The 470,297-nt window shown below is 42.9% G+C and overlaps 3 protein-coding genes across 3 annotated transcripts; 2 read left to right on the top strand and 1 right to left on the bottom strand.

The window, feature by feature from the left end:
- The first annotated feature begins 52,386 nt into the window (after window positions 1-52,386).
- HOMER3 (homer scaffold protein 3) lies at window positions 52,387-329,909 on the top strand. Its single transcript, XM_077475475.1, has 9 exons — window positions 52,387-52,557; window positions 77,163-77,319; window positions 79,420-79,551; window positions 94,207-94,314; window positions 157,123-157,244; window positions 215,230-215,386; window positions 253,881-253,997; window positions 257,494-257,574; window positions 323,938-329,909. The coding sequence occupies exons 1-9, from the start codon at window positions 52,538-52,540 to the stop codon at window positions 324,124-324,126; spliced, it is 1,083 nt and encodes a 360-aa protein (XP_077331601.1). The 5' UTR covers window positions 52,387-52,537; the 3' UTR covers window positions 324,127-329,909.
- A 32,756-nt stretch (window positions 329,910-362,665) lies between these two features.
- Window positions 362,666-412,266, bottom strand: DDX49 (DEAD-box helicase 49). The gene is made up of 13 exons (XM_077475476.1): window positions 412,101-412,266; window positions 407,258-407,381; window positions 399,794-399,879; window positions 397,133-397,254; window positions 396,861-397,048; window positions 390,084-390,224; window positions 383,980-384,055; window positions 379,283-379,359; window positions 377,692-377,789; window positions 375,629-375,703; window positions 365,434-365,522; window positions 365,256-365,327; window positions 362,666-363,329 (listed from the first exon to the last, which is right to left on the bottom strand). Exons 1-13 carry the CDS (start codon window positions 412,258-412,260, stop codon window positions 363,153-363,155), a joined length of 1,485 nt encoding a protein of 494 aa, XP_077331602.1. The 5' UTR covers window positions 412,261-412,266; the 3' UTR covers window positions 362,666-363,152.
- A 62-nt stretch (window positions 412,267-412,328) lies between these two features.
- COPE (coat protein complex I subunit epsilon) lies at window positions 412,329-424,924 on the top strand. Its single transcript, XM_077475477.1, has 10 exons — window positions 412,329-412,496; window positions 416,778-416,840; window positions 416,935-417,035; window positions 419,066-419,218; window positions 420,974-421,027; window positions 421,875-421,956; window positions 422,593-422,748; window positions 423,081-423,149; window positions 424,149-424,223; window positions 424,647-424,924. The coding sequence occupies exons 1-10, from the start codon at window positions 412,398-412,400 to the stop codon at window positions 424,692-424,694; spliced, it is 900 nt and encodes a 299-aa protein (XP_077331603.1). The 5' UTR covers window positions 412,329-412,397; the 3' UTR covers window positions 424,695-424,924.
- The last annotated feature ends 45,373 nt before the right edge of the window (window positions 424,925-470,297 follow it).

Below are 470,297 nucleotides of genomic sequence, written 5' to 3' on the forward strand. Positions count from 1 at the left end.
TTTGTATATATAGGGAAGAAAAGTTGTAAAATGGTTGCATCTGCCTTTTTTAATAAGAATAAATTACTTTCCCTTAGTTCAGTGTGACTTCTAACCTGTTAATGATTGCTGCTGTAAGAAAGAAAGGTTGACGTATTTAAATGTAAGCAGTGTGATAAAAAAGTGTAAGATTTTTTTTTTTTCTTCACATCAGCACAAGACTTTTGTGCTGCCATTATATGGCTTTACTATGACTAATACAGACCTTCGCCTTGTTTTTTTTTTTTACATTCATACCCCGATCTTAACCATTTTATTTGCTTGTTCCAGACTTAGGAATGTTATCACACACCTTGTGGAAAGATGTGGCTCTGCATTATCAAGTGAAAAAAAGTGAATATTTTAAGTTGTTTGCTGAGATCTGCCTGGCGACATGTGCTTTATTCTGTAGTCAGAGAAAAATGACAGAGGTTAAAGTGGAGGGCCACCCTGAAAAAAAAAAAAATACATTACAAATTAGAAAAAAATCAGAAAAAAAAAAATGAACAATTATTTTTTTTTTTAACTTACCAGAAATGCCTGTTGCTAGGCACATCATCCTAATCTGCCTCTTCCTCCTCCGCGGAGATCTTCTGGTCTTCTCTCCTCCGTGCGGCATCTTCTGGGTAATGGGTCACGCTGTGTTCTGGGAACCGTGTGTCCCAGAACACAGCGCGCCCCATTCACAAAGCGCTGCGCGACTCGCACATGCGCAGTAGGAAACAGGCAGTGAAGCCGCAGCAAGGCTGCACTGCCTGTTTCCCTTAGCCAAAATGGCGGCACTGGGACCCGAGAACGAGGGACGGGTCAGCCTCGGGCGGCCGACATCGCGGGCACCCTGGACAGGTAAGTGTGCTTATTAAAAGTCAGCAGCTACAGTGTTTGCAGCTGCGGACTTTTAAATTTTTTTTTTTAAACCGGCCCTCCTCTTTAACATCTGCAAAAGAGAAGTAATTCATACCTCCTAGTTTCAATTACAGTAATACCTTCGGTTATGACTATAATTTGTTCCAGAAGAATGCTTGTAATCCAAAACACTTTTATATCAAAGCGAGTACCCCATAGGAAATAATGAAAACTCAGATAATCTGTTCCACAGCCACTGCTTGTCTATGCAGTACCGCATGTGGCCAGAGGTGCCCCCCCCCCCCCCCCCCCACCTCTGGTCAAATATTGTACTACACTGTACAATCCGAAGTTCCACTGTATATCAGAAAAAAACAATGCTGTTGGTGCCATTTTTAGAACCTTTTCTCTATAAGCAAAATGCTGAAAACACAATTTTCAGCCAATATGTTGCGGCTGCAAAAATTTAGGTGCATCTTACTAGTCTATAAATTGATCCCTGTGGGATCTCTCTGTCCTGTGCCCAGAATGTAAATGGGACCTCAACAGACATCCCAACCTGCAAAAACTAATTTCAGGGAGGTTGCCAGGGAAGTGCCAATTAAATGCAGCCTGATCAGTGCCAATTAAATGCAGCTATTCCAGTGCCCATGAATGGCAGCCTTACCAGTGCCTATGAAATGCAGCCTGATCACACAGCTGCTGGTCCTGGGGTCTGTCTGTTGGTGCTGGGGTCTGGCTGCTAAGGCCAAGGGTCTGGCTGCTGGAGCTGAGCTGCTGGTCCTGGGATCTGGCTACTGGAGCTGGGCTGATGGTCCTGGGGTCTTGCTGCTGGGGCCAATCGTCTAGTTGCTGGGGCCAAGGGTCTGGCTGCTAGAGCTGGGCTGCTAGTCCTGGGATGTGGCTACTGGAGCTGGGCTGTTGGTCCTGGGGTCTGGCTGCCGGGGCCAAGGGTCTGGCTGCCGGGGCCAAGGGTCTGGCTGCCGGGGCCAAGGGTCTGGCTGCTGGGGCCAAGGGTCTGGCTGCTGGGGCCAAGGGTCTGGCTGCCAGGGCCAGGGGTCTGGCTGCTGGACCTGGGGTCTGGTGCTGGGGTCTAGCTGCTGGTCATGGGGTCTGGCTGCTGGTGCTGGGGTCCAGCTGGTGGGTCCAGCAGTCTAGCTACTGGTGCCAGGGGTCTGGCTGCTGGTCCTGGGGTCTGTTTGCTGGTCCTGGGGTCTGTCTGCTGGTCCTGGGGTCTGTCTGCTGGTCCTGGGGTCTGTCTGCTGGTGCTGGGGTCTGTCTGCTGGTGCTGGGCTCTGGCTGCTGGTCCTGGGTTCAGGCTGCTAGTTCTGGGGTCTGGCTGCTGGTGCCGGGGTTTGGTTTGCTAGTGCTGGGTTCTGTCTGCTGTTGTCTGTCTGCTGGTGCTGGGGTCTGTCTGCTGGTGCTGGGGTCCGGCTGCTGGTGCTGGAGTCCGGCTGCTGTTGCTGGGGTCCGGCTGCTGGTGCTGGGGTCCGGCTGCTGGTGCTGGGGTCCGGCTGCTGGTGCTGGGGTCCGGCTGCTGGTGCTGGGGTCTGGCTGCTGGTGCTGGGGTCTGGCTGCTGGTGCTGGAGTCTGGTTTGCTGGTGCTGGGGTCTGGTGCTGGGGTCTGTCTGCTAATGCTGGGGAGCCATCCCCATCAGAGATTTCCCCAGCAGAAAAGGGGTGGGCAGTGGCAGAGAGAAGACTGGGCGCCATGAACTGTAGGCTGTAGCAATTAAAAGAAAAAAAAATTTTCCCCTGTCAAGCAGACTCCACTTTCAGATGCCGTGCGCAGTAATCTCCTGTGTGACAAGTACATGACAGTCCTAGTCTGCCCAGTGGATTGATATAGAATAGAAATGTCATGTACTTGTCGCACAGGAGATCACTACTGGCACTGCGCAGCACCTGAAAGTGGAGAAAGAGTCCGCTTGACTGGGGAAAGTTTGTCTTTTAATTTCTACAGCCTGCCGATCACGGGTGGCGCACAGACTTCTCTCTGCCTCCACCCACCCCTTTGCGTCCTTTCCCTGCTGTATTGACCTGACCTAAAAAAAACTACCCATGCAGTAATATGGGCTGTCACCCTCTGCCTCAGCTAGCAGCCCACATCCGCCAGTCACTCAGCCACAAACAGAGTGGCTGTACTCCATTCGGCGAGCGGGCTGCTCTGTCTGTCTGTGACTAAGTGACAGGTCCAGCCGGGAGATCAATCTGCACTCGCAGGTGTCTGGGAGCCCGCAACCAAATGCAGGAGACTCCCGCAGTTTGCGGGAGACTTGAGATGTCTGCCTCAACTTCTGCGCAAGTCGAGATTAGCCTCAACCACCATTAAGCTGACAAATGCTAGAACTTCATGTCAGCAGTGGTTCTAGTATTTCACAGTTGAATGATCAAATGGAGCCACCAGGAGCGGGACAGTCTTAACCCTGACCTAGACTGGACTACCCATAATTTCTGAATTGTAATTGGGAACTTCGGAGTGTCACAAGCTAAACATTCAGAACACCTTCCAAGAGACACCAGACTAAAGTCCCCAGTGACTAGACTTAGGCCTGTTTCACACTGGTGCACTACACTACTACTTTCTGTGAGTTTTAGGTAAAAATTTTAGCTAAGGTCCCATTGACCTCTATTAGGTGTTACGTTTTTGCACCAAAAGTACTGTAATGCCACATCGCAGCAAGAAAGCATGACCTAATAGAACTTAACAGAATCGTGGCTAAAAATGCGGGTAAGATGCATGGAAACCACGCATACAGCCACACTACAGCGTTCGAGAATGAAACCGGCCTTAGAGATGCCCCTGTCTCTGAATATTCTACATTTATATACCTAACCAGTTATGGGCATTGGATGTACTATGCACACCACAAAAACAGAAATGTGTCAGCACTGTCAAGAAGAGTCACAATGTAGCATGTTGTTATTGCTTCATTGTAACTGCTCTGGTAGCAGATCAAAGGGATGACATTTGATGTCAGCTGAAGCAATCTTGCAAGCAAAAAATAAATAAACAGTCCTTAGAAACCCTTATGTCTCATACACACAATAATAATTACTATTGTACTAAAGTTACAAAAATTCTTGTACGACAGAATACACCTTCGGAAGTGCTGTATTGTATTGTGTTGTAATGTATTTTTTCATTTCTGAGCAGGCGTGGTCATGGTCACTGGATTTTTTTTTGTACAAATCCTATACTAATTATATATAAAAAAAATTCTAACACCCTTGAGAATAAAATGGTGGTCGCAATACTTTCTGTCACACTGTATTTGTGCAGCGGTCTTAGGAGAATTTTTTTTTAAATTTCTTGAAAGATAATGTTACAGCGAGTAAATTGATAAACAACATGTCATGCTTCAAAATTGTGCCTGCTTGTGGAATGGCGACAAACTTTTACGCCCTGTACACACGGTCAGACTTTCCAACGCAAAATGTGCAATCGGATCGTGTTGTCGGAAAATACGATCGTGTGTGGGCTCCATCAGACTTTTTCCATCTGAATTTCCGACACACAAAGTTTGAGAGCAGGATCTAAAATTTTCCGACAACAAAATATGATCGTTTAAATTCCAATCGTGTGTAGACAATTCCGACGGACAAAGTGCCACGCATGCTCAAAATAAATTATGAGACAAAAGCTATTGGCTGCTGGCCCGTTTATAGTCCCGTTATACGTGTTGTACGTCACCGCGCTCGGAACGATCGCATTTTCCAACAACTTTGTGCGACCGTGTGTATGCAAGACAAGTTTGGGCTAAAATCCGTCAGAAAAAATCAGACGGATTTTGTTGTCGGAATGTGTGTACAGGGCATTACCCTAAAAATCTCCATAGGTGACCTTTAAAAAATTCTACAGGTTGCATGTTTTAAGCTGGAAGGGCTAGGGCTAGAATTATTGCTAACACACTACCGATCGCGGCAATACCTCACATTTTTATTCTTATTTATTTTACCTTTTCTTTTTTCTTTTTACACTGTTTAAAAAAAAAAGTGTCACTTTTATTCCTATTACAAGGGATATAAACATCCCTTGTAATAGACAAAAGCATGACAGGATCTCTTAAATATGAGATCTGGGGCCAAAAAGACCTCAGATCTAATATTTACACTAAAATGCAATTAAAAAAAAAAATTGTCATTTAAAAAAAATAATGATTTAAAAAAAATGGCCCTTTAAGAGCTATGGGCAGAAGTGACGGGTGGGGCCATCTTACCCTCACTCGTCTCCATGCACAGCTAGTGAAAGGACCCTATCGCCTCCGCCGCTGCCGATGGCTCCGGTAAGCGGTGGAGGGCCCCTCTCCCGCCACTGATAAAAGGGATCTTGGAGGGAATCCGCCACAGAGACCACTTTTATCTTAAACTGGACCGCTCACTGAAGAAGGGGAAAACCGGGGTTATGCCTGCTAGCTGCCATAACAATAATGTCCTCCTTCAAACAGCCGACATATAACGACGGTGGGCGGTCTGGAAGTGGTTAATGATTTTTCAGTTGTACGTAATTCTGCTATGCTTTGTAATAGAAACAGCATTTTTGTTTCCTTATACACGGGAGAAATTATAGAATAAAAGTTCATTTTTTATTGAAAAGAAACCCTGTTTTAAAAACTAACAATCAAACTAACAAATCAGACTAGAAAAGGGTGCATTTTTGTCTGCAGAATGCATAGAAAGATTTATTTTTTTAAAGACGATATTACCAAGAGAATGTATTATGTTGTTTTTTTTTTTAAATGACATCAACAAATCTATAGGCCAATAGATGAAATGTATAGGAGAGAGGGCTCCAATGGTGGCTAGTAAAGCCTGGAGCACTGACATCACTCAGAGGCTTACCATGGCCCTTCTGTTATCGTGCACTCCCTCTTCTCCCCTGTAGCTGGCGCTTGCTGATAGAGGGGAGCTAGCTCAGCCAGGTCACATGCCCAGACTGGAGCAGCCTGAGTATAGGTAAAGTAAAGAAAGATCTTTCTTACACAGGTTAGTTAGTATGGGTGTTTTTCTTGGTGCCTGGAATTCCACTTTAAAGTGGACCTGAACTGAAAAAGTGAAGGTTTGCTATGTTATAAGGGAAACTTTAAAAATGTATTTTCCTGCAATCTCATGAAAAAAAAAGCAGTGTACTTCCTGGTATATGAGTGTGCCTAGGCACTCTTGTGTCTTTGGAATCATGGATGTTAATCTGCAGTGTAAGCTCTTAAGCACTGCTCCCTCTGAAGTGCTAGTCTCTGGGATTTTGTGATGTTACTAGTGTGCTGTTCACTGGTTTCTTTGTTAGGGGCTCTGACATGAGGAGGCAAAGCCTTGTCTCTACCAAAATGGCCGGCTCCATAGAGAGACGAAGTGCAGAACATGGCATTGTAAGTCAGTAAAGAGAAAAGAATGTATGCAGAGGATCACAGGCATTACTGATGACTTTGCCCTCTGCCTGACTTTTTTTGGGATGAGCTCTCAGAATTCACTTCCTTTTTAAAGTAGGGATCCTGCTTCCGCCAAAGACTCTATAATTTGGCCACAACCTACCCATTGGCTTTATACTGGGGACTGTGATTATCCTGTGTCCACTTGATAACGATATGGACCTCATTCCTGTGGTTTTCTATTGCTACTTTATCCCTTCACTGATTATTGATTTTTCATGACCACCATTACCATGAAAAATCTTAGACACCTCTAAGGCCGCGTACACACTTAGTTTGTCAAACAATCCGACAAACAGTCCGCTCAAAATTTGCATGAGCGGACTTGACCACACACGATGAACGAACAGTCCGCTGAAAGCGTGCGCGATGACGTGAACGGCACGTACGACGGGACTCGAAAAACGACATCCTATACACTGCAATGCAACCTTCGGCGTGTAAATCCTTTCTGAGCATGCGCGGAACTTAGTTTGACGAACAAGCCTACACACGAGCGGACTGTCCGCTCAAACCAAGTTTCAGCGGACTGTCTTACGGGAATTCCGAAAAACTTTGTTCGTCAGACTGTCCGCTGAAACTGTCCGCTGAAGCCCACACATGAGCGGACTGTCCGCTGAAACACTGTTCAGCGGACAAAGTTGGGCGAACAGTCCGCCCGTGTGTACGCAGCCTTATTTAAACTGCATTGTAAAACTCATACACTTAATGGTAAGTTTTTTCCAGATTTGTAGTGGCTGACTTAATAACTGCTACAGTTCTCTTTGTAATCAGTCATGTGCTTGGTCCAGAAGTACCTGAACTTCAGAGATCACAGTCTCATCTTGAATCATGTAGAAGCTCTCTACTCCTTCCATGGGCATTGCTTTTCCTCAAGGCTGTATGTCTTTTTTTTCTAGTCTTTTACTTACGCCCACTTACCTGCTGTTCCCCTGTTCTCTTCTTTGACCCAATTTCCTGTCTTTTGTGAATAGTCTCATTTCTCTCTGTAAGTGATCACATGCACATCATGCATTTTAACTTTTTAGAAATCTTCCCTAAACAGCAACAATATGCAGCATTTCTAGATTTTAGAATATTTGTACACTTTGCTTGCAGTGATTCCTTTTTCCAGGCCCAGGCCATCTCATAGAGCAATGGCATGTTTTAGATAATGTGGTGACTGTACTTGGAAAGGATCATATTAACAGCTTGCGGTGTACTATATAACTTGGCTTGAGAAGAGCATATCACATGTTTGTGGGGGTCCCACTGGCAATGATCCTTCTATTATGTAGGAAGAAATTGTTTGTTGAAGATAAAATGTATTCCCTTTTAGGTATGTGCAATGCATATGATGATATACTGAAAAGTCCCTCCTAAAGTGCATAGAAATGCAGTATCCGCCATTGTTTTTAAAGTTGCAGCTTCCAGTTGGTCCCTATGTTTCTGTCCTCACAGGTTCATTTTAAAGCTGAAGTTTAGGTATGGCAATTTTTACATAGCTACATTGGTCAAGCTTGGACCAGTGTAAGTATGTAGGTGCCATACTTGTGGGATCCTAGTGGAAGCTGGAAATCGCCATAGTTTGCTCTGCTACAACAATAATTGCCGCTAGCTTTTGGGTCCCATTCTGAGCCACTCCCCTGCTTCATTGTTACAGTTACTTGCCTGACATGGGCGTCATTTACTGAACACTTTCCATGTTGTCAATAAATGCATAGAGTTCTCTGATTGGACAAGATTGAGAGGCAGGGCAGTCACATCAGTATCTCTAAGACAGGTCATCCAATCAAAGAATTCTTTGCAAAATGAAAAAAAAGCAAAGTGTTTCCTGAATGGCAACCTTGCCTGAGCGAGCGACTCTCTGTGTTCAGTAATCAGTCGGGCAGCCGATGGGCACTGGACTAAAATGCTAGTGGAAATCACCATAATAGCAGTGTCTACTACAGTGATTTCCAGCTTCCATGGGAATCCCAAAGGTATGGCAAATACATACTTACATTGGCCCAAGGGGGACCAATGTAGCTATGTAAAAATTGCCATACCTATAGGTGTGCGCAGAATATTGCCATAGGGTGGGGACCCCAAAGCTCAAACACACATGCGTGTGTGTGTGTGTGTGTGTGTGTGTGTGTGTGTGTGTGTGTGTGTATGTATGTATATATATATATATATATATATATATATATATATATATATATAGGGAGGGAGAGAGAGAGAGAGATAGATATTTATATATATTGTAAGATTAGGTTGATCAGATTCAAGTGGTAGGTGCGTTTTCAATGAGTGCGGCAGACAAAAACTGTATTTTTAAGGGCATGGTAGCCAACTTTTATTTAAAAGCACAGAAAAGTTCACAAAGTAGTATCAGTAGCCCACGCAGGGGGTTTCACCATTACTGTATCGTGCACACTCAAAATACTTCAGCCTCTTGGCTTACGTTCTTGCCACATGGCTGCTTCAGGCCTTTAGCCTATGCCTTAGGTCTGCTCCTCAGACCAAAAGAGTTTCTTAGAGTCAAGCTCTCTCCTAGCTTACTCCTGATCAGCTCCTTGCTGCTCTGTCATAAACGACATCTGCCTCCTAGAGACATGCATGCTTTAGCTGCACCATGCAGCCTCTGACTCCTGCAGAGGAATGGGAGTCCATCTGACTCCCATGCACAGACCTCCTGTCTGTTGGGTGGGGATCTAAACCATAGTCAGGTCACAACTAAATAACCCAGCACACAGCTGTGCAATCAGCGTGCTTGTCTCTCCAAAATCTGACGTAAACCAGCAATCTTCCAGGTAGCACAGGGTCCCATTGCCACAATATATATATATATATATATATATATATATACAGTGCCTTGTGAAAGTATTCGGCCCCCTTGAACTTTTCAACCTTTTGCCACATTTCAGGCTTCAAACATAAAGATATAAAATTTTAATTTTTTGTGAAGAATCACCAACAAGTGGGACACAATTGTGAAGTGGAACGAAATCTATTGGATATTTTAAACTTTTTTAGCAAATAAAAAACTGAAAAGTGGTGCGTGCAAAATTATTCGGCCCCTTTACTTTCAGTGCAGCAAACTCACTCCAGAAGTTCAGCGAGGATCTCTGAATGATCCAATGTTGTCCTAAATGACTGATGGTGATAAATAGAATCCACCTGTGTGTAATCAAGTCTCTGTATAAATGCACCTGCTCTGTGATAGTCTCAAGGTTCTGTTGAAAGCGCAGAGAGCATCATGAAGACCAAGGAACACACCAGGCAGGTCCGCAATACTGTTGTGGAGAAGTTTAAAGCCGGATTTGGATACAAAAAGATTTCCCAAGCTTTAAACATCCCAAGGAGCACTGTGCTAGCGATCATTTTGAAATGCAAGGAGTATCAGACCACTGCAAATCTACCAAGACCTGGCCGTCCCTCTAAACTTTCAGCTCAGACAAGGAGAAGACTGATCAGAGATGCAGCAAAGAGGCCCATGATCACTCTGGATGAACTGCAGAGAACTACAGCTGAGGTGGGAGAGTCTGTCAATAGGACAACAATCAGTCGTACACTGCACAAATCTGGCCTTTATGGAAGAGTGGCAAGAAGAAAGCCATTTCTCAAAGATATCCATAAAAAGTCTCGTCTAAAGTTTGCCACAAGCCACCTGGGAGACACACCAAACATGTGGAAGAAGGTGCTCTGGTCAGATGAAACCAAAATCCAACTTTTTGCCCACAATGCAAAACGATATGTTTGGCGTAAAAGCAACACAGCTCATCACCCTCAACACACCATCCCCACTGTCAAACATGGTGGTGGCAGCATCATGGTTTGGGCCTGCTTTTCTTCAGCAGGGACAGGGAAGATGGTTAAAATTGAGGGGAAGATGGATGCAGCCAAATACAGGACCATTCTGGATGAAAACCTGTTGGAGTCTGCAAAAGACCTGAAACTGGGACGGAGATTTATCTTCCAACAAGACAATGATCCCAAACATACAGCAAAATCTACAAAGGAATGGTTCACAAATAAACGTATCCAGGTGTTAGAATGGCCAAGTCAAAGTCCAGACCTGAATCCAATCGAGAATCTGTGGAATAAGCTGAAAACTGCTGTTCACAAACGCTCTCCATCCAACCTCACTGAGCTCGAACTGTTTTGCAAGGAAGAATGGGCATGAATTTCAGTCTCTCGATGTGCAAAACTGATAGAGACATACCCCAAGCGACTTGCAGCTGTAATCGCAGCAAAAGGTAGCTCTACAAAGTATTAACGCAAGGGGGCCGAATAATTTTGCACGCTCCACTTTTCATTTTTTTTATTAGTTAAAAAAGTTTCAAAAATCCAATAGATTTCGTTCCACTTCACAATTGTGTCCCACTTGTTGGTGATTCTTCACAAAAAATAAAAACTTTATATCTTTATGTTTGAAGCCTGAAATGTGGCAAAAGGTTGAAAAGTTCAAGGGGGCCGAATACTTTCGCAAGGCACTGTACACACACATATGGGATATACTGTGTGTTTATATATATATATATACACACACACACACACACACACACACACACACACACACACACACACACACACACACACACACACATATATATACACACAGTATCTCCCAAAAGTAAGTATACCCCCCCTTTTGTAAATATTTTATTATATCTTTTCATGTGACAACACTGAAGAAATGACACTTTTCTAAAATGTAAAGTAGCGAATGTACAGCTTGTATAACAGTGTAAATTTGCTGTCCCCTCGAAGTAACTCAACACACAGCCATTAATGTCTAAACCGCTGGCAACACAACTGAGTACACCCCTAAGGTAAAATATCCAAATTGGGCACAAAGTGTCAATATTTTGTGTGGCCACCATTATTTTCGATTACTGCCTTAACCCTCTTGGGCATGGAGTTCACCAGAGCTTCACAGGTTGCCTCTGGAGTCCTCTTCCACTCCTCCATGATGACATCATTGAGCTGGTGGATGTTAGAGACCTTGCACTCCTCCACTTTCCTTTTGAGGATGCCTCACAGATGCTCAATAGGGTTTAGGTCTAGAGACATGCTTGGCCAGTCCATCAGCTTTACCCTCAGCTTCTTTAGCAAGGCAGTGGTTGTCTTGGAGGTGTGTTTGGGGTTGTTACCATGTTGGAATACTGCTCTGTAGCCTAGTCTCCGAATGGAGGGGATCATGCTCTGCTTCAGTATGTCACAATACATGTTGGCATTCATGGTTCCCTCGGTGAACTGTAGCTCCCCAGTGCTGCCAGCACTCATGCAGCCCCAGACAATGACACTCCCACCACCATGCTTGACTATAGGCAAGACACACTTGTCTTTGTACTCTTCACCTAGATACCGCCACACATGCTTGACACCATCTGAACCAAATAAGTTTATCTTGGTCTCATCAGAAAACAGGACATGTTTGCAGGCTTTCTTGTGCATCATCTTTAGAAGAGGCTTCCTTCTGGGACGACAGCCATGCAGACAAATTTGATGCAGTGTACAGCGTATAGTCTGAGCACTGACAGGCTGACCCCCCACCCCTTCAACCTCTGCAGCAATGCTGGCAGCACTTCTGGCAGCACTTCCATAAGTGGCTTCATTCCAGTCTCCTAATAGTAAACACGGAAGCGACGTCATGACGTCACTTCCTGTTTACTCGGCTGGCAATGGCGCCGGATTTAAAAAAAATACACTGTTCAGAATCGCCGAAAACGGCGATCTGAATACTTTGAAGTGTAAAGGAGGGATCGGGGGTCTTTTAGACCCTCGATCCCTCCATAAAGAGTACCTGTCACCACCTATTACTGTCACAAGGGATGTTTACATTCCTTGTGACAGCAATAAAAGTGATCAAAATGTTTTATTTTTAAAAAAAAACTATTTATTATTTTTAAAATAAATAAAGAAAAATTAATTTTTTAAAGCGCCCGCTGTCCCCGCAAGCTCGTGAAGCAAGGAAAATGCATACGGAAGTCGCGCCTGCATATGTAAACGGTATTCAAATCACACATGTGAGGTATCGCCGCGATTGTCAGAGCTAACTCTAACCTGGTAACCGGAAAAAAAAATTTAAGCATCGCCTATTGAGATTTTTAGGTACCGTAGTTTGTCGTCATTCCACGAGTGCATGCAATTATAAAGTGTGACATGTTTGGTATCTATTTACTCGGCGTAACATTATCTTTCACATTATGCAAAGAAATTGGGCTAATTTTACTGTTTCGTTTTTTTTTAATTCATGACAGTGTCCATTTTCCCAAAAAGTTGCGTCTTAAACACTGCTGCGCAAATACCATGTGACATCAAATATTGCAACAATCGCCATTTTATTCTCTAGAGTCTCTGCTAAAAAAATATATATAATGTTTGGGGGTTCCAAGTAATTTTCTAACAAAAAATATGGATTTTAACTTGTAAACACCAAATGCCAAAAATAGGCTTAGTCATGAAAGGGTTATACTAGTAGAATTGAATTCAACATTTTTTATTGTAAGAACATTTGTTTATTTTTATAATTATTAGTGGGGTCAAAGCAATGTTTGTTTTGGAACACAGCGCCAAGAAAATTAAAAGAAGCAGGATTGAAAATTTAAGTTTCCATTCATTCCAAAATCAAATGTTAAAAGCTAACAAAATCTACTTAGGTACTATTTTCCTAGAAATTTTCATAAAATATTGCTAGTGTTTACACAGCTTAAAAAGAGGAAGCAGAAGTAGCATGGTCATATAATCGAAATACTTGTTTTCCTCCTTAGCTCCTAAATGGTCATATTACTATTGGATGGATGTAATTGCAATGCTGCATTGTTACAGAGAACTGAACATTTCCTTACACAATACAGTTACATTGACCCTGACATATATGTGACAAAGGTCACTTTTCTGTGTTTTGTCATCCTTGATTTGCCCAGATTATTGTTCTTTTCCATACAAATGTAGGCTACGTAATAACCAACTGCTGTTGGCAAGCACTGCGTATTTTCAACACATTCCTTTAGTTCATACTATACATTATGTCAGCCAAGCATTTCCCGTGAGGCCTATTTCCTCATGAGTTTGACTGCCCATTATTTGTTATTACATTTCTGCAGTTCTTGCATCCATTAGCTATGATGTTCTGTTGTGCTTGTATCATAGGTTGACCATCTATTTTGTTGTTCTGCTGCTTATTACTAAGAATCTACACATTACACACTACACCGACTTTTCTAGGTAGTATCATGAGCATACATCAAACATCATACATCAAACATCATACATCAAACAGCATACTTTATATCCTTTAAGTGCTGTACCTATAGAATATATATAAAGCATTGGCTGTAAACATTCACGTTGGACTGTTAGTTCCTCATAGCAATGTGCACATGTTTTGATACTATTTTCCCAACTGGTATTTATTGCTGCATTTCATTATCTCCTGCTTTGCTCTTGGCGATTTCTACAGTTTTTTTTCACATACTGTATCTATGGCTGCATTTGTAATGAAAAGATTATTGCAGTATAAGGCAAACTTGGTGTTTTGATATGGCCACCTCAGTGTCCTCTGGCAGAGAACAAAAGGGTAATTGGGTTATAATACCCAACTCTTGGTCTTCAAACTTTGATTCTTTAGTAAGCAGTATATACTGTAGGTACAAGCTTCAACTTACTCCATGTATATTTTCTCCCCAAGACAACTTGTTTCCGAACCATTTATTTAAAAAAAAAAATTGCATATGTATATGTGTATTTAATGTATTTTAGCCTCCCTTGCATAGACATCCAAAAGCTCTGAGGCTGCTGTTGGGCACCGCCACAGTTTAGGATATACTTACTAAAAAGACGAGTGCCAATGTCATTGCTGTATGCGCCCTTTAGAAAGGGCACATAGTCACAGAGCCAGAGTTTGCGGCCCCAGAAGGAAGAGGGGCGAAGATGGATGCTCCCTACTAGACGTTTGTTGAGTGCTAGAAATTTAGGCAAGTGTGAACAAGCTCTAAGTGTGCTCCTAGGGAATGCTTTCTAACTGTGGGGGATGGACTAACTGGAGGAAGAGAGACTTCTGTGTTCCTGATTAGCAGGAATACAATATCTCTCTCTTCCTCTCAGACAGAGTGACAGCCGTTCTGCCTCTCCAGCGAATGATCATGGGTGGCCAGCAGCCATTGCAGCTGCCGGACCCGCTATATACAATTACAGTGGGAGCGGGACTCCAGCGGCATGCACACGCACCCCAGTGCTCACCTTGAAGATTCTGAGGCCACATGAAAAAAGGTGTTATGGTCAAATGAGTCTAAAATTTAATTATTTGGTCTCTAAACCAAGCGATATGTCTGGTGGAAATCCAATATAGCTCACCATCCAAATAACACTATTCCAACAGTAAAGCATGGAGGTGGTAATATCCTGATATGGGGGTGTTCTTTTTTGGCCATACTTCTCCTTTAGATCGCAGGCGTGCAGTTCGTGCTTCGCCCAGTCCAGGCTTGGGGGAAAGATCCTGACCATATTATCAAGATCCATCCAGATGCCTGGACTGGCACCTGACTCAGCCTCTCAGCGATATGCTTAGAGCCTGAGTCAACCCTTCCCGAGCCCTCCACAGCCCAGCACTCCAGTGATTACTTGAGGAGAACGCAGAGAGTCGTGACTCTGCTCAGAGTGGAGTGGGAGAACAGAGCAATTAGCAGTGTTTGATCGCTCAGTTCTTGCTTCAGAACTGATGAGGGACAGATGCAGCATTGATCTGATGCTGCATCTGTACCCCGTCAGCTCTGCAGTGAGAATTGAGCGATCGAACACAGCTAATAGCTCAGTTCTCACATGTTTTCAGCTGTCAAAGTATCAGTCTAGACTGAAATTCTTTTTTTTTTAATAAATGTTTATTAAAGTGGTTGTAAACCCTTACAAAACACTTTGACCTACAGGTAAGCCTAGATTAAGGCTTACCTGTAGGTACAAGAATCTCCTAAATCTACACGGTTTAGGAGATATTTAGTAAAATACAGTGACGGTGGCATGCAGGCGCACTATTGCCGTTAGCAGCATGCCGCTGCTAACGGCGATATACCGTTAGTGGCAACTCCCATGCACATGCGCGTGAGTGACATCATCGCTGCTCCGGTGCTGTGAGTGGCCGGAACAGCAACACCCGGAAGAAGATGGTCGCTCTGGACTACAGGCGATGCATAGTAGTCCATTATGCTTTACCTTTGCAGGGAGACAAAGAAGAAGTAAACCCATCAGGGTTTACTTCCTCTTTAAAGCGTTTTCTAGATTTATACATGACAGAACAAACAATAAAAAAAGAGAATAATTCGGAATATCAACGACTGCTTCATACAATAAACTGCTAGGATTAGCTGAATTTTCTTCTAGAATTAGGAATTCAATAACCTCCTAGGTAAATATAAATGTTTATTTTTTTTACAATCCCAACTTTTCCTTTAATGTTTTTTGTACACATTAAGGCCTAGTTTACACACAGTTGTGTGAGCAGTAAAAAAGGGGCTGAGCTATGTTTTTTGACCCCACCCTTCTAGTAGGCTGCAAAGGTAGCAATATAATGTTTAGAGCAAAAATGTACCCCCCCTGTTGCGTTCGCTGGGTAGTATGCCAAACTTTCTCTATTCAAATTAATGGGGCTGCAGCTGCATGTCAAACGCTAGGCTCACTCTTCTGGTGCAGTATTCCCATTGAGAAAGCCCATTCAGCTGCCAAAAAAAAAAGAAACATAGACATTCAGGAGACAGTAGTATCGCTTCCTGAACGTCTGTCAACTCTTTTAATAAGATGCAGTTCATATATATGCAGTAAATATACGTACTGTGTATGTATGTGTATATATATATATATGTGTATATATATATATATATATATATATATATATATATATATATATATATAAAATAAAATAAAATCCTCAGACTAGCAGTCAGAGGCAGCAATGCATTATATCTTCACATTTCAGATATACAGTACCTTAAAAAGTATTCATACCGCTTGAAGTTTTCCAGATTTTGTGATGTTATATTTTCACCAGGTCATTTTTCATTGAACATCATTCCTGTACTAGGGTGACAACCATTTCTAATCACTGTTTAGTCTAAGACAGAGAGTATATTGGTACTATATAACATCTCCCTCTTTGCTCCATAACAGGGGGAGAGGTTTTGTAGTCCAGGGAGAAGGCAGGGAACAATGTTAACCGATAACAGTCACTTTGCAGAGAGTGGAGGAAGTTATCAGTTCACACAATTTCAGGCTTGATGAACAAATACAGTTTAATAAAAAGCTTTCAATGGTAAATTGAAAGTGTTACTAAACCCATAACAGTAAAATCAGTCTATATGTGCAGTAAATCATGCTTGTTATACTCACTGTGGAACCTAAGGGGTTAATCCTCTGCATTGTGTAAAAAGGCTGTTTGATCCTGGCTTCTCTGATCCTCTCCTCCTTCCACTGACTCCTAATAATTTCCAGAGTCTATGGAGTCAGGCTGCAGATGCTCAGTTTGGTGTGTATTGGTAGAGAGGTTTTTTTTTGTTTGGGAGTAATGCATGTGATCAGCACAGAGCCAATCAGCATTGTCCAGACAGAGGGTCAGTGGTTAATGTGGAATACACAACATTGATGAGCAGAAGAAAAAATAAAAAGCAACAATGAAGGGTTGTGTGAGACAATTATAAAGGCAAGTTTGTGTACAATTCTCACAGCCGAGCAGCTGAGCCTGTTTCCTAATGCCAACTGTCAACTGTGTAAGGAACATGTAGTGTGATAGTGCAAGATGTAAGGCTGAGCCCACGACTCAGTAAATACCAAGTGATCTGTGTGTACAAGCTGGCAGCAGTGTGGGAGATGCAAGCACATTTTATTCAGTGAGATTACAGAAATATATTAAATAGTTCTGTTTTAGCACAATAGATGCCTTGTTTCTAGCAGAATCACATTTTATCCTTTTTCACTGAGATTTTTTCCTGAAGAGTAACTGAAAAGCAGAACTAATGTATCCATTTTTATTAAGAGGATTTTTTTTTCCTGTCTAGCTATCCCTACAAAGAGAGCTCTTCCAGATATTCACCCATTTTTCGAATGGAATCTTGTGTGAAAAGGGGTAGGGTTGTCCCGATACGACATTTTTAAGACAGAGTACAAGTAGCAATACTTTTTTCCAAGTACTCATCGATACCGATACTTTTTTTTTTCTAATGTCACGTGACAGTGGTTTTTTTTTTTTTTTATTACAATGCTTTTTTTTTTTTTTAAAGGGGGGGAGGGGGTGCACTGTGTCTGTGTGTTTTTTATTTAAATTTTTATTATTTGTTTTACAATCATTTTTTTTTTATTATTAATTGCAATACTTTGTGTTTTTTTTATTTTAATCAGCCCTGTTGGGGGGCTTTGGTGAGATATCAGGGGTCCTAACAGACCCCTCATATCACCCCATTGAGACAGAGCAAGAGACAGGATAGAGATTTGCCAGTCCCTTTCTCTGCAGCCTCAGCTGCACTGAAAATGAATGGAGAAAAGACAGCGGCTCCTCTCCATTCATAAATGGAGACATTGTGATCACTGACTCTGTTCATATAGAAAAGGAAGGAGGAGGACATGGAGAGGGACAGCAGAACGGAGGGGACACGGAGGAAAACTGGAGGGGAACAGCAACAGAACGGAGGGGGACAGCAGCAGAATGGAGGGGGACATGGAGGAAGAACAGAGGGGGACAGCAGAACGGAGAGGGACACGGAGGAAGAAAGGAGACGGACAGCAGAACGAAGAGGGACGCGGAGGAAAACTGGAGGGGGACAGCAGCAGAACGGAGGGGGACACCAGCCGAAGGGGTAATCTTGGGTGAAAGTTGTATAAATCTTGGGGGAAAACATCAGATCGTCAGGGTTCAGTGGTTCGACCAGGGTGAAGATGGAAGCCTCCCTCTCAGTGGTGACATCACCTTGCTGGAGGGCTTTGTTTTAAGGCAAGTCTCCCATTTTTCTTCAACTTCGGTTTACTACCGCTGTGGTGGAGGGCAGCTCTAAATTTCTGATATAGCCAACAGGTATATTTTTTACTTGTTGAAAACTTACATCAAAACCTTTTTCAGTTGTATATGTAACAGACCAAAAAGGACTAAATAAGAGAAGATCATTGCTTGGGTTTAACCCACGTAATGCATATGTGAGTCGGCAATGAGGGTGGGCTTTAATGCCCACACATTGCACATTTGTATCTATGATTGCCAGAGGTTTCTATACTGAGAACGTGCTCACTGTATGCTCCCAGCTTGCGGTATCTAGTAATGATTAGGAACCAGTGGAACTGGCACCTGATCATGTGACCACTGTGACAACCAATTTCAGTGGTCATATGATCAGGCATCACCTCTGGGCATAATATTCCAGGTAAAGGGACTAAGGGACTCCTGTTCTGGGCGGAAAGGGGTAGAATACATTGTAATGCTAATCCCTCCTTAAAGTGGTTGTAAACCCACTTAAAAAAAAAAAAAAAACTAACACCTGCAAGACAGAGGCATAATGAGCTGGTATGCATAGCATACTAGCTCATTATGTTATACCTGAGATTGAAGCCCTCGCTGTGGTGCCCGTACACAGCACCAGCTGGCGACATTTCTCCCCGGAGTTAGTTTCGGGTATCGCGGCTCCAGCGCTGTGATTGGCCAGAGCCACAATGACGTCACTCCCACGCATGCGCGGAAGCCATGGGTAACGGCACACTCACTCAAGCAAACGGCACGTATGTGACATTGCATCAGTTCGCATGTGGTAGCTACAGGTAGCTACAGGTAAGCCTTATTATAGGCTTACTTGTAGCAAAAAGTCGATTGTAAGGGTTTAAAACCACTTTAAACTGTTACTAAACCCCGGACCATGCATTCACTATATTTGGTCTCCCACAGTACAAAGAACATGGAAATGCAATCATTTTAGTAAATATAAACTGCTAAATACCTTTTGTCATCAGCAGTATTTAGCAGGCTTGTGACCTCTATCAGTGTCTGGTTCAAGCTTGTAGGAGGAGTTTTCATTCTACTCTGACCATCCTATGAGGCTGCATGACCTTTGACCCTATGTCTGGACAGTGCTGATTGGCCCTGTATTGATCACATTATCTTTAGCAATACACAACAAACAGCATGTGCAGCTTGCCCCCAAGGAGCGATCCCCCGCTGAGCAGAGCGGGCTCCGTACACATACACGTCCGTGTGAAGGAGCCCTTTAACAATGCACCCAATGAACGGTATTAACTACTTGCTGCAGCAATGTGAAGCAATGTGGCTCGATCCCGTGAATCACTGTCGTACATCGGCTCGTACAACACGATTCCTACTGGCTAGCGTGGGAGCCAATCAGCAGGTGGGGTAGACTAAATGTCTGCTGGCCAACTGCAGTCGTTCCCCCACGGTGACAGAACAGGGATCTGCCTGTGTTAAAAAAGACAAATCCCCCTTCTGATAGGGGAGATCACACAGATCCTGTCTTTCTGCTAACCAGGAAGACGGATCTGTGTGTTGCCCCAGTGACACAGTCCCCATACAGTTAGTAAACACACCCAGGGAACACATATAACTCCTTGATCCCCTAGTGTTAACCGCTCTCCTGCCAGTGTCATTAGTACAATTACAGTGTTGCAGTCCTGCAAAAATCGTTGATCGCCGCCATTACTAGTAAAATAATAATAATGTCCTAAATCTATACCCTATTTTGTAGACACTAAAACTTTTGCACAAACCAATCAATATACACTTATTGCTATTTTTTTTTAACCAAAAATATGTAGAAGAATACATATTGGCCTAAGAAGAAATTTGTTGTTTTTTTGGGGGATATTTATTAAAGCAAAAAGTGAAAAAACACTGTTTATTTTTTTCTAAATTGTCGCTTTATTTTTTTGCTTATAGTGCAGAAAATAAAAACTGCAGAGGTGATCAGATACCACCAAAAGAAAGCTCTATTTCTGGGGGGAAAAAGGACGTAAATGTTTGGGTACAGCGTCGAACGACCGTGCAATTGTCAGTTAAAGCGGCACAGTGCCGTATCGCAAGAAATGGCCTGGTCATAAGGGTGAAAATCTCCTGGTCCTTGAGTGGTTCATTTATCTGGAATCACGTGCTCCTGGACACAGAAATGCAGATGCACACATACATAGGTGCATCCATTCCTGGTTTGATCTATCAGGCTTGTTCTGTGTACATTATTACATTTTACTTTTATTTTGTAGTTGTAGAGTGGGGAAGGATTAGAACACCGGTCACGTTTTTATTGCTCTCTGTGTCTCTCTTTATTTGTCTTGTTTACCATTATCATCGAGGGTGAAAGTAAAAGCTAATCCCACATTTTGGGTTGTCAATAGAACAGGAAGAGAGGAAATCTCTCAAAAGGTGACGCTGGTGACAACCAGGGATTTGCTCTCACTTCCTGTTTTGGTTTCAGGACAGAGTGGGAAATCCCTCAATGGGACACAAGGCAGAAAAAGAACAGACAGAGTTATAACCATCCCTTTGTCTGTCCAAAATGACAAAATTAATAAAAAAAAGTTTTGCCTTTAGTTCTACTTTAAGCAAACTTGATACATAATCATTTATTTATTTCCTGTTTTGTTGTAATGAGGAAAAGAAATGATGAGTCATCTTTAAAAGCTTGCAGGCGAGCAGTGGGTTAAATATGGAATGGGTCAGAAAGCTTGATTTACACAGAAGTAGCAAGGGAAGAAAGAGTAACCATACATCAGAGGGAATCATAGCACACAAGAGCAACCAAGCGGGCGAGAAAGATGTGAGCTATTGTGAGGGAGGGGGTGATCTTCTAATAGGAAAATCCTGATTTAACCTTAGCGTTGCTATAACACTATAGAATTATGACGCTGGCACCTCTGGCAATGCTGGGCTTTGAAGGAGGCTCTGGGGACTGTGCCGCACAAGGTGTAGTAGAGTTCTCCAGTATGAGTTTACTGCATTCCTGGACCGGGAATATGTACAGAATATGTGTGCGAATAGTCACAGTGTACTCTGTTAGGATGTTTAGGAATACATCCATTTCTACAAGAAGCAGGAGTGCAGATAGAAAGAGAAGCACAGGCTTTGCAGCCAGAGTGGGAATCCCACAGCATTAATAATGGATGGGGAGATGTTTGGATAAATTCATGCTGTGCTACAATTACTGCTCGCTGTTCCTGAACGCAACACTCATATCCATGCATCCAGACAGTCTGACTTATATGCGGAGCATTTCATATCGTCTTCTGTCTCCCAAGAGTTGGCCTGCATCTCTGCTAGTCTCTAATTAGACATATGATTTAAAATAAACTTCACTAAAGCGGAACTACACTGCATCTGAGCATCACAAACCAAAAATGCTAATTAATTCATTTATAATATTCAGAGTAAACTCACCCATCCATCCACATCTCATTCTCCATGCTTTATTTTACTGAAAACTCATGTTCAAAAACATCACCTATCATTTGGCTGTGGCCATCTTGAGTAAGGGCAGATGATTCACGTGGCATTTACTAAATGGAATTCATCTGCTCTTAGCTCAGGCATGAGAAAACCCATCCTGAAGACTCCTGGGTTGTATGTAGTTAGGCTGCTAGGTAAATTTAGTTTTGGTTCTTGCTGTAATCAGGGGAGCAGTAATTGTTTAGCCTGGTCTGTTCAGGGCTTCTTAGGCTGGGAGTTTGATTGCTTCCTCCTGCCTCTAGAAGACGTTTCTGGAGTTTAGGGAGGGAGAATTCAAATGACCAGTCTGAATATTGATAGGTGTGCCCAGTTGTTGGCTGGGATGCTGTTAAATAGTTTGAAGCCCTGAGGAGATAGTCTTTCTCCCTCCTGAGGGAATTTATCAGTGAGCTGTGAGAAAGAGGGGGCTGCTTTCCCTTGGCACCCTTTGGACTGGATGCTGGGTTTCTTTGCAAGAGGCTGCACCCATGGACTAATTTTGTTCCAGGATGTTGTGAGTAGAGCCTCCTGTCTGTGCTACACCTTAAAGCTACTTCATGGTCCCCAGCCATAAAACTATCTAGCTTAAGCTATGCCAAAGCTACTCCATGGTCCCCAGCCACTAGCCTATCAAGTTCTACTAAGACCCCTTTCACACTGAGCCGCCACTGGCGTCAGCGACTTTACCGTCAGTTTTAATCTCCCACTAGTGGCAAAAAGGCGTTAAATTCCGCCTGCAAAACGCCCCCGGAGCGGCATTTTGCCGGCGGTATCGCAGTGCTGCCCCATTGATTTCAATGGGGAGCAGCGGTGGAGGAGTGGTGAGTTCACTGCTCCAAAGAATCTGCTGTCAGGACTTTTTCTGACGCCCTGCCAGCGCACCGCTCCAGTGTGAAAGCCCTCGGGCTTTCACACTGAAGTGAATGGAGCAGCTGTTTTAGGGCATTTTGCGGGCGTTATTTTTAACACTGTAGCGCCTGCAAAACGCTCCAGTGTGAAAGGGGTCTAAAGCTAATTCATGGTCCCCAGCCACCAACCTGTCAAGTTATAATAAAGCTAATTCATGGTCCTCAGCTGTGAGCCTATGGAATGTCCCACTCTAGCTATACCTGTTCTGCAAAACTATCTAATGTTTCCCAAATGTGAGTGAAATACTGTGTTGCTTATTGGAGAGAGAGAGAGTTATCCTCTTCAGAATTGTGCTCTTTTGGGGTATCTCACATCACCCCAATTCCCCTTCCAAGCAATAAAACACAACAAGACAGACCCCTAGACTGTTCAATAAACCGGATTGAATGGACTGTTACTCTGTACCTAACTTCCTCTGCACTGTTGTGGGAAAGCTCCAATTAAATTCAACAGCCCGTGTGGAGGTAAGTGTTACAAATTATATCACTTGGCTAGGCCTGGAAGCCAGGAAGTAACTGAAGAAATAAAAAAAAAAAGAATTTGAAAAAAAGTAAATATGGTATACATACCTATCTACAGTGGGTATAGAAAAGAATCACCTCACTTTAAAACAATCAAATTTTGTTGCTTTGCAGCCTGAAATTAAGAAAAACACAGTTTTTGTTTTATCCAACTGTATTTACTCAGTGCAACTTATAAAATCCAAGTGAAATATATAACACCAACATGTCAAAAAAAAATATAGTAGAGTCATATACTAACAGACTAAAGGCTGTAATTAAAGCAAAAGGTGGTTCAACAAAATACTGATCCAAGGGGGTGATCCTTTTTCATACTTTATACTTCATACTTTATACTTCATACTCATACTACACTTTTCAAGTGATTCTGTTTTTTTTTTCTTTTCTAACATGTTGGTGTTATATCTTTCACTTGGATGTTACAAGTTGCACTGAGTAAGGGCTCAAGTACACACAGACTAGGTTGACTGCTGGCCGGCGCAATTTTACCTCGGCTTTGTGGCCAGCAGTCAAAACGTTCCTATCATCACTATCACGTGACTCTTAGGCCGCGTACACACGCGGGGACTGTTCGCCCAACTTTGTCCGTCAAACAGTTTCAGCAAACAGTCCGCTCAAAATTAGCATGGACGGACATGGCCACACACGACAAACGAACAGTTTGCTGAAACCGTGCGCGATGACGTGAACGGCACGTACGACGGGACGAAAAAATACGACGTCCTATACACTGCATTATAACTTTCGGCGTGTAAATCCTTTCTGAGCATGCGCGGAACTTAGTTTGACGAACAAGCCTACACACGAGGGGACTGTTCGCTGAAACAAAGTTTCAGCGGACAGTTTTTCGGAAATTCCGAAAAACCTTGTTCAGTGGACTGTTCGCTGAAACTGTCCGCTGAAAGCCCACACACGAGCGGACTGTCCGCCGAAACACTGTTCAGCGGACAAAGTTGGGCGAACAGTCCCCGCGTGTGTACGCGGCCTTATGCTTTCAGGAGATGGAGGTTGGAACTCCTCTAACTAACTGCAGCCGTTTCTAAACTCTTGTAAAAGCCTATGTGTACATGGACACATAGGGCCTAATTCACTAAGAATAAGGAGAAAAAGTAGTCACTCTACATCTAGTTACTCCCATTTAAGCCACTTAAGACATCAACTAGGTGAACACGCGAATGAAAAAGTGAGTAAGTGAGCATTAGTAAATTCCAATTCGGCATAGTCACAGTTCTATAACTGGCAATTGCCAGTTGCCAATTCTTATATGGGGTGTGCTCTACCTTGTGTGTGGCTATTTATTTATATTACAATCATTGTACATAAGTTAGTTATTAGTTTGTTTTCTTCTTTTGCTAACGAATGCTGTTCTGAATGTGTATGGGATGTATTGGTGTCGCGCTGATCTAACACTGAATAATCGGTTTGGGGAGTGTTTAATACTCCTGGCTCCAAATGTCTAAGCCAAATAGTAAATCTAAAAAATATCTGATAAATAATCAGTAAATGTGAACTTAGTGTAGATATAAAATAATAAATAATAAAAAAAATGAATCAATCTACTTGTGAGTAAAGTATAAAATATAAATTCATGCACAATTATTCCAAATTGATCATAAATAAATAATACGGATATCCATAATGTGCTGAGTGCTCAATCCCTCAAACAGAGTGTCCAATACGTGCAGGTAGTAAACACACTACAGAGGTAACAGAATATTGTGATTAAAGTTAAAAGTGCATAATAGTACTGTAAACTCCTCTATAAAGTGTAAATTATTCCAATATGATTGTAAAAAAAAAACATAAAGCAATATCCATAAAGTGCTACGTGCTCAAAATCTAGAAAAAAATAGTAGTAAACGCACTCCAGAGGTGGCAAGAAAAATATAGATAAATAAAATAAAAATTGCAAAATTGTGGTAAAAAACATATATGTATAAATCACAGTATAATTAAAGTGCAAGGAAAAGAAAGTAAAAAACCACTGCTGAAGCAGCTAAAATATGTATCAAAAAATCGCTTCAAAATAGAATATCCATGCTTATTCAGGTCTTTCCAATCGTAAATATAAATATATAAATGTCTAATACAAAAGTGGTGTGTGGAGACCGGCTCCTTTAAGTGCAAGTGTTTCTTTGTGTAAACTGTGCAAAACAGGTGACAATTTCCCAGTGTTTTATCACTCTGTGAACACACACTTTTGGTAGGCAATGGCCCCTTACCTTACGGTAAGGAGAAAATCACATGTAATCATATATCCCTGGATCTCCTTATAACTCTTCTTCCCAGATCCACAGAATGGGTTCTCCTTTAAATTCTTTATCCCTCGACGGGGACCCGAATAAATCAACAAGAAGGGAGTACCATAGTATAGTAATTTTATAACAGATAAAGTGCTTTATTAAGTATTGCACAGGGTACTCACATAGATATCAGTTAAAACCAGCCTTTCTCCAAACGAGCAGCAAACTCGTATCTGTGTACATAAATGCTGAGCGTCTTTCCCGTCCCTACGCGTGACGTCACACTACGTGACTTCATCTGTTCTGAATGATTATTACAGAGTAATGTCTGCTATTCTGTGCTATTTATCATTTACAGTTACATATCTGTTATATGTTAAACATTTTTTTCATGTTACATTTCTTTTTAGGAGACTATAGAGTTCTAATTATCTATGTTCATTCTTTAATCATACTAAACTATTATGTAAGTTTAATCGTACTCAGCACATTGGCCTAGCGGTCTGCATTCATGAACAAAAAGCACTTTATGAGCTCAAATCTCAACCATGCTAACACCTTGCTTGTTTACTAGTGTTTGATTATTTCATTGACGCACAGTAATATGCATAGTAGTCCATTATGTGTCACTTACCTGACACAGGAGCCAGCGAAGTCACCGCTGTCCCCTGCAGTCTGGAGCATCCATCTTCTCGGTGGGTCTCGCTGCTCCGCCGCTGTCATTCGGCGAAGCCGCGATGACGTCACTCCCGCGCATGCGCACGGGAGCCGCCACTCGCGGCATATCGCCGTTGACAGCAGTGCGTTTAGTGCGCCTGCGCACCGCTGTTTATGGCGCATGCGCCGTAGACAGCAGTGCCTGTCTTTTGGCAAATATCTCCTAAACCGTGTAGGTTTAGGAGATATTTCTTGGACCTACAGGTAAGCCTTAATCTAGGCTTACCTGTAGGTCAAAGTTGGTTGTAAGGGTTTACAACCACTTTAACCCTCTTGGGCATAGAGTTCACCAGAGCTTCACAGGTTGCCACTGGAGTCCTCTTTCACTCCTTCATGACGACATCACAGAGTTTGTGGATGTTAGAGACCTTGCACTCCTCCACCTTTCTGTTTGAGGATGCCCACAAATGTTCAATAGGGTTTAGGTCTGGAGACATGCTTTGTCATCTTTACTCTCAGCTTTTTTAGCAAGCCAGTGGTCGTCTTGGAGGTGTAAAGACAAATGGAAGAGGAACGGTGCCTTCTAAGTGCAGTAAAACTGTACATTTTAATAACATTTTAAAAATCAATACACTCACAAAAGTGGTTCATAGATGGGCACTGTAATAATTTCAGCATCTGCTAGTCGCTGTCAGAGAGAAGAGGCCATCAGCTGTAAATCCAGCCGAAGGATAGATGATGTGGATGGTCCCAGGCCCAGAAACAACGCTGGATACGATGTTTCCAGTGGTCGTGGAGCGCAAACACTAGGCACCAGCGCTGACGGGGATCGGCGTCACTTCCGGGTTAGAGGGGAGGAGCTTGCGTTCGGGACATCCGTGTCCCTTCTTCAGGCTTTATGGCGGCCATTTTAGATAAGGTCCTTTTATACCCCCTAGGTCACGTGATTGTTACCATAGAAGCATAAGAAACAGGAAGTACCAAGAAGGGCTCTATATAAAAAAACGACAATGCTAATGGTAATGATGAGTATAGAGTGATGGGGGAAAAGTATACATATATGAGAATAAACATAGCTAAGATATGGATTGTTGGAATGGTAAAACAGCAGGGAATAGCCAGTGAGATAAAAATAATAATAATAAATAAAAATAAATGTAAAAATGAGAAAACCATAAGAGAAATACAGATGTGATGGACTATAGATATTACTTATGTTTACTGCGAATGATGACTAGGATATGTCTAGTTTAATTTTAATTTGATTGTGAGGAAATTATACATTGATTATGGGGCAATTTTAGACGTTTTTGAATATTAATATAATTATGAGGGATAAATTATATAAATAATAAATGGTAGTATTTCGAAACAGTTGTATTATAAAATAAAATAAAGTGTGGAAAAAAAAGGGGTGGTAAAAAGGTGGTAAAGAAAAAAAAAAGAAGGGGGGTGGTAACAAAAAAACATTCTGAAATTATTTCAATGCCCATCTATGAACCACTTTTGTGAGTGTATTTATTTTTAAAATTTTATTAAAATGTACAGTTTTACTTCACTTAGAAGGCGCCATTCCTCTTCCATTTGTCTTTTTCAGAGCACTTTTTACATTTTTACTGACAGCCCTCTATGGACAGTTTCTTTTTAATTATTTTAACTATTTTACCTTATACTTCATGGACATTACCGACTGTAACAGCCCATTGTGGTCATTAATACTATTTATACTCTATGTTCATTCCCATTCAACACTATATGAGTTTGTTTACTAGTCATATTCAGAGTGTGCCGTATTATCTTTTTTTTTTTTTTACGTATTAGAGGTGTGTTTGAGGTTATCATGTTGGAATACTGCCCTGTGGCTCAGTCTCCGAAGGGAGGGGATCATGCTCTGCTTCACTATGTCACGGTACATGTTGGCATTCATGGTTTCCTCATTGAACTGTAGCTCCCCAGTGCCAACAGCACTCATGCAGCGCCAGACCATGACACTCCCACCACCATGCTATACTGTAGGCAAGACACACTTGCCATTGTACTTCCCAACTGGTTCCCGCCACACACGCTTGACACCTGAACCAAATAAGTTTATCTTGGTCTCATCAGACCACAGGACATGGTTCCAGTAATCTCTGGATATGGCACCAGCTATCGGATCACTCTGTATCCAATCAGGCAAGCCCTTGCACTACATAATTGATGACAGATCTAAAGGAGATTGTACAATCAGAACTATATAGTGTATGCTGAGCTTTACAGAACCCAGGACACACTTCTCCTGTTTTCAGTACTACAGCTCTATCCATATAGGCTATTATCTGATTTCTCATTTCCTGAACTCTCCAAATGAACAGATCTATGCAAGATGAATTTAAGAAAAAAAATGTCTGTATTTAGTGAGACCAGTGATCACTGATTAATTGTATTAGAAAACTGCACCTAGCTGGGGTGGTTGGGATCTGTTGGAAGGAGGGAACCCAGCCACAGGTGTGTGCTGATGAGGTCAGCTGATGAATGAGTTCCATGTCTAATATCACATACCAGCATTTTATAATATAATTTCTTTTGTTTGCATTAAGTGAAACCCGTCAGAAATATAATAACTTGTGAAAAAGAAGCTATAACACCACGACAGAGGAAGAACATACAAACCTCTAACCAGACAGTGGCATGTTTGGGATTTGAACCAATGACCCCGATGCTGCAAGGCAGAAGTGCTAACCAGATAGCCCATGTGCTGCCACATGCTTAGAGCCTCCATCTCTGTGATGTTAAACAGCCCTAAGTTCTTGGGGTGCAAAAGGTTAATCAATGCAGATATACCCTAAAAGTCCTGAGGGCCATTGACCAACCTGTTTCTGTGATATGCCATCTGGTTCCAAGGCTGGTTATGGCTGATTGCGTGTTATAGGACCATCTCTAATTTTGGGTCTTTTTGCTTGGTAAGAGGCTGCAATTGGTGCTGGAGCAGAGATTACAAGGCTGCTTCTTGTCCTTCCCCATGGAACACACATGGCAAGATTTGTAATGGTGGTGGAACCCTCCTACACATAAATACTACATTTCTTTAGGCATTTACCTATAGGTGGTGGAATTACATCAGGCAGGAGCTCTGTTTCTTGTTTTATTCTGTGATATTTGGCGTTTATTGGTTTGTGATTGTAGAATAGTGGTGTTACCGTCTGAATTTTGGTAATGACATTTTGATTTCGATTAATGAGGTTGGTACACATATTGATCATTTGAAAATACTAAACAATACACAAAATTGTTACTCATTTTAAATTTGCACCAGCATATAGTTTATTAGGACAGCTGTGGGAGTTTTGGTTTAGATATATTTGAGATGGAGAGCAACAAGTGCATTATCTACCATTTACTTATCAGATGTCAAACAGATAAGTCTCTGAGCATGCTCAGTGTTTCTTGAGATATGGCTCAAGTGGCAAAGTGGCTGAGCCAAAGTGTAACAAAAGATATTTCACAATGCACATGGCAGAATATACCCATATATATATATATATATATATATATATATATATATATATATATATATATATATATATATATATATATATATACTGCAGAGAATGCATATAGAATTTCTATCTATCGATCTCGTATATGTTAACATAAAAATTAAAATAAAATATATATTTTAGAGAGAGAGAGAATGATATCTGTTCCAAAAACAGGAAAACATTACACATTACTAGCATTGTAAAAAAAAAAGCAACATAAAAATCCAGCCAAGACAATTTATTTTAGGAATTAAAGAGTTCATCTCAAAATTAAAATGTGTTTTTTGTGGAAATAACAGTTATACAATGAGAATCAATGGTTGACACTTGCATTTATATATAAATAGTACATCGTTTTGCTAGCTCTCACAAATTCCCAGTCGTGAACGCTTGTTTGGCATTCCCACATTTCAGAATTTACTATAGCATGGGGCTAAAATGATTGTGACTGGTTTTCAGTCTGGGCATGCTCAGTTGTGTCAATACAGAGTTCTAAAGCATATTTCTGCTTTTACAACAATACTGCAAGAAATTTTTAAAGCAGATCGTCTCCAAACAATATACCATGTTTAGGAACAATTTAATCTATGAGATTAAACTGTAAACATTATTTCCATGTGCAATTCCCCTGCTTCTACCATGACTACTGATTTTGTCTTGTCGCTGATTTATGTGACCTAGAGGGAATTTGATTTTGTGACTATTTATTCCCTGCGTACTATAGTAAATACCTTTTTCCGACTAGATTTAGTAGTTTTCTTTGGATTTTAGACGCTTGTGACCATTTGTTCACCCATTTGCCGACTAGGACTTTTATGGAGTTGAGTTTAGGAGCTTTGTCAAAAAAAAAACGGCAAAAGATCCTAAACTCAAGTTTAGAAGCTGTAGTGTACATGAGCCTTCAGTTCAGGCTGCAAAGTAACAAAATATAATTATTTTAAAGGGGGGCGATTCTTTTCTATACCTATTGTATTAACTAATGCTAGCAGCATAAGGATTTAAAATAGTTGCTTGAAAGAGTGAAACAGAGCCTTGTTGTAGGTGCTCACCCAATGATATATTACAGACAAAATATATGATATTGTATATATATATATATATATATATATATATATATATATATATATATATATATATATATTATATGTAGCACTACAGGATATATGATAAATACACACATGCTGTGTAAAATTTAAGGGATGCTACAATCTTTTTGGTGGCTGTAGATATACAGTCAGGTGAAAAATTTGGTACACCCAAAGGAAATTGTTGACTTTTTCAACCCTTAGATCATTATTTATGTGGTCCATACAGATAAAGGTGATATACTTGAATAAAAAAACACAAGTATTAAGTATTAAATATTAATATTAAGTATTAATATTAAGTATTAAGAATTAAGTATTTAACAAATATATTCATAGATGTAACAGTGTACTGTGAAAGCAATAATTATACAGGTGGCACCTAAAGTTGGCAGCAGAAATTACTATTATATGCATTTTCTGTAACTGTTTTTGTGTAGTCTCAGACATCAATACAGTGGATTTTTTTTAACACTTTTCCGTGAAAAATTCCTTCAGTTTCAAGATGTTCGTGGGTTTCCTTGAACTAATCTGTTTCAAAATCCCCCCAACAAAATTTCAATGGAAGGGAAATCAGGGCTTTGACTAGGGCAGTGCATAACCATCAGACCCATCCCTTGGTAGATTTTCTAAGCATGCTTTGGATTATTATTTTGTTGAAAGTCTTATTTATGATTCAAATTTTACTTTAGGACAGATAGCCATCAACCATGATGTGATGCAGAATGTATAGTTGGTTTGATGACTGCAAACTTCCCAGGCCCTGAAACAGCCAAGAAACCCCAAATCATAAGATTTCCACCACCATTATTCACAATTGTTATGAGGTTCTTCTCCTAAAATACTGTCTTTGGTTTGGGCTAAAAATGTCTACTTTTTAGGGCACTCCCTGCCAGCTGAAAGGGGCTAATTTAGGAAGAGTGGTCTAGGTACCAGTCAGTCTTCACCAGAGCATCCTGCAAGGGATGAAGCAGTGGCCTGCAGTTTTCTATGTTGTAGACTGGCACTAGGTTACTGCCCCTGGGATTGCTTCACCAAGGCACAGAGGGGCTCTTGCAGAGCCAGGAGATTAGAGAGTAATCAGATCTAAGCAGGAGTTGAGGCAGGTGAGCAGCAGAGAGTAGTCAGGTACAAGCAGGGGAATTGGCAGGCAGCAAGCAAGGGGTAGTCAGACAGTCGTGGTAGGCAACAAGTAGGCAGCAGACAAGAGAGTAGTCAGGTTCAAGCTGGGTCGAGGCAGGCAACAAGCAGAGGGTAGACAGGCAGTCCAGGTGTGTAGAAACAGATAGAGAAACTGAGATTTCAGCAAAGCATTTGTCCGTTGTGGCTCTGTTCTAGTGTAAACATGTGCGCTTCTACAAGGACCTGCATTTTTCTAGTGCAAAAAGAAAACAAACACAGGTCTTGCATGTAGTGTAATGAGCCCTGGGGCAGAGGTACACACATACAAGAGATCAGTCGCCTGAAATGCCTGGAACATCTTATCCAGTTGTTGTTGTTGGACACTGAAAAGCCAGCACCCGCAGAGTCCTTTATCCTTACTGATCCTCTTTCTCCATTGTCATAGAGATACTGCATAAGCTCAGCTGTTGTAAATATAAAAGTTTATAGAACACTTTAATGTTTTTAAATTGATGATAGTTAGATTAGGCACTTCTAATGTCCCTAAAATCTATGGCAATAGAGTCCTGAGGTCTGTTTTTTTTAATGTCTTTAATGCCAAAAAATATAGGAGCTAAAGCAAAACCTGTTATTGTAGAGTACAACTTAACTGAACTCCACAGTTATTAAGAGTGGGTGCAAATTTCCTCTCATGTTATACTAATGACCACCAGAGGGAGCATTTTCAAATGTATAGAAATAAATATAATAATCAAAATATGGACCAGGAAAATGCCTAAAATTACTTTCAGGTGAATTTAACAAAGACAGATCTTTTGGTACGACAACTCTAAAGTGGTATATAAGATACCTCTGCGCCAACCAACCAAACAAAGAAATAGAAAAACTGCTGCGTACACTAAAAGGGGGTTTTCCTACCCCAAAAAACTTGCTAATTGTAGATAATAGTGTCGTGAAGTATATATAGAGATTAAGAAAAAAAGAGAGAGTGAGAAAGCAAGAGAAAAAAGGAAGGAGAAAGTGAACAGAAGGGTTAGGTATTCAGACTATAGATAAGGAGTAGTGAAAAATAACAGTATAAATGGATATAGACTTTCTAACTTAGTGTCAAAAAGTCACCTTTTAACATATATGTTCCACAGTGAGCATAATGTGCTATATATATATATATATATATATATATATATATATATATATATATATATATATATATATATATATATATATATATATATATATATTATATTATATTAGCAATCGTGAAAATAGTATCTGGATAATAATATACATATGCGCATACTCTAATAGCAGAAATTATAAATGTGCAAAAATGCAGTACAAAGTACCGAGTGAATGTGCAAAATATAAAACCCCACTAAATATAACAAATAAAAAAAAATAATAGCAGCAAAATAAAACATAGGCTAATATTTTATATAGTGCATTCCATTGTGCAAATACTGCTAGCAGCAAATAAACATGAGTTAATATTCTATCCAGTGCATTCTTTTGTGCAAACACTGCAAGCAGCAACCAAATTAAATAAAGTGCTAGTGTTATAAAATATTCAGTCCATGAAATTAGAATAGGCGTGCAAATTCTGCCAGTAAAAGCTTCAGCTATGTTTCAAACTCAGGTGTTGGTGCTGTCATAAATCATGCAAACACAAGAGTGCAGTGATTATTTCTTCCCTCCGTCCAGTAAGTGGGTGAATGTGCCCTTACCTCACGGCTGTGAGGTTACAGCCTTATTAGAATGTAGGTGTATATCTCCTAGCATCCCCAGCTCTGGTATCTTAGGGTGGGTATACCTCACAAGACATAGGAATGGTAATCCATAGTGTAGTAGTTTAATGTAAACGAGTTTATTAAATACTAACAACAGGGTACTCACATTATAGAGCACTCATATACAGCGGTGTACACATAAAAACGAACGGTGCGCTCCAGCGTCACTTCCGGTGTCTCTCTCTCTCTTTCCGACGCGTATTCGTCACCGTCACGTGACTTCATCAGGGAATAGATAGAGAGAAGGAAGTGTCCCTTATATACCTACATTTAGTCATTACGGCGGCCATTTTGTTGGAGTCCGGAAAACGGAGGCTCGCTGCGGGCATTTTTTGTGTGTTATGTCGCCGGAAGTAAGCCAATAGACATTGTTTTGGAGGTTTTGTAGCATAAAGGTTTACTGCGCACTGGTCAGAGAAGTGGTGACACCGGAAATCTACTTAAGCACCTAAATGTATTTAAAATATATTCTGGAATCTATTAAAGATAATTATAAGCCAAATAATTAATAATAACATAGGTATATATTCCTAGCAGCTTACAATAAATCACAGAAAATGCAAAAAAATATAAAAAAATATATATATATAAAAAAAAGGATATATTAAAAAGAAAAAATGTACATAAAAAATATAAAATAGATAAAAAGTATATATAAACCCCTGGATATTACATCACAGCTAAGCTTATTTAAAAGGGAATAATGGAGATGTAAACTATTTATAAAGAGCCACAAATATCTATGGGAGGAGTTTAAGAGGTAGTGAATTAAAGATAACAAGTACAAGTATGAAAAAGTGTATATTAAAAGTCGCTAATAAAACAATTTAAATCGAAATCTATGTTTAAACCTTGAGGTGCAAAAGTGTCTAAAATAAAGATCCATTTGGATTCCAGTTGGCTCAATTTTCTTACTTTATGGCCACCACGCCAATGTTTGACATACGGTTCTATACCCCAAAACTTTAATTGGGAAGGGTCTTTGTTATGGACAGAAGCAAAGTGTCTCGACACACTGTGCTTATCAAATCCCTTTATAATATTCTGTACGTTCTCTTTCAGGCGTATTCTCAGGGGTCTTTTTGTGCGGCCTACATATTGGAGGCCGCAATTACATTCCAACACGTAGACTGCTCCCTCAGTGTTACAACATATAAAGTCCTTTATCTCATACGTGTTCCCGGTGGTTGTGGATGTGAAATCCTTCTTTTTCTTATTCTGGCATCCAGTTTTTAAGCAAGCATAACATCGTCTGCAGGGATTAAAAACCTTTCCAGAGAAAAAAGAAAAATTATTTTTAGGGGGGTCTGGGATGTTTTTTTACTATCTTATCCCGGATATTTGGAGCCCGTCTATATACAAATTTGGGTTTTGGAGGAAGAATTTGCTGTAGTTGTCTGTCTGCTAACAGAATGTTCCAATTGCGTCTAATTATTTTTTCTACATCCTTAAATTGGGTATTGTAGTCAAGGATAATTGGTACTAAGTCATCTGTAGATTTTTGTTTCGATTTATCCTCTAGTAGTATTTTTCGGTCAATGCCTGCGACTTCCATGATTTTTTTATTGATAAAGTCATTGTCATAGCCTTTCTCTAGGAATTTAAGTCTTAGAGTCTCTGCTTGTGCTTTAAATGGTTTGTTATCAGTACAATTTCTCCTTATCCGCATTATTTGTCCTTTTGGTATATTAAATAACCAATTACTATGGTGGCAACTTCCTAATGGGAGGTAGCTGTTCCTGTCCACCTCTTTGAAGTGTGTTTTAGAAGAGATTATATTGTTATTCTGCATGATTTCTAGATCCAAAAAATTAATATGTTTATCACTAATATCCCAGGTTAGATGAATATTTCTGTTGTTAATATTCAGGCCTTCCAGGAAATCAGTGAGTTGTTCTTTACTGCCCTTCCATATTATCATGATATCATCAATGTACCTTTTGTACAGATGTAGGCCTTCTGGGATGTTCATGAATACATCCTCTTCCTCCCATTGTGCCATAAATAGGCCAGCCACGCTTGGAGCAAATTTGGCTCCCATTGCCACTCCAGTTTTTTGGAAGAAGTAGTTCCGATTGTACCAAAAATAACAGTTTTTCAAAACAAAATCGAGGCATTTAATAATATATTTCCTCTGACTACAAGGCAAAGATGTATATTTCCTTAAACCCCATTTAACCGCTTCACACGCCTGGTGATGTAGGATTACTGTGTATAAAGAAGATACATCTGCCGTGGCCAATAGCCACGGCTCTCCACTAGTAGGGAGATTCTCTAACAATTGTAACATTTGTTTGGTGTCTCTTAAGTATGATTGTGTATTTTGGACTGCAGGCTGTAGATAAAAATCGATATATTGTCCCATACGTGATGTTAATGAGTCAATCCCATTTACTATAGGTCTTGGTGGGGGATTGTTTTGATCTTTGTGTATTTTTGGGACAGAATAAATAATGGGAGTCCGGCACGATTCAGGTATAAGATATTTCGCCTCTTTCTTATTTAAAATATATATTTTCAAACCCAAATGGACTCCTTGCTCCAGTGCTTTTCTACATTTATACATTGGGTTACTTAAAAGACGTGTGTATGTATTTTCATCTTGTAACAGACAGTCCATACTCTGATTGTATTGTTCCTTGGAGAGGATTACAATACCTCCCCCTTTATCCGCTGGGCGGATTACTAGATCTTTTCTTTTTGTTAACTTCCGAATCCCACTCTTTATATATTTAGAATCTTCTTTCTTTTTAATTTTCAGTGACTTTAATTCATCTGTCACAATCCTTTTAAAAACATTGATGTGCTTGCTGTCTTTTGCTGGTGGATTAAAAGTAGATTTGTTCCTCAAGGTGCTATGTAAAATGTCATCACTTATGTACAATGCTTTAGATCTACAAGGATTACTAGAAATATATTTCTTAATATTGAGTTTCCTCACATACTTCTGTATCCCTATGTATGCTTGGAACTTACCTACGTTTTTTACGGGGTCATATTTAAGGCCCTTATCCAGTGTTCCAATTTCTTCATGTGTAAGTTGTTTACCACTAAGATTAAAAAGTTATTAAGAGTGGGTGCAAATTTCCTCTCATGTTATACTAATGACCACCAGAGGGAGCATTTGCAAATGTATAGAAATAAATATAATAATCAAAATATGGACCAGGAAAATGCCTAAAATTACTTTCAGGTGAATTTAACAAAGACAGATCTTTTGGTACGACAACTCTAAAGTGGTATCTCTGTCTCTGTTACCTTTTTTTAAACTGCCTTTTTTACATTCATATTTACAGAACCTTAGCGTGTATCTGTTCTGTTGAGATACTATTGTTAAGAAAATTAGCTATTTTTTGGCACAACAGCAACTCAAAGATCATTTCAAAAGTAATTTTGCCTTCTACCTTGAATCCAATGTATTACCCAATACAGTGGCATTTCATTGAAATCTAAATTTTAATAAGTTAACATTATTTTAAAAGCTAGTTAGGCCCCTTTCACATGGAGGGGACTTTGTTGAGATCAGCAGTGTAACTGTGCACTGATCCCCTGCTGATCAGAGTACAGTGGGCAGATTAGCCATCCATGTCCTGTCAGTTTATGTAGAGTGGACACGAACAGAGCAGGCTCCACTGACTCCACTGTCCATTTATACCCGAATACCTTCTGATCCAATCTGTGTAGACGGAAGGGGATGGATCCCCTTCTGTTTTTTTCTAGCGGACCGGATCAGACCAAAGGTAGGTGGATGTAAGTGGATACAAGTCCGTTTACATCCACCAGACCATGGGGGGAATGGACCTTCCCATCAGGCCCACTTGAAAAACTGACAGACGGACCTGATCAGAGCCTTATTCAAAAACATTTTTCAAGTAAATTAAAATATTAATATTTTACTCAAAAATGGATATATGGGGGCATCAGAGGCATCTAATATAATGAATGGTATTGCAGCACTAAATGTCCTTTCAGCTTAAAATTTGTGTATATAAACTTTACATCTTTTTTGCCATCATGCCTTAAGGGAGAAGTGTGGGCTATATAAGAGAAATATTTTTACAATTTTTTTTATAATTTTTTTATTTTTCTGTAACCTATACCATTGAATAATTTCTGGTATATTGGCAGATTGTCTACTATTAGCGGATTAACAAGCTGGTTCTTGTTCATCTCCGTTTTTTTAAATCTTTTTATTTATTTCATAAGACAAGAAAATACAGAGCACATCTTTTTCAGATATATACTTAAAAATAAATAAATAAGAAAAAACAAATAATAATGACTACAGTTCAAATAAATCAAACTTGTATCGTTCATATCAAACATATCGTCTCAAACATATATATAACCTGACCAACGGTCGCCTGACAATCCTTAAACTATTTCTCCATATCTAAAAATCTGTTCCATCAAGTTATACCCTGTTGTCATATGTGTCCCTGTACTTCTTGCCTCAAATTTTCCCCATCTTAATAAAAACCAAAATAATAAAAAAAAAGTGGGGTAGGAGGAGGAAAGGAAGCCAACCCTCCCCTTCCGATATTAAGGAGACGGAGGTGGCGAGCGAGCTTTCCTCAAGATGTTACTCAGTTTACATTTATTTAGTCTACCGTATTGCCCTCAAACAGGGTCCGTCGTTCCTTTGAGAAGATATACATAAAGTTTTGGGCTACTTGTTGGATCGTTTTCCAGAACTTTTCTAATTTTGGACATAGCCAGAAGATATGGTCATCTCCGGTTTTACCCTTTCCTCATTTCGCGTTTATTTATTTGTTTATTTATTTATATATTTATTTTATTAACTTGCAGTGTAACATTTTATTCCACTTTTCACATTCTCTTAACATATAATGGCATCTTCGCATCCCAAATCTTCTTTACCAACCATTAAGATCATCTTAAATATACAAGGTCTCAATGTTCCAGAGAAACGCACACAATTACTTTCTTATATGCATAAAAACAGAGCTGACATAATTTTTCTACAAGAAACACATTTTAAGACAAATTCCACTCCCAAACTTTCTAATGCCTGATATCCAAATTCCTTTTATGCCACTAACCTACATTCTAAATCTAAAGGAGTTTCTATCTTGATTGCTGACAAATGCCCATTTCAAATTTTAGACTCATGTATAGATATTGAAGGAAGGTACCTTTTTTTGAAAGGATCACTTTGTGGAAAACCTATAACTCTAGCGAACATTTATGTGCCCAATTCCAAACAATCACTATTTTTTAAATCTGTCCAGTTTTCAAACCGGTATTTTGATTTTAGGAGGCGATTTTAATGTCCCCCTTGTCCCAATTCAAGATACTTCAACTGGTTCCTCATCGGTTCCGTACACGGTTTTACGCTCCATTAAAACTCAACTTCAAAATTTGTCACTCCATGATACATGGCGTACGTTATATCCTACAATGAAAGATTATACCTTTTATTCTGCCCCGCACAGACGTTATTCTAGACTTGATTATCTTTTTCTTTCTCAAAGAGACCTAATGTTTCTCACTTCAGCTACGATTGATCCTATGTTTTTATCGGGATCACCACCCTATCTCTATGTCCATGACATTCCCTGACGTATTGTGGCGATCCTCAATTTGGCGTTTAGATCCCTCCCTTCTTACGGATAAAAGTATTGTTCCCAACATTAATAAGCGATTGACTCAATATTTTAGAGAAAATTCCTCATCTGATATTTAACCTATGATATGTTGGGAAGCACACAAATGTGTCATAAGAGGTTACTTAATCGCACTCTCCGTAAAACGCAAAAAAGAAAGACAATCATATATCGATAAGCTGACGACTCATATCCAACAGTTAGAAAGGGCGCATAAATCTTCACAAGCAATTTCCTCTTTGCATGATCTTATTTAGGCCAGAAATGATCTATTAGCTGAACTAAATAAACAATATAGTCAATTTTTTTTTATGAATACTGGAATAAAGCTGGAAAACTATTGGCTAATGCTCTACAACTTAAAAAAAAAAAACGTTCTACTATACATTCCCTCACTAATTTCATGGGACATAAATTGGTTACTGATATCACTAATCAATTTGTTAATTACTATACCCATCTATACAATCTATTACCCTCCATTTCTCAATCTAAACAGAATATTTGTATACAATTGATTAAAGCCTTTTTGTCTAAACATACACCTAAAAAACATTCTGAACATGAAGCAATGAATATGACACAACCTATATCTTCCGAAGAAATTGATGCAGCTCTTAAGCAATTGAAACCTGGAAAAAGTCCTGGTCCTGATGGCCTGACGTCGGGTTATTACAAATCTTTTATTGAAATTCTTCGTCAATGTTTTCTAGCTGCTTTTTAATTCTTTATCACCAGAACAATCACCGCAGCATGATCTGCTTACTGCTCATTTAACGGTTATTCCCAAACCTAATAAAGATCCGTCCCTTGTTACTAATTATTGACCAATTTCTTTACTAAATGTGGACCTCAAAATTTATGCAAAGATTTTAGCCAATCGTCTTTTACCATTATTGCCCAAACTAGTTTCATTGGATCAGGTAGGCTTCATTCCTGGTATGGAAGCTAAAGACAACGCCACGAAAGCTATTAATCTTCACCGATGGTTGACTTCCTCACAACAAGGTGTTTTTTTCTTATCATTAGATGCAGAAAAGGCGTTCGATAGAGTGGCCTGAGACTATATGCTTGAAGTTCTTAAAATGTTTGGTTTTCCCGAACGCATGCTGCAATTTATATTAGCATTGTACTCTTCCCCGACTGTGAGAGTTAGGGTTAATGGCCACCTATCGAACGCCTTCCCAATTTCGAATGGCACCCGTCAGGGCTGTCCCTTATCTCCTTCAATTTTTTTACTCACTCTTGAACCTTTACTTCAATGTCTTAGATCTAACCCTGACATTAAAGGAATAACCATCGTTCAAAAAACACATATAATCTGGCGGCTTTTGCCAATGACATTCTATTGTTTCTATTGGAAAAGTCCGGCAAACTCAAGTCCGCCGGACAATCCCCCCGTGTGTAGCCTCCGGCATACTTTTTTGACCCGAAAGTACGGCGGACTTAGAAAGTAGTTTTGCACTCCAATCTTCCCGCCGGACTCGCATTTCAGCGGACAATCCGGCCGTTGGTATGCCAGTCCGCCGTACTTTTGAAATGAGCGGACTTTTCCCACCCGGAGAAAAGTCCGCTCATTTGAGTGGGTCTCCAGGTAGGCGGGGCCCGCGAAGGAGACATTGCTGGCCCCGCCACCTGGTATGGACTTAAAGGGGAACCCCAACGCCGAAAAAAATCGGCGTGGGGGTCCCCCCAGGTCCAAATCAGACCCTTGTCCGAGCACGCTACCCGGCCAGCCAGGAAAGGGGGGGCGAGCGAGCGCCCCCCCCCTGAGCCGTACCAGGCCACGTGCCCTCAACATGGGGGGTGCCTTGGAGTAGGGGGGGCCACGCAGATACCGGCCCCCCACCCTATGTGAATGAGTATGGGGTACAATGTACCCCTACCCATTCACCTGTAAAATAAAGTACAAAAAAAACACAACACACAAGATAAAATAGTTTATTGCACAGCTCCTGGGGTCTTCCGTCTTCGGGGGTCTTCTCGCCGGACTCCTCCACTATCTTCTTCTAGCTCTTTTGCTAGTGGAGGAGCCCGGATTTCTTCCTTGCCGCGGCCTCTTCTTCCGACTTCGAGGGTCTTGTCCCCCTCTTCGGGTTCTTCTGCCGGGCCACCGCGCCTTCTTATAGCTCTTTTACAGGTGGTGGCCGGTCTTCTGTCGCCACCGCTGTCGCCTTCCGTTCTTCTTCTTCTCCTTCTTCTCCTGGAGATGTTGACTGGACGCTCTCTCCGGCCACAATGCCAGGGACGCGCTGCGCGGCGACTTACATAGGGACAAGGGGCGGGGTCATCGGTTGATGTCACATGGGTTGATGTCACATGGGTTGATGTCACATGGCGACAGTCCCAGCATCCTCCAGGACTCTGACATCGTAAGGGGGTGGGGCCACCATGTGACATCAACCCACGTGACATCAGCCCACGTGACATCAACCGATGACCCCGCCCCTTGTCCCTATATAAGTCGCCGCGCAGCGCTTCCCTGGCGTTGCGGCCGGAGAGAGCGTCGAGTCAACATCTCCAGGAGAAGAAGAACGGAAGGCGGCGGCGACAGAAGACCGGGCCACCGCCTGTAAAAGAGCTATAAGAAGGCGAGGTGGCCCGGCAGAAGAACCGAAGAGGGGGACAAGACCCCCGAAGTCGGAAGAAGAGGCCGCGGCGAGGAAGAAAGCCGGGCTCCTCCGCTAGCAAAAGAGCTAGAAGAAGATAGCGGAGGAGTCCGGCGAGAAGACCCCCAAAGACGGAAAACCCCCGGAGCTGTGCAATAAACTATTTTATCTTGTGTGTTGTGTTTTTTTTGTACTTTATTTTACAGGTGAATGGGTAGGGGTACATTGTACCCCATACTCATTCACATAGGGTGGGGGGCTGGTATCCGGGGGCCCCCTTATTAAAGGGGGCTCCCGGATCCGATAAGCCCCCCCGCCTGCAGACCCCGACAATCAACGGCCAGGGTTGTCGGGAAGAGGCCCTTGTCCTCATCAACATGGGGACAAGGTGCTTTGGGGTGGGGGGCCGCGTGGCCCCCCCTACTCCAAGGCACCCCCCATGTTGAGGGCACGCAGCCTGGTACGGCTCAGGGGGGCGCTCGCTCGCCCCCCCTTTCCTGGCCGGCCGGGTAGCGTGCTCGGACAAGGGTCTGATGTGGACCTGGGGGGACCCCCACGCCGATTTTTTTTCGGCGTTGGGGTTCCCCTTTAAGTCCATACCAGGTGGCAGGGCCAGCGACGTCTCCTTCGCGGGCCCCGCCTACCTGGAGACGCGCTTGAAATGAGCCGACTTTCCTCCGCGTGTGTGGGCGAATCCGTTAATTTCAAAAGTAGGGCGGATAGTACGGCGGACTTAGTACGCCGTATTAGTCCACTGAAAAAGTGCCGTGTGTGGGCAAGTAGCTCGTTCGGAAAGTCCGACGGACAGTCTGGCGGGAAGTCCGCCAGACTAAGTCCGTCGGATAGTCCGCTACGTGTGTATGCGGCATTACTGATCCTCATATTACCATTCCATCCTTACTCAAAGACTTTGCCACCTTTAAACTTATCGCTAATCTCCAAATAAATTTCAACAAATCTGAAGCCCTTAATATATCTCTGAATACAGATGATGTATCTCGTTGCCAATCGAATTTCCCTTTTAACCACTTGGCAACTGGACACTTAAACCCCCTTCGTGACCAGACCAATTTTCAGCTTTCAGTGCTTTCACACTTTGAATGACAATTACTCAGTCATGTAACACCATATCCAAATACATTTTTTGTCCTTTTTTTCACACAAATAGAGCTTTCTTTTAGTGGTATTTGATCACCTCTGGGTTTTTTATTTTTTGCGCTATAAATGAAAAAAGACCGATTTTTTTTTTTAAAAACACATTTTTCTTTGTTTCTGTGATAAAATTTTGCAAATTATTAATTTTTCTTCATACATTTTGGGCACAATTTATACTGCTACATATCTTTGGTAAAAATAACCCAAATTAGTGGATATTATTTGGTCTTTGTGAAAGTTAGAGAGTCTACAAGCTGTGGTGCAAATCATACAAAATTGATCACATCTGATGTACTGGTGGCCTATCTCATTTCTTGAGACCCGAACAAGCCAGGAAAGTACAAATACCCCCAAATGACCCCTTATTTGAAAGTAGACATTCCAAGGTATTTAGTAAAAGGCATAGTGAGCTTTTTGATGTTGTAATTTTTTTCCCACAATTCTTTGCAAAATGAAATTTTTTTTTCCACAAAATTGTCATTGTAATAGGTCATTTCTCTCACACGGCATGTGTATACTACAAATGACACCCCAAAATAAATTCTGCTACTTTTCCTGAGTATTATGATAGCACATGTGTGGGACTTTTCCACAGCCTAGCCACTCAGAGAGGCCTAACATGCAGGGAGCACCATCACGTGTTCAAGGAGCATAAATTACACATCTAACTTGTTGACTACCTATTACACTTTTGAAGGCCCTGGAGCACCAAGACAATGACACGTGACATTGACGTGGCGCTGATGACAGATGACACCGATACGTGGCACTGATGACAAGTGACACTGATGTGGCACTGATGACAGATGCCACTAATACATGGCACTGATGACGCGTGACACTGATGACAGATGGCATTAATTTGTGGCACTGATGACAGATGGCATTAATTTGTGGCACTGATAACACGTGGCACTAATACGTGGCACTGATTACAGATGGCACTAATATGTGGCACTGATGACACGTGACACTGATGACAGATGGCACTAATACGTGGCATTGGTGACACGTGACACTGATAACAGATGGCACGTGACAATGACAGGTGGCACTGATGACAGATGGCACTGATACGTGGCATTGGTGACACGTGACACTGATAACAGATGGCACGTGACACTGACAGGTGGCACTGATGACAGATGGCACTGATACATGGCACTGATGACACGTGACACTGATATGGCACTGATGACAGATGGCACTATGTGGCACTGATGACACGTGGCACTTATACGTGGCACTGATGACATATGGCACTGACAGGTGGCACTGGGGACAAATGGCACTGACAGGTGGCACTGGGGACAGATGGCACTGACAGGTGGCACTGGGGACAGATGGAAGTGACATTGTGGGCACTTCATTTTCAGTGTTTTTTTTTTTCTACTAATGGCCACTGCAGCCGTTCATCTCTCCCTCCTTACACGCTGTCTCTGTGTGAGGAGGGAGAGCTAGCCAAGAGAGATGATCTCATATGTTTACATATGAGATCATCTCTCATTGGACACGACGATCGCGCTGTAAACGGCTGCTGTGATTGGCCATTTACAGTGATCTGTGACTGGCTGTGTCCAAGGGACTTTTGCACACACGGAGGAAATTCCTTTCATTTTGAGCGTGGCTCCAGGTAACCGGGATTGGCGAAGGACTAATTCGGACTGCGAGTCCGGCAGACAAATTTTGAGTCAAAACTCCTTTCTAAGTCCGCTGGACTTTTGGGTAAAAAAACCCACCCACCCCCGACATCAACGCTCCATTTTGACAGCTGGTCTCTCTCTGCATTCAGTTACATATGTCAGTTTTACACAATCAGCAGCTCTGGCAAGCATCAAGTGCCACACTGCTCTGCGAATGGATACATCGGTCGACCTATATTTACTACCCATCCCTCTTCCTGATCACAGAGTCGCAAGTTAATGTGGCCAGTAGCCATGTTGGTAGACATTGCCATGGTTGTGGTGTGGTGAAATATATATCACCTTTTGTCTTTGACAAGTAGGACTGCTGCCATATATAATGTATTTAACTGCACGAGACCACTCCACAACCACTTGGCAACAGCGTGGCTTTCAGTTATTAACATGGGTGGTGAGAAGGCGGCTTATCGCGTCCAAGACATTTATCAAGTAGGGTGCACACAGCTGCACGCTTTTACAAAGTCTTTCTGATCAAAGAGTATTCTGGAGAGCTTCTTTCAGTTCTAAAATTGATCTAAGTTAAAAGGTGTCTGTGAATGATAATACATTGTGTTGATTTTGCAAAGACTGGGAAGCTGCCAAACTCTCACTTAGTGGTCACTAGTTGTTTTGATCAGCTTTCTTCGATCTTTTTCAGGCACACTGACATTATTTTTTTAATATAATGTTTCACATAATAACATGCAATACCACAAGCAATGCTGGGACAAGGTCATCCAGTGGCCAGGGCAAAAACTCTAAACTGCTCCCCTCTCCCCCACTCAGCTTAGGGGATCCTGCACCCAGCAGTCACTTGCTTATCAAAATCACTGCCGCTGTCACTTGCCTAGTAACAGAAGGAAGGCGCCCCCAGTACTGTAAACCATTGCACCAAGGGTAACTGCCCCTCCTGCCCACCCCCAATTCTGAGGGGCAGACTGTGGCCATTGGGAATAGAAAATGTCCCAACATCAGTTGGAGAAAACAATGCCCCATCTTTGGTGTCATTTGTAGGAATTGTGTCCCCTCATTGGTATCATTGGGCCCATAGTTGGTAGAAATTGGGCCCCCATCGTTGGTGTCATTAGGAGGAATTGTGCCCCATTGTTGGTGTCAGTGAATTAAATAGTGCCCCAAGGGCCAGAAAAAAAGGCACATCCGGCCCCCAGGCTGCAGTTTAGAGACCACTGATCTAGAGGAACTACAGTGCACAGTATATTTGCCTTTAGTAAATCAACCTCCCGTATACTAATCTTGTCTTCTCAATCGAGTGGCATTTTTTGTGATTCTTTTTGCTAGGGTCTTCCCATAGTTCAAAATATAGGTAAGTTGTGTTTTTCACTCAGCATCTACTGAGCTTACAGTACTCCCTGTGAGGCAATCCATAGATTAACAAGTGGAAGATATTTCTCTGTCTCTGTCAAATTAGTGTTTTTTTATGGCATTTATTCTTATTCTGGACACATATACATTAAAATTTCTCTTGATCAGCCCTGCAGAACAGAACAAGAGAAATCACTTGATTTCCCCATCCATTCTAAAGAGCATGGTTAGAGGAATCTGCAGTGATGGCTATTGTATTCTGACTGTTGCAGATCTGATCTGATGCAGGTTCTGTATGGCTGGTTATTTTCTGCCTGGCTTCTTTGGCAAAAGTAGATTTGAAAACTCAACCTTTGTTGAGCTGGGTGTTGCTGACAAGCCCACCCATGGAATGAATTTCGGCCAGTTTTATACAGAATCATTCCAAATTCAAATCCATGTATGGCCAGCTTTAACCAGTCCTCAGGGATTATTAATGTGTCAGACTCAAAACCCATCATATGTATTAAAGGCGTGCATCTTCACTGGTCTCACGATTTGATTAGATTACGATTATCTGGTCAAAGATTTGATACGATTCCCCGATGCATCACAATTACTGAGGATGATTTGAATTTAGAAGAACTCAAGTTTTTTAATTTTATCTGCTTTAAAAGAAAAAAAAAAGAGGACACTCCCTGCATATAGCAGGACAAGGACATGAAAGAGTCCAAGATATAAGGGAGGGATAGGAACTGAAGGATGGAAGAATCCATGAATAAGAAAGTAAAGATGGAAGAGTCTGGGGATGGAGGAATCCATGAATAGAGAATGGAAGGCCCGGAGGAGTCTGGAGATAGGAACTGAAGGATGGAAAAGGATGGGGATTGACGAATCCATGTATAGAGAATGGAAGGCCTGGATGAGTCTTTTGATAGGAACTGAAGGATGGAAAAGGATGGGGATGTAGGAATCCATGGATAGAGAATGGAAGGCCAGATTAGTCTGGAAATAGGAAATGAAGTATGGAAGAATATGGGGATGGAGATGGAGGAATCCATGGATAGCAAGAGAAGCATGGAAGAGATCAAAGATAAAAATGGTGGGGGTGAGGGGGGGGGCTGAAGAATGGAAAAATAAAAGGGAGGGTGTAAAGATGGTCATCAGGAAGTCCTGTAGGTCAGGAATATCAGAGGTAGAGGATCCCCTGTGCTGTGTACATGGCAGGGTTGGGGGGTGGGGGTGATAGTCTCCTCCTGGAGTCCAGGGTTGGGGGTGTCATAGTGCTTTCTGTATAAACATATTTTATTAAAGTTTTTAGTTCCACCCAAAAGTGAAACTTGCGCTTTAAGGAGCCCTTACATGCCACAACTGGCATGTCATTTTTTTGGGGGGGGGTGGGGTAACTAGTTTTGACAGGTGCCCAGCTTCCACTTCCACTCGGGCCACCTAGGTGGCCCCTCCCTCCCTGCAATCTTCTGGGACCCTCAGATGATGTCTAATAATAGACGAAACGCGTCAGAGAGACGGTGCAAGAAAAGACTGGTAGTGAAGGCCATAGGAATACAACTATATGAGAGCCTAATTCAGTCCAGAGGGAAGGTGATCTTGACAATTCTTCTATGTTGATGATTTGAAATGCCTATGCAAATTTGTTGTTTGTGAGTGTTCTTTTTGCTGTTTTATTTTAATAAATTGAATTAGTTTTTACGGTATCACACTATATATGTCTTCACTTTTATCCATATCACAACAATTGGGGAAGGTGGAATCAGTGACCACAACCAAGTTTTAAGGGAGGATGATGAAAAGTGTATCAAACCAGTATTGAGGAGCCCCATAAGTATATATGACGTGCTGACTTCGCCTGTTCACTCCGGTAAGAGTATTACCAAAGGGGGTGTTCCACTTATCACTAACCCCCCGACTGTGGAAATCACGTGTGGAGGTGTTGCAAGAAGTACGGTGGTGGTGAATAACAGTTTCCAGCACTAAAGGGCCCAGTGTGGATTCATTCCTTCTCTTTTTGAACTATTTCCTTTAAGGGATTGGTTTCACGTGTATGAAGTTCCTCCCATGTGCATAGTGCAGATGAGAGAGAAAAGGGAAAAAAAACTTTGTTTTGGACTACGTTGTAGATTATCTGAAGCCATGTGGCGTGACTGATTGTTTGATTTTTCTATGTTGATTATATATACGTTGGTCATATGAAATTGGTACATATATATTGCCTGGATTAATTCAGTATTAACTATCATATATACATTATTTATTAGTAAATATTCAGCAGATATTCACTTACATACAGCGTTGCTCTCCAGCGGGTCAGTGGATGTGTGGAACAGTGAGGTTGCATATCATCTACTGTGACAACTGGTTTGATTGATTTTTGTATGAACAGATTCTTATGAGTAAGGAATTGAAGTAACTGCATGATTGGGAAACTCTACAGTCTCCAGTAAAAGATACTCATTGAGGTATCAGCGCTTGTGTTTATATTGAGGGTAGACGCGGGGCACGATAATATAAACATTTGTGTAAGCTGTATACCCACTGCAATTCCCTAGAGTAGAGTTTTTCACTTTCAAATTTCACCAGCCCATGGTGATGTTTGTAATATCTGAGAGCCAAAGCAGAGTCTCAAGCACTACACTACCTGTATGGAGTATGTATGGTCTCCCTGTGTTTGCATGGGTTTCCTCCTGCACTCCAAAGACTGGTTGGTTAATTGGCTCCTTTCCAAATTGGCCCCTGTACAGTTCCTTGAAAAAGTATTCATTTCCCCTGTTACAACCAAAAAACAAAACAATTATTTTACTGGGATTTTATGTGAAAAACCAACACAAAGTGTCACGTAATTGTGAAGTGTAAGGAAAATGATAAATGGTTTTCAATTTTCTTTTACAAATAAATATCTGAAAAGTGTGGCATGCATTTGTATTCAGCCCCCTTTACTCTGATACCCCTAACTAAAATTTTGTGGGACCAGTGCTTCAGAGGTCACCTAATTATTAACTAGAGTCCACTTGTGTGTAATTTAATCTCAGTATAAATACAGCTGTTCTGTGAAGCCCTCAGAGATTTGTTAGAGGACCTTAGGTAACAAACAGCATCATGAAGGCCAAGGAACACACCAGACAGGTCAGAGATAAAGTTGTGGAGACGTTTAAAGCAGGGCTATGTTAGAAAAAAAATATCCCAAGCTTTGAACATCTCATGGAGCACTGTTCAATCCATCATTCAAACATGGAAAGATTATTGCACAACTTTACACCTACCAAGACATGGCCGTCCACCTAAATTGACAGGTCGGGCAATGGGTATTCATTAGAGAAGCAGCCAAGAGGCCCATGGTAACTCTGGAGGAGCTACAAAGATCCACAGCTTAAGTGGGAGAATCTGTCCACAGGACAACTATTAAGCGTGCACTCCACAAATCTGTCTTTTATGGAAGAGTGGCAAGAAGAAAGAAAGCCATAAGAATTCCCATTTTCAGTTTGTAAAAAGCCATGTGGAGGACACAGCAAACATGTGAAAGAAGGTACTCTGCTCAGATAAGACCAAAATTGAACTTTTTGTCCTAAAAGCAAAACGCTATGTGTGATGGAAAATGAACACTGCACATCACCCTTAATACACCATCCTCATTGTGAAATGTGGTGACAGCATCATGTTGTGGGGATGCTTTTCTTTAGTTAGGACAGGGAAGCTGGTCAGAGTTGATGAGAATATGGATGGAGACAAATGCAGGGCAATCTTAGAAGAAAACCTGTAATGCCCTGTACACACGTTCGGACATTCCCAAGACAAAATCCGTCTGATTTTTTCCGACTGATTTTGGCAAAACTTGTCTTGCATACACACAGTCGCACAAAGTTGTCGCAAAATCAGATCGTTAAGAACAAGGTGGTGTACAACACATACGATGGGACTATAAAGAGGGCAGTAACCAATAGCATTCGTCTCGTAATTTATTCTGAGCATGCGTAGCACTTTGTCCATTGGAATTGTCTACACACGCTCGGAATTTAAACGATCGGATTTTGTTTTTGGAAAATTTTAGATCCAGCTCTCAAACTTTGTGTGTCGGAAATTCAGACGGAAAAAGTCTGTTGGAGCCCACACATGATTGGATTTTCTGCCAACACGATCCGATCGCACATTTTCCATCAGAAAGTCAGACCGTGTGTACAGGGTATTAGAGTCTGCAAAAGAGACTGGGGCGGAGGTTCACCTTCCAGCAGGACAACGACCCTAAACATACAGCCAGAGCTACAATGGAATGATTTAGATCAGGGATATGCAATTAGCGGACCTCCAGCTGTTGCAAAACTACAAGTCCCAACATGCACTGCCTCTGGGTGTCATGCTTATGGCTGTCAGAGTCTTGCTATGCATCATGGGACTTGTAGTTCTGTAACAGCTGGAGGTCCGCTAATTGCAGAACCACAGTTTAGATCAAAGCATATTCATGTGTTGGAATGGCCCAGTCAAAGTCCAGACCTAAATCCAATTAAGAATCTGTGACAACTTGAACATTGCTGTTCACAGACGCTCTCCATCCAATCTAACAGAGCTTGAGCTATTTTGCAAAGAAGAATGGGCAAAAATGTCACCCTCTAGATGTGCAAAACTGGTAGAGACATCCCCAAAAAGACTAGCAGCTGTAATTGCAGCGAAAGGTGCTTCTACAAAGTATTGACTCAGGGGGGCTGAATACAAGTATACACTACACTTTTCACATATTTATTTGTAAAAAGGTTTGAAAACCATTTAACATTTTCATTCCACTTCACAATTACAGTATCTCACAAAAGTGAGTACACCCCTCACATTTTTGTAAATCTTTTATTATATGTTTTCATGTGACAACACTGAAGAAATTACACTTTGCTACGATGTAAAGTAGTGAGTGTACAGTTTGTATAACAGTGTAAATTTGCTGTCCCCCCAAAATAACTCAACACACTTCAATTCATTTCTAAACTGCTGGCAACAAAAGTGAGTACACCCCTAAGTCAAAATGTCCAAATTGGGCCCAAAGTGTCAATATTTTGTGTGGCCACCATTATTTTGCAGCACTGCCTTAACCCTCTTGGGCATGGAGTTCACCAGAGCTTCACAGGTTGCCACTGGAGTCCTCTTTCACTCCTCCATGACGACATCACGGAGCTGGTGGATGTTAAAGACCTTGCGCTCCTTCACTTTCTGCCTCACAGATGCTCAATATGGTTTAGGTCTGGAGACATGCTTGGCCAGTCCATCACCTTTACCCTCAGCTTCTTTAGCAAGGCAGTGGTTGTCTTGGAGGTGTGTTTGGGGTCATTATGTTGGAATACCTATCTCCAAAGGTCGTGCTCTGCTTTAGTATCTCACAGTACATGTTATATGTATAAATAAAATATTTACAAAAATGTGAGGGGTGTACTCACTTATGTGAGATACTGTATGTGCCACTTTGTGTTGGTCTATCACATGGGTCTTCAAACTATGGCCCTCCAGTTGTTCAGGAACTACAATTCCCATCATGCCTAGTCATGTCTGTGAATGTCAGAGTTTTACAATGCCTCATGGGATGTGTAGTTTCACAACAGCTGGAGGGGCATAGTTTGAGGATCCCTGGTCTATCACATAAAATCCCAACAAAAGACATTTACGTTTTTGGTTGTAACATGAGAAAATTTGGAAAATTTCAAGGGGTATGAATACTTTTTCAAGGCACTGTATGTATGAATGTGAGTTAGGGAACTAGTATTGTAAGCTCCTTGAGGGCAGGGACTCATGTGAATGCACTAATATATATATATATATATATATATATATATATATATATATATATATATATATATATATAAAGCGCTGTGTAAATTGTTACCGGAAATGGAAAAAGAAATATTTATAAACTATCTTGCGCTGCAGCCTTCACCTAACTCTAAGCAGTTGGCATTTGAAGTGAAATAAAAAATAAATACATAAATAAATTACTTAACAGAATGTATTTATAAAATATGCTGTGCTAAATGCAAATAGATCTATCCTATCTAGTGCATGGAATCATATACTACATATTTATGCACCAATTGCAATAATATGTAGCAAAGTGTACTACATACATGAAATAAATCAATAAATTGTGTATCATATCAGTATAAAAATCAAAAACATAATAACAAATCACCAAATGTGAACATTGCTGTTTGCAGTTGGTGCATAGGTATGGAGTATATGATTTGACACACTAGAGAGGATTGATTTATTTGCATTTTTAATAAATACACAAAAAATAAATATTGTTTAACACAATGAATGGACAAATGTTCTTTACTTTTTATTTGTACTCATGGTAAAGAGTTCACCATGGTGTACACATACAGTGAAGAGGCTAGAAAATGAAGAGGTGCTGATGTTTCCTTCTTTTTATAGAATAGACAAATGACATCTGTTTCCTATTTCTTCAGGAAATGAATAATTTCAGCTCTGAGCAGGCCAGACTTTGCCCTATTGGAGCCTAAAGAAGGACTTTTTGTAGTCTATGCTGTGTTCACATCTGTCAAGGAAACTGTGACCTCTCTTCTTTGTCACTGGTCTTCCACAATTCTTAGCACACAAATGTCTTCTACTACTAACAGGTATGGGGTTTCTTTCTTCAGTCTTCTTATCTACAGCTCTGCATGACCATTCTTCTGCTGCATATATTCTTTATCCTTTGCTCATAGATCTGTGCAGAAATGTAAGTCATTAACCTGTATGCAGGCCCAGATTTAACACTCTGCTAATAATCTGCACTTGTCAATTCCACACCCTTATCAGTGTCTGCTCAGCAATCAAATGCCCCAGGGAAAAGATGTCTGCAATTAAAGCAGTATTAAACCCAAAAACCACAAAAAGTATATATATTGCAGCTTAACAATTCTTAGATGTAGCTGCATTCATTTATTTGCATTCATGCGCTGTGCGCAGGATGACATATATATATATATATATATATATATATATATATATATATATATATATATATATATGGTCCTGCACTTCCAGGTAGGGTGTGCGATCAGCGGGTACCGCGGACTCGTCTGCCAGCACCTACCAATCATCAGCCTCAGAGACCGAACTGCAATCTGCCTATGTAAACAGGGCAGATCGCCGTTCTGTCAGAAGGGAAGGCATGGATCCTGTGTCTCTGCAAAGCAGAGGCTAGGATCCATGTCCTCCCCTAGTAAAAGCACTTCCCAGACTGTAGTAAAACACAGGCTAGGCACACAGTTAACCATTTCAAAGTTCCTAATGTTAACCTCTTCCCAGCCAGTGCCATTAGTACAGTGACAGTGCATATTTTTAGCACTGATCACTGTAGTACTGATACTGGTTCCCAAAAAGTGTCAGAATGTCTGCCGCAATATCACAGTCCTGCTATAAGTCGCTAATCGCCACCATTACTATTAAAAAAATCCCATAGTTTGTGTGGGGGTTATTTATGAAAGGCAAATCCACTTTGCACTGCAAGTGCACTTGGAAGTGCAGTCACTCTAAATCTAAGGGGTAGATCTGAAATAAGGGGAAGCTCTGCTGATTTTATCATCCAATCATGTGCAAGCTAAAATGCTGTTTTTTCTTTTCCTTGCATGTTCTCCTCGGATCTACAGTGACTTTACTTCCAAGTGCACTTGCAGTGCAAAGTGGATTTTCCTTTAGTAAATAACCTCCTAAATCTTTTGCACAAAGCAATTAATATATGCTTATTGGGATTTTTTTTACCAAAAATATGTAGCAGAATATATTTTGGCCTAAATCGATGAAAAAATTAGATTTTTTTCAATTTTTTTGGGCAGAAAGTAAAAAATGTTTTTTCTTTAACCACTTCCCGACCAGCGCACGACAATGTACGTCAACAGAATGGCACGGGCAGGCATATTGGCGTACAGGTACGTCCAATATTCAATGCCGCCCTGCCATTGGGAGCGCGCCGCCGGCGGCGCGCTCCCGCGCTGGTCGGGACCCCCGTGAGTCCGGTCGCGGGACCCGCGGACTCGATCGCCGCGGGCATCCCCGCGATTGTCTCACGGAGCGGCCGAATGGAGGAAATGCCGTGTAAACAGAATTTCTCCATTCTGCCTAGCAACTAGTGACGCTGATCTCTGCTCCATGTGATTGGAGCAGAGATCAGTGTTCACTAAATGAAAGCCCAAAAATATGTAGAAGAATACGTATCGGCCTAAACTGAGGGAAAAAAATGTTTTTTTATATATTTTTGGGGGATATTTATTATAACAAAAAGTAAAAAATAATGCGTTTTTTCAAAATTGTCGCTCTATTTTTGTTTATAGCGCAAAAAATAAAAACCACAGGGGTGATCAAATACCACCAAAAGAAAGCTATATTTGTGGGGAAAAAAAGACATCAATTTTGTTTGGGAGCCACGTCGCACGACCGCGCAATTGTCAGTTAAAGCGACGCAGTGCCGAATCGCAAAAAGTGGTCTGGTCTTTGACCAGCAAAATGTTCCGGTCTGCAAGTGGTTAAAATGTCAGTCTTTTTTTTTTGTTTATTGTGCAAAAAAACCCCAAAAAACCCCAGAGGTAATCATATACCAGCAAAAGAAATCTATATTTGTAAGAAAAAAAGGACATCCATTTTATCTGTGTACAGTGTCACACGACCGCACAATTGGCAGTTAAAATAACACAGTGCCTTATCCTAAAAAATGGCCTGGTCAGGAAGGGGGTAAATCTTCTGGAGGTCAAGTGGTTAACTTTCATCTGGTGATCCAACCGTGGACACCCTTCCCGTCTTAAAGCATAACTCTGAGTAAAAAAAAGTTTTCCCATGTAGTGGTGCTGTGCCCGCACTGTATGGGTCAACTGCTCATCTTGTCTAGGGGTGAAGAGAAAGTTTATTCTCACACAATCCTTTGTCCCGTCAGAAAACCATGCTCCCCCACAGTCCAACAGGGACTGTTCCTTGTCTATTAAGCCTGCTCTGGGCTTGATAACATCAGGAACAGTCCACAATTCAAGACCTTTGGAGTGCGGGGGTGCCAAATTGGTTTTGTGCTGGGAGGATCAGAGGATTAGGTAGGTAAATCACTTTTCCCCTCCTCCCTAGAGAAAAACAAGCAGTTAACCTGTGCAGTGCGCGCACAGCCCCACTGCATGGAAAAACTTTTTTTTTTTTTTGCCCAGAGTATGGCCATGGACAAGTAGATTTAAAAAAAAAAAAAAACATTTGTACGAACACTCTCATCAGTACAATCAATGACCTGACAAATTCGATTTTTTTGAGTGAATGAACTTTCTTGAAGTAAAACCACATTAGGGGTTAGTAATTAGTTTGAGAATAAGTTTCCATCTTGCTCCTTCCAATTTTCCCTTTGGTATAAAAATGTTACATAAATGAATAAAAGCTAATCATTGTAAGCACCCCTGTCAGTATTGAATGGTTTGTCTCAACCTTCTAACTGGCACTTTTACTGGATAGCTTGGTTTGTTAAAGGAAGTTGAAAATCAACAGACTTAGCCCCCATTCACACCAGTTCGACTTGTTGTGCAATTTGACAGTTCTACATCGCATGGCAATTCACACCCCATTGCTGGCAATGAAATCATTCATATCTCTGCTACTCCTGATAAATAAGTCACAATAAATTCGACAAATCGTGCTAAAGTAGTGCTGTTTACATAGTATGGTTGAAAAAAGTCCATCTAGTTCAACCAGTGCTTGTTTGTGTGTGTGTTGTGGATTTCACTCAATTCCCGCTTCCTACAGTAATTTCTGCCTTCCTGAGTGCTGAGCCACAGGGTCTGCTGAAATCTGATAATCAGTCCTAGTTGCAAAAAAAAAAACGCTGTGTGGAAAAGCAGTTGGACAATTATATGGGAAGTACAGGTCCTACATAATAAGACCGCACTTTTTTAATGCCACGTACACACAACTGGACTTTCCGGCAGAATAGGTCCGACAGAATCATTCCATCAGATGGTCTGATCGTGTGTGGGATAATCCCATAGTTTTTCTTTAAAAAATTCAGACAGACCTAGAGATAGAACATGTTTCAAATCTGTCTGATGGACTCCACCCCTGTCGGGAAAAGCATTTGTCTGTATGCTGGTCCAATGGACCAAATACGACGCTAGGGCAGCTATTGGCTACTGGCTATTGAACAGCCTTTTCTAGTCCCGTCGTACGTTATCGCGTTCAAAACTAATGGACTTTCATGTGTGGGCAAGTCTGTGGGCAGCTTTGTTGAAAGTCCATCCGGGATGACCATCGGACCTTTTCTGACGGAAAGTCCAGTCGTGTGTACGCGGCATTAGTCTGGTGCGTCGTTAGAGGATTTAGCCCACGTTCACACTGAGGGCCAGTTTGATATTGTGGGAGTTCAAACCAGCATTTCAGTCCGACTTGGGGGGGGGGGGGGGGTGATTTGACAGACATCTGTGCGGGTTCATCTGTGGGTGCAGCATACCCTTATGGAGGCCAGGATCTATTGAGGATAACATTATCATCTGGTTCACTCCTGCAATACCATCTACCAGGAGATGGCCCACTTCACCAACAGGCTCTTATATGAAACATTCCGTCTATATGCCTCAGTGGGTTTGGATCTCCGATTTTCAGGGATCTTTATTGGCTACATGTATAAAAGCATGATACAAAATATGCTAATGTGCTTTGACTTTTGCAGCCTTCCTTGTAGCTTACATCCTGTGTATGCTATGAGGAAGGCTGCAAAAGCCGAAACGTGTTAGCATATTTTGTATCATGCTTTTCATACATGTAGCCAATAAAGATCCCTGAAAATGGCAGACCATAGACCATCGCCTGTTAGAATATTTTATGTAACCAATAAAGAATTTTCTTCGCAAGAGCACTCAGGGTCACCGGTTTAATCTTATTGATAACTACTAACTTGGGCATTGAACGCCCCAGCCAGAGCACTGTACTCCAGCTCCTGGATATAAAATGTACCAATTGAGCTTGGATAAAACTTTTATATTTGTCAATAATCTCTTCAGTTACTATCAAAACAGGCAGGTATTGCACTACATAGTTGAAAGCAGATCTAAAGAGATTGTACAGCCAGCTTGAAGGGGCAGCCTAAGCTTCAGTGTATAAAATATTACTATGCACCCCTTACTCATTCATATGAGGGGTGCTAGCTATTTGCCCCCCTATTGTAAAAAATTGGGCTTTCAGATTCCATTAAGCCCCCCCCCACAGAGTTTCAAAACCACCTGGACACGGTCATGGGGACTTATATGTTTTCATCAACATGGAGCCTTTCAAGGGTGGTACTCCCGGCAAGGTAACTTCCATGCTGAGGGCACGTGGCCAGGCTTCATGCTCAAATAAAGGTCTGGTGTGAATTTTGGGGGAATCCAATGCTTTTTTTTTCTTGATTTGCATGGGGTCCCCCTTGACATTCATACCAGTCCCTCCTCAAGATGAGGAGATAAGGGTCTGGTTTGTATTGTTAGAGAGAACCACACACCATTTTATTTTATTTTTTTCTGTTCTTGAGTAGGGTCACCTATAAAGCAGCAAGTAGCTATCATTTACCAGCAATTAAAACTGCATTTTTCTCCTTGTAAATGTCAGTTTTGCTGTAGTAGGTAATAATACATCTTACAAATGCACTGCTTCACAGGAAGGTTAGGGCACCACCCAAACATTATATTTACAGTGGAAGTCCAGGCTAGCACTAACGCTTATATCTGCTCCCACTGCCTTAGAACTCTAATGCCGCGTACACACGATTGGAATTTCGGCCAACAAAAGACCGATGAGAGCTTTTAATCGGAAAATGTGACCGTGTGCATGCTCCATCCGAATTTAGCTGGCCGAATTTGAGAGCATGTTCTCAATTTTACCGACAGAAAAACTGAAATTCTGATCGTGTGTATGCAATTCCACAAAAACGCATGCTCAGATTCAACTACGAGATGGAAGCTATTGGCTACTGGGTATTGAACTTCCTTTTTTTAGTCCAGTCATACGTGTTGTATGTCACCGCGTTCTTGACGGTCAGTATTTGAAGTGACATGTGTATGCAAGATAGCTTGAGCGAAATCCCGTCGGAATTCCGTCAGGAAACCCACCTGAGTTTTTTCCGACCAAAATTCCGATCGTGTGTACACGGCATTATACTAACTGCCCTGGAGAATGAAGATATTTATGCTTACCTATTCTCAGGGAGCCCTGGTCCGGTCACACACAGCTAGGCTACACCTGATTGCCCCTCACTGGCTGTGATTGACAGGAATGTGAGCCAATGGCTCCCACTGCTGTCTCAGAGCCTACAAGATGGAAGTGATCCACTGCTTTTGTGCACAGCACTGGCTCAAGTTCGGGCTCAGGTAAGAAAAAGGAGAGGCTGAAGCTGAAGAGAATGCATTAAAATAAAAAACCTTCAGCCTTTAGAACCACTTTAAATTCACTGCTCCCCACCATCTGGAATTTTGTTAAAACGTTTACTTTGGTACATGTTTCCCCAGCCATATTTGTTTGACAATCCCTTGATTGATGATCTAGAACAGGGGTCTCCAAAGTACGTCCGACCCACTAGTGTGTTTTTCCGGCCTGCAGCTTAAATCCTCAGACTCCTTGCAGGGACTGGTCTCTGCTCAAGCTTCTTCAAGTTGCGGGACATCCGTTGCTTACTCCCCCTCCTCCCGCAGTATGCTGAGCAGGCCATGCTACCTGACATCTCTTGGCGCTGCTATTGGTTACTAGGACTGCTAGTGAAGTATTTCAGTGGATACCCACTGCACCTTCTGGCTCCTGCCTGCTTTTAAGATAAGTGTCTTTCACACAGCATGCCTGAGCTGGAAGGTGCAGCAGATCTGCACTAAAGCTAGTGGTTGGTTGGTAGGCACACTTTGTTTTTCCGGTGGGGAGGCATATGTACATGGGGTGAGCTCTAAGGGGAACACAGAAAACTGGAAGGGGGCTCTGAGAGGGACTTAAATGTGTTTGATCGTAACACAAATGTTAATGGGGGTCTCTGAGAGGGAACACAAATGTGCATGAGGGGAGGCTCTGAGGGGGACACTAATGTGCATGGGGGGCTCTGAGGGGAACACAGACATGCATTGGGGAACATATGTGTATTGGGGCCCTAAGGGGGACACAAATGTGCATGGGAGAGGGCCCTGAGGTGGGCAGAAATGTGCGTTGGGGAGGGCTCCGAGGTGGGCAGAAATGTGCGTGGGAGAGGGCTCTAAGGTGGGCACAAATGTGTGTGGGGGAGGGCTCTGAGGGGACACAAATGTGCGTGGGGGAAGGCTCTGAGGTGGGCACAAATGTGTGTGGGGGAGGGCTCTAAGGTGGGCACAAATGTGCATGGAGGAGGGCTCTGAGGGGGGCACAGATGTGCATCGGGGGCTCTGAGGGGGGCACAGACTCTGAGAATTACCCAAACGTGCATGGGGGAGGGCTCTGAGGGGGGCACAAATGTGTGAAGGGGGAATCTAAAGGGGGCCACAAATGTGCGTGGGCTTATCTGAGGGGGGCTCTTGGGGGGGGATAACTGTGCATGGGGGGTGTATGAAGGAGACACAAATAAGTGGAGAGGCTCTAATAGGGACACAAATGTGTGGGGGAACCCTGATGGAGATGCCAATTTGTTTGGAGACTCTGATGTGGACACAAATGTGTGGGGGGCTATGAGAGGGACACAAATGTGTGGGAAGACTGACAGGAACAAAGACATAAGTTTAGTCCCAGTGCATGAGGCTCTGCATTTATGTTCAGGTGGAGAATACAGGAGCACCGCTGCCAGTTGCCTGTCCAATTCTATTCTATTCTGCTGTGGATCACGAATAAATAACTGATTTTTTTTGGCCTGCAAATTTATGTAAACTATACAATGTGGCCCTCGAGGTGACAAGTTTGGAGACCCCGATCTAGAAAATAGCATTTACTGTTTTTTAATATTTGGCTCCCACAGACTTCAGTGGAGTTCCAATTTGGTAATGTGCTCACCAAACGCCTCTCAAACAGCATATGCAGAGCCTGCCAGGAAGTCGGCATTACACAGCACTAATCACAGGCAGTGAGACATTTCCCGATCTCTGCAGCCGCGCATCGAGACAATGTCTCACTGCTTTTGATTAGCACTGTGCAGTGCCGAATTCCTGGCGGGCTCTGCACGTGCTGTTTGCGAACACGCCTGAGCTCATCGTTACTTATCACTATTCACCAACTTTGTCCAAAATGAAAAACAATATACAAAACACATGTATTTTGTGCATTTGTCTACCAAGTTTCTACTATACATTATAATTTATATAAGTGACACTCTGTCATTCTTTTAAAAAGGATGCTGTAACAATGCAGTCATATTTTTAGATGTGCATTGCAGCCTTCAATGAATGATCCCTTGGTTGTGTTGCTCTATTCATTTTGGAAATAGATGGCAAATTTAAAAATGCTAAAATAGCCAGGAAATTGCTGCGTGTAACCAGCATAGGCTTTTCTCCATATGTTTAGCCCTATCCCTTCCCAGGCTTGATATGTCCAGCAATGAGAGTAAGGAGAGGAAATCATTACATGCCACAGAGAGTCTTTGCATAGAACAGTGATGGCGAACCTTGGCACCCCAGATGTTTTGGAACTACATTTCCTATGATGCTCAACTACACTGCAGAGTGCAAGAGCATCATGGGAAATGTAGTTCTAAAACATCTGGGGTGTCAAGGTTCGCCATCACTGGCATAGAATAACACTATCTTCATATTCTGCATTTCTATTCTTTTGCTTTCAGTCGGCTGACTCCTAGCCTGTGAAAAACACATCAGCTGTTAAAAATCACTTTTTGTGAATATGTAAAATGGACAAATCTTACAGCTTTTATTTGTATAGAAATATATATATTTTGCTTTGAACTCAGCCAGAAAGCATTATCACTTTATGACCCAGCCATGATTAACCGGGAGCATATGCATCTTACTTGGAAATTCCCCAAGACTCAATTAAGGGAAGCTTTGGTTTGGGTCAGATTAATCAGCTGTCATTTCATCTGGGTCACACGATGCACACAGTAAAAATCTTAATGCTTGCACCACTCACCCCATCCTTTGGGAAAGAAAATGCCTATTAATTAGGAAGTAAGTAATTAGTAAAACAATATGCTCCTTTAAAGAATACTTTTAATCAATCCACCCTTCCTTTTTATTCTTTTGGGACTGGAATAATGACTTCCGTCCTACTGTATTCATCTAATGTAACAGCACTTTAGCTTAGTCTGTATTGGAGCTAAACTGTTTTATCCCATTCTCTAATTTATTGATCCAAATCTATTTTTTTGCTGGTTCATATTTTAGCCAGACTGCATATGTAATTTGTATACATTCAACATACTTTAGAAATACTCCCATAGCTCAGTATAGCCATATGGTATAATTATCTCCTTGAAATATGACAGTTTAAACAATGTATCCCTTCATGTCCCACTGCACCTAGGGAGCAGTTATTCCCTGTCATTTCCCCCCACCTGTCTTTTTCAAGATAATTAATCTCAGCTGAATGATATAAGTGACATAAAAAAAAAAAAAAAATATATATATATATATATATATATATATATATATATATATATATATATTAAGAAAACTGGTATTTTATCATCTGATTTATGGAGACTGGAGCAAAGGAAAAATAGGGCTTTGGTATAGTAACCATCTTATATTTCATTTATCAACTTGCACTGGGAAAATAAAGCAATGCACCAGATTAGTTGCCATTTGCAACAGTGTTCATAAATCAGGCCTATAACTGGCTAGGACTGCGCTAACAATAAAGGCAAAAGGGCCAGCTGAAATGAGGTTCCCAAGCCACAAATTCTTGTTTTGTAATTTAGAAGGAAAAGAGCAGACCTCTCTACAGTTTGAACACCTATCACCTCCCCTCTTAGCTGACACACGGTGACCACATGGCTGGAGTACCATTATCTCTTTAAAACCTAATGCTAATTTGTCCCCTCTTTATCCTTCCTGGTTTAGGTCTGCTCTAGTATCTTCAAAGAGTTTGGAACCATTGGGGGAGTTGTTGAAAAAGATGTTATACAACAAAATGTATTCTTCTAGGGTGTGCTTGAGATTTTTGTGAATAGTCAACAGAAAGGATGAGCTCAGGCGTGTTTGCATGCTCCACATGCGAGCCCGCCAGGAAGTCGGCACAGCGCTGCGCGAATCACAGACAGTGAGACATTTCCCAATCTCTGCAGCCGCGCATAGGGGCAATGTCTCACTGCCTGTGATTAGCGCAGTGCTGCGCCAACTTCCTGGTGGGCTCTGCACATGGAGCATGTGAACACGCTTGAGCTCATCCTTAGTCAACAGTACATGAAGAGAAAACATAGGCAAATCACAAACAAGAAGTTGACCTTACAGTACCTGTCGCTTAAAAAAAAAATCCTAAAAAAACTCCCTGGAATAGAAGACTCTTAATACCAATCATTCATATGGGCGGTGAGTCAGAACTTAGCTTTCCTGGCCACGCCTCATGTCAGCAATGGGTAAGGCCTCATCTGGCGCCCACATGACCACCTTTTCCTAGCTGAATAAAAGACAAACGTGTTCTTTTTTTATTTTTATTTTTTGGTCTACTCCAGGCCACCTGTGGATTGTAGTGGTAAGTATTTTGTACTTTTATAAATTGTATTTTTATTGAAAAGATGCAGATATAAACATGATGTACAGTATTTGTATGCATAGTAGGGGAATTTGTACATTCAGTGGTAAAAGATAAAGGTAAGCAAAAATAAATAAATCATAAAAACAAATACATTAGAAATTGAAATAAAAAAGAAACACAAATATAAGGAATAATTCATGTTGATCATCAGGCAAAGCAGATCACTTTCAAGGAAGAAACCATGACTATTATCATTGGATATAAGCTGGGTAGACTCCTGGAGGGGGGGGGTGTACATACATTGGGATACAATGATTATTGAGGACTGCAGAAGAAGCTAGGAGATCGTTGTTGACCAGATGGTAAGTGGTTATATGTAGGTTTCTTGTGGGAATTTCTAAAGAGGTAAGCCATACACCGAATTATCCCATAAAGCCCATATCTTATCAAACCCATCAACAGCAACCTCTACCATAGCCGTCATGTGCTCCATTCTGTGTATGTCCCCTGATACTCTGTAAAAGCTGAGCTTGGGTTGGAGATTGAGTAGATAACTAACTTAAAGGAATGGCTCTTTTTGCTGCTAATAAGATGTAAGAAGCTTGTTCGAGGTCTTTCCCAGTCCAAGGAGTGGGAGTCCCAGAAGGAGATGTACCGGGTCAAGTGGGATATGGGTTTCAAAAATCTGCTGGAGCATTATTGTCACCATGGACCAAAAGGGGGCAATCAGTTTACATTGCCAGAAAATTTGATATTTAGTCCCTCTGTTTTTCCTACACCTCCAACATAGAGGCAAGAGGGATATATCGTAATGGTGTATAACCTAGTAAGTACTTTGTTTGCTGCAAGGATATCCCCCCTACTACTCCTCCCCTCCATGTTCAGCCTCTCATGGAGTTAGAAGACCCAGAATGTTGGACGGTAAAGCCTCCTGAAACTGGGTATCACTTGTGCTGTGTTGCGGGCGAAGTTGCTTAGATAGCTAAAATATTTTACAGGTGTGGTATTAGTAAGCTCTGCAATGTCACCATTGGGGTTTTCCTGTCTTGTATAGGCAGTGTGCCACTCTCCTGGCTTTGTCTTCAGTCTGAGAGTGGCGGTGGATGATCTCACAGAGGGCAGGGAGACAGGCGGCATGGGGTAGCGACCGCCAGTCACCAAGCAGCAGCTTAAACAGTCTTAGAACCTCCGGACAGTAGAGGTGTAAAGTTCGGACTTAATACTTGTATGTAGCTATAACTGGCCTCTGAGCGAAGTCAGTTCTGATCTGTTATTTAACACCATGTTGTATGTCAGTTTGATGCAATGTTTTATCCAAATGGAATGCATATATTCTGAAATCTGTAATGTCAAATATATTTCACACAAAGTTTTTATTTGAGAGGGAAAAAAAAGTCTTAGCCCCTGTACACACGGTCGGAGATTTCGACAACCAAATCCGTTGGATTTTCTCCGTCGGATCTTGTCCGAAACTGTTGCATACACACGGTCGGACTAAGTTGTCTAAAAATCCGATCTTTCAGAACGTGATGACGTAATTTAGTTACGATGGGACTACATTCAGGCTAGTAGCCAATAGCTTTGATGTAGGAATTTGATCTGAGCATGCGTGGCACTTGGTCCGATCAAAATTCTCTACACATGATCAGAGTATGTCCGACCGGCCCAGCTGGTCGGGAAATATTTCCAACATGTTGGAAAATTGGGTCCGACGGATATTCCGACGGAATCAGTCCGATGCATACCAAACACAGTCGGATTATCCGACGACACGGTCCGATAGGACACATTCCGACGGATTCTCCGACCGTGTGTACAAGGGCTTAGAGGTGGCAGAGGAATTGGTTTCTCTCCTCCCTCTGCAGTCCTGCCAGTTTTCTCTTGTGTGGTAAAGACTTGTTGCTGTTTGCTCCCCTGCTATGCTGTGTGTTCCTGGGGGTTAGACAGTCTGACTGGTTTTGTCTCACATTATGTGTCTCCTGTCTGAGCTCACCTACTGCTGCTTAAGTAAGTAGATAAAAGTGGATGGGTCTTAAAGAGACAAGGTACTTTTTTTGTGACAGAATTATAGGTTTGTTCCATAATTTTTTTTTTACGCATATGAGCTCACCACACCTGTCAGTGGCACAGAAGATTAGCGAAAGTACGAGGGGTGGCGTGGGATATATCTTCAAAAGAGTGCTCATGGAATGCAGGGGAGTTTTGCACGATTTTAGGAGCAGAAGCCCTAAACGCAAACACTCCAGAAAATCTAAGACCTGTCACTGGTCATCCCCTGACCAGGACAATATGCATTCCTCACATTCCCGCACAAGGTGGATTTTATGCTCCTCAAGCAGCTCACATGGCAATGGCTCACATGCGTCTACATCAGCGCAATAGAAAATGCCTTGCCCAGCCCTGTAGCAAACATTGGCCATTAATCGACATGGATTGCCTAAAATGCCAAAGGATAAGAAACAGGCAATGTTTCTTTTCAAGTGTTCTCTCCCACCTATTTATTCAGCTAGTTAAATCCCATTGTGTTAGGAAAGGTTCCATCCGCTGATGGCTCTGTCAGGCATTTGGTGTGCAATACTGATGTCCACCAGCGGGTGTCTCATGACAGGGGAGATCTCTCCTGCTGGTGGTATTATTTGATCTTTGGGCCACAGTACTGGCGCCCACCAGCGGATGGTTCCTGGCAGTGTGGTGCCGACGTCATCTCCTGCAATCAGGCATCACCTGAGTCTGATGGCAGGAGATGTGTATACATACCCGGCAGACACACACACACACCTTGCCTTGGAATCTTTCCTTGTGCTCTGACCCTGAACCTGAGAGCTCTGTATCTATATCTGTTCCTGATCCTGTTCCTGTCTGTTTACCTGACCCCTGAGCCTTGTACCTGTACCTGTCCCTCCTGTTATCCTGTTACCTTTACGTTTGTCATTTGGCCTGATCCATCCATCCTCTCCTTGTCCTGTTTGTTCCCTATCCCCAGCTGCTGATCTCCCGTTGACGACCCTGGCCTGGTTCCATTTATGATTCCGGTATTCCCCATTATGTGTATATATTTGTCTGTTACGATTATTATTTGTGGGTTTTTGTTTGTTGGTTGCTTGGTTTCACATTGTATTTTATTGGATGTGGTTGTGTTTATTCACTTATCTTAATAAATCATTATATTTCACTTATACATGTTTGGGTTTCCTCTGTTGTAGTCCACACAGTTCTGGTCTTACCTGATACATGACACATTGTGTGCTGACGTGAAGTATGGCCAGGAGTACGGAAATTGTTAACAAATACTTATTGTCATTTTTCCTTTCCTGGCCTATCCTCACATCAGCACAGGACTCCCTCCCAAGTGGCCTGTCGCAGGCTAGATTATCGAACACATCAGTGGGGGAGGGGTTTTCTTTTATTCAGCTAGGAAAAAGTGGTCATGTGGGCGCCAGATGAGGCATTAATCCATTGTGTGCTGACGCGAGAATAGGCCAGGAAAGGAAAATCACGGTAAGTATTTGATAACAATTTTCTGTATTCTTCTACAGCTTTAGCATCTGGCAGAATCTGCAGTATCCTGGACAATTCCAGGTATATTGGATGTCATGTCCCCCACTGTGCACTTTTTTTTCCCCATCTGTTTGCCCTTTCATAGAGACATAGGGTCCAATGGGCAGTATTACAGTGCATGGTGGGAGTCCAAGCATCTAATACACATGGAAGTATTTAAAGTGCTGAAGAGTCATTGTTTACCAAAACTTTTGAAGACAGCCAAGTAAACACTTGCTACTCATCAGAGTAGAAGGTATAAAAGGACAATTACATTTGCATTTCTTCTCAATCCAGCAATATTCACCATGCCGCCCCATCTGAAGCCAAGCAGCGTTGCTTCAGAAAGTTTCCCTCTTCAAAGTATCCCCACTGGGTCCTCTTCATCCTGTGCCCTATTTATTCCTAAGGGCAAATTCATATTCTTTAGGGCTGCTGGCGACCTCCATAAGTGTGGATCCCCACAGAAATGAATGAGTTCACAATGTGCATGCACAGAATGAAGGCAGTACTTTATACACTCGATCTGAGCCAAAAGGCCAAGAAGCGATAAGGACACTTTCTGAAACAAGGCTGTATGGCTTTGGGTAAGGCCTTAAAGTAAAGATCACTGCTTTGAGAATAAGGTGAGTGTTTCTACAGGTTATCTGCACTCAGGGTGGTGGGGGAAGGCAAGTCTTAGGCTAGGTTCAGATCTGTGCAGGTGGCGCCACTGGGGGACCCACACAAATACTGGCAACTGCAACCACCCACACAGAAAAATGTGGGACCCACGAGTGGGTGCCATTAATCCTAATGGCACGCCACCTGCACTGGAAACTGCACCCATACTGGGAATCTCGGTTCCCACCTGGGCTTCGGTTTAAAAAATAGTGCAGGGACTTTTTTCCTGTGTGTCGCGGGGCATGGCAGCCCTATCAAATGAATGGGCTCTCATGTCTGTGCAAACCGCGGCCTGCATGGCCGCACAGGTATGCACCTGGCCTAAAGGGGCCACCTGTATCAAAAGTACAGTTGTCCTTTAAGCCTTTTGTTTTCAGAGTTTTTTTTTTGTTAAAGTTTGTTCAAGATCTAAAGAGTTGCTTTAAATGTAAGCCGGAGTGCAAGAATAAAATAATCGAGGCTTAAACCCATTCAACGCCATGGTGGTAGAAGAATGCAGCAATACATTTTTCACAAACCTTTACTATATTTAAAGCTATTTAAAGCATGTATATTATGGTGGCTATATTATGGCTTCTACAGGCCAAGGTTTCTTATCTTTTTGAATGATTTGTTACTACCTCAGTTCCAAAAACATTGGGACACTGTGTAAAATCTACATAAAAACAGAATGCGATGATTTGAAAATCTCATAAACCCTTAATTATTCACAATAGAAAATATATCAAATGTTTAACCGCTTCGCACCCGCCCTATAGCCGAAATACGGCTGCAGAGCGGACGCTAACTGCCGGGAGGCCGTTCCTGAACGGCCTCCTGTTTACTTCCGCAATGCGCGCTCCCGCGAGCGTGCATCGGGGAAGATCTGTGCTGGCCGTGTCCCTCGGACACAGCCAGTCACAGATCGCTGTAAATGGCCAATCACAGCGGCCGTTTACAGCGCGATCGGCGTGTCCAATATGAGATGATGTAAACATATGAGATCATCTCTCAGCGCCGCTCTCCCTCCTCATACAGTGCCATCCTCCCCAGAGCTACCTGCCCCCAGTGCCACCTGTTAGTGCTATCTGTTCCCAGTGCCACCTGTTAGTGCTATCTGTCCCCAGTGCCACCTGTTGTCAGTGCCATTTGTCCCCAGTGCCATCTGTCATCAGTGCCACGTATAAGTGCCACCTGTCATCAGTGCCACATATTAGTGCCATCTGTCATCAGTGCCACGTATCAGTGCCATTTGTCATCAGTGTCACCTGTCAGTGTCACGTGCCATCTGTTTTCAGTGTCACGTGTCATCAATGCCACTTATTAGTGCCATCTGTCATCAGTGTCACACGTCATCGGTGCCACGTATTAGTGCCATCTGTCATCGGTGCCACATATTAGTGCACGTATTAGTGCCATCTGTCATCAGTGCCACGTATAAGTGCCATCTGTCATCAGTGCCACATATTAGTGCCATCTGTCATCAGTGCCACGTGTCATCAGTGCCACGTATAAGTGTCATCAGTGCCACGTATCAGTGCCATCTGTCATCAGTGCCACATGTCATTATCCTGGTGCTCCAGGGCCTTCAAAAGTGTAATAGGTAGTCAACAAGTTAGATGTGTAATTTATGCTCCTAGAACATGTGACGTGCTCCCTGCATGTTGGGCCTCTCTATGTGGCCAGGCTGTGAAAAAGTCCCACACATGTGGTATTGTAATACTCAGGAGGAGTAGCAGAATTTTTTTGGGGGTGTCATTTGTGGTATACACATGCCATGTGAGAGAAATAACCTATTACAATGACAATTTTGTGGAAAAAAATAAAAAAAAATAAAAAAATCTTAATTTTGCAAAGAATTGTGGGAAAAAAGTACAACATCAAAAAGCTCACCATGCCTCTTACCAAATACCTTGGAATGTCTACTTTCCAAAAAGGGGTCATTTGTGGGGTATTTGTACTTTCCTGACTTGTTCAGGTCACAAGAAGTGAGATAGGCCACAAGTACATCAGATGTGATCAATTTTGTGCGATTCGCACCACAGTTTGTAGACTCTCTAACTTTCTCAAAGACCGAATAATATCCACTAATTTGGGTTATTTTTACCAAAGATATGTAGCAGTATAAATTGTGGCCAAAATTTATGAAGAAAAATTTATAATTGGCATAATTTTGTCACAGAAAGAAAGAAATATGCATTTTTTTCCAAAATTTTTGGTCTTTTTTCATTTATAGCGCAAAAAATAAAAACCTCAGAGGTGATCAAATACCACCAAAAGAAAGCTCTATTTGTGGGAAAAAAAGGACAAAAAATTCATTTGGGTACAGTGTTACATGACTGAGTAATTGTCATTCAAAGTGTGAGAGCAACGAAAGATGAAAATTGGTCTGGGCAGGAAGGGTGTTTAAGTGCCCAGTAAGCAAGTGATTAAACTGTGAAAATATACAATTTTAGGAAAAAAACATAAGGTCGTTTTGAAATTGACAGCAATATGTCTCAAAAAAAATTGGGACAGGGAAACAAAAAGATGGTAAAGTAAGCGATACGAACAAGGAAAAGCTGAAAGAACATTTTGCAACTAATAAGGTGTGGAGATGATGCCTGGGAAGGATTCATGAAACAGGGCAAGTACTTCCCTTTCAGGCCTGATTATTAGGCACCTGGTCAGAGAGGCTGTGAGAGGATTGGCTGTGTTGCTATCAGAGCTGAGAGGAGCTTGAAGCTGAAAGGACCTGACTTGATCCTGCTTGGTGAGGTTGCCTGAACCGGGACTTTTCTATGTGTTATGCTGTGGCTGGGATGCTGAGCATTATTTAAAAGGACTGTCTTATACCTCTAAGAAGCGTTTTTGTGTTGTTTGAACTGCCTATAAAGACAAAGCCTGAGAATTTTCTGTTGCTTTTTGCTGAATAAAGCCTTTTAAGTTGACTGAACTGTCTCACAGCTGCTTGTTAACCCCTTGGATCCTGATAGGTTGTTTGGCAACAGTTCACTAACATGATTGGGTATAAAGTGCACCTTAGAGAGTCAGAGTGCATCAGAAGTAAAGATGGGCAGAGGTTTACCAATCTGTGATAAGCCTCGTCTAAAAGTTGTCGAACAATTTCAGAATAATGTTCCTCAATGTAAAATCACAAAGACTTTAAATATATCATCTACAATACATAATATCATCAAAAGATTGAGAGAATCTGGAGGAATCTCTGTGAACATGATCCAGAAACTCTGCTTCTCTTGGCCAACGCTCATTTACAACAGTTGGTTGCAAAGTGGAAAACTGTTCTGTGAGTAGACGAATTGGAATTTGACATCTTGTTTGGAAACCATGGGCACCACATCCTCTGGATTAAAGAGGAGAGGGAATTTTCAGCTTGTTATCAGCGCTCATTTTAAAAGCCTGCATCTCTGATGGTATGGTAGTGCATTATTGTGTATGAAATGAGCAGTATGTACATCCGGGAAGGCACCATCAACGCTGAAAGATATACAGAGGGGGTTTTAGAGCGGCATAGGCTCCCATGCAGGTGATGGGAAGGCCTTGCATATTTCTTAAACAGCATATTGCATCTATGATAACAGCATGGTTTTGTAGTAGCAGAGTCCTGATGCCTTACTGGCCTGCTTGCAGTCCAGGCCTTTCACCAATTGAACAGATTTGACACATTTGTGAAATGAAAATTTTATGACAAAGACCCAGAACTCTTGAGCAGTTAGAATCCTATATTGGACAACATTCCTTTTCCAAAAATCATACTTCTCTTTTAAATGATTTTCTATGTTTGCAATGGTAGACTTTCACAAGCTGATCTATGAGCAATGTTCTCATGCAATGGAAATTTTACCATGCACATGTTTGATCACATTTGAACAAGAAACATCAGTCAATGACTATATTATGCTCAAAGAATTAGGGCAGAGACCATGTGCTTCTTTGAACCCAGCCAGTGACAGTTGATCAAGGATATATGCATAACCGACTAAGACTATTCAAAATTAAGTCATAGTAAGTTTTAAGTTCACTGAAAATCAATTCAATTTCTTTGGCAGAGATTTGTCAGTAAAAAAAAAAAAATTGCAGTAATTACAACGCTACCCCTTCATCTCTAAATGTGACAAAATGGCAATGTTAAAGAGAAGCCTTCCATACCCTTTCTGTAGTGCCACGCAAAACATAACTGGTGAAAGTAATTCTAATGCTACATGTGGTCAAAGGATGTCACCTCCCTCAGTTGTGACAGACAGTTGTGTCATCTCTGGGTCCATCAAGTCTTTGGATTTTCCCAAAGTTATGGACATTGTTTACATATTCTTTAGTAAATGCTTTAAAATACAATTTACCACTACTGGTGTAAACCAGATTTAGTAATATAAAGTGGTTACCCCCCTCTATTTTCTATAGTGATCAATTGCTAGGCACCGGAGGGACAAGTAATCCTCAACTTTAGGAGGTAAATTCAGTCTTTGCATATCAGAGTGACTCAGAGTGACTCAGAGCTCTCAAGGTGCTCAAAAATACATCCTACATCCTGTTTTATTCTACTATGGCTGGTTTATACCTTTTTTATTTATTTATTTTTTATTTTATTTTTTAAAGGTACATTTTTTAAATGTTCCGATTTAGAATAATACATGTTGGTATATAGCCATTTTAGGAGCAATTTTTTTTTTTCATGTCTGTGTACATTCCTATTTAACAGTGCTCAGTTTAGGATATGGTACACTTAAAACTCTGCATTATATTTCATTTATTGCAATTCACGTTACCACTATTCATAATTTAAATGTCACTGCTAGATCTCCCAGCAGTGCGATAACACATTTACCACTCTTTAAAACCCAGCATGCAGATGTGCTCTTTTGAAATAATGGTGCAGAATACCACTGAAATCAGAATGTAATTTCACAATAGTAATTGCCAAGCAGAAGATACTGACTTAAACATAAACGACCTGGAGGATAGGGTAAACAGTTCAATCTCTGTATTTGTGGACGATACTATGCTAAGCAAGGCAATAACTTCTCCGCAGGATGTGGAAACCTTTCAAAAAATCTGAACAAATTAATGGGGTGGACAACTACATGGCAAATGAGGTTTAATGTAGAAAAATGTAAAATAATGCATTTGGGTGGCAAAAATATGAATGCAATCTATACAATGGGGGGAGAACCTCTGGGGGAATCTAGGATGGAAAAGGACCTTGGGGTCCCAGTAGATGATAGGCTCAGCAATGGCATGCAATGCCAAGCTGCTGCTAACAAAGCAAACAGAATATTGGCATGTATTAAAAAGGGATCAACTCCTGAGATAAAACGATAATTCTCCCGCTCTACAAAACTCTGGTCAGGCCGCACCTAGAGTATGCTGTCCAGTTCTGGGCACCAGTTCTCAGGATGTGCTGGAAATGGAACGAGTACAAGGAAGGACAGCAAAGCTAATAAAGGGTCTGGAGGATATTCGTTATTAGGAATGGCTGTGAGCACTGAACTTATTCTCTCTGGAGAAGAGACGCTTAAGAGGTGATATGATTTCAATTTAGAAATACCGTACTGGTGACCCCACAATAGGGATAAAACGTTTTGTTGAAGGGAGTTTATGTAAAAATCAATGTAAGTGAATGAGAGCCGTCTTAATGCACACTACGGAAGTCGCTCCGACTTCATAAAAGGTTCCTGTACTACTTCTATCCGACTTGTAGGCGACTGGTACCCATTGATTTCAATGGAGGTCGCCTCTAAGTCGGATCTCCGTCTATACGGAGGCGACTCTCATAGAATTATCAGCTCTCAAAAGGGAACCCCACACCAAATTTATTAAAAAAAATGTTGGTGTGGGTTCCCCCTCCGAGAGCATAATAGGCCCTTAGGTCTGGTATGGATTTTAAGGCGAACCCCTTATGCCAAAAAAATTGCGTGGGGGTCCCCCCCCCAGATCCATACCAGACCCTTATCCGAGCACGCTACCCAGCCGGCCAGGAAAGGGGGTGGGGACGAGCGAGTGCCCCCCCCCTCCTGAGCCATACCAGGCCGTGTGCAGCTCAGGAGGGGGGGCGCTCACTCGCCCCCACCCACTTCCCTGGCCGGCCGGGTAGCGTGCTCGGATAAGGGTCTGGTATGGATCTGGGGGGGATCCCCACGCCATTTTTTTTTGGCGTAGGGGGTTCCCCTTAAAATCCATACCAGACCTAAGGGCCTGGTATGCTCCGTGTTGTTTTTTATTTTTTTATTTATTTGGCGTGGAGGTTTCCCCCTTGAGAGCTCATTCTCTGATTGGCCACGGCAAGTCGCCTGGCCTGGGGCGACTTAAAGTCGTGTTGTAAGTCGCCCCAAGTCGTGGTTATAAGTCGTGTCCAAGTTGCCTCCAAAAGTTGTGTTGAAAGTCGTGTTGCCCCTGTGTGAACCAGCTCTAACAAGTCAGGAAAGTACAAATGACCCATTTTTACAAAGTAGACATTCCAAGGTATTAAGTAAGTAGCATGGTGAGTTTTTTTAAGTTGTAATTTTTTCCCACAGTTCTTTGCAAAATTAAGATTATTTTTTTTTTTTTTTTTACAAAATTGTCATATTATCAGGCTATTTCTCACACACAGCATATGCATACAACAAATTACACCCCAAAATACATTCTGCTACTCTTCCCGAGTATGGCAATACCACATGTGTGAGACTTTTACACAGTATGGCCACATACAGAACACCAACATTGAAGTGGCACTTTCAGACGTTCTACGAGCAAAAATGACACATCTCATTTCACAGCCACCTATTACACTTTTGAAGGCCCTGGAGTACCAGGACAATAGAATTGCCCATAAAATGACCCCATTTTGGAAAGCTAACACCCCCAATGTATAATCTGTGAGGCATAATGAATCTTTTGAAAGGTTAATTTTTTATTTTTCCAGAAGTTTTTGGAAAATGTGGAAAAAAATGAAAACGCATTTTGTTCTTACACAATGTATGCATGTATATAGCAAAAATTACACCCCAAAACACATTCTGCTACTCCTCCCGAGTATGGCAATACCACATGTGTAGGACTTTTACACAGCCTGGCCAAATACAGAGGCCCAACATTGAAGTAGTACCTTCAGGCATTCTAGGAGCATAAATGACACCTCATTTCATTCCTACCTATCACACTTTTGAAGGTCCTGGAGCACCAGGACAGTGAAATTACCCACAAAATGACCCCATTTTGGAAAGCAAACACCCCAACGTATATTCTATGAGGCATGGCTGCAAATAGGTACTCGGGTACTCTGATGGGCTGCAGATAGGTACTCTGATGGGCTGGTGACAGGTACTCGGGTACTCTGATGGGCTGGAGACAGGTACTCGGGTACTCTGATGGCCTGGTGACAGGTTCTCTGATGGCCTGGTGACTGGTATTTGGGTACTCATATGGACTATGACAGGTACTCGGGTACTCTGATGGACTATGACAGGTACTTGGTTACTCTGATGGACTGTGAGGGACAGGTACTATGATGGGTGGTGACAGGTCCTCTTTATTGGGGGGGGGGGCAATCAGTGTGATTTGTGTACACTGTAAGCGGTAACGAGATGTTACCACAATCTCCTCCTCACACACGATCGATGTGTGAGAAGGAGAACTCGGTAACATCTTGTTACCGCCGTTTGTTTACATTTAGTGATCGGCTGTGAAAGGATCACAGCCAATCACATGAGTAAACAGCCAGCCAATGGCTGTTTACCAGCGTCGGTGATGAGCAGTGTTCCCGGGGAACACACCGCCACCGACGTGCACGCGCAGCGCGCTCGCATTTGCGCGCATGCGCTGTGCACAGTGGGGGTGTGACCATCTGTGATTGGCCATGACTTCATCACGGCCGATCACATGGTAAACAGCCATGCCTAGTGGCTGTTCACCCCCCTCGGTGGCGAGCGGTGTCTCCGTGACACGCCGCCACCGATGGAACAGGGATGCATGCGCACGATCGCATGCATTCCCTATTTAAAACGGGAGGACATCATATGACGCCCTCCTGCGACTACAGGTGCGCCGCCTGGCCGTCATCTAGTTAACAAGACTTGTGGCCACTCATTAAAAATTAAGAAAAGAGTTTAACCTTAAATTACATAAAGGGTTCTTTACTGTAAGAGCAGCAAGGATGTGGAATTCCCTTCCACAGGTGGTGGTCTCAGCGGGGGGCATCGATAGTTTCAAAAAACTATTAGATAAGCACCTGAACGAGCGCAACATACAGGGATATACAGTGTAATACTGACATAGAGATATAGATAGATAGATAGATAGATAGATAGATAGATAAAATCAGTCTCAATCACACACATAGGTTGCACTTGTATCTTTTTTCAACCTCACCTACTATGTAACTATGTATTGGGGTATCCTGTTTTTTACTAGTTTTAATTAAAAAAAACTTTTTTTTTGTCTCTAAGAATTCTTTATCAAGTAACAATAATTTCCCCAATTATTTTTTTTTTATTCTTGAATAGTACTTGAAATCATCCATTTCAATGCTACTGCATTACTTTTACATTTCTGGGCATATATAAATCACCAGCTACTGCAGTAATATATTCACTGAAATGTCATTAAATATATTTTTAATGTAACTGGTGTAAGTAACAGAGTTAGCCTTGATAGCAGCCTCCTGTAATACCCTGTACAGTGGCAACCAGGCGGGCAGAGAAAAAGGGCCCGTGTTAGCAGGCAGTCTTTGTGTGAAAAAATGATAAAAATGTATTTTGGGTACAGTGTTGCTTGACTGAATAATTGTCATTCAAAGAGTGACAGCGCTGAAAGCTGAAAATTTGACTTGGGCAGGAAGAGGTTAAAAGTGCCCAGTATTGAAGTGGTTAAAGTGGTGTTTCCATCCAAAAAAAAAAAAAAAAAGCTTAAAATTAATAAAAAAAATAATAATTAATTGGAAAAAAAAACTTGCCTCTAAATGCCTGTTGCTAGGGAGTCCCTCGTAGTCTGCCTCCTTCAGTGCCCGGGCACTGACATCACTTCCCCTCGGCGCCGCACAGTCATCTGGGACCTGTCACGTGTCCCAGATGACTGTGCGGCGTATTGTGGCACCGCTTGCTCATGCGCAGTGGGTGCCCGGCTGTGAAGCCACAGCCGGGTGCCCACAGTAAGAATGCCGGCGCTGCGAGTGGAGCGGGGAACGAGGGGGGGCTTCGTTCTCTCGCATCGCTGGACCCTGGGACAGGTAAGTGTTCAATTATTAAAAGTCAGCAGCTGCAGTATTTGTAGCTGCTGACTTTAAAAATGTTTTATTTTTTTAGGGGGCACCCCACTTTAATGTGTTTGTAAAGTTCAGACATGAAATATGAACAAAGTATATCCCGCCGTAGAGTGTGCTTGTACTGACAAGGAACATGTGAACTAAGGGAAAGAGCAAAGTGAGCAGAGGGTGGCTTGATCACTGTGCTGCTGCTTCATTGACCAATCAGTAAGTAAAGCAGTTAATATAAGTACCTTACCCTCAGCTTCCATACTGCAGAGGCTGGTATCGCCGATTTTCTGATCAGATCCCAGGGAATTCTGAATATCCTAAATCTCATAAGATAATGCTCAAGCACAGTGCAGAAATGTTTTCTCATTTGGGGCCACTCACAATTTCTTGAAATCTTGACAGGAATATGGTGACTTTTATTTTATTTATTTATTTTTTTTTTTTACTTATAAGCTTTTTTTTTTTAATTTTTTAGTTTTGCATGGTGGAGGGGACCCTTTGTAAATGAGCAGACCTTGTATATTTAGTACATAGGGCACTTCCTTGAAAGTAGACCTTCTCTTGTTTGCCCCTATAAGATGACTTAATCTATCCCACCCCTCCTCGTTGGAGATGCATACTCGCATCAAACCCCTGTGGCTGGGCATTGTTTACATCCAGCACCAAAAGTCTTCTGTCTTCTGACTGCACCTGATCAGTAGAACATCTCAGAAGTCTTATGGAGCTCATATCCCAGGCATAGACGAAGGTAAACAGGTCCCATAAACTTCTGTGGTATTTTACCGTGCAGGTGCAGCCAGCGGACAGAGGGATGTAGACATCAAGGCAGCGTCTGTCAGATGGCGGTAACTAGCCATCCTCCCCAGTGAGAAATCTTTACTTCTTACTTGATACCACTTTCTGTATTGATGATCACAGAATACTTACACAAAAATAGCATCCCATAGTTATACTTCATCAAGAAGCAAAATTTGAAACATTGCTATTTGTCAGATGGGATATTCCTGGGTCTTTATGGGTACAGAGGCTCTCAATTTTAAATACAAAAAACTAATAAAATGATGTCTGCAAAGTTTATTATTTTGATGCTCTGTGTTTGTGCCCAAAATATAGATTTAGGGAATTCATTTGTGATCTACTGTAGCAATGACAAAGTGACGCCATGGCTGAGCTGTTATCTTTTCTTCACAGGGAACAACCCATTTTTAGCACCCGAGCTCACGTTTTTCAGATAGACCCAGTTACCAAAAAGAATTGGATTCCAGCCAGCAAACATGCTGCCACTGTGTCCTACTTCTATGATGCCACAAGAAATGTGTATCGGATCATCAGTGTGGGTGGCAACAAGGTAAGTCACAATGCATTATATTTATAAACCCATAAAACAGGGGTTGACAAATTTGCTTGGAATCTAGGAGCCAGCTAAAAAAGTTAGGAGCCAGGTCCGTGACGGCGATCTGGACCTGTCCCTGGCCTGACATGGAGACGAGTGAGGGGAAGATAGCGCCTCCAGCCCCCCCACCTGTCTCCAAGTCATTGCCCATAGCTCTTAGAGGGACATTTTATTTGTTTTATTTTTTTCAAATGACGATTTTTTTTTAAATTGCATTTTAGTGTAAATATGAGATGTGAGGTCTCTCTGACCCCAGATCTCATAGACAAGAGGACCTGTCATGCTTTTTTCTATTACAAGGGATTTTTACATTCCTTGTAATAGGAATAAAAGTGACACACATTTTTTTTTTTAAAAGAACAGTGAAAAAAAATAAAAATAAAAGTAAAAATAAGAAAAAAATTTTTTTTTTAAATGCGCCCTGTCCCGCCAAGCTTGCGTGCAGAAGCGAACGCATATATGAAAGCAATGTTCAAACCACATGTGAGGTATCGCTGCGATCGGTAGAGTAAGAGCAATAATTCTAGCCCTAGACCTTCTCTGTAACTCAAAACGTGCAACCTGTAGAATTTTTTAAACGTCGCCTATGGAGATTTTAAAGGGTAAAAGTTTGTCGCCATTCCATGAGCGGGCGCAATTTTGAAGCATGACATGTTGGGTATCAATTTACTCGGCGTAACATTATCTTTCACAATATAAAAAAAAATTGGGCTAACTTTACTGTTGTCTTATTTTTTTTATTAAATAAATTATTTTTTCCCCAAAAAAAGTGCGCTTGTAAGTACGCTGTGCAAATATGGTGTGACAGACATTATTGCAACGACCACCATTTTACTCTCTAGGGTGTTAGAAAAAAAAAGAAAAAAAAGAAGTGTGTGTATATATATATATATATATATATATATATATATATATATATATATGTGTATGTGTATATATATATGTATGTGTGTATATATATATATATATATATATATATATATATATATATATATATATATATATATATATATGTATGTAATGTTTAGGTGTTGGAAGTAAATGGAAGGAGATCCATTGGCATTAATGGTTGTAATTCCAACGGCCACCACAAGAGGGCGGCAGAATCCAGAAGGAATAGGATCACAGAAGGGAATAGCATCACAGAAGGCCTCAAAGCCGGGGGCTCAATTACCGGCCGGCGGCGGCGCGGCCCGACGCAATCACGCTGGGGGGGTCCACGGAGACAGGATACCCCCAGCTGTGCTGCCCCAGGCGCCAGTCGCTAATTCTAGTCGCCAATGCGACCTGGCGCCCGGGTTTTGTCGAGCCCTGCCATAAAACACAAATAGAAAACCTCCATATACACAATCCAATTTTGTGGTTGAACTTGATGGACATGTGTCTTTTTTCAACCTGACTAACTATGTAACTATGTAATCCTATACCCACACTTGATCCAGAGAGGCAAAAATAAAAAAACAATAAAGCATGACTCAATTTCCTCCGGGGGGGGGCCTTTCTGATCATCAAATGTATTTTTGAGACAATTGGATATTCCCTGAATCAACTTTACCTATAAATATTAACATCCAGTTATATTATGTACATTTAGGGAAGAATCCAGTCCTTTTTTTAAAACAAACTAACAGCTGGTTCTGCCCAGCTCAGTAAAGGAAGTCTATACCACCTTTTTCACAGCTCTTACTGTGAAGAAGCCTTTCCATATTTGGAGGTGAAATCTCTTTTCCTCTAGATGTATAAGCGTGCCCCCTTGTCCTCTGTGATGACCTTACAATTAATAACTCTACACCAAGTTCACTATATGGACCCCTTATATATTTATACATGTTGATCATATCCCCCCTTAATCTCGTCTTCACAAGAGAGAATAAATTCAGTCCCTCTCATTTTTCCTCATAGCTGAGCTCCTTCATCCCTCTTATCAGTTTGTTTGCCCTTCTTTGCTATAATCCTCCTTTACTCTATCAAAATGGGAAGAAAAAAAAAGTTGTGCCTATCTTTCTACTTGATAGCATGAAAAGCATCTTCTAATCATCTGTCTTATTTGTGCAGGCCATCATCAACAGTACCATTACTCCAAATATGACCTTCACCAAAACCTCACAGAAATTCGGACAATGGGCTGACAGTCGAGCAAACACAGTGTATGGTTTGGGCTTTGCTTCTGAACAGAACCTGTCTCAGGTAAATCAGGACTACCTCAGGCTTTACTTAGTACTGGATAGAAATGAAACGTTTCTGGAGTTAAGTAGGCTCTGACCCCATGGTGTAGCCACTGTGAAGATTTAGGCAGGGTTCACACCTATGCTAATTGGATGTGGCTTTCCCTGCATACAATTCGCATATCAGGAGAATTTGACCCGCTCTCTATGAAGTCAGTTCACATATCTCCGGGGCGGCTGTGGAGCGGCTTGCACTGTGCGTCTTTGGCCTTGTTTCAGGATTGAATTCAGGCAGATTCGGTCCTGAAACAGAGAACAGGGATGCACAGCGTTCTTGTACGATCTTTGGCCGTTTCCAGTGTGAACCGAGCCTAAGTCCTCTCAGTTTGGCCCACTGTTTTTTATCTGAGTTTGACATATTGATCTACATCTTTCCTGAGTTCTAAGCTAAAGATCTGAATATTTTTATGATATTTATGTCACACTTTAGATAGCAGTATGCACCAAATCTCAACACTGAACATACAGAACAAACGGATGCAGTAAAATACGAACATCGACCAATGGAATCTAAAAATGTTAGCAAATAAAAAAAATTTAAATTTGTACTTGAAATTCGGGGAAAAAAGAATCGACTCTAGCACAGTGTCCACTACAGGACTTAAAAATGCAGCAGAGTACACCCACTTCAATGTCTACAAACACATTTTCCAGTGTTATTCTTAAGTACAGCATTTAAGCAAAGGTCATACGAAGCCTCAAACAAAAAACCCCCAAAAAACGGAAATTGACTGCAGATATGCCCCACACAGATACTGAGTTCCAAATGGTATTGATGCATGTTGTTCCTCCAATTTTTGCTCCGGGGGAAAACATTCAGAGGCTATAGACAAAGTATAAAGAAACCCTTTTATGTTAGTAATTGATATGTTACTATGGCATTGTTCTGGTTCCTACAAGACAAGAAAAATAGAATAGAATGAAGAAAAATATCTTAGGAATACCACATTTTTATGTTTTTTGCAGAAATGCAGGACATTATTTTTAACATGGGTTCCTATGGAACACGTTCACATCAATACATTTCTGTGCCTCTGCTTTTTTGGAAAGGGTCAGGGACTTTAACCGCTTAAGGACCACACACTGCAAATATATTGTGGCAGGGCGGCCCTATTGCACGAAACGACATACCTGAACGTGCACGAGACACTGTGGGTGTGGGCACTGAAAAGCGGGGAAGCTAGTGAGCGGGCCAGGCAGCCACGATCACTCCTGAGAGGTAGAATGGGGATCTGCCAATTTAAACAAATCAGATCCCTGTTGTCTCAGGGGAGTACAGTGTGATTGTCTGCTCCTAGTGATCAGGAACAGCAATCTCTCTGTACTCCCAGTCAGTCCACTCCCCCCCACAGTTAGAAGCACCTCCTTAGGACACACTTAACCCCTTGATTGCCCCTAGTGTTAACCCCTTCCCTGCCAGTGTAATTTATACAGTGATCAGTATATATTTTAAGCTCTGATCACTGTAATAATGTCACTGGTCCCAAAAAAGTGTCAAAACTGTCCGATCAAATCACCGCAATGTCGCAGTGCCGCTAAAAAACGCTGATTACTGCCATTACTAGTGAAAAAAAACTAATAAAAATGCCATAAATCTATTCCCTATTTTGTAGACGCTATAACTTTTGCGAAAACCAAGCAATACACAGTTATTGCTTTTTAATTTTATAAAACATTTTTTTAGTGTTGTAGCAGAAAGTAAAAAATATTATTTTCTTTTTTTCAAAATTGTCAGTCTTTGTTTATAGCACAAGAAATAAAAACCACAGAGGTGATACCACCAAAAGAAATCTCTATTTGTGGGGGAAAGAAAACGACATAAATTTTATTTGGGTACAGCGTTGCACGACCAAACATTTGTCAGTTAAAGTAATGCAGAGCATACAGCAAAAAATGACGTGGTCATTAAGGGGCTAAAACCTTTCGGTCCTTAAGTGGTTAAACACAAAACACTTTCTTTTTTTTTTTTTGTTCAATGGAGAAACTGCAGAAAAGCATGTAGTGCCTTTTTTACTGCAATTTTGCCATGATTTGCATGTTGCAGTTTTAAATCTGCCCAACAACAAATGTACCTAAAAAAAATCATGACAAAATTACAGTAAAAAAAAATGCAAAAAGCACTGAAGAAACACTCAAAAGCAAAATGCATAGGTGTGAATGGAGCCTTATAGTGATTAGAAAGTCTTTTTTTTTTTTTTTTTTTTATAAAAATAACAAACCTGTTATACTTGCCTGCTCTGTGCAGTGGTTTTACACAGAGCATCCTAAATCCTTCTCTTCTCGGATCCCTCTTCTGTTCTCCTGCAGCTTGCTATGGGGGCACCAAAGCCGAGCTACAGCTCTGTGTGTACATTCAGACACAGAGCTGCAGTTCGGCCCCGCCCCATCTCTCCTGATTGGCTAACTGAATTTGACAGCAGTTCGGAACCAATGGTGCTGCTGCTGTGTCTCAGCCAATCAGGAGGGAGAGTTCCAGATGGCTGAGACACTGGTGTACATCGCTGAACAGAGATGAGGCCCAGGTAAGTATTGGGGGGCTGAGGGGGGCTGCTGCGCACAGAAGGCTTTTTAAAAGCTTTAAGACCCCTTTCACACTAGGGCCCTTTGCAGGCGCTACAGCGCTAAAAAAGAACGCCCTGAAAGAGCTGTCTCTCCAATGTGAAAGCCCCGAGTGCTTTCACTCTGGAGCGGTGCGCAGGCAGGATGCTAAAGTCCCTCTAGCAGCATCTTTGGAGCAGTGAAGGAGCAGTGTGTATACCGCTTTTGACCATTGAAATCATGGGCAGCGTGGCTATACCGTTGGCAAAGCACTTCTGCAGGGGGGTTTTAACCCTTTCTCAGCTAGTTTTAACCCTTTCTCGGTCGCTATCGGGGGTAAAAGCACCCGGTAGTGACCGAATAGCGCCGCAAAATTGACGGTCAAGAGCAGCTAAAGATAGCAGCGCTTTAAGGGGCCTAAAGGTTAAAAATACTTCTGCGTTTACAACCCCTTTTAAAGGGTGCACACTGCTGATTCAAAACCGATCACTGTGGTAAATGTATTAGACTGCCTGTGTGGCTGAAAAAAAATTGCATGGCTATATGGATAGCAATGGGTCATTTGAACCTATACCTGAAAATTCCATATATCGCCCACAGAGAGGTTTTATTGAGGTTAAATGTATTGCAGAGATTTACTGACCCACTTTGGAGTACAACAGGCTGCAGTTATCAGCCTGATTTAGATCATAAAAAATTAAAGCACTGTTGTAAGCTCATAACACTAAATATACAAATCTGGCTTTATGATCTCTATAGCTTATATAGTATGTTATATTCCCTGTTACTTTATGTCAGGTCTAATACAAAACTCAACTCCAGGCAAACCGCTTGATACAAAGTTAAAATATGCTACCTTCTAAGTGATTTATAATTCTTTGTAATTCTTGTGGTTCATTCATCATTACCAGGTACCATAGATATAATGGACCTCTGCTGCAGCTTTAGTACTACAGCAAGATCCAGACATGCTCCCAAACTGCTGATCAGACAATTAAGAAAAAGCAGCAGACAGATGAGATCATTCTTCTATGCACTCTGCTCACTTCTCCTGTCAGCATATGCACTCTCAGCACATACATCTGTAGCAGAGCCTGAACGACAATGACTGAATGAAAACGTAACTTGCCTTCCTCTCCCAGACTGATTGCTGTTGTACAGTAGATTACAAGGGCTAATCAGGACAAATATAATTTCTCTTTCGTTCACTGACTGACACAGCTCCATAGGGTTGTTACGCCACCTGCAGGAGAGGACTAGGCAGCACATGTTATACATGTGAAAAAACAGAACTTTACAGTTCCTCCCAGGGGGCGGTCCCTCCAGTAATAACCCCTCAGCCTGCTTCCTGCAGCTCAGTTTTTTTCTGCCTAGTGAAGGAGATGGACCTAGGATCCCTGCAGGACCACCGGTCTTGGGATTTTTTTGCTGAATGTTTGCCTTTTGCGCAAGATTTTAAGATCCTGTGATCAGCTATCAACACCCGGCTGGGTGACAGGCTGGATAATCTAGATCCTTGTAGTCTCCCCAGCCTGGCCATCGAGCGTGTGCAGACCCTAGCTATGTGCTGGGTCGGACACGACATGCTCCTCAGGCTCCAGGGGCGGTCAGCGAGCCCAACACTCCGGGGCACACATATTAACTGATTTCCTCTGGCTCCGGGGTACCGATGTCTTTGTCATAGTGTGCCAGGGGCCAGCAGCCACCCCGTACTGATCGGAGAGTGGGTCTGTGATGGGATGTCCCCAGCTCGTCCGGATGGTAAGTACAGCTCTCCCTGCCTCGACGGGATTAAGCAGCTGGGCATTCCCTGGAAGGTGGGGGATTCTGCATGATGGGCTGCTGAGCGGTGTGTGTACCTGTAGCCAGAGGTCCCCTGGGGGCTCTCACCTTAGATGGGGGGGGCTGCGCTGGTTGTCTGTGTCCCTGGGTGTCTGTGGTCTCTCCACTGGGTGTCTGGAGGTCTGCTTGTGCTGATCACCATAGTGCTGTTCTGCTGCCATTTTCTCTGTCCTTTCACTGTGTACAGTTGTTTGTCGGACATTTTTGGTGTGCCTCAGTGAGAAACCTGGTCGGGGGCTATTTTTCTGTAGCTCAGTGGCCATTTTCTCTGTGATTATGTCCTGTATACAGGGCGGCCGGTGACCATTTTGTTGTAGTCCAGCGTGGTTTTTATGCTCAGTGCTGGTCCCTGCTGCTCAGAACAGCACGGTTTTTTACTCAGGACACCTGGGAGCTGATACTGGACACGGGCACTTGTAAATGAACGGAGCAGCACTCGATCAGGCTGGTGAGTCCTGCCCGTCCGGGTCCGCAAGACAAAGCGCTAGTTGGAGCACTTATCACAGCTGTGCGTGATACCCTGAAAATTCAGGATACAGCAGGTTCCTCTGCTGAAATAGCGGTCCTTTTGGGTCCCGTAAGCCAGCCCGTACACCTAAGGTGTTTCCGTATCTGACTTATTTCGATAAGTTCATATACAAGGAATGGGGAAGACTTCAATGACCAAATGGTCGGCTCTTCCGGACCCCACAGTATCCAGGTTAAACAAAGTAAGCACGATCCCGGTAGAGGGGACTCCTGCATTTAAGGACCCTACTGACAGGAAGACCGAGGCAGTGGCCCGTTCCTTGTTTACGGTTGTGGGGTGGTGGAGAAGCAGCAGGCTACTCCCGTCTGCGTGGAACTAGCAGACCAGTTAGTGCATGGCCTTAAGTACATATGTAACGCGGCCCTGGATACGCTTCCCCTGCTATCCAGGGCTTCAGTGTCAGCAATGTTGAGGGCACGAAAATCTTCTTCTCGAAAGATATACCTTCGTACCTGGAAGGCCTACATCTCCATGTGTGAGGAGAAAGGGTGGCGTCCGCACACCTATTCCATTTCCAGGATCCTGCTGTTTCTACAGCGAGGAGTAGACCAGAAATTGGCTTTAAGCACCATTAAGGGACAAATATCAGCCTTCGCTGTTTTTTTCCAACGACCCCTGGCATCTCATTCTCTAGTGAGCACTTTTATTCAAGGGGTCTGGCATGTAGTTCCTTCGGTGCATCCACCTTTACCCCGCGTGGGATCTGAACCTGGTGCTATCGACACTTCAGAAACCGCCGTTTGAGAACATCAGGGAAATTCCCTTGTTGACTCTTTCTCAGAAAGTGGTCTTCCTAGTGGCCATTACATCGGCCAGGAGGGTTTCGGAACTGGCGGCCTTGTCTTGCAAGTCACCCTATATGGTTATCCATAGGATAAGGTGGTGTTGCGTCTGCAACCTTCCTTTCTGCCGAAGGTGGTTTTGGCGTTTCACATCAATGAAGCCATTTGTGTTACCATCTCTGTGTCCTAAACCAACACATACTAAGGAGGTGGCCTTTCATTCCCTGGATGTGGTCCAGGCTCTAAGGGTGTATCTGTCTGCCACGGTTCCCTTTCTGAAGTCAGACTCTCTGTTCGTTTCGGTAGCTGCTCTGAAAAAAGCCATGGCGGTCTCGTCGGCCACCATTTCTATGTGGATCAGACAGATTGTGGTACAGGCCTACACCATGAAGGGTCAGGTGCCCCCCTTTCATGTCACGGCCCATTCCATCAGGGCAGTTGGAACCTCTTAGGCTTTCGGACATCAAGCGTCAGTCGCTCAAGTGTGTAAGGCGGCGACTTGGTCGTCCGTTCACACTTTTACCAAATTCTACAAAGTGGATATAAGGGCATCGTCTGATGCCTGCTTTGGCCTTAAAGTTTTGCAGGTGGCCGTGTAATGTTGCAATTCTGCACTCTTTACTCTGTTTTAAAAATACGGTTACTTTTGAGTATAATGCACTGTTGCATTGTTGACTGCAAGTTCTGATGCGGCTAGATAAGAGTGTGACTCCCCTGTTAGGGATCACCTCTGGTCGTGGGTGAAGTTTTTATGCTATTCCCACCCATCGTTATGACACTGCTTGGGGATGTCCCTATGGTCAAGAATAATGGAGCTGTGTCAGTCAGTGAACGGAAGAGAAAATAGGATTTTTGTACTCACCGTAAAATCCTTTTCTCAGAAGTTCACTGACTGACACAGCACCCTCCCCTCCTATTGGTTTACGTTATACTGCTTGTTGACGTACTGAGCTGCAGGAAGCAGGCTGAGGGGTTATTACTGGAGGGACCCCCCCCGGACGGAACTGTAAAGTTCTGTTTTTTTCACTTGTATAACATGTTCTGCTTAGTCCTCTCCTGAAGGTGGCATAATAACCCTATGGTCAAGATTAATGGAGCTGTGCCACTCAGTGAACTTCAGAGAAAAGGATTTTACGGTACAAAAATCCTATTTTCTTCACTAGCTTCATTTTAAATATACAGTATATTGAGGCATCTTTCACACTATGAATTGCGTTAAGGCATTTTTTTACATATCCCTCCAAACATTCCCAACAATGTCAGAACATTCTTGATTCTCGGCATAGTAACAAAGTGATTGCTAGCAAAATGAGCATGGTTTTGCTTTATTATGGGTGCGTTACATTAGAATATTGTCTGCATAAACTGGGGCTGTTATTGGTCTGGCCTTATATTTTAAAATGTTGGGAAATTTGTTTTGCTAATATTAACAAAGATTAATAATATTTAAAACAGAACCCCACACAAAAATAACAAGATAAAATGAAAAATAAAAAAAATGATCAAAACCAGTTTTTGCTAAAATGTTTACCTTTTTTAATCAAAAGACCACGTCTGCAGTACTTTTTTCTGTGACTAGAAAAAAGTCCTCAATCCACTTTGAGCCCATCCCAGCTTATGACTGGATAGAGAAAGGGGAGGCAGCACAGTAATGAGCTAATCTGTCACCCTGCTCTCTCCTCCAATCACCATGCTTCTGGTGAGCACATAAACCGATTGGTCCCTTGTGCTGTGTCTTTCTGTGCTTTACAGGGTCTGCAGGAGGTTGCATATCAGAACATATTCAGGTGCCTAAACTGTTTGTGTTTAACCGCTTAGTGAACACCCCACGCACATTTACTGCGGCAGGGTGGCTGCTCTGTGCCAGATCACTTACCAAGTTTGTGATCTGACACTTACGGGGTTTGGGGCTTACATGCGCGCACCACCGACGACCCGCTCCCATTGTGATTATACACAGCGGGAGCCCAGTGGTGGGTACCACGAACTCAATGCCACTGCTTAGACAGTACAGAGGCAGAACAACAATATGCCTATGTAAACAGGGCAGAGTGTCGTTCTGTCAGAGCAGAAGGTACTGATCGATGTGTTTCTGCTAAGCAGGAACACTGATCTTTGCCTTCCCCTAGTCAAAGCACAACTTAGGCACACATTTAACCCTTTGATCGCCGCTGATGTTCACCCCTTGCCTGCAGGTGTCATTAGTACAGTGACAGTGCATATATTTTAGCACGGATCACTATATTATTGTCACTGGTCCCCAAAAAGTGTCAGTTGGGTTTCTGATTTGTCCACCGCAATATCACAGTCCCATTATAAGTCACTGAACGCCGCCATTACTAGTAAAAATAAATAAAAATCCCATAGTTTGTAGACACTTTAACTTTTGCGCAAACAAATCAATATATAATTATTGGGATTTTTTTTTACCAAAAATATGTAGCAGAATACATATTGGCCTAAATTGATGAAAAAATTGGGTTTTTTTTTCCTTTCTTTTTTTTTTAATTATTGGATATGTTTTATAGCATTTTTAAGTAAAAAATATATTTTTTTCCAAAATTCTTTTTTTTTTTTCTTGTTTTTAGTACAAAAAATAAAATAAAAAGCGCAGAAGGGATCAAATACCACCAAAAAAAGCTCTATTTGTGGGGAAAAGGACAAATTCTATGTTGGGTTCAGTGTTGCATGATCGCACAATTGTCAGTTAACCACTTAAGTACCGGAAGGATTTGTCCCCTTAACGACCAGGCCATTTTTTGTGGTGTGGCACTGTGTTGCTTTAACTGACAATTGTGTGGTCGTGCAACGCTGTACCCAAACAAAATGTATATCCTTTTTTTTTTTCCCACAAATAGAGCTTTATTTTGGTAGTATTTGATCACCTCTGCGTTTTTTTTTTTTCTTTTCTTTTTAAATATTATTTATTTATTTGCGCTATAAACAGACCGACAATTTTGAAAAAAAATTTTTTTTACTTTTTGCTGTAATAAATATCCCCCCAAAAAAGAAAAATATCTTCATCAGTTTAGGCCGATATGTATTCTACATATTTTTGTTAAAACAAAATCGCAATAAGTGTATATTGGTTTTCACAAAAGTTATAGCGTCTACAAAATAAGGGATAGATGTATTTTTTTGTTTTATACTAGTAACGGCGGTAATTGGGTTTTTTTTTGCCGGACTGCGACATTGCGGCGGACAGATCGGACACTTTGACACTTTTTTGTGACCATTGACATTTTATACATCAATCATAGCTAAAAATAGCCACTGATTACTGCATAAATGTCACTGGCAGAGAAGGGGTTAACACTAGAGGGCGATCAAGGGGTTAAGTGTTCCTGGAAGATGTTTATAACTGTGGGGGCATTGTAGTGACTGGGGGAGGACAGATCGCTGTTCCTAATCACTAGGAATAGACTATCTGTCTATCCTCCCCTGACAGAATGGGGATCTGTCTGTTTACATTGTGCCAGCCGGCCACTCGCATCGGCTCCGGTGTCGCACCCCCTATTGCTCTTAAAGCGCCCAACGTACCATGATGGCAACTCTCCCAGGAGAGCCAACCTGTCACAGTACAACTGGGGTGTCTGGTCTTTAAGTGGTTAAAGTAACACAGTGCCGTATCGCTGAAAATTGCCTGGTCATTAAGAGGGTGAAACCTTCTGGGGTTGAAGGGGTTAACTGTCATTCATTTGTTATGTTCGTATAAAGCTGGATACACATTATACAATTTTTGTTTTTCTATTTCCTTTAGATTTACCTTCAACTGTGTAGTGCATGAGCCTGTCTGATTGCATTCAATTTGAAAGTGTTTAGGTTTGACCTCATATTATATGGTTTTGGTAAATCTAAAGGAAAATTGTACAAGAAAATTGTATAAATATTGTATAGTGTGTAGCCAGCTTTACACTTGTTGCAGGCTTCAGGTGTTTTGTTTGTATCTGCACGTAATTATAACAAGAGTTGAGTAAACGTAGATCTGTCCAGGATTGTACTTGATTTTAATATTTGCAATTTCTAGATACAGTGCATTGCAAAAAGTATTGGGACGTCTGCCTTTTCATGCACATGATCTTTAATGGCGTCACAATCTTAGTCTGTAGGGTTCAATATTGAGTTGGCCCACCCTTTGCAGCTATAACAGCTTTAGTTCTTCTGGGAAGGCTGTCCACAAGGTTGGGAATGTTTGACCATTCTTCCAGAAGCGCATTTGAGAGGTCAGGCACAAATGTGGACGAGAAGGCCTGGCTCACAGTCTCTGCTCTAATTCATGCCAAAAGTGTTCTGTTGGGTTGAGGTCAGGACTCTGTGCAGGCCAGTCAAATTCCTCCACCCCAAACTTTCTCATCCAAGACTTTATGGACCTTGCTGTGTGCACTGGTCCAAATCATTTGGTGGCGGGGGGATTATGGTGTGGGGTTGTTTTTCAGGGGTTGGACTTAGTTCCAGTGAAGGGAACTCTGAAGGCATCAGCATACCAAGACATTTTGGACAATTTCATGCTCCCAACTTTGTGGGAACAGTTTGGGGATGGCCCAAAGCAAGGTCCAGTGCCTGACCTCACAAATGCGCTTCTGGAAGAATGATCAAACATTCCCATAGACACTCCTTTACCTTGTGGACAGCCTTCCCAGAAGAGTTGAAGCTGTTATAGCTGCAAAGGGTGGGCCAACTCAATATTAAACCCTTACGGACTAATGCCCCATACACATGATGAGATTATCGAACGTGTGAAAGTCTTTTTTTTTTTTTTTTGCATACTAATCTCAGATCGAATCTGATGAGTTTACTAAAGTAACGCAAATTCCCGTATGACAGAAAAAGTGATGTCATGTGTTGTAATGCATTTGTATTGCATTTTCGAACGGTAGCTGTACTGATTAAACGAAAATCGTACGATCTGGCATCGTATGAAAAAAAAATTTGTGCACATCGAGAAGTACATCATCAAGCCAAGTGAGGCAGATGATTATGAGGATCCTTAGAGATTGAGGATCATAGTTAAGGAAAACAAAACTGGGAGTTGTAGGGACATAGAACAATCAGGGTTGGTGTAGTCTTTATCTTCTGTGTTGTACCACAATTCTGTGCAGTGAGAAAAAAAAATCTTAAAACCAAAGATATTTTTGAAAACTGAGTAATCCTTTTTCATATCCTTATGTATTTTCTGCTGTTGATAAATGAATGTGTGGGGCTGTTTTGCTGGCACATGGTATGGACAGCTTATAGTCATCAAGGGGCAATTGAGTTCCAAGCTGTATCAGGAAGTTCTACAGCAAAATGTCAGGGCAGGTGTCTGTGACCTAAAACACAAAAGTTGGAATAACAATTAAAAAAGAAGTAAATTGGCAACATAATGACTCGCGTAAAAACAAATTGCAGTATTTTAGCCAAAATCCTGACCTCCTCTCATTGAAATGATAACGTGTTATTAATTCCTAGAGAAAACATTTATTATATTACAGCTTTCCAATTAATAGATGCAATGGCTGCATTACTTTCTTTTTAGGATTTTCTTTCCTTTTTTTTTCACCTGGCGATCTAGCCAGTAGGTTTGTTGTTTTCCCAAAGAACAAGCTCTCTTGCAGATGTATTAGAATGTTGAAACCATTTACTACTGAAAAGGGTACTTACAATGATCAGCTTTAATTTATTTAGGTAAAACTCTTACAAAAGAAAAGAAAAATTATGTTGCTGTAACTGCTTGTGTAATTGCAGTTTGAGCTGGAATTTTACATCAATTTCTTGGATGTACTAGCAGATTTAGATACACTAATGTTCCCCTCCCTGCAGATTAACAATGCTGCTGTCCAAAGGTGCCCCCTGTGTTCCTTCCTCCAGAGTGGGGGCACTCTAATACAGGAGGTGTGTTACTGGTCAGATCACCAAGGTGAAAACAGAGGGGAAAGTCTAAAAAGAAACCAATGCAGCCACCGCATATAGGAATTGGTAAGCTGCAATATATTGCATTTATGATTTTGGGTATTAATACAGCTTTAAGATGAGCAAAACTAGGAAGGGACAGAGAACAGGGATTATGAAAAAAAAAAAAAAGAGAAAGTATACAGCCATATAGCCATAGCACATTTTTCTTGTGCAGGGCTTTAAGATGTAATTTGACCATACATCTCAAAAATATAAGGACTGAAATTCTTTTGTGTACATACAAGAATGGTCTAAAATTGTTCCCAAACACTGTGCAGATCTGATAAATAACCACAAAAAGCATTGGTTGAGAATTTTCCCAGTAAAAGCAACAGTACTACTGGTCATTAACCCCTTGCTGCCGAGTGTACGCAGATGTGCATACTCGTCTTTCAGGGGTTATACCGGGATGATACCCGCAGCTGCAGGCATCATATCGGTACTTTTTTTTTTTTTTTTAAGAGCCGGCGATCGGCTTTCCAGATATAACAACTGATGCGGCTAAAACCCTCCCGTCGCTCTTACCGGCGCTCCCGTTCCATCGGGAGCCTTGATCGAACATCCGCCGCTTCTGGCGGCTAGGGACAAACTGGAATGAAGCCAGTAAGCGGCTTTATTCCAGTCTCCTAATTGTAAACACGGAAGCGACGTCATGAGGTCACTTCCCGTTTACTCGGCTGCCAATGGTGCCGGTTTAAAAAAAAAAATACAGTATTCAGAATCGCCGAAAACGGCAATCTGAATACTTTGAAGTGCAAAGGAGGGTTTTGGGGGTCTTTTAGACCCCCAATCCCTCCATATAGAGTTCCTGTCACCACCTATTACTGTCACTGTTTACATTCCTTGTGACAGCAAAAGTGATCAACATTTTTATTAAAAATAAAATAAAAAATGTATTAATTTTAAAATAAATAAGAAAAAAATGTTTAAAGCGTCGCCGCGAGCTCGCGCAGCAAAGAAAACGCATACGGAAGTCGCGCCCGCATATGTAAACGGTGTTCAAATCACACATGTGAGCCGCGATCGTCAGAGCGAGAGCAATAATTCTAGCACTAGACCTCCTCTGTAACTCTAACCTGGTAACCGGAATTTTTTTTCTTTAAGGCCGCGTACACACGGGCGGACTGTTCGCCCAACTTTGTCCGCTGAACAGTGTTTGGGCGGACAGTCCGCTCGTGTGTGGGCTTTCAGCGGACAGTTTCAGCGGACAGTTGGACGGACAAGGTTTTTCGGAATTTCCGAAAAACTGTCCGCTGAAACCTTGTTTCAGCGAACAGTCCGCTCGTGTGTAGGCTTGTTCGTCAAACAAAGTTGCGCGCATGCTCAGAAAGGATTTTCACGCCGAAAGCTATAATGCAGTGTATAGGACGTCGTATTTTTCGTCCCGTCGTACGTGCCGTTCACGTCATCGCGCACGGTTTCAGCAAACTGTTCGTTCGTCGTGTGTGGCCATGTCCGTCCATGCTAATTTTGAGCGGACTGTTTGCCGAAACTGTTGGACGGACAAAGTTGGGCGAACAGTCCGCCCGTGTGTACGCGGCCAAAGTGTTGCCTATGGAGATTTTTAGGTACCGTAGTTTGTCGTCATTCCACGAGTGCGTGCAATTATAAAGTCTGACATGTTTGGTATCTATTTACTCGGCGTAACATCATCTTTCACATTATAGAAAAAAAATTGGGCTAATTTTATGTTTTTGTTTTTTTTTTAATTCATGAAAGTGTCCCTTTTCCCAAAAAGTTGCATTTAAAACACCTCTGCACAAATACCGTGTGACATAAAATATTGCAACAATTGCCATTTTATTCTATATAAGTAATTTTCTAGAAAAAAAATTCGGATTTTAACTTGTAAACACCAAATGTCAAAAATAGGCTTAGTCATGAAAGGGTTAAAATGAGTGGTTCACATATAGGAAAATCATGCCAATGATGAAAAATACTGTATCTAAAATAAAAATAAGATCAAAGATCCAGAAGTTTATTGGTTTTAGACTAGAAACCAAAATACTAATTTGAAGGAATTCTTTAAATGTTAAACATCTGGAACATAATGTTTATGTTTTAGGCTGGCTATACATTATGCAAAGAAAATCACTTGATTCCCCACCAACATAGTCAGTTTTGATGGATGGTGGAATCCCTCTTCCTGCGGTCTTGTATTCTGACAGTGGGAGGTTTCCCTATTGTCAGAAATACATTGATCACGGTTGTCGACTATAGCCAGTGGCAGTGATTGTCTAAAGAAAGCCTGACAGGCTGGTTGTACAGAAGTTGATCCATAGATCAACTTCTGTACAACCATTCTGCCCATTAATGGATTGACAGTCATAGTTTCATAGTTAGCAAGGTTGAATAAAGACACCAGTCCATCCAGTTCAACCTGAGTGAGTGTCTACAACTGTCCCTATCCCTGTACATTGCACACTCACATCGGTCCCTACCCTCAAGAAGCCCACAATCCAAGGTCCCCATTCTTATACTAGGGTCAATTTTGGACAGAAGCCAATTAACCTACCTGCATGTCTTTGGAGTGTGGGAGGAAACCGGAGTACCCGGAGGAAACCCACGCAGGCACAGGGAGAACATGCAAACTCCAGGCAGGTAGTGTCATGGTTGGGATTTGAACCAGCGACCCTTCTTACTGCTAGGTGAGAGTGCTAACCACTACACCACTGACTGGTTCAGTAGGTTCATCCTTACTCCTTCTACTTCTTCCCTACTTTAAACCTCCATCTTTTTTTACTTTATTTGCACTGAGTAAATAAAGGGAAAAGACATGCAAAGGACCAGACGAAATTTGGCAACTGTTGGTTGATGCTCATTTGAGCATTAGTGGACTGTTCAGGACATCTGTTTTGTTCCAACAAGGGTTTTAGGTTTGTGTATCTAGCTGGCCTGGATAATATTTCATATGCAAAAAGTTAGATAAAAATCATTGCTGCTCTTCTGAAGACTGATGGACAACCCTTACTTACATTTCTCCTTTGTCTGACAGTTTGCAGAGAAATTCCAGGAGGTGAGGGAGGCTGCTCGACTGGCAAGGGAAAGATCTCAAGATAAAACGGAACTAACAAACCCAGCCCTCGGTATCACTCCACAGCAGGTATGGTATCCTTCATACAAGTGTGCTATGGAGAGGAAATGGAGAGCTCCTCTACTGAACAATATGATGTTCTAAATACACAGCTAGACTTCATGCACATGGGCAGCATAAATATGGTGCGTATTTCAGGTGCCTGGGATGTCCTGAATCTGTGCACAGCTGTCCATAGACCTAAATGGGTGAAGATAGAGATACTATGAAGATATGAGATACTATGTATTTCTATTAGCGTATAATGGCGTACACTACCTGCATTTGGGACATTGTCTGTGCGAGTGCACAATTTTATGCTAATAGTGGTGCATAGCTGCTTACAAGCACCTTGCCCAAAATATGTCTATGTCCGGAGCACCAAGATATCCCAAGCACCAAAAATACGCAGCCTGTTTATACTGGATAGATAAATGCACAGATGCAGCCTAAAACCTTCAGAAATGGTGTTAGTGTACATAAAGGGGAAGGGACCATCAGAGGATGCTACACTTTTGAAAATTGCTCTTGTCCCATCCTTATAATTACTATAACAAAAATTGAAAGTTCTGCCTTTGAAACTAATTTAGTCCTGGGGAGACCTTCATATCTGCTATGGATTTTAAGGGGAACCCCACAAAAAAAAATCCATAACAAACCCTTATCAGAGCATGCAGCTTGGCAGGCCAGGAAAGGGCGGGGGATTAGCGAGTGCCAACCCCCCCCCCCCAATACCAGGCCATATACCCTCAACATGGGGGGGGGAGTGCTTTGAGGCAGGTCAATAACGTCATAAGGGGTGGGGGTCACCCAGTCACATCATCCAATGCCTCTTAGTTTATTTAGTGGTTGGAGGGGACAGAGCTGTCAAATGGCAGGAGCCAGTGTTGGGTGCAGAGCACCTTTTCTTTTTTTTTATCTTCTTAACATTTACTTCCTTTTGTGAATTGACTTCACCGCTGATTTATGTGGTATTTACCGAGCGCTTTTGCTTTATGCAGTAAATACCTGAATTTACATTTTCAGGATCGCATGCCGTATTTGGGAAAACACCTAAATACGGCATGCAATCTGCTTTTGTGTATGAAGCCCCCTTTCTTTATATTAAATATACATTACTTTGTACAGCATGTTTTCTACAATTTTATTAGACTAATTATTTTCCATAATTAAAAATGTTAAATATTAAAAGTATTCCCAACCCTTAGAATTTTATAAACATAACATGTTAATATAATTTCAAAAGTCATGCTCAATCTTTTTCAAAATCTGCTCCTTTCATTAACATACTATCTGAAGATCCTGTCATAAGGGTCACTCTTCAGGCAAAGCTGATAACACACTGTCCCTGTATCCTAATTGTGCTCCTTGTGTTTTCACCCTGTCAGTTAGAAATTGACAAGACACATTTAGATCGATATCAGGTTATTGTTGTGATTAGACACGTGTTTTACTGGCACATGCTGGCTTTATTAAGGAATAGCGTCCAGTGGGTTAATTGTTGCAGTTGTCATGTTGGAAGTGGTTGGGGCTTTTGAGTGGAACCTGTAATGCTATGAATGATATTTAAGTGTAGTTCTAAGTGACAGATCTCTTGGCTCTGAGGAAGAGGGCGTGCCCCTCGAAACACGTTAGCTTTCCAGACCTGTACAACTCATACTTGTGATGTGTTGAGACGAGATGCGGGAAGTCATGGTGTTCTTTACCTGGATTTGTTCTGATGAGCTTGTATACACATTGGTTTGTGAGTATATAATACATGTTTTGATTTTATTATTAAGGTATAAGGATGGCCAAAAAGTTAGAGGGGTTTTTAAACTAGGCGATGGAGGGGGAGGGTCCCGAGATAGAGATAGTCAGTGTGAAACATATTCCAGAGGGTAATATTAGGGGCATTAGTGGTAGGGTAACCAAACCACATAAACCCAAGGTAAGTATAGTAGCAAGTCCTAGTTGCAATCTGGGAACACCCAAGAGGATAGTATGTGACCAGTCAAAATATATTAATGCATTAAAATGTTTGTTCACCAATGCCAGAAGTCTGACAAGCAAAATGGGTGAGTTGGAAGCTCTGATGCATCAGGAGAGCTATGATGTAATCGGTATTGCTGAAACTTGGCTTCATTCCTCACATGACAGAAAGACATAGTAAAAAGGAAAGGTGGAGGGGTCTGTCTGTATGTGAGAAATCTCAAAGCGAGTGAGAGAGGACCTGGTGGACGGAGAGTGTGATGAGTCTGAAGCATTATGGGTGGAACTGCATACAGATGCACGTAGTTCAAAGTTAATCATTGGAGTTTGTTATAGACCACCCAATGTTAATGAGGAGGTGGAGACTCAGCTCCTTGCACAGATAGAAAGGGCTGCAAGGGCTGGGACAGTGATAATAATGGGGGATTTTAACTACCCAGAAATTGACTGGGGTAATGGCACTGCTGGGACAGTTAAAGGGCAAAAATGTATAAACCTATTACAGGACAATTTTATGGTCCCGTTTATTGAGTCCCCAACTAGGAATGATGGACCTGGTAATCTCAAACCATGCAGAGTGTATTACTAATGTTCAGATAAAGGAAAACCTGGGTAGCAGTGACCATAACATGATTTCATTTGATGTTAGCTGTAAGCAAAAATCACATACGGGAAAGATAAAAACACTTAATTTCAAGAGAGCTAATTTTCCAAGGATGAGGGCTGCTCTCCAGAACCTAGACTGGGAGAGAATATTGGCATCAATGGGCACAGAACAGAAATGGGAATTCTTCAAAAAGATGGTTTGTGATCTCACTGCAAAGTATATTCCCATGGGCAATACGTTTAAAAGGCTAAAAATAAAACCTATGTAGCTCACGGCCAAAGTTAAAAAAGCTATAAACTATAAGAAAAGAGCTTTTAAAAAATATAAACATGAAGGAACGCTAGTGTCATTTAAATGTTACAAAGAATATAATAGAATATGTAAAATGGAAATCAAGGATGCAAAAATTCAAAAGACAGATCGCAAAAGATAGTAGGACAAACCCCCAAAAATTCTTCAAATATGTTAATAGTAAAAAGGTCAAGTCTGAGCATGTAGGCCCTTTACAAAATAATCTGGAGTGGGTGACTGGGGACAAAGAGAAGGCTAACTTATTAAATACTTTCTTCAGTTCTGTGTATACAAAGGAGCCTGGGGGAACTCATGTCCATAATGGGGGTGGTAGTGACACAGCCCCAAATCCACAATGGCTCAAAAGTGATATGGTCCAGAAATATTTGGACAGAATAAAGGTGGATAAAGCACCTGGACCTGATGGCATCCACCCACGGATCCTAAAAGAATTGAGCTCTGTAATTTCAAAGCCATTGTATGGGACTCCTTAATGACAGGAATAGTACCACTGGATTGGCGCAGGGCCAATGTGGTGCCTATATTTAAAAAGGGAACAAAGTCTTTACCAAGTAACTATAGACCTGTTAGTTTAACTTCTATAGTTGGGAAACTGGAGAGATTAATAAAAGACCACATAGATGAGTTCTTGCAGGAAAAAAATATTTTAAGCAACAGACAGCATGGATTCATGAAAGACAGAAGTTGTCAGACAAACCTGATTTCTTTTTATGAGGAGGTAAGTAAAACCTTGGACAGAGGGGTGGCGGTGGATGTGGTATACTTGGATTTTGCAAAAGCGTTCGATACAGTTCCGCATACACGGCTCATGTGTAAGGTAAAGTCTACAGGTTTGGAATTATCAATTTGTAAATGGATAGAAAACTGGCTAAAAGACAGAATTCAGAGAGTAGTGGTTAATGATTCTTACTCTAAATGGTCTAAGATTATCAGTGGTGTACCCCAAGGTTCAGTGATGGGACCCTTACTTTTTAATATCTTTATAAATGATATTGGGTCTGGGATCAAAAGTAACATTTCCGTCTTTGCAGATGACACCATGCTATGCAGTGCAATAACGTCCTTGCAGGATGTCACCAATTTACAAGCCGACCTCAATGCTCTGTCTAATTGGGCGATGAGGTTTAATGTTGAGAAATGTAAAGTTATGCGCTTGGGGGCTAAGAATATGCATGCATCATACATTTTAGGGGGAGTACAACTGTGGGAATCCATAGTGGAGAAGGATCTAGGGGTTTTGGTAGATCATAAGCTCAATAATAGCATGCAATGCCAAGCTGCGGTTTCCAAAGCGAGCAAAGTCCTTTCTTGTATTAAGTGAGGTATGGACTCCAGAAAGAGAGATATCATTAGTAAGACCTCATCTGGAATATGCAGTTCAGTTTTGGGCACCAATTCTCAAAAAGGATATCAGGGAACTGGAGAAAGTGCAGAGAAGGGCAACCAAACTGATAAGAGGCATGGAGCTCAGCTTTGAGGAAAGATTAGAGGAACTGAATTTATTCACTCTTGATAAGAGGAGATTAAGGGGGGATATGATCAACATGTACAAATATATAAGGGGTCCATATAGTGAACTTGATGTTGAGTTATTCACTTTACTTTACATTTCCTAAAGTGTACATAATATAACTGGGTACTAACATTTATAGGTAAAGTTGATCCGGGGGGAAAATCCGATGGCTTCTCAGGGGATCAGGAAGGAATTCTTTCCCCTGCTTTAGCAAATTGGATCATGCTCTGCTGGGTTTTTTTGCCTTCCTCTGGATCAGCTGTGGGTATAGAATTTGGTATATGGGATTGTATGATCTTCTTCTTCTTATTATTATTTTTTTTGTTTTGTGGTTGAACTAGATGGACTTTTTTCAACCTGACTAACTATGTACTATGTAACTATGTATACCTAATGATAATGAACTAGGCTGATGTGCACTCTGGCTGTCACCCTGTCATATGGGCTTCTGATGGAGACAACACATACATAGGCATTGTCCACTGTTGTTGATATTTAAAAAAAATGACAATAGCTTATGTTACACAGTACTTTAGAAATCTTAAACGGTCAGTCAGGTAGCAGTAGCCCATGGTAGTTCATCATAAACAAATCATTAGTCTGCTCAACCTAGCTTATTTCTCTATCCACTGCACAACATTGTTAAACACAGTTGAAACAGTGTAAATAAGCTAAACACATTCCAAGTGCATCAAATCAAAAGGTGTTCAATTTCTTACAGCTTTATTTTTTATTTGTTGAAGCAGACAACAGCCTAAAAGGTAAAGCCTGCCAGCAGCTCCAGAGCCGGACTTTTGCCTGCCGTAGAAATGCAGTGGGCCCTGCTGAACCAGCCACATTTCAATCTGCCTAGGACCAGCTTTAATTTACTAAAACTAAGTTTTGTTTTTTTAAATCAGCACAAAGTACATTACTTGCGGTCAATGCAATGTCCCTTTATGCTAATGGCTGCAGAATTAGTTGAAGTCTTCTGTCCTCCAAAAACCCCCTCTTCTGCTCCATAATCTTCTGGTGCAGCGGGTGTTAAAAGAGCCAAAGGACCTGTCACCAGGTTGCCAACTATGCCTCCTTTCTGCCCCCTCCCTTCTATTCATACTATAACCTCTATGAATAAAAAATGATCTATGAATGGAGGGGACGGATAAATTAAGTGTTCCTTCATTCATGGAGGCTATAGTTCAGCAATGAACAGAGAAGGGTGTCAGAAAGGAGATAACATAGTTGGCAACCTGATGAGTGCATATGACCAGTCCTTTGGTTCGGTCCATATCAGGGGGAAAAAAAAGGTCTCAACTAATTCTAAAGCCATCAGCATTAGGTAGATCTTGCATTGATTGTAAGTAAGGTCCTTTTGTACTTTCTTTTTTTTGAAAGCTTTTTGACTAAACTTAGACTTTAACAATCGAAACATCTTTTATTATCCACATGAATTTGTTTTTTTTAGAAATCATCCTTAATGTCATTGAAAAAAATCTCTGCTCCTTTTTCCCAGATTCAGAAACTTTGCTTTCTTTCTCTCTGGAGTGACAGACACTGGCAAAGCCATGTTCTGGCAGTATCATAGCCTGGCACTTCAGCATCTAGTACTGTGCCAGACGCTGGAGAGGACTACTGGATTAACCACTGTCATCTCAGGGCATTGAACAGATGGGAGACAAACTCACTGTTGGTTTTAATCAAGCTGTTACATGATTATTGCACTGGAACTCCAGAGAAGCAGAAAGTTAAATTAACATGAAAAATGTGGTTTAGAATTAATTAACCATTTTGAAACAAGATGTTTTCCTGAGTGCTTTTATGTTTACTAAAATCTGGTGTGCGGCTTTCATATATGTGGTTTTCACTCTGGCTCTTCTATTCAAATGAAATTGATTGTTCGGTTAACCCACACCAGGACCATGAAGTTTTCTGGAGATGTTGAGTATGCTATATATAGATCGAAATTCAGCCAGTTCAGTAGGCACTGGCCAATTTTCAGTTCTTCTATGGGCAGGGAGGTTATACATATTCACTCTACCTATTGCCTTCTGTAAAACCTCCCTGTTGGATTTTCCTTGCTTGATCAGTGCTGCGGGCTGTAACCTGCAACACCGATCAGCATAGGTGTGCACAGCCTATTGCATTAGGGTGTGCACCCTAAAGCTCAAACAAACGTGTGTGTGTGTGTGTGTGTGTGTGTGTGTGTGTGTGTGTCTATATACAGACATACAGACACACAGAGTTAAGGTGTGTGCTATGTACAGGGTGTAGAGTTAAAGCAGTTGTATAGGGATTTTTATTTTATTTTACCTACAGGTAAGCCTATAATAAGGTGTACCCGTAGGTAAAAAAATCTCCTAAACCTGTATGGTTTAGGAGATATTCCCCTCGCAATGCGCCACTGACTGCAGCGGAGCATGCGCACAGGGGACGCCGAACTTTGCCGGAGAGAAATTGTGACGATATCGTGGCTCCGGCCACTCACAGCGCCGGAGCCGCGATACCCAGAAGACACGCCGAGGGAACATGTCAGCTCCCTCGGAGTGGATCGGGCGAGATGTCGGGGCTCGTTCTAAGGTATTTCATAATGAGCTAGTATGCGGTGTTATATATTATGCCTTTTCCCTTGCAGGTTTTAAAAAAAAAAAATGTCAGCGGGTTTACTCCCGCTTTATGGAGTGGGCCATGTACACAGGATGCAGAGTTAAAGAATGCATAATATATATATATATATATATATATATATATATATATATATATATATATATATATTATATATATATATATATATATATATATATATATATATATATATATATATATATATATATATATAAAATCTTGAATTGTTACAACTAAAATCTTAAATATGTATTTTATTTGATGGACCAACACAGAGTGCCACATAATTGTGAAGTAGGACAACAATTATAAAAAATGTGTTGTGCATTTGTATTCACTCCCCTTTACTCTGATACCCCTAACTAAAATCTAGTGGAACAAATTGCCTTCAGGCGTCACCTAATTGCTAAATGGAATCCACCTGTGTGTAATTAATCTTATAAATACAGCTGTTCTGTGAAGCACTCAGAGGTTTGTTAGAGAACCTTAGTGAACAAACAGTATCATGAAGGCCAAGGAACACACCAGACAGGTTAGGGATAAAGTTGTGAAGAAGTTTAAAGCAGGGTTAGGTTCTAAAAAAATATCCCAAGCTTTGAACCTCTGAACATTTGAAAAGGGAAAAAGTATGGCACAACTGCAAACCTATCAAGACATGGCCGTCCACCTAAACTGACAGCAAGGAAAGCATTAAACAGAAAAGCATCCAAGAGGTAACTCTGGAGGAGCTGCAGAGATCCACAGCTCAGGTGGGAGAACAGGACAACTATTAGTCGTGCACTCCACAAATCTGGCCTTTATGGAAGATTGGCAAGAAGAAAGCCATTGTTGAAAGAAAGCCATAAGAAGTCCATTTGCAGTTTGTGAGAAGCCATGTGGGGGACACAGCAAATGTGGTAGAAGGTGCTCTGGTCAGATGAGGCCAAAATTGAACTTTTTGGCCTAAAAGAAAAAAGCTGTGTGCCGAAAGACTAACACACATAACCCTGAACACACCATCCCTATCGTGAACACAGGGAAGCTGGTCAGAGTTCATGGGAGGAGCGAAATACAGGGAAATCTTAGAAACCCTGTTAGAGTCTGCAAAAGACTTGAGACTGGGGCACAGGTTCACCTTCCAGCAGGATAACAACCCTAAACATACAGCCAGAGATACAATGGAATGGTTTAGATCAAAGCATATTAATGTGTTAGCCTTTGTACACACGGTCGGAGAATCCGTCGGAATGTGTCCTATCGGACCGTGTCGTCGGATAATCCGACTGTGTGTTGTATGCATCGGACTGATTCCGTCGGAATATCAGTCGGACCCAATTTTCCAACATGTTGGAAATATTTCCCGACCAACTGGGCCGATCGGACAAACTCCGATCATGTGTAGAGAATTTTGATCGGACCAAGTGCCACGCATGCTCAGATCAAATTCCTACATCAAAGCTATTGGCTACAAGCCTGAATGTAGTCCCATCGTAACGCAATTATGTCATCACGTTCTGAAAGATCGGATTTTTTGCCAACTTTGTCCGACCGTGTGTATGCAACTGTTTCGTACAATATCCGACGGGCAAAATCCGACGGATTTGGTTGTGGAAATCTCCAACCGTGTGTACAGGGGCTTAGAATGGCCCAGTCAAAGTCCAGACCTAAATCCAATTGAGAATCTGTGGCAAGACTTGAAAATTGTTGTTCAGCCTCCGCCTCTGAGAAGCAAAGAGGGGTGCTGATGGCCTTTCGGCATAACCTCCAATTTATCTGTTCTAAAGAAATAGCAGACCCTACGGGTAGATATTTGATCCTGCAGGGCACCCTGTGGGACCAGGAGGTCACTTTGGTTGGATACTACGCTCCTAATTCATTTCAGCAGAAGTTTTTCTCCCACCTACTCCAAGTGATCACCAGGCACCAAAAAGACCTTCTGATTATGATGGGAGACTCCAACTCTGTTTTTAACTCCGCTTTGGACAGGCGTAGTCTCAGGGAAGTGCCTCCGTCCCGTGATGCCTCTCAGGAACAACTATTGCATGATCTTTTCCAATCTTATGGCATGGTGGACGTGTGGCGTGAGCAGCATACATTGTCTCAGGATTTTACCTTTTTTTCTAACCCCCACCAGAGTTTTTGTAGGATAGACCACGTGTTTCTGCAACTTAGCTCCCTGCCATTGGTACAAAAGATCGCTATTGCCACCTCTCCATGGTCAGATCATGATCCCCTGATCTTTGGAATCACTTTAGCGGGATTCTCCCGCCCGGCCTACCTCTGGCGGATTAACGAATCTCTCCTGAGTACGAAAGCTACATCCTCCCTCATATCCAAACTTATTTTGCGGAAAATGTAGGCTCAGTCGACTCTCCAGTCGCCTTGTGGGAAGCCCACAAGGCGACGGTCAGGGGCCATTTGATCCAGATCGCTTCCCGTACAAAACGGGCCAGGGAGCAGCGGATACGGGAATTGACCTCCTTGTTAGAGGCGGCGGATGCGACATGGAAGGCGCACCCTACGGTAACCCATAGGCGGACACGTGACAAATTGGCCACTGAGTTGGACTTGCTTGCCTCTGCTCAGGCGGAAAAGGCCCTGCGCTGGTCCAAGTATAAGTTTTATAGTTGCTCGAACAATCCTGGTCCTATGTTGGCTAGGAAACTTAATTCAGTGGGACGTCTGGGCAGGCTGGTTCGACTACAGGTGACGGGAGGGGGATTTACGTCAAATCCATCTAAAGTAGTAGCAGGCTTTGCCTCCTTCCTCTCATCCCTATATAATAGACCGGCAGCCTTCGACCGAGACAAGGCTGAGAGATTCTTCCAATCGATTGACCTTCCTATATTGTCTCCGGCGGCACGAGATAATTTGAATGCTCCTATAACTGAAATGGAGGTCGCCCAAGCCCTAAAGTCCCTTAAGCCTTCCAAGGCTCCGGGTCCGGACGGCTTTACCGGTCTATATTATAATTTGCACCCCTGCTCACGCCCCATCTCACATCTTATTTCAACGCTTGGCGGGACGGTGCGAGACCCTCGCCGGACTCACTGAAAGCCCATATCTCTATGATCCCTAAGTCGCCTGAGGAAGCCACGGACCCACAGTCCTTTCGTCCCATCTCCCTGTTGAATGTTGACCTGAAGGTACTGGGCAAGGTCCTAAGTACGCGGGTCAACAGATATCTTCAGGCCCTCATTCACAGGGATCAGGTGGGCTTTGTGCCCGGTTGCCAGGCGGGGGATAATGTCCGCAAGGTGGTCCATCTCCTCCATATACTTAATAAGTGCAAAATACCAGGACTCTTGCTTTCCCTAGATATATATAAAGCGTTTGATTCACTCTCGTGGGATTACCTTTATTTTGTTCTAACCAAATGGGGATTTGGTCCACATTTCCTGCGATGGATCCAGGCCCTCTATTCCGCACCGTCGGCGTCAGTAAAATACGCGGGCTTCCTTTCTGACCCTTTCCCGATACTCCGGGGAACTAGACAGGGCTGCCCCCTGTCCCCGGCACTGTTTATCCTGGCATTGGAGCCGCTGGCGGCGGCGATCGGGGCCAATAGTGATATCTCGGGAATTCCTTACGCGGGCACTCAATACAAAGTGAACCTATTTGCGGACGACGCCCTTTTGACCATTTCAAACCCTCTCATCTCCCTGCCCAACCTGCAACTTGTATTAGACCAATTTTCAGCCTTTTCAGGTCTTCAAATTAACCCCTCCAAAACCACAGCGCTGAATGTTAACCTCCCTTTGGAACTGGTACAGCGACTTCAGGACCATTTTCCTTATCGTTGGGCATCTCACTCGATTGACTATTTAGGTGTCAAATTGACTCCAGCCTACTCCTCCCTATTCTCTGCCGATTATTATCCCCTATTACGCATGGTGTCCACCCTTATGCAAGCCTGGCAATTTCCCTCACTCTCCTGGGTAAGGAGGATCTCAGCGGCGAAGATGACGATCCTTCCCAAAGTTCTTTATTATTTTCGCACTTTGCCTGTCTGGGTACCCGCTTTTTTCCTCCGTTTCCTGCAGAATAGGATCCTCCAATTTATATGGGCGCACAAACGCCCCAGGGTACCTAGAGCGACCATTTATACCCATAGGCTCCGGGGAGGCCTGGGGGTCCCCAATATCTCTAAATACTACATAGCGGCCCAGATCTCCCCATTGACCATGCTTCATGCAACCACGGATGTTCCTCTGTGGGTGCTCCTAGAGGTACCTGGTTCTGACCCGTGTTCACTTCAGGCACTCCTCTGGCTCCCCAGGAATCTACACCCTCCCTCTCTGAGCCCCATGCTGCTCCATGGTCTGCAGGTGTGGGACTCAGTTCGCTCGGCTAACAATCTGATGTCCCCCTTCCTATCCCTACTCCCCATCACCCATAACCCTCTTTTCCCACCCGATCTGGTGGAGCTCCAGGCATTCTCCTGGTGGTCTTCGCATGGCTACCCACAAGTCAAATATTTTCTATCTTCACGTTCATTCCCCTCCTTGGAGAGTATCAGGGAAATGCAGGGGGCGCCGGTCATGGAGCATTATCACTTTATCCAATTAAAGCACTGGATTGTAGCATTGCGCCGCACCTCCACCTATCCCTTCCAAAAAACTTTTTTTGAACATACATGCCATCACTCCCCAGGGTCCCCGGGCCTCATTTCGGCCATTTATGCCTCCCTGAATGGTCGCCCGCCATCGGCACCCCTCTCTTATATGACTCAATGGGAAAAGGACCTTCAGGCCCCAGTGGACCCAGAGGATTGGAACAGAGCCTGGCCAAATGCTCGTTCAACACAAATACCCTAGAGGCCGCATATAAAGTAATGTTCCGATGGTATTGGGTACCTGCCCGCACGGCTCGGGCATTCCCTGGGAGTACTGACAGATGCTTCCGCAACTGTGGACAGCGAGGTGATGTCATGCACACATGGTGGGCTTGCTCAAGGTTGGTGGGGTTCTGGTCTAGGATCTTTGGCTTACTGCAGACACTCTTTCATCTAACGATTCGAAGGGACGCTAGGCTAGCTCTCCTACATTGCCCGGTTCCTGGCCTGCGCGGCCCTCAACAGAAGCTGGCTACCTATCTGTTTATAGCGGCCAAGCGGACCATTGCCCAAGCCTGGAAGTCACAACGGGTAGATTTTCAAGGGGTTAAGACACGCATGACTGCTATGTTACTTCAGGAACGTATGTCCAGTATTGTCCGTGATTCTCATGCTAAATTTCTAAAGATCTGGGAGCCGTGGATCTCTTATGAGTTCCCCACGCTCCAAGTGGCATGCCTGGGCTTGGTCTAAATTCCCCTGGCAGGGCGTCCGAGCCCGAGCTTCCCCCCTTCCTTTCCTCCCCCTTTTTTTTTCTCTTTACCCTTCTTTCTTCTGTTCCCTATCTCTCTTCACTCTCCTTAGTAATCTCTCCCATTGCTAATAAAAACTGCTGCCACCCATGGACGGGGGTAGTAGGAACAGGGCTTACTTGCAGGAAATGATAAAGGAACGAGTTGTTTGGTACTGAACCAGTCTAGATTCCATCTCTTGCTCATCTCCCTTCCTTATCTTGAGTTTACTAGAAATATATTGTGATGGTTAGCCCTTTGGGTTTGTATTCATGATTAGTGCCCCCTGCGAGGGCTCACAAGGAGTTGATTGTAATCTCTTGTTTATTAATGTTTATTCAAAAATTCTCAATAAACATATTGAAATAGAAAATTGTTGTTCACAGATGCTCTCCATCCAATCTGACAGAGCTTGAGCTATTTTGCAAAGAAGAATGGGTAAAAATGTCACCCTCCTAGATGTGCAAAGCTGGTAGAGACATCCCCAAAAAGACTTGCAGCTGTAATTGCAGCGAAAGGTGGTTCTACAAAGTATTGACTCAGGGGGGCTGAATACAAATGCACGCCACACTTTTCACATATTTGAAAACATTTTGAAAACCATTTATTTCCCTTCCACTTCACAGTTATGTGCCACTTTGTGCTGGTCTATTACATAAAATCCCAATAAAATACATTTATGTTTTTGGTTGTAACTTGACAAAATGTGGAAAATTTGAAGGGGTATGAATACTTTTTCAAGATGCTATATAATGGGGAGTCAGAGACTACCGAGGGCTTTTTGTGCCTTGATCACCTGATATAAAGTTTCTAGTGGTCAATATATATAAAAATCGGTATAATGCACATTCACATATAATTTGATTGTAAATGACTACAGCAATAAAAATTTAAAATCAGATAAACAGCTTCACAGCTATATATGTGTATAAAATTTATGTAATTATGCAGTTAATGACTTTTTTTCTTTCTTTCTTTCTTTCTTTCTTTCTTTCTTTCTTTTTTTTTTTTATGGAACATTATACAACAATATAAGAAGCATCTGCAATAGCTTCTTTGAACAGCAATCAGTCGCATTACATTCATAGAACTTCGTCAGCGGGACGGAGTGTCCGCCCCGCTGACTAAGTTCTATGAACCTAACACGTATGGAGAAGGAGCTATGCACTGATTTTACCCACTGCCGACCTGCATCTTACTTACCACTCAGCCATCTGTGATGGAAATACCAATTTTTAAACAACCGTTTGTGAGTAACTATTTTTAAAATAAAGCTGTTTTTAATGATCCACAGTGAGCACTTAGGCTGCTTTCACACTGAGGCGCTACAGCGCTGAGATAGGACATGTGTAATGAGCCTCTCCTGTCTCTCCAGCTTGAAAGCCCAAGTGCTTTCACACTGGATCGGTGCACTGGCAGGACGCATTTTTGAGACACTGTAGGAGCGGTGTATACACGACCCTGCTCATTAAAATCAGTGGGCAGCAGCGCCGAAGTACTGGCAAAGCGCCGGACGCTTTTAACCCTTTTTCGGCTGCTAGCGGGGTTTAAAAGCACCCCACTATCACGAACTCTGTCACTAGAAATGTTATTAAATAAGCAATACTGTATTATCGCTGTATTTCTTTACTTGTACAATTTATTCTACTGTCAACTTTTTGTACCTTGACCTTACTCATAATAAAAACCGTTTGTAAACAAAAAAAATAAGAACACCCCACTAGTGCCCGAAAAGCTCTGCAAAAATGACGGTAAAGCTCCACTAAAAATAGCGGCGCTTTACCACCGACGTCCCCAACGCCGCAGCGTGAAAGTAGCCTTAGCGTTTTTTGTATATTCCAGGAAATCTACTGGAGTTCCTGTCTTTTGCCTGGATCATTTACCCTATGAAGGGACCTGCCTATTTGGCCATGTGTTAATTCAGTGGTCCAGTTCTTAACCACTAGCTGACCAGCGCACTGCGATGTACATCGGCACAATGGCATGGCTGGGCAAATGGGAGTACAGGTACGGCCCCTTTAAAATCGCGACATTGTGGACGCTCGCACGACTGCTGCGTACTCAGTGCCCACGGGTCCCGCAGACTCTATGTCCACCCGGGGCCTGCGATAGTGTCACTGAGCGAAAGAACAAGGAGAAGCCTTTGTAAACAAGGCATTTTCCCATTCTGCCTAGTGACATGACAGAGATCTACTGCTTCCCTGTCATCGGGAACAGTGATCACTGTCATGTCAGTCGCAGATCGCCGCCATTACTAATAAAAAATAAAAAAATACCATAAATGTATGTATTTTATAGAAGCTATAATATAACTTTTGCGCAAGCCAATCAATATAAGTTTATCATGATTTATTTATTTTACCAAAATTATGTAGAAGAATACATATCGGCCTAAAATGAGAGAATTTTTTTTATACATATATTTTTGGGGGATATTTATCATAGCAAAAATTTAAAAAATATTGCTTTTTTTTTTTTTAATTGTCGCTTTTTTTTGTTTATAGCGCAAAAAATAAAAACCGCAGAGGTGATCAAATACCACCAAAAGAAAGCACCATTTGTGGGAAAAAAAAACGTCAATTTTGTTTGGGTGCCACGTCACACAACCACACAATTGTCAGTTAAAACTTTGAAGCATCGCAAAAAGTGCTCTGGTCAGGAAGGAGGTAAATCCTTCCAGGGCTGAAGTGGTTAAGGTGGGCAAAGCGATTGCTCTGAAGGTGTCACCATTATCTTCCTTGAATTGTGCGATTGTCACGTGGAATCCTCTTGGTGCTTGCTGGGACTTTTAGTCCTCTTCCCTTCTCTTGTTGGACTCTTTTGTGATTGCTTTTTTAATACTGCATTTATCATTGTATTTTTTAGCTACCTGTTCTTGCTCTGCACCTTACCTTGTGCATATCATTAATTGGAACTTTTTTCAGGGTTGTTTCATGCAGAAAATGTATATCTGTTTTTGACATTTATTATTGTAATAAAAATTTTAAATCAGAAAAACTGTTCCACAGGTTGGCCAGTCATAATAGGTGTATAAAATGTATTTAATTATGCAGGTAATGAAAGATAGAAAAGCTAACATAGCGTAACGCCACAAATAATTAGGCTATGGTAGCTTTTCTATTTTTACATGGGAAATGAGCACATGTCAGTTACGCTGTGGATGCTTGTGGTGAAAGTTTGGCAACATCTTGTTATCCTGAACATTTGAGAATATCCTGCTGTTATTCTGAGTGGAGCATTGGGAAACATCTTGCTATCCTGATACAGATACCCGGGCTGGGGGATAAGCCACAGGAATATCAGCCAACAAAAACCTCCTCCTCGTGCCCAAAGCCCGGTATAAATCCAAGGGGGATCGGAGATTCGCTGTCCAAGGGCCTCGGCTATGGAATGCTCTACCAATCAACATCCGCCTGGAAGAAAATCACCTTGCTTTTAGGAAAAAACTCAAGACCTTCCTCTTTTAGCAGATGATCAAAGCTCGCCACAGCGCCTAGAGGCGATTCAGTTCCCATTGTGCGCTATACAAGTATTTCATTCATTCATTCATTAGATCTCCTTAAACGAGATCTAGCCAGCTGGTAAGCGGCAGTTTTTTGTTTTTTTTGGTGGATGATCTCTCTTGTTGTACTCTGGCACATCTTTGTGGGTGTCGTGTGTGGTGTCACTATAGAGGGCTGAGAAACCATCTTTCAACCTATATTGTGGACTATATCATTCTAAATTTTGAAGCATTTGTTCAGTTACACCTTAGGATTTCGCTGGACATTTATTATTCATTCATTTATATATGTTCATATATCTGCTCAGTTGATCATTGCTTTAATTCATTTTTGTTGGAGTAGCTTAGTAATATACACATTGTATGGACCAACCATTCACTTTTTCATTTTGCGTTTTGTAGCGCAGCTTTTTTTATTTAAGAAAGACTACAGTTTGCCAAAATGTACTTGAGTAAGCCAAAATCCTTCTGGGAAAACATCTTGTGGACAGATGAGACCAAGATAGAGCTTTTTGGTAAAGCACATCATTCTACTGTTTACCGAAACCGGAATGAGGCCTGCAAAGAAAAGAACACAGTACCTACAGTAAAATATGGTGGAGGTTCAATGATGTTTTGGGGTTGCTTCGCTTGGCACTGGGTGGCTTGCGTTGCTTGGCACTGGGTGGCTTGAATGTGTGCAAGGCGTCATGAAATCTGAGGATTACCAAAGGATTTTGGGTCACACTGTAGAGCCCAGTGACAGAAAGCTTGGTTTGCGTCCGAGATCTTGGGTCTTCTAGCAGGACAATGAGCAAGACCTGGAGCAGTTTGCAAAGGAAGAGTGGTCCTGTGGAGAGGTATAAGAAGCTTATTGATATAGGAAGTGACTGATTTCAGTTATTTTTCCAAAGGGTGTGCAACCAAATATTAAGTTAAGGGTGCCAAGAATTTTGACCAGCCCATTTTTTGAGTTTTGTGTAACTTTATGTCCAATTTATTTTTTTTCCTCCCTTTTTTTTGTTTGGTTCCAATACACACAAAGGGAATAAACGTGTATCGAAAAACGTGTTACTGCAATATTTTCTGTGAGAAATACTTGATTTTCTGGAAAAATTTGTGGAGTGACAATTTTGGCCATGACTGTATATAATAATAAAAAATATATATATATAATATATATATATATATATATATATATATATATATATATATATATATATACACACACTGCCTTGCAAACGTATTCACCCCTTGGCATTTATTATGTTTTGTTGCCTCACAACCTGGAATTAACCTCTCTGGTGGTACGATTATTTCGGATTTTAGGTGCTGAAAGCGGTACCATTATTTTGCATGAAAATTTGGCGTTTTATATTGTAGTCCTGTAATTCTTAGCAATAACTCACTTAAATCTGTCCAAACGAGAATCTAGCAGACATCCCGGGTATGATAAAGTTTGAAAAATGAAATAATAAATTATAATATAATAAATAATTATAAATAATTGTACCAAATAATAATATAACAATAATAAAAATTATTCAATAATGTAATCAAAACAAAAATACTGAAATTTGCTTAGTTGCAGAATTGTAACTGTCATTAGTGATGGCCGAACGGTTCGCCCGGCGGTCGTTTCGCGGCGAATTTCCGACTTTCGCCGTCCGCGGGTTCGAACGCCTTTTTCCGTCGTTCGCCCCGGCGGACTTACGTGTTTAATGTATACAAGAACTTTAACCTTTCGTGACACGTTTATCATGTGTTACAGGACAACCAATTGAGACATGACAGCTCATGGACACTTGGACATTCCCCCTAACCTATAAATACACCCGATCCGGTGGCCATTTTACATTCTTTCTTCTGTCACTGTAGGGAAAGGATCCTGTGTGGAGTAGGGACAGAGAAAACGCTAGCTATTTGGTACACAAAAGTTCTTTTCAGGACTGGTATAGGTGTTAGGTCAGCAGCCTGAGTTTCTTTTGTCAGTTTAGATAAAGGGACAGAGCGCTGTATGCTGCTATTTTAGGGACAGCTCAGCCAGATTAGTCTTTCTTCATCATCATCATCATCATCATCATTAGCTGTTACTATCAGGTCCACAAAAGAGCTGTTCCAGCTAATCGTTCCAGCCTACTCTTTTTTGCCAATTTGTATAGGGACAGGCAGGAAGCAGTGTGTCAGGCAGTGAGGATAATTTTAAAGACTTGCTGTTACTATTAGTTCCACAAAGGTTCTTTTCAGGACTGGTATCAGTGGTACGGTAATAGGCTTGTACACGTATAATATTCTTTCTTCCAAATATAGAAAGAATATTATACTTGACTGCTGCCCTTCTGCTGCAGTCTGCTAATCATTCACAACTCACTTGTTCCACAAAGCTCTTTATCAGGACTGGTAACTTGGTCTGTCTAGGGTGCTACGGTACATAGGCTTGGGTGCGGTACAGTCTGCTGTTCTGTAAGGACCGCTATCGGTCCACAATAGATAGGGTTGCCGTGCACTACTGCTGACCGCTGCCCTATACTGCAGCAGTCCTTCAGCGGTATAGGGACTGACGCACAGTCTGCTAAACACTAATACACAACCTGCTTGGTCCACAAAAGTTCTTATAAGGACTGGTAACTTGGTATAGGGTGCTACGGTACATAGGCCTGAGTGCGTTACAGTCTGCTGTTCTGTAAGGACCGCTATCGGTCCACAATACATAGGGTTGCCGTGCACTACTGCTGACCGCTGCCCTATACTGCAGCAGTCCTTCATTGGTATAGGGACTGACGTACAGTCTGCTAATCACTAACACACAACCTGCTTGGTCCACAAAAGTTCTTATAAGGACTGGTAACTTGGTATAGGGTGCTACGGTACATAGGCCTGAGTGCGTTACAGTCTGCTGTTCTGTAAGGACCGCTATCGGTCCACAATACATAGGGTTGCCGTGCACTACTGCTGACCGCTGCCCTATACTGCAGCAGTCCTTCAGCGGTATAGGGACTGACGCACAGTCTGCTAAACACTAACACACAACCTGCTTGGTCCACAAAAGTTCTTATAAGGACTGGTAACTTGGTATAGGGTGCTACGGTACATAGGCCTGAGTGCGTTACAGTCTGCTGTTCTGTAAGGACCGCTATCGGTCCACAATACATAGGGTTGCCGTGCACTACTGCTGACCGCTGCCCTATACTGCAGCAGTCCTTCAGCGGTATAGGGACTGACGCACAGTCTGCTAAACACTAACACACAACCTGCTTGGTCCACAAAAGTTCTTATAAGGACTGGTAACTTGGTATAGGGTGCTACGGTACATAGGCCTGAGTGCGTTACAGTCTGCTGTTCTGTAAGGACCGCTATCGGTCCACAATACATAGGGTTGCCGTGCACTACTGCTGACCGCTGCCCTATACTGCAGCAGTCCTTCAGCGGTATAGGGACTGACGCACAGTCTGCTAAACACTAACACACAACCTGCTTGGTCCACAAAAGTTCTTATAAGGACTGGTAACTTGGTATAGGGTGCTACGGTACATAGGCCTGAGTGCGTTACAGTCTGCTGTTCTGTAAGGACCGCTATCGGTCCACAATACATAGGGTTGCCGTGCACTACTGCTGACCGCTGCCCTATACTGCAGCAGTCCTTCATTGGTATAGGGACTGACGTACAGTCTGCTAATCACTAACACACAACCTGCTTGGTCCACAAAAGTTCTTATAAGGACTGGTAACTTGGTATAGGGTGCTACGGTACATAGGCCTGAGTGCGTTACAGTCTGCTGTTCTGTAAGGACCGCTATCGGTCCACAATACATAGGGTTGCCGTGCACTACTGCTGACCGCTGCCCTATACTGCAGCAGTCCTTCATTGGTATAGGGACTGACGTACAGTCTGCTAATCACTAACACACAACCTGCTTGGTCCACAAAAGTTCTTATAAGGACTGGTAACTTGGTATAGGGTGCTACGGTACATAGGCCTGAGTGCGTTACAGTCTGCTGTTCTGTAAGGACCGCTATCGGTCCACAATACATAGGGTTGCCGTGCACTACTGCTGACCGCTGCCCTATACTGCAGCAGTCCTTCAGCGGTATAGGGACTGACGCACAGTCTGCTAAACACTAACACACAACCTGCTTGGTCCACAAAAGTTCTTATAAGGACTGGTAACTTGGTATAGGGTGCTACGGTACATAGGCCTGAGTGCAGTACAGTCTGCTGTTCTGTAAGGACCGCTATCGGTCCACAATACATAGGGTTGCCGTGCACTACTGCTGACCGCTGCCCTATACTGCAGCAGTCCTTCATTGGTATAGGGACTGACGTACAGTCTGCTAATCACTAACACACAACCTGCTTGGTCCACAAAAGTTCTTATAAGGACTGGTAACTTGGTATAGGGTGCTACGGTACATAGGCCTGAGTGCGTTACAGTCTGCTGTTCTGTAAGGACCGCTATCGGTCCACAATACATAGGGTTGCCGTGCACTACTGCTGACCGCTGCCCTATACTGCAGCAGTCCTTCAGCGGTATAGGGACTGACGCACAGTCTGCTAAACACTAACACACAACCTGCTTGGTCCACAAAAGTTCTTATAAGGACTGGTAACTTGGTATAGGGTGCTACGGTACATAGGCCTGAGTGCAGTACAGTCTGCTGTTCTGTAAGGACCGCTATCGGTCCACAATACATAGGGTTGCCGTGCACTACTGCTGACCGCTGCCCTATACTGCAGCAGTCCTTCAGCGGTATAGGGACTGACGCACAGTCTGCTAAACACTAACACACAACCTGCTTGGTCCACAAAAGTTTTTATAAGGACTGGTAACTTGGTATAGGGTGCTACGGTACATAGGCCTGAGTGCAGTACAGTCTGCTGTTCTGTAAGGACCGCTATCGGTCCACAATACATAGGGTTGACGTGCACTACTGCTGACCGCTGCCCTATACTGCAGCAGTCCTTCAGCGGTATAGGGACTAAGAGTTTTGTCACAGGGTGATTTAAAAAATGACAGGCAGAGGAAGAGGCAGGCCCTTCCGCAGGGGTGGTAGGGGTAGGGCAGGAGCAACAGCCTTGAGCCAAAGTGGGAAGTTGCAGAAGGTGCGTTCAATTACTTTAAAGGACGCACCAGACTTGGTTGAGTGGCTCACTCAGCCTTATTCTTCTGCACCCTCCTCATCCTCTCGATCTGCACCCTCTTCTTCACTCTCTGCTATGTGCACCCCCAAAGACACTACCACCAACAACACCACCACCACCACATACCTTCCGCTTGAGTGCAAATGGGGGCCTTCATGCTCCAGTGTTTTAATAGGGACCCCCGTATAAAAAGCATGAGGGTCAAGGACCAGTACTGGGTGGCAACGTACTTAGATCCCCGGTACAAACACAAAATGGCGGAAATGTTACCGCCGTCGCAGAGGGCTGTCAGAATGCAGCACTTCCAGGCCTTGCTTCGAGAAATGCTGCATTCTGCTTTTGCGTGCGCTGGCAGAGGAGCAATTCCCACTCCCAGCGAAGGATTTGCGGGTACCAATCCAACAGCGCCTGCAAGAAGAGGCCGGTTTGAAGATGTGTTGGTGACTTCGGATATGAGGTCATTCTTTCAGCCGACCCATCGACAGGTGTCATCCGGATCCAGCATCAGGGAACGCCTAGACCGTCAGGTGTCCGACTACATTGGGTTAACGGCCGATGTGGACGCTCTGAGGAGTGATGAACCCCTAGACTACTGGGTGGGCAGGCTTGACCTCTGGCCAGAGCTTGCCCAATTTGCAATCGAACTGTTGGCTTGCCCCTCATCCAGTGTCCTGTCCGAAAGGACGTTCAGCGCAGCAGGGGGGATTGTGACCGATAAGCGTACTCGCCTAGCTCACGACAGTGTTAACTACCTCACATTTCTAAAAATGAATGAGGCATGGATCTCGGAGGAATTCAACACATGTGATCAGTAGACCATGTATATGTCTATAAACAATTTTTGGAATCAAGCACACAGACCTTCTTAATTCATTTGGCTCACTTCCCTGACCCAAAAAAGCACACCGTACTATATGCCCCTACCCTCCTCTTTGAAGAGGTTGAGCGGTGTCATATTTCTACTGGGGCTGCTTATTATGAGGGGTTCCCACCATCCCTGTGCTGTGCTGACTTCCTCCTGGGTGTTCTTATTATGAGGGGCTCCCACCATCCCTGTGCTGTGCTGACTTCCTCCTGGGGGTTCTTATTATGAGGGGCTCCCACCATCCCTGTGCTGTGCTGACTTCCTCCTGGGGGTTCTTATTATGAGGGGATCACACCATCCCTGTGCTGTGCTGACTTCCTCCTGGGGCTGCTTACGGTGCTGCTGTCAGCGCTGTATGTCACGGAGCTGCTGTCAGCGCTGTATGTCACGGAGCTGCTGTCAGCGCTGTATGTCACGGAGCTGCTGTCAGCGCTGTATGTCACGGAGCTGCTGTCAGCGCTGTATGTCACGGAGCTGCTGTCAGCGCTGTATGTCACGGAGCTGCTGTCAGCGCTGTATGTCACGGAGCTGCTGTCAGCGCTGTATGTCACGGTGCTGCTGTCAGCGCTGTATGTCACGGAGCTGCTGTCAGCGCTGTATGTCACGGAGCTGCTGTCAGTGCTGTATGTCACGGAGCTGCTGTCAGCGCTGTATGTCACGGAGCTGCTGTCAGCGCTGTATGTCACGGAGCTGCTGTCAGCGCTGTATGTCACGGTGCTGCTGTCAGCGCTGTATGTCACGGAGCTGCTGTCAGCGCTGTATGTCACGGAGCTGCTGTCAGTGCTGTATGTCACGGAGCTGCTGTCAGCGCTGTATGTCACGGAGCTGCTGTCAAGCTGCTGTCAGCGCTGTATGTCACGGAGCTGCTGTCAGCGCTGTATGTCACGGTGCTGCTGTCAGCGCTGTATGTCACGGAGCTGCTGTCAGCGCTGTATGTCACGGAGCTGCTGTCAGCGCTGTATGTCACGGAGCTGCTGTCAGCGCTGTATGTCACGGAGCTGCTGTCAGCGCTGTATGTCACGGAGCTGCTGTCAGCGCTGTATGTCACGGTGCTGATGTCAGTGCTCTGTATTACGGTGCTGCTGTCAGTGCTCTGTATCTCCTGCACCCTCTTGTTTGCCTACCCTGGTCCCTGACCTTCCCTCTCCTCCATTGCCTTCATTAGCTCCATAGTCCTGAATTGTCAGAACAATTTCCCAAATAAAAAAAAAATGCTTGTAGTTATCGATCCCAAATTCACCTCATACATGTATTATGCTATTGTCCAGGTGGTGGGACTACGTGCTACCCCCTAATAATTACCCCGTGGCCGCAAATTCGACCTAAAGGTTTGCGAAATTCGCCTCCCATTGAAGTCAATGGAGCCCGCGGCGAACGGTCGTTTTCGCGAACGTTTGTGCCCGTTCGCGTTTCGCGTTCGCGAAACGTCCCGTCGGAAGTTCGTCCATCACTAACTGTCATTACTTTTCAGTATTTGATGACAGATCTCCCCACAAATCCCTGTCGCTCAATTCGGCAAGTGGTTCTAATTTATTATCGCTGTTTTCTAGCTGGTCTAAAATCATTTTTGATGTAAAGGGACAGTTTGGTTGCTATGGACAATCTCCAGTTTCCAGGCATAAAGAACAGTTTTTATAATATAAAACTGCATGCAGGACACTGGGCAGACCACTAGGGACAAAGGGGATGTGAAATATTTGCATACAGCAATGTAATCTGTAAAATTACATTATACTGTGTGTTTCACTTTTTGAATTTGGCGCCGATCTCCGTCCCCGTGCGTCGCAATGCTTGCAGGGCATGGAGATCGGTGATGTGATGAATCGAGCGAGACACGGCTCGCTCGTACAGTGCCGGGACATCGCTGGATCCAAGGGAGAAGGTAAGTAAGTGTCCTCCTGGATCCAGCGATGCAGTCCCGAGTCTGGTCAGGGTTACCGCTTTTGGCATAAAAATTCCACCCTGAGCCCGACTCGGGAATACCGTCGGGGGTTAACATGGATTGTTTGAGGATTTGCATCATTTGATTTACAGAAAATGCTCACAACTTTGAAGATGTGTATTTTGTTTTATTGTTATTGTGAAGCAAACCACAAACAAATAGGACAAAAAAAACAGAAATGGTCAATGTGCATAACTATTCACCCACTTAGTCAATACTATGTAGAGTCACCTTTTGCGGCTATCACAGCTCCAAGTCGCTTTGGATAAGTCTCTATGAGCTTGCCACATCTTACCACTGGGATTTTTGCCCATTCCTCCTTGCAAAACTGCTCCAGCTCCTTCAAATTTGATGGTTTGCGCTTGTGAACAGCAATCTTAAAGTCTGACCACAGATTTTCTATTGGATTGAGGTCTGGATTTTGACTAGGCCATTCCAACTCATTTTACATGTTTCCCCTTAAACCACTCAAGTGTTGCTTTAGCAGTGTGTTTGGGGTCATTGTCCTGCTGGAATGTGAACTTCCATCCTAGCCTCAAATCACATACAGAGTGGTACAGGTTTTTTGCTCAAGAATAATCCTGTATTTAGAACCATCCATCTTTCCCTCAACTCTGACCAGTTTCCCAGTCCCGACTGCTGAAAAACATCACCACAGCATGATGCTGCCATCTCCATGTTTCACTGTGGGGGTGGTGTTCTTTGGTGATGTTTTTGGTTTGTGCCAGACATAGCTCTCATCAGTCTTTTTCTGGCTGGAATTCCGATCGTGTGTACGCGGCATTACAAGCCAGACTAGACTCATTTACACAACAGACAGGTGGCTGGAGTTGATGACATTAGCATCTAACAGTTTTGTCCCAACAGTGTGATTCAGTCTATTGCTAATATGGCAAATACATATCCAGAGTCTGTGCGTCTTGGTGGGGGGGGGGACATGGATCTGAATCCAAGTAACACCACCTCAGGGGTCCCCAGGCATACAGCTCACGAAGAGCACCGTTCCCCCAAATGCCGGTGCCCGTAATCTCAAGGCAAGAGGCTCGCATTCTTTCCCCTCCAACAGCCTCTGTCCCGGCTAGGTCTGTCACATTTCTCCCCTTTTGACAGGAGACTAACACAGGAGGAGACCCCAGATGGGTTGACTCCGAAGTTAGTCAGTGATTCCAGTCCCCCAATGCCGGTATCCACACAGTACCCCAAACAAATTGGTCCAAACTGAGTTTTCCTCACCCAGCCAACCTCTGCCTCTTTAAGAGAACATATCTGATGCTGGGGAGAGGCCTGGACTGACCCTTCTCCCTCGAGTCTTTTCAGCCGCTGGAGAGAAGACAGGGTGACTGGGCTCACTCCATCAAGTTGTTGGGGATCTGGGCCGACCGCCCAGCATCCCTGGGGTATACAAGTGGAGACTGAAATTCCATCCATCGATATCAGCTCAAGCTGCAGTTGTGTGTAGGGGCCAGTAGCATTCTGTCCTGTTAGCACTTCAGCTGAGGACCCCACATCATCCACTCCAGCTGACTTTTGGGGAGTTGGGCCGACTGCCCCGGCTCCCTGGAACTCTGCAGCCGTTACCAGTGCTGGGCAGAGGTTGGTAGCACTCTGCCCAGTTTCCAGCGCTTCAGCTCGGTTGGTGTCGTCATTCTGGGGCGCCATCTGCTGTTGGAACTCCCTTTCACTGGTATTGTCTCCCAGATGCATGAACCCTTGTTGGGGAGGGAAAATGTCTGCTTCTCCTCCCTTCATCTCTGAAATCCACTGGGAGAGAGGAACCATCACCTTCTCACCTTGGGCCTCCGAAACTGCCACGGGTGTGGAGCAGGGGTCTGCAGTACTCTGTCCTGCTACAAGTACTTTGGCAGGTGATGCATAATCTATAACATCCTCTGATGAACAGTCCATTAAGTCCATAATTTCTGTAATCTGTGGCTGGAGAGATGAGCCAACTGCCCCAGCTCCCTGGAACTGCACAGTTGCTGCCGCTGCAGCCGAGTTTGATAGCCCTGTTGCCAGCACTTCTGCTGGGGGCTCCAAGTCATCTGCTTCGGCTAACTGTTGGGGCAAGAGGCTGGATTCCTCCTCTCCCAAACTGTGTAGCTGCCATTGGGGAGGCGAGCTGGCTGCTTCCCTTTCCATTCCCTCATCTGGCTGCTGGGATGACATGTCTGTGGTACTGTCTCCCAGGTGCATGGATCTTTGCTGGGGAGGAAAGACTGCTTTCTCCACCCTGGCCAACGGTTGAGGAGGGACAACAAACACCGCCTCTCCCTTCTCCCCCTGTATCTGCTGTTGGGAAGTGATCGCTACCTTCTCACCCTGAGCCTCGAACTATAACAGGTGTGGGGCAGAGGTCTTGGACCCTCTGTCCGGTGACCAGCGCTTCAGCTGGGGAAGTTTCTTGTAACTCCACAGATACTGCTGTTGGTGCTGGGCAGAGCACAGTGAAGTTTGGCGCTAATACCAGCTCTTCTGCTGGAGGCTCATCAGGTTCTTCTTCCTCAGCATAAGTCTATCAAATCCCCTGTCACTGCAACTGGTGTCTGGGGATAGAGTTTCACCATCTCCTGTCCGTGGAACCCAGAAGATGCTATCGGTGCTGAGCAGAGGTTAGCAGAGCTCTGCCCTGTTGTCAGCATTTCAGTTTTGGGGATGGAAATCTCCAGATTTTCCACTGTCGATTCTCTGGCATGCTGCTGGACAGGCACATTCCTCCATCCAAGATCATTCCATGCAGAAACAGGACCATCAAGGTGAGTCAGCACTTGCTGCATCCGCCATAAGACTTCTACGTCCATAGCTGCAGGGGCAGGTTGGCAAAGCACATTGTTACTCTGCCACATTGCCGACTCTTCAGCCAGGATTTCAGAGTTGTCCACTGGTATTTCCTTATAGTCACAGGCAAAGGGAGCCCAGCCCTGGCACTGAGCAGAGATCTCCAGCTCCCATTCCTGAATGGCCAGAAACTCTATATCTTCCAGTGCCCAGTTCACTTCTGAGACGGTCATTAGCCCTTTTCTGAAATCCATGATTTCATCCAACCGCCACTCCAAATCACTCCAAAAGTTAGAGTCCCCTGTCAGTTTCACATACAACAGTCCCAGGCTTAAGCCTTCCATTGGGCTGTCATCCGCTGTCCAGGGATATGCTTGGGATACATGCCACCGGAAGGCTCTAACTCTCATCCAGCTTCATCTCTGCCCAGACCAGCCTGCTTAATTCAGCTGTCTGCTCCTTGTGCGGTTTTTATCCTAAAAACAGCACCCGCAATCCATACTGCAACCAGTACCTTTCCTGGTTGGAGGGGAGAACTTTTCCCTGGTGATGCTGCTCACGGGCTAGCGCTTCCTTCCAGATTTCGCAGCGAATCGAATCAAACCATCCCAGCAGGACCTGCTCTGATACTGTTCCTCTGTGCTGTAGCTGCATTTTCGCAACCTCCTTCTGAATTCCTCTTCCATGGCAGATGGTATCTGTACCTCTCCAACTCTCTTGTTATCCGGACCTTGGATCCAGGTGGAGGTTTAGATGTTCCAGACTGCAGAAAGTGTCCCACTGCTTGCCAACAATGTGACGGATCCAATCCTACACTCCGATTGAGTGCTTTCGTCATATACCACTTCCTCCCAGCCTGAATATAGATATCAGATATTCCAACCGCTCACAAGCACAAAACAAGACACTTGCTTAGCTGCTCAACATGGACTGATTTATTAGAACCAAAATGACAAGTATTTATAATACAGTAGAAGACTAAAACCTAACCTAATTAGCATGAGCTAATTATCTAATCATTGACCCAGACTAGTTGTCTGAGAGAGAGGACAGGGTAAGACTTTGTCTCCTAGCTCACTGATTGACTATTCAATACACATTACCATAAACATAAACACAGGGTTAATTAGCACAAACAACAATGCGTGGAATACTCTTACAAGCCAGACTAGACTCATTTACACAACAGACAGGTGGCTGGAGTTGATGACATTAGCATCTAACAGTTTGTGTCCCAACAGTGTGATTCAGTCTATTGCTAATATGGCAAATACATATCCAGAGTCTGTGTGTCTTGGGGGGGGCGGGGGGGGCATGGATCTGAATCCAAGTAACACCACCTCAGGGGTCCCCAGGCATACAGCTCACAAAGAGCACCGTTCCCCCAAATGCCAGGGCCCATAATCGCAAGGCAAGAGGCTCGCATTCTGTCCCCTCCAACAGCTTCTGTCCCGGCTAGGTCTGTCACACTGATGATGGTCTTTTTGTCCGGTGATGCGAAAGTAGAGTTGAGTGTCATCAGCTTATGAGTGGAAGGAGAGGTCTGATATTTTGATGATTTTGAGGAGTGGGCGGATGTAGCTGTTGAAGAGCAACGGTGACAAAGGTGAACCTTGAGGGAATCTGCAAGAGATTGTCCATGTCTCAGAGGTGAATGCTCCTAGTTTAATTGTCTGAGAACAATTTCCTAAGAAGGATGCGAACCATTGTAGATCTGAATCTGTGACTCCTGCTACTTCTGTGAGGTGGATGAGTAGAGTATTGTGGTCCACTGTATCAAACGCTGCACTGAGGTCCAACAGTACCAGAAGACATGATTCTCCGTCATCTGCTGCTTTGAGAACGTTGTCCTATCTCTTGAGAAGTGCCATTTCTGTGCCATGGCCTGGGCGGAAGCCTGATTGCAGAGGGTCCAAGAGTTTGTGTGTGTCCAGGTGGCGTGGTAGTTGTACTACTGCTTTCTCCATAATCTTGGAGATGGTTTTAAGGCTTGTTATTGGTTTGCGGTAGTTAGGGTCCTGAGGGTCGAGGTTGGGTTTCTTTAGCAGGGGTTTGACGATGCCTTGCTTGAGGGCGGTCGGAAACAATCCCTTCTTTGAATGACTGATTTATGAGGTGTGTTATGGTAGGAGCCAAGATGTCGGAACATTCTTTCAGGCGTTTTGTGGGAATGATGTCAATTGGTGATGTGCTGTCTTGGAGGCTTTTGATGATGTTTTTTGGTGGCAGTGGTGATTGGGGTCAGAGAAAAATTTGGTGATTGTGTGATGTTCGTGTCGATATCATCTTTTTGCTTTGGTTGAGTGAGGTTGGTGTATTTTTTTTTTTTTTTCTGGTGAATTGTTTTCCGGATGTTGTCTATTTTGTCGCTGAAAAAATCTGATAACTCATTACAGAATTCTTGAGTTTCGTTTGCTGGGGGCTCTAAGCAGGTAGGGTTCATCGACTGAGTGACTATTTTGACTAGTTCCTGAGGGCGGTTTAAGGCAGATAAGATGGTGTTTGAGTGTTTTTTTTTTGTTTTGTTTTTTAGCTTTTGAAGATTGCTTTGTGGTATTTCTCAGTGAGTGCTTTGTAGTTTGTGTGGTTTTCCTTGGTAGGATTTCTTCTCCATGCTCTTTCAGCCCTTCTGCGTTCTTGCTTGGGTAGAGTGAGAGTGGCATTAAATCATCCCAATTTTTTTTTTGCGGATGAGTGTTCTGCGTTTTGGAGCCACTGAGTCTGCTGTTTGTAGTAATGCCTTGTTTAGGGAGTTGAGTGTTTATTCTGTTGAGTGGTTTAAATGTAGCATTGCTATTTTGTTAAAGTGGTTTTGAAGAGTTCGGAGTGTAGTTTCTTCTGAGATCTGGTCCAGTGTGTTGTTGTTGCGTGTTTCAGTTTTTGGAGGATGGTGTTAGTGGTGATTTTTAAATTTGATAGCGTGGTGGTCCGTCCATGGTAGCGGTATGTTGTCGAGTATATTGATGTCCATATTTTGTTTGAAGATGAGGTCCAGAGTGTGTCTTGAACCATGTGTGGGAGCCTTTGTCAGCTGCTGGAGACCTAGTTCTTCCAGTTGGTTAATGCAAGCTGTAGCGATAGGGTCTTGGATAGAGTTTGCCCAGAGGTTAAAGTCCCCAAGTACCAGAGTTTTTGGTTTTCAGGGTGTGTATTGAAATGAATTCAGTGAGGGGTGAAAGGAGATTAGTCTTTGGTCCTGGTGGTCTGTAGCATAGTAGTATGTGAGTGGTGTCTTGAAGATGTAGAGTGAGTGTCTCCATGAAAGGCACTGAGTTCTGTAAAGTTGGTTTGGTGAGCACAAGGTGAGACTTAAAGATCACTGCTAGGCCTCCTCCTTTTTTCCCTATTCTATGCTCAGTTAGGATACTGTAGTTCTCAGGCACCAATTCGGTTAGGATGGTGTTGCAGTCAAGTGTTAGCTGGCTTTCCGTGATGAAGAGGCAATCTATGTTTTGGGTGATAAAGTCGTGGACTTCCAGTCTGTGTTTGACTGCAGATCTGGTGTTGATCATGGCGTGCGCTAATTGTTGTGGTTGAATTGGTGTCTTCCTGTGTTTGATGGTTGATTGAAGGTTGGTCTTTAGTAGTTCTTTTTGTAGGATTTTTTGAATGGAGGTTGGTAATGTTGAGGTGGTGTTTCTTAGCCTGTGGAGAACTTCTGCTGAGTATTTGAAGTTGCACATGGCGAGAAAATAAAGTTGATAGGATGACTGCGATGATGATACTGATGTGGCGCAGATGATTTTGCTGAGAAGATGATGGTTCCGGAGGATGCGGCTGATAATGATGCTAATGATGGTGCGAATGGTTCTGGTGGTTCTGGTGGTGGCGATGAGGGGAGCCCGCTGACCTAACCGCCCTCCCGTAAATCCAAGGAAGGCGAAAAACCGCTACAGTAGGTCCTGCCGACCTTGTGTTTCCAGCGCGACAGTATCGCGCTGGTTCCCGGCGACAGGCTTCTCTAACCAGCGCGATCCCGTTGCGCTGGCTGCAGTAGGAAAATGTCATTTTCCTATAGCAGCCAGAGCGAGGCGACAATGTCGCTTCATTCATGAAGCCTGCATGCCTTCTCGGGGGCATACCAGGCCCTTAGGTCTGGCAGGGATTTTAAGGGGAATTCCCTTCGCCGAAAAAAACGGCGTGGGGTCCCCCTCAAAATCCATACCAGACCCCTATCCGAGCACGCAGCCCGGCCGGTCAGGAAAGTGGGTGGGGACGAGCGAGCGCCCCCCCCCCTCCTGAGCCGTATCAGGCCGCGTGCCCTCAACATGACTCCTCTGCTATCTTCTGCTAGCTCTTTTGCTAGTGGAGGAGCCTGACATTCTTCTTCGTCGCCGCCCTCTTCTTCCGACTTCGGGGGTCTTGTCCCCCTCTTCGGTTTTTCTTGCCGGGCCACCGCTTCTTCTTCCAGCTCTTTTACTAGTGGTGGCCCGGTCTTCTGTCGTCGCCGCAGCCGCCGCCTTCCGTTCTTGTCCTTCTTCTTCTTCTCCTGGAGATGTTGACTCGACGTTCTCTCCGGCCGCAATGCCAGGGACGCGCTGCGCGGCAACTTATATAGGGACAAGGGGCAGGCAGATTAGCTCAGGATCGAGACTGCAAGAGTGCCCCCACAGGGAGTGACTTCCTATGGGGGCACTCCCTGAAGAGGTGCACCCAGGAGCACCAGCGGGGGACCCCAGAAGAGAATCGTGGCTCTTCTGTGCAAAACCAATAGACAGAGAAAGTGAGTATAACATGTTTATTTTGTAGAATATTAAAAAAAGGTTTACAATCACTTCAAAGTATACAATATGTCCTTGCAACTAAACATTCAGTTTTTAATGGAAATTGTTACACAGGCAAATTTTTCTCTTCTGGCTCGCTGGTTAGCCTGCTGGGAAATATTTTGCGCTGTGCAAAGCCCTTCCATGTGCGCCTTGCTCTAAAAGTTGGATATAAATTGGGGGGGTTGCCATTTATGTTTAGCTTGCTGGATATGGTGTGAAGACATGTTAAATGCCTTCAGCTGCCAATGTGCTATTCTGGTATGTCCCTGCTCTTTTATAGAAGAATAGGGGGAGGAAGGACCTCCAGGCCTACCTGCCCTTAAAGGCATAGTCCATGTTTACAAAAAAAACACCTATACAGGTAAGGGGGTCTGTAGATTAACACTGTCGGGGTATTTATACTGAAATATTAAACAGTGTTATATTTATGGAAATAAGCAAGGATCCATCATTTGGGAGATTCCTACGTATATCCACAAATCAGCAATGTAACTCAAATTCGTTTATCTGTGCTAAATTGAAGACAGGAAGGAATCTGATATTGTGGAAAAATATAATTTTGTACTGATTTTTAGTAAATATATATATCAAAATATAACTGGTGATAACACAGAATATAAATCCAAATATCAATAATATGGGTATTACAGATGCTGAGAAGATAACCACAACCTCTTGTTACAAAATACCAATGTCTTAAAATGTCTTTCTACCCTTCATTGATTTTATTTTTATTTTTTTTCGTTCTCCTCTCATCCTTTCCTTTCTAGCCTTCTGTTCTCTCAGCTCCCCACTGCTATGTGTCTACCATCTTTATCCCACCCAAAAAGTGGGTGTGAATGTGTACATTTTTCCGTCGCTATATAGACTATTTAATTTTTGTGTGCACCAGTTGTGTTAGCGATTTAGATGAATGGCTTTTGTACCTTAGCTATAACACCCTTAACCTTAAATTCACGTGTGTTATGGACCCTAAGCAAATAGAATTTTTGGACGTGGTCCTGATGGGTGAAGGGGAAGCCTTCTGCGGGTAATACTTTGTTGAGGGCTGATTCTGGCCATCCAAGGCATACCATTAAGGGTATTCCCGTGGGACAGTTCTTAAGGCTAAATCGGGTGTGTAGTGAGGAGTCATCTTTTTTGAAAGAAACCTCTACCATGAAAAGGCGTTTCATGGAAAGAGGCTATACAGTTCCTGTACTTGATAGAGCGTTTAACAAAGCCCTCAAAACTGATAAAGGCCATCTCCTTCATGATAATATCCAGAATAGAAATGGGAGAAGGCGGGCATCTGATAAATCTATTAAAACTCCGGTATTTTCTACGCCATATAGTTTGGAGTTCAGTAAAATTAAAGGGATTGTGGAGAAATATTTACCTGTCCTCTATAATCCTGTGTATGCTCAAATTTTGTCCAATGGTATAAGATCCCGTAGGGCTCCAACCATTGGCGATATGTTGTCTCCCAGTCTCTATTCAAGTAGTGTTCAACGTTCCAATTGGTTGCAGTTTAAAGGCTCGTTTCGATGTGGGGGGTCACAATTGTCCATGTTGCCCCCACATTCTACGAGCCAACACTATTCATTCAAGTTCTTTGAATAAGGACTTTAAAGCTAAGTCCTTTATTAACTGCTACACTAAATTTGTTGTTTATGTAGTTACATGTGAGCACTGTTGCATACAGTACGTTGGACGCACAACACGAAGGTTGAGAGATAGATTACACGATCACCTCTACGACATTTCTAAAAATAATCCCACTAATGTGGCGAGGCACTGGAATCTTTGTCATGACAGGGATGTCAGTGGCTTGCGCATTCAGGGGGTTGAAAAAGTTATTCTGTCTAAAAGAGGGGGTGATTGGATATTCCACCTCCACACGAGACAACCTATGGGCCTCAACTTTGAGTCGGATATTCCATTCTTTTATGAGTAAATTTTCCACACATTGATTGTTTAGATTCCCTTTAGTTATTATGTATGGTTGCTATCTCATTGGTAGTCGGTCTGGTGCTGATAGGGTTTTTTCATCTGGTTCTGCTGGGCTCACTTTTTCATGTTGTCACCAGATTCTATTCATTATTTCCTGTTTATCATAATTTTTGTATTTAGGACAAGTGAATTATTTAATTATTTGATCAAGACCATTCTTTGGATAGGGCAGCATGCATAGATGGCAGCATTTTTTTGCTGCAGTAACTTTCATTATTCATGTGTTTTTATTGACATAATATTATTTATTTATATTTCCATCTCTTTGATGGACGCATGTCTAATATGATATGTTACGCGATTAATTAGCTAGACATTTTTATTAGCTTTACCCGACCCGTTGGTTCTGGTTATATGTATATATTTATTTATTTTTGGTCTCTAGACAATTTAGTTCAGATCATTTTTATAGTTTAACTGGGCAACTGCTAATACCAGCTAATACCAGCGTGTTTTAATTAACACCCCATTATATATATCTCTTATTTGGACATATGTTTAATGTATTGTGCTGTGTATGCCATTAACTAGGTAGATAGGCACATGCTTAATATGCTTCACTGTGTATGCCATTAACTAGTTGAATATTCACCAGTGTTTAATTAGCTGGATATTTTTACCAGTTTGCTCCACTTGGTTTCAGGATAAATACATATACTTAATTTATTTTTGGTTTTAGACTATTTGGTTTAGATTGTTCTATCAGCCTATCCCTGTTTCATTTATTTATTTATTATCGTCATTCCAATTTTTACATTGTATCAAAGGAGAAGGTTTGAATTAGAGCTGCAACTAACGATTAATTTGTCTGTCGACTAATCTATCGATTATTTTTTCGATTAGTCAACGACTATCCGATTATTTTTTTATTTTATTTTTAATGAATCTAGTGTGTTCTTTTTGTGATTAGATAATAATCCTTTGGATAACTTTACAAAAAAATGATACGTACAACTTCTAAATATAATATTTCAACTTTTATTACATTTTTTCCAAAAAGTACTTCAATGTGGTAAAGTTTTTACAGTATAAAAAAGTGCCAAAAATAAAATGTAAACAACACTTTAGCATCAGGCACGAATAATGGTTATGCCATTGCCATTAATTCAGAGCCTGAAGCATTAAAAAAAATGCCATATAAAATGCTACAAAAGCACTGCTGCTCATGCTCAACACTGTGTAGTGTGTACAAAACACATGAAAGACATAATATACCAAAATAAAGTGCCCAAAAATAAAAAGGTAATGCTTTAGGGCATGAGGCATGAAAATTCCATATAAATTCTGCCTAACACTTTGCAAAAGATGCATTCTGAAGGCATTGTGTGTTACCTTACTACTCAACCACACATAATGCCTTCAGAATGCATCTTTTGCAAAGTGTTAGGCAGAATTTATATGGCATTATGCCTCTTGACCTAAAGTGTTATTGTTTAACACCACAAAAATGCTGGTCAACATACAATAACACTATGTATTGTAATCATCTTTGATTGAATTAAATACATAGTGTTATTGTAGAGAGTGCTGATTGAGCAGTATTTATGTGTCGTGTTACTTTAATTCTAATGCAAAACATACCTGAGGAGGTAACATAGTTTTCAAGAAGGAGGCGGAGCCATATCCACAAAAGCACTGCTGCTCGTGTCTGAACTGCTGCTCAACACTGTGTTTGCAAAAAAAACACAAGTGGCAAAAAATACAAGGTAACGCTTTAGGGCATGAGGCATGAAAATGCCATATAAATTCTGCCTAACACTTTGCAAAAGATGCATTCAGAAGGCATTGTGCAACAATGTGTGGTACTAACTAACCTTACTACTCAACCGCACATAATGCCTTCAGATCAGAATGCATATTTTGCAAAGTGTTAGGCAGAATTTATATGGCATTATGCCTCTTGACCAAAAGTGTTGTTGTTTAACACCACAAAAATGCTGGTCAACATACAATAACACTATGTAATTGTAATCATTGATGATTGAATACATAGTGTTATTGTAGAGTCAGAGTGCTGATTGAGCAGTATTTTTGTGGTGTGTTACTTTAATTGTAATGTAAAACATACCTGAGGAGGTAACATAGTTTTCAAGAAGGAGCCATATCCAACAAAAGCACTGCTGCTCTGAGTCTGAAGTCTGAACTGCTGCTCAACACTGTGCAAAAACACAAGTTCCCAAAAATAAAACGTAACGCTTTAGGGCATGAGGCATGAAAATGCCATATAAATTCTGCCTAACACTTTGCAAAAGATGAATTCAGAAGGCATTGTGCTGGGTAACCTTACCTTACTACTCCTCAACCACACATGCCTTCAGAATGCATCTTTTGCAAAGTGTTAGGCAGAATTTATATGGCATTATGCCTCTTGACCTAAAGTGTTGTTTAACACCACAAAAATGCTGGTCAACATACAATAACACTATGTAATTGTAATCATTGATGATTGAATATATAGTGTTATTGTAGAGTCAGAGTGCTGATTGAGCAGTATTTTTGTGGTGTGTTACTTTTAATTGTAATGTAAAACATACCTGAGGAGGTAATAGTTTTCAAGGAAGGAAGCAAGGAGGAACCAAGCCCACCAAAAGCACTGCTCAACACTGTGGCTGTGCAAAAATATGGCCAATACAACACTGAAGGCAGCCATGAGCCATCTCAACATAAATACACTAATACAGCCCAACAAGAACACAACACAGTCATGACAAGTGCAAAAGGTTGGGGGCCTGTGTTACTTCCTCCATTACAATGCTATATTTTAGCATTGCAATGGAGGAAGGTTAGCATATCAACATGCTCTGATGTTAGGCTTGCTCTTTTTTTAGTCACAATGTTGCCAGCAACTGAGAAAAGCCTTTCAGATGGGGTTGATGTTGCAGGCACAGACAAGTAACTCTTTGCCAGCATGGCCAAGATGGGAAACCTCTTTTCATTTTCCTTCCACCATTTCAGCGGATTTTCTTCCTTTAGAATAGCCTGCTCACTGAAATACATGTGTATCTCATTCCGCACAACTTCACTGTGGGTTTCTTGATCTTGGATGTGACCAGTGTCATCCTCGCCATTTCTGTGGTGGTCATCTGAATCTGAAGAACCGAGAAAAGTGTCTAACAGAGACACTTGCCTCTTCTCAGAAAATTTTATGTCTGCACTGGCTGACCATTGTTCCTCACATCGATGTTGCGTTTGCTCTTCCTCATATCATCTTTTCACTTCAAGAGCAAGAGCTTGGACCTTGAGGTGAACTTTTAAACTGTCCTCTGCTGGCAGGAATTTTAGTTTGCGGAATCTGGGGTCCAGGGCTGCTGCAATAAGACATATATTTTCTCCACCATCATCTCTGAATTTAGTTTCCCGCTCCCATCTTGATGTCATCTCCTGTGCCGCAACACTTTGGAAAGCTTTAACTGCTGCTGTCTCGCAAATTGTGCTCTGTATGGATTTCTGGAGGCCCTTTACCAGAGGAGGTAGAGCAGAAGCAGTCACATAGGACTCTCCACTCAAGAAAACAGTAGCACACTCAAATGGCTTCAGGACTTGTTCCACTTCCTCAAGTAAGCTCTACTGATCATGCTTTAAATCCAGGAAGCGCTTCCCTCGTGGTGTGACATCAGGATCGGAAAGAGTTGCAGTCACCGGCCACCTCTGTTCAAGCAGGCGGCTGATCATGTGTAAAGTACTGTTCCATCTTACGGATACATCATTTATTAGTGCATGCTCAGGGTTACCCATTAGTTGCTGCTTTGCTTTAAGCTTTGTAGTGGCCAGCTCACTTTTTTTTAAATGTTCCACAAGGCACTTTGCAGCCCTCAGGGTCTTGCTGATCTGGGGATCCCTCAGGGCATGGTTGACAACTAACTGCAATGTATGACCAGCACATCTGAGAGAAGAGATGCCATGCTTTTCTTCCAAAATACGCAGAGCAGCGACAACATTTGCAGCGTTATCATGGACAACTACATTTACATTGGCCATGGATATCTCAAACTTTTCAGCTGCTTTTTCCACCCAGTTAGCAATGTTTTCAGCTGTGTGCCGATCTTCAAGTGGCATAGTGGTCAGATTGTATGATGTAAGATTCCAGTCTTCATTGATGAAGTGGCATGTGACACCCAAGTATGCCTCTGTGGCAATGCTGGTCCATGCGTCTGTGGTGAGAGCTATTTTTGATTTCACATCTTTGAGTGATGCTTTCAATCTATCAAAATTCTCCTCCTATTTCTTCTCCATCAGCTTAGTGAAATGGGACCTGGAGGGAAGTGTGTATCCTGGGTAAAACGTGTAGATCATCTCACGAAATCCTTGACCGTCTACAATGGAAATTGGTCTCATATCTTTTACAATCATGTTGAGTATGCTATTGGTATATGCAACGGCCATTTGGGTTGAGCAAACAGTGACATCCTTTTTATGGAAGAAGAACTCCTGTACACAGCTTTGCCTCTTCCTGAGAAAAAAAAAAAAAAAGACACAATAATAATTAACATTTAGGAACCTGAACCAAGTTTAACCAACATGAATGCTCAATGCTGCTTTTAATGTACTTGTACTGCATATTTAAAAGAGGGCACGGGTAGTGTAGTAAATGTCTGTCTGCAATTAAATTAATATTATATTGTTGCTGCTCTGTGTATTGGAAGAAAAGCATGGCATCTCTTCTCTCAGCTCATACATTGCAGGAAGTTGTCAAACCATGCCCTGAGGGATCCCCAGATCAGCAAGACGGCTGCAGTGCAAAAAGTGCCTTGTGAATGTGAAACATTAAAAAAAAAACATGAGATGGCCACTAAAAAGAAATTAGCAAAGCAGCACAGCAACAAATACCCCTGGCCCCTGAGCATGCACTAATAATGATGTATCTTACTAGCAGTAGCAGCATGAGCAATAATATATTAATAAATATTGACCACAAATTACTCCCAAAATGAACAAAATACTAGTAAGTAAGTACTTACAAAGATGGCTCGTCCGTTTGAGGCCGTAGTGCGCCAGGATGTTTTCTTCTGAGGTGCTCGTGCATCACAGTAGTGCTGCCGTGGTACGCCAGTTCGGTTTTGCAGAGGGAACAAAGGACCATTTTATCTGGCCTCTGTTTAAAGAATTCCCATACCTTTGAAAGTCGTGGTCTGGATTTTCGTGCTGCACCGGAACTTTTTTCCCCATTCCCGGGAGTGGGAGCAGGAGCAGCAGCTGCCGCCGCCATTACCGCCATTTACCCGCGAGATGACACGTGCGTGATGCGTCGACGCCATTTACGCACGTCGACGAATTTTCTTAGTCGACGTAGTCGATTACGTCGACGCGTCGTGGCAGCTCTAGTTTGAATAGATACATCTGGCAATGAGAGTTTAGAGTTTTTTAATGTAACTCTTCTCTTTTGGTATTTGTCTTTTTCAGGAAATATTTGTATGTTTTTTTTCTGGGGATTCTGTTATTTAGTGAGTACCATGCACTGGCATATACACACAATGGGAGTTACGTTTTTTTTCTCTTCCTCTATGTGTTGGCCGATGCATGGGATTTTTTACATACAAAATGAAAAATATTTTTATATATATTTTTTTTTTTTTTTTAGGTTGCACCTGTATCCTTCTCTCTAAAGATAGGCTGTGTCATGCCATTTATCACTATTGTGTATGTTTTCAATAGGTTAACTACATTTAGGTCTAAAAGGGCCTTTTTCTATCCACTTAAGGGTTAATCTTTGGACTTTGGTTGGTTACAGGTGCCTCTTTAATTGCTATAGTCATACACGTATTTTATTCATTTGTTTAATTGTATGGGTGTGTATATAGCTTTGTATGTATATTCTGCACATTAGCTATGACTAAGCACCATGTTTGGTGTGAAACAAGTCAGTGGCTATGCAGTTGGTCTGTACATTAGCCTGGATCCTATGATTTTAATCATATTTTTGCAATAAAGTTTAATACTTTGCAGTGCGGCTATCCAGTTAAATTTTTTTACTTGGGTGTGAATGTGTCTACTATGTAATAAATGGCGTCAATTACCTGTCAATTTCCTTATAACTGCCGACAGAGGGCAGTGTTTTCCCTGATTCCACTACCAGAAGGTGGCAGTATACTCTCAAAAATGATTTTGGAATGTTTCTTAAAGTGGGAGTCCACCGGGACTCCGCGTTTTTTTTTTTTTTTTTTTTAAAGCCAGCAGCTACAAATACTGCAGCTGCTGACTTTTAAAATAGTGACACTTACCTGTCCAGCGCGCCCGCGATGTCGGCACCCGAAGCCGATCGCTAGGTCGTCTGTCGGGTCCTGCCGCCGCCATCTTGGGTATGGGAATCAGGAAATGGAGCCTTTCGGCTTCATTTCCCGGTTCCCTACTGCGCATGCGCGAGCCGCGCGGCGCAATCCGGACGGTCCCCGCTGCCTCTGGGAACTGTGTGTTTCCCAGCAGGCAGCGGGGCACTTGCGCAAATGGGCGGGCAGTTGCGGAAAGGGGCGTAATCTACGCCCCTTTCCGCAGACAGCTATCCCGGAAGTGGGTGCAGTTACCTGGATTATCCAGGTAACTGCACCCCCCTCCCCCCTGAAAGGTGCCAATTGTGGCGCCGGAGGGGGGGGGGATTCCGATGAGCGGAGGTCCATTTTAGGGTGGACCTCCGCTTTAACCACTTGACCACTGGGCACTTAAACCCTCTTCCTAAGCAGACCAATTTTCAGATTTCGGTGCTCTCACATTTTGAATGACAATTACTCAGTCGTGCAACACTGTGCCTATATGAAATTTTTGTCTTTTTTTTCACACAAATAGAGCTTTCTTTTGGTAGTATTTAAAGTGGTTGTAAACCCTCCCCCACAACTTTGTCCCATGTAAATCAGCATAAAAAACCCTAATGAACACTTGTTTGTAGATATCTCCTTAATTGCTTAGTATTGTTGTAATCCTTGTTGTTCTGTAGAATGAGGTCACTGAGCATGCCCAGATCTCCCCTGATTTAAGGCACACTCTCTATGTCTTATCTATCTGTTATCAGGACTTCCTAAGGCACAACACTGAACTCTGCTAATCACGCAGAGCTTCCTCCTACACACCATGTGACCATGTGACCTCCCATAAAGTCTAACCTTGGCCATTACTGCAGTCTTATCAGCTGAAGTTGATAAGTCTGACAAAGGGAAACATTAGACATCGGCACAAGTAAATACTATGAAATAAACAAACAAGTAAGCTATGAACAGGGAAGCAGGGTTGCCATAGAAACGTTGGATTGAGAAGGAGGCTTGGTTAACAGTACAGGAAGTGCTCAATGTAAGGGCGAAAATGCACTCCACTGTGGACTCAGAAAACAATACTTAAGATGGCGCTGCCTAACCCCTGGAAACAAGTTTTTTTAAAGTTTCTTTAAACAGTAAGTAATATCCGATTTGGGCTGGATTACACTGGCTATAGTCTGACAATGACTTATTATAATGGACTAAATGAAAAGAAGCATCAGAGTGGGAGAGTTTACTTCCTCTTTAATCACTGCTGGGTTTATTTTTTGCGCTATAAAAGAAAAAAGACCGAAAATGTTGTTTAAAAAAAATGTATTTTCTTTGTTTCTGTTATAAAATTTTGCAAATGAGTAATTGAGTAAACCAAAGACATGCAGATAGGTTAATTGGCTTCCGTTCTAAATTGGCCCTAGTTTATGAATGGGGACCTTGGATTGTGGGCACCTTGAGGGTAGGGACCAATGTGAGTGTACAATGTACAGGGACAATTGTAGACACTCACTCAGGTTGAACTGGATGGACTGGTGTCTTTATTCAACCTTACTAACTAAGAAACTAAGAAACTAAGAAACTAATTTTTCTTCATATATTTTGGCCAAAATTTATACCGCTATATATCTTTGGTAAAAATAAACCAATTCGGTGTATATTTGGTCTTTGTGAAAATTAGAGTCCACAAACTATGGTACCAATCTCTGAAAATTGATCACACCTGAAGTACTGACGGCCTATCTCATTTCTTAAAACCCTAACAAGCAAGGAAAATACCCCCCAAATGACCCCTTTTTGGAAAGTAGACATTCCAAGGTATTTAGTAAGAGACATGGTGAGTTGTTTTTTTTTTTTTTTTTTTGTTTTTTTTTTTTTAGCTGTAATTTTTTTCCCACAATTCTTTGCAAACTCAGGATTTTCTTTTCCCTTTTTTTTTTGTCACAAAATTGTTATATTAGCAGGTTATTTCTCATACACAGCATATGCATAGCACAAATTACACCCCAAAACACATTCTGCTACTCTTTCTGAGTGTGTGAGACTTTTTTACATAGCGTGGCCACATAGAGGCCCAACATGCAGGGAGCGCCATCAGACATTCTTGGAGCATAAATTACACATATAATTTCTTGACTACCTCTTAGCCCTTGTACACACAGTCGGACATTCCGAAAACAAAATCCGTCAGATTTTGTCCGACGGATTTTGTCCGAAACTGGTGTTGCATACAGACGAACCAATGCAGACAAAGTTGTCGGAAAATCCGATCGTTCGTAACGTGATGACGTATTTTAGTTACAACTGGACTACGTTCAGGCTAGTAGCCAATAGCTTTGGTCTAGGAATTTGATCTGAGCATGCGTGGCACTTTGTCTGATCGGAATTCTCTACAAACGATCGGACAAAGTCCGATCCGATCATGTTGTCGAAAAATTTTATAGCCCAGCTCTAAAACTTTGTCAGTCGGATATTCCGACGGAAACAGTCCGATGGAGCCCACACGCCGTCGGATTATCCGACAACACGGTCCGAGCAGACATTTTCCGTCGGAATATCCAGCCGTGTGTACAAGGGCTAACACTTTTGAAGGCCCTGGAGCACCACAACAATGGAAACGCCCCAGAAAATACCCAATTTTGGAAAGAAAACAACCCAATGTATAATCTATGAGGCATATTGAGTCTTTTGACCATGTCATTTTTATTTATTTTTTTACACAACGTTGTCCATTTTACACAATATTTCTAATACATAGCATGTACATCCCAAAAATGACACCCCAAAATAGATTCTCCTACTCCTCCTGAGTACAGCGAGACCACATGTGTGTGACTTTTCCACATACAGAGGCCCAACATGCAGGGAGCACTGTCACATGTTCTAGGGGCATATGTTTCAAATCTAATTTGACTACCTATTACACTTTTGTGAGGCACTCTAGTGGCATGGATGATAACTGACGTGGCATGGATGAGCCGTGGAGGGGATGGCTAAGTATGAATGAGTATGGCCAGGTATGGCTGAGTATGGCTGCATACAACCGAGTATGGCTGGATGCGGATGGGGGTAGATGGGATGGCTGAGCATGGATGGATGGATGAGTATTGCTATGGATGGATGGATGGGTGAGTATGGATGGATGGATGGATATGCAGAGTATGGATGGATGTGTGTGGATGGCTTAGAATGGATGGATCTGTCACTGAGCAGTGCTGTGGGCACTACACATGCAGCCCACAGCACTGCTGCCACCAATCTCTCCCCTCTCCGATCACACTGGATGGAGAGGGGAGGGAGAAACTGTAAATAACTCCGGTTTGTTTACATGTGATCGCTTTTAGAGAAACATATGTGTAGCACTTAAGCACTTAAAATCATGAATGACGTGTGCCCAAATAAATATCAAATCAAAAACACACAATAGTGCACAATATACAGTGTGAAGTCCAGTGACCAGTGACAAAACAGTGTGAAAGTCTATCTTGGAAAACTCAAATAACAATAACTGAGAAGGAATATTCTGCTTGAAACACGGGGAACACCAGTACTATAGACACACAATGAGGTACTCTTACCAACAACGGTGGACGCACATACCATATGGCAGTGAGTAAAATACGCTTCTGTTTCTCCCGTTAGGTGTAACAATGAAGTCCTGGTCCAAAGGGCACACCATGGGGCTGTGAACTCGCCGCCAAGGATGGTCTGTTGGCTCGTCCGGGACCTCGAACTTCGACTCGTCAGTGATCACAGATGATGGAATATGGCAGAAAAAATAGGAGAAAAATGCTCCATATAGTGCAGGTCAATCAATAATGCTTTATTGGGATATATTCTCACAATCAAGGAGACATAGAAAATGAACAATAGTCCAATAATAATATAGTGGCATAAAAAATATTAAAAAAGCAATGCGGGAATCTCAAATAAGCAGCTGCCATATTCCATCATCTGTAATCACTGACGAGTCGAAGTTCAAGGTCCCGGACGAGCCAACAGACCATCGTTGGATGCAAGTTCACAGCCCCATGGTGTGCCCTTTGGACCAGGACTTCGTTTTTACACCTAACGGGAGAAACACAAGCGTATTTGACTCTCTGCCATATGGTATGTGCGTCTACCATTGTTGGTAAGAGTACCTCATTGTGTGTCTATAGTTCCCAGTGTTTCAAGCAGCATATTGCTTCTCCGTTATTGTCTCTGGGACATCATTGCAAATTCATATCTGCATTTGAGTTTTCCAAGATAGACTTTCACGAACCAGTTTTGTCACTGGTCACCGGACTTCACACTGTATATTGTGCACTATTGTGTGTTTTTGAACCTATATTTATTTGGGCACACGTCATTCGTGATTTTAAGTGCTTAAGCGCTACACATATGTTTCTCTAAATTTGTTCGACTTTGTTTGAGTGTTAGCTGCTATAGAAAGTTATTTTTCTTAATTTTTTTTTTTTCGGTTTAGCGCAGTGTTATCTCCCCTTTTCGCTCCGTCATTTGACAAAGCGATCACATGGTAAATGGCCGCGATAAGCAGCCGTTTAGTGATCCAGGTCATGGATGTTCTTGGGTGCGTGCCCGAGAGCAGGATTCTGGGAGGACGTCACTGTACACCCTCTCAGGGTTGAGCAACCACCCTGTAGCCATCATTCGGCTATGGGTCGGATGATAAGTGGTTAAAATGTCAAAATCTTTTCTCCAAATAACCTTTTGACTTGAGCTTAGAAGAAAACTATAAAATATGAACTTTCTGTGACAGATTTCGCTAGACTTTTTGTCTGTTCATGACATATTTGGCTTTGAGAACGTTTGTATAAGGCAATTAACCTAATTTTCACATACCTTGAGAGTTGGGTAATATGGCACTTAAAAATACCAAGGATTGTTTCATTTGTACTCACTTCTTAGAACTCCTATACATTTAAATCTTATTCATAGTCATACTAATATATATTCAAATGTTATAAAGAAAATGTATAAAAATGCACAAACCAAAATATATGAAATTTTTCAATTAACTATGCATATAATCTCTCCAATATAATATAAATTATTGCTAATACAATTACTTATATCTAATAAGTCTTGTTTATAAGACAATTTTGAATAAGTCCCATTTTCCTCTGGCTGTCAGGAATTCAGAAATTACAACCTGGGAAAATGTGAGATAGAGCTCTACAAGTCTCTTTAAAAAAATATCTCTGCCTGCGCAAGCGTGAACTTCCATTCACCACCTTAAAAAAAAATATTTGAACAAGATGGCTCCCAATATGTTCATGAAACATGTGAAAAATGATATGGTTAGGCCTTATCTATTCTTTTAACCTCAATAGTTCTGACAACACAAATTGTGCAGCTTTAACCAAAGTTTAGGCAATTTACCTTATTCCCGAAGTCTGACTGAAAAACTCCTAGAGATTACCCCCCTCCCCCCATACTAAAATTCGGGCTGAAATTGGACCTGAAACAGTGATGGAGACACAATGGACTCCTGCTGTGAGCCGCTATGTGTTCCAGTGTGAAACCAGCCTTAATGTTCATCGCCACCATCACAGTAGTAATCTCTTTCTCTGATTCAATCCCACTTTCATGGACTTTGTCCTGTAACGCATTAACTCTGAGCTCAGCTCCTGTGATGGGGGTGAGCAGTAAAGCCTGGTACACAATATAAGGTTGTTTTTTACAGATCGCCGTGATGTTAGTGCAGCAATCTCCCCGTTGAGCTATTGTGTTCTGACAGGGGGACTGCTCCCCAGCCAGAACATACTGATTAGTATACTGATCACCAGCATGCTCCTTCCACAGAAGTTGAGCATGAGACCGTTGTTTTTTCGGACAGGGAGCAGCACACAAGGGCCAAAAGTCGTCTGTGCCGACCATTTTGGGATGATTTTCGGCCTGTCTGTACCCAGCATTAGGCTGGATTCACACCTATGCAGTTTTAGTGCTTTTTGAATTTTGCAGATTTGCATTCCAGTCCATTTAACATGGTTTCCTATGGAACACTTTCTGCAGTGCAAATCTGCAAAATGCAAAGCACTAAAACTGCATAGGTGTGAATCCAGCCTTACAGCTGGAGGTATTTTAGCAGTTTCCTAGAAACAAGGCAGTTTGGGGAATTTTTTTTTTTTTTAGTCAGGTTTTGGGAAATACATATGCCTACATCTACAGTATAAGGGCATTATTCAACTTTGGTCAAACTGCACAGTTTTTTTTTCTACAGGTGCCCCTTCATAGGCACATTTGTGGTAAAGAGGTATCCCACTTGCTCTTATACAAGCTAAAGGCCATTTGCACAAGGCCTTAAGCTTCAACAAAGCTGTTTGAAGCTGACTGCAAGGTTTGTATATATAATTTGTATAAGATTGATTTGCACACTGTTCTCTATTAGTGATTACAAGATGAAGCCCATGTGAACCAAGCCCAGGGCAGCTTCATAGCCACGTGTAACTGCACAGATCTAATTAGCACTAAGACACTACTAACATCCAACCTGACATAATATACTGCATTTGCTTTGTTTAATGCAAAGCAAAAAAAAGACTGCATTGTGTTTGCTGTGGGATGCCAGTTCCATGTGACAGGTAAAAAAAAAAAAAAAAAACAGTTTGTGTTTCAATAAATGTAGAACACTTGTAACATCTCTCAGGTTATGTAATCTTATATTTCATGTTTTTCTTGGACTGAGGAGATGTCAGTTTGCTGCAGAAAAGTCAGCATGATCTACAGTGTGAAATGGAGTGGGGGGACCGTCTCATCTTCTACATATTTAAGTACACAGACTAATCAATTTCTCACAGCCTGGCCTGTCAATCCCTCTCGCTGATTTTCTTGGCTCAGCTGTGATGTCCATGTGAATCTCCTAATTTAGCCTCCCTCTGACTTGCAGCCCTTTGCCAATGCACACACTGGGTTAACTGAGGCTATTTCCATAGCAGGGTTTAACCCTTTCTGCTCCTGACACTGGCAGCAGTAATTGTAAATATGATATTTTTTTTATTGCATAGTATACATTAATAAGTGTATACTTCACGTGTCTTTTTCAATTTTCACAGAATATTTCCACTGCACAATTGTACATGTCCTGGCATATTTATATTAGCACTATTTTCTGACATTGAGTGGTTTTACATAGAACTAGAAAGGAAGTGTCAGTGCCCAATAAAATAACATTTGCGTTCAGGAGTGAGCGCTTTTGCTGGGTTTCATAGTGCTAAAGATTAAAAAAAATCTTTCTCAACAATCGGCTCTCTTCTTGAACAGCTAGGCTGCAGAATGTGTCCCCAACTCTCTATTTGCATTCAGAGTCACACACTACTGAGACACAAACAAACCAAAAAATGCAATAAAGACTTCATCACATCAATATGCCTTTGCACTAATATTTCACCTGCGGCGCTTAGCATGGTCTGAGTGTAAACCAAGGCTGACCACAGTGCTGTTCCTTATTTGTGTAACTGTTAGATCCCTTTCATACTGCGGCGGTTTTCAGGCATTTTACCTCTGAAAATAGGCTCTAAATAGCTCCTGAAAACCACCTCCAATTAATTTCAGTGAGTCTTTTCACACTGGGGCAGTGCACTTGCGGGACGTTAGAAAAAGTCCTGCAAAGCAGCATCTTTGGGGCAGTTTGGAATCGCTGTATACAAATGAAAGGGCAGTGCTTCCAAAGCACCTGAAAAGTTTTTCGAAAGCTCCACAACATGGGTGTTTTTCCTTTTCTAAATTAACATAGAGAACACAGTCACTGCGTTTATTCATAACCAAAGCATAGTAAAGTGTTTTACTTACTAAGTAAATATTTACTATGCTTCAGTTTGTGAATGAAATTGAAATGACCCGCACAGAGCACTTCCCACTCTTGGACCGCCACACACCGATGTAAGTCCTCAGTTTGAGGACGGATATCATTATGGCAACAGCTAGCTGCCATAACCCTGGTATCCCCGTGTTTGGCTGGCGGTCCGGTACTAGATAAAAGTGGTCTCTGTGGCGGGTTCCCACTCCCACCGATAACCGCTTGCCGATCGCCTCATGGCAGAAGGGCTGGTACAGGCAATCTAATGTACCTAGAAGAAGTGGCCCTTTAAGAGGGCGGCCAGCAGGCATGCACCCGCGGCAAGCTCTGTGAGTCGGGTCGCGGGTCCCGCGGACTCTGTCTGCGGAGGTACCCGCGATCGTCTCGTCTCATCTCGCGGAGAGAAGAAACAGGGAGATGCTAATGTAAACCAGCATCTCCCCGTTCTGCCTAGTGACAGCGTCACTGATCTCTGCTCCCGGTCAGGGACATGTCACACGTAGCCGTGCCCCCCCCCACAGTTAGAAACACTCCCCAGGGCACGCTTAACCCATACACTGCCCTCTAGTGGTTAACCCCTTCACTGCCAGTGTCATTTACACAGGAATCAGTGTATTTTTGTATAGCACTGATTGCTGTATAAATGACAATGGCCCCAAAAATGTCTGATGTGTCTGTCATAATGTTGCAGTCGGGATAAAAATCGCTGACTGCAATTACTAGTAAAATAAAAAACTTAATTAAATAAAAATGCCATAAAACTATCCCCTATTTTGTAAACGCTATAACTTTTGCACAAACCCATCAATACACACTTATTGTGATTTTTTTTTTATTTGATTTTTTTTCCAAAAATATGTAGAAAAATACGTATCAGCCTAAACTGAGGGAAAAAACTTTTTTTTTATATATTTTTGCTGGATATTTTATCATAGCAAAATGTAAAAAAAAAAAAAAAAAAAAAAAAAAAAAGTTGTTTTCAAAATTGTCGCTCTCTTTTTGTTTATAGCGCAAAAAATAAAAAATGCAGAGGTGATCAAATACCACAAAAAGAAAGCTCTATTTGTGGGAAAAAAAGCACGTAAATTTTGTTTGGGAGCACAACCGCACAATTGTCGGTTAAATCGATGCAGTGCCGAATCGCAAAAAGTGCTCTGGTCAGGAAGGGGGTAAATTCTTCTGGGGCTGAAGTGGTTAAGAGGTCCTGTCATGCTTTTTTTCTATTACAAGGGATGTTTACAATCCTTGTATTAGGAATAAAAGTGACACATATTTTTTTTTAAACAGTGTAAAAATAAAAGGTAAAATAATTTTTTCTCTTCTATTCACCGACCGACACAGCTCCTCTCTTAGCCATTGGGTTGTTATGCCCTATTACTAGGAGATACTACCCTGTTTCCCCTAAAATAAGACCTAGCGTGATTGTCGGTGTTGGCTGCAATATAAGCCCTACCACCCAAATAAGCCCTACTCTGTTTCCTCAAAAATAAGCCCTACCCTGAAAAGAAGACCTACAAGGACTTTAACTAGGGCTTATTTGGGGATTAAGGCTTTTATTGCAGCTATCACTGACAATCACACTAGGTCTTATTTTAGGGAAAACAGGGTAAGCATTAGTTGTAATATAACACTCAGAAGTCTTAGTTCCGCCCAGGGGGCGGTCCCTTGGGCAACAACCTCCCACCCTGCCATGCAGTCATCAGTTTTATTTTGCCTAGTGAAGGAGAAGGACCTAGGAACCCTGCGGGCCCATCGGTCCGTGCTTTTTTTATGCAAAAGCTTTACTTTTTGCACAAGATGAATGATCCTGTGATCTACTATCAACAGCCGGCTGGGTGACAGGCTGGATACCCTTATCCTTGTAGTATCCCCAGTCCGGCCATCGAGCATGTGCAGGCCGCAGCTACACGATCGGCAGGCCACGACGAAACCTCAGCTTCAGAGGTGGTCAGTGAGCTTTTATGCTCCTGAGCATACATATGACTGGGCTACTGATGTCTGCATCAGTTTGCCAGGCCAGCAGCCACCCTGTACTGATCGGAGAGTGGGTCTGTGATGGAATGTCTCCCAGCTCTTCAGGACTGGTAAGTACAGCTCTTCCTGCCTCGGCAGGGCTGAGCAGCTGGGCATTCCCTGGGAGGTCGATTCAGGGGTCCCTCACCTCCCTCTCTTCTCTCCCCTGTCCCTATTTTCCCTCCCCCCCTCTCTGGGGGGAGGCTGCATGTGGCTGCTGAGCGGTGTGTGTGTGTCTGTGCAGGGGCTCTCACCTGGGGGGGCTGCTCTGGCTAGCGTTGTCGTGGGTCCTGTTCTTCATGCCCCTGGAAGGTGTCTGTGAGGTTTTGCTGATGTCCTGTACAGCGCTGTGTTCACTGCCATCGTTTTCTCCCTGTACCTTATTTTAGGTGTGGGCAAGGGCAGCATGCTCTCCTGGGCTTCAGCCGCCATTTTCCTAGTGATCTCCTATTCAGGACACTGGCGGCCATTTTCTTGAAGCCTGAACACATTTTTCAGTGTTCTCTAGTGGCAGCATGTGCTCCTGTGCTCTCATAGACATTTTCCCTGTGTTTTATGTATTTTGTATTGGACTCTGGGCGGCCATTTTATTGAAGCCTGAGCACACTTCAGAGCACTTTTGGCGCTATTTGCAGCTGCTACCACCAACACAGCATTGTTTCCGCTGCACCTGGGAGCCCACAGAGACTACAGGCACTACTTGCTGGATAGCACAGAACTCCTCAGGGTGGTGAGTCTGGCGGGAAAGAGCTCCTCAGCCAGTGGCAGTAAGGAGGGTGGGACTTTCACTGTCCTAAGTCCCCTTAGGGTGGCAGACAGGGTAGGGTCAGCATGGCTTCAGAAACTGGTGTTTCTTCCCCCCAAAATCCAGGCAATTGCAACCGGCTCACCTGCAGACTGCGCAGTGCTCATGGACACCCTGATGGCGGTCCTCAATTTGTTCGTTGCCAAGATGGAGGTGGTGTGTGGAAAGAAAGGTGCAATAAAGCGGCCCCTGCCCCCCCGTCCTCTGGGAGAGCTCTGACGCAGACTCGGGTGCTGCTGAGGCTGGTGACCCCTGCTATGTCTTGTCAGATGACGCTGACCAGGACCGTTGGGACAGTAAGGATGAGTCCCCGTCCGGGTCCGTGCATGACAAAGTGCTTGTTGGAGCACTTATCACACCTGTGCGTGATACCCTGAAGATTCCGGAGCCAGCGGATCCCTCTGCTGATGTACCGGTCCCTTTTGGGTCCTGCAAGCCAATACGCTCACCTAAAGGTGTTCCCGTATCTGACTTATTTTTACAAGTTCATTTACAAGGAATGGGGCCGCCCTGCAACGGACCTTTTCAGTCCCCAAATTCATGGCGGTGCGTTACCCTTTTGAGGAGAGCCTTCTCAAAAAATGGTCGGCTCCTCTGGTCGTGGACCCCCCAGTATCCAGGTTAAATAAGGTAACCACGATTGCGGTTGAGGGGACTCCTGCATTCAAGGATCCCATGGACAGGAAGGTCGAGGCAGTGGCTCGTTCCTTGTTTACGGTTGTGGGGTCAGCGTGCGACCAGTACTGGCATCCGCACTTGTGTCACAGACACTGACTGAGTGGGCAAAACTTTTGCACCGCGAATTGGGAAAGCAACAGGCTTCTCCTGTCTGCGTGGAACTAGCAGACCACATAGTGCAAGGCCTTAAGTACGTCTGTTTCACATGGCCCTGGATACTCTCCCTCTGTTATCCAGGGCTTCAGTGTCAGCTGTGGTGCTGAGGCGCCTGATTTGGCTAAAATGCTGGTCTGCTGACCAGGCATCCAAGAAAGCCCTGACAGATCTTCCCTTTCTTGGCGACCGGCTCTTTGGAGCCTCTTTGGATGACATTATTAAAAATGCCATCGGTGGTAAGAGTACCTTACTCCCACAGGCCAAGAAGGCTAAGGAGCCACGCCGTAGGCAAGGGTCCTCTTTTTCCGCTCACAAATGGCTTTTTTGTCCTCCTGGAGCTTCGGCAAAACGTCCCCAGCCTGACAGGATGACCGTGGACGGACAAAAACGTCCCTGGAACCTGCAAGCCTGCGAATAAAAGTGCTACCGCATGAAGGTTTACCCCCACCCATGTCTCGGGTGAGGGGTCACCCTCGGGAGTTTGCAGCCCGGTGGTCCTCTCGGTTATCTGACCGATGGGTCTGCGATCTGATTTCCTCAGGCTACAAGATAGTTTCTCTCTTGGCCGCCAAACAGATTCTTCCCCTCCAGCATACCCGTATCCCCGGCTCGCCGGGAGGCCCTTTTGGGTGCAGTAGGGGACCTGCTGAGTCGTGGGGTGGTTGTACCGGTTCCAGAATCGGAACGTTTCCAGGGATTCTACTCAAATCTGTTTGGACGTACCCCTTCCTTCTTGGGAACTACAATCTTGGACCTAAAAGCCCTCAATCACTTTGTGAAAGTGCAGAGGTTCAGAATGGAATCAATTCGCTCAGTAGTCGCTGCGCTCCATCAAGGGGACTCCCTGGCTTCCCTGGACATCCAGGATGCGTACCTGCACATGCCCATATGCCTTTGACATCAAAAGTTTCTGTGGTCACTACCAATTTGTGGCTCTTCCTTTTGATCTGGCATCTCTCCCCCCGAGTCTTTACCAAGGTATTGGCTCCAGTTTTGGCGTTGCTACGGCAACGTGGGATCACGATCGTGGGATACCTAGACGATCTCCTCCTGAGGGCATCTTCTGCCTCAGAGTTAGAGGAGGATGTGGCGATCACCATGCAGACCCTGCAAGAATTTGGGTGGCTGTTGAACCTAAAGAAGTCGGTGATTGTACCGACTCAGCGTTTGGAGTACCTAGGCTACATAGGCTTGCTGCTGGACTCCATGGAAGTGAACTCAGAGTCGCGGTAAAACTGCTTATGAACCTCAAGTGGTCGTCGCTCCGCTTTTGCATGCGAGTCCTGGATCTCATGGTAGCCTCCTTCCAGGCAGTGCATTATGCCCAGTTCCACACCAGAGTCCTGCAGAAGGAGATTTTTGACAAAATGTGACAAATCTCAGTTGTCCCTGGATCGACAGATCCAGGTGAGCCAGTCAGTCAGACTCACTGATCTGGTGGCTGAGGTCCCCGGTGATTCAGTCCAGGAAATCGTTCCTTCCTCTGAAGTGGACAGTGATCACAATGGACACCAGCCTATCCAGCTGGGGTGGAGTGATGGGGGTTCAGTCAGCTCAGGGCCTCTGGTCGACGGAAGAATCCAAGTTTCCGATCAATCTGCTCGAATTGAGAGAGATCAGGCTATTGCCCTCCACTTGATCGATGAGAATTCAGGGGCGTCCGATCAGGATCCAGTCAGACAACGCCAGGGCTGTGGCATACATCAATCCAAGGGGGAACAAGAAGTTCAGCCACGGCACAGGAGGTCGCTCACATACTTCGGTGGTCAGAGCGACACGTACCGGCCCTGCCGGCCATTTACATGCCGGGAGTGGATAACTGACAGGCGGACTATCTGAGTTGCCAGATGCTGGACCCAGGAGAATGAGTGTTGCATCCAGAGATATTCAGGTTACTGTGCCTGAGGTGGGGCACACCAGACATGGATCTTCTGGCCTCCGGTCTCAATTGGAAGGTGGCAAGATTCGTGTCCAGGACAAGAGATCCATGGGCAGACGCGTCAGACGCGCTGGTGGCTCCGTGGGATCAGTACCAGCTGATCTACGCCTTTCCTCCACTGAAACTCTTACCATGCCTGCTTCGCAGGGTGGAAGCAGAGGGGATCCCAGTAATACTGGTTGCTCCAGATTGGCCTCAGTGTCCTTGGTACGCAGACCTGGTGCATCTGGTGGCAGACACTCCCTAGCGACTGCCGTTGCGAGAAGACCTTCTGCCTCAAGGTCCTATTCTCCATCCTGCTTTACCATCGCTGGCTTTAATGGCATGGCTATTGAGAGCCAGGTGTTGAGGAATCGGGGTCTGTCCGACTCGGTGATCCCAACTATGTCGAGAGCACAAAAATCTTCTTCCCGGAAGATATACCATCGTACCTGGAAGGCCTACATCTCCATGTCTGAGGAAAAAGGGTGGAATCTGCGCTCCTTTTCTATATCCAGGATCCTGCTGTTTCTTCAGCAAGGAGTAGACCAGAAATTGACATTAAGCACCATTAAGGGGCAAATTTCAGCCTTGGCTGTCTTTTTTTCTTTTTTTTTTTTTTTTTTGGCGTCTCACTCATTAGTGAGTACCTACGTTCAGGGGGTACGACATGTAGTCCCTCCGGTGCGTCCACCGTTACCCCCATGGGATTTGAACCTGGTGTTATCGGCGTTTCAAAAACCGCCATTTGAAAATATCAGGGAGATTCCCCTGTTGACTCTTTCCCAGAAGGTGGTCTTTCTAGTGGCCACCACATCGGCCAGGAGGGTTTCGGAACTGGCGGCTTTGTCTTGCAAGTCGCCCTATCTTGTTATCTACAAGGATAAGGTGGTCTTGGCTTTTGATATTAATGAGGACATTAAGGAGGTGGCCCTTAACGCTCTGGACGTGGTTTGGGCTTTGAAGGCGTCACTCTTTGTTTCGGGGGCTGGTCTCAAGAAAGGCATGGTGGTCTTGTCGGCTACCATTTCCAGGTGGATCAGACAGATTGTAGTACAAGCCTACGCCTTGAAGGGGCAAGTGCCCCCCCTTTCTGGTCATGGCCCACTCCACAAGGACAATCGGAACATCTTGGGCCCTTTCCGACACCAAACGTCTACCGCTCAGGTGTGTAAGGCGGCGACCTTGTCGCCTGTCCACATGTTTACCAAGTTCTACAAGGTAGACGTCAATGCATCGGCTGATGCCTGTTTTGGCCGCAAAGTTTTGCAGGAGGCCGTATAGTGGCAATTGAATATGAAATATTTCCTTTTTTCCTGGTTTTTCGTTAAAAACACAGTACCGTTAAGTTAATGCACTGTTGTATTACATTCCGCAGTTTTTTGTGCGTCTGTGGGTAGTCACTCCTGTTGAGGGTACCCTGGTTTGGTGGTGGATTTCTCCACGCACTGTTGTGTTTTTTGTGGGTAAAGTTTCACTAGTTCCCACTTGCTACGGTGGATGAAGTTTTTATGCTGTTTTCCCACCCCTCGTTTGGCACTGCTTGGGGATGTCTTAATGGCTAAAAGGAGCTGGGTCGGTTAGTGAATATAAGAAAATAGGATTTTTTGTACCATAAAATCCTTTTCTCTGTAATTCACCAGCTGACACAGCACTGTCCCTCCTTTTTATCTTTACGTTATACTGCTTGTTGACGTACTGATGACTGCATGGCAGGGTGGAGGGTTGTTGCCCAAGGGACTGCCCCCTGGGCGGAACTAAGAGTTCTGAGTGTTGTATTACAACTAATGCCTAGTATCTCCTAGTAATAGGGCATAACAACCCAATGGCTAAGAGAGGAGCTGTGTCAGTCGGTGAATTACAGAGAAAATAATTTCACTGTGAGTACAAAAAAATCCTTTTTTTTTTTTTTTAAATGCGATTGTAAGCGCTGTGCAAATACGGTGTGACAGAGTATTGCAACAACCACAATTTTATTCTCTAGGGTGTTAGGAAAAAATGTATGTTTGGGGAGTCTAAGTAATTTTCTAGCAAAAAAAAACGTTTTTAACTTGTAAACACATCTAAAAAAAGAGGCCCGGTCCTTAAGTGGTTAATAAATCCTATATATGTAACTAATTATTATTGCTACAACACAGCGTATCTCCAGCTAAACCTATTTTTATTACATATCTTTAAGAAAGGAAACTTACTAAACTAAACTTACTAAATAACATTTATTTATCAAACATTAAAACCATATTCAAAAAAAGCAGCTTCGATGCTATTCATTCCTGGTACTTATATAGATGGATAGATAGAGAGTGAGATAGATAGATAGAGATATATATATATATCTATATAATCTATCATCTAAGGATACTCATGGGTGAAGTAGTGTCACTATTGGTTACTATTGTGGTTTAAATATTATATCGATTTGGATTTGCATACTTCCCAATGTTCTGAGATGGGAATGAGGGAGCAAATTGGCAAAAGTGTGTAGGTATAGGAAACACCCCTTGCCACGCCCCTTAAAGGAAACTTGTTTAAACTGCCAAGTCCTTTTTTACCACTACTATTCCTCTATATTGGCTTTTGGAAATTTACAAATGTTAACATTACAATTCGGAAATTGGATGAAGGGTTTAGCACTGTAAAATGCTTTTTGGTAATAAGTATTGCATTTTATATACCACTATATAGATCATACAAAAATGAGGGGCAAATGAGGAGGAAGAGGAGTTTGTTCCAAATCAGGGACAGTCCCTTGAAATCAGACATTTGGGAACTATGGATTTGTATAATCAAATTGTGTTTGACAGTGTTTCCCTGAAATATTTGGTTTTCTCTGATTCCTGTGGGGGTCCTGGTACCACAAGCCAGTATGTAAGGTCATGTAACCTGCCGCAGAGGGTACTTTCACTGAAGCCTCTGTTAATATCTGTACCCCACTGCAGGTTGTGGCAGTTCTAATCACTCACAACTAGTGATGGGCTCGGACATGTTCGAATCGAACTCACCAGGAAGCCATCACTGCACACCATCAATCATAGACAGTGAGGCATTTCCCGACCAGCAGCTGCACATACACACGCTGCCTATGATTGGCGGTATGCAGTGCCGGCTTATTGGCCAGCTTGATCCGAACATGCCCAAGCCCATCACTACTTATAACCAAAGTGTCATGGAAGCTAAACATAGCATGAATCAAGTTAATGTTGCATTAAACATAAGTGATAAACCTATTTGTTTAAATTTGACAACACATAACTGTCTTTTGGTCCTTATACTATAGCTAGATATTCTTCTATAGACACTGTAAAGACATAATACTATTTTGCTGTCCTCCATTAGATCGTATGCCAATGAGCAGTGCACAATATATCACATATAGCACAGTTTTTATTTGATAACTGTACTGTCCAAACAGATGAGCAACTGGCTTACTATATAGAAAGTAATATAAGTATCTAATTCTAGAAGCAACTTGTAGCAATCAGTCTTATTTTATTGGAGCATGGTGCTATCATGCAAGATTTATCATTACTACACACTATTTGTGTAGGTTACATAAGAGGGACACAATTTTTTCAGCTGTTTTAATGATCAGTTTCTACTCCTCTGGATTAATCTCTACTGGTTTTGATTATGTGATTGATCAACTACAAATCCCTTGGATAGCTCTAGAGTCGACTAATGAGGTGACTAGATAGCAAATGGTTAAATCTTGTAATAGGGCCTCATAGAGAAAAAAAATCAGTAGCATGTGGTAGCATCTATCAATCACACACACTTGCAACATTGTGCTATCGTGAGATTGATTGTGATTAGAAGCTGCTTCTGTAGTTTAATTTATAGAGCAAATTATTCTATGGCCTCATGCACACAGGGTGTTTGCCTATCTCTGCTAGACATGTTTCCTTCTGGTAGCAGCATTTTGGCTAGACGCATTTATACGCGTCATGCTCTTGGGCAAAAAATAATTTAATTGGCCAGAATAAAAATGTGTACTGGCCGGTAAAAATTAACGCTCAAGTGCTTGACACATCTAGCGTTAATGCGCCTTTGGACGCATCAAGTGTTTTCTCTGCCCAAATGCTGTTGCCCTTGTTTTTTTTTTCCTGCCTCCTAAGGCCTGATTCACACCTATGCAGGTCGCAGTTTGCATATTGCAGGTGCGTTTTGCATTTTTCAGTACATGCTTTTCATTAGAGATGCGCATCTTCACTAGTCTCACGATACGATTCGATTACAATTATCTGGTCAATGATTCGATTCCGCAGTGCATTACGATTACTGACGAACTCCCACTTCTGCTTGGGCCTCATAGGTGGCCCTTCCACCCTGCAATCTTCTGGAACACATCACAGTTCCCAAAAGATTGCCCGGCTATGCAGAACAGTGCAGTGAGACATGCACACTCGGATGTGAAGCTGCAAGCTGTCACAGCTGGATGCCCACAGTAGTAATGCCAGCGCCATGGACAGGCGGGGAGAGAATGGAGGGTTTGAATGGCCACGTCGCTGGATGGATTGTGGGACAGGTGAGTGTCTTTTTATTGAAAGTCGGAAGATACACTTTTTTTTGTAGCTGCTGACTTTTAATAAACAAAAAATTGACTGGAACTCCGCTTTGAATTAAAAATAACCTCACTCCCTTAAAAAGTACACTAATCCAGTGCATTACAGGGTAAAAGCATGCTCACACACTGCTGCTGGAAGGTCAGGAGGGATTACAATCCACAGCTGACAAACAGCCCTGTGAAGTACTGTCTCTGTGCTGACCAGTGGCAGCTGGTGCTTTTGGGGGGCGCAAACAAACTGAAAAATACTGAACAGCCCCAAAGCATGATGTTGCCACCCGCATGCTTTACAGTAGGTATGGTGTTCTTTGGTTGCAACTCAGCATTCTCTCCTCCAAACACGACAAGTTGTGTTTCTACCAAACAGTTCTACTTTGGTTTAATCTGACCATATGACATTCTCCCAATCCTCTTCTGGATCATCCAAATGCTCTCTAGCAAACCTCAGACAGGCCCGGACATGCACTGGCTTAAGCAGGAGGACACGTCTGGCACTGCAGGATCTGAGTCCCTGGTGGCGTAGTGTGTTACTGATGGTAGCCTTTGCGAGAGCCAGAAATCTTGTTTGTAGGTGACCAAATACTTATTTTCCACCATAATTTGCAAATAAATTCTTTCAAAAATCAGACAATCTGATTGTCTGGATTTGTTTCCACATTTTGTCTCTCATTGTTGAGGTATACCTATGATGACAATTACAGACCTCTCTCATCTTTTTAAGTCAGAGAACTTGCACAAATGGTGGCTGCCTAAATACTTTTTTGCCCTACTGTACAGCGGGGCACATCATTCATTTTAACACGGCATTTATTAAAACAGGAAGTGATTTTAACAGTACGCTTGGAGCACTCACCCAAGAGGGGTGGGGCAAGTCAGGATGACGTCACCCGGCAATTGATTTTACGGTCCTAACGCATCAATGCCGCATGGGGACACCCGAATTGCGATGCAGCGATTAATTTCAGCACCCCTACTTTTCATCCAGCCAAAAAGTCCCTGGCCTTTTCCATTAAATGCACAGATGTGAACTACATCCATAGGAAACCATGTTAAATGGATGTAGTATGCTTCTGCAAAACTAAAAACGCACTAAAAAACACATAGGTGTGAAACAGGCCTAAATGCCAATGTGTATATGGACACATAGGCTAACATGCAGCAGGCTTTAGAGGCTGAAAAAAACAAAAAACCTACAGATGCCCCCTAACAGTGTTTAACCACTTGCCGACCAGTGCATAACGATATACATAGGCACAATGGCATGACAAGAACGGGGAGATGCCTTTGTAAACAAGGAATTCCTTTTTACAATTACTGCTACCACCTTCCCACTCTATCCTTAACTCCCTAACCCACATCTTCAACCTCTCCCTCTCCTCCGGCACCTTTCCTTCCCTGCTCAAACATGCACTGGTTACCCCCATACTCAAAAAACCCTCACTAGACCCCACCTGTTTGAACAACTTAAGACCCATCTCCTTGCTCCCGTTTGCCTCCAAGCTCATCTAACGCCTTGTCCATGCCAAATGAGTCGCTACCTCATGGACAACAAACTTCTTGAGCCCTTACAGTCTGGCTTCCGCCCACAACATTCTACTGAAACTGCCCTACTAAAACTCACCAATGACCTACTAACTGCTAAAGCCAATGGCCACTACTCCATACACATACTTTTAGACCTCTCTGCTGCCTTTGACACAGTTGACCACCTGCTCCTCCTCAGAAAATTACGTTCCCTTGGCCTCTGCGATTCTGCTTTATCCTGGTTTTCCTCCTACCTATCTCAGCGCACTTTCAGTGTCGCTTACAACTCCATCTCCTCTGCTCCCCTTCCTCTTTCTGTTGGGGTACCCCAAGGTTCTGTCCTTGGGCCCCTCCTATTCTCACTCTATACCTCTTCCCTGGGCCAGTTGATAAGCTCCCATGGTTTCCAATACCACCTCTATGCCGACAACACCCAGATCTATCTCTCCACACCTCAACTCACCCCCTTAATCTCCTCACAGATCTCCAACTTACTGAATGACATATCAGTATGGATGTCACACCACTTCCTTAAACTCAATCTTTCTAAAACTGAGCTTGTTATATTTCCTCCTTCATGATCCCCCCCGTGACTTCACCATTAATATCAACAACACAACCATTGGTCTCTTCACACATGCCAGGGTCCTGGGTGTAATACTTGACTCTGGCCTCTCCTTCAGCCCCCATATACAATCACTGGCTAAATCCTGCCGCCTTCACCTCCGCAACATCTCCAGAATTCGACCCTTCCTGACTAATGACACCACAAAGCAACTCGTTCACTCCTTGATTATTTCCCACCTTGACTACTGCAACTCTCTCCTTAATGGCCTACCCTTAAGTAGGGCTATCCCCCCTTCAGTCTATTATGAATGCTGCTGCTAGACTAATACACCTCCACTAATCGTTCCGTGACTGCTGCCCCTCTCTGCCAATCCCTTCACTGGCTTCCCCTACCCCACCGTGTAAAATTCAAAATACTAACCATAACATACAAAGCAATCCACAACCTTGCCCCATCAACATCACCAACCTCATCTGCAGATAACACCCAAATCGTCCCCTCCGCTCCTCCGACGACCTCCTGCTTTCTAGCTCCCTTGTTACCTCCTCTCATGCTCACCTTCAAGACTTCTCCAGAGCCTCTCCCATCCTCTGGAACTCCCTGCCCCAGTCTGTCCGCTCAGCCCCTACCCTGTCCACCTTTAAGAGTTGCCTGAAAACGAATTTATTCAGGGAAGCCTATCCCACACCCACTTAACTGTCCCCGAGCCACCCAGATCAAATCATTCTCTGCAGCTATTACCTTTTGTACCACCACCCCCTCCCTTTAGAATGTAAGCTCTATGAGCAGGGCCCTCCTGTACCTTTTTTGTATTTTACTGTAATTGTGTTGTTTCCACTATACATTGTAAAGCGCTGCGTAAACTGTTGGCGCTATATAAATCAATAATAATAATTCCCCTGTTCTGCCTAGTGACATGACAGGGATCTACTGCTCTCTGTCATCATTACCAGTGTTTACTGTCATATCAGTGGCAGCCAATCCCCCCCCACATTTAGAATCGCTCCCTAGGACACACTTGATCGCCCCCTAATGTTTAACCCCTTCCCTGCCAGTGTCATTTATAGAGTAATTAGGGCATTTTTTATAGGATTGATCCCTGTATAAATGACAATGGTCCCAAAATGGTGTCAAGTGTCCAATGTGTCTGCCATAATGTCTCAGTCATGATAAAAATCGCAGATCACCGCCATTACTAATAAAAGATAATAATAATAAAAATGCCATAAATCTATCCCCTATTTTGTAGATGCTATAACTTTTGCACAAACCAGTCAACATACGCTTATTGCGATTATTTTTGGTAAAAATATAAAATGTAGAAGAATACATATCAGCCTAAACTTAGAAAGAAATTTTTTTTTTTTTATATTTTTTGGGGATATTTATTATAGCAAAAAGTGAAAAATATAGCTTTTTTTTTCAAAATTGTCAGAAACGCAGAGGTGAGCAAATACCACCAAAAGAAAGCTATTTGTTTGAAAAAAAGGACGTCAATTTTGTTTTGGTGCAAAGTTGCACGACTGCACAATTGTCAAAGCGACACAGTGCCGTATAGCAAAAAGTGCTCTGGTCAGGAAGGGGGTAAATCCTTCTGGGGCTGAAGTAGTTAAACAGCCAGTGTGCATGAGGCCTTTCATAGTTAGTAAGGTTGAATAAAGACACCAGTCCATCCAGTTCAACCTGAGTGAGTGTCTACACCTATCCCTGTACATTGCACACTCACATTGGTCCCTACCCTCAAGGAGCCCACAATCTAAGGTCCCCGTTCATATACTAAGGCCAATTTTGGACAGAAGCCAATTAACCTATCTGCATGTCTTTGGAGTGTGGGAGGAAACCAGAGTACCTGGAGGAAACCCACGCAGGCACAGGGAGAACATGCAAACTCCAGGCAGGTAGTGTTGTGGTTGGGATTCGAACCAGCGACCCTTTTTACTGCTAGGTGAGAGTGCTAACCACTACACCACTGTGCCGCTTTTCTGTTTAGCGATTATTTGCTATTGTGAATTGGATGTGGGTTTTCGACATCCAATTTGCAATTAGATTTTGAAAAGCTCTCTATGGAGCCGGTTCACATATCTCCGCTGTGACTCCGATGCGGATTTGCACAGGGGTCCTGTGCGTCTTTTGATCTGTTTCAGGTCCGCATTCACTCAAATTTGGGCTTAAATCCAGACCTGAAACAGTAAATGGAGATGCACCGGACCCCTGCTGTGAGCCGCATGTAAAGATGGTGTGAATCCAGCAGTTTGAGCCGCATCCACTTCGTATGACATGTCATAGAACATTGCTTTCTATTGTACCTGTTCACATGTGTCTGGTGCAGTGCGGTCCAGCTGAGGTGCAAATTCAGGCCCATTGACTTGTATGGGAACACTTCTGAATCATCATTGTCATTCAGTTGTGAACAGAATAATATCCTGACCTGATACTGTTAAAAAAACTGACCTGAAACGCTGATCTAGTACTTTGCTAGTTAGCTGTGAAAATTGATCTTCAATTTGCACCAACAGATAGCATGCCTTCTGTTAGACCGAGCAGGTGTCCAAGAGTTCTGCAGGCGCTAATGTGTTTTGAGGGTGTCTCCTCTTCCTAAGAGCCTCACACAGGCGGCCATTGGAACAGTAAAAACAGACAGTTAAGGTGCACCCGCCGGTCAGGTGTAAATAGACTGGCTGTCTGTTTACACCAGACTACCTCTGATCTCATCCACCTACACAGACCCTCTTCAGTTTGTTTTTAGACTGGATCAGAGGTAGGCGGGTGTAAATGCACACAAGTTTGTTTAAACCGGCCGGTCCATAGGGATATATGGACCGATCAGGTCCACCTGAAAAACTGACAGGGGGATTTGATCAGATTGCCTGTGTGAAAGGGGCCTACTTGACCCATGTTGCTGCTTGGCAACTTACACCTATAAGCAATTTTAGTGGGAGGGTTGAGTTACTAAAAATTTCCTGTGTATTTCTAGCCTAACAAGATAATTATCAGCAAATAGTTAAACCTCTCCATAGCAAGAGGCTATGATCTTTAGCTCATCTGCAAGGAGCAAAATTAGGAAATTATTGCTAGGAAATTTATATTGTAGCACATATTATGGTTTATGTATATTGTGTGCCCATGGAATTTCCCAGTACTTTATTCTCTTCTATTGGTAAGATTTCCTGCAAATTTGTTAAAGTGCATATTATTATACTTGAAAATAAGATGCAATTAGAGAAAATATTTATTTTATTAACTTATTAGTCACAGTAGATCTCAAAATACTTTTTCGTAATATCTCTGCAGGTTGTACCCTCTCCCATCATTAGTGCCAATGGACCAGGAGATGAGAAGTTGTTTAGGAGCCAAAGTGCAGAAATGGAGCTTAGCACAGAGAGAGAGCGGGTGAAGAAGATGCTGTCTGAGGGGTAAATACAAAACATTTCCTGATTTTTTCCAGTGTATATTTTTGTACAAATAAAATTGACTTAATTGATGAAAATATGTTTTAAAAATTGTATGTTCATCTTGGTTTCGATATTAAGAAATTTGAAAAAAAAAAAGGTACATTTTTTGATCTGGTGCGTTGCGTTAACACATCTGTGTTTTAATGTGCATTGTGTCATGCACCAAAAGGCACAAAAAAACAGAATTATAGCATTTTTCTGAAGTAGTTCACTAAAGCTCACCTGTGCATTGTGGTTGTGTTGCAATTCATTTGCATCAGAGGTTCATTGTCTTAGTACGTTGTGGTTCCATTGAATGGCACCGCAATGCTCTAGAACGGGGGTCTCAGGACAAGTTTTCACATCCAATGAGGGTCGCATGCAAACATTCCTTTCCCCCAGCATTGGTGTCAGCGGACGCACTATTAATCCAAAGCACTGGTTCAGCGGACGCACTATTAACCCCTAGCAATGGTGTCAGCGGATGCACTATTAAACACCAGTCACTCAACTAAGGACTTTGCTTAGCCTCTGTGTGATGGCTCACTTACCTCTCCTCCTGGCAGTCAGCTGGTGGCCTAATCTACTGCCTCCCGAGTCCTCGCCTCCTGTCAGGTCCTGGCTTCCTCACAGGCCTAGTGGCAGGGCACCCTGAGAATGCCACAATCTTCCACCCTGAGGTGGCAGCAGGACCCTGGATCTGGGCTGGTGTTCTGTCGAGGTGCCCGCTATCGAATAGTGGCCGGGACAAACTGCGCATGCGCCGTACATAATAGCACAACAGCTAATTTTATGATCAGCTGTTGTGTCGGCGAGATGGCGTCTGCGCACAATAGCCGACTGAAAACACTTTTCAGTCAGATTGTGTATAGCGCCACCGAGGTGAGGGATGGAATTTAACATGAAGGGTGCGGATGTTTTCAATGATGGCCAGTGCTGCAAAAGATGGGGGTGGAATTTTTAACGATGCCCAAACAAATCTGCTGAACAAATCTTTATCTGATATTTTTCCTGGAGTGCCTATTTAGCTAGCTAAACTTTAAAAATTCTGCCCCATCTTTGTAGCAGTGGCCATCTTTGAAAACATCCACCCCTTCATGTTACATCAGCACTGGCCATCAATGAAAACATCCGCCCCCCTTCATGTGAAATTTCCCCCTCACCTACATGAACGTGCCTTGGCACAATCTGACTGAAAAATGTCTTCAGTCAGTTATTATGCGCAGGCGCTGACTCGCCGACACAACAGCTGATCGTAAAATTGGCTGTTGCGTCATTGCGTACGGCGCATGCGCAGTTCGTCCGGGCACTTCTCGGTAGAACGAGGTGGGCTGGGAGATGGGCGGATCCACCCTCCGCTCTGCTCTCCTGTGTTATGCATGCTGGGCTGCAGCAGCATGTGGATGTCAGTACTAGAATCCCTTTAGGACCCAGCACAACTCACCTGACACAGCCTGTGTCTGGGAAACAACAGTGATTGGCCAGCTCACGTTTAAATCACCTGTATCAGCATTCAGTCAGCGCTCGTGTTAGAGTTCACTTGTGTTTGATCCAGCTGATACTTGCTCTGTGACTTTCTTGTTTGACCCGGCTTGTTTGACCTTCCTTGCTTGCTTCTGATTCTGTACCGTTTGGATTCTGATCTACCTGTGTATGACCCAGCTTGCCTAGACTACGCTTTGCCTGATTCTACTAGTACCCACATCTGCAGCAGTGAACCACAAGGTCCAGCAATCATCTATCCTCATCTACAACAGTGAACTACAAGGTCCAGCACTCATCTACCCTCATCTACAGCAGTGAACTACAAGGTCCAGCAATCACCTACCTTCGTCTGCAGCGGTGTACTACAAGTCCCAGCTGACCTGCTCTGCTTAGACCTGCTCATGGTATGTGCTTTGAACTCTTTGTATAATCAGCACACCTGAACTGTTACTTGTTATCTGCACCTAGCCTGACAGTGGAGGAGAGGAGACAGAGAGAAAGCTCCCTGCCTGTTCATACTGCCACATGTCACACCCACCTAGGATTGGCCCTGCCTGCAGGCTGGTACTTTGAGACCCCTGCTCTAGGACATACGACTGTTGCCTAAATGCACTGGACTATCCACCAAGTTCACTTTAAAGCCAATTTATGGTCATAATGTAAAATCATATATTCATTTCCACATCATATTCCAATTATTTCAAGCATTTCCTTCCTTCAATTCTGTGATATGTATTCACTATACCTTGTGCAGAAGCACTGCTGTGTTACACATTTCACAGATTCTGTGAATACGGGGCATTTCACAGATTCTGTGAATTACGTCTCGGGGCTGGCTAGCCCGAAGCGAGGAAACTGAGGGAGGGATTCGGAGGTGGTCCGGTGCCGTCTGGGTTAGTGGAGAGGCCCAGCAACTGTGAAGTTATCCAGGGGAGGACTCTTTGGGAGAAGGCCACGCAAGGGTTGGCTTCTGAACAAGAGCCTGGAAAAGCTGAAGGACCTAAGCGAATCCAATCTCGTGCGGTATCGCCGGACCGGCTGCAAGATACTGGTACCACACGAGTGTTCTACAAGCTTTCAAGTTTCCCTCACGCGTTCTATAGCAAAGTCTGTGGCAGAGACTTATTCCGGACTCGAGTACCCTGTTGGCTGCTAGGCCTGCTGAGAGAAGGACCATCCAATTAGGGTGAGGATCCAGTTGTGAATGGCTATTCTCTGGATTTATTCAAAGTGAGAGACTGTTTCATACTGAATTTAACATTAAGAGTACCTGGACTTTTCACCTAAACACTCTGATCCTATGTTGAGAGACTGTGTTGTTAACTATTTTTTTGCAAATAAAAATCCCTTTAAGTGGATCTGTCATCAGTCTCTGCAGTTTTTGGGCCATCTACCTCGGGAAACCCCTAGACGCTTACGAGGTGAAGAAGGTAACGGTAAGCCCAATAAATTCAGCCGCTCCTTAGGGGGTCAGGGCTACATAAGGAATCCAGAAGGTTGTGGAAAGAGATGGCCAGCAGACAGGCAGCACTTACAACATTAAAGGAGAATTTTCAAGTAAGCTTATTATGGATTGTCAATATTAACTGTTGTTTGTATTGTTACAATGCTGATGTTATGCAATGAAAGTGTATACTGTGACCGTAGAACTTCTTAACCACTTCAGCCCCGGAAGATTTTACTTCTTTAATGACCATAGCATTTTTTGCATTTCGGCACTGCGTCGCTTTAACTAACAATTGTGCTGTCATGCAACATTGTATCCAAACAAAATTTAAGTCCTTTTTTTCCCCCCACTAATAGAGCTTTCTTTTGGTGGTATTTGATCACCTCTGCGGTTTTTATTTTTTACGCTATAAAATAAAGTGACAATTTTGTATAATCTACATATCTTTGGTTAAAAAAAATCGCAATAAGCATATATTGATTAGTTTGCACAAAAATTATAGCGTCTACAAAATAGGGAATACATTTTTGGCATTTTTATTATTATTATTTTTATTATTACTAATAATGGCGGTGATCTGTGATTTTTATTGGGACTGCGACATTGCGGTGGACAGATCGGACACTTTTGCCACTTTTTTTTTTTTGGGTCCAGTGACGTTTATACAGCGATCAGATCTAAAAATAGCCACTGATTACTATGTGAATGTCACTGGCAGGAAAGGGATTAATACTGTTCCCTATGAGTGTTTCTAACTGGGGGGATGAGCTTACTGGGACATGACGGAGATCACTGTTCCTGACCACTGGGAACAGTAGATAGCTGTCATGTCACCTGTCAGAATGAGGAAATGCCTTGTAATTCCCTGTTCTGCCTGTGTATAAGTCAATAGCGAGCCGCTGGAGGGAGGACATCGCGTCCTCCCGACCCGCAGGCACGCTCCCACAGTGGGAGCGAGCGCTCGCCGATTGCAACTGAACCAGTTCGAACCGCTATACAGCTACGGCGATTTGCACAGGAGAGCCATTGTGCCGCTGTAAAACGGTGGCCGGTCTTAAAGAGGTTAAGCCACTTCATGCCCTTGGGACATACCTGCATGTTCTCAAGTTAAAGTGTTTATACCAGGATCATGGCTGCAGCTGCAGTCATGATCCCAGAATCAGAATTTGCAGCTGGGCATGGGCTTTCCTGTAGAAGTAATCTGAGCAGCTTTATAACTGCTCAGTCGCTTCTATAGGGCATTGAACCCCTCCAACATATCAGCTGCTTTCTTCTTTGCAGCATCAACTGACTCAAAACGTGTCCCTTTTAAGCACCGATTTAACTTTTGAGAATTAATTTTCATGTCTCCCTGCTGAATCTTTTGTGCCACTCAAACACAACCAGACAGGCCGTCATTCCCATAAGCTGTAGTAAGCATTTGAAAACATTTTGTTGGTGTTTTTGTGCAATTTTACTAAAAATTTCAAATTGACACTTTGTTCAACTTTTAAACTTTTTTCGGCACACTACAGAAAACACAAAACAAAATGCTCTCACAATCAACTAAACGTCATAGAGTGTTGCTGCTTGTCATGCAGATTCAAACATGTTCAAAGTCACCATGCAGGTGGAATCACAGTCTTGTTATTTAATAGACATACCTCGTATATGACCCCATAAAGCCAGATTTATCAGGTTTCTTGAAGGATTTTGACTGGACTGCAGCCTCTTCCCAGGCGACTCTGTGCAACCCTATGCTGCAATGTTTTTGCAGGACAAAGGAAGAGGGTACTGCAGAAATTAGTAAAGCACACTTGGGGGGCTGTTTATAGTGGAGAATTAATATCACCTTCCACTCTCCATTGTACACCATAGTGTTTACATCACAGTGCAGATTCATAAAATACAGGCTGCAGTGTTGAGACAGTGGTGTCCTATTGAATGTTCTTTAGAAAGAACACTCTAAATTTTAGGGGAGTTTGCCATATGACTTGCACAGGTCTTATGACTGCGCTCTCCTCTTGTATTTTTACCCCAACACATAAAGGGCATAACTCTGCTTTATAATTGTATCTGTGTATCTTTTTTTTATTTTTTCTTGTTTTTTATGGAGCAGTATGGCAGTTATGAAGCCATGCCACTGCCTTTAACTGAATCTGTTACTCTTAGGCCGCGTACACACGGGCGGACTGTTCGCCCAACTTTGTACGCTGAACAGTGTTTGGGCGGACAGTCCGCTCGTGTGTGGGCTTTCAGCGGACAGTTTCAGCGGACAGTTTGACGAACAAGGTTTTTCGGAAATTCCGTAAAACTGTCCGCTGAAACCTTGTTTGAGCGAACAGTCCGCCCGTGTGTAGGCTTGTTCGACAAACTAAGTTCTGCGCATGCTCAGAAAGGCTTAACACGCCGAAAGTTATAATGCAGTGTATAGGACGTCGTATTTTTCGTCCCGTCGCACGTGCCGTTCCCGTCATCGCGCACGGTTTCAGCAAACTGTTCGTTCGTCGTGTGTGGCCATGTCCGTCCATGCTAATTTTGAGCGGACTGTTTGCCGAAACTGTTTGACGGACAAAGTTGGGCGAACAGTCCCCGCGTGTGTACGCGGCCTTATTTTACAAGCAGTGCAAGTTGTAAGTGGGATTGTGTGTACAATGCAACAGAAAGATGGAAGAGGGAAGGCCATTAAAAAGTTGATATCAGTATTTAGAGGATTTTTGTGTAAATGCAAACTTTCCTTGTCTCGAATATACAGTTCTGGGTCTACACTATCAGATATTCATATATATGATGTACAAAGTGTAATTTCAGAGTAAACCAGGCTTTGTAGTTAAATGTTTCTCATTCTTGCTACGCTTAAATGAACAGTTCATTATATTCATTATACTCATGTCTCTGACAGTCTTTTTGTGTGTAACAAATTATAGCCAATTTTAGAATTGCAAAAAATATACCAGATTTTCTGTACTTCTCTCCACATTTGTGACAATTTTGGTATTGTAAGGCAAAGAGGAAAGATAATTTACCGTTTGTAAATAATATACTGTACCTTACCAATTTTGATCTTCTAAGTCTGTACTTGAAAGCCATCTAAAGGAAAAGCATAACTAAACCCTACACAAGGTTTGGGGCCTCCATAATATGCAAGCGTGCTCAGTATATTTGCACATTGTGGCTTACTTACCTTTCAAAGTGTGCTCCTTCGGTTATGCAATAACTTCACTCTCCCTTGTTGCTTTGTAGCTGGTGATTTCATCCTCTACCTGTTCTTCTTTTTTTTTTTTTTTTTTTTAATATGGACCATTGGCCAGGATGGGATGACATAACTCCTACACATATGCACAGAACCAATAATGCTGAAACAGTATACTGAGCTATGCATGTGTGGCTCACTGTACAGTTAGAAAAAATATGCAGAAAGACAGAGAAGCATTTTTGGCAGAAAAAAATTGTCTTTAAAAAGCTAATTGCTCTTCTACTCTCTGTAATGGCACCCAGGGTTGCACCCTGTTGCCTCTTATATTTTGTCCTAACTCTAGAACCACTACTGATTCAGATTAGACTGATCCTAACATCCACGGCATTAACATGAATGGGGGTATCCACAAATTAGCCCGATACATGGATGATCTCTTATTTTTCATAACACACTCTGGTCACACTAGATCACTCCACCTAATCTCTTCAAACCTATTGTAGCCATTCCAATTTAAAAATCAACCTACAAACATCTGAGGTGCTTAACATCACTGTCCCTCAACCAGTGATTCAATACTATTTCCCATTCAAGTGAGCACACAACGGCTCTTACTTCCTTCCATTCTTGTCCTAGATCCAGAAAACCTTGCCAGATTGATGTCTTTGTAGTGTTCTCAAAATTAATATCTTAACTAAATTGCTGTATTCATTCTAAATACCAATTTGGATACCTAAGACATTTTTGGGGCAAGTGTGGAGGGAATTTGGACAATTCCTATGGGTGGGTCAGGTGCATAAACTCAATCACTCCTTGACATGCCCCAAAGATTGGGGGACATAGGTCTACCGGACATGGTCAAGTACCATAAAGCAACCCATCTGAACCGTGTCCTGGAGTGGTGTACGTAAAAAATCTTCTAAACGCTGGGTCAGATGGAGCATGCTTTTATGGAGAGTCCCCTTGGAGGTCTCCCTTGGGTGGCCCCAGACATTCCTATAGCTTTATATAATCATTCAGTGATGGGCATTACCCTAAAACTGGTCAAACAAGATAGAAAACCTGTTTTCTTCATTATGACCCCAATAATCGGTCACCCTTGGTTTACTCCAGGCTTACAAGAAGGGATATTCCTTTCCCATGTACGCCAAGGTACCTGCAGACTACATCATTTTTGGATAGAGTTATACAAAACCCTTATCAGAACTGCAAAATATTTTCAATCCCCCCCCCCCCCCCCCCCTTCTGAAACTACACCATTTTCTCTCAAAATTTGACAGTAAAACTCACCCCTTGCCTCTTCTCAGCCAGTTTAAACAGATGGGAAAGGAACCAAAATCCCATCTTGTACAAATTAACAAAAAGATAGAATCCTCCAGATGACTCATAGGGCTTCCATCTTGCGCTCCATACAAAAAAATAGGATAGATTACCAGACATACAGATGCCAGATGTCCTAGCAGCCTTCTTCCTTTAATTGAATATGTTTTCTCTGAAGAGATCTAAATATTCCCTTCTCATACAGTTACTTAATGTGGCAAAATCGTGTATCTCACTATACTAGGAAGCAATCCATGGCACCACCAATTAGCCTCTGATTCTCCAAGATTCACAAAGTACATATGATTGAGCAGCTGACGGCAACAGTCAATAACAGAGAAGAACAGTGGTTTTACTGGACCGAGTTCATCTTTTCCACAGACTACCAAAATCCTACTGTCATCCAGTTAGATATTTGGCCCTGCTGCAACTTCTGATATACAATACAAGGAACCCTGCACACCATTCCTGATTTCCCAACACACTTCCTTAGTGTTTCTCTTCCATAACCTCCAGCTAGCACCAACTTATCCCCCCGCCCCCCAAACACACACACTTTTTATTTTTTTTCTTCCATATTTCTACATTTAATCCCCTTTTTTATTATCTTTTACCTTCCTCATATTGTTAACAGTCATACTCCCAGAAACTGTTAATGGACCGCTCAGGTTTTGCACTGCTGTTAGGTGACATACTAGGTCAGATATATGATTTTCTCAATTGTTTCTTTGTGATCAGTTTGTCTGAGCTGTTAACCTCTTCACCAATGATTGTAACACTTGTAACAGGGCTATGTTTTTGCCCTGGAATCTCTGTATGACTGAAAAAAGCTAAATTAGGAATTTAAAAAGCTAATTGCCAGCAATTTTGTTTTACATCAATTTTAGTTTCACTTTAAAGGCAACCTCTCCTGAGAAAATAAGCAGACTGCATTGCTGACATTTCCTTCTGAAAATAACTATGCATTAAACTGGCTATACACGTAAATATTATTCTAAAAGCGTGGATGGATGAATCTGCTGCTGCTGGCTATTTTATTCTGATAGCTGCCATCCGCAACTGTCAGAATACCCAAATACAGTGAGTGGAGCTGATTGGCAGTGTTCACTTTTTGGCCAACTTTTTCCACCCGACTCTTTTAATTTCTAATCTGAATTTTGTTGAGCTAGGTGACGTCAGCAAGGCCACCCACAGCTTGAACTTGAAGTCATGTATTGCCAGATTTAGACTATTTGATCAGAATCTATTTCTGCCATGGACAGTCAGGGTACTAGTATCCCTAGAGGTCAGTAAGAGCAGCTCTTGCATTTTTCTCAGTACAGCTTTCCTTTATGTTCTTGGTGTGTGGGCACATGTTGTCTTACAAAAACAGCCCCCATCTGAAGTCAATTGCTTAATGACGTGTTAAGAAATGATATTGTAAAAATCTGAGTGATTATTTGATTTTGTCAGGCACAGTCACTTGAATGAAGCTCCAGGAATACAAAGCATACATAAACCCAAGAACAAAAATGTATTTTAATGCAGTTTACCAGTCCTTAGATGTGGTGGCTGAATTCGTTTTAATTTTCAGGTGTCTTTCCTTTATAGTACCTGATGATTCTGTTAATAAAACACTTCTTGTCCTAGGGGTACACCACTTTGAAAATGTAGCATTATCAACCTAGGATCAGACTCCATCCTTAAAGATACTTGGAAACAATGTCACTAATAAGAGAGCAACACAGACAAAGAGCACAGGAATCTGCTGACAAGATATCTGTCAGAACCATAGGTATTTTTTGCACATATAAAACGCATATCAAAACAATTTCAATGATATATTTGACAGATCAAAGGGGAGCAAATAAGATCAGTTCATTGTTGGGGTGTACATATTGCCAGTGGCGGTTGGTGCTCTGTTTTTGGGCAGAGGGACGGAAAACAAACCACCCACAACATAACCCCTGGTCCGTTAGTCAGTCAAACCCTCCCCCCCCCACTTTCGGTCTGTCAGTCAAAATGATCTGCGCCCCAAGCCCACCTTTTTTTTTTTTTAAGCCAATAGCCTCAGGCTCTAATCATGTGCTTCAAAAAAAAAACATTGAAATCCATGCATCCGGCGCCCTAGATGTAGATTAGGGGGCGGCTGCTACTGCATACTGTAACTTTTTAATAGTGAAAGAGTATACCTTCTTAATTATTCTGTTGCTATATATTGTGATATTTCAGAAATAATATTCAGGCAAGTTTGCCAAGTTACTGACAGGTGTGCTAAAAGGCTTTCTATCTAGAGAAAAGCATTTCAATAAAAGCATTCCATCTGAAATGGCTAGATCTTTATAGTGCTCTGTGACCATCTGGAAGTTGGAGATAAATCGGATAGTTTGCTATAATATAAAGAAATATTATTCAATATACAGCCAAGTTTGGTATCAAGATGTACTGTACATGATTGTTCTCAGTTGTATGTCTCAAAGAAAATGCAATAGCTTTCCTGGCACAGTACATAATAGGTATGTACGGTTTGTGATGGCCGAAAGCACAGTTCATCAGGCCAATGAATATGTAAGGCGCTTCCATGCCCTATAGGAGAAATTGGAGGGCGTCTGAAGCAATTTAAATGCCAAATCCACTTTGGGCAGGAAGAGGCTGATTGCTTCTGCAGAGCAGAATTACAGGTTCTGCAAAATGTTCCAAATGATTTAGCATGAGGTTTTATACCATTCTATTTGGAGGTCATTGCCGTGAAACAGGAAGAATGGTTATTAGTGGTCATTAGTAGAACTTGCCAGTTTCAAGAATAGCTCTTAAGGTATCCAGTGATTCAGTTTAGGTCTTGGTCAAACAGTATGCACAGAAATACACATCTCAATGCCTCAAACACAAAGAGCCTGCTTCATCAAGCTGAAATACTATATGTTACAGTATGCATATGGCAAAATACTTGTTTCAAAAAGGAGAAGCTTCATGTGTCATTTAAGGCTTGCTATTTTTGCCTTACTGTTATAACACCCAATTCTCAAAATTTTGGTTGTTACAATTGCTATATCTTTTCAATTTCTACAAGCAATTGCAGAAATAGGAAGAGCTAGCCTGGCCACCGCACACACTCGCCTGGCCACCACACACCTCACCTGGCCAAAGCGGTTAGCGGGTAAAAGCAGCCTCAGCTCATAAAATCCAGACCATAACTCCAACATGTTTCACCCTAGCCTCAGGGATTGATCAGAATCTAGCTGAAGCTGCTTTTGCCTGCTAACCACTTGGGCTGGGTCACGCGTGCGGCGGCCGGGCTATTTCTTGCTATTTTTGGAGTATGCTTTGGGTCTGGATGGACTCTTTCTCATCCTGCACCCTTACTAGACAGCGGCATCCAACATGTCGGACCTTGACAGCCCGAGAGGGGACCCTTAAAGTGGTAGTAAACCCTGGAATTTAATTTTTAGCTACAGGGCAACCTTCTAATAAATCTTACCTGTAGGTAAAATTAATATGAAATTAGGTAAAGTTTCACTTTACAAAGATTACCCAATCACATGCAAGGGGGAAAAAAAAATGCATTTTTCCTTGCACATGATTGGATGATGGAAGTCAGCAGAACTTCTGCTCATTTACTAAGCTCTTAAGCAACTGCAAAGTGCACAGTCTATTTACCTTTAGTAAATCAACCCCTCTGTGCTTATAATTGAGACAGGTACACACTATAGAGGGATATGCTTTGTCCATATTTCTGAGATTTACAACTAATTTAAGATAATAATAAAAAACCTTCTGCATGCAGCTCCTCACCCGAGCACCCTCTTATACTTACCTGAGCCCGATCCTGATGCATCGCTGTGCCCGAGAACAGCAGCTCTCTCCACTGTTTCCTCACTGACCATGAAGGCAGTAGTGAGAGCCGTTGGCTCTTTCTGCTGTCAGTCACAGCCTGTGAGGAGAGAGTGGGATCTATGGACACACAAAGTGCAGCTCATGATGTAACCTTCACGAGTACCCCATAGCAAGCTTGATGGGGAGAGGAGCCAGGAGCGAACATGAGGGATCCCAGAAGAGGAAAATCAGGGCTGATTTGTGCAAAACCATTGCACAGAGCAGGTGAGTATGACATGTTTGTTACATTAAAAAAATCCCTTAACAATCACTTTGAGCTGTCTAGTGCTATCAGGACCATGGACACCACATACTGTAAAGTACTGCTCCTTACCATTACATTAAAGTATATGTGAACCCTTACCTTGTAAAACAACCCATTGTTTAAAATAGAAATACTAGACAAACAATTGTGTATATCTAAAAAATATATAAATCCCTTTTTTTTTATAACTGATCACACAATCGCTATCAGCTGCATAAGGAGCTGGGGGTGAAGAAGCAGCAGCACATTGAACTTCCCAGTGAATGGTTGTGCAGGTGGGCATGTCAGCACAAGTCTTGGCCATTGGAGTATAGGCAGGCTGTTCTCTCAGCACAGCCAGAAAATGATAAATACGAATTATCTACCTAGACTTATGCAATTAACTTCCCCATAGCTGCTGTATCCAACACCCTCTGGTGTTAATAAATTCTATAAATATTTTATATACTACACTATAGCCAAACTGACTATGCTGAGATTGTATGTGTTGTCATGCCTAATGTGGTCAGTTTGGAATTGTAAAACAGGAGGGCTGGTACCAACATACCATTTCATACAAGTACATGGTATAGCAGGCACATATCAGGAATATGAAATGTTAGGGTAACATAGTCTTTAAAATGGTAATTATTCCTGTATTGTTACCTACAGTGATTCACGTGCATTTGCAAACACCTAAGAGTATAGAAATATTGGAGGTTAACATGCTTATCTTTACGTCACCACCTAGAGGTTTACTGACTTGGAACAAACATACACTCTGAAGTCAGATGTCCTAATCAGCCTTGGGGGCATTGCCTGAAAGAAAGATCCACAATGGCAGCCTCTATAATTTCTTTAAATGTAGCTTTCCTTTAAGAAAAAATTCACAATCAATTTTTTTTTTTACATTGTTCTGCCTCATTTATCAGACCAAAGCCATACCATGGGCAAAGTAGCTGAATATAGATTGTAAAGAATATTGGGCACAGGTATACTTTAGCCTACTAGATATTGTAAAGAAATTCTGAGAAACCAGGTCAGTCTCAGTTTGCTTTTATGATATATTTCCAAGCTAGAATTGCTATAAATCTTGTAACTATGAGATCAAATGTGATCCTTTTTATTTGCACTGACAGATATTATCCAAAAGTGAGGCTTTCTTTAAAGCAGAAATTAAAGTTGTATTAAACCCAGGGTGGATAAAAATCTATGATTTTTAAAAAAAAAATAAAAAAAATCAGAATTCTTAAATTTAAATCCGAATTTTTTTTTTGATTTTTATCAAATTTCGTTTAACCACTTCAGCCCCAGTCCATTTTGCTGGCTTAAGACCAGACCACTTTTTGTGATTCGGCACTGCATCAGTTTAACTGACAATTGCGTGGTCATACGATGTGGCTCCCAAACAAAATTGACGTCCTTTTTTTCCCCACAAATAGAGCTTTCTTTTGGTGGTATTCGATCACCCCTGCGGTTTTTATTTTTTGCGCTATAAACAAAAATAAAGCGACAATTTTGAAAAAAAATCATTATTTTTTTACTTTTTGTTATAATAAATATCCCCCAAAAATATCTAAAAAAAAATTTTTCCCTCAGTTTAGGCCGAAACTTATTCTTCTACAGATTTTTGGTAAAAAAAAAATCGCAATAAGTGATTATTGATTGGTTTGCGCAAAAGTTATAGCGTTTACAAAATAGAGGATAGTTTTATGGCATTTTTATTAATAATTTTTTTTTTTTTACTAGTAATGGCGGCGATCAGCGATTTTTATTGTGACTGCGACATTATGGCGGACACATCAGACATTTTTGACACATTTTTGGGACCATTGTCATTTATACAGCAATCACTGCTATACAAATGCAGTGATTCCTGTGTAAATGACACTGGCAGTGAAGGGGTTAACCAGTGGGTGGCAGTGTAGGGGTTAAGGGTTCCTAGGGGCATTTTACTAACTGTTGGGGGCTGAGCTTTCTTTTAGTGAACACTGATCTCTGCTCCAATCACATGGAGCAGAGATCAGCGTCACTTGTTGCTAGGCAGAACTGGGAGATGCTGCGCGGCGCGCTCGCGATGGCAGGGCGCCAAATTTAGAGGGACGTACAGGTACACCCATTTGCCTGCCCATGCCATTCTGCCGACGTACATCGGCGTGCACCGGTCGGGAAGTGGGTAATAGAATGCTTTTGGGCAGCCGCCGAGCTGTATTTGAAGGTTTTCTCCTGTCAACTGATGCGGAGAAGGCTTTCGATAGGGTGTCATGGGACTTTTTTTATTGGCTACTTTCTCCCATATAGGCTTGAAACCACATGCTTACATGGATTTCTTTCTTATGTCAGAATCCAATGGCCGGGCTGAAGGTCAATGGCACCCTGTCGGAAACGGTGTTCTTTAAAAATGGCACTAGACAAGGTTGTCCTCTGTCACCCATGCTATTTATAATCTTTAGAGTCAGTTATCCGAACAGTCAACATGACTTCCTCAAATAGGGGTTTTGAGATAGATGCCAAAATGTACAAGATGCGTACGCAGATGACCTTTTATTTAATTTTTTTAACAAAACAGCACATTTCTATTCCTAATTTACTACAGGCTTTTACTATATATGGATACCTTTCCAACATTAAAATAAACTACACCAAATCCGAGGCCATGAATCTCACTCTTTTTCTCCGAACATAGTTGCACAGGCTCCTTTTAAATGGGTATCACATACGCTCAAATACCTAGGGGTTTGGCTCACACCAATGCTGAACAAAACTGATGTATTGTCAGGTTAAACAGGAGCTTTTCAAATGGTCGCTCTAACACTTTTCTTGGTTAGGCAGAGCTGCCATCGTTAAAAGGACGATACTCCCATGACTTTTATATCTCTTCCACACACTACCAATTAACTCACTGGCCAGCTTTTTTAAACCATTACAAACTGTACTGTGGAAACTTCTATGGGCACACAAGAAATCCTGTGTATCAAGTTATGCTTGCTGATAAAGCAGAGGGTGGTTGGGAGTCTGAGTTTTCCAAATTTTAAGCTATGCTACTTTGCTACACACATGGCCAGAATTGTAGGCTGGCATTGCCATTCTGCCGATAAGGATTGGGTGTCCCTGGAAGAGAGTTCCATAGATGTCCAACTATGGACATCTATGGATTCCCTGGTCTAAATGCCCTCCAGATCTCAAACATTTATTGGAACAACTCTAAAAGTCTTTCACAAAACTGCCCTAACACACCATACTTTCACTGTCCCGGACCGCTTACACCTCTTTGCAACAATCCAGATTTTTCCCCAGGCATAGGTTCGAAAGTCTCTCACAAAAGATGCAGCTCCCCTACTAGCCTCACATTGCATAGCCGCAGGCAAGATTTCAACATATAAGTTGCTGAGTGACCTCTCACCTTCGACCTTTACACATTAGAACCATAGGCAAATATGCCATTACCTGTTTAATGAAAAAATTACCTATTTCACCTGATGATAAAGGCAAAAATGACCAGGGATCTTGCACCCTTTGAATATATTTGCTTGACTGGCGAATAGACTGAGAAAACTACCTCCTTAAAGTGGTTGTAAACCCTCCCCCACAACTTTGTCCCATGTAAATCGGCATAAAAAACCCTAATGAACACTGCTTGTAGATATCTCCTTACTTGCTTAGCATTGTTGTAATCCTTGTTGTTCTGTAGAATTAAGTCACTGAGCATGCCCAGATTTCCCCTGATTTAAGGCACACTCTCTGTCTTATCTATCTGTTATCAGGACCTCCTACAGCACATCTCTGAACTCTGCTAATCACTCAGAGCTTCCTCCTACACACCATGTGACCTCACATACAGTCTAAACTTAGCCAATACTGCAGTCTTATCAGCTGAAGCTGATAAGTCTGACAAAGGGAAACATTAGACATCGGCACAAGTATATACTATGAAATAAACAAGTAAGCTATGAACAGGGAAGCAGGGTTGCCATAGAAATGTTGGATTGAGAAGGAGGCTTGGTTAACAGTACAGGAAGTGCTCAATGTAAGGGCGGAAATACACTCCACTGTGGACTCAGAAAACAATACTTAAGATGGCACTGCCTAACCCCTGGAAACACGTTTTTTAAAGTTTCTTTAAACAGTAAGTAATATGCGATTTGGGCTGGATTACAGTGGCTATAGTCTGATAATGACTTATTATAATGGACTAAATGAAAAGAAGCATCAGAGTAGGAGAGTTTACTTCCTCTTTAATGTATTCGTATCTCCAACAGGTTGAAACTGTGGATTCAGAATTCAATGAAGCCAATGGAATTCAGTTCTTCAAGCACACTTTACAGATACTCAGTGGGAGTATGCATGTATTCTAGTTCAGAAATACTCAATTAGCACAAGACTACAAGAGAATTCCTACAAACTATTATCACATTGGTACGCAACACCAGCGAAGGTGAAAAAAATGGTACCCGTTGCCTTTAATCTGTGCTGGAGATGTTGAGAGGCCACAGGAGATATGCTACATATTTGGTGGGATTGTCCTAAAATAGCCTCTTATTGGAGCAAAATCCGTGAATTGATGGTCCACATCACTGACACTATGATTAAACTCACCCCTACATGTTGTCGCCTACATCCTTCTAATTTCCCTTTAGCCCTTGTACACACGGTCGGAGATTCCGTCAGAATGTGTCTGATCGGAGCGTTTTGTTGGATATTCCGACTGTGTGTGGTCTGCATCGGACTGCTTCCGTCGGAATATCCGTCGGACCAACTTTTCCAACTTGCCAGAAATATTTTCCGACAAAATGCTCCGATCGGACATACTCCGATCATGTGTAGAGAATTCCGATTGGACAAAGTGCCACGCATGCTCAGATCAAATTCCTACACCAAAGCTATTGGATAGTCCCGTCGTAACGAAATAACGTCATCACGTCGGATTTTCCGATAACTTTGTCCTACCGTGTGTATGCAACAGTTTCGGACAAAATCCGACGGATTTGGTTGTCGGAATTTCCGACCGTGTGTACAAGGGCTTAGGGAGATATAAGCGATCCCCGACCATACACCTGATCGCTGCAAAATATTTGATCCCCAAATACTGGAAACTGCAGACAAACCCCTCACTAAGAGAATGGGCTTATACAGTAAACCACATTTCTGAAATGGAAGAAACACTCGCTGTAGCTAATGAAACTTCCGATAAGTTCCACAAAACATGATCTGCCTGGTTTCAGTTGAAATACTCTGAAGCTTATCATAGTCTGAGCAATTATTATACCTCTTAGGAGTTTGACAACCTACATCTGTTGTTTATGATCTACCATTTGCAGAACTTATTTATACCTGTGATACCCCAACAGGGTAATTTTGATCCTTGTTTAGTTACTTTTTACTCGGATCTCATGAGGTCTGTTTCTTAATTTTCTGTATGTTTCCAATGAAGTCCTCTGTTCTCTGCGTACCTTTCCGGAGGAGGTGGACTTCATTCTACTTGACAAAGGTTTGTAATTCCTAAGCATAAGTGAAACGTTTGAACGATGTTAATCATGCTATATCTTTATGCATTGAGTTCAAATGTAACCAATTTAACTAATGTGGCTTTATTTTAACGACTTCACCATTTTATACATGCCTATTTCTTCTCAATAAAAACTTTTATTGGGAAAAAAAAATAGAAAATTTTTTATTCCAAAAGCAATCTAAAGATTTCTATTTAAGATACATTAATAATTTAGTTTATTCAGAATGAAATGGAGCTTAGTTTTGTAACATGAGGCTGTATATTCTGCAATATTTACATTTTAATGAATCCAAGCTCTGCAAGCTGACATAACACGCACTGCATTGATGCATTCACACAATTTCACAGTAACCATGAGATAAAACAAAGTTCAGGAATATTTATTTATCCCATTGTTTTGCAAATCTATGTACACTACAAACTGTATGATTGAATCGGTTCTGATATTGCGGTTTTACTAACCTGACAGGTTATTATTCTAAATGGGGAACCTTCATTTTGTTTGCAAATATTACAATTCTAACAACCAGCAAGAATAAGTACTTACATTTAAAGAACACCTGTCATTTCAGATCCATCATGGCAGCGCCTGTTAGCGGGCATCCACTCACCTGCCACCACGTCCCTCACCTTGTTGTCAGTGCCACATCACCAGCCATCCCATTAAAGTGATTGAAAAAACTGTTGGTGAGCCAACATCATTATTTAAATCAACTTGATTTCAATCAAACCCACACTGATTAAACCCAAAACACAAAATGTAATAGCAGCTTACCAACCATTTAGTGTGGAGGCTGCATTCGTTTTCCTTTTTTTTTTCACTCTTTAGGCATTTTCACCTCTGTTTGTTTACCCATGGTGATCTGGCCAGTAACACCACCTGCATAAGCCCCTGTACACACGGTCGGAGATTTCGACAACCAAATCCTTCGGATTTTGTCCGTCGGATTGTGTCCGAAACTGTTGCATACACACAGTCGGACTAAGTTGTCGAAATATCTGATTATTCAGAACGTGATGACGTAATTTCGTTACGACGGGACTACGTTCAGGCTAGTAGCCAATAGCTTTGATGTAGGAATTTGATCTGAGCATGTGTGGCACTTGGTCCGATCAAAATTCTCTACACATGATCGGAGTATGTCTGATCGAACCAGTTGGTCGGGAAATATTTCCAACAAGTTGGAAAATTGGGTCCGACGGATATTCCGACGGAATCAGTCCGATGCATACCACACACAGTCGGATTATCCGACAACACGGTCCGATAGGACACATTCCGACGGATTCTCTGACCGTGTGTACAAGGGCTTAGAGTGTCCCAACAATAGAAGTAGCTAAGGGGCAAATTTGGACAGCAACACTGTCAGTTGGGGAAAAGGGAGTGTTAGATTTACTAGGAAATTTAAATACACTAACAAACTGAAACCAAACTCCAGCTAATACTTTATAATCAGTTACAGCAAACAGTGTTTTTTTTTTTTTCTTTTGGGATAAAGGTTTTACATTAATAAATAAAAACTGATCATTGTAATCACCCCTGTCAGTTTTTAGAGTTTTGTCTCATCCCTGTACCTGATACAATCTGCAAAAGCTGTTGTTCTTTTGAAAAACAGACTCACTGGCTGGCTCACCAGATGAAAATAAGAAAAAGAAAGCTAATACTGCTTTAAAGAGGAAGTAACCTTCCTTTACTGAAGTTTATCTATAGGTAAGCCTATAATTAGATTTACAGTACCTTTTAGGTAGTGTAAATATCTCCTAAACATGCACCATTTAGGAGATATTTACGAAATCACTGGCGCATGTGCTCTGAAAGAACAGCCAACCGTGCCATTCCTTCAGAACTTTGTGCCATAAATGGCGGATCCCGCACGCATGTCGGAAGCAAGATGAGTGAAGACAGGAGCCCCTGCAGCGCTGACATCATGGCACTGGAACAGCGGTATACAACTGCTTTAATTGTATCGGAGCACCACAAACTGAAAACAATATTAATTTCATTTTTAATATTCAAATCAAACTCTCCCATCCATCCATGTCTCCATGCTTGATTTTTATTGAGAAATCAGTTTGAAAAGCAACCCCCTAGCATTTGGCCATCTTGAGTAAGGGCAAATGATTAATGTAGTATCAACTTCCTGGAATCTATCTGCCCATAGCTCAGGCATGCCGGCAGGAGGGTGTGCTTAGCTGAGAAAGCCCCTCCTCTCCTCCTCCAGATGCAAGGGAACAAAATGCCCATAAAGACTCCTGGGATGTATGACATCATTTTGAGGCGAGAAACCAGAAAGAGACTGAAGAAATGTAAAAAAATAGGATTAAAAAAAGTTAATGTTGATTAACCGCATGACCGCTGGAAAATTTACAGCACTGTTTTACTTTGACAATTACGCGGTCATGCAACGCTCTACCCAAATAAAGTTTGTCCTTTTTCCCAAAAATAGAGCTTTCTTTTGGTGGTATTGGATCCCCTCCTACGTTTTTTATTTTTTGTGCTATAAACAAAAAAAGCGACAATTTTGAGAATTTTTTTTACTAGTTATTATAAAACATATCCAATCAGAAAATGTAAAAAAATCTAATTTCTTCATCAATTTAGGCCAATATATATTCTGCTACATATTTTTGGATAAAAAAAACCCCAATAAGCGTATATTGATTGGTTTGTGCAAAAGTTATAGCGTCTACAAACTATGGGATATATTTATAGAATTTTTATTTATTTATTTTTACTAGCAATGGCAGTGATCAGTGACACAGCAGGACTGCGATATTGCAGCGGACAAATTGGACACTTCTGACACTTTTTTTGAGAACCAGTGACACTAATACAGTGATCAGTGCTAAAAAATATGCACTGTCACTGTATTAATGATACTGGCTGGGAAAGGGTTAACATCAGGGGCGATAAAAGGATTAACTGTGTGCCTAGCCTGTGTTTTAGTACAGTGTGGGAGGTGCTTTTACTGCTTTACAGACACACAGGATCCATGCCTTTCCTGTCAGAACAGTAATCTGCCTTGTTTCCATAGGGGGACTGCTGTTCTGCCTCTGCACCAAATGATCAGCGGGTCCATGTACCCACAGATCAACTCCAGCTGTGTATAATCACAGCGGCAGCGGTTCGCCAGCGGCACGCGTGCGTGCCCCCTACCCGGAAATATCAGATCACGTACTAGGTATGTGATCCAGTGCAGCATTGCTATTCTTACCACTATATACGTAAGTTATACGGTTGACAAGTGGTTAAGAGAGTTTACTTCCGCTTTAAAGTAGTACAGATTTAGAGGTTCAAAAAATATGCTAATACAGTTAAAATAACAATCAGTTGGGTTAGGGAAGAGAGAACAAACACATGGTCATAAAAATGAGTCAATTAAGGAATAGAGTGGGCTGTGGGATAAGAGGGAATAGAGTCAGACAGGTGAGAACGGTCTTTAAAGTGTGTGATTGTGGTTTAGACAATTGACATTGACACTAAAGCTTTTTTCTTTTGTCCCAGTTAGAAATATTGTTCCTAGTCCAAAGGTCATCTCTTACTGAATGGTTCTGAATACAATGTAACAAACAATGAGGAATGTTACACTGGTAAAAACAGGACAGAAAAGAATAAAAATAAATGTGTGTAGACATAACATGAAACAAGGATGCACAAGTACTGCACATCTCTTGAACATAATTTCTCACCTGTAGACCACCATGTGGAGGACATGCATGGTTTGGTTCCTAAAAGGCATAGTTCCCCTTTGCCTATGCAGATAAGAGGTGCCTGAAGATAAAAAAAAAAAACAACCTGTGCAGCTTTAACCAAAGTTGACAATGCCCTTGCATAGGCCACCTATCTGCCTCATGAAGTCTGATTGGAAACCAACTTCCAGCGTTTGAGAGCTCATTCCTGCAATGATGGGGTGTGCACAAGTCTAGATGCAATAGAATGGTTTAGATCAAACAATATTCATGTGTTAGAATGGCCCAGTCAAAGTCCAGACCAAAATCCAATGGAGAATCTGTGACAAGATTTGAAACTTGCTGTTCACAGATGCTCTCCATCCAATCTGACAGTGCTTGAGTTATTTTGCAAAGAAGAATGGGCAAAAATGTCACTCTCTAGATGTACAAAGCTGGTAGAGACATTCCCTAAAAGACTTGCAGCTGCAATTGCAGCGAAAGTTGGTTCTACAAAGTATTGAAAAATTCAAAATCATTTATCATTTTCCTTTCACTTCACAATTATGTTCCACTTTCTGTTGGTCTATCGTGTAAAATCCCAATAAATGAGATTGATTGAGAGAAATTAAAGAGTGTATGGCTAGCCTTAGGATACCTGTCAGATTTTGCTGTCTGGGGCTCTGTTAGAAAGACTTTTCCTTACTCCCTGTCCCAGGGACAATCTTTCAAGCAGAGAGAAATATTTTTTTTTCTTTTTTAATTTTAGTTAAGTAGAGGAATGCTAGAACCTCTGTCAGCTTTTTTTTGTTGTCTGTTGGAGCTCATTCAAACTGGCTGCCAGGACTGGGGGATGGTAAAAGAAGGCAGCTGAGCTGCAGTTTTGCCACCCACCAAAACAAAGAAATCCAGCCACAAAGGGCTGTACCCATGCTGCCGCTGAATCAGAAATTAAATGGCATGTCGCTTTTGGCAGATGGTACTGCCACTGAGCATGACCTACTCCAGTGAATTGGACCCCACCGCAACCGCCTGAGGCGTGGTGGGTCAGCATTTTGAATGTTAAGGCAGGCGGTTGGGAGGCGACATATTGGAGAAGATCAGAATGTACCACCATTACCACACCATCACAGGAAGTTGCATTAGGTATATTTCACTGCTGCTAGGATCAACATGTATTTGTGGGACTTTTTAGGGGGGGCTAAAAGTAAACTGAAAATGCAGATGCACTTAAGTAATGCAGCACATATTTTTATTTGGAGGCAAAAGTTCTACTTTAATTGTATTATATGGAGTCTTGCTTCCCATTTAGTCCAACCACGACTCTACCTGCCTGGAGTTTGTTCTCCCTGTGCCTGCGTGGGTTTCCTCTGGTTTCCTTCCACACTCCAAAGATATGCTGGTAGGTTAATTGGATGGATCCTGTGAAAATTGGCCCTTGTATGTATGAATGTGAGCTAGGGACCTTAGATTGTAAGCTCCTTGAGGTCAGGGACTGATGTGAATGTACAACATATGTGTAAAGTGCTCCGTAAATTGACGGCACTATATAAGTACCTGTAATAAATAATATTGTTACCTTTTGGAGGAAAAAAGTAGTTCTATTTACACACACACACACACACCCTGTGTTTTCAGGAAAATATATAATATGCCAGCAAAAATGTAGTCCTGGTTGCTCCATAACAATATATCCTAATAGACAACATGAATTTCAATATATCTGCACCTTTATCTAAATTATTATCAGTATATTTCTAGACTATATAGAATTTAACTGAACAAAAATGATGTACCCTGTCCTACTTGTATGCAAATATAACACACTTCAGCTGCGAACCCACAACACTGAATCATATATGCATACAACAAACCAGTAGCACTGTAATATACCTAAAAGACAGAGAAAACTCCATAAAATATTTCTATGTCAAATACAACCTGACAGGATTAAAAAAAAGTTTATAAAACTTTCCACTTTTGACCTTGCCACTACCGAACAGGTCACTTAAGGTTTCTCAGAAGTCCGCTTTACCACCTGTTCCCTCACAACTACTATAGTCACCCTCTTCTTCTATTCTATGCTCACTCACATCTTCAATCTCTCCCTCTCTACTGGCACCTTCCCCTCCCCTCTAAAACATGCCCCGATCACCCCAATACTTAAAAAGCCCTGACTGGCCCCCACCAGCCTGAACAACTTAAAGTGGTTGTAAACCCTTACAATCCACTTTTTACTACAGGTAAGGCTTACTGTTAGCTACCCTGCATATCTCCTAAACTGTTTAGGAGACCTCCTTATCAGCAACGGCTCATTGCTTGGGAGTGGCCAATCTCCAATCACAGCGCTGCAGCCCGCAATACCCGGAAATAACTCCGGGAGAGATGACGCCGGCTGGAACAGTGTACAGGGACCGCTGCGGGGGCTTCAATCTAAGGTGAGTATTTCATAATGTGCTAGTATGCTATTCATACTAGCTGATTATACCTTTGTCTTGCAGGGTTTTTTTTTTTTGTGAAGTGGGTTTACAACACTTTTGGACCCATCTCCTTACTCCCATTTGCATCAAAACTTTTAAAACGGTTAGTCTACAACTGTCTGCCCTCCTACTTCACTTACAACAACCTTCTTGACACCTTACAGTCTGGCTTTTCGCTCACTACACTCCACTGCAACTGCCCTACTGAAACTCAGCAATGATCTACTAACTGCTAAAACCAATGGCCACTACTCCATACTCGTACTACTAGACCTCTCTGCAGTCATTGATACTGTTGCACATCCCCTTCTCCTCCTACCTATCACAGCGCTCCTTCAGTATTACTGTAACTGTTTCCTGCTCTCCACTTCTTCTTTCTGTAGGGGTACCTCAAGGTCCTCTTCTCCATTTAAACCTCCTCCTCCTTGGTTTAAATAATAAACGCCCATAGCTCCCAGTACCATCTCTATGCTGACAACACACAAATTTATCTCTACCTTACTTCTTCAGTCTCCTCTCATATTACTAACTGACATATCAGCATGGATGTCACACAACTTCCTCAAACTCAATATTTCTGAAACCGAGTTTATAATTTTTCCTTCAGCCCATGCCCCATCCCCTGATTTCTCCCTTAACCACTTGCCCTCTGCCGCACACACATATACGTTGGCAGAATGGTTCGTACAGGTAAATGGACGTACCTGTACGTCCCTTTAAAATTGACGCCCCGCGGGCGCGCCCGCCACGCGCCAAGGGAGTGTGCCCGTGGGTTCCGCTAACTCGATGTTTGCCGGCAGCCACAATCTTGCGATGGAGAGGCAGAATGGGGAGATCCCTATGTAAACAAGGCATGTCCCTGTTCTGCCTAGTGACATGACAGGGATCTACTGCTCCCTTTCATCGGGAGCAGTGATCACTGTCATGTCAGTGGTAGCCCACCCCCCCACAGTTAGAATCACTCCATAGAACACACTTAACCCCTTGATCGCCCCTAGTGTTTAACCGCTTCCCTGCCAGTATCATTTATACAGTAATTGGGCTATTTATAGCACTGATCGCTGTATAAATGACAATGGTCCCAAAAAAAATTCCAATGTGTCTGCCATAATGTTGCAGTCCCGATAGAAAATCGCAGATCGCTGCCATTACGAGTAAAAAAAAAAAAGAAGAAAAATGCGATAAATCTATCCACTATTTTGTAGAGGCTATATCTTTTGTGCAAACCAATCAATATACGCTTATTGTGATTTTTTTTTTTTTTTTTTTACCAAAAATATGTAGAAGAATCACTTTTTTTATGGTATATTTATTACAGCAAAAAGAAAAAAATATTGCTTTTTCAAAATTATGTTTTTTTGTTTATAGCGCAAAAAATAAAAATCACAGAGGTGATAAAATACCACCAAAATAAAGCTCTATTTGTGGGGAAAAAAAGGACGTCAATTTTTCTTGTTTGGGTACAACGTTGCAGGACCATGCAATTGTCAGCTAAAGTGATGCAGTGCCAAATCGCAAAAAATGCTCTGGTCAGGAACGGGGTAAATCCTTCTGGGGCTGAAGGGGTTAAGATCAATAATACAACCATCAGTCATTCCCCTCATGCCAGGGTGCTGTAATCTTGAAATCTGACCTGTCCTTTCAGCCCCAAATCCAATCGCTATCCAAATCTTGCAAACTTCACCTCCATAACATCTCCAAAATACGCCCCTTTCTAACAAATGAAACCACCAAGCAACTTATTCACTCCCTTCTTATCTCTCACCTTGACTATTTTAACTCCCACCTCATTGGCCTACCTCTCCGCAAGCTTTCCCCTCTTCAATCTATCATGTTTTCCACTGCTAGACTCATCCACCTTACCAATTGCCACACCTCTCTGCCAATTCCTCCACTGACTTCCCATTGCCCAATGAATAAAAATACAAAATACTAACAACCTACAAAGCCATTTACAACTCTGCCCCGAGCTACATCACTAATCTTATCTCCAAATATCACCTAAACCGTCTTTTCTGCTCTTCCCAAGACTTCCTGCTCTCTAGCTCCCTTGTCTCCTCCTCCCATGCTAGTCTCCGGGACTTCTTTAAAGCCTTGCCCATCCTCTGGAACTCACTACCCCAATCTGTCCTGTTATCTCCTACACTGTGCACTTTTAGGCAGTCCATGAAAACTCATCTCTTCTAGGAGGCCTATTCTGCCTTCAGCTAACAACCAAATCTTCTACTTCCCTCATCAGTTCATCCCTCACAGTTACTACCTTTTCCCCCAGCCCCTCCCTATTAGATTGTATGCTCACAGGAGCAGGGTCCTCCTAACCCTCTTGTATTAAATTATATTGTTGCTGTATTGTTTCCCTGTATATTGTAAAGTGCTACGCAAACTGTTGGTGCTACATAAATCTTGTATAATAATAATTAATGTTCATATATCAAATGAGACTCCAGCCATTAAAGAACACTAAATGTGTGTCAATCCCAAGGTTCTTTAATCTGCCCTTCAGTGTAGTAGCAATAATTTCCTTTTGGATTTATAAAGTAATCTGAATCTGAAACCACTTTTCTATGACATTCACTCCACTGTAGGAGTGAGATTAACCCTAATAATTTACCTAAGGGGGCCTTAAAATACTTTGTGGTGCCCCACTTTAAAAGACACTTGTTAATCCAATGTCATGGATTAAGGGTCTCAGTAAGAAGTATTTAATGAAACGGGTAGGGCTGGACTAGGGGAGATCATTGCTCTAATTGAGTGATGTCCTCTGTTGGAACTATGTGAGTGCTGTTCGGTTTCTGAAAAAAATTAGATATTAGGGTTTTCTGATTGTATGTGCTACCAATAGCGCTAGGTACTACGTTTATGGTTTTAACATAGTGTATGTTACCCCCCACAAAATGCATTTATATGTGTGTCTGTCTTTTCCTTTTTGTTTAAGGTAAATCTAGTCTGTTTCGGTTTTGACTTGTTCAATTCCTTAGAACTACCTGGGAATCCTGCCAGTTCCCCTTCTTTCATTTTTATTCTAACCACACCAGACACAGAAGCAGACCAAGCTGGCTGGTCAGTTTAGATCTCTGTGTTGATTGACAGGGGCTCTCAGCAGGGGCCTTTTTGTCAAAACAGCAGCTGCTTATAGCGTACAGCTACGGCTGCTCCTTAGTAAACTGACAAGTCCCTTTCTATGCAAAAAAGGTATAAAACGTTATATTCATTATAAGTACATGTGATTATGGTACACAATATTTCCTTTATGATTTTGTGTTCTGATGGTTTGGTTCTAATGTGTTCACGTATATTTTAACCACTTCCCATCTGGCCTATTGCAAATTGATGGCCGGGCAGGATTTTCATAGTTCGGGCTGGACGTCCTAAGACGTCCTCCCAGAGTGAGCCTTGCGCATGGCCATGCGCCACACTGTGGGCGCAATCTGTCACCCACTGTGTCTGCCGGATGATAGATCACTGTACCGGCCCTGTCACATACCTGATAGGAGACTGAATTGACGAGGTTGGCCTCTCTTATATCTCCCGCTCTGGCCCCACTGAGGATGAGACACAGAAGGACAGGAGGGACATGAGTGCCTGTTGTTGATTGCAGATCCTGCAGCCGAGGATGTGACTCCATGACGACAATGGAATCAGAGGAGCAGGAGCAGTAGTAATGTTCAGGGGACTGGTCCATGTTAAAGGGGAACTTTACTTATGTTGAAGGTTCTGGAGAGGCAGCTTGTCAGGACTCTGGAGGCTGGAGCATACAGCGGTGTTCAGAGCTGATGCAGCAGACAGCTGAGCAGGCACTTGGATGAGCTAGGAAGCCAAGGTTAGCAGACAGCAGCATGGTTGTGGGATAGCCAGGGTCGCCAACATGTGGCAGTGAGGTACAGAATCGGGATCAGATCCAAGTCAGGAATGAGCCGGGTTAGGAGGAGAAGCAAGGTAACAGAATCCTAGATCAGGTTAAGGGCAAGCGGGGCCAGCAACCAAGTGAACACATCCAAGGTAAACAGGACTTGGGGAACAGCTGAAGACCAGTCAGCATTTAAGCACAGAGTCCTCCTTAAATAGCTTTCCTGGTGCCAAAATACCTCGTACGCGTCTCCGTTTGCATGCGCACTCCCATGTGCCCGTCTGTTGCACGCATGCCCATATCTGTTTGCAAAACGTCTTATAGGAATTCCCTGACAGGCTTGCTGCCAGTACCATGTGATTGCTGTGACCAATCACAGCAATCACATGACAATTGTAAACAATGGGTACAATTGTGTTGCTAGCTTTGATTGGTCACAGTGATCACATGGTACAGACTAGGGATGCACAGAAATTTCGGCAGCCAAAAATTGTGTTTTTAGCATACTGCCAAAAGAAAAAAGTGCAGATAATGCACTGATAAATGCGCACGTGCAGTAGCGGTGGCCGGGTGCCGCCCATTGCGGGGTGTCATCCTGGCTGCTCAAGGTCCTGTCCTCCTGGTCCAGTCCTCCTTTCCCCCCTCCTCTCCTTGCAGAGCGGCAATATCCCATTGTCAGAGAGCAGATTTGCCTGGGCCGCAGTAACAATGTCCATTGAATCAGTGTGACGTGATCACAGGAGGTGGGACATTGTTACTGTGGCCCTGGCAATTCATATCCATCTCAGTGACACAGTGGGAGATCGCCGCTCTGATCCGGGCACAGACAGGCTGCATCCACAAGCACTGGGAGGCTGCATTTGACGGGCAAAAGTAGGCTGCATTCACAGGCACTGGTGAGGCTGCATCTTATGGGCACAGGCAGGCTGCATCCACAGGCACTGGTGAGACTGCATATTATGTTAGTAATGAAACAGCTGATGTCCCACTCCACATTCAGACCCTGAGGCACATGAGACCCCAATCTAAATATCCAATTGGTCTCAGCCCTAGAGATGTTTCGTTTATGTGCCTCATTGGTGTGGTAGTAATGGCAAACAAAACATCTCTAGGGCTGAGACCAATTGGATATTTAAATTGGGGTCTCATGTTTCTGGGGGTCTGAATGTGGAGTGGGACATTAACTGTTTCATTAATAACAGCTGATGTCCCCCCACTGGATATAAGCCACATTAAGCACTTTTTGTGTTGATTCTGTATGTGTCAATACATTGATTATATCCAGCATATGCAGCAATTTATCGGCCTCCTGGACCGGTGTTGCGCTTTCTTGATGACTTTGCTGCCTGGCTATCCTACTTTCTCTCCTCTAAAATACCCACCATCATTCTTGGTGACTTTAACATTCCTATCAACGTTAACAACCCAACTACAGCTAAACTTCTTGACTTAACCTCATCTTTTGACCTAACCCAATGGACACATACTTCCACTCACTCTAATGGTAATACCCTTGACCTTGTATTCTCCCATCTCTGCAACCCTAGCAACCTCACAAACACCCCCTTTCCTCTCTCTGATTACAACCTCATTAGTTTCACTGTATCTTTGTCTCCAACCACCCATCCTTCCAAGCAGCAAACTATCACTTGTAGAAACCTTCGCCACCTTAAGCCTTCTCTTCTCTTTTCTGCTACTGACCACCTATATGATATAATCTCTCCCCTGTCCTGTCCTGACCTTGCCATCTCTGTCTACAACAGTTCACTCTCTTCATCACTAGATGCACTTGCTCCTCTAACCACACGCAGAATCAGGCCCCGACCATTACAACCCTGGCAAACTGACAACACTAGAAATCTCAAGAGACATTGCCGTGCTCTTGAACGGCTGTGGCGTAAAACCAAATGCCTCCAAAACTTCACCATATATAAATCTGCCCTTCTAAAATACAATTCCTGCCTCCATGCTGCCAAACAAGCCTACTTTGTATCTCTTATTAATACTTTGTCATCCAATCCTCGTCGGCTCTTCTCAACTTTTAACTTTCTGCTTCGTCCCCCACCCCCTCTACCCACCAACTCACTCACTGCCCAAGAGATTGCCAATAATGCCGTACATCTTCCCCACCCAACATACCTGGCCCAATAGCACATTCAACACTCTCCTCTTTTGAATTGGCTACTACTGAAGAGGTTGCAAAACTTTTCTCAGATGCTCACCTAACCAATTGTCCCTTGGACCCTGTTCCCTCACAACTATTAAGGTCACCCTCTAATTCTATCCTATGCTCCCTCACTCACATCTACAATCTCTCCCTCTCAAGTGGCACCTTCCCCTCCCCTCTAAAACATGCGCAGATCACCCCCATACTTAAAAAACCCTCTCTGGACCCCACCAACCTGAACAACTTAAGACCTATCTCATTGCTCCCATTCACCTCTAAACTTCTAGAACGCTTAGTCTACAACCGCCTTAGCTCCTACCTCAGTGAAAATAACCTTCTTGACCCATTACAGTCTGGCTTTCGCTCTCAGCACTCCACGGAAAACTGCCTTACTAAAACTCACTAACGATCTACTAACTGCTAAAACCAACAGCCAGTACTCCATACGCCTAATACTTGACCTCTCTGCTGCCTTTGATACTGTTGACCACCCGCTCCTCCTCAATAAACTACATTCCCTTGGCCTCCGACATTCTGCGCTTTCCTGGTTCTCTGCCTATCTATCACAGCGCTCCTTTAGTGTCACCTACAACTCTGTATCCTCCTCTCCATTGCCCCTCTCTGTGGGGGTCCCCCAAGGCTCTGTTCTTGGACCCCTTCTCTTCTCTATTTATACCTCCTCCCTTGGTCACTTGATAACCGCCCATGGCTTCCAATACCACTTATACACCGATGACACCCAAATCTATCTGTCTACTCCTCACCTCACTCCTTCAGTCTCCTCTCGCATTACTAACCTGCTAACTGACATATCAGCATGGATGTCACACCATTTCCTTAAACGAAACCTCTCTAAAACTGAGCTATTAATAATCCCCCCTGCACATGCCCCCCTCCATGACTTTTCCATCAAAATCAACAATGCAACCATCAGGCCCTCCCCTCACGCCAGGGTACTAGGTGTAACCCTAGACTCTGACTTGTCATTTCAGCCCCAAGTCCAATCATTGTCAAAAGTTTGTAGATTTCACCTCCGTAACATCTCTAAAATTCGCCCCTTTTTAACAAATGAAACTACCAAGATCCTCATTCACTCCCTTGTTATATCTCGCCTTGACTATTGCAACTCCCTTCTCATTGGCCTGCCTCTCCATAGGCTATCTCCTCTTCAGTCTATCATGAATGCTGCTGCCAGACTTATCCATCTTACCAACCGCTCAGTGTCTGCCAACCCTCTCCTCCAATCCCTACACTGGCTCCCAATCACCCAGCGAATTAAATTCAAAATACTAACCACCACATACAAAGCCATTCACAACTCTGCCCCGAGCTACATCACCAATCTTGTCTCCAAATATCACCCAAACCGTCCCCTCCGTTCTTCTCAAGACCTCCTACTCTCAAGTTCTCTCATCTCCTCCTCCCACACTCGTCTCCAGGATTTCTCCAGAGCCTCTCCAATCCTCTGGAACTCGCTACCTCCACCGGTCCAGCTATCCCCTACTCTTGCTACCTTCAGGCGATCCCTGAAAACTCATCTATTCAGGGAAGCCTATCACGTCTCAAACTAATCTCCTACCACTTCCATCAACTCATTCCCAACAGTTATAACCTTCTGTACCACCTGCCCCACCCTTTTAGATTGTAAGCTCTTCTGAGCAGGGCCCTCTTAATCCTCTTGTATTTAATTGTATTGTAACTGTATTGCCTCCCTTTTATATTGTAAAGCGCTGCGTAAATTGCTGGCGCTATATAAATCCTGAATAATGATAATAATAATAATAAGCATTGATTTCATATACCTAAATAGGGAATATTGGTCTGATAATCTCTCATGTTATGGATTACTGAGATTTATCTATATGTCTTTTACTATATTTTTAAGGATACTTTTAATATTGGTAGGATTTGGAAGCGGGCCCCATTTTTGTTTCCTTTTTTAATTTTTTTAATTTATAGTATGGTTGCTACTATAATTTTTTGCCACATGATGGCGATATATTTCACTATGTGCTCATCATGCTCTAATCAGCGTGCGCGCGTGCGCTTCCACTGGTCATTTTTTTTTCTCTTACGTTCACTGACTGACACAGCTTCTTTATTTTAGACCATCAGGTTGTTACGCCACCTTCAGGAAAGGACAGGGCAAAACATGTTAACATGTACAAAAACTTTCTAGTTCCGCCCAAGGGGAGGTCCCTTCAGTAACAACCCCCCAGCCTGCTTCCTGCAGCCTCAGCCTCAGTGAAACTTTTTTTTGCCTAGTGAAGGAGAAGGACCTAGGAACCCTGCGGGCCCATCGGTCCATGGACTTTTTCTGCAGAAGTTTGCCTTTTTTGTGCAAGATAAGATCCTGTGATCTGCTATCAACAGCCGGCTGGGTGACAGGCTGGATACCCCTATCCTTGTAGTCTCTCCAGCCTGGCCAGCGAGCGTGTGCAGACCAGAGCCCCACGCTGGGTTGGCCAAGACATGCCCCTCAGGCTCCAGGGGCGGCCGGTGAGCGTAATGACCGGGCTACTGATGTCTGTGTCACAGTGTGCCATGGCCAGCAGCCAACCCGTACTGATCGGAGAGTGGGTCTGTGATGGAATGTCCCCAGCTCGTCCGGACTGGTAAGTACAGCTCTCCCTGCCTTGGTGGGACTGAGCAGCTGGGCTTTCCCTGGGAGGTCGATTCGGGGGTCCCTCTCCTCCCTCTCTTCTCTCCCTGTCCCTATCTTCCCTCCCCCCCATGGGGGATGCATGGGCTGCTGAGCGGTGTGTGTGCACATAGACAGGGGCCCCTGGGGGAGCTCTCACCTTGGGTGTGGGGCTGCGCTGGATAGCTGTGCCCTGGGTGTCTGTTGTCTCTCCCCTGGGTGTCTGGAGGTCTGTTTCTGCTGATCGCTGTATCGCTGTCTGCTGACATTTTCTCTGCCTGTGTTTCACGGTCCCTCTCTGTATACAGTGCTTTGGTGGCCATGTTTGGTGTGACCAGGGAGAAGCATAGTCAGGAACCATTTTTCTGTAGTTCGGCCATTTTCCCTGTGATTATGTCCTTTATACTGGACGTTCGGCGGCCATTTTGTTGTAGCCTAGCACGTTTTGCATGCCCAGCGCTGATCCCTGAGGCTCAGAACAGCGTGGTTTCCTCTCACAGACACCTGGGAGCTGACACAGGCACACCTGGCTCGGCGCAGAACTCGGTCAGGGTGGTGAGTCCTGCGGTGGGGGCCCCTCAGTCTGCAGCAGTTAGGAGGGTGGGACCATTCACTGTCTCAAGTCCCCAACAGGTGGCAGACAGGGTAGGGTCAGCATGGCTTCAGAAACTGGTGTTTCTTCCTCCGAACTCCAGGCAATTGCAACCGGTTCGCCTGCAGACAATGCAGTGCCTCTGGATGCTTTGTCTGCGGTCCTTAACACATTCTTTGCCAAGATCGAGGCGGTGCGCGGGCGCAAAGGTGGTAAAAAGCGCCCCCGCCCCCCTCGTCCTCCAGGGAGAGCTCTGATGCAGACTCAGGCCCCGCTGAGGCTGGTGACCCCTGCTCTGTCATTTCAGATGACTCTGACCAGGACCGATCAGACAGTGAGGATGATTCCCTGTCCGGGTCCACGTGTGACAAAGCGCTAGTTGGAGCACTTATCACAGCTGTGCGTGATACCCTGAAGATTCAGGACACAGCAGATTCCTCTGCTGAGGTAGCAGTCCCTTTTGGGTCCCGTAAGCCAGCCCGTGCACCTAAGGTGTTTCCATATCTGACTTATTTCGATAAGTTCATATACAAGGAATGGGGTAGACCGCAACAGACCTTTTCGGTCCCCAAATATATGGCGGTGTGTTACCCCTTTGAGGAGAGCCTTATCAAGAAATGGTCGGCTCCTCCGTTTGTGGACCCCCCAGTATCCAGGTTAAACAAAGTAACCACGATCCCGGTAGAGGGGACTCCTGCCTTTAAGGACCCCATGGACAGGAAGGCCGAGGCAGTGGCCCGTTCCTTGTTTACGGTTGTGGGGACAGCGATGCTACCAGTACTGGCTACTGCACTTGTGTCACAGACACTTACTGAGTGGGCAAAACGTTTGCACTGCGAATTGGGGGAGCAACAGGCTTCCCCTGTCTGCGTGGAACTAGCAGACCAGTTAGTGCAAGGCCTTAAGTACGTTTGTGACATGGCCCTGGATACCCTCACTCTGTTATCCAGGGCTTCAGTGTCAGCAGTGGTGCTGAGGCCCCATGATTTGGCTAAAATGCTGGTTGGCTGACAAGGCATCTGAAAAAGCCCTGATGGATCTACCCTTCCTTGGTGAGTGACTCTTTGGAGCCTCGTTGGATGACATCATTAAGAATGCCATGGGTGGGAAGAGTACCTTACTTCCACAAGCCAGGAACACTCACAAATGGCTTTTTTTGTCCATCAGGGGCTTTGGCTACACGTCCCCAGCCTGACAGGACGACCTCTGAAGGACAATAGCGTCTTTGGAACTGCAAGCCTGCAAGCAAAAGTGCTACCGCATGAGGGTTTTCCCCCACCCATCTCACGGATGGGGGGTCGCCTTCGGGAGTTTGCAGCCCGGTGGGCCTCTCGGCTGTCCGACCAATGGGTCTGCAAACTGATTTCCTCTGGCTACAAGGTAGAGTTCCTCTCTTGGCCACCAAACAGATTCTTCCCTTCCAGCATACCCTTGGTCCTGGCTCGCCGGGAGGCCCTCGTGGGGGCGCTAAGGGACCTGCTAATTCGTGGGGTGATAGTACCTGTTCCGGAGTCGGAAAGGTTCCAGGGGTTCTACTTCAATCTGTTTGTAGTCCCCAAAAAGGAAGGAGTATGTCCAATCTTGGCCCTGAAAGCTCTCAATTACTTTTTGAAAGTACAGAGGTTCAGAATGGAATCAGTTCACTCAGTAGTCGCTGAACTCCATCAAGGGGACTTCCTGGCATCTCTGGACATCCAGGATGTGTACCTGCACATACCCATATGCCTCCGGCATCAGAGGATTCTGCGATTCGCAGTTGGGGACGACCATTACCAGTTTGTGGCTCTCCCTTTTGGCTTGGCATCAGCCCCCCAAATCTTTACCAAGGTATTGGCTCCAGTTTTGGCGTTGATGCGACAACGCGGGATCGTGATCATAGGTTACCTAGACAATCTCCCCCTGAGAGCATCTTCCGCCTCAGAATTGAAAGAGGATGTGGCGATCACCATGCAAACTCTGCAGGATTTTGGTTGGCTGTTGAACCTGAAAAAGTATACCAACTCAACATTTGGCGTATCTAGGCTTACTGCTGGACTCCATGGAAGCAAGAGTTTTTCTCCCTTCAGACAAGCTGCAGACTCTCAGAACCACAGTAAAACTGTTGATCAACCGCAGGTGGCTGTCGCTACGCTTCTGCATGCGAGTCCTGGGGCTCACGGTGGCCTCCTTCGAGGCTGCGCCGTACACCCAGTTTCATACCAGAGTCTTGCAGAAGGAGATCTTGATGAAATGGGACAAAGCTCTGTTATCCCTGGATCGGCAGATTCAGGTGAGCCAGTCAGTCAAGGACTCCCTGCTCTGGTGGTTGAGGTCCCTAGCACTTCGGTCCGGGAAGTCGTTCCTACCTCTACATTGGATAGTGATCACAATGGACGCCAGCCTGACCGGCTGGGGTGGAGTACTGGGAGTACAGTCGACCCAGGGCCTTTGGTCGAGGGAGGAATCCAAATTGACGATCAATGTGCTTGAGATACGAGCAATCAGGCTATGCCTCTCCACATGGTCGATGAGACTTCGAGGGTGTCCGATCAGGATTCAGTCAGACAATGCCACGGCGGTGGCATAAGTCAATCATCAGGGAGGAACAAGAAGCTCGGCTTGCGGCATGGCAGGTCGCTCAAATCCTTCAGTGGACAGAGCGACATGTACTGGCCATTTACATCCCGGGAGTGGAAAATTGGCAGGCGGACTACCTAAGTCGCCAGATGCTGGACCCAGGAGAATGGGCGCTGCATCTGGAGGTGTTCAGGCAACTGTGCCTGCGGTGGGGCACACCAGACGTGGCTCTCCTGGCTTCCCATCTCAATCGGAATGTGCCAATATTCGTGTCCAGGACAAAAGATCCTTGGGCAGACGCGTCAGACACGCTGGTGGCTCTGTGGGGTCAGTATCAACTGATCTATGTCTTTCCTCTGCTAAAGCTACTACCACGTCTGCTCCGCAGAGTGGAGGCTGAGGGTATTCCAGTAATTCTGATTGCCCTAGATTGGCCTCAGCGTCCCTCCATCCTGCTTTACTATCGCTGGTTTTAACGGCATGGCTGAGAGCCAGGTACTAAAGAACCGGGGTCTATCGGACTCAGTGATTTTAATTATATTGAGAGCACAGAAATCTTCTTCTCTGAAGATATATCATCGTACCTGGAAGCCCTACATCTCTATGTGTGAGGGGAAAGGAGGGCGTCCCCGCTCCTATTCCATATCCTGGATCTTGCTATTTCTACAGCATGGAGTAGACCAGAAATTGGCTTTAAGCACCATTAAAGGACAATTTTCAGCCTTGGCTGTCTTTTTTCAGCGACCCCTGGTGTCTCGCTCTTTAGTGAGCACCTTTGTTCAGGGGATTCGGCATGTAGTTCCTCTGGTGCATCCACCGTTACCCCCGTGGGATCTGAACCTGGTGTTATCAGCGCTCCAGAAACTGCTGTTTGAGAATATTCGAGAAATTCCCTTGTTGACTCTTTCCCAGAAAGTGGTCTTTCTAGTGGTCATTACATTGGCCAGGAAGGTTTCGTAACTGGCGGCCTTGTCTTGCAAGTCGCCTTATCTGATTACCCATAAGGATAAGGTGGTGTTGCGTCCGCAACCTTCTTTTCTGCCGAAGGGGGTTTCGGCGTTCCACATCACTGAAGACATTGTGTTACCATCTTTGTGTCCTAAGCCGACACATCCTAAAGAGGTGGCCCTCCATTCCCGACATGGTCCAGGCTCTAAGGGTATGTCTGTCTGCCACAGCTCCCTTTTAGAAGTCAGACTCTGTTTCGGTAGCTGGTCCGAAAAAAGGCATGGCGGTCTCGTCGGCCACCATTTCCTGGTGGATCAGACAGATTGTGGTTCAGGCCCAGGGCTGTCTTTAAGGCAGGGCAAAAGGGGCAGCTGCCCTGGGCTCTGTCATTGTTGTGGGGCCCAAAGCAGCTGCCTTATACTTGCCAACTATCCCAGTTTAAATTCCCTTGTCCTCTGATGTTTTAGTCCGGTGCTGTGTTCTTATTGCCTTATTGTTATGTACAGGTGACTCACCTGCAGACCCTGTGTTTACATGTAAATAACCAGAATTTATATGTAAATAGCGGCCGCATTCATAAATAAATAGCTGCGGGTGGCGGTATTGATATGTAAATAAAGGTGGCATTCATATGTAGATCATACCCCCCTGCACTGAGGAGATGATGTGCTGTAACCTCTAGCAACCAATCAGTGAGCGGTAATACTGTGCAGTAATCTCTAGCAACCAATTAAAAAGCAGAAATCATTTGCTGTAACCTCTAGCAACCAGTCAGTAAGCAGTAATGATATGCTATAACCGCTGGCAACCAATTGCTGCTTGATCTGATACAGTAAACTGACTTCAAGTCTAGCTGCTATTTATTGTATGTCTCAGAGCATGTGGAGAGCAAAACTGCATGGGGGGGGGGGGGGGGGGTGGGGTTGGGGCCAAAAAATTTTTTTTGCCCGGGGTCCAATCAATATTAAAGATGGCCTTGTTCAGGCCTAAGCCTTGAAGGGGCAGGTGCCCCCTTTCCTGTCATGGCCCATTCCACCAAGGCAATTGGTACCTCTTGGGCCTTCCGACATCAAGCGTCTGTCGCTCAAGTGTGTAAAGTGGCGACTTGGTTGTCTGTTCACACCTTTACAAAATTGTACAAGGTAGATGTCAGTGCATTGGCACTAATTTTTTTTCTGTTTGGTTTTTTTTTTTTACAAAAAAAGTTACCTTTTAAGTAAAATGCACTGTTACTACAAGTTCTGATGCGGTTAGATAAGGTGGTGACTCCCCTGTTAGGGAGCACTCTGTTTTTTTGTGGGGGAAGTTTCTATGCTGTTTCCCACATTCTGTTTTGTGGGTGAAGTTTTTATGCTGTTTCCCACCCCTCATTTCGACACTGCTTGGGGACATCCCAATGGTCTAAAGTAAAGGAGCTGTGTCAGTCAGTGAAAGTAAGAGAAAATAGGATTTTTGTACTCACCGTAAAATCCTTTTCTCTGTAGTTCACTGACTGACACTGCACCCTCCCCTCCTATTTTACGTTATACTGCTTGTTGACGTACTGAGGCTGCAGGAAGCAGGCTGGGGGGTTGTTACTGAAGGGATCGCCCCTTGGGCGGAACTAGAAAGTTCTGGTTTTTGTACATGTTAACATGTTCTGCCCTGTCCTCTCCTGAAGGTGGCGTAACAACCCGATGGTTTAAAGTAAAGGAGCTGTGTCAGTCAGTGAACTACAGAGAAAAGGATTTTAAGGTGAGTACAAAAATCCTATTATTTTTATATATATAAATATTTTTTAGTATATGACAAAGCGTATAAACAATATAAACGATAACAACAAATAGAAGAAAAGCAACAAACCTATATTAAAATATAAAAAAAATCTAACCATCAGACCTCAGAATAATAACTAAACCAGCAATATCACCTATTAAATTCATGCAATTAGAAGTATAGAACCACACAGTACGCCTAGTAATAAATATTACTACAATTATTAACCTGGGTTAAATTCCATCCATAACTTAAATTCTTCCTCTATTATACCTTCCCCTCTCTACTTTGGAATAAAAGGCGTCTCTCCACTGACCCCATCCCCTGGAAGCCACGAGAGAGAGAGAGAGAGATAAAAAGGGGGAAAAAAACACAAAAAACGAAGAATAGAAAAATAATAAAAAGAACAAAAAGGGGGAAAATAAATATACCTCAACCAGGTATGTGACAGTACTACTCAGCCATGTCTGAGGCCGAAGGAGGTGCTTTCCCATTGAACATTCTTTGCCAGCAACTTCTTGCTCTGACTCGGGTTGTGAAAAATCTTCTTGATGATCACTGTCGGCTGAAGGACTGCATTAAACTGTTAACGTCGAGTTTGCCTGGTGACTCGGCGATGGAAACAGCCTTCACATTTGAACTCTCTACCACTACATGTGTTTCTTCAGTACCCATCATAATCTTGCAGCCTCCAGAACCCCGGGTTCCCACACTAGAATGTTTCTTGGGAGATCGGAGTACGGAATGCATGTCATTTATACTTGATGCTTCAGCCACAGACTTTCTCCCTGGAAAAGACTAAAGTAGGATTCCTTATCTCTCTCCTGCAGGAAGAACCCCAATCCTGGGCCCATCGTTTACTAGAGAAAGAAAGACCATTATTAGAGACTTTACACTCTTTCTTTGTGGCTATGGCCCAGCTCTACGAGGATCCTCAGTGTGCTGCCACGGCAGAGTAAACCCTTCATACATTGCAGCAAGGCCATAGACCTGTGGAGGACTATGTTGTGGAATTTCGTAAATGGGGTGCAGACACTGACTGGAAGGAAGCAGCCCTGCATTCCCAATTCCGTTTGGGCCTGTCAGAACCCCTTAAAGATGAACTGGATAGAGGGTCTTTGCCTGATTCCCTAGAAGGTCTGATTCAATTAGCCATACAATTGGATTGGAGATTGCTTGATCTGCAATCTGAAAAGGCGGGCAGTCTTCATCCACCTATTGAGAGCTCCTACCCCTACCACTATACCTGTTGCTCTGCCTGCACCACTATCATCCACATTTGACCTTGCAGAAGTAGAACCAAAGCCGATCAGCCTCCTCCATTCTCCACTATCCAGCTTCACCGCAGAATGGCTAACTTATGTTTCTACTGTTTCTACTCAAGAAAGCTAAACCCTTCATATCACATTCTGCCCCGGGGCTAAGAATGGCAAGCCGTATGCTCTGCCACTGATGTTTTCAGAAGTGGAGGGGGCTCCCCCACAGGACACCATTTTGTCTGCACAAAACTTTTTACTTCTCCAGACAAACCTCATGACCCAGATCAAGCAGGCCTCAGGGCAGGAGTTAACACCTCAAGGAGTGAATTTGCAAAATAAAGATGGACTTTTTTGGTTTCAAGGCAAAGTTTTTGTGCCTGAAAGTCAACGCCTGCAGGTCTTTAGATTATGTCACGACCATCCATTAGCAGGTCACGACCATCCATTAGCAGGACAGTTTAGATCCCAAAAGACTATAGAGCTGTTGCAACAAACTTTTTGGTGGCCGAAATGGAGGTCTGACTGTGAAAGTTATGTTAAGGCCTGCTCTGTCTGCATACGTAATAAGAGTAACAGGAATAAATTGTGGGGACTATTAAGGCCAATTCCTGTACCAAAAATACCATGGGGAAATGATCTCGATTTTATTGTTGAACTACCAGTATCCGATGACTTCCCCTCCATCTTTGTGATCGTTTTTTAGATTATCCAAGATAGTGCATTTTGTTCCTATGAAAGGGACGCCTTCAACGCAACAAACAGCCAATACATTTATCAAGTAGGTGGTGAGACCTCATGCCGTTCCTGCCAGTATTGTATCCAATCGGGGGGGGGGGGGGGGGGCAGTTTACCTCAAAATTTTTGAGAGAGCTTTGCAATTGCAAATTGGCAACATAACAAGTATAGGCGCACAATTCTGAAACTACACTGTAAATATCTTCCAATATATTGACTTATACAATATAGAATGTAAATAAAAGTCTCTGATAATAAATGATTTAGTCCAATCGGAACTAGAATACAGAGGTATGCAGACAGGGCAGCCGTCAAATTAGTAATGAAACCATGTTTCCAGAGAAACTGCAAAATTAAACAAGTGGAGAGGCTCCTCTGGGTGCAGTAGTTGAAATACCAAATTTATTAGGCAACAAAATGTGCACTCACATAAAAGGAGAATTAACAGGCATTGTATACAAGTTAACAAGAAAACAGGGAAAAAAATTGCGCTACAGAATAATCAAAAATTGTGTGAAAATCAATACTGCTGCAGTTCAAATATATACCAAAAGTTATATATACATACATATATACATACACATATAAAAGAAGAAGAACCGCGCAATCCCTAAAAATTTATATTAGGGTGTACGCCCCCCACATGGGAGACTAAATATAAAAAGAAATAGTGATTACAGTGCAATATCACCTATTACATATATAAAATTAACCTCATATGAAGAGGAAAAATAAACAGTAAATATGATATAGTGTCACTTATTACATGTGTTCTGGATCCCAGAAATGTTATATAACACTCTTACCTACAATTTATACAAAAAAGTGCAAAATATATTATACATACACACTAGACAGGTCATAAGCTGACCAAATAAAAACTAAATGCGTCCTTTTCTTATAGTCCTTAAAATAAATTCAGAAGGATAGGCTGTAGAAAAAACACCACGTGTCACATCTAGTAACCTTGGCTTTCTGATTCGTATTCCAAATCACGAAGCATGCTGTAGTGCACCACCACCAAAAATTAAGATTGGCTCCTTACCAGACGTCCTAAAAAGATACGCTTTAAAGGGTCAGGCCAGACCTTATATATGCCTTGATCCTCCAATAAGACTCCACCCTCCTCCAAGACCGCAATTCAAAGGTATTCCAATGTAAAAAAATGGATGGTCCACCATAAGAAGGGAAGAAAAGCGCTCCAAATAGTGTAAAACCATTTATTAAAATGATCAAATAAAATAAAAATTACACTTACAAGATTACTGTAAGATAAGGCATGTCACAATTGGAAGCATCAGGCCGAACGCAATTCTCCAAAGTTGTATCCTTATTCCAGCTGGTGATTAGAGGCAAAAAAGTAGCGTGTCACACCGCCCTACGCGTTTCGTGATAAATCACGTCGTCTCGCATTTAGTTTTTATTTGGTCAGCTTATGACCTGTCTAGTGTGTATGTATAATATATTTTGCACTTTTTTGTATAAATTGTAGGTAAGAGTGTTATATAACATTTCTGGGATCCACAACACATGTAATAAGTGACACTATATCATATTTACTATTTATTTTTTCCTCTTCATATGAGGTTCATTTTATATATGTAATAGGTGATATTGCACTGTAATCACTATTTCTTTTTATATTTAGTCTCCCATGTGGGGGGCGTATACCCTAATATTAATTTTTAGGGATTGCGCGGTTCTTCTTCTTTTTTTACTTATTGTATACAAGTTTCATGGACGTTTTCCCCGAAATGGAATCTAGCCATCTGATCAAGCTGTTCGTTAGTTGTTGTGCTTCCGAACGTTGGAAATGCCGGCTTGCGGAAGAACGGCCTCATAACGAGGCTTGGGACACAGCGTTCAGTCGGCTCCAGGGGATGTCGTCATCAGTGAAGGACACGTTTCGTGAGCATGCGCACTTGGGTGACGTCTCAAGTCGCACTCCTTTATCAACAACTCAACATACAAGCCCCACGATTGTAATATATACAGGAAAGGGGAGGGGACACGGACAGATTGGGAACACATTATATATCAAAACAAATTAATCTAAAAACAACTTGTAAAAAATTGGCATATATAAAAAACCCATAATTATTATTTATTATTTATTTAATATATACATATCCCTATGGGTTTTTTATATATGGCAATTTTTTTTATGAGGCCGTTCTTCCGCAAGCCGACATTTCCAACGTTCGGAAGCACAACAACTAACGAACAGCTTGATCAGGTGGCTAGATTCCATTTTGGGGAAAACGTCCATGAAACTTGTATAGTGCCTTGCGAAAGTATTCGGCCCCCTTGAACTTTTCAACCTTTTGCCACATTTCAGGCTTCAAACATAAAGATATAAAATTAAAATTTTTTGTGAAGAATCACCAACAAGTGGGACACAATTGTGAAGTGGAACGAAATCTATTGGATTTTTGAAACTTTTTTAACTAATAAAAAAATGAAAAATGGGGCGTGCAAAATTATTCGGCCCCCTTGCGTTACTACTTTGTAGAGCCACCTTTTGCTGCGATTACAGCTGCAAGTCGCTTGGGGTATGTCTATCAGTTTTGCACATCGAGAGACTGAAATTCTTGCCCATTCTTCCTTGCAAAACAGCTCGAGCTCAGTGAGGTTGGATGGAGAGCGTTTGTGAACAGCAGTTTTCAGCTCTTTCCACAGATTCTCGATTGGATTCAGGTCTGGACTTTGACTTGGCCATTCTAACACCTGGATACGTTTATTTGTGAACCATTCCTTTGTAGATTTTGCTGTATGTTTGGGATCATTGTCTTGTTGGAAGATAAATCTCCGTCCCAGTTTCAGGTCTTTTGCAGACTCCAACAGGTTTTCATGCAGAATGGTCCTGTATTTGGCTGCATCCATCTTCCCCTCAATTTTAACCATCTTCCCTGTCCCTGCTGAAGAAAAGCAGGCCCAAACCATGATGCTACCACCACCGTGTTTGACAGTGGGGATGGTGTGTTGAGGGTGATGAGCTGTGTTGCTTTTACGCCAAACATATCGTTTTGCATTGTGGGCAAAAAGTTCGATTTTGGTTTCATCTGACCAGAGCACCTTCTTCCACATGTTTGGTGTGTCTCCCAGGTGGCTTGTGGCAAACTTTAGACAAGACTTTTTATGGATATCTTTGAGAAATGGCTTTCTTCTTGCCACTCTTCCATAAAGGCCAGATTTGTGCAGTGTACGACTGATTGTTGTCCTATGGACAGTCTGTCCATAGGACAACTGCACTGCACTCCCACCTCAGCTGTAGTTCTCTGCAGTTCATCCAGAGTGATTATGGGCCTCTTGGCTGCATCTCTGATCAGTCTTCTCCTTGTCTGAGCTGAAAGTTTAGAGGGACGGCCAGGTCTTGGTAGATTTGCAGTGGTCTGATACTCCTTCCATTTCAAAATGATTGCTTGCACAGTGCTCCTTGGGATGTTTAAAGCTTGGGAAATCTGTTTGTATCCAAATCCGGCTTTAAACTGAGTTTGCTGCACTGAAAGTAAAGGGGCCGAATAATTTTGCACGCACCACTTTTCAGTTTTTTATTTGCTAAAAAAGTTTAAATTATCTAATAGATTTCATTCCACTTCACAATTGTGTCCCACTTGTTGGTGATTCTTCACAAAAAATTTAAATTTTATATCTTTATGTTTGAAGCCTGAAATGTGGCAAAAGGTTGAAAAGTTCAAGGGGGCCGAATACTTTCGCAAGGCACTGTATACAATGCCTGCTATTCTCCTTTTACACATGAGTGCACATTTTGTTGCCTAATAAATTTGGTATTTTAACTACTGCACCCAGAGGCGCCTCTCCACTTGTTTAATTTTGCAAGTACAAATTGAACTTTACTTTTCGTTGGCCTATCATCCACAGACTAATGGACAAACTGAGCATATCAACCAGACCCTATAGCAATACCTCAAATGCTTTTCTTCCTTTTCATAGGATGATTCGGTACATTTGCTACCTCTGAGTTTTGCCTATAATAATTCCATGTATAGTGCCACAAATCAAGCTCCATTTTTTGCTAACTATGGACTCTTTCCTTCCTTTCTGCCTGACACAGTTCCTGATTCACCTGTACCAGCAATTCAGGATAAAGTTAAGTTCTTTCTGGATAACAACAAGAAATTACAAGCTGCTTTGGCTAAGGCTCAGGGTGACAAGATCTTCGACAGAAGAAAGGGGGATTTACTCCTCAACTCAGGAGACAAGGTCTGGTTGTCAACTGTAAATCTAAAACCACCATGCCCATCAAAAAAACTAGGGGCAAAATATATTGGTCCCTTTTCAGTCAGGAGAAGGATCAATCCCGCAGCATATGAACTTTCCTTACCTGATCTTACAACAGGCCTGCCCTGACTCCTCTTTGGATCCGATTGTGTACCTCCACTGCTTGGTCATTTCCAAGTTCTGCCTGCCTTAACACCCAAGACCCTGAATTCACCTGCTCTCCAGCTTGGCAGCTGTCTGCTGTCCTGCACCTGCCACTGTGTACCTGCATCTGCTAGTCCACCAGTCTGTCTGCTGTTTCGCACCTGTTGGTGTGTATCCGCATTGGCCAGTCCACCAACCTGACCGCTGCTTGGCACTTGGTGCAAGTATCTTCTTTCCAGGATCTCCTACCAGGCACCCATGCCTTGTTATAGCCTGTCACCACCTTCAGGAGAAACTGGACAGGAGGTGTAAGGGAAAGCCCTCCCATCAGCTCAGCCTCAACCAGGTATGCGACAGACTGTGGACATGATACAAGAGATGGTTAGAGACACTGGACATGATACAAGAGATGGTTAGAGACTGTGGACATGATATAAGAGATGGTTAGAGGCTGCAGACTGCATTTTTCTTGAGCTTTGCTTGCACTAAAGGTGGCAATAATGGCCAACGATAAATTCATATTAATTTAAATTGATGATTTTATTTAAAAAAGTCGAATATAATACAACTATATATAAAAATATAAATATTTTTTAAAAACTGTCATTTTCGGTTTTTGGCAACGTGCATCCTGCTTACTTGGTTTCGGCACCAAAATTTCCAATGCGGTGCGCCCCTAGTACAGCCCAGCTGTACCTTGTGATTAGCTGTGGCCAATCATAGCTAATCACAACAATACTCACTGCATCAATCTGTTTCGTTCAGTAAAAATGGTTGCTTATGACATTGAAATTCATTGGCATAAGCAATCATAATGTGTAAAAAAAAAAACTACAGTAGCACTGTATTGCTCTGGTCACAGTTTGTTACAAAATTTTGTCAAATGAGATTTGTCCCATTTTGTCAATCTCCTTCTGCAGGACTCTGGTGTGGAACTGGGCATAAAGCACTACCTCGAAGGAGGCTACCATGAGGCCCAGTACTCGCATGCAGTAGCGGAGCGACAACCACTTGCGGTTCATCAGCAGTTTGACCGCGGATCTGAGAGTCTGCAGCTTGTCTGAAGGGAGAAACACTCTTGCTTCCATGGAGTCCAGCAGCAAGTCTAGGTACTTCAGACACTGAGTCGGTACTATCACCGACTTCCTTAGGTTCAACAGCCACCCAAATTCTCGCAGGGTCTGCATGGTGATCGCCACATCCTCCTCTAATTCTGAGGTGGAAGATGCCCTCAGGAGGAGATTGTCTAGGTATCCCACGACCACGATCCTATGTTTCTGTAGAAATGCCAAAACTAGAGCCAATACCTTGGTAAAGACTCGGGGGGCTGATGCCAGACCAAAGGGAAGAGCCACAAACTGGTAGTGGGCTTCCCCGACTGCAAACCGCAGAAACTTTGGACTCCAGGGGCATAATACACAGGACCCAGGACACCACTAGCCAGCCAGCCCCCCATCCCAGGTGAGAGCCCACAGATATAACCTGTATATGCACACATACACCGCTCAGCAGCCACATGCAGCATCCCTCCAGGGAGCGGGGGGAGGTGAGGGACCCCCGAATCGACCTCCCAGGGAATGCCCAGCCACTAAGCCCCATCGAGGCAGGGAGAGCTGTACTTACCAGTCCTGAAGAGCTAGGAGGCATTCCAATGCAGAACTACTCACTGATCAGTACAGAGTAGCTGCTGGGTGGCATACTGTGTCGCAGACATCAGTAGCCCGGTCATATATATATGTCCCGGAGCATAAAAGTTTACCGACCACCTCCGGAGCTAAGGGTTTCGTCGTGGCCTGCTGAGCACGTAGCTGCGGCCTGCACACTCTCGATGGCCGGACTGGGGAGACTACAAGGATAAGGGTATCCAGCCTGTCACCCAGCTGTTGATAACAGATCACAGGATCATTCATCTTGCGCAAAAAGCCAAGCTTCTGCATAAAAAAGCACGGACCGATGGGCCCGCAGGGTTCCTAGGTCCTTTTCCTTCACTAGGCAAAATAAAACTGAGGTCTGTCTGCAGGCGGGAGGTTCGTTACCCAAGGGACCTCCCCCCTGGGCGGAACTAAGAGTTCTGAGTGTTGTATTACAACTAATGCCTAGTATCCTCCTAGTGATAAGGCTAACAACCCAATGGCTAAGAGAGGAGCTGTGTCGGTCAGTGAATTACAGAGAAAAGGATTTTACGGTGAGTACAAAAAATCCTATTTTTTTTTTTTTGTTACATACTGTCATCAGTCAGTGTCACTGATCACTGCCACTCCAGTTATATTCTGGTGCTGTACTACACTGGTGACAGTATGTAAAAAAAATTGTAAAAAAAATATATTTTTTAAATTTCTTTATTTTCTAAAAAATTGTGCCAAAATTACAACTTCAAAAAACTTGCCATGCCTCTTACTAAATACCTCGGACTGTCTGCTTTCCAAAAAGGGATCATTTAGGGGATATTTGTACTGTCCTGGCATTTTCAAGCCCCCAGAAATTATATGGGCCATCGGTACATCAGGATTCATCAATTTTCACATATATATACCATAGTTTGTGGACTCAATAACTTTCCTACAGAAAATTTTTTTTTTCATTTAGCAAAAAAAAACTGTGGTGATGTAATACCACCAAAAGAAAACGCTGTGTGAAAAAAAAAATTAAAATGTCATATAGGTACAGTGTGGCATTACCGCACAATCGTCATTCAAATATGACAGAGCTGAAAATTGGACTAGGCAGATGAAAGTGCCCTGTATTGAAGTGGTTAATAAACATACTTCACTATTGGAGATTCCCCTCTTTTATAATTGCGTCCGACAGTTTTTTTTCTGGATATATAGCCTATGAAGGTTATAAACATTAAAAGAGAAACTACAGCGTGTTTTTCCCAGTAACCAAGACAGTGGAGGAATATTGCATTTTAAAATGGGGGGACACAAAGCACTTCAAGGCCTTCTTATAACAAAGAGATCACTCATCTGGGTGCGTTCATTTCCTACAGGGGTGATGGATGTCACAGAATGGTGTTTTATATTAAAAGATGAATCACAAAACTAAAGCTAGCTATAGACGGTTCTTTTTTTTTTTTTTTTTATTCAGCCGCTGATTGAGAAAGGTTTGTCTATGACAGCCTTCCACAACATTTTAACCCGAGAGGGGCCCTTAAAAATATATGTATTTTTTTAACCACTTGGTGCCCAAGCTACGTCATATGATGTCGTGGGCTTTGTGGTGGTATATCTGAATGATGCCTGAGGTTACAGACATCATTCAGATGTCAGCATTTTCAGTTGGCGATTCCTTGCACCATAAGAATGATCATAGCGGCTGTTCCGCTGCTTGATCATTCTTACCGGCGGCTGCCCTCCGGTGCTTCTACCGACTCACCGTTTCCATCAGTGAGTCGGTCACAGGATCCGCCGGCCCCCAGATGATATCATAGAGATTTACAGCGGACCAGATGGTCCCCGGAGTCTCTATGATCGTTCGGAGGCTGGGCGCAATGTTATGACGTCACGCCCGGCCTCTGCATTCAAATTAACGGCGCCGCCTTGGCTGGGAAGCCAGGATCGTTTTTTTTTTGTTTTTTGTTTTATTTTAGGCTTCCCAGCCTAGAGGTGAGATGTGGGGTCTTATTGACCCCATATCTCACTGTAAATAGGTCCGATCATGCCATATTCCTATTACAAGGGATGTTTACATTCCTTGTAATAGGAATAAAAGTAATCAAATTTTTTTTTTAAAGTGTCAAACAAAAAAAAAGTAAAATTAACAATAACATTTTTTTTTTAAAGTGCCCCTGTCCCCGTGAGCTCGTACGCAGAAGCGAACGCATACGTAAGTCCCGTCCACATATGAAAACGGTGTTCAAACCACACATGTGAGGTATCGCCGCGAACGTTAGAGCGAGAGCAATAATTCTAGCCCTAGACCTCCTCTGTAACCCAAAACATGTAACCAGTAAAAAAAAATTCAAGCGTCGCCTATGGGGATTTTTAAATACCAACGTTTGGTGCCATTCCACGAGCGTGTGCAATTTTGAAGCGTGACATGTTGGGTATCTATTTACTCGGCGTATCTTTCTCTTTCACATTATGCAAAACAATTGGGCTAACTTTACTGTTTTTTTTTTTGTTTTGTTTTTTAAAGCATGAAACACTTTTTTCAGAAAAAAACGTGTTCGAAAAATTGCTGCGCAAATACCGTGTTGTATTCTCTAGGGTCTTTGCTAAAAAAACATATATAATGTTTGGGGGTTCTATGTAATTTTCTAGCAAAAAAATTATGAATTTTACATGTAGGAGAGAAATGTCAGAATTGGCCTGGATGTGAAGTGGTTAAATTCTTAATTTGTAAATTTGAAGTAGGCATGTAGGAGTAAGCAATCACAATACAGGTGTACACATCATTACTACAAGCTCCAGTAGAAAAACCAGAGAGCTAATTTTGGAACTCAAAAACAATGCAAGTATCAGTCATAGTGTGCAAACAAATCAGTTCTGTATAGACTCATTTCTAACCCGTAAGACTTCTTTCTTGTTGTGGAGCAGACAACCTTTAAAATCCCAGTTGCTCTATTGAAAAAAAAACACCTCTATAGCCTAAAGCCTCATGCACACGGTACAATTGTTGGCAGGGGATTGTCTGTTGACAGACTGTTGTCCTAAAATCTTACCGTTAGTATGCTCTTTTTGACAATTGTTGTCCAACTTTCAGCCAACAAATGTTGGATGGCAGGCTAGTAAATTTTTGGCGGACAATGGTTTGTTGTCAGATTTTCGTATGGTCAGTACGCAAATCCGTTACACAATTCAAAAGTACAAACACGCATGCTCGGAATCAATGCTCATCAAACATGAAATTAGCAGAAGGGGCCCAAAGGGTGGTGCTCCAGAGCGGAAATTCCTCGTAGTATGTCACTACGTTCGTGTTTGTTGCACCACAATTGTGTACCGTTAGTATGCAAGGCAAGACTCTGGCACACATCCTTTTGACAAAAATCAGACGCTCAGTTGGCCAACTATTGTACGGTGTGTACGAGGCTTTAGGCGCAGAAAAGTCAAGTAAAAGAAAGGAGATGTAAAGATCCCATATAGGAAAGAAGAGTGGAAAAGAACTGGGAAGGGGCAGAGGAAAGGTGAGGGTATGTGTGTGGTTGTCAGAGGAACAATCCTTCCAGCCGCATCAGCCATGTCCCTGCACGCATGTGCGGCAGAACAGCGCTCCGGCACGCGCCTGTTTGCATTGCGGCAGAATGGTGCGTGCGCATGCCCACTGGCGCACGCTCAACGTGACCCTTGGGCTGCCTATAAAGTTGCTCTTGTGCTCAGACAAATTGCTGGTTTGTCTTCAGTTTCCTGTTGCATTTGATCCGGTTTCCTGTACCTGTTTGCCTATTGTGACCCGGATTGACCTTGACTACTCTGCTCTTCTCCTGGACCTGACCATTGGCTCGCTCAAACATATTTCCGCCTTGTCTCCTGTATTTGTCCCTCTGCCTGTGACCCGGACCTGCCTCCTGTCTCCTCGCCTTGACCCTCTGCTTGTGCCCTGGATTTGCCTTGTGTCTTCTAGACACCATACCTCAGTCAGTGATTGGGACTACTGATTCTGTGTTTGACCCCCAACCTGGTTCTGGACTTTGTTTGTTTATCTTCAGCAACTCATCCCATCTGCCTGACTCTGCACAGCTGCTTAACCCTACAAAGACTACTACGCTAATCTACTCCTGCCTGCTGGGTAGCCTGTGCCTCTTTGTGCCATTCACTCCCTGTATCACCTCCAGGGGGCGGACTGCGCTAAGTCGTAAGGGTGAACCGCTCTCTGCATTTGGGCCTCGGTAAGTAATTTTCCATCCTCTGTGCAATAGTAAAGTAATAGTTCAGGGAGCCCCGCCCATATGACTGGCGGTCAAGGTTGATAGGGTCAGGCTTGTGATGTAAAAACAGCACCAAGTGAATTCTGTCCAGTAAAACCATGTTTTATGGAAACATTGTTCTCTGTGGTTGGCCGCGGCAAAAAATTATTTTCAAGTCTCAGGGAACCCTAGCCAGAATGAATTCATTGGTGTTTAGTGTAAAAACTGCCACTTGTAGTGGTAAACAGTGAGAAGAATGCCACTCTTACATGGGTGGTGAGAATGCCACCATTACAAATCATACATTATACACAACCCCTGTAAGATTTTTCTTCACCATCTGTGTCCCATTGCGTACATTTTCCTTCCCTTTTTGTCCAATAGCCAAAAACGAAGTGAGGATATCCCAATTTTCTTGGGGACCCCCAGGTCATCAGAACTAGTGTCCCCACTGGAAGATTTCCCCTCTATTAACTTTCTGGGGGCAACCCAAAATCTGAGGTTTTCTTTTACTTTCACTTTCAGTGATAATGGTAAACAGGACAAATAGAAAAAGTGAATCTCCTTAATGGGGGTGTTCTAACAAAATGAGCAACCTGGCAAAATGTGCAACCCGTGTCATTTCCTGTGACGTGGAATCAGCTGTTGCTCCAGACCGCACGCACTGCACAGGCGTAACGCGTCATAAATCCCTTCAGTGGCTGACATCAGTGCACCGAGGAATTTGCCTGACTACTGCACATGCACACGGTGGAAATCAACTAACGCTTACGAAGTTTACGTTGTTAAGGCCATCTTGGTACACCTTATGCCGCGTACACACGGTCGGACTTTCCGTCAGACTTGGTCTGATGGACCGGAATCCGTCTGACAATTCGATCGTGTGTGTGGGCTCCAGTGGACTTTTTTTCCCCGAAGTCAGACGGACCTAGAAATAAAACATGTTTCAAATCTATCCGATGGACTAAAAATCAGGAAAACTGTTCATCTGTGTGCTAGTCCGACAGACCAAATACAACGCAAGGCTACTGGCTATTGAACTTCTTTTTTATTTATGTATGTGTTTTTTCTGGTGATTCTGTCATTTAGTGAGCACCATGCATTGGCATATACACACAATGGGAGTTAACTTCTTTTTCTTCCTCTGTGTGTTGGCCGATGCATGGGATTTTTTACATACAAAATGAAAAATAGTTTTATATATGTCTTTTTGTTTTTTAGGTTGCACCTGTATTCTTCTCTTTAAAGATAGAATTTGTTATGTTATTTATTATTACTACATTTAGGTGTAAAAGGGCTTTTTCCTATCCAGTCAAGGGTTAATCTTTGGACTTTGGATGTTTACAGGTGCTTCTCTGATTGCTATTGGGTTATACACATATTTTATTTATTTGTTTTAATTGTATGGGTGTGTGTGTATATAACTTTGTATGTATATTCTGCATATCAGCTATGACTAAGCACCATGTCTGGTGTGAAACATGTCAGCGGCTGTGCAGTTAGTCTGTACATTAGCCTAGATGCCCTGATTTTAATCATATTTTTGCAATAAAGTTGAATACTTTGGAGTGCGGCTATCCAGCTACATTTTTTTCACTATTGAACTTCCTTGTTTAGTCCCGTTTATGTCATCACGTTCAAAACTAAGTGACTTTCGAACGGACTTAGTCCGGTCGTTTCGTTCAGAAAGTCAGTCGGACCTCCGCTGAAAGTCCGTCGGGAAGACCGTCGGACCTAGTCTGTCAAAGTCTGGTCGTGTGTACGCGTCATAACACTCAATCTCATCACATCAACAGTAAACAGGCAAAGCTACACCGAATCCCGCTTTGAATTAGCAACCTCATTTCAGCAATCAAGTAAGCTCCGTAAGTAAATTTCATGTTAGTTGATTTCCGCCATGCAGTAGTCGGCCGAGCATTTTGTCTGGCAAATTCCTCGGTGCACTGATGTCAGTCACTGAAGGAATGTATGACGCGTTGCGCCTGCTCAGGGCACGTAGTCTTGAGCTACAGCTGATTCCACGTCACAGGAAGTGGGAACAGGGGCGCAGACAGCAATAAAAATCCGACAGCTGTTCTAATCCCTAATCCAAAACCAAAAGAAAAGTTTTACCTTTAGTTATACTTTTAAGGTGGTATTCTAACAACTTTAGTGAACACTTATGGGTAGAGTGTTATTTGATGTATGAACATTATTAAGATTCTAGTAGAGGCAGTGGTTGTATTTGACGTGGCAATATTGTATTGTCCTTTTCTCTCATTTATGTATACCACAGTTGTTTCATACAGTGTTTTATTTTGTTTATGCCATGTAGAATTTAAGCTTATTTTCTGCATTGGTGTTCATAACTAGAAAGGGGGAGTATAAGCCGGATGTTTAATGTATTTGTCTTATAATAATAATGGGGTCTGTTGTTACACATTTCAAATACCGTAGTCAGTACCTTATTGTAAATTATTATTAACAGTGCTTATAAGCATTCCTCCTGGGGCACTAGCTGAGCCATATTGTTATAAGCCTCTGGTAATTGTGATAAACTGTTTCATAAAAGTATAGTAATATAACAGAGATTAGTTATCGGGCCAAAGGCGTTCCACCTGTGATGTCACAGATAGCTTAAACTCTGCAAGTGCATTCAACCATTTCTATCTTGTTAACACCGAGAAGACATTCTTGAGATATACAATTTATTGCATCAATGGATTGTTATTTACCTTTTTACCATGGGCAAAGGCCCCAGTATAAACAAAACCAATGTGGACATTAGTCTGCATGCTTGGGGCTTCTGAGCAATAATTTTAATTGTTTGAAATGTCTTACTGCATAATATTGTGCCTTAATCAATATTTTTTAGTAAGGCAATAAATGGTTGCTGCGATGGCAAACATAAACCACATATAAATTATCTATAGTGTAATATAATAGTGCCACTGTGTGGTAAAATTAAAACTGCACTTTTCTAAAGTAATTTTAAGCACTTCCCACTGTACATCTGTATGTAAATCCTTTATAAACCCATCATAATACACATAAGCACAAATGATTAAATGGAGTGGAGTTTTACAATGACACAGAGGATTCAATATGGCTGAAATGTATTGTATGTCACTGCAACCTAGATTTGAGTCCAAGCCTTTCCCTTCCATCTGCTGTAAGCCAATTAAAATAACCAATACTTACAAACATGCAAAGTTATTTAGGTGCCTCCTTTCTGTACTTTATCATAAAAAGGTTAACCTCTTAAGGATTGGTAGCTTGCCTTCTTCTTTAGATAGTTTTTGTTTAGCAATCTGGAGACTGGCAGAGGTCAAATAGGAAAAAAAAGAGAAAGCTCAAACATTCATAATTTTGTATCATTTAGTCTCCTCCTGACTTGGAGTGCTGAATCGTTGATTACTTTAGGGAAGATTAGTGTGATGAAACCTTGGTAAATCACCCACATTTACAAAGAGGATTAGAAGATTTTATGCTTTTCTCTTTCAGCATGAGAGAACTATCAACACTTATTGCTGGTATAAATCTGATGACCATCCTGATATGCCATTGCAATTTTTTTTATCTCCTAAGTAAATGATTTACTGGAAAGCACACTTAATTTGATGCTTCTTGGCTTCATGTCCATGTTATCTACTAACATAATGACAACAGGCTCCTACATGGATATTGTCTGGAAAAAGAATGCTGTCAAAGCAACCAAATCAGATTTAGCGATGCACATTTTTTAAATCTGCTCCTGCATTTATTGGTCTGATCCATGACTCCTACTGGTGGTTTTCCAGCCAATATGAAAAATAGTTTAGCATTTCATTTTTTTCTGAAGTAGACAAATAATGTATTTTTTAATTGAGACACCACAGAAATAATAGAAATAAAAGTATTCAGGTACATTGGGTTATGCTGCTGCCTTTGGAGATTGGACACTAAAAAACAAAGATTTAGGGACAACCCAGTATAATCCCTCCCACCCTGGCTCAGTTTTTTGCTAGTCTTTTTGCTAGGAGAATTGATGTTTTCTCTCCTTTCAGTATAGAAATCCTTGTGCCATTCCCTCATGGAAAAACACACACCAAATATGGCCTTCCAGATCATAGGTAGGTCAAAATAAGCAAATATTGTTAACCAAGCTCATGGAGGCTCCCATACATCATCCCATCCAATCAAGCCAATCATATACGTTGCCTGTGATGTCTTTAAATGTTGCAAATAGTATATAAGTTCTGCCTCAGAACTTGTAAATTGCGCACTGAGAAAAGAAAGGAGAAAACTCCCACAGGGTAGTAATGTTGATATTAGGGCAAAACTTTAGAAAGAAAGGCACTCACATTTAGAAAGTGCATGAATAGCTTGCAATTCCCTATAAACTCGCACAGACTTCCATACACCATCCGGTCTAATCATATGTCCTGACCAATAAAGCTGTCTTAGCTCACAATAAATACCCCAAAAAAAGAAAAAAACTTTCATAGAGTAGTAATGTTACTGTTAGGGCGGAAGGATCTAAAATAAACCACTCACATTTATAAAGTGCATTAGTGGCACTACACTTCTAATAGTTGTGAGATATAACCATTGAATAGCTGCTGAATGTATACTCATACATCAACGGAGATTCGTGGCTCTCCCCAACTTCCATCCGTATCCTCCATTGGTAAAACACAGCCAAAGCCAATTAAAGCCATCACTATAATCAGATCCTTATGCTGAAACAGCTGGTATATCCATCTCAATTCAGAAAAAGGAGAAAAATTGCAACATTTTATTAAAAATATAAAAAGACAGCCACTCACATAATTAAAAAGTACATCAGGGGCACTACACTCTCATAAGCATCAAGATGTAGCCATTTGGATAACCTCTTGGGCAAGTAACCATCATTTGAGGGAATAGATACGTTCTCACCAACTGTTCTGTCACAATTTTGGGGTCGTATTCGATATGTGCAAAGAGAAGTCATACAAATACTTAGAGGGTGCAGGTTACCGGCAGCTCTTTTCCTGCGCTGTGTCGGCTAAACGTTCCCGTGACTTTGACACACAAAATGCGCCATAACGGTAATGCTGGCTCACAGACTTCACTTTCCTCCCAGCACCTCTGGCTCGGCGCTGACATCATCCAGTCGTGACTGACAGCTCTGGCTCAGCTCAGGTTGTCTGGCTTCTAGTCTGCATCCCTGTTGACTCCGCTTTTTAACAGCCTGGCTCCATCCAGCGGACATCTTGGACCCTCAGCCTGGCCTGGATCGGCCCCATGCTCTCTCCTACAACTCAGGTGCATCACCTGAGTTGTAGCACCAGAGTGCCATCAGGTGCATCACCTCCACCAGGTCTCCATCCATCCCAGCATGATTCTTGTCACCCTTCCATGCTCCACCAGCGAGCCTTCCTGATAGTGTCAACCCCTCTATGCCCGTGGGCGTACAGTGGTATCGTTGGCTTTTAATTATTGTTCTTTATGACTGTCATTTTTATTCAGTGTATGACTTGGCCACTGGCATAATAAACCATTGTTTTTTATGGTCCCAACTTACTGCCCATGCATCATTGTACACAGCACACTCCCCTCAACCCTGCACGCCGTACACATTTCTCCCCCCTGAACCCTGCATGCCGTACACAGCTCACCGCCCTGAAGCTTGCACGCCGTACACAGCTCACTACCCTGAATCCTGCACGCCGTACACAGTGAACCCCCCTGAACCCTGCACTCCGTATACAGCGCACCTGCCTGAACCATGCATGCTGTACACAGTGCACTCCCCTGAACCGTGCATGCCATACACAGCGCATTCCCCTGAACTACGCATGCTGTCCAGTGTACCCCCCTGAACCCTGCACGAGGTACATTGCGCACCCCCCTGAAGCCTGCACGCCCTACACTGTGTACCCCCCTGAAGCCTGCAAGCCATACACTGCGTACCCCCTGAAGCCTGCACGCCATACACTGCGTACCCCCCTGAAGCCTGCCCGCCGTACACGGAGCACCCCCCTGAAGCCTGCACGCCGTACACAGCGCACCCCCCTGAAGCCTGCATGCCATACACAGCGAACCCCCGTGAAGCCTGCGCGCCGTACACAGCGCACCCCCGTGAAGCCTGCACGCCATACACAGCGCACCCCCATGAAGCCTGCACGCCGTGCACAGCGCACCCCCGTGAAGCCTGCACGCCGTACACAGCGCACCCCCCTGAAGCCTTTTGGTACCTTTTTGCCTGCAAGTTGTGATTCCTGTACTGACTCCACCCCCCTAAAACTCCTCCTCTGCAATTCTGTGGTTCAGAAGGCAGGCTCTGTGAAATGTGTGACACAGCAGTGCCTGTTTACAGGGTATAGTGAATACAGAACTGAAGGAAGTACATGTGTGGAGATCTTCACAAAGTAAGTTTACAGACTCATGATCCTATTAATAGGAGTAGGATAGAAATAATTGAAATTGAATGTAGAAACTAATATATGATTTTACATTTTGACAACAGATATAACTCACTTTCCTCTCAGAAAAATGTAGATAGCCTAATGAGTGTCATACAGAATATTATAGTTAGTACCATAATTCCCTTTTTAAATAAAACCAATGTTTTTTTCTCTATTCTGTATTGACCGAAATGGAATAGAGAACAAAATGTCAGTATGTAAAGATAGCATTGCATAGGTGTGACAACATTTAAAAAAACATTGAACATTTATTTAAAAAAAGGTATGATTTATATCTGTGGTACTTTTAGCCTAGGGCAGTGATGGCGAACCTTGGCACCCCAGATGTTTTGGAACTACATTTCCCATGATGCTCCACTACACTGCAGAGTGTCTGAGCATCATGGGAAATGTAGTTCCAAAACATCTGGAGTGCCAAGGTTCGCCATCACTGGCCTAGGGTGTATGTGTATATGATGTTTATGTATATGCAATGGTGAAGTGGTAATACATTTAGATAAGCAGTCTATGAACATGAGATAACAGTTGCCTAGCATGACTATTATGGGGAAAATATTTCATATTGCACCAAACCATTCTCATGAGGATAATTTATTTTGCAGTTTAGAAAACCATGAATCCTAATATTCAACCTTAGGATAAGAGGGCTAAAAGCATTTTCTTGTACTACTAACCTCCTGCCTCTCCCATTTTCATTGATATAAACTTGCAAAGGCCAACATGTTGGGAAGTCTCTGTTCACTTTTGTTGCTTCTTAGTTCTTTTAGTTCTGCTGAGAAAAGACCATGGCCCTTTTCTCCACAGAGAAAAGACCATGGCCCTGGTTCCCCGGAGCATCAGACTCTTGACGGAGACTGGGGTACTTGTGGTCCACCCAGCCAAAACCAGGCAGACCCTTTTCTACGGGGACCTGTTGAATCAAGATCTACCCAAGTACTAGGTGGGACTTCCGCCCCCCAAAGGGGGAGCCCACTAGAGGGGGAGAACCTAGCCATTGGGCTATGTGCCTTGCCCCCCCCCCGGACTTTCAGGACAAGCCCAGACCTACTAGTTGGGAGTTAGTAAAGTGGCATCATGTTGTGTAAAAGTGCAAAAAAAGTAAAAAAACTAAAAAAAGGGGGAAAGGGATAAAGGAAATGTTCTTCTCATGTGATAGTGGTGGTCCTTCTGACCAGTATAAACATTTCTGAGGTTCCGGCCAAAAGGCCCAGCCCAAAAGACAGGTTTGAAAAGGGTGTGCAATGGTGATGTGATGATGGAACCATAATAAACTCAAAGTAAGCTCCTCCACGGTGAGAATTACTGCCACTCCAGGGGAACAAACACCACAGGCTTTTCTCAGCCCTGCCCCTGCAGCACCATCCCTACCAGAAAGGAATTAGTTCTGAGGGAGAGCTCTGCCTTCAACTGGGGACAGGCCTGACAAATTAGGCCAGATTCAACCCAGGAGGAAAATAACCCTCCCACCGTACTCATCTTATTATAAAATAGTATTATTATAAAATACTAACGGGCACCCTAAGGGACATTAGTATACTATTTTAGAAGTTTGGAAGGCTTATAATGGACATGGTCAGTTTAAATAAAGAAATATGATTTCATGTATCCCTTGTCTATTTTGCAGCTCGGTGTGTGAAGTGCAATGGGAAGCTGAGTTCTTCAGTCTCCAGGACAACAACAACAAGTTGGTAGCCGCTTTGCGTGAGGCAAATGCTAATGTGGAGAAATGGAAAAAGCAGCTTACTGGATACCAAGAAGAGGCCGAAAGGCTACGGCTAAGGGTAAGAGCATCAGATAGTATACATATAGTGCATCCAGGAAGCTCAGGAACCATCATTTTGTATTGTATTTTTAACTATGATTTTTAAAAAGCATTCGGCAGTCACTAGGGGTCCCAGTTTATTGATCCCTAAATCTTGTTCTTCAAATTGTTCATTACATTTATGTAACGCATATTAGTTTGGTAACCAGCTTATATTTATGTATTACAGTTCAACTGACATACAAGAGATAATAGTTCTCATTCATAGCATTGGTCATTTTATTATAGGAGGAGCCTGGTGAGGCCAGGTCTCAATGCTACTTCAGTGGGAACATGGATTTTCTTCTTTTTTATGATACCTTTTCACTTGAAAGGCTTGGGTATACTAGACATATGCAGAAGGGGAAAATGTGTTTTTCTAATAGATTCATTATGTTACTAATTTTGTTTAGTTATGGAATTTGTTTAGTTTGGTTTCGGAATTCGTTTTGTTTTGTTAAATTTTGTTAAAATTCATTAAATTTATACATTTTTGAATGAATTCCAACTTTTCAGAACCATTAGAATTCCGATTGTTCGAAAAACGATCACATGATTCGAATTCTGTGTGAGGAAATAGATGGTTGTTAAGCCAGGACACATGCCCTTAACATGGGGGGTGGGTGCTTTGGGGCAGGGGCTCTGCGCCCCCCACCCCAAAGCACCTTGCCCCCATGTTGTTGGGGACAAGGGCCTCTTCCCGGCAACCTGGGCTGTAGTTGTCAGGGTTTGCGGGTGGGGGGGCATATCAGAATCTGAAAGCCCCCTTTAACAAGAGGGCACCCAGATCTCACCCCCCCATGTGAATGGGTATTGGGTAGATGGTACATCATACCTGTACCCATTCACCCAAAAAATTTCAAAAAGTAAGAAAAACGGGAGACAGTTTTTGAGAAATCCTTTATTAAAAGAAAAAAAAATTGTGTAATCCATCGTCAATCACGCTGCCCCCTGGATTCAAAAATAGAAAAAAGAAAATAGAAATAGAAAAAATTGGGTTTAACAGATCTTTTATAGGCAAGGACGGGGCCACCCAGGTACATAATTCGATGTTGCCTCTCCCCTTATGACGTCAAATGACTTCACGTGACTTTTAATTTTAATAAAGGATTTGTCAAAAACTGTCTCCTGTTTTTCTTACTTTTTGACACTTTTGTTTGGTGAATGAGTATGGGAAAGATGTACCTGATACCCATTCATATAGTGGGGGGGTTGGGATCTGGGGGCCCCCTTGTTAAAGGGGGCTTCCAGATTCCAATAAGCCCCCCACCCACGGACCACAGTTGTCAGGAAGAAACCCTTGTCCCCATCAACATGGGGACAAGGTGCTTTGAGGAGGATGGGGCGCAGAGCCCCCCCTGCCCCAAAGCACCCACCCACTGGGACATTTCATTAGGCAAACAGTGACTAGATTGAAATAAATACTGGGGTTGATTTACTAAAACAGAGTCAAAAAATTTGGTGCAGCTGTACATGGTAGCCAATTCAATTAAGCTTTGGCAATACAACTTGGAAGGTGATTGGTTTTTATGCAGAGCTCCACCAGATTTTGCATACTCCAGTTTTAGTAAATCAACCCCATTATGTTTCAGTACAATGTGATAGGAGTTTTGAGAACCCTATGTTGCATTGCAAAGGTTTTGCATTAATATGATGGAAAAATTACGAAATGAGACTAAAGCTCTTGCAACAAGTTATTTATACCCACAAGTCCTTAATGAAGTTAGTTTAGTTTAAGTTATTCTTTCTGATGTGTTACAAGTACACGTTCTCAAAGAGCTTTGCTTAGTTATTTCTAAGGATAATCTTTTTATATGGAATGATATGATTGTATTACTGAAAAGCAAATACAAAAAGTTTGGAATTAAAAGTACATGAAATCAGCACACTGTTTGAATGAGGTTTAATGAATAAATAAAAAAAATGCCTTGGGGAGTTGACCATATGCAACATACAATGTAGTTGAGTAAATGAGATGAATCAGTAATGGAGAAATGTATGGGTGTTCTTATAGCCTTAATACAACAATGCAGTGCCAGCCTGCAGCTTGCTAAAGAGATTAAGATAAAAGGTTACACATAAAAAAAAATCTTGTTATTATGCATAACAATTTTGTGTCCGCATCTTAAACATGCAGTGTGCTTCTGCGCAAGAGTTCAGAAAAAGGATGTCTTGGAAATGTTACAGAGAAGGGCAGATAAATACATAAAAAGCATGGGGGATCTCATCTACAGGGAGGTTGAACAAAACTAAATGTTTTCACCCTTGGGGGGTAGCAGTGGAAGGGGTTACATTTTTACCATATGTGATAAGCTGTACCTTCTTGGCCACAATCTATAAAACAGAGGGGGAAAGCTCAGAGGACCCATGTGGCTACTCTAGCTGGGACCGGATTCCACTGTAGAAATACCTTGTAGTTGGCACCTATTGATGCAGTATTAATTATGGTCTTCAGCTTTTCATTTATTTTTTTTTCATTTGTTTTTCAATACAAATTTCTAGGATGCAAGGGTTTGTGTATCTGTGTGTGTATATGTGTATGTACAGTATATACAGTAAATGTAACATACAACCCCAATTTCCCAAAAAGTTGGGATGCTGTGTAAATTACATAAAACCAGAATACAATGATCTGCAAATCTCATAAATCCATTTATTTGAATTTGATTATTTTTTTTAATTGATGGCAGCAACGCATCTCAAAAAAATTGGAATAGGGTAACAAAAAGCTAGCAAAGTAAATGGTGCTAACAATGAAGAGGTGGAAGAACATTTTGCAATTAGGGTAATTGTCAACAGGTCAGTAACGTGATTCGGTATAAAAATAGCATCTTGAAGAGTCAGTGTCTCAGAAGTAAGGATGGGCAGAGGTTCACCAATCTATGAAAAGCTGTGTCTAAAGATTGTCGAACTATTTCAGAATATTGTTCCTCAATGTAAAATTGCAATGATATTAACCTCTTTAACCACTTGAGATCCGTGCTATTGCCAAATGACGGCATTAGCGCGGACCTACATTTCCAGGACTACGTCTATTGACGTCGTCCTGGTTACGAGCGGCCTGCGCGCCCCCTGAGGGGCGCGCGCGGCGCGCTCTGTGATCGGCGAGTCCATGAGACTCGCCTGATCACCGATCCGTGTAAGGGGTCGATCCCGACCCCTTATCACGTGATCAGCTGTCAGCCAATGACAGCTGATCATGTGACAGAACGGAGCCGGTAATCGGCTATTATTCCTCCTCGCGCTGACAGCGCGAGGAGAGAAAAAAAAAGCCGATCACCGGCGGCCGTGATCGGGACATCAGTCCCGATCACGGCCAGCAATACAGCTGACCACCTGCCCCCTGCCAGTGCCCACCTGCCCACCGCAGTGCCATCCTGAATGAAAGTAAGTGCCCCCCATCAGTGCCACCCAGCAGTGCCCATAGGGCCCCCAGCGCCACCCACAGTGCCACCCACAATGCCACCCACAGTGCCATACAGCAGTGCCACCAACAGTGCCACCCACAGTGCCCACAATCTGCCGCAAAGGTGCTGCACCCCAGTGCCGCCCATCAGTGCCCAGCAGTGCCGCCCATCAGTGCCCAGCAGTGCCGCCCATCAGCGCCCAGCAGTGCCACCTATCAGAGCCACCTATCAGTGCCACCTATCAGTGCCCATCAGTCCCATCTATCAGTGGTACCTATCAGTGCCCATCCGTGCCACTTATCCGTGCCACCCATCCATGCCATCTTATCTGTGCCCATCTTTGCCCATCAGTGCCGCCTTATCTGTGCCGATCGGTGCCGCCTTATCTGTGCCTATTAGTGCCGCCTTAACTATGCCTATCAGTGCCCACCAGTGCAGCCTATCAGTGCCCACCAATGCAGCCTATCAGTGCCCACCAATGCAGCCCATCAGTGCCCACCAATGCAGCCCATCAGTGCCCACCAATGCAGCCATCAGTGCCGCCTAATCAGCGCACTTCAATGAAGGAGAAAAATGACCCGTTTGCAAAATTGTATAACAAACTATTAAAACATGATTTTTTATTTTTATTTTTTTGCATATTTTTTTGTTTGTTTAGCAAAAAATAAAACTCCGAGCTGTAACTAAATACCACCAAAAGAAAGCTCTATTTGTGGGAAAAAAATGATAAAAATTTCATTTGGGTACAGTGTTGTATGACCGCGTAATTGTCATTCAAAGTGCATCAGCGCTGAAAGCTGAAAATTGGTCTGGGACTGAGGGGGGTTTAAGTGCCCAGTAAGCAAGTGGTTAATATAGCGGTACAATGTTTTGCATGGAAATTTGGCATTTCATATTGTAAGCCTGTAATTCTTAGAAATAAAACACACATCTGTCCAAACAAGAGTCTAGTAGACATCCCTGGTATGATAAAGTTTGAAACACAAAATCATAAATTATAACATAATAAATAATTATAACAAATATAATAATAATAAAAATTATTCATATATGTAATCAAATGAAAAACACTGAAATTTGCTCAGTTGCAAAATTGTTGCTGTCATTACTTTCAGTGTTTGATGGATTTCCCCACTAATCACTATTGCTCAATTCTGCAAGTGATTCTAATTTATTATCGCTGTTTTCTAACTGGTCTAAAACCGCTTTTGATGTAAAGGGCCACTTTTTGGTTGCTATGAACAATCTCTAGTTTCCAGGCAGAAAGAACAGGATTTATAATATAAACTGGACAAACCACTAGGGAAAAAAGGGATGTGAAATAACTTGACTACAGTAATATAATCTGTAAAATTACAGTGTACTGTATGTGTAATGTGTTTTTTACTTTTTGAATTTGGCACTGTGCTCCATCCCCGTGCATCGCACCGTTAGCAGGGAATAGAGCTCGGCACTACGATAGGTGGAAGACACAGCTCGCGCACACACAGCGGGGAGACCGCAGGATCCCGGGGACAAGTTAAGTACCTTTGCCTGGATCCTGCAATGCAATCCCGAGTGTAGCTCGGGGTTACCGTTTTTGGTACTGAAAATTCACCCCAAGCCACACTCGGGATTACCACTAAGGAGGTTAAATATATCATCATCTACAGTACATAATATCGTCAAAAGATTCAGAGAATTGGAGAAATCTCTGTGTACAAAGGACAAGGCCGAAATGCAATACTGGATGCCTGTGATGTTCGGGCCCTCAGACAGTATTGCATTAAAAGCAGACATGATTCTGTCATGGACATCACTGCATGGGCTCAGGAACAGTTGCAAAATCACTGTCTGTGAACACTGTTTGTCATACCATCCAAAATATGCAAGGTGAAGCTCTAGCATGCAAAGAAGAATCCGTGAATATGACCCAGGAACGCTACATCTTCTCTGGGCCAAAGCTCATTTAAAATGGTCTGTGGCAAAGTGGAAAACTATTCTGCGGTCAGACGAATCAAAATCTGACATTGTTTTTAGCAGCAGGAGAGAGGGACCTTGCAGCTTGTTATCAGCACTCAGTTCAAAAACCTGTATCTCTGATGGCATGGGGGTGCCTAATGTGTATGGAATGGGAAGCTTGCACATCTGGAAAGGCACAATCAAAGCTGAGAAATACAGTCGGGTTTTAGAGCAGCATATGCTCTCATCCAGACAACATATTTTTCAGGGAAGGCCTTGCATATTTCAGCAGGACAACGCTAAACAGCATACTGCATCTATGACAACAGCATGGTTTCATACTAGAAAAGTCTGGGTGCTTTATTAGCCTCCCCGTAGTCCAGAAGTGATTGAAAATATGGTTGGTGCATCTTGAAACAAAAAATACGACAAAGATCACCCATAACTGTTGAGCAGTTATAATCTTAGGTAAGAATTTGACAAAATTCCTCTCCCAAAATTCCAGCAAATGGTCTCCTCAGTTCCCAGACATTTACAGAGTGTTGTTTAAAGAAGATGGGATGCTACACCATGGTAAATATGGCCCTGCCCCAACTTTTTTGAGTGTTGCTGCCATCAGTTTCAAAATGACCTTATTTTGATGTGTTTTCTATTTTCTATTGTGAATAAAATCTGGGTTTATGAGATTGCAAATTATTGCATTCTGTTTTTATGTAGATTAAACAGCGTCCCAACTTTTTTTCAGAATTGTGGTTGTATATACAGCAGGTAAAATAAGTATGAGCAGGTCAACATTTTTCTAGATAAATATATTTCTAAAGTGCTATTAACATGAAATTTTCACCACATGTCGATAACAACCCAATCCATACATACAACCATTTTTTCCATATTTCATACCCAGGGTATGCCCTCTTTTAAGCATACGCTCACATGCAACCATGGCATACCTTGGGTCGCTTGGTTGGGGTAATACGCCTCCTCCGGTATCTGGACTCTGAATACAAATTACAATTATATATAAAAATATATATATTTTTTTTAAATTCCATTTTCCGTTTCGGTTTTGGCCAAGTGCATCCTGAATTTTCCATTCTGGCACCAACATTTCCATTCAGTACACCTCTGTGAAAAACCTGAAGAATATAGCCTGGTAAGATGAGACCACAATTTAACTCTTTGGATGCCACATCATGTTTGGAGGTTAAAGTGGTTGTAAACCCTTACAAACCACTTTGACCTACAGGTAAGCCTAAATTAAGGCTTACCTGTAGGTCCAAGCAATATCTCCTAAACCTATATGGTTTAGGAGATATTTGCACCGTAGACAGCGGCGCGCAGGCGCACTGAGCGCGGCATTTCCAAGAATGGAGCTGCCGCGCGTGTCGACTCCCGTGCGCATGCGCGGGAGTGACGTCATCGCGGCTTCGCCGAATGACAGCGGCGGAGCTGCGAGACCCCACCAACAAGATGGATGCGGCGGACTACAGGGGACAACGGCGACTTCGCTGGCTCCTGTGTCAGGTAAGTGACACATAATGGGCTACTATGCGATGCATAGTAGTCCATTATGCTTTGCCTTTGCAGGGAATCAAAGAGGAAGTAATCTCATCAGGGTTTACTTCCTCTTTAAATGGCACTGCACATCCCCAAAAACACCATACCAACAGTGAAGTTTGGAACTGGGAACATCATGGTGTGGGGCTGCTTTTCAGCATACAGTACTGGCAAACTTCATTTTATTGAAGGTAGGATAAATAGAAAAATGTACCAAAACATTCTTGTTAAAAATCTGCTACCATCTACCAGGATGATGAAGATGAGATGAGGGTGGACATTTTCAGCAAGACAATGACACAAAGGCATAGGTATAATGGATTGCGGGTGGAGGTTAATTGGAGACATGGGTATAATGGATTGGGGGGGTAATTGGAGGCATAGGTATAATGCATTCGGGGGAAGGGGTGGGGGATTATTGGAGGCATAGGTATAATGCAGCCCTCAAATTTGCCACTCACCTACTAGCATTTTGCAAGTGGAAAATGATTGCTGGTGAGCGTGGGCTGCCTAGGCGCAGGGGGGGCGAGCACCACCAGTAGGTGGGGTTGAATGGGAACCATTCTCTCAGCAATCACCATGGGGAAGAGAGAGGATAGCAGGCACCCGGATCATCACAGAGTGGGGCACATCGCTGTAACAGCTTTCATTTGAATTTGCGGAGTGTTTACCGCACTCACTGTCGCATACAGTCCCGCCTCCTGGCCCGGGTACTTTGATAGACAGAAAACCAATCCAATGCCAGGGCGTGTGACGTATATCAAAGAACCTGGATCAGGAGGCGAGGCTGTATGTGACAGCGAGCACAGGGAACACTCGGCAATTCAAATGTTCCCCGCTCTCTGATGATACGGCCAGCAATCCTCTTCCTCTCCTCCCTTCCCCTGCACAGGTGAGGCTGCATTGATGGGCACAGGTGAGGCTGCGTTGTTGGGCACAGGTGAGGCTGCACTGATGGGCACTGATAAAGAAGTTAATATTTATTTTTAGAACTTAATTCTGCATAAAACATTTAAGTGTCATTTCATGAGATAATTTATGAGGGAGTGTTTAGGAGCAGAATTGGGGGCAGGGCAGGATAGTGGCTGGTTGGGTGAGGCAACTGGTGGCGAGTAACTCTTAAGGCCTAGCTAGTGGCTCAGGTCTTGCAATTTTGAGCCCTGACTTAATTTCTGAATTTATTTGTTTTGGTTTCTTTGTATGTATGGATTCCATGGGCTGTTACCGACATGTGGTGAAAACTTCATGTCAATATATTGGGAGTGAGTTCACTCATTCATTCCCATCTACTTCCCCATCCCCACTTGTAGGTCACCTCCCCATCCCCGAAGTATAATGCACCCTGCACTGTGCACTCCCTCACTCACATTTACTTTCCCACCCCTGAATTAAAATGTACCCTGGTCTGTGCACTGCCTCACCCCCATTTACTTTGCCATCCCCACTTGTAGGTTCACCTCTCAATTCCCGAAGTATAATGCACCTTGCCTTGTGCACTTCCTCACTCCCATTTACTTCCCCATCCCCACTTGTAGGTCACCTTCCCATCCCCAAAGTATAATGCACCCTGCCCTGTGCACTCATGCATTCCCATTTACTTCCCCATCCCCACTTGCAGTCTGGCATTACAGCCAATAGAGTTTACAGTTTTTATATTTTTTTATATTTTAACCACTTTGCCCCCTTAATGACCAGGCCATTTTTTGCGATACGGCACTGCATCACTTTAACTGACAATTGCGCAGTGGTACGACGCTATACCCATACAAAATTTATGTCCTTTTTTCCCACAAATAGATCTTTCTTTTGGTGGTATTTGATCACCTCTGCGGTTTTTATTTTTTGTGCTGTAAACAAACAATTATTTTTTTTACTTTATGTTATAATACACATCCCAAAAAAAAAAAAAGCAAATTTGTTCATCAGTTTAGGCCACTATTTATTCTTTGACATATTTTTCGCAATAGGTGTATATTGATTGGTTTGCACGAAAGTTAGCGTCTACAAAATAGGGGATGGATTTATGGCATTTTTTTTTTTTTTACTAGTAATGGTGGCGATCTGCGACTTTTCAGCAGACAGATTGGACACTTTTGACACTTTTTTGGGACCATTGACATTCATACAGCGATCGTGCTATAAATGACTGTATAAATGTCACTGGCAGGGAAGAGGTTAACACTAGGGGGTGATCAAGGGGTTAAATGTGTTCCCTAAGCATGTTCTAACTGTAGGGGGGGTGGGCTACCTGGAACATTATGGAGATCCCTATTCCCGATCACTGGAAACAGTAGATCTGTCATGTCTCCTGTCAGAATGGGGATCCGCCTTGTTTACAAAATCAGATTCCCATTCTGCCTCTGTATGCCTCAATCGCGTGGGTCGCCGGTGGACATAGAGTCCGCCCGACCCTCAGGCATGCTCCCACAGTGTGCAGCGGGCGTACGCGCCCGCGCAAGCCGCTATACAGCTACAGCGATTTGCGAAGGAGGGCCGACATACCGTCGTATAACGACCATGGCTGGTCGGCAAGCGGTTAAAGTTATACTTCTGTTTGTCAAAAAGTCATATTTTTGTTTGTTGAACCTTGGTTTTACTTATAAAGACGTTGTATATTACAACAGCTAAATCTTTGTCTGTACTGCATGTTCAAACCTTAATACCATAAATAATAACATGATGTTTTTTACTCTATAATGAGTTTGTAAATTCTAGAGAACTGCTTTAATAATGCACTACAATTTAAAGGAATTGTAAACCCTCGTGTTTTTTCACCTTCATGCACCGTTTCACCCCCCCCCCCTTTATTCACCTAAGCCCCATATTTCCTACGCCAGAGACACTCTCTTCCCCTCTGCCCGTCATTGTCTCGGCTCTTGATTGGATAGATTGATAGCAGCGCAGCCATTGGCTCCCACTGCTGTCAATCAAATCCAATGACGTGGGATTTGATTGACGCGATGCATAGTAGTCCATTATGCTTTACCTGTGCAGGGAATGAAAGAGGAAGTAAACTCATCAGGGTTTACTTCCTCTTTAAGTATGACATGTTTGTTATATATATATATATTTTTTAAACAATTTTAATCAACTAAATGAAAATTGGAATTGATTTTCGTGATAGTTCAGTTGATTTCATTCATTAATTTTCGTTTTGTTTTTGTTAGTGAAAACATACAGCTGACAAAAACTACGATGAAAATATTTTTGTCAACAAAATGAACACTGGTCCAAAGTGAGGGTGTATCTTCCATTAGACCAGGGGTCCTTGAACTACGGGCCACATATGACCCACCAAGGTAATTTACCTGACCCGCAGGCGGTGTGTCTGGATGTGAGCCGCAGCGGATGCTTTGGAAACAAGCTCTGAACATCCTTTCATCCTGCACCATCCGTGATCATCCGGTGAGCCTCCCTCCTTTCTCAGCCTGTCTCCATACAGCCCCTGCTATCATCCCAGTCACTATTTCCTAACCAGTCCATTCATCCGCAGTGTTAATCCGGCCACCACTGGCTGCATACTCATGGCCTGCTGCCATCTTCACCTGCATCAGTCCCCCGGGCACACTCATCAGCCTTATCCAGTCCCTGAGGCTGTCTGGGGCTAGTCAGCTGGCCTACCCCACGGATCTAGCTGATGTTTTCCCCATCTTGGCTGCTCTCTATGCTATGTGTCTCTTTGCTATACCCATCCCTCGGCTCTTACTCAATGGCTGGATGACCTCATTTGCTACTCCATCCTCCTCAGCTGCATTGATGGGCACTGGTGAGGCTGCATTAATGGGCACTGGTGAGACTGCATTGATGGGCACTGCACTGATCAGGCTGCATTGATGGGCTCTGGTGCAGCTGCATTGATGGGCACTGATCAGACTGCATTTATGGGCACTGATCAGACTCCACTGGTGAGGTTGCGTTGATGGGCACTGGTGAGGTTGCATTGATGGGCACTGGTGAGGCTGCATTGGTGGGCACTGGTGAGGCTGCATTGGTGGGCACTGGTGAGGCTGCACTGGTGTGCACGGGTGAGTCTGAATTGATGTACACTGGTGAGGTTGCACTGGTGGGCACTGATCAGGTTGCACTGGTGGGCACTGATCAGGTTGCACTGGTGGGCACTGATCAGGTTGCACTGGTGGGCACTGATCAGGCTGCACAGGTGGGCACTGATCAGGCTGCACTGATGGGGACTGGAGAGGCTGCACTGATGGGGACTGGAGAGGCTGCACTGATGGGGACTGGAGAATCTGCATTGATGGGCACTGGTGAGTCTGCATTGATGGGTGCTAAACAGGTTGCACTGGTGGGCACTGGTGAGGCTGCATTGATGGGCACTGATCAGGCTGCATTGATCCATCCCCCCCAACAGTCTGCAGGACAGTGAACTGGCCCCCTGTTTAAAACTTTTGAGGATCCCTGCCTTAGACAGTTTTCGGCTCCTGTTCTTATGACAATTGTAAAATGTTGTATTTCCCATTACTTTCTGTTCCTATGACACTAGTCACCAAGACAAATAGAGAGGTTGAATCTCAGTGGAGACATGTGACGGGCATTTCAACACTGCTCTTTAACAAAAATTTTTTAGCTTTAGATACATTTTAACATTGCAATATCATACTTTATATGCTTAGTAAATATATTCAGTGAATATTTTGCAGTCGCCTTTTAAAATATATATATATAACATGTTAAAAAAAACTGGACTATGTAAAAGTGGCGGCTATATGCGTAGTATAAGTGTGGGTGTAAAATACAGCCTGTGCTTTGGAAAGTGGACATACTTTAGCTAGATTGACATTACAAAGAAAGGAAGCAGAATAATCTGAACTGACGAGGCAGAGGAAACAGTACTGTAGCAAGGACAGGCAGACCCCCTTGGTAGCTTTCTTTCATAGCTTGTCCTCAATGTCACACTTTCAAGTTTATTTGCCAGTGTGAGTCCAGGCAGAATTTTCTCCCACGCTGTTAGTATTTAACACAAGAAGCCAGAATATTTTTTTCTTTAATGGAAGCCTTACTTAGGAGAAGTGCATTAAGATTTCATATAAGCTACTAACACCAAATCTCTAGTAAGCCCGCAATCTTTTTTGTGAAGTGAAATCCTAATTTCTGTAGACTTTTATCAGCTTACTGCCAGCAAGACTTAGTTTTATTAGCGTTCACAGGTATGTGAAAAAATTCCACAGTACACTGCAGTGTAACTTGATGGTACTTACTAGGGTAGTTGATGTTTTGGCTTTAATATTCTGCATGCCTTTAGAGCCCATTCACACAACATGCATTGGGCTGCATTGCTCAATGCAGGCCCAACACAATGACAAGCTGAAATCTGTTTTTTTTTTTTTTACCATAGACCCAGTTCACAACAACATATGGCATTGGTATGCATTGGGTGAAGATAGAACATACTGCATTCAGACAATCCATTGCTGCAACAAATAATGCATTTTGCAGAAAACAAACTCAAGTATTTTGTCTTCTGTTATAGAAAACATGCACATTTCCACAATACAATGCATTCAAATTGTCTCCTGCTATGGAAAACATGCACATTAAACCCAATACATTACATTGAAAATGCATGTTGTAAAACTCCCACTTTGCATTACCTAGATACCTACATATTTCTTGGTTCTAAACTGTTTATGCTACAAAATATGACAGGTAACTTGCCGCTTTTAATGTATCAGTTCACCTTTTAAGAAAGAATAAAAATTTGAACTAATGCGACACCTTCCCCACTCCTGAACACGACTGTGTTTACCTTCATGGGTGATGATCTGTCAGTGCCCTTGCAGCTGGTGTAGCGATCCTGGGATTTGAAATCCCCGTTCTGCAATGCTTCCAGGTTGGATCAGAGCTTGTCTGCTTGGTCAGAAATTGGAAAAGAGAACTAGTGTGCTTGTCCTGCACCAGTTTTCTGGCACGGGAAGCTTTGTTTATTCCCCAAATTGTGTGGATAAGCAGAATTGAGGATCTTCAAGCTATCCTTCTGGTGGGGTGGCTTAAATCTATTTAATTTATAATCTTTTGACATAACTTTACAGTATTTATACTCGTTCTGGAAACAAGTGGCTAACCTAATTACCAGATTACCTTAAAGTGGTTCTGAAGGCTTAAGGTAAAAAGCTTTCTGTGTACAGCGGCCCCCACCCAATCCTTACCCGAGATGCCTCCAATCCAGAGATGTTCTTGATAGCCTAGGCTGTCCTGGGATTCTCCCTCGCCATTGGCTAAAATAGCAGTGGGTGTCCATTGGCTTCCACTGCTGTCAATCACAGAAAGTGAGCCTATGAGGAGAGCATCTCCTAAATAAATGAGTCCCAAATAATAAAACAAAACAGTCCTTAAATATATATGTGTGGACAACCACCGGTGAATTACAGATATCCCAGACTTCTCCTCACCCATGTGTCACATGCATAACACCCAGGGAACCATATGTGCTTACCTCCTGGGCTGGACCTTAATCAATAGTCAGGGTTAAATGCACTTTCCCCCCTCTAGGGCTATACTGCAACTGGCTCCTGGCTCCCAGTAGCAATCACAGGCACTGACACATGGACTAGAGCTTCTATGTGACTGCCGCCTCTCCAAGTGACATGTGCTCATGCAAAATGAACAAAACCAATAGTATGCTCTGCATATGTTTTAAAACCATGTAATAAAATCTAAAATGGGACATTCACAAACAAATGCACACTCAGTGCCATCTTCTGCGCATAGTTTTAAAAGTAAACCGCAGGGTCTCCACACCGCCCAGTGGTGGCATCAAATGTGCTCACTTGACTCTATTCCTATATGCATTACACCTCCAAAGGCTTCCTCACTAGGACGAGGACAGGCCAGTACAACCTCTTTATATAAACTATTGGCTGGCTCTGAGCTCTAAAGCAATCAAGACCAGACCAGAAGTAATGTCGTGGGTGACCCGACCAACCCAGAAGTGAGGTCATCCTCGGCCATCTTGCCCTCTGTGTCCCCAAATGGGAAAGATACAGAGAACATTCTGGGTGAATGCAATTTCCCAAACGAAAACCCAAAAAATGTTTCCATCTGCTTCCTTTAAATTTTGTAATCACTGTGGTTGAAAACATCGACTTGACCCCATTAACGATAAGAAAATTGGACGAACGTTCCTAAAATGAAAAATTTAGAATGAAATTTCATTAGTGCATTTAAGAAACTGACTGAATTGTTCTCTTGGAGTCACTTTCTGTTGTCTTGGTTTGGCAGGATCAATGCGATACATTTTACTTACCTTCCCAAACTGTTATATACTTTTCGGGATCCTGCCAGTCCCAGTTCCCCCACTTACTCTCTGCATTCACCAATGCAAGGTTTTACAGTTCAATTGGTGGTCTTCAAGGCCTAGAATTACATAACAAATTTTATTTAACCGTAAGATCAATGGTGACCTCTCAGTCATCAATCTAAAGGTATATTATTTGGTGGCTCCCCTGTCTCCACAAGACACACCATCTGCCACTTTGGGCCTCTATGGGTTTAGTTGACTCCTATCCCACACCTTTTATCTTCTTTGCCATGGCTCCCTCCTGCTTCTGGTCCATCGACCCTGGGCCCAATCCTGCTTCATACCTTTCGACTTTGGGTCAAATTATTCAGCGAGTCTCATGTCATCCCATGCTACCAATTCTGTGCTGTCTGCTCGGGCACGAGAACCCTGGACAATTTGCCTGGTGGACTGAACATGAGTTTACTAACCTCCTTACTTTTCTTAATCCCACTAGGATACTGATGTTCGACACACTGAGCTTATCCCACTAGATTCAGTTGTGGGAACATTATTGCTATATGCAAATTCATCATTTTGTTTCACAGTTCCTTAAATCCCAGTCCCCCTATGCGCTAATGCTATTTGAGAGCATCTGTAGAGACCGCTCACATTCCCCAAGCCTTATCTCCTTGATATAAAATGTGTAAAATGGACCCTCGCGCCACTATGTGCTAAACGTGAAATGGATCTACGTGCATCAAAATAAAATATATAACAAAGTATAATGTAACAATCTGTGGAATAACAAAAGTGCAAGTGCTGCTAAATAAAACAAAAAATGCAGCGGGACAAAATAGTAAACACAAACTATCACTAGAATAAATAAAAAAAGAGTCCTGCGCAAATAATACCACAAAAAATGAATAATGTATATAAATGTGAAAAAAACAAGAGTCAATGAAAATATTTCAAAATAAACACACCAATAGTGTAAGTGTGTAGTGAAAAAACACTGGAGAAAGAACAGGACCAAATGTTCCAAAAAATCAGGCTCCCAGAACTCTCACCTCAGAGATGGAATAATAAGGCAAAAGAAAATAATTCCAATGGACTTCTCCTTCACTTCTCTGTGCACAATCATCAAATGGTATAAACTTCTACCACTAGAGGGCCGATTCAACCTCTTATGAGTAATACTGCAGCATATGTATCCTCGTGGTGTGAAACTTAAAGAAAACACAGAGGGGAAGGGGGAAGGGAGAGAGAAAGGGGACTCCAATAGTGTAGTGGTTTCCAAAACTGAATACATTTATTTAAGAGAAAGCAATGGACTCTCACATTTAAAAAGAAAGTATCAAACAGAAAGAGATCTGGCGTATACAGCCAGTCTTACGCTTGTTCCGGTATTCCTACGGCCACTCCCTACGCGTTACGTCACCACGTGACTTCTTCATGGGGATGTCGCTAGACCGTTCGTGATATGCTTATATACGAGAAAACCGGAAACGATCGGACCGGAAACGTCCGAACGACCATTTTGAAAGAGGTAAAAAACGTCCGAACGACCATTTTGAAAGAGGTAAAAACAATCATGTTGGCCGGATGTAGAAACTCCGCCATCTTGCTCCTCCAAAGTGGTGAAAGGGAAGTGTATGTACACCACCATTTTAGACCGGAAATGATTCTTCGGCCATTTTAATACAATATGGTGTACAGAGAAATATACATTCTCTCTTTTGCTCTTTAACCACTTAACAACCGCCCATTGCCGATTAACGGCTTCAGGGCGGTTGTTTAACTCTGAGAGGCCGTTAATTAACGGCCTCCCAGAATTCTGCTCTCGCGCGCCCCCTGGGGCGCGCACTCGAGAGCATCCGTGACCGCCGGGTCCACAGGACCCGGCGCATCACGAATCACGGTAAACGGCTGCTCAGCGCGGCCGTTTACCACGTGATCGCTCCGTCAAATGACGGAGTGATCACTTGTAAACAAACCGGCGTCATGTTGACGCCGGTTCCTCCCTCCCCCTCTCTGTACCGATCGGTACAGCGGAGGGGGAAGAGATCGGTGTCAGCAGCGATGTGGGCTGCATCTGCAGTGCCCACATCGCTGCGCACCGAAATTTAACCCCTCAATTCCCTGCCAACACTCTGCAATAGCCTGCCATTACTCTGCATTACTCTGCAATACCCCCATTACTCTGCATTACTCTGCAATACCCCCATTACTCTGCATTACTCTGCAATACCCCCATTACTCTGCAATACCCCCATTACTCTGCATTACCCTGCAACACTCTGCATTACCCTGCAGCACTCTGCATTACCCTGCAGCACTCTGCATTACCCTGCAGCACTCTGCATTACCCTGCAGCACTCTGCATTACCCTGCAACACTCTGCATTACCCTGCATTGCCCTGCAACACTCTGCATTGCCCTGCAACACTCCGCAATGCCCTGCAACACTCCGCAATGCCCTGCAACACTCCGCAATGCCCTGCAACACTCCGCAATACCCTGCAACACTCTGCAATACCCTGCAACACTCCGCAACACCTTGCAACACTCCGCAATACCCTGCAACACTCCGCAACACCTTGCAACACTCTGCAATACCCTGCAACACTCTGCAATACCCTGCAACACTCTGCAATACCTTGCAATACCCTGCAACGCTCTGCAATACCCTGCAACACTCCGCAACGCCCTGCAACACTCCGCAACGCCCTGCAGCACTCCGCAACGCCCTGCAGCACTCCGCAACGCCCTGCAGCACTCCGCAACGCCCTACAGCACTCCGCAACGCCCTACAGCACTCCGCAACGCCCTGCAACACTCCGCAACGCCCTGCAACACTCCGCAACGCCCTGCAACACTCCGCAACACCTTGCAACACTCTGCAATACCCTGCAACACTCTGCAATACTCTGCAACACTCTGCAACACTCTGCAATACCCTGCAACACTCTGCAATACCCTGCAACACTCTGCAATACCCTGCAACACTCTGCAATACCCTGCAACACCCGCCAATACCCTGCAACACTCTGCAATGCTCTGCAACACCCGCTAATACTCTGCAACACTCTGCAATGCTCTGCAACACCCGCCAATACCCTGCAATGCAATACTCTGCAACGCCATACTCTGAGATACCCAGCCATAGTCGGTGATACCCTGCAATACCCAGCCATAGACATTCCCCCCCCCCCTCCCGCCGCCCTCCGGTGCTTCTATCGAATCGGCTTCCCAGCTTAGAGGTGAGATGCGGGGTCTTATTGACCCCACATCTCACTGTAAAGAGGACCTGTCATGCCATATTCCTATTACAAGGGATGTTTACATTCCTTGTAATAGGAATAAAAGTGATCAAAAAAATTATTTTTGGGGAAAAAAATGTCAAACTAAAATAAATAAAGTAAAATGAACAATAAAAAAAAATGTTTTTTTTTAAAGCGCCCCTGTCCCCATGTGCTCGCATGCAGAAGCGAACGCATACGTAAGTCCCGCCCACATATGAAAACGGTGTTCAAACCACACATGTGAGGTATCGCTGCGAACGTTAGAGCGAGAGCAATAATTCTAGCCCTAGACCTCCTCTGTAACTCAAAACATATAACCAGTAAAAAAAAAATTTAATTGTCGCCTATGGGGATTTTTAAGTAGCGACGTTTGGCGCCATTCCACGAGCGTGTGCAATTTTGAAGAGTGACATATTAGGTATCTATTTACTCAGCGTAACTTCATCTTTCACATTATGGAAAAATTGGGCTAACTTTACTGTTTTTTTTTTTTTTTTTTTAAGCCCAAAACTGTTTTTTTTTCCAAAAAAAAGCATTCGAAAAATTACTGCGCAAATACCGTGCGAGATAAAAAGTTGCAAAGACCACCATTGTATTCTCCAGGGTGTTTGCTAAAAAAACATATATAATGTTTTGGAGTTCTATGTAATTTTCTAGCAAATAAATGATGATTTTTACATGTAGGAGAGAAATGTCAGAATTGTCCTGGATGCTCCAGAACACCTGATGGCGCTCCCTGCATGTTGGGCCTCTGTATGTGGCCACACTGTGTAAAAGTCTCACACATGTGGTATCGCCATACTCGGGAGTAATAGCAGAATGTGTTTTGGGGTGTAATTTGTGGTATGCATATGCTGTGTGTGAGAAATAACCTGATAATATGACAATTTTGTGAAAAAAAAAAAAAAGTAAAAAAAAATCTTGATTTTGCAAAGAATTGTGGGAAAAAATGACAACTTCAAAAAACTCATCATGCCTCTTACTAAATACCTTGGAATGTCTTCTTTCCAAAAAGGGGTAATTTGGGGGGTATTTGTACTTTTCTGGCATGTTAGGGTCTCAAGAATTGAAATAGGCCGTCAGTACTTCAGGTGTGATCAATTTTCAGATATTGGCACCATAGCTTGTGGACTCTATAACTTTCACAAAGACCAAATAATATCCACCAATTTGTACTTATTTTTACCAAAGATATGTAGTAGTATAAATTTTGGCCAAAATTTATGAAGAAAAAATTACTAATCAGCTAAATTTTCTAACAGAAACAAAGAAAAATTAATTTTTTTACAGAATTTTCGGTATTTTTTCCTTTATAGCACAAAAAATAAAAAACCCAGCGGTGATTTAATACCACCAAAAGAAAGCTCTATTTGTGTGAAAAAAAGGACAAAAATTTCATATAGGTCCAGTGTTGCATGACTGAGTAATTGTCATTCAAAATGCGAGAGCACCGAAAGCTGAAAATTGGTCTGGTTATTAAGGGTGTTTAAGTGCCCAGTGGTCAAGTGGTTAAAGGGAGAATGTATATTTCTCTGTACACCATATTGTAATAAAATGGCCGAAGAATCATTTCCGGTCTAAAATGGTGGTGTACATACACTTCCCTTTCACCACTTTGGAGGAGCAAGATGGCGGAGTTTCTACATCCGGCCAACATGATTGTTTTTACCTCTTTCAAAATGGTCGTTCGGACGTTTTTTACCTCTTTCAAAATGGTCGTTCGGACGTTTCCGGTCCGATCGTTTCCGGTTTTCTCGTATATAAGCATATCACGAACGGTCTAGCGACATCCCCATGAAGAAGTCACGTGGTGACGTAACGCGTAGGGAGTGGCCGTAGGAATACCGGAACAAGCGTAAGACTGGCTGTATACGCCAGATCTCTTTCTGTTTGATACTTTCTTTTTAAATGTGAGAGTCCATTGCTTTCTCTTAAATAAATGTATTCAGTTTTGGAAACCACTACACTATTGGAGTCCCCTTTCTCTCTCCCTTCCCCCTTCCCCTCTGTGTTTTCTTTAAGTTTCACACCACGAGGATACATATGCTGCAGTATTACTCATAAGAGGTTGAATCGGCCCTCTAGTGATAGAAGTTTATACCATTTGATGATTGTGCACAGAGAAGTGAAGGAGAAGTCCATTGGAATTATTTTCTTTTGCCTTATTATTCCATCTCTGAGGTGAGAGTTCTGGGAGCCTGATTTTTTGGAACATTTGGTCCTGTTCTTTCTCCAGTGTTTTTTCACTACACACTTACACTATTGGTGTGTTTATTTTGAAATATTTTCATTGACTCTTGTTTTTTTCACATTTATATACATTATTCATTTTTTGTGGTATTATTTGCGCAGGACTCTTTTTTATTTATCTCCTTGATATGCCCCTCTATTGTATATTCTAAAAAACCTCCAGTGCAGTCCTTCCCTCACCAATGGGAGACTGTGTTGGGGATTGAGTTGGATCCAACAGACTGGCAGATTATGACTTGGCGATATCCAAGAGCTCTAAGCCCTTGTACACACGGTCGGACATTCCAATGGACAATGTCCGATAGGACCGCGTTGTCGGATAATCCGACAGTGTGTGGGCTCCATCGGACTGTTTCCGTCTGAGTATCCGATGGACCAAGTTTTCCAGCTGGGCTATAAAATTTTTAGACAACATGATCCGATCGGACTTTTTCCGATCGGAATTCTCTACACATGATCAGACAAAGTGCCACGCATCCTCAGATTAAATTCCTAGACCAAAGCTATTGGCTACTAGCCTGAATGTAGTCCCGTCCTAACGAAATAACGCCATCACGTTAAGTACGATCGGATTTTCTGACAACTTTGTCCGACTGTGTGTATGCAACAGTTTCGGACAAAATCCGACGGATTTGGTTGTCGGAATGTCCAACCATGTGTACAAGGGCTTAGAATGTACTCATTCAAAAAACGTAAAAAAAAAAAATACTCCAGCTTGTCTTGGTTTTACTTCATCTTTTTTTTTTGTAATTTATTTTTATTGAAAAACGTTACGAAACATAATATAGATTAATAATAATATAATATAGGTTAGCACAGATGTAGGGTATACAGAGCATATATACATTCAACAAATGCTACAGTAAGGATTACTTCCTGTTATACAATCAATTTACCTTTTCTATTCTGACGATGTCAGGGTCGTTACCTGGATGGTCGCGGTGCTGCCCGTGTTGGTGTGCGCCGATGTCCTGCGGTGCGTGCTGGGGTGCGTGTTCCTGTGCGCGCGGTGTTGCGCGCTCCTGTGGGCGCTGGTGCGTGTCGGTGTGTGCCCTTGCGTGCCCCTTCTGGCGCCGGTGCCGCTGGTGTGTCTGCTGGCGCCCAGGTGCGCGCGCGTGCGGGTGCGCGCGCCTGGGCGCCAGCAGACACACCAGCGGCACCCGAAGTGCCCACAACAGCGCGCACCGGCGCGCGCCGACACGCACCGGCGCCAGCAGGGGCACGCGAGGGCACACACCGACGCGCACCAGCGCCCACAGGAGCGCGCAACACCGCGCGCACAGGAACACGCACCCCAGCACGCACCGCAGGACATCGGCGCACACCAACACAGGCAGCACTGCGACCATCCAGGTAACGACCCTGACAGACGAGTTATCAGATGGGAGTTGTTGAACAGCACTTTTAACATATCTTATGGTCTGTGCCACAAAGATGAGTCAGTCACCGTTATGGTGTGGCCGTAGTAAAAGGGAAAGTTAGAAAGTATAAACTTAAACTTCAACTTAACAATAACAGTAACTGCTGGTCCGTCCTATGTCCTAGATCAGGTGAGCCTGGCCTTAAGGCAGGCTCACAACCCCATCTGTAGGGGCCTAGATAAGGAAAGAGTTATCCCATATTTGCCAATTCATATCAAACTTTTTCCTGGAACAGTTTCACCTAGCTATAAGTAGCTCATAGGTATAGTGCAAGTGAGTGGTCATTATCACCTCCGAGGCACTAGGTGTTTCATCCCTTTTCCAATATCTCACAATTGAGGTTCTGTGAACACCTGTGATGGTAGAGATGGTACGGAATATGGTATTCCAAAAAATTATCAGATGTCTGCAGGTCCAGAACATATGGAGGAGGTTGCCCACCTCCCCACAGTTCCTCCAACAGAGCGGAGAGGTGCCCCGGCCAAACTTGGAGATTTTATATGGTGTGAGATACCATCTAAGGGCCCACGCATTTAGAAGCTTTATAGTTGGCTTTAAGTGCATATCGCCATTGCACATCCGAGACGGGGGTCCCCAAATCGGACTCCCATCTCCGATACGGGTGGGACTTAATAAAAGAGTTTCTGTTGAAAGAAGCTGTAGAAAAAGGTGATGCCCTTAGGGGGAGTGGGATGTGCATCAAAGAACCACCATACTTCTTCCGCTAAAAGTATTCAATGGTCTTTATGCTTTCTTAGAAGATGGGAAATTTGGTGGTACTTATATATATATATATATATATATATATCCGTGGGTTCTAAGCCAAAACGGCTCTGTAATGCTGGGAATGGAATCAGGCATTGTTCCGGGAATAAATCTGCCAGCCACTTTATGCCTCTGCTAACCCACCCTGCTGTGGTGAAATTGGGAATCATGTGGTCTAAAATGCCAATAGGGATAGGAAGTTCTGTCATATTAGAAGTTTGAGGTGTTAACCTGTGAAGGTCTCTCCACACCAACAAAGAGGCTTGTATAGTGCCTGGGAGTTGCCGTAGAGGAAGAGGACTGAATATGTCTAAAAGGAGAAGGAGTTTTAGGTTTTTGGTAGGGCTTAGGGTTTGTTCAATGCCACTCCACAAGCAGGTGGGATAAGGATTGAACCAATGTTTTAGTTAGGCAAGTATGGCTGCTTGGTAATCTCGAATATCCACCAAACCCATACCTCCCGCCAGTCTATGCTTACCTAACAGAGATTTGGAACATCTAGGTTGCTTAGATCGCCAAATAAATCCAGACATCAAGGCTTTGAGCGCTTTAAAGTGGTTAGGGTGCGGAACGATAGGCAGTGCCCAGAAAATATATAATATCTGGGGCAGCATCAGCATTTTAAATGAGGCCAGACGGCCCAACCAGGACAACTCAACCTCAACCAGCCTGTCCATCTCTTTAGTTAGTTTCCCAATTAGCAGAAGATAGTTAGCGTCGGCCAACTTTTGGATATTTGTAGTGAGTTGGAGCCCCGGATAGGATATAGTCGACTCATTCCATTTGTAAGGGAGATATGTCTTCAAATGAGTGCGAAGAGTGGGCGGGACACCTAGGTCCAAAATAAGAGATTTCGTAAAGTTTACTTTGTAAAAGGAGATTTGGCTAAATTCCTCAAGCACATTATGAGCGGAAGGCAGTGAGTTGGCTGGGGATGTGAGAAATAAAATAATATCATCTGCGAATAAATTGATGTGGTGAGATATACCTTGTATGGAGAAGCCTGAAATGTGTGGGTGGTTTCTAATCCTCTCCACCAGTGGCTCGATGAGAAGATTAAAGATCGTTGGGGAGAGGGGGCACCCTTACCTCGTCCCATTTAATATGATGAAAGGGGAGGATAGGATGTTTGACGTGTACACTTGTGCCGAAGGTGCTGAGTAAAGGGCAAGGATAGGGGAGAGGATCGGCCCTGAAAAGTCAAATCTTTGTAGTGTGTGCGTCATGTAACCCCAATGAATCCTGTCAAGCGCCTTCTCTGCATCAAAAGAAAAGAGCAGAGAAGGCGTCCGAGGCCTGCCTGCCTGGTGTAAAACTGGCCTGGTTGGGTTGGATGAGGGTGGGCAGGATAGGGAGTAATCTTTGTGCTAAAAATTTTACATACAGTTTAATGTCTGAATTGAGTAAGGCCGCGTACACACGCGCGGACTGTTTGCCCAACCTTGTTCGTCAAACAGTTTCGGCAAACAGTCCGCTCAAAATTTGCATGAGCGGACTTACCCACACACGAGCGGACTGTTTCAACGAACTGTTTGCCAAACAGTCCGCTCAACTTTTGAAATGAACGGACTCGCCCACGTAAGGCGGAGGCAAATCCGCCCATTTCGAGCGCGTGTACAGGTAGGCGGGGCCCGCGAAGGAGACGTCGCGGGCTCCGCCGCCTGGAATGGGCTTAAAGGGGAACCCCAACGCCGAAAAAAATCGGCGTGGGGGTTCCCCCAAAGTCCACACCAGACCCTTGTCCGAGCACGCTACCCGGCCGGCCAGGAAAGGGGGGCGAGTGAGCGCGCCCCCCCTCCTGAGCCGTACCAGGCCGCGTGCCCTCAACATGGGGGGTGCCTTGGGAAAGGGGGGGCCGCGCGGCCCCCCCACCCCAAAGCACCTTGTCCCCATGTTGATGAGGACAAGGGCCTCTTCCCGACAACCCTGGCCGTTGGTTGTCGGGGTCTGCGGGCGGGGGGCTTATCGGAATCCGGGAGCCCCCTTTAAGAAGGGGGCCCCCGGATACCGGCCCCCCACCCTATGTGAATGAGTATGGGGTACAATGTACCCCTACCCATTCACCTGTGAAATAAAGTACAAAAAAAAACACAACACGGGAAAAAATATTTTATTGCACAGCTCCGGGGGTCTTCCGTCTTCGGGGGTCTTCTCGCCGGACTCCTCCGCTATGTGTGTGTAGCTCTTTTACTAGCGGAGGAGTCCGGCTTTCTTCCTCCCCGCCGCCGGCCTCTTCTCCCGACTTCGGGGGTCTTGTCCCCCTCTTCGGTTCTTCTGCCGGGCCACCGCGCCTTCTTGTAGCTCTTTTACAGGCGGTGGCCCGGTCTTCTGTCGCCGCTGCCTTCCGTTCTTCTGTCGCCACCTTCGGTTCTTCTGCCGGGCCACCGCGCCTTCTTGTAGCTCTTTTACAGGCGGTGGCCCGGTCTTCTGTCGCCGCTGTCGTCGCCGCCGCCGCCGCCGCCGCCTTCCGTTCTTGTTCTTCTTCTTGTTCTTCTGCTTCTTCTCCTGGAGATGTTGACTCGACGAGCTCTCCGGCCGGAATGCCAGAGCCGCGCTGTGCGGTCACTTATATAGTGACAATGGGGCGGTGTCACATGGTATATGTCACATGGGTTGGTCACATGGTGACCCCGCCCCCTTACGATGTCATAGTCCCCATGTGACATCAACCCATGTGACCAACTCATGTGACATATACCATGTGACACCGCCCCATTGTCACTATATAAGTGACCGCACAGCGCGGCTCTGGCATTCCGGCCGGAGAGCTCGTCGAGTCAACATCTCCAGGAGAAGAAGCAGAAGAACAAGAAGAAGAACAAGAACGGAAGGCGGCGGCAGCGGCGGCGACGACAGCGGCGACAGAAGACCGGGCCACCGCCTGTAAAAGAGCTACAAGAAGGCGCGGTGGCCCGGCAGAAGAACCGAAGGCGGCGACAGAAGAACGGAAGGCAGCGGCGACAGAAGACCGGGCCACCGCCTGTAAAAGAGCTACAAGAAGGCGCGGTGGCCCGGCAGAAGAACCGAAGAGGGGGACAAGACCCCCGAAGTCGGGAGAAGAGGCCGGCGGCGGGGAGGAAGAAAGCCGGACTCCTCCGCTAGTAAAAGAGCTACACACACATAGCGGAGGAGTCCGGCGAGAAGACCCCCGAAGACGGAAGACCCCCGGAGCTGTGCAATAAAATATTTTTTCCCGTGTTGTGTTTTTTTTTGTACTTTATTTCACAGGTGAATGGGTAGGGGTACATTGTACCCCATACTCATTCACATAGGGTGGGGGGCCGGTATCCGGGGGCCCCCTTCTTAAAGGGGGCTCCCGGATTCCGATAAGCCCCCCGCCCGCAGACCCCGACAACCAACGGCCAGGGTTGTCGGGAAGAGGCCCTTGTCCTCATCAACATGGGGACAAGGTGCTTTGGGGTGGGGGGGCCGTGCGGCCCCCCCTTCCCCAAGGCACCCCCCATGTTGAGGGCACGCGGCCTGGTACGGCTCAGGAGGGGGGGCGCGCTCGCTCGCCCCCCTTTCCTGGCCGGCCGGGTAGCGTGCTCGGACAAGGGTCTGGTGTGGACTTTGGGGGAACCCCCACGCCGATTTTTTTCGGCGTTGGGGTTCCCCTTTAAGCCCATTCCAGGCGGCGGAGCCCGCGACGTCTCCTTCGCGGGCCCCGCCTACCTGTACACGCGCTCGAAATGGGCGGACTTTCCGAGCGGGAACAGTCTGCTCATTTCGAAAGTACAGCGGACAGGCCCACACACGGGCGGACTGTTCGCTCAAACACAGTTTCAGCGGACAGTTTTTCGGAATTTCCGAAAGACTTTGTCCGTCCAACTGTCCGCTGAAACTGTCCGCTGAAAGCCCACACACGAGCGGACTGTCCGCCCAAACACTGTTCAGCGGACAAGGTTGGGCGAACAGTCCGCCCGTGTGTACGCGGCCTAAGTAAGGAGGTTGGCCTGAAATTTGCAGAGGTATTGGGCTCTTTATCTGGTTTAGGGATAAAGACCACATACGCTGTAAGCATTTCCGGAGGGAAAGAGGCAGAGGACATTGCTTCAGCATACACCACAGTGAGCTTTAGAGAAAGTATGTTAGAGAAGGTCTAGTAATAATCGTTGGTGAGCCCGTCCGGGCCTGGTGATTTATCTAGGGGAAGGGTTTTTATAACTTTCCTGATCTCTGATTCGGTAGTGGGAGTGTTGAGCAAGGCTAGTGTGTCCTACGAAAGAGAAGGAAGGCTAATGCTGGAAAGGAAGGATTGGATATTATCATCCTTAGGTTGTGGTGTATTTGGGTCAGATTGAAGATTGTATAGGGAGGAATAGTACTCTGCAAATGAGTCAGCTATTTCCTTTGGGTTGAATCTTTTCTTCTTATCTAAGGAGTGGTAAATATAAGGGATTTTAGTTTTAGTTCTAGAGATTCTCAACCTGTGAGCTAGAAATTCACCTGCCCGGTTGCCAGACGAGTAGTGGGCCAATTTAAGTGACTGAACATGCTTATCATATTGTTCAGCAAGTAAACATCTCAGATCAGGGGGCGCAGTTGAGAAAGTTTTCTGGCAATTTTTGGGTCTGTTACTTTTGTTTAAAGATTCTAAGGATTTAATTTCCCCAAGAATGCGGTCTAGCTTCTGTGTCCTCAGCCTCTTTTTCCGTGAACATAATTGCAGGATAATCCCTCTGATGAAAGCCTTGTGGCACACCAGAGGGTGGAAGGACTAGCTACAGAGCGATCATTCAATGCAAAGAACTCAGTTTCTTGGAAATGGTGCCAGCATGCGAGGGTGTTTGAAACACGCGGGGATTGGCCCGCCACAGGTATGCTGGACTTTGGACGTGCTCCTCCGCCACCATCATGGAAACGGGAGCATCTTCTGACCACAATATATTATGGATGGTGGAGAAGGGCACTGCTTGTAATAACCTCTTGTCAACTAGTATAAGGTTGATCCTAGAATACAGTGCCTTGCGAAAGTATTCGGCCCCCTTGAACTTTTCAACCTTTTGCCACATTTCAGGCTTCAAACATAAAGATATAAAATTTTAATTTTTTGTAAAGAATCGCCAACAAGTGGGACACAATTGTGAAGTGGAACGAAATCTATTGGATTTTTGAAACTTTTTTAACTAATAAAAAAATGAAAAGTGGGGCGTGCAAAATTATTCGGCCCCCTTGCGTTAATACTTTGTAGAGCCACCTTTTGCTGCGATTACAGCTGAAAGTCGCTTGGGGTATGTCTCTATCAGTTTTGCAGAATTTGAGACTGAAATTCTTGCCCATTCTTCCTTCCAAAACAGCTCGAGTTCAGTGAGGTTGGATGGAGAGCGTTTGTGAACAGCAGTTTTCAGCTCTTTCCACAGATTCTCGATTGGATTCAGGTCTGGACTTTGACTTGGCCATTCTAACACCTGTATACGTTTATTTGTGAACCATACCTTTGTAGATTTTGCTGTATGTTTGGGATCATTGTCTTGTTGGAAGATAAATCTCCGTCCCAGTTTCAGGTCTTTTGCAGACTCCAACAGGTTTTCATCCAGAATGGTCCTGTATTTGGCTGCATCCATCTTCCCCTCAATTTTAACCATCTTCCCTGTCCCTGCTGAAGAAAAGCAGGCCCAAACCATGATGCTGCCACCACCATGTTTGACAGTGGGGATGGTGTGTTTAGGGTGATGAGCTGTGTTGCTTTTACACCAAACATATCGTTTTGCATTGTGGGCAAAAAGTTTGATTTTGGTTTCATCTGACCAGAGCACCTTCTTCCACATGTTTGGTGTGTCTCCCAGGTGGCTTGTGGCAAACTTTAGACAAGACTTTTTATGGATATCTTTGAGAAATGGCTTTCTTCTTGCCACTCTTCCATAAAGGCCAGATTTGTGCAGTGTACGACTGATTGTTGTCCTATGGACAGACTCTCCCACCTCAGCTGTAGTTCTCTGCAGTTCATCCAGAGTGATCATGGGCCTCTTGGCTGCATCTCTGATCAGTCTTCTCCTTGTCTGAGCTGAAAGTTTAGAGGGACGGCCAGGTCTTGGTAGATTTGCAGTGGTCTGATACTCCTCCTTCCATTTCAAAATGATCGCTTGCACAGTGCTCCTTGGGATGTTTAAAGCTTGGGAAATCTTTTTGTATCCAAATCCGGCTTTAAACTTCTCCACAACAGTATTACGGACCTGCCTGGTGGGTTCCTTGGTCTTCATGCTGCTCTCTGCGCTTTCAACAGAACCCTGAGACTATCACAGAGCAGGTGCATTTATACAGAGACTTGATTACACACAGGTGGATTCTATTTATCACCATCAGTCATTTAGGACAACATTGGATCATTCAGAGATCCTCGTTGAACTTCTGGAGTGAGTTTGCTGCAGTGAAAGTAAAGGGGCCGAATAATTTTGCACGCACCACTTTTCAGTTTTTTATTTGCTAAAAAAGTTTAAAATATCCAAAAGATTTCGTTCCACTTCACAATTGTGTCCCACTTGTTGGTGATTCTTCACAAAAAATTAAAATTTTATATCTTTGTTTGAAGCCTGAAATGTGGCAAAAGGTTGAAAAGTTCAAGGGGGCCGAATACTTTCGCAAGGCACTGTACAAGTTGTGTCTGGCCGAATGGAACATATAGTCTTTCTCACTCGCATGCTAGCACCTCCAAACATCATACACATTTTCAACATTTAAAAAAGGCTGAAGCCCAGGCAGAGGTCTTTTAGACCTGTAGGTAGTGTCCATTAGGTAGTCAACTGTTAGATTGTAGTCGCTGCAGACGACTAAGGAACCTACTCAAATCTTGTGGATTCTACAGAACAGTTTATTTAAGAAACAAAGTTGATGTGAGTTTGGCGCATACAGATTCACAATCATGTAAGGTTTATTGTTGAGCTTGCCCATTAGGATTAGAAATCGACCCTCTGGGTCAATCTGTGATGCGTGCAAGGTGAAAGCCACTGTATTTTTTATGGCGATCACCCCCTTCTGTTTCTTTGGGGCAGAAGCAAAATATATATGTAGGAATTTAGCGTGGTGGAAAATTGGGCATGTCAATGGCAGAGAAATGGGATTCTTGTATGCACAAAACATCAGCCTGGAATTTGATCGCCTCTTTCCAGGCCGAAGGTTCTCTTGGCAGGATGATTTAGACCATTCACGTTAAAAGAAACAAATTTGAGCACCATAGTTATAGGGGTAAGCGAAGAGTTGATAGTACCTTGTATGCATCCTGCAGAAGTTCCATAGGGTGATGTCCTAGCTGAGAGGCGTATTGCGGAGGTCCCGCGGTCTCAGACCAATAGGGGTATAGATCTTCAGACCGAGGACAGACCAGGCCATGCGGAAAACAATTAAACTGAAAAAGAAACAACAGAAAACAGTTTGCCAAGTGGGGCAGTAAAATAGGGTATCCCCTCAGGGATCTGGAGGCTGGATAACTGCCCATTTCTTGGGGGGGGGGGGGGGAGAAAAACTTTGAACGTCTTAGAGTTCCACAAGTAACAAGGATCCAATAGTAGGTTGTTCAGACTACAAAGGGGCATGTCAAGGTTTACGCTTTTTGTTCTTTTTCTTCCGCGACACCGTTTTCCAGTCCTCCTGGGTGTCCAGTTGCGTGGGCGCGGGGGGAGTCCATGGCGGGTAGATCTGGCAAGATATCCATGGAGCGGAGCAATGTCAGACCTTCCTCTAGAGTGGTGACCACATTTGTATTCCCTTCATGGGTAATTGTCAGTTTCAGCGGATAGCCCCATCTGTAGGGAATGTTGTGGTTGCGTAATGCCTTTGTTACCGGGAGGAGTGCTTTCCATCTCTGCATCGTATACTGGCAGAGGTCCACATACAGAAAATTGATCAGGAAGCCGCTCCTTTGTGTGAAAAAAAGTGTACCCACATTAGGACATTCCTAGGGACATTATCTGGAAGGTGGGATGGTTTTGACAGCCCATGGATGTGGTCGATAAACAGGCCTGACTCTGGTAGTGAGGGTAATAGGATTTTCATATGGCAGTATGGATTCTGGGATTCCCCGTAACTTAACATTATTACACCTGGACCTGTCTTCCAGGTCCGCCATCTTGGATTTGAGCCAGGCAATGTCATCTGCTTGCTCATTGTGAGCGTCTACCAGCGAATTGTGTGCAGAAGCAAAATCTCTCATCTTGTTTTCAATATTTGGTTTCAAGGTTAGAGGCCTAAAGGCCTAGAGGCGATTCAGTTCACATTGTGCGCTATACAAGTATTTCATTCATTCATTCATTCAATATGGTCTAGTCTGCCCCTATTGCTCCAACTTCTGCTTTAAAATTGCTTATACACTGCATCATGTCTGCATGGAGAGATGCCCGTAGGGAAATGAGCATGTCTTTAAGGGTCGTATCAGAGACTGGTTTATCAGAAGTTGGGAACTCTGTAATAAACGCCGCCATCTCCCTCGTGTCCTCTAAGGAGTCTTGCCATGCACTCACCTGCTGGGTGTCTGTGGTTAGACGGGGTCTGGATTTTGCCGGGCTACTGGAGAGCGGAGTGGAGGCTCCTGGCGAATGTCTGGCAGATCTGTCCCAGGAGTCAGAGCTTTCTGATACAGCCAGTGATGAGCCAGGGGAGACTCGTGAGCTGGTTCCGCCGCCGGCGCCATCTTGGCTGGACTCATGGGCAGCCGGCGGGAAGAAGTCTGGGAGTTTCTTGGACTGTGTAGCTCCATCGCGTTTCTGCAACATCTCCGGAGGATGAGGGCACACTGCGGAGTGTATTGAGTGGTGTCGTCACGGATAAAGCAGCCCCAGATGTTGCGCGATCCTTTCGGTGGAATGGAGTGATGTCCTCAGACGTCCATCCGGCAATGCACGGTAGCCACGCCCCCGTTTTACTTTATCTTATCCATCAACCTGCTTTCAGGCTTGTTTCCATCTGGGGAAAATAGCACACATATGGTGGTCATGTCCTAAGGTATGCAGCCTATGGGTTCGGTATTATGCGCTCCTATGCACACTCTTTCATGCAGACATCAAAAGAAATAATCCATATGAAGCTCTTCTTTGTAAACCTATTGGGGAGTTGCTCCGACCAGAGCGGCAATTAACATTGCATCTCTTTGCAGCAACCAAACTTACCATAGCGAGAGCCTGGAAAACCCCAAGTCTCATTTTCGAGGCTGTCAAGCTCAGAATGACCGACATTATAATTAACGAGTCTGGCAGCCTTGGATATCCTGTGCTCAGCCATCACGCTTTGATAACCTCCTTATGTCAATCTGAGGACTCTAATCCACTGTTCCCTGAGACCTCTTTATTTTTATTTCTCCTTTCTTCCCTTTCTGTACCCTTCCATTGATTTTCCTCTTGTTTACAGCTCCCCTGCTTTCCTTTAACACTGTATCTCTTTTTAATTAGTGTGTAAACCTATTAGGCCTTTAGATTATTATGGCCTGGTTTGACTTAATTGATCATACAGCTCTACTTTTGTTTTTTGTTTTTTTCTGTGTTCTCATTGTGGAATTGCAATTTCTTTGGCTTGATATTTCAGCTAACCTTAAAACCATCACTCTATCCAGATGGAGTGTAATATTGCTTTTTGGAACATTGTGAAGTTCTGCTTTACCTATTTCCTCTGTTCTACGAAACCACGTCAATGCATTGTTTGCAATTCCCATATATGCATACATACTGTATGTTTTGTAACTGTCATCCCATCGGCTCTGTTGTGTATGTTCCAAAGACAATAAAGCCTTTTGTAAAAGAAATTTCATTTGTGTATGGTGAGCTTTAGAGCGCTACTACAGAATAGATCAAGGATATAGATAAAAGTAACTGAGGGTTATACCTTTTTAATGGCTATTCACAACCAGCTTTTAAGACAGAGTCTCACTTTTATCAGCCTAAGAAAAATACAGTTCAGAATAGATGTAATTTTAGAGTAAACCTTCCAAAGCAAAAAATGTTAATCTTATTTTTTCCTCACTGCGGTTGAAAATGATCATCAATTTAACCCCGTTACTATTTAAAAAAATGCAAACAAACATTTTTTAACAAAATTCTAGTACACCTAGCTTAAGAAATATACATACAAAATAAGCCTTTAGGATTGCAATCAGCTATCCCTGATTACTACTACAAACCAAGAGCCAACCAAATGGGACTCTAAAGGGACAACAATCCATTCATTAAAATATTTACTTTTGTAATACTTTTATGAGATACAAAAAGTTAAAAAAGAAACATAAACAATGTGCTGTACATCTTAAGCATAATAAATCAGCTTAGAACCCACAATATAGGGCCCATCCGGACATATCCTATAATAACAACTGTTATTACCCTTATTAATTATTTATACAATCACGGATATATATCAGACTGTATTTAACCCAGAGCATCTTGACACGTTTCCTGGACAGAGGAATATTAAGGCGACAGTATAGCAATATTTGTAAATGAGAATTATATTTTTGAAATGCTAAAAAAAAATCTCTTAACTGTATAGTGCTCCTGTTGGTAACATAAATAAAAAGCTGTCAAGCTCTGAATCTGCACACCCAATGAGTATGCAAGTTGTAGGGACCCCATGAGCTATAAAGGTAGGCATATAGGACCACCAGAAAGGTCAAAATATACAATGTAAACCATGTGGACAAGATGGCACCAAATGGAAAGGAAGGAATGGCGCAAAGATGGGTACAAGCACTGCGTTATGGGAGTAATAACAATACATGAAGGAACACATGTTAAACAAAGGGCTATGTACAGGATAGAATATAATCTATAATAAAATCAGCCTAAAAAGAACAAAATCTCTGTATAAAACAAGAAGTCCATAAAACAGTAAAACAGTAGCACTGATGGCATCTCCCTTGAGAGTGAAGCAGACTCTGGAAGGCAAGATAAAAGAACAACAAGGGGCGCCTACTAAGTGCAGTATGTTTAAAATGACGGTTTATTAATAGTATAATCAGCCAAATGGCTACTCACATGAGAGTAGTGCTCTCAATATGGGGTGTGCAGTCACTCTGTAGTCTGGGGATATGTCCTGTGTGTGGTGCCAGTTTGCTGAACTGATCCTGGATAAGGTGAGGGGATCCGGAGGATGGAGCTAGCTGGCCTGTGATGGACCCTGCCGGCCTGTTGTTCGGCGGCATGCAATCCAGAACCAGAAGTGACGTTGGGGCGTGTCAGATGACGCGTTTCAAAGCTTCCACTTTTTCCTCAGATCTGATTGGTAGTAAGGGCTGTCAATCTTATACAGGCTCCTGGGATGGAGCACAGCAAAAACATAACACTAATTGCTATTGGATAAGAGTCGTTGGATTAGCAGCATACACTTAATTAATGTAAGCGATGTAGTTAAATGATAAAACACATACACATGTATATCACCAAGGATTCAAATGAATCGGGATATATATATATTTTGGCAGAACAGAAATTCAAATATAATTAAAATTTTAATTGAATTAATAGTCTCAATTGTAATGATCAAATATAGGTAATAAAGGTTATTAGAAATTCATGGGATAATAAATTCAAAGTTTGATTAATAGATTATGAATTCACAGAGATGAGTAAAAATATGCATATATGAAAAATTATATACACATGTGAAGTAATGATTGAAAATAAAATAAATACAAATAAAAATAAGGATAGCAGAGATAATGCAGTATGTAATATAATATAATGCAGTATATGTTACATGGTACACTCTACATAGTAGTACCCATAAATACTAAGATCATCTGGCAATCATGTGTATGTATCTGGGACCCATTGGTCTTCCAGATGAACCACAACATAAGAGTCAAAGAAATTAAATAACTAAGTATGTACACGCAAGTGCGCGCAATTAAGTGCGCACGTATGTGCACATACGTGGCAGTCGTGTGTATGTATCTGGGACTCATTGGTCTTCCAGATGAACCACAGCACAAGAGTCAAAGGAATCAAATAACTTGTGTATGTACATGCAAGAGCGCACAATTAAATGGGCAGCTTGCACATCTGGAAAGGCACCATCAAAGCTGAGAAATACAGTCGGGTTTTAGAGCAGCATATGCTCTCATCCAAACAACATATTTTTCAGGGAAGGCCTTGCATATTTCAGCAGGACAACACTAAACAGCATACTGCATCTATGACAACAGCATGGTTTCATACTAGAAGAGTCTGGGTGCTTTATTAGCCTCCCCGTAGTCCAGAAGTGATTGAAAATATGGTTGGTGCATCTTGAAACAAAAAATACGACAAAGATCACCCATAACTGTTGAGCAGTTATAATCTTAGGTAAGAATGGGACAAAATTCCTCTCCCAAAATTCCAGCAAATGGTCTTCTCAGTTCCCAGACATTTACAGAGTGTTGTTTAAAGAAGATGGGATGCTACACCATGGTAAATATGGCCCTGCCCCAACTTTTTTGAGTGTTGCTGCCATCAGTTTCAAAATGACCTTATTTTGATGTGTTTTCTATTTTCTATTGTGAATAAAATCTGGGTTTATGAGATTGCAAATTATTGCATTCTGTTTTTATGTAGATTATACAGCGTCCCAACTTTTTTTTTAGAATTGAGGTTGTATATACAGCGGGTAAAATAAGTATTGAGCAGGTCAACATTTTTATAGATAAATATATTTCTAAAGTGCTATTAACATGAAATTTTCACCACATGTCGATAACAACCCAATCCATACATACAACCATTTTTTCCATATTTCATACCCAGGGTATGCCCTCTTTTAAGCATACGCTCACATGCAACCATGGCATACCTTGGATCGATTAGTTGGCCGATTGTTTTGATTAATGGATTAATTGGTTAATAACCTTAAAAGTGCGGTGTATAATTTAGTTAATATGTAAAATTTTAAAAAAAGGCAATTTATTCGTAAATATAAATAACCAACTATATGGTTAGAGAAAAATCTCTAATCCACTCTGAGAAGAACAGACAGAAGAGATATACTGTATATACTATTAGAGGTTGAATCTGGTAAATATCATATATAATTAAAGAAAAAACTGGACTGTTTTGCAGATTTTGAAACAGAACTATAATATATTATATGCTGGCGGTACAAAAAAATGTCTGAAATGTGGCTGAAATTTTAGTTGGCCTAACTGACCGTGGTTTGGTTTCAAAAGAACCCCTCATTTTCCACTTCTTGAGTCAAATTTGAACACTGCTGATTGGCATTCTCAATTCCTTCTTTTTATATCCCTATTTAAAAATCTAAAAGTGACATGCTTTAAGCTTTACTTCTCTTGGAAACCAAACTTATAAGCAATTATTTTCATTTTAAGGCCACTGATATCGATACATGGACTGGATAATAGATACAACTACAAAAAGACATGTTTTAATAGTTGACAATGAGCTGTTATTGTAATTGTATATTTACTGTATTTGTTAAAATCAGAACAAAAATAAAATTTAAAGACACGTGGCCAAACAATTAGGTTGGATGGGAGGCAATTCAACTTTAAGTTCCAAAGTTGGAGGTTTTGGCAGGGAGTGTAAGTAAATACAGGAAACCTTTTAAATGTGTTTCTTAGCAAACACAATATATAGGCATGTGAAAAGTGGTAGTGACCCAATCACACACACACACACACACACACACACACACACACACACACACACACACACACACACACACACACACAATGAACTGGGTGGACTGGTGTCTTTATTCGACCTTACCAACTTTATGGAATAAAAGTACAAAAAATGTTAACAATACTTTCATGATTAGATGATTTTTGTTCCTTAAAAGTCCCATAGGATTGGTTCTTGGTTTGTAAGTAATGCGGTTGGCAAAAAGAAATTTGAATCGGATTTATTTTTTTTAAATAAAGCTTCTGACTTGATAAACAGAAAGGACAGTTCCTGGAAGTAAATGACTGTTGGGAGATGCACAAGAGACAGATGTCTACAAAGATCACATAAAGGGGATTTTTTTTGTTTTGTTTTAGAATTTAAGGAGGAAGGGCAAGGAACATACATTCCAGAATAGTAATTATGCTACCAAAATTAGTATGTTCTGTAAATTGCCTCCAGCATTGCTCCTGTTTCTTTTTTCTGGAAGCTGCCATTTTGCTGAAGCACAGAGCTCCTGAACAGCAGTAAATCATAAAGCGGAACTAAACCCATTGATTTAACCTCCCTGGCAGTATTAATATTTCAGATTTTTGGTGCTGAAAGCAGTACAATTATTTTGCATGGAAATTTGGCGTCTTATATTGTAGGCCTGCAATTCTTAGGAATAACTCTCTTAAATCTGCCCAGAGTCTAGTAGACATCCCGGGTATGATAAAGTTTGAAAAACAAAATCATAAATCATAATATAATAAATAACTATAAATAATTATACCAAATAATATAATAATAATAAAAATTATTCAATAATGTAATCAAATCAAAAACACCGAAATTTGCTCAGTTGCAGAATTGTTGCTGTCATTACTTTTCAGTATTTGATGACGGATCACCCCACAAATCCCTATCGCTCAATTCTGCGAGTGATTCTAATTTATTATCGCTGTTTTCTAGCTGGTCTAAAACCACTTTTGATTTAAAGGGACGGTTTTTGGTTGCTATGGACAATCTCCAGTTTCCAGGCAGAAAGAACAGTTTTTATGATATAAAACTGCATGCAGGGCACTGGAGAAACCACACAGGACAAAAGGAAGGTGAAATAATTACATACAGTAATGTAATCTGTAAGATTGCAGTGTACTGTATGTATTGTGTGTGTTTCGCTTTTTGAATTTGGCGTCGTTCTCCGTCCCCATGCGTTGCAACGCTCGCAGGGAACGGAGCACGGCTCCGTGATGAATCGAGATGAGGACGAGCCGCTCACACTGCGGGGAGGACATAGCAGGATCCAGGGGCCAAGGTAAGTAAGCTCTTCCTGGATCCTGCAATGCGATCCCGAGTCTGGCTCGGTGTTACCGCTTTTGGTTCTGAAATTCCACCCCGAGCCAGACTTGGGAATACCACCAGGGAGGTTAACAGTTTCAAAAAACTGTTCTACTTCTGAAATACCAATCCATGCAGTGGCTGATGTCATAGCTGATCACATGCAGCGCCATGGCAGTTGCAAATCAAACAGAAGCAGCTTCTTTGGCTGTAAAAGATGGGATGGTTTAATTTTGTTTTAAGGCTATCGGCATCAATTCCATTGTACAGAGCAGGTATGTATAGACATGATTGTTTTTTTGTTTTGTTTTGTTTTTTAATTACCTTTACAATCGCTTTAAAAAGGATTTTTTGTGTTCTGCATGTTTGCATTATCTTCTATTATATTTCCTGTGTATTAGACAGTGGAAATGGTGGTCTTTAAACCTATGTGATACAGTTATGTAATCAGGAAGCCTGCCGTATATTTTAGGACCCAATTTTGACACAAAGGTTAGTTTTGTCTTGTGATTTGGGTATATAAACTTTGCCATTTTATATACACATATGTGCTTTGGTCAATTTTATCAGATATAATAACATTTTGAGCTGGATAAAAGGGAGTGAACCATGAAGTAGCTTGTGTGTATGACTATAATAAGCCATAGTTCAAATGGGAGTATAGCTTGTTAAATAGATGGATTATCTTCTTCTTAGCCATGATACAGATACAGATACAAAAACTAAGCTCTCTGACTGTACTTATCACAAGGCCACTCACTGGTTATAGTCTGCAGTCCTGTGAGACTGTTTGTTGTGCTGAGAACATGTGTTTCATGGGCAAAGTACTTTTGAAAACATAAAAAGCCAAAATATGCTACCTTTTAGTTTCCCAATATAGTGCCCTCTTCCTGACACAAGTGATGTAAGTAGGAGTAAGTGGCAATAAGCATTACAAATAGCCACTGATGGTGATTTTATCAATTGAACTATGCAATGGACCTGAGTCAAAGCCCTTGTACACACGGTCGGACATTCCGGCGGAAAATGTCTGATTGGACCGTGTTGTCGGATAATCCGACTGTGTGTGGGCTCCATCGGAGCTGGGCTATAAAACTTTCCGACAATATGATCCGATCGGACTTTGTCCAATTGTGTGTAGAGAATTCCGATCGGACAAAGTGTCACGCATGCTCAGATCAAATTCCTAGACCAAAGCTATTGGCTACTAGCCTGAACGTAATCCCGTCAGTAACGAAATAACGTCATCACGTTACGTACAGATTTTCCGACATCTTTGTCTGACCGTGTGTATGCAACACAAGTTTCGGACAAAATCCGTCAGACAAAATCGTGTGTACAAGGGCAAAGAGGACAGAGATTCAAAGTTAGACCACATACTTAACTCAATACTTAATGGCATATCATTTTTTATATAGTCATTTGTTTCTGTGATAGAAGGGAGAACATTAGGCATCTTATAAGGAGATACATGAACATTATCACAGGTAGCCAATAACCTTCTAACTTCAGCTTGTTCATTTAAGCTTTGGCAATAAAACCTGAAAGCTGATTGGTTTCTATGCAGAGCTCCACCAGATTTTGCACTCTCTAGTTTTACTAAATCCCCCCCCCCATGTAGGACTAGGCTTATGCTGATTTATGTACTTTATTCATGATTTATGATTTTTTGCTTGCGTTGATATATAGTTATCTTACAGGTGGCAGAATTGGAGTCAAAGTCCCAGTCTCAGTCCACATTGACTGACACAGACCAGGAAAACGACCTCACTGAGAGACTGCGGGATTTAGAGATTCTACTAAAGAGCAAAGAAGAGGTGACTACTTATAAATATATACATGTTATGAAGTTAAAGCAGTATTAAACCCAAAACAAAAAATGTAATATATTGCAGTTTACCAATCATTACATGTGGTGGCTGCATTTGTTTTCTTTTCTTTTTTGTCTTTTCCCCTTCTGGTTTCACCTGGTGATCTGACCAGTAACATAGCTCCCATATTAGTGCCCCTACTCTGGATGAAGAAGAACAGGGGGTGCCTTTGGGCAGAAGCATTGTTACCTTTCCCTTTCCCCTAGAGTAAGTTAGAGGTACTAGAAGATTTATATATACTAACAAATTTGAGCTCACACTTTATAATCAGTTACAGTAAACCATTTGTTTCCTTTTGGGACAAAGGTTTTACATAAATAAAAGCTAATCATTATAAGCACCCCTGCTAGTGTTTAATGGTTTATCTGATCTCTGGAAATATGTTGTGCTGGAGAGCTTGTTGTTTTGAAAAACAGACTTACTGGCTGGATCAACAGATGGAAATAGAAGACAGTCTAAAAAAAACTGAATGCTGCCATCACATCTAGGAAATAGTAAGTTGCAATATAATAAATATTTTCATGTGGGTTTAATGCCAGTTTAAGTGGACACTATGGGGTCGATTTGCTAAAACTGGAGAGTGCAGAATGTGGCGCAGCTGTGGATTGTAGCCAATCCACTTCTAGCTTAAGCTTGTTTAATTAAGCCTTGACAAAAAAAAACTGGCAACTGATTGGTTTCTATGCAGAGCAGCACCAGATTTTGCACTCTCCAGTTTTAGTAAATCAACCCCAATGTATCACCAATGGTAGTGACACAGATTGATAAAAGGTGATAAAATCCATTTATATATGAAAATTAGGGCTGTTACTGATTAAAAATTTCATGTTCGATTAATTGATTTTTTTTTTTAAATCGATTAATCGACTCATTTCGATTAATTATAACGCACATACAGATCCAACTACTTTTAGCCGATCTCCTTGCATTGCAACTCTGCATAAGTCAGTGGTAAATGTGGTATACACTATATACAATCACCCGACACTAGTTAGTTTCCACAATCCATGACTTAACTTCACAGTTCAGTTCAGACAAACGTTTTAAATTCAAACTGTAGCACTAGCGTAAGTAATTTTTTTCCCAAAGTAGCATGACAATCCCTCCATCTCCGGTCTAACTAATCACTCTCACCTTATGGCATGGACCCCTGTGCAAACAGGTGGTCATGCATGCGGGTATCAAAAGGGTTAACACGGACCATAAACTTCTCTCACAATCTCAGGTCATGGGTAGAAAGAAAAGATCTCAGTGCTCACCATTTAAGTATAAGATTAAATTTTTGTGTTCAAACACAAACTACTCACATAAAGATTATAAAAACACGGCATGTAAAGCCGACATTCATGTTAGTTACGTAGGGCAGCAGCGGGTCATGCGTAGCTCCTCCCCGTACATATTACGTTCAATCGTAAACTTCAACGTCACCGGATTCGGTGACGTCACCGGATCTCCGGCGGAACTCCCTGAAGACCTGGGAAGTCGGCGGAGAGGTGAGTACCAGTCAAAGGAATTTTGATCGATCAAAAAAATGAAAGATTAATCAAGGAATTAATCTTTAATTTTCACAGCCCTAATGAAAATATGGATAGGTGGAACCAGCTAAAGGGGAGAGCTGGCCTTAAGGAACTGTTTTTCTGTATGCATTTATTGTAAAGACCCAAATTACAGTAAGCCCTATTGTCCTTTTTGATGGCAGGTCACCAATATTTACAAGGGAAGAAACTAAATGTTTTGCAGATTCCCTAATGTTTAGGAAACTTAAAAATGTTGTTCCAATATAGTTTGGGAATAGTTCAGGTGGCTCTAAAATGCCCAGATTATGTTTAGTCGTTTAGCCTCTTTAGGCCCCTTTCACATGGACGGATAGAATGGTGCTTTTAGCTGCGGATTTTCTAGTTTTGTACCGCAGCTAAAATCACACAATGCTTTCCTATGGCCCCATTCACACACAGCGTTTAGCTGTGATTTTGTTACATGTGTTTCGGTGCGAATAGAAAAAATAGAATTGAATGCGTCCAGGTGCGATATAGCGCAGCTATATGCACGTAATCGCAGTCTTTTGTGTCAACTGCGCATAGCAGCGTGAGAAGGGATTCAAGGGACCAAAAAAAATTTTTTTAAAAAGGGTTGCTATGGTAACGACTATATTAGATAACTGCAGCTGAACGCAACTGCACAGAAACGCACATAAACGCAGGTAATTGCACTGTGCAAATGAAGCTGATCGCTGTGCCTGGAGTCTTGAATTTCACAGAAAAAAATAAACATGCTAAACTGCGGCAGAACAGCCGTCCGTGTGAAAGGGGCCTTAAACTGACCTAGTAAGTAAGGTGTTGCTGGTGTACAACAGAGCTATTCATGGCCTAAGCAAACTCTAAGCAAACTGTCATAGATTTTTCTCTCCCTAGTGGTCAGGTCAGCCAAGACATAGGGGTTTATTTACTAAAGGCAAATAGGCTGTGCACTTTGAAAAATGCGGTTGCACTCTTCAGTTGCACTCCAGGGCTTCGTAAATGAGGTAAAGTTTCACTTTGCAAACAATACCCAATCGCATGCAAGTAAAATTTAAAAAAACATAATTTTTGCCTCCACATGGTTGGATGATAGTCAGCAGAGCTCCTGCTCATTTACTAAGCTCTGGGGCAACTGCTCTTACAGTGTGCAACTGCACTTTGCAAAATTCAACAGTCTATTTGCCTTAAGCAAATCAACCCTACAGAGTCTGTGGTGTTCCAATCATTACCATGGACTCCCTTAAGTTTGATGTTGCGGTTTGGTTCAGATTTCCTCTATGGGCAACCCCTGATGGGCATCTGAAGTAAAGAACTGAATCATCAGTCAGTACCATAGTCCACAAACTAGAAAAGGCAATGGCAGCTGCACAGAGAAAAGGTCTAAATCTGATGGTAAACAAATAGAAGGCCCCCCGGGATGGTCTGGAATCAAAAACGTATCAATAGCTTGATTTCATAGGACAGGGAACCTAAGCTCACAAGAGAAACCTGGTACTTAAACACAGTTTTAGTGCACTGGGCAAAACCTGTATTCACCACCACCAGGTGAAATCATGTGCACAGTAGACCATGTCTGTGTTAAAACAAATTTATTTAAGCATTTGGAAGCATGTTTCATTTAGGCATGAAAGGTAAGGCTCATCTGATGCAACCAGCAACTATGAAGTGTTTAGATTTCTAAGGCAGTTCATATTTTGTTAATGAATGTAGTTCATATACTGTACAGCAGGGGTAGGAAACCTCGGCCCTCCAGCTGTTTTGAAACTACAAGTCCCATGAGATATTGCAAGACTCTGACAATCACAGGCATGACTCCTAGAGGCATGATGGGATTTGTAGTTTCACCACAGCTGGAGTGCAGAGGTTGCCTACCCCTGCTGTACAATATGTATAAATATAACAGTTTTTCTTTGCTCTGGCAATAGGAGATACTTCAACTGAAAGGACAGAGACCAGACCTCACAGAGCTGGAGATTGAACGAGATGATCTCCTGCAGAAGCTAAAGGTAAGAGACATACCGGAGAATTGACTAAGCTTCCTGCATCATTATAATGGTGCAGGAAGCTATTAGAAATGGCGGACGCCACATTTAAAGAGCATATAGACCTGTTTAGATCTATCTGCACCAGTTTCTATTTCAGAGAGAAATTGAATCAAGGCTACATCTGATTAACAGAAGTAATGTGGCAGTTTGTCATATGGAAAACTGCCGTCGATTTCTCCCAGGTTTGATTTTGTGATCTATCAACAGACAGCTCACATCCCTCTTTCTGCCCATGCAATGATTACACTACATGAGCATAGAATGCACACCCTCCTCCTCCCTCCACTCTGAGCTGAGAAAGGGGGAAGGAGGACAGCAGAGAGATCAGAGTTTGCAGCTTCAGCTTTCTGTTCTCTGTCCTGTGTGCGGTGCTTGTCAAATCCACAAAACAGAACTAATCACTCCTAATTAACAAAGGGGGTAAATCTCTCTAAAAAGTAAACTATCAAAGGATGATTTAAATGTAAGATGATGACTTATTAAGGCGAAACGCATTGGGAGAGGTTTGCTGACGCCACTGCGTTGCCAGAATTTTAATATACATGCCTTTTGTGTCTTCTCACATGTGAGTACCCATTTTTTATTGAATAAATGTTTTTTATATAATGGTAATATACTATGTGGCTCCATTTCCTCCTTTTTTGGTATATGTAACCTGGAAGAGACTCAGTGTATACCTGGCTACTATATTTCGGATCCCTTTACAATCCACATATGGAAGAGTCTAATTCAAACGTCTGTGTATGGAAGTTCAGAGATATAACATCCCCAGGTGTGATTACACCGTTAAAGAGGAAGTAAACCCTGATGAGTTTACTTCCTCTTTCATTCCCTGCAAAGGTAAAGCATAATGGACTACTATGCATCGCATAGTAGTCCATTATGTGTCACTTACCTGACACAGGAGCCAGCGAAGTCACCGTTGTCCCCTGTAGTCCGGCGCATCCATCTTCTCGGTGGGTCTCGCTGCTCCACCGCTGTCATTCGGCGAAGCCGCAATGACGTAGTTCCCGCGCATGCTCACAGGAGCCGCCACGCGCGGCATATTCGCCCGTAGACAGCGGTGCCTGTCTTTCGGCAAATATCTCCTAAACCTACACGGTTTTTTCTTGGACCTACAGGTAAGCCTTAATCTAGGCTTACCTGTAGGTCAAAGTGTGTTGTAAGGGTTTACAACCACTTTAAGCATTAATGACTCCATCGCTTCCGGTAAGCCTCATTCCATAAGGTGGTGGTTATCTTCAGACAAATCACTTGTTTTTTCCAGTATCTACAGCACTCTTTGGACTCTTCATGGACTTATAAGATTTTATATATTTTTTTGCACCATTGCTTCTATTACGGTGGATAGTTTTAGTGTCACCACCCACTTTTTGAGTTTTTACAACACTTATTTGGATTTTCTGTGTACAGATGGGACTTTATATTTGCACAATATATATCATTATTGATTATTGTTAAATTACATTCATATTTTGATTATCACTTTTTATATTTACACAGATACTTTGTTTATTTGGATTATCACAGTACCGTATTTATCGGGGTATAACACGCACCGGCGTATTTTTTTTATATTCTTTATTTTTCTTTTTTTCACAATTTGTACATATCCATTTATACATTTATAAAAGGGAAATGTCAATACAATTATTTTGAGGTCTTCTCACATCCCTCTTCTTACAAAATACAAAACAACCCTTTATGTACCTTCATCCCACCCCCCCGGGCAAAAAAAAAAGAAAAGGAGGGGGAAGACGTGCCCCCCTATCTCCCCCATCTCCATTGCCTTCCTCTCTGTCCCCTTCTCATACCAACATAGCACGACAGTCCCCCCTCTCCAAGAATGCCAGCCATTTTTGCCATTTCCCTTGAATTTCCCCTTCTGTATCCTGAACTTTGTGGATCGACTCTTCCATTAGCCTAGTCTGCTCCACCCTCCTCACCCATTCAGGAATTGTCGGCACCTGTGTATATCTCTCCAATGGTATGGGATCAAGGCTTTGGCTGCATTCAACAGATGAGGGACTAGCGTACCTTTATATTGCCTTACTCCCATGTCTGTATCATGGAACAGACAAGCCCATGGGCATTTACTGATCCTCCTCCCAGTCACCAAGAATATAATTTCAATTATTTTGTCCCAAAAAGGGGTTATTTTCGGGCAATCCCACCATATATGTTTGAGATAGCCTTGTTCCTTACATTCCCTCCAACAGGTTGATTGCTCTTCCCCTCTGAGCCTCTGCATTCTTTGGGGCGTCATATACCACCTCGCTATTAGTTTATATGCCATTTCGATCGTTCGGGAATCTCTTGGGAGTGAATGTGTCATTTTAAGTATTTTAATCCTGTGCTCATCATTTCTAAGTGACCCCAATTCCCCTTCCCATTTCCCTAAGTATGCTGGTAGCCCCGAATCGCTTTCACCTCTTAATATTTTATACATTTTTGATACCCTTTTCACTAAACAATGTGCATCCTTAAGTAATTTCTCTAATGGTCTTAACAAATTCATTCCTCGTAAGGGCTGTGGGAGCCCCTGTGTGAAGTGTAACAATTGGTTGTGCCTCCATCTATCTAATGGTTTGTGCCCCCACTCTTGAGTGATTTCCCTATACGTGAATATCCTATCCCCTTTAATCACCTCCCCCAATGTTATTTCCTCTCTCTTTGCCCATCTGCTAAAATACAGCCGTTCCTCCTTCCCTGGCAGAAAATATTTTGTGTCCAACAGTGACATTAATGGAAAGTTATATGTCCAATTATGTGTCATATTTATTTTATCCCATGTTTTAAGTGTTTGTCTTGTTATTGTACTAGTGCTTACTCCTAGGTTCCGCGAATGAGATGGTATCCAAATCATTTTTGCTAATTCCGTCCCACTTAGTCTAGTTTCCAACTCCGCCCAACTCTTCTCCTTCCGATTATGCAGCCAGTCCGCTACCCTAGATATTACTATTGCTTCATAGTATTTTTTAAAGTCTCCGAGTGCTACTCCTCCTCTTTCCTTTTCCTTTACTAGAACCTTATACGCAATTCGAGTTTTTTTTGGGGACCATATAAATGACAGGACCAGAGATTTTAATTTTCTAAAAAAGCTCCCCGGGAGTGAAATGGGAATCATTTGGAATGTGTAGATTACCATAGGTAGTATAAACATTTTTATTACGTTTATTCTACCCATCCAAGATAATGCTTTGTACTTCATACTTTTCATTTGCACTTTAATTTTATTTAGGAGGGGCATATAGTTAGCTTCGTATAAATTGGACCTTTTGTTTTGTTAATTTCATCCCCATGTAGCTCAATTCCCCACTGCACCACTTAAAGGGCAGACTGGCGGAGAGATCTCTCTGTTCTATCTCGGGCAAGTTCAAGTTTAAGATTTCTGTCTTGGACAGGTTGATTTTAAAATTTGAGAGTCGTCCATATTGTTCCAGTTCTTTAAGTACCGACGGGATCGATGTTCTGGGGTTTGTAATGTATAGCAATAAGTCATCGGCAAATGCCAATACCTTATATTCTCTACCTCCCACCCCGATTCCCCGCAGGTCCTGATTCCCTCGGATCGCTGCTAACAGCGGTTCCAAGACAATCACAAAGAGAACAGGTGATAGGGGGCATCCCTGTCTCGTCCCGTTGAACAATTCAAGGGGGCAGGACAGGGATCCGTTCACTCTAATCCTGGCTGTTGGCCGGGTATACAACGCTTTTACCCATCTCATCATTCTCTCACCCAGTCCCATGTATTTTAAGGTCTCATTTATAAACTCCCAGTCTACTCTATCAAAAGCCTTCTCGGCATCTACAGATAAGAGCAGAGTGGGAGTCTTCCTTCTAATTGCTTCTTGAATCAAAATGATTGACTTCAAAGAATTATCCCTCCCATCCCGTCCCTGAATGAATCCCACCTGATCGGTATGGACCCAGTCGGGAGGAGTGTTTTCAATCGCTCAGCCAGTATTTTCGCGTAGGGAACCCGATGGGGCGGAGCATCATGAGGTAGGCACGTACGGAGGGCGGCTTCCCGACATCCCTGCCTCCAGGAATCCCCCCGAGACAGCACGTCTCAAGATGATCAGCGCGGAGAGCGTGTCCGACGCTTGCGCTGAGGCACCCGGAAGGACCTATTTGCAGAGCACCCTGGGGAGGAAAGCTAAATACTCCTCCGAGCGGGCGCTACACCACGGAGGGGAGCCGGTGAGGGTGCACTTATCCCCGCTGTTTGGCGAGCGCAACCACAGGGGATTGGAGAGGCTGGAGCGGTTCGGCGGTCCGCGGCAGGGAGCAGGAGCGGTGGATGGGGAGAAGGACTGGCTAATCGGGCTCCCTCTGGAGACAGCACGAACCACCCGCCAGGAGTGCAGTCCGCTCCTCTAAGGATCGAAGCGCTGGAAGGACCTCCGCTGAGGTGACTTATGAGTGGTGCAGTGGACCGAGGAACCAGCTGAGCCAGGCTTCAACGGGGAGACAGAAGATTTAAGGTACCCGAGGGTGAACTGGTGTGTGGACTGGGTAACACTGTTAAAGTGAATGAGTGAACAGGACTGATACTATGTTTTGTGAGCCCTGGTCCATTATGGTTCACCAGTAAGCAAGTAAAAGGACACTGGATTGGTGAAGGAAAAGTATATTAGGCTTCTCTTCATCCTCACAGAGTACTGGAAGGACATTACTGTTTTTTGGCTTTAATCTCCTGTCTTCACGGTTTGTGTACACCATATAGAAAGCAGAGTTCGGCTGTCCAATGCGGTCGTTCTCCCCAACCCTGCCCTGAGCTGGTCTCTACCCCCGAAAACTTTATCCATAAGGTCTTGCCACGCTATCATGGTCATGTTGCTTGCTTTCTATAGACTAAAAAGGACACAGTTGTAGTATATCATATAGAGAATAGAAGCTGTGTATTAAGGACCACTTAGGGATATTAAGGATATTTAGTTACAGTCCCCTCCTCTCTCTGGATCATTCGAACCCAGGGGCTGCCCTCTCGCATATCCTCTATAAGAGCAGCTTCTCCACTGTAATAGAAAAGTGGAGACAAAGTGGTGACTTCTCATAAGAGACTCTCTCACAGTGTATAAAGAATCTAAATATACGTACTCAGCCTGTTGAAGTGGCGGAAATCGTAGGGTCAAACCAAGTCCCCAACCTGAGGAGGAGGAGAAGGTGAAGGGCCCAGGAGGTTACAGGGCTGAATAGAGAAGAGCATTAGAAGAACTCGTCGCACCTACACTCCTAGAACTTGCTTTTTCGTTCTGTTTTTTTAAAAAAACACCATTTTCCAATAGAGGTGATGGTAGTTGACTGTGATTGTATCTTTTTCTTTTTTTCTCATTTTTTTTCCCTTTGTACTGCCTGCGTGTCTAGGGAAGGGGGAGATAGACCAGAAAATCTTCGGGTACAGTAGGGAGAGAGAATGAGGGGGAAGGCAAAAGCAGGTAGAAATGCTCCACCAGTATCAAGCCCAGTAGGGATTCAGAGGTACATGGCAAGTTGCACCAGCAATACCAGCACTATAGAAGAGGGGCAAGATAGTCCTAGACAAGGTGCAGGGCAGAGGTCAGGCTTGAGTAGACAGAAGATAGCGGAGGAGGGTAAATGTGGGAAAGCAAATGGGTTAAAAGCGGGTGGGAGTAAAGAGGTAAGCGATACACCACAAAGCACTGCTAAAGTTCAACAGGAAAGGGAGGAGAGGAGGGCAACAGAAGAAGCATTGAGTGAGGAAGGGATACTGTGAGTGGTTCCCCAAGTAGAATCCCTTTTTATAAAGGAGATGCTGGGGGAAATGTTCGCAAAAATGGAGACGGCATTAAAGATAGAAATAGCAGGAGTAAGGGCAGATATAGGCCGGGTGTTGGAGAGGGTGGATGAGATAGAGGAAAGAATGGATAGCCAGGAGCAAAGGATGGATGAGATAACAGAACAAGTACAGTAAATTAAAGTACATAAATTAGAAGATCAGGAGAATAGGAGTAGGAGGAAGAACGTGCGCATTAAAGGTCTCCTGGAAAAGTATGGTAGCGCGGAACTGGGTAAAATAGTGCAGCAGGTCTTCAATCCGATATTACAAAGGGAGCCCACTGAAACCCTAAAGTTAGACAGAGCCCATAGGATTGCAACTCAGGGGGTAGCAAGGGTGGACGCCCCACGGGATGTGATAGTAAGGTTTCACTACGCAGAAGAGAAAGGGCAAATAATGGAGAAATTAAGGGCACTGACTGAGATCCCCTTTGAAGGGGCAGAGCTGCGGGTGTTTTCAGACTTAGCTCCTGAAACACTGAGGAGAAGGAGACTACTGAAACCCTTAACGGAATGTATGATCGCTTCGGGAGTCTCCTATCAGTGGGTTTTCCAGCGTGCTTGAGGGGGAGAAGGGATGGACGATTCGCGGTTCTGCGTTTTCCCGAAGAATTGAGAGGGTTCTGTGAGTGCCTGGAGATAACCCCCCCCGCTACCAGGCTGGCAGGAAGAAACTGAAACTAGGACCCCCCAAAGGAAGTTAAGATGGCAGAGAGGGAGAGGTGCAGACACAAACGAAAGGGGAAAGAGTAAATAGCAATAGGGAGTAGACAAGATGAGGTGCAGATGGGTCTGGGGATACAGGGGAGGGGGGGTAGGGAGGAGGGTGCCGCCGTCTGTTAGTCGCCCCCAGGTGTGAGCCCCGGGGTAAATATGGAGAATAGACGATATCAAAGAGATAAAAGTCGGGTCCATATATCCCAAAAAAATGGGGGTGAGACCCCGACCAACTGCTGCAGATGCAGAGTTGGGAAGAAGGGGGGGAGGGAGCAATTTGGTTTTCCGGGGTTTCTCCTTTTTTTTTTTTTTTATGTTGTTATGGTTTTTCGTGTCCTCTCTGTCCCCCAGAAAAAAATTCCCTCTGGGTCCGTGTTCGTGGATCGACAGACCAATAAAACAGTAGTAAATGGTAGTCATTAATGTGATAACATATAATGTGAGGGGCCTAAATACAAAGGAAAAAAGGTATAAAATTAACAAAGAACTCCAATTTATGGGGGGGAATGTAATATGCCTTCAAGAAACATACATCACTAATAATTCAGGGATCAAATTGACATCATCACAATTTCCACTTTGGTTCTATGGGGACACACCTTCTGCTCACTCAAGAGGAGTAGCTATTGGCTTTGATAGATCATTAACCACTTCAGCCCCGGACCAATAAACACCTTAAGGACCAGAGGTCTTTTTCCAATTTCGCACTACACTGCTTTAACTGGTAATTGTGCGGTCATGCAATATTGCACCCAAACGAAATTTGCGTCCTTTTCTTCCCACAAATAGAGCTTTCTTTTGATGGTATTTGATTCCCTCTGCGATTTTTTTTTTTGCGATATAAATGGAAAAAGAGCGAAAATTTTGAAAAAAAAAGATATTTTCTTCTTTTTGTTATAAGAAAAATCGAATAAACTAAATTTTAGTCATACATTGAGGGCAAAATTTATTCAGCCACATGTCTTTAGTAAAAAAAATGTCAATAAGCGTATATTTTTTGGTTTGCACAAAAGTTATAGCGTCTACAAACTAGAGTACATTTTCTGGAATTTACACAGCTTTTAATTTATGACTGCCTATCTCATTTCTTGAGGTGCTAAAATGGCAGGGCAGTACAAACCCCCCCAAATGACCCCATTTTGGAAAGTAGACACCCCAAGGAAATTGCTGATGGGTATGTTGAGCCCTTTGAATATTTTTTTTTTTTTGTCCTAAGGGATTGAATAATGACAAAAAAAAAAAAAAATTTGACAAAAAGTTGTCACTAAATGATATATTGCTCACACATGCCATGGTTATATGTGGAATTGCACCCCAAAATATATTCCGCTACTTCTCCCGAGTATGAGGATACCACATGTGTGGGACTTTTTGGGAGTCTAGTCGCGCACGGCACCCCGAAAACCAATCACCACCTTCAGGATTTCTAAGGGTGCAAATTTTTGATTTAACTCCTCACTACCTATCACAGTTTCGAAGGCCATAAAATGCCAAAATAGCACAAAACCCCCCAAAATGACCCCATTTTGGAAAGTAGACACCCCAAGCTATTTACTGAGAGGCATGTTGAGTCCATGGAATATTTTATATTTTGCCAAAAGTTGCGGGAATATTACAAACTTTTTTTTTGTTGCACAAAGTTGTCACTAAATGATATATTGCTCACACATGCTATGGGCAGAAGTCAAATTACACCCCAAAATAAATTCTGCTGCTTCTCCTGAGTACGGGGATACCACATGTGGGGGACTTTTTGGGAGCCTAGCCACGTACAGGACCCCGAAAACCAAGCACTGCCTTCCGGATTTAAATATAAAATGCTACCAAAAAAACTGTTAGCGATCGCAGGGATCAGGCCTGACTCTGCGATCGCTGCAGTTATGTGTTTAGTGTTTTGTAAGTGACAGTGATCGATCGATATTGCACTTGGGTGGGCTGGGCAGAGGGGCAAAACGCAGGTGCTAGCAGGTATCTTGGCTGATCCCGCTAACAATGCGTTTTTTTGGAACCCTAAACTGCTGGGGACGCTAGTATAGATCTGATCAGATCAGATATTGATCTGTTCAGATTCTATACCACTACGGGAGGTGTATGCTTTGCGCGTGGGTGTTAGCGGTACTGGCACTAACCTAGCGCTGCCTGGGGCGACGCAGACCCTGACCCTAAAACCTAATTGATATCACCCGCCGGGTGATCAGGGGGTTAAACCTTTATTGGGTAATAAATGGTGGGTGCCCTGATGCTATAAAAAGCAAACTAACCAGAGTCACCCGTAACACTTATACGGTGATCAGTGGTAAAAGGGTTAACTAGGGGCAATCAGGGGGTTCAAATTTTTATTAGGTAGTATATGGGGGTCCATGGCGCTATATAAAAACCTGACGGGGAACCTAAATAACTAACTGGCTAACCAGCGTCACCAGTGACACTTATACTGTGATCGCTGGTGAAAGGGTTAACTAGGGGCAATCAGGGGGTTAAAACCATTATTGGATAGTATATCGGGGTACCTAGCGCTATAAAAACCTGGCGGTGAACCTAAAAAAATAACTAGCTACCTAGCGACAGTAGCGACACTGATGCAGCGATCAGAAAAATGATCGCTTAGTGACACTGGCAAAAGGGGGTGAAAGGGTTAACTAGGGGCAATCAGGATGTTAAAACCATTATTGGGTAGTATATCGGGGTACCTAGCGATATAAAAACCTGGCGGTGAACCTAAAAAAATAACTAGCTACCTAGCGACAGTAGCGACACTGATGCAGCGATCAGAAAAATGATTGCTTAGTGACACTGGCAAAAGGGGGTGAAAGGGTTAACTAGGGGCAATCAGGATGTTAAAACCATTATTGGGTAGTATATCGGGGTACCTAGCGCTATAAAAACCTGGCGGTGAACCTAAAAAAATAACTAGCTACCTAGCGACAGTAGCGACACTGATGCAGCGATCAGAAAAATTATCGCTTAGTGACACTGGCAAAAGGGGGTGAAAGGGTTAACTAGGGGCAATCAGGATGTTAAAACCATTATTGGGTAGTATCTCGGGGTACCTAGCGATATAAAAACCTGGCGGTGAACCTAAAAAAATAACTAGCTACCTAGCGACAGTAGCGACACTAATGCAGCGATCAGAAAAATGATCGCTTAGTGACAGTGGCAAAAGGGGGTGAAAGGGTTAACTAGGGGCAATCAGGATGTTAAAACCATTATTGGGTAGTATATCGGGGTACCTAGCGATATAAAAACCTGGCGGTGAACCTAAAAAAATAACTAGCTACCTAGCGACAGTAGCGACACTGATGCAGCGATCAGAAAAATGATCGCTTAGTGACAGTGGCAAAAGGGGGTGAAAGGGTTAACTAGGGGCAATCAGGATGTTAAAACCATTATTGGGTAGTATATCGGGGTACCTAGCGATATAAAAACCTGGCGGTGAACCTAAAAAAATAACTAGCTACCTAGCGACACTAGCGACACTGATGCAGCGATCAGAAAAATTATCGCTTAGTGACACTGGCAAAAGGGGGTGAAAGGGTTAACTCTAGGGGCAATCAGGGGGTTAAATCTTTATTGGGGGGTGATAGGGGGCTACCCTGGACCTAATACTAACTGCCTTGACAGTTTTTACTTTTACAACTGACACTGAATGCATTGATCAGTAAAGAAATGATCAATGCAATCAGTGACACTGTGACTGGGGGGGGGGGGGGGGGCGGGGGGGGGGGGATTGGGGGGCGATCGGGGGGGGGGGGTTTGTGTACCTATGTGTCAGTGTAGTGTTTTGGTGCACTTACTTTTAGTCTTCTCCTCGTAGTCCGGTCAAAAAGACTGCCCCGAGGAGAATGACATCACTTCCTCCTTCCTGTGTAAACAATACACAGTGGGAGGAAGTTCGTCATTGGCCAGGAGCGATCGAGAGGGGGTGACCAGAAACCAACGGCCATCCCCTCATCACGGATCGCTGCTGGAGGGAAACGGACCGCCGTATCCAGCGGGAGGGGGTCCGATCGGACCCCCCACCCGCTGGAAGGCAGGCACGTACATGTACGTGCTTGTGCCTGCCTGTGCCATTGTAATGACGTACATTGGCAATACGGTGGTCCTTAAGTGGTTAAGGTTTGAAATCGATGGACGTTTGGCTGACCCAGAGGGGAGATATTTATTTTTAAAGGGTAAACTGGGGGATATGCAATGTACTATTGTAAATGTGTATGCGCCAAATAGAAATCCAGACAAATTTTTAAGGAAAGTACTAAATAAATTGGAAGAGTTTAGAGCAGGTATAGTAGTGCTAGCAGGAGACTTGAACTGGTGCCTAGACCCCAAGATGGACACCTCAGGGGGTGGTACACGAGTAGCGGAACACAGATATAGAAAAGTAAATAAAGCATTGGCCAGTGCCCAGTTACATGATTCATGGAGGATCAGCCACCAGAGAGAACGGGATTACACTCACTTCTCCTCAGTCCATAAAACCTTTACAAGATTAGACTATATTTTTATAGGACAGCAATTAGTGGCCAACTTGAAAAAAGCGGAAATTAAACCCATCACTTTATGCTCCTATAAAAATTCAATTAGAAATACAGGGTCATATGGGGACAGGAAGAGCCTGGAAACTGAATGATTCACTCATCCAAGAACAGGACATGAGCACAAAAATTTTACAGGAACTGAGGCCGCGTACACACGGGCGGACTGTTCGCCCAACTTTGTCCGTCAAACAGTTTCGGCAAACAGTCCGCTCAAAATTAGCATGGACGGACATGGCCACACACGGCACTTTTTTGAGCGGACTGTTTGCCAAACAGTTCGCTCAACTTTTGAAATGAACGGACTCGCCCACGTAAGGCGGAGGCAAGTCCGCCCATTTCGAGAGCGTGTACAGGTAGGCGGGGCCCGCGAAGGAGACGTCGCGGGCACCGCCGCCTGGAATGGACTTAAAGGGGAACCCCAACGCCGAAAAAAATCGGCGTGGGGGTCCCCCCCAAGTCCACAACAGACCCTCGTCCGAGCACGCTACCCGGCCGGCCAGGAAAGGGGGGGCGAGCGAGCGCGCCCCCCCCCTGAGCCGTACCAGGCCGCGTGCCCTCAACATGGGGGGTGCCTTGGGGAAGGGGGGGCCGCGCGGCCCCCCCACCCCAAAGCACCTTGTCCCCATGTTGATGAGGACAAGGGCCTCTTCCCGACAACCCTGGCCGTTGGTTGTCGGGGTCTGCGGGCGGGGGGCTTATCGGAATCCGGGAGCCCCCTTTAATAAGGGGGCCCCCGGATACCGGCCCCCCACCCTATGTGAATGAGTATGGGGTACAATGTACCCCTACCCATTCACCTGTGAAATAAAGTACAAAAAAAAACACAACACAGGGAAAAAATATTTTATTGCACAGCTCCGGGGGTCTTCCGTCTTCGGGGGTCTTCTCCGGACTCCTCCGCTATCTTCTTGTAGCTCTTTTGCTAGCGGAGGAGTCCGGCTTTCTTCCTCCCCGCCGCCGGCCTCTTCTCCCGACTTCGGGGGTCTTGTCCCCCTCTTCGGTTCTTCTGCCGGGCCACCGCGCCTTCTTATAGCTCTTTTGCAGGCGGTGGCCCGGTCTTCTGTCGCCGCCGCCTTCCGTTCTTCTGTCGCCGCCTTCGGTTCTTCTGCCGGGCCACCGCGCCTTCTTATAGCTCTTTTAGAGGCGGTGGCCCGGTCTTCTGTCGCCGTCGCCGCCGCCGCCGCCGCCTTCCGTTCTTCTCCTTCTTCTTCTCCTGGAGATGTTGACTCGACGATCTCTCCGGCCACAATGCCAGGGACGCGCTCCGCTGCCACTTATATAGTGACAATGGGGCGGTGTCACATGGTATATGTCACATGGGTCGCTCGCCCCCCCCTTTCCTGGCCGGCCGGGTAGCGTGTTCGGACGAGGGTCTGTTGTGGACTTGGGGGGGACCCCACGCCGATTTTTTTCGGCGTTGGGGTTCCCCTTTAAGTCCATTCCAGGCGGCGGAGCCCGCGACGTCTCCGTCGCGGGCCCCGCCTACCTTCACACGCGCTCGTAATGAGCAGACTTTCCTCCGAGCGGGAACAGTTTGCTCATTTCGAAAGTAGCCTACACACGGGCGGACTGTTCGCTCAAACACAGTTTCAGCGGACAGTTTTTCGGAATTTCCGAAAGACTTTGTCCGTCAAACTGTCCGCTCAAACTGTCCGCTGAAAGCCCACACACGGGCGGACTGTCCGCTGAAACACTGTTCAGCGGACAAAGTTGAGCCAACAGTCCGCCCTTGTGTACGCGGCCTGAGGGATTTTTACGAGGTCAATGACGCAGGGGATTTCTCAAAGGCTACTATCTAGGAGACACATAAGGTTGTCATTAGAGGGATCCTGATTGGGATTGGAGCAGGGAAAAAGAAAGAAAGGGAGAAAGAGAAGGTTCAATTATATACTAAGATCAAGGAACTAGAGCAAAAGACCAGACCTAGGGGGCTCCAGGAGACCCAGGAATTACAAAAAAAAAGGGAGTTGGAAGAGTTTCTAGAGCAAGAGAGGAGAACAGCTTTTTATAAAATAGGAGAGACATCAGTGGGGTAATAAGTCAAGTAAGTGGTTGGCAAGAAGAGTAAAGAACAGAAAAATAGGACCTACATACCGAAGATTAGGGATAAAAGGGGTGAGATGAAGTTTGCAACCCCTGACATCGCAGAGAACTTCCACGCGTATTATAGTGCCTTGTACAACATAGGTGCAAGAGGGGAGGATGGGGGGAAAAGGAAAGGAGCCATTCGGGAATATCTTAACCACTTGACCACTGGGCACTTAAACACCCTTAATAACCAGACCAATTTTCAGCTTTCGGTGCTCTCATTTTGAATGACAATTACTCAGTCATGCAAAACTGGACCTATATGAAATGTTTGTCCTTTTTTTCACACAAATGGAGCTTTCTTTTGGTGGTATTTAATCACCGCTGGGTTTTTTATTTTTTGTGCTATAAAAGAAAAAATACAGAAAATTCTGTAAAAAAATGAATTTTTCTTTGTTTCTGTTATAAAATTTAGCAGATTAGTAATTTTTTCTTCATAGATTTTGGCCAAAATTTATACTACTACATATCTTTGGTAAAAATAAGTACAAATTGGTGGATATTATTTGGTCTTTGTGAAAGTTATAGAGTATTAGAGTTATATAGTCCACAAGCTATGGTGCCAATATCTGAAAATTGATCACACCTGAAGTACTGACGGCCTATTTGAATTCTTGAGACCCTAACATGCCAGAAAAGTACAAATACCCCCCAAATGACCCCTTTTTGGAAAGAAGACATTCCAAGGTATTTAGTAAGAGGCATGATGAGTTTTTTGAAGTTGTCATTTTTTCCCACAATTCTTTGCAAAATCAATATTTTTTTTACTTTTTTTTTTTTCACAAAATTGTCATATTATCAGTTTATTTCTCACACAGCATATGCATACCACAAATTACACCCCAAAACACATTCTGCTATTACTCCCGAGTACGGCGATACCACATATGTGAGACTTTTACACAGTGTGGCCACATACAGAGGCCCAACATGCATGGAGCGCCATCAGGCGTTATGGAGCACCCAGGACATTTCTGACATTTCTCTCCTACATGTAAAAATCATCATTTATTTGCTAGAAAATTACATCGAATCCCAAAACATTATATATGTTTTTTTAGCAAACACCCTGGAGAATACAATGGTGGTCGTTGCAACTTTTTATCTCGCACAGTATTTGCGCGACAATTTTTCGAATGCTTTTTTTGGGCAAAAAAACAGTTTTGTGCTTAAAAAAAAAAAACTGTAAAGTTAGCCCAATTTTTGCATAATGTGAGAGATGAAGTTACACCAAGTAAATAGATACCTAACATGTCACTCTTCAAAATTGCACAGGCTCGTGGAATGACGCCAAACATCGCTACTTAAAAATCCCCATAGGCGACGATTTAATTTTTTTTTACTGGTTATATGTTTTGAGTTTCAGAGGAGGTCTGGGGCTAGAATTATTGCTCTCGCTCTAACGTTCGCAGCGATACCTCACATGTGTGGTTTGAACACCGTTTTCATATGTGGGCGGGACTTACGTATGCGTTCGCTTCTGCATGCGAGCACATGGGGACAGGGGCGCTTTAAAAAAAAAAAAAAAAAAATGTATTGTTCATTTTACTTTATTTATTTTAGTTTGACATTTTTTTCCCCAAAAATAAATTTTTTGATCACTTTTATTCCTATTACAAGGAATGTAAACATCCCTTGTAATAGGAATATGGCATGACAGGTCCTCTTTACAGTGAGATATGGGGTCAATAAGACCCCGCATCTCACCTCTAAGCTGGGAAGCCTGAAAAAAAAATATTCTGGATTTGATCGTATTGGCGAGTCGGTAGAAGCACCGGAGGGCGGCGGGAGGGGGGGGTGTCTATGGCTGGGTATTGCAGGGTATCACCGACTATGGCTGGGTATCTCAGAGTATGGCTGGGTATCTCAGAGTATGGCGTTGCAGAGTATTGCGTTGCAGAGCATTGCAGGATATTGGAGGGTGTTGCAGAGCATTGCAGAGTGTTGCACGGTATTGGCGGGTGTTGCAGAGCATTGCAGAGTGTTGCAAGGTATTGGTGGGTGTTGCAGAGTGTTGCAGGGTATTGCAGAGTGTTGCAGGGTATTGCAGAGTGTTGCAGGGTATTGCAGAGTGTTGCAGAGTGTTTCAAGGTATTGGTGGGTGTTGCAGAGTGTTGCAGGGTATTGCAGAGTGTTGCAGGGTATTGCAGAGTGTTGCAGGGTATTGCAGAGTGTTGCAGAGTGTTGCAGGGTATTGCAGAGTATTGCAGGGTATTGCAGGGTATTGCAGGGTATTGCAGGGTATTGCAGGGTATTGCAGGGTATTGCAGAGTGTTGCAGAGTGTTGCAGAGTGTTGCAGAGTGTTGCAGAGTGTTGCAGAGTGTTGCAGAGTGTTGCAGAGTGTTGCAGAGTGTTGCAGAGTGTTGCAGGGTATTGCAGGGTATTGCAGAGTGTTGCAGAGTGTTGCAGAGTGTTGCAGAGTAATGGCAGGGTATTGCAGAGTAATGGCAGGGTATTGCAGAGTAATGGCAGGGTATTGCAGAGTATTGGCAGAGTATTGCAGAGTATTGGCAGGGAATTGAGGGGTTAATTTTCGGTGAGCAGCGATGTGGGCACTGCAGATGCAGCCCACATCGCTGCTGACACTGATCTCTTCCCCCTCCACTGTTCCGATCGGTACAGAGAGGGGGAGGGAGGAACCGGCGTCATAACATGACGCCGGTTTGTTTACAAGTGATCACTCCGTCATTTGACGGAGCGATCACGTGGTAAGCGGCCGCTATGAGCGGCCGTTTACCGTGATGGGTCACGGATGCTCTCGAGTGCGCGCCCCAGGGGGCGCGCGAGAGCGGAATTCTGGGAGGACGTCATATGACGGCCTCCCAGAGTTAAGAAACCGCCCTGTAGCCATCATTCCGCTATAGGGCGGTTGTTAAGTGGTTAAGAAGCTCGACTTCCCAAAAGGTACGTGTGACGAGATGAAGGAATTGGAGATTCCTATTTCAGTTAGGGAAGTAGAGAGAGTAATTAAAGATATAGCCCTGGGGGGAAGTCCCAGACCAGATGGATACTCCATCTTATATTATAACATTTTTGGGAGTTTTTTGGCACCAAAGCTCTGTGAATAATTCAATGAGGTGGGAGAGGGTGGGGTCTTTCGAGAAGAGGCCCTCCTTGCCCACATTGCATTGATCTTGAAGGAGGGCAAGGACCCGGCAGCCCTGGAGAGTTATAGGCCGATATCATTATTGAATACGGACGTGAAGATCTAGGCGAAAACACGCACCGGCGTATAACACGCACCCCAAGTTTAGGAGGGCATTTTAAGGAAAAAAGTTTTAGGAGGGAAGTTTAAAGGAAAAAAATGCAGCCTTATCAGTGTGCATCTGCAGCCTTGTCCATAATTGCAGAATGATCAGTGTCATTGCAGCTTGCCCACCGCTGTTTGCAGCCTTGCAGAGTGTCATTTGCAGCTTGCCAGTGTCATTTCCAGCTCGCCCAGCGCCGTTTGCAGCCTTGCCAATTTTTAAATATCCCGCCGCTGAGACAGACCGAGCGAGCGCCACCGAAAAAGACAGAGCGGCGCCGAAAAAGACCGAGCTGTCTGCTCGGCTCCGCTCGTAGTCCCGCCTCCCTGCTGTTTCTGGAGTGAGCGCTGCTGAAAAAGACCGAGATGACTCTACTGTGTACTCGGCTCGGCTCGGCTTGCAGTCCCGCCCAGTATGGCGCTCAGTGTTTTAGCCTCACAGACAGTGGGGATCAGTGTATAACACGCACCCACGACTTTCCCCCGATTTTAAGAGGGAAAAGGTGCGTGTTATACGCCGATAAATACGGTATATACTGTATTTATACAGATACTTTGTTACTGCATACAGTCTTTCATTGGTTGTAGCACTTTACCTATATTTCAGTAACAGCGCCGCACTTGACCATTACTTTATATTGCTTTTACCACATAGATTTTCTGTTGTGCAGGCAGCTAATTGCGGTTGTGTTTTTTAGACAGCGCGGTTTTGTCTTTTTATTTTTTTCTCTTAAATTTAAATGTAAATTACTTTAAGGCTCCACAAACAGCAAAGTAGCTTCAGAAATAAATTGCAGAAGTATGTGTTTCTCCTTATGAACATGTGGACTAATGGTTATGTGTATATACAGGTGCATCTCAAAAAATTTGAATATCATCAAAAAGCTAATTTATTTCAGTAATTTGTTTCAAAAAGTGAAACTCCTACATTATACAGATTCATTCCACACAGAGTGGTATATTTCAAGCATTTCTTTTTTTTAATTTTGATTATGGCTTATAGCTGTTGGAAAAAATAAAATAAAACAGTATCTCAGAAAATTTTGAGTATTACATAAAACCAAAAAAAAAAGGATTTTTAATACAGAAATGTTAACTTACTGAAAAGTTTGTCCATGTACAGTATAGTATGCGGGGACATTGATGCAGTAATTTTACATGAATTACTGCATCAATGCGGCGTGGCATGGAGGCGATAAGCCTGTGGTACTGCTGAGTAGGGATGGCTGAACTGTTCGCCCGGCGGTCGGTTCGCGGCGAATTTCGGCTGTTCGCGGTCCGCCCGATCGGCGGACTATTGCCGCTGGTCGCCCGGCGGACTTACGTGTTTACTGTGTAAAAGAACTTTGACCTATGATGACACATCCATCATGTGGTACAGGACAGCCAATTGAGACATTACAGCACATGGACACTGGGACATTCCCCCTAACTTATAAATAGACCTGATCCGGCGGCCATTTTACATTCTTTCGTATGTCCCTATAGGGAGCGGTTGCTGTGTGGAGCAGGGAGAGACTGCAGTGACCCAAATGCGCTAGCTATTAGGTCCACAAAAGTTCTTTTAAGGACTGGTATGGTATAGGGGTAGTTCAGGATATAGGTTTGAGGCACTGCTAATCAAATCATTGTTGCAGCAGGTTGTGTTTTCTCAGTGCAGATAGGGACAGATAGGACGCTGTGTGTTGCAGAGAGGGACCATCAGTTTAATCATTAGCTGTTACTATTAGGTCCACAAAAGTCCTTTTCAGGACTGGTATTGTAAAGTAGTACAGGATATAGTTTTGAGTGCTATTCAAGTTATTGTTGCAGCAGCCTGTGTTTTGTCAGTTTAAATAGGGACAGACAGGAAGCTGTGTGTGGCAGTGAGGGACAGTCAGTTTAATCAGTAGCTGTTACTATTAGGTCCACAAAGGTCCTTTTCAGGACTGGTATGGTAATAGGGTTGTACACGTATAATATTCTTTCTTCCAAATATGGAAAGAATATTATACTTGACTGCTGCCCTTCTGCTGCAGTAGTCCTTTATGAGTATAGGGACTGAGGTACAGTCTGCTAATCACAACCTACTAGTTGCACAAAGGTCCTTCTAAGGACTGGTAAGGTATAGCGTACTAGAGTATATAGGGTTGAGTGAGGTACAGTCTGCTAATCCTTAAGGACTGGTATAGGTCCACAATATATAGGGTTGAGGTGCACTACTGCTGACTGCTGCCCTATTCTGCAGCAGTCCTTTATCAGTATAGGGACTGAGGTACAGTCTGCTAATCACAACCTACTAGTTCCACAAAGGTCTTTATAAGGACTGGTAAGGTATAGTGTACTACAGTATATAGGGTTGAGTGAGGTACAGTCTGCTAATCACAACCTACTAGTTCCACAAAGGTCCTTAAGGACTGGTATAGGTGTACTATTTGGTGTGCAGTATATAGTTGTGTAATACACGTATAAAATACTTTCACATACTTGACTTCCTCCTGGGGCTTCTTATTATGAGGGGCTCCCACCATCCCTGTGCTATGCTCATTATGAGGGGCTCCCACCATCCCTGTGCTATGCTCATTATGAGGGGCTCCCACCATCCCTGTGCTGTGCTGACTTCCTCCTGGGGCTGCTTATTATGGGGGGCTCCCACCATCCCTGTGCTATGCTGACTTACTCCTGGGGCTGTACCTCTGCTGTGCATATTATGAGGGGCTCCCACCATCCCTGTGCTATGCTCATTATGAGGGGCTCCCACCATCCCTGTGCTATGCTGACTTCCTCCTGGGGCTGCTTATGGTGCAGGTGTCAGTGCTGTATATGACGGTGCTGGTGTCAGTGCTTTATGTCACGCTGCTGATGTCAGTGCTCTCTATCACGGTGCTGGTGTCAGATCACTCTATCACGGTGCAGGTGTCATTGCTGTATGTCACGCTGCTGATGTCAGTGCTCTCTATCACGGTGCTGGTGTCAGATCACTCTATCACGGTGCAGGTGTCATTGCTGTATGTCACGCTGCTGATGTCAGTGCTCTCTATCACGGTGCTGGTGTCAGATCACTCTATCACGGTGCAGGTGTCATTGCTGTATGTCACGCTGCTGATGTCAGTGCTCTCTATCACGGTGCTGGTGTCAGATCACTCTATCACGGTGCAGGTGTCATTGCTGTATGTCACGCTGCTGATGTCAGTGCTCTCTATCACGGTGCTGGTGTCAGATCACTCTATCACGGTGCAGGTGTCATTGCTGTATGTCACGCTGCTGATGTCAGTGCTCTCTATCACGGTGCTGGTGTCAGATCACTCTATCACGGTGCAGATGTCATTGCTGTATGTCACGCTGCTGATGTCAGTGCTCTCTATCACGGTGCGGTTGATCATCTCCTGAACCCTCTTCTTTGCCTCCCCCCTGACCTTCCCTCTCCTCCATTGCCTTCATGCGCTCCACAGTCCTGAATTGTCACAATTTCGCATATAAAAAAAGAAAGCTTGTAGTTGTCGATCCCAGATTCACCTCATACATGTGTTATGTCATTGGCCATGTGGTGGGACTATGTGTGCACAGCTAGTAATTATTTTGTGGCTGCAAATTTGACCTGTAGGTTTGTAAAGTTCGCCTCCCATTGAAGTCAATGGGGCCCGCCGCGAACGTTACGGTTCGCGAACTATCGGCCGCGTTCGCGTTTTGCGTTCGCGAAACGTCCCGTCGGAAGTTCGTCCATCACTACTGCTGAGGTTATGCTTCGTTAGTGGTCTTCAGCTCGTCTGCAAGGTTGGATCTGGTGTCTCTCATCTTCCTCTTGACAGTACCCCACAGATTCTTTATGGCAGGGGTTGGCAACCTTTCAGAGGTGGAGATCTACCTGAACAACATAAAAGATCAAAGATCACCAGGGTGCGGCACCCTTGATTTTTTTAAAGATATTAACTAGCGAGGCCTAACTAAATAGTAAGGAAAATTCTGAAACATGTAATAAAACAAATGTCATTATAAAAATATAAACTTGGCCTATCTTAAAAGTGGACAGTGCCAATAGGGCAGTGGATGGTGTCAGTCAGGGAAGTGGCTGGTGTCAGTAGTTTTTATTTTTTAATTAAATTGTACAACTTTTTTTAATTAAAAATTTACAATATTATTTTTTTATAAGCCCTGTTGGGGGGCTTTGGTGAAATAACAGGGGTCTAAATAGACCCCTGATGTCTCACTTTTAAGACAGAGAAAAGGAATAAGGACAGATTCCCCAGTCCCTTTTTCTGCAGCCTCAATTGCAAGTGGCTGGGGATTCGGATTTTACTACCACCACCCATATCCTGGTGCTCTAAGGCTGCTGCCTAAGCAGCCTTATGTTGGCGCTGGCCCTGTCCACAGTAGTGTCCTCTATACCCCACACAGCAAAGACCCCTGCCCCCCTTCACATCACCCCTCCCCACAGTAGTGTCTTCCGGCCCTCTGCCCCATCCCATAGCAGTGTCCTGTGCCCCCCTTCGCATTACCCCTCTCCCCAGGGTAGTGTCCTCCAGCCCTCTGCCCCTTTCCCCTCACCCCCACAATAGTACCCTCTGCCCCATAGCAATGTCCTTTGCTCCTTTGACATCAGCCCACACCCACACAATAGTGCCCTCTGCCCCCCAAAATTTACTTTCATCTGAAAAGAGGACTTTGGACCACTGAGCAACAGTGCAATCCTTTTTCTCCTTAGCCCAGGTAAGACCCTTCTGACGTTGTCTCAGGTTAAGGAGTGGCTTGACACAAGGAATGCAACAGCTGAAGCCCAAGTCTTGGATATGTCTGTTTGTGGTGGCTCTTGAAGCACCGACACCAGTCGTATTCCACTCATTGTGAATCTTCCCCAAATTCTTGAATGGCCTTTTGCTTTACAATCCTCTTTAGCCTGCAGTTATCCCTAATGCTTGTGCACCTTTTTGTACAACACTTTTTTCCTTACACTCAACGGTCCATTACTCTGCTTGGATACAGCACTCTGTGAACAGCCAGCTTCTTTAAGCAAAGACCTTTTGTGACTTTTCTCCTTGTGGAGAGGGTGACTCCAATGACTGTTTTCTGGACAACTGTTAAGTCATCCGTCTTCCTCATGATTGTGTAACCTACTGAACCAGACTGAGAGACCATTTAAAGGCTTATCAAACCTTGAGAGTGGTTTTGAGTTAATTAGCTTATTAGAGTGTGACACCATGAGTCTACAATATTGAACTTTCTCTTATATTCACCAACCAACACAGCTCCTCTCTGTAACAAATGGGTTGTTAGCCTTATCACTAGGAGAATACTATGCATAGTTGTAACACAACACTCAGAACTTTTATTTCCGCCCAGGGGGGTGGTCCCTTTGGCTACAACCCTCCATCCTGCCAAGCAGCCGTCAGTTTTATTTTGCCTAGTAAAGGAGAAGGACCTAGGAACCCTGCGGGCCCATCGGTCTGTGCTTTTTTACACAAAAGCTTGTTTTTTTTTTTGTGCAAGATGAATGATCCTGTGATCTACTATCAACAGCCGGCTGGGTGACGGGCTGTATATATTTATCCTTGTAGATTCCCCAGTCCGGCCATCAAGCGTGTGCAGGTCGCAGCTACGGCTCGGCAGGCCACGATGAAACCTCAGCTCCAGAGATGGTCGGTGAGCTTTTATGCTCCGGGGCGTACATATGACCGGGCTACTGATGTCTGCGTCACAGTATGCCAAGGCCAGTAGCTACCCTGTGCTGATCAGGAGTAGATCTACAATGGAATGTCTCCTAGCTCTTCAGGACTGGTAAGTACAGCTCTCCCTGCCTGGCAGGGCTGAGCAGCTAGGCATTCCCTGGGAGGTCGATTCGGGGGTCCCTCACCTCCCTCTCTTCTCTCCCCTCCCCCTATCTTCCCTCCCCTCCCCCTCACCTGGGGGGAAGCTGCATGTGGTGCTGAGCGGGGTGTGTGTAAGATCCCTGAGGGCGCTCACCTGGGATAGGGGACTGGCTGGCTGGTGGTGTCCTGGATCCTGTGTGTTAAGCTCCCGGAAGGTGCCTGTGAGGGTCTGCTGTGTTTTTCAGTGCAGTGCTGTGTCTTTGGCACATTCTGTCTTCTGATACCTCATAGAGCTGGCCAGCGGCCATTTTAGGTGTGGGCAAGGGCAGCATGGCCTTCTGGGCTTCAAGCGGCCATTTTCCAAGTATTCTCCTATTCAGGACACTGGCAGCCATTTTCTGGAAGCCTGAACAAGTTTTTCAGTGTTATCCTATTTTACCCATTTTATCCAACAAATTAGCAACGTTGGTTTAAACCACTCATCTGAGCAAATACTCAGCTCCCTTAACAAGGTATTACTACAATCAGCAGACGCAGTAGCTCCAAAACACAGGACACGCATCAGGATAAAAAACTCGGGATGGTTTAATGACCACCTCTCTCTACTAAAGCAAGAACGTAGAAGAGCTGAAAGAACATGGAGAAGAAATCCCACCGAGAAAAACCACACAAACTACAAAGGACTCATGGTGAAATATCACAAACCAATCTTCGAAGCTAAAAAGGACCACTTCTCAAAGGCAATCTCAACGGCCCTAAACCGCCCTCAGGAACTCTTTAAAATAGTAGCTCAATCAATGAACCCGGTGTATGCTTAGAGCCCCAGCAAACGAAACTCAAGATTTCTGCAATGAGTTATCAGATTTTTTTCATCAACAAAATTTGAAACCATCAAGAAAACAATTCATCAGAAAAAAAACAGCCAACCACAGTCAACAAAAGCAAAAAGAAGATATCTACACTAACATCCCACAAACGCAGATGTTTTCGCTGACCCCACTTACCACTGACCTCACTAAAAACATCGTCAAAAACCTTCGTGACACCTATTGACATCATCCCCACAAAACTCCTGAAAGAATGCTTCGACATCGTAGCTCCCACCATAACCCACCTCATAAATCAGTCGTTTAAAGAAGGGACTGTTCCGGGCGCCCTCAAACAAGGGATCGCCAAACCCCTGCTAAAGCAACCTAACCTCGACCCTCGGGACCCAATCGCAGGCCGATTACAAGCCTCATCACCATCTCCAAGATCATGGAGAAAGCGGTAGTTCAACAGATACACCACCACCTGGATACACACAAGCTCCTAGATCCGCCGCAATCAGGCTTCCGCCCAGGCCTTGGAACAGAAACAGCACTCCTCAAGATATGGGATGATGCCCTCGAAGCAGCGGATGACGGAGAATCATGTCTCCTGGTACTGTTGGACCTTAGTGCAGCTTCAGAAACTGGTGTTTCTTCCCCCGAAACCCAGGCAATTGCAACCGGGTCACCTGCGGACTGCGCAGTACCCATGGACACCCTGACGGCGGTCCTCAATTCGTTCGTTGCCAAGATGGAGGCGGGGTGTGGGAAGAAAGGTGCTAATAAGAGGCCCCTGCCCCCCCATCCTCTGGGGAGAGCTCTGATGCAGACTCGGGTCCTGCGGAGGCTGGTGACCCCTCCTCTGTCTTGTCAGACAACGCTGACCAGGACCGTTCCAACAGTGAGGATGAGTCCCCGACCGGGTCCAGGCATGACAAATCGCTTGTTGGAGCACTTATCACAGCTGTGCGTGATACTGTGAAGATTCAGGAGCCAGCGGATCCCTCTGCTGATGTACCGGTCCTTTTTGGGTCCCACAAGCCAGCACGTTCACCTAAGGTGTTCCCGTATCTGACTTATTTTTACAAGTTCATTTACAAGGAATCGGGTCGCCCGCAGCGGACCTTTTCGGTCCCCAAATAGATGGACTTTGAGGAAAGCCTTCTCAAAAAATGGTCGGCTCCTCCAGTTGTGGACCCCCCAGTATCCAGGTTAAACAAAGTAACCACGATCCAGGTTGAGGGGACTCCTGCATTCAAGGATCCCATGGACAGGAAGGCCGAGGCAGTGGCTTGTTCCTTGTTTACGGTTGTGGGGTCAGCCGTGCGACCAGTACTGGCATCCACACTTGTGTCGCAGACACTGACTGAGTGAGCAAAACGTTTGCACCGCGAATTGGGAGATCAACAGGCTTCCCCTGTCTGCGTGGAACTAGCAGACCAACTAGTGCAAGGCCTTAAGTGTGTCTGTGACGCGGCCCTGGATACTCTCCCTCTGCTATCCAGGGCCTCAGTGTCAGCTGTGGTGCTGAGGTGCCTAATTTGGCTAAAATGCTGGTCTGCTGACCAGGCATGCAAAAAAAAAGCCCTGACGGATCTTCCCTTCCTTGGCGACCAGCTCTTTGGAGCCTCATTAGATGACATTATTAAAAATGCCACCAGTGGTAAGAGTACTCTACTCCCACAGGCCAGGAGGGCTAAGGAGCCACACCGTAGGCAAGAGCCCTCTTTTTTCGCTCACAAACGGCTTTTTCGTCCGCCCGGAGCTTCGACAAAACATCCCCAGCCCGACAGGACGCCCACGGATGGTCAAAAACGTCCCTGGAACCACAAGCCTAACAAGCCTGTGAATAAAAGTGCTACCGCATGAAGGTTTGCCCCCACCCATGCCTCAGGTGGGGGGTCGCCTTCGGGAGTTTGCAGCCCGGGGGTCCTCCCAGTTATCCGACCAATGGGTCTGCGATCTGATTTTCACAGGCTACAAGATAGTTTCCCACTTGGCCGCCAAACAGATTCTTCCCCTCCAGCATACCCGTATCCCCGGTTCGCCGGGAGGCCCTGTTGGGGCGGTAAGGGATTTGCTGATTCGCAGGGTGATTGTACCGTTCCGGAATCGGAACACTTCCAGGGATTCTACTCAAATCTGTTTGTGGTTCCCAAGAAGGAAGGGGTACGTCCGATCTTGGACCTAAAAGCCCTCAATCACCTTATAAAAGTGCAGAGGTTCAGAATGGAATCAGTTCGCTCAGTAGTCGCTGCACTCCATCAAGGGGACTCCCTGGCGTCCTTAGACATCCAGGATGCGTACCTGCACATACCCATATGCCTTCGGCATCAAAAGCTTCTGCGGTTTGCAGTCGGGGAAGCCCACTACCAGTTTGTGGCTCTTCCCTTTGGTCTGGCTTCAGCCCCCCGAGTCTTTACCAAGGTATTGGCTCCAGTTTTGGTGTTGCTGCGGCAACGTGGGATTGCGATCGTGGGATACCTAGACAATCTCCTCCTGAGGGCATCTTCTGCCTCAGAATTAAAGGAGGATGTGGCAATCACCATGCAGACCCTGCAAGAATTTGGATGGCTGTTGAACCTAAAAAAGTCGGTGATTGTGCCAACCCAGCATCTGGAGTACCTAGGCTTGCTGCTAGACTCCAGGGAAGTGAGAGTGTTTCTCCCTTCAGACAAACTGCACATTCTCAGATCCGCTGTAAAACTGCTAATGAACCGCAAGTGGTCGTCACTCCGCTTTTGCATGTGAGTACTGGGGCTCATGGTAGCCTCCTTCGAGGCAGTACCTTATGCCCAGTTCCACACCAGAGTCCTGCAGAAGTAGATTTTGACAAAATGGGACAAATCTCAGTTGTCCCTGGATCGACAGATCCAGGTGAGCCAATCAGTCGGAGACTCGCTGATCTAGTGGTTGAGGTCCCCGGTGATTCAGTCCAGAAAATCGTTCCTTCCCCTGAAATGGACGGTGATCACAACGGATGCCAGTCTATCCGGCTGGGGTGGAGTGATGGGGGTTCAGTCAGCTCAGGGCCTCTGGTCGATGGAAGAATCCAAGTTGCCGATCAATCTGCTCGAATTGAGAACAATCAGCCTGTGCCTCTACACATGGTCGATGAGACTGCAAGGGCGTCCAGTCAGGATCCAGTCAGACAATGCCACGGCTGTGGCATATGTCAATCAGCAAGGGGGAACAAGAAGCTCAGCCGCTGCACGGGAGGTCGCTCACATACTTCGGTGGGCAGAGCGACACGTACCGGTCCTGTCGGCCATTTTACATCCCGGGAGTGGAGAACTGGCAGGCGGACTATTTGAGTCGACAGATGTTGGACCCAGAAGAATGGGTATTGCATCCGGAGACGTTCAGGTTACTGTGCCTGAGGTAGGGCACACCAGACGTGGATCTGCTGGCCTCCCGTATGAATAGGAAGGTGCCAAGATTCAGACTCGCTGGTGGCTCCGTGGGATCAGTACCAGCTGATCTACGCCTTTCCTCCACTGAAACTGTTACCATGTCTGCTTCGCAGAGTGGAAGCTGAGGGGATCCCAGTGATAGTGGTTTCCCCAGATTGCCCTCAGCGTCCCTGGTATGCAGACCTGGTGCATCTGGTGGCAGACACTCCCTGGCGGCTGCCGCTGTGAGAGGACCTTCTGTCTCAAGGTCCGATTCTCCATCCTGCTTTAACGGCATGGTTATTGAGAGCCAGGTGTTGGGGAACCAAGGTCTGTCGGACTCGGTGATTCCAACTATATCGAGAGCACGGAAATCTTCTTCTTGGAAGATATACCATCGTACCTGGAAGGCCTACATCTCCATGTGTGAGGAGAAAGGATGGCATCCGCGCTCCTTTTCCATATCCAGGATCCTGATGTTTCTCCATCAAGGAGTTGACCAGAGATTGGCATTAAGCACCATCAAAGGGCAAATTTCAGCCTTAGCTGTCTTTTTTCAACGACCCCTGGCATCGCACTCTTTAGTGAGTCGGCCACCATTTCCAGGTGGATCAGACAGATTGTAGTACAGGCCTATGCCTTGAAGGGGCCAGTGCCCCCCTTTCCGGTCATGGCCTACTCCACAAGGGCAATCTGAACGTCTTGGGCCTTCCGACACCAAGCGTCGGTCGCTCAGGTGTGTAAGGCGGTGACCTGGTCGTCTATTCATACATTTACCAAGTTCTACAAGGTAGACGTCAGTGCATCGGCTGATGCCTGTTTTGGCCGCAAAGTTTTGCAGGCGGCCGTGTAGTTGCAATTGAATATGCAATATATATTTTATCCTGTTTTTTCGATAAAAAAACACAGTACTGTTATGTTAATGCACTGTTGCATTACTTTTGCAATTTGGTGCGGTCTTGGGTGATCACTCCTGTTGAGGATACCGTTTTTTTTTGTGGTGGTTTTCCACACACTGCTGTTTTTTTGTGGGTGTAGTTTCACTAGTTCCCACTTGCCATGGTGGTTGAAGTTTCTATGCTGGTTTTCCCACCCCTCGTGTTGGCACTGCTTGGGGACGTCTCATTTGTTACAGAGAGGAGCTGTGTCGGTCGGTGAATATAAGAGAAAAAATTTTGTACTCACCGTAAAATCCTTTTCACTGTAATTCACCGACCGACATTTCTCTTTACCTTATACTGTTTGTTGACGTACTGATGGCTGCTTGGCAGGGTTGTAGCCCAAGGGACCGCCCCCTGGGTAGAACTAAAAGTTCTGAGTGTTGCCTATGCCTAGTATTCTCCTAGTGATAAGGTTAAAAACCCATTTGTTACAGAGAGGAGCTGTGTCGGTCGGTGAATTACAGAGAAAATCCTATTTTTTCACAATATTCAAATTTTCTGAGATACAGAATTTTGGGTTTTATATAAATTATAAATTATTTTTTTTCCGATCGCCCTAGAGAAAAAAATGACGGTTGTTACAATACTTTCTGTCACACCATATTTGCGCAGCGGTCTTACAAGCGTCCTTTTTTTTGGAAAAAATACACTTTTTTGAATAAAAAAAAAAAAGTTGTTAGCCCAACTTTTTTTGGGATTGTGAAAAATGTTACGCCAAGTAAATTGATATCCAACATGTCACGCTTCAAAATTGTTTTTGTTTGTGGTATGGCGACAAACTTTTACCCTTAAAAATCTCCATAGGCGACGTTTAAAAAATTCTACAGGTTGTATTTGTTAAGTTACAGAGGAGATCTATGGCTAGAACTATTGCTCTCACTCTAAAAATTGCAGTGATACCTCACATGTTTGGTTTGAACACCGTTTTCATATGCGGGCGCTACTCGTGTATGGGTTCGCTTCTGCACGCAAGCTCGGCGGGAACATTTCTACAATTTTTATTTTTTTTTCTTATTTTACTTTTTTTTTTTTTGCACTGTTGTGGCACTTTTATTCCTATTACAAGGAATGTAAACATCCCTTGTAGTATAAAAAAAAATCATGACAGGCCCTCTTAAATATGAGATCTGGGGTCAAAAAGACCTCAGATCTCATATTTACACTAAAATGTAATTAAAAAAAGTTTGTAAAAAAAATAAAAATATATATCCCTTTAAGGGCTATGGGCAGAAGTGACGTTTTGGCATTGCTTCTGCCCTGCAATGGTATGGAGGTGGGTGGGGGCAATGTTCCGCTCACTCGGCAGGCAGCCAAGCAGGGGACAGGATCCAATCTCCTCCACAACTGCTGGTGGCTCTGTTAAGCGGCGGAGGGCACCGGAGCTCAGCGGGGGGTGGTCCTGTCCCGCCACTGATAAAAGTGATCTCGCCACTGAGACCACTTTTATCTGAAAGCGCACCGCCCGCTGAAGAAGTGGATACTGGGGTTATAGCAGCTAGCTGCTGCCATAACAACGATATTCCAATTTAAAGAGCCACTGTATAATGACGGGCAGTCCGTAAGTGGTTAAATATATCACTCTGTTTGTAATGAATTTATGAGTTTCACTTTTTGAATTGAATTACTGAAATTAACTTTTTGATATTCAATTTTTTTGAGATGCACCTGTATGTATATGCAAAGTATAAAAAAAAATAAAAGTTTTAAAGCCCAGTTCTGGTAAAAGTCTTCCCTTTCAGTGGACCTATATGTTTATGTCTTGTGGATAGTAAAAGCACTTTTACTTACTTCATCCTCCTGGCAGAAGGTGCTCCCATACTCTCTGGCAGTGGACTGTGTCCTCATGTCCCATGCAGGACTATGGTCGCAACATTGGTCTTTATGATGTCTGAGATGTCCGACTGCTGGAGTACAGGGGAAAAAAGGCAGCAGGGGCCCGTCTAGCAGTAAGGATTAAGCATTTAGGAGAACAATGTAGTTGTATTAGTTTGTTGCAGTTTTAATTTTTTCTTTTTTTTTTCATGTCTGCAGACTGTGGCTTTATTGGTAGTATTTGGGTGTTATGTATACAATTTTCCATCTCCCAATTATAGGAGGGGCCAGCCACTTTTTTCCTGCATTCCTCTACACTTACAATATTAAGCCCATACTTCTTGCCAGTGAAGCAGAGAGGCAGAGGCTATGCAGAAAGGCAAATAAATGGCATAACTAGCCTTGTTCACTGATAGCTCTTGACAGTGATGAAACAGGATTGTGTCCTTTGTGATAGCAGATACATTCCTGATTAGTTCCTGCTTTTCTACTTCATTATATGCTAGCTAAGAAAGCTTTCTTCATTATTATTATACCGTTACTTCTGTGAAGTGGGGGGCTGTGGCGACAAAATATAGGAGGGAAAAGTAGCATCTACTAGCCAGCCTGTATTTTAAGGATACCAGTAGAATTAACTTTTAGTTTATTAACCTTAAAATGTTAATTATGCCTCTAAATTAGGCATTGATTATGTCAGAGGCTGCTTATCCTATCTATCAGTGGACTTAAAATGAACCTGAACCCAAAAACATTGGGAACATGTAAAAATGGTAATTGTGTGTAGTTATGATCATAAAAAAGGACCTATTCTCTTGACTTCAAAAAAATAGCAGTGCACTTTGTGTGTCTAGATACTTCTGTACCTTGAATCTTAGACAACCCTTTAAATTTGTGTGGAGCGTCATTGTAGGGGGGGGGGGGGGGGGTCTGTGCTGCCGGCAGTTGGGGTTAAATGGGTGCTGATTATCCTTCCAGCCTCCACCCCTGTCATTCTCTTAGCAGGCAGTAGTAAAATAAAATAAAAAACTGTTCTAGAACAACAGTAGCATAAAATAACAAAATTTCAAGCAATAATAGAACTAATAAAAGTCCAGTATCACAAGTCCATATATTGAAGAATGGGTATAGTAGCCAACATCCATGCTCCGTGCAGATAAAAGGGCTATAAGTGAAGATAGGGTGATATTCCTCCACACCAGAGAGAATTTCGTTCCACACCCAGTGAGAGTAAATAAGCCTGCTTACCGGCTATCTGTGACCATAGGTAAAAGTGGTCTCACCAAGTGTAGGCAATTGGATTTCCCCAGAAACCTCCATAGGCTCTCTTCAATTCTCACCAATCACTCCATACTCAGAAGTAAAAAACAAAAAATGCTCCCATAGTGCAGTACATCAAAGGTTCAATGTATTTGTACTAAAGAGGATTGCACTTACAAGATAAGAATGTGTCATCAGCATGTAATGGATTCCAATGGATAAAACTAAGGATTGCAGGGCCTGGCATACAGCGGGAGTCAGTAGAGAACTAGATGAGGTGGGGCAGGGCAGGGAGGTGGGGCGGGGAAGGGAGGTGGGGGCGGGGCAGGGTGGGTTTGGCAGAAGCTGCCAAAGTAAATTTTTCCTATTAACAAACTGGTGATTGGTTGCTCAGACTGCCTAGCAACCAATTACCAGCTTGTTAATAGGAAAGGTTAACTTTAGCAGTTCCAGCTCCCCTGTCCAGTGCTGTGCTCTGCCGTTAGTCTCTTTGCATCCTAAATCAGTGAAAGTGTCATTCATTGGTTTTAATTTTTTTAATGCTATATTTAATATAGCATTACAATTTTTACTAAACAAGGCAGTAATGATGTGTACAGTGCCTATAGTAGCCGATGATTATCTTATCCTTATCTATCAGTCAGATCAATGAAATATGCTTTGTTAATGTTAAAGTTGTAACTTAATTCTGCCTAAAACATTTAACAGTGTTTTTTATGAGATAATTTACAAGGGCGTGTTTAGGGGTGGGTTTAGGAACAGGGTAGGGATTGGGTGGGGCAAGTGGTGGCGAGTAACTCTTAAGGCCTGGTTAGTAGCTCAGGACTTGAAATGTTGAGCCCTGATCTAAGATGGTGATGTAACTGTGTTGCTCATTCTCTTTACTGGAGAGCAAGCTGTACCTGAAGACCTGCATTGCATGCATTTCCCTGCATCTGCTTCATTCATTCTGTGGATTTATGCTTTCGAAACCTCTCTTGCTGCATTTTGAACAATATCTCACCAGTCATCAGCGTGGCATGTAGGTAGTATTGATGACCAGATCTTTTTCCTCTGTTTGCCCTTTTTGGTTGTGGCTTTCACAGTTCAGGCCAAAATGCTTTCTTTTTGTTTTTGGCTCGAGTGAGAAAAGGTTTGAACCTTAGTCAGGTTTTCCCCTCTCTTCCTGTTCAGATAGCAGGTTGTCACTTGCACAGGAATGATAGAAAATCTCTCCACCTGGAAAAGAGACACCAACAAAAATACTTATTTTAATAGCATGGGGAACGTATGGACTCTTTATGAGGTTTTTATCCTTCTGTACCTCCCAGTTTCCCTCCTTTCCTGTCCTGGTGTCACTGGGATAGGAATTGAAGGAAAATTTAAATAATGGGGTTATAATGTGCCATGAAAGCCTGACATAATTGGTTATGACTTATAGTTGGGCTATAATTTAGTCGATTTCTATAAGCTTTTGTTTACAGAATGTCTGGTACATGAGCAAAACCCTGCTATTATAGTTTCTGGAGAAAAAAAAAGGTTTCATTTTTAGACGTTTATGCTACTGAGCAACTTTGTCATTTAAATTAAACTTACATTTCAAAATGCCACATCTAGTCATACTTTACTACAGTGTATGGAATTACATTAAACGAACCAAAGGACCTAAAACCAGTCATAGATGAGTCAAAAACTGAATGTTATGTCGACTGAAAAACACAAATAGTTTATACAGTTATGCCATAATTTGTTATGTTTTTCTAAAAAAAAAAAAAAATCCAGCATGTTGGATCGTGCATTTTCAGTTGTGACGTGAAAATTGCGTGTCACAGCTGGCACACTAATGCTGCGAAAAGCAAAGAATTCAGCGATTTATAAGAATTTTCATTCAGTGTTACACTCATCTTTAGCCGACATAAACATCAACTGCAAAGGCACAACCAAGTTTGTGCTATCTGACCAGCTATAGGGAGGGCATTCCAACGTTCTGGACTAGTGCGTTTGACTGCTCTGTGGTATCACAATGCAAATTATCTTAAAGAACTTTGCTATCGTTTTCACACAATCATTTTAAATGTATATGTAACTGTGGGTATCCGTTGCTATATTTGGGATAAGGAAGACATTTTCATTTCCCTGCATGTTGCAGCAATATGTGTACTAAGCTGATAGCTGTAAACTGTCATGCTACGCATTGTATACGATTTCCATATGAGGCCATTGAAGTTACTGCAGGGTTCAAGAAGAGAGCCATGAAATAAAAAAAATAAAACATTTTTGCACGGATAGTTCTGCAACTGACTGTGCAGTCAGCATTTACAGATCAGACTGCAGTGTCAACCCAGTGCATGGTGTATCCAGTTTTAGGAAACGTAGTGTAATTCATAATACAGTAAAGGAAGTAATCACTGAAGATGACATTTAACCCTGCAGATTATATACAGTATTTCTATACATTTGCCTCTTGAAATTGCTTTAGTTCACGTGGCTTTGTTTTGCTGTGCATTCTTATTGTCAGCTTACTCCGGGTTGCCATGGCAATTCTTTGTCCTGATGCTTTGTTGAAGGATACAGAGCTGGCTCCCTGTTATTTTACCATGTTGGAAGGGAGAAGTTCTGAATGAGGGGGGAGCAGTTTATTCTACATTCTTCATAAAGCAAGCTGGGTCTCTACTGAGATTTTCTTATAGAGCAACTGTGCCAAAAACCTGACAGGTATACATATGAATCGCGTATATACATTTATATATACACATACATTTATATAATGTACATCACCCCCACTTCTATACTTTAAAATCTTGACTGTCATAACATCTTAGTCTAGTGCAGATAACAATGGTTACCCTGTGAGTCCTTGTGCGGGTCCTTGTGAATTCTATAGGAATAAAAAAAAAAAAATAATACATATTCTCTGCTAAGAGCTTGTGCAGCATGTGGCATTGTAATAAATGTTCTTATGTTGCCGAAACTGAGGAGCATATTAAAATCATAGATCAGCAAACACAGTAGGCTCCCGCTGCCTATTTACCCAATACATATATACTATCTTGTGCATGTTGGACAATCCTGCTTTAATCAGTAAAGCAAACTGTACATAGGGCACCATACTGAAAAATATATATTACATATATATAAAAAATATATATATATATATGGAACATTTTTATAAAAATAACTTTTATTTAGTATACCCTTTAAAAACCCAATTTTCAAAAGAAGTTTTTTCTCCAGTTTGAAAAAGAAACTGTCAAATGGAAAAACTTGGCATGATTACAGAAATAAAGATGTAGAAAGATAGATCTGTTTTTTATACTATGAAAAGAATTGATACTAAACACACACTGCTTAAATTACATTGTCTCACCCCCTCCCAAAATTACTTTTGTTTGTGGATGATGGCACTGTAAAGGGCTCATTTACACTTGCTTTGACTTTACACATTAAGGGCTAGTTTACACTTGCTTCAAAACAAGGCTTCAGACACGCTTTGTTAAGGCTCTCTGAACACTCCTATCACTAAATAAAATTGTTGGCTTACAGTCCTGTTTACAGCTTTGTTTTCCTTTGCTTTGGCTTCGCTTCAAACATTATACCCCATGCCGCTTTCAAAGCGTCTTCAAATCCTCCATAGAAGTCTTTGGAAAAGCTGCTTGAAGCCTCATCGAAGACTTACGAAGCCTCACCAAAGCCTCATCGAAGCTCCACCAAAGCCTCATTAAAGCCCCATCGAAGCCCCATCGAAGCCCCACCGAAGCACCAAGCAAATGTAAGGTCTAAACAGGACTTTAAGCTAACCATTTTTTTTAGTGACAGGAGCTTTTTACTGGCATTCAGAGAGCTTTAACAAAGCTTGTCAGAAGCCTAGTTTTGAAGCAAGTGTAAACTAGCCCTAATTTTAATTAAGGCTAGCTTAATTAAGATCTTTCCCAGCCAGTCTGCAGGGAACCATAAGCAGGAGTAGCTTCTAATTCTCTGCTGCTGGTCACATGTTCAAAATAAAAATAAAAATAAAACAGCCTTTGGAATACAGAGTAAAAATAATTTAATATCAGTAAATGGTTTTAAATTTTCATACAAATATTTAAAATCAAATCTTTATTATTTTTTGGGCATTAACATGGTGTGGTCGGATTTCTGCCGGTCACAGGCTGTGTCTTAGAATGAGACAAGTGAAGCCTCCATTAATCTATATGTAATATCCTGCCCCTATTGTTTAGCTGGTTAGTGGACAGAGGAGAGAGGGAGTGGGCTGTCATTTATCACTGTGTATAAGCCAACATATGTGACTCTATAATCACATGGGCTGCTCAGATGTGATAGGGAAAAAATGCTCAGTGCATAGTTGCCACCACAGCTGCAAAGTCCCTAGCTGAATTGGGGACATGAACAGACGGTGGAGAAAGAGAGCAGCAGGATCAACCAGGTTTTTTTTGCAGAATACAGAAAACAAATCGCATACTGAGTATGAACAGCAGGTAATGCACCATTTATTGATAGTTTTTTTTTATGACGTGGGTTTAGTGCCATACAAGAATTTTCTGAAATTTGAGCCGTGGGGGGCCCTGCTGACATCACCCAGCTCGACAAACTTCAATTGAGAAATCAAAAGGGCCAGGGGGTAATGGGGAAATTGTATATTTTATACTTATTATTGTTGGTTTATATTGTGGCTCACTAATGAATTCTAGGCCTCCAAATCCTGGTCAAGGAGACATATAAGGTCATATGTATTGTTTTACCTTACTGATATAAAGCTTGAGGAATGCAGGATGACCGAGCCCACTATCTCCCTTAAAAGGTGATATCGCTGTCCCAACAACTTTGGTCATTTACTCACATACTAGCCTGTATCTACCATAGCCCAAACTGGAATAGGCTAGTTTCACACCAGAGCTTACAACCATGAAAGCTTCTGATCTGGCTGGCCATGTTGCGTAACAGAAACCGGGACTCCATGGTGGAAATAGCATCTTTAGTTAAGTATTCTTGTTATATTTTCTGTTATCTGTATCTGTCATTACTTTTAATAAATGCTATACTTTTACGCATTTGTGTGATTTCTCTTTGCACATATCGAACACAGCCCTAAAATTGTGACAAAACAGGGGGTACAAAAGTTGGCCAAACAGTGACTGCAGCCAGTCTGGCATTGACACAGGCACTATTCTGTCCCACATATAACACACTCTTGTTCTGTAATATGCTGACATCTAATGGAGGTTTTCAGGCACTACAACCTATTTTGTTATGTTATTCGGTATCTCCCTCTGTCCTCTCCCTCCCTTTTTTAGCGCTTAGTTTAGTCCAACTACAGCCCACCCTGTTTCTTCTATGTTCCTTCAGTCAGTGTTAGTACATTTCAGAGACAAAGGCTTAGGAAATTCATTGTCATCTTACACTTCAAAGGACTGTAAAAACATCCTCTACACTGCAATTAGCTGAAGCAAAATTGCGTTGGAATCAGCATCTGTGTGTTATTGAATAGTGATGCCGCGCACACACTACCAGACTTTCTGGCAGAAAACGTCCGACGGTCTTCCCGATGGACTTTCGATGGAGTTACAATGGACTTCTGAAGGAACGGACTTGCCCACACACAAATGGACCAAAGTCTGTTCGTTTTGAACGTGATGACGTACGACGGGACTAGAAAAGGAAGTTCAATAGCCAGTAGCCAATAGCTGCCCTTGCGTCATATTTGGTCCGTCGGACCAGCATACAGACTAGCGGTTTTCCCAAAAGAAATTGATTCCGTCGGACAGATTTGAAACATGTTCTATTTCTAGGTCCGTCTGATCTTTTTGAAGAAAAAAGTGTGATGAAGCCCACACACGATCGTAATATCCGACGGAATGATTCCGTCAGACCTTTTCTGTCAGAAAGTTTGGTTGTATGCGGCATTAAGCTACCAAGTCAGCAGATGACCATACTGTCCTGACAGACTGGTTCTAAGGAAGTGTGTCATAAATTGCCATTTGAAACAGAACAGTAATAAAACGGGTTTCTAAAGCCTGTATACTCTGCTGCATCTGTTGTGAAGTTTTACCTGTGCTTCAGTAGGCACATAGGTTTGTCTGCCCTCTTTGCTGCAATACAGACTCAGATCTGTTTAGAAGCAGCTGAAGTTTAGATTACAGTCTGCTACAACATTTTCATGTATTTGGAGCGCCGGATTTAGACCTTGTGTAAGTTAGGTTTCGAAGAAGACACTTTTTTATTGACAGTAAGAGTAGTTGAACGACCTTTCTACTGAACAGCTTGTGGCCATCATGCTCAAATTCCATATATTCTAATGCCTTGTACACACGGTCGGAAATTTTGACGGAAAATGTCCGATTGGATTATATTGTCAGAAAATCCGATCGTGTGTGGGAAAAAATTTGAGGGCAGGATCTAAAATTTTACGACAAAAACATCCGATCTGACTTTTTCCGATCATTTGTAGGGAAATCCGATCAGACAAAGTGCCACGCATGCTCAGATGAAATTACGAGACCAAAGCTATTGGCTACTAGCCGCAACGTAGTCCCGTCATAACGAACGAACGTCACCATGTTCGGAACGATCGGATTTTCCAGTTTAGGACAAAATCCGTCGTGTTGTCGGAATGTCCGACCGTGTGTACAGGGCATAAGAGCTACATTACCACCTGGAAAGGTATCAGCAAGCCCTTCATCATGTAATAAAAGTGTCTGTTGAGATGGAGTGAGACATGAATGGAGCTTGACAAAGGCTGCAAACTGGACAGTTTCCTCAACAAACACACTACTAATGCCTTGAGAGAAAATAGATTTCATTATTTTATTTTTTTTTTATAAAGGAAGTCCAGGGCCCCCTCTGTCAGGAGGAACCAGTGCAATTGCCTCTTTCTCTTTCGTTCATTGATGGACACAGCACCTTTAATCTTGACCTTAGGGTTATATCGCCACCTTTAGGGGAGAGGACTAGGCAGAACACACAAAAACAGCAAAGCTGTACAGTACCGCTCAGGGAGCGGTCCTACTGGCTATAACCCCTCTCTCTATCAGCAGCTCAGCTCAGTTTTTTTTCTGCCTAGTCTAGGAGAAGGACCTGGCTTCCTGTGGGGACCAATGGTCCTTGGAATTTTTTCTTTTTCTGCTGTTTTTTTGATTCCTGTGATCTACAATCAACAGCTGGGCTGGGTGACAGACTGGATAATATAGATCCTGGTAGTCTCCCCAGCCTGGCTATCGAGCGTGTGCAGACCTTAGCTACATGCTGGGTCGGCCACGACATGCCCCATCTGCTCCAAGGGCGGCCAGTTCGTGGAATGCATCCAGTAGTCCTGGCAGGAGGGGTAAGTACGGTTCCACCTGTTTCGGCAGGATGGAGCAGCTGGGCATTCCCTGGGAGGTCGACTAGGGGGTTTCTCCCTCTCCCTTTCTTCTATCACTGTCCCTTTCCCTCCCCCCCATGCTAAGGGGCCGCTGTGTGACTGGGCCTAGGGGGTGTGGAGAACGTACCTGCCCGGGGGTCCTCTGGGGGGTCTCTGGGTCCTGGCAGGGGGCAACGCTGGGCGGTTGGTGGTCCGCTCCCTTTTTTCCTTATTTTAGTGTGGTCTTTGGGGTGTCTGTGTGCAGCTTGCGGGGGCCGACCATTTTCCGGTGGTGGCGGCCATGTGCTTAACCGTGGCCATTTTCTTGGAGTCTGGTGGCCATTTTCCCGGCGGTTTTGGGTGCTTTTGCTGAGGAGACCGGCTGCCATTTTTTAGTAGCCTCAGACCTGTTATACTCTTGGCACTGGTTAAACCTGGAACAGCGTGAAACTGACACAGGACACCTCGTGGCAGGCAGAGGGGAGAGCGGACGGCGGCAGCACAGCACAGTACCTGGGTCAGGGTGGTGAGTCCTGCAGGAGGCCCCTCAGTCTGTGGCAGCTAGGAGGGTGGGAATTATTTGTTTCTTGCCTTAGGTCCCGAAGGGTGACAGGTGAGAGTGGGCCAGCATGGGACAGAAGCTGGCGCTTCTTCCCCTGTTATAGCAGCCGGTTCTGCGGCACCTGCTGTGCCTATGGACGCTCTTTCGGCGGTCCTGGAATCTTTTGTTGCCAGGGTAGAGGCGGCGTGCAGGTGCAAGGGGTAAAAAACACCCCCCCCCGTCCTCTGGGCAGAGCTCTGATTCAGACTCTGGTCCCGCTGGGGCAGGTGGCCCCTGTTCTGATGTTTCAGAGGATGCGGACCAGGACTGTTCAGACAGTGAGGATGACTCCATGTCCGGGTGAGTGCAGGAAAAAGCGCTAGTAGGAGCACTTATCACAGCGGTGCGGGATAACTTAAAAATAGAGGATACGGCAGGGGCATCTGCAGAAGTGTCAGTCCCTTTTGGGTACCACAAGCCGGCCCTCGCTGCTAAGGTGTTTCCGTATTTAACTTATTTTGATAAGTTTATTTACAAGGCGTAGGGAAGCCCACAGCGGGCCTTTTTAGTCGCGAGGTGGATGGCGGTGCGTTACCCCTTTGAGGAGAGTTTCCTGAAAAAATGGACATCTCCTCCGGTTCTTGACCCCCGGTATCCAGGTTAAATAAGGTAACCACGATTCCGGTGGAAGGGTCCCCCTCTTTCAAGGACTCTGCCGACAGAAAGGCGGTTGCCCGGTCCATGGTTACGGTGGTGGGTTCAGCATTGCGGCCAGTGTTAGTCACGGCCCTGGTGTCACAAATGCTTACTGAATGGGCTAAGTTGTTGCACCGCGAGTTGGAGAAGGAACAGGTTTCCCCGGAACTGGCAGACCAGTTGGTGCAGGGCCTTAAGTATGTCTGTGATACGGCCCTGGATATGGCCCCTTTGCTTTCTAGAGCTTTGGTATCGGCAGTAGTGCTGCGTCGCCTGATTTGGCTTAAATGCTGGTCTGCGGACCAGGCATCTAAGAAAGAGCTGATGGATTGCACCAAGTGTCTTCACCCAGGTGCTAGCCCCAATTCTGGCATTGCTAAGACAACAAAGGATCGCAATCGTGGGTTACCTGGACGATCTCCTCCTGAGAGCAACTTCTGCCTCAGAATTAAGAAAGGATGTGGAGATCACCATACAGAATCTTCGGGAGTTTGGTTGGGTGTTGAACATCCAGAAGTCGGTGTTGGTGCCGACTCAGCACCTGGAGGACTATGGTGTTGATTCTGGACTCCTCAGAGGCGAGAGTTTTTCTCCCTTCGGACAAGCTGAAGACTCTTCAATCGGCGGTGCAGTTGTTGGTGTCCCACCGGTGGTCATCGCTGTGTTTCTGCATGCAAGTTCTGGGTTTCATGGTAGCCACTTTCGAGGCGGTACTGAATGCTCAATTCCACACTCGAGTCTTGCAGAAAGAGATACTGTCCAAATGGAACAAATCTCCGACATCCCTGGATTGTCAAATTCGGGTGAGTCAGCTAGTCAGGGCTTCCCTTCTCTGGTGGCTGAGGTCTCCGGCCCTTTGGTCCGGGAAGTTGTTTCTTCCCCTTTATTGATCACAACACATGCCAGCCTGACCGGCTGGGGGGGAGTTTGGGGCGTACATTCGCCCAGGGTCACTGGACGCAGGAAGAATCTCGCCTGACGATCAATGTGCTGTTGCTTTGGGCGATCAGGCGGTGCCTCTACACATGATCGCGGAGGCTACAGGGGCGTCGGGGCAGGATCCAGTCAGACAACGCCACGGCGGTGGCGTATGTCAACCATCAAGGAGGAACAAGGAGCTTGGCTGCAGCGCTGGAGGTCGCTCGCATCCTACAGTGGCCAGTGCGGTGCATGCTGGCTCTGTCAGCCATATACATTCTGGGTGTAGAAAACTGGCAGGTGGACTACCTCAGTCGTCAGCTGCTGGACCAGGGGGAATGGTCGCTGCATCCGGAAGTATTTCAGCTCATTTGCCTGAGGTGGGGCACGCCAGATGTGGATCTCTTGGCCTTGTGGCTCAATCGGAAGGTACAAAGGTTTGTGACCAGGTAAAGAGATCCCCGGGCAGTCGTGTCAGATGCATTGGTGGTTTCATGGGGGCATTATCAGCTGATTTATAACCAAGAATACTAAAGTGCAAAAATGGATATTAAGTGGAATGTGCCTTAATGAAAACAGCTGCAAACACTTAACGTGGTCAGTTACCAGGATAATTATAAGCTAAAATAATAGTGTTGCGCTAAAATCAATATTCCACCTAAAGGGACTAAAGTGCTAAGTGCAAGGTGTCAAACAAAATCCTGCAAGGGACTTGGGAACAATCCTCAAACAATTCCCTACCACCTCGAAGGTATGTGATTCCAACAAATGTGGCAAAATAAATATCAAAATATACACAATAGCGGTATCTGTTAGTACAGTGAAAGAAATAAGTGGTACTAAAAGTGCTCAATGCCATCCATAAAAGTGATAAACATGAGAAAAAAATAAAATATTAAAAATAAATGTGTCCGTGAAAGAATAAATATATAATCACCACCATAGATCCACCTTGCCTCAGTCTGTAAAAGTTTGTCAATATCTCCACCTCTTTCATGGGAAGAAACACGATCCAATGCGAAGAAGTGGACATTGGATAAATCAAATCCATGGTACAATCCCATATGCCTACTAATTGGAGTTTCCATTTTCTTTTTCGAAATTAAGGAGACCTGATCTGTAATTCTGTGGAAGAAGGGTCTCTTTGTTTTACCCATATAAAGCTTCATACACACGATAGGACTTTGTCCAACTTTCCCTTGGATTTTTGTACAAAGGGCGTCGGCCCTGAACTTGTATTGCATACACACAGCAGGACTTTTTCAGCCAACTTTCACCAAATCAGGGGTTTTTCTGCTCTTTACCGCCACCTTTGGTCAACTTCTGTATTGTTGTCTGATCTTTTGCATTGGTTCTGAGCATGCCTGTTTGTACTTTGTACAAAAGTCCTATGGTTTTCTGTACACACGATCAGACTTTGCTCCATCGGACTTTTGTTGCCAGAAAGTTTGTCCGTTCGCACAGCCAACAAAAGTCCCATGAAAACCAAAAAAGTTTGTCCGATGGAGCGTACACACAGTCGGATGTTGCTCCAAAACAGCTAATTTGCATGTTTGTTGTCAAAAACTCTGATCGTGTGTATGGGCCTTAATAGGCACCACAGTTTCATTGCATTATGTATACAATGCCAATTGTTTGACAATTGGCAAAAAATTTTTTTTCCAGATGACGCCATTAGGTAGGGTAATCGGGTGAGCATGAAGAACAAACCTACCACAAGGGACGGTGCCTATCTTGCTGGTTTTTCATGGTGACTTTCCCACATGATGGCTATGCACTAGCTGATGCTTTAATGATTGGGATCTATGGAAAGTAATTTCTGGATAGGGTTTATTTAGAGACCACCTCATCTGCTGTGAGTCGATGCCAATATCTCTCCATTATAGACCTTACTTTCTGATGCTGTCCCGAATAGTTGGTGATTAACCTAGTGGTTGGTGTGGTTTGAGATTTTTTGGTCTTATGTATGAGTCTATCTCTATCCTAAATTTTACCATGACCATAGACCTTGAGGCGATAACTACTATAACCCTTATTAAGAAAGCGATGTTGAAGAGCTTTAGCTTCTTTTTCAAAGTCCTCATCCTTTGTACAATTTCTTCTGACTCGGAAATATTAACTATACGGGATACTGTTTATCAGCGGAACAGGGTGTGAACTAGCCACATTTAAAATTGTATTTTCAGAAGAAGGCTTTCTAAACAGAGTAGAACCTATTATCCTCATCAATGAAAATCCTGACAACTAAAAATTCAATAGATTGTTGATGACACTTCATAGTGAACTATGAACTTGTGGATCCGATGCAAAAGTTGACCTGGGGCCCCCAGACTACCACCCGCCCCTTCCGCTGCGCGCCAAGATTCTCCAAGTGGCTAACGAGTTATTTCAGATTTTTATTTACATACTGAGAGAGTAATTCAAAAGATTTTGGAGAAACTATCCACATTTTGACATACCTCTACAATTTTTTTGAATACCCTGGAATAGGGGTAGGCACCCTTTTTTTAAAAAATTAACTAGCAAGGCCTAGCTAAATAGTAATGAAAACCTAGAGAAAAAAAAAACTAGAAAAATATAATAAAACAAATGTCACTGTAAAAAATAAAAACTTAGCCTACCTGTGCAGTGGACAGTGTCAGTCAGGGCAGGCAATGGTGTCTGTAGGGCAGAGGAGGGTATCAGTAAGGCAGTGGACAGCAACTTTATTTGTTATTTTTTACAAAATATATATCAGGGGTCTAAACAGACCCATGATGTCTCATTCATGAGACAGGGAAAGGAGATTGAGGGCTCTGCACTGTCTTCCTGTTCATTCATAAACGCATAGTAAACTCCTCCTTTTGCCCCTCCTGTCTAGGTGTGACAGGGAGGCCACACCCTGAAGCATGGGCAGGGTTGGCGTTGCGACCCTCCATGCTACACCAGTGGATGGGGTCCCTTCAGGTCACACAGGGGTTCCCCTGCTGCCTGTACACTACAAGTCTAAGCATGTCCAGGACTCACCCCCTCCCCCATGCTGGCTCCTATCACTCCCCCACATATAGGGTGTCCCCAGTACGAAGTCTCAGCCACCCTCAGTGTGTAAAAGTACAACCAGCCCTGTGACCCGCACTGTAAAATGTTCTAAGATTCTCGCTCTTGCTCGCCCTCCCCCCATGCTCCACTCTTACCACGTTCCAATTTTTTGGCTCCAGAAAGCATGTACAGTGGTGTGAAAAAGTGTTTGCCCCCTTCCTCATTTCCTGTTCCTTTGCATGTTTGTCACACTTAAGTGTTTCGGAACATCAAACCAATTTAAACAATAGTCAAGGACAACACAAGTAAACACAAAATGCAATTTGTAAATGAAGGTGTTTATTATTAAAGGTGAAAAAAAATCCAAACCATCATGGCCCTGTGTGAAAAAGTGATTGCCCCCTAAACCTAATAACTGGTTGGGCCACCCTTAGCAGCAACAACTGCAACCAAGCGTTTGCGATAACGTGCAATGAGGCTTTTACAGCGTCCTGGAGGAATTTTGGCCCACTCATCTTTGCAGAATTGTCCTAATTCAGTTACATTAGAGGGTTTTCGAGCATGAACGGCCTTTTTAAGGTCATACCACAACATCTCAATAGGATTCAGGTCAGGACTTTGGCTAGGCCACTCCAAAGTCTTCATTTTGTTTTTCTTCAGCCATTTGGTGGTGGACTTGCTGGTGTGTTTAGGATGAATGAATGAATGAAATACTTATATAGCGCACAATGCGAACTGAATCGCCTCTAGGCGCTGTTCTAGGATCATTCTTCTGCTGCAGAACCCAAGTTCGTTTCAGCTTGAGTACACGAACAGATGGTCGGACATTCTCCTTCAGGATCTCTTGGTAGACAGCAGAATTCATAGTTCCTTTTATCACGGCAAGTCTTCCAGGTCCTGAAGCAGCAAAACAGCCCCAGACAATCACACTACCCCCACCATATTTTACTATTGGTATAATGTTCTTTTTATGAAATGCAGTGTTCCTTCTACGCCAGATATACTTGGACACACACCTTCCAAAGAGTTCCACTTTTGTCTCATCGGTCCACAGAATGTTGTCCCAAAAGTCTTGGGGATCATCAAGATGTGTTGTGGAGAAATTGAGACGAGCTTTGATGTTCTTTTTGCTCAGCAGTGGTTTTCTCCTTGGAACTCTGCCATGCAGGCCATTTTTGCCCAGTCTTTTCCTGATGGTGGAGGCATGAACGCTGACCTTAACTGAGGCAAGTGAGGCCTGCAGTTCCTTGGACGTTGTTGTGGGGTCTTTTGTGTCCTCTTGGATGAGTCGCCGCTGCGCTCTTGGGGTAATTTTGGGCGGCCGGCCACTCCTGGGAAGGTTCACCACTGTTCCATGTCTTCGCCATTTGTGGATAATGGCTCTCACTGTGGTTCGCTGGATTCCCAAAGCTTTGGAAATGGCTTTATAACCCTTTCCAGACTGATAGATCTCAATTACTTTCTTTCTCAATTGTTCCTGAATTTCTTTGGGTCTCGGCATGATGTGTAGCTTTTAAGGATCTTCTGGTGGACCTTACTGTGTCAAGCAAATCCTATTTAAGTGATGCCTTGATTGTGAACAGGTGTGGCAATAATCAGGCCTGGGTGTGGCTAGAGAAATTGAACTCAGGTGTGGACAACCACAGTTATAGTATGTTTTAACAAGGGGGGCAATCACTTTTTCACACAGGGCCATGATGGTTTGGATTTTTTTTCACCTTTAATAATAAACACCTTCATTTACAAATTGCATTTTGTGTTTACTTGTGTTGTCCTTGACTATTGTTTAAATTGGTTTGATGTTCCGAAACACTTAAGTGTGACAAACATGCAAAGGAACAGGAAATGAGGAAGGGGGCAAACACTTTTTCACACCACTGTATATTACCTGGTGGGGCCCCACCATGACTGAGGATGTGGGGGGGGGGGGGGCACATGACCCACCTCCTCCACTCAGTGACCCCATCTCGCCTGTGTGAAGGGAGGTGGTCTGTCCTATCACATACTGGTATCCCAGGTGACCCCCGGCCACCCACACACAGACACATTGACAGATCTAATGTGAGGGGGAGGCCACAGTGCCCCCCTGGAGCAGGGAAAGGGTTGCAATTGCGACCCCTGAAGCTACTCCCATGACTAATGCTTCTCGTGGACCAAGTTTCATTTTTAAATATTCTTGTACACAGAGTTTTTTTTTTTTTTTTTGCTTTGCCTGTAGAGTCGAGGGAAAGTTGAACAATGCATACAACTGTAAAAAAAAAAAAAAAGATACTATAGATAAAGAAATGTTATGTACTTGTTGCATGATTCAAGTATGAACTATGGCTCATTTAGGTCTGTAAATTATTTTAAAATGCAAACATCTGTGGTTTACATATGTAAATATATTTCCTTATTTGACATGTACCATGTTTCCACGTCATTTTACATGTCCTAAAAGGAAAAGTGTTATTTAGTTATTAGGATTTTTTTTTTTTTTGTCAGAAAATGCATTACAGCTGAGCCAGAAGAAATCTAGACATAACGTGCAAGGCAAATTAGCTTGTATTAAAAGGTACTGTGCTAGATTATTAGTTTATGCAGCAGATTAAAACATAGGCATTCAAATTGTACAATATTTGTTCTTGGAATGACTGTTTTGTAAATGCTTCACATGATAGATAGTTCCTGCTGTGTAGCAAGAAGAAAGCATTACTTTAATGCTGACCTTGAACTGTTACTTACCATCAAGCATGGAAAATCAGTTTTGTCACAGTTGTATTGTTTCCATTCACACTGCATATCTAAAACATAATGAAACAGATATTTTTGTTTGCCTAGCTATTTTTTTGGTGTAGGATTATACACAGAACTTTACAGGCAGCTTGTGGTGTTCAGAATAACTTAAATTTTGCTTAGGGACATGTCAGGGACAGATTGGTATAAACAATGCAGAACTCAAACCTAGATATGTTTAACCTATAAATAGGATGGACTGTGTACATATCAAGTTTACAGCTGATTAACCACTTCATTTCTGGAAGATTTAACCCCCTTCATGACAATGTCATTATTTTCTATTTAACACTGTGCTACTTTAACTTGTAATTGTGTGATCAAAATATATATATTTTTTTTAATTTCTGCTATAAAACATATTCTGTAAAAAAAAAATCTAATTTCTTCATAAATTTTGGCCAAAATGTATTCTGCTACATGTCTGATAACAAAACAAAAAAAAAAATTCCAATAAGTGTATATTGATGGGTTTGCATGGAATGTATAGCATTTACATCTATTGTGTATATATAGTATACTCGAATTTGTTATTTATATTTTATACCAATAATTACGGTAATCAGTGACATATAATGGGACTGCGATAGTGCTCCCGGAAATCTGACACTAACTGATGCGGGGGGGGGGGCTGACACCCTAAACCCGGAAGTAGGCAACGACTTATGGGTACATCACCTTGCCTACAATGTCCGCCTGCCCGCAGTACATTGCAGGCAGGTGGGAAGTGGTTAAGATCCACCAGCATAGTAAAAACAGGGTTAGTTTATGGTAAACATACCTCTGTCGTCCCCTGATAAACATAGAAGGGGCAGCTAAGTTAGATTTTTTTTTCTGCTTTAGCACCCTCTACCTAAAGGTAGGTACTAGAGTGGTATTTTTCTAGTTGCAGGGCCCAAGTGCAAGTAAATTTAGCCAGGCTTGTGCTTTAGGCAGGGCCTGGTTGTTGTGATTTGAGAGTGGGAGTGTTCAGTGTAGTGGGGGGTGTGGCCACCTGTACTTTGGCTCAGAGATGCCTTCTCTGCTTTCAGATGGATTGTTCTGGAAGAGAGGTGGGACCTGAGGCCTGAGTGGCAAGCAGCTCATGTGAGGAGCCCTGACCAATTATCTCTTGGTATTGGCAGGGGGCAAGTCTCCCATATAAGCTGGGGTCACATGCTTCCAGGGAGGATTTCTGTGGAGCAGAAAGACAGAATGGATGTTTGAGGTGTTGTCCCCACGTGGGGGATGCGGCGGTCGTGGAGGAGGGATGGAGGAACCGTTAGGAAGGAGCTAAAGATACAGATCTTCATCTCCAAGGAGGCATCCGGCTGCTGTGACCGGGGAACACAGGACCTGAATGTAAAGAGGATTAAGCAGAAGTAATAGAAGTCAAGCGGAAGAGAGTAGAACAGCATTCTGTGACCGGGGACACAGAACTGTTCTGGAAAGAGAAGGTCAGTGTAACATAAGAAGAGAAACTTGTCAGAGCAGAGTACAATGCTGTGGCCGGGGAACACAGCATTGTTAGTGATGGACTGGCTGGAAGCAGCAGTTCGTTTGTGGCCATGTGTCAGGTCAGGGGGGAGGTGCTGTGTCCTCTCTGGCCTGGTTAGCACATTGGTAATGCCTTCCAAAGACTGGATGACTGCCCAATTCATGGAGGAAGCAGCAGTGTGCAGCTCTGACTCTTTGATTCATAAAGACAATATCATTCTGGTTTGCAAATGGAAATTATTCAGAGTGGTTCCTTTTGTTCTTTTGGAAGTGAAGCTAGTAACTCAGTAACTATGCAGTGAAGGATTTACACAAAGAAAAGAAGCAACAGTCAGTAAAGAAGTTATTGCACAGAAATACAAAGATACATGGCCAAGGCCATGAGTAATTCCAAGAATGTGCTGTATCATGGGCATCACATATTCCCTTTTCCCTTTTCCCTCACAATAAAAGCAACAAAGCGGAAAAAAATTACCGTTCATTTTCTTTAAAATGGTGAATGCGGAGTTGGCAGCAGGGTGATTGGTGGATGTTAATTACCAAATCAGCAGTCCTTATGAGGGTACAGCTACACTGTTTTGGAGCTTTCATTAAAAAAATGTAAAAAGGTAAGCAGCAATATGTTTTTGTTGTGCTGTGTGAATAGGAATATATCATATAACGTGGAATGTGGAAATACACTTTAGCATGCAGTGCAGACTAATGCAGATGACCTCCACACATTTATCTCTTTCCAGGCACATTGATAAGCCAAAGACTTTGGCCTTGTAAAGGCTTTGTGAAGGCTTCATGTTGTGAAGTGCCTACCTTTTATGTAGACTTTGTTAAATCAGGTTAGGGAGTCTCCAAGCAAGACATTTTTCTGATGAGATAGTAGACCCAGATCTTTGTAAAATATAAGTACCATATTTATCGGTGTATAACACGCACATTCATTTTAAGAGGGAAGTTTCAGGAAAAAAGCAAAATAAGGGTCAGTACCCATATGCAGCCTCACAAGTGTCATTAATGTAGCCCCATCAGTCCACATCAATGCAGCAGCCTCACCATTGCCATCAATTCAGCAGCCTTACCATTGTCATCAGTGAAGCAGCCTCGCCATTGCCATCAATGCAGTCTTGTCATCTGCCGCCTGGAGGGGGCGGGACGGGCGCCAACAGATTACATACAATGAGAATCTCCTATGATAGACAGAACAGTGGTCCAATGGCTTCCCAGGAGACAGGACTTCCTATTACAGAAGCTGCCAAGTAAACAGGAGATTCTCACTGCATGTGATCTGACAGCGCTTGTCCCGGCCCCTCCCTGTCACCTCCGAGGCAGCTAAAATTGAAGTATTGGCGTATAACACACACACGTTATTTGCTCCTGATTTTCAGGGTGAAAAAGTAGGTGTTATACACCAATAAATGCAGTAGGTGCTTTTATATACAACACAGTTCTCGGCTACTATAAGCGAGTGAAATTGTTTCTGCCGTACAAACATCAAGTTTAACAATATATATGTATGAATATGAATAATAGGCGTGTTATAGGTGTGATCGTATAGTTTAGTCCAATCAGCATTCATATCTTCTTAGTAGCAAGGGAACAGTTAAATGGGTGGTTACATCGTGTAAGCGTAATCATAGAAAGCGAATGAAAATGCGGGAGCCGCCAGGCCAGTAATGGATTAGACCAGCTAGATAAGACTGTCCATTTCTTGGAGCAAGATGGAGTAAACTGTTGCTTCTTATCTGGTAGTGAAGATCATCATAGAGTGAAAACTCTGTCTAAGAAGCAGCAAGAAAGTGTATTACAAATGCCGAAAGTGATAGTCACATCATCAGTGATAGTTTTATATATATATGTATTTGAGTCGTATAACGCGCACACCAAGTTTAGGAGGGAAGTTTAAGGAAAAAAACTTACATTTTAAATGCCCATCAATGCAGCCTTCCCCAGTGTCCATCTGCAGCCTTCCACAAAATTGCAGCATGATGGGTTTTTAAATTTAGCGCCGCTGAGATACACAGATGTCGTGTGTATTCAGCTCCTCTCGGCTCCTCCCCACTGTCTCTGAAGGCAAGATGAGCACCGCCGACATAGACCGAGCTGAGCTGAGTGTACTGTGTACTCGGCTCCACTCAGTCACGCTCCGTCCCGTCCCTTGGCCTGGGTCCTTTGATGGACACAACACTGGTCCAATGGTGGGACATAAAGGCTAGGAGGCGTGACTGCGAGTGGAGCCGAGCCTAGCCGAGTACACAGTACGCTCGGCTCGGTCTATGTTGGCGGCGCTCCTCTTGCCCTCACAGACAGCGGGTATCGGCATATAACACGCACCCACGATTTTCCCCTGATTTTAAGGGGAAAAAAGTGTGCATGTTATACACCAATAAATACTATATATATATATATATATATATATATATATATATATATATATATATATATATATATCCGGGTTCATTTCGTCCCTCCCTGTCAACTGAATAAGCTTCAAGTTTTTGTTGATGTGCAAAAGTACATACGCAAACTCAATATACAGAGACATTTTCTTTCCAACCCACCCAATGGTTTGGAATGTGATGTACAGAGACCTATTTTGCATTCGGGCCTCTCTAATCCGTCCCTTTTTAATCCACAGAACACTTCTTCCCATTCCATCGGTGTATTCAAAAGTCTAAGGCCGCGTACACACGCGGGGACTGTTCGCCCAACTTTGTCCGTCAAACAGTTTCAGCGGACAGTCCGCTCAAAATTAGCATGGACGGACTTGCCCACACACAAAGTTTCAGCGGACAGTTTTTCGGAATTTCCGAAAAACTTTGTTCAGCAGACTGTCCGCTGAAACTGTCCGCTGAAAGCCCACACACGAGCGGACTGTCCGCCGAAACACTGTTCAGCGGACAAAGTTGAGCGAACAGTCCCCGCGTGTGTACGCGGCCTAATTCTCCAAGATCTAAATGCACTGCCCAAAAAATGGGTCCACCAGGACCCGTCTATTGCCTCTGGTCTACAGTCCCTTTGCGATAGAAAGGATCTTATTGTTAGACCTGCTGATAAGGGAGGTGGGATAGTCATTTTAGATAAGGCTGATTACATCATCCAGATGAAGGCATTATTGGATGACCATACCACATAAAGGGTCCTTTCTGAAAGACCCTACAACTGAATACAAAATAGCTCTAAAATCTTTGGTTGAGGAAGGCTTTTAATTGAATATCCTTAACAAGAAAGAACTCAGAGAATTCCTGTTATATATTACCTCCCAAAGGTACACAAGAATCCAATAAATCCGCCTGGCAGACTGATAGTAAGCGGGATAGATTCCGTTACTGCGAAGATTGGCAAATACATAGCTTTTTATTTGCAGCCCTTGGTTAAAAATATACCCTCGTATCTTGGAGATACTCGTGATACTATTAGGTTACTAGAGCAGGTTGAGTATCAAGACAACCTCCTTCTGGTAACGGCGGATGTATCTGTCTTATACACATTGACTCCTTTAGACCTGGGTGTAGCTGCAGTGGAATCTTTTTTAATTAAAAGTTCCTCTCTTCCACTTATCCATAGGAACTATATTATGGAACTGTTGAAGTTTGCAACGGAACACAACTTCCTCTGGTTCCAGGATGTGTTTTATTCCCAGATCAAGGATGTAGCCATGGGGGCTAAGTATGCCCCCAGCTTGGCTAACCTATTCATGGCCCAATGGGAGGAGGATGTTGTCTATGCCAATGAGCGACCTGAATTGGTCCTGTAGGCAAGGTATATAGACGACATCCTCCTCCTATGGAAAGGTGATCAGGTATCACTCCAGCTATTCATGGCCGAGTTGAATGCCAATAATAGGGGCATCATTCTTACTTTTGAGGTGAGTCCCAGTACCATACACTTTCTGGGCTTAGAATTTTCAGGGCTCAATCGACAACTGGTTCTGCGGACTTACTTCAAAACTACAGACCGGAATGAATACATTCCTGTCGATAGTTGCCACCATCACCAATGGCTAAAGTCCATCCCTAAGGGGCAAATTACACATCTCCTATGGAACTGCTCAAAAGTGGAGGCTTTTGTTATGCAATCTTCCATTTTGAGACAAAGATTTGTGGAAAAAGGGTATAGACCCGAAATGCTTGATCGAAATATTCAGGCTGTACAGCAAATTGACAGACAATCTTTGTTGGTCAGCAAACCGTGGGTCAGGGAGAGCGATCATTTCAAATGGTCCTTTTTCAGTTCAATACAAGGAAATTGGAAGGATTTTGAATAGACTTTTGAATAAAGTTCTATGGGATGATAGGGTGTTGGGACATTTTACGACGTGCGCGACAAAATATATCGTATATTTGATCACATGCCCATGTAAAATGCAATATGTAGGCCGCACGAAAAGGGCCTTTTCGGTGCGTGTCAATGAACATATTGGCAAAATTAAGAAGGGCTGTGACAAACATACAGTCCCCCGTCACTACTTAGAGCACCATGATAGGGACCCTAAGGGTACCCTATTTCAAGTGATTGACAAATTTGTTTCCCATTGGCGGGTTGAACCTAAGATTAGGGGAGTCTCTCGTCTAGAAACTTATTGGATATATGAACTGAGGTGCTACTAGCCCCAGGGCATGAACGTTGATTGGGATATTAATAGTTTCATTGACCGGGGGTGAGTGGCACCTCGACTCATGGGAGTTGTATACTTTATTTTCATTCAATTTATAAAGTTTTTCTGTTCATTTGCATTTTTGTAGTTTTTTTCCACCAGTTATTTTTCATAATTTTTTTTTCCCTACCCCATATATTTTTTATTTTTTATTTATTTTTTACTTGATGCAGATGAGGAGAGAATCTTTTATACACCCGTTTAGGCGCATGTGTCACCTTTTGTGGTGTTTTCTATATTTGTCTGTGAGGGGACACTGAGGGTTGGAGTGATGCTTTTTGTTTGCGCTCCATCTCAGACAACTCAGAGGTGCCTCTGTGTTGTGGTGGTGAGTGGCACAAGTGACGTATGGTCGCTTCCATATCTGGGTTGCGGCTCTGGATGTGTAGGAGGTTGCTTCTGTGTCGAGAGTTGTCGTTTGGATGAGGAGGAAATGACGTAGGTTATCTTCCGGTTGGAATTGAGGCTTGAGACACAAACAACTCAAGGGCAGTTCCTTTCTCTAGATTATGGTCGGGCGGAAGTGACGTGTGGCCACTTCCAGCTCCAAGTCGAAACTTGAACTACAAACAACGGGTGGGCCATGTAATTCTTAGGTGTGGGCAGACACAAGCCATCGGGCAGTCCAAACTTTGCCATCAGATATGATATTAATATAGATATGGGTTCTGTGGATTAAATCTAGCGGCCACTAAAGAGGAATAATTTAGTGTTGTTCACTTCCGGTTTCGACGAAGGTGGTGGAATGCAAGCAGAGCGGCCATCTTGCTCGCGCTTGCGTTCTACGAATGGATGCCAGCTCTTGTAGGATACTGAGACTGGAAATCCCCTTTATACTTAGTGTTGTGGGTTGGAAAGGTTAGTGTACCTGTATATGAGATGATGCACATACGGGATGTGTGTTGCCTGGTGTGGTGGCCTCCTTAACATTGGGTGTACACATGACAGGGTTAATTGAGGAGGAGGAGGTGGCCTTTCACAGGTTCCTGTTGCTCCTTAATTAGATAGCATATATATCTAAGCAATATGGGGGGGACAGATACCGCCCCAGTAGACGACTTTGCGGTCGAAACACGTATGGCTAGCGTTTCCTGCTCCCCATATTGCTTTTCCTTTTTTATCTTATATTTTAGCACGTGATTTTGTGCTTTTTTTTTTTATGTACTACATTTTTTACAAATAAACCTTTATCGGTTGAACTTCACTATGCAAAGCATTTTGTCCATGCTTTTCTCCTTATGGTGAGCCTTTTGGAGCCACTTTCGGGTTAAGTTTGGTTGAGACCAGTTGGAGTCCGTTATAGTTTGTGGAGGTCTACACCTTGGTAAGCTGACCGAGAAATTGGACATCAAGGAGAGTGACAGCCAGTTCGGAGGAGATCTATCATCTGCTGCGAATCTTTCCTCGGTAGGCCTTCTGAGCCTCTTTAAGCCTTCATGACACATTGCTATATGGTATTTGTGTCCATCATCTCTGGTAAGAATACCCATCTCTTTCAGTGAATATCCTGTAGATGATTGCAAGTCCCTAGTAGTCTGGGTCAACGGAATATTTGAATCTTCAGTTTTCAAAATTGATATTAGTGGACATTATTTTGTTACTAGTTCAGAGACTATTTGCCACTATGTTGATTTTTATATTTATTTTTCATTCTCACTTCTATATACCTGAGTATTTATTTTGAGCTTGAAGTTTACTATTCACTTGGGTTTGTTATCACTGAATAGAATTTTGTATTATTAACCCCACTTGGGTCAAAAGTCACTCACCGCAGTGATTTTTTTTCACTATTTTTATAGTCTCACCTAGCACTGCACTTTTTGTTATTTTGCTAATTTAGACTTGGTTTGTTTATCTGTCAGCAGCTTGGCTGTGTTATTCACAGAGCACACTATAGAGTACGGTTGTATGGTAGCACAGTGTTTTTTCCTTTTTTTCTTTTTATATATATATATATATATATATATATATATATATATATATATATATATATATATATATATATATATCTAACTCAACATTATCAGACCCCTATAATTCTACTCAACTTCCAGCCTTCAAGATAAAATTGGAGGATCTGTGTGACGGGTTGCTGGGTCTTTCATTGCAGCAGCCAGACAGTACAGGTACTGTAGATATACTTGTTTATCCCATTAACAACATAGCAAACTTCACAGGAAAAATACATCAACACCTGTCTCTTTATGTAGAACTCTAGTTAAAACATCTGTTTCCTCTTTGGATAGAGTAGAGAAAAGTTGGAAATCCTGTCAGGTCTTTATTACTGTGCATGATCTCACTAGGAAGATTTCCCGTTTTGTCCTATGTGGTTACCAGGAGAGAAAGCAAGGAGAGAAAAGCAGTAATTAAAATACATTGCAGTGTTCTCATTAGGGGCCCTTATATCATCTATACACATCTACTACTTAAATTATAATGCTAGGCAAAACCTTTTTTCTTTTCTTTTTTGGATGGCACACCTAAGATGGGTCAGGGGGGCATGGTAATGGGGGGGGGCAGGAGGGCATGGTAATGGGGGGGCAGGAGGGCATGGTACTGGGTGGGAAGGAGGGCATAGTGCACAGAAGTCGGGGTACACAAAGGTCAGGAGGGCATGATACTGGGGGGATAGAGCTTTTTCTCAGTTTATGTAATTTTTCTTCACCGATGTACGCTGATGAGGCAGCACTGACATGCGTCACTGAAAGGGACTGTTGAGGCTGCACTGATAAGCGGCACTGATAGGGCTGCACTGATAATCGGTGCCCTGATTATCAGTGTAAGCGGTGTGCTGACAGGCTTGCTAGCTATTGGCACACCTTTCCACACACAGACACAGCACGTGAGGAAAGGACTGTAAAATAACCAGCAAGTCTGTTTACCATGTGATCAGCTATGTCCAATCACAGCTGATCATATGTAAAGTGGTATTGTGATTGGCCCCTTACCCCGATCTGTGAGCAGCAGTCACAGAGCTTGCTAATACGTGCCACAGGAGGTGTGCAGGGGGTGGGGTTCTGGGAGGACGTCTATGGACCCCCTTCCAGAGCTATAGTACTGCGCTGTAGCCATCTTTTGGCTATAGTGCGGTACCGAAGTGGTTAATCACTACTCTGAATTTGGTATTTTAGCCAGTTTTCTATCTATTTACAAACGGATTTTTCCAAACTTGTAGACTTTACCTTACACATTAGCTGTGTGTGGGGCAACTACAGTATATAGAATGCTTTTACAAAATCCAAGTATACCATGTCCGCAGCCACCCCTCTGTCCAAGGTTTTACTTACCACCTCATAAAAAGAAATCAGATTTGTCCGAAAACTTCTGTCCTTCATAAATCCATGCTGTCTGTTGCATAAAATGTTTTTTTTTCTAGCAAAAACTCATCTATTTTGTTTTTTACTACAGCCTCCAGTATCTTCCCAACTATAGAAGTTAAACTAACAGGTATATAGTTACAGTACTTAGTAAAGACTTTGATCCCTTTTTTAAATATAAGAACCACATTGGCCTTACGCCAATCCAGTGGTACCATGTCAAACATTAAAGAGTCCCTAAAATGTAGAAACAATGGCTTTGTAATAACAGCGCTCAATTCTTTTAGAACATATGGGTGTATGCCATCTGGTCTGTTTTGGGCAAAAAAAAACCCAGACAAGCTGGTTGTACAGAAGTTGATCTCTCAAATGATTTCTGTACAGCCAGCCTGCCCATAGGTAGACCAAAATTCGGCCAGTCGCTGCTAAACCTAGTGAATTTTGATCCATCTATGGCTGGCTTTTAATGCAGCTTTTAGACTGCACTAAACCATAATATTATAAAATCTATTGTTTTCCGTGATAATGTCTTCACCGCCTGCTTACCATGTGTTTAACATCTTGAGTTGTTCTGCACTCTTTATGTAGCTCCCTGCTGAATTTGTTTGGTTTTTGAAGGTATTTCTATAAATGAATGTCAACATAAGTATATACCGTAAATGTTTAACGCAGTTCCTAAATGCAAAGCTTAGGTGTTCTGTAAATATTCAGGGAGACATTAAAGAGGAAGTAAACCCTGATGGGTTTACTTTTTCTTTGTCTCCCTGCAAAGGTAAAGCATAATGGACTACTATGCATCGCATAGTAGCCCATTATGTGTCACTTACCTGACACAGGATCTAGTGATGTCACTGCTGTCCCCTGTAGTTCAGAGCGTCCATCATCTTCTGGGTATCGCTGCTCTGGCCACTCACAGCACAAGAGCAGCAATGATGACGTCACTCCCGCGCATGAGCACAGGAGCTGCCCTAACGGCATATCGCCGTTAGCAGTGGCATGCTGCTAACGGCAATAGTGCGCCTGCGCGCCGCTGTCTGTGGCCATGGACAGAGGTGCCTATCTTTTAGTAAATATCTCCTAAACCGTGTAGATTTAGGAGATTTTGTGGACCCACAGGTAAGCCTTAATCTAGGCTTACCTGTAGGTCAAAGTGGTTTGTAAGGGTTTGCAACCACTTTAAAGTGATTGTAAAGGCTACATTTTTATTTTTTAACCACTTCCGGACTGCCGCACGCCGATATATGTCCTAACTTTGAAGAGGGATATGTTTGTTATGGCAGCAGCTAGCTGCCATAACCTTGGTATCCTCTGCTTTGGCTGGCGGTCTTATTTCCGATAATAGTGCTCTCTGCAGCGGATTCACCGAGAGATCACTTTTGTTGGTGGCAGGAGTGGGGCCTCCCGCTGCTCTCCGATGCCCTCCACCTCTTACCTGAGCCGTTGGCAGCGGTGGAGGCGATCAGATCCTTCTTCCTATTAGGCATGGGGAGGAGTGAGGGGAAAATGGCCCCCACCTGTCTCCATACCATTGCAGGGCGGAAGCAATGTTAAAACCTCACTTCCACCCATAGCTCTTAAAGGGCCATTTTCTTTTTCTTTAAATGACTTTTTTTTTATTGCATTTTAGTGTAAATATGAGATCTGAGGTCTTTTTGACATATTTAAGAGGTCCTGTAATGCTTTTTTTCAATTACAAGGGATGTTTATATTCCTTTGTAATAGGATAAAGGTGACACCATTTTTTTTTTAAAGAACAGTGTAAAAATAAATTGTAAAGTAAATAAGAAAAATAATAATAAGAAAAAAGCTTGTGTGCAGGAGCGAACGCATACGCGAGTTGCGCCCGCATATGAAAACGGTGTTCAAACCACACATGTGAAGAATTGCCGCGATCGGTAGAGCGAGAGCAATAATTCTAGCCCTAAAACCCAAAACATGGGTTTTAACCCAAAATATGCAACCTGTAGAATTTTTTAAACGTCGCCTATGGAGATTTTTAAGGGTAAAAGTTTGTCGCCATTCCACAAGCACGATTTTGAAGCAGGACATGTTGGGTATCAATTTACTCGGCGTAACATTATCTTTCAGAATATGAAAAAAAATTTGACTAAAGTTACTGTTGTCTTATTTTTTTTATTCAAAAATGTCTATGTTTTCCAAAATACATTTTATTCTCTAGGGTGTTAGGAAAAAAATGTAATTGAATTTGATTGACAGCAGCGGGAGCCAATGGCTGCACTGCTATCAATCTATCCAATCAAGAGCCGGAACCCCGTGGAGAGAGGGACAGCGCATCTCGGCCGAGGGAAATGCGGGGCTCAGGTAAGTGAAACAGGGGGGGGGCTGGGGGGGTGGTCACTGCCAGACGTTTTTTCACATTAATGCATATGATGCATCAAGGTGAAAAAACATGAGGGTTTACAACCCCTTTAAGGAGGGTGAGTAGAATTATTGTAATACAAGTGTAAAACATGTCCTAAGGCAGTGGTCATCAACCCTGTCCTCAGGGCCCACTAACAGGCCAGGTTTTATGCATTACCTTGGTGAGATGCAGACTAGAATACTGCAATCACTGAGCAGCAAATATCACCTGTGATGTATTTCCGTTATCTTGCAAACTCGGCCTGTTAGTGGGCTCCGAGGACAGGGTTGATGACCACTGTCCTAAGGTGTCCTGGTTTCAGCTTGTGGCTTGCAGCAGCTTTGTATTGTGAGACCCACAACAGTAGGTCATGTGCACTGGAAACAGTTCCCTGGCATCTTCTTTTAACCACTTGCCGCCCGCCCTATAGGGAATTGACGGTGGCAAAGTGGTTGCATAATCCTGACCGGACGTCATATGACGTGATCAGGATTATGAGCCGCTGCGCGCCCCCGGGGGTGCGCATCGCGGCGATCGTTGTTGCGGGGTGTCAGTCTGACACCCGGCAACTACGATCTCGGTAAAGAGTCTCCGACGGAGACTCTTTACCACGTGATCAGCCGTGTCCAATCACGGCTGATCACAGTGTAAATGGGAAGAGCCAGTGATCGGCTTTTCCTCACTCGCGACTGTCAGACGCGAGTTGAGGCGAGCCGATCGGCTGCTCCTCTGACAGGGGGGGTCTGTGCTGATCGATTATCAGCACAGCCCCCCCCCCCCCCCGAGGATGCCCACACTGGACCACCAGGGACGCCACCAGACCACCAGGGATGCCCAGAAAAAGGTAATCCTCCCTAGACCACCAGGGATGCCAGTCAGCACAATGGATGCCAATCAGTGCCCATAATGGATGCCAATCAGTACCCACAATGGGCATCACTGATTGGCATGCATTATTGTTTGGCACTGATTGGCATCCATTAGTACAGTATAACACCAATGCCGCCTATGAGTGCCCACCTGTGCCGCCTATCAGTGCCCACCTGTGCTGCCTATCAGTGCCCACCCATGCCCATCTGTGCCGCCTATCCATGCACATCTGTGCCGCCTATCCATGCCCATCTGTGCCGCCTATCCATGCCCATCTGTGCCGACCCATCAATGCCAATCTGTGCTGACCCATCCATGCCAATCCGTGCCAGCTATCAGTGCCAATTTGTGCCACCTATCAGTGTCCATCCGTGTCGCCCATCCGTGCCGCCTATCAGTGCCGCCTATCAGTGCCACATATCAGTGTCCATCAATGCCACCTCATTGGTGCCACATCATTGGTGCCCATCAGTGCCGCCTTATCAGTGCCCATCAGTGTAGCCCCATCAGTGCCCATCAGTGAAGGAGAAAACGTACTTATTTACAAGGTTTTGAAACTGAAACAAAAAAAAACATTTTTTTAAAAATTTTCGTTTTTTTTTTATTTGTTTAGCAAAAAATAAAAACCGCAGAGGTGATCAAATACCACCAAAAGAAAGCTCTATTTGTGGGAAAAAAATGATAAAAATTTCATTTGGGTACAGTGTAGCATGACCGCGCAATTGTCATTCAAAGTGCGACAGCGCTGAAAGCTCAAAATTGGTCTGGGCAGGAAGGTGTTTAAGTGCCCCGGTATTGAAGTGGTTAACTATAAGCAGGTTTATTCATTCCGATGTACTGGTATTTAGCCAGGCCCCCACCCCCATGGTTCTCTGCTTGTTAATTTTAATCATGTTTATTTACTACTTTTTAGAAAGAAAAAAAATGCTTGCTGTCATTGCCATATATTTAAAACCAATTTAAAAAAAAATGCCTGCAATAGAAGACTCTTATAATAACCAGAAAGTCTTCACTTAATTCTTTCAAGGAATATGGCTTTTGACCGGATCATAATATGACTTTTCTCTGATGTGCCCTGTTGTTCTTCTTGCCAGCATCTACATCACTACTTTGTCCTTTAGAGCTGGAACCATATCACTCAGAAGGGGATGTAGGCACCTGACATATACAGAAGTGTTGGACACTAAATGTTCTGCTGGAGGCCATAGCTCTTGAAGAAAACAAAAAACAAAGTTAATGCTTACCTACCAGTGGAGACACACAAGTATTAGAAGTCTTCTTTAGCAGTCTGTTTGTTTTTTTTTGTTTTTTCTTCAAGCCCTTATAGAGGCTGCTTACACTCTGCCACAGCTAGTATCTGGTTAAGATAACCACTACATTAAAAAGACAGTTGACAACTCACTGGGTTAAAGTGGTTGTAAACCCTTACAACCAACTTTGACCTACAGGTAAGCCTAGATTAAGGCTTACCTGTAGGTCCAAGAAATATCTCCTACACGGTTTAGGAGATATTTGCCGAAAGACAGGCACCGCTATCTACGGCACATGCGCCGTAGACAGCGGCGCGCAGGCGCACTGAGCGCGCTGCGGTCAACGGCAATATGCCACGAGTGGCGGCTCCCATGCGCATGCGCGGGAGTGACGTCATCGCGGCTTCGCCGAATGACAGCGGCGGAGCAGCGAGACCCACCGAGAAGATGGATGCGCTGGACTACAGGGGACAGCGGTGACTTCCCTGGCTCCTGTGTCAGGTAAGTGACACATAATGGACTACTATGCGATGCATAGTAGTCCATTATGCTTTACCTTTGCAGGGAATGAAAGAGGAAGTAAACTCATCAGGGTTTACTTCCTCTTTAACAGATAAAAGGCATGTCTCGAGTGGCCTGAGGAAAGAGCAGGAAGCTCTGAAACATATTTCCACACCCACAGGACAACCCATGTGATAACACTTCTGAAACTGTGCCCGTGTGCTCCAGGGTGGTTACAGTTCCTTCCAGTTTCACTTTCCAGCATTCCCAAGCCTTTGACACAAAGCCTGGTGGCTGCACATGCAGGAATGGACACTAGTGGGTCCAACAGCAGTACTCCGTGTGGAGATATGCCTTTAAACTCAGTCAGTTGCCAAATGTCTTTTAATAAAGTGGATGATTTCAATGCTACACTTAGCTGGCAACCCCTTTCTCCTCCTTGTCGGTTGTACTACTGTCTCAGTGTATTTTATGGATGTTGGTGTTCCTTCAATAAGCTGAGTACAACTAACAGCATGATTAGACAGGCAACTCCAGATCATAATGTTGATAAGATGCTTCAGTGTTACTGCTGTACACTCGGGAAGCAGGTCTTCACTGACCCTTTGATGCACATAATTCATACTATCTCTCCCAAAAATCGTTTTTTGTTACGTTAATTTTAAGACACAGCTTTTGATTGAAGATCAGTCAAATACATAGATATTGGTTCTCATTGATCTTCAATCAAAGTTGTGTCTCAAAAAAAAAATGTAAAAAAAATTATGAGAACAAAAAAAGTTCTATTTTCTCAGTTATTGAGAGACACAGCTTTTGATTGAAGATCAATCAGAACCAGTTGCAATGGTTCTGATTGATCTTCAATCAAAAGCTGTTTCTCTCATTGAGCTGGAAGAAAATAATTTTTATGATGGAGTACCAAAAAATACTAGATTACTTTATTACAGTCTTACTGTCCAGTCAGTGTATGTGTTCTTCGGACCACAAAACACATCTTCTCCTCTAAGTAACAAACTAATATAGCTTCCTGCTTGGTATTTTTGCTTTTAATCCAGTGTAAAAATAGCCGTCGTTGAATTGTTCTTTTAACTAGCAAATATAGGGATACAAATGGCGGGACTTTAAAAAGGTGCCAAAGAAGGATTTTACAACATGATAAAAATTATTATTTTTATTCAATATGACAATAATAAAATGACAAAAAAAGTATTCAAGGTAACATGCAATTCATACAACAGTGCAGCCACTTCCGCTCTACGTGTTTCACCCAAAGGAGCTTCCTCCAGAGGATTAAGAGTGCTGCATATAGTTGAGTTGATTATAGGTGAAAAAGATAAACATTAATAAATGTTTACAATAAGTATTATGTCAATGTTATTACAATTAAGTTAAAGTGGAGGGCCACCCTGAAAAAAAATACATTAAAAATTAGAAAAAAATCAGAAAAAAGAAAAAATGAAAAAAATTTTTTTTTTAAACTCACCAGAAATGCCTGTTGTTAGGCACATCGTCTTAATCTGCCTCTTCCTCCTCCTAGGGAGAAGACAAAGGAAAGAATCACCTAAAATATAGGTATTTGAGTACCTCTAATTAGTTACATATAGATCAGGTTATCCATGTGTGAAAAATTTGCCTTGATTCAAATTCAAAAGAATGACCAATTAGTTCCCCTTTTAACCTTTAAAGAGAGTATTCAGCTGCTGAGATTGGGAAGATAGAAAACCTATATGTTTTTGTTCCACACTGGGCCTTCCTCCTTCTTAGGAAATACCATCTAAGATCCCTTCTACTGTGTGGGCATATTTAATAAATCACTGTACAGGAATCAGCCAGAGAAATCCTAAAGAGAGAAAAAGGATGTATGTTGTCTCATTAGGAGTGACGTTGCAAGGGTTGAGATGGGACCTCTATGTCAACCAAATGGAGAGGAGATCAAGTACCTATCCCACCATGAATGTGAGGCAGATAACAAAAAAAGGAAATGGTGACCAACAATGTCCTTCTAATATGATTCAAAACATAGTTAATATAGTTCATTACTTACAAATCCTGGGAAGAAGTCAAAAAATGATGTGAAGGTGGAGAGGGGCAAAAACCTCTCTTACAAGCCCTCTGTCAGTGAATGGTGGCTGCATCCCATGATTTATCTTCCCTACGTCCCGGGGGCATCTGACATCACCAGCGGAGTGTGGACATCTATTTGGGGAAGTTTTTTTATGTCACCTGATATCCTTCTTCTGTTCGGTTCTTTAAAACTATGTAAAATCTCTGTCATTGATGCTGCTACTTGTCTTCACCTCTCATTCTCCGGAAGGGTATCACTGCATTCCGGTTGTTCCTAAAACATTTTATACTGTCTGCATGTTCTGTTAAGTTACCATTTCTATTTCAATATGTTTATTGGAAATTTAAGTAGACAAGAAAACAGAATGCGCTCAATGGACGCCCACGCAGGGGCTACAAAGCATGAACATAATTCCAAAGAGCAAAACACCACAATATATGGACTGGATAATACAGGTAGAGGATGGTATCAGGACTAGCTGCAATACAAATAATCATAACCCCCTAGCAAACTCTGGGGTAAGAAGCCCTTCACCCGCTACCTCCACCATGGGGGGGCAACGGTAAGTGTTAGAAAAGAGAGAGAGACTACAGAAAAGAATGAAAAAAAGTGGAGAGACTAGAGAAAGGAGACAAAAGACAAGAGGGAGGGGGAAAAAGAAAAGGAGAAAGAGAAGGGGGGAGGGGGGGAGGGCGTCCCAGCAAGGTAGGTCAGACCAGGCCCAGGCATGCTGTTTGGAGCGTAGGGAATTCATATGAAATACACGGCTCCCAGATTTTTAGAAATTTACCGTGCGAGTCATGTACGATGCTGGACATGCGTTCTTGCAGTAGCATAGCAGTCATGTGTGTCTTTTCCCCATGGAAATCCACCCGTTGGGTCTTCCAGGCCTAGGCAATGGTCTGCTTAGCTGCTATAAAAAGATAGGTAGCCAGCTTCTGTTGAAGACCCTCACAAACCAGGTATCGGACAGTGGAGAAGAGCTAGCTTGGCATCCCTTCGTATTGTCAAGTGGAAGAGTGTCTGCAGCAAACCAAAGATTCTTGACCAGAACCCCACTAGCCTCGGGCAGGACCACCAGGTGTGAATAACACCCCCTCGTTGTCCAAAATTGCGAAAGCACCTGTCAGAGCTTCCAGGGAGTTAAGTTACCATTTCATTGTAGCTGTACCACACCTTTAAATAAAACATGTAAAAAAAAAAAAAAAAGTCTGTTTATCCCCCCTCCCCCCCCCCTCTTTACTTACCTAAGCACATTCTCAATCCAGCACTATACCCAAGTGACCCTCTCTGCTGTCATTCTCCTCATTAGACATGGTGGCAGCAGCAAGAACCATTGGCTTCTGCTGCTGTCAATTGCAGCCAATGAGCAGAGAGCTGGGGGTAAGGACGAGCCTTGTTGTGTGTCAATGGAAGCACAGATAGCAGCTCTGGACTGAGCCCGCGCAAGTTACCCCTCAGGGAGCAGCATGCTATGGGGGCATATAGCAGGGGAGAGGAGCCAGGACACCAGAACAGGAGATGGAGGTCTGCCCTGTGCAAAACTATTGCACAGAGCAGGTACGTATAACATTTTTTTTTTTTTAACAAAAGAAACAAGTTTACAATAACTTTAATATGAGTTTCCTTACTCCATGGTTTGTTGCACCACCACCAGAGAGGTGTATTATCTTTTGAATTGCATTTGAATTACAGTGCATGCGGTACCCCATTCATGCTGCGATTCACGGTCTTGGATTTCTGAAGGTAGAGTTCACTTAGGAAAACATGGATTATATTTATTGTAACCCAGGAAGATACAGTGGTGGCAAAAATTGTAAACAGTGCAAACCCTACTGGACAATCACGATTTTTATTCTGGGGGCCAACCAAATGACAGTAACTGCAATAAATCTTGTGAGAATTCAAGGAAAGTCAGTTTTGCTGTTTGTTCTGTAGAAGAAAGACTTTTAGTGGTGTAAATGAAGCATACCCTGTTTCCCAAAAATAAGACCTAGCGTGAATGTCGGTGATGGCTGCAATACAAGCTCTACCCTGAAAATAAGACCTACAAGGACTTTAACTAGTGCTTATTTGGGGGGTAGGGCTTATATTGCAGCCATCACCGACAATCACGCTAGGTCTTATTTTCGGGGAAACAGAGTAGTTGTATATTGTATGAATATTGTTAGTATTTCTTTCAATTTAACGTGTAGATAATACTGTATGTTGCTTTCAAGTGCTATACTGTGAAGATGCCTGCAGCTACAGGCATCATCCCAGTATTGTTTTTTACAGGAGGCAATCAGCTTTTATATAAAAGCCATCCAAGTGGCTAATTAGCCACTGTATTGCTTTTACAGGAGGCGAGAGGCCACTCACACTGGTGCGTCTCTGGGATCTCCGCCCCACTAGATGTTATGCAAGGTATCTATTTACTTGGCGTAACATCATCTATTATGTTTTACCCAAAAAATTGGGCATTATATTGTTTGTGTGCATTAATATTCACGAAAGTGAATTTTTTTTTCCTACTATATATACCCTTAAGAATATGGTACGAATGCTACGGTTACATCTGTCATCAACAATTCTGCTTGTATTGATGACTTATGCCACGTAGACACGCGATCGGAAATTCCGACAACAAAATCCATGGATTTTTTTACCACAGATGTTGGCTCAAACTTGTCTTGCATACACACGTTCACACAAAGTTGGTCGGAAATTGCGAACGTCAATAATGCTGTGACGAACAACACGTACGACGAGTTCAATAGCCAGTGTGCCTCTTCTGCTTGATTCCGAGCATGTGTGAAACTTTGTGCGTCAGAATTGTGTACACACGATCAGAATTTCCGACAACAGATTTTGTTGTCGGAAAATTTGAGATCGAGATCTCAAATTTTGTGTGACAGAAATTCCGATGGAAAATGTCTGATTGAGCCTACACACGGTCGGAATTTCCGTCAAAAAGCTCCCATCGAATATTTTCCATCGCAAAATCCGACCATGTGTACGGGGCATAAGAGGGTAGCCCTCTGTTGTTCTTTCCTTCATATATACAATAAATATATATTTGCCTCTAAAGTAATTGTTTTAAAAAAAATAATTCTTTTGAAAAGCAGCTGTACAAATACCATGTATTACAACACTAAAGAAATGACACTTTGCTACAATGTAAAGTAGTGAGTGTACAGCTTGTATAACAGTGTATATTTGCTATCCCCTCAAAACTGCTGGCAACAAAAGTGAGTACACCCTAAGTGAAAATGTCCAAATTGGTCATTATTAGCCATTTTCCCTCCCTGGTGTCATGTGACTTGTTAGTATTACAAGGTCTTACAGGGCCCGCCATGGTTGACCAAAGAAGTTGAGTGCACATGCTAAGCATCATATCCAGATGTTGTATTTGGGAAATAGACATATGAGTGCTGCAGAGGTTGAAGGGGTGGGGGCTCAGCCTGTCAGTGCTCAGACCATACGCTGCACACTGCATCAAATCGGTATGCATGGCTGTCATCCCAGAAGAAAGTCTCTTCTAAAGATGTTGCACAAGAATGCCCACAGTTTGCTAAATGCAAGCAGACTAAGGACATGGATTACTGGAACCATGTCCTGTGGTCGGATGAGACCAAGATAAACTTATTTGGTTCAGATGGTTTCAAACGTGTGTGGTGGCAACCAGATGTGGAGTACAAGGACAAGTGTGTCTTGCTTAATCAAGCATGGTAGTGTCATTGTCTGGGGCTGCATGTGTGCGGCTGGCACTGGGGAGCTATAGTTCATTGAAGACCATGAATGCCAACATATACTGTGACATACTGAAGCAAAGCATGATTCCCTTTGTTTGAAGACTGGGCCGCAGGGCAGTATTCCAACATAATGACCCCAAACACACCTCCAAGATGATCACTGCTTTACTAAAGAAGCTGAGGGTAAAGGTGATGGACTGGACAAGCATGTCTTCAGATCATAACATTTCTTATAAGCCCGCAAACTTGCAAAACATTAAAATTTCCAAAAGTGTGCATCATTTTTGCCACCACTGTATGCATGTTTGTATAGTACTAGGATTGCCCCATTCACAATAAAGTTGAAACAATATTATGATGCGATCAGCCCTGTTTTGCAGTCCAACCTCACAGAAAAAGTCAGGTATTCTGCACTACCATCTAATCTCCATTTTATTGTCTGTTTTGGCAGGAGTTGGAAGATCGAAACCAGGACCTGGAGAAAGAGCTGCAGAAGGCAGAGCAAAGCCTGAAAGAAACGCATATGGAAAGGGACAGGATACGAGAAGAGATCAGCCGAGCAGGAGATGAGCTGGATGTAAAGATCTGTCAGCTCAATGAGTTGCGTTTGGGACTCTCCCAACTCCTAGAAAGCAATTAAGTTTTTGGAAAGGGTTGGTGCTGAGATATGTTGATAATGATTGTATGCCTAATGTAATTTAGGGCAACATTAGCTTTGTTCCTGGGAGCTAAACAAAAGAGACAGGTGAGCCTGGATTGCTGGAGTTCAACTATAGCCGCTTCATTCTGTTTACTGGCTAAATGCCTGTAAATCATTTTGGTGTTCTAGCCCAGGCAGCTGTAGATGTAGGAATAACAGATCACCTGCTTAGCCAGGACGAGCATACTTAGTTGCTCTTATTTGTAATAATTACACTGCAAAAATAATATAATTTTTTTTTTCATCTGCAATTTCTATCAATTTTAAACCAGGAACAAAAGCCATGAAACAAAACCAGAATGAACTGCACCACATGAGGGGTATGTCTATGTAAACTACTCAGTTCCCTTCTATGAGGTACAGGATACTCCATGTAACCCATCTCCAGTTCAATTCCCAGACCAGCTTTCCAAGGACAGGTGCAGCAAAACCCTCCCTGTGAAATCTGGGACCAGCTATCTAAATGCCTTAATTAATGATTGGACTGTTATTATCTTCTCAGAAGAGACATTTACCTGTTAAAAAAAAAAATGTTTAGGATAAGTACTTCATATTAGATATGAAGAATGGTACTGCAGCTGGCTGAGACTAGTGTGCAATAACTCTCACTGCCAAAGTTAATCCTTCTTAGAGGTATGAAAAGCCATGTGGACAGCAAATTAAAAACTGAGAAAGGGGCCCTTGGCCAGTAGAGGGAAGGTACATTCCCTGTTTAATTGAATATGTATCAATATGTATCAAAGATCAGGGTTAGTGGATAAGAATGACCAGTGAAATATACATTCTTTTATTGATGGCCCATTGCAGTGTTGTGTGGTAATATAATGGAATAAGAGAATAAATTAGGGAGCCATCATTTACAAAAGCATTTGCATTGCATTTTCTAACGTCTTGCAGTTGGTTCTTTAAGTACTGTTGGCTCACTGCTTGTCACTCACATGCTGTTTTCAGCGACTGTAGCCAAAAACTCCCCACAGCCTGAAATGCCACAAATAAGTGCATACATTATTTTCTAGAGTAATGCTTCTTAATATTATTTCCTATCAGGAACAGTCTGGCAACTTTCCTAAAGTCTTAATGACTCCCTATGCTATACAGATTATTTTAAACTTTTTAATGGTAGAAGATTAAAGCCCAATTAAGCTTTTAGTTAAAATTAGCTATATGTATTTCAGGTGAATCACAACAAAAGGTGCACTGTCTTACACAGTTTGTCTTCTAAAGCAGCTACAACTAAAGTAGAAATGCCTGTCACCTGTCTCCTGCCAGCAGTGCTAAGTCTCTGGTTGGAGAACTCTAACTCAGCAGGGGGCATGTCAGACCTCAGGAGTGCGCTATGTGCAGGACTCTGGAGTGTGCTGTGTACAGGGCACACAAACTCAGGATTGCGCAACGTACAGGGGGCAGGACCCAGGATTGAGCTATGTACTGGGTGCAGGACTCTGGAGTGGGCTATGTACAGGGGGCAGGGTACAGAAGTGCACTGTATACATGGCGCAAGGCTCAGGAGGGTGCTACATACAGGATGCAGAGTTCAAAAAGTTTGCTGTGTACAGAGGGGCAGGGTTCACAAAGTACAGGGTGGAAGTCTCAAGAGTGCTCTATGTAGGCTTCACAAGCCAGAAGAGAGGACAGAGGGGCTGCTACAACTTACAGAGGGTGTGCAGTCTAGGCTTTTGAAGGAGCTGCTGTCGGGACAGAAGAGCTGTCATACACATTGCCCGCCCCCCTCCCTCCCTCTTGTAGAGATACTGCTGGGGATTGGTAGTGGACATCTTTCCAGCTATCTCATTCCAATTGACCAACACTGCTGCTGGTCAGTCGCTTCAATTGGTTTGGAGAGATGGGGTGGGCAGTGTCAGCAGCGCTGCCCGTCTGGGGCACTGTGACCCAGGAGCAGCTTTGTGTGCTGTGTGTTGAGGGTTAATATGACACCGAGCCACCTCGGCAGCCTGCAGTCATAGGTTCAGCTGCAGGGCTCAGATTCATCTCAGACAACTTTATGTGTGCAGTGTGGCTCAGCAGTGCACACACTGAACAGATGAATGATACGCCGCTAGTGTCACCCCTCTGACTGGTGTCACCCGGGTGCAGGCCGCACCCCCATAGTGACGCCCTTGTGCTTCCACACTCTGCAGCTTGCTCTCAAGAAAGACGCAGGCTTTTCTACTCAGGCTGTGACAGCTTTTTAAACACATCTATTTATGCACATGGGATGTATTTAGCTGACTAAAATTCAATTGGGCTTTAATGTATTGTAACAAATCAGAAGAAAAAAATATATATCACTGTATTAGCCATATTCCCACAGATGAGTTCTTGTAATAGAATCTGTTTTCTAACCCAACCTCTTTCTTGCCCTTCCTCTCTCCACTTACCTGGGTAAAAGCACCCAAATTTTCACTTGAGGGTAGTTTTGGGCTCACTCCTGCTTTTTAGCCCTGTCATTACTTCCAAGAGTAGCAGGGTATGGCTTGAGCATGACAGTGGTGCAGATTGCCTACATATAGATTGAACAAGCACATACAGTAGATTGCAGTCTGCACTTCATGTATTTGCATGAGGTTGGTGGACAGGGTGATTTCTGCTAATTAAGTTAGGCAGTGCAGCAATTTTAATTCAGCAGATTTGCCAAATTCACACATTGCAGCCAATGAGACCATGCCTGTAAAAAAAATAAACAGGCATTTAGGAGGCAGCAGTATCTTCTCCTGAACGCCTGAAAAACACCTCTGAAAAGTGTCCCATTCAACCTGACCTTTGAGAGGAGGGGGTGGGTGGGAAATATGCTTGGTAAATAAAGAGGTTTAGATTTGCAAGAATAACATGGCACCCACTGCTGCCGTGGTTCCATCCACCACCAGCTATGTCTCTAGAGGACACAAGTGTTGCTTGAGGAATTAAATTCTTATCAACTGGTCAAGTTACAACCCAAGTTCCTACAATATTTGTATAGCACTCTTTCTAGTCCTGTACTGATCAATGTTCATTATCAAAAAGGTACATGTGTCCTTGGAGGATCTTTTGACTGGTTTCTAGGATAATTATGTATGTTTACCCAGGTAAACTCTGCACAATAGCCTACAGGAGGAACAACAGGGTACTTTAGAAAACCTCATCATGTGGCCATTATTCCTCTCACTGTTAAGCTGTCACAAGCTATCACTAACAATTTGCCCCCTCCCCTGTTTATAGAACTACATTTCAAGTTCAGCTTAGACATATTTGCAGCTTTGTCACCAGCTCTGCAATCAAATGTGTTTGAGGAAATTGAGATTGTGCTTGCCTTTTCATTGCTTTAGCTTTTCAAGTGGTACTACCAGACAAAAAAGCTAGTATTGCACTGCTTCCTAATGTTTATTGTGCCCCTCCCAGGCACAATAAACCATGCTTGTGGTAAGATATCCCCCTTGAATACCACAGTCACCAAGTCCAAGTAACATCTTCTACACTGCCAATGTTCACAATGCCAGGAGGGGACATTGCCCAGATCACCGACACCTTTCACATTATAAAAACAACTTTATTGAGAAATTAAATGCAATGTACACACATATCATACAGTTTAATTCATAGGTTGTAAATAATCCAAGTGTTCAGTTCAACAGGACAGCAAAGGACAAAAATAAAAAGCAAGACTACAGGGGTAAATGCATTGAACACATACTTATACATTAATATATAACTAACAGATGCGTGCCAGGTCTAATGCCCGAATATGGAAACCTAATAGTGTATGAAAGGGATCTTCTAAGACACAAGTGGTGGGTTGTGCCAATGTTCTATCCCAGACCCCATTATATTTAGTAGGACATCTTCAATGTATGTAAATGAGCAAGCTTCACCTCTTGAACCCAAGGCTTAAATGTTGGTGGGGTTGCCTGCATCCAGGTCTACACAATCAATTTATGGGTTGTATATGGTGTTTCATGTAGAAATATGGTCATCACCGACACCTTTGATTTGACTGTACCCCCTGTTTTCCTGTATATTGGACTGGCAGCACCTCTTTTCAAAGCTGCTGATATCTGGTACTATATTTTATGATGTCTTTATATTGTGCAAGGCATCACCAGCATGCTGGGTCATAGCTTACACCCCCACCATACATCCGATTGCACACTTTAACATTACATTCTGGAAACATTATTGCCAAGCGCTGTTAAATGATACAATAAGAAAAACAAGAGTGGATAGCTCCAAAAAGATCACTTGGGCAGTGTATAACAAAAGGACAACATTCTTTCTATACACTAAGCATAAACCATTATTTTTTTCCTATCCATACCATCAGTTTATGATTAGTATATTTACAAAGCTCAGAAGAAAGCTTAAACAGGAAAACAAAAAGTAGTGAAAATGTGGACGGACACAGCCAAAATTATTTCATAGAATCTAAGAAGGACTTGGATTTAAGTTACAGACTTATCGCACTGTCAATATATAAGCTGCATACAGGCATTATTAAGCATCTACAGAGTTTTTTTTTATTCCTTCATGAACACTTTAAGTATATAGTACACAGTATGGCTAAAAGCATGTAGACACCTTTTCAAATCATTGAGTTCAGACGAGCTTGGTGCGGTGAAACTTCAACACCCTGTTCATAGCCTTGACCTCAACCTTATTAAACACCTTTAGGTTGAATTGGGGTGAGAGATGCAAACATCAGTACTCGACCTCAGAAATGCTCTTTTGGCTGATTGGGCACAAATTTCCAAATGCTCCGTAATCTTGGGTAAGGCCTTCCCAAAAGGAGTATAGGCAATTATAGCTGCACAGGTATACTCAACTCTATATTAATGACCATGGTTTTAGAATGAGATGTCCGATAAGCTCAAATAGGAGTGATGGTCAGTTGAACAAAAACATTTGGCTATATAGTGTATAGCCATAAAATTAAGTATTTCTAGACTTATTGCTACTTTTAATTCCAGTAGGCCTTTTTAAAGGAAAAGATTCAAAATATTGGTGGATCTCTTAGCAATTCTTAGTGTACAAATACAAATATTATGGGACAAACAAAACAGTCCAAGAACAGTGAACATACTTAAGTGCAGGGCTGCTTGCAAGTTCATGTAGAGCAATATATAATAAATACTAATACTGTGAGACTCGTGATCCTTGAGGATTGGAATTTTTCTGCCATTGTTCAGAGGTTTCTTGTGCAATCTCAAAAGCTTGTGCAGATTGAAATGCCATAAAAATTAATTTGCTGCTTATCCTGTGCAGAGGTAGTTGCTTGGGTGATATACTGGGGCACATGGGATGGATTGAAAGGAGAACATTAAAAAAGAGTGAGAACCGTAAGCCAAGTTCCATTTCATGTCCATGGTTCATGTGTACTAATAGCAGTTTTGCATTCCTTTAAAATCACTGAAAATCTGTGTACTAATACAAGGCTCCTTATTTCAGGCCTTATCTCAGGAATGCCATCTAAAATGATTACTGGGAAACAATATACACTGCAACATCTGTTAGCTGGTTCTGTAGATTATTACAGGGTTTAGCTTGCTTTCACTTACAGTTCAGGAACAAGAATACCAGTTAACATTGAGCCTTTTCTTATTTTCTTTTTTTTATAAAAGCACAACCCTTGTTTGCTACTTCCCTTATTTATACCTAAGGTATCTGTAGAACACAATGAGATTTCGTACATTTGGAACTGTTTAGACAATTTGAAGCTTTTCTCAAACTTAATAAAGCTTTGCAGCTTTCAACAACCAGTGTGTGCAGATTACATTCTTCTCAAAAAGAAATATACAATAGCTAAAAGAAAAGAGTTTGGGACTTTGAATGAAATGTACAATAGCTGCATGCAGAGAAACACAGGACAGCAGTTGCCAGGTCAATGCACCCTAAAATAATAATTTGTTCTTGATGTAGTCCCTGACTTTAAAAGCAATAATTTTAAACCAACTTTTGTTTGTCCCAGCACATTCTCATGCATCCATAATATAAATAAATGTAAAAAATCCAACATGTACATTGGGAACCCTTTTGGTCACAGCAGGTATACAGACCCTGGACTTCAGTATCTCAACAGTTGAGTCACTGATGGATATAAATATTGTCAAGCAGTTTACCTCTTCAGCAGCTAACAAAAACTGTAATTACAGGTTTGGGTGGAATGACCGCTTAAAGTAACTTTTTGGACTATAGAAGTTGGTTAGGAAGCCTGTACTTTTAAATGAAGAGAAGCGGCTTTCCTGCTGCTTAGCACTACTCCCATTCTGGTGAATTACACCCTGAAGTCTGCTGGGAAATTGACACTGCTCAGAGTGTTGATCTGGATCCCCTGCAGCTCCCACTGGTTTCTCCTACTGACATCATTACAGGACATGGTAGAGATGTGGGCGTAACCTTTGTTCCTTTTAGGTTAAGTACAAAAATATTATATCTAAAGGCGACTGGACACTGGTAAAAACTTTTGCTAGAGCTGACCCTAGAGTGTGCCCATGGAACCATGAGGAACCTGTCCTTAGGTCATTGCCCTATTTTTTTTTCTTTTAAGCCATTGATTTTTTTTTTCTTCATTTGACTCTTAATCAACATCTGACTTTTTATTGTGCTACCAAGCAGTCTTTAGATCAGTTACCCTCGGAGTGTACTTTGGGGACTGTATCCAGAACCCACTTTGTGTCGGCTGTAATGTTTGCTTTAGGTGCTGGATCCACGCATTAAACACTCATCTTGGCATGTGGTAAGTTCAATATGTGAAGTTAGCTGCAGGGTGCTGTACAGGTCCAGGACTATGGTCCATTTCTATGGTTTTCAGGCCCTGAAGACCCCTTCAGGGTAATGCCCATTGTGACAGGCAAAACCTGGACCTTATTATGGCTCAGCAGCGTGTATAAGGTAAGACAAATTTTCCCTGTATTTGGACTCTGATTCCAGCTAGATCCTTGGTCTGTTAAACATGCTTCTAAAGTAACATCTTCTGTGCATGCCTTTTGATGGTGTATTCCTTGAAACATTCATCAAGAAAGTTACTGTAGGTAAGATACGATTCCCTCTCTGACATGGTGGATCTCCATTCCTGCCCTGGAATTGAGGAAGCTGTTCATTCACAAGACCTGGAAGATGGACAAATGCGAGCCATAAAAGCTGAGGCAGAGTTTAAAACTCTTTAAATGCTCAGGAGACATGGTCCCCACAGGAGTCACAACTACCCATCAACATTCAAGAACTAAGAGCCATCAAGACTGTTTCTACAACATTGGACCTATCTTCTACAAGGTCACCCAGAGTATCAAATTATGTCAAAGCAGTGATCTACATAAATAATTAAGGGGCAGCAGTAGCCTGGCGACCCTGAGAGAAACAAGTCTATTATCATGGACAGACTCTTACATTCCAGCTCTCAATGGAGTTTACATTCTGGGAGGTGGATAATTGGCAGGCAGATTTTTCTACACCATCAATGCTTGGAACTGGGAAAATGGCCTCTGCACCACGAGAGCTTTCAAGACCCTTGTCAAATGTGGGGCAAACCAGATGTGGACATCCTAGCCTCCAGATTCAATAAGCTGAACAAATTCAAAAGACACTCAGACTTCTGGTGGCTAACCCTTGACCTCTTCCAAACAGGTCAGACTTACTAGCCCAAGGCTCGCTCTTCAACCCTACTTCTCAGTCACTGGCTTTAATTGCATGGTTGTTAAAACTTAAGTTCTAAAGGATAGGGACATATTTGGCTCAGTCATTTCCACTTTGCTCAAAGCTAGAAAACCCAACTCCCGCAAGATTTACTATTGCATTCTTTGCATGGTGGGAGCACAGAAGGCTTAACCCCAGGGAATGCTCTGTCACTCGTATTCTGGTCTTCCTTCAGTCTGGTCATGACCAACATCTGGCTCCAAGTACCCTCAAGGTACCATTTTCTGTATTATCCATCCTTTTCCAGAAACTCCTTGCCTGGCAATTTTTTTTTTTTGTTTACAGGGAGTTGCTCATATAATTCCCCCAATTCGATCTCCTATGGCAGTGATGGCGAACCTTGGCACCCCAGATGTTTTGGAACTACATTTCCCATGATGCTCTATTACAGTGCAGAGTGCATGAGCATCATGGGAAATGTAGTTCCAAAACATCTGGGGTGCCAAGGTTTGCCATCACTGTCCTGTGGTATCTCAAACTGGTACTCTGTTCTTCAGAGACCCACCTTTAAAGGATTAGAGACATTCCATTGGAAGACATCACCTTTAAGGTTGGCTTCTTATCTGCATGTTTCTGAGTTAGCAGCTGTCTCTTGCAAATAGCCTTTTCTTGTTTTGAACAAGGACAAGATGGTTTTGACATAATAATACTTCCTTTTTGCCTAAGGTGGTCTCCTCCCTTCCCCAAAACATGAGGCAATTGACCTACATTGCTTGGATGTGGTGCTGTAGGGGGTCTACCTGAAAGCTACAATCTATCTGTAAGACTGAATCCCTCTTTTTCTTGCCTGTGGTCCCTTGTAAAGCATACCCTGCCTCCAGCTCCACCATTGCCACGTGGATCTGACAGCCAAGGCCTTTCTGGGCCCTACACCCTTAACCACTTACGATAGCAAAATGACAGCTACACCGCGGTTGGCCAGTTCTGGGAGGGCATCATGACGTCTTCCATGATCGTGCTTACTGCTGCGAGCGGGCAGCACATTCTGTGATTGGGGTAAAGAGCCAATTATAGTGACTCTTTACCACGCAATTATCGGTGTCCAATCACAGCTGATCACGATATAAACACACTTGCCGTTTATTGCCATTCCTTGAGAGGAGAGAGCCAGTAACCGGCTAGTGTGAAAGGGGACATCTGCACTGATTATCAGGGCACTGATTAATCAGTGTCCTGATGATCAGTGCTGCCTATCAGTGCCACCTATTAGTGCCCAATAGTGCAGCCTCATCAACGCACATCAGTGAAGAAAAAAAATTACCTGTTTACAAAATTTTATAACAAAAGCTAAGAAACAGGTATTTTTTTTTCAAAATGTACTTTTTTAATTTGTTTAGCAAAAAATAAAAAACTCAGTGGTGATTAAATCCATCCAAAAGAAAGCTGTGTCTTAAATAAAAATAACAATGTCATATGGGTACAGTGTTGCATGACCAAGCAATTGTCATTTAAAGTGGGATACCAATGAAAGCTAAAAATTGGCCCGAGCAGGAAGGGAGTAAAAGTGCCCAGTAGGCAAGTGGTTAAGGAAAAGGTTCCTACCTTTTCCCATCAGATATGTTCGTATGTCCTGGGCTTTTCAGTATCAAGCATCTGTATCCTAAATCTGTATAGCCACCGCCTGGTGGTCTGTTCACAGGATTTCCAAGTTCTACCAGGTGGACTTTCAGGCCTCAAGGGGCTTTAAGCTGTTATCTTGAGTATCTTGTTTGTTTGTTTGTTTGTTTTAAACCCTTGTGTTTTTTGTGGGCCTATTGCTAGTTCTTTGTTGTCCACCCCTCAGTATTATTGCCTGGATATGTCCAATTGCCTAAGAAAACAAGTTCTATACTGTACAAATAAGAGAACAGAAAAGTTGACTTAGCTGTTAAATCCTCAACTTGGAGTACAGTAGAAGACACAGATTCCTACCCTCTGTGTATGTAATTACTTGCTTTAAAAAAAAAAAAAAGCTGTAGCCTTAGAGAGTGGCTGTTTTTTTTTTGCCAATGTCCATGCGCCTGAAGGCAGCAGTAAAAAAACAACAAAAAAAACGATTTATGAATACAAGTCCCGTTGTCCATTACTCTGGGTCAACTGTGAGTATAGGATTGTGTATATAGGATTGTATTAATTTTTTTTCCCTTCTATTGGTTGAACTGTATTGACTGGTGTTATTTTTTAACCAGACTAAATATGTAATTTACCTTTAAATTCCTTATCGTGCACTGAGGGACATGTGATATCATTTTTCATTCTTAAACATTTTGGATGTTTACAACTGAGGAGTGGGCAAAAGCCACTAAAAATGTGAAATCAAACTACAATGGGAGGAGAAGGAAACCAGCATCTGAACAAAGGATTTCTGGAGAAGAGTCAATCAATATAGGGAATGCCATTTTCAAGGGAATGAACCAGGAGGATTAATCCGCTACACCAGACCAAGACACTCCCAGAGGAGGAAACTAGAACCTGCAGGAGCAATGGGCAAAAGGTAAACACAGGGTTCTTTCTGACAGCAGGGACGTGCCATTTTTTTCTTCCTGCAAATTAGGGAGTAAAAAACAGCACATTGCTTAGTAAAATCAGCACACACTACACCTGCTAAACCTTTCTAGGTACACATTTAACCCCTTGATCATTCTAGATGTTAACCCCTTCCTAGCAGTGTCATTAGTACAGTGACAGTGCATAATATTAGCACTGATCACTGCATTAGTGTCCCTGGTTAGGTCAATGGCTGTTAGTCGGTTCCCTCCCAGCATCAGTTAGTGTCAGATATGTCTGCCGCACTATCACAGTTCCATTATAAGTTGCTGAACACCGCCATTAGTAGTATAAAAAAATGAATAAATAAAAGTTCCTATATATATATATATATATATATATATACATATATACACATATACACACACATATACACACACACACACATACACATTATATATATATATATATATATATATATATATATACACACACACATATACACATATACACACACCATAGTTTGCAGACGCTATAACGTTTTTGCAAATCAATCAATATTCACTTATTGGGATTGGGACATGTAGCAGAATACATTTTGGCCAAAATTTTGTCAGGTCACCTGAGACCAGGTGACAGATGCCCTCTGTAGGAATCGGAAGTGCAAAACGCTAAGATACTGGACCCTAGGACTGACTGCTGCAGATTGTACCCAGGGAGGTTCAGGAAGCAGGTCTACTGGATCATTAACACAGATCCCAGTTGGAGCTGGAGCATAAAACACACAAATATCCAGTCAACAGGTAAGATGTCATAAAACCTCACGGTCTCATACCCAACCACTATTGTCACGAACAGCAGTGCTAATTAGAACAATCAAACAACATACTCCTTAGTGAGTAGATATTCGCTGACTCTCAATTACAAAATGCAATTGATGTGCAAATTTATTACATACAAAATCGTAAATAAAATAATTCATTAACTCCACATCATCATAGCTGTATACACAAATAGTCCAAAAAACTAACGAAGGAATTCTACAGAATAAATTATTTAAGTTGGAATTTCTTCACCACCACCGTTTTTTCACACGTGAATTCCACACTTAGGAGGCTAGTGATCAGTGGAGGCCCCCTTATGGTAATACTCTTACCGAAATGTATCCTCATCGGCACTGGTTTTTGGCTATTTGTCTCCTCCCGTTTAATCCTGTTGCTACAGCTTCAGAACTTCCCCATGTTTGTTTGCACAAAAAGAATGGAACCATATATAGTGTAATTCCGTCAAACAAAAATTAAATTTATTGTAATAAACAGCAAAATAAAAACTCACAAACACAATTCTTCAATAGGCACAAAATACAAGACTCAGCGGGATTCTCAGGTTCTTTGCGGTTCACCACATTGCTCACCCAATCCCTTGGGAATTGCGTAGTCCTCACAAAAAACACTTCTCTGGTCTTGTCCACTATAGCTCACCACATCTCATACACTGTTACCCTGACGCGTTTCGTCTTTAAAAGGCATTATTTGAGGGTGTCGGTGTATGCATCTCCTTCCCCTATATATACACCATTACATTATCATAATTAATTTAATACCTAATTTGTATTAATTACCGGCGGTGTCCTAATTCGGAGTCCAGCTAACAACACCGCCATGTTTCCGATGTCATCCATTAGCGACGTGTGATCACGTGAACCCGTGTCAGGGTCACACGTGCGCTCACACGTCACCGGGTGGAAGTCGCAACTACTTCCGCCCTTCAATGTTCGATGCTCGACAACCCAATTACGCAGGCGCCGATGCGTTGCGTCGTTACCCACGCATACACATGACGTAGCCCCACTTCCTTTGTTATTCTCCCTCACAACTGAAGGGAACTCTAATGTGTCTTGGCGCATGCGTGTAATAGTGAGGGACGCCTGTCCCTTTGTCTCCACTGCGCATGGGGCCCTTCCGGGCTCTTCACCATCCCTGCTCATTCATTATCAACTCAACTCTAGGCCCAACCATGGGATATTCACTATGGGCCAAAAATTATCTTACTCTAAATCATTTATTCGCATTCCATTCTATATTCTTATCAGGGTGAACTACTCTATCAAATTACTAATACAATGAATTCATCTCAGCAAAATTAAAAATATGAAATTCAAAATTAAAGATTAAAAATTAAAAATACAAAAGGGGGACCAATTACTGCTCCAAGTGTCCCTCACACATTTATCCTATTCTCCATATTACAATAATTATAAAAATAAATACATATGAAAATAATACTAATAAATTCACTAGATATCTCTAGGAATCAAATTACTACCTACCCTATCTCAATCAACATCCTATTAATCATGATTGGTGACAATATATAAGAATTCTTCATACCGCCTCTATTCTCCAAATCAGATTAAAAATATATATACCCCATTCATGAATTTACACAAACGATATACATGACAATTATATATATATATATATATATATATATATATATATATATATATATATATATAGGAATGTGTATATATAAAAAATAAATAAAATACCTACTCTCGACAAGCACATCGAAAATGTGGAGCTGGAGGAACAGTACAAAAAGGTTGGGGGACTTAATACATTTCAATAATTAATAATAAAACAATTAACGTCCAATTCCACATTTAACCCATTATATCCACTGAGATTCTTTTTTTAAGATCTCTCTCACCATGTTTGAATCCCTCCAATTGGGCATTACTTTATCCACACCCCAAAATTTTAATAAGGAGGGGTCCTGATTATGGAATTTTTTGAAATGTAAAGAGACACTATGGTCCTTATACCCTATCTCTATATTGTACAGATGTTCAGATACCCGCTTTTTTAAGGTACGTTTTGTTCTTCCCACATACATGAGGCTGCATGGACATTGCAGAACATACACTACATGTGTCGTACTGCAAGTAATAAATTCCTTAATTGTAAAATTTTGATTATTCCCAGTTGACGTGAATTCAGTCAAACACCTGATGGGATGGGATATCTTTGCACATGTAGGACACCTCCTACAGGCAAAGAAACCCCCTTGCTCCCAAAAAGATGTGGGCCGCTTGGGGGGATTTAAAACTTTCCTCACTATCTTGTCCCCAAAATTTGGAGCTTTCCGATATATAAAAGAGGGTTTATCTGGTAAAACTTGACCTATATTTTTATCTAGACATAAAACGTGCCAATGATCTTTGAAGATTTTTTCTACATCTTTATATTGAGCGTGGAAATTAGAAATGAAACCCCATTCATGATTGGATGTAACAAATTTTGGTTTATCTTCAAGGCATTTAGTCCTAGAGAGGTTTCCTACTTCTGTGATTACCTTACTCCATTCCTCCTCTTTATAGCCCTTTTCTACAAAGCGGTTTTTGATAATTTCTGATTGGATTAAAAAATCCTCATTATCTGTACAATTTCTGCGTATCCGCATTATCTGCCCCTTAGGGATATTTCTCAACCATTGGGGATGGTGTCCGCTCAAAATAGGCAGATAGCTGTTCCGATCTGTTGATTTAAAATATACCTTAGTCACCAAATGTTCCCCTCATCTTATCATCTAAAAAATGTATATTCTCCTTACTAAATTCGTACTCCAGACGAATATTCTTAATATTCGAGTTTAGGTATCTAATAAACTCATGTAGCGAGGATTCAGAGCCCTCCCACACAAAAAACAGATCATCGATGAATCTTTTATAAAACCCTCACTATTACATGCATGTGCCAAGACACATTAGAGTTCCCTTCAGTTGTGAGGGAGAATAACAAAGGAAGTGGGGCTACGTCATGTGTATGTGTGTGTAACGACGCAACGCATCGGCACCTGCGTAATGGGGTTGTCGAGCATTGAACATTGAAGGGCGGAAGTAGTTGCGACTTCCACCCGGTGACGTGTGGGCGCACGTGTGACCCTGACACGGGTTCACGTGATCACACGTCGCTAATGGATGACGTCGGAAACATGGCGATGTTGTTGGCTGGACACCGGATTAGGACACCGCCGGTAATTAATACAAATTAGGTATTAAATTAATTATGATAATGTAATGGTGTATATATAGGGGAAGGAGATACATACACCGACACCCTCAGATGATGTCTTTTAAAGACGAAACGCGTCAGATAACAGTGTATGAGATGTGGTGAGCTATAGTGGACAAGACCAGAGAAGTGTTTTTTGTGAGGACTACGCAGTTCCCAAGGGATTGGGTGAGCAATGTGGTGAACCGCAAAGAACCTGAGAATTCCGCTGAGTCTTGTATTTTGTGCCTATTGAAGAATTGTGTTTGTGAGTTTTTATTTTGCTGTTTATTACAATAAATTTAACTGTTGTTTGATGGAATTACACTATATATGGTTCCATTCTTTTTGTGTGAACAAACATGGGGAAGTTCTGAAGCTGTAGCAACAACAGGATTAAACGGGAGGAGACAAATAGCCAAAAACCAGTGCCGATGAGGATAATGTATGTGTGATATGCTGATTTTCCCAGTGCATTTCGGTAAGAGTATTACCATAAGGGGGCCTCCACTGATCACTAGCCTCCTAAGTGTGGAATTCACGTGTGAAAAAACGGTGGTGGTGAGGAAATTCCAACTTAAATAATTTATTCTGTAGAATTCCTTCGTTAGTTTTTTGGACTATTTGTGTATACAGCTATGATGATGTGGAGTTAATGAATTATTTTATTAACGATTTTGTATGTAATATATTTGCGCATCAATTGAGAGTCAGCGAATATCTACTCACTAAGGAGTATGTTGTTTGATTGTTCTAATTAGCGCTGCTGTTCGGGACAATAGCGGTTGGTTATGAGACCGTGAGGTTTTATGACATCTTACCTGTTGACTGGATATTTGTGTGTTTTATTTAATGTATTCATTTTTAGGAATGATTAATTAAGCAGTTGCCGAGTCCATAATTCCACAGCCCCCAATAGACACACATATTTTGTGCAATTAAGCGCTTGTGTTTATACATATTGAGGACAGAGGGCGTTAACGTATAAACTAGTTTGGGAGCTGGAGCATAGATTCTCCAGAGCGCAGAGTCTAAGAGCCAGCAGGTGTTCACCAGAGCCTCTAGTGGTGAGGATGGACTGCGCTGCAGTCTGGCTCCAGGTTGCGACCCCTAGGGTCCGACGGCTCATGCCCACGGTAGACTACAGGAAAAGGAAACAGCAGGCTGGAACAACAAGGATAGTAAAGGGATAAGGCAGAGGTCAGGGCAACTAGCAGACAGGAACAACAGAGTACATGCCAAAGTTTCAGGGTCACAAGCAGACAGGGATAGTCGGGGACATGCCAAAAGGTCAGGGTCATGAGCAGACAGGAATAGTCGATAACACACAAAGGTCGGTAACAGAGACAAACGTAGAGCACACGGCAAGCAGGAAACAGGAAGCCAAACACACAGTGAATACACAATGGTTGATCAATGGGTGATCAGCACCGCTGGCTTGCAGTGCACAGGTTAATATAAGGTTGCATGATAGGGCCTGGGGTGGAGCCATGCTTAGAGGAGAGGTTATAAAAACCACCAGGTAGAAGTGGCTGGCCTCTTTGCCTGCCTACCTCTCCTCATGTGTTCAGACTGAGGAAGATTACTGCATAACCATGACACATTTATGAAGAAATTTGATTTAATTTATTAAGAAAAAAAATTGCCATTTTTCATTTATATCACAAACAATAAAAACCCAGTTGTGATCAAATACCACCAAAAGAAAGCTCTATTTGTGTTAATACAATTATAGAAATTGAATTTGGGTACAACATTGCTTGACTGCTTCTCCCCGGCCAATGTACATATACAGTCAGATGGGAGCTTCACTGTTCTGAGTGGGTGGGGAATGCTGCAGCCTTTGTGACAGCTCTGTGTAACTGAGGAGTTTAGTGTTCAGTTACACAGAGATCATACATACTGCAGCCATCCCCACACAGTACACCAAGCACCATCTGTCCCTGTCCAAGTGTCCCATGAACAGCTGTACCAGTCTACAAAACATTGTCATAGTGTACCAGTGTCCCATCAACATCTGTACCAATACACAAAAACATCTGCAATAGTGATCCATTGCAACATCTGTCGGTGTACCAGTGTCCCACCAATAAATAAATACAAAGTATATAGTTTCCCCCTGTGAAAAGGCCAACACACATGTCCCGTGGTCATCGCATCACACATGTGAGGTATTGCCATGAACGTCAGAGCGAGAGCAATAATTCTAGCACCAGACTTCCTGTGTAACTCTAAACTAGTAACCAATAAAGGCTTATAAAGCGTCACCTGTGGAGATTTTTAAATATCAAAGATTGGCGCCATTTCACAAGTGTACACAATTTTAACCACTTCAGCTCCAGAAGGTTTTACCCCCCTCCTGATCAAGACGATTTTTGCGATACGGCACTGCATTACTTTAACTGACAATTGTGTGGTCTTGCAACACTACCCACATTTTTTCCCACAAAAAGAGCTTTCTTTTGGTGGTATTTTAGCACCTCTGCGTTTTTTTTATTTTTTTGTGCTATAAACAAAAAAGACTGACCATTTAAAAAAAATCTATATATTTTTTTTTCTTTCTGAAATAAAACATACCCAATAAAAAAAATGTAAAAAAAAAACAAATTTCATCAATTTAGGCCAATATGTATTCTGCTCCATATTTTTGGTTAAAAAAATCCCAATAAGCATTAATTGACTGGTTTGGGCAAACGTTATAGAGTCTACAAACTATGGGATATTTTATAGAATTTTTTATTTTTATTTTTTAATAGTAATGGTGGTGATCAGCTATTTTAGCGGGATTACGGCAGACAGATCAGACACCTAACACTTTTTGGGGACCAGTGACACTAATTCAGTGATACAGTAATTTTTTTTTTTTTTTTAGCACGTAAGGCCCCTTTCATACAATCGGCTCGCTCGGATCCGAGCATACATTGACTTGTATGGGCAGACAGATGTGTGTGGAGATGCGCCCGCTGACACCTGGCTGCCATCCGGTCCAACAAGATCTGCTTTAAACAGACGGATGGCGATACGTTCGCCATTCCATCCAGTGGATCAGATGAAAACAGACATGTTGTCCATTTTCATCTGATCTCCCCATAGAGGAGTGCAGGGCTTCCAACAGGTCCGTCCCTGCACTGTGAGTGGAGACGGACCTGTCATCCGCAGGCTCAATGGGGATCAATGGATCGATCCCCCGCTGTGCAAGCAGAGTGCCGAGCGGATCCACCCCGTGTGAAAGGGGACTTACAGTGGCGTAACTAGAACCTTCAGGGCCCCAATGCAAGAAACCATGAAGGGTCCCCCTGAACCCCAGCCAGGGCCCTTCCCTCTGAGTCCGGCGGTGGAACTCCAGGGCGTGGTCACAGGTATGACCTTTGTGAGCCCTGTAGTTCCACCACTGGTATCAGTAGTTTTTTTTTAAATAATTTTTATTTTATTTTTAGGTGCCCCATTGGGGGACTGTCCCTAGGCAGGATGGGGTCCCCTTTCCCAGAAGAGATGAGGTCCTTTTCTCCAGGGCAGATGAAGTTACTGCCCCAGGTGAGAAGGGGTCCCTGTCCCCAGGGGGAGATGGAGGGAATATGTAATGGTGTGTGGGGGATGGGGTCCTCTCACTCACTATGACCAAGCTGTAGGCCGTGCACTCATCCATGTTGGCCTGGGCTCTATCCAGTGTGCTGGATGGGTGATCAGCATATCTCCCAGAAAAACCTTTCATCATCTGTGTATGACAGGGGAGGAGGGGGGCTGGCAGACAAGCCTACAGTGTCCTCCGGGGAGCCGGCTCTCATAGGGCTGAACTGCATCTGTGTGCTTAAACTTTGTTTACCCGGGAGAAGTATGCAGTGCAGGCCGGACTCGGGGGGCGCAGGACTCTGGCTGGGGAGAACAGACATCGGACTGAGCAGCAATGCATGGAGCAGGAGAGGGGTACTCTGAGGAGCCGGCTGAGGACACAGGTCATGCGGGGAATGCACAACTGAAGAGCAGCCAGTGTGATATTCAAGCATGGAGCTCTGCTAGTCACCCTCCAGCCACCCGTGTGCATGGTGCACTCGTACCCCTAGCTGCATATGCTTTTGCCGGCCATATGTAGAGGGGGCTGCATGGGCCCCCTGCATCACAGGGCCCGGTTGCGGTCGCGACTGCTGCACCCCCTATAGTTACGCCCCTGGGGCCTTACTGTACTAATGACACTGGCAGGCAAGGGGTTAACATCGGGGCATCAAAGGGTTAAGTGTGTTCCCTATGAGTGCTTTCACTAAAGGAAAGCAGAGATCCATGATTCTGCTTAGCAGAAACACAAGATGGCCATTTTCCTCTCTGGAAAAACATCGATCTGCCTTGTTTACATAAGCAGACCTCCGTTCTACCTCTCCTCAGAATGATTACAGGTGTCCAGCGTACATAGTGTCTGCCGGACCCACTGATTGGCTCCCGCTGTGTCCAATCACAGGGGAGCGGGGCTCTGGCAGCGCATGCGTATGCCCTGGAGTGGAGTAAAAAAATCAGGTACATGATTTTGCACTTAAGGGCCGTCCCGCTGCAGTAAATGTACGTGGGGCGGTCCTTAGGCAGTTAAAACATGACATGTTTGGTATCTATTTACCCAGCACAACACCATATTTTACCAAACATTTGGGTATCATATTGTCTCTGTGTGCATTGAAATATATTAAAGTGTATTTAAGCGTTAGTGTGTAAAATTGCGTTTGAAAAACTGCTACACAAATACGGTGTGATATAATGTTCAGGGGTTCTAAGTAATTTTCTAGCAAGAATACAGATTTTTACGTGTAAACAAAGTGTCAGAAGAAGGCCCGGTCTTAAAGTGGATAATGCCTGAAGATAAAGGTTACGCCTCTTTATGTGGCTAGGCTGTGAAAGTGTCTCACACATGTGGTATCGCCATACTCAGTACAAGTAGCAGAATGTGTTTTGGGGTGTAGCTGCAAGTATGCTTAGGCGGTGTGAGGGGAAGAACTTGTTAATGACATTTTTGTAAAAAATAAAATGTATTTAATTTCTTAAATTTTCTAAAAGAAAAATTAAAACTTCAAAAAACTTGCCCTGTCTCTTACTAAATACCTAGGACTGTCTACTTTCCAAAAATTGGTCATTTGGTTCTTTCTTAGCATGTTAGGGACTCAAGAAATGAGATATGCTGTCAGTACATGGAGCGTGATGAATTTGTAATGATTGGCACCATAGCTTGTAGACGATCTATAACTTTCACACAGACCAAATAATATACACTTATTTCAGTTATTTTTACAAAAGAAATGTAGCAGTTTAAAGTTTGGCCACAATTTATGAAGAAAAATTACTTACTTGCAAAACTTTATAACAGAAACAAAGAAAATTCTTTTTTTTTTCAAATTTTTTTTTCATTTGTAGTGCAAAAAATAAAACTCAGTGTTGATTAAATACCACCAAATAAAGCTCTATGTGTGAAAAAAATAAAATAAAAATTTCATATGGGTGCAGTGCTGCATGACTGAGGAATCATCATTCATTCAAACTGCAACAGCACTGAAAGCTGAAAATTGGCCTGGCAGGAAGGGGATGAAACTGTCCACTATTGAGGTGGTTAAAGTAGCGTAAATAGTAAAAACTAGGGATGCAACGGATCAAAAAACTCACGGATCGGATCGTTCCTCAGAGATCAGAGTCACGGTTCGGATCATTTTTCGGATGAGCAAATAATAATTGAATTTGCAAAAGCCCATCATATAGTCCCCACTGTAATATCCACAATCTCCCCACTGTAATATTGGCTGAGCATGGCTGGGTATCTCCGAGTATTGGCAGGATATTGGCAGAGTATGGAGGGATGACTGACTGCAATTGTCACAGAGCAACGCTGTGGGCACCACAGATCCAGCCCACAGTGCTGCTGCCATCCGATCTCTACCCTCCACTGTACAGATTGGATAGACAGAGGGGAGAGAGGAACCAACGTCATCATGACGCCGGTTTGTTTACAAGTGATCGCTCCGTCATTTGGCGGAGCGATCACATTGTAAACGACCGCCGCTCCGGAGCTAGGCCGAAGCCACGACCTTTCCTAAGGCTGAAGCCGCAGTGTGCTCCGCGGATCGCGGCGTGTGCTGATCCGAACAGGGTGACCCGTTCGGATCACGGATCGGTGACGATCCTTTGCACCCCTAGTAAAAACTGGCCTGGTCATAAAGGTGGTAAATTCTCCCGGAGCTGAAGTGGTTAAGGACTAAAAGTACTTGAAACAACAACTACTTGAACAGGGGAATAATTTAGATTAACAGCCAAGGTGATCAACACAAAAGCAGAGTTATGAGAGAAAAAAGGCCCAAGCCTAGAATACCTAACCCTTGACTTTAGGGAAAGGAAGAGAAAACCGACACGATACATTCTCAAAAAGACTAACCAGTTAATAACTAAACAAAAACACCCATATCCATTGATTTCAGGAAGGGGGGAGGGGGGGTCTAAATATAAAGACTGACATCTCAGAGGAAAGAAATCTCAAGGACAAACGAAGGAAAGAAAAGAAAAAAACAGTGTAAATAGAGTCCTATTAAAGTGGTTGTAAACCCTCCCCCACAACTTTGTTCCATGTAAATCAGCATAAAAAACCCTAATGAACACTGCTTGTAGATATCTTCTTACTTGCTTAGTATTGTTGTAATCCTTGTTGTTCTGTAGAATGAAGTCACTGAGCATGCCCAGATCTCCCCTGATTTAAGGCACACTCTCTATGTCTTATCTATCTGTTATCAGGACTTCCTAGGCACAACACTGAACTCTGCTAATCAGAGCTTCTGTCAGGGAGTGATTAGACCAGACTGTGTGGACTGCACAGAGGGAACCCAAACGCATGTGAATGAAGTAATAACGTGTTTATTATAAATAAAAAAGGAAAATGAAAACAAACAGTGCACTACCAACCAGAACAAGTAATATATATATAATAAATGGAAACTACCAGTGACGTCAACGGAAGCCAGGCCGAGGTCAAACACCGGGGAAACAGTAGAAGTGTAAGGACGGATGGATGGGCTGCAGAGCAGGGATCAAGGTAGCAGGAGACAAGAGGGACGGGTCCAGGATGGGCTAAGAATCAGGAATGGACAGGTCAGGTAAATACAAAGTCCAGGTTCAGGTCCAAAGGTTCAGGTCCAAAGGTTCAGGTCCAAAGGTTCAGGTCCAAAGGTTCAGGTTACATGGAGAGAGTGTGATACCGAGACAAGCATGTTAGGGCTTGCTGGGTCTTTATAAGACTACCGATTACCCTCACGTAACAGCTGATCGCTGCAGGTGCTGTCTGCTCCACACTGCCGGAGTACACCCGTTGGTGAGCGCTGGTACTACAGTCCAGGGATCCAATAGTGCCACCAGGAGGTATGTCCTCTTATTACAGGCCCTGGGTGTTAGAAGACACCCGCTGGTGAACACTGGTACTGCAATCCAAGAGATCAACAGCGCCACCAACGGGTGGACCATTTCATGACAGCTTCCTCCTACACACCATGTGATCATGTGACATGACATACAGTCTAAACTTGGCCATTACTGCAGTCTTATCAGCTGAAGCTGATAAGTCTGACAAAGGGAAACAGACATCGGCACAAGTAAATACTATGAAAAACAAGTAAGCTATGAACAGGGACGCAGGGTTGCCATAGAAACGTTGGATTGAGAATGAGGCTTGGTTAACAGTACAGGAAGTGCTCAATGTAAGGGCGGAAATTCACTCCACTGTGGACTCAGAAAACAATACTTAAGATGGTGCTGCCTAACCCCTTAAAAAAAGTTTAACGTTTCTTTAAACAATAAGTAATATGTGATTTGGGCTGGATTACAGTGGCTATAGTCCGATAATGACTTATTATAATGGACTAAATGAAAAGAAGCGTCAGAGTGGGAGAGTTTACTTCCTCTTTAAAGCATGTCTGCGGGGGTAAAGAATACATTATTAATGAGGATGCTGCCCTGTGAGGAGGAAGGAAGCACACTTATTTGAAGGACCCTCACTGTTAAAGTGGAGAACATCAGATGCAGAAATCTGAAAATGGTATATTGGTATAAACAGACTAGTAGTATGCGAGATGATACAGCCATTGTGAGAATACTCCCAGGAGGAGGGAAGAGATTGTCCCCACTCTGGTTAAAATCCAGCAAAAATTAACAGGACTACCAGGAGGAAAGTACAAGAAAGGTGCATGTTGGATTCGCCAGGAAAAGGAATAGCAGAAGAAATGTATACTGGGGGGGGGGGTTTCCAGATTATCCCAGAAATTCGCTGAAGAGGGGAATGGGAAAGAACATGATACACTCAAGGAGAGTAAATGATAGATGCCTCTTGCAAGATCCAGGTCATTGACTAAGCAAAGGTGTATAAGGCATTTCAAAGTAGGGAAACAAGAATATCAAAGTCACTATGAAGGATATAACAGTCCATGCCATGTTTAGTGAGTAAAAACTGGTCTGGTATCACAAGGACAAGAAGAGAAGCAGATACCGCTCCCTATGGAACTAGGGTGTTACAAAATTGCTACAGAAAGGGACAAGGTTTAAACAGGAATAAGCATTAGCTGGAGTACTGTGCAAATTAACGAAGAAAAAAAAAAAAACACAGCAGAAAAGAGTGTGGTTAAGAGGGATACATGCTCAGAAATACCTTTCTAACAAGAGATCCCAGGGTGCAGGGAACACAGTTCTGTAAAAAAAAAGCACAGTGGGGTGCATTCATGCCAAAAGAGGAATTATAGTGCTTGATCTACAAATGTTACAGTAGTGCTACAGAGGAACACTGAATATCAGAAAGTGCTTAGATACAAAGAAATACGTGATCCAGAAGAACAAGCAGACTATCACATGGAAAAGTGTGACTTTATCTTCATGTGGAGGCTTGATCAGATTATACAGAGAGTTTTTAGTATCTAGATCTGTCAAGTGGGAAGTAAATTGTAAAAGTCTACAAGGAACAGTGGAAGAAGCAGATGAAGAATAGGGTTGTTTCACGCCATCTGTAGACCTTCACTGAGGCAGGTGTACACTCCAACCTTCAGAGGTTTTTGGGAATGACATTAAGCAAAGGGCAGAACCAAAAAGGAACACCTACCCTTAAAGGGCGAGTTAAAAATAAATGTTCCATTAGGGAATTTCCAATATGGCAGCCATAAAGCCAAAAGCACTCTACTCATGTGGAAAGATTTTACAACCAAGCTTGCAAGAGACAACCACAACTGAAACACGGTGCTTTAGACGTTTGTTCCAAAAGTTTCAGAGTATTTGACTTCAAAATGGAGCGTTCTGTTTTAAAAGTGGTAATCTTCTCTGACGTGGATACAAAAATAAGAGTCACTGACAATAATTGTTGGACAACCCCTTACGTCTGATAACTCAAACGGAGATTAGAATCTGATAATCAATGAAATCCTTAAAAGTAAGAACATCATAGAACATAGAAGCCTTTGGCCTTGGACAACATATGTGCACCTGGGTGAATTAACTATATTCCTACCCTATTGCACATGTAAGAGACAAAAAAGTGTCCTTCCACCTCCTTTTCCTTTACATAATGGCAGTCATAGATGTCCCCTATTAATCTTTTTCCTGACACTTAAACCCTTTATTCAACATATAACAAAGAGATGGAAAGGGAACCAATTAAATGAAGGTACACCATGGTACTGCCAGGTATTAATCCACACACTCAGATTGAGTCGGACTCAGTGGCCAAGAAAAGCATATGAAAATTTGTGCACTGTGCCAGAGAGAGGGCACAGTACCAAGTGCCACACAGAAAGAGCTCAGGGAAATAATACATAAATAATCAAATTTAATTTATTGAAAAAATGACCAATTGACATAAAAAAAAAAAAAAAAAAAAAAATCAGAAATCCTACACCGAACACCATATATTGACAAAGTTGTCTGAGGGCAAAAGACAACCAAACACACACAGAACAGAGTGTTGACAGCACCCAAATATACAAATGTACCAATGGAGCACTATCAATGAGTGCAGATGGAGGTGACCGCACATCCAGCCAGGCAGTTTTGTATGATATAATAAAGGAAACTGTTTCAACAATCTGCAAATTTTTTATGTCAATTGGTAATTTTTTTAATAAATTAAATTTGATTGTTTATGCTTTTTTTGGGGGGTTATTATTTCCCTGGGCTCTGTGAGGCACTTTGTACTGTGCCCTCTCTCTGGCACAATTTTCCATATCCTTTATTCATCATGTCTGGGCTAACCAAAACATTGATGTGAATAAGATTGGAAGTCATGTAAATAAGGTCTATGCATACACATTTTTTTTTTTTTTTTTAAACAGCCCATAAACCACTCTCCCAAATCTAGTAGAGGAACTTTCCACATCCGATGAGTTATCAAACTTTCATATTTATTTTCAAAAGTCAGAAGCCTTGAACCTAACCCTTCCCTCAAACACTGTCCAGCATTTACAAACTTGCCTTCCCACTTAAAAGGGCTAAATCCCACATTAGGTATCTAGGAATTAACTTTTTTTCAACAAAGCTACTCAGCTATCCCATCTCAATTTTAAACCGCTCATCCCTGTATTCTGTTCTGGTTGGTTACTCCTAAAAAAAAAACCTCTCCTAGATGGGAAGATGTAATGCTGTCAAACAAAAATTTTTGTCTCAGATTTTATACTTATGGAAAACAATCCCAAAATTCTCAAAACTTTAGTCCCTCCTCACATCCCTCTCTCTCTCTCTTTAACCCCATACACACTATCAGATTGTCTGCTGATTTTTGTTATCAGATTTACCAAAACCATGTAGTAGAAGGGCCTGCCTGATTGCATACAAATTGAAACTCCTAATGTTTGACCTCATATTACATGGTTTTGGTAATTCTGAAGGAAAAACTCAGCAGAAAATCTGATAGTGTGTATGGGGCTTTTGTCTTACAGATTCCATCATGTAAAAGTCTGCCCCAATTTCTTGAGCACTGGGAAAACATGTGGGAATTACAAAACACACCAAAATTCTCTTCCAGTCATGCAAAATTAGTAACTTTTTTCCCCAACAAAAACATACCGCTCATCCGTCTTTCAGCATCTGATAAACGCTGCATGTTCCTGTATCCCAGCACTATGGAAATCCACCTTCTCACCAACCAACAGTGGGTTAGCATAGTGGAGGACAATAATAGCATAGAAAGTACTACTGCTTCACTGAAAAACACACTGGGGTTAATTTACTAAAACGGGAGAGTGCAAAAACGAGTGCAGTTATTCATAGCAGCCAATCAGTTCTCAGGGTTTTTTGGTCTAAACTTAATTGAACAAGTTGAAGTTAGAAGCTGATTGGCTACCCTGCACAGCTGCACCAGATTTTGCACTCTCCAGTTTTAATAAATCAGCCGCAGTCTAAATTTACTTCCACCTGGTTCTATTAGACTTCACTTGTAAGGATCACTTTAAAGTACAACTGAAGGCAAAACTATTTTTTTTTTAGTTTTGGATGGAGCAGTTATGGATTAGAACACCTGTAAGTTTGCTGTCTGTAACCCAATTAGGGAGGCTCACCCTTTCTATTTGGCCCGTTTACCATTATCATTGAAAGTAAAAGAAAATCCCAAATTTTGGGTTTTCCGCAGAAAAATAAGTGGGGAAATATTCCTATGGGGAAACTAGTTCTATTTCCCTAGGGATCCCCTTAATTTGCAGGGATTTCCTCTCACTTCCTTGTTTTAGTTATGGGACAGGAAGTGAAGGGAATTCTACCCAATAGAAAACAGGAGATGAAAAATAAACTGAAAGGGGTTATGACCTTCCTTTACTCCATCTAAAGGGAAAAAAAAAAAAAAAGAAGGAAGGTTTGGCCATACTTACTTGAAACAACCAATGTCCACATAACCTGGAGACTATATGGTCCCACAGAACACCCTAATGGCTACCCTGATTTTCTATATGCTGTGAAGGTTCTGTTTTGCCATCAGCTGTGTCCTGATCCCCTCCTTTTATCTCCTAGTATGTTCTCGATTCCCCTCTTCTCTCACTGGCCACTCTTCATTCGAAGCCTCACCATATAAAATTGTCAATTTTCTCCCTACGCTTCCCCTTTTTAGCCTTGTTCAGCTTCCTGAATAGGTATTTAAATGGAAATGGATAGTGCTGAGCTCTCATACGCAAAGAGGTCAAAAGGTCATTGTAAAGTTGGAGCCATACCTCCTGCAAAAATAAATGTACTTTAATTTACATCAATATCTGTATTAAATGCTGACTTTTTTCACTTAGCAACTGATGTCCCTCAATGCTTTATACTGTCTGGTGTGTTACCTACCTTATACTTCTGGTCAATGATTCGATTGTTAGGGCATTTCTTGTTCATGCAAAGATTAACAAATATAGAATGCATAAGAAAGTAAGATCATCATTACCCTTTTTGGTGGAATGTTCCTTAAGGCGGATGACTGGAGTGTCTCCAGTGGTCAAAAATCATATATCAATAGAATCCATTTCAAAAGAGGAAAAAGGTTCCTTTACATTGTCAGCAGGTAGGCATGACTACACAGGCTGTTTAACAGTCCTTATAAAGGAACGTTTTACAAATAGAATGTACTGGTAATATATATGTCTTTGCGGCCACAGTTCTAAATGACCCAATGCCTGGGACAGCAAGCAATTCCCACAGTTGCAGGATAGAATGCACTACATCAGAGCATCAAGATGAACAAAAGTCTTAATGAAAAGGCTGTGAATCTGAATCACAAATAGTAATGGGGGACTCAAGCACATCTAGGTGCAGGCGCAATAATGGGTTCCATTCTGGAATGTGCTTAGGACCCCTGTGAGTAGCTTGTTCTATTAATTATACACAGACAAAAAAATCCAAAGTGATTAATAAAGGGCTTGTGGAAGTATGTGAGGCCTCAGCCTCACAGTGTGGAGCTGCACAAAACTCTGGAGAGAATGGCCCAGTAATAGGGTTCAAGGGGGTTTGTGTTTGCAAGCTTTGATCCCTTCTAGAAAAACTGCATTTAGACTTGCCAGTAACTTCTTTTCCAGTAGTCTTCTAGGACAACATAAGAGACAGAGGCTATTCCCACCAGGAAAGGACACTTGTCACGACATTAAATGATAAAAGAGTTCCTTACAACGCTCTCACCTATTACAGTAAACCAAAATGACTGAATACTTTAAGAGAATATATTTAAGACAGGGTAGGAGCCCTACTGTACTGAAAGGCTAGTGGATTTTTTGGTTTTTGAATTTGTCTTCCAGGACAGCATATGAATAAGAACTTACCCGAGTAGGGCAGAACAGCCTGAAGGCTTGAAAAAAGGTTGTGCCAAAAAAAAAAAAAAAATGGCATGACATTTGACGCAGGATTATATGGTGGCTGGCTTAACATTTGTTTGTCAGCATCCAAACCTCCTGCAGGCAGTATAACCCACATGTCCAAGAATGGCTTCTATATTGTATCCATCAATAGATGATAAAAAAACAAAAAAAAAATTCTGGTACAAAAAAAGTTTATATGCAATGGGTGAAACCTCCTGTTGAGATAACTGATCGTTCTTCAGTTTAATCCTACAGAAAAAAAGAATAATCATGAATAAGGTCACACAGTAAGTAGTACATTACAAGTACTATAAAATAAGCAAAAAGACACTGAGACTTCCAAGTGGATTCCATAAAAGCCCTCAGCTGGATTGTCCATAGAAATATAAATCAAATAGTGCCAAGGGTCATTGTTTCTTGACCTAAAGTAAACCATATCTGTCGGCTTGTAACACAAGCTGGTTGTATTGACTTCAATCAAGGCGTGTAAAAGGTAGGATAGAATACCGTACCTTGTGTGAGATGGTCTAGCCACAGCGGCAGGGTCCAAGGGACCCCTACCAACATCTTTATGATCTCGGCAAACCATGATCTTCTGGGCCATGCTGGGTCCACCAGAATCACCTTTCCGTTCCTGCGGAGAAGGCATGGAAGCAGCAGAACCGGAGAAAACGCATTGATCAGTGAAAACTGATCCCATGGGAAGACCAAGACGTCTGTTCTGCACGCTATTGGATCCCTCGTCCTTGACACAATGTTGTTGACTTTGTTGTTGAATCTGGATGCAAACGGATCCATGTCCGGAACACCCCATCTTTGATGCCGACTCAAATAGTCGGCCTGCCAATTTTCTATCCCTAGATTGAAAATTGCTTATAAGCAAGGAATGTTGCTTTCTGCCCAAGCTAGAACATGATTCACCTCTTTTTGGTCTGATGACTTCTTGTGCCCCCCTGGTGATTGATGTAGGCCACAACCGTGGCGTTGTCAGATTGAATCTTGACAGGACAAATCCATAGTCTGAGCGTCCAGACGTATTGCCCAAATTCCTAGAATGTTAATAGACAAGGTCCTTTCTGACTTGGACCACTTCCCCTGGACAGAAGCTTCTTCCAGGACTGCTCCCCAGCCTAGAAGGCTGGCATCTGTTACCACTTTCCAGGATACTGGTAGAAAGGATTTCCCCTTTTGGAGGTTGCTGGATATCAACCACCAATTGAGGCTCTGATGCACCTCAGGGGATAAGTGCATTGGAAAGTCCAAAGCCTGGACCTTCTTGTTCCAGGCCGACAGAATGGTGTTTTGTAGCAGTCTTGAATGAAACTGCTCATAAGGGACGGCCTCGAAAGAGGCCACCATCTTTCCTAACAATTTCATGCACAGCCGAATGGAAGGATTTCTTTGTTTTGACAAGTTGAATCAGTTCCTTTATGGAGTTGACTCTTGCCTGGGGTAAGAATACCTTCTTTTGAACGGCATCTATGACCAGCCCCAACTACTGTAATCTCCTTGATGGTTTTAAGGAGGATTTTACTAGGTTGAGAATCCAGCCTAGGAATTCCAGGTAGCTTACAGCTGAGATTAAACTTTGGTTTAGACCGGAGACTGATTGATCTACTAAAAGCAGATTGTCTAGATGGGCTAGGACAGTTATACCCTGAGCCCTTAACCTGGCTAAAGGAGGTGCCAGGATCTTTGTGAATACACGTGGTGTGGTGGCTAGACCGAATGGCAGAGCCACAAACTGAAAATTATGATTTTCTACCTCAAAGCGTAGAAACATCTGGAGGAGTGAGAAATATCAGCACGTGGAGATATGCATCCTTGATATCAATCGATGCCAAAAATTCCCCTCCTTGCAAAATGGAGACAACCGATCGGATTGACTTCATGCGAAAGGACCGGACATTTAAGTGTCGGTTCAGATCTTTGAGATCTAGAATGGGTCTTACCTCCCCGTTCAGTTTTGGAACCATGACAATGTTTGAATAAAACCCTAAACCCTGTTCCTCTGTGGGAACCTCTGATATCACCTCCTGGGATAAGAGATGATCCAGAGCTAGAAAGAGAGACTTCCTCTTCTCTGGATCTCCGGGAACGTTTGATCTTAGAAAATGAGGAGATGGGAATTCTCAGAACTCTAGTTTGTAACCTAGAGAAATTGAGGAAGCCACCCATCTGTCTTAACATTGTTCCTGCCGGATCTTTTAAAATTGCAGAAGCCTCCACCCGAGCGAGCAGGGGTGCTACTTCCTAAGGAGGCTTTAGCATTTAGTTTTGCAAGCTTTCTGCCCAAAGTCCCCTTTTGGCCCTGGGACTGCCCCTGAGGTCTTCCCCTTTAGCTTGACGGTGGAGGCCGTCGAGACTGCCTAGAGGCAGATACTCCTAGCACTGGAAAAGATGCACGCTTAAAAGGAGACATGCTTAAAGTGGTAAAACAGAACTTTCCCCATTCGAAATCCTTTGGATATATTTATCTAAAACATAGTGCATCTGATACAACAGCCCATTGCTGGGCATGCTTATCAGGAATAATCTTAAGTTTCTCTACAAACTGGTCCTTTATGGACTGAGACACACCAATTGCCACAAGAATCGGCTTGCACTACTGAACTTGCCAGAGACATGTTGTTCTTAAAAAGAAATGCCAACTTTTTATCGGTTGGATCCTTTTAACATTTGTGCATTGTCCACCGGACGAGTTAGATTTTTATTTATGGAGGCGATTGCAGCATCGATTGCTGGAACCCCCACTTATTATAGGTTTCCTCCTCCATAGGAAAAAGTGTAGAAAACTTTTTTGGTGGACAAAAAACTGCTTATCCAGGTGTTCCCATTCAGAATATATCAGCTTTTTTAGCCATGAATGGATAGGAAAAGCATCCCCAGATGGGGGAGGCTTTAGTGATCCAAAACCAGAGGTGGGCTAATCAATAGACTGCGCTACAGGCAGCAAAAAGGTTGAGCGCACTAATTTAGTAAGGGAGTGTACCAAACGGTCTTGTGAGACTACTCCCTCTATATTAGGATCCTCGGAAGAGCAGATATCAGCATCTTCCTGATCTTTTGGATGAACTTCCTGATCCCCTGCCCCTTGTATCTAAGGTGGAGGGTCCTGAGCACTGGATGGGGATCTGCTATGCTTGGATCCACACTGATCATAGCATCAATCTTCTGTTCCAAACTAGAAATGGTAGAAGAAAAAACCTCCTGTGTGATAAATATAAATATATATATCTATATATGGGGGCTGAACACCAGTCCCCCGACGGCTCACTCTGACAGGCCGCATCACTCTGAGTATGACATTTTCTTGGACATGGATTTAGGTTGTTGTAAAACAATCGATCCCTTAGTACCCTTTGAGAAATTCCTTGTCCCCCTTCCACTCATAGCCTGATGCAGAAAGCAGAGGCACTACTAGAAGGAATGGATACATGGCTAGGCTATAGTCCAGCAAAATATTGCTGCTATTAATGCCCAGCCTGAAGCAGTAACAATATGTCAAAAGGAAATGCCTGTGTTACCAAACCTGAAATAATGCCACCTCTTTGCTCTTGTGTCCAGTCACAGCCAGCAGCAGCACACAGTGTGCTTTTAAAAGCTTCCTCCATGTACACCCAGTGTTGGAGGACACAGTTAGCCCTGCCCCCCGCGTTGCCTATGCCTCCACCGCCATTTTTAAAAATAAGACGGGTTTTCTCACGCAAGCAGCGGACATGTACCCTCAGACCTAGAGAGAGCATGGCAGGGGGGGGTTTACAAAAGCCGCCAAATCGGCCGCTGCGGTACCATCGGACCTAGAGAGAGCATGGCGGGGGGGGTTTACAAAAGCCGCCAATCGGCTGCTGCGGTTTCCCATTTCCCCCCCCCCCCAACAAAAATGGATCCATGCTCTTTTACCCCACGAGGGGGGGGGGGGGGAATCCCAGCATAGGAGGGCCACAGGCAGGGAGACAAAACCCCCCCTTTTGCTTACCGGAGGCTTTGGCTGGAGGAAAGGAGGAAGTAATCGTCTCATGACACAGAGCTATTTCCCACATTGAGGCGGTGAGTGCTCAATACATCCCCCAGTGGTGACACATAGGCATGACAACATTATTAATTAATTTATTTTTTAAAGGAGACACTCATAAGAAAATTCAAAAATATTTCTTAGAAAACTCCACTTACCTTCCCGCCGCAGGGTTTCCTGTAGTAAACCAACAGATCCAATCCTCACCCTTCACGGTGGGCTCTGTTAAACCTTCAGGAGCAGTGTAACCTAGAGGTAAACCCACAATCCTGGACCCGCAACAGCACCCTGCCAGTAAAAAACTTCATGGCCTCACTACCAAAAAATACTGGATCCCAGGGTCCAGCTCTCTAAAAAGAGAAGCATTCGCAGGCAAAATCTAATTTCTTCGGATACGAGGCCCAAGTACCATTCAATTTGGCCCAAAAAAGGACACTTTGCATGGATCCGGTCAGCATGGCTAGCCCCAGCACGAATTGCTCCAGTGGAGCTCAGCACAGCACATCTTTACTCGTGACCAACACCTTAGACACTGGCAAAAAAAAAACTGGAGGTACTACCGTAGTGGGAGTGGTTATATAGGGAGTGCATTTCTTGCTTTGGGCATGCCAGTGTCCATCACTTGAAGGTGGCCTATAACCCACATAGTAACTACTATAGTTCTGTGTCCCCTGATGTATGAAAAGAAAGAACAATCCTCCCTTTTCTGTAAATCAAAAACTACAGAATAATTTATGTTAAATTTAAACACTGCAAAATGTTTGGCGATTACATGTACAGTTTTTCTGCAAACATCAGACTGACATATGTAAAACGGCGAGGATCACCACTACTCCCAACCAGCCAAGGTAAATAAACAATAAAGGGCAGCCTCAGCTACCAAACCACACTAGAGCCACATGATTAATCTCTAAAGAATTAAGATCGCAATTCTACCTCCCTCGCGATCGTAACACAGCATTTTTTCCTTGATTCAGTGCAGAGAATTTTCTGCTCAAGCCGACAGCTGTCAAAAAAAATAAAAAATAAAAAAAAAACAGGCAGCCAGCCAAGTTTATCACAACATCACTTAGGCAGAGATGAAGAGAAACATTTTGTTATTTCAGATTAAAGCGGAGGTCCACCCTAAAGTCGACCTTCCGCTCATTGGAATCCCCCCCCCCCCTCCGGCGCCACAATTGGCACCTTTCAGGGGGGAGGGGGGTGCAGGTACCTGTACAGTACAGGTATCTGCACCCACTTCCGGCGTAGATTCTGCAGAAGGCACGCCCCTTTCCGCAGAATCTACGCCCCTTTCCAAAAGTCCCCCGCTGCCTGCTGGGAAACACACGGATCCCAGAGACAGCGGGGACTATCCTTATTGCGCAGCGCGACTCGCACATGCGCAGTAGGGAACCGGGAAATTAAGCCGAAAGGCTCCACTTCCTGATTCCCATACCCAAGATGGCGGCGGCAGCACCCGAGAGACGATCGAGAGATTGGCTTCGGGTGCTAACATCGCGGGCGCGCTGGGCGGGTAAGTGTCACCATTTTAAAAGTCAGCAGCTGCAGTATTTGTAGCTGTTGGCTTTTAAAAAAAAAAAAAAAAAAAAAAAAACGCGGACTCCCGCTTTAAAGGCATGAACTTCTGCCCGTAGATGAGGGCAGTTTAGCCACTTAAAAGAGGAACTGCAGTCTGCTTACATAATTTGTAATAAAAAAAAAAGTCTTTGCCATTCTGAAGCTTCCCTCCAACTAGAGCTGCACGATTAATAGTTATGAATCCAAAAAAAATTTAAGAATCAAAATTGTGATTGTTTTCCCTTCCCGATCTCAAAACAGCATTTCACGAAGTGCAGAGAGTTCTCACAGCTGAAAAGAAAAAGAAAATACAGGCAGCCTGCCAAGTTTTATCAGAACATGTGGACAAGAATAAACAAAAGTAACATTTCTTCTTGGATCAAAGGAATGAACGTCTGCCTGTAGAGGAGGTCAGTTTAACCACTTACTAAACCGTTTTCTGGCACATCCTGCTTATAAAAGTTAAAATCAATATTTATTGCTAGAAAAATATTCAGAACCCCCAAACATTATATATATTTTTTCAGCAGAGGCCCTACAGAATAAAATGGTGGTTGTTGCAATATTTTATGTTTGCAGATTGGTCTTTCAAATGCAATTTTTCTGGAAAAAAATAAAATACATTTTAATGAATTGGGAAAAAAACAAAAAACACAAAAAACACAAAAACGTTAAAAACCAGTAACATTAGCCCAATTTTTTGGTATAAATGTGAAAGATGAATTTGCGCCCTAATAATCGTGATCTTTATTTTGAGAAAAAAAAAAAAATTGTGAAATCTCATTTTAGCCAAAATCGTGCAGCTCTACCCCCAACCAATTTCTATATTTTATATATTCTGTGATTCTGTATTTGCCAAATATGCTGCAGAAATCTCCCTCTACCAAGTCTGGCTGCAGTCATTTTAAAGCGTTTGTCAACCCAAAAAAAAAAAAATACAATAAAGAATCATATATTGCACAGTACTTGTGCTGTGTATTTTGTCCCCTGTATCACCTGAAATACCTGGCTGATCCTGCCAGTTTCTACCCTCTCCTCTGTACACTGACCACGATTTATCAGGGCTGCTGAGCCCGGACACCGTGGTCAGTGTACGTGCCTCTGTCATACACTGCCATCTGCAGGTCTCCTGTGTCTCCCTCTGTCCTCCTCCCCTACCTGCCTAATAACTAGACAAAAAACAGGAAGTGGGCTGTAAAAGGTATTTAGTGGCTGAAAAAAAAAAAATGCTTTACTATCAAAAGGTCAAAACAACAAGGGCAGAATATTTAATAGATGGAAAGTTGAAGAACATGACTGAAGTTCTACTTTAAAGACTAACCTTTTTCTGACACTTTATGCTTACAAGTTGAAATCAGTATTTTTTGCTATAAGTGATTCTAGCCATGATCATGCAACTCTACCACACACCCCGATGCAGTTCACCCCACCGACCGGGGATCGCACCCTATGATTAAGCCCTGGTGGGAGTGGCGAAATGCATCAGGGTGTGTGGTTTGGTGGAGACATGTAGGCTGAGGGCGCTCCCGATCGTTTATTTATCTGGGCTGGTCGGGAGTAGCAGTGATCCTTTCCTCTTTAGATTTACTAACCCCCTGAATTTGTATCAGGATAAGCCTGAACCCCATTGTTCTGGGACACAGGGATCTGCTTTTAACCTCTACTTTGAGCTTCACCATAAGCAATCAAACAGGCACCAGACTGACATAGGTGAAATATATCTGCACTTGTCAACATGTCAGATGTGTTGCTTCATAGAACTTTTCTCCTGACCACTCCAAAAATATCCTCATATGTCTGCTTATTGGTGTTGGATTATCATCTTCCATGGTCTATTTACAGCATTGCACTCACTCATTGAACTGGGGAAATGGACAGGTCACTTCCTTACTAAATGTTCCAAAGTTCTCTGCACTACTATTAATGGTTAGAGAAAACTGTTCAGTCCCCACTTGCTAAATAGGAATCCATTTTTATTCAAAATATGTAATTCTTTTTAAATCAAATTCATTCTGCATAAGTAGACCCAAGTGCATTCCTTGTGTTCCCAGAGCTATGCAATCCCAATGGAATACCAGAAGCAGTATCATTATTTTGGATTTATAGAATAAGTAAAATTACTTTTACAATGTACCCTGAACTGACGGTTGAACACAGTTCAATTTTTGTCATACAACAAAATTGAGAATTGTTATATAAAATGAATTTTGTAAAGCGATGAGCAAACCGTTGGCGCTACCCTGTTTCCCCAAAAATAAGACCTAGCGTGATTGTCGGTGATGGCTGCAATATAAGCCCTACCCCCCCAAATAAGCCCTACTTAAAGGCCTTGTAGGTCTAATTTTCAGGGTAGGGCTTATTTGGGGGGTAGGGCTTATATTGCAGCTATCAACCAACAATAACACTAGGTCTTATTTTCGGGGAAACAGGGTATATAAAATCCTGTATAATAATAATAAATATGGATAAAACTCATTATAGAAGGCAGGCAGATTTTTTTTTTTAAAGCTAAAGTTTAAAAGGACTTCCAATTTTGTCTTCTCTAGTTCCTCTCCCTTCATGGCTGGTGGGAGGGGCAAGTAGTATGCTGAACATAGTTTTCAGAAAACATCAAAGCACCCTGTCTGCATTTGGGAGGAATTATGCAAAGATCAAATGTCTTAAATGGTGGGTGTCAATCTGGAGCTGATAGCATTCTAAGAAGACTGCATTTGCATATTAAGTAAATAACACAGCAAATTTCTGCGCTAAAAGAATAACTACAAATGAAAAATGAGTGAACACCAGTGTTAAGGGTTGCTGCTCTCAAAAGTGCATGTGCCTTTAACCACTTTCAGACCGGACCAATTTGCTGGTCAAAGACCAGACCACTTTTTGCGATTCGGCACTGCGTCGCTTTAACTGACAATTGCGCGGTCGTGCGACGTGGCTCCCAAACAAAATTAACGTCCTTTTTTTCCCACAAATAGAGCTTTCTTTTGGTGGTATTTGATCACCCCTGCGGTTTTTATTTTTTGCGCTATAAACAAAAATAGAGCGATAATTTTGAAAAAAAACGCATTATTTTTTACTTTTTGTAATAATAAATATCCCCCAAAAATATATAAAAAAACATTTTTTTCCCTCAGTTTAGGCCGATACGTATTCTTCTACATATTTTTGGTATAAAAAAAAAAAAAAAAAATCGCAATAAGCGATTATTGATTGGTTTGCGCAAAAGTTATAGCGTTTACAAAATAGGGATAGTTTTATAGCATTTTTATTAATTATTTTTTATTATTTTTTTTTTTACTAGTAATGGCGGCGATCTGCGATTTTTATTGTGACTGCGACATTGTGGGGGACCCATCGGACATTTTTGACACATTTTTGGGACCATTGTCATTTATACAGTAATCACTGCTATATAAATGCAGTGATTCCTGTGTAAATGACACTGGCAGTGAAAGGGTTAACCAGTGGGTGGCAGTGTAGGGGTTAAGTGTTCCTAGGGGTGTGTTACTAACTGTGGGGGGGTTGGGCTTTCATTTAGTGTACACTGATCTCTGCTCCAATCACATGGAGCAGAGATCAGCGTCACTATTTGCTAGGCAGAATGGAAAAATGTTGTTTATACAGCATTTCCTCCATTCGGCCGCTCCGTGAGACGATCGCGGGGATGCCCGCGGCGATCGAGTCCGCGGGTCCCGCGACCAGACTCACGGGGGTCCCGACCAGCGCGGGAGCGCGCCGCCGGCGGCGCGCTCCCGATGGCACGGCGGCAACGAATATTGGACGTACATGTACGCCAATATGCCTGCCCGTGCCATTCTGTCGACGTACATCGTCGTGCGCTGGTCGGGAAGTGGTTAAACACGTAGGTCAAGAAGGTGTGCTATATATACCAATACATCATAAACACAGAATAAATCATAATGAATTCAAATTAATAAATATTCACATTATTACCAATCATTTAAGTCAATAAATTCAAACAAACAATAAAGTTCATATGCTTCAAAAAAAACTTTACTGTGCTATTATTCAAACATGCGATATAAAGTGCCAAAATAAACATTAGTGTAATCCGTGTTCCCTCTCGCTCGCCAGAGATCCAGGAATCCCATAACAGAAGTCAGATGCACTTTGAAAGGGTGGCTGGGCTTAGTAGTCCCACAAGCTGTAATTCCAACTGTGGCTTAAGTTGCCCTCACAGATCCAGGATTCATTTCTAAAAGAATGTAAGGACTGCTGGGCTCTGCGATCCCATGTGCTGTGTCCCCAGTTATGATTGATGTTGTCCTCAGCAAACCTCCAGGGATAGTGCAATTCCGTTGGTTTATTGTATTAAAAAAACAAGACATTTCCAGGTATTCCTCTCACATAAACATTAAAATCGGTGTAAAATCTGAACCGGAAGTAGCCAGCAGCTTGTGTTCCACCGGCTGGAAATTACATCACCACCTGAGGTCCCTGATGCGCTTCGTCCCGCCTGTGAGACGTTTTCAAAGGATCCTTTAAAAATGCCTCAGGTGGTGATGTCATTTCCAGCCGGTGGAACGCAAGCTCCTGGCTACTTCCGGTTCAGATTTTACACCGATTTTAATGTTTATGTGAGAGGAATACCTGGAAATGTCTCGTTTTTTTAATACAATAAACCAACGGAATTGCACTATCCCTGGAGGTTTGCTGAGGACAACATCAATCATAACTGGGGACACAGCACGTGGGATCGCAGAGCCCAGCAGTCCTTACATTCTTTTCAAATGAATTCTGGATCTGTGCGGGCAACTTAAGATGCAGTTGGAGTTACAACTTGTGCGACTACTAAGCCCAGCCACCCTCTCAAAGTGCATCTGACTTCTGTTATGGGAGTCCTGGATCTCTGTTGAGTGAGAGGGCACAAAGAGAGGTGCACAGATTACATGGATGTTTATTCTGGCACTTTATATCGCAAGTTTGAATAACTTAAAGTTGCACAGCAAAGTTTTTTGAAGCACGTGCTTATTTGAATTTATGGACTTTAATTATTCACATTGTTACCAATCATTTATATGAATTCATTATGATTTATTCTGCGTTTATGATGTATTATAGCACAAGGTAGCACTCTTTTCTTGACAACAGACTGTATTTGCATGCCCACTGTTTTATCCAACACCCTGATGTAATGTTGAACCTTGATAATTACAAGAACTGAAGTCCAATAAGTGAGAAAGCAGGCCAGAAGCAGCCAGGTTTGGGAGTCAAGATCTAAATAATGTTGGATTTCCTCCAGCCAGGAAATAGGGTGGGCTCTATCTGAAGACATACAGCTTCTAATGTACACTATGAGAAGGTCACAGTGTGCAGTGAAATCAGAGTAAGCAATTTCAGTACAGGAAAGAGCCTGTACAGCTGTACAAAACTGCAGGTAAAGCTGGAGTTCAATTTTAAATTATGCAGACTTCTATCCAAAATAAATTTGCTCTTTATGTTATAGGATACACAACATACCATCAACAGTTACATAAGAAATATAATACTTTACAAGTAAACACCCCCCCAAATACAAAATTATTATTTCGTATGATGATATGGACCTCCATTTGTGATCATACATCTGTGAGCGACAAGTTTAATATAAAAAAAACAGTCCTGTTTTATATTAACCTTGTTGTTCACAGATATATGATATCTATACAACAGGTACATCTTTCTATAAAGCTATCAGGCCAATGACAAGCTCAGCAGGTGGTAGTAATTCAGTCCTGTGTAGCAAGTGACAAAAACAGGTGTCAGGGATCCTTGCTGAGCAAGCCAACCAAGAGCAGGACATTCCCTCAGGATAATGCATATTTTTCTTGGTTCTGATATGTCTCATACAGCCATCTTTGTGGACCTGATGTCAGGCCTTCATTCAGAAGTCGGTGATGCAGCCTACTCTTAGTTTAGTCACTGTTGCATTTTGGCTGCCTTCTTTTTTTGTCTCAGGCGTTTCTTCTGCAGCTTCCTGCGCACCACAGCATCTTGTTCCTTCTGCATGGTCTCTTGAATGTGCGCTTTGAATTTCTTTTTTTGCTTTTTAATCTTTTCAAGCTCTGCTTTTCTTTTTGCTTCCAGATCAGGATCCTTACATGGAGAAGGAGAAAAAGCATTAGAAGAATATCATAAATAGACAACCCCAATTCCAAATAAGTTAGGATGCTGTGTAAAATATACATAAAAATGGAATGCAATCATTTGCATATCTCATAATCCCATATTTGATTTGCAATAGAAAACATATCAAAAGTATAAACTGAGGAAATGTACCATTTTATGAAAAAAATTAAATAAAAAATAAGGTCACTTTAGAAATTGATGGGACAGTGCAACAAAAAGCTGGCAAAGTGATCCCAACAATGAAAAAGTGGAAGAAAATTTTGCAACTAATTAGGTTAATTGGCAACAGGTCAATAACATCATAGGGCAATCTTAGAGAGTCAGTGTCTCAAAAGTAAAGATGGGTCAAAAATTGTCGAATAACATTCCTCGTAAAATTGTAAAGACTTTTCTGAATCTGTAGATGATATCTGTAAAGAGAAATCTCTGTGTGCACGGGACAAGGCCGAAAGGCAATATTGGATGCTTGTGATATTCGGGCCTAGGGATGATGGCACTGCATTAAAATCAAGCCGATTCTGTGAAGGACAACACTGCATGGGCTCAGGAATAATTCCAAAAATCACGGTCTGAACACAGTTCAGTCTGCCATCCAAAAATGCAACGTAAGGTTCTATCATGCAAAGAAGCCATATTTAAACATGATTTCCGTGCCAATGCTCATTTAAAATGGTCTGCTGTAAAGTGGACAACTTGTTCTGTGGTCAGACAAATTGCAATTTTACATTCTTTTAGGCTACCATGGGTGCCACATTCTCCAGACTAAAGAGGAAAGGGACCTTCTTCCTGCTTTTTATCAGCACTCAGTTCAAAAGCCAGCATCTCTCATGGTATGAGGGTGCATTACGGAATGGGTCGCTTAAACAACAGGAAAGGCACCATCAATGCTGAAAGATATATCCAGGTTTTAGTCTAGGTTCACACCTATGCGGCTACGTTTGATGTACTTTTCAGGCACGTTTCAATGCATTTTTAAACCAGTCCTTATGGGTTTTTGCATGCAGTTTTCCTGCATTTTAAGTTTTTTTCTCTCTTTAAAATGCACTGTAAAGCATACTGTATAAAGCTGGTTGCTAAAGAGGGGGCTGGGATGCTGCCCGCCGCTTCCTTAGCAACAGAGTCATCAGCTGTCAGCGGGGTTCTTTCAGGTCTAGTATGGATTCAGAGGGGTCCACCCACGCCAACATTAAAAAAAGCGTCCCTTACTGTCTTATCTTACAGAGCAGAGATCGGAAGGAGGTACAGCATGTCTGGATAGAGAGTGGGTGCTGCAAGACAGTGATTGGTTGCTAGGATCGCCAATCATTCTAGCAGCCAATCACCTGCTTGCTAACCTCAGGCAGCTCCACCCTCCATCCAGAAATGTCCCACCTCCCGCTGTCTGCTCTGTGAGGATTATAGAGCGACGGCAGGGGGAAGAAATGGCTACTAAATGGAGCTACTGCAGCGGGCCGCATGAGAGTGTGATGCGGCCCGCTTTTGGCCCGTGGTCTGCCATTTAGCGATGCCCACTATAGGAGATACTTTTTTTCTATTTGGCAGGTCCTTTGTACACCGAGAGCTTTGGTATATTTATATATTTTTTTCTGTTAGGATTTAAATGGACATTATGGTTTATTTTGTAGTACATTTGGATACGGCTCTCTTTATTTTAATTTTGGAAATTCCCCTGTGCTGCTTCATTGACCCGTCAAAAGGTTGGGGCAGGAAGATCACCTAGCTGTATTTAACCACAGTAGAAAAACAGGTTACTAACAAGGTTCTGTTTTTTAGCATGGCTTTGGAAAACTTAGAATTGGATGGACAGATATATATGCATTTCATTCTTGTATTCTTGTAAGCGGAAGGAAAATGATTAAACCAATTAGGACAACCCTATTTATTGCATTTTACCTTTCCTTCCAGAATGAGCTGCTTCCGTTTGTTAATCTCCTTCTTCTCATCAAAATCTGTACATTCCAGTTTCTACAATGAAAAGAAAATATATTTTATTGTGTAGAGGCATGAAATGTACCAACGTCCTGCACTTCAGAGAACCAACACATTCACAGTGAACTGAAATTCTACTCACAATTTCACATTCTCTTCGGGTCACATTCACCTGAGTAAGGATTTGTAATACCTCCCTTTCTTTTACAGCAAACTCTCCCAGTTTCTTATCTATTAAAAGATATTGGAAAAAAAACACAAATACATTAAAACATGGACATGAGAGAAGTATGCAGCCAGAACAGGTGTATCAAAATACATTTCCATTATTGAAAGCAAATTGGGATATTTAATATTTAATACATGTTCCCATCAAGATGGAATGAATAAAAAAATAAAAAATCTAATTGTTAAAAACTGCTGCTTACCTATTTGATTGATTAAAATTTCTGCCTTGCTTTTCCCCTCTATGTAAGGTTAAGGAGGAGCTGAGGAGTTAAGGCCTACAATAATTTACCATGTCTGCACTGTACCGGCAGACCTCATTTACAGTAGTAAATTAGATTTGGATGTGGTGTCTATTCTGATCTCGTTGCCCTTACCTCCTTTATTAAATACTAGGGCGTTACCCACCCAACACATTGGGCAACGTTTGACCAGACAATTTTGTTTATTAATGCTGCAGAATTTTCTCTTTTTTGGTTGAAAGTTTTGCATATTTCTTCAGCTTAACTAATACATTTAGAAATTGTTTCCTTTTTTCTTTTGTTTCGTTTGTTTTGTTTCTTTTGCTGGAGAAGTACACATTCATCCTACCAATGGCTAATTATTGTGGCAATGCCTTTAATGGTTTGATGGATCAGATCCATCATTCCCAAAATGCAGCCGGGGGAAGCCTCTCAATGGACAGATTTATTCTTAGACTTCAAAGCATGTTAGAGAAAGTCCAAAATTCACTGGAATAAGTGGTGTTTCCTTAAATATATAGAAGAAAGAATTTCACCATTGGGTTTGAGGATACAAATTTTTCCTAACATTAATACAATAAAATCATATTTTAAAACAGACTGGGAAGAAAATTTACAGATTTGTTCCTCTGAATGATGGAACTATTACGTCACCAATACACTGTAGAATTATATCTTTAGACATAGAAATTTAAAAACTGTACAGGGAGAATGAAAGAATTGTTTCAGACTCCCTTTTCAGTACATGGGAAACCACCTTGAAAAGTAATTTAGAGACCTATGTTGTAGAAATATTAAAAACAAAAAGAAAAGAAAATTTACGCGAGATAAACTACAAGAGGCAAAATAATAAACACACATAAACCGAAAGAATCAACCAATGATCCCAATAATTCTGACACTTCTGATTTTTCCTCTGCATCTTCTTCACAGGCGCACGAAGGTACCCACATGACCAAAGACACAGAGCTCTTTCAAACGTAAAAACGAAAGTGACAATGTAAAAGTTTCCGCACCAAAAGCGCACTCCCAACATGGGTCAGGTACAAAGCACTGCACGATCAACACATGCTAAATCCGCATTCACAGGCCGGAGCTGGACACCCAGAATCCACAACGAACACCGGTGAGATTTGCACTCAAACTTTTCCAATGCAAATTCAAGCTCAGGTAAGCCAATCAATTGGGAACAGCTTTAAACCGGATTTTCGTTCCACCCTTTTCCCAACCGATGCCACATGCAAAGAAGGGAGAGCTATTGAATTCCAAACCACATATGACAAAAACAAAATTTGAGGTAATTAACTGATCCTCCCATGTACTCACTGGAGAGCAGGTTCAGGTTCTAAGTTTAGGACTGACATTCTGTCCCACTCAGAGGACAGATCAGTATGCACTCATCAAGGACCTCAACCTGTTCTCTAGAAAATTAATGTTTACGATCATATACGATAAGGAACAGCCCTATTCCCAAACTCAATCTTCAGCCAATCCACTTTGGAAAGAACAATGACATCAAAGCATTAGATGATCTCATGGAATTATGGGAGGAAGACCATACTGACGAGACTGAACCCTCAAGTTCTGAGGAATCTGTCTAGTTTAGCTTGTGCTATCTCATTAAATATTTCCTCAATAACTTCAATCCCCAGGGATCATAAACCCAAATCCCAGGTATTTCCAGCTCTGCAATGCAACCCGCACATATGGGCATTCACCTAGCAAGTAACTAACAATATCTGCCAAACCAATTGGAAAGGTCTATCTCAATCCAATTTAACCCCGGCCCAGCAAGAAGCAGTAATTTCATTGCAACAAAACAAAAATTTTATTATTAAATCCTCCAACAAAAAGGAGGGAACCTTGTTGTAATGGATTGTCAATATGAAACCATGGTAATGAATTTATTAAAAAATCGTGAATAGTACAAAAAAATTAAATAAATAATCGGATATTTCAGCCTAACAGATACGATACCCTAAATTAATAGGCTGTGCCTATTATGAAGGCCTCAAATAAAAAAACATGGGAGTTTTTAAAATGTTAAAGGCCCCAAGACACCTACCCTTTACGCGCAGCCAAAAAATCCACAAAAATGTAATGCAACCTCCTGGACGACCGATAGTTTCATTAAGACAACCATTGCCGGAAACTGAGTCAATTGATAGACGATTGCCTTCTGCTTCATGTGGAGGGCCTTAAATCCTATTTACAGGATACTCTGGATCTACTCAGGGCCCTTGCTGGGATACATATCCCAAGGGGAGACTGGTTAGTAGCTCTAGATGTTGAGGCCCTCTACAACTCCATCCCTCATGAGAGGGGGGTGACTGTTGTGGAGGGCTTCATTTCTGAATGTGATCCCACTGTCTTACCTTATAACAACATTTATTTTGGATCTTCTGAAGTTCATTCTGACCAAGATATTCTTTTGCTTGGTCGTTACCATTACCTCCAGGTGCACGGGGTGGCCAAGGGGACCAGATGTGCCCCATCGTAATGCCAACCTGTACCCGGGGGGGAGGGAACGAGATTTTGCAGGGAGGGAGTCTGCAATCTTTTCGTTGTAAGATACCATTATGGCGTCGCCACATTGATGACATTTTTTCATTTGGACAGGGACTAAAGATGAGTTGCTTATTTTTATTTTTTTGAGAAATTAAAAGTTAACCAATACAATCTTAAATTCACTCTAGAATATCAGCAAGAGAAATTACATTTTCTGGATATTCAGATATTGGTTAACCCTGATGGGACCGTTGGTTCTACCTTGTTTTATAAACCATCTGCAGGGAACTCATTACTGCATGCTAATGGCTCTCACCTGACTTCCCTAGTGGCCAGTGTCCCATATGGACAATATCTTAGATTAAAAAGAAATTGTAGTGACAACAAGACATTTGAGATAGAAGCCAAGGCACTCCAGCTACACCTTATACAAAGAAGCTATAGCAAGAAATGCCTTAAAAAGGCTTATGCTAAAGCAAAAACTAAAGATAGAGCTTTGTTGATCTATGGGCAGAAAATTCCAAAGATTGACCTTGGAATCAGAATGATTACCCGTTTCTTGGGTCAACATAAACAAGTTCACCAAATCATGCAAAAGTATTGGTATCTCCTGATGGCTGACAATACTATCTGTAAGAATTTAAAAACCTATCCTGAAATCACTTTCAAAAGATCAAAATCGCTCAAGGACAATCTCAGAACAAATCAAAAAGGAATTGTCCCATGTAACAAATGCAATTTTTGTAGATATATTTTTAAAGCAGCACAAATCATTCTTCCAGATGGGCGTCTATTTAGACCTCAATTTTTGGCCACTTTCCAATCAGTAGGAGTAGTATACATTATGCTATGTAATTGTTGGGCATACTATGTGGGTAAAACCAAAAGACCCTTCTTTCACCGAATCCGTGACCATGTGTCTTTGGTATCCAAGAAAATAGAGACCCAGCTCAGTCTACACATGGGTTTATTTCACGGATTTGAGATACATTTTTTGTGCTTTGGAGCATAGTCCTCCAAATGAAAGAGGGGAGAACATCGACAAAATACTTTTGCAGCGAGAAGCCTGTCTGCCTTAAAAATCCCCAGGCTTGAATGACGCACTTTTCTACAAAAAAGGTTTGTAGCCAAGCCATGCATCACAAGGCTTGTTTTCAAAAATTACATTTCCAAGCATAATACCTATTTTTTATTTTTATTTTTTTCCCCACCAACTGCTTGTATATATATCTTATCTACTTCTTCTTACAATCAAGTGTTACAATGAATTATTTTCTCTACGCCTTTATGCAAATTCTCTCTTTATTAACAAGATTGCTCTAAATAGCCTTGTACTGAAACAGTAAGATGGACCTTGATACCGGCATTTAATTACTATATTTCTATTACCATAATCCATACATGCTCTTTATTTATTCCAGCAGTTCAACCTCAATCATTTCTGGATTTCAATAGTGATCACACGGATGTCCCCCCAGGCACTTGTCATTTTTTTCCCATTTATTCAATTGAGGGTAGTGCTTTGAGCACTACTGGTATAAGTCTATTGTTGCCTTTTTTGGTTTGAGTTAACCATCTGTTTTCCTATCATTCTCTCCCATTAGCACAGCCTGCATCGCGACTGCTACGTTGTTCTGGGGTCTTTTTACCCTGCAGTGACAGTCATTGGCAGCCCACTTACAAAAATGGTGGATCTGGCAATTGCACGCAACATCACTTACGCCCTCTGGATATTGCACATGCGCCGTAGCACCCAAAAACGCGTCCACATCCCGGGAGTCATGTTAGGCGCTTCCGGAACCGGGGGTGGGGGAGGTGGTGATGGTGGGGGAATATGAATGTGGCATATGCCTATGCCACCATTGTCTGTCAGAAGGCTCGTTTGAGAGAGAGGGTTCACATCTCTCCTCTCCCTCCGAATTTTTTGTTCCTTGTCCACAGATAGGCAAGCTCAATATACTGCCTCACCTAGGCTATATATCTTTTATAGTCAATGATTCATTTGTGGCCTAACTTATTCAGTATAGATTTTTTTTCTAATAGAGCCTCTATTAGTTGAATTGTTTTATAGACTTGCATATTCATTCCTGATGCCCATCCACACAAGGGAGCCAAACACTCTGTAATTTCTAGTGGACAGATATCCAAACGGATTTGAACTTTACTTTGTAAAGCCCTTGGTTGGCAACCCATCTTTCAGGCTAATACACTCTGCTCAAACTTTATACATTTTTCAATTGATCCCACCAATATTAGTGTGAATAAGGTAATTATCGCTTACTTCTTGCTATAGTGACAAATAGGCCAATCTGAGATTAATATGGATATATTTTTTTAAGCAAATAGTGTGTGTTCTATATATAAACTTGATGCACCTAAATTGTATCCACATCTCCCCTCTGATCATTTTGCTCTTTAAATTGAGGCATCGGCTTAGAATATTCAGAAGCCTATCGTTTCAGCATTTTATTCATATCTACTTATACCTGGTAGGTCCATTTGCGTTTCAAAATATTTTCTGATTGTAAAGTTTTATTGTTAAAACCAATAATAAAACAAAAAATAAAAAATAAAAAATAAAAAAAAAAGCGTACTTCTGTATAATTATATTTTGATAGATGTAATTAGCTTTAATCAAAATTTCAAGTAATCCCTATTTTGTGGTTTTCTTCACCATTTCCTGTAGTAATCAATTCATACAGCACCCTAGAATCTCCTGAAGAAGCTCATTTGAAGTGAAACATGCATAGAGGTAGTGTCTGTACCGGCATAAGAAATTAATTTGATATCCAACAAGGATTTTTTATTTTTTTATGATATTTTTATTGTTATTAATAGAATATATTTTTATAATTAAAAACACCTTGACACCTTTAAAGTCCTGCAGTTTTCCTCTGTTCATGTATTCATCATAAAATTTGGATGCAGTGTCTATTCTGATCTCCTTGCCTTACCTCCTTTATTATATTTGAACATGGTTTGTCCTAAGAAAGGGGTGACGATCTCAAGGCTTGGGTGGTACGTTGTGCGTTAGTGAATTTGCATCAGTTTGTCCCTCTAACTGCACTTAATTTTTTTTTTTAATTGTTCAGAATAACTTGCAAGCCTATGCATAAATATGCTCCAAAGAATTGGGGAAGGTGCAGTCAGCACAGAAGCCGCCTTCTCCATTATGTAATCTTGCAGCCCCGTGCCCGCTTTGCAATCTTTTTTCCCCCCCCCCAAACAGAATGTTACTGCACACATACCTGTCTGCCAGTCAGCAGACTGCCATTTCAGATGGGAGGAGAATATAGTTGTAACGGTCAGCTTGTGTTGTGAATGACCACACTGGAGAGCAGCACTGTCATTCATTTTTTTTTTTTCAGTGAATAAAACTGCAAGAGGTACAGGGCTTCAGGATTACATGGCAAAGCTGCAAATGTCCTGCCTGGCAACTTTCACAGGAGGAGGGAGCGAGGGTTGTTCAGGATGATGTGTGCACATTTAAATCATGCCCTCTTCTCCCATGTACACTGTCAATCAGTGCAAAGTATATATTTGTCTCCTACATCTAGCGTGCTCAGAAAGCAGTGGGGAAAGTTATCTGACCATGCTGCTCAACAACCATTGCACGGATTTAAACAGGACCAAGAGCTACCCAAAAGTAAAACAGTATTGCCCCCCCTTCCTGAATTTTTTTTGCATATCTGTCACACTTAAATGATTCAGAGCATCAAACACATTTTAATATTACACAAAGATAACCCGAGTAAAGACAAAATGCAGTTTTTAAATCATGATTTCAATTTATTACGGGGAAAAAAAAAGCTGTCCAAACCTGCCTGGCCCTATGTGAAAAAGTAATTGTAATTAATCATTTTTTGGAAACTGGAGTTAATTTCACTTGCCACTCAGGCCTGATTACTGCCAGACCTGTTGAATCAAGAAATCACATAAGTAGAAGTGGTCGGACAAAATGAAGCACTTTAAAAGATCTAAAAAAAAAAAGCAACACATCATGCTGCGATCGAAAGAAATTCAAGAATAGATGAGAAACAAAGTAATTGACATGTATTAGTCTGGAAAGGGTTACAAAAACATTTCTAAGGCTATGGGACTTCAGTGAACAACGGGGAGAAACAAATGGGGAAAATTTGGAACAGTGGTGAACCTTCCCAGGAATGGCTGGCCTACCAAAATTCTTCCAACGATGACTCATCCAGGAGGTCATAACAAAAAAAAAAAAAAAAAAAAAAAAAAACCTACAAAATCTAAAGAACTGCAGGCCCCAGTTAAGGTCAGTGTTCATAATTCAACAATGGCAAAAATGGCATCCATGGGAGAGTTCCAAGGTGAAAGCCACTGCTAACTAAAAAGAACACATCACATTTGCCAAAAAACATCTTGATTATCCTCAAGACTTTGGGGCAAATATTCTGTGGACTGATGAGACAAAAGTTGAATATTTTGGAAGATGTGTGTACTAACACAGTATTTCACAAAAAGAACATTATACCAACAGTCAAACATGGTGGGAGGTAGTGTGATAGTATGGGGCTGCTTTGTAGCTTCAGGACCTGGACAATTTGCCATAATGGATGGAACCATGAATTCTGCTCTCTGCCAGAAAATCCTGAAGAAGAATGTCTGGCTATCAGTTTGTGACATCAAGCTCACTTGGGTTATGCAGCAGGACAATGACCCGAAACACACACGCAAGTCCACCTCTGCATGGCTCAAAAAAAATTAAAAAATAAAAATAAATATAAATACTAAATTAAAGTTTTGGAGTGGCCTAATCAAAGTCTGGACTTAAAGCCGATTGAGATGCTGTTGCATGACAGGCCATTCATATTAAAAAAAACTCAGTGGCTGAATTAAAACAATTCTGCAAAGAAGAGTGGGCCAAATTTCCTTCACAACAATGTACCAGTAACAAAAACCAGTTATTTGGTTTAGGCAATTACTTTTTCACATAAGACTAGGCAGGTTTGGACAGCTTTTTCCCCATATTAACCACTTGCCACCCGCCATATAGCAAAATGACGGCGGCAAAGTGGTTTCAATATCCTGACCGGACATCATAGGACGTTGCCAGGATATCAAGCCACCATCACGGTGATCGTCTGACACATCGCAACACCGATCTAGGTAAAGAGTCTCCATCAGAGACACAGGTCCTGATCACAGTGTAAACAGGAAGAGCCATGGATTGGTTTTTCCTCACTCATGTCTGTCAGCTGCTCCTCTGACAGGGGGGTATGTGCCGATTGATTATCAGCGCAGCGCCACTGAGGATGCCCACACTGGACCACCAGGGATGCCACCACTAGGTATGCCACCCTAGACCATCAGGGATGCCAATCAGTGTCCACAATGGGCATCACTGATTAGCAGGCATTTTTTGGCACCGATTGGCCATCCATGCCACCTATCAGTGCCCAGCAGTGAAGGAGAAAACTTTCAATTACAAAACTTTGTAAAGTAAAAAAAAAAAAAAAAATGTGTATAATATATATATATAATTTTTTTTTTTTTTCCTTCAAAATTTTTGGTCTTTTTGTTATTTATTTTAGCAGAAAATAAAAATCCCAGAGGTGGTCAAATACCACCAAAAGAAAGCTCTATTTGTGGGAACAAAATTTTAAAACTGTACTTTGGGTTCAGTGTAGCATGGCCGTGCAATTGTCATTTAAAGTTTGACAGCGCTGAAAGCTGAAAAATGGTCTGGGCAGGAGGGTATATTAAGTGCCCGGTATTGAAGTGGTTAATAAATGAAATATTATCTTTGTGTAATATGATCTGAATCATTCAAGCGTGACATATGCAAAAAAAAAAAAAAAAAAAAAAAAAAAAAAAAAAACACCCACACCACACAGGAAGGGGGCAAATACTTTTTTACAGCACCAATTTATTATAGGCTTTAGGATCCTGACAATACTTAACCTCCCTGGTGGTACAATTATTTTGGATTTTAGGTGCTGGAAGAGGTACTATTATTTTGCATGAAAATTTGGCGTTTTATATTGTAGTCCTGTAATTCTTAGGAATAACTCACTTAAATCTGTCCAAACCAGAGTCTAGCAGACATCCCGGGTATGATAAAGTTTGAAAAATGAAATCATAAATTATAACATAATAACTAACTATAAATAATTATACCAAATAATAATATAACAATAATAAAAATTCAATAATGTAATCAAATCAAAAACACTGAAATTTGCTCAGTTGCAGAATTGTCACTGTCATTACTTTTCAATATTTGATGATGGATCTCCCCACAAATTGCTATCGCTCAATTCTGCGAGTGATTACAATTTATTATCTCTGGTTTTCTAGCTGGTCTAAAATCATTTTTGATGTAAAGGGACAGTTTTGGTTGCTATGGACAATCTCCAGTTTCCAGGTAGAAAGAACAGTTTTTATAATATAAAACTGTATGCAGGACACTGGACAGAACACTAGGGACAAAGGGGATGTGAAATTATTACATACAGCAATGTAATCTGTAAGATTACATTATACTGTATGTATAGTGTGTGTTTTACTTTTTGAATTTGGCACCGATCTCCATCCCCGTGCGTCGCAATGCTCGCAGGGTACGGAGATCAGCTCTGTGATGAATCGAGCGGAGGAAGAGCCGCTCATACAGCGTGGGGACATGGCTGGATCCAAGGGAGAAGGTAAGTAAACCTCCTCATGGATTCAGCGATGCGGTCCCGAGTCTGGCTCGGGGTTACTGCTTTTGGTGTAAAACTTCCACCCCGAGCCAGACTCGGGAATACCGCCAGGGGGGTTAAAGGGTAAGTTCACCTTACAGATTTTCTGTAAAGGTAAACTTACACTGACAGAAACCTCACATAGCTTGACACAAACAGGTTATATCCTGCCAAGATTTAAAAAAAAAAAAAAAAAAACCCTGATAATTGTGCTGTCCTGCATTCCACCTTATTTAATCTTTCTTTTGCTATATAACTTGGCCCACATTCACACTTGAGGGTGTGTATGTAAATGATTTTGAAGCAGGCTTTTGGCGCTTATTTTTTGGGAGTTAAGAGCTGTGCAGGAGCTTCTATGGGGCAGGATCACGTGTTTTTGGGCAAATAAACTTGAAGGGAACATTTGCTGTGCATAACACACATTTTTGCATTAGCGACTATTGAAGTCAATGGGAACAAAAAGTCACCATTTGGCTTCAAAAGTAGCTCATGTACAGTTTGGAGCTTCAGGTACATGAATTGTGAGCAAGGAGCATTTAAAAGCAAGGGATTTGGCTTGTTGACAGTTTTGAAGCTTTGAGCTCCAAACTACAAAATGCTCAGATGTGAACTAAAGCCAATATTATAATAAACATTTCCTAAACAACCAGCAACTTACTGATTTGTTCTTCTATTGCATGCACCAGATGAATATCATATTGTGTCACCAGAGTAATTGCCATGCCTTTGCGTCCTATGATAAAAAACAGTAAGCGGTCATTAGATGGCAATATTTACAATACCAAGGTTGTTACCAATTCCAGTTTTTTTTTTTTTTTTGTCAGATATCCATTCTCAGAGCAAGATTGACCAGAAATTATACATCATATCTAAGAAAGCATAAAATTTTATTTGCTTATGGCACTGCTGAAAGTAGGAGGTGCAAAACATATCCCCATGTCCCAGAACATGTGGTGCAGGCTTGTTCTAATACCAATCCAGAGGATTAGCAAATGGAGAAAGGATCGCTGCTACTCCCAACCAGTCAAGGTGAACAATAAAGAGTATCCTCAGCCTACATGTCTCCACCAAACTGCATACCCTAGTGCATTTCACCCCAGCCACCGGGGTGAACTGGTTTAATCACAGGGTTAAGCTCCGGTGGATGGGGCAAAATGCATCAGGGTGTGTGGTTTGGTGGAGACATGTAGGCTGAGGATGCCCTTTATTGTTTATTCACCTTGGTTCGTTGGGAGTAGTAGGGTTCTTTTCCTCTTTACACAGAAGTAAAATTTTCACAGTTTCAGAGTTTACTTAAAATCGCATCTAAACCAAAGAACAAAAAAAGTAATATATAGCAGATAAGTCCTTACATGTGATGGCTCCATTGTTCTTTTTTCAGGCTTTGCCTTAATTTTGACTCAGTGCTCCAAACAGCAACACTACACTATAAGTAGAACCAGAACACTACTTACTATCCTAGGCTGACAACGCTCCTTCACTGCATCTATGGAAGAGCAGCATGGTTATCCTAAACTGCTCTTCTAATTTCAACTACAAAACATAGGGAAGAGTGTTTTGAAGTCCAGAAGAGAATCTGTAGAGCTGAAAACATTGTTAGGATTTCAGTTCACTACAAAGGAAGGTACAAGCTCATTGTTTTCTACAGGATCAACAAGAATTTTTCTGTATTTGTTGAAAATGCTCTTAGCTGGGAAAAAAAAAAAAAATGTAAACCTAAGGACAGGTGAGCGGTAAGGCATTATAAATTTTTCTTGGGTGTGGATATACCTTGAAGTACATTTGTAGTTTCTACAAAAAAATAGAAATGAAGTTTAGGTAACTTAAGGGCATAACTAACCTCTAATGAAGTGTTTCTCATGTCCAGCTGGGCTGTTGCACAGTGTAGATAAGAATAGTAAAGTGCTATGAATAAAAGGGGTAGACTGAAGAAGCAGGCGAGCGATGCAACTGTTTGACACTTGTACAGGCACATGTTTACAACTACAGAGATGGAAGATCAGCACTGCAGGGAGGACCCTGAGTGACTATTACAGGCAAGTTATGTCCCAATTACTGTATAGCAAACAGAAAAAAAATTAACTAAAATTTCAGGTTTAAGTCAAAACCATCAAACAGAAAAAATGTCAATTGCCTAAGGCTGCCGTGCTCCGTGTATGTTTCTGCATTGTCATCACCACAATGCAGCAATCAGCAAAGCTCACACTCCAAACTGATTGCTGTGGACCCCAATCTAGTGAGATATCAGCAACAGGCCACATGCTGGTTTGTCAAAGTCTTCCTGGCCAGGCCTGTAGATATTTTCTACCCTCATTTTTTGCAATGAAGATTTAGGCTGCACATAGATGGATCAAATTTTAGGGGTTTAGCCAAATTTCAATCTATCTATGACCATTCCTGCTCAACAGAAGTAGGTCTAGCAAATTGACTTCTGTTGAACAAAACTGTTGGAAAACTTTTGATCAGTGGCACAGTGGGGTGAGGATTCCTCTTTCCACCTCCCTTGTGTGGATAGGGGAATCCATTGTCTTCTCCTCCACCCATCAGCAGTGAACAGTTTCAAGTCACTAGAGGTGAAAATAATTCACCCCTATAATGTGAAAAGATGTTCATTTTAAACATGAGGCAATTCAGCTTACGGACATCTATCCAACATATATAAAATTCAGATAGATCCTGTAGGGATTTCTCATCCTGTAGGTTGTGGCCGATTCTCCATACCTGCTCTTGCTGTTCTTCCTACACGGTGGATGTAGCTCTTCGGAAGGCCTGGGGTGTTGTGGTTGATCACTACCTGGACGGTGGGGATGTCCAAGCCCCTGGAAATGAAACAGATTAATGATGTATGCTTCTGATTCAACTAGTGGCAAAATTAAAAACGCAGCTCTGAAAGTGTGCTTTTGTTTTTCACACCTAAAAGGGTGAAAGCAGTATCCAGTGACTGCAGCAATTAAAGAGGAAATAAACCCCCCCCCCCTTTTTTTTTTTTTTTTTTTTGCATAGCATACTGGCTCATTATGAATTACCTACCTGAGATTGAAGCCCCGAAGTGCCCCTCTCGTTCACCTCCTCCATCGCAGCCATGATACCCAGAGTGACTTCCGGGTATCGCTGCTCCAGCACTGTGACTGGCGTCACTCAACAGCATGCTCAGTGCCCCTGCACCATTGTCTGGTGCCCGTTTTTTAGGAAAATATCTCCTTAACCATGTAGGGTAAGGAGATATTTCTTGCACCTACAGGTAAGCCTTAATCTAGGCATACCTGTAGGTTAAAGTGGTCTGTAAGGGTTTACAACCACTTTAAGCTCCATACATCCCCTCTGGGCTCCCAGTCTGCTCACTGAACTAGAAAAAGGCAACTGGCATGAGCCTTTCTTTGCTCTCCAACAATTAGTGCATGAAATATATTAGTCTGACAGCAATGCAAAAATGTACTGTTGTATATGGTCACATGCAACAGCTCCAAATAAGTTTGTGTGGAGGTTGACAGAAAGATGGGGTTTAGGAAAGCAACATAAAATAAAATAATTTGAAATTTACTGGCTTTGAATATTGCTTTAAAATGATCTAAATCATCTTTGCATGCTTCACAGACAGAAATAAAAAAAAAAAAAAAAAAAAAAAAAACCCCATGGTAAATACAGTGGGTAAAAGTAGTATTTGAACAAGTCACCATTGTTTCTAGGCAAATCTATTTCTAAAAGCTGCTGTCGACGTTAAATTTTCACCACTTCGGTAATAACACACGCAAGCCATACACAAAGAAACCAAAACAAATACGTTCAGAAATTAAGTTATGTGCAATAAAATGGAATGACACAGGGAAAAAGTATTGAACACACCAACTGAAATTGGCTTTCCATTTCAAGTGTTTAACACTTGTTCCCTGTGTCATTCAATTTCATTACACATAACTTCATTTCAAAATTTATTTGCATGTATGGATTGCATGAGTTGTTACCAACAATTGTGAAAATGTCATGCCAATAGCACCTTTAGAAATAGATTTACCTAGAAAAAAAAAAAAAAAAAATGGTGACGTGTTCAATATTTTATCTGCTGTAAGTGGTTGTTTTACCGTGCTGAGGCTTTGATTTCAGTTCTACAGAGGATGCTATGTAAAAAATTATTTTCCTGTGTCCACTTGTATTTTCCTCCCACAAGTGTGTCTATATGTCAGCGTTAAACAAAAACATGTGAAATAAATATTAGGAGTGTAGTTAAACACTGCAGTCTGCATCTACAGACATTGCACTGCTTAAACGAAAAACATGCAAGGAACTTTTATGAGCAATATGTAATTTCGTTTACCTGGCAGCCACATCTGTTGCAATAAGAATCTTAAAAACACTTGATTTGAACTTTGCAAGTGCAGCAAATCTCTGTTTCTACAAAGAAAAAAAAAAAAAAAAGAAAAACACATTTACTACTGGGCCTATTTGTATAGCTATGACATACAATCTATCTAATAAATATATATTGGAGAGAGGGAGAGAGAGGGAACAGTGAAAAGCCAAACTACACATTCTGGAGGATTTATTTCCCTTTTCAAAAAAGCTGGTGATAGAATATGTTCTGTTTTCTCTGTCCCCAGAAATTACCCACGACTACAGTGACAAGCTTATAGCCAAGCACGGGCTTCTCCGTAAATGCAGAATATCCTCTGCCCTTTCCAAAACCAGTTAAATTACATGAGTCATTCTGAAATTCTGTTCATATGCAATGAATGTGCACTGTACACTATAGTTTGATGGCTTTTGCTTGCTTCAAGTGGGTTTTGTATTCCATGGGAGTGCAAACCTGCTTGAAGCAGGTCAGAAGGATATAAACGACTGGCTAAATGAACCCATCAATGAATACTGAATAGGGCTGAAAAAAAGAATCAAAATAATCGATTATTCAAATAGTTGTCAACTACTGCCATAATCGATTATTTGCTCAGCCAATTAGTTGGTCTGCATTGTTTACATATCAGGAAATACAGCGTAGCACACATACAGCTCAGTACACCGTTTATACATGTCAGAAGACACAGTGCAGCAAACATACTGCTAAATACACCCTCCATACATGTCAGTAAGTGCCTCAAAACTTGTGAATGTGTGAGGAGCAATACCACATGGGACATGTAGTCCTGAGCAGGGGAAGGAAGTGATTCTAAATGTAGTTTTTTTTTTATTTTTTTTTATCTTGCTATAGAGCAGTAATGGCGCACCTTGGCACCCCAGATGTTTTGGAATTACATTTCCAATGCTTTGCAGTGTAGTTGAACATGGAAAATGTAGTTCCAAAACATCTGAGGTGCCAAGGTTCGGCATCACTGCTATAGGGGCACTCTGAAGGTAGGAGGAGCCAGAAGTGTCGACCCCCCCTACTCCACCCTTCATGTAGCATCATGTCAGTTAAAATACATTGTATATCCTATTTTTGGGTGTATTCATTTATCTCTCTAAAATTATATATATCTCTGACCAAAATTATATATTCTAAACAGTGATCAATAAACCACCTATTGTAAACATTACCCAATTCGGATTAATATACCTATGAGGGATTTCATCCTTGGACAAACACTACAGAACTTTATAGTCAATTCTAATTTTATTTTAAGTTATTATAAGGTATTACACATACTTAAAGTGGTTGTAAACCCTTACAAACCACTTTGACCTACAGGTAAGCCTAGATTAAGGCTTACCTGTAGGTCCAAGAAATATCTCCTAAACCTACACGTTTTAGGAGATATTTACCTGAAGACAGCCACTGCTGTCTACGGCGCATGCGCTGCTCCGGCAAATCACAGCGCCGGAGCAGCGAGACCCACCAAGAAGATGGACGCTCGGAACTACAAGGGACAGCGGTGACTTCGCTGGCTCCTGTGTCAGGTAAGTGACACATAATGGACTACTATGTGATGCATAGTAGTCCATTATGCTTTACCTTTGCAGGGAATCAAAGAGGAAGTAAACCCATCAGGGTTTACTTCCTCTTTAAACAATTTCTAACATACACATTACTTACATGCATAGTGATCACATTTATCTAGTTACACATATCTTGAATGCTTTAACATAGAAGAGAAGAAAAAAAAAAAAAGAGGAACCGCACAACCCCCTCCCCTTTCCTCTCCTTTCTTTCTTTTTCCCCTTTTCTCTCCCCCCACAAAGTCTCTCCTTCCATTACTTTCCTCCTCCTTCCTTCAGCTTTTTACCAATTTCCTATACTGCCTCCAGGGGTTCCAAACCAGGAGGCACCTTTTGTACGTATCTCCATTCTCTCTATATTAGCCATTTCTAAGGCCCATTCGTTTATCGAAGGAGACTGAGTTGATCGCCAGTGCCGCGGTATCACAGTTCTTGCTGCCGTCAACCAGTACCCAAGAAGCTTCTTTTTGATGTTTTTGTATGTTCCTGGTAACATAGAAAGGAAGGCGATTTGCGGTATATTTGGGATTACCTCCCCAGTAACTAATGTGTATAGTTGCATGATCTTTTCACTAGAAAATTTTAAGACATTCGCCCCGAATAATCTATAGACCACTCAGGGACGGCACTAAATCAGATTGGTTTTATGATAAAAGGAATAAACTGTGGATCTCATTAAATGAGGATTTCTTTAGCTTTACGACCTAAATCTATTTTGAGACCTATCTTAGAGGTCTTGCCCCTCATTGTTTCAACCATTTTGCAAGCATGGAATGACATGCTTAAAAGGGGATTGCTATCCTCTAGACTAGGGCTGATGATGCCACTATTCTCTAACCAAGAATTCCAACTAGCCTTCTATTCCCCATAATTCTATCCTGGAACAGAAAAGATGGTACACAAATCACCCAAATTCTTTGGAATTAAACCTCGATCCCCCCCTCCCATGCCCCACATTCAGAACGTCCCTCAATAGACTATGGGCAGGGATGAGTTGAAGTGGCTTAGAAGTTTTAACTTTTTGGAAAGCAGACACAGTCCAACGTATTTACGCACGGTGAGTTTTTTTGGCGCATTCCGTTTTTTAGAAAATTTATAAATTAAATAACAAATGTGTTTTCTGTTCACCAAGTTGCCATTTGAAAATGTATGGGCATACTTTCAATTCTACCCCAAAACACAATCTTGATATGCCTCCCGAGTATGGGGATGTCACATGTGTGAGAGTTTTTCATGGGCCCCAAATCTTTCGGATGAAGGAATTACATAAACAGCTGACCAATGTAAGCACCCCTGTCAGTGTTAAATGGTCTGTCTCATTTCTAACTCCAAGAGAGCTTTTCTGTTGAAAAACAAACTTACTGGTTAGATCACCAAATGAAAAACGGAAGAAAATAAATAAATAGCAGGGGGGAATGAATGCAACCATTACATCTAAGATTTGGTAAGATACAATATATGTTTGCTATTGAGTCTAATACTGCTTTAAGTTTCTTATTCACTATACTGTACATCACAGAGAAACAAAAAAAAAAAAAAGAAGAAGTATTCAAACCTTATTCCACTACATGCTGGGCTTAAGCCTTTAACCCTTGTATCCCAGATTCCTCTGTATGCTGGTCTGACGCAAGGGAAGCTATTGGCTACTGGCTATTGAATTTCCTTTAGTCCCGTCTTACGTCATCACGTTCAAAACGAATGAACTTAGTCCGTTCGTGTGTGGGCAAGTCCGTTCGTTCAGAATGTCCGTCGGAACTTCACCGAAAGTCAGTCAGGGAAGAACATCAGACGTCTGCTTGAAAGTCCGGTGGTGTGTACGCGGCATAAGAATTTATAATATGCTTGTTTCTTACTTTCGATAGGCATTTTGTTTATATTCTTGAGAAAACAAAACTGTTGGAAATGTGTGTCATGAACTGCTCAAAGACAGCTCAAAATAGACTTTCTTATCTAACCAGTTTGAACTAGAACTCTTGCTACTAAGAAGATATGAATTCTGATTGGAATTACTGTACGATCACACCTAGATTACAGCCTAAAACAGGCCTAGACCTTATGCATATTCATATCTATAAATTGTTTAACTTGATATTCGCTTCAAGGGTATTTTTGTGCAATGCCCAGAGTTCATCTCAGGTTTATTTCACCTTTTCACAAAGCATAAAAAGGATGAGCAAACTGACAACAGCCTCCTCACACTTCTTGTTGAATGTATCTAACAATCTGGCACTGACGTTTAACAAAAAACAAAAAAAAAAAAATAAAAAAAAAATAAAACACAATCTCTTTACAGCTTCAGTGATATTACTTACCTGTAATGATGTCCTGTGAGGCCATATTGCAGGCAGCTTGATCCTGTAGAAGTTTTGTACAGGCATGCCAGTAAACTTCTGGTGCTGCCATAATAAGTAATTGTGTCTTTGGGCAGAACTGCAGTGAAGATGGGCTGACAAGTACCTGCCCCCTCCCTTCATTGAGAATAGGTATTTTCTTATTATGTACACTACACATAATCTCTGAATGGGGGAGAGGACTATGTCTAACGATTTTCACTGCAGTTGTGTCCAAACACACAAAGCTATTATCTACCACAGTGGCAGAAGTCCAGAAGTCCAGCAGCAGGAAGAGGAATGTCATACCTGCACAGATTAGTACTTTTTTGGCTAAACTTCAGCTTTAAAAGTCACAAAACAGCACTGGATTGTATAGCAGCATACTGCTCACAATGACAAGCACTCATTAGTCAGCACTGGTCACATGTGCTGAGCAATGAAAAGTTCTGCTTTTCGGAGACACCATCCTGAAAGAAAGGAGCCTCAAAAGGATTCTCACTGGGCGCTGACTAAAGAGAACACGCCATATGCTGTTACACAGCCTCCAGAGCTACCCCCCCCCCCCGCCCCCCTTTTTTTGGTGAACAAACACTTTTACAAAAAAATAAATAAAATAAATAAAGAGGGAGGGGTATGTTTAAGCTAACCTTTAAGTAGTTGGTACAGGGAGGGGGGGGAAAACAAAACAAAAAAAATGCTTGGCTAACAAATTGTTGCAACAAACTTGATGATCTACCAGGAAATAAGTTACCTGCTTCATCATAGAATGCAGTGGCACACATGGGAAATTAAACTCCCGAAGCATCATATTCAGGATTTGACAGTTTCTGCAGAAAAAAAAAAAAAAAAAAAGGAAGGGGAGGAAGGAAGAAGACAATGTTACTATATAGAGAAAAAAAAACTGATTAAAACTGAAATGTGGTATAATAAAGCACAAAGAACATAACAGCAGAACAGTTACCAAACACATAGTTGTACACACAGGACACAAACACAAGAAAAGAAAAAATGATGGTACATAATGCATTACATATTAAAAGTGTGTTGATCAAAACAAGACTACTGCACTGAAATACAATGTTTCATTGAATTTCCCAGGACAGAGAGCTGTAACCATATATTAAAAGGGATTTGGGATATGTGATAAAAGAATAAATATGTTGATCAAGTGGCAGCAGTCTCAAAATTACTTTAGCACAAGCCTTTAATGAAACATCTGGAACAAGTATAAAAATAGGATTTTTATGTCATACTTACCTGTAAAATCCTTTTCTTTGAGCACATCAAACGAGTTGCCCCTTGCATAAAGGTTCAGATCAGTGAATGGGAGGCTAAAGCCTTTGGAAGAATACTGATAGGGCTTAACCTGACCTCTGATCGTACACAAACCCAATTTGATTTCCACAACTGACGGTAGAAAAGAGAGAATTCTCCCAATCGCTTATTTCCCGAGGATGCCATTTTCTAGCTTCACACCAAGCAATATAAGCAAGTCTTACAGACCTTATAAATCTTCCTAGCAACAGCTTTTCTAGAATTCACTAGAGTAGATACGACCGGTCCCTGGATGTCACGGTCCTTAAACAATGGCTTCAATAGCCATGCTGTCAAATTTAGAGACTGTAAATTGGGGTGGAATATAAGACCTTGAGACAGTAGATCGGGGCGATGTGGAAGTGTCTATGGCCAGTTTATCGTCGGTCTCATAATCTCCGGGAACCAGGGCCCTCTGGGCCAGGCTGGGGCCACAAAAATGACTGGAACCCCTTTTCTCTGAATCCTGTGCAACAAATATGGAGGGAGAGGCATTAAAGGGAAAGCATAAACCAGGGAGTACTGGCTCCATGGAACTATCAGAGCATCTGCACCAATTGCCAGAGGATGTCTTGTTCAAGACACAAATTGCTGTAGCTTGTTGTTGAATCTGGATGCCAGTAGGTCTACTTCTGGCCACTCCCAACATTGGCAAAGTTTCTGGAACACCTCTGGGTGTAGGGACCATTCCTCTGGGCAGATCTGCTGGCTGCTGAGATAATCTGCCTTCCAGTTCTCTATTCCTGGGATAGGGACTGCTGATATCATTGGCACATGTCCCTCTGCCCAGGCTAGTATCTAGTTCACCCCCTTCAGAGCTGAATAACTCCTGGTACCACCCTGGTGGTTTCCATAGGCCACTGCATGGCATTGTCGGACTGAACCCTGATGGGGCAGTTCTGAAGCTCCACCGTCCAGGACCGTAGGGCCAGACGTATTGCCCGTAATTCTAGGACGTTGATGGGCAGGGTTTGCTCTGTCCCTGACCATTTCCCCTGGGCTGTGAGCCCTTCTAGGGTCGCTCCCCAGCCTGAGAGACTGGCATCTGTAGTCAGTACTCTCCAAGTTACCGGGAGAAAGGATTTCCCCTTTCGCAGGTTCTGATCCTGCAACCACCAGTTTTAGGCTTAAGCATACCTGAGGAGATAAGCATATTGGATAATCCAGGGCTTTTCAAAAAAGTCCTGTCAGGATGTTCCCAGTCAGCATACGTCGCCTGTTCAAACAGGGGGTGTAGTGGGAAAGTCTGTGCGACCTGAAAAAAGTCTCAGAGATCCCAAAGAGGACCAGGGGGCCTCAGTCACTTCTGCAAGAGTCAGGATCAAAAGCCTCTTCGTCCATGAGGCAGACATCGACTTGATATCTTCTTGTACAGATTGCTTGGAAGCAGACTGATTTGTCAGCCACTCCACCGAATCCTGAGTTTTCAGCTCTTCCCCATCCTCAACCCATTCCTGCTCCAGACTAGGAGACTCCGGGGAGGGGGAATCTGTCACGCTTCCTGCCACCCTGTGGGATGGAGGCAATCATGCCGGAAATCCTGTGCTCTAACCCGTCTAGGGCCGAAAACAGTTCATCCTTAGTGATAAAAGGGTGAAGCAGCAGCATTGACTGTAGGCACAATACCAGATGGGCGCAGCAGCTCAGATGGCCAAGGAGCCTCTGTCTTTCAGGGGATACAACACTAGGGATAAGACTAGGTTCATCAGGAACTGTTGACAATGTTGAGCAGGTGTGACTGTATTGGCATACGACGTGAATCTTCGTGCACCCAGATAAAAGCTACTAAATGTGTGCGGTTAAGCCGCGTGTGCCATGGCCGCCAAACAAACTGCTGAGCCCAGCAGCACTCTTACCAACTCACGTGCGCCATGGCGAACCAAGGCGAAATTGCGCATCGTCGTGCGCCATCATACAGGTAAAAATCAGCCAGACACAGGCAAAAAATAAATACACTTTGCAAACACCCACAATTAGCCCAAAACTCCCCCGTATGGTCACCGCGCACAGGTGTCCAGCCTTTAGCTAGCTTGACCGATTCAGTCCCAGTGAATCACTGGGACACCCCACAATAATAAAATAGAGGGGTTTTCACATTTAGGGTCCTCTCCCTTGGACCTGTACAGCACCCTGCAGGAAATTCCTTAGCGCTGCAGTGTCCAGGATTTCCACTCTGCAGGTTCCAGTGCCCAGAGGCCACGTTATAGGCAAAACTTTGCAGGATCTTGAGTCTTCTTTTCGAGGCTCGGTACCATTTATCTAAGCATAAAAGCCTGTGTCAAATGGATCTGATCAGTCAATCCCTTGATAAATTTTTGGAACCCTAGAAATTGTACTTGCTGAGCCGGACTGAAGCTTGATTTCTGAACATTCACTATCCAACTCGGGGATTCCAAATGACTGCGGGCCTTGCCCAGATTCTTCTTGCAGTTTCTCCCCGGACAGGGCAAAGAAGAGAAGAAGGTCATCCAGATACGGGATTACCGCAATCCCCTGAAGGCGAAGAGGGGCAAGGGCTTCCACCATAACCTTTGTAAAGGCTCACGGAGCAGATGAAATGCCAAAGGGAAGTGCATTGAATTGCAGATGTAGCACCTCCTTCCCCATATTGACTGCCAACCTCAGGTATTTTTGGGACTGAGGTGCTATAGGAATATGTAGGCAAGTATCTCTCAAGTCGATTGATGCCATAAAGAATTCCTTGGTTAGCAGATTCATGACCGTGAAGATCGAGTCCATACAAAACTTGTTGTATAGGACTGACTGATTCTCAACTTGAAACCACTGAACAACAAAACGGAAACTTCCGGATGGCTTAGAATCCCTGATAATGTTCCTCTGGAGATACAAGAGTCACAACCCTTTGATGCATCAGATCATTTAACAGGTTCTTTATAGCTAGGGCCTTTGATGTATCCCTTGGTAAGTTTTTTTTACAAAGTATCTTTCGGGAGGAAGATCCGAAAACTATTTTGTAACCTTGGGACAGCATGCGCAGCATATACTGGTTTTCTGTCAAGCTGGCCCAATGAGGGAGGAAATTCTGAAGCCTTCCTCCCACTGGCAATGATGAATCATTGCGTTTTGTTGGTTGACACAGGAGGATGGAAAGGGACATTTCCTTTGCCCTTTCCCTTCTACGATTACCAATTTCTTTTCTCCTGGGGTTTGGTACTTTGTTCTTGAGCCCTGAGATGGAAAATAAAAAACACTTAAGCCCCATACACACTATCAGTTTTTCTGCTGAGTTTTTCCTTCAGGTTTACCAAAACCATGTAGTAGAAGGGCCTGCCTGATTGCATACAAATTGAAACTCCTAAGATTTGACCTCATATTATATTGTTTTGGTAAATCAGAAGGAAAAACTCAGCAGAAAAACTGATAGTGTGTATGGGGCTTTAACTGGTTGCTTTTTCTTTTTAACTGGGAATGACTCTCTCTAGCTAGGACCAAATAGTAAATCTCCCAAGAACGGCACCCCACAAAGCTTGTTTTTGGATGCCGCATCACCTGACCAGGTCTTTAGCCACAGCTCCCTCCTGGCCGAGTTAGTTAGGGCTGCAGATCTTGCCGTCATTCTAATAGACTCTGCTGAAGCTTCTGAAATAAAGGCTACATCAGTTGTCAAAGTCGAGAAAGAATCCAGAATTTCTTGCTTTGGTGAGTCTGCTATAATATGGGCTTTGAGCTGATTCACCCAATATTTCATATTCCTGGAGACACAGGTAGTCACCATGGCTGGTTTGAGATTGCCCATGATGGGGCTAATTTGAGCCCATGATCCGACAAGATCCGCTGAAAACAGACGGATGGCGATACGTTTGTCATCCTTTCAGCATATCGGATAAAAAAATGGCCATGCTGTCCATTTTCATCCGATCCTCCCATAGAGAACAGCGGGGCTCGGATAGGTCCCTCACTGAACAGTGAGCAGAGACAGACCTGTCATCTGCTTGTCTCAGCGGGGATCAATGGAGCGATGCCCCGCAGAGTGGATCTGTGAAAGGGGCCTTAAAGAGCACTGAGCTCCTATTATCTGACACTTTGGAATGCGTAGGATACCATGTTCCCTGCTGTGTACAACCGGGTGGGAAGAACAACAGCAGACAGCAAATGACAGGCTAACTGACACAGCGTCAGATAATGGAGTCACCCAATTACGCATAGAATTACAAACTAGACGAAGAAACAAGTTTTGTTTTTTTAAAGAACGTTATCACACATGTAGTTGAACTCTTTAACCTCCCTGGCTCTATGATTATTTCAGGATTTTAGGTGCTGAAAGCGGTACAATTTTGCATGAAAATTTGGCATTTTATATTGTAGTCCTGTAATTCTTAAGAATAACTCACTTAAATCTGTCCAAACTAGAGTCTAGTAGACATCCCAGGTATGATAAAGTTTGAAAAATTAAATCATAAAGTTATAATAATAACTATAAATAATTATACCAAATATAATAAAAATTATTCAATAATGTAATCAAATACACTGAAATTTGCTCAGTTGCAGAATTGTCACTGTCATTACTTTTCAGTATTTGATGACGGATCTCCCCACAAATCACTATCGCTCAATTCTGCGAGTGATTCTAATTTATTATCGCTGTTTTCTAGCTGGTCTAAAACCACTTTTGATATAAAAAGGGACAGTTTTGGTTGCTATGGACAATCTCCAGTTTCCAGGCAGAAAGAACAGTTTTTATAATATAAAACTGCATGCAGGACACTGGACAAACCACAAAAGGGAGGTGGGACAAAGGGAGGTGAAATAATTACATACAGCAATGTAATCTGTAAGATTACATTATACTGTGTGTAATGTATGCGTTTTACTTTTTGAATTTGGCGCTGTTCTCCGTCCCCATGTTTTGCAACGCTCGCAGGGAACGGAGCCCGGCTCCGTGATAAATTGAGCGGAGGGGGGGGCAGCTCGCTCTGCCGGGAGACATCACTGGATCCAAGAAACAAGGAAAGTAACCTCTTCCTTGATCCTGCGATGTGGTTCCAAGTCTGGCTCAGGGTTACCGCTAATGGTACTAAATTTTCACCCCGAGCCAGACTCGGGAATACCCCCAGGGGGGTTAAATACTAATATTATGATGTCTAAAAATATACTGAAAAAAAGTAAATTCCTTTGGGAGAAGCAGGCACACAAAATGGATCAATTTTTTTTTAGGGCTCAATCACACATGTTGCGCAGTGCTTTTTTTCCCCCTCATCAAAAAAGCATGGATAGTACGTTATATGGGTATGCTGCTTTTATTCCTGCACAGAACTGTACTGGAATGTGCTAAAAAGAACCAAAAATGCATTGGACCCCAGTACAGAGAAAAAAAAAAAAAAGTGTGGAAAGAAATTCATAATGGATCGGAAGGAAATTTTTATGATGTGAACGTGGCACTTAATTTGTTTCCTGGCGACCACAAGACACTGTAACCTAGAGCTTTCACCTGCCTTGAGTTACCAAAACAGCAATCATGCTGACAAGCACGCGCGCACACACACACACTCCTTGTGCTTCCTTCAATACATGACTCACTTGCAGGTGTTGGTGAAGATCATGATGGACCAGTCCTCATGCTCATCCTGAAATTTCTGGATCAGATGAACCAGATAGGCATCTTTCACCTTCTCAGGCACCAGAATATATCTTTGGTCCAGCTGGTCTACTGTCCGCACCCTAAAGCAAGGCATTCATAGAGATCATTAGTTACACAGGTTATTAAAACAAAATATTTCAACATTAGATCCACAAAAATCTTTAGAAAAGTCAATTCTCACAAGCTACAGAAACCCATTATTGAGTTCCTGCAGCAATGTTTCAACCTTAGGAATTTCAATTACCATAATTTCTTCAGAATGCATGACTGAGGCCTGGTTCACACCTATGTATTTTTTGGTACTCTGTCGAAATGCACTACAGTTAATTTAACATGGTTTCCTATGGGGACACGTTCACATCTAGCCTTTTTTCAGCCACTGCGTTTTTTGGAAAGGGCCAAGGACCTTTTTTAAAAAACGCAAAATGGTCCTTTTACTTTTTTTTTGCTTTTTTTGGTTCAATAGACTTCAATGGAAAAGTATGTAGTGCGTTTTTGTGGTTTTTAACCACCTTCAGACCGGACCATTTTGCTGGTAAATGACCAGAGGTCTTTTTACAATTTGGCACTGCGCTGCTTTAACTGGTAATTGCGCGGTCATGCAATGTTGTACCCAAACAAAATTTGCGTCCTTTTCTTCCCACAAATAGAGCTTTCTTTTGATGGTATTTGATTGCCTCTGCGATTTTTATTTTTTGCGATATAAACGTAAAAAGACCGCAAATTTTGAAAAAAAAATGATATTTTCTACTTTTTGTTATTAGAAAAATCCAATAAACTCAATTTTAGTCATACATTTAGGCCAAAATGTATTCAGCCACATGTCTTTGGTAAAAAAAAAGTCAATAATTGTATATTTATTGGTTTGCGCAAAAGTTGTCACATCTACAAACTAAGGTACGTTTTCTGGAATTTACGCAGCTTTTAGTTTACGACTGCCTATCTCATTTCTTGAGGTGCTAAAATGGCAGGGCAGTACAAAACCCCCCCAAATGACCCCATTTTGGAAAGTAGACACCCTAAGGAAATTGATAAGTGGCATGTTGAGCCCATTGAATATTTTATTTTTTTGCCTCAAGCGATTGAATAATGACAAAAAATAATTATTTTTTTTTTTTTTTACACAAAGTTGTCACTAAATGATATATTGCTCACACATGCTATGGGCATATGTGAAATGACACCCCAAAATAAATTCTGCTGCTTCTCCTGAGTACGGGGATACCACATATGGGACTTTTTGGGAGCCTAGCCACGTACGGGGCCCCGAAAACCAAGAACCGCCTTCAGGTTTTCTAAGGGCGTAAATATTTGACTTCACTCCTCACTACCTATTACAGTTTTGAAGGCCATAAAAATGCCAAGATGGCACAAAACCCCCACAAATGACCCCATTTTAGAAAGTAGACACCCCAAGCTATTTGCTGAGAGGCATGTTGAGTCCATGGAATATTTTATATTTTGCCACAAGTTGCGGGAAAATTACAAACTTTTTTTTTTTTTTTTCACAAAGTTGTCACTAAATGATATATTGCTCACGCATGCCATGGGCATATGTGAAATGACACCCCAAAATAAATTCTGCTGCTTCTCCTGAGTACGGGGATACCACATATGTGGGACTTTTTGGGAGCCTAGCCACGTACGGGGCCCCGAAAACCAAGAACCGCCTTCAGGTTTTCTAAGGGCGTAAATATTTGAGTTCACTCCTCACTACCTATTACAGTTTTGAAGGCCATAAAATGCCAAGATGGCACAAAACCCCCACAAATGACCCCATTTTAGAAAGTAGACACCCCAAGCTATTTGCTGAGAGGCATGTTGAGTCCATGGAATATTTTATATTTTGCCACAAGTTGCGGGAAAATTACAAACTTTTTTTTTTTTTTCCACAAAGTTGTCACTAAATGATATATTGCTCACGCATGCCATGGGCATATGTGAAATGACACCCCAAAATAAATTCTGCTGCTTCTCCTGAGTACGGGGATACCACATATGTGGGACTTTTTGGGAGCCTAGCCGCGTACGGGGCCCCGAAAACCAAGCACCGCCTTCAGGCTTTCTAAGGGCGTTACAGTTTTGAAGGCCATAAAATGCCAAGATGGCACAAACCCCCCCCCAAATGACCCCATTTTGGAAAGTAGACACCCCTAAATTTAGGGGTACACTAGTGAGACTAGGTAATAAATGGCGGGTGCCCTGAAACTATAAAAAAAATAACTAACCAACCAGCGTCACCTGTAACAGTTATATGGTGATCACTGGTGAAAGGGTTAACTAGGGGGCAATCAGGGAGCTTTATGTGGTAGTATATGGGGGTCCCTGGCGCTATAAAAAGCTGCGGCGAACCTAAATACCTACCTGCCTAACTAGCGTCACCTGTGACACTAATACAGAGATCAGAAAAACTATCGCTTATTAGGCTGGGTTCACACTGGAGCGATGTGGGAACGCCACGAATGCGCGGCGGGTTCCCGCATCACATGCCTCCCGGCGGCAGTTCACACTGCCCTATGCGAACTGCTGGGAGTGTCAGTGAAATGTTAATGACACCCCCAGATCAGTTCGCATATCGCAGTGCGATCTGCAAACTCGGATCGCATGGTGCGAACACCCATGCGATCCGATTCTGCTGCGGACCAAAAAAAGGGTCCCGTGCGAGTTTGCGGCGGGTGCGACACGAATTCAGCCATACTATCTGTATGGCTGAACTCGAATCGCACAGAGATCGGATGTGATTTGCACTGCAGTGCGGTGCGAATCACATCCGTTCTCATAAACCGCTGCAATGTGAACCCAGCCTTAGTGACACTGGCGACGGGGGTGATCACGGGGTTAAACCTTTATTGGGGGGGTTAGGGGGGTACCTTAGAACTAAAGGGGGCTAACCCTAACTGCCCTAACAGTTATTACAGTCACAAATGACACCAATGCAAAAAAAAAAAAAAAAAAAGCAATTGGTGTCACTGTGACTGGGGGGCAGGGGTAATTGGGGGGTGATCGGGGGGTAAAGGGGGGGTGTGAGTGTGCCTGGCATGTTCTACTGTGTAGTGTAGTGCTTGTGCAACTCACCGATGCTCTCTCCTCGGTGCCGGAACGAAAAATACCGACACGGAGGAGAGAATACATCACTTCCTCTCCTGTGTTTACATTACAGGAGAGGAAGTGATGTCACCGGACATTTTCATTCGTCGGGAGCGATCGCGAGGGGGTGGCCATGAATGAATGGCCGTCCCCTCGTCCGGGATCGCTCCCGAACTAATACCGACCGCCGCAGGCACCGGGCGGGGGCCCGATCGGGCCCCCGACCCGCGGGCAGGCAAGGACGTACATGTAAGCCCTTATGCCTGCCCGTGCCATTCTGTCGACGTACATCGTCGTGCGGCGGTCGGCAAGTGGTTAATCTGCCCAACAAATGGATCAAAAAAATAAACATAAGAAATGCAAAACTATAATCGCTGCAAAATCGCATGTCCAAAAAGCACAAAACGCTCAGCAAAAAGCACTGCAGAGACAAAAGAAAACTGCATCAGTGGGAACCTAGCCTAACATGGTTTGCCAAATGTTAGGCTCCTTTCATAACTTTACAAATAGCACTATGTACAACAAAACACATTAAAGCTAAACTCCAGGCAGATATAAAAGACACACACTAATTATGCTTCGTAATCAAATAATTTTTTTTTTTTTTAATTCAGTGAGTGCAAGGATTTGAATTTGTTTGAATTTGACCAGTCTTATGCAATACCCTTGTACAGCAGTACTCACAATAGGAAAGGAGAGGTAATAGGAGCCAATCAGGTGAGCTGCAATAAAATGTGAGGACAGAAGGAATGAGCAGAGAGATGATCTCATCAGTCCCCTGATGCCCTTTCATTGTACAATCAGGGGCAGGTAGATGGTGTCACTATATTTCATAATTGAAAAGTGGTGTCATCCTCCTGTCTGCTCAAATGCCAGATAAAAATACAAACCCCATGGCAGCTAAAACTGTTTCCATTTATGTATTTTATCCATGTTTTTAGATGTTTACTATGTTTAGGTGTCAAGTTTTAATAGTGAACCTTGGGCACAACATTATATTCCTTGATAGCCACAAAAGATATAAGTCTACATTGTTTGAACCAAATGCCCTTGCAGACCCAAACCCAGGTCCTTGAACTATAGTCTGCCTGCAGAAAACTACAGTGGGGAGGATACAAGTCCAGACACCCTGCATAAGCAGAAACAGCAGCAGCGACTGGTCTATAATACAGTAAGCTTCCACACAGAGGCAAAGTGCAGCAGTGGTTTCATTCTGAAAACTGTACAGATCTGAAGGAATAACACAAAGCAGACCAAGAAATAAAATAAGAATATACGTGCCTCTAAATTTAGACAAAATATTGAACCTGGATTTCAGCTTAGGCAGAAATATCAACTAGATCAGGATATCAGTAAAATGCTGCTTGCATAGGACATCGGCTAGGTGATCAAGATGGCTGAAGACACCGAGCCTGGAAGAAGGCCAGGTGGTAAAGATGTTGGAAGGGAGCTGGTTGTCACACTGCTGGAGCAGAAATACTGTTCTGTTTAGTTTCACTTTAAATTATGGCTGAGCTACCAAGACATTTTGAAGTACAACAGAAAATAGTCAACATCATCTTTTATAAACCTACGAGCAGAGGACAAAAAAAAAAAAGGACACAAGGGGGTAAAGACTGCACAGCAGCTACTAGTTAGATTTTAAAAACACTTTTGGTAGCATCCCAGGAGCAATGGAAGAATAGGAACCATATATCTTTAAAAAGTGCCATCTGGAGAGCAAATTCTAATTCAAGAACTTATTCGGCAACAATGCAGAGTGGGATGTGTGAAAAGCTGACAAACTGAAAAATGTCCTAGTTGCAGCTCATTTTGCGCATTGTGAGCAGCAGCACCATATTAAAATCTGCCCTGACATTGTACAAGGTTGTTGACCATTACTTTATCAAACAAATGTTTTTGTAATCATCCTGCTTGACCAGTATTACACCCCATCTAGCATCTGGTTGCTTTTCAATGGCACTATGGGTATCATCTCGTCACTATCTTTGTATATAAAGTCCATCACACTTCATAAGGGAAAGCTTTCATTAATGTGTACATAAAATACTCTGAGTATATCAAATCTGTACCAGCAATAAAAGATATATAATATATTCAAAATGTGCACAAAAAATGCAAAAAGGGATGGAATTTCTTGAGATCTTATCACAGTCATGGCATATATCAGTAAAATAATGTCCATCCAATGGCGGTATATGAAGTAATAATTATATCAAAGTGGATTTCCCCATCATGAAATCCCCACATAATTCATATAGCAATATGATCAAATATAGTCTCTTATGCAGGGAAGGGGGGAACACGCTGTGATCCTCCTTAAAAGCAGAAAGGATGGATGTAACTTCACACTGGAAAACCTTAGACTAGCATCAAATGTTAAAGAAGGTAATGGATACTCTTACCACCAGGTGTGGACCCACACACGATACGGTTCTGGGTCAACTAAGTGAAAAACAAATTCCCACGGTAAGCAAATGAAGCAGTGAGGACTTAGCATGATGTTGACAGACTCCAGCTGTCTTGTTGGTTAAGGCTGAATTCACACCTATGCAGTTTTAGTGCTTTTTGCAGATTTGCACTACAGTCCATTTAACATGGTTTCCTATGGAACATGTTGTGTAGTGTAAATCTGCAAAATGCAGAAAGCACTAAAAATACATAGATGTGAATCCAGCCTAAGAGTCCCCCTGGATTTTGGAGACTGGACGACATTTGTCCCATACAGATTCCCCTGGATATCGTGGTGGTTACGTTATACCTGACCCATATTGATCCCAGTTGGTGTGGGTCCACACCTGGTGGTAAGAGTATCCATTACCTTCTTTACCATTTGATGCTAGTCTACGGTTTTTCAGTGTGAAGTTACATCCACCCTTTGTGCTTTTAAGGTGGATCACATCGTGTTCCCCGTACCTGCATAAGAGACTATATTTGATCATATTGCTATATGAATTACATGGGGATTTCATGATAGGGAAGTCCACTTTGATATAATTATTATTTCATATACCGTCATTGGATGGACATTTTATTGATATATGCCATGACTGTGATAAGATCTCAAGAAATACCATCCCTTTTTGCGTACATTTTCAATATATTCACTATATATTATATACTCACAGTATTTTATGTACAAGTTAATGAAAGCTTTCGCTTATGAAGTGTTTAAGGATTTGACTTTATATAGAATTCTTTTTAGTGCTGCATTTTTTTCATTTTTCCCTTTTGCACAATTATTATCATGGTTGATGCTGGCTGCTATTTGTTCATAGGTAGCGCAACTTTATTGTATTTTTTGTTATCTTTGTATATGCATGTTTTCTTTTTCTAGGCTATATCTGGTCACTTACATTATGGATAGGCTGTTCAAAAACGTCTGTATTACTACCTTAGAACCTTTGTATATCACCATCCCACTTTGGCAGGAGTCTGGAGGTATATTACGTTTATGTAATTTTTAGTTATGAAAAAGTAATATATTGAAATCCAAACATCTGTCCCGACAAGGCCTTTACTTTAAGCGATGAAGCACAGACCCTTTTAAACTATTGCAAATAACGACATCACTTACATTTAGTCAAATTTTTTCATTAGCTAAATAAAGAAAGGAGCGGAAATCTTACTCTGAGGCGGATTCCCAGAAGAATGGTTTGTTCATGGCAACAGACTTCAGCTCCTGCAAGGTGTCTGTTAAGGTGGCACTGAACAGTAGCGTTTGTCGCTGGGCAGGAACAGCACTAAGAATGACTTGCAGATCTTTAGTAAAGTCTGTACAACCTTGTTCCAGCAGACGATCTGCCTCATCTAGAACCTAAAGGACACACGTACATTACTTTCAAGTGGGGAAAGGCAAGTATAGATCTCTATATCCTACTTTAAGTTATCAAAGTCTTACCAAGAATCGAATCTTCTTGATGCTGAATGTGTTGGAACTCCGAATATGGTCAGCTAGGCGACCCGGTGTAGCTATGACAACATGGGGCTTTCTGGCTAGCTCCAGGGCTTGGGCAATCATATCTAAAGAGAGAAAATATGACTTAATTACAACTGGGAAACAACTATACAAACTTTAAGTTGATTTCCTTTTTCATGACTCAGATTAAAACACATGTATTCTACTAAAACAATAAAAGTCTTTACCCCATCTACAAACTTATTATTCCTGAAGAACTTTGTACTGAACTTAACAGGTTAACACATTTTATGATAGAAGGTAAAACAAATATATTGCCTAAACTAAGTTATGCAACTCTACTGTACAATTGCTTAAAGTGGACCTTCACTCAAAAGTGATAATTGGCATGTGCGTATGTATTCACCCCCTTTGTTATGAAGCCCAAAAAAAGCTCTGGTGCAACCAATTACCTTCAGAAGTCACATAATTTGTGAAATGATGTCCACTTGTGCCCAATCTAAGTGTCACATGATCTGTCATTACATATACACATCTTTTTGAAAGGCCCCAGAGGATGCAACACCTAAGTAAGAGGCCCCACTAACCAAATACTGCCATGAAGACCAAGGAACTCTCCAAACAAGTAAGGGACAATGTTGTTGAGAAGTACAAGTCAGGGTTAGGTTATTAAAAAAAAAAAAAAAAAAAAAAAAATATAATAATAATAATAATAATAATAATAATAATAATAATAATAATAATAATAATAATAATAATAATAATAATAATAATAATAATAATAATAATAATAATAATAATAATAATAATAATAATATCCAAATCTTTGATGATCCCTAGGAGCACCATAAAATCTATCATAACCAAATGGAAAGAACAGCAAGCCTGCCAAGAGACGGCTGCACACAAACGCACGCACAGAGGGCATTAATCAGAAAGGCAGCACAGAGACCTAAGGTAACCCTGGAGGAGCTGCAGAGTTCCACAGCAGAGACCGGAGTATCTATACATAGGACAACAATAAGCCATACGCGACAGAGTTGGGCTTTATGGCAGAGTGGCCAGGAGAAAGCCCTTACTTTTAGCAAAAAAGAAAAAAGGCATGTTTTGAGTTTGCGAAAAGGCAGGTGGGAGACTCCCAAAATGTATGGAGAAAGGTGCTCTGATCTGATGAGACTAAAATTTAACTTTTTGGCCAAAGAAAACGTTATGTGTGGTGCAAACCCAACACATCACCCAAAGAGGGAAAAGATGGATGGTGCTAAATACAGGGATATTCTTGAGCAAAACCTGTACCACTGTGTGCGTGATTTGAGGATAGAACAGAGGTTCATCTTCCAGCAGGACAATGACCCCAAGCACACTGCTAAAGCAACACTTGAGTGGTTTAAGGGCAAACATGTAAATGCGTTGGAATGGCCTAGTCAAAGCCCAGACCTCAATCCAATAGAAAATCTGTGGTCAGACTTAAAGATTACTGTTCACAAGCTCAAACCATCCAACTTGAATGAGCTGGAGCAGTTTTTCCAAGGAGGAATAAGAAAAAAAATCCCAGTGGTAAGATGTGGCAAGCTCATAGAGACTTATACAAAGCGAATTGGAGCGGTGATAGCCGCATAAGGTGACTCTACAAAGTATTGACTTTAGGGGGGGGGGGGTGAATAGTTATGCACATGAACTTTTTATGTTATTTTGTCCTATTTGTTGTTTGCTTCACAATAAAAAAAAAAAAAAAAACACATCTGTAAATTAAATGATGCGAATCCTCAAACAATCCATGTTAATTCCAGGTTGTGAGGCAACAAAAACATTAAAAATGCCAAGGGGGTGAATACTTTTGCAAGGCACTGTAAATAATCTATCTAGTGATAATTGGTTAAACAACGAGACATTCCATTTAAACCAGCTAAATACAGTATATTCCAGGTGCATTAAAACATAATGTGTTACAAGTCACACCATGAGAACTGTAAAGCCTTACAGTTCATTTTCTTTAAAGAGCTGTCACAGTCTTCGTAGAAAAGCCTGTCCCCTGCCAGCGTGTCCTAAAAAAGGGTATTGCACGCCGTGAGGTAGCAGTGTTGGCTCTGCAAGGGTTTGGACACACTCCATGCTGAGTCAGACCTATAATAAGCAAGACTCGTGCGCCGATTTACGCTTTTAAGTTCCAACTCAGGAGGAAGCACATCAGACCTCTAAAGAGACCGCTGCTTCCACACAGAAAGCAAGTATCCTTTTCAACAGCATGCTTGCAATGAATAAACGTTTCATTTAGGCTGTGGCTACATTCCAAAAAAATGAATACTTTGCATACCTTTTGTTTATATGGTCTTGGAATGTATTTAAAATGAATGCTTTTTGGGGGGTATACCCCGTTTAAATATGCCAACATGATAGCGATTGGTGTCTCAGGTGGGCAGTATACTAAATAGACAAAGATACGTGGGTATTTAAATTAACGATGTAAAGTTTCTCTCCAAAATGGCTAAAAACTGATAACAGCAGTAGCTCATACTGCAAGCAATTTAACCAGTTACATTGTTACCTGAAATCTGCTGTGTAGAACTTGTCCAATCGAAAAGAAGAGAAAAACATATGCACACGGACCAATATGTCAATACGTTTTAAATATTAAATACATACCCATTCCTCCAACAATGATACAGTCCTTCAAACCTAGTGGCTTGCCTAGAACTCGAAACTGTTCTGCAATCTGATAAGCCAATTCTCTGGGGGGAAAAAAAAAAAAAAATGTATATATAAAAAAAAAAAAAGTATATATATTCTCATCATTTAATATAACGTAAAGTAAACATCTCACAAGAGAAATATTGGAGCTGCCACTTCTGAACACCTTTAGAAAAGGCAAGTTGCCTGGCTTCATTTTGACCCACTGGCTTCAATACTCTCAGAGTGCACTCACACTGGGGCTGGTTAAAATTGAACCATGTCCAAGTTCAATTGTCCCCCTGCCCACTCCTCCTCTAGTCTGCACTTATACTGGGCTATAAGAACGTTTTCCCAGGCACAATTACATCATCACCCTTGCCTGCTAGACCATAGTGATGGCTGCTTCCATGTTCAGTGGTCCTTTCAGAGTCTTAAGCTCAGGTGTGGTTTGCGTTCACACTGAAGCGAACCACATAAGCCACAAGTGAACTGTATTTGAGAACACCTCCTTCAAGTGGTCCCTGGCATGGGACACTTAACCTCTCCGGGGCACAGACCGGAAGACTTATATTACACAAACGAATCAGACCGAGTAAACTGTATGTTTCTCAAATGACATGCTTTAGGGTTCTTATATTTAATCCAAATCAAAAGAATTAAAAAAGTGGTATTAAAAAACTTAAGAAAAAAAAAAAAAAAAAAAAAAAGTACCAGTTACTTACCGGTAACTGTCTTTCTGGGAAATCTTCCAGGACAGCACACCTGAGAGATGAGAGGCTCCTCCCTACAGGAAACACAATCAATCGACAGCTGTTTTAAGTCCCCACCCTTCCCCTTGATCCTCAGTTTGTAGAGAAGTAACTCCTGAACCAGGTTCACAAGGGAAATCATTCCTCATAGGTACTCACCTTCTAGTGTTCTAGAATTTTCCCTCCTCCAACGGGCGGGAAGTAGGCCTGCCGTCCTGGAAGATTTCCCAGAAAGACAGTTACCGGTAAGTAACTGGTACTTTTCTCAAGTCATCTTCCAGGACGGCACACCTGAGAGGATAAACAAGTACCTCAGGCCTACCTTAGGGTGGGGCCACTGCAAAACCCTCTTGGCGAACCTTGGCTCTGCAGTGAGCTTTACCTCCACTCCATACGCTCATATGCTTGATGAAGGCATGTTAGCTGGATCATGCGGCTGATCTGCAGGTCTGCTCCACAGATGTTCCTGCCTTTTCCGCTTCAGATGCAGTATCTAGGTGAAATGGGCTCTTAAAAATGGAATCAGAAAACATGTTAAACTTGTAGGTTAGCAATGTTACCTATCTCACACATCTAACAACCATGGCCTATTATGCCTGTAGGTGCTACTTAGAACCACTAAAAAGATAAATAAGAGACCTGTGTAAGACAAGGACACTACATTAATCAATAAGAGGGCCTGTCTTAACACTATCCTGTTGAGGGAAATAAAACTGCTTCCTTTTTATCTTTATGTCAGCAAAAGACTAAAGGGAAGCCTACTTAAAATGGAAGTAAACCCTTCCAAACAACTTTGACCTACAGGTAAGCCTAGATTAAGGCTTACCTGTAGGTCCAAGTAATATCTCCTAAACCTATATGGTTTAGGAGATATTTGCCCGAAAATGGGCACCGCTGTCTACGGCGCATGCGCCGTAGACAGCGGCGCGCAGGCGCACTAAATGCGGCAAGTCCAAGAATGGATTTGCCAAATTTGTCTACTCCCGTGCGCATGCGCGGGAGTGACGTCATCGCGGCTCCGGCGAATGGCAGCGTCGGAGCTCCGAGACGCGACTCCCGTGCGCATGCGCGGGAGTGACGTCATCGCGGCTTCTCCGCTGTCATTCGTCGGAGCTGCGAGAGACGCCACAACCAAGATGGATGCGGCGGACTACAGGTGACAGCGGCGACTTCGCTGGCTCCTGTGTCAGGTAAGTGACACATAATGAGCTACTATGCGATGCATAGTAGTCCATTATGCTTTACCTTTGCAGGGAAAAAAAGAGGAAGTAAACCCATCAGGGTTTACTTCCTCTTTAAGGGAAATAGATTAACAGAAGCTTGAACCCTGGGTTTAAGGCATGCCCAATCTATGTCCTTACTTACGCCTGAGAGCCTTCTTCAGGAGATTAAAGTCCCTAGCAGGAGTAGACTACCCATATTGCTATGTCTAGTTTTGCTAAAAGGGCAAAATGAAGGCCATGCACCAAGCCGAAACCTATTCGATCGGGTATACATCTTTATACTTCATCCTCAGGCCCTAATACTCCTCTGAACAGAACTCTCCAAGTTCTTACTAAACAGGGCGATTCATTATCCCCTTCCTCCAGTGTCCCATAACCCTACAGGGCTTCAACCCTAGGAAATGGTTCTGGCATCCCTGAATGCAAGTGGTCAAGGTTTTCTGACATGTGGCAGCGGCAGCCCGAACTCCTGGCCCCTCCATGGAAAAGAAGGCTGAAATACAAAAAGGTGATACATGCATTATTAATATCACAAATAAAATGATCATAGATTGTGGGCACGGCACAATAGATTTAGACAGAAAGGACACAAGCATAGACAACAATGTTGTGTGCCTGAGTGTGACTAGCTAAACCAATATATCAAATATGGGAAGAGACCCAAATCTGAACCTCAACGTAGACAAACAGTCCTCATAGTCTGGTTTTCTGATGTGCTGCCAAGACGTAAAAACATTAAGACTCAAGCAAACCCTAAATGCTGCGTATTTCTTTAGTGCAGCTAGCTAGGTCATAACTGATATATAAATACGGAAAGGACAGGAACCCCCTTTACTGTTGTGCTTTACCTATGTACAGCAAAACAAGGCTATAAAGACAGAAAGACCCAAACTTCTATGTTGTGTATTTCTGACAAACCACCACAGTTATAAGATTAATATGAACACCAACTCCCGTGTTGTGCATTTCTGCTATGCCACAGGGAAAAATATGGAACACAAGACAATCCTTTCTGTCATGCACTTCTGTAGTGTAGTTCAGATAGAACCAACACTGAGAAAGGACACGAGCAACCTGCAGCATTGTGTTTTTCTGAAACAGAAAGCACCAGCCAGCTTCAATCTTGAGTATTTCTGCTGTGCAACAACATAAAAGCAGACACTGAGGAAAAAGACAGACAGCCTTTACAGCTGCAATCATTCTGGTCTGCTGCAAAATAAAACAATAACGCCATGATGAGTATTCCTGCTGTGTAGCAAAACCTCAATCAGAAGGGACAGATAAGTTTAGGGTTCCCACACCCGTGCGACCCAACCTGCGACTTGGGACTGCAAGACGCATGAGAAGTCATATACTATGGCTTCCAATGGGTACCATTTGTGTCTGTGCGACACCAGCAGTCCCTGATTCCTGGATCCACAGACCTCAAGATTACACAGGTCGCAGGGAAAAAAAAAAACAAATAGCAATTTTCAGGTCGAACCAGTAAGGGGTCCCCAATGCTGTGACTCCCTGGAGGATTGCAGCCAACAAACCCCTGCTGTGTATCCCTAAGATGCAGAAAGGTAGATCCATGAGAAACACTGCTTAGCCTGATATACAAACGATAAGGCAGTAAATATAGGACATACAGGACACAAACATTCAATCTTTGTGTATGTCTGATGTGTAGTAATATACCAATACTGAGCAGAGAGGCCACCATCCTCAATGTGTCTCTCAGCTGAGCAGCAAAAACAAAATCAGAAAAAGACAAGCAACCTTCACTGCTGTGTCCTGATATGCAGCCAATAAGGCAGAATATGCAAGACAAAGGACAGACAACCTTCAATCTTGTATATGTCTGATGTGCAACAATATAACAATTCTGAATAGAGATAGCACATGCATATTGAAGCGATTTGGCCTTGCGACTCAACATGTCAAATCGCATGGCTAAAATCAGCACAACACCATTTTGTGGTGCTACATGGATTACCAAAGGCAGTATATGTACTACACCTGGCAGGGGTTCAATTTGTATTTCTACTATGTAGCCCAACAAATTCGAACCATCAATTTTCACTGCTGCCTTTCTGATAAGGCAGTAATACAGGACACAAAACCTCACAGACCTTAATGCTGTACAAATCTGATGTGCAACAATAAAACACTATGAATAGAGATAGCACATCCATATTGAAATGATTTGTCATGCGACTCAACATGTCAAATCGCATGTTTAAACTCGGCAGCCATTGCTGTTAATAGCACTGTCTGAATCAGCACAGCGCCCTGCAAATCAGGACCATCAGACTTCACTGCTGCCTTTCTGATAAGTAACCAACAAGGCAGTAAAACAGGACACAAAGCCCCACAGACAGACCTCAATCTTGTGTATGTCTGATGTGCAGCAATATAACCATTATGAGCAGAGATGTCACCAGACACAATGATGTGCATTTCTGCTGTGCAACACAAAACCAGAAAGTACAGACCACCTTCACTGTTGTATTCTTCTGATCTGTAGCCAAACAAAGCAGTACCTTTAGTATATAAAGGACAGCAAACAAGCTTCAGTGCAGTGCATTTCTGATGTACAGCAATATAGCCCTTATAAGCAGAGATGTCACAAATCTCAATGTGTATTTCTGCTGTGCCACAAAAACATCCCAGCAAGCACAAACCTTCACTACTGAGGTCTACTGGTGTGCAGCCAATGAGGAGTCATGGTCTATCCCTTTATGAAATAACCAACAGGCAATTTATTTCATAGGCATAGCCTGGGCTGTAGATACTAAACCTCACCACCAGAGAAGGAACAGATCCTAAAATGGTTGGACACCCTACTATTAGTAGTAGTTGTTGTCCTACCTTACCTCCATAGACTGAGCAAACGCTAGCCAGCACATATCCAGGTGGTGCTGATTAGCAACTAAAGTCTCAATGAGCCCAGCCCTAGAGACCAATTTAAGACCTCTCTAGAAGAGGTGGTTACCAGTTTAGCCTGGGAGGTAAATAGCTATTTGCAGGCTTCAAACAATTAATTATGTAGCTCTTGCATAGGTTTGCACAGAAAATCCTCAATTAAAAGGATGTAGGGAGCGATCTATGGTGAATCGCCTTTAGATCTGCCACTGCGTGGATTGTAGCCCAAACCAATAAAAAAAAAGTTTCTTCTTACCTCCTACACTATAATATAAACACAGTGTAAAGGTGGAGTGGGAGGTTGGAGCTTATGAAAGTTAACTATAGCAGGCAACCCCCAAAAGGAGGATCTGTGACAAGGGAACCCCTACTGTGCCACACAGTAGCTTGGTCTCTGCCCATCCTTGAATGTTAGGTCAGCTTTTAAACATTGTGAAGCAACTTCAGATTCCTAGCAGCTGGGCTAATAGGGCCGGTAACCTAGTGCACCTGCTGACCAGGGGAGCTTCTGAATCCACCAACCACTGCCCAATTAATAACCTGTTCAGTGGTATACCTGGCCTGTAAGTAACTTTGTATCTACCAGGTCCCCTCTGTACGCTATATTCATCCCTACTAAATGTACCACAACTGGGCATGTAGGGAGAGGCTGGCAACCTACTGCTGCGATAACCACAGTGTCTCTGCTGTAAGAGGGAGCTGTGGCTGGTGGTTTTAGCAGTGGCGTCTGCGCTATTTGTATCCCGACCCCAAGTTCTGCACTGCACCAGTCAGTATATACACGGGGAAGGGGGAGCAATGGCCTACCTACCTCTTTCTCATCTGAAGTGGTTTAGGCACACTCGTTCCTCTGCACCACCTGTCCACCATACAGCTTCTCTGATGTAAGAGGGAGCTGCGGCTGGTGTTTTTAGCAGAAGCTTAAGGGCTATTTGAATCCAGACCCCAGGTGAGATCTCAAATGCCCAGGAACCCTCTGGCTGGAATTGGGGATTTTGCAGCTAAATTCCCACGGCAAAAGGAAAGTAAAGTACTCACCGTTGTCGTCTTCCTCTTTTTGCCACAGCCAGCGGGCTTGCTTTTCCATCCTTATGGTCCACACGCAAGGAGGATAGCCGCCAAAGTGCTCCCCCCCCCAACTGCTGTCCCCATAGGGAAGTCAGTCTATATACATGGGGGGGGGGGGGGGGGCAATGCCTTCCATTCCTCATTCCCATCTTCATATCTGAGGTGGTTAAGGCAGACATCCACCGTAGTAAACTGGTGCCTCCTCGCTCTAGAGAAAGGAGGATGTGGGCGCCTGCTCCTACTGACTCTCAGCCTTCCCTCCTGGGTAAGAACGCCGCTGCCATTTTCCCGAAGTTTGAAAATGACGCGGGTGCTTGTTGCCACGCCCTCTCCGGCAGCCCACGCGAGCTACCGGGGACCCAGGAGTCGGGGACAAGCCCCCTGGAAAGAACCGATGGCCAGCACCCCCGTCTGAACAGCCACCTGTACAGGTAAGGAGGGGGGAGACAGGATAATGGCCCCTGAAGTTCTGGGTACACCACTGTACCCAGGGTCCTTCAGCTCTCAGGGGGGCTCTTCCAATTTCTGCTGCCCGCCCTGAGGAAAAGATAGGGGAACCCCCCAGGAAGGACAAGAATATCCTACCAGACCCAGAGGCTTCCCAGGCTTGTGGTCCGGCTCCCAGGGGGAGACCACCAGCCCCAGGCTTCGGGTCATTTGGAAAAAAACAAACAGTTTCGCTGTGTAGGGAGAAACACAATCAAAAACTGAGGATCAAGGGGAAGGGTGGGGACTTAAAACAGCTGTCGATTGATTGTGTTTCCTGTAGGGAGGAGCCTCTCATCTCTCAGGTGTGCCGTCCTGGAAGATGACTTGAGAAAAATGCTGGCAGGCAGGGTTTTTATGGCAGAAGAATAAATTTATATATATATATATATATATATATATTTATATATATATATATATATATATATATATATATATATATATATATATATATATATATATATATATATATATATATACATATATATATATATATATATATACACATACACACACACACACACACACACACACACACACACACACTTTTTTTTTTTTTTTTTTTTAAATACACATACATAATCAGGAGTTTACTACTGTTTTGATAGACAACAGACCAAATTCCAGGGGCAGTCCAAGGCATACTAGGCGTGTACAGCCAGTATCTAAACTCTCAAAAAAAAAAAAAAAAAAAAAAAGTTACAATATCAAATGATACCCCATTTCACTATTCCCACTTAGAACATTTTAACAAAAAATAAATAAAAAAAATAAAATAAAAAAAAACACCAGTTTGGCTAACGAGAAGCATGTTTCTATACTTTGCCAAAATATGGTACCAGATTAAAATCTAACTACAACAGCTTGAAATTGGGACCACCTGATTTAAGAAAATGTATTTGGAAGACTATAAATACAGAAATATGCAAAGAAGAATGCTCATGAATCACTTTTTTGTACAGTAGGATTTAAAGTGTTACTGATGGTAAATGGTTTATACTAACCGTGTTGGTGTTAGCACCAGGCAAAATATTCCAAAAGGATCCTCAGAGAGTTTCTGCAGTATAGGCAACACAAAAGCAGCAGTCTTACCACTGCCAGTTTTGGCACAACCCATGCAGTCCCGACCTAAAAGCAACAAAGAAAAAAAGTAAAAAACTTTTAATTAGTCCCCTCAAGTCACACCCAGAACTTTATTAAAAATATAAAAATACCCCCACCCAATTTATCAGTTTTAGATAACAAAGCCCAACACCATTTTTTTTTTTACCGAACTAATGCTGGCCATACATTATACAATTTTCTTCTATAGATTTCCTTTAGATTTACCAAAACCATATAATATGAGGTCAAATCTAAACACTTTCAATTTGTGTGCAATCAGACAGGCCCTTATACTACACAGTTGAAGGTAAATCTAAAGGAAATTGAATAAGAAAATTGTATGGTGTATGGCCAGCTTTAGTAAGCTAGAGTTAGGCCGGATTCACATGTGTGTGGCCGTGGTTCACACCATGGGGTCTGGTGTGTCCCTGTTCACTGGTTCAGGTACGAATCAGGTCCAAATTTTTGCCTGAATCTTAAAAGTAACAGTTGTGGCTCAGGGACTCCACTGTGAAGAAATTAGGGGACTTTGATTTCCATTTTTCTTACGCTTCAAAAAAAAGGATTCAGACAAGCTTTTTTTAAAGCTCTCTCAATGTCAATCAAAACACCCGTCACTAGATAAAATAGTTAGCTTACAATCCTGTTGACATGTTGTGTTTGCTTTAGGGCCGAAACAACTAATTGATTAATCGACAACTAATCGATTTATGAAAATAATCTATTACTATTTTCATAATCGAGTAATCGGCCACTAACATAATGGGGTTAAAAAAAAACTAAAATTAGCCCTTAATAGTACAAAAAAAGCAAATCGCTACTGTAAATATTACTTTCACTGTCCCATAGTAAAAAATGAGCCCCTTATGCCGCGTACACACGGTCGGAATTCTCGTCGGAAAAAGCTCTGATGGTTTTCCCGATGGAATTCGGCTCAAGCTGTCTTGCCTACACATGGTCACATCAAATTCCGATCATTTATAACGCGGTGACGTACAACACGTACAACATGACCAGAAAAAGGAAGTTCAATAGCCAGTAGCCAATAGCTTCTGTCTCGTAGTTGAATCTGAGCATGCGTGATTTTTGACGTGTCGGAATTGCATACACATGATCGGAATTACCGATAGAAAGTTTTTCTGTCGGGAAAATTGAGAACATGCTATAAATTTTTAGCTGGCGGAAATTCGGACAGCTAAATTCCGATGGAGCGTACACACTGTCGCATTTTCCGATGAAAAGCTCTCATCGGTCTTTTTCTGGCCGGAATTCTGATTGTGTGTACGTGGCATTACAGTTGCGATTATTTGCTCTTTTTGTACAAATATTTGTTTTTTTAACCCCATTAGGTTAGGCCTGGGTCACACCTCTGTGTTTTCTGGTGCTTTTTGAAGAAACACAGTTCATTTACATGGTTTCCTATGGGACATGTTCACATCTATGATTCTTTCAGCTGCTGCGTATTTGGAAAAGACAAGGACTTTTTTTTTTTTTAACGCAAGATGGTGCTATTTTGTTTTTTTGGTTCAATATACTTCAATGGAGAAGCTGCAGAAAAGTATGTAATAACACAATTTGTGTTTTTTAATCTGCCCAACAACAAATTGGGCAAAAAAAAAATTTAAAAATGCAAATCGCATTTTGTTTCTTTTAAAGGTTATTAACCGATTAATCCATTAATCGAAACAATAATCGGCCAACTAATCGATTATGAAAATAATCGTTAGTTGCAGCCCTAGTTTGCTTTAACCACTTGCTTACTGGTCACTTAAACACCCTTCCTGCCCAGACCAATTTTCAGCTTTCGGTGCTCTCACACTTTGAATGACAATTACTCAGTCATGCAACACTGTACCCAAATGAATTTTTTGTCCTTTTTTTCCCCCCACAAATAGAGCTTTCTTTTGGTGGCATTTGGGGTTTTATTTTTTGCGCTATAAAATGAAAAGAGACCGAAAATTTTGAAAATAAAACGCATATTTCTTTGTTTCTGTGACAAAATTATGCAAATTATTAATTTTTCTTCATAAATTTTGGCCACAATTTATACGGCTACATATCTTTGGTAAAAATAACCCAAATTAGTGGATATTATTTGGTCTTTGTGAAAGTTAGAGAGTCTACAAGCTGTGGTGCGAATCATACAAAATTGATCACATCTGATGTACTGGTGGCCTATCTCACTTCTTGCGACCCGAACAAGCCAGGAAAGTACAAATACCCCCCAAATGACCTCTTTTTGGAAAGTAGACATTCCAAGGTATTTAGTAAGAGGAATGGTGAGCTTTTTGATGTTGTCATTTTTTTTCCCACAATTCTTTGCAAAATTAAGATTTTTTATTTTTTTTCCACAAAATTGTCATTGTAATAGGTTATTTTTCTCACATGGCATGTGTATACCACAAATGACACCCCCAAAAAAATTCTGCTACTCCTCCTGAGTATTACAATATCACATGTGTGGGACTTTTTCACAGCCTGGCCACATAGAGAGGCCCAACATGCAGGGAGCGCCATCAGGTGTTCTGGGAGCATAAATTACACATCTAACTTGTTGACTACCTGTTACACTTTTGAAGGCCCTGGAGAACCAGGACAATGACACGTGGCACCGATGACAGATGGCACATGACAAATGGCACTATCTGTCCCCAGTGCCACCTGTTAGTGCTATCAGGTGGCACTGGGGACAGATAGCACTGGGGAGGATGGCACTTTTTTTTAAACTTTTTTTCCCCCACTTACGGCTGCTGCAGCCGTTCATCTCTCCCCTCTCATGCGCTGTCTGTGTGAGGAGGGAGAGCGGCGCTGAGAGATGATCTCATATGTTTACATATGAGATCATCTCACATTGGACACGCCGATCGCGCTGTAAACGGCCACTGTGGTTGGCTGTTTACAGCGATCTGTGTTTGCCTGTCTCCGGGGGACACGGCAAACACAAAACTTCCCAGATGCGCGCCCGCGGCGGCGGGCATTGCGGAAGTAAACACGAGGACGTCCAGGGACGGCCTCCCGGACGAGAGCGTCCGCTCTATAGCCGTCATTCGGCTATAGGGCGGGCGGGAAGCGGTTAAAAATGATACCCCCTGTTGCTTTAGTGTAGTGCTGCACGATTCTGGGGAAAAAAAAGGAGAACCACAAATTTTATTATTTGCTTAGACTAAAGATCACAATTCTCTCACAATTCTGAAGAACTTTTTTATTTTAAAGATTTACAACCCCTGAACATTAGGTCGTCAAACAAGATGGTAGTAAAATAAGCCATAATATTCTTTTCTTCAAATCAAAAGAAACGTAATGAAAAATAAATGTAAAGTGAAAGAAAAAAAAAATAATTTCAGGTATTATGTCAGATAAACCGATAAAAAAAAAAAAAAAAAGGAGTCTTAGCTAGAAACACTAGCCACTGTGTATAGTGCGAATGAGACATTGAGTGATTGGATCAGCACAGTTCACTGTGTACCTGACGTGCTCTTAGGCAAAGCCACCAACAATCGGCAATGATTGATTACAGACACAATCACTCAGAGAGGCTCTGTAAAGGTGGCGACAGCTTAGCTGGCAGGTGGATCCGAAGATGCTGCAGCCCAATCTCCCTTGCCCCACTGCTAGTGCCAATATCACAGTGCGAACTGCAAATCTGGACAGGAATCGGATCGCATGGGTGTGAGTGAACACCCATGCGATCCGATCTGCTGCAGACTAGGGGTGCAATGGATCAAAAAACACGTGGATCGGATCATTCCTCGGATCAGAGTCATGGATCGGATCATTTTTCGGATCAGCAAATAATAATTTAAGTTTGCAAAAACCTGTGAAAATTCCACCACCATATAGTCCCCATTGTAATATCTACAATCTTCCCCATTGTAATATTGGCTGGGTATGGCCGAGCATAGAGTATTGCTAGGGTACTGCAGGGTATGGAGGGATGGCTGCTTCTATCTCTGGATCTCTCCCCTCCACTGTACAGATTATTACAGAGAGGGGAGAGAGGAACCGGCATCATGACATAACGCCGGTTTGTTTACAAGTGATCGATCCGTCGGAGCGATCACATTATAAACGCATGGGTATAGAAAGATGGCCGCCGCTTCGGAGCTAGACCAAAGCCGCGACCTTTCCTAAGGACGAGACCACGGCATGTGCCAATCTGAGTGGGGTGACCCGTTCGGATCACAGATTGGTGACGATCCGTTGCACCCCTACTGCGGACCAAAAAAAGGGTCCCGTGAGAGTTTGGTCTGAATGCGATGCAAATTCAGTCATACTATCTGTATGTCCGAAATCACATTACACAGGTCACATGTGATTTGCAGCACGGTGCGAATCACATCCGATGTCGGACATCGCATCAGTGGTAACCAGCCCTAATGAATGTTTACTAGCCTGAGTAAGCACCTAGGTAAGGATAACAGACAGACAATCTGCAAGGAGCCTGAGGGCCACAGGTAAGGCACTAAGGAATTTTGGTAATATAGTTTAGTTATAGATTTTCTAATTAAACAGTAATATTACAGCAATGGTATAACACATGCTTGGTATAAATACGTTAGACAACAATGGAATATGCTGGTAATTTGTACTTCTCCCTGCTGAGCTGCTCACGATCAGCTTCTGACTGCATTTCATTTCAGTACGATATACATGAGTGTAAACAAATAACGAGCCATTCTTTTGTGCGTGTTCCACAATATCAGTGCAGTCATATGCCTGTGTTTATTCTTCTGGTGAACTCACCTTCCAGGATGGGCGGCATGCAATTCTCCTGGACCGCGTTGGGTTTGCAGATCCCCACCTGTCTGCACTGTTCTATAAGCCATGATGACAACCCCAACTTAGCGAAGCCTTCCATCTCTGGCTTCACACGTGAAAATTGTAATACTTCCGGTATGGACATGTGCAATCATCAGAAAGCGCCGGACCCTATTGGCTTCTGTGTGCCAGCCCCCGCCTGCTACTCCGAGGATTACAGCTGGGCGGAAGTGACAGCCGGAAGTAGTGGTCGGCAGACCGGGTGACGTGTCTGGTGTAGAGATGGCCGCCCAGGGAGAAGTGGATGAGCTGTTCGATGTGAAGAACTGGTTCTATATCGGAAGTTACCAGCAGAGTATTAATGAGGCTCAGAAAGTTAAGGTAAGTGTTTGCTAATGTGGGTTTGGCAATAGGTAGGTTGTTCAGTGTAATAGAAGACCCTGTGAGAAGAGTACAGGGTGGGGGATTGCAGTGTGAGTCCTTTCTTCTTCTTTAATGGGTCTGTGTACATAGGGCAATGCTATTGCTGCCCCCTCCTTCTGAAAAAGCTGGTTACCTGGCTGTCTTGGTCATCTTGTTCCCTAAATGCGTTTAGTCATTGGCCTGGCACAGACATGTTAACAAGGTCTTCTAGAGTTTAGTTATTCTTGGTTTGGCACTCCAGCCAGTTCACATATGAGCCAGGCACCTAGCATTTATTAGAAGGTGGTTAGCTATGGGAGCATACATTGCAATAAATCACCTACTTCATATAGGAAACCCTTAATGGCAGTTTTAATCCTCTATGTGGGGAGTGTCCCTTATGTCATGTATGTTTATGTTTCCCAGTGCATACTTGCGATCGGCAGCTTTATGATCATGTGAATGCTGTGAAAGCCAATCACATGAACTGAATGCCCGCTTCTGCCTCCTGACATCTAGACATTTTTATAAAGGGCTTGGTGGCGGCGGTGGGAAAGGGTTAACTGCTTGCTGACCCGCTAATGTCATTATAATGCGGCAAGGTGGCACGATCCCGTGAATCGCTGTAGCTGTACGTCGGCTTGGGAACTCTCTGTTGTAGGTGCGCACGTGCCTCCCGTTGGCCAGTGAGGGAGCCAATCACTGGGTCCGGTGAACTCTATGTCCGCCGTTCACCCGCAATCATTCCCCGCAGTGACAGAACGGAGATCTGCCTGTGTAAACAAGGCAGATCTCTGTTCTGACAGGGGAGATCACACAGATCGTGTCTTTCTGCTAAGCAGGAAGATGGATCTGTGTGTTTCCCCAGTGACACAGTCACCCATAAGTTAGTAAATGCCTGCAGGGAACACATTTATTGCCTTGATCGCCCCTGCCAATGTCATTATTACATTAACCGTTTCATATTTTTAGCACTGATTGCTGTAATAATGTCGCTGGTTCCCATAAAAGTGTCAAATATGTCAGTTGGGTAACCGATCTGTCCGCCGCAGAGTCGCAATCCCACTAAAATCACTGCCATTGCTCGTAAAAATAAATAATATAAAATGGCATAAATCTATCCCCTACTTTGTCAACGTGATAACTTTTGAGCAAACCAATCAATATACGCTTATTGCGTTATTTTATTTTTATTTTTTAACCAAAAATGTGTAACAGAATACATATCGGCTTAACCACTTCCTGACCGTCTCACGTACATATACTATGGCAGTATCAAGAAGAAAAGATTGATCGCACACTTGAATCCAAAAGATGCAGTAGAAATTTCTTTATTGTCATGAGCCAGACAAAATTGCAATGATGATCAGCTGACGCATGTCACGTGAAAGGAACAGTGCTTGTTATACTGCGGCAGGTTGACACCCCTGCGCGAAATGCCGTACAGGTACGTCTGCTCCATTAAGAGCCTTAGCAGGGCGAGGGACCTGATGCGCGTGGCCGGCGGTTGCGATGCCTGGCAGCCATGAGAGCCAGAACGGAGGTGTGTGTGTGTGTGTGTGTGTGTGTGTGTGTGTGTGTGTGTGTGTGTGTGTGTGTGTGTGTAAATACACAAATACTGGTTCTGTCATTAAAGGAGAGACTGATTGCTTTTCCTAATCTTTAGGAGCAGACAATCTCTTTCCTCCTCCAGTTCCATCCCCCCACAGTTTGAAACACCTAGCAGGGGACACATTTAACCACTTGATCACCCCCTAGTGTTAACCCCATACCTGCCATAGAAATCAGTGAATTTTTAGAGCACCGACTGCTGTATAAATGTCAAAAGTGTCCGATGTGTCCACCGCAATGGCTCAATCCCGTTAAAAATCGCTGATCGCCAACATTACTAGTAAAATAATAAAAATGCCATAAATCTATCCCCTATTTTTGTAGACACAATAACATTTGTGCAAACCAATCAATATACGCTTATTTTGTGTTTTTTTTTTTTCCACCAAAAATATGTAGAAGACAATATATCTGCTTTAACTGATGAATAATTTTTTTTTTTTCTAAATTTCATTTTTTTTGGTTATTTATTAGAGCAAAAAGTAAAAAAAAAATAGTTTTTCATTTTTTTTTTTTTACAAAATTAGCGCAAAAAATAAAAACCACAGAGGTGATCAAATACCACCAAAAGAAAGCTCTATTTGTGGGGAAAAAGGATATAAATTTTTGTTTGGTTACAGCATTGCGCAATTGTCAGTTAAAGCAACACAGTGCCGTATTGCAAAAAATGGCCTGGTCAGGAAGTGGGTAAATCCTTTTGGGCCTGAAATGGTTAAAGTGGTTCTTAAAAAAAAAAAAAAAAAAAAGTATTTTTATCGTATTGCATTCTGTGATAAGATAAAAAAAACTTTCAGTGTGCAGCAGCCCCCCCCTAATACTTACCTGAGCCCATCTCGATCCAGTGATGTTGCATGAGAGACTCGGCTGTCTGAGACTCTCCCTACTCATTGACTGAGACACCACCTGGTGCCATTGGCTCCCACTGCTGTCAATCAAAGTCAATGAGGGGAGAGGGGTTGGGGCTGAGCCGCGGCTCCATGTCTGGACACACGGAGCTGTGGCTCAGCTCGGGGGACTTCATAGCAAGCTGCTTGCTGTAGGGGCAGGAGGGAGGGGCCAGGAGGGCTGAAGAGGCACCCAAGAAGAGGAGGATCAGGGTTGCTCTGTGCAAAACTATTAAACGGAGCAGGTATGTATAACATGTTTATTTAAAAAAAAAAAAAAGACTTTAGTATCACTTTAATGATTGTTTTGCCTACCTTTATGAAGAACTTGATGTGGCACCTCTGGAAGGTATGATCAGATATTCATTAAGGTACTCTGAGTATTGCCATCCACTTTTTGGCTTCCACCTCCACCTTCTGCTCCTAGCTTAGACTATTGGTTAGATCTTTCCTGAACTTGACAATAAAGCTATCCTAGGAACAGACTGTTAAAGCTGATGTGTAGCTTCACTTTAAATAGTTAATTTGGGCCAAGCTGGCCCAAAACAAACTATATCCTACACCAGGGGTAGGCAGCCCTCCAGCTGTGGGAAAACTACAAGTCCCATGAGACATTGCAAGACCCTGACAATCACAGGCAAGACACCTAGAGGTAGAGGCATAATGGGATTTGTAGTTTCACCACAGCTGGAGTGCCGACGTTATCTACCCCTATCCTACACTATGGGCATGCAGTATGAGCTGTAGGTCACTGCAGCTACATACAGTATATAGCCTTGTTTTCTGGCTGTGGGGCACAAACATCCGATCTCTCACCCAGAGCAAAATTTGAATCTAGGCATCCTCGTACCCATAGGTACAATTGGTTGATTTGGGTGCGGGGACACATGGGATGCCTTTGCTGCCATCATACTTTTGCTGGGTATCACGTGCATCCCTGCCTTTAAGGATTGGGCCCCCTCCAGGCACACCTGCCCAATACCTCTTTGCGCAGAGAGCGCACGCAAATATGTGGTCTCTCAGCAACCGGGCCCTGGTGCCGAGCAGCCACATATTTGCGTGCAGTATCGCTGATAAAGCTGTGCTAAGTACACCCCCTGCATGCTCCCGGTACAGTTACCGGTGGCTAATGGAAAGCTGCCATTCACTGCTTGTGATTGGGAGCTTTCCGATCATGTGACAGCCAATCATGGAGAGGTCACATGGCCAAAAGCCCCAACCTGCCTCCTGGCATTCTAAGCCCCTTAAAGAACCATTAGGCGTCGGCTCTAAGGGGTTAATCTATTCTATTGCTATAATTGCGCCAACTTATTAGACTCTGGCCTTGACGTGGGCACTGCAGCTTTATGCATATATTTGCAAATGTGTGCAAACAAAATCCTCTGTTTTTAACATAGACTGTTAGACAGGGTCAGTTTGGTTGTTTTGTAGGCTGGCTGGTAAGTGTGCTGGGAAATCTTTTGTTTGCAATTTGCAAGGAACATATCAGGCAGAGACAACACTGCTTCTCCACAGAGAGCAAGTGTTCTCTGCAGTATACTGACAGGGGACATGCTTTTGTACTGCTTTGTGAAGAAAATTAGTAAATTTGGACACCTTTTGTTCTGATGTACCTGGAGTGTATTTTGCTGATTCAAACTAAATTCATGTTTAGGCTTTATTAATCACTTCAGGTTACAGAACTTTCAGGTGTTTGAGCCGTTTTGGTGATTGTGAATTCTTTTTATTTATTTTTTCCTAATTCTACATTTGTTGTCTTCTTCAGCCTTCAAGCCCTGAGAAAGAAGTAGAGAGAGATGTATTTCTGTACAGAGCATATATAGCACAGGTAAAATAGAATTTTTATTCTTTTTTTTTATGCTATTCGCGTGGGATTGTTTGAACAAATTCTTCAGCATTAACCCTTTTGTCAATTGGAACAGAGAAAGTATGGTGTAGTCCTGGATGAAATCCGCCCAAATGCCAATCCGGAGCTGCAGGCTGTGCGCATGTTTGCAGAATATCTATCCAATGAAAGCCGCAGGTGTGTATTGCAGTTTTGTTTACCATTTTGTTACTGTCTTTGACTTTATTTCAAGTATACCTGTTCAGTGTGTGTTTCCTCCTGCATTTGCACAGTGTATTTTGCATTTTACACGTGTTTTGGATGTGCTCAGATATGTTCTGCATTCATACATGAAAAAATGCAGCAAGCTATATGTTTTTAAATGCACATGAAAGCAATGCAATGATCTAAACTAGGCTTAATAAAATGACATATGCTTTTAAAAACACGTGACTGCATCTGTTATGAAGGAGCCCTAAACCAGGTAAATTGGCTGCTGGAAATAAATCCAGATGTACAGAGGTACTTGCACATACTGTGAACTTTGAAGCCTTTAAACCAGCAGGCTTCTCTGCTCTCTGCCAAGCTTTTCCAACTTCTGTAGTTGAAAACGCTCCTTCAAACCTGCCCCTGTCCCTCTCTGTTGGTCTTTGAGCCCAGCCATCTTAATTTTTGACCAATACCATTACCAGTACAGGAGGTGGTCATAAGCATGTTCCCCCCCAGGTGCTTTGTGTAATACTGTGTTTTCAAGCTGTTTACTATAAAAGAAATTTAAATCTGTTTATCTTATCAGAAATGTAGAGATGTTTATCTTGTGGCTACAGAATAATTAGTGTCTATGTTGTGAAGATGGAAGAGTGGATGGGTTTAAGTAATTTAGCAAAATACAACTGTACATGGATGTCGCCACTCTGTCGCAAAAAAGAGCTGTGTGTTGTCAGCCCACAATTGAAAATGAGGAGTTGAGTGCATTTCAAATCAACAGGTATTTTTCTGTACTTACAGAGTCTTTAAAGTGGTTGTAAAGGCAGAAGGTTTTATTTTTTTTTTATCTTTATGCATTAAGATAAAAAGCCTTCTGTGTGCAGCAGCCCCATTTAGATCCAGCGTTGTTGCACAGCAAGCGGCTTGCTGTGGGGGCACTCAACAGGAGGGAGGGCCCTGAGAAGAGGAGAATCTGGGCTGCCCTGTGCAAAACCAATGCACAGAGCAGGTAAGTATGACATGTTTGTAAAGTCTTTTTGGTTAAAAAGAACAATCGTTTTAACCCTTCCACTACCACTAATGTATGACATACTTTGCCAGCAACAGGGAAGTGGGGTTTACACTCACTCCTACTTGATAGAACACCTGGGAGTGTGTGTAAATCTGACAGGTGAGGTGGAAATGATCCACAAACCTGTAGTACACCCCTGATAGCAGGTGCGATTGGGTAGACGTGAAGGACATCAGCAAATGTCTGTTCACTGATCTCCCCAAGCTAGCATGAGCATGGAAGTGAAGTGCATTACATCACTTCCATATTTAGTTTTTACTATTTTCCCAGCTTCTGTTACCAGGGAAGAAAGTAACGGCGTATGATCAATGCATCCATTAACTGCAGTGCAAGGCAGATGACCCTGGATATCTCATCTCATTAAAGAACACCTGTCGCAGCAAAATGCTATCTATCACACTGGAGATTATTGTTCCCCTATGTGATTTCAATTTTTTTTTTAAATGAAGTTGAGGGTAAGATAAAATAAATAGTGTAAATGCAACCCCACCCCCGCAAAAGAAAAAAAAAAGTTGAGCCCACATATACGTACTTAAACCAGCATGTCAGGAATGCCTATGAACAAACACTTTTGCTACATATTGCTGTGAGTAGACTAATGATCAGTAGGAAAATCTTGTGTACCGACGTCTATTTTACAGGTTCTTGCCGTTTTAAGGTTTGACATGTTTGTTATCTATTTACTATTGTTTATGTATAAAAGATGCTACCATTTTTTTTTTTTTTTACACATGCTACCACCTAATACAATAAGCAACATTGCAAGTCAAGTTTATCACATGAAACGTTTATATTGCAAATTAACACTTCATATGTGAAGTATGTCATGGATTTTCCTCTTTATATCTGTTAACCAGTTTATCCGTTTGTTGTATTCAATTCCCTATGTATATTTAGTTAGGAGAAAAGAATGCTCTCCAAGTTTAACATGTTGCTTTCATTTCAACAGGGATGCCATTGTCTCTGAACTTGATAAGAAAATGGCCAAGAGTGTAGATGTCACCAACACAACCTTTCTGCTAATGGCAGCTTCAATTTATTTCCATGATGGCAATACAGATGCTGCTCTGAGAGTTCTCCACCAAGGAGACAGTCTGGAATGGTAAGGCAATGCCATCTTACTGCTAAATATGCAATGGATACAATGTAAGCAGTGTTTAACTTCAGTTATTTAAAAAAATAAAGTAACAACATTATAAAAAAGTTGTGTAGCAGTTATAGGGATTATGACAGTGCTGGAATAGTTAGTTTTTTTTTCTTTTTTTTTTTTTTCTTTATGTAACCTGTTAACATTGTTGCCCTTGTTTCTAAAGCTAAAGGGGCTACTTGTTTTCAAATTTGTTGATCTCTAGGACAGTTTTTTTTTTTTTTTTTTTTTTTTTTTTTGTGGTTTTGGATGTCTTACTATAAATCTGTGTCAGTAGGAGTTATGCTTTAGTGATGCATGCCTCAACTGCTGTGACACTACAGAAGCCATTGATAAAGCAGTGGTATGGCCTTACTGCAGCCACCAGACATACTGCTTTCAGATTTGCAAAGGAGTACATTTCATGTTCACATGAAGTGCAGCTTTAGTTAAATTTATTTCAGAAAAGTTTAACAATAAATACCCAGGTACTATGCCAAGTAAGGTCACATAGGCCGCATCCCTCAACTTATGTATATACCTTGTTAGGGCCATCATGTACTTTTCATTGCTAGTCTGTAAATACTCTGAGACCATTGTGTGATTTGAGGTGGCAACACCTCTGGCTCTGTAAATTGTAAAACCTTAATAAAATTAACCGAAACAGAAAATAAATATGCGGGTCAGCAGGGTACAGAAGTCATATAGTGCAGTGTAAATACATAAAAAACAGGCTAACAAGGTTAAAAGAAATATATTTTTAATGGAAATGTGATTGGAATTTTGTGAAACAGTGGCATGGTAATATGGAACAGGGTGATGTTTGGCACTCCTATTGTTGCCCTGACTTAGGCCTTGTGCACACAGGTCCATTAGCCTGTATAGCTTAAATGGTGGGCTTATTTGCAACCCCAGCATGCACAGGTGCTGTGTATTGCTGACCGCTACTTTCAGAACTTCCTTACATCACATTTACAAAAACTGTTGAGACACTCCATTTTTGAGAGCAGTGACTGCTGTATTGCTCAGCTAGGGAATTGACTGATAGGGGGGAGCGGTGAACTTCGATTAAGCTTTTTTTGTTTATTTTTATTTTTATTTTTGAGAATATGTAGCATGCCTAAGGTTTGTGACTGATTAGTAGATGGCGACTCCTCCAGTTATGATTGCGGAGAGCATTTGCGGTGTTAGTAGAAGAATGATAAAATCTTGTCATTTGAGGTTATGTAGAAAGGAGTAAATCGCAAGTCGTAGAGGAAAAAAAAAAAAAAAAGTGGGTGGGAGGAGGGAAATTCACTGGTTGTACATTTTATTACTTGCTGCCTACAAAGCAGTTGTTACATACAGATACTGAGTATTTACTCTAATTTTACCTTTTAGTCCCCGTTCACACTGGTGCGATTTGACAGTTCCAAATTGCATCACAAGTCGCACTGCATTGTCGGTATTGAAACCGTTCAAATTGCCCCCACTCATGTCAAAGCGACTTTGAAAAAGGTTCCTACCCTACTATTTGTTGATTTTGTTGCAACTTGCATAGACTTCTGTTGTATGAAGCCACAATGAAATTGACAGTGAAAATCGCAGTGATGTGCAGCTTTGAAATCGCATTTATTCAGCATAGTTAGTTCAGTACTTTTATAAAATGTTTTCTGGGACTACACCCTTATTATAGTAGTCTATCTATAAAATCTCTTATCTGTATTTTATTTATTTATTTTCCCATTATAGCTTGGCAACAATAGTCCAAATATTGCTGAAAATTGACAGACTTGATCTGGCTCGGTAAGCATATTTTAATTCATAGTATCAGTGTTTCACATTAGATTTCAGTTGTACTCTAAGTCAAGTTTTATAATTCTACTGTGAAATGTGAAGGTAACTGATTCTGTCCAGATAACACAGAATCTATTTTGCAGACTTCTGAAACTGGCTGCAAATTGAAGTAGAACTTCACCCAAAAGGGGAGGTGCCACTTGTTTGCATACCACCCCTTCCCTCCACTGCCACATTTGGCACTTTTTGGAGGTTAGGGGGGAGCGGGTACCTGGTTTTGACAGGTACCTGCTTCTGGTCAGATCGCTGCAGTGATCTGTGCAGAAGTTTGACCCCCCCCCCCCCTTTCCCCTGCAGCCTTCTGGCACACATTACAGGTCCCAAAAGATTGCAGTACCAATCACAAAGCGCAGGGTGGCTTAGGAATGCACAGTAGGAACCAGCAAGCTTCACTGCCAGTTTCTCTTATCTAAGATTCTGACTTCTGCACCCTGAGCTGATTGAAGAATTGACTCAGGTGAGGACATTGCTGGATCCCTGGACAGGTAAGTGTCCTTATATTAAAAGTCAGCATTGACCGTAGTTGTAGCTGCTGACATTCTTTTATTGTTTTTTTTGGGGGAGACTGGATTTCCACTTTAAGTGTGTGTGTGTGTGTGTGTGTGTGTGTGTGTGTGTATATATATATATATATATATATATATATATATATATATATATATATTACACACATATACATATACTTTTTTTTTTACTTTCTTTTATTTGCAAATACTTTGATGTAGGCTTTGTTTTTATAGTTTTATTCGATTTTCGTAGAGAAACTTTTTTTGTATTTTGATTTTTCCAAATTTAGCAAAGAATTGAAGAAAATGGTAGAGATGGATGAAGATGCAACACTAACACAACTTGCAACAGCATGGGTTAATATTGCTATGGTAAGAAATATTTATTTAACATATCTGTTAAAATTAGACCAGAAATAAACCCCAGCTTTATAGGACGTTTGAGACATTTTGGCTCCTAGTTGATGCTGCCTATGAACAGGTGTTCTTTTCAGTTGATATAGACTGTACAGTAAATGGTGGTCACCTTTTTTCTTGTCTTATCCACAGTAATTACCGTTTTGATTTAACTGTATTTTTTTAGTGTATTATATATCCTTTAAATTTTGTTACAAATGTATCATTTTGTAAAATAGACGTTAAAGAGGAACTTTTTGGGCCAAAATCCGTGGGAAAAAATTTGACGGATTTTGTAGTCGGTGTGTCCGACCGTGTGTACAGGGCATATTATATCTGAGCAGCCCATGTGACTACAGAGGGGCATGACGCAGCCCGTGACAGACAGAAATCCACCCATACCATGTTATTTCCACAAAATAATCGATTTTTATTTCAAATATATATTTGTATGACGATTTAAAACAGCTTATTGATTTTATTTTTACTCTGTATTCCAAAGTCTGGTTCGTTTTGTTTGTTCATTATACACTGAGATACCCTTCAATCTTTCTCTGTAGCTCTAGTTTTTATGCCTACTTTTCTTTTATATATGTGCCTTATTGTGAACAGGGTGGTGATAAACTGCAGGATGCCTACTATATATTTCAAGAAATGTCTGACAAGTACTCATCTACTCTCCTGCTATTAAACGGACAGGCCACTTGTTATATGGGACAGGGCAAGTGGGAAGATGCGGAGGGGGTCCTTCAGGAAGCCCTGGACAAGGTAGAGGTTACACTGGAACGCTCTTAAATATGTGCAAACTTGGACACTGTGTGTGTGTGTGTGTGTGTGTGTGTGTGATATATATATATATATATATATATATATATATATATATATATAATAAGAAAATTAAATTCTCATTAACCAACCAACAAGTACATTGCTGGATGTTCATTTTGGCTACATGCTTTTTTGGGAATTAATTTTTGTGTTATGATTATGTGTTAATCAAAGAGATAATATCGATCCTTGTAGATCCTTTATTGCATGCATGGCTATGAGTGAGGTGTCTAAAGAAAGTGGCCATAACATTGTTTGTTTATGACTTGCAGGACAGTAGCCATCCTGAAACTCTGATTAATTTTATTGTACTCACTCAGCACATTGGCAAGCCACCAGAGGTAAGAGAATATTTTTGGTGTTTGTGTGTTTTTTGTATCTTTTTTTTGTATTCTTTTTAATTTGTAAGCTGCATTTTTGCTGTGCCTAATACTTTAAAGCGGTGTTCCAGCTGAAAAAATGTATAAAAAGTCAGCAGCTACAAACATTGTAGCTGCTGACTTTTAATAAGGACATTTACCTGTCCAGGGAGCCCGCAACATCGGCCCCCAGAGGCCGATCCGTCAATCGGATCGGGTGTCGGCGCTGCCATTCTATCTAAGTTTAGCTAAGAAGTTTAGCCCTACTTAACTATGGGATGCTAAAATATTAGAAATTGCCACATGCAGAAACAAATATTCAGGTTTCTGCATTTGGAGTTTTAAACACAAATATCGGTTGGTTTCGCTATTCTGTAATAGGTAGTTATTTTTTGTGATAATCCACTGCACATTTTTAGGCAACACCATTTACATGACAAGCATAAGAAGGCCATAGATGATGCAATTTGTGGTTGCAAGAAATAAAGAAAATCACTCAATTCCTCCATCAACGTAGTCTGTGTTCATGGGGGAATCCCTCCCGTGGCGCTATATTGTGTTCTCCTGACGGGTTGGGTGGTGCAGGGAGCCGTCCCATCCAGGTGAACACAGTGAAAATTGCTAGGGGCTATAGTCTCTGGCAACAATCGCATGCTGGTTGTACCCAAGTTAATCGATGGATTTACATGAGTACAGTCGACCTGCCCATACATGGATCGAATCTCAACCGGTCCCTGCTGAACCGGCTAAGATTCAAACCATGTATGACTGGCTTTATTCCTGTATGTGACCATCACTGAAAAAAAAGGCCCAGGTTCTTTTATTTGACTGTATGAAGACATATTTTGTTTTTTTAGAGCCCGTTCGCCAAATTTTCTTCTAGCTTTACTACTTCAAAATCCTTGCCTATATAAATCTACATTAACTAGTGAGGTGTGCATGAGAAACCCAGTTTACAGTAATCTGTCCCTTTACCCCCAGGTCACAAACCGTTATGTATCTCAGCTGAAGGATGGACACAGAAATCATCCATTTATTAAAGAATTCCAAGCTAAGGTAATAATCACAGCCCTTTATATGACATATTTGTTTTAATGCATATGGGGAATATCAAGAAGATGGTGGCTGTCAACAAGTAGCTACTACTCCATGTCTTATTTTACTGATCGCACTAGGATGTAAACAACTAGGATTGCATTTTTGCTTTTATCATGTTTATTTTATGCTAGTATCGGTTGTGGAGAAGCTTTTGGCTTTATGTAAATGATGAATCCCATGTGACTTTTGTACTTTCAAGCCTAAACAGTCACTGGGGGGGGGGGGGGGTTAATTTTTGCACCATTTCTGTGGGCAAGAACTCTGTAGCTTCTTATGTTAAGGTACCATTATTATCTATAATTAAATTACATGAAGTGCATTCCTATAATCATGCACAATGTTTATTTACTTTTTTTTATATTTCAACTTTTTTTTCAACAGGAAAATGAATTTGACCGCCTTGTCCTTCAGTATGCTCCCAGCTCATGAAGTGAACCTGATTTATTTATATTTGTAAGCTTTGGAAACAGGCTAAAATGCTTTCAAGAGAAATCACGATCTGCTTTATAACGATTTGTGACTTTTTAAAGATAATATAGTTGGCTTACAGTGGATGCTTCCCAGTTGAGAACATTTCTACAAATTTTCATTGTAGTGTACTCATACGTTTCCTTTTGTTCCTGTCAACATTCCCAATAAAACATCATATTTTTTTTTTTCTTTTTTGTTATAACTACCAAAGGTATCTGTGCATCTGTGAGCATTTTACATCCTTTGTCCAGTTTTCCTGCTTGCTGTGTAAAAAGACTTCAAACAAACTATTTAGTAAATTTAATTCAACTTAAGTTAAAAGCAGCCTGACATATCTATTCTTCTAGTAGGTGCACAGGGAATTTTATTTGGAAAAAATTGAGTGTATAATTTTTGTTTAACAGACTTGTATTTAAGTTTAATGGAAACACAGAAGAAATGGACAAAAATCCAAGCAGTGTAGAAAGTTACAATAACAGCTATTGATAATATGGGTTACAACATTACATAAGTTAAACCTAAATAATGGAATTATGCTGATAGAGCGAAGTCTAAAGTTTGTAATATAAAAAAAAAAAAACACCCACCCACACACACCCCAAATCTGGCCTAAGTGTGGGTGTTGCTGGTTGTAAGAAAAAAAAAATATGGACAAGCACCTTGCAGACCTGTACCACAGATTCAGAGGTGCTGCTTAAACAGCATTCCATGAAGTAGATGAAGTTATTTAACAAGCATGTCTAGTAACTACGACTAGTAAGTATATCAGAGAGACAACTGATTGAGAGTATAAGAAGAAAAGGGAGAGAAAAAAGATGGTGAGTGAAAGTGAAGTATAGAGAGCAAGCCAAACTTTTAAGTCATGTAGAATTTTCCATGGGTAGCCACAACTCCTATATAATGTTCTAAATCCCTGGTGCCCAACCTGCGGCCCTTTTGGTATCGAATATGCAGCCCTTGGACCTCGGCAGTCTGTAATGGGAACATTGATTGAGCTAGTAGAGATGAACGCTATTACCCTAATCTAACCTGTTCCCAGTTTTCCCAGTTCGTCTTCTCCAGCTTATCCCCAGCCAAACAATGTAGCATGTTCCGAAACTAATATGCTCTATTAGGTCTGTAATTTCTGGCAGTCATTAGATACATTGAATATTATGTGAGGCCATTTAGTGATGTCAGGGGCTGCGTTTGAGGCCTCCTTTAGCTCAAGTTGACAACCACCGTTCTAAGCAGTAATGAAAAAAAGACTGTAAGATAGTTCATCTGTCTAACATCCTATATCCTTTCATGTAATGCCACAGGGCCTGGAGTAACCCTGCATTTCCAATTAAGTGCTACTAGACATCTGCAAGCATAAGTATATGCAACAGTAGTTTTTTCTCTGATTTGGGAAGACCAATATTATTTTTAAAGGTTTGGGGGGATGATCTAGGTGTGAAACTCCAGATGGATCAGTGTGTATACAGTTTCTCAATATCCTTGAATAAGTGGACACTGCCACTAGATATGATCCTAGAAAGCCTAGTTCCATACTGCCCACATCTATCCATGGCTGTAGGCTATGATTTAATTAATGCCTCCTACTCCACAGGAGGCTATCCCTTAACAACATATACCACATGTGTTTAGTGTATTCCATTAGCTAAAACTAATAGAAGCGGCTAAGATGTGTTTTTTTATATTTTTGTTTTTTTAACGTGGGATTAGAGATGGGAATGCCTGGAAAAAGAAAGTGTGGAATATGTTGCTCTTTTACAATGATAAACAATATATCTATGACTTGGTATTCAAACTATATAACATGAAAACCTTAATGTAAGATTTTCTAGGACTTTATGTAAAGTGTTCAGTTATTGCAAGTTCTCTCAGCTGAAGACAAGCAAATCATGGAATACAATTCAAGTAACACTGTACTTCTCACTGCAGTTCTCAAAACAAGAGAAATATGCATATCGGCCAGTAGGGGGCACAGCAGGAGAAAGACTCCAGTTTAGTTTGTTTGTGGGCTCCATCTTGTACCTCATACAAGTTGACTGATTATTGGGATACAGTAGATAATAGTTTCTGTCCTCTCAGGCCTTGGTAAGAGGGTAAATTTGTCTGACAAATGAGTTCATCTTTATAACTTTTAAATAATTCCTGTTAATCTTCTTCGCCACTGCGGAAGAATGTTTACCTATAGTCTAGTTGGTAAATTGTGTTCCTTCTCCTCCTCTCAGTAATATGGTGAGACCAAAATCTAGAGTTTGGAAGCATCTCCATAGTGAAATTTCTGCTGAGAGTAAAGCTGCAATTTGCAAATATTCTGAGAAGAAATATTATTTTCCAAATGCTACAAGAATGGCAAACACTTCCTGCCATGCCAGAGGTGCCCTAAAGACATTAACAATACTTTATGGAATGAAATGATGAGGAATAGAATGAAAGTGCGAGTAGCTTTTCCCTCCAGAATTCTCATTTCAGAAACACTCATTCTACTGCTTCTGGATCATCACAGAGTGTTTTTTCACCAGCATCATCCCAAAAATTACACAATCCCTTCATTTATAGAGAAAATTACACCTGAAAATCAGGACATTCATCAAGCTCTTCATAGAGCAATATGTGCTTTTGGATCAGCATTGTCAATACCTGTAAATGCATATTGGCAGGAAGCTTTTACATTATTATGAGGGAAAGGGGGTGTTCTCATGTATAGTTGAAATATTATTTATTTTTTTCACACACAAGGTCCACAGGAGAGAGGCCTGGGGTATCCAGCCAGGGCATTCCCTATGTTGGAAGATATTTCTCTAACTGTAGCGTCTCCCATCTGAACAATCCATTCTGTCAATGTTGGAGGGTCGACCGCCTTCCAGTGTCTGAGAATTAGCTTGCGAGCCTGAAACAGTGCTCTAGCTTTGGCCTGTTTTGGATTGTCATCAATGGGGATGTCATCCACAATCCCTAATACACACGGCTTCCGGTTTGTCGGTATAGTAACCTGAAAGACTCTATTAATGATGGACAGGACCCCTGTCCAGTACAAATGTAGCTTGGGGCAGCGGCATAACAGATGTATTAGATCCCCATGGTCTCTCAAACATCTAGGGCAATTTGAGTCCGATGTCATTCCCATCCTGAACAATCTAGCAGGTGTAAAGTGTACTCTGGGACAGGCTCTGAGCAACTGGGACAGGCTATGTACAACTGGGACAGGCTCTGAGCTACATGCAGGGAGCATATCTGGACCGCCTGCAGAGCCTCCTCCCACTGTTCATCCTCAAAGGTGCCTAAATCCCTCTCTCACTTACATACCATTCCCAGAGGGAATCTGTCTAGGTAGATATTGGGTAGCATCTAGAAATAAAGCCCTTGAACTGAGACACCTGAGCCATATAGTGGAATATGGGGGTCGGAGATAGATTCCACGGAATCCCACTTGACTGTACTGCAACCGCATGTTGCAGCTGCAGATAGTAAAAAAGCATTGACTGCGGGAGGCAAAATTGCTCCCCTAAGGAAGAAATTAGGCACAGTTTTCCGGCAGCAAAAAATGTGCTGCAACTGTGTAACCCCATGCCTCCTCCACCGAGCCCTGCACAATGACTGCAGCTCCTCATAATAGCCATTGGCCCAAATCAGGCTATAACTGTTAAAGTTATAAACAAGGCCAAGGATAAATCCAAGGAAAAAAACAGGCTTAACTTACCAACCAGCTGGCAGACAACCAAGTAAACCTGTCTAACAGTATGCGTTAAAAGCAGGGGTTTAGTCTGTGCCCATGTACCCTTTAAGAAAGGGTGGACCCCTCAGTGCACCTGCTCCCACCTATCCATCTGAATGCATGTGCCTCCTCTGTGGGGACACTTATAAGTTAGTGTTAGGTAACACAGATACCAGGGTGCCTTGCTGAGGCTCTGTGGCTTACGCATGCATTTGCAAATGTGTGCTGACTAAACCCCTGCTTTTAACGCATACTGTTAGACCAGGCTGGTCAGTAAGTTAAGTTAGTTTTTTCCTTGGATTTATCCTTGGCCTTGTTTATAACTGTTGTTGGCCTTTCTAATACTTCTTACTGGGATAGCCAGCTATAGATGGGGGGGCAAATGGCGTACCCTTTTTGTATCACTAACTGGTAAAGCCATCGACCGCCTCTAGCTGTCTGAAGTTGTTCCACACTTTTTGCAACAGGACTATTGTCAGGAATCATTTATTGGATTTAGCATAGGCCAGGGCCTCCAATCCCATAGCATCCCTGGACTTCTGCAATTGTTCCAGCTTAATCCGTGGGGGCTTGTTAAGCCATATAAAAGCAATGAAGTTAGAATTAATGATTCGGAAAACTTTAAGAAGAACCACCATAGGCGTATTATGCAAAATGTATAGGAGTTGGGGCATGAAAATTATTTTTATAAAATTCACCCTGCCTACCAGGGACGTCCTAAGGCTTGACCAAACTTTGATTGAGAGAAATATAATCTCGTGGCTCAGGAGTGATCTGGACACCCAAGTATTTAAAGCAGAATGTCACCGGCACATTATGAACCATTTGTTTCCTGCTATCAGGAGCTGCTTCTAGCAACATGAGTCAGGATTAGGTCCAATTGATAACAAGCCCCGAATACACTCCAAAACGCACAATCACCGCCATGGCTTCTCTCAGGAAGGCCCTGTGTACCCCTGTGCAAAGGAAATGGTAAGGAAATATGACCCGCCTCTCGTATGACTGCCTGTACTATACTGCAGTTATACCCAATACAGAAATCCATTGCCAAAGGCAAATTTGCCCATGCCCACCCAGAGGTACTGCCTCTATATACTGTCGAAGGCCTTATGGGCGTCCAATAACAACAGTGCTCTAGCACCCTAATTTTCTAATTGTGTCTGTAGATTAAGTAAAAGTCTACATAGGTTTATGGCTGTGAAATTTGGGGGCATGAAGGCTGACTGATATGAGTGAATGGCCAAGACTTTGTCCAGGATTTTGATATCACTCTGCAAGAGAGATATTACGCTATACGATCCCAGATCCAATGGGTCCTTGCCCAGTTTCAGTATGAGAACAATGTTAGCCCTAGTCATAGAGTCGGGTATACATTGACATCTCCTGGCTGAGTTAAGGACTTTAAGTAATTGCGGCAAGATGATTCCCCCATACTGCTTAAATATTTCCATTGGGAGACCATCATCCGCAGGGGCCATGGAATTAGGGAAAAGGCTAAGCGCCTCCTGCAGTTCCTCTATTTTGATAGAAGCATCTAAGAGCAACCTTTAAGTGGCCAATAAACAGGTCAGCTCAATTCCTCGCAAGTATTCCTGTAAATCATTGTGCAAGTAACCCCCCGGGACTTGTACAACTCAGAGTAGAACCTTGCCAGCTTCTGCATAATAGGGGTGAGGGTATCCACCAACTTCCCCTCCCTGGTACGTAAGCACCAATGGATGGGGATGTCTGAGAAGCCTTCACTATCTCTGCGAACATACGGCCCATTTGCTTCCCCTCCTCATAGAAAGCCAATCTATTAATAAAATGTTTCCAGTCAGCAGCTGAGCTAGTAATACGGTCAACCGCCTCCTGAGCTGCCATCCAGGCCTCCCTAGTGGCATCAGAAGGGTTAGCTATATACTCTGCTTCCAACCGATTTACCAGCTGTGCAGCCTGTTCCTTTTGTGCAATCGTTTTGGATTTAATGCCCATAACCTCAGTAATTAAAATACCTCTAAGAAACGCTTTAAATGTCTTCCAAACTAAATTTAAGTCGGGGTGGTCCACATGGCGCTGCCAGAACCAAGAGATTTCAGCTGATATCTGTTCATGGGAGGGAAATAAATTTAACCAGAATGCGTTACGTTTCCATGGCGCCCTTAGCAAAGTAGTGGCAGGCTTGGCAATTAGAGAGATAAGCAGGGGTAAGTGGTCCGATACTCCCCTCACCACATACTGGATATTCTGTAAAAGGTGTGAAGTTAGGGGTGTACATAAACAGAGGTCAATCAATATCCGCAATGCCGTTCAGGCAATTTTGTGGCCAGTCACTGGAGGTGGATGTTTGTCCAAAACTGGGTCCATAAAACGGGTTAGGTCCCCCACTACAATAAAGAGTAGGTCAGGGTTGCCCAGCTGGTACATCAAAAGTGTTTTCAATACCTCAGAGTTAAAAGGGGATGGTACATATAAGGCAGGAAATATACACTTCAATTGATAAATTCTGCACGGTTGAATCACATATCTCCATCATCTATCAATTTATCCATCACTTGAAAATCCACAGAGGGATACACCATTATACTCACCCCCCTGTAGAAAGAGGTATGAGTAGAATGGTACGCCCAGCTCACCCAGGAAAAATTCACACTAGACTAGGGTTGCCACTTGTCTGGGATTCACTAGGACAGTTCGGGTTTGGAATCATGCGTTCAGGTTTCAGCCCGTCTAAAACCCGGAAACATTATTCAGACCAGACTATAGCTTCCCAGCAGGGTTGCTGGCTGCAGTTGTGTAAGCCGAGAGTGTCTGTTACAATCTCTTTCACACTGCCCAAAGCCAGCACTAACAAATACCCCACACAGACAGGAGAGGAGAAAAGGCTTGATTTGCCCCTCTTCCTCCCACCCTTACAACTCTGTGTCTGCCCACACTCCAGTAGCCTCAGTTACATCTGGATACGAGGTGCTGACTGCCAAGATGTGAGTGAGCTCACCATCCATCCCTGTCTGTGACTGAAGTCACCCCCCTTCTCTCCCCTGCCTCTGAGTGACTACACTAAGGTAAATCAGAGTTCTCAGAGTACCCCTTACATCAGAGTTCCCCTTTACACCAGAAGCCACAGTGTCCCCCTATACATCGGAGTCCTCTCCATACATCAGAGCTCTCAGTGTTCCCCCTTTGATCAGGGTTCCCAGAGCATCCCTTATGTTAGAGTCCTCAGAGTTCTTCCTTACATCAGAGTCCCCCCTTTACAGTGTAAGGGAACTCTGCGAGTTCAGAAGTAAAAGAGGAACTTTGTGGACTTTGATGTAAACGGGGACTCTTGTGATTAACTTAATTTGATTAGAAATGTTATTTAATTGCAAAATATATGTATATTTCATACTATAAAAAAAGATTGCTGTGCTCTGCTACAGTGTTCGGGTTTGATTTGGAAAAAAAGGTGGCAACCCTACACTAGACACAGTCTCCAGCACCAGATGAGTCTTCTGAAGAGCATATATGGCAGGCGAATACTTTTTAAGAATAGTGGATACCTTGGTACGCTTAAGAGGGCTCTGAAGGCCCCTAATATTACATGAAAGCAAAGGGACAGTACTCATTTAAATGCAGATATTCAAGAAATGTAGGGTAAAGCATCACGTGCGCCTGGGGCAGTGCACAGTCCCGCTCTGCCAGATCGAATGGGCAGAAAGTACATGTAATACCTGAAATATGGTGCAATACACAAGTAGTAGGACTGATCCATGTCACAGTCCTTTGTGACTGCGTGTTTGCTCTGACAGTGCTGGAATCATGACAGTAGAATAATAGAACAATAAGGAAAAATATTAAACAAAAAACTAGGGCATCCCCAACTCTGCGTGAATGCCGGTGAAGCCTAAGGCCTCCAAGGACTAACCCCACAGGCCAGTAGGTAGAGGGGTGGGGGTTGCAGAAAAAAAGGAATTTGGGTAAAGACGAAAAAAACATAGGGTTGCTCCGGGCAACACAACTTGTAATCCACTCGGGAAACTCCAAGTTCTTGGTTTGAACTGGTAGACAACAAACGGTAAGAACTCACTAAACGGTTTGCAGTAAACTCACTTGCTCTCAGCGCTTGTGATGTAGCTGTAGGTCATGGCTTCTCAGCCAAACATGGTAAAACTTCACTTTTTAGATCCATTGGGATTCTGTGTCAGTCACCCTAGTGTTCCATCCTGTCCCCTGCCCCAACGCACATCAATACAAGGGGTTAATTTGTATCTTCCTCAGGGGGTGATTTGATTAATAATACTAAAGTGTCCCCGGTCTAAAACAAAATGACCACGGATATCCTATATTAAATGACAGGTTCACCGTCTAATCAAATCACCCCCTGAGGAAGATACGAATTAACCCCTTCTATCGACATGTGTTGGGGAAGGGGACTGGACGGAACTCTAGTTAGTGCATGCACGAAGGACGATCAGCATACCACCCCGATAGCCGCTTCAGCTCGGTTTTATGCTATTTTAGAGTGGCGCCCTGTAGCGCCATGCAAATGTGAGTACCCTGTAAAGGATCTTTACTGTGCTCATAATAAAAGTTTTAACATACTAAACTATGAAGTCCTCCTTTTTCTATTGATATTACTGAGGCACAAAAGGGGACTCCATTACCATATTGAAGCACTGAGGATACCACAGGAATCCGGATTTACCACTGAACCATTTACAGGTTCCAATGCGTGCATTGACCAAGCCTAATCAGCAAGGTCACACGCTCTAAGGTGGCCGACCATTACCTGGGGGGAATACCTGAGTGCACACGCAGCACCTTAATATTGGATTGATATCACAGCAACCACTGAATCGCATGAATTACATTGGAGAACTTTTTTTAATTGCACAGCACATTGAAGCACTTTTTTTCACACACACATGTATATAAATATATATATATATATATATATATATATATATATATATATATATATATATATATATATATATATATATATATATATATTACACATATATATATTATTGTAATAAGGATTTTTTTAGTTTGGTTCACCATTATATTGTTTTTAGGATTTTATTGATTGCTTTTTTTCTCACCATACAGACTTTTTATCATATCCCGCACAAAAGCCCTTTATTTGGAATATTGTTTGTAACTTAGCACGTTATCACTTTATTGCTGTTGACATATAGCACATATTTACATTTTTTAATTTCACTATTTGGATTTTATGTTTGAAAGCGCAGCGTACTTTAGAATATTGGATGATCTTTGCATGGTCTATGAGACAAGTGCAACGCTAGCTGCTGATTCAAAATAAGAGTGTCATTTGAGAGACCCGATTTGGGCTTTTAGTATAGAGGTGTATTGCCACTGACAAAGCAATGATCAGTCTAACAGACAGAATAACAAAAAAAATATCAAGAAAAACGCATTTCAAAAAAGTTATAAATTGATTTGCATTTTAATGAGTGAAACAAGTATTTGACCCATTCGCAAAACATAACCCCAAAGAAGAGGTTAAAAACACCCATGTTGCAGAACTTCCTGAATCACTTTGAAAGCGCTGTCCATTCATTTCAATGGACAGGGCATTTTGGAACCGCTATATACAGCGCTTTGGTCTTGGCCACAGTGGAGAGATTGTAATTCCAAATGATTGATTGCTTCAATCCCTTTAAGAGAGTGCTCCTAATCTCAGCTTGTTACTTGTATAGAAGACACCTGGGAGCCAGACATCTTGCTGATTGATAGAGGATAAAATACTTATTTCACTCAAAATCAATTTATAACTTTTTTGAAATGCGATTTTCTGGATATTTTTGTTGTTATTCTGTCTCTTACTGTTAAAATAAACCTACCAATAAAATTATCGCAAAAAAGATTATATGCTGACTGCACTAACTTTTATACTTTATAACCTTATACCCAAACAATACACCACTATGTAAAATATCTCTCTAAAAAAAATCACTCTAGAAAAAACCACTGTGAAAAAATATATATATTCCATTTATGTATAAATATATATATATATATATATATATATATATATATATATATATATATATATATATATATATATATATAATATCACTCTAGAATAAACCACTGTAAAAAAAAAATATATCTGCCACTGTGAAAAATAAATAATTATAATACTGTATTTATACATGCATGTATCTAAGTAATCCACCTTTGTCTATATTTCATGTGCAACTTTTGTCGCTATTTATACAGAAAATATTCAACGTTTAGGTTGGTATCTGAAAACCAACATATAATTAAATCCTTCTTTCAAATTTTCTGCTGTGAAAAAAATCCAACTTCTTATATCCATGATTCTGTGCGTTTCATATCCGCCAATCCAGTGACAACACCACCACCATAAGAATTGGCCACTCACCAGATATTATTGTGAAAAGCGCCTTTGGTTCATTGATAGGGATAACCAATCCACTCAAGGTATATGCTGCTCCCAATTTACCAATCCACTCAGGGTCTATACTGCTCCCAGCTTACAGGTATTAAACAATGTTCACCCTCCTAAAAAATGAACAGCAATCATTGCGCAGTATATCTGTACATTTATTTATGAAAAAAGTAAAAACAAGCCATATCACTCACTTTTCCAAGTGCCTATAGGTTGGCACTAAACCTTTCCGGCAGTTTGCATGGGTTTAGATGTGTTAGGGCAGGGATCTCAAACTGGCGGCCCTCCAGCTGTTGCAAAACTACAAGTCCCATGAGGCATTGCAAGGCTGACAGTTACAAGTATGACTCCCACAGGCAAAAGCATGATTGGACTTGTAGTTTTTGTAGTAACAGCTGGATGGCCGCAAGTTTGAGACTCCTGCGTTAGGGCATCGCCATGGCTCTCTTCTCCCAGCATGCGTCCCAAGCCTCACTATCATTATCTGAATGTGGCGTTTTGTATGACCCAGCAGCCTCTATGCATTTCGCACGTAAAATTGCGTCATCTGGAATGCTTGCTCGTTCTCCCCATCCTGACCTCCAGGCTGCATGGTGTGGAGTTCCCCTTAAAATCCATACCAGACTCGAAGGGCCCGTTTTTTTCATAGATTTTTTGTCTATATTGCCGGGGGTGGGGAATACATTACAGCCGCGAACAAGTTTGAATTCAATTCTTTCCTTTAGAAATGTCATTATTGCTGCAGCACTGTTGTACACTGTTCTACACATCGCACCGATGCACCACTTTACAGGCAGACTAAGGGGACCCCCAGGCACAATATTTAAAGGAATATTTTTTTTTTATTGTTTCACTTTAACCACTTGCCGCCCGCCCTATAGGCAATTGACGGTGGCAAAGTGGTTTCATAATCCTGATCGGACGTCATATGACGTGATCAGGATTATGAGCCGCTGCGCGCCCCCGGGGGCGCGCATCGCGGCGATCGTTGTTGCGGGGTGTCAGTCTGACACCCGGCAACTACGATCTCGGTAAAGAGTCTCCGACGGAGACTCTTTACCACGTGATCAGCCGTGTCCAATCACGGCTGATCACAGTGTAAATGGGAAGAACCGGTGATCGGCTTTTCCTCACTTGCGTCTGTCAGACGCGAGTAGAGGAGAGCCGATAGGCTGCTCCTCTGACAGGGGGGGTCTGTTCTGATCGATTATCAGCACAGCCCCCCCCAGGATGCCCACACTGGACCACCAGGGACGCCACCAGACCACCAGGGAAAAGGTAATCCTCCCTAGACCACCAGGGATGCCAGTCAGCACAATGGATGCCAATCAGTGCCCATAATGGATGCCAATCAGTGCCCACAATGGGCATCACTGATTGGCATGCATTATTGTTTGGCACTGATTGGCATCCATTAGTACAGTATAACACCAATGCTGCCTATGATTGCCCACCTGTGCCGCCTATGAGTGCCCACCTGTGCCGCCTATCAGTGCCCACCTGTGCCGCCTATCAGTGCCCACCCATGCCCATCTGTGCCGCCTATCCATGCCCATCTGTGCCGCCCATCCATGCCAATCTGTGCCAGCTATCAGTGCCAATTTGTGCCACCTATCAGTGTCTATCCGTGTCGCCCATCAGTGCCGCCTATCAGTGCCGCCTATCAGTGCCACATATCAGTGTCCATCAATGCCACCTCATCAGTGCCACTTCATTAGTGCCACATCATTGGTGCCCATCAGTGTGGCCCCATCAGTGCCCATTAGTGAAGGAGAAAACTTACTTATTTACAAAGTTTTAAACTGAAACAAAAAATTTTCGATATTTTTTTATTTGTAGCGCAAAAAATAAAAACCGTAGAGGTGATCAAATACCACCAAAAGAAATCTCTATTTGTGGGAAAAAAAATGATAAAAATTTCATTTGGGTACAGTGTAGCATGACCGCACAATTGTCATTCAAAGTGCGACAGCGCTGAAAGCTCAAAATTGGTCTGGGCAGGAAGGTGTTTAACCCCTTCCCGCCGAGCGTACGCAGATGTGCGTACTCGGCTTCCGGGGGGTATACCGGGATGATGCCCGCACCTGCAGGCATCATCCCGGTGCCGTTTTGTTCAGCGGGCGATTGGCTTTCCAGCCATAACAACCGATGCGGCTAAAAGCCGCTCGGCTGTTATGCCGGAGGAGCGGGAGGGGACGTCCCCCCCTCCCGCCGCCTCTCGCCGCTGTTACCGGTGCTCCCGCTCGATCGAGAGCACCGATCAGTGGTCCGACGCCTCCGGCTGCTGCGGAGGAACTGGAACGAAGCCGTAATTGGCTTCGTTCCAGTCTCCTCATCGTAAACACGGAAGCGACGTCATGACGTCACTTCCCGTTTACTCGGCTGCCAATGGCGCCGGTTTAAAAAAAATATCCGGTATTCAGAATCGCCGTTTTCGGCGATCTGAATACATTGAAGTGTAAAGGAGGGGTGGGAGGTCTTTTAGACCCCCGATCCCTCCATAAAGAGTACCTGTCACCACCTATTACTGTCACAAGGGATGTTTACATTCCTTGTGACAGCAATAAAAGTGATCAAATTATTTTTTTTTTTTTTAAACAATTTAGTCGTTTTAAAATAAATAAAAAAAATAAAAAAATAAAAAAAAAATTTTCAAAGCGCCCGCCGTCCCCGCGAGCTCGCGAAGCAAAGAAAACGCATACGGAAGTCGCGCCCGCGTATGTAAACGGTGTTCAAATCACACATGTAAGGTATCGCCGCGATCGTCAGAGCGAGAGCAATAATTCTAGCAGTAGACCTCCTCTGTAACGCTAACCTGGTAACCGTAATTTTTTTTTAAAGCGTCGCCTATTGAGATTTTTAGGTACCGTACTTTGTCGTCAATCTACAAGTGCGCGCAATTATAAAGTGTGACATGTTTGGTATCTATTTACTCGGCGTAAAATTATCTTTCACACTACGCAAAACAATTGGGCTAATTTTACTGTTTTGTTTTTTTTTTATTCATGAAAGTGTCCCTTTTCCCAAAAAGTTGCGTTTAAAACACCACTGCGCAAATACCGTGTGACATAAAATATTGCAACAATCGCCGTTTTATTCTCTAGAGCCTCTGCTAAAAAAAAATATATAATGTTTGGGGGTTCCAAGTAATTTTCTAGCAAAAAATATGGATTTTAACTTGTAAACACCAAATTCCAAAAATAGGCTTAGTCATGAAAGGGTTAAGTGCCTGGTATTGAAGTGGTTAAGCATTATCAAAATCACTGCTCCTGAAATAACTATTGTTTAAAAACTTTTTGTTTGCATTGATACATGTCCCCTAGAGCAGTACTAGGGTCCCCATACACTTTTTATGGCAATATCATGCATATAAACTTTTAAAATTAGAACTTTTGATTTTTCCTGTTCGTGTCCCATAGACTCTAATAGGGTTCACAAGTTTGCTAGAACTTTTTGCCTTTTCAAGGTGTTCTGGTGAGAACTGCACCGGGGGTGTTTGGCCCATCCCATTTATAACCTTTAAATCATTCCTGTTAATGTTCTCCACCATCACAGCATAATGTTTACCTATAGTCTGGTCAGTAAATTTCTTTTTCTTTTCCTCCAATCAGTAAAATGGTGAGACCAACATCTAAAGTGTGGATACATTTCCAGAGTGCAATTTCTGCTGAGAGCAAAGTCCCAAAATCCCTTAGTTTATAGAGAAAATTACACCTGAAAATCAAGAGAACATTCATCAAGCTCTTCATGGAGCAATATATGCTTCTGGATCAGCATTGTCAATACCTGCCCAGGTGGGCACGCTTCTTGTGATGTCACATGATGGCTGTGATACTGTGATCAGGAGGGCAAATTACAGCCCTCTTGCCAAAATGAGATGTGGTGTGTCTGGGGAACATGAGCACATTGGTAAACGTGGCCCGAGCGATCCCGCCCCTTCTGAAATTCAGTGTCTTTGTATTCCCCTTATGTTTCCTATTTGTGTGATTTATACTGAAGCCAATTGACCTGTGATCGCTGTTACCTAAATTGCCCAGTATTTCTACATCCGTGATCAGGTCTGTATTGTTGGTAATCAGTAGATCCAGTAGCGCTTTATTTCTATTTGGTGCGTCTATCATCTGACACATAAAATTGCCCCGCAAGACATTTAGGACCTGGGGAGCCTTAGATGAATGTGAGGTTCCCTCCGCCCAGTCTATGTTTGAATAATTAAAATCCACTATTATGATAACACTTCCCATCCTTTCTGCTAATCCAAATTGTGGTAGGAGATCTGTGTACTCTTCCTCCCTATGGTTAGGGGGCTTATAGCATACTCCCAGTATTATTTTACCCTTAGCTGCATCCCTTTTGAGCGCTACCCATAAGGATTCCACCTCCTCCCTAGCTCACTTAGTGATGTCATCTCTCTCATTCACTTGTACATTATTCTTGATATATAGTCATACACCTCCCCCTTTTTACCCTCTCTATCTTTGCGATAAAGGGTATACCCTTGAATGTTTGCCAACCAATCATGAGAGCTGTTGAACCAAGTCTCTGAAATTCCCACAAAATCCAAATCCTCCTTGTACAACAGTATCTATAGTTCACGCATCTTGTCCGCCAGGCCCCTAGCATTGGTGAACATGCCACGTAGTTTAGACTGGTCACATATTATCCTCTTATTGGTTGTTCCAAGATTGCAACTAGGACTTGCTACTACACTTACCTTGGGTTTATGTGCTTTGGTCAACCTACCACTAGTGTCCCCAATACTACCCTCTGGAATATGCTCTTTTTGGCCATCTTCATTCCCAGCTGATCTGCACCCTCCTCATTTAGGTGCAGTCTATCCCTTCTATAGTCTGAGAAGTCGGCCCAGTCCTCCAGGAACCCAAACCCCTGCTTACTACACCAGCTCTTCGCCACCAGTTAAAAAGCAAGTTTAGTTTATTTACTGAATAAGCTGTACTTTTATTTCAAGCGTAATACTTATATATACGCTGCATTTCACCTTCCCGGTGTAATAAAAATGACTTTCAATTTAAATAAAAACTACTCCACACTGAATTTTTTTTCTTTTTTTTCAAAAGTTTCATTTTTTTTTCAGAAAAAAATCAGGGGAAAAAAACCCCCCAAATTTTACATCTTTACATAACGTACATTTTACGTTGTAGCATACTGAGAAGAGAGTAGTTATACCAGGTGGCCTCAAACAGACAGCTTGTTTAAGCCATTTGTGTTCTTTCTTTTTTCTATTTGTACTTTATTTGTAGTGCCATGATGTGTAAGTGTAATATCTCAGCTGATATTTCTAGGTCAGTAAAACCCCACAGCATTCACATTGCAAGCTTAGATAAAAGTGTGTTGTTCAATTACCCATAGCTGTCCAGGCAAAAGAAAGTTAAACTTCTTTTACAGGAAATCAGGTTGAGTTTATTGAGTTTAGGTAATGTTTTGCCCCAAAATGACATTTTGCAAACTATTTTTGTGTTATATCTTTTTGTATATGCTATAGCTTTATACTAAGGGCCGGTTCACACTGCAAACGATGCGAGGCGACACCGACTTGCCTCGCCGCGACCTGCCGCGACCTCAGCAGCGATTTGCAAATGACTTCTGTATAGAAGTCAATGCAAGTCGCCCCGAGGTCGCCCAGAAGTAGTACAGGAACCTTTTTTCTAAGTCGGAGCGACTCGAGTCGCTCCTCTCAGAACGGTTCCATTGTACAGAACGGGGGCGACTTGTCAGATCGCGGCGAGGCAAGTCGTGTCGCCTCGCATCGCCCGCAGTGTGAACCGGCCCTAACCTTCAAGCTCCAACCTACCTTGGTTGTGCATTTACTTCTAGTCATTAAAACTAATGGATCATTATTGTTCTCTATGCTTTACTGTCAGATCTGTATGACAGGTATCTCCTCTATACCCGTCATACAGATCTGACAGTGAAACAGAGAAAAATAATGATCCACTAGCAGGGGCGTAACTAGAAATCATAGGGCCCCAGTGTTGGTCATCTTACTTTAAAAAAGTAATTAATTAAGATACAAATGACTTCTCCCAAAAAGTAATTGCGTTAGTAACTCAATTACTACATTCGAAAAGTAATTAGTTACTCAGCAAAGTAAGGCGGCGTACACACGCGGGGACTGTCTGCCGAAACTAAGTTCGTCAAACAGTCCGCTCAAACTTTTGAATGAACGAACACGCCCACACACGGCACTTTTTGAGCGGACAAATACGGCAAACTTTGTTCGTCGTACTAAGTCCGCGCAACTTTTGAAATGAGCGGACTCGCCCACACACGAGGCAACAGTCCGCTCATTTCGAGCGCGTGTCAAGGTAGGCGGGGCCCGCGAAGGAGACGTCGCGGGCTCCGCCGCCTGGAATGGACTTAAAGGGGAACCCCAACGCCGAAAAAAATCGGCGTGGGGGTCCCCCCAAAGTCCACAACAGACCCTTGTCCGAGCACGCTACCCGGCCGGCCAGGAAAGGGGGGCGAGCGAGCGCGCCCCCCCTCCTGAGCCGTACCAGGCCGCGTGCCCTCAACATGGGGGGTGCCTTGGGGAAGGGGGGCCGCGCGGCCCTCCCACCCCAAAGCACCTTGTCCCCATGTTGATGAGGACAAGGGCCTCTTCCCGACAACCCTGGCCATTGGTTGTCGGGGTCTGCGGGCGGGGGGCTTATCGGAATCCGGGAGCCCCCTTTAATAAGGGGGCCCCCGGATACCGGCCCCCCACCCTATGTGAATGAGTATGGGGTACAATGTACCCCTACCCATTCACCTGTAAAATAAAAGTACCCCAAAAAAAAACACAACACACGAGATAAAATATTTTATTGCACAGCTCCGGGGGTCTTCCGTCTTCGGGGGTCTTGTCCCCCTCTTCGGTTCTTCTGCCGGGCCACCGCGCCTTCCTATAGCTCTTTTGCAGGCGGTGGCCCGGTCTTCTGTCGCCGCCTTCCGTTCTTCTGTCGCCGCCTTCCGTTCTTCTGCCGGGCCACCGCGCCTTCTTATAGCTCTTTTGCAGGCGGTGGCCCGGTCTTCTGTCGCCGCCGCCTTCCGTTCTTGTTCTTCTTCTTGTTCTTCTCCAGGAGATGTTGACACGTCGCTCTCTCCGGCCGGAATGCCAGAGCCGCGCTGAGCGGCCACTTATATAGTGACAATGGGGCGGTGTCACATGGTATATGTCACATGGGTTGGTCACATGGTGACCCCGCCCCCTTACGATGTCATAGTCCCCATGTGACATCAACCCATGTGACCAACCCATGTGACATATACCATGTGACACCGCCCCATTGTCACTATATAAGTGGCCGCTCAGCGCGGCTCTGGCATTCCGGCCGGAGAGAGCGACGTGTCAACATCTCCTGGAGAAGAACAAGAAGAAGAACAAGAACGGAAGGCGGCGGCGACAGCGGCGACAGAAGACCGGGCCACCGCCTGCAAAAGAGCTATAAGAAGGCGCGGTGGCCCGGCAGAAGAACCGAAGAGGGGGACAAGACCCCCGAAGTCGGGAGAAGAGGCCGGCGGCGGGGAGGAAGAAAGCCGGACTCCTCCGCTAGCAAAAGAGCTACAAGAAGATAGCGGAGGAGTCCGGCGAGAAGACCCCCGAAGACGGAAGACCCCCGGAGCTGTGCAATAAAATATTTTATCTCGTGTGTTGTTTTTTTTTGGGTACTTTTATTTTACAGGTGAATGGGTAGGGGTACATTGTACCCCATACTCATTCACATAGGGTGGGGGGCCGGTATCCGGGGGCCCCCTTATTAAAGGGGGCTCCCGGATTCCGATAAGCCCCCCGCCCGCAGACCCCGACAACCAACGGCCAGGGTTGTCGGGAAGAGGCCCTTGTCCTCATCAACATGGGGACAAGGTGCTTTGGGGTGGGGGGGAGCCGCGTGGCCCCCCCTTCCCCAAGGCACCCCCCATGTTGAGGGCACGCGGCCTGGTACGGCTCAGGAGGGGGGGCGCGCTCGCTCGCCCCCCTTTCCTGGCCGGCCGGGTAGCGTGCTCGGACAAGGGTCTGTTGTGGACTTTGGGGGGACCCCCACGCCGATTTTTTTCGGCGTTGGGGTTCCCCTTTAAGTCCATTCCAGGCGGCGGAGCCCGCGACGTCTCCGTCGCGGGCCCCGCCTACCTGCACACGCGCTCGAAATGAGCAGACTTCCCTCCGAGCGGGAACAGTTTGCTCATTTCGAAAGTAGCCTACACACGGGCGGACTGTTCGCTCAAACCAAGTTTCAGCGGACAGTTTTTCGGAATTTCCGAAAAACTTTGTTCGTCAAACTGTCCGCTGAAGCCCCACACACGAGCGGACTGTCCGCTGAAACACTGTTCAGCGGACAAAGTTGAGCCAACAGTCCGCCCGTGTGTACGCGGCCTAACAGTAAGTTTTTTAAAAATATTCTATAATGCAATTACTTTTTATAACATTTTTAATATCAAAGATGTTTATATTAACTGATTGAAGAATAAAAACACTATATACTGTATTTTAGAACATTTGGTATTTATTTGAACCCAAATGTTGAGGGGGTGGCAGCGGTGGTACTTGAGGGGTGGCAGCAGTGGTACTTGAGGGGGTGGCAGCGGTGGTACTTGGGGGAGGGGGTGGCAGTGGTGGTTGTGTACTTTGGGGGTTGGCAGTGGTGGTAGTGTACTGGGGGGTGGCAGCAGTGGTACTTGGGGGGTGGCAGTGTTGGTGGTGTACTTGGGGGGGTGTGGCAGGCAGCCTGGTACTTGGAAGGGGGGGGCAGCGGGGCTGGTGCCATACTCTCCCACCACCACCATCTCTGCCTCTTACTGATCCCATCCCCCACCACCACTGATCTCATCCCTACCCTACCCCCCCCCCCCCCACATTACCTCTGTTGTAGAAGTGATGGTGGGTGGGTAGGGATGGGATCAGTAAGAAGCAGAGGTGGTGGAGGACTTGGGATGGATCGATTGCACTGCAATTCGAATCATCAGTCACTTACTTGAATGCCTCCAGGGATGCCTTTCCTCATGGGGAGAGAGAGAGACCCTCCCCTTCACTCGATTGGTGTCAGCTGGTCATCTGACTTCATTTTTCAGTGTCCTCCCCGCCTCCCTACATTCTCTCTCTGGATAGGCAGGGCAGGATGGGGCGGTCCAGACAGTCTCTCTGAGTCTCAGCCTCTGCTCAGCTAAGCGGGCGAAAGCCCCCCTCCCCGTGGCGGAATGAAGGGCCAGGCAGCGTGGCCACGGTGGGCCGCCCGGGCGGTAAATGTAATTGAAGTAACTCTGCCCAAGTAAGGAGAACTGAGTTAACATGAGAGGAAGAGTAATCAGCTAGATTACTCGTTACCCTCTAAAGTAACTCTGTTTAATTTAACTCAGTTAATTACATCACTGCAGGGCCCCATAGCAAAATGTTGTATGGGGCCCTCTGCAAACAGCCCCCCCCCCAAATAAAATGAACTTTACATATGATCATTATTATATTAACTGTTATACAGTGTTACATGTAACATACACCTAGTGGAATAATTGGAATGTAGTGCACAAATAGGCCAGCAACAGGGACTCCACTGAGCTCAGCATGCATGTTCTTCTCATAGAATAGTGAGCACACACCTACTAATACATTACAAACCTGGAAGTTGGCTGAGGGGCCCTCCCTCAGGCACTCAGTCGGGCGGCTCGGGTCGTGGCCCTCGCGGGCGTGTGGAGGCGGGAAGTCTGGCTGCAGGCAATGCACTGCAGGCAGAGGGAGTCGGCCCCGGGACTGGCTGCCACTGGGCACAGGCTGCCGTGGATCTGCACCACAGAATGCCGCTGGAGGAGGAGATACAGACACTCACTCTGGACTGGGCTCTGGCTGTTGCTCTCTCTTTGCTGCTTCGGCCAGAGGCAGAGAAGGAGAGGAGGTGGGTGGACTTGGAGTGCTGCGCAGGGTAGCTCTGGGTAAGGTGGCCCTTGCAATGCTCAGCCTCTGACTGACTCTGCCCTGCCAATGATGTCACTGGTTACTAGATGCGAGCCGGGGTGGCCCTAGCAACCATTTTGTCAGTGTTTATCAGGGTGGCTATGTGTCCTTATTTCATTCCGGGACACTATATTGTCCCAGAATGAAAGTGCCTGGGACACAACTGTGAACTGAAGGACAATCCCAGGAAATCCGGGACACGTGGGTACCCTACTGGGGGCAGCGGGCAACAGTGGGCAGCGGGCCCCACTCGGCTGCGGGCCCCATAGCGCCCGCGTGGGTCGCTATGGCTGTAGTTCCGCCACTGTCCACTAGTTTTAATGACTAGATGTAAATGCACAAGCATGGTAGGTTGGTACTTGAAGGTTTGTATCCAACTTAATGTTCCTTTTTTGCCTCTTTTACCTATCAATAGCAATTCAATATTTCGCGTGGGCCTGGATCAACCTCCAGGGTTTTCCTGGTGGGTTTCTCATGGGTTTTAGCTAGGGTTGCCACCTCATCCCTTTAAACCCGAACACATGAATTACACAGGTTCTGTGGCCAATTTAATACAAATACGGCACTAAGTTAGTTTAATTAACACCTTAATCAGCCACAGAATCTGTGTAATTAATATGTGTTCAGTTTTAAAGGGATGAGATGGCAACCCTCGTTTACGCATTTATGACATTTTCTGTCAGCTCTTTTCCAGCACATATTATGAGATTGTCCGTCAACATTCTCCGGGGTAACACGGTCTCATTTCTACCCTTTATGCTTCTTTGAATCATCCTGCGACTTCTATCCCTCTCTCTTATTTAACTCAGTAGGAGTGAAACTTGGCAAACGAGATAGACCCTACGGACTGAAGCAAGGCCTAGTCTTCCATAGCAAAATGTTAATTTTACATTGCTACACTTGAAGCCGCATACAAAGTGCTGTTTCAGTGGTACTGGGTTCCAGCCTGGATTGTCCATGCCAATCTTAGTTACAGTGACCGCTGTTTGAGGTTGTGGTCTCTGTGGGGATATTTTGCAGAGTTAGTGGACGTGCCCACGATTAATAGGTTTTTAGTCTCTGGTTAGTTAGTTCTGGATAGTTCCATCTATCTGAAAGGATGCCAAATTTGCTTTATTACATTGTCCCATCCCCAGCCTGTTTGCCCACCAGCAGAAATTAGCATTCTATTTATTTTTGTAGGCTAAGCAAATAATTGCTCAGGGCTGGAAAAAAAACATGGTCTCTTTCTTGGGCGTAAAAGACAGCATGACAGCTTTAATGCTCAATGAACATATGACAAGCATCCTGAAGGACTCTCATGTCAAGAATCTCAATACTTGGGAGTGACTAGCTGTCACTTTCTAAAATCAGTGCAGCTGTGTGGGGCTCCACCCATGTGACCGCATCATTCATTCACACAGCTATGTTTCATCATTTGCGGTTGTTGGCTTGTAGTTCTCAAGGAACTACCATGGTACTGTGAAGCAGATTCTTCCTGTCAGACTGAATCTGCTTGCCCATATGGGATGTACAGTCACACAGATACATTGAACTTATCCTTTAACCACTTAACAACCGACCCATAGCCGAATGACGGCTACAGGGCGGTTGTTTAACTCTGGGAGGCCGTCATATGACCTCCTCCCAGAATTCCGCTCTTGCGCGTCCCCTGGGGCGCACTCTCGAGAGCATTCATGACCGGCGCATCACGGTAAACGGCCGCTCATCGCGGCCGTTTACCACGTGATCGCTCCGTCAAATGACAGAGTGATCACTTGTAAAATGTTATGACGCCGGTTCCTCCCTCCCCCTCTCTGTACCGATCGGTACAGCGGAGGGGGAAGAGATCGGTGTCAGCAGAGCTGTGGGCTGCATCTGCAGTGCCCACATCGCTGCTCACCGAAATTTAACCCCTCAATTTCCCTGCCATTACTCTGCAATACCCTGCAATACTCTGCAGTACAAGCAAATACTCTGCAATACCCGCAAATACTCTGCAATACCCACAAATACTCTGCAATACTCTGCAATACCCGCAAATGCTCTGCAATACTCTGCAATACCCGCAAATACTCTGCAATACCCGCAAATACCCGCAAATACTCTGCAATACTGTGCAATACCCACAAATACTCTGCAATACTCTGCAACACCTGCAAATACTCTGCAACACCCGCCAATACTCTGCAACACCCGCCAATACTCTGCACTACCCTCCAATACTCTATAGTACCCGCCAATACTCTGCAGTAAAATTCCAGCCAATACTCTGCAATACCCTGCCAATACTCTGCAATACCCTGCCATAAATTGCCATACTTGGAGATACCCAGCCATACTCGGAGATACCCTGCAATACCCAGGCATAGTCGGTGATACCCTGCAATACCCAGCCATAGTCGGTGATACCCTGCAATACCCAGCCATAGACACCCCCCCCCCCTCCCGCCACCCTCCGGTGCTTCTACCGACTCGCCAATACGATCAAAGCCAGAATCTTTTTTTATTTTTCTTATTTCAGGCTTTCCAGCCTAGAGGTGAAATGTGGGGTCTTATTGACCACATATCTCACTGTAAAGAGGACCTGTCGTGCCATATTCCTATTACAAGGGATGTTTACATTCCTTGTAATAGGAATAAAAGTGATTAAAAAATGTATTTTTGGGGAAAAAAATGTCAAACTAAAATAAATAAAGTAAAATGTCCCCATGTGCTCGCATGCAGAAGCGAACGCATGAAAATGGTGTTGAAATCACACATGTGAGGTATCACTGCGAACGTTAGAGCGAGAGCAATAATTCTAGCCCTAGACCTTCTCTGTAACTCAAAACATATAACCAGTAAAAAAATTTTAAAGCGTCGCGATTTTTAAGTAGCGACGTTTGGCGCCATTCCACGAGCGTGTGCAATTTTGAAGAGTGACATGTTAGGTATCTATTTACTCAGCGTAACTTCATCTTTCACATTATGCAAAAATTGGGCTAACTTTACTGTGTTTTTTTTTTAAGCACAAAACTGTTTTTTCCAAAAAAAAAGCATTCAAAAAATTGCTGCGCATATACCGTGCGAGATAAAAAATTGCAATGACCACCATTGTATTCTCTAGGGTCTTTGGTAAAAAAACATATATAATGTTTTGGGATTCTATGTAATTTTCTAGCAAATAAATGATGATTTTTACATGTAGGAGAGAAATGTCAGAATTGGCCTGGGTGCTCCAGAACGCCTGATGGCGCTCCCTGCATGTTAGGCCTCTGTATGTGGCCACGCTGTGTAAAAGTCTCACACATGTGATATCACCGTACTCGGTAGTAATAGCAGAATGTGTTTTGGGGTGTAATTTGTGGTATGCATATGCTGTGTGTGAGAAATAAACTGATAATATGACAATTTTGTGAAAAAAAAAAGTAAAAAAAATCTTGATATTGCAAAGAATTGTGTGAAAAAATGACAACTTCAAAAAACTCATCATGCCTCTTACTAAATACATTGGAATGTCTTCTTTCCAAAAAGGGGTCATTTGGGGGGTATTTGTACTTTTCTGGCATGTTAGGGTCTCAAGAATTGAAATAGGCCGTCAGTACTTCAGGTGTGATCAATTTTCAGATATTGGCACCATAGCTTGTGGACTCTATAACTTTCACAAAGACCAAATAATATCCACCAATTTGTACTTATTTTTACCAAAGATATGTAGTAGTATAAATTTTGGCCAAAATTTATGAAGAAAAAATGACTAATCTGCTAAATTTTATAACAGAAACAAAGAAAAATTCATTTTTTTACAGAATTTTCGGTATTTTTTCTTTTATAGCACAAAAAATAAAAAAACGAGTGGTGATTAAATACCACCAAAAGAAAGCTCTATTTGTGTGAAAAAAATGACAAAAATTTCATATAGGTCCAGTGTTGCATGACTGAGTAATTGTCATTCAAAATGTGAGAGCACCGAAAGATGAAAATTGTTCTGGTTATTAAGGGTGTTTAAGTGCCCAGTGGTCAAGTGGTTAAAAGAGAAGTACAGCCAAAGCCTGTTTGGCTGTACTTTTCCTGTGGATCATAGATGTGCAGTTTGTTCTACACTCCTGTGACCCATTTTTAGCTGACAGCGGGATGAAGCCTGCTGTTGGTTGACATCACAGAGCCGTCACAGAGCCGGTCCAGGCCCCGGAATGATCACGACCATATGGTCGAGATACGCCCACATGACTGGGTGACCTTCTGAGAGCCTAAGTAGGCCGCTCCTGTCCTCTCCACAGCCCAGTGCTCCAGGGAGCGTGCGGGAGGGAAGGGGGGCTAGGGTTGGCAGAGCAGGAAGCTGATGACTGACAGCCGCAGACTCTCTGCTCAGGGAGCTCCGAGAATTGAGTGAAGGTGTTTGATGGCTTGGTCCTCAATCTTAGAGCCAGCGGGGGACAGATGCAGCCTCAGACTGAGGCTGCATTCAGCTAGGAAAGTATGATTCTAAAAAAAAACATACCCATACTTCTCTTTTAAGGTCCAAAACCTTTCACAAGAGTTAACTGACTTAAAGAGGAAGTAAACCCTGATGAGTTTACTTCCTCTTTGATTCCCTGCAAAGGCAAAGCATAATGGACTACTATGCATCGCATAGTAGCCCATTATGTGTCACTTACCTGACACAGGAGCCAGCGAAGTCACCGCCATCCCCTGTAGTGCAGAGCATCCATCTTCTTGGTGGGTCTCGCTGATCCGCCGCTGTCATTCGGCGGAGCCACGATGACGTCACTCCCGCGCATGCACGGAGCCGCCACTCGCGGAATATCGCCGTTGACCACGTCGCGTTCAGTGCGCCTGTGCGCCGCTGTCTACGGCGCATGCACCATAGACAGCGGTGCCTGTCTTTCGGCAAATATCTCCTAAACCGTGTAGGTTTAGGAGATATTTCTTGGACCTACAGGTAAGCCTTAATCTAGGCTTACCTGTAGGTCAAAGTTGGTTGTAAGGGTTTACAACCACTTTCATAAGGTAATAGGGAGCGCAATTCATCACAACTCTTTCATGCCATATGACTTGTGTAGTAATTGTATATGCTAAATTATATTTTTTTATTTGCTTTTTTTTAAGCTTAAAGTGGTTGTAAACCCTTACAAACCACTTTGATCTACAGGTAAGCCTAGATTAAGGTTTACCTGTAGGTCCAAGAAATATCTCCTAAACCTACACGGTTTAGGAGATATTTACTAAAAGACCGTCACAGCTGTCTATGGCGCATGCGCCATAGACAGCGGCGTGCAGGTGCACTATCGCCTTTAGCAGCATGCCGCTGCTAACGGCGATATGCCGTTAGTGGCGGCTCCTGTGCGCATGCGCGGGAGTGACGTCATCGCTGCTCCGACGCTGTGAGTGGCCGGAGCAGCGATACCCGGAAGAAGATGGACACTCCGGACTACAGGGGACAGCGGTGACATCGCTGGCTCCTGTGTCAGGTAAGTGACACATAATGAGCTACTATGCAATGCATAGTAGCCCATTATGCTTTACCTTTGCAGGGAGACAAAGAGGAAGTAAACCCATCAGGGTTTACTTCCTCTTGAAAGACACACTGCAATACAATTATCTACATAAAAGTGCAAATAATGCAATGTCATAAAGGACCACTAGATGTCACTAGTGGATTGAACATGAATTGTGTACCATGAAATAAACATACAATAGTGTGTGCAATATACAAATAAATCCAAATAAAATTATAATCTAACATAGCTCCCAACTGTCCCTGATTTCAAGGGACTGGCCCCCGATTTGGAACAAAGTCCCTCTTTCTGTCTTTCCTCCTCATTTGTCCTTAATTTTGGTCTGATCATATATAATTGTACATAAAATGCATTATTTAGCTTTCAAAAGTGTATACCCAGTACTAAACCTCCCACCCAATTTCTAAATTGCTGCATTTGTAAATTTAAAAAGCCAATATAAAGAAATAGTAGCACTTGTAGGTTTAACAATTTTTTTTGATTTAATTCTCCTTTAAGGGGGCGTGGCATGGGGTGTGTTAGTACTTTTGCTAGTAGGTTTCCTTCATTCCCATCTCAAAAAGTTGGGAGGTATGCTCTAAAGTGCATAAAGTGCAAATAAATGTTCATATGGTTACCAACAGATATCTCCAATGGATAACAAGTTGATGTGAGTAACCAAAAAGTTAACAAAAGTTTTTCTATATTAAAGGGGCTGTAAAGGTTTGTGTTTTTTCACCTTAATGCATCCTATGCATTAAGGTGAAAAAACACCTGACCGACCCCCAGCCCCCCCTCCTCGTTTACTTACCTGATCCCTCAAACTTGTCCCATCGGGGCGCACTGCCTCTCTGTCTGGGGTTCTCGGCTGTTGATTGGATAGATTGATAGCAGCGCAGCCATTGGCTCCCACTGCTGTCAATAATTTCCAATGACGCAGCCACTGGGGGACAGGGCTGAGTCCTGCATTCTGCATCTATGGACACCAAATGCTGGACTCAGGAGCTCACCCGCAAGGTAACCCCCCTGGAGAGCGCTTCTCTCAGGGGGTTATCTGATGTGGGGAGGAGCCACGAGACCCGCCGGGGACCCCAAAATATGAAGTTCGGGGGCCACTCTGTGCAAAACGAGCTGCAAAGTGGAGGTAAGTATGATATGTTTGTTATTTAAAAAAAAAAAAAAAAATATATATATATATATATATATATTTAACTTTAGTGTCACTTTAAAGTGGAGTGCACAAAATCTTCTATTAAGTAACTTCCAATGGTGCATAAAAATTGCATTGATCCAGCAATGAAGTGACTGTGAATCTTCCTCCACCAACAACTGTCACAGAGCCTATTAACTGGATTTATATGACCCCTATAGATAGCAGATAGTCAAGGATAATGCTCCTGGTGATGGTGAACAATTAAGCAAAGGAGGTCCCACAATGGATTGGATCAACCCACCAGGACTCTGGACATCAAATTCAATCCACAGGCGGCCTGCAGCATGACATTGCTGGATGCTGGATCAATGGAATTTTATGTGCACCATTGGAAGTTACTTGATAGCGGTTTTTGGACACTGCACTTTAACCACTTCAGGACCGCCGTATTGCCATTGTACGTCAGCACAATGGTACAGGCAGGCAGAATCACGTACATCTACGTGATTGCCTTCCAGCGGGTGGGGGGTCCCATCGGACCCCCTCCCGCTGGATACGGCGGTCCGATTCGGTCCAGCAGCGATCCGTGATGAGGGGATGGCCGTTCGTTTTCGGCCACCCCCTCTGGATCGCTCCTGGCCAATGAGAAGCTTCCTCCCCTGTGTATTGTTTACACAGGAAGGAGGAAGTGATGTCATTCTCCTCGGGGCGGTCTTTTTGACCGGACTACGAGGAGAAGAGTAAAAGTAAGTCTGCACGAACACTACACTGACATGTAGGTACACACAGGCACACAAACCCCCCCCCGATCCCCCCCCCGATCGCCCCCCTCCCCCCCCAGTCACAGTGTCACTGATTGCATTGATCATTTCTTTACTGATCAATGCATTCAGTGTCAGTTGTGACAGTAAAAACTGTCAGGACAGTTAGTGTTAGGTCCAGGGTAGCCCCCTATCACCCCCCAATAAAGATTTAACCCCCTGATTGCCCCTAGAGTTAACCCTTTCACCCCCTTTTGCCAGTGTCACTAAGCGATCATTTTTCTGATCGCTGCATGTGTCGCTAGTGTCGCTAGGTAGCTAGTTATTTTTTTAGGTTCACCGCCAGGTTTTTATATCGCTAGGTACCCCGATATACTACCCAATAATGTTTTTAACCCCCTGATTGCCGCTAGTTAACCCTTTCACCCCCTTTTGCCAGTGTCACTAAGCGATCGTTTTTCTGATCGCTGCATTAGTGTCGCTACAGTCGCTAGGTAGCTAGTTATTTTTTTAGGTTCACCGCCAGGTTTTTATAGCGCTAGGTACCCCGATATACTACCCAATAATGTTTTTAACCCCCTGATTGCCGCTAGTTAACCCTTTCACCCCCTTTTGCCAGTGTCACTAAGCGATCATTTTTCTGATCGCTGCATGTGTCGCTAGGTAGCTAGTTATTTTTTTAGGTTCACCGCCAGGTTTTTATATCGCTAGGTACCCCGATATACTACCCAATAATGTTTTTAACCCCCTGATTGCCGCTAGTTAACCCTTTCACCCCCTTTTGCCAGTGTCACTAAGCGATCGTTTTTCTGATCGCTGCATTAGTGTCGCTACAGTCGCTAGGTAGCTAGTTATTTTTTTAGGTTCACCGCCAGGTTTTTATAGCGCTAGGTACCCCGATATACTACCCAATAATGGTTTTAACCCCCTGATTTCCGCTAGTTAACCCTTTCACCCCCTTTTGCCAGTGTCACTAAGCGATAATTTTTCTGAACGCTGCATCAGTGTCGCTAGTGTCGCTAGGTAGCTAGTTAACTAGGCTCCCAAAAAGTCCCCCACATGTGGTATCCCCGTACTCGGGAGAAGCAGCAGAATTTATTTTGGGGTGTAATTTGACTTCTGCCCATAGCATGTGTGAGCAATATATCATTTAGTGACAACTTTGTGCAAAAAAAAAAAAGTTTGTAATATTCCCGCAACTTTTGGCAAAATATAAAATATTCCATGGACTCAACATGCCTCTCAGTAAATAGCTTGGGGTGTCTACTTTCCAAAATGGGGTCATTTGGGGGGGTTTTGTGCTATTTTGGCATTTTATGGCCTTCGAAACTGTGATAGGTAGTGAGGAGTTAGATCAAAAATTTGCACCCTTAGAAATCCTGAAGGTGGTGATTGGTTTTCGGGGTGCCGTGCGCGACTAGACTCCCAAAAAGTCCCACACATGTGGTATCCCCGTACTCGGGAGAAGCAGCAGAATGTATTTTGGGGTGTCATTTCACATATAACCATGGCATGTGTGAGCAATATATCATTTAGTGACAACTTTTTGTAAAAAAAAATTTTTTTTTTTTTTTTTGTCATTATTCAATCCCTTAGGACAAAAAAAATAAATATTCAATGGGCTCAACATACCCATCAGCAATTTCCTTGGGGTGTCTACTTTCCAAAATGGGGTCATTTGGGGGGGATTTGTACTGCCCTGCCATTTTAGCACCTCAAGAAATGAGATCGGCAGTCATAAATTAAAAGCTGTGTAAATTCCAGAAAATGTACTCTAGTTTGTAGACGCTATAACTTTTGCGCAAACCAAAAAATATACGCTTATTGACATTTTTTTTACTAAAGACATGTGGCTGAATAAATTTTGCCCTCAATGTATGACTAAAATTTAGTTTATTCGATTTTTCTTATAACAAAAAGAAGAAAATATCTTTTTTTTTCAAAATTTTCGCTCTTTTTTCATTTATATCGCAAAAAAAAAAAATCGCAGAGGCAATCAAATACCATCAAAAGAAAGCTCTATTTGTGGGAAGAAAAGGACGCAAATTTCGTTTGGGTGCAATATTGCATGACCGCGCAATTACCAGTTAAAGCAGCGCAGTGCGAAATTGCAAAAAGACCTCTGGTCCTTAAGGTGTTTATTGGTCCGGAACTGAAGTGGTTAATATATATATACAGTATATATATATATATATACATATCTATATATATATATATATATATATAAAATTTTATTTGGATTTATTTGTATATTGCACTACTGTATGGTGCGCAAAATATGTTGAATCGACTAGTGACATCTAGTGGTCCTTTATGACATTGCACTATTTGCACTTTTATGTAGATATTTGTATTGCAGTGTGTCTTTCATAAGGTAATAGGGAGCATGGTTCATCACAACTCTTTCATATAATAAAGGTCATTAGCCTTACAACGAGCAGCTGTTTCGTCACATATGGCGACCCATATTTGGCTACCCGCTGGACTGCGCATGCGCTACGCTACCATATGCATTCCACCTCTCAGTCCAGGTTCAAGCCCACCATTCAAGTGGACATAGATTTAGATTATATTTATGCCGAGCAAAGTGAGGCTGTGCCTGAAGCGTGGCAAGCGAAACGAACCCGCGAGGGGCCCTGTGTTGGAATGCATATGGCGGCGTTGCGCATGCGCATTCCAGAGGGTAGCCGAATATGATGGGTAGCTGAATATGATGTGACACAACTCCTATAAATATAAGAAATAAACAGGTAAGGGAATCATTTGCAACTTTCCCTGTTTTTAAATACAAGTCATTGTAATTTAATGTGATTGAAGTGTAACTAAAGGCAAAACCTTTTTTTTCCATTTTGGACAGGGAGGGTCATAACCCCGTTTGGGGGACTTCCCTTCACTTCATGTCCCTTAGCCAAAACAGGAAGAGAAAGGAAATCCCTCCAAAGTGAGGGAATCCCGGTGTTTCACCAGAATTAGTGTCCCCATTGGACACTAGTTCTGGAGAAGGCTTTTTTATTACTGTTCTGGTGTACACACTAAATTGGAGGTTTTCTTTCACTATAACTTTCAATGATAACAGTAAACATGATAAATAGGGTGAATCTCCCTAACGGGGTTAAAGACAACAATACAAACTAACAGGGGTTCTAATTCCTCTCCACTCTATCCCAAACTAAAAAAAAAAAAAAAAAAAACTTTTGCCTTTAGCTATAGTTTAAAAATAACCTTTCCATTTCAATCTGCATCACTGTAATTTTCTTCAACATTCAATGCTATATGGTAATAGAGGTATTCAGTACACCTTTGTCATTTCCTGCTTGTGTGAGTGGCTCATTGATTTTCCTTGAATAAAATACAAGTCAGATTTTAGGCATCCTCTGCAACAAAAATGTCATTCTTGGTGAGATACTCACCAAGGGTTAATTACGTCTAAAGAGATGCAGACCCAGAATTTTCCTTATTAGAACACTGCAAGTGCATCAGCTGATTTATAATGAAAAAGTCACTCTCATTCACTCTGCATAGATTTTTAAAGAGCAAAAATAAGGTAGAAATCTGCAACAAAGTTTGTTAAAACAGTATTAAACACTGCTTAAAGAAAACAAAAAAAGGGCCCCCGCTTGCTCTAAGTCTTAATGAGTTGTAGGCACCACATTCTAGCACATTATGACAGAGTTATTTGTCAAAGAAAGTAGATTCCAGGGAGAATAAGGGCAGTGAAGCGCCAGAGCCTGTGAAAAGCTGTGCTGCAGCTTCAAGATTCCCGTCCGGTGTCCATAATGATGGGAAACGACCGTGCGGTGAGGATCCAGAATGAGGCTTGGAAGGCAAACAGCGTAGCGCCAGGCTGTGACGTCACTATAATGCAATGCATTTCTGAGCATGCGTGCTATGATGGTATGATAGCCACGCTCCTCTCTCAAGCATCAGATGCACTTCATTTTGCACTCCTGTGAGTCTGCTCTCTGTTGACGTCATGGATATCAGTCCAGGAACCGTGTCATCCCGACAGTGGGAGTCTGGATCCCCCAGGTGCCTGGACTGATACCCGTCTCAGCCTCTGAGCGGCCACTGAGAGCCTGACACGGCCGCTCCACCCCCTCCACAGCTCAGTGCTCCAATGAGCGAGGAGGGAGATGAGCAGAGAGCTGTGACTGACATTCTGCTCATGGAGCTGTGAAAACCGAGTGATCGGCGAGGAAGAAGACAGCGGCATGGGAGAAGACAGCTCCGGGAGAAGACGGCTCGGGGAGAAGACGGTTCGGACTTGTCAAACAACGACTCTTGTTTTTTTTTATATTTCACTGCTTTTTTGGTGAGTGGGTAGGGGTACTACGTACCCGATACCCATTCACATAGAGGGGCAGGATCTTGGGGTCCCCTTCTTAAAGGGGGCTTCCAGATTCCAGTAAGCCTCCCACCCACAGACCCCGCCAACCATCGACCAGGATTGTTGGGAATAGGCCTTTATCCCCATCAACATGGAGGCAAGGTGCTTTGGGGGAGGCGCAGAGCACCCGACCCCCATGTTGAGGGCATGCGGCCTAGTATGGTTTAGGAGGGGGGCGCTTGCGCGTCCCCTCTCTTGTTTGACCTACTAGGCTGCATGCTCAGATAAGGGTCTGGTATGGATTTTGGGGGGGACCCCACACCATTTTTTTTTTTACATTTTCATGAATTATTTTAGCTGGCATTTTTTTTTCAAATATAATTTTATTGGACTCCAAGAAGGGGTAAGACCCAGATGTTATAGCAATAACATACAAACAAATGAGAGCATAATCACGTATCAGCAGATCACAATAAATGGGGGTGTACAACAATTGATTACTATGTACATTGAAAAATATCATATAAAATTTACGGTTAGCTTGCACATTAGTGCCTCATACATTAACAGTGATTAAGGTATAGTTACTAAATAAGAAGACAGGGCTGCCCATTCTTCATTTTAATTTTTCCTTAAATAATTGAAACAGAGAGAGAGAGAGAGAGAGAGAGCAAAAAGTAGAGTAAGAATGGCCAGAACAGAGGGGGGGGGGGGGGCATGGATAACAGGGCGACGATAGCTCAGGTCAATAGAGACAGGTAGCTATGTGATTCTATTGAGAAACGTATGCTCCGAACAGGGCTTTCCCCTCATCTGAGAGTGTAAACATGTTCCAGAGACTCCAGGTCTTTGTATGTCTCATGTTTATTTTGCACTCTAACAATTAAATCTTCCATCCTATTTCTATCCTCACTTTCTTCAGCCAATTCGCGGTGGTCGGCCAATATTGTTGTTCCCAGAGAAGAGGGATTCAAGATTTAGCAGCATTTAGCAAGTGACATATAATGGACTTTTTATAGGTTTTAGCGGGGTTATTTGATGCATGTAGCAAAAAGAATGCTGGGTCATTAGGTATCTTGTAGGGATGCACTGATACCAGTACCAATACTTTTTTTTTAGTACTTGCCGATACCAATTACCGATACCCACCTCAACTGTTTTGTTTTAACCTCAGCTGTCAGCAATGGTACAAAGCACTGAAAAGTTATTTTATAAATTAAATAAATATATATATTTTCTTAAATTTAGCACTTATTCAATGTGAAATGTGTAAATATTTGTTAATATATATGTGTAAAAACATTCACTAACAAAGCAAACAAAAAAAAAGTTGTTTATTGTTTATTAAATAGACGTGAAGAAAATAAAAAAAAGCAGAAAAATAATAATTAACTGGAGGAGAATAGGGAGTTAATTAAGAGTAAATTAGGGGTTATTAAGGGGTTAAACAGAGGAACATTTGTTCATCCCTTTGTTCTGCAGATGAAGAAACAGAAATATACAAAAAGAAACCATGTTTCTTTTTATTTTAGTGTTTCAGGGCTGAGCAATGTTGATAATAAACATTGCTGGCTGCTCTTTTTTTTTTTGACAGCTCCAATTACCTTTAACACTGTGGAGACCCACTGACATCTCAAGGAGCTGAGCCTGAAAGTATCGGTGCATTTGCACAAGTACCAAGACTTGTGCAAATACTCGGTATCGGCACCAATACCAATACCGATACTAGTATCGGTGCAGCCCTAGTATCTTGTATTCTGTGAATTTCTGAGTTACTGTACGAACAGCCATCCAGAAATCCAGCAGTTTAGGGCAGGCTCAAAAGATATGTAAACTTGACCTTCTGTCCCTTCGGCATCACCAACAATGGTGCCCAATGTGTCAGGGAAGATTGTATGTAGTCGACTGGGCGTGAGGTACCATCTAGTTAGTATTTTGAAATACATTTCTTGTATTTTGGTGCATAAGGATGATTTGAGGAAAAAATACAACAGATTTTGTGGTCGGAATGTCCGACCGTGTGTACAGGGCATTAGAGTCTGCAAAAGACTTGAGACCAGGGCAGAGGTTCACTTTCCAGCAGGACAGCGACCCTAAACATATAGCCAGAGCTACAATGGAATGGTTTATATCAAAGCATATTAATGTGTTAGAATGGCCCAATTAAAGTCCAGACATAAGTCCAATTGACAGAACTATTTTGCACAGAAGAATGGGCAAAAATGTCACTCTCTAGATGTACAAAGCTGGTAGAGACATACCTAAAAAGACTTGCAGCTGTAATTGCAGCGAAAGGTGGTTCTACAAAGTATTGACTTAGGGGGGCCGAGTCACGCCACATTTTCCACATATTTATTTGTAAAAAATGTTGAAAAACATTTATCATTTTCCTTTGACTTCACAATTATGTGCCACTTTGTGTCGGTCTATCACATAAAATCCCAATAAAATACATTTACGTTTTTGGTTGTAACGTGACAAAATGTGGAAAATTTAAAGGGGTAGAAATGCTTTTTCAAGGCACTGTATACTTTCCTGCTCTGTGCAATGGTAATGCACAGAGCAGCCCCTTACTTCTTCTTCTGGATTGCCCCACCAGCACTGTCCTCTCCTCCTTTCCTTTACCTTCAGCAAGCTGTATGCTTACGGGGCACCTGTGTAGATTTAGCTCCTAAACCATGCTTCCCTTCCATAAACGCACCTCTCTCTTTCCTCACAGGATTTGACTGATAGCAGCAGGAGCCACTGGCTCCCGCTGTTCTCACAGTCTCCTATGAGACCAAAAAGAGGGGACAGTGCTGAATTGACAGAGGAGGCAGGTAAGTGTTTAGAGCTGGGGGACAAGTAGTGGGCGGCAGGGCAGGACTTACCATTGGGCTTGACTGGGCTCAAGCCCATGGGCCCCGCCCAATAGGGGGCCCCGCCGCAATACATAGCCGAGTGTACTCGGCTCCGCTCCACTCACAGTCATGCCCAGTCCCGCCCTATGATGGACATAACACAGGGACTGGGCATGGCTGTGAGCTGAGCCGAGTACACTCGGCTACTCTCGGCTCCGCTCGGGACTGTGAAAGGATCCGAGAGCCACCAAAAGGACCAGAGAGCCACCAAGAGCTGCCAAGAGCCGCCAAGAGGACCAGAGAGCCGCCGAGAGGCCCTGAGAGCCACCAAGAGGACCCAAGAGCCACCAAGAGGACCCAAGAGCTGCCAAGAGCCGCCAAGAGGAACCCGAGAGCCGCCAAGAGGACCCGAGAGCCACCAAGAGCCGCCAAGAGGACCTGAGAGCCGCCAAGAGGACCCAAGTGCTGCCAAGAGCCACCAAGAGCTGCCAAGATCCGCCAAGAGGGACCCAAGAGCCGCCAAGAGGGACCCGAGAGCCACCAAGAGCTGCCAAGAGCCGCCAAGAGGACCCGAGAGCTGCCAAGAGGACCCAAGAGCCGCCGAGAGCCACCAAGAGCTGCCAAGAGCCGCCAAGAGGTCCTGAGAGCTGCCAAGAGGACCCGAGAGCAACCAAGAGCCACCAAGAGGACCCGAGAGCCGCCATTTTTAAACTTCAAGACTGCAATGACAAGAATGCAATGACATGGCTACACTGGACAAGGCTGCAGATGGATGGGCAAGGCTGCAGATGGATACTGATAAGTCTGCATCCATGGGCGTTTAAATGTAAGGTTTTTCCTTAAACTTCCTTCCTAAACTTGGGGTGTGTGTTATACGCCGATAAATACGGTAATGTATAGAAGGTAGGGCCCGAAAGTGACTCAAGCCCAGGGGCCCCCACTACCCTAAGTCCTGCCCTGGGGGGCGGTTTTACAGAATACATTAAAGTGGAGTTCCACCCAAAAGTGGAACTTCTGCTTTAACCACTTCAGGACCGCCGTATTGCCAATGTACGTCAACACAATGGCACAGGCAGGCACAATCACGTAGATGTACGTGATTGCCTTCCAGCGGGTGGGGGGTCCGATCGGACCCCCTCCCGCTGGTTACGGCGGTCCGGTTCGCTCCAGGAGCGCTCCGTGATGAGGGGATGGCCGTTGGTTTTCGGCCACCCCCTCTGGATCGCTCCTGGCCAATGAGAAGCTTCCTCCCACTGTGTATTGTTTACACAGGAAGGAGGCAGTGATGTCATTCTCCTCGGGGCGGTCTTTTTGACCGGACTACGAGGAGAAGACTAATAGTAAGTGTGCACCAACACTACACTGACATGTAGGTACACACAGGCACACAAACCCCCCCCGATATTTTTTTAGGTTCACCGCCAGGTTTTTATAGCGCTAGGTACCCCGATATACTACCCAATAATGGTTTTAACCCCCTGATTTCCGCTAGTTAACCCTTTCACCCCCTTTTGCCAGTGTCACTAAGCGATAATTTTTCTGAACGCTGCATCAGTGTTGCTAGTGTCGCTAGGTAGCTAGTTATTTTTTTAGGTTCACCGCCAGGTTTTTATAGCGCTAGGTACCCCGATATACTACCCAATAATGGTTTTAACCCCCTGATTGCTGCTAGTTAACCCTTTCACCCCCTTTCACCAGCGATCACAGTATAAGTGTCACTGGTGACGCTGGTTAGCCAGTTAGTTATTTAGGTTCCCCGTCAGGTTTTTATATAGCGCCAGGGACCCCCATATACTACCTAATAAAAATTTGAACCCCCTGATTGCCCCTAGTTAACCCTTTCACCACTGATCACCGTATAAGTGTTACAGGTGACTCTGGTTAGTTTGTTTTTTATAGCATCAGGGCACCCACCATTTATTACCCAATAAAGGTTTAACCCCCTGATCACCCGGCGGGTGATATCAATTAGGTTTTAGGGTCAGGGTCTGCGTCGCCCCAGGCAGCGCTAGGTTAGTGCCAGTACCGCTAACACCCACACGCAAAGCATACACCTCCCGTAGTGGTATAGAATCTGAACAGATCAATATCTGATCTGATCAGATCTATACTAGCGTCCCCAGCAGTTTAGGGTTCCAAAAAAACGCATTGTTAGCGGGATCAGCCCAAATACCTGCTAGCACCTGCGTTTTGCCCCTCTGCCCAGCCCACCCAAGTGCAGTATCGATCGATCACTGTCACTTACAAAACACTAAACACATAACTGCAGCGATCGCAGAGTCAGGCCTGATCCCTGCCATCGCTAACAGGTTTTTTGGTAGCATTTTATATTCAAATCCGGAAGGCAGTGCTTGGTTTTCGGGGTCCCGTACGTGGCTAGGCTCCCAAAAAGTCCCCCACATGTGGTATCCCCGTACTCGGGAGAAGCAGCAGAATTTTTTTTTTTTTTGGGGTGTAATTTGACTTCTGCCCATAGCATGTGTGAGCAATATATCATTTAGTGACAACTTTGTGCAAAAAAAAAAAAAGTTTGTAATATTCCCGCAACTTTTGGCAAAATATAAAATATTCCATGGACTCAACATGCCTCTCAGTAAATAGCTTGGGGTGTCTACTTTCCAAAATGGGGTCATTTGGGGGGGTTTTGTGCTATTTTGGCATTTTATGGCCTTCGAAACTGTGATAGGTAGTGAGGAGTTAAATCAAAAATTTGCACCATTAGAAATCCTGAAGGTGGTGATTGGTTTTCGGGGTGCCGTGCGCGACTAGACTCCCAAAAAGTCCCACACATGTGGTATCCCCGTACTCAGGAGAAGCAGCAGAATGTATTTTGGGGTGTCATTTCACATATGCCCATAGCATGTGTGAGCAATATATCATTTAGTGACAACTTGGTGCAAAAAAAAAAAAGTTTGTAATATTCCCGCAACTTGTGGCAAAATATAAAATATTCCATGGACTCAACATGCCTCTCAGTAAATAGCTTGGGGTGTCTACTTTCCAAAATGGGGTCATTTTGGGGGGTTTTGTGCTATTTTGGCATTTTATGGCCTTCGAAACTGTGATAGGTAGTGAGGAGTTAAATCAAAAATTTGCACCCTTAGAAATCCTGAAGGTGGTGATTGGTTTTCGGGGTGCCGTGCGCGACTAGACTCCCAAAAAGTCCCACACATGTGGTATCCCCATACTCGGGAGAAGTAGCGGAATATATTTTGGGGTGCAATTCCACATATAACCATGGCATGTGTGAGCAATATATCATTTAGTGACAACTTTTTGTAAAAAAAATTTTTTTTTTTTTTTTTGTCATTATTCAATCCCTTAGGACAAAAAAAATAAATATTCAATGGGCTCAACATACCCATCAGCAATTTCCTTGGGGTGTCTACTTTCCAAAATGGGGTCATTTGGGGGGGATTTGTACTGCCCTGCCATTTTAGCACCTCAAGAAATGAGATTGGCAGTCATAAATTAAAAGCTGTGTAAATTCCAGAAAATGTACTCTAGTTTGTAGACGCTATAACTTTTGCGCAAACCAAAAAATATACGCTTATTGACATTTTTTTTACTAAAGACATGTGGCTGAATAAATTTTGCCCTCAATGTATGACTAAAATTTAGTTTATTCGATTTTTCTTATAACAAAAAGAAGAAAATATCTTTTTTTTTCAAAATTTTCGCTCTTTTTCCATTTATATCGCAAAAAAAAAAAAATCGCAGAGGCAATCAAATACCATCAAAAGAAAGCTCTATTTGTGGGAAGAAAAGGACGCAAATTTCGTTTGGGTGCAATATTGCATGACCGCGCAATTACCAGTTAAAGCAGCGCAGTGCGAAATTGCAAAAAGACCTCTGGTCCTTAAGGTGTTTATTGGTCCAGAGCTGAAGTGGTTAAAGACTCCTAACCCCCTTACATGCCACATTTGGCATGTCATTTATTGGGGGGAGGGAACTTCTGCTCGCACCACCTAGGTGACTCCTTCCCTCCCCCTCCCTCTCTACTATCTTCTGGGACACCTCACAGGTCCCAGAAAAATGCTTGGCCGTAGTTCATACGTCATACGCTGCACGATCATTTCCTATGCTCATCTGTTACCCACAACGCTCTGTGGGATTCGCAGCCCTGAGGGTTCATTGTTAATTACATGTCATAGTGCTACAGGTGGCTCGGGCTTGCTCATTGCATTCACGTAGGGTAGGTGGGCATCAGGTTCATTCACGCACTGGTTTGACACATTACTACACCCACATATTCAGTGTTAGGTTGGCGGAGGTAGGGGTGTTGTGGTCCATAAGTATTTGTTCAAGGTTTTTCTTGTCATTTTTTCATCTTAGAAACGATCATGTCTCACATGTCGCAAAGTGACGAGTTTCAGTTCATTCCTCCATCAGGAGCTGGGGGTTCGGAGCATGGCAGCACCCCGTCTCTAAGGAGTTGGACTGTTCCCAGGCTCATGGCTGAACTACGCCGTAGGGGCATTGCATTCCCCGCCACAGTGAGGAAAGCGGAGTTATTTAGATTACTGTTCCCCAATCCTTCACAGCCCCTCCCGTCTACCAGTTCAGGGCAGGTGCTGGTTCACAATTCGCTGACGCAGATTCATGCCTTGTTAAATACTCTGTCAACGTCAATTTTGCAGATACAGGATAGGATGGAGATGATGGAAGCCCAGGCAGCCAGAACGCAGATTTCACCAGCACCTACAGCTCCGGTTCCTCCCAGTGCTTCCACAGGTAATGTTGCCATATCATTACCAGTGGCAGCTCTATCCCCTCTAGTGGCATTCCCGTTGGTTTCTCTGGCCCCTTTCATTCTTCCCAATGTTAAAAAAGACATTCTGGAAGGGAAAGATGTGAATCTGTCCTCACTGCTGATAGCTTCACAGGATTTCACAGAGAGTAAGTCTTTCAATTGCGGTGAGGTTTCGGCTGAGCTAAAAGACCCCAGGCTCAATCGCAAGCTTAGTGTGGTGGAATTTATGCTGGCTTTTGGGATCTTCTGTGACATTATTTGTGCGGTTAGTCCTGAGAGGAGGGTGGAACTGAACTTGTATTTGCACAAAGTGGTGGATTTAGCACACAAATACGGGGGGGGGGTGCATTTTCTATGACTATCATTGGTCTTTCTCAGCTAAAGTGGCGGCCACTTGGACACAATTCCAGGTTGTCATGTTTTGGAGCATTGTGGACATGGAGCTATTTTGCAGGCATTTTGCCAACCAAAAGGCTCCAGTGTGTAGCAATTGCCAATCCTCAGCACACACTTCGGCATGGTGTGCCATATTTGAGGCCCCGGGTCAGTCAGGGATCAGCAAGCAGGTGGCTGGTGGGTCCTCCACAGGACAGTCTGGGCAGGTGAACAAATTGGGCAGGCCCATTCACTACCTGGGCAAAGCGCAGGTGTGCAACAATTTAACCAGTGCAGGTTACTACATATGTGTTCCTAAATCTTACTGTCTGGTCAAACCATTCAGTGCTTCTTGACTAAGCCAGGTCAATATTACTGCATTAGGGGCTTATTTAGAAGGCCATCCATCTTCGGGTTTCAGGCAATTTCTGTTGGATGGTGTCTCGGTAGGGTTCCACACAGGCTTAATCACGCTGCCTACTGAAGTGTTTGAATGTAGGAATTTTTTGTCTGCTGACGATCATTCTTCGTTAGTAGACAAATTGCTGGAAGCTGAAGTGGCCAAAGGATTTGTTATTGGCCCTTTCAGTTCATCACCTTTTGGCATGTGGAGGGTCAGCCCCATTGGAGTAGTCTGTGGAAAATTCTCTAATAAATATCGCCTAATTTACAACTTGTCCGCACCTCATTTTTTGCATATTCCTAGCATCAATTCATTGATTCCTTCAGAGTAATTTTCACTAAAATATTAATCAGTGGACACAGCTATACACCATGTTCTGCAGTTGGGCAGGGAAGCTTGTCAAAAGCAAATATTGCAATGCATTCAAACTGCTTCCCATCTTTGGCAATGGCACGGCATTAAATGGCGTGCTCATTACTACTTTGCCACCAAACTAACCTTTGGTTCAAAAAGCAGTCCGTGTTTGTTCAATATTTTTTCCCAGGCACTTCACTGGGTTCTAGGCAGTTGCAAGGGGTCCCAGAGGGTGATACATTACCTTGATGATTTTCTGCTTTTGGTCAGCAACCTAAGGATTTACAGTGTCTGACCAAACTATTTGCAGAGCTAAATGTTCTTTTGGTGGCTAGCAAGGTGGAAATATAACACATTTTTGGGCATCACGCTTAATTCGAATTGCATGATTGTGAGTCTGCCCAGGGTCAAGTTGGTTAGGATACAGCAGATGGTTCATTCATTTGTCCGGTCCCCACTTTGCTAAAAAAGGGATCTGCAGTCACTCTTAGGCATGTTGAATCATGTGACGGGGGTTATTCCACAAGATAGGTAGTTTGTGTCCAGATTGTTGGCCCTTCTGCCCCTGTATCAGGACGGTGACGCGGTTGTCAGCTTACAGGCAGACACGCGAGACGATCTGGTCATGTGGAACCAGTTCCTGCATGACTGGAATGACATTTTGTTGCTCATTCCACAGCCAACCAGTAATTCACCTAGAGTTTTCTCAGATGCAACTGCATCAGTGGGGTTTGTGGCTATTTTCGGCATTAAATGGCTGGCCGGCCGTTGGCCATCAGAGGTTTCCCGCGTACCTAAGTTTGTGCAGACTTCAGCTTTGTTTGAAGTCTACCCAATTTTGGTGGTGGCAGTCACTTGGGGGCCTAGTTGGGCAGGAAGTTCAGTCATTTTTTTCACTGACAATCTGGCCACTGCCGAATTCATCAATAAGGTCAGGTCATGGTCGCTGAGCATCATGTTCTTCATGCGTAGGTTGACATGGCTGGGGTTGACTTACAGATTCAATTTTCAAGGGGAATTCATTAGTGGGAATCACACCAGTGCAGCTGATGCGCTTTCATGGTTTAAATTCGATGATTTTTTCTTACAGTACCCGGATGTAGAGCGGGTGGGCAAGCTGGTTCCTCCGTATTCCCAGCTCATCATGGACTAACTAGGTTCTGGATGCAGGCAACCAAGTTGGCTAACAAGTCTATATCCAGCAAAACATTCAAGGCATACACTACGGGGATGAAGATATTTTTTTTTTTCACAAAAAGAGGGGGTTGAAGACATTTAACTAATTTTTGAGTCATTCGTTTAGGATCGGGGTGGCTTCCAAGCAGGGGGTGCTTCATTTCATAATAAAATACATGGGATGTTGGAGGTCCTCCTGTTTTGGCAGGTATATACCAGAACTACGTACGGAAGTCATTCGGGCATTTTCTTCTTTGCTGAATTGATCTTTGTTACCCAATTTTTTCATTAAAGCTTACATTTTCACACCTACTCATATGTCTTTTTCCCTCTTTTCAGGTATACTGGCCAGCCAGACCAAGGAACACTGCAGGTCTTGGTAAGTTAGGGGTTATAGTTTCAATGTGAAGACTCTGACTACAAGTCAATCTACCACAGTGGTAGATGGGATTTGTAGTTTCATCATTCACAGATCACTGTGAATGAATGACATGGCTGTTTGGGCAGAGTTCCGCATAGCCGTGCTGATTTTAATTGTGGCAGCGGCTGTGGGGGAGAGGAACCCTCATCTGTTGTCACAGGGGAGGGGGGAATACATCTGGGCTGACAAAAACAAACAGATTTCTCCATCCACACAAACGAGGTAGCCTGATATAAATGGACACAAGTCCCGTTTACATCAGGTAGCCCATGGATCGAACACAGGTCCACTTTTGTGGCATCTGCCCCATTCTGCTCACTGACCCCCTGCTAAATGGTCCAAAGCATGCCATGTGACAAGACCCTTAGGTAGATGGCGGCCAGGTGACTGGTAGATCGTGGTCTGGTTTTGCTGACCCACCATTCCAGAGCGTTTTGCGAACGCGGACCGCGAACGCGGCCGATAGTTCACAAACTGTAACGTTCGTGGCGGGCCCCATTGACTTCAATGGGAGGCGAACTTTGCAAACCTACAGGTCAAATTTGCAGCCACAAAATAATTACTAGCTGTGCAAACATAGTCCCACCACATGGCCAATGACATAACACATGTATGAGGTGAATCTGGGATCGACAACTACAAGCATTCTTTTTTTATATGTGAAATTGTGACAATTCAGGACTGTGGAGCGCATGAAGGCAATGGAGGAGAGGGAAGGTCAGGGTAGGCAAAGAAGAGGGTGCAGGAGATGATCACCAGCAGCGTGACATACAGCAATGACACCTGCACCATGATAGAGTGATCTGACACCAGCACCGTGATAGAGAGCACTGACATCAGCAGCTTGACATACAGCAATGACACCTGCACCGTGATAGAGTGATCTGACACCAGCACCGTGATAGAGAGCACTGACATCAGCAGCGTGACATAAAGCACTGACACCAGCACCATGATATACAGCACTGACACCAGCACCGTGATAGAGAGCACTGACATCAGCAGCGTGACATACAGCAATGACACCTGCACCGTGATAGAGTGATCTGACACCAGCACCGTGATAGAGAGCACTGACATCAGCAGCATGACATAAAGCACTGACACCAGCACCGTGATATACAGCACTGACACCAGCACCGTGATATACAGCACTGACACCTGCACCGTAAGCAGCCCCAAGAGGAAGTCAGCATAGCACAGGGATGGTGGGAGCCCCTCATAATAAGCAGCCCCCGGAGGATGTCAGCATAGCACAGGGATGGTGGGAGCCCCTCATAATAAGCAGCCTCAGGAGGAAGTCCGCACAGCACAGGGATGGTGGGAGCCCCTCATAATGAGCATAGCACAGGGATGGCGGGAGCCCCTCATAATGAGCATAGCACAGGGATGGTGGGAGCCCCTCATAATATGCACAGCAGAGGTACAGCCCCAGGAGGAAGTCAGCACAGCACAGGGATGGTGGGAGCCCCTCATAATAAGCAGCCCCAGGAGGATGTCAGCATAGCACAGGGATGGTGGGAGCCCCTCATAATAAGCAGCCCCAGGAGGATGTCAGCATAGCACAGGGATGGTGGGAGCCCCTCATAATGAGCATAGCACAGGGATGGTGGGAGCCCCTCATAATGAGCATAGCACAGGGATGGTGGGAGCCCCTCATAATATGCACAGCAGAGGTACAGCCCCAGGCGGAAGTCAGCACAGCACAGGGATGGTGGGAGCCCCTCACCACATGTACACCTTTGGCTACTGCCTCAGCAGCTAAAGTGGATAAGGACTGGGGGTGGCAAAACCGCAGCTCAACTGCAGGGTTTTAAACCCCTCCAAACTTTATGTGTGAATGAGCCCAAAGGCCCCATTCACATTTGAACGTTTGGTAGCTCTCCACTCCAAAACGCCTGAAGCTCAAACAAGTTCTGGAACTTTTTTTTTAAGCAGATTTGGGTGTTTTTTTGCTTTTTACATTGGTGACCTATTGACCTGTACAAAATCATGGCAAAAACTTGCAAATTTCTGCCTAAAAATGTTACCCTCGGGTGTGAATGAGGCAGAGGTTTTAATCAAGTGTGGGGAGGCGACACTGTGCCTGGTGATCTTTGACTTCTTCAGTGTCGTTCAGGTAGATCTTCACCTCCTTAACCACTAGTCGACCATCGCACGACGATATATGTCAGCACAATGGCACGGCTGGTCAAATAGGCGTCAGGCACATCCCCTGTAAATCGTGGCATTGTGGGCCCGCCGCATGCTCCATGACCGTACCCGCAGATCCCATGGATGTGATGTCCACCGGGGGCCCACGATCGCGTCACAGAGCCTATGTAAACAAGGCATTTCCCTGTTTTGCCTAGTGACACGACAGAGATCTACTGCTCTCTGTTAGCAGCAGTGATCGATGTCATGTCAGTAGAAGCCCATCCCCCCTACAGTTACAATCACTCCCTAAACACACTTAACCCCTTGATCGCCCCTTAGTGTTTAACCCCTTCCCTGCCATAGTCATTTGCACTGAAATCAGTGCATTTTTATAGCACTGATCGCTGTATAAATGACAATGGTCCCAAAATGGTGTCAAAAGTGTCCGATGTGTCCGCCATAATGTCCCAGTCATGATAAAAATTGCAGATCGTCACCATTACTAATAAAAAAAAAATAATAATAAAAATGCTATAAATCTTTCCTCTATTTTGAGCAACTATAACTTTTGCGCAAACCAATCAATATTATTGCGATTTTTTTTTTTTTCACCAAAAATATGTAGAAGAATACATATCGGTCTAAACTGAGAAAAATATTGTTTTTTTAGATATTTTTTGAGGATATTTATTATAGCAAAAAATAAAAAATATTGCATTTTTTTCAAAATGTACTCTTTTTTTTGTTTATAGCGCAAAAAATAAAAACTGCAATTAAATAAAAGTTAAATACCACCAAAAGGAATCTCTATTTGTGGGGGAAAAAAAAGGACATCAATTTTGTTTGGGTGCAGCGGCGCACAACCGCAAAATTGTCACAAAACCAACGCAGTGCCGTTGTTTCGTCACATATGGCAACCCATCACATTTGGCTACCCGCTGGACTGCGCATGCGTGACGCTGCCGTATGCGTTCCACCCCTGAGTCCAGATTCAAGCCCCACCATCCAAATGGATATAGAGTTTGATTATTATTTATGACGAGCGAAGCGAGGCCGTGCCGGAAACGCGGCGAGCGAAGTTAGAACTGTGTTGGAGCGCATATGTCGGCGTTGCGCATGCTCACTCCAGCGGGTAGCAAAATGTGATGGGTAGCTGAATGTGACGTGACACCGTATCACAAAAAGTGCTCTGTTCAGGAAGGGGGTAAATCCTGCCGGGGCTGGTTAAGGTTGCCTACCCCTGGTTTACATTACAGACAAAAGGCTGGAGATTAAAACCAAAATATATAACAATACAATGTATAAAACGCCAAGATCACAATGTGATGACTGTCTAGGATTTAATGTAACCAGG

This window comes from Lithobates pipiens, unplaced genomic scaffold, assembly GCF_037356315.1.
Source record: "Lithobates pipiens isolate NorthernLeopardFrog02 unplaced genomic scaffold, aLitPip1_a1.2 Scaffold_13, whole genome shotgun sequence".
In the NCBI taxonomy this organism is placed as follows: domain Eukaryota; kingdom Metazoa; phylum Chordata; class Amphibia; order Anura; family Ranidae; genus Lithobates; species Lithobates pipiens.

Excerpts from the sequence above, each read along its gene's own strand:
- HOMER3 (XM_077475475.1), top strand. The coding sequence starts at position 52,538 with ATGTCTTCTACTACTAACAG. Across the intron at positions 79,552-94,206 it reads CTGAACAGAACCTGTCTCAG|TTTGCAGAGAAATTCCAGGA; the intron begins GTAAATCAGGAC and ends TTTGTCTGACAG. Across the intron at positions 215,387-253,880 it reads CCGAAAGGCTACGGCTAAGG|GTGGCAGAATTGGAGTCAAA; the intron begins GTAAGAGCATCA and ends GTTATCTTACAG.
- DDX49 (XM_077475476.1), bottom strand. The coding sequence starts at position 412,260 with ATGTCCATACCGGAAGTATTACAATTTTCACGTGTGAAGCCAGAGATG. Across the intron at positions 397,255-399,793 it reads TATCATTGTTGGAGGAATGG|ATATGATTGCCCAAGCCCTG; the intron begins GTATGTATTTAA and ends TTCTCTCTTTAG. Across the intron at positions 390,225-396,860 it reads TTCTGGGAATCCGCCTCAGA|GGTGCGGACAGTAGACCAGC; the intron begins GTAAGATTTCCG and ends GCCTTGCTTTAG.
- COPE (XM_077475477.1), top strand. The coding sequence starts at position 412,398 with ATGGCCGCCCAGGGAGAAGTGGATGAGCTGTTCGATGTGAAGAACTGG. Across the intron at positions 421,957-422,592 it reads CATGGGTTAATATTGCTATG|GGTGGTGATAAACTGCAGGA; the intron begins GTAAGAAATATT and ends TATTGTGAACAG. Across the intron at positions 423,150-424,148 it reads ACATTGGCAAGCCACCAGAG|GTCACAAACCGTTATGTATC; the intron begins GTAAGAGAATAT and ends CTTTACCCCCAG.